This window comes from Carcharodon carcharias, chromosome 5, assembly GCF_017639515.1.
Source record: "Carcharodon carcharias isolate sCarCar2 chromosome 5, sCarCar2.pri, whole genome shotgun sequence".
Taxonomy (NCBI): Eukaryota; Metazoa; Chordata; class Chondrichthyes; order Lamniformes; family Lamnidae; genus Carcharodon; species Carcharodon carcharias.
The window spans coordinates 44,002,573-44,577,294 of NC_054471.1; the positions used below are offsets into that span (position 1 = coordinate 44,002,573).

At 43.2% G+C, this 574,722-nt stretch overlaps 3 protein-coding genes and 2 long non-coding RNA genes across 11 annotated transcripts; 2 read left to right on the top strand and 3 right to left on the bottom strand.

Annotated features, from left to right (window-relative positions):
• Nucleotides 1-2,511: 2,511 nt before the first annotated feature.
• amd1 (adenosylmethionine decarboxylase 1) lies at nucleotides 2,512-50,515 on the bottom strand. 6 transcript variants are annotated; one of them, XR_005942994.1, is made up of 10 exons: nucleotides 49,069-49,211; nucleotides 29,603-29,689; nucleotides 20,987-21,113; nucleotides 20,358-20,460; nucleotides 17,636-17,678; nucleotides 16,986-17,130; nucleotides 16,805-16,897; nucleotides 14,875-15,030; nucleotides 10,813-11,275; nucleotides 2,512-3,829 (listed from the first exon to the last, which is right to left on the bottom strand). XR_005942994.1 is itself a non-coding variant. In XM_041187631.1 (10 exons), the coding sequence occupies exons 2-10, from the start codon at nucleotides 32,594-32,596 to the stop codon at nucleotides 11,135-11,137; spliced, it is 966 nt and encodes a 321-aa protein (XP_041043565.1). In that variant the 5' UTR covers nucleotides 32,597-32,840; nucleotides 49,069-49,174; the 3' UTR covers nucleotides 9,495-11,134. The 6 variants fall into 6 exon arrangements, 5 of the variants coding, with proteins under 5 accessions (XP_041043565.1, XP_041043568.1, XP_041043564.1 ...); XM_041187631.1 differs by lacking the exon at nucleotides 2,512-3,829 and adding an exon at nucleotides 32,526-32,840 and having other exon boundaries at nucleotides 9,495-11,275; nucleotides 49,069-49,174; XM_041187634.1 differs by lacking the exons at nucleotides 2,512-3,829; nucleotides 49,069-49,211 and adding an exon at nucleotides 50,496-50,515 and having other exon boundaries at nucleotides 9,495-11,275.
• Nucleotides 50,166-319,436, top strand: cdk19 (cyclin-dependent kinase 19). 2 transcript variants are annotated; one of them, XM_041187628.1, is made up of 14 exons: nucleotides 50,166-50,480; nucleotides 70,107-70,182; nucleotides 118,287-118,397; nucleotides 125,159-125,299; nucleotides 167,452-167,509; nucleotides 173,291-173,422; nucleotides 204,711-204,854; nucleotides 213,855-213,924; nucleotides 215,412-215,484; nucleotides 226,794-226,891; nucleotides 247,361-247,439; nucleotides 264,678-264,932; nucleotides 305,621-305,739; nucleotides 310,310-319,436. In XM_041187628.1, exons 1-14 carry the CDS (start codon nucleotides 50,353-50,355, stop codon nucleotides 310,404-310,406), a joined length of 1,581 nt encoding a protein of 526 aa, XP_041043562.1. In that variant the 5' UTR covers nucleotides 50,166-50,352; the 3' UTR covers nucleotides 310,407-319,436. The 2 variants fall into 2 exon arrangements, with proteins under 2 accessions (XP_041043562.1, XP_041043563.1); XM_041187629.1 differs by lacking the exons at nucleotides 118,287-118,397; nucleotides 125,159-125,299.
• On the bottom strand, nucleotides 265,962-324,921 carry LOC121277878. Its single transcript, XR_005942995.1, has 4 exons — nucleotides 324,713-324,921; nucleotides 269,298-269,454; nucleotides 268,957-269,113; nucleotides 265,962-266,011 (listed from the first exon to the last, which is right to left on the bottom strand). It is a non-coding gene; the product is annotated as an uncharacterized LOC121277878 (long non-coding RNA).
• Nucleotides 324,922-339,568: 14,647 nt separating this feature from the next.
• LOC121277702 (probable L-cysteine desulfhydrase, chloroplastic) lies at nucleotides 339,569-478,663 on the bottom strand. Its single transcript, XM_041187338.1, has 13 exons — nucleotides 478,597-478,663; nucleotides 457,471-457,541; nucleotides 449,021-449,137; nucleotides 445,463-445,528; nucleotides 433,075-433,174; nucleotides 432,818-432,934; nucleotides 425,627-425,721; nucleotides 400,249-400,370; nucleotides 398,680-398,739; nucleotides 398,278-398,441; nucleotides 390,551-390,661; nucleotides 379,350-379,516; nucleotides 339,569-340,051 (listed from the first exon to the last, which is right to left on the bottom strand). Exons 1-13 carry the CDS (start codon nucleotides 478,661-478,663, stop codon nucleotides 339,935-339,937), a joined length of 1,374 nt encoding a protein of 457 aa, XP_041043272.1. The 3' UTR covers nucleotides 339,569-339,934.
• Nucleotides 478,664-504,056: 25,393 nt separating this feature from the next.
• On the top strand, nucleotides 504,057-510,898 carry LOC121278300. The gene is made up of 2 exons (XR_005943095.1): nucleotides 504,057-504,164; nucleotides 509,553-510,898. It is a non-coding gene; the product is annotated as an uncharacterized LOC121278300 (long non-coding RNA).
• Nucleotides 510,899-574,722: the final 63,824 nt, after the last annotated feature.

Consider the following 574,722-nt stretch of genomic DNA (forward strand, 5'->3'; position numbering starts at 1 on the left):
TTTAACTAACTTTGAACTTCAGACAGCTTTCTTTGCTCAGGTTTTTTTAAAATGAGATAACAATGGGTTGATGAGGGTAATGCTGTTGATGTGGTGTACTTGGATTTCCAAAAGGTGCCAAACAGGCATGAACAAAGTTAGAGCTCATGGAATGAGAGACAATGGCAACATGGATACAAAATTGGCTGAGTGACAGGAAATGAAGTGTAGTGGATCAGTATTAGGGCCCCTGCTCTTCCTGATTATTTATATATATATATATATATATATAAATAATGACCTGGAATTTTGACATACAAGGCATAATTTAAAATTTGCAGCTGATATGAAATGTGGAAGTGTAGAACTACAAAAGGTCATAGACAGGTTGGTGGAATGTGCAGACAAGTGGCAGGTGAAATTTAACAGAGAAGTGTGAAGTGATTAAATTTGGTTAGGAAGGACGCAGAGACAATATAAATAAAGGGTACAATTGTAAAGGGGCTGCAGGAGCAGAGGAAAGTGTTATATATGTGCATAAATCATTGAAGGTGGAGTGGTTGAGGGAGCAGTTAAAAAAACATAGGTATCCTGGGCTTTATTAAAAGCATAGGGTACAAAAGCAACACTGGTACAGCCAATATAGAATATTGCATCCATATCTGTGCATCACGCTTATAGGAAGAATGTGAAGCCATTAGATAAGGTGCAAAAAAAATGGTTCCAGGGATGAAGGACTTCAGTTATGTAGATAGATTGGAGAAGTTGCAACTGTTCTCCTTGGAGAGAAGAACTTTGACTGCGGAATTCAAAATCATGAAGGATCTGCATAGAGAGAGAGAGAAACTGTCCCATTGGTGGAGAGATCAAGAACCAGAGGGCACAAATTTAAGGTAATTGGCAAAGAAAGCAATGGTAACATGAGGAAAAGCTTTTTCGTGCAGCAAGTGGTAAGGGTCTCGAATGCACTGACCGAGAATGTGGTGGAGGCAGATTCAATTGAGGTTTGCAAAATGGGGAACTGGGTAATTATCTGAAAAGACAAAATTTGCAGGGCTATGAGGAAAAGGGAAGTGGCATTAGGTGAATTGCTCCTGAGGGCCAACAGGCACGACATGTCAAAGGGCCACCTTCTGTGCTGTAAACATTCTATGATTCCTGCCAAACATCACCCCTTAAAGCATCCAGGTCTGATTTTGTGCTGGAAAAGCCTGTCAAAATCTGTAGCTAAACCACATCTGTCAAGCACTGCACAGAAATTACTTTTGCCGTATAAGCCAAACTGCCACACATTTATCAGGGTGCCTAGATGAATACTGGGGTATACCAAACTGCATTCTCCACTTTGCTTTGGGGTGAAAATCAGAGCTGGGCGGGAATGTGGGGTTAAGGTTACAATCAGATCAGCCATGATCTCATTGAATGACGGAGCAAGCTCAAAGAGCCAAGTGACCTACGCCAGCTCCTAATTCGTATGTATTTTGGGAAGCTATGCTGTGATGTCTTGTCTTCTGCAATGAACCCTGCGGTCCACTGCTTATCCAGCCAAACTCAACAGTGCAAAATCTTCAAAGGTTACAAAGGATCAAGTCACCCTTCCAACTTCACAAATGTTAACTTTGAGTCCACGGAATATGGACAATGAAATGCTTGAATGATCTCTTGAAGTTTTCCACTTTGACATGGGGTGATCTGAAAGGTCATCTTCATATTTAGACATGATCTCTCAGCAACATATGGAAGTCACTGAATGTAAAGGGCATACTACAACCACCAAAGGATACCTAAAAACATAGACCATATAACTAATAAGTTTAAACAAGGGATTTAAGCAGATGCACAGGAATATAACATGCTTACACAGGTGAACACAAACAAATCGCTAACCCTTAAATGAGTTGCTTTATTAAGGCTGATCCTTCAAAATTGCCAATAGATTATACGAACTGTACACTTTTGTGCTCCAGATTAATGGAGAGATTTAGCACACAGCATCCAAAGGAAATTAGTTCTAAACTGGACACAGAAAATGGAGTTAACATATTCCCAGTGCATCAGGATCCTTCATTCTTTAGGGAATTCAGTAATATTACAAGCAATGAAGTTTCATTACAATCATAAGGTTGAAGTGTAGATCTCCAATAAAGCACAGTGTTTATCATACCTCTGCAAAATGTACAGTGCAGAAGTTAACCCATCCCTTACCACAAAATAGATGAAAATAACACCTCCAATTCTTTGCTGCATGTAGAAATGTGGTAAAGATGCCCATGTGGATGTTAGAAAAATGTTACTCAGCTCAAGCATTCTAAAGGGAACAAATTTAAACAATGATGAGAAATTTAAATATTCTATATTCCAAACACCATTGGTTTTTATTCTTCCAGATGTTAGTTGACTTGGTGCATATCCAATATTATGCTAATTCTATACTTATCATATAAGACATCAGACTGATATTGAGTTTGGTGTGATGCAGCCGCACTGAAATACTGAACAATGGCCGAAACAGACATGGATGAAATTAAGAGATTCCATAAATCTTAATTTTATTGAAGCATCTTGTAGTACAGATAAAAGATTTCAGAACTAGAATTAAAATATTTTAAACAACTTGGCATAAAAGTTTTAATGGCGCCAAAATTTCCCCTTAACTGATAGAATTAACAGCACCAATGAGCAAAAATATCGTAATCTTTCACAGTAAAGGCTGCTAATCATTACTCAAATTACATTTCTCAAAATTAGAGCAACTGTTTTAGCTAACTGCAGTTTATATACATCTCAATCCATACCAAAATGGAATTCAACATTGAGAGTCGAGGACCTGTGGATGCGCCTCAAGACTATATTTCTTTAATGTCTTTATTTTAAAAAAGTGATTGGTCCACAAAACAGCACGCAATCTTTATGGATTATTTATTTTTCAATGCCATAGTAACTCTGCAAATAAATTTGTTTATAAACTGGAATCTTATAATTAACAAGAATGCGGCAAATATACCAGCCACTTCAACAACCAGAATTTTGAAGATTTTAAATAGTTCCAAGCAAACCTAAGTTACACTATTCCAACATTTATGGGACAAATGCCACATTGTGTTCCTATGCAAACTTATTGAAGTTCAGAAAGACAAGCCAACCCAAATCACCAGAAAATCAGTAGGAATGGGTTAATATCATCTCATTGTGATTTTCAGCACCAATAATATTACCCAATTTTACTAATTATTTAGTGGCTATGTTTGTTTCTATCTGAGCCCATACTATCTGAACATTCCCCAACAATTTATTTACAGATTAGTGTACTACCAAGTGATACAGCAGAAAATAGACAGGGTGTCTTGGGATTGTTCTCAATATCTGAATAAAGGTCATTGCTGCTTAAACAAAACTGATTACAACTGATCTAACAGTTTTACATTCTGTCTATTCACTTTTAATGAGGAACTCATACAAAACGATATGGGTTGGGTGACCCCTGGCATGATTAAAGTAGGATGTTCAACAGTCTTTACAGTCAATTCAAGTTTTTTATTCAATAAATCAAATGGAATGTGCCAAATTTTGTCTGCTGGAAACAAACTAGTTTTGGTAAAGAGGTATTAAACAAGAATATAACAAAAATCTCCCTGTTAAGAGTCTGATTAAACTCCTAACAAGCTATCCAGTGCAGTCTGGGCATCTGGGAAATTGATCCATACCAACAAATAAAGAGTTCCCGATTCTTTCAAGGACATTTGACTGAAAGGAAACTAGTGAATAAACTGCTCTAAACAGGCCAGGGCTCACACCTAATGAGGACGAAAACCTTGTCTGTGGAGAATTTTTGGCGTCATCTGTAGAAAACCTACATACCGCGCATTTTCTAACTTTGCAAGTGTTATATAACTGTAAGCACTGAATACAACTTCAATATCACAGCAAGAATGGGCATAACTGAAAAGAGCGTTCATGATATCCAACTCTTTGTTACGAGAACGGACTTGAACAATTCTATTATGGTTACATAAACAAAACATGTTAGTGTGAATCTGAACTGGGCACTTTTTTTTACGTTTTTTCATCTTTGCTATTCAAACAATTCTTGACATAACTAGAAAAGACAAAATTGTAATCATTGAACTGGGCACAATGAGCTTGAACAATTTTCTGAAGTGATGCACTGACATTTGGATTTCTGTAATAAAATAGAATTTCAACAAATTTCAGGCAATTTAACTTCAATCACCTCAAAAATTGGTCCAATTGATGTGAAAAGAACATGGTTGCATCGTTACAAAAATTCAGCTGAGTTATTAAAGACAATCTGGGTAGGTGCACAAACTTGCAATGTCCCATGAGAAAGAGGTCACCTCCTAACGCTGCACCACGTAAACCAAGTACATGAAGTCCAAGTTTTGCAGGCTTAACAATTCAGTGACAGCAAAGGATAGTTCCAAGGACTGTGAGACTTTCCAATTTAGCATTCCAACCCACCTCCGCCCATTGTCGTTCCATCACAGCATTGCAACAACTGCAACGGATCCCTGATCTCAGGATTTTAACTGGGGTGCCTCTGTGCCTCCCTGCAGCCAATCAAAAATAATCATGTTGCTCTTGAAGTCTCGATTGAAACACTTGCAGGCAGTGGGCGTCCTCCTCAACCGCCCGTTGTGTCAACAAGTTTTTTCTCACCTCAGGTGCTTCTTTTGCAACTCACTATCTCTCGTTCTTGATCCTTTTACCAGCGGGAGCTCTACTCTGTCAAGCCTTAACTTAAGGAAATTCCTCCCGGGGAAGCAGCTCAACATGCATGCAGCCGAGTCAAGGGCCAGATTGGCTAGAATGCAAGAAGGCATCTGCAGTTCAGAGTCAAACACAGAGGCAAATAGCTGGATAACAAGGCCAGTGGAGGCAAATCATATTAGGATTGTGATTTATCTCTGCAGAAATATCTGCATCAAAAGATTTACTACAGGCCAGCATTGAATGGGAAAGATGTAGAGGAACAATGCAAGGCAATTATAGAGGTACAAAATTTAGGGTAGTTATAATGGGGAATATCTGTATAGATTTGATGTAGTAAAAGGCAGCTTCCTAGAGTGTGAGGAAATTGAAAGTGCATTGCCCAATGCCTTTCACTGGCTCAAATCTGCAATTCATCCATTACCAGTCCCGTCTTCTCTCTACATCTTTTTGCAGATAAAACTCATTTCTTTATGAATTCCTCGAACCGGCATATTCCTTTGTCTGCGACAATTTCTCTCTGACTACTCTGTTCAGGGCACATGATTTTCACCTCTGTCTCTCAACTCAGCTCTCTTCTCCAAGGAAAACAGCAACTTCCAGTCTAATGAGAATGGAGGCATTGCTGGAACTGGTTGAGCCAAGTGAATAAAGTGTCAGTAGGGGAATATTTAGGGGACAGATATCATTGTATGATAAGGTTTGGCTGGGAAAAACTATCAGTATATTAACTGAAAGTCAAGGACTAAGGGACAATAATTTGAACATTTCCTTTAAAGGATAGTTCAACATACAAAATAGGAGTAGGCGGCCATCTGCTCCTCGAGCATGCTCCGCCATTCAATAGGATCATAGCTGACCCACGTTTGAATTCCACATTCCCATCTACCTCCAATTACCTTTTATTCTCTGGCCTAACAAGATCTATCTACCTCTGCCTTAAAAAGATTCAATTCACCCCACCTCTACCACCTACGAAGGCACAGTGTTTCAAAGTCACATAAGTTTCTCCTCATTTTTGTCCTAAATGGGGCAACAACCCCCCAATTTTAAAACAGTGCCCCCTAGTTCTGGACTCACTCACAAGGGGAAACATCCTTTCCACGTTCACCTTGTCAATACCATTCAGGACCTTACATGCTTCAATTAAGTCACCCCTCTCTTCTAAACTCCAGTGAAAACAAGTCCAGTTTGTTTAACCTTTCCTCATAAGACAACCTGTGCATTCCAGGTATCAATCTAGTAAACCTCTCCTGAACTGCCTCCAATGCATTTACATCCTTCCTTAAATGAGACCAAAGCTGCACACAATTTTTAAAAGCTTTTATTTTGCAAAATAACCTTTAATGTGGCACCTCATCAAATACCTTCTGGAAATCCAAGTATAGTATTCTACAGGCTCCCCTTTATCCAAAACACGTTACTCCTTCAAAGAATTCCAATAAATTGGTTAAACATGACTTCCCTTTCATAAAACCATGTGGAATCTTCCTGATTACCTTGAGTTTCTCCAAGTGCCCAGCTATAACCTCCTTAATGATCAATGCTAACATCTCCCCCATAACAGACATGAGGCTAACTAGCCTATAGTTTCTTGCCTCCCTCCCTTCTTGAATAGAGGAGTTACATTTGCTACTTTGACTGTACTCCATCATATTGGAAAGTATATTCCTGCAGAGGGGAAAGTAGGGCAAACAAATCCAGAGCTCCCTGAATGACAAGATAAAAGCTTAAAATGAAGAAAAAGTATGCTTATGATAGCTGTCAGGTGGATAATACAATGGAGAATCAGGCTGAATATAGAAGGTTTAGATGGGGATTGAAAAAACAAATAAGAAAAGCAATGAGTCCAAGAAAAGTGGCAGCTAACATAAAAGGGAATCCAAAAGCCTTCTATGCTTTGCACTTGTCTTTATCAAGGAAGGTGCTGCTGCCCCGGTCATAATGAAAGAGGGGACACTTGAAGGGCTTAAAATTGGTAAGGCGGTGGTGTTGGGTAGGCTGTCTGTACTAAAAGTTGATAAGGCACCAGGACTGGATGAGATGCACCCAAGGATACCAAAGGAAGCAAGAGTGGAGATTGCGGAGACACTGGCCATAATTTTTCAATTTTTTTTACACTTGGGTTTGGTGCCAGTTCTGGAGAATTGCAAATGTTAGCAACTACAGGCCAGTTTAACCTTGGTGGTGGGGAAGCTTTTAGCAGTGATAATTTGGGACAAAATTTATAGTGACTTTAGCAAATGTGGGCTAGTTAAGGAAAGCCAGCCATGGTATTTAACTAACTTTGAACTTCAGACAGCTTTCTTTGCTCAGGTTTTTTTAAAATGAGATAACAATGGGTTGATGAGGGTAATGCTGTTGATGTGGTGTACTTGGATTTCCAAAAGGTGCCAAACAGGCATGAACAAAGTTAGAGCTCATGGAATGAGAGACAATGGCAACATGGATACAAAATTGGCTGAGTGACAGGAAATGAAGTGTAGTGGATCAGTATTAGGGCCCCTGCTCTTCCTGATTATTTATATATATATATATATATATATAAATAATGACCTGGAATTTTGACATACAAGGCATAATTTAAAATTTGCAGCTGATATGAAATGTGGAAGTGTAGAACTACAAAAGGTCATAGACAGGTTGGTGGAATGTGCAGACAAGTGGCAGGTGAAATTTAACAGAGAAGTGTGAAGTGATTAAATTTGGTTAGGAAGGACGCAGAGACAATATAAATAAAGGGTACAATTGTAAAGGGGCTGCAGGAGCAGAGGAAAGTGTTATATATGTGCATAAATCATTGAAGGTGGAGTGGTTGAGGGAGCAGTTAAAAAAACATAGGTATCCTGGGCTTTATTAAAAGCATAGGGTACAAAAGCAACACTGGTACAGCCAATATAGAATATTGCATCCATATCTGTGCATCACGCTTATAGGAAGAATGTGAAGCCATTAGATAAGGTGCAAAAAAAATGGTTCCAGGGATGAAGGACTTCAGTTATGTAGATAGATTGGAGAAGTTGCAACTGTTCTCCTTGGAGAGAAGAACTTTGACTGCGGAATTCAAAATCATGAAGGATCTGCATAGAGAGAGAGAGAAACTGTCCCATTGGTGGAGAGATCAAGAACCAGAGGGCACAAATTTAAGGTAATTGGCAAAGAAAGCAATGGTAACATGAGGAAAAGCTTTTTCGTGCAGCAAGTGGTAAGGGTCTCGAATGCACTGACCGAGAATGTGGTGGAGGCAGATTCAATTGAGGTTTGCAAAATGGGGAACTGGGTAATTATCTGAAAAGACAAAATTTGCAGGGCTATGAGGAAAAGGGAAGTGGCATTAGGTGAATTGCTCCTGAGGGCCAACAGGCACGACATGTCAAAGGGCCACCTTCTGTGCTGTAAACATTCTATGATTCCTGCCAAACATCACCCCTTAAAGCATCCAGGTCTGATTTTGTGCTGGAAAAGCCTGTCAAAATCTGTAGCTAAACCACATCTGTCAAGCACTGCACAGAAATTACTTTTGCCGTATAAGCCAAACTGCCACACATTTATCAGGGTGCCTAGATGAATACTGGGGTATACCAAACTGCATTCTCCACTTTGCTTTGGGGTGAAAATCAGAGCTGGGCGGGAATGTGGGGTTAAGGTTACAATCAGATCAGCCATGATCTCATTGAATGACGGAGCAAGCTCAAAGAGCCAAGTGACCTACGCCAGCTCCTAATTCGTATGTATTTTGGGAAGCTATGCTGTGATGTCTTGTCTTCTGCAATGAACCCTGCGGTCCACTGCTTATCCAGCCAAACTCAACAGTGCAAAATCTTCAAAGGTTACAAAGGATCAAGTCACCCTTCCAACTTCACAAATGTTAACTTTGAGTCCACGGAATATGGACAATGAAATGCTTGAATGATCTCTTGAAGTTTTCCACTTTGACATGGGGTGATCTGAAAGGTCATCTTCATATTTAGACATGATCTCTCAGCAACATATGGAAGTCACTGAATGTAAAGGGCATACTACAACCACCAAAGGATACCTAAAAACATAGACCATATAACTAATAAGTTTAAACAAGGGATTTAAGCAGATGCACAGGAATATAACATGCTTACACAGGTGAACACAAACAAATCGCTAACCCTTAAATGAGTTGCTTTATTAAGGCTGATCCTTCAAAATTGCCAATAGATTATACGAACTGTACACTTTTGTGCTCCAGATTAATGGAGAGATTTAGCACACAGCATCCAAAGGAAATTAGTTCTAAACTGGACACAGAAAATGGAGTTAACATATTCCCAGTGCATCAGGATCCTTCATTCTTTAGGGAATTCAGTAATATTACAAGCAATGAAGTTTCATTACAATCATAAGGTTGAAGTGTAGATCTCCAATAAAGCACAGTGTTTATCATACCTCTGCAAAATGTACAGTGCAGAAGTTAACCCATCCCTTACCACAAAATAGATGAAAATAACACCTCCAATTCTTTGCTGCATGTAGAAATGTGGTAAAGATGCCCATGTGGATGTTAGAAAAATGTTACTCAGCTCAAGCATTCTAAAGGGAACAAATTTAAACAATGATGAGAAATTTAAATATTCTATATTCCAAACACCATTGGTTTTTATTCTTCCAGATGTTAGTTGACTTGGTGCATATCCAATATTATGCTAATTCTATACTTATCATATAAGACATCAGACTGATATTGAGTTTGGTGTGATGCAGCCGCACTGAAATACTGAACAATGGCCGAAACAGACATGGATGAAATTAAGAGATTCCATAAATCTTAATTTTATTGAAGCATCTTGTAGTACAGATAAAAGATTTCAGAACTAGAATTAAAATATTTTAAACAACTTGGCATAAAAGTTTTAATGGCGCCAAAATTTCCCCTTAACTGATAGAATTAACAGCACCAATGAGCAAAAATATCGTAATCTTTCACAGTAAAGGCTGCTAATCATTACTCAAATTACATTTCTCAAAATTAGAGCAACTGTTTTAGCTAACTGCAGTTTATATACATCTCAATCCATACCAAAATGGAATTCAACATTGAGAGTCGAGGACCTGTGGATGCGCCTCAAGACTATATTTCTTTAATGTCTTTATTTTAAAAAAGTGATTGGTCCACAAAACAGCACGCAATCTTTATGGATTATTTATTTTTCAATGCCATAGTAACTCTGCAAATAAATTTGTTTATAAACTGGAATCTTATAATTAACAAGAATGCGGCAAATATACCAGCCACTTCAACAACCAGAATTTTGAAGATTTTAAATAGTTCCAAGCAAACCTAAGTTACACTATTCCAACATTTATGGGACAAATGCCACATTGTGTTCCTATGCAAACTTATTGAAGTTCAGAAAGACAAGCCAACCCAAATCACCAGAAAATCAGTAGGAATGGGTTAATATCATCTCATTGTGATTTTCAGCACCAATAATATTACCCAATTTTACTAATTATTTAGTGGCTATGTTTGTTTCTATCTGAGCCCATACTATCTGAACATTCCCCAACAATTTATTTACAGATTAGTGTACTACCAAGTGATACAGCAGAAAATAGACAGGGTGTCTTGGGATTGTTCTCAATATCTGAATAAAGGTCATTGCTGCTTAAACAAAACTGATTACAACTGATCTAACAGTTTTACATTCTGTCTATTCACTTTTAATGAGGAACTCATACAAAACGATTTGGGTTGGGTGACCCCTGGCATGATTAAAGTAGGATGTTCAACAGTCTTTACAGTCAATTCAAGTTTTTTATTCAATAAATCAAATGGAATGTGCCAAATTTTGTCTGCTGGAAACAAACTAGTTTTGGTAAAGAGGTATTAAACAAGAATATAACAAAAATCTCCCTGTTAAGAGTCTGATTAAACTCCTAACAAGCTATCCAGTGCAGTCTGGGCATCTGGGAAATTGATCCATACCAACAAATAAAGAGTTCCCGATTCTTTCAAGGACATTTGACTGAAAGGAAACTAGTGAATAAACTGCTCTAAACAGGCCAGGGCTCACACCTAATGAGGACGAAAACCTTGTCTGTGGAGAATTTTTGGCGTCATCTGTAGAAAACCTACATACCGCGCATTTCTAACTTTGCAAGTGTTATATAACTGTAAACAATAAGCACTGAACTGCTCTACATGCACTTCAATATCACAGCAAGAATGGCCTAGCATAACTAAACAGAGAAAAGAGCGTTCATGCAAGATATCCAACTCTTTGTTACGAGAACGGTTACATTTCAAACTTGACACAATTCTATTATGGTTACATACAGGGCCTACAAAACTGATAAAATGGTGGCAGTGTGAAGTTTGGCCCTTGCTACCCTGAACTAGAGGATGGCCACCATTTACTTTGCACTTTTTTTTACGTTTTTTCATCTTTGCTATTCAACTCTGCTGTCTCTGACAATTCTTGACATAACTAGAAAAGACAAAATTGTAATCATTGAACTGGGCACACTGGCGATCGAGGCGCTTGAATCCTTCAATTTTCTGGGGAGAAGAAAATGAACCACGACATTTGGAGTTCTGTAATAAAATAGACTGTATTACAACAAAGGTGTGTCAGGCAATTTAACTTCAATCACCTCAAAAATTGGTCCAATTGATGTCAAATGAAAAGAACATAATAGTGGTTGCATCTATTGAGTTGGAAGAGTTACAAAAATGGATCAGCTATCGAGTATAATAAACTGACAAGCTGGGTTTATTTTATTCATTCATAGGATGTAGAAATCGGTGCAATTACCCATGAGGTGGTGGTGATTGAGTCACCTTCTTGAACTGCTGCACTCAGTGTAGTGCAGGTACATGCAGGGGAGGGAGTTGCAGGCTTTTGATTCAGTGACAGCAAAGGAACAATATAGTTCCAGGTCAGGACTGTGCAGGGCTTGGACAATTAACTTACAGGTAGTGCTGTTCCAACGTGCCTGCCGCCCTTGTCGTTCTAGGTGGTAACTGTCATGTGTTTGGAAGGAGCTGCTACAGGAGACCTGTTGCTGCAGTGAATCTTGTGAATGGGACACTCTACTGCCTCTGTGCTAATAGTAGAGGTAGCAAATGTTTAAGATGGTGGATGGGGTGCCAATCAAGTGTGTTTTTGTCCTGGATGGTGTTGCACTTCCAGTCTCGTTGGAGTTGCACTCATCCAGGCAAGTGGAGAGTACTCCTGATTTATGCCATGTAGATGGTGACCAGGCTTTGGGCAGTCAGGTGGTGAATTACTCACTACAGGATTCCCAGTCTCTGATCTGCTCTTGCCTGCATGGTATTTATACAGCTCTCTGGTCAATGGTTACCCCACAGGATGTTGATAGCGGGGGAATCAGCAATCGTAATGTCATTGGACGTCAAGGGGAGATGGTTAGAGTTCTGAAGAGCAGCTATATTGGACTCAAAACATTAACTCTGTATCTCTCTCCACAGATGCTTCCAGATCTGAGATTTTCCAGCATTTTGTTTTTATTTCAGATGTCCAGCATCCACAGTATTTTGCTTTTAGTATGGCTAGATTCAATCTTCTGAGAGATGGTCAATGCTTGGCACTCATGGGTCAAACATTACATCAGCCCAAGCCTGAATGTTGTCCAGATCTTGCTGCATTTAAGCGCAGACTGCTTCACTATCTGAGGAACTGCGACTGAAACTGAACATTGTGCAATCAGTGAAAATCCTCACTTCTGAACTTATGATAGAGGGAAGGTCATTATGAAGCAGCCGAACATGGTTTCGCCTCAAACTGTGTCCTGAGGAATTCCTGCAGTGGAGATGACTGGCCTCCAACAATTACAATCATATTCCTTTGCGCTAGGTATGACTCCAACCCGTGGAGAGCTTCCACTAACCCCCACCCAATTCCCATAAAACTGAATTTTGCTGGGGCTCTCAAGTCAAGGGCAGTCACTCTCACCTCATCTCTGGGATTCAACTCCTTCACACAAGTTTGGACTTGGACTGTAATGTGGTCTGGTGTCAAGTGGACCTGGCAATACCTAAATTGAGCAGTGAGCAAGTTATTACTGTGTATGTTCTGCTTGATAGCATTGCTGATGACAGGTTTGGATGAGGAAAAACTATCAGTTCCCATTAACTGATAGTACAAGGACTAGGGACACATATGTATGGTTTTGGGTAAGAGATGCAGAAGGAATGTGAGCGAGTGGTAATGACCTAGAACTCTCTGCAAAACGTAGGTGGGTGAAGCAGAAATAAAGATTTCAAATGGAAATTGGATGAGCATTTGAAAGAATTAAACCTGCAAGGCTACAGGAATAAAGTGGGGGAGTGGGACTGACTGGATTGCTCCATGGAACATTGGTTGTAGGGCACGATTGAGGGGACGACTGCTCCCTGATTCGCCTGCGGGACAGCTCTCCAGAGGTCAGCAAGGACTTGGCATGGTCAACTGGGCAGGTTGTCCAGTGCCCTGGGTCCATCTGGTTTTATTCTTATTCAACATTTCCATAGTGGTTTGAAGCATCTGAGTGATTTACTAAACTATTTCAGAGGGCAGTTAAGAGTCGACCACATTGCTGTGGCTCTAGTTGGAGTCACACGTAGGTCAGATCAGGTAAGGATGGCAGATTTATTTAGAGGACATTACATTAATTACTCACTTACTGTCAGCTTGCTCAAGGTTTTGTTATAATCTGATAAAATAGGGGGCATACATCCATTTAATGTTTTAAACATTTCGACGTTTATTCCCCTCCCTGTCCCAAGCTTTTATTGTTCAAGTCTCCGGTGTCCACCACATACTACTCCTTCAGCTGCTGCAGCATGGACACCATCTCAGTCACTCCAAAGATAGGCGACAGGTGAGTGGAACCTTAGTTACATTTATTTTTTTTATATCTATACTTTTTTTATTTTGGAAGTTATTTCATTTAGGACTATAGAAGTTAGGAATGTACAGTATTTCAATTTATGTTTTAATACTATTTTCGGACAAGGAATGTCCAAAACAACCTAACTACAATTTTTACATTAGTTATATTGGGAAAATCTGATTCACTTAGCGTTTCGCTTAAAGTCACACTTTTCAGGGTTGCAACTGCAATGTTAAGCAAGGAATTATTGTAACTGATGGTTACACAATGTTCAGCACCATTCTAAAGGTGTTAGGAAGGCCTAAGAGCATTGTGAGTGTACCTACACCACAGGGTTCCAATTACACAGCAATAGGTCAAGGTGGCAGCTCATCACCACCTTCAAAAGGGCAATCAGGGATGAGTAATAAATGCTGGCTTAGCCAACAACACCCACATCCCGTGAGCGAATAAATAAAAAGATGGAGTTTCACGACAATTCCCTAGTTCCAAAGCCATCATTTTTGAGATAAGCTTTTTATTCCAGGTTTGTCTAATTGAACTTAAATACCCCCAGCTTTTGTGTTGGCATTTGAATTAAAGTCTGCAGCATTCGTCCAGGCCTCTGGATCGCTTGCCCAGTAACATTACAATATGCAGCTGTTGCTGTGAAATTGTTAACTCGTCAGAACCTAAAAATTCTGAACATTTCTCCAATTCAGATTACTGGAGAAAGCAGTATTTGGAAGAATCACTGGCGGGGCTCTGTTTAAAAAAAAATGCATTCATTCTTGGGATGTGAACATCTCTGGTAAGGTCAGCAATTAATGCTGATCTCTAATTTTCCTGTTGTAGAAATTCAATACAATTGAATAATTTGCTAGGCCACTTTGGAGAGCAGCTGAGAGGCAACCACACTGGTGTGGGCCTGTATATCACTTAAACTACACTTGGTAAGGACAGCAGACTTGTTCCCCAACAGACATTAGTGAACTAATTGTGTTTTTACTGATACCAGCTTTTCATTTCCAGATTACAAATAGGAAGCAAGCGATTTCAAATTCTCAAATTGCTATGATGGGATTTTAGCTTAGATGGTCTGGACTGCTGGTCTGGTACAATAACCAAAACATGGCCACACCCCCAGTCTTCTTCTAAAATAAGGTCATTTACCTGAACCATTAACTCTGCTTTCTCTCGGCACACATGCTGCCAACCTGCTGATTACTTTCAGCATTTTTCGATTCTATTTCAGAATCTCAGCATGCAGTAGCTTGATTTTGTACCAACTCTGTTTTACAGCAAGGCCTAGAATCTCACCTGGTTAACAAAAAGGGTTGTGACAAATTTTCCTGGCTTGAAGACATCTACAACTTTTTTGATTAGATCATCGTAGGAAGTCTGGGCCAGGTTAGTCTCAAAACTAACATAGGAGAAGTCTGGTTCTGGGGTGATGTGAATTGTCCAGTAAGTCCCCTAAAAAGATAAAGCATTTAATGACTTGTTTTAGTTATGAGTTGTTTTAATGGTTCCATAGAAGAGATTCCAAAGCCAAAGCTAAATATTTCTCCTTTAGCAATACATATTATTTAGTACTTTGATCAGTAATCCATAACTGCCTAGTGAAATTTAAAATCTGTTCTTGAGGGGCATAGGGAGGGCACAAGGAAAACAGATTGCTACAGATTTCAATTGCTCAACTGCACCCCAAACCAAATATTCTTGTTTACCTTTCAGGAATTTGAGATCTCCACATCTTCATGCGGAAGGTATTAAAAATCCCATTTACGCACACCTGATAAGCAGCTAGGTCAGTAAAAACAGAAAAATTAAAGATGTTGGCTGCATTTTCAAAGGGCATGCTATACAGGCATCTAATTGTGGAACTCAAACCAGGTTTCAGCGTAGAAGTCCAGAGATAATTTCTCCAGGTTTGGGGGAGGAGGAAGAGTGAAGGAATAAGGAGCTAGTATTGAAGTTAAGAAGGGGTGTTAATATACTAGGAAAAACCCAGATGATCCTAGAGAAAATTTTATTTAAAGCACCTGTCTGTAGCTTCAAAGAGAAAGATCCTTTCATTCTAGAAGAAACCCTCAATTCTGGTAGGATAGGCAAATAAAAATCCACAATTCTTCAGAGCACCGTACATTGCAGCCAAGTATGATTTTAACATTCAGGGCATACATCCCATGAGTGAGCAGACCATTTTACGGTTACATCATCCACAAGATCAGGAGACATATGATGTAGTTGTTCATTTACTTTGAAGTTCATTAAAGCATAATGCCACATCCAAATAAAAAGGGACTTCATTTGTAAAACATACTTTAGCTCATGAGGCATGATGAACCTCAAGTTTTTGATGGATTGCAACCTGAAAAAGTTTAAGAATCACCAATCTAGGCCATACCAATCTGTGTTTTTAAAAGTAGCAAACTTCCCAAAACGAGAAATATTTTAATTTACAGATAATGAAGTATGTAAACCTTGAACAAATTGAACAGCCCATCTAAAGGGAGGCTACTTAATTTAAAGATAAGTAATTGTTATTGATGTTCACTGAATGCATTTCTCTTAACCAAATGACACATCAACACTCAATTTTATTAGTCAGTTAATCATTGAGTACAATAAACTAAGGCAAGCTCATGACCTGGCAATGTCCTCTTCAACTCTGGCAGGGAAGTACATACAATAGCCACCTGGCAAAGATAAAATATCAAACTACTGATCACTTTGGTCTCATTTTCATTTCCCCACTCTACCTGAGCCAGAGGAACAGATGATCTGAACCCAGGCTTCAGCCAGTCAGTGTTGGTCTACCAGAAGTGACCGCTAATTTTTTTATTTCCCTGTAGAGCATTCACCTTCCAATACAATTATTCCACCCAGAATCAGGTTACATCCAGAATCAAGCTCTCATTTTTTCTGAACTTGGATGAATCCACCTTGTTAAAAAAAAACTGAACTAAAAGCAGATATTTTTAATCCTTCAGCTACACAAGTTACTAATCCTGAAAGCACACAAAAAAATATTCTGGCAGCAATGTATCACCACTCAGGTTTGCTCAAATGCCTCCTAGCCTGAGCAGAATGATTATTCAGGAATAGTGCTGATTGGAGACTACCAACTTTGCCAGCCCTGCCCTAGCAAAAACCAGCATCTTTATGTGCACTGGGGAGGGGTGCAAGGAAGGGAGAGAAAGGAAGAGGGAAAAATAAAACAGTTAAAGACAGGGCAGAAACTTACATCCACTTTCATTCCATTCATTGAATAACCACAAGGATCGAACAATGTGGCATCAATGACTGAACCTGGTATCAGGTCACGAATTCCACTCATCTAAAAAAAAAGACACCATGTTTAAGACTCCATAGTTTTAAGAAAAGCCTTTTTTAAAAAAGCTTTACAAAATTAATTTAGTACATACTCGAGTGACATCATTTACAGTAACACCATCTTTCATGAAGAACTGGTCCATGACAGCTGGATCAAGCTCGCTCATCAGAACCTCAAGTGTCTGATCCGGCTGTTTGATCCCACTATCCTCTGGCATATCCAGAGTGTAAAGATACCTGGATCAAACATAAATGACAATATTTGCATGAACAAAATGAACCTTTAAATTTAAAATTTCACAATTGATTTATGTGCATTGCAAAATGCATTTTGTATGGCCCTCAATAATGAAGCTCCCAATTAGATCACAACAACTGATTTGTAAAACGGAGAATGAAACGTGACTGATTATGGTCTGGTTGTTAGTAGTCGACTGACTGCCAACACAAAGTTTGAAAAATAAAAATTGGAATTCTGAGGTAAAACTATCAGTTTTCTTCAGACTGGTCACAGCCTGTATTCACCTGTAACTAACCTAGAGTTAACGTCACATCAACGGGGGGCCAAAAGAGCTTGCAATGTCAAATTTTACTTATTGCTAAAATTTTTCTTGTGCTATTCTTTCCTTTGCTCTGATGAAATTTCCCTTAAACACCTTCTGAAAACAATTGTGGTATAAGACAGAAGCATTAGACCCATGTTCATAAGAAATTTGCAAAAGGAAAGCAGGTCTTGTCTTACCAGCAATCAGAATTCATACGTCCCATGCAATAGGCCGCCCCATCTGGTATTGAATAAATATTTGCAGTTAGAGATTATTGTAGTGAGAAAGTCTCCGATTTTCAATTTCAAAGCAGGCAAACTACTTTGCCAATCATACTCCAAACTGAAGTGCTAAGCAAGATTGGCATGTGGTTGCAAGTTACCTCAAGATTTTCAACTGATGCAAGCAGGCAATTGAATAAATCAGTTATAGAAGTCTGAACAACTGCAAGTTCTAGAAGCAAAATACCAAGGATGCTGGAAATCAAAAAAAATGAACAGAAAATGCTGGAAATGTATGACGAGAGAAACAGAGTTAACGTTTCAGGTCTGTAACCTTTCATTAGTATGTAGCTGAAATTTTAACTCTGTTTTTCTCTCCACAAATGCTGCCTGACCTGAATACTTCCAGCCTTTTCTGTTTTTATTGCAAGTTCTCTTCCTTGGATATAAACTGTTCAGCCACCCTGCTGAAAGAAATCCAAAACAGATTTGGGCAATTTCAGAGTTCAAATTTGGAAGCAGAACCACCCATGGGAGGGGTAAGCAATTAGGGGAGTGGGTGGATGAAGGTTAGACAATGACCTTTAATTTCTGGATTTAAATCAGTTGGGTAAAAACCCCCACTGCTAGTACTAGCAACCAAACATGAACTCATTTCTAGCAGGCTTGGGCCAATAGCACAAAACTGTCCCTAAATCAGCACCGTTTCTCAGTATCATTCAAAGACCACAGGATGTTTGGTGTGCAAAATGGAAAAATGTCATACTGGTAAGGTGTGCTTTAATTCTGCCTTGATTCACACTATTTCTGACACAAGAATCCTTGAATAACCCTTGACCCTCACCATCCTTGCACAACTACTACTTTCCCTCTCCAAGAGACCTGAGCGTGTTGCTGCCTTCTACATCCACGCCAAACTGTGCCAAAACTCAATATTTGAATCCTCCAATCAGATTTTTGCCTCCGCTACAGTAGCGAACAACTCTCAAAGTCACAAATAACAACTTATGCAACCGTGACAGAGGCCAACTTTCTCTCCTCGTCCTTTTCGAATTGCCTATAGCCTTGAACAAGGTTGCCCACACCATCCTTGTCCAAAGCCTCTCTACTTCAGCTGGCCGGAACGATATTCGCCTGGTTCCATCCAGTCATAGGCAGAGTAACATTTGCAATGGCTTCTCTTCCTGCTCACACACCATTACCTCTGGTGACTCCCATTAATCTGTCCTTGGCACCCTGCTGCTCCTTGGCAACATCATCTGAAACCGCAGCACTAGTTGTGTGTGTGCTGGCGATATCCAGCTCTACCTCACCACCACCTCCCTCAACTTCTCCACTGTCATGAAATTATCGGCTGCTTGTCTGACATCGAATACAGGGATTAGAAATTTTCTCAAATTAAATATTGGAAAGATCAAAGTTATTACCTTTGCTCCCTGCTCCAAACTCTGTTCCCTAGCTACCAACTCCATCCACTCACCCCGGCAACTGAGGGTGAACTAGACAGTTCACAATCATCTGACCCAGAGATAGGCTACTGAGCACACACCCATGCCATCACTAAGACTACCTATTTTCACCTCAGAAGCACCATCTGACTCCCCTCCTGCCTCAGGTCATCTGCTGAAACTCTCATTCATGTCATTGCTACCTCTAGACTTCACTATTTAAACACATTCCAGACCAGCCTCCCCCATTCCTCCCTCCATAAACTTGAAGTCATCCAAATCTCTGCTGCTCATGACCTTACTCATCCAAGTCCCATTCACCTCTCACCACTGTTCGCGCTGACCACATTGGCTCCTGGCTAAGCAGTGCTTTGCCTTCAAAAATCCCATCTTTGTTTTCAAATTGCTCAATGCAATGGCCTCATCTCAGCAATCTTCACCAGCCCCACAACCCTCAAATATCTGCACTCATCTAATTCTGGCCCCTGATTTTAACTGCTCAACCATCAGAGGCTATATTTACAGCTGCCTAGGCCATAAACTCTGGATTTCTATTCCTAAACCTCCCTGCCTCTTAAGGTTTTCTTAAAACCTATCTCATTGCCCAAGCTTCTGGCCATCTGCCTTTTCGTCCCCTTGTGTGGAGCACTGTCAAATTTTGCTTTATAATGCACTTGTGAGGTGTATTTATTTTATATGGAGATATACATAGAGATATTTTATGTTAAAGGTACTACGTAAATACAAGTTGTTGTATGTTGACATTGGTTGCTTAAAATGGAAATTGTTTCATTTTTCAGTTCTACTATTCCTCATTTCACGCACAAAAAAAGTACAACTGACTGGTTCAATCACAAGCAAGAGCTCTTAAGTAATCCTGTCAGAACTGCACAAGTGGGGGTTGGGTGAGGACAGGATCATGTTCAGCTGTAATGCTCTTATGGCAAAATTGCTTCACGTTACTGTGGAGAGTCTGTGACCAAAAGTGAAGTGTCAGATGGCTGCAGCCCTGTGCAACGCTTAGGAAAGCACTTTTAGGTGGGAGCGCATTTAGAAAAAGGCATATATGGCATTTACCTTAAAGTCCGTTACATAACCTCTAGCATTCAATAATTCCGTGAAAAGGTTTGCATGTTATCTTGGTGGACTTCCAATTTAATAGTTCCACCATAATCCCCCACTTTAGACACATTCAAAATTCTAAAATAGATTCAGCACTGTAGCCAATGAAATCTTCAAAAAATACTTACTTGGGAACACCATATCCAGAAATTCTACCTCTTCCTGAAAGTTCCTATGTGGGTATTCCTGATGTGCTGGCTTCACAAAGTTTTTGCGGGAATAGAAGAAATCCTGTTTATTAAAAGACACATGCAGAGTTTTCCATTAAATGAATTTAGAGCATAACTAGATTAGTATTGGCTGCATTAAAATTGGCAATTAAATAGTTAGCAATTTTCCAGCACAGCCATTTGCTTGCTTTAACACCAGTGAAGGAAAGGCATGTAGTGTTACCTTCTGAGAATGTGCCAATGTCAGTTTGTTTTTCAAACAGAACACTTGGCTACAGTCCGGAGGTACTAGAGTCTGGGCAGAAAACTCAAAAATTTGGGCACAAGTGATTTAAGGGATTTAAAGTAGGGAATCTCTGAATTGTGAAGCATGTCAATTATGCGATTTTACATCAAGACCATATTATTAGAACTAAATTATTACAAATAAATCTTGACAGATATTCAGTTTTCTCCCTGTATATGCAGAATTATTAATTATTTGCATTTCACAATTTTGTGTAAATTTCACCCTAACTTTTCAATTGCTAATTATATCTAATACACAAGTACAAGACCCTCATGCGCCACAGAAAGTTGAAAGTTACCTGAATGGAATCAAAGCCGCAGTACTCACGAGCAAGTTCCAACAGGGGCTCCAGTGCTTGCAGTAAGAGGGTGGTACCGCATGTCTTCAAAATGAAACGTCTCTTGGAGACAAACATGCTACTCTCACTGTAAAACAGTTAAGATTAAAAAGTTTATCCTCTTCACATCACAATTCATAGGATTGAGAGCCTCAGTGGCAGCTTAAACAGGTCATCTTCATGACCAAGCATGAATGTTATACTGAACTACTGCCAAGTGTAGCCTGACCTACATTTAACTCCCTGCTTTTAAATTTGTTCATAGGATATGAGTGTTGCTGGCTGGGCCAGCATTTATTGCCCATCCCTAATTGCCCTCGAGAAGGTGGTGAGCTGCCTTCTTAAACCGCTGAAGCTCATGTGGTGTACGTGCACCCACAGTGCTGTTGGGGAGTTCGAGGATTTTGACCCAGCAATAGTGAGGGAATGGTGATATATCTCCAAGTCAGGGTGGCGAGTGGCTTGGAGAGGAACTTCTAGGTGGTGGTGTTCCCATGTACCTGCTGCCCTTGTCTTTCTAGATGGTAGTGGTCATGAGTTTGGAAGGTGCTGCTTATGGAATCTTGGTGAGTTCCAGCAATGCATCTTGTAGATGGCACACACTGCTGCCACAGTGCGTTAGTGGTGGAGGGAGTGAATGTTTGTAGATGGGGTGCCAATCAAGCAGGTTGCTTTGTTCTGCATGGTGTCAAGCTTCTCGAATGTTGTTGGACCTGTAGCAACAGAGGGAGCTACAAGTTTCTCGTCTGCCCCAAAACAGAATTTGCTGGAAGGTGGTGCTTCAAATCCACATACTTTTGCCAAGATCCTGTTTCACCACAATACACTAGTGGGAGTAGTTTATTGCCACCCTTAACAGTAGATATATCATTGGACAGAGCATTAAAGAAATTATTGGAGCTTGTAACAAAAGCTGTGGGTGACTTTAATCTTCATATAGATGAGATCAATCAAATTGACAAAGGTTTGTAGAATGCTTTCATGACAGCTTCCTGGGCAATATGTTGTGGAACCAAGTAGGGATAAAGCTATTTTAGATCTCGTATTGTGTAATGCTAATTAGCAATCACATTGTAAAAGATCCACTGGGAAATAGTGATCATAATACAATTGAATTCCATACTAAGTTTGAAAAAACATACTCCAACCACAAATGAGAATCTTAAACTTAAGTGAATTACATAGATATGAAAGGAGAGCTGGCTAAGATTGATTAGATAAATAGACCGAATGGTATGGCAATAAATAAAACAGTGGGAAACATTTAAAGAAACAATTCAAACAGTTCAACAATACATTTCATTGAAGAACAAATACTCAGCGAAAAAATCTATCCATGGCTTACTAAGGAAATTAAAGATCGTATTACATTAAAAGAGGCTTAAAATATTGCAACTAATAGTAGTAAGTTGGAAGATTAGAAACCAAAGGGGCACCAAAAAGTTGATAAAAAAAGATAATAATGGAATACAATACTAGCCAGGAATATAAAAACAGATTGCAAGAGCTTTTATAAGTATATAAAAATGTGTGTGTGTGTGTGTGTGTGTGTGTGTGTGTGTGTGTGTGTGTGTGTGTGTGTGGCTTCACAAAGGACAAGTTACATACCAGAAATAGAGGGTAACCTAGGGCTAATAAAGAATGAGAAAATTAAGGTAATTAACAGAGAAAAAGTACCGGATAAACTCAAGAGACTAAAATCCAACAAACCCCCAGGACCTGATGGCCTACACCCTAGGTTCTAAAAAAGAGCTGCAGAGATAGTGAATGTGCTGGCTATGATTTTACAAAACTTCCTAGGTTCTGGAATGGACCCAGCAGACTGGAAGCTAGCAAATGCAACACTGCTATTCAAGGGGAAAGAAAAAACCAGGAACTACAGTCAACTAGCCTAATATCAGTCATCAGAAAAGTGCTGGAATCTATTAAGTCTTAACAATGCACTTAGAATAGTGTAGTATGATTAGAACAAGTCAACAGTTTTACAAAAGAAAATCCTGCTTGACAAATTTAGTAAAGGTTTTTCTGGGTGTAACAAGTGGGGTAGGTAAAGGGGAACCAGTAGATGTAGTATACTTGGATTTCCAAAAGGCATTTGATAAGATGCCACAGAAAACGTTAATACAGAAGGGTTCATGGAGTTGGGGGATGATACATTAGCACAGGTAGAGGATTGGTTAATGCAGAGGAAGCAGAGAGTAGTGAGAGATGGGACTTTTTCCAGCTGGCAGACTGAGACTAGTGGAGTGCCGCAAGAATCAGTTGCTGGGGCCTCAGCTATTTACAATCTACATTACTGACTTAGAGGAAGAGAGAGAGCAAGTTTGCTGAAGATATAAGGGTAGGTAGGAATACAAGATGTGAGGAGGACACAAAGAGGCTGTAAAGCTATAGAAAGATTAAGTAAGTGGGCAACAAGGTGGCAGATGGAGTATAAAATGAGGTCATCGACAATGACCATAAGAATAGAAAGGCAGAATACTTTTTAAAAGGCACGAAACTTGTAACTGTTGATGTTCAGAGACTTGGGTGTACTTGTACAAGGAACACAAAGTTAAGCATGCAGGTACAGCAAGCAATTAGGAAAGCAAATGGCATATTGATCTTTATTGCAAGGGGATTAGAGTACAAGAACAAGGAAGTCTTGCTACAATCGTATGGGGCTTTGGTGAGACCATACCTGAAATACTGTGTGCAATTTTCATCTCCATATTTAAGAAAGGATATACTTGCATTGGAGCTGGCACAGTGATGGTTCACTAGATTGGTCCCTGGGATGAGGGGGCTGTCCCATGACAAGAGGCTGGAAAGACTGGGTCTATTTTCTCTGGAGTCCAGAAGAATGAAGGTGATCACATTGAAACATTCAATATTATGAAGAGGCTTTTGGCTCGGATATCAGAACATATGTTCAGGATAAGGGGCCAATCATTTACGACTGAGATGAGGTCAAATGTCTTTGCTCAAAGAGTTGTGAATTTTTGGAATTCACTACCCCAACAGGGTTGTGGATCATTGAACATATTGAAGACTGAGATAGACAGGTTTCAGGGAATCAGGGTTTATGAAGAATGGGTGGGAAAGTGGAGTTGAAACCCAAGATCAGTTGTGATCATACTGAATGGAGTTGGGCTCGAGGGACTGCATTGTCTACTCTGGGCTCCTATTTCTGACATTCAATACTGGAAATCATGTGTTATCAATCACGGGACATAAGTTCAAAGTGAGGGGCAGGAGGTTTAGTGGGGGGGATGTGAGGAAAAACTTTTTTACCCAGAGGATGATGACGGTCTGGAGTGCGCTGCCTGGGAGGGCGGTGGAGGCAGGTTGCCTCACATCCTTTAAAAAGTACCTGGATGAGCACTTGGCACATCATAACATTCAAGGCTTTGGGCCAAGTGCTGGTAAATGGGATTAGGTAGGTAGGTCAGGTGTTTCTCACGTGTCGGTGCAGACTCGATGGGCCGAAGGGCCTCTTCTGCACTATGAGGTTCTGTGATTAAATAATACAAACAATTCTTGTGGGTGTTGATTACTGAAAAAGATTCAGCTTCAAGCCCAGCTGACAAATATCAACTGTTCCCAAACTCTGAAGTACATCTCCTAACCCATGATGACTCAATATATAAACAAGCCACATAGATTAAAGAGTCATACTCGAATGGAACAGGTTTTTCTTTCTTTGATGGGACGCAGTATTGTTGGCAAGACCAGCATTTGCTACTATCTCTAATTGCCTTGAGAAAATGATGGTGAGCTGCCTTCTTGAACCGCTGCAGCCCATCTGGTGTAGGTACACCCAGAGTGCTGTTAAGTTTCAGGATTCTGACCCAGAAACATTGAAGGAACAGTGATTTAGTGCCAAGCCAGGATGGTGTGTAGTTTGGAGGGGAATTTGCAGGTGGTGTTCCAATGTCTGCTGTCCCTGTCCTTCTAAGTGGTAGAGGTCTCGCCGTCAAAGGGGCTAATGCTCACTTTAACTATTCTCTTCCTTTTTACTGACGTAGAAGCTGCTGCTTACTGCAACATTTTTCAATCTTTAAATAATTGTTGAGCCATGACCTCCACTGTTTGTGAAATTTGGCCACTTTGGTGACACACGGTAAGTGCTTATCTCCTGTGAAAGCATAACTTACATGAGCCAGCACCATGATACATCTCATACACTTTACAAAGATATTTAATAGTAGTGAAGACACCTGAGGCTTGCACCAGTGTATTGCTTTGCCTCTGCCACACCCAGCTTAAGGTTGCTCATTCTTTGACTATATCACTATATACTTCCTCACCCCACCCAACACTGCTTACTGGAGGCCTGCTTTTGATCAAATTATACAGCGTAAAACCAGTTCTGTATAAACTTATTAAAAGTACATCAGAAAGCTTCCCAAATGTACATTAAAATTACAGTTATTCAGTGTCCAGATACCTTCGCCAAGATAGGTTTTTCGCTTTATTATCCAAAAAAAGCCACACTTAACATTTTAGTCAGACTATACCGTATGCCAAAACTGCTTCAGAAAAACATGCTACATATCGGCAAGGTGACATGCTGACTTTGGAAATAATCCAGTTGTTGTCAGCCAAATGATTACACAGCAATGATGGACAATAAACCAAGGTCAATGCTGCCTTAAGCTTCACCTATTTTTAGTTATGAACCTATGAACTAATTAAATAAGGCTACAGCTATATTGTAGCTAATGAGTTAGGCTTAATTTGCAGTCAGGTTGTATAATCAAGACTCTTACAAACAGGGGAGCACAAGCTTACAAGAGTTGAGTGTAGTTCTCAACTGGGGAATTTTAAATATACTCCAAGTACCCAAACTCATTCAATAAACTTTGTTTAAAACAAATGAAGTACCCATGAAGTTCAAGTGGCCAGACACATTCATGAACATACTTAAAATTAGACTTAATATGTTACTCTTTTTTTATTCGTTCACAGGGTGTGGGCATCACTGGCTAGGCAGCGCTTATTGCTCATCCCTAATTGTCCTTGTGCAGGTGGTGGCCAACCACATCTTGAACTGCTGCAGTCCATGTGTTGTAGGTACACCCACAGTGCTTTAGGGGGGGATTCCAGGATTTTGACCCAGCAACAGTAAAGGAACAGCATTTTATTTCCAAGTCAGGATTGTGTGGGGGTTGGAGGGAAACTTGCAGGTGGTGCTCCCATGCATCTGCTGCTCTTGTCCTTCTAGGTGGTAGAGGTCACGGGTTTGACAGGTGCTGTCAAACGACCTTGGTGAGTTGCTGCAGTGTAGATGATAACCACTGCTGCCACCGTGCGTCCAAGGTGGAGCGAGTGAATGTTGGAATTGGTGAATAAGGCTAATTAAGCAGCTGCCTTCTCCTGGATGGTGTTGAGCTTCGAGTGTTGTTGGAGCTGCACTCATCCAGGCAAGTGGGGAGTATTCCATCACACTCCTGACTTGTGCCTTGTAGATCATGGACAGGTTTTGGGGAATCAGGTGGTAAGGTACTTGCTGCAGAATTCCCAAGCCATTGAACTGCTTTAACAGTCACAGCATTAAATGGCCAGTTCAGTCCAGTTTCTGGTCAAAGGTAACCCCCAGGATGTTGATAGTGGGGGATTCAGTGATGGTAATGCCACTGAATGTCAGAGGGAGATGGCTAGATATTCTCTTGGAGATTTGCCTGGCATTTGTATTGTGCAAATGTTGCATGTCACTTATGGGCCCGAGTTTGGATATTGTCCATATTGACCAGAGATAAAATAACATTCCAAATACAATGCTGAAAATCCAGGAAACACACCCAATTGAAATCACCAGATGATCCAGGTTCAAAGAGTTAAAAGCTGCAGAATAACTACAAGTTTGATGTCTCCCAAAATGCTTTCATGTGTTTTATTTTTAAAACACATTCAAATTATTTACAATTCCCCAACTGTCATCTGATCTCATGTTTCTCAATTTTCAGATTAATTCAAATAGTTATGATGCACTAAATAACCTGGTATTTTGCGCCCTAGGGTATTTCAACTATTCAGACAATACCCAAGTTTCATTAAATCCCTGACCTATGACAGGCAGCATTGCCAGCCAAGCAGCTAAAATTTAGAAATGGGACCTATACCATGGTTAAGTAGTGAAAGTCCATATCTTGCTGCAAATAAAAACAGACTACTTCAGCATCTGAAGAATCGCGATTGGTGCTAAAGGTTGCATAGTGAACACCCCCACTTCTGACATTATGATGGAGGGAGCGTCATTAATGAAGTAGCTGAAGATGGTTGGGCTTAGGACACTACCCTGAGGAATGCCTGCAGCAGGGTCCTAGGATTGAGATGACTGACCTCCAACAGCCACAACCATCTTCCTTTGTGCCAGGTGTGACATCAAACAATAGCGAGTTTTCGCTGATTCCAACTGACTCCAGTTTTGCTAAGGCTCCTTGATGCCAAACTCAGTCAAATGCTGCCTTGATGTGAAATGCAGTCATTCTCCCTCACCTCTGGAGTTCAGCTCTTTTGCCTATGTTTGAACCAAAGCTATAATGAGGTCAGGAGCTGAGCAGGCCTGGTGGAACCCAAACTGCATGTCAGTGAGCAGGTTATTGTTGAGCAAGTGCCGCTTGACAGTGTTGTTGATGATCCTTTCCATCAATTTACTGATGATCGAGAGTAGACTGAGGGGATGGTAATTGGCTGGGTTGGATTTGTCCTGCCTTTTCCGGACAGGACATACCAGGGCAACTTCCCACATAGCTGGGTAGATGCCATTTGAAGCTGTACTGGAACAGCTTGACGAGGGATGCAGCTAGCTTTGGACAACAAGTCATCAGTATTATTGCTGCACTATTGTCAGGGCCCATAGTCTTTGCAGTATTCAGTGCCTTCAGCCTTTTCTTGATATCATGTGCAGTGAATCGAATTGGCTGAGTGGCATCTGGATGCTGGGTGCCTCCGGAGGAAGCCGAGATGGATTATCCTCTTGGCACTTTTGGCTGAAGTCGGTTACGAATGCTTTGGCCCTATCTTTTGTACTGAGGTGAGGGGCTCTGCCATCATTTAGGATGGGGATATTTGTACAGCCTACTCTTGCGGTTAGTTGTTTAATTGTCCACCGCTATTCATGACTGAATGTGGCTGGACTGCAGAGCTTAGATCTATCTGTTGGTCATGTATTTGCTTAGCTCTCCTATTGCATGCTGCTTTGGCTGTTTGGCATGCAAGTAACTTCACAGGGCTGACAACTCATTTTCAGGTATGCTTGATGCTGCTCCTGGCAGGCCCTCTTGCACTCTTCACTGAATCAGGGTTAATCCCCCAGCTTAATGGTAACAATGGAGTGGGGAATATGCAGGGCCATGAAGTTATATATCGTAGTCGAGTACAATTCTGCTGATGCCGTGGGCCATCAGCAGGTCATGGATGCCCAGTTTTGAGTTGCTAGATCTGTTCGGATAGTGGTAGTGCCACACAACACGATGCAGGGTATCCTCAATGTGAAGACAGGACTTCATTTCCACAAGGACTGTGCACGCTGGTCACTAATACCAATAATGTCATGGACAGATGCATCTGCGGCAGGTAGATCGGTGAGGATGAGGTCAAGTGGGCTTTTCCCTCTGCTGGTTCTCTCATCACCTGCCGCAGACTCAGTCTAGCAACTATGTCCTTTAGGACTTGGCCAACTCAGTCAGTAGTATTGTTACAGAGCCACTCTTGGTGATGGATATTGAAACATTGAAGTCTGTGCCCTTGATTAATTATTTGAATTAAAATTCCTTCAGCTGTTGTGGTAGGATTTGAACCCATGTCCTCAAAGCATTAGCCTGGACCTCTGGATTGCTAGTCCAGTGACATCACCTCTACTCCACCACCTCCACTTGACACTTTATGCAGTGTCAAATTGAATAAACAGACTTAATGTGGTGCTGAAGTAGCAAGGCTCCCAACTTTCTTTTGTAAAGAAATGGACACCCCTCAATTCAGAACAAGCTTCATTACTCAATGCTCAAAATTAAGCAAAAATGCTTCTCAGATAAAGTCCACCTATGCTTTATAACTCAGTTACGTTAGTCATAAGGTCACCAGAGATAAAACAACATTCCAAATACAATGTTGAAAATCCAGGAAACACACTAGATGATCCAGGTTCAAAGAATTAAGAGCTGCAGAGTAACTACAAGTTTGATGTCTCCCAAGTTGCTTTCATGCATTTTTTTAAAACGCAATCAAATTATTTATAATTCCCCAACTAATGATCGGATTTCATGCTTAATTTTCAGATTAATTCAAATAGTTATGATGCACTAAATAACCTGGTATTTTGCCCTTAAGTATTTTAACTATTCAGACAATGCCTAAGTTTCATTAAATCCCTGATCTATGACAGGCAGCACAGCCAACAAAGCAGCTAAAATTTGGAAATGGACACACATACCATGGTTAAGTCATGAAAGTTAAATATGTACCCTTGCATTTTTCCTCACCCTGTATTTCACATCCTAAATATTGCTCTTGCAACAATAATCTGTTGGTTATCCAACCTATATCCCATCCAATTCTAAATAAGTTCATTCAAAATATCAAATATTCAAATACCTGAGTATATAGGCTTCCTGCCTGTCTGTCTTTGTCACACTTATGATCAAACAATGCACATTTTCCAATAGCTTGTCCCACTCAAACCTACAAAAAAAAGAAACTTTCATTAGTCTTGGAAAAAGATTCCTAAAGTGACAACCCTTGTGTTACACAAATTACACAGTATCTGGTAGATTACACCCAACGAAACAAAGTGATGCTCCAAACTAAGCATTTTAATATGCTTCAAGCTTTGCACAACAATCAACTTAAAAGAAAAGCAAAGCAGCATATTGAACTAATTTGACTAGATACCTTACATCCAGGAAAAAAGTTCATAGGGAGAACATTGTAAATGTTCTGATCTATTGTATGCATATTACACAGATGCTAATGAGTTGGTGATTTATACTGGTTTGTTCTGCAAATAATTTTTGGACTTCAGGAGTTACAGCGTTGAACAGGAATGGAACAAGTTATGAATTTCAAATGGACTGGTCTGGTAACAGGGTTTAGTTTCTCAAGCAACAGCATGGCGGAAGCAACCAAGGACAGAATTGTTTTAGATCTAGTTTTGTGCAATGAGGCAGGGTTAATTAGTAATCTCATAGTAAAAGATCCTCTGGGAACGATGATAATACAAGTAAATCCATATTAGGGTTGAAAGCAACATACTTGAGTCCAAAACAACAATCTTAAACTTGAACAATGTCCATTACATAGGTATGAGGGCAGAGCTGGCTCAGGTTGATACATAAACACTGGGAAACATTTAAAGAAAATGATTCAAAATATTCAATATATTGCACTAGAAAACAAAATTAAGACCCACCTGCATCTTACGAGGAAAGTTAGGGCTGGTATTAGATTAAAGGAGGCTTATAATAGGAGGGTCTGGTACATAAAGGATTATTGTGGGACAGTACCGCCCACACAGTAATGTAAGATGACACATGACTCAGAGCTAGGGCCAGTCTGGAGATGAACACAGTTGGGTTAAGACCTTGAATGGGGTCTGCTCCCTACCTGTACCTTGTGCTGAAAATATGTACATAGTTATGAGTTGTTAATAAAGACTTGCTGTTGACATACTCCGGATTGGAAGCCTACTGCATGGTGTTCGAAAGTAGGATTCTTCACGGTGGCAGCCTTGGGATTAAAACACCCATCCTCACAAGAATGCTGGGAAACTAAGAGAAAGGGCACCTTCAATGGATTCTGTGAACTTAACTCCCAAGTGAAGTTACAGGCGCTGAGAAAATTCACCAGAAAGGAAAAGCTCCAGAGACACAAAGGCCTGAAAGCAGATAAGAAAAGTAGAAGTTTTACTCAAGCAGAAGACTCCATTGCATCCTTTTTGGAAGTCCAACTTAAGCAAACAGAGCTCGCAGCCTGCAAGGGTGTGGTAGGCCAGCTAGCCCTGATAAACCCCTTTTTAGGTTGTTCATTCAGAAGCACAATTTGAAACGACTCGCTGCTAAACCCGATTCCAGACTCCCAGTCTCAGCGTGTGGATCCTAAGCCCAACAAGAAGAAAAAAATCATAAATAATTCATTTTGTCTGCTCAGGTTTGTAAACAGTAAGCCGCAGTTCTTTTACAAGAGCTCCGACTCAACGCCATACCGCCAAATTAATTAAGTCGACAGCTAGCTGACCTCTGCTGCCAATGCAGTCCCTTCTTCAGGCAGAAGTGCGTCGCTGCCATTTTCAAAAGTCTGCCAAAAACTGGATCATTTTGTTCAGCAACAACCAGCAATGCCATCTTGGAAGCCTGCAATCTCTTAAAACTATACTCATACTTCTTAAAATCTTCAAAAATGATTACAATTCCACACTTCCAGCTCCACCTATGGCTCAGTCACACAACTGGAGCCTTTGGAGAAGATTTTTAAAATACAGTGTTGCTGCAGGTCTCAAAACAATCAGAGGCAGAATAATTTAGTACACTTCTTTACTTGATTAGGCCAAAAGCAGACATCACTGCACAAGCTATTGGAGAATCATCTAATAGATCCAATAAAATAGTGGGAGAGCTAAATTTAATCCAAATCCTTGGGAATCTGTCGATTGCTTCATTCAGGATCTTGATAGGATGGCAGAAGGATATGAATGTGGAGATTTAAAGTCTGAACTCACCCAAGACAGAATTATGGTGGGTGTTGCAGATGACTCACTCTCTGACCTTCTACAAGCTAAAGATAATCTTACAAGGCTATCCAGCTAGATAGACTATCTAAGCGAACAACACTGGGCCATCCTAAGGGGAGAGAACACTTCATGGGGCAGAAATTAATCCTCAGTACATCATATCAGGTGACAAAAACACAAGGACATGCAAGTCAGAGAAAGCACCCTGAACCACTCTGTATAGTGACCTTGCCAGCATTGCAGTGCAAAGCACCCTCAAAGGAAAGATCAGTGTCCTGTGAATACTGCCCAATGCTTCCACTGCTACAGTAAACTGTAAACTGTGCAAGTTGAAATCCGAGCACAGCAGAGAATTCCCAGAGGTAATCCACGAGATCATGACCAAAGACTCAGAAGATATACAGCCATTCTTCTTGGGGGAAATCAGAGAGTGTGGCTCTTTGTTTTGGAATGTTGATATCTTGATAAATGGTCATCTAATCAATTTTAAATTAGATTCAGATGCCAGCACGAGGCCTGTCAAATGAGGAACCATGGCTCCAAGGTTGTTGGATTTGAACGACAGACACGCCACAGCATGATTGTCGAATCACTGAGGTACGGTGACAAACAAACCTTTGAGTTGATGATTGTTGTTTGCAATCAGCCTCTCTCTCTTCTGAGCAGAGACGCCTGCTTAGCCCTTGATCTTATCCAGCTGGTGGAAGATGTCAAGATTACCACAGTTGTTGTCGGTCAGAGCAGCATGGTCCTGAGTCCTCACACATCAAAGAGTTCAGACTCTGATTTTACCTGTGATCTTTATCATTCCAGGTCCAGGGAAGTCCCCAATGGTTAGACCACCGACCACACAAGATTACCATAGCACCTCTGGTGGCATTGGTGCCAGAGAAGGATCAACAGTCTGAGCAGCCTCTACCATGATAGTACAGTTGGCACACACCAACCACTGCACGTGCGCACGCCAACTTCCAGCCAGTGTGTCAAAACCATAAGGGATGCTGGCGCCTGGCAGCAGCTGCATACCGACAACAAAAAGCAGACGTGAGCATGCTACTCAATCTTCTCATCACAGGAATGTTCTTCCTCAGTGAGCTTCCAGGTGGCCTAAACAGAGGAGGAAGAAAAAAAACAGCCAAGTAGACAAATACCATTTTCATCCACCCCCAAGAAACAGTCAAGAGTAACAAAAGCCATACACCATCAAACCAGCCAGACCAACCAGGCAGGGTTTAACCTTAAACAATGGAACAAACGAATGAAACCATACCCCAAACACCAGTCCAACCTCCAAGCCAACAACTGACCAAGCAACACAGGAACATACCACTCTCCTGTCAGAATGGTGAATGAGGCGCAGGAAGCCTCCAGTGCACCTGAACTTCTAACGTCAAGGACTTGGAGGGGCGGGAGAGAAGGTGGGTTAGTGAGAATGTTGTTAATGCTAATACTGTAATAGCAATCTTAGAATCGCATCAAGGTTGTAACAATAAAGTTAATGCACAGATTTATAGCAAACTTATATTGTAAATATGTACATAGTTATAAGTTGTTAATGAAGGCTTGCTGTTAACATACTCCACACTGGAAGCCTACTTCATGGTGTCCAAAGCAGGATTCTTCAATAATATTGCAAAGAGCAATAGTAAGTCTGAGGATTGGGAGATTTTCAGAAACCAAAGGGTGACCAAAAGTTGATAAAAAGAACAAAAAATAGAATAATAAAATAGCCAAGAATACAGAAACAGATTGCAAGAGCTTTTACAAGTAAATAAAAAGGAGAATATAAGTTTTAGAGAAACTTAAGGGACTAAAAGCAGACAAATACCTAGGATATGATGACCTATATTCTAGGGTTCTAGAAGAGGCAGTTGCAGAGATAGTGGATGCACTGGCTATGATTCTTAAAAATTCCTTTGATTCTGGAAGGGTCCCAATGGATTGGAAGTTAACAAATGTCACAGTTACTCGAGAGGAGAGAAAGCAGCAAACTACAGGCCAGGTAGCCTGACAGTCCGGTCTATTATTAAGGAAGTCTTAACACTGCACTTCGGAAAATATTGTGCGGCCAGTCAGAACCAACCTGTTTAATGAAAGGAAAATTGTGTTTGACAAACTTAGTGTTTTTTTGAGGACGTAACTAATAAGCTGTGAGGAAGTTACAAAGAGGATGCAGAAAGATATAGACAAATTGAGTTGGCAAAGTGGCAGATGGAGTATGTAATTCAAGGAAGTGAGAGGTTGTTCACTTTGGTCATAAAAACAGAAAAGCACAATATTTTTTTAAAAAGCAACAAAACTTTGAAATAACATTCAAATAGACTTGGATGTGCTCATACAAGGAACATTAAGTTAGCATACAGGTAGAGCAAGCAATTAGGAATGCAAGTGACATGGTGATTTTTATTGCAAGGGAATTGGAAAACAAGAATAAGGAAATCTTGTTACAATTGTACAGGACTTTGGTGAGACCACACCTAAAGTACTGTGTGCAGTTTTGGTCTCCATATCTAAGGAAGGACATACTTGCATTGGAGGTAGAACAGCGAAGGTTCACTAGATTGATTCTTGGTTTCTGATGAAAGGGTTGTCCTGTAATGAGGGGTTGAATAAATTGGGTCTACTTTCTCAGGAGTTTAGAAGAATGAGAGGTGATTTCAGGAAGCAAAAGATTCTGAAGGTTGTTTCCACTGGCAAGGAATCTATAAAATGGGGCCACATCTCAAGGGCCAATCATTGAGGACTGAGATGAGGAGACATTTCTTTACTCAAAGGCTGTGTTTGATAGATTTTTGATTTCTCAAGAAATCAAAGGGTATTGGGGTGGGGCACTATGTTTTACTCCTGCTCTTATTTTGGTATGGTTTTATCAGAATGATCCATTTCAACTTTAGCAAATACATTCAATAGATATCAACATTTTTATTCTCTCAAGTATTTACACAAATAGTCAGAGCCAGAAGACTAGAAGATTGCAAATATCATACCCCTGCTCAAATAAAGTGTGTGTGTGTGTGTGTGTGTGTGTGTGTGTTTTGGGGGGGGGAGGTTTGCTGGTGGGTAAACCCAGCAATTGCAGGTTGAGTCAGTCTAAGGATGGTATGATAACACTTAGAAACAATAATCCAAGGCTAATGAAAAACAGCATTGGAATATTGGAAAATCACTTCACACTTTTTCTGCATTGAACTTCATTTGCCACCTATCTGCCCACTCCAAATTGTCTATATCATTTTGAAGTTCTACACTGTCCCCCTCACAGTTTACATGCTTCCAAGTTTTGTATCATCCGCAAACTTTGAAATTGCTCCCTGCACACTAGGGTCTAGATCATTAATATATTATCAGGAAAAGCAAGGGTCCCAATACCGACCCCTGGGGAACTCAACTACAAACCTCCCTTCAGCCTGAAAAATATCCGTTACTCACTGTTTCCTATTACTCAGCTGATTTTTTAATCCATGTTTCTGCTGCCCCTATGCCCCCTTCATTCCCTTTGCTCCATGACATCTGTCATTTAATCTCTCACACCCTCCACCCATTTCCCAGTCTCCCATATCCTATTCTTCCTCCCCCCCAACTTTCATTGGCATAAAACCCATCACATTTCTACCCTCCTTCAGTTCTGAAGAGTCATAATTGATTTGAAATGTTAGCTGTTCTTTCTCTCTCCACAGATGCTGCTAGACCTAAGTATTTCCAGCACTTGCCGTTTTCATTACTAGAGAATTTGGGGTTGTTCTCCTTAGATCAATCTTCCAAAGAAAAACTAAGGAAGCTGATCCAACATTTCTTCTGCTTGAAACTGAAAATAATCTTGCTGCATTCTGTAAACATAGCACTGAAATAAACAAGTGTGCTTAATCACGAATTTCAACTTGTCTGCACCACAATGAATGAGGTTCACATGTTAAGATTAACTTGCTTGTTCCAAATGCTAACTGACCCGCCGAGTATTTCCAGCATTAGTTTTTTTTTTGTTGCTTTATGCCTCTATTTATGATGGTTTCAGAATGATTTCTGACTTGGAGGCACCATCCTTGCTCTATTTCCGGTGTGTTTATTTGATATGGTGCCCTTCCAGCAGCTTGTGGGCTTACATCCTCCATCACTATCCAGGAACCCACTAACTGGTTTGTTAATGCTCGTCTATACACCAAATTCATCTGGGAAAACACCAGGGAAATTTGACAACAAATCCTTTCCGAAAAATCTAAAGTGAATTGGTTTTGAAATGTGGTCAGCAATGTTATATTTCTGTCCACCTGGAGCCAGACATGTGCCATTGAACTGATAGTGCGCCCAAAAATGTTCCAATTCCAGAAGATTTGAGTCACTGTGCCACGTGAGGAAAGGCAATAGCATTGCAACTCTGATTCTAAATTTAGAATAAAATTCACCATGTTTGCAAAATCCAAAGATTAAATCAGTATTCACAGCATTTACTGCCTTTTTGAGATTCTAGCTGTTCCAACTCGATCTACTCAAATTTGACACACACAATAGGTATTTCTACTTATAAGCAGAGTTGTCCAAGTGACAAGTATATATTTGTTTCTGGAATGTTCACTTTTTAAATAGGTGGCTACATTGTCAAAATTAACCAAAAATAGAGAAGGGGATTCAAATCAAATACAGATATCAGGTTGACTTCAAGCCCACTTGACTGCTAAAGTTAAGACTTCATCCAAAGGTTATGCACAACTAATGCCGATATTCTGTTTGTAATTAGCTTTACCATACCATTGTAGACATGTTTAGAACACGCGAGTCAATACCTTCTGGCCCTACTGCTGAACTGTCCTTTATTCTCCATATATTAATGTTATTTGATCACCCCTTAATTTTCTACCAAGTTATATTAATGTTATTTCATGACTGGAATTACAGATTATATAATCCATAGGATCCCAACACATTCCAAAGTTTTATGAATAACTACATATTGGTGCTTCAAAAGAGTCTTTCCTTTCGAATATGATTTTGAAGTTTTGATCCTGTGGACCAAAGAATTCTGCCAGAAGCGCATCTGCATGTTAATAACCATCTTACATGAAAAGTAGCTACGTTGAGCAGTCATAGAATAATTAGCATTGAATGAACTACAAAAGATCAATATCTCCAGGAAAGAAAAATTATAATTTTTTTCAAGATCTGAAAAACTACCAAATTGTATTTTGATGTGAAGATAGTTGTTTTCCACATGAAGATGTAACATGGGATATGGGGACCAAGTAGAATTGAGGTCAAAAAACAGTCATGACATTAAACAGTCATGACATTAAACAGTCATGACATTAAACAGTGGTGCAGTGACTCAAGAGGCCAAGCAGCCTACTGCTGGCTCTCATGTTCTCACAATTTCACCAAATAAGAGGAAAACTGAAGGCGGCTTGCACTCAAATTTACACACATCAATACATTAACGTCTTACATTAACCCTCTTTCCTAACCAAAATTTGTAACTCAACACTATCACCTCCTCAGAGTGCAGTGGATGCCGGGATGCTGAATAAATTTGAGGAGATAGACAAATTTTTAATTAATAACAGGTTGAAAGGTTACGTGGAGGGGTGGGAAATTGGAGTTGAGGCTGAAATGAGATCAGCCATGATCGTATTGAAAGGCGGGACAGGCTTGAGGGGCTGAATTGCCTACTCCTGCTCCTAGTTCTCATGCAACACTTCACAAAGGAAAAATTACACATCAACAGGTCAAAATTTCATCACATTGTTAATCAAAATAATTCTAGAAAAAAATTGCCAGCAATTTTGCTGGTAAATTAAATTTCTGCAAAAGTAATTTCTGTGGGGGGGTGCTCTTTTGTTCATAACTGGTGAAAACTGCAGAGAATGCTATGAATCTTTTGAAGTTAGAGTGGAAGATTAGGATAATTGCTAAGGAAAATGCTATCCCTTGATGTCCAAACTAAAATTGAAAACACATTTGTTGATTTACCTCTGAATAGTTTTTTTAAAAACCTAACAGCATGTGGCAGCAAATACATCATATGGGCAGTAGTGATTCAGGGCAACCAGAGATGCATAGTAAACAGCAGCCTTGGCAGCGATCCTGACATACTGAGAAGAATAAAAAAGGTTTCAGTCTCTTGCAAAACCCTGGGCTTCAAGAATTGATGTTCTGCAGAGCTGTACTACTTACGGACGCAACGCAGGGTTTGCAAAGTCATTATACACATTGTGTACAATTTCCCAGGCTGCAATAGCCTTTAGCTAGTCAAATAATCTTTCTCCTTCAATCTCTACACAATATTGTTGTTTTTGTAAAATTGCTTGAAAAGCTAGATAATAAACTTCAAAACGTTTAGTTGGGTAAACAGGAGAAATAGAAGCTGGAGGCAGCCATTTGGACTTTTGAGTGTGCTTCACCATTCAACAAACTGATGTCTAACATGCTTCCTCAACTATTGTCCCACGCTGTTACCATACTCCTTAATATCCAAAAGATCTATCAATCCTTTCCTTAAGCATGCTAAATGACTGAGCATCCACAGCTCTGGGGAAAATAGGAGAGCATTAGAATAGTCAAATCTAGAGGTAATGAGTGTTGTAGCAGATGAGCTAGGTACAAAGGTGGATGCAGGCGATCTGTATGATGGAGAAAACTGTCAGTAGCTCATCTCATGGTCCAATAGGATTCTGGAGTTGTCAAGTTGTCTGGTTCAGCCTGCAACCATGGTTGCAGAGAGGGTGAAATCTGTGAACGTATGAAGTTGGTGCCAGAGGCCAAAGACCTCGGACTTTCCAATGTTTAAATGTAGAAAAATGTGGCTCAATCAGACTGGATTGCAGACAAAGCACAGTGAGGGTCAAGAGGAAGGCACCATTTAGTACTTTAGCAGTCATGAGTGAAAACAAGCATGGCTGATTATATACCTGTTGCGCTTCGGTGGTTTCCAAACTTTTAGGTACTTTATTTAAATTTCAGGAAACATTATGTCAAGACTGTCATTTCTCATCATAATTTGAAATCTTTATATAAGTCAAATGAGGTGAATACAAATGGCTTTACTGACAGAAAATATAAATATGCTAAATGCCAACTGCTGTAAGAGAAAGACAGTTTCTTTCCCCATAGTTTAAGCTCAAAGTAGAATGTCACAAATTCAAAAATCTTGATAGAAATGGTGTTTGTTAATAGAATAATAGAAACATAGAATATGGGAGCAGGAGGTGGTCATTTGGCCCTTCAGGACTGCTCTGCCAATCAATGTGATCTATCTCAATGCCGTACTGCTTCGCTCTCCCCATAACCCTTGATGCCTTTAGAGTCCAGAAATTATTTCCTTCTTAAATATATTCAGTTACTTGGCCTCCACTGCCTTTTGTAGTAGAGAATTCCACAGGTTCACCACCCTCTGAGTGAAGAGGTTTCTCCTTATCTCAGTCCTAAGTGGTCTACCCCACATCCTGAGATTGTGACTGCTTCTTCTAGGCACCCCACCCTAACCCGAGGAAACATCATCCCTGCATCTAGTCTGAAGCATAAAATTTTGACAAAGAGGGACAATGAGATCTCCTCTCATTCTTCTAAACTCCAGTGAATACAGGCCTAGTCAGCTCTATCTCTCATACAACAATCCTGCCACCCCAGGAATCAGTCTGGTGAACCTTTGCTGCAGCCCCTCAATGGCAAGTATATCCTTAGGTAAGGAGACCAAAACTGCACATAACACTCCAGCTATGGTCTCACCAAGGCCTTGTACAGCTGCAGTAAGACATCATTGCTCCTGTACTCAAGACCTCTCGCAATGAAGGCCAACATACCACTTGCCTTAATTGCTTGCTGCACCTGCACGCTTGCTTGACTCAGGTCCCTTTGTATATCAACATTTCACAATCTATCACCATTTAAATAATACTCTGCCATTCTGTTTTTCCTATCAAAGTGGATAACTTCACACTTATCCAGATTATATTGCATCTGCCAAATATTTGACTACTCACTCAACCTGTCCGAATTGCCCTGAAGCCTCTTAACACCCTCTCCATCGCTCACATTGCCACCAAGTTCTGTGTCCTCAGCAATCTTGGAAATATTACATTTGGTTCCCTCATCCAAATCATACTAGTCACAGCCTGCCTGCCACTCTGAAAAAGACCCATTTATTCCTACTCTGTTTCCTATCAGCTAATCACTTCTCAATCCATAGAGTTAAGCAGCACAGAAACTGGCCCTTCAGCCCATTGTGTCCATGCCGGCCATCAAGCATCTATCTATTCTAATCCCATTTTCTAGCACTTGGGCCTGTAGCCCTGTATGCTATGGCGTTTCAAGTGCCCATCTAAATACTTAACTGTTGTGAGGGGCCCTGTCACTCCCTCAGGCAGTGTGTTCCAGATTCCAACCACCATCTCGGTGAAAAAATATTTCCTCAAATCCCCATTAAACCTCCTGCCCCTTACCTTAAATCTATGCCCCCAGTTATTGACACCTCCGCTAAGGCAAAAAGTTTCTTCCTATCTATGCCCCATAATATTGTATACCTCTATCAGGTCCCCCTTCAGCCTTCTCTGCTCTAAGGAAAACTGCCCTAGCCTATCCAGTCTCTTTTCATAACAAACGCTCCAGCCCAGGCAACATCCTGGTGGATCTCCTCTGCCACCCTCTCCAGTGCAATCACATCCTTCCTGTGGTGTGGTAACCAGAACTGCACACAGTACTCCAGCTGTGGCCTAACTAGCATTTTACATAGCTCCAACATAACCTTTCAGCTCTTATATTCTATGCCTCAACTAATAAAAGTATTCCATATGCCTTCTTAACCACCTTATCTACCTGTGCTGCTGCCTTCAGGGATCTGTGGACATGTACACCAAGGTCCCGCTGTACTTCCTAGGGTCCTACCATTCATTGTGTATTCCCTTGCCATGTTAGTCCTCCCAAAATGCATCACCGCACACTTCTCAGGATTAAATTCCATTTACCCCTGCTCTGCCCATCTTACCAGCCCGCCTATATCATCCTGTAATCTAAGGCTATTGCCAATATATTACCCCCAATCCCATGTGCTTTAATTTTGCACACTAACCTCTTACGTGGGACTTCATCAAAAGCTTTCTGAAAATCCAAATACATCACATCCACTGGTTCTCCCTTATCTATTCTGCTAGTTACATCCTCAAAGAACGCCAGTAGGTTTGTCAACATGATTTCCCTTTCATAAATCCATGTTGACTTTGTCTAATCCCGTTGATATTTTCTAAGTGCCCTGTTACAAATGTCACATCCTTTCTAATAGACTTCAACATTTTCCCTACTACTGATGTTAGGCTAATCTGTCTGTAATTCCCTGTTTACTTCCTCATTCCTTTTTTAACTAGTTGGGTTACATTTGCTCCTCTTCAATCTGCAAGGACTGTTCTAGAAATCTACACAATTTTGGAAGGTGACAACCAATACATCCACTATTTCCATGGTCACCTCCTTTAGTACCCTGGGATGTAGATTATTGGGCCCTGGGATTTATCAGCTTTCAGTCCCATTAATTTCTCCAGCACTATTGTTTTAGTAATACTGATTTCCTTCAATTCTTCCTTCTCACTAGACTTTTGATTCCTTCGCATTTCTGGGAAGTAACTTGTGACTTCCTCTGAAGACAGAACTAAAGCAGTTGCTTAATTGCTCTGCCATTTCCTTGTCCTCCATTATAAATTCTCCCATTTCAGACTTTAAGGGACCTACATTTGTCTTCACTAATCTTTCTTTTTACATACAGAAGCTATACAACCCGCTTTTATGTTTTTTGCAAGTTTATTTTAATACTATATTTTCCCCCCTCAATCTCTTGGGGACCCCTTTTGCTGAATTCTAAACTGCTCCCAATCCTCAGGCTTGCTACTTTTTCTAGCAAATTTATATGACTCCTCTTTGGATCTAGTATTATTCTTAATTTCTTTTGTTAGACATGGTTGGGCTGCCTTTCCTGTTGTGTTTTTGCAGCAGAAAGGAATGTATAACCGTTGCAATGCCTGCATTCATTCCTTAAATATTAGCCATTGTCTATCTGCCGTCATGCCTTTTAATGAAGTTCCCCAGTCTATCTTAGCCAACTCCTGCCCCATACCTTCGTAGTTTTCATTAAGACTTAGGGCATCACTTTCCATCCTAATGAATTCTATCATGTTATGGTCACTGTTCCCTAAAGGACCCTGCACAACAAGATTAATTAAACCCTTTTCATTGCAAAATATCAAACCTAGGGTAGCCTGCTCCCTAGTCAGTTTCTCGACATGCTGGACTAATGGCAAGAGCTTCCCTAGAAATACAGGTCCACAGCATCAAAAGCTTCAATGTTTCCTAATTTCAACTCCTATCTGATTTTTGTAGAGTAAGCCTATGAGTTATATAACACATTTCGTACTCTTACAAACTAATAATGGTGTCAAGTAAACAGGCTAACAGTGAATAGGCTAACTCCCAAAACATTTGTTAGATTAGTGCCAATTACTACAATGATTAACATTGAACAAAAAGTCTTGCAGTCCAACTAATTTGTATTAAGATCTAGATAAATCAGCAATTGCAGACTTTTGCTTATAATCCTTATTAATTCAAATAGATCAAAACAGTAGGTATGATTCAAGAGATAAAACTATAAGATATGCATACTTTGTTAAACAATTGCATTAAGATGGTGTAATCTGAAATGCATAAATTTCAAAGTACAATCCCTCACAGTAATGTTACAAACAACATATTTATATGGAGCTTTTAACATTCTGAAATGTTCCAAGATGCTTCAGGAGCTTTACAAGCTGTTCCAGTACAGCTACAAGGCTGGCATCTACCCAGTAATGTGTACAATTGCCCACCTATGTCCTGCTTTCAGAAAGCAGGGCAATTCCAACCCAGCCAATTACCGCCCCATCAGCCTACTCTCGACCATCAGCAAAATGATGGAAGGTGTTACTGACAGCTTAGCTTTCTCGCAACTTCAAGTCATGCAGTCAAGCCACTTATTCTTTATGCCAGTTTCTATTTTCTTTCCCTCCCATCCCCTTTCACCCTTCCCCACCAAAATCCATGATTCACTGACAGTGAAGGACCAGTGAGATTTTAGGGGTATGTGGAGGTAACAGCAACGTGTTCACTTTAACAAGCAACATACATAAAAGTGAACTATGTTTTGGGTTTTTACTAACACTATTTGAGTACAAACTAAACATTATACTTAGATTCTCACAGGAGGTATAGAGGATTTGGGGATGATATGAGGACAACGAATCATTACAGCATTCAGAGTGGATTCTGAAAGTTATTACTTTGGAAAAACTCAAGGCTGAGGTGAGGAGGCATCTGCAATTGAGACTTCTCCCTCCCCTAAAAATAATAATGAACTGTCTGGTAATCCCGATAATGTGAAAGAAAAAGGCTAATGTTATGCTGACAAAATCCAAAGGCAGAAAGTAAATTGCCAGAAAATGGTAATTCAAGAGTCATTATAGTTCATTAAAAGGGAACATGGTACATTTGGGAGAAACTGACATTTTCCAATGATCATTAGTCAAGTTGTTAAGTAGGTGTGATTATGTGGAGTAATGGACAACTGGTCACCAGGCCAGGGACTTGCTTAATTATCTTAGGGGCTCTAGAGGAATTGAGTTCTTCAATTAGTCACAGGTTTTTGCTGGTATTTTCCTGGAGTTTGCAGGGTTAAAGGTTGGATAAATGATGTAAAAAGACTTGCCTTTCATAACATTTCAAAGAGCTTTATAACCAATGATATACTTTTGAAGTGCAATCACTGGTATAATGGAGCAAATGCAGCAGCCAATTTGCACATAGAAAAATCCCAAAAAGAGCAAAATGACAATGATCAGACAATGTTTTGAGCAATGCTGATCGAGGGATAAATATTGGTTAGGACACTGGGGATAATTGCCCTGCTGTTCTGGAATTAATGGGATCTTTTATGACCCCTGAAAGAGCAAACAGGGCCTCAATTTTAATATCTCATCTGAAAGGCTTTACTTTTTATTTATTTTACTTTTCCATATTTGCTTTGTATGTACAGTATGTACGAACATACACAGCTCCGGCTGTTCCTGGAATAGAGATGTTACATCTGTTTAATTGGTATTTTACAAGCAGAGGGACTTTTTGCTTACATTTAACTAATGCGACACTTGGCATGGAACAGAATGCAAATTAAAATATTCTGGGTCAACTAGAGCTACAGCAGAACGGTCCAACTTAAGAATTTGGTTGTTTTGCTAAAGAAACACACAATCTAGAAGCTTACAACAAATTAAATAAAATCATATCTGCACAAGATTCTTGGCTATCTTCTAACATTTCTATAAAATGGAATAAAAAGGTTTCAATTGATCGTCCTTTCACTATTGTGAAGCGGGGAGCTGAACATAGATTGAATTCTCCCATGAAAGGCTGTCTGCCAATGGTGGAGCAGAGAATAACATTTAAGATTGGAAGCTACAAATACAGGCACAGGGGTACAGGAGGCAGATCAGGAAAAAAGATTTCATGAGGATCCTAAAGTCTATTCTCAGCACAGAGTACCAGTAAAGCTCAACAAGAACAGTGGGGATTTCTGAGAAAACTTACTACTGATAGTTGAAATTCGTGAAGGACAGCAATAGTGCACATTAGCAAGCAAATTATTGACTAATCACTGATTAAGGTAAATGCTTGGTGCAAGGTTAATTTCTCCCAAAGTTCACTTTTCTTTCCATTTTGGAAAGACAATATTCCAAAGACATCAGCATTCTTCCAGTAACTTACTCAAATGTATTTTCATATATGATCCAACTATGACGGGTAGCACAGGCTACAAAGGCCTAATGAGCACATATGCATTTCTTTCAACAAGCGGTCACTGAACAGAAATCAGAAGGATCGATTGCTGATTATTTTCTTCCTCTTAGACAAGAATTGCTGAGTCCAAATGCATTATATCAATAACTGGCAAGAAATGTCTGCATCAGTGATATGGATTTATTCAGAACTATGAGGGAAACCACCCAAATATATGCTTCGAACCAGTACAGCAATATTGTGGGTGAAACTTGTTTTAAGGTCATTAAGAATCTAGTGAATTAGCTGCAATTCATGTGTGGCTCCTTTATCTTTCAAGTGAGATGTTAAACCCAGTTTCCATCTACCTGCTCGGGTGGACATGAATGATTGTGTCACGTTTGAAAGCACTGGAGATTTCCTGCTGCTTGCCCCCCACTACCACCTAGCCAATGCTATCAGATTGTGCTTCAGTTGGCAACATTCTCGCCACTTACGTCAGAAGATTCAGAGTTCACGTCACACTGCTAAACTTAAGCACAAGAAACAAGGCTGGCACTCCGATGCAGTATTGATGGAGCACGGCTTTGTCAGAGGTGCTGTCTTCTGGATGAGGCCCCATCTACCCTCTCAGGTGGATGCAAAAGATCCCATGGTACTATTTTGAAGAAAAACCGGGAAGTTATCCCTTGTGTCCTGGCCGATGTTTACCCCTCAATCAACATCACAAAACCAAACTATCTGATCATTATGATGTTGTTGTGCAAACACTGGCTGCCATGCTTCCTACATTAGAACGGTGGCTAAACTGCAAAAAGAAATTTAACTCGCACCTTTAACATAATGAGCCATCTTAAGGCCCTTCACAGGGGCGTTATAAAAAAGTACAACACCAATCCACATGAGATATCAGGTCAGATGACCAAAAGCTTGGTCAAGGAGGCAGATTTTGAAGTGTCTGAAAGGAGGAAAGTGAGGTGGTGAGGCATAGGGAAGGAATTTCACTTTGGTGCCTAGGCAGCTGAAGGCAAGGCCAAAGGTGATTGTGAAAAACACAACATAAGCAAACTCAGCAATAATACATTCACTTCCCTCATCCAAGTCAAATATATATTGCAAATAATTGTGGCCCCAGCACTGATCCCTGTGGCACTCCACAGGTTGCCACCCTGAAATTGCCCTCCCATATCCCAACTCTGTTTTCTATTAGTTAGGCAATCCTCTATCCATGCTAATATACTACCCCCAACACCATGGGCTCTTATCTTATTAAGAAGTAGCCTTATGTACAGTATCTTATCAAGCACCTTTTGGAAATCCAAATATATTACAGATACTGGTTCACCTTGTCTATCGTGCTTGTTAAACCCTCAAAGAATTCTAATAAGTCTGTCAGGTATGATTTCCCCTTCATGAAGCCATTCTGACTCTGCTTGATATTATGTTTATGTATCTATTTCAAATCTAGTCTATTGACCATTATGCTCTTTCTTTAATCTAGGATTGTTGACAGCTTCCAAACGTAGACCAGAAGCACTGAATAACAAAAAAAGGTGTTCAGTACGCCATTCTAAAAGTTAGCTTTGCAGAACCAGTGACTTTAAACCAAATGGCGTTTTGCTAATCCATATTTTCAGACTTCAATTGTGAACTCCTTTGGTGCCATATTTATAAAGCAACTCCGATTTGCCTTTGGAGGAATCAAAAATTACATGACAATTCCAACAATTCGTCCGTGTTAAGGTCTGCTAGCAACTTGTCTTTCAACCCCTTCCCGCCAACCCTGTCTCAATTTTCATCTTTCTGTTGCTGCCTATGTGAAAATCGCAGGAAGTGAATAATTGGTGACGACACGTTAAAGAGGAAATCTTAAGGCAAACCAAGCTCTCACTCCGATGCTGAGAGCGCCATCCATGGTCAGGGAATGACTGCAAGACTCAGCACTGCAGTATAGGTTGATCGAGTGTACCTCCGTATATGAGATATATATATATATATAAAAACAAGGATATGCATGGGAGAGGGCAGAGATTCCAAAACCTGGGGAAGGAACTTGACTAAGCACAAAGCTATGAATTTTAAACATTTTAAAAATGACCAATTCGATCAAATGAGCAATTCCTGCTCTGTACGCCGTGCGGGGCAGTCGCTTTACATTCATACTTTGTCATGTTAAACTATGAAGCTGCCACAGCAAGAAACAACACCCAGGACGCATGGAAATCAGCTGCCTCATTTCCCACCGCCTCCCTCTCGCCTGTAAAGATGCAACACTTTTTTCTGGGGAGCGGGCAGTGGATGTCCTCTGGCTGAAAAATGCGCAAATATCACATTCCTCAAATGAGGGCGAAAAGCAAGAAAAAAAGGTTGCAGCTAATAAATCCTAAACACGTGATTTGCCCGCCAAAAAAGCCGAAATCAAATCCTTCCCGATAATAAAAGGCCACATCCTTCAAAATGCAAACACAGAGAGGGAGATTTGAGATTGTAGAGTGGGTTTGGGAGGAGCAGCAATGTTCGATACCTGTTCACTGCAAGGGCCGTGCTCCCAGTTTGGGGAATTCTGTCCATGTCAAGCCAGCAAACTCACCCACATTTGACTTCCACTAACGCCTTTTAAACAGGTCAGTTTAAAGATGTCTCCCATTGTCACATGGAGACCGTGACTCCCCGCCCACCCCATACATATATAAATTAAATGTTCATTAACCGTCATTTTCTAAGCGAAAAGCCCTAATATCGCCACAGACTCCTGCCTCCATAAAGCCAATCAATTCTACTGTAACCAAAAAACAAAAATGCTTTGACCTGCCACCTAACAAGTCGATCCACATGGTGAAGCCGGGCAGGACATGGAGGATTAAACTCACTCACTCCCCCATTCACAAGGCACTGCTAAAACTTCATTCTTCTCACTGGGGCCTCCGCTACAAAACAAAAACCCCCAACACACGTGGAACAGATCCAGCCAAAAGTCTGACTCGTTTTAATCGTCTAAAATTAATTTTGTATTCTTTTCAATTAAAAAAAAGAGACCATTTGCAAGTATTAAACCGTAACGGGTATATTTCTACCCCGCTCCCCTCCCCTCCCCTGACACACCTGTCAGGGGCTAAGGGGAGAGACTCGTTTTTAAACCAGTGAATGAACTGCAGTTGAGGGATGAGTGGGGGCAGCAGCAGCGAATTCCTCGCCCCTATTTTGTCAAACGGACCCAGTCCTTGGACTTTAAAGGTGACCTGTTGATCACGATGGTTGGCCTTTTAATTTGTTTCTCACACACACACACACACACACCCGTATCTCCTCCCGAACAGCAGTTTTAAAGGAAATCAAAGGGGTAGGTAGGTAGGTGCCGCGCCCAGTTAAGGCCAGCGGCAGCATCAAAATTGGGCCGAGATTCCCCGAGTCCCCGCCATGAGGCCGTTTCGCCGGGAACAGGTGGTGAATCTTCATCTCCATTCAAAACACACACACACACACAGAGCTCAATAACCCCGATTACGCGCACACATTTAAAAAGGACAATTGTCCGATCCTTCCCCAGGTTTGATTATGGGGAATCCCGGGGTTTAAGGAGGGGGGGGGGGGGGGGAAGGAGGGCCTGGTGGATCCGAAGTCACCGCAAAAAGAAACCCCAAATTTTTGTGGCGCATTTCTTATTCCTGCCTTTGGCAGGGGTGGGGGGGGGGGGGGGGGGAAGAGAGAGAGAGAGAGAGAGAGTGAGAAGGGGCGGTTACAGCTTCCCTTAGAGGCAGGGGAGGGATTTAAACAAGGCTCAGAATGTAAAACGTTCACCTGAAATGGTGGCCCTGCTGTGAATTAACCTCAACGTTTCCTTATATTAAGTAACCCCCTACCACCCCCACTCCCACACACACAGGGCTGATATTAAAGCCCCCCCCCCCCCGCCAATACACAGGGCTCCTGATATATTAACACCCCCCACCGCACTGGACTCCTGATATACTAATAACACACCCCTCCCCCCCAACACTGGCCTCCTGACATTAATAACCCACCCCCAGTACAGGGCTGACATATTAATAACCCCCCAAACACAGGGCTCCTGATATTACATTAATAACCCACCCCCCACACTGGCCTCCTGATATTACATTAATAACCCACCCCCCACTCTGGCCTCCTGATATTACATTAATAACCCACCCCTCCACACTGGCCTCCTGATATTACATTAATAACCCACCCCCCATACTGGCCTCCTGATATTACATTAATAACCCCCAAAACACAGGGCTCCTGATATTATATTAATAACCCGCCCAAGCACAGGGCTCCTGATTTATTAATAACCCCCCCAGCACAGGGCTCCTGATATATTAATAACCCCCACACACAGGGCTCCTGATATAATAAACCCCCACCACACACACACAGGGCTCCTGACATATTAATAGCCCCCCACAAACTGGGTTCCAGTTATACTAATAAGCCCCCCCACAAAACACACATATATATAGGGTTCCTGATATATTTATAACCTCCACCACACCCCCCATCCACCCCACACACTCTAGGCTCCTGATTCCTTTACCTTGGAATGGTCCGGAGGTCTCCCGATCCCGTGCACAAATCCTGCCGAGAAAACCACACCTCCAACAGCTTCTCGGTCCCTTCGAAAAAGTGTGCACCGTTTTCCATCGTGAAACAAACGAAAAAAAAAGGGAAAAAACTTTCCCCCCCCCCCGCCCTTCCTCCCAAAGAAACTTCCCCCCCTCTCTCTTTCTGGTAAAAGCTTAATTAAGAATAAGTTAGTTTCAATTGCTCTGTTTTAGTGGGTTCTTAGCAGTCCGATTTTGTCTTTTAATTATTATTTCTTTGTTTTTTTTTAATAATATATTTGCCCCTAATCCGATCCCTCTTCACAGAGAATTGCTTGAAGCGAGCGCTAGCTAATGTCGCCGGCCATACTGTGAGTAGCAGCGCGCCTGGCGCCGTCGGACCCTTTTATAACCTCCGCCCCCCACCTTCTCCACTCAGTTCCGTCCCCCTCCCCCATCCCATCCCTACGACACAATGGAGCGCCTATGACGTCATCCGTCGAATCGGTCACCCAGCGCGCTCTGCCTGCTCGAGCCCCGGGAGGGGGGTGCAGAAACCGTTGGTCACCCGCGCGCGCAAATAAAGTTTTTCGAATTGAAAAACCGGAATAAAAACAAAGCACATAAAAGTCCCGATCTGTTTTTTCCCTTAAAAAATAAAGAGCCTGGCATTTGATTTTATTTTTTTTTGCACAAAATGCCAACGCGATTGGCTAGTTTCGTCGTCAATCAAATGTTTCCAGGACTACCCGCTGTATTGGGAGAAGGCGGGAATATAATACCCCACCGATTAGTAAAATTTGGATATGAAAGATTCTTTTTTGATTATTCGAATATTTTATCTCAGCTTTTGCTTTAAATTTGCTTAATGCTTCTACAGAAAACTTTACCCCGCATCCCACCCTTCTCTCTCTCTCCCTCGCCTTGGACTAACAGTCCCTACTTTTGGATGCTGAAAACGGTCAGTCCGTCCGCAGCGATGCGCGACGGGAGATGTAGTTTTGTCTCCACGGCACAGCCGCGCCTGTCATGGGGCAGCCGCGGCTCGCGGGACTACAGATCCCAGCATGCTTCTCGAGCCGCCATTGTCTGCTGCTGTTAACGTCAACACAACAAACCCACGGTTAAATGTCGCCGGGCGAACTTGTTGGAAGAGACCAAAAAGAAACAAACGAAATGAGAAAATGATCGGCGCTCAAATTAAATAATCCAACCCGTTTCTATCCACCCCCTCAAAAAATCGTTGAAATTATTTATGTATTTATGGAGTGACAGCCATGGATTACGATTTTAAAACGAAACTAGCAGCGGAGCGAGAGAAAGTAGAAGATCTGTTTGAATATGAAGGTTGCAAAGTGGGTCGTGGTACCTATGGTCATGTTTACAAAGCAAAAAGAAAGGATGGGTAAGAAATTAATACCTTCAGGAGGTTCTCTGTGGGGATGTTATTGCTGCCCATTGACATGAGTCTTTTTTGTAAAGCTTATTTCTGGGTTACTCGGTTCACGTGCTGCACATACCAGTGTTGATGTTTCTGGATTGTAAATATATCCTCACACCTTGTGTTTACAACTCCTTATAGTAACCTATCTATTTCAAGCCAAGGCCTCCAGCCCTAATAACGTTTATTTTGGAAACTATGCATTTATTGTTAGCACTATTGGTATGATATAAAACATTTTATTTCCTGCGTTTTTTTTTATTCTAGAGTTTATTTTGTAAATGTTTTGCTGGGCTGTCCGCCAGCTGTTAACTTAAACCAACGCTTGGCATAATTTAAGATTACATCATATTTTTGGAACTGTCAAATAAAAATGTAAGCTTATTTTCCACACTTTATATCACTTAGATGCCCCAAGTCTTGGCAATGTATATGAATATTAAGAGTTTCAAAATTACACTGTAGTTTGTAAATGGTACCCATTCAACTATTTTATAAGTAAATCCCACACAATGTGTATTTTTTTTGGTATCGCAACATGAAGATGTGCACTTAATTTTTATGCATGATATTAGCAATGGTAACAACAGCAATTTGCATTCATCTAGCTGCTATTGTCAATTAAAGTCCCAAGAAACAGAGGACAAGAGAAATGAATGCTGAACATTAGTGGGAGAGTTAGATGAAGTAATTAAAATTATTGTTAAAAAACTGGGGTTTCTCAAAGGCATTTGAAGGTGGATGGATTTTGGGAAGGAGTTTTGTTCCCTAACAATGGACTCCATCTGTCTGCTTAGCAACAGTCAAACATTAAGCCAGTCTGTTTGCAAAATTGGTGTCACATTTGATCCAAAGATGAGCTTCCAACCTCATATTTGTGCCATCTCTAAGATGGCCAATTTCCACCTCTGTACCATCACTCGACTTCGACCCTATCTCAGCTCATTGGCTGCTGAAACCCTCATCCATGCCTTTATTATTTATACGTTCGACTATTTCAATACACTCCTGGCTGATCTCTCACCTTTGTAAACTTGAAGTCATCCAAAACTCTGCTGCCCATGTCTGTAGTCCCAGCAACGCTCCAGGAGTGCTGGCTGCTTTTGGGACTATACGGAGTCCCCAGATTCTAAGTGCTGGAGCCCCAGTACCAGGCAGTTGCAGAGCCTCAGTAGAGAGGGAAGAAGAGGTGCTGGGGGTCATGATGGGAAGGCCAGGTGGGAAGGAAGCACCCGGGAGCGAGGGGGCCCTGCAGACCTTTGCAGGGGGGGTGGAGTTACCTAACCTGGAAACAATCTCTGACTTCTCTGGAGGAACATGTTAGGCTGGTTTCTGCCTTCCTGCTGCCACCTCCAGTTGTGCTGCATGCTTGCTTCTCACTTGTGCTGCATTCTTGAACTATGAGCTCCCCCCACCCCTGTCTGAATTCCAGGTGAATATATCTGAGCAGGTGTTTATGCTATTAGCAATGCATAACATGTACTCATGAGGTGGACAAGCTTTCTGCTAGTTTTTGGTATCAACTACATCATCTTTGGAGACCTCTTCACAAAGAAAACATGAACATATATTAGCACACAGACCCCAATTATTAGCAGAAGGTTTCAGTTTGATTTGAGACTACAACATGAAAAATGTATAGAAGCATTTCTGAGTACCAGTCAGTCACAAGCTTATGAAATGGTCATGAAAGTGAAGTTGTTGCAGACTGTGGCAGGGACAGGTGTCCAAAATGCCGATGCTCGATTATGAGACCCGGAACTTCAATTTGCAGGGTTGTGCAGGCTAGGGAAACAGCGAAAACATTGAGGAATGTGAAGCCTAATATCAATGGTGGTTAATGGTCTGCTCCCATGCTTATCCTGAATGGCCTGCAGTGGGACTTGGCAGGAGGCATAGCTGAGGCAGCATTTATTTCAGCTGGCTCTTCAACTGACTTAGCAAGTGCCAGGAAGCAGACAAGAGCAAGAAGCCGGTATAGGAGTGAGATTGTTCGCAGTACTTGTAGGATCATCTGAAGACCCAAAATAAAGCCTATGTCTTCAGGAGAGAAAGGGATAAAAACTTGGGTACATATCTTTTCTTGAATGTTTTTCGTGAGGAATACTTGATGGGAAAGGTGTCATTTTGAAACAGGGACTGTAGAGGAAGATCCAGGATGTTGGGATGCAAAATGCTGAAGTTCATTTTTGGTCATGGTATCTTCTTTAAAGTGAGCCAGCATGTTTTTTACTTAGAGTCATAGAGTCACTTACGGTGCAGAAAGAGGCCATTCGGCCCATTGAGTCCATGCCAGCTGTCTGTAGAGCAATCCAGTTAACCCTATTCCCATGCTGTATCCCTGCACCCCTGCCTGTTTTTCTTCAAGTGCCCATCCAGTTTCCTTTTGAAATTGTTAAATCTTTGCTGCTTCCATCACCCTCAGGGGCAATGTGTTCCAGGCCATTATCACTCACTGCATAAAAAGTTCTTCCTCACATCCCCCCTGCATTTCTTGCCCAAAACCATTGGCCTGTCTCTCTTCGTCCTTGTATCATGAGCTAATGGGAACAGCTTTTCCTTGTTTACCTTATTTAAATCTGTCATAATCTTGTATAGTGCTATCAAATCTCCTTTTCTCCAAGAAGAACAATCCAGCTTCCCCAATATAACATTGTAGTTAAAGCTCCCATCCCTGAACCATTCTAGTAAATCTCCTCTGTACCCTTTCAAGGATCCTCACATTTTTCCTGAAATGTGGCAACCAGAACTGGATGTGATATTCTAGTTGTGCCTTAACTAGAGCTTTATTACGGTTCAGCATAACGACCCCTGCTTTTGTACTCAATGCCTGTATTTATGAAGCCCAAGATGCCAAATGCTTCGCTAGTTACTCTCTCAACATTTCCTTCTCACCTTCCAAGGTGCATGTGCACCCCCAGGACCCTGTGGCTCTGCACACTCTTTAGAACTGTGCCATTAAGTGTATATTGCCCCTCCCTTTTCCTTCTGTCAAAATACATCACCTCACACTTTTCTGTATTAAATTCCATCTGCCACTTGTCTACTCATTGTGCTAATTTTTCTATGTCTTTTTGTAGGCAATTCATATCATCCTCACTGTTTGCCACAGCTTCAAGTTTATTATCATCAAGTGGTCCCAACACTGACCCTTTGGGAACAACAGTTGTCTACCATCCTTCAGTCTGAAAATAATCATGTACCATGACTTGCTGTTTTCTGTCTTTAAGCCAAGATTTTCATCCAAGTTGACACTGACTCTCCTATGCCATGAGCCACAATTTTGTTAACCAGCCTTTTATGTGGTACATTGTCAAACACTTTCTTAAGGTCCATATAGACAACATCTACTGCATTTAACTTCATCAATCTTCTCTGTTACTTCATCAAGAAATTTTAATTAGTTTAGTCAAGCATTAGTCAAGCTGCATTTGACCAAGTGTGCATCAAGGAGCCCTAGCAAAACTGGAGTCAAAAGCAGGATGGTTGTGGTTGTTGGGGGTCAATCATCTGAGCTCCATGACATCACTGCAGGAGTTCCTCAGGGTAGTGTGCTGCTTCATCAATGACCTTCCTTCCATCATAAGGTCAGAAGTGGGGATGTTCGCTGATGATTGCACAATGTTCAGCCCCATTCGTGACTCCTCAGATACTGAAGCAGTCCTTGTGCAAATGCAGCAAGACCTGGACAATATCCATGCTTGGGCTGACAAGTGGCAAACAACATTCACACCACACAAGTGCTAGGCAATGACCATTTCCAACAAGAGAGAATCTAACCATCATCCCTTGATGTTCAATGGCATTCCCATCACTGAATCCCCCACTGTCAACACCCTGAGGGTTACCATTGACCAGAAACTGAACTGAACTAGCCATATAAATAGTGTGGCTACAAGAGTAGGTCAGAGGCTAGGAATCCTGTGATGGAATACTCCCCACTTGCCTAATGAGTACAGCTTCCACAACACTCAAGAAGCTTGACACTGTCCAGGTCAAAGCAGTGCACTTGATTGGCACTCCATCCACAAACATTCACTCCCTCCACTGCCAATGGCCAGTAGTAGCAGTGTGTACCATCTACAAGATGCACTGCAGGAGTTCACCAAGGCTTCTTGGACAGCACATTTCAAACTCACAACCACTACCATCTAGAAGGACAAGGGCAGCAGATAGATGGGAACACCATCACCTGGAAGTTCCCCTCCAAATCACTTACCATCCTGACTTGGAAATATATTGCCATTCCTTTACTGTCGCTGGGTCAAAATTGTGAAACTTCCTTCCTAACAGCACTGTGGGTGTACCTATACCACATGGACTGCAGCGGTTCAAGAAGGCAGCCTACCACCACCTTCTCAAGGACAACTAGGAATGGGCAATAAATGCTGGCCCAGCCAGCAAAGCCCACATTCCGTGAATGAATAAAAAAAAATCCAAATTTGTGCTGGATCTCTTTAATTAACTCAAACCTGTTGGATATTTTCTGATTATTGTTTCGAAAGCCTTACCCAAAACTGATGTTAAACTAACTAGCTTGTCATTACTTGGACTGTCCATAAACCCTTTCTTGAATAAAGATGTGACATTTACCACTCTCCAATCCGCTGGCACCTCCCCTTTATGTAAGGAAGCTTGGAGATTCTGGCAAACCCTTCTGCTATCTCAACCCCACTTCCTTTAGCAACCTGGGATGCAGACCTGGCATACTATCCACTCTAAGCATAGTCAGCCTTTCTGCAATCTCCTACCTCTCAATTTTCACCCCATCTGTTACCCCTATCTCCGCTTCTGCCAATATTTTGTCAGATTCCTCTTCCTTGGTAAATACAGTTACAAAGTACTCATCAAATATCCTAGCAATGCCCTGCGCCACCAAGCATATATCATCTTTTTTGTCCCTAATAGACCATGCCACCTCTTACTACGCATTAACTATTTACATGCTGGTAGAAGGTTTTTGGGTTCTCTCTTATGTTAACTGCAATTCTATTCTCATATTCTCTCTTTGGCAGTCTTATTTTCCTCTCACTTCCGTTCTCAACCAGTTGTATTTTGCCTGGATCTCAGTTGAAGAATTCACCTGCCATGCATCAATAAAATCTTTCTCTGTCAAGTGCCGATAATCAAGTGCTTGTTATGCCTGTCACTGGTTGGTGTTACTTGGGCAACACTGTGATGCAGTCTATTAGATATTAACAACAGTGAAATGGTTGTGGGGTTTCAGAGATACTGCACCTGTGTAACTCTTTCGAGTACAAACACGTTTCCATCTGTTCCTATTCAGATGAAGTTACATTGTTTCATAGTTTGCCATTGTGAGATTTGAACTCTTGATACTCTTTCGAGTACAAACCTGTTTCCATCTGTTTCAGAGGAAGTTACATGTTTCATAGTTTGCCATTGTGAGATTTGAACTCTTGATCTTGGGCTTTCAAACCCAGTACCATAACCACTTGGCTATTTAGGCCAAGCACTGCACCTGTGTATTGGTAGTGGTATTGTTGCGACTTTAGCATTGCACAACTGATTACAATGTTGCATTACCCATTTGTCATCATGATATGGCAGCCGCTAATTGCAACCTCAATAATGTCAGTTCTTGCAAAAAAACTCCCCAAGTATTTTCCCCCAGAAACTGGTTAAATAAACAGACCAAAATGAAAAATAACACATGATCACAGTTCATGAGATTTCTCATGACAATGAAATAAAGTTGTTGAAAGTATATTGTTGCTTTTTCAAGTTCAAGGTGGCAAGGCAGGCTGAGAAAGCAGTTAATAAGGCATTTGGGATCCTGGAACAAAAACAAAAATTTCTGGAAAAACTCAGCCAGTCTGTTAGCATCTGTGGAGAGAAAGATAGAGTTAATGTTTCGACCCCGTATGACTCTTCTTCAGAGCACGAGCAGAAGAGTCATACGGACTCGAAACGTTAACTGTCTTTCTCTCCACAGATGCTGTCAGATGTGCTGAGTTTTTCCAGCATTTTTTGTTTTTGTTTCAGATTTCCAGCATCCGCAGTATTTTGCCTTTATCTTATATGGGATCCTGGGCTTTATAAATAGTTGAGTACTAAGGTAGGGAAGTTAGGGTGATCCTTTATGGATCTGTTGTGGCCTGCTTCAGCCACAACTGGCATGTTGTGTTCAGTTCTGGGCACCACACTTTAGGAAGGATGTGAAGACATTGGAAGGAGTGTAGGAATACATCTGGGGACTAGAGACTTTAGTTAAAGAGAAGGCTGAGCTTTAAAACACCTTTCTGGAATTATTTCTTCTGCTTTGCCACCATGATTTCAAATCATTCCGTCTCAGTGACAGGAAATAAGAGAACTCTTCTCCATTGAGTTGAAATCATAGCAATCTCAATCTCACTGTTTTATGCACGACCATCAAATCCTCCGCCATTACAGATGAACATAGGAAATAGGAGCAGAAGTAAGCTATTTGGAACTTAGAGCCTGCTCCACCATTCAATAAGAGCATAGCTGATCTGTTTGTGTTTCAAATTCCACATTCCCATCTACTCCTGATAACTTTAGACTCTTATTAGGCAGGGGAATCTATCTACCTCTGCCTTAAAAATATTCAATGACCCCACCTCCACCACCTTCTGAGACAGATAATTCCAAAGTCGCACAACCCTCTGAGAGAAAAAATTCCTCATCTCTGTCCTAAAAGGGCAACCCATAATTTTAAAATGGTGCCCCCTAGTTCCGGACTTGCCCACCTGAGGAAACACCCTTTCCACGTCCACCTTGTCGGTACCATTCAGGATCTTATATCAGAATCACAGAGTGCAGAAGAGGCCCATCGAGTCTACACCGACATGTGAGAAACACCTGACCTACCTACCTAATCCCATTTACCAGCACTTGCCACATAGCCTTGAATGTTATGACATGCCAAGTGCTCATCTAGGTACTTTTTAAAGGATGTGAGGCAACCCGCCCCCACCACCCTCCCAGGCAGCACATTCCAGACTGTCACCACCCTCTGGGTAAAAAAGCTTTTTCTCACGTCCCCCCTAAACCTCCTGCCCCTCACCTTGAACTTATGTCCCCTTGTGACTGCCTTCAACTAAGGGGAACAGCTGCTCCCTATCCATCCTGTCCATGCCCCTCATAATCTTGTACACCTCGATCAGGTTGCCCCTCAGTCTTCTCTGCTCCAACAAAAACAACCCAAGTCTATCCAACCTCTCTTCAGAACTTAAATGTTTCATCCCAGGCAACATCCTGGTGAATCTCCTCTGCACCCCCTCCAGTGCAATCATATCCTTCCTATAATGTGGCGACCAGAATTGCACACAGCACTCCAGCTGTGGCCTTACCAAGGTACTATACAACTCCAACATGGTCTCCCTACTTTTGTAATCTGTGCCTCGATTGATTAAGGCAAGTGTCCCATATGCCATTTTTACCACCCCACTAATATGCCTCTCTGCCTTCAGAGATCTATGGACACACACGCCAAGGTCCCTTTGTTCCTCAGAACTTCCTAGTGTCATGCCGTTCATTGAATACTTCCTTGTCAAATTACACCTTCCAAAGTGTATTACCTCACACTTTTCAGAGTTAAATTCCATATACTTCAATCAAGTCACCCCTCACTGTTCTAAACTCCAGTGGAAACAAGCCCAGCATATTTAACCTTTCCTCATAATACAACCGCCCATTCCAGGCATCAATCTAGTAAACCTCCTCTGATCCGTCTCCAACTCATTTACATCCTTCCTTAAATAAGAAGACCAAAACTGCACACAATATTTGAGATGTAGTCTTACCAATGCACTGTATAACTGAAGCATAACATCCTTACTTTTAGGTTCAATTCCTCTCGTAATAAAGGATAGCATTCCATTAGTCTTAATTACTTGCTGTACCTGCATACTAACCTTTTGTGACTCATGCATTAGAGCACCTAGATCCCTCTGCACCTTGGAATTCTGCAGCCGTTCTCCACTTAAGTAATACTGTGCTTTTTTATTCTTCCTGCCAAAGTGAACAACTTCACATTTTCCTACACTTATACTCCATTTGCTAGATTTTTGCCCACTTACTCAACCTATGTATATCCGTCTGCAACCTCCTTGTGTACTCGTTACAACATACTTTCCTACCTATCTTTGTAAATTTAGCTACTATGCCTTCACTCCCCTCATCTAAGTCATTGATATAAATTGTAAAAAGTTGAGGTCCCAGCACAGACCCCTGCAGGACTCCACTCCTCAGACTGTCAATCAGAAACTCTCAGTTTTCTGCCAGCCAGTCAATCTTCTTTCCACGCTAATATGTTACCCCCTACACCATGGGCTTTTATTTTCCGCAGTAACTTTTGATGTGGCACCTTATCAAATGTCTTTTGGAAATCCAAGTACAGCACATCTACAGGCTCCCCTTTAACCACAGCGCATGTGACTCCTTCAAAGAACTCCAATAAATTGTTTAAACTTGATTTTCCTTTCACAAAACCATGCTGACTGTTCCCAATTGCCTTGCGGTCTTCCATGTGCCCAGCCATAGCCTCCTTAATGATCGATTCTAATAACTTCCCCACGACAGACTTCAAGCTAACTGGCCTATTTTTTCATGTTTTCTGCCTGCCTCTCTTCTTGAATAGAGTTGTTGCATTTGCTGCTTTCTAGTCTGATGGAATCTTTCCAGAGTCTAGCAAATTTTGGAAAATTAAGACCAACACATCTGCTACCTCATTAGCCACCTCTTTTAAGACTCGAGGATCAAGTCCATCAGGACCTGGAGGCTTTTCAGCCCGCAGCTCTTATCAGTTTGCTCAGTGCTGCGTCCCTAATGATTGTAATTTCACCAAGTTTCACTCTCCCTTCTGCCTCTTGATTTACAGCTATAGCTGGAATGTTTTTGTATCCTCTGTTGTGAAGACAGAAGCAAAATATTTGTTCATTTCATCCGCCAATTCCTAATTATCTACTATTGACTCCCCATTCATTCTAGAGGACTAACACCCGCTTTACTTACTCTTTTCCTTTTGAAATACCTGTAGACACTCTTGATGTCCGTTTTTACATTTCTAGATAACTCCTTCTCATACTCAAATTTCTTTCTCCTGATCAACCTTTCGGTCATTGCCATTCTTTATATTCCGACCTGCCACTCACCTTTGCGCGGTTATATGCTATTTCCTTAAGTTTGATGCTATCCTTAACTTCTTTAGTTAACCACAGATGGAGGGTCCCCCCCACCCCCCCCCCCCCTTAGAATTTTTCTTTATGGTAGGAATATACTTATTCTGAAGATTCTGAAATATCCCCTTAAATGTCTGCCACTGCTTCTCTATTGCCCTAGCCTAGTATCCAGTTCACTTCAACTAGCTCAGCTTTCATGCCCACATAGTTGTCCTTATTTAAGTTTAAAATACTATTCTTAGACCCACTCTTCTCCCTTTCAAACCGAATGTAAAATTCTATATCATGGTCGCTGCTATCTAGGGGTGCCTTCACTCTGAGGTCATTAATTAATCCTGTCTCATTACACAATACGAAGTCTAATATAACCTACTGTCTGGTTGGTTCCAGAATGTACTGCTCTAAGAAACTCTTGAAAACATTCTATGAACTCCTCATCCAGGCTACTACTGCTAATCTGATTTTTGAGCTTATATGTAGATTAAAATTGCCCATAATTATTGCCATCCCTTTATCACAAGCGCCATATGTTTCATCTTGTATACTATGTCATACATTGTGGTTACTATTAGGGGGCCTGTAGACCAGTCCCATTAGTGACTTATTTCCCTTACTACTCCTCATCTCTGCCCAAACCAATTCTACATCCTGATCTCCTGAACCAAGGTCATCTCTAACTATTACATCAGTGCCAATCTTGATTGACAGTGCTACCCCTCCACCTTTACCTAGCTTCCTATTCTTCTTGAACATCACATACCCCTCAATACTCAGGACCCACTACTTGTAACCCTGTAGTCATATTCCCGTAATAGCTATCAGATCATATTTATTTACTTTGATGTGCACTATCAGTTCATTAACTTTGTTATGAATGCAGTGTGCATTCAGATACAGAGCACTTCATTTTTTTTGTTATCTTTGTAACATCTAGTCTTGACTATTGGTGTAATCTTAGGTTTTATCGCTCTGTCTCTTCCTGCTATTCTATGACCTCACTCCCCATATTACTATAATGGCCTCCTGCCTTCAATCTACCCCTTGATTTGCCACATCTATCCAAGCTTGTCGTCCCCCCCCCCGCGACAAGAACACATGTTCCAACACGGTTCAGGTGTAGACTGTCTCAATGGTACAGGTCTCACTTTCCCCGGTACTGGTGCCAGTACCCCACAAACCGGAATCCACTTCTCCCACATCAGTCTTTGAGCCACGCATTCACCTCTCTAACCTTATTTGCCCTATGCACTTTGCATGTGGCTCAGTTCACTAATGTCCTTTCGGGAAGGAAATCTGCTGCCCTTACCTGATCTGGCCTACATGTGACTCCAGACTTACAGCAATGTGGTTGACTCTTAAAAGCCCCTGAACAAGGGCAACTAGTGATGGGCAGTAAATGCTGGCCCAGCCAGCGAAGCCCGCATCCCGTGAATGAATTTTTAAAAAATAAGCCAGAGATTATTACCTTTGAAGTTCTGCTTTTTAATTTGGTACCTAGCTTCTCATACTATGCATAACCTCCTTCCTTGTCCTGCTTATGTTATTGGTACCTACACGGACCACGATGACTGGATCCTCCCCCTCCCACTGCTATTTCCTCTCCAGCCCTGAGCAGATGGCCTGAACCCTGGCACCGGCAGGCAATACAACCTCCTGGTCTCTCGTTCTTTGCTGCAGAAAACTGTGTCAATCCCCCTCACTATACTGTCCCTTACTATCACTACATTCCTGTTTGCTCCCCCTGCTTGAACTGCTTCCTGTACCATGGTGCCATGGCCAGCCTGACCATCCACCTTACAGACCTCACTTTCATCCACACAGGTTGTAAGCACCTCAAACCTGCTTAATAATTGCAAAGTGTGAGGCTCCTCCACTACTGTCTTGCTTGTTCCCATTACCTGCCTCATTGACGGTCACATCCTCCAGTCCCTCACTGCTGGCCAAAACAGGTGACCCTATTCTAGGAGGGGTGACCATTTTCTGGAACAAAGTGTCCAGGTGTTTCTCTTCCTCCCTTATGTTGCGCAGTGTCTGCAGTTTGGCTTCCAGATCAGTAATCCTGATCCAGAATTTCTCTAGCTGCTTACACTTTCTGCAGACGTGTTTGTCATAGTTTGCCTTGGCGTCCAAAAGCCCCCATATTCCACAGCCGCAACATAACACCTGCCTTACCATTACTTAGGTTATTTAGTTAATTTAATTCCTTACTTAATTTACTTAGAATAATTCCTATGTATGCCACACCTCCTTCCCCCCGTGCACTGAGTTCCCAAGTGAACCTAATTCACTACTCACTCAGTCTCTGTTTCACTCCGACGTAGCCACCTGTCTTCTTGCACGCCCCTTACTGAAATGCTGCCACTACCTTCTATACATGAATTAAAAATAAGCGTAAACTCTTCCCAATTACCAACAATTAAGTTACAACTAGCCCCCTACTGAGCTGAAATCCTACCACCAACCCCAGCTCCCCCCTGAAATGTTTTAATGCCATTGATAAATAACATTTGATCAGATAATCCAGCCTTATATTTCATCTGTCTGATTGGTCATCATGTAGTTATCAAGGAATCATCAGGTATAGTAGTTTGAGCATTTCAGGTATCTGGACAATGTGATGTGTGTGTCAATCCTCCAAATTTGTGTTTTCCCTTGCCGCATAGTAAGGACAGGATACATGGAGTAGGATTCATGGAGAGTGAGGACATACACATGGGGCTGAATTTTCCCCCCACTGGGGGGGAAGTTGATGGGCAGATGTATGCTGGCGCGCTTCTGATTGGCGCCCCCGATCGGAGGCGCGGCGCCATTTTATGTGGGCAGGCCAATTAAGGCCCGCCCAGCATGATGTCCGCAGAGAAGCGCTATGCGCTCCCTGTGCGGGCGGGGGGAGTCCCTAAAATCGAGAGTGTGCTCTCTCGCACATGCGCATGAAAGAGTGCACTCACCTCCCTGAGGTGAAGTGCTGCCTCAGGGAGATCGCCTGTACTCTTAAAAATATTAAAAATAGAAAAAAAAATCCCTTACATGTCCCCTCATGTGACAATGTCACATGAGTTGGGACATGTTCATAATTTCCATAACAACTTTATTAAAATTTTTAAAACCCTACATGAAACCTCAACCCACCGGTGGATGAGGTTTCATGTTTTTTCTAGTTGCCGCCGGGGCTCCTGGCCTGCCCGCCAACCTTAAGATTGGACGGGCAGGTCCTTTAATTGCTTAATTTTATCCTGTCAATGGCCTCAATAGGCCATTGACAGGTCGGTGGGCCCGCAGCTGGTTTTGCTGCACCCCTGCCTTCCTGAAAATTTAACTGCGGCGGGGTGACGTCAGGAGTTCCGCCCAACGTCATCCCGTGTCATTTTACGTGTCGGCGAGCGAGCCCCGCCCCCGCTTGCCGACGGTAAAATCCTGCCCATGGTGCAGGATTCATGGAGAGTATGGACAGGATACATGGCGTAGGATTTATGGAGAATGAGGACAGATACATGGTGTAGGATTCATGGAGAGTGAGGACAGATACACGGTGTAGGATTCATGGAGAGTGAGGACAGACACATGGTGTAGGATTCATGGAGAGAGGACAGACACATGGTGTAGGATTCATGGAGAGTGGGGACAGATACATGGTGTAGGATTCATGGAGAGTGAGGACAGACACATGGTGTAGGATTCATGGAGAGAGGACAGACATGGTGTAGGATTCATGAAGAGTGAGGACAGATACATGGTGTAGGAATCATGGAGAGTGGGGACAGATACATGGTGTAGGATTCATGTAGAGTGAGGACAGATACATGGTGTAGGATTCATGGAGAGTGAGGACAGATACATGGTGTAGGATTCATGGGGAGTGAGGACAGATACATGGTGTAAGATTCATGGAGCGTGAGGACAGATACTTGGTGTAGGATTCATGGAGAATGAGGACAGATACATGGTGTAGGATTCACGATCAGATCACCTTTGATGAAAGACATTACTACACTTGCTGTTGGGATCAACAAGCACCTCATGAAGTTGCGTTTTCCACTCGATCGAAGATGCCAAGTTTTGACACCTGAAGAGCAAAGTTCAGAGAGAGCTGCGTATGATGCAAGACAGATAGTGGGAAAGGAAAGCTGAAGAATTACAACAATATGCAGACTCCCACAACTCGTAAGTTCTATCAAACCTGTATATGGACTTTCGAGGACTTTGGAGGCTCCACATCATTGCTCTTGGCTGATGGGTCATCCTTGATCAAAAGTCAGGCAGAAATAAGAGACAACTGAGCAGAGCACTTCAGTAGCCTGCTGAACATACCATCTACCATCAACCAGATCCTTCAATGATCAGTCCTTGACAAGATTGATTTGCTCCCTTTTGATGAGATTAAAAGAGTAATTAAGTAGATGAACTCAGGCAAGACTTCAGGAAAAGATGGAATCCTAGCAGAAATTTTCAAAGTGGCAGGCCCTGACACGACAGAGGCATTCCATGATATCCTCATGTGCATTTGGAATGAATAAAAGATGCCATGATTGATGCTCCCTACAAAAACAAAGGCAGCAAAGCAGAGTGTGTCAACTACAGAGGCATCTCACTTCTGTTCATAGCAGGAAAGATCTTTGCTCACATCATTGTGACCGAAACAAATTTACCTGAGGTTCAGTGTGGCTTTCGACCAGGTCACAGCACAATGGACATGTTCATTGTGTGACAAATCCAAGAAAAATGCCTTGAGAGAAAGTGGCCCTTTACTTCATTTTTGTTGACCTTGTATAGGCCTTTGACACTGTCAATGGGGAGGCCTTCTGACAATCCTGGAACAGCATGGTTGCCCAAAACATTTGTCAAGATCATACAGCTGTTCCACGACGGAATGACGGGCCAAGTGCTTTTAAATGGTGAATCATCAGTTCCCTTTGAGATCTCGAACGGATTGAAGCAGGGCTGCGTTCTAGCACCAGTCCTCTTTAAACTGTGTTATGGCACAGCTGATGGTAAATGCTGAGCTGCTCAAATCCCAAAGGGAAACTTGAAACAATTGCCACAATTGTTTTGCATATTTATTCCTAGATGCATGCCTTGAAATCAGTAGTAATAAGTCCACCGAGTTTTAGAGGGTTTTTACAAAACCAAATTAAACATTTATTAATAAAATAATTTTAAACACTTACATAGGTCTACAAATTACTGCTATGATAACTCCTAACTCCCCTGATTAATCTAACTCCCAGTTACACCTCCGTTAAGGCAACAGTAAAACACCTGGATTTAAACAGATCCAGGCAAAGCACAAATCCTGAACAGTCAAATTCAAAGTGAGTTTTTCTCAGCTTTGGTTCCTTGAAGACAGCAGCTTGAGGCTTAGATGCTGGAGGCTTTTCACACTTGTGTTAAGTCTTAAAATGCTTGCCCTTACACACAGCCTTCTCTACTTTATACATATTTTCCCCTTTCAATGCAAATTCCCATTGTTTCATCATGTCTTTGGACTTTATCTTTCTAATAATAAAAATCTATCATAGTACTATTTTACCAGTAATCTTTGGGAAAAATAAACACACAGTTTCTTAACTGCTTCTGGCTAGGTGTAATGTTTGACACCCTCTTTTGAATTCAGGCTACTCTGGTTTATTTACAAATGCAAGTGTTCCCTTTACACCTCACATTCTAAAGCTTCACCCAAGTTTACCTGTTTAGCATTTCAAACCTAGCTTCTCTTCTTACATCAAAGCCTTCAGATCTGCTGTCTTTAATCAATTAAGTCCTACATACACCAACGCAGACCCATAGACACAGACCCCACTATTACTCTACTTCACAATAGATTCCAATAATATTATGAAAATTATTATATCTTCCTGAGATCCCCCTCCTTATTAAAAAGTGAACTGTCATAATTTAAAAAGATGGCTTCATTTTCTGAACCCATCTTATACCTCCCATACTTATTACACAATTACATTACCAGATGCATGCATTAACATAAGCATATGTATACAAATCCATGGTATCAACAGAAATAATTCCAGTCCAGTGTCCAGGTTTTAAATGTCCAATTTTCTCTTTAAGCTTCAAACTCTTGACAATGCACCTGCAATCAGTTTTTTTTGTCCAGCCGCATTTATAACCTGTAGATTAAATGGTTGCAGTAATAAACTCCATCTGAATAGTACTTTTGTCTCTAAATTTGTCCAGAAACTTTAAAGGATTGTGGTCTGTATAGACAATTGTTTCTGACGAATTGTTTGCAACGTAGATTTCAAAATGCTGCAATGCTAACACCAGACCCAAAGTTTCCTTTTCAATCATTGAATGTCTTCTCTGTTGTACATTCCACTTCCATGAAAAATACCCTATTGGTTTCTCAATTCCAGTTTCCATAACAGTATGGCCCCAGTGCCTATATCGCATGCACTTAAATTGCTTGGCATAATTGGGTACTGCCAAAATTGATGTTGTAGTTAATACAGTTTTCAGACTGTCAAATGCCTTCTGACACTCCTGTGTCCATTGAAACTTCATGTTTTTTTTTAAATAGTTCAGTCAGTGGAGCAACCACACTGCTAAAATTTGGTACAAATTTTTGATAAAACCCATTCATGCCCAGAATTCTCAAAACTTCTAATTTTGTTGTAGGCCTGGGGAAACCCACGTTGGCCATGACTTTCACATCTCTCAGAGCCACCTTACCATGTCCAATGGTATGATAATATGACCAAGATATATAATGTGCACTTTTGCAAATTCATTTTTAGCCAAATTCAACACTAAACTAGCTTCTTGTAATGACAAAACAATTCTTCCAGATGCTGAAATGTTCCTCCCACATCTGACCGAAAACTGCCAAGTTGTCAATATAAACAGCACAATTGCTCAGACCTGCAATTACTTTGTCCATCTTTGAAATGTTGCAGGTGCATTTTTCATACCAAACGGATATAGTCCATCTGGTGTCACAAAAGCCGATATCTCTTTTGCTCCCTCCGACAACGGTACTTGCCAATATCCTCTTAGCAAGTCAATCTTTGTGATAAATTTTGATTGTCCCACTTTCTTAATGCAATGTCCCAACCTTGGTATAGGATAAGAATCCATTTTTGTCACTGCGTTCACCTTTTGATAGTCCACATGCAGTCTTTGTGTTCCTTCTGGTTTTGGTACCAGCACAGTAGGCGAACTCCAGTTAGTGCAACTAGACTCAATGATATCATTTTGAAGTGTGAATTCAATTTCATTCTGTACTTGTGATAACTTTGCTGGATTTAATCTAAAAGGATGTTGCCCTATCAAACATGAAACTCCTACACATACGTCATGTATAGCTAAATTTGTCCTCCCCAACTTATTTCCACAAATAGCTTTGTGTGACTACAGTAGCTTCCCCAAATCACTTTGACACTTTCAAGTATTCCCTCGTTATCCAGTTTGATTTGATTAGAGGAAAATCAATTTCAGAATAGTGCATTTCCACCTCTTTCTCATTATCTACCACCATTAACACCTCCTATTGGTCTTCTTCCCTGTAAAAGTACTTTTTAAGAATATTTACATGACACACCCTCTGCTTCTTTCTTCTGTCTGGAATATTTACTAAATAATTTACTTCACTCAGTTTCTTTTCAATCCTGTAAGGTCCACTAAACCTTGCCTTTAACGAGTCACCCAGTGTTGGTAACAGAACTAGCAATTTTTCCTCAGCAACAAAACTATGAGCTGTAGCCTTCCTGTCTGTCTTTGCTTTCATCACTCGCTGTGATATCTTTAAATGTTCCCCAGCCAACTCAGATGCCCCATCCAATCTTTCTCTGAAGTTTGATACATAATCCAGGAGAGTAGTTTCTGAATTTTGACCCACCAATTTCTCATGAATCAATTTCAGTGGTCCCCTTACCTTGGTTTCCTTGCCTGTGATATCATCTGCCCCTACTTTTACTTCTGCACCGTATCTTCCCAGCTCCCCATCACTGAAACTCTGATTCACACCTTCATTTCTCTGATGTTCTCCTTTTTTAAATTCATTCACGGGATGTGGGGTTGGTTGGGTAAGCCAGCATTTATTGCGCATCCCTAATTGCCCTTGAGAAGGTGGTCGTGAGCTGTGTTCTTGAACCACTGCGGTCCCGTGGTATAGGTACACCCACAGTGCTGTTAGGAAGGGAGTTTCACGATTTTGATCCAGTGACAGTGAAGGAACGGCGATATATTTCCAAGTCAGGGTGTTGAGGGACTTGGAGGGGAACTTCCAGGTGGTGGTGTTCAATGTATCTGCTGCCCTTGCCCTTCTAGATGGTAGTGGTTGTGCGTTTGGAAGGTGCTGTCTAAGGAGACTTGGTGAGTTCCTGCAGAGCATCTTGTAGATGGTGTACATTGCTGCCACTGTGCATCAGTGGTGGAGGGAGTGAATATTTATGATGGAATACCAATCAAGCAGGCTGCTTTGCCCTGGATGGTGTCAAGCTTTTTGAGTGTTGTTGGAGCTGCAGCCACCCAGGCAAGTGGAGAGTATTCCATCACACTCCTGACTTGTGCCTTGTAGATAGTGGACAGGCTTTGGGGAGTCAGGAGGTGAGTTACTCATCCCTGGATTCCTAGCCTCTGACCGGCTTTTGTAGCCACAGTATTTATATGGCTAGTTCAGTTCAATTTCTGGTCAAAGGTAACCCTCAGGATGTTGATAGTGGGGATTCAGCAATGGTCATGCCATTGAATGTCAAGGGGTGATGGTTAGATTCTGTCTTGCCGGGCACTTGCGAATGTTACTTGTCGCTTGTCAGCCCAAGCCTGGATATTGTCCAGATCTAGCTGCATTTGAACATGGACTGTTTCAGTATCTGAGGAGTCGCGAATGGTGCTAAGCGTTATGCAACAATCAGCGAACATCCCCACTTCTGACCTTATGATGGAAGGACGGTCATTGATGATTGGTGGGGTACCACAGGGATCAGTGCTTGGGCCCCAGCTATTCACAAAATACATCATTGATTTGGATGAGGGAACCAAATGTAATATTTCCAAGTTTATTGATGACACAAAATTAGATGGGAATGTGAGTGGTGAGGAGGGTGTTAAGAGGCTTCAAGGCGATTTACACAAGTTGAGTGAGTGGGCAAATACACGACAGATGTCGTATAACATGGATAAGTGTGAAGTCATTCAATTTGATAGGAAAAACAAAATGGCAGAGTATTATTTAAATGTGATAGATTGGGAAATATTGATGTACAAAGGGACCTGGGTGTCCTTGTACACCAATCACTGAAAGCAAGCATGCAGATGCAGCAAGCAGTTAAGAAGGCAAATGGTATGTTGGACCAAAACAAAAACATGCTGGAAAAACTCAGCAGGTCTGACAGCATTTGTGGAGAGAAAGGTAGAGTTAACGATAGAGGTCGCATTAAGGCTTACTGAATGGTGTCCAATACCCTACACCAATTCCCACCATTTAGGGGCTCAATGTAAATGCCCCAATGAAAGCTAAACAAAATGTAATTTTGCAAGAGTCTCTTCAATGTAAGTCTATAGTTCCTGAATGTGTCAAATGCCAGAGTTCCAAAACACAGATCTTGCTTAATATAATTGCTTCTGTGCTCCTAACACCTCAACGAACTCCTTTACTTCTATATAAAAACAAAAAAACTGCGGATGCTGGAAATCCAAAACAAAAAGTTCAGTTCTGTGGAAGGGTCATGAGGACTCGAAACGTCAACTCTTTTCTTCTCCGCCGATGCTGCCAGACCTGCTGAGTTTTTCCAGGTAATTCTCTTTTTGTTCCTTTACTTCTATCTCTAGGATGCAAACTAAGTCCTAGCCGTTTGTTTCCACTATCAACATTGGGCTGCCTAGTCTAAAAGATTATATTTCTTTCTTCCTTTTTAAACAGAGTTGTTGCATTGGTAACTTTCTAGTCCTTTGGCATAACATTCCCATCCAAGGGTATTTGAAAGATTGTGACCAGAAACTATGCTAGTTTCAGATTTCAATTAGCATTCTAGGATACGTAGTGTTAGGGTGGGTATCTTTTCTAATTTGAGTTGCCTGGCTTTTTTAGGCTAACCTCCTTTATTTGTATTTTCCTTTATAATTGCTTCATTTATTTCTTTAGTACTTTTTCATTTCTATGACCATTGTGAACAGTAAGGTAAAGTTGTAATTTGTAGCTCTGACATTGTTTCATTCTCCCCAAGATTGCTTTTTTTTATTTGTAGTGGACCCTTTCCTTTACCTATTCCAGCTTTTTCATTTTTTTTATTTCAGGTTTTCAGCTTGAAGGTTTTATTTTATCTTCATAATTACTAAGCTTCAATTTAATTTTTGAGCTCTCATATTTGTTTGGGACTACTGTTTATTTAGCTATGATTTTCAGAAAAGATGATGTTCTCCTTCCCTTGCCATTTTGTTTAGACTATTTTGAATTTTCTATTTTCTCTGGCAGGAATGATGAGAAAGAGTATGCTCTTAAACAGATTGAAGGCACTGGTATCTCCATGTCTGCGTGCAGAGAGATCGCGGTAAGTGTACGAGATTGACATACAGTTTGTATATCTGAGATTTTTAATTAATGTAAATCTTTTTCTTATGACTTATGACAGAAATTATTTTTATGCAAGGATAGTGCAACGTGCAATATAGTCTGGGCAATTCCTTCAGTGTTAATCTACATTTGCAAAATTAATGCTGACATTAAACAGTAGCAAATTGTATGCAATAGCTGGGTTCTATAAAAGAAAACTACCTGTACTTGTACTTTCAGTATATAAAATTATTCATCTGGTTAATTCCCATGAACCAACATTACTACCTTTCATTGTAGGTGTTTTGAAGTGGGGAAAAAAAATTCTTCAATAAATTGACAGTATGGTTTTCCTGGTTTACTACTTTTGTATTGCCCTGAATATTTGTGATGATCTCTGTAACATGAGAATTTTTATAAGATGTGAAGAAATGTATTAAACTTCAGTATTGTTCAAACAAATTTACATCTTTCTTTCTTCATCATCATGTACCTGCACATACTTAGGGCTGAATCTCCGGCCCATGTTGATGTCAGAAAATGAGGTGGACAGGATCAGAAAACTATAAGGCCGCAGGCGTGCTGGCTTCTCGATGCTATTCCCGTCATCAGCCATTTTGGCCGACGCAGGTTTGCGGCGCTGGTAGGCCACCTGTTCCCACGAGGAGGGGAGCAATTAAGAGTCTTGCTGAGCAGGGATTAAGGAGCCAACTAGGTTATTTTCAGTCGGCGTCCAGTTTGCTGATGCGACTGGGCGGGGCTGGGGATGGTGGGGGCAGCGCAGATCAACTGCCTAAAGTCAGGCATGCAGTAGCAGGCTGGGTGACTGACAGTAGTCCTGGCAGGCCTACAGGACTCTCTGCCTGCCTGGCTACTGGCAAAGGCCACCCTGTAGAGAGGCTCTTCCCCACGTCCCACACCCCACCATCCATCACAGTGGTGGCTTGGCGACTGTTTTGTATTTTTTAATTAAGATTTTCACAAAGTGGCTGAGAGAGCACCTTCTTGTTGAAGCACTCTAGGTATCCACAAGGCAGTGGAGTTATTCGTCCATAGCTGGGAGTTTGCATCATATGTACCCCCAGCTATGGATGAAGGCTAAGAGAGTAAATCCTGACAAAAATTCTTGACCGTAGTCCAAGGGGGAATGGCAGGATTGTCGTATGAGGAGAGATTGGGTTGAGTAGACCTGTATTCACTGGGGTTTTGAAGAATAAGAGGGGATCTCATTGAAACATATAAAATTCTGACAGGGATGGACAGACTGGATGCAAAGGTGATGTTTTCTCTGGCTGGTGGGTCTAGAACAAGGCATCACAGTCTCAGGATATGGGGTAGGCCTTTTAGGTCTAAGTTGAGGAGAAACCTCTTCATTCAGCGGGTGGTGAACCTGTGGAATTCTCTATCAGTGGAAGGCTGTGGAGGCCAAGCCCCTGATTATATTTTAAGAAGGAAATAGATAGATTTCTGGACTCTAAAGCATCAAGGGGTATGGGGAGAGCGTGGGAGTATGGCATTGAGATAGAGGATCAGGCATGATCATATTGAATGGCGGAGCAGGCTCAAAGGGCCAAATGCCCTACTCCTCCTATTTTCTATGTTTCTATGTCCAAATATGTCCTCTTTCCAGCAACTCCTGCAACCAAGCTGGTGCCAAAATTAGTGTTTTGCATTCCTTTGTTCTCAACTGGGGAGGTGCAGAGGGGGACTCTGACATTTGGGTAGCCAAGGGTCTCCATAAATTTTGGCCAGTCTTGCGCCCTTGAGAGGACACTCCAGTTTTGTTGCAGAGTGATAACACATGCTGGTGGGCCTGGACGCTGCATGTTCCTCTGCAGCTTTAGCCTGGTGCTTTGAGGAACCCAGTTTCCACATGACACCCTGAGGAGGACTTGCTGTTGGAGAGGCTGTGTACTGACAGGGAGAGACTTACACATTTGGCTCTCTTTCACATTGCGGCTGTGGTGTAGGCTGAAAATGAGAAGATAACTAGCACACAAAAGTGGAAAGCATGTTACCACTCTTCACTCAGATGTTAGAGGCTTCATACTGACGTGTTGGACTGTTCTTGCTTTCAAAGTTACCCCATATAAAGTCGAGAGGCATATACTTTCCTATTTTTGATTTTGTGTATGATGAGAAGGAAAAGAAAGGCCATAACTGCTTTAATTATGGCTTCCTGGAGGGTTTTGCAATCCCTAATTTTCCTTTAATAGACGTGTGCAAGTTTTCTATATTCTCTGAATGCCTTGATTTGTTGTCAATAAACACTAATGCATGCTGGGAGTTGTAGTCTGCAATGCAGTGAGGCCTTCAGTTGAAAGTGAGAGCTCTGGAAAATTCCCATTACCTCTAAACTGAAGCCTCACGAAGGCACAGGGCTCCAGTGAGAAAAAAGGATTTTGTTTGTTTGAAATTACTTTTGTTAGTAAGGCAAGTCTATAAATTTTCTTGTATATTTTGTACTTCTATAATCTTTGCTCAAACTTAATTTGCAGTAATAGGATCCAAGGTTAATGGAGACCCAAGAAAAGTTTTGAAAATCCATCTTGAGCAGTTTATATAGTTTACTTTTTTTCAGTTATAAGTACCATTTTTAATCTGTAGTGTTTTTAACATTGTGATTGTGTGTTTTCATTACTGCCTGCTACATCCTCATTGATAAGTTCCCTACCTATTCGAAAGTGATTTGTTACTGTTTTATGAATGTGATTTTTATTCGTGGTAAGCTGGGTCCCACAAAGCCGAATACAACTCAGCTGGTAAGCCTTCTCTTCCAGGAGTTTTACTCTTCTTGAAGGACTCAAGGGTCTTAGTCAGTTCATCCAGAGTTAGCAGTTTGTCCAGGCTCTCCTGTATACTGTCATCTAAAACCTCAACGATAGAGGATAAGAAGGACTAGGATGCTGTACTGTCTGTGGGCTTCATGTCATACAAACTGGATAAAAGGATTTGCTGATCCTCAAAATGTCAGATTGCAATGACTTTACTGAACCATCTTCTTCCTTCAGGCTGCTGATCACCGAGCTCTCTCTGTGTACCTTCTGGAAGAAGAAATGTGAGTACGTCTCATCCTGCTCCATAGAGTGGATTCTGGACTGGAAGATGATCTTGGAGGTCTCCGAGGCAAAGAGCGAGGCTTGCTGGCTCTTCACCTCTTGGAGTTCCTCCTTGACATTGACCCCCATTGACTGCAGCTGGAGCAGATTCTGCATGCTTTTCTGGAGTTGGACATTTCCCCTCTGTTCCTTTCTACCCTTTTGAACACATTTGAGGATGAAAAATTTCTTGATGTTCTCCTTGTTCACTTCCCATCAGTGGACTCAAAGAGGGGCTTCACAGTTCTCCAACCTTTGTAGTCCCTTTTGAGTTCCTCAATGTTCTTTGGGGTCAGCAGCTTCACGTTCAGCTTCCATGTGTCCCTGCCAACATGCTGGTCTTCCTGTAAGTGACAGTCAGCCAGTAGGAAGCAGTGGTCAGAGAAGAACCAAGATATATCCCAGTGAGGAAGAAGGATTCTAGGAAGGGGATAAACCAACCATTGTTAACCAAGGAAGTTAAGGATAATGTCAAATTGAAAGAAAAAACATACAACGTGACAAAGATTAGTGGTAAGCCAGAGGATTGAGAAAGTTTTAAAAACCAACAAAAGATAACCAAAAAAAAACAAAGGGAGAAAATAAACTTTGAGGGTAAAGTAGCAAGTAATATAAAGACGGATAGTAAGAGCTTCTTTAAATATATGAAAAGGAAGAGAGAGGCCAAAGTGAACATAGGCCCCTTAGAGAATGAGTCTGGAAAAATAATGATGGGGAACCAGGAAATGGCAGAGGAGTTGATTAAATACTTTGCATCAGTCTTCATGGTACAAGATACTAATAGCATTCCAAAAATACTAAGTAATCAAGGGACAAATTCGAGTGGTGGGGGGGGGGGGGGTGACGGTGGAAGGAAATAAATACAATAACTATCACCAGAGAAAAAGTTATAGGGAAACTAATGGGGCTAAAGGACGATAAGTCCCCTGGACCTGAGGCTAGCATCAGGCTATTAAAGGAAGTAGCTACAGAGATAGTGGATGCACTGGTAGTGATCTTCCAAGAATCCTTAGATTCTGGAAAAGTCCTGGAGGATTGGAAAACTGCCAATGTAACACCCTTATTCTAAAAGGGAGGGAGACAAAAAAGACAGGTAACTATAGGCCTGTTAGCTTAACATCTGTCATTGGGAAAATGTTAGAGTCTATTATAAAGTATGTAAAAGCAGAGCATTTAGAAATGCATAATCTAATCAAGCAGAGTCAGCATGGCTTCATGAAGGGGAAATCATGCCTAACAAATTTATTAAAATTCTTTGAGGAGGTAACAAGCAGGATAGATAAGGGGGAACCAGTAGTGGTAATATATTTGGATTTCCAAAAGGCGTTTGATAAGGTATCGCACATAAGGCAACTTAATAAGGTAAGAGGCCATGGTGTTGGGGGTCGTATATTAGCATGGATAGAGGATTGGCTAACTAATAGCAGACAGAGAGTTGGGATATGGGGGGCATTTTCAGGACAGCAACCTGTAACTAGTGGAGTGCCACAGGGATCAGTGCTGGGTCCTCAATTATTTATAATATATATTAATGACTTAGATTAGGGAAGTGAATGTACTATCGCCAAGTTTGAGGATGACACAAAAATAGGTGGGAAGACAAGCGGTGAGGATGACGCAAAGAGTCTACAGAAGGATATAGACAGGTTAAGTGAGTGGGCAGAAACTTTTCAGATGGAATATAATGTGGGAAAATTTCAGGTTATACACTTTGGCAGGAAGAATAGAGGAGCTGAATATTATTTAAATGGAAAAAAACTGCAGAAAGCTGCAGCACAGAGGGATTTGGGGGTCCTCGTGCATGACTCCCAAAAAGCTGGCATACAAGTTCAGCAGGTAAGGGGGAAGGCAGATAATATGTTGACCTTTATTTCAAAGGAAATGGAGTATAAAAATTGGGAAGTTTTGCTAAAATTATACAAAGCACTAATTAGACCACACCTAGAATACTGTGAACAGTTTTGGTCCCCTTATCTAAGGAAAGATATACTGGCATTGGGGGCAGTCCAGAGAAGGCTCACTAGGTTGATCCCAGGTATGGAGGGATTTTCTTATGAGGAGTAGGTTGGGCCTGTGCTCATTGGAGTTTATAAGAATGGGAGGCGACCTTATTGAAACGTTCTTGGGGGGCTTGACAGGATAGATGCTAATAGGTTGTTTCCCCTTGTGGGAGAATCTAGGACCAGAAGGCATAATCTCGGAGTAAAATGAGGAGGAATTTCTTCTCTCAGAGGGTAGTGAATCTTTGGAATTCTTTAGCGCACAGGGCTGTAGAGGCTGGGTGATTGAGTATATTCAAGGGTGAGCGAGACAGATTTTTAATCAGTAAGGGAATCAAGGGTTATGGGGAAAAGGCAGGAAAGTGGAGTTGAGGAATATCAGATCAGCAATGATCTCATTTCTGCTTCTACGTCTTATGTTCTTATGGAATAATGCTTTGTTTTATAAGGACACCAATGTTACACAATTTAAATGGGTAATATTAGTCTGAAGGGATGGAGTGGATGTTTTGTTTTTGGTTTTGCAAGTGCAGGCTGGTTGATTAGGGTCTGTACTCTGCCTATTATGTACAACCAAAGGAACAAGCTGTTTCATTCAACTAGGATGTACAGCCTACATACTTGGCATTGCACTGGCACTAAAATTCATGCTTGATTTTGCTGAATAGTGTGGTAGGCAGAATGTCGTTTTGGACTGACGGCAGCATCCTGTTTGTGGAAAATACCATTTATGTAGCGACTGGCTGAAATGGCTTCCTTAACCTGTTGGTTCAAATTTTTGAGATAATTTGCTTTTCCAGCGTAATTTGAGATAGACCGGGCACTTTTCAGATGTGAAAGTGGCAGCCTTTGGCCAATTTGTGATTTACAAATTTGCTTTTTCTTGTTCTTTTTGGTGGGGATTTTAGTGACGTTCAAAATTAAAATAATTTATGGACAGAATTTTATATCTTGCGGGTGGGAGTGCACCTGACCTGATCAAGCGTAAAACAGCGCACAGTGATGTCGGGCGAGCGAGTTGGCCAGGCAGCCTTTGTATTTTTGAGGAAACCTCATCCATGGGCAGGATGTGGTTTCTGACATTAATTAAAATAAAATGTTTTGACATTTTTATTATGTTTCTGTTCATGTGATTGAGTCCTATGTGGGAACATTTTTTTCTGACTTTCAAAATCTTTATTTTTGCTTTTAAAATTCTTCAATTCCCTCAGGCAGCTCCTTGCTTTCAGGGAGCTTTCAGTATGTGCTCCCCCGCGCATGCACGGACTTTTGCACTCGCCTTCCTACTGACCCCATCCCAGCAGTGCTGAATTTCTTGGCACACCTTTCAAGCTGGCTGACCATTAATGGGCCAGCTAACGTGAAATTGCTGTTGGGGGGCCGATCACGGGCAGCGGGCCATTTCCCGGCCACTCCCAGGCACGCTTGCCTGACGACCTGAAAATCCTGCCCCATCCCTACCTCCACAAACTTATTTTACACAATAAAATCTTAAAAAGACACATTTTTAAATTAGCAATAGAAACCGACTTTAATGACCCTTCCGGTTACTTGATGACCATCACAAATGGATAAATTTTTTAATATCCTTTGCAACCCTTGGGATGTCAAGACCAATTTTCATGTGTCCACTCCTACCAGGATTAGTAATTTCTGTGCATACCAGAAATTGAACCTAAGACCTTCATACTCTGTACTGTACTTTCTTTATCAATTTTCATAGACAAAAAGAAGAAAAGAAAAAAATCTTTTATCTATTTTACACATTTCATGACCTCAGGATATGACCTTTACAGCATATGTAATACTTTTGATGTTTGTTCATATTGTAATTTAGGAAGCCAATTTTCACAAAGTTAGCTCCTGCAAACAGCAAAGTGATATAATCACAGAATCTGTTTTTAATAGTGTTGGATGAAAGATAAATATTGGCCAGGACACCAGGGAGCCTTCCCCTGCTGGTCTTCTAAATTGTTCCATGGAATCTTTTACATCTGCCTGAGAGGGCAACTGGGGCCTCGGTTCAACATTGGAAAAATGATACGCCCTCAGTGTGGCATTAGCATGTCAGCCTATATTTTGTGCATGAATCCCTAGAGTGGGATTTGAATCAAAAATATCAGCGTATTTTCCCTTTTCTCTCATGAAATCACCGACTCTTTCTGGAGCAATGGTCCTTGCCCTGATACTGCACATTTGTCAATGGTTTTCATCTCTAATTCCCAACATTGAGTGTCAACAGACCATTCACTGGATAATATCTGGGATGTATACAAGGGCTGATTTTTGCATTGCTCTTCCCTTACTGACGCCCCAGAGGCATAGAGACCAATTATAGATTCAATTTCCCACCGGCAAGCTCCTTTGTATAGATGGAGGGGTGTGACTTTAGCTCACTATAGCTTCAAACATTTTCTGATAAATAAGGGCAAAGTTGATCCTCTGTTATTGAAGCTCTAAGAAGTGAGAATCTTTTTTTATTTTTGCTTGTATCTTTTATGTATAGTTCAGTTCACAATGAATGATTTGTTTTTTGCTCTCAGAACACTGTTTTCTATTTTTTGGTATTTACAGAGGGATGGTACTTGGAACGGAGCCATGAGGTTTTTGTTTCGCACATTAGTCTGTTTTACTTTTAAACACAGGGCAATGTGGAAATAGTCTATAAGCCATAATTTATAATAAGCAGATTCCTAGAAAATCGAAGAAACCTTTAAAACATTTTTAAAGCTGAGTGCAATAATTCACTTATACAGTGGTGGGTGGAGGGTAGGAGGGCAATCTACCCAAGCTTCCAGCTGAAGTAGATGTTCCTGTCCTTTGGAAGTGTCTCAAGATTTGACTCCCCCACCCCCAATATTGTAATGATGTAATTGCCCTTTTATTGAATTTTGATTTATGGTCAAATTACTTTTGTCTGAGAAATTTGAATCCAGCCTGTTTATAAAATAGCCTGCAGGTTGAGTTTTTTTCTGTCTTCTCGCAGTAACATCTAAGTTGTTTGACCAGTTTTTTGACATGTAATATTATCTCAAGTGATTCAGTTCCCTATCAATGCTATTTATGCTGGTTAGTCACATGGTGGTCTTGCAGTACAATCACTGCTTGTTGTAGCTCAGTCAGCTGTTAATGTACTGAAAACTATTGTTGTACAGAGTAAGGCTGAGCCTTATTCACACATTCCCTGAAGGCCTTTACGCTTAAACATTTGGGGTCCTCCAAAACCGAGTGGTATCCTGTAAACTATAAAACATACTGAAGGCTCTCTCATCTATTTTTGTTTCCTGTATGTGTGTTGGCTATAATACTGCATTTTTGTCTTATAGTATATTCAACTATTATATTAAATGTGCCGATGTTACCAAAACTGGTAGTTCAGGTGAATGGCTGCCACATCTCTGGAATCTGGAGGAAGACCATATCCTGTCCAGATTGAAAGTTTAACCCTTCTTCTGGCTGTAAGAGTTCTCATCAAAGTGATTTAGCTACTGTCAGTCCACAGCACAAATCTGCTCACATGTTGCATAAGTTGGCAAAGAAAATGCAAAGATATCTGACATAGTAAATAGTTGGGGGCTAAGACACGTTTTTGCAATGAATCTAGCTTACTGTACTTAACCTGAATTCTTCTGCTGAATGACACAACCATGCAAACTAAAACAAAGTGTAGCTGTTTCACTTTGCAGTTTGATTTGCAGTGAATTGCCAGTATAAGCAATTTATTTTGGAGCTAGTGCTGCTTTAAAAACTTATGAATGCAAAAGATGCTGGACAGCCACTCAGCATCTAATGTTTCATCACATAGGCAATGCTATCTCTGTTTCAGTGTCCAGTGGTGCTGGCAAACAATTCAATTGATTTGGCAAGTTTCCTAAAGGCCTGTTCAATGCTATTCATAAATGCAATGGCAATTACACTGAGAAGGATAAAATTAGTAGGGCTTCCATGCAAATATACTCTTCTGAGCGTAAATTTAATTTAAATGCCATTGAATGCAGATTGAAACTAAAATGTGGCCAAAGTGAATACATAAATTTATAATCCCTCATTGAGGCAAGAAAAAGCTGAATTATTTGATCTGCGAAAAGCTTACACTTGTGCATGTTTATGGTGCATTATCATTGGTTATTAGCCATTAGCTGTATTTCATACTGTATTGTTAAATAATATGAGTGGGAACTTCTTTTGGGTTCTCCCAATCTGGCGTAACTCCTTTAGAAGATCAGGGGAGACCAAGGAGAAATAGAATAAATAGAAGCCTTTGATGTTGTATGCCATTTTTCTGGGAGTTCTACCAAAGTTGAGGCAGGAGATAGAAGCTCTGGAAATGTTTTGTGCATATTTTTCTGGAAAAAGTTAGAACTGTCAACAACCAGCTAAACTACATCATGGTTAGAAAAGAACATGGAATCAAAGAACTGCAACGTTTTCCCAAGTGTGGCACTGACCACCCAACACCAAGTGCTGAAGACAGAGTTGATAGTAAAGAAAACAAAATGGCAGCAGACAAGAGGTGGTGGAAGCTCAAAGATCCGCAAGTGAAGGGGAAATTCAGAGCAGATGTAGAGACAGCTAAGAGAAATAGAAGTTATGATAGACACCATGGAAGGATGGTGGAGCTCGGTGGCAGCCTTGATTAGGAAAACTGGTGAAGAAAGTAGGAGCATCAAAGAAAGTAGCTAAGAAGAGATTGAAATGGTGAGGGTATCTGTTGTGAAGAGGGAGAGGGAATGTGGTGAGGAAAGTGGTGGAGATAAGATGTCAGGATGAAGGAGAAGAGGAAGGCCGAAGACCAGATGAAAAGATGTGGTGGCAAGAGACTGAACATGGTGGGATTGGAAGAAGAAAGGGTTACTGACAGGAGGCGATGAACTGGGTGGTCCATCTAAATTGTGACAGCCCCAAGTAAAATGTGTGGATGAAAAAGCAGCAATAGTTCAAAATTGCTAAATATAGAGCATTTTCTACATCATACATTCCAATATGTTTTATTCCTCTGCTTCTTCAATAATATCAGTAAAAACAAATATTTTGATCCCCATAGTGTTTTTACACCTGTCTATAGTTACAGAAATGAATAACTCTTGTGTGCCATGCTTGCTATACACAGAGTTTGTGTATTTTAGGAGCTTAACATTTTTCCAACAACAATGTTTGTCCTTTTAGTGTATGTGATGTTACTAAGTGACCTTTCAGTGTCACATATCATGGTTAGAAAAGTGTGAGTGATCGAACATGCTGTAGATGATAAATTTACCCTTTTTTGCCAATTGCCCAACCTTGTGGCGTATTTTCTTAGCATTTTCCATAAGAAAGGTGAATACTGCCCAGTTTTTCAGTAAATTCTGGAATATTTTAACAATATTAAAAATTGTGAGGAGAGTTTAGTTTAAATCTATTGTGGATAAAGGGGAAGGCAGTGAAAATAAGCTGGAAAGTAGGGACTCATCTGTCCAGTTTGAAACCTGTGAAGAAGTGCCCAACTACAACATAAAAAGGAATGAAGGAATTGGAGTATGCCACTCAGCCTCTCATGCCTGTTCTATTATTCAGTTGATCATAGCTGCCCTATACTTCAAATCTATTTACCCACCTTTGCTGCATATCCCTTAATATCCTGACCTAACAAAATTCTTTCTATCTCTGTTTTGAATTTTTCAATTAACCTAGTCTCAGCAGCATTTTGAGGGAGAGTGTTCCTAATTTCCAAGACCCTCTGTGTCAAGAAGTGCTTCCAAACAATTTTGCCCAGACGGCCTATTCCAATATTAAATTGAGGCCCCCTTGTTCTGGACTCCTTAGCAGGAAGTCTCTGTCAAATCTTTACAAGGCCATTTGAATCCTTACTAAAAGTCTGTAAGGTCGTAGGTAATATGGTGATTGAAAGGAACATCTGCTGTCCACAGCTAATGTCAGCAAGTTAAGGAAGAAAAATCAAAGCAACTAGGAAAAGTGGACCTTAGTGGAGTCCTCTAAGAAAGCCAATCTGTTTTTTCATTGCTGGCAGATTGGGTGAGTAAGGGAGTGTTAATCTCTTTGTAGAAATCGAATTTTGTTTGTATTTAGCATTTAACTGAAATTTAGTGTCTAAATTCTAAATTTCCCAGCCTTAAGCAAGGTTTTACGCTGTTTTGAAAGGATGGCTGAAGTTGGCTAATTAAGGAAAGCAGCCTAAATCAGTTTTTCTGTAGCTAGGGTCAGCTAACTCCTTAGTTTGAGAAGGATATATAAACAGACATTTTGTGTGACTTAGCACGTAGTGCAACTTTGATTAGAGCACTGGAGTTAGGTGATTAAGCGAGTTTGTTTTTGCCTTTTATAACTTCTTCACCCTGCAGGAATTGGTTCTTTCTTTACTACAGGGGTAGAAGCTAGCTGTTTGGTGAGTATCTGGTAAGTGGTTAAGGTCTATTCTATCCCTAAGGTGTAAAATAGTATTCAAACTGGTGGTAAGGATAATAAACTATATATAAAGAAAGGAAAATGATTAATTGAATAAAATAATTTAAGTAGTTAATAAAGACAAAGGATGGCAGGACATGCGATGTGTCATGGCTGCAGTGTGTGGGAGCTCCTGGATGCCAGTGTGATCCAGGGCAAACATGTCTGTAGTAAGTGCCTGCAGCTTGAGGAGCTTCGGCTCAGAGTTATTGAGCTGGAGGCTGAGCTGCAGACACTGCAATACAACAAGGAGGGGGAAAGTTACCCGAATACCATGTACCAGAAGGCACTCACACCCTTTAGGACAGGGTCTTCTGATTTGGTCAGGGCCAGGAGAGTATGGCTGCGAGTGAGACAGGTAAGGGGACCCAGAGTGCAGGAGCCTCAGCCTTTGCTTTTTCCCAACAGGTTTGGGGTTCTTTCAGCTTGTTTGGATGAGGATGAGACTGCAGGATGGATAAGCTGATCGACCATGATGCTGTGGTACAAGAAGCCATTCAAGTGGGGGGAACAAACAGGAATGTAGTGGTAGTAATGGACAGTATAGTGAGGGGCATTGACACTGCTCCCTGCAGTAAAGAGCGAGAATCCAGAACGCTGTGTTGCCTGCCTGGTGCCAGGGATCAGGACATCTGCTCAGGGCTTGAGAGGAACTTGCAGTGGGAGGGGTAAGATTCAGTCATCGTGGTCCATGTAGGCACCAATGACATAGGTAGAACTAGGAAAGAGGTTCTGCATAGTCAGTATGAGGAGCTAGGAAATTAAGAAGCAGAACCTCAAAGGTAATAATCTCTGGATTATTACCTGAGCCATGTGCAAGTTGGCAAAGGTCATTAGAGAAATGAATGCGTGGCTCAAAGACTGGTGTGGGAGAAGCTGGGTTCCGGTTCATGGGGCATTGGTATCAGTATTGGGGAAAGTGGGATCTGTACCATAGGGTGGACTACACCTGAACCTTGCTGGGACTGGTGTTCTAGCGGACCACATAACTAGGGAAGTAGAGAAGGTTTTAAACTAAACAGTGGGACAAGGGATCACATTTGGGAAGATGTGGTAAACCAAAGAGGACAGACAAGGCAAGAGAGAAAGGTATTAATTTGAGAAATGATAAACGGACCATGACGGGAAGGGATAGAGAGTACAAAGTTAAGAATACGTCAGCAGGTAAGGCTAGAGGTTACAAAAAATATCAAAGGACTAAACTAAAGGCTGTGTATTTGAATGCACGTAATTTTCGGGCAAACGGAGCGCAGCTAAGGGCAGAGTGCCGCTGAGCTAACTGAGTGAAGACTTGGAGTTTGGTGAGAAGGGGAGTTTTAAGTGTTAATTTTATTCTTAGATTTTGCTCTTAAAATCTAATCTAATCTTTGATTAGCAGTAACTGGAAAGTACTGTGGAAGTAGTTTAGACAGGGTAAACTCACTCTCAGCTGTAGGAGCTGAATACTTAATTAGCTAACTGGTTGAATCTGATGACTAGCCTCAGTTCAGATTACTGTAAATTCAGGGTTCTTTGGTGCAGCTGAGCTAACTGAGTGAAGACTTGGAGTTTGGCGAGGGGGGGGGGGGATTTGGGGGGAATGAAGTGTTAGTTTCCTTTTTCTATCATTCTTACTCCACAGGAATTGGTTCTTGCTCTATTACATGGAATGGAGTATTTGGTGAGTATCTGGTAAGTGAGTAAGTTCTATTCTATCCCTAAGGTTTTAAAATAGTACACAAATTTGTGGTAAAGTTAATAAAATCTATAAGAAAGCAACATAAATAAGTGATTAATATAATTAAGTAATTATTTAAAACATATTAAGGATGGCAGGAAAGGTGATGTATCAAGGCTACAGCATGTGTGAGCACCTGAATAACATTGTGATCCAGGGCAAACATGTCTGCAGTAAGTGTTTGCAGAGCCTGAGCTGCAGACCCTGCGACACATCAGAGAGGTTACCTAGATGCTTTACACCAGGAGGCAGTCACATCACCTAGGATAGGATCTTCTGATTTGGCCAGGGACAGGAGGGTGTAACTGCAAGTGAGGCAGGTAAGGGGACCCCGGGGTTGGAATGCAGGAGTGTGAGCCTCTGCAATTGCCCAATAGATGTGAGGTTCTCTCAGCTTGTTTGGATGAGAGGAGGAGCTGAAGGGTGGATGAGCAAACTGACTATGGCACTGTGGCATGGGAAGCCATTCAAGTAGGGGGAGCAGAAAGGAACGTAATGGTAATTGGGAACAGTACAGTGAAGGGGATTAGACACTGGCCTCTGTAGCAAAGAGCGAGAGTCCAGGCAGCTGTGTTGCCTGCCCAGTGCCAGGGTTCCGGACATCTGCTCAGGGCTGGAGAGGAGCCTGCAGTGGGAGGGGGAGGATCAAGTGGTTGTAGTCCATGTAAGTACCAACGACATAGGCAGAATGAGGAAGGAGGCTCTGCATAGTCAGTATGAGGAGCTAGGCACCAAATTAAGAAGCAGAACGTCAAAGGTAATAATTTCTGGATTATTACCTGAGCCACTTGCAAATTGGCATAGGACAAATAAGATTAGAGAAATGAATGTGTGGCTCAAAGGCTGGTGTGGGAGAAGTAGGTTCTGGTATGTGATGCACTGGCACCAGCATTGGGGAAAGTGGAATCTGTACCGTTGGGACAGTCTACATCTGAGCTGTGCTAGGGCTAGTGTCCTCATAAGCTGCATAACTATAGAAGTAGAGAGGATTTCAAACTGAATAGTGGGGGCAAGGGATCAAATTTGGGAAGATGTGGTAAATCAAAGAGTAGAGACGAGGCAAGAGGGAAAGGTATTATGGGAAATGAAAAAGAGACAATGACAGGAAGGGACAAAGAGTACGAATCCAAGAATAGTCAGCAGTTAAGGCTAGATGCTACATAAATAATAAAATGACAAAACTAAAGGCTCTGTATCTAAACGCATGTAGCATTTGAAATAAAACAAATGAACTGAGCGCAAATAGAAATAAATAAGTACGACCTGATAGCCATTACAGAGACATCGCTACAGGATGACATAAACTGGGACCTGAATATTGAAGGGTACATGATATTTACGAAGGACAGGAAGTTAGGAAAAGATGGAGGGTTGGCTCTGTTAATTAATGATGGTTTTCGCACATTAGAGAGGGATGAGCTAAGTTCAGGAAACCAGGATATTGAAGCGGTTTGGTTTGAGATGAGAAATGATAAAGGCAAGAAGTCACTGTGGAAGTGGTGTACAGGCCCCCTAATTGTAACAACACGGTAGGACAGAGTATAAAAGAAGAGATATTGGGAGATTGTCAGAAAGGTACAGCAATGAACATGGGGGATTTTAATCTACATATAGACTGGAAAAATCAGATGGGCAGAGGTAGCGTAAGTAAAGAGCTCATAGAATGTTTTCAGAATAGTTTCCTAGAACAGCATGTTCTGGAGCCAAACAGAGAGCAGTCTGTACTAGACCCGATATTGAGCAACGAGATAGGATTAATTGATAACCTCATAGTGATCATAATATGATTGAGTTTTACATTCGTTTTGAGGGAGAAATGAGTACGTCCAAGACTAGTATTTTAAACTTAAATCAGGGCAATTATGAGGGCATGAAAGTGGAGCTAGCTGAAATGAACTAGCAAATGAGATTAAGGGATAGGTCAATAGAGATTCAGTGGCAGATATTTAAAGGGATATTTCAGAATACACAGAATATATACATTCCAGTGAGAGTTAAAAATTCCAAGGGGTGGGGCCACCGTCCATGGTTAGTTAACAAAGTTAAAGGCAGTATCAAACTTAAAGAAAAAGCATATAGTTAGGCAAATACGGGTGGCAGGTCAGAAGAATGGATAGTATATAAAGAACTGCAAAGAATGACAAAAAGATTAATGAGGACGGAAAAGTTAGAGTACGAGAGGAAGCTAGCTAGTAATATAAAGACAGGCAGTAAGAGATTCTATAGATATTTGAATTAAAAAAGAGTTAACAAAATGAGCGTTGGCCCTACAGAAAGTGTGTATGCGGAATTTATATTAGAAAGTAGGACGATGGCGAATGAATTAAACAGTTATTTGGCTTCGGTCTTCACGATAGAGGACGCGTAACATCCCCGGAAATAGCTGTAAATCAGGAAATGGAAGGGAGGGAGGAACTCGAGAAAATTACAATCGCCAGGGAAGAGGTATTGAGCAAATTGTTGGGGCTGTGGGCTGACAAATCCCCAGGTCTGCATGGACTTCACTCTAAGGTGTTGAAAGAAGTGACTAGTAAGATATTTGATGCATTGGTTTTAATTTTCCAAAATTCCCTAGATTCGGGGAAAGTTCCATTAGATTGGAAAATAGCAAATGTAACTCCTTTATTCAAAAAGGAAGGGAGACAGAAAGCGGGAAACTACAGACCAGTTAGCCTAACATCTCTCAAAAAGGAAAATGTTAGAAGCTATTATCAAAGATGTTATAGAAGGGCACTTAGAAAAATTCAATGCGATCAGGCAGAATCAACATGGTTTTGTGAAAGGGAAATCATGTTTAACCAATTTATTGGAGTTCTTTGAAGGAGTCACTGTGTTTAGATTTCTAGAAGACATTTGATAAAGTGCCACATCAAAGGTTATTGTGGAAAGTAAAAGCTCATGGTGTAGTGGGTAACATATTGGCTTGGATAGAAGATTGACTAGCTAACAGGAAGCAGAGAGTAGGTATAAATGGGTCTTTTTCTAGTTGGTAGGATGTGACAAGTGGTGTGTCACAGGGATCAGTGCTGGGGCCTCAACCTTTTGTAACTGACATAGATAGGTTAAGTGAGTGGGCAAAGATCTGGCAAATGGAGTATAATGTAGGCAAATGTGAAATTGTGCATATTGGCAGGAAGAATGAAAAGAAACATATTATCTAAATGGTGAGAGATTGCAGAGCTCTGAGATTCAGAGGGATCTGGGTGTCCTAGTATGTGAATCACAAAAGGCTCGTATGCAGGTACAGCAAGTAATTAGGAAAGCTATAATAGAATGTTATCACTTATTGTGAAGGAAATTGATTACAAAAGTAGCGAGTTTATGCTTCAGTTGTACAAGGTACTGGTGCGACACACCTTGAGTTTTGTGTGCAGTACTGGTCTCCTTATTTAAGGAAAAATGTAAATGCATTAGAAGCAGTTCAGAGAAGGTTCTGTTGAAGGGTCATGAGGACTCGAAACGTCAACTCTTTTCTTCTCCGCCGAAGCTGCCAGACCTGCTGAGTTTTTCCAGGTAATTCTGTTTTTGTTTTGGATTTCCAGCATCCGCAGTTTTTTGTTTTTATCTCAGAGAAGGTTTATTAGACTAATACCAGGAATGGGCAGGTTGTGTTATGAGGAAAGATTGGACAGGTTAGGCTTGTATCCACTGGAATTTAGAAGAGCAAGAGATGACAATTGAAACCTTTAAGATCCTGAGGGGCCTTGACAGGGTGGATATGGAGAGGATGTTTCCTCTTGTGGGGGAACCTAGAACTAGGGGTCACTGTTTAAAAATAAGAGATTGCTCATTTAAGACAGATGAGGAGAAATTTGTTCTCTCAGAGAGTAGAGAGTCTTTGGAGCTCTCTTCCTCAAAAGGCAGTGGAAGCAGAGTCTTTGAATATTTTTAAGGCAGAGCTAGATAGATTCTTGATTAATTGGAGGGTGGGGGAGGTCAATGGTTATCAGGGGTAGGCAGAAATGTGGGGTTGAGTTTACAATTAGATCAACCATGACCTTATTGAATGGCAGAGCAGACTCGATGGGCCGAGTGTCCTACTCCTGCTCCTAATTCATATGTTTGTATGTACGTATGTTTGTATGCATTCATAACAAAACAGATGAACTGAGAGCGCAAATAGAAATAAATAAGTATGATCTGGTAGCCATTACAGAGTCTTGGTTGCAGGATGGTATAGATTGGGACCTGAATATTGAAGGGTACATGACATTTAGGAAAGACAGCAAGCTGGAAAAGGGTGGCATGTTACTCTGTTAATTAATGATGGTATATCATTAGAGAGGGATGACCTAAGATGACCTAACAATAGAGAGTGATGACCTAAGTTCAGGAAACCAAGGTGTAGAGATGGTTTGGGTAGAGATGAAAAATGATAAAGGCCAGAAGTTATTTGTGAGAGTGGTGCATAGGCCTCCAAACAGTAACCACACAGTAGGGCAGAGTATAAAGCAAGAAATAATGGGAGTTTGTCAGGAAGATAAAGCAATAATCATAGGGGATTTTATTTTACATATAGACTGGATAAATCAGATGGGAAAAGATAGCCTAGGTGAGGAGTTTAGAGAGTGAGGGATAGTTTCTTCGAATAGCACATTCTGGAGCCCACCAGGGAACAGGCTATACTAGACCTGGCATTGTGCAGCGAGACAGGATTAATTAATAATTTCATACTGAAGGCGCTCCTTATGTAGCAGCGATCATATATGATTGAATTTTACATTTAGTTTGAGGGAGAGGAATAGGATCAAGCAATCGTATAACTCAAATAAGGGCAATTATGAGGGCATAAAAGCAGAACTAACTAAGGTGAACTGGCAAATGAGGTTAAGGGATAGATCTGCAATGGCAAACATTCAAGGAGATTTTTCAGAATACACATTCCAACTAGATAAAAATTCCAAGGGGAGGATCCACCATCCGTAGTTAACTAAAAAAAGTTAAAGATAGTATCAAACTCAAAAAGCATATATTTGTGCAAAGGTGGGTGTCAGCTCAGAAGATTAGACAGAATATAAAAAAAACAGCAAAGAATGATTAAAAGATTAATAAGGAAGGAAAAATTAGAATATGAGAGAAAGTGTTATGATATTAAGTACCTCAGATTTGGTCAGTGGTCAGGCTCAGCAGGGTGTAACTGCAAGTGAGGCAGTTAGAGGGATCCTGTGTTCAGGAACAGAGGAGCTTCAGCTCTTGCCCTTGTCCAACAGGTACAAGGTACTTGCTCCCAGTGTGGATGAGGAACAGGGCTGTAGGGAGGATGAGCCAGCTGACCACGGCACCGTGGCACTGGAGGCCATTCAAGAGGGGAACAAAAAGACAAGTGGTAGTTGTAGGGGATTCTATAATTAGGGGAATTGGTAGCATCCTTTGTAAGCAGGATCAAGAGTCCTGCATGGTATGTTGCCTGCCCGGTGCCAGGGTGAGGGACATCTCTGACTGGTTTGAAAGGATTTTGGAGAGGGCGGGGGAGGATCCAGTTGTTCTGGTCCACGTCAGGACAAATAACATAGGAAAGAGAACCTGTTTGGGGATTATCAGGAACTAGGAACTAAATTAAAGAACAAGTCCTCAAGGGTTATAATCTCCGGATTACTACGCGAGACACGTGCAAATTGGCATAGGCATGTGAGAATAAGGGAAATAAACACGTGGCTAAAGGAGTGGTGCGGGAAAGAGGGGTTCCATTTCATGGGGCACTGGCATCAGTATTGGATTAGGAGGGATCTGTACCGTTGGGACGGTCTCCACTTGAACTGATCTGGGACCAATGTTCTAACGAAAAGGGTAAATAGGGTGGTCAACAGGACTTTAAACTAGAAAGTCGGGGGGAAGGGAAGGGTAAAACTCCAAGAAGTATGACTAATGGGAAACAAAGCAGCAGGTTAGCATGTTGGGGGGTGGATTCAACTTCATGGAAAATTATGAAAAAACTGAAAAGGAAGGTGAACCCAGTAGAGGCTATTAAAGTCTCCAGAACACAAAATAGGGCAGAATGTTTGGAAAGGCCTAGGAATCTAACTTCAAGCACATCAGATAAAGGGACAACAATGAGAAAGGGGACGGGAAATACAGGACTGAAGGTGTTGTATCTGATTGCACACAGTATACGAAATAAGGTAAATGAGCTTGTGGCGGCGCAGATTGAAATTGGCAGGTATGATGTGGTGGGCATCGCAGAGACATGGCTGCAGGGGGATCAGGACTGGGAGCTAAATATCCGAGGATATACGTCCTATCGAAAAGATAGGCAGGTTGGCAGATGGGGTGGGGTTATTTTGTTAGTAAAAAATGAAATTAAATCGATAGCAAGAAACAACATAGGGTCAGATGATGTAGAATCTGTGTGGGTAGAGTTGAGGAACCGCAAAGGTAAAAAAACCACAATGGGAGTTATGTACAGGCCTCCGAAAAATAGGATGTGAGGCACAAGATACATCAGGAGATAGAAAAGCCGTGTAAGAAAGGCAAGATTACAGTGATCATGGGGATTTCAATATGCAGGTAAACTGGGAAAATCAAGTTGGTAGTGGATCCCAAAAAAAGTAATTTGTGGAATGTCTACAAGATGGCTTTTTGGAGCAGCTTGTGGTGGAGCCCACTAGGGAACAGGCAATTCCAGATTTAATGATGTGTAATGAGGCAGATTTGATAAGGGAGCTCAAGGTGAAGGAACCCTAGGGAAGAAGTGACCATTAAAAGATAGAATTTACCTTGCAATTTGATAGGAAAAAGCTGGAATCAGATGTAACGGTATTACAGTTGAATAAAGGTAACTACAGAGGCATGAGGGAGGAGCTGGCATGGAATTGGCTGGGAGATGAGCCTAGCAGGAAAGACAGTGGAACAGCAATGGCAGGAGTTTCTGGGAGTAATTTGGGAGACACAGCAAAAATTCATCCCTAGGAAGAAGCAGCATACTAAAGGGAGGACGAGGCAACCATGTCTGACAAGGGAAGTCAGGGACAGCATAAAAGCTAAAGAGAAAGCATACAATGCGGCGAAGAGCAGTGGGAAGCCAGGGGATTGGCCTACAAAGACAAACAGAGGGCAACTAAAAAAGAAATAAGGAGGGAGAAGATTAAATATGAGGGTAAACTAGCCAGTAATATAAAAGAAGATTGCAAGATTTTTTTTAGATGTACAAAGGGTAAGAGAGAGGTAAGAGTGGACATTGGGCCGCTGGACAATGACGCTGGAGAAGTAATAATGGGGAGCAAAGAAATGGCGGAGGAACTGAACAGGTACTTTGCGTCATTCTTCAAGATGGAAGACACGAGTAACATCCCCAAAATTCAAGAGAGTCGGGGGGCAGAGGTGAGTATGGTGGCCATTAGCAAGGAGAAGGTGCTAGGAAAACTGAAAGATTTGAAGGTGGATAAATCACCTCGACCAGATGGATTACACCCCAGAGTTCTGAAGGAGATAACTGAAGAGATAGCGGAGGCGTTAGCGGTGATCTTTCAGGAATCACTGGAGTCAGGGAGGGTCCCAGAGGACTGGAAAATTGCTAATGTAAGCCCCCTGTTTAAGAAGGGAGTGAGGCAAAAGATGGGAAATTAACAGGCCAATTAGCCTGACCATGGTCGTTGGTAAGATTTTAGAGTCCATTATTAAGGATGAGATTTCAGAATACTTGGAAGTGCATGGTAAAATAGGGCAAAGTCAGCATGGTTTCATCAAGGGGAGGTCATGCCTGACAAATCTGTTAGAATTCTTTGAGGAGGTAACGAGCAGGTTAGACAAAGTCCAAGTAGATAACATCCATTGGCTCTCCTTTGACAAGGTGCCACACAGGAGGCTGCTCAGTAAGATAAGAGCCCCTGGTGTTAGAGGCAAGGTACTAGCATGGATAGAAGATTGGCTGTCTGGCAGGAGGCAGAGAGTGGGGATAAGGGGGTCCTTCTCAGGCCGGTGACTAGTGGAGTTCCGCAGGGTTCAGTGTTGGGACCACAACCTTTCACTTTATACATTAATGATCTAGATGAAGGAACTGAGGGCATTCTGGCTAAGTTTGTAGATAATACAAAGATAGGTGGAGGGACAGGTAGTATTGAGGAGGCAGGAGGCTGCAGAAAGATTTAGACAGGTTAGGAGAATGGGCAAAGAAGTGGCAGATGGAATACAACGTGGGGAAGTGTGAGGTCATGCACTTTGGTAGGAAGAATAGAGGCATAGACTATTTTCTAAATGGGGAGAGAATTCAGAAATCTGGAGTGCAAAGGGACTTGGGAGTCCTAGTCCAGGATTCTCTTAAGGTTAACTTGCAGGTTGAGTCAGTAGTTAAGAAAGCAAATGCAATGTTGGCATTTATTTTGAGAGGATTAGAATATAAAAGCAAGGATGTGCTGCTGAGGCTTTATAAGGCTCTGGTCAGACCACATTTAGAATATTGTGAGCAATTTTGAGCCCCGTATCTCAGGAAGGATGTGCTGGCCCTGGAGACGGTGCAGAGGAGGTTCACGAGAATGATCCCAGGAATGAAAGACTTAACATATGAGGAACGTTTGAGGACACTGGGTCTATACTCGATGGAGTTTAGAAGGATGAGGATGAATCTGATTGAAACTTACAGAATACTGAAAGGCCTGGATAGAGTGGATGTGGGGAAGATGTTTCCATTAGTAGGAAAGACTAGGACTGAGGGCACAGCCTCAGAGTAAAGGGAAGACCTTTTAGAACAGAGATGAGGAGAAACTTCTTTAGCCAGAGAGTGGTGAATCTATGGAATTCATTGCCACAGAAGGCTGTGGAGGCCAGATCATTGAGCGCATTTAAGACTGAGATAGATAGGTTCTTGATTGGTAAGGGGATCAAAGGTTACAGGGAGAAGGCGGGAGAATGGGGTTGAGAAACTTATCAGCCATGATTGAATGGCAGAGCAAACTTGTTGGGCCGAATGGCCTAATTTCTGCTCCTATCTCTTATGGTCTTATGATACGGCAGGTGGTAATTGCTGAGTTGACCAAATCCCAAAGGGAAACTTGGTCAAGCTATCACAATGATTTGCAATTCATATTTTTATTACGAGAAGGTATGTGTACTGAAGTCAGATTCCACTACCACTTTTGGGGATTTTAAATATTAAAGCTATTATTAACAGAAGAAAAGAAAACTTAAACACACAAGATTACTGTTACACAGTTAAATTTGGTATTACAACCTTTCCCCAAATATTTCTACTTAGCTAGACTCACAAATAAACATAATTTTACAGGGAACAGTCCGAAAAGATTCGTAATCTTCATAAAATCCAGTATATATTACCGCAAGCTATCACTGTTGCTATAGGGTAGAAATTTCATAGGCTTCTCTCTCTCTCTCACTCGACAATGGAAATCCAAAGCTTGTAACAAAGCCTTGCTTTCTGAAACTAACAAACTCTTTCTGGGGTGGCCAAAGGCTGCTTACTTCACAGGTCTGTCCTCGCAGAGTACACACTTCAAGATATCACATGGCCACACCATTCATGCAGCTTTCAATCTTCCCTTAAATATGTTTTCTCTTTCATCTTGAAACCCATTGTTTTTAGCCTTTTTTGGAAGTTACCTTTCCCAGAATATAAAAATGTTTCATGTTATCTTTATGGCTACTACTTTTGGGAAAAGTAAGCTTAATAACTTTGCTTTATTCATTTATGATCTTTGCCAGTTGTAAAACTTCCTTTTATTTCTTTCTGAAATTCCAAAGTTAAAAATTCAACTCCTCATTTATCTCCTAATGCAAATTTCTATTCACGTATTTACTTGTATCCCAGCTTAACCTGTTCATCTCTATTTCAAAATGCCTGCTTTAACACCTAGCCCTTTGACGATTTAAACCTTGCGGTCTGACTTAGAGTCTGACAGTTTAAATAAATTCGTCACACACACATACAAACATGCAAACAGCCCCCAAAAGCCTGCTTCATAGTATCCAATAGTAATATTAGAAAAAATGATATTTTCCTTTACAAAAGCTTGCTAGAAGTATAAAGACAAATAGTAAGAGATTCTATTTAAATAAGAAACGAGTTAACAAAGTGAGCATTGTTCCTATAGAAAGTACGACTGGGGAATTAATAATGGTATATAAGGCAGTGGTAGATGAATGAACAGGTATTTGGCATCAGTCTTCACTCTAGAGGATACCAGTAACATCCCAAGAAATAGCTCTGAATCAGGAATTGGGAGGGAGGGAGGGAGGAACTTAGGAAAATTGTAATCACCAGGGAAGTATTACTTAGCAAATAGTTGGAACTGCGGGCTGACAAATCTCCAGGTCCTCATGGACTTCATCCTGGGGTCTTAAAATAAGTGGCTAGTAAGATAGTTGATGCATTAGTTTTAATTTTCCAAAATTCCTTAGATTCAGGGAAGGCTCCATTAGATTGGAAAATAGCAAATGTAACCCCTTTATTCAAAAAGAGAGAGAGACAGAAAGTAGGAAACCGCAGGCCAGTTAGCTTAACATCTATCATGGGGAAAATGTTAGAAGCTATTATCAAAGATATTATAGCAGGGCACCTAAAAAAATAAAACACAATCAGCATGGTTTTGTGAAAGGGAAATCATGTTTAACCAATTTATTGGAGTTCTTTGAAGGAGTCACATGTGCTGTGGATAAAGGAGAACTGGTGGATGTACTGTACTTAGATTTCCAGAAGGCATTTGATAAGGTGCCACATCAAAGGTTATTGTGGAAAATAAAAGCTCATGGTGTAGGGGGTAACATATTGGCATGGATAAAAGATTGGCTAGCTAACAGGAAACAGAGTAGGCATAAATGGACCTTTTTCTGGTTGGCAGGATGTAATGAGCCATATGCCACAGGGATTAGTGCTGGGGCCTCAACTTTTTACAATTTTATAAATGACTTGGATTGAAGGTATAGTTGCTAAATTTGTTGATGGCACATAGATGGGCAGGAAGGTAAGTTGTGATGAGGACATAAGGAAGCTACAAAGGGACATAGATAAGTTAAGTGAGTGGGCAAAGACCTGGCAAATGGAGTATAATGTGGGGAAAATGTGAAATTGTCCATTTTGGCAGGAAGAATAAAAAAACATTTTAATCTAAATGATGAGAGATTGCAGAGCTCTGAGATCCAGAGCGACCTGGGAGTCCTAGTGCATGAATCACAAAAAGCTAGTATGCAGGTACAGCAAGTAATTAGGAAAGTTAGTAGAATGTTTATTGTTTATTGTGAGGGGAATCGAAGATACAGGTAGGGAGGTTATGCTTCAGTTGTACAGGGCACTGGTGATACCACATCTGGAGTACTGTATACAGTATTGATCTCTTTATTTAATGAAAGATGTAAATGTGTTTGAAGCAATTCATAGAAGGTTTAATAAACTAATACCAGGAATGGGCGGGTTGTCTTATGAAGAAAGGTTGAACAGGCTAGGCATGTATCCACTGGAGTTTAGAAGAGTAAGAAATGACTTGATTGAAACCTTTAAGATTCTGAGAGGCCTTGACAGGATGGATGTGGAGAGGAGTTTCCTCTTATGTGAGAATCTAGAACTAGGGGTTACTGTTTAAAAATAAGGGGTCGCCCATTGAAGACCGATGAGGAGATTTTTTTTGCTCTCAGTGAGGAGAGAGTCTTTGGAACTCCCTTCCTCAAAAGGCAGTGAAAGCAATGTCTTTGAATGTTTTTAAGGTGGAGGTAGATAGATCCTTGATAAACAAGGGGTTGAAAGGTTTTCGGGAGGTTACAATCAGATCAGCCGTGATCTTCTTGAATGGTGGAGCAGGCTCGAGGGGCTGAGTTGCCTACTCCTAACTCGTATGTTCAAATGTTTGTGTGTCTTCACCTTGGATCAAATCTGTGAATTGGCAAGATGATTTTGTACAGATTGAAAAAGAGTGGTGATAGAACTGATTCCTGAAGATGCCATTGATTTGGAATTTTCACAAGCTGGGGCATTCGTCTATGTGTATTCTAAAATGTTGACTGCATAACAGTAATCAGCCCAACAGATGGCCCAAAATGACTGAACTCTTGACATTTTGCCAGAACACTAACATACCATTTCATAGGCTGCTCTTAGAATGAGCAAGACAACACCACTCTTAAGAATTTTTTGAAAATCATTCTGGAATTCTTACTTAATGTACTTCTTTGGAGAATACATTCCCATGAAACCTTCTTGAAAATTTCTGTTACAATCATAGCGCTAACTATTGCTACAATTACCAACATATTAGTTCATTGTCTCCTTCAAATTAAACAATTGTAGTGATAATCATTCACTTGAAGATATCAACTTTTGCTGGACAAAGCAGCATTGATGAGCGGCATTTAATGTTAGCGATGAGATTCCTACAGGAAACACCTTGTCGCTTTTCCCTGGGAGGCCTGACGCAATTACTAAGTAATCAGGCACTTTACTGGACAGCATCGGGCCTCCCTTCACATTAAGGGTGGAAACTCTGCCCCTGTGAGCTGCTGGCCAATCATAGGCCAGCAGCTGTCCAGTACTGGTGGCGCCATCGGAAGTGGTGGCTGCTGCTGGTATGGTACTACAATGAGGCCTTCATATGGAATCATCATTGGATCGCAGGAGAGAGAGGTGGGGTGGTATGGGATCGCAAGGAGGTGGTTGGCGGTGAGGATGGGGAATGGTGTTGAAAGGAAGGGTGGGAGGGTGGCCCTCAGCAGGACGTTGTTTGCTGGTCAGCTTTCTCGAGGCAAAGGAGATCCATGCGAGTTTTGTATAATCTTGAGCCAATATTAAATCCTGTGGGCTCAAAGATCATTGATTTTAAGTTGGCCATTAATGAGCCTAATTTTTTTCCTGCTAATAGCGGGTGAGTTTCCAGTGTCAGCCTCTTTCCCCCACTCACCAAATTCGGAACTGTTTCCCCGCAGCTAGGAGTGTGCCCCGTGGCCTCCAATGTAATTGTCCTCCCCACCCGCTCCAGTGGGCTCCCTTAATTTCCGCCCAGTGTCTGCTCTGTTACTTAAGAACATATAACATCAGACCACAATTAGGGCAAGTGACCCTGGAGCCCACTCCACTATTCAGTAAGATCGTGGCTAAACTTTTACATCAATTAAACTTTCTTACGCTGTCCCCAAATCCCTTCATTTACTTGGTGCTCAAAAATCTATTGATTTTTGTCTTGATTAAACACTCCAACTAAGCTCCACAGCTCTCTGAGGTAGAGAATTCGAAAAATTCATAACCCGCTAAATGAAGAAATTCTCCTCATCTCAGACCTAAACTGCTGAACTAATATCCTGAGACAAAGACCTAGAGTTCTGCAGGGAAAACAGTGTCTGAGCATCTGCCTTGTCAAACTCTCTAAGAATTTTATATATTTTAATGAGATCACCTCTCATTCTTCTATACTTCAGAAAAGAAAAGCCAATTGTATCCAATCTGTTCTTGTAAAACAGCTTTTTCTTCCCAGGAATCAAACTAATGAACCTAAAAGCATCTCCTCTCAGACAAGAATCCTTCCTTAGTAAGGAGACCAGAATTGTGCACAATATACTGGATATGGTCTCACCAAAGGCCTGTGGGATTTTTTTCCTCTTATCTCCAATCTCCTTGTAATAAAGGCTAACATATAATTTGCCTTCCTAACTTGTATGCTGTACCTGCATGTTGACTTTCTGTGATTTGTGTATAAGGACCCCCAAATCCTCTGAGTACCAACATTTACTAGTCTGTCACATTTTAAGAATATATTCTGCCTTTCACATTTCGCCACAGTATGCTCTGTCTGCCACCTTTTTGCCCAGTCACTCGACCGAAGTATATCTCTCTGTGTCCTCATAGCTTACTTTCTCATCTAGCTTATATTAAATCCATATATGAGAGCAGCAGGCTCACCTGGACAGTTTGCAATCCCAAATAGCCTGTCTGATCATGCTCCTGTCACTTCTCATGTTGGTGCAGTCTGGTGAAGCATCACGGTGAAGCAGTCTGGGAAGAGTGTCCTGCAGTCAGCATCACGGTGAAGCAGTCTGGGAAGAGTGTCCTGCAGTCAACATCTCAGTGAAGCAGTCTGGGCAGAGTGTCCTGCAGTCAGCATCGCGGTGAAGCAGTCTGGGAAGAGTGTCCTGCAGTCAGTATCACAGTTAAGCAGTCTGGAAAGAGTGTCCTGCAGTCAGTTCTTGTTGAAAATAACAAGAGTGACATCACAAGACAGCGCGAGAGACCGGTGGAGAGAACAGGACCAGCGTGATTGCAGGGAAGGTTCAAAAAGTGACGTCAGCACAAAGGTAAGAGCTGATTGGTGAGCACTGAAAAGAAAGGAGAGCCCAGGAGAGGCTATTAAAGTCTCCAGAACACAAAATAGGACAGAGTGTTTGGAAAGGGCTAGGAATCTAACTTCAAGCACATCAAATAAAGGGACGACAATGAAAAATGGGACGGGAAATACAGGACTGAAGATGTTGTTTCTGAATGCACGCAGTATACGAAATAAGGTCAATGAGCTTGTGGCACAGATTGAAATTGGCAGGTATGATGTGGTGGGCATCATGGAGACATGGCTGCAAGGGGATCAGGAGCTAAATATCCAAAGATATACATCCTATTGAAAAGATAGGCAGGTTGGCAGAGGGGATGTGGTTGCTTTGTTAGTAAGAAATGAAATAAAATCGATAGCAAGAACTGATGTAGGGTCAGATGATGTAGAAACTGTGTGGGTAGAGTTGAGCAACTGCAAAGGTGAAAAAACCATAATGGGAGTTATGTACAGGCCTCCGAACAGTAGTCAAGATGTGTGGCACAAGATACACCAGGAGATAGAAAAGCCGTGTAAGAAAGGCAAGGTTACAGTGATCATGGGGGATTTCACTATGCAGGTAGACTGGGAAAATCAGGTTGGTAGTGGATCCCAAGAAAAGGAATTTGTGGAATGTCTACGAGATGGCTTTTTGGAGCAGCTTGTGGTGGAGCCCACGAGGGAACAGGCAATTCTAGATTTAGTGATGTGTAATGAGGCAGATTTGATAAGGGAGCTTAAGGTGAAGGAACCCTTAGGAGGAAGTGACCATAATATGATGCAATTTGAGAGGAAAAAGCTGGAATCAGGTGTAACAGTATTACAGTTGAATAAAGGTAACTACAGAGGCATGAGGGAGGAGCTGGCATGGAATTGACTGGGAGATGAGCCTAGCAAGAAAGACAGTGGAACAGCAATGGCAGGAGTTTCTGGGAGTAATTTGGGAGACATAGCAAAAATTCATCCCTAGGAAGAAGCAGCATACTAAAGGGAGGACGAGGCAACCATGTCTGACAAGGGAAGTCAGGGACAGCATAAAAGCCAAAGAGAAAGCATACAATGCGGCGAAGAGCAGTGGGAAACCAGGGGATTGGGAAGCCTACAAAGACCAACAGAGGACAACTAAAAAAGAAATAAGGGGGGAGAAGATTAAATATGAGGGTAAACTAGCCAGTAATATAAAAGAAGATTGCAAGAGTATTTTTAGATATATAAAGGGTAAGAGAGAGGTAAAAGTGGACATTGGGCCGCTGGAAAATGACGCTGGAGAAGTAGTAGTGGGGAACAAAGAAATGGCGGAGGAACTGAATAGGTACTTTGCGTCAGTCTTCACAGTGGAAGACATGAGTGACATCCCCAAAATTCAAGAGAGTCGGGGGGCAGAGGTGAGTATGGTGGCCATTACCAAGGAGAAGGTGCTAGGAAAACTGAAAGGTCTGAAGGTGGATAAATCACCTGGACCAGATGGATTACACCCAGAGTTCTGAAGGAGATAGCTGAAGAGATAAGAGGCGTTAGCGGTGATCTTTCAGGAATCACTGGAGTCAGGAGGGTCCCAGAGGACTGGAAAATTGCTAATGTAAGCCCCCTGTTTAAGAAGGGAGTGAGGCAAAAGATGTGAAATTACAGGCCGATTAGCCTGACCTTGGTTGTTGGTAGATTTTAGAGTCCATTATTAAGGATGAGATTTCAGAATACTTGGAATTGCATGGTAAAATAGGGCAAAGTCAGCATGGTTTCATCAAGGGGAGGTCATGCCTGACAAATCTGTTAGAATTCTTTGAGGAGGTAACGAGCAGGTTAAATAAAGGAGAGCCAATGGATGTTATCTACTTGGACTTCCAAAGTCCAAGTAGATAACATCCATTGGCTCTCCTTTGACAAGGTGCTGCACAGGAGGCTGCTCAGTTAAGATAAGAGCCCCTGGTGTTAGAGGCAAGGTACTAGCATGGATAGAAGATTGGCTGTCTGGCAGGAGGCAGAGAGTGGGGATAAGGGGGTCCTTCTCAGGATGGCAGCCGGTGATTAGTGGAGTTCCGCTGGGGTCAGTGTTGGGACCACAACTTTTCACTTTATACATTAATGATCTAGATGAAGGAACTGAGGGCATTCTGGCTAAGTTTGTAGATGATACAAAGATAGGTGGAGGACAGGTAGTATTGAGGAGGTGGGAAGGCTGCAGAAGGATTTAGACAGGTTAGGAGAATGGGCAAAGAAGTGGCAGATGGAATACAACGTGGGGAAGTGTGAGGTTATGCACTTTTGTAGGAAGAATAGAGGCATAGACTATTTTCTAAATGGGGAGAGAATTCAGAAATCTGGAGTGCAAAGGGACTTGGGAGTCCTAGTCCAGGATTCTCTTAAGGTTAACTTGCAGATTGAGTCAGTAGTTAGGAAGGCAAATGCAATGTTGGCATTTATTTTGAGAGGACTAGAATATAAAAGCAGGGATGTGCTGCTGAGGCTTTATAAAGCTCTGGTCAGACCACATTTAGAATATTGTGAGCAATTTTGAGCCCCGTATCTCAGGAAGGATGTGCTGGCCCTGGAGACGGTGCAGAGGAGGTTCACGAGAATGATCCCAGGAATGAAAGGCTTAACATATGAGGAACGTTTGAGGACACTGGGTCTATACTCGATGGAGTTTAGAAGGACGAGGATGAATCTGATTGAAACTTACAGAATACTGAAAGGCCTGGATAGAGTGGATGTGGGGAAGATGTTTCCATTAGTAGGAAAGACTAGGACCCGAGGGCACAGCCTCAGAGTAAAGGGAAGATCTTTTAGAACAGAGATGAGGAGAAACTTCTTTAGCCAGAGAGTGGTGAATCTATGGAATTCATTGCCACAGAAGGCTGTGGAGGCCAGGTCATTGAGTGCATTTAAGACTGAGATAGATAGGTTCTTGATTGGTAAGGGGATCAAAGGTTACAGGGAGAAGGCGGGAGAATGGGGTTGAGAAACTTATCAGCCACGATTGAATGGCAGAGCAGACTCGATGGGCTGAATGGCCTAATTTCTGCTCCTATCCCTTATGGTCTTATGGTCTAAGTATTTGGATGTGCAGTCGCGATGCCATGGCATTCAGGGCTATGGGCCTAGTGCTGGAAAATACGATTCAAATAGTTAGCTACTTGTTTGACCGGGGCAGATTCAATGGGCTGAAGTGCCTTTTTCTGTGCTGTAGACCTCTATGACTCTATGCTGTTTGCAGGTGATACTGCCATGTATCACTGCCTACTCTCATCTTGTGGTAGTAACCGAAAAAATCCTCCAACTGTGAACAGTGACATTAATAGCTTGATGTTGGTGCTTGAACAAGATAGTAGCCAGTGATGTGACTGCCAACTAAATATTTCAGAGGAGACGAGGACTGTATTTGCAGTCCTGTAGACCAACACTGAGTCTCAGTCAAAGTGTTGCAAATCGCTGCCATGATAGTGCTCTCAGCACAAGTTGTATACTGGATTTTCTATTACTATTTGCCATGCTATCAAATTGTAAGTATTAGTAGAACAAATAAGTTGCAAATAAAAACAATATTTGATGTCCCCAATCAATTTGTTGTATCTTCCCCTCCATTATTAAACTTTCCCTGTTTAAAAGGTATGATCTTAACTGGTATCTGGTTCCATACGCACCTGTAACCCACTAGTACCTAACGATCCCAGTAGAGACTGACATTTAAAAAGATATTTGAACTTTGTGATTGACTAAAAGGATCACGCAACAAGATTTCAAATTTTAAAACATTTACATAATAAACCAACTAAAAGCAACCAAATCAAGTCAAGGTAGGCAGTTTATATACTAAACTGCAGACAAGAAATTCCTCATTTAGCTTTTAACATGACTGAAAATCTTGCGCTATAATTATACTTTACGTTGTCCCTTAAGCGGACACTTTATTCTCTAGGAATCAATCATATTTTACCCTCTGCTCCCGAGGGCAAGCTTCCTTTTTCCTTTCCCAACCAGGTAACTTCTAATCCCAGAACTGACTTTCAATGTGCGGGTTACACTGACGATTCCTTCCCTCTAGCCCAAGCTAGACAAATGTTCCAGTCTTCCTTAAATCCTCACGAGCTCAGTCTCTCCAATTTGAGTGCGAGCCCCCAACTGCATCCTGCGTAGTGAGCAAAAAGGTCAGCATTTTCACTGCTTCAGGTGCAGGACTAGCTGCCTGTATCTCCTGCTGTTTTCCTGTCAGAGGCTACAGACTGATTTGTATCTTTGAGGTTCAATGATATCTTAGACATTCTGTAAGCCATTACTACAGTGGCTTTCAATGGACTTTTTCCCTCTCAAAGCTCATCTCCCTGGCAATGTGAATCACATGGGCCTTATATCCATATAGAAATGACATACCAGGGCAATCTTCCACATTGTCAGTAGATTCCAGTGTTGTAGCTATTTTAGGACAGCTTGGCTAGGGGCAAGGCAAGTTCTGGAGCACAGGTTTTTTGTACTATGGCCAGAGTATTATCAGAGCCCATAGCTTGTGCTCCAGAACTAGCCATGCCTGTAGCCAACCTGTTCCAGTACAGCTATAACACTGGCATCTACCTGGCAATGTGGAAAATTGCCCAGATATGTCCTGTACACAAAATGCTAGACAAATCCAACCTGGACAATACCCGCCCCTTCAGCTTATTCTCAATCATTGGTAAAGTGATGGAAGGGATCATCAACTGCGCTATCAAGTGGCACTTCCTTAGCAATAACCTGCTCACTGATGCTCAGTTTGGGTACTGTGAAGGCCACTCATCTCCTGATCTCATTGCAGCCTTGGTTTAAACATGGACAAAAGAGCTGAACTCCAGAAGTGAGGTGAGAGTGACTGCCCTTGACATCAAGGCAGCATTTGACTGAGTGTGGCATCAAGGAGTCCTGAATAAAACTGGAGTCAATGGGAATCAGGGAAAACTCTCTGCTGGTTGGAGTTATACCTAGCACAAAAGAAGATGGTTGTGGTTTTTGGAGGTCAGTCATTTCAGCTCCATTATATCACTGCCAGAGTTCCTCAGGGTTGTGTCATAGGTCTAACCATTTTCAGCTGTTTCATTAATCACCTTCCATCGTAAGGTCAGAAGTGGGGATGTCTGCTGGTGATTGCACAATGTTCATACCATTCACGACTCCTCAGATACTGAAATTGTCCATGTCCAAATCCAGCAAGACCTGAACAATATCCAGGCTTGGGCTGACAAGTAACATTTGTGCCACACAAGTGCCAGGCAATGACCATCTCCAAGAAGAGAGTCTAATTGTCGCTCCTTGACATGCAATGGCATTACCATTGCTGAATCCCCCAGTATCAACATCCTGGGAGTTACCATTGACCAGAAACTGAGCTGGACTGGCCATATAAACATTGTGGCAACAACAGCAGGTCAGAGGCTAGCATTCCTGGAATGAGTAACCCACCTCCTGATTCCCCAAAGTCTGTCCACCAAGGCACAAGTTAGGAGTGTGGTGGAATATTCTCCATTTGCCTGGATGAGTGCAGCTCCAACAACACACAAGAAGCTTGACACTATGCAGGGCACAGCAGCCCGCTTGGCACCTCATCCACAAACATTCACTTCCTCTACACTGATGTACAGTGTCGGTAGTGTCCACCATCTACAAGATTCAGTGCAAGAACTCACTAAGGCTCGTTAGGTAGCACCTTCCAAAATCACGATCATTATCATCTAGAAGGACAAGAGCAGCAGATACATGGGAACACGACCGCCTGGAAGTTCCCCGCCAAGCCACTCACCATCCTGACTTGGAAACATATCACTGTTCCTTCACTGTCGCTTGGTCAAAATCCTGAAACTCCCTTCCTAACAGCACTGTGGATGTACCTACACCACAGGGACTGCAGCGGTTCAAGAAGGCAGCTCAGCACCACCTTCTCAAGTGCAATTAGGAATGGGCAATAAATACTGGCCTAGCCAGCGATGCCCACGTCCCATGAACGAATTTTTAAAAATGCTAATTGGCTATCTTCCAGACCCCCAACTTCAAACCATTTTTGAATTAAATAGACAATTTAAAGTATAATCGTTTATAAAACCTGACATTCCTAACATCTCCCTGTGAGGCTTGGAGATTAACAGTCCACCCACAGTCAGCATAACTACTCATAGTTGTGTACTGTTGTATATATCTGCACTTTCCTCCCAGTAAAACCACCAGGGCCCCACTGTCCCCATAGCAGCCAAACCACCCAGGCTTGTTGTCAGTCAGAGTTCAGAGCAGGTAACATGACCCACTTCATTCCTCGATCTTACCTTGAAGGGACATGCCAAACATATAAAATTATAAACTTCACATGGGTGAGTATTCTTCATCTGTGCTTGGACAATAGGGATTATCAAGTTTTCTTTTCCGTGGATTCTCTCACAGCTGAGCGTGTCACTGTTTCACCTGTCAGCCAGCCAGACAAGCTTTTTAAAATGAGTCACTAGCTAGCAGTCACAATTCAAAACCAAGATGATTTTTAAAGGATTAGCTAGGATAGGGATGCAAAAGACAAGCGTAGCATTCTTGGTCCTGCTCTAGTTGAGATTAGCTATCTAAGGACAGATCAAGAACAAACATTTTTATTTATATGTAACCTTTAACATAGAAAAATGTCCCAATCCATTTCACTGGGGTGTAATCAGACAAAAATAGATGCCCTATCAAAGGAGATATTAGAAAGGGTAACCAAGATATTGTTGTAGTTTTTAAAAATTCATTTATGGGATGTGGGCATCACTGGCTAGGCCAGTATCTAATTAGGGCCCATCCCTAATTGCCTTTGTGCAGAGGGCATTTAAGAGTCAACCACATTGCTATGAGTCTGGAGTCACATGTAGCCCAGACCAGGTAAGGACAGCAGATTTCCTCCCCCAAATGGAAGTGAACCAGATGGGTTTTTATAACAATTGACAATAGTTTCATAGTCATCGTTAGACTTTTATTTCCAGATTTTTAAATTGAATTCAAATTCCACCACCTCGAACCTGTGACTCCAGAGGGTTACCCGGGTCTCTGGATTATTAATCTAGCGATAATACCACTACACCATCGCCTCCCCAATGAAGTGTAAGTGTGTTTTTAGTGGGGTACTAAATTCATAATTATTGCTAGACAGCTTCAATGGCCCAGAATAAATTAATTTTATATTTGTGAAATGTCAAATTCCTTCATTATGATTATTAAAAAATCACTTTGCTGCTGACTGCAAATTCTGGACCATTATATTTAAATTTAACAGTTGCCGTGCAACTTTCCCAAGGGTTAGGAAACCTGGCAGTAAAAGGAAGGTGGGAACAGGCACCTCAAGCCTTTTACACTATGTCTTGTGGGCTAGAAGGAACTACCCAGCCCCTCAAGGAAGTCTTTGCTCTCCCCTCTGCCGATCATGGCCTCTCTGTCACCACTGCTGCAATGAGCAACCTCCCCCACTTCCAGCTAAAATCTCTGGCTCCCTTCCCTCCTCCTAATTGCTACTGTCTTTCCCCTAGCCCTGATATTTGGCTCCCTCCCTTCTGATTTCTGCATGTAATATGATTTGTTGCAAGGTGGGAAACAGTAGGAAGCAAATACTAATGAAGCCCTGCTGTTTAATTTGGCAGGACCTCCATGCCCCTGACATTGATAGCATGTGTGAGTAGGGGAGATGGTCAGACAGGGGCCCATGGAGAGCATGGGAGGGGTGAGGAGGGGATCTCAGGGGTGCTGTGGAAGAAATCACAGAAGGGGTGCTGTGGTGGACATGATGGGAGGTAGTATGGAGGAAATCATAGGACATCTATGGAGGAGATTGTGAGCCCAGAAGGGCACTGGATTGTACAAAGGTGGGGAGTCTGATCATTACTGAGGGTAACAAGGTAACTCAGAGGATAGAGCACCAATGCTCTTTCTGCCCACTACTGGTGCTGGAAAGGCACTTAGCTGTTTCATTTAGCAGGTCTCACCTCCCTTCAGCTGCCTGGTTTCCTGAGGCCCATTAACTATTTAAATGAGGGACCTGCCCCCTGAGTGTGGGTTGATTACCTGTCCCTGCCCCGACCCCATTAAAACTAGAAGTAGGCAGGTGATCAAGGTGGATTTGGGTTTGAGATTTTTGAAATTTTTAACTTCCCACCTGTCCCTACCTGCCGTACTTCAGCTGAGGTGCAGCCAGTGAATTAAAAAGGACCATAATTTCCTGGTTTATGCAGATTAATTGATCTGGCAAATAGTCAGGACAGATTGGCTTTCTTCTTGATGTGAATTGTATTATGTGTTATCATTGTCCTACAACGTTTTGAGACTTGGTCAATTTGTGATTAATTGCTCATTGATAACTTATTGTATCTTTGATCATGAATGAATGAGAGCACTGACTTCAGATAGCCTTAATATTATGGGCTTCTCTTAGCAGGATACCTGTACTCCATGAATGAACTGGAATTTGAATCACCCACATACAGCCACATTTAAATTTAATTGCTGTGGGACCCTAATTTGATTTAAAACAGTAAAAGGTCTTATATCCTTTATGCTACAAAGAAGTGGCTTAACCTATATATAAGACAGTCATAGTTCAAGGTGCAGGTAAAATCTGAAATTACTGAAGCATGTCTTTCATGATTTATGATGTGACATCAGCTATCTGTCGGTATGTTATCCTTTTTTGCTGTTAGGCCTGAAATATAGTATGCTGCTGAATCATTTCCAATTGGTGTTCTATCAGATGGATTGCTTATTGTGCGATTTCCATACATGGTTTCATTTTACTGCACATGTACTAGGCTGCACCAACAGAATCGTACTGAAATGGAAACACAGTCATGTGAAGGGTATTCTACTCTACTTGTGGTTATTCATGGTTTGGGATGACGCAAGTGCTTCAGGAGTTATCAGTGTAAAGCAGAAACATTTCTTGAGTTTCAGAAAAAATTATAAAATGTACATTTAGAATTGTTTAGCCTGATGCAATAATATTTTATAACTGGTTGTTTTAGAAGAAACAAAGTTAAATTGTGCATACATTTTTATAGATCAAAATTATTATAGAACGCAAATGAAGTGTTGAAAGAAAGTGCCTCCCACTTTTTTCATCCCTTGACCAAGTCCTGTGTCCCAAATGTCAAATAGGCAGACTGATCAAGGCAGTCTCCTCTCTGAACACTGTCATTGCAGACATGTAATCGCTGAGTAAGATGACACACGCTGTGTCATTTTTAATACCTCTCTAGAACTGGATCATCTTAACTCCATTATTGAATTCTATTCTGTAGTCTAATTCTCATTGGTATCCAATCCTTCATTACACTAGGTAGAGTAGAGCAATTGGGATGGAGCAAGAGAATGAATAGCTGTCTCACTATAGTTTACTTTTCTTCTTGATTCTCTTAAGCACCTAGAGTTGCATGAGGCAGACAAAGCACATGCTTATCAAAAACAAAAATAAAAATACCTGGAAAAACTCAGCAGGTCTGACAGCATCTGCGGAGAGGAACACAGTTAACATTTCGAGTCTGTATGACTCTTCAACAGAACAAAGGAAAAATAGAAAAGAGGTGAAATATAAGCTGGTTTAAGGGGGGGGTGGTGTGGGACAGGTAGAGCTGGATAGAGGGCCAGTGATAGGTGGAGATAGCCAAAAGATGTCATAGACAAAAGGACAAAGAGGTGTTGAAGGTGGTGATATTATCTAAGGAATGTGCTAATAGGTGACATTAAGGGTAGAAAGCAGGAGGAGCAAGGTATAGATAGCCATAGTGGGGGTGGGGTGGGGGGAAGGGATTGAAATAGGCTGAAAGGTAGAGATAAAACAATAGATGGAAATACATTTAAAAATAATGGAAATAGGTGGGAAAAGAAAAATCTATATAAATTATTGGAAAAAAGGGGGATGGAAAGGCGGTGGGGATGGAGGAGAGAGTTCATGATCTAAAATTGTTGAACTCAATATTCAGTCCGGAAGGCTGTAAAGTGCCTAGTCGGAAGATGAGGTGCTGTTCCTCCAGTTTGCGTTGAGCTTCACTGGAACAATGCAGCAGGCCAAGGACAGACATGTAGGCATGAGAACAGGGAGGAGTGTTGAAATGGCAAGCGACAGGGAGGTCTGGGTCATGCTTGCGGACAGACTGAAGGTGTTCCCCAAAGTGGTCACCCAGTATGCGTTTGGTCTCTCCAATGTAGAGGAAACCGCATTGGGAGCAGCAAATGCAGTAGACTAAATTGAGGGACGTGCAAGTGAAATGCTGCTTCACTTGAAAGGAGTGTTTGGGCCCTTGGACAGTGAGGAGAGGGGAAGTAAAGGGGCAGGTATTGCACCTTCTGCAGTTGCACGGGAAGGTACTGTGGGAGGGGATTGAGGTGTAGGGGCTGATGGAGGAGTGGACCAGGATCGTTCCCTCCGGATTACAAAAGTAGGGAGGTCAAGTTGGAGTTGTATAGGACCTTGGTAAGGCCACAGCTGGAGTACTGTGTGCAGTTCTGGTCGCCACATTATAGGAAGGATGTGATTGCACTGTAAGGGGTGCAGAGGAGATTCACCAGTTCATGGTCTGAAGTTGTTGAACTCAATATTAGGTCTGGAAGGCTGTAAGGTGCCTAATTGGAAGATGAGGTACTGCTCCTCCAGTTTGCATTGGGCTTCACTGGAACAATGCAGCAGGCCAAGGACAGACGTGGACATGAGAACATGATGGTGTGTTGAAATCGCAAGCGACAGGAAGGTTGGGTTATGCTTGAGGACAGACTGAAGGTGTTCCGCAAAGTGGTCACCCAGTCTGTGTTTGGTCTTCCCAATGTAGCAGAGACCACATTGGGAGCAGTGAATGCAGTAGACCAAATTGGAGGAGGTGCAAGTGAAGCGCTGCTTCACCTGAAAGGAGTGCTTGGGCCCTTGGACGGTGAGGATGTAGGAGGTAAAGGGGCAGGTGTTGCACGTTCTGAGATTGCATGGGAAGCTGCCGTGGGAATGGGATGTGGTGATGGAGGAGTGGGCCAGGGTGTCCCGGAGGGAATGCTGACAGGGGGTTTGAGAGGAAGTTATGTTTGGTGGCGGCACCATGCTGGAGTTGGCGGAAATGGCAGAGGATGATGCTTTGAATGCAGAGGCTGGTGGGGTGAAAAGTGAGGACAAGGGGGACTCTATCATGGTTCTGGGAGGGAGGGAAAAGTGTGAGGGCAGAGGCGTGGGAGATGGGCCGGATACGATTGAGGCCCTGTCAAACACAGTGAGTGAGAAACCTCGGTTAAGGAAGAAGGAAGACGTGTCAAAAGTGCCATTTTAGAAGGCAGCATCATTGGTACAGATGTGACGAAGGGGAAGGAATTGAGAGAATGGGATGGAGTCCTTACAGGAAGTAAGGTGTGAGGAGCTGTAGTCAAGGTAGCTGTGGGAATCGGTGGGCTTGTAATGAATATTGGTGGACAGCCTATCACCAGAAATGGAGACAGAGAGGTCAAGGAAGGGAAGGGAAGTGTCATAGATGGACCATGTGAAAGTGATAGAAGGGTAGAAATTGGAAGCAAACTCGATAAATTTTTCCAGGTCCAGACAAGAGCATGAAGTGACACCAATACAGTCATCAATGTACTGAGAAAAGAGATGTGAGAGTGGGGCCTGAGTAGGACTGGAACAAGGAATGTTCCACATACCCCATAAAGAGACAGGCATAACTGGGGCTCATGCGAGTACCCATAGCCATACCTTTTATTTGGAGGAAGTGAGACAAGTTTAAGGAGAAATTGTTCAGTGAGAGAACAAGTTCAGCCAGATGGAGAAGAGTGATGGTGGATGAGGATTGTTCGGGCCTCTGTTCAAGGAAGAAGTGAAGAGCTCTCAGATCATCCTTGTGGGGGATGGAAATGTAGTAGAGGGATTGGGCGTCCATGGTAAAGAGGAGGCAGTTAGGGCCAGGGAACTGGAAATTGTTGATATGATGTAGGACATCAGAGGAATCGTGGATGTAGGTAGGAAGAGACTGGACAAGGGGAGAGAGAATCGAGATAGGAAGAAATGAGTTCCATGGAGCAGGAACAGACTGACACGATCGGCCTACCGGGACAGTCTGTTTGTGGATTTTGGAGAGGAGGCAGAAGCGGGCTGTCCGGGGTTGGGAGTTTATGAGGTTGGAAACTGTGGAAGGAAGATCTCCAGAGGAGATGAGATCAGTGACAATCCCCCTCTTTTCTATCCTTTTTCCCCCACCACTGCCTGTGTCTCCCACCTCACCCCCAAAGGGCCATCTGTCACTTGTTCTATGTTGTTTTTTCAGAGTGCTGAGCCTTGTCCTGCTATTCACACATTCTGCGCTCTTACCTTTATGCCACTATCAGCATCTTCTTTAGCCCTTACCACTAACATTAACACTGTCTTGTGTCCATGACATCTTTGCCAATCTCTTCTTAGCCCCCACCTATCGCTGACCTTCTATCCAGCTTCACCTGCCCCATCCCCCTTAAACAGTAGCTCTGAAGAAGAGTCATACGGACTCAAAACGTTAACTCTGTTTCTCTCTCCACAGATGCTGTCAGACCCGCTGAGTTTTTCCAGCATTTTATGTTTTCATTTCAAATCATCTAAATGGTGAGAGATTGCAGATCTCTGAAATTCAGAGGGATCTGGGTATCCTAGTGCATGGATCACAAAAGGCTAGTATGCAGGCAAAACAGGTAAACATAGAAACATAGAAAAATAGAAAATAGGAGCAGGAGTAGGCCATTCGGCCCTTCGAGTGTGCTCTGCCATTCATTATGATCATGGCTGATCATCCAACTCAATAGCCTGCTCCCGCTTTCTCCCCATATCCTTTGATCCCTTTTGCCCCAAGAGTTATATCTAACTCCTTCTTGAAAACATACAGTGTTTTGGCCTCAACTACTTTCTGTGATAGCAAATTCCATAGGCTCACTACTCTCTGGGTGAAGAAATTTCTCCTCATCATAGTCCTAAATGGTCTACCCCCTTTTCCTCAAACTGTGACCCCTGATTCTGGACTCCCCCACCATTGGGAACATCCTTCCTGCATCTACCCTGTCTAGTCCTGTTAGAATTTTATAGGTTTTTTATGAGATCCCCCTCATTCTTCTGAACTCCAGCGAATATACTCCTAACCGACTCAATCTCTCCTCGTATGTTAGTCTCGTCATCCCACGAATCAGGCTGGTAAACCTTCGCTGCACTCCCTCTATAGCAAGAACATCCTTCCTCAGATAAGGAGACCAAAACTGCCCACAATATTCCAGGTGTGGTCTCACCAAGGCCCTGTATAATTGCAGCAAACCATCCCTGCTCCTGTATTCGAATCGAATCCTCTCACTAAGAAGGCCAACATACCATTTACCTTCTTTACCATTTGCTGCACCTGCATGCTTACCTTCAGCTACTGGTGTATGAGGACTTACAGGTCTCGTTACACAATCCCCTCTCTCAATTTATAGCCATTCAGATCTACCTTCCTGTTTTTGCTACCAAAGTGCATAACCTCACATTTATCCACATTATACTGCATCTGCCATGCATTTGCCCATTCACTCAGCTTGTCCAAATCACACTGAAGCATCTCTGCATCCTCCTCACAGTTCATCCTCCCACCCAGCTTTGTGTCATCTGCAAGTTTGGAGATATTATATTTAGTTTCCTCATCTAAATCGTTAATATATATTAATTAGGTTATTAGGAAAGCTAGTAGAATGTTATTCTTTACTGCGAGGGGAATTGAATACAAAAGTAGGGAGGTTATGCTTCAGTTGTACAGGGCATTGGTGAGACCACATCTGGAGTACTGTGTACAGTATTGGTCTCCTTATTTAAATGTTTTAGAAGCAGTTCAGCGGAGGTTGACTAAGCTTTTTTTATGCTAGGAATCAGCAGGTTGTCTTATGAGGAAAGGCTGTTCAGGTTAGGCTAGTATCCACTGGAGCTTAGTATAGTAAGAGGTGACTTGATCAAAACCTTTAAGATCCTGAGGGGTCTTGACAGGGTGGATGTTTAGAGGATGTTTCCTCTTGTGGGCGAATCTAGAACTAGGGGGTCACTGTTTAAAAATAAGGGGTTGCTCATTTAAGATAAACATGAGGAGAAATTTTTTCTCTCAGAAGGTCGTGAGTTTTTGGAGCTATCTTCCTGAAAAGGCAGTGGAAGCATGGTCTTTGAATATTTTTAAGGCAGAGCTAGATAGATTCTTGATTAACAAGAGGGGGTGAAAGGTTATTGGGGGTATGCTGGAGGTTACAACCAAATCAGCCATGATCGTATTGAATACCAGAGCAAGTTTGAAGGGCAAGTGGCCTACTCCTGCTCCATTTTTCTATGTTCATATGTTTGTATAATACTTATGAACTAATTTTGATTTACACTTATATTTGACGTAGGCCTGATATGTTTTAGAAGTCAAGGTTCTAGAGTTGTCTCTGCGGTTGAGACGGTTTCCACTGTCGAATTGCCCAAGGTTGCTTTCACAGGTGTCTTAGTAAGTGGAAAACAAAAATAAAAATACCTGGAAAAACTCAGCAGGTCTGGCAGCATCTGCGGAGAGGAGCACAGTTAACGTTTCGAGTCCGAATGACCCTTCAACTCGAAACGTTAACTGTTGAAGGGTCATTCGGACTCGAAACATTAACTGTGCTCCTCTTCGCAGATGCTGCCAGACCTGCTGAGTTTTTCCAGGCATTTTTATTTTTGTTTTGGATTTCCAGCATCCGCAGTTTTTTGCTTTTGTCTTAGTAAGTGGAATCAGGTAGGGGGAAAGTGGAGTTTCATTAGTCCTCCTTCAAGGATCTGTGGTTTTTAGCCTTTAAGCCTGGCTGATTACAGCATTTTGGTGGCTGTTCTTATTGGGTTTTTTTTGGAAAAGTATACTTTATTCATAAAATATCTGAAAGAACATTACAAAACATTTCTAAATGGCCATCACAAAAAGTGCAATCATATTCAACTTTTCCACATAGATGAGGTGTTTCAATGGAATCAATGAACATTACAGACATTTCAACATGGTCATTATAGACAGTGCAGTGGAATTCAAGTTATCGACATAGATCATATTGCACTCTTGAGATGCTTCAAGACAATTACGTTCTTATTGGTGTGTTGAAGCTCCTACCTGTTTTTCTGAAGATGTTTCAAGATGGTTCTCTGTGGATCTGCCTTTTGTCGGCCACTGTGCTGAATCTTGTTCCAAATAAGGAAACCAGTTAGCCCAATGCTGGGCCCTGTTTAGCCATTGTCTGTTTGAGGACCAATTCAATTCCGTATTTTATGAATCCTCTTGAGATAAACATCATCTGGTTCACATCTGAATAGTAAGGGTTGAATTCACAAAAGAAGTCATGTGACCATCAGAATCTATTTTTATAAAATCAGTTCAGGTTTTTAAAGGTAACTTAAAATAGTTTATTTTGGAATTCATAATGCTGTCATGAAAACAGTCATGACATACCTCCGCCCATTGGAGAAAAAAAAATGAAATCCCATTTTCATTTTTTTACAGGTTTTTTTACGAAATGAAAGATGAAAACAATACAATTTTTTTTTCCCACAGCCACACAGTTGATTGTTGCAATACGGTCTATATAGCATTTTGGCGTTTGTGTGTCAGTGATGACATTATTCTTTCCAGTAATATAGGTAATCTTTTGTTTAAAGTGCTGAAAAGGCAATCTCCAACGCAACAACCTGGCATTGGTTTCTTTGAATTTTTCCAGAAACTTCAAGGGGTTATGGTCTGTGTAGATCAGGGTCCCTGATATCCATTGGTAATGTAGACTTCAAAATGCTGAAGAGCTGATAAGAGGCCTAAAGTTTTCTTCTCAACTGTGGAATACCTTTTCTGTTTTTTGTTTAACTTTTTTGAATAAATAGCCAGTCGGACATTCAATCCTGGAATTATCTTCCTTAAGTAGAATGGTTCCTACCCCTAGATCACTAATGTCAACAGCAATCTTAAAAAGTTACTGAAGTTTGGGGTGGTGAGCGTCCTTTAGCAGGATGGCTTTCAATTTCTTAAAAGCTTTGTGCAGGTCTCTGTCCACAGCACCTTGGAGCTTTCTTTGGTACATCTGTTAGTCGAGCAGTTAGGGTGCTAAAGTTTGGGATGAACTTGTGATAGAACCTGCACATCTCTAGAAACTACTTAATTTCGCTGTGGGTTTTGAAGCTAGGAAAATTGACCAAGGTGTGTATTTTTGCAGAGGAGCACTCGTTCGTGTCCCAACACATGTCCCAGGTGAGTCATCCTTGCCTTAGCAAACTCGTTTTTAGCCAAGTTCACTACAAGGTTAGCCCTCCGTAGACCCTCCAGGTGGTCTAAATGGTCCTTCCAGGTGTCGCTGTAAATTAACAGATCATTCCAGATATACTGCATGGTTGATTAATTCAGCTACTACCTGGCTTGTTAATCTCTGAAATGTTGCTGGGTTTGAAGGGTATGACCTTACACTAGTATAGGTGTCTGGGGGTAATGAAAGCTGAGATTTCTGTTACCCTGGGAGGGGGGTCATTGGAACTTGCCCATACCCTTTTAAGAGGTCGATTTTACTGAGCTGGACAGAGTGACCTACCTTGTATGTACGGTCCTCGATGTCAGGGATTGGATATGAATCAACCCTGTGCATTGGTTAACGCAATGACGAGTTGTTTAATCCGTCTGGTTTTGGGACGAGTACAATAGAGGAGCTTGCAGCTGCTCTGCCTGCATGGGCTCAATTATAACATTGCCTAGCATGTTTGATTTCTTGTCTGACCTGAGCCAGCTTATCAGGGTTCAGTCAGTAGAGATTTTGCTTTATTGGGGGGTATCCCCTTCATCCACTGTTAGTGGGGTATGCCCTGGCTGGTCCCTACAGATCTCGTTAAATTCCCTGAGCAGGGTGGCTACATCCTTCTGCTGCTTATCTGTCAGGGCATTTAAGTCTTCTAGAATTTCAGTGTTTGTCAGCCTAATAGCCAGAGGTTCAACCTGGGAATCCTCCAATTCCTCCTCCTTTCCTGACTGTCCCTGGCTGCCCTTGGTTATTTCTCCCCTCAGGCGAACACTCACTGGCTGACTAGACTCTGGCTATGGTATTTCTTTAGCATGTTAAGATGGCATAACCAGTGCTTTTTCTTCCAGTCAGGGGTGTGGATCAAGTAGTTCACCTCAATGATCCTCTTGGCCACCCACTACAAGCCACTGAATTTACCTCTGAAAAGATCATTTGGTAGAGATAGCAGTACTATGACATGCTCTCCTGACTGAAAAGCTCGGGTTGCTACGTGTCTGTCTGCCTGTTTAATCATAATTTGTCGGGAGACCTTTAAATGCTCTTTGGCCATAGCACTGGTGTTAAAAAGTCTTCCCAGGAAATGGAGATGTACCCCATCATGGAGGTGTCCTCCTTGGGCTCCAGGAACTTTTCTTTTAACAGTTCAGGGGGCCCGTCACCTCATGCTTGTAAACTAATTCAAAAGGGTTGAAGCCTGTAGGCCCGTTAGGTGAGTCCCTGATAGCAAACAGCAGGAAACCTGAGCCCTTGTCCCAGTCATGAGGGTGCCAGGCCCAAATCAGTTTTTAGGGTCTGGTGATACTGTTCCCATGCCCCTTGGGTTTGAGGGTGATAGGCCGAGAACTTCAGCTGGGCTATTACCAGGCTGCGGACAACCTCCTGAAACACACGGGACATGAAATTTGTTCCGCGATCCGATTGGATCTCTTCTGGCTGGCTGTACTGAGTAAAGAACTGGGTCAGTCCCTCGATCACAGCCTTGACTCCCCTTTCCCTCTGTTGAAGGGAATAGACTCAGGAATTGGGTGGCCAAGTCCGTTATGGTAAGAAAGTTCTTGGTAGCCTGTCCTGTTTCGAGGTAGGGGGCCTATACAGTCTATTAGGATTCACTTGAAAGGTTCACTGAATGCTGGAATGGACTGGAGAGGAGTAGGTTTAATTGCAGCCTGCCACCTGGCAAGCGTGACAGGTTCTACAGTATGTGGCCACGTCAGACAGGAGGCAAGGCCAGAAAAATGCTTGTTCATGTGAGCCAGAGTTTTGCTGGTATCCGCATGTCCAGCCATTGGAATAGCATGGGCAATTTGTAGGATTTCCTCACTATGTTCTGGCGGCCCTACAATCTGGTGGAGCACTGCCCCCTCCTCATCTGCAGATCTCCCAGGGGCCTCCACTTCCACATTACTACCTTATCTCACAAGTAATAGCGCTCGGGACCTGGGCAGGCAGTCTGCTCTAGGTGCCCCATTGTCTGGTCGTGCTAGCTCTTTGACGCTTTGTATGAGACCAAGCTCTGAATATGCTTCCCAACTGAGTAGAGAAAGTTGCTGATTCTGCAGAATATAAAGAATTTTGTGAACTACTTTGCCTTTATATTTAAGGGTCATAGTGACCTGAAACTTAACTTTAAGGTCTGTACCTCCTGGTCCCTGTGGCTTTATTTTTGACAACTGGATCTCCACATCATTAAGCCAGTGCAATTTGTCTGATAAGACCGAGACTGCAGCCTATGTCCAGCTTAAGATTCTATTCTATATCATTTGACATCCAGCTGTACAGATCAGAACTGCTTGTTGGGGCTTTTATTTCCCCCAGGAAGTCTTCATCTTGACTGACCCTCATTCCTACTGCCTGTATTTCGAGTATTGAAAATCTGGCTCTTTCTCTGTTCCTTTCAATTGAGATTTAAATTTGCAGAATCTTTTAAAATACCTGGCCCTGCCACAGCAAAAGCACTTTGCTCCCCCTGATGGGCATGTTCCACATTGGCACTGTGCCTCAGTGCTACATCTGGCACATTTTGAAATAGATGGGTGGGCCCTTCCTGCCCCTTTGGCAGTTTTGGCAGGCTTTTCCGCAGGCTTTTCGGTGGGCAAGTCTCCGGAATGTGGACCTACATGCAGGATCGATGCCTCCTGCACCTCAACGATGCCCTGGATTACACTCCAAGTCTGGTGGCGCAATTCCACCTGGTGCTCCAAAATCAAATTGTTTTTCGATTGCAAAGGACCTGACCTCGCTTCACCAAGCCCACCGACCACAATGCAATCGCAGAGAAAGCTGTGTTTGGAGGCTCTTTAACCACAGGTATAAGGGAATTGATTTAAATCATTGATCGAGGAATCAGTATCTGCACGTTGGCTCCTCTGGTGGACCACATGACCTCCACTGTCTCATTCTTTTTTGGGATAAAGTGCTTATTGAAGGCCTCATAACCTCGTCAGGTGACACTGAGGACTTTTCAATGCTTTGCCTACCCAGGACCTATGGCCCCCACTAAAGTGTACAGACGTTAGTGTTTCTGAGTTGTTCCATATAGTCCCAAAGCCGTTTGGTACCTTTCGAACTGCTTCTCCCAGACCTCCCATCGCTGGCCTTGCTGTGGACCTTTGATGCGCTGGAAAGTTTGTGAAAGGGGTAATGGCTATCAACATCATGTATCTTCCACACTGCCCTCACCGCAGTCTATTTCATGTCTAATTGTTGTGGTTGCAAAGTTAACTTTCCGGTTTTATTAGTCGTCACTTGCGGGTTGCCGATCTGTGGCTACAGCTTGCTAAACTTGAGTCTCCTTCACTGCCACCATGTTTTGGTAACCATTTACCTGGCTACAAGTGATTTGAGATAGTTAGTATAGTTTTGTTAAAACTATTTATTTACAAGTAATCATAATAAGCATGTGGTATTCAGGAGACAGACCGTTCTGCCCCTATTGGTCATCAGACTACTGATGTCACAGTTACATCATTAATATCATCTTGGTCTCATTAACATATTTATTAACTCATTATCCTACAACGACCGCTGTAAATGTAGGTGAGTTCATGAGCCAGAACCAAACCTGCTTTCTGATTCCCACCTCCACCGGAAAAATCCAGCACCAATTCTTTCTTTTTCTTTCTTTTCCAACTCTTTCACAAAGCTCTTGGTCATCTTTCTGAATATATCCTCAAGTGGCTTGGTATCAAATTTTGTTTAGTAACACTTCTTTTGAAGCACAGTGGAATGTATTAATATATTAAAGGCTCTATATAAATCACTGTTGGTGTTGTTTTGGTGATAGGATCATCACAGCCAACTTTGTACAGGTCAAAGTACTGGGAACTAACCCACAATAGCCAGTTACTTTGTTTTTAAATGATTCAATTTGAAATCCAACAGGTGCCTACACACATCCTCATTTAAATACTTTCTTACACAAAACTTTGGTGCAAATGCACTTAATGATTATGTGTCACTTCACAATGAGTACAGTGTTTGCTGCTAACAACGTAGGCTTTTTAGATTTTAACAAACATATTTTCACACACCAGAACATGAATCCTGCAATTAGACTTCTAAAAAAAGCTTTAATTGTTTTAATAGTATACAATAATATGGTACGGCTTGGTGATTGTAAACCACTGTCGCGTTATTCTTCCTTTCTGTATGTCAAAGCATAAAGATTGCACCACAGCAATATGACACACTTACAGGTACTGTGGGGATAAAATTGATCTTGGGAGGCAACATAAGATATGCCTTAGGGAATTGGAAGCCTTTTTATGGACGTTTTGTGTGTGACTGTGTGAGATCAATTTCACACCTGTATGTTTCCTGCATTAGTTTTGAATATTGTTACCCATTTATTTTTAATTCTTTTTCTCTGCCAGTTGCTGCGAGAGTTGAAGCACCCCAACGTGATTGCTTTGCAGAAGGTGTTTCTTTCACACAGCGACAGAAAGGTCTGGCTCCTGTTTGATTATGCAGAACATGATTTATGGGTAAGGACCTAGTCACAAGAATATCCAGCACATAAAATTCCTTATTCTGTGTTGCATGCAACAAAGGTGCAAACCTGGGTAGGTCTTCCAGATCCATCCTCTATTATCTGCCAAAACAACCACCTGTTTTGCTGTTAGTGGCCAAGATTTCGCAATCGCAAATATTTATTTACTTATTACATACTCCTCCTACCTATCCATAATAATTTTATATATTTTTGGCAGCCTATACAGAAGCTGGTTAGAAGCAACACATTTGTTAATTCTGACCTTTTGCTTAGTTGTATTGAACAAGCACATACAAAATCTAAGATGTTTCTGGGGGAGGGTCATGGAGGCGAGGATGACATTTACTGGGTAGCTTTTTGGAGGAATCATTCCTGCCCTTGAAAATTTGCGGCTCATCAGAGAAAGCCAGCATGGATTTGTAAAGGGTAGGTCATGTCTGAAAAGACTGAATGAATTTTTTGAAGAGGTGTCTAAAGTAGCAGGCAGGGGTATGTTAGTGGATGTTATTTATGTGGACTTCAAGAAGGCATTTGATATAGTCCCTCATAGAAGACTATTAGCTAAATTTGAAACTCGTGGAATTGAAACCAACTTATTGACATGATTAGGAAATTGACTGAGTGACAGGAGAGGTAGAGTAGGTATAATGGGCAGGTAATCTAATTGGCAGAACGTAACTGGTGATGATCCACAAGGATCTGTATTGGAGCCTCAACTATTCACCATATTTTTTAAATATTTAGATGATATAATAGTAAGTCACGTATCCAGTTTTACCGATAGCACAAAGATGGGCGACATTATAAGCAGTGTAGATGGAAGCATAAAATTAGGAAGGATATTAATAGATTAAGTGAATGGGCAAAACTGTGGCAATTTAATTTCAATGTATACAAATATGAGGTCATCCTCTTTGGACTTAAAATGAACAGAATAGGGTACTTTATCAAAAGTGGAAAAACTAGAAATATTGGAGGTCCAAAGAAACCATATGGTCTACATACATTGATCATTGCAATGCCATGAACAGGGATAGAAAAGAATCAAAAAGGTTAATGTAATGCTGGTCTTTATAACTAGAGGATGAGACATTTTACGATAGCTATACAAAGCCCTGGTTAAGCCACACCTTGAGTACTGTGAACAGTTCTGGGCACCACACCTTGGGAAGGATATATGGGGTAGAATTTTACCAGTCTCTAGGAGGTGGAAAGGAAGGTGAGGGTAAAATCAGGGGGAGCCATGTTGAATCAGCTCCCCAACCATGTCCTGCTATCCGGGAATTCTACCGGCATGCCATGTTGGGAGGCCACTAGCTAAATAATGGTGGTCTCCCAGTGGCAACCTGGGGGGTAGGAGGATTTTTTTTAAGCAAAGAAGGGGCCGCAGGCTTAGAATGCAGCCCTGTGGCCCAAGTGCTTTCTTAAGAGCATTTTCTCCTCCATCACTCAAATTTGTTTCTTTTTTAATTTTTTGCACCTACCGGAGTAATGCAGCAGTTGTCCAACCTGTCTCAACAGTGACCATCGTTCCTGATGACGCTGCTGAACTCCTGAGTTGCCAGCTCTCTGATTGGCTTAATTAGCTGCCGCCTGTAAAATTGTGGGGAAAGTTCCTCTGGCTGCCTATGTGTGCCAGCAACCTGGTTTTCCGGCTGATGTCAGGCTGGCCACCCAACTGATAAAATTCTGCCCATTGACTTTGGAACAAGTGCAGCATAGATTTACCAGAATTATATCTGATGTTCAAGGGCAGAATATTAAGCTCGGTGGGCGGCCTCGTAAAATGACAGGCGATGACATCAGGCGAGCTTCCCATGACACCGCGCAGTTCAGCAATATTTCATTCGGTGGTCGTGTGCCGGAGTCAGCAGCATGCTCGCCAACAATTAAAAGGCCTATTAAGGCCATTAAAAAAGTAATTAAATTCAAATTTATGCTGCCTGTTGAACCTTATGATTGGTGGGCAGGCACGTGTGAAGTTTGCGCTTGGCCTGCTCGCCCCTTCCCTCCTCCCCTGCACAGGCAGTACCCATTGCTGATGCTTACGTTCCACGCTGGGCAGGCTTTAATTGGCCCGCCACGGTGAAATTGCAGTGCGGTGCCGATTGCGGGCGGCAGTTGGCTTCCTGACCGCCCCCGCCGAGCCCGCATGCTAAGGGCAAAATTTTGACCCAAGAGTTTAATTATCAGGAGAGTTTGTACAAAACAGAGTGGCATTCGCTGGAGTTTAAAAAGTTACAGGGTGATTTGATTAAAGTTTTCAAGATATTAAGGGGCACAGTTAGGTCAGGCAGAGGGAAACTATTTTTGTTAGTTGGAGAGTTTAAGAGTAGAGGATATAGTCTAAAAAAAGAATCAGACTTTTCAGGGGCACTTCGACACAGAAAGGGTATAGATGTTTGGAACTCACTTCAGCAAAAGGCAATTAATGCTAGATCAATTGTTAATTCAAAATCTGAAATGTATTGATTTTTGTTAACCAAAGGTATTAAAGAATATGGGAGAAAGATGGTATATGGTGTTAGGTCACAGATCAGCCATGAACTCACTGAATGGTGTAACAGGCACGAAGGGCTAAATGACCTTCTCCTGTTCCTATGAAAGACACTGACGAGTGAACAAGAGTGAAGCATGAACAAAGAGACCTTGATGTTCCCTGAAAGTACAAATAGATAAAAAGGTCAAACAAATTTGGGACTTTATAAAAAGAGGCATAAAGTATAAGTATTAAGAAATAATGATAAATGTATACAGAACATTGGTTGAACCAGAGGCCTCTGCAGTTATGGTGCCTACTTGTAGAAATAAAGATAAAACTAGATTCATCAGATGGGAAACTATATTTATGAGGAAAGGTTTGGGATCCTGGAGCAGGGAAGGCTAGGACAAAATTTAATTGAGGTTATTAAAATTATGAATGATTTTGATATGGTGAATAGGGAAAGACTTTCTGTTAGATGATGGCGAGTAATGAGGAGTCATAAACCCAAAATTATTACTTAGGAAATGAGAAGAAAGGTTAGAAGTTTCTTTCTCTGAAATTGTTGGAGCATAGAATGCTTTACCACAGAGAGTGATTTTGGCAGAGGCTATTGCTTCTTTTAAGGAAACATTAGATAAACATTTGAAGCAGTGAAAGATTCAAAACATGGTGAATGTGGTAGGATTAGTTATGGTTCTAGCAAATAGTTGGCACAGACAATGGGGAAAATCATCATCTCCTGTTCTATGAGTCTATGCCAGTGAGCAATAGCATGTGGGGCCATCATCATCAAGTGTACTCTGCTCAAAGGCAGATCCTTGGCTCATTGCTGATGCTTCATCCTGAGCTATTTTCTTGGCAGTTTTTTTTGTCAGTGATGGGCTACGTGTTGAGTGGAAAGCAACCTAAAATGGAGCCTGAAGTACAGCAGATCTGACCACATTATCATGGAACAGAAACTGGTGCTTTTAGAATATATATTGACTGTATTGGAAGAAGCAAAAATGGAAGTATGAGAGAAAGATGCCATGGAGATAGACCATGGATGATAGACAGTGGAGGGGAAAGTGCTGGTAAACTATGTCAAGTGTCTTGGAGAAAAAGGCAGGTTAGCAATAGTTTGTGATGATGGAGAGATTGAGACTGGAATCATTGAGTATGGGCTAATAATGGTGTTGGAGAAAGGTAGCAATGGTAAATGGAATTTTGGACCATTCGCATGAAGAAAAAAAGGACTATATTAATGGAAAATTTGCTGAACTATTGGTGAGAATTTATTACTTCTGAATTGGGAAATGAAGACAAGAACAAATGGCAATAAGTTGAATTCATATAGCATCTCTATAGTCGAAAAAAGACTTACCAAGGCACTTTACAGAAGTTTAAGGAAAAAATGGATGCTGAGGTATTAAGATGGATGACCTAAAACCTGATCGAAGAGTTGGGCTTTAAGGAAGATCTTAAAGGAGTAGAGGGAAGATGGCAAGCTGAAGGGGTTAATGGAGAAATGGCCTGTGGCCTAGATGGCTAAAACCTCGCTTGCCAATGGTGGGGAGAAGGAATAGCAAAAGAACAAGAGGCCCCAGTTAGAAGAAACTGAAGAGTTCAGGAGGTGGGTGTTGTAAGGCTGGATGAGGTTACTTAGATCGACAAGTGAAGGGCCATGAAGAGTTGTAAACACAAGGATGACCATTTTAAAAATGACTCCTGGTACCCTAGTGTCTCAATGTTAATGATGTCAGGGGTGATGGATGAATGGGGAATAGGACATGCATGTGGGCTAGGATATGGACAGTATTGGATTGGATGAAGTTTACGGAGGGTGAGAGATAGGAGATCATCCAGGAGATAATTGGAATAGCTGAGGTGACAAAGGCACAGATGAGGTTTTTGGCATAAGTGAGCTGAGACAGGACTGGAGGCAGACGACCTTTTAGAGTTGGAAGTCAGTCTTTCAGATGGAAGGGTATGGGGTTTGAGACTAAGCTCACAGTCAGATAGGATGCTGAGGTTGTGACCAATCTGCTACAAGCTGAGACAATGGTTGGGGATGGAATTTTGACAAAGGTCTCAGTCTATGATTGGGGACGACCTCCTATTTAACTGGAGAATTTGCAGCTCATTCAAGGTTGGCTTCTGAAAAAGCAGTCTGGCAGCATAGTGGCAGTGGAGGGATCAAGAAAATTGGAAGGTTTGGTGTGGGTGTTATCAGTGTAAATTTGGGAACTGATCCCAAGACTTTAGTTGATGTTGCTCATACATGATATCTATATCACCTAGATTTTAGAAACCCTTCGATGAGGACACAGAGGGGAATCAGGGCTGGATTCTTGGGCTACTGGAGGTGAGAAATGAGCCATTTCTGAAGATGCTGCATCTACATTAGGATAGGCTAGAGTGGAACAATGCAAATGTCATCCCATTGAGCTGAACAACAAAAAAGAATTGTTGGCAGAGGATTGTGTAGCTGACTATGTCAGAAGCTGCAGAGGTGACTGTCACAGTGGATGTGATTTCTGAGTTTGACTGGGGCTGTTTTAGTACTGTAATCAAAGAATCTAAAATCAGTGGAGAAAATGGTTGCGAATTTCGAATCATCATTAGGAGTTTCCTGGAAAGGGAGTTCACTTTTGAGGAACCACATCTTCATTTGTCCAGCAGGAAACTGCAGATATTTTGACTTGGGAACTTTTGTTTTTAGAGCTCTAGTTCTGTACTGTATATCAACATGATGGGGCAGATATAATACCCAAAGCAGAGTTTGAATTTAAATCATTTAAAGTGATTATGACAGTTACAGGGATAAGTCCTATTTCAAGTTATCAAATTTCTATGTTATCCTTCTGGTTAAATTCTATTGAGAACAGGGGCAGAATCTTCGGCTCGGCGAGTGGGGCCCACTTGTCGAAGTGTAAAATGACACAGAGCGATGTCGGGCATGCGTCCCAACATCACCGTGCGTCATTTAGATATTCAGTTCGGCTGCGCGCCCGCCGAACTGTCAAAGGCATGTTATGGCCTGTCAAAAAGCAATTAAGGCAGTCAGCTGAGCTGCCCGTCCAACCTTAAGGTTGCCAGGCAGGCGAAGAGCCCCGGCAGCCTTTGCATTTTTCATGGAACCTCATCTACGGGTGGATGAGGTTTCATGAATGATTTAAAATTTTCAGAAAAATTTTTATTAAAATTAATGCACATGTCCCAGCTCATGTGAGTTTCACATAAGACACCTCTGTGCCTCAAGGAGATTTCTGCACTCTTTTGTGTGCATGTGCGAAAGAGTGCACTCCTGACTCAGGCAACCACAACTACCCCCCTCCTACCTGCACAGGGAGCGCACATTGCTTCTGGGTGCGTGTCATGCCTTAGTTGGCCCACCCATGTAAAATGGCGATGCCCAGCTGATCGGGGATGCCGATCGGCTGCGCGCCTGCTCACACCCACCCCTGCACAACCCCCCAGACGGGGAGAAAATTCTCCCCTGGGACTCTGAGATTTCTTTTTAAAAATAGAGCCTGTAGTTATATTTTTGTCAAAGTTTTCTTTTGTTCTTTTAGCTTAAGAACCTTGATGTGATCAGGAGTACAGTAGTATTTCTGGTATAATTCAGCACTAAAAAGGTAGATAGCTACCCCTCAGATCTTTTATGTCCCATCTACTCCAGGGATATAGTTACATTTTAATTACTTTTAGATCTTTGGGTCTGCTCATAGGAAATGCCTGATGTGATTAGAGTGTGGGGCACAAGCCTGAATTATAACAGTGGAATATAGAGTTAGAAATCTTAAATCAAGTGCCACGCTCCAGATTTGGGATAGATATGCTGAGATCCTTTTCTTGTAATTAATAACAATAAGGGATGAATTCACACACCTGTGCTATGAAGTTGCATAAAAATATAGGTTTGCGAAATGAAGTGGAATCATATGCAGTGACTCCTCTGGCTAAATGGGACACATTTTCAATAACTGGAATGCAGGCTGAGTAAGGCAAAATAACTGATACTACAAATGTCTGTTTCCAGTTGTGTTATATTACTGTGCAGTGAAGATCCTGTTCACTGTTTCTGTAGTGGACCTGGAACTTTTCCTTGAGGCCTTTTGTTGACCTGTAAGGAGAAACACAAGTAGATATTGTAAAATAAAATGTCAGGATCAGTAAATTTATTTGTAGTGATGTCACTGTTAAACAGTGCAAGAAGGGTTGCTTGTAAAATAAAATGCATTTGTGGACTTTAACTATTTTTCTAATTTGTTTTGCTTTTTATACAGCATATTATCAAGTTCCATCGTGCCTCAAAAGCAAATAAAAAGCCAGTACAGCTACCAAGGGGAATGGTCAAATCACTGCTTTATCAAATACTAGATGGAATTCATTACCTCCATGCAAACTGGGTTCTTCACAGAGACTTGGTAAATATAATACTCTCAGAAAGTTAATGAAGAAACTAAACCTGATTTGTTGCACGCTTACTTAGAAAATGTTACTGGACTCCACAGGCCAATTTTGTACTGGTTTGTTGCGTGTCCATCGCCAAGATGTATATCCACGCTATTATCTGTTAACTGGGAGAGTCAGTAATTCCCATGTGACCACATCAGACTGTCCATGCTTTGCAAACCAGAAAAACTGAACAATGCTCAGGGCACACCTTATTTGAATATGATACCTGAGTTGTACTCTGGTGAAAATCAGTAGTGCACTGATCTTTGAAAATTGTGTGTCATTTTATCTAGGTCTGCACAGGCCTGAAATGTTCAGTCAGACAGGGTGCTTTGTTACTATATTGATAAAACTAAAGCTTTCAAAAAAAAAGTCAACTTGTTATTGTGAAAGGATGACTGATTTGCCTGTTGCAAAACAGAGGTGCTAGGTGGCTGATGAAAGTATACATTGTCATTACCAACCTTAAAGGTCATTAAGCAAGGGCTATAGTCATAATATGGTGTAACTTTGAGCATATGGCCTTGAAATTGGCCTCCTATTCAGTTTGGCCTCCTAAGCTTTAGGTTTGCCTTTTGCACATGTACATAGAAATACCTCATTTTAAGTAGTAGATATGATCTTGGAAACTACTACTTAAAGTTATATCGAAACAGATTTTCCCATTTAAATGCATATAATATCAGGAGATTTGTTCCAAAACCCAAGATTTTTGGCCCAAGTTTGTGAAATATGCCGTATTTATAAGCCAAAAATAGACAAAATACAAAGCACACAATGTGCAATTCACAAAAACAGTTAATGCTCACCATCAGTGAGATGGGAAGGAGTTACCGGGAGGTCGAAGACAGAGGGTTCTCTCCTCTCTCAGTTTTTGTTTTGAAGAATGTGCGGATGGATTCTTGAACTTGCGGGACACTTGGGGCCACTGGATGGTGGAGCGGGAGATTGGGGAGTGGGGAATGGAGAAGAAGGTTGTGGGGGATTTGGGAGATTCGCAGTTGCTGCTCCTTTTCCTGCCACAGCTGAACCGCATGACACATTCAAACCCCAGTAAGACTGCCTCACTCACTCCCGGGTGGCTCAGAGACTCTGCTTGTCATCTCCAGCCTCCTTATCTCTGGGCTCAAATAGAACGAATTTAAACTCTCCTCTCCCAGAGAACATACTGCTTCCCCTCAGCTTCGAGCTTAAACCACGCACCCGACTGGGCCAGGCCACACCAACTACCCCAGGAAATGGGGGGAATGGAGGAAGGGTCAGAAGGAAGATACAGTAAGTTGACCACCTGTGCAATGCAGTGATAGATTCAAAATATCGCTTCAAAATGTTTCATCACTGTTTACTATATTTGGAACTAGTTGGTGTCAGCTTACTCAGCATAAAATCATTTCTATCCCTCAAGTGATAATTGTGCTTCTCCCTATATTGGGAATTGTTTATTCCTTTCTTCTAACAAACCACCTGAAATTTATTTTCCCTTTGATTATTTTATAAGTTGGTTGGCCTTTCTAGATTTTATGCTTTTATTTCAGATTTCAAGCTTTTGCGGTTTTGATTTTTTCATTTTTCCTATTTTTTATTTCCTTCCTTCATCTTGGTCCATTAGTCAGGTTATTCTGGTTGGCAAATTGGACTGATTGACAGGATGGAAATTTTGGCAAAATAAATTATAACAGGCAAACAGTACGCAAAATGATTAAACTGAGTGTAATTTCATCCACGTTGTAACAAAATTACATTATTTGGGATTACTTAAAGTGGGATATTGCTGTTTGTACAATATATGGAAATAGTAACAATTAGATTGGCATGGAATCTAGATTAAGGAAATGGGATGCCAGTTTGTGATGGTCAGTGTAGGTCATGGTGACTACATGTTAATTACCTTAAAAAGAAAGAGATCCATAATAACTGGTATATGTGTATGTACGCACGTGCAGATACATATTAGATTTATTCAGCCTTAAGTATAAAGTACAACATTTTGTCTTTTTGCATCTCAAGGAAAAGACAGTAGCAACCTTTTTTAGCTGCTTGGTATTTAGTACATCTGTTTACTCTTGGTAATTCCAAAATGGCCCAGGTCTAAGAATTAGATTTGATATGGGTCAGGGCCCATTTGGATTCTGGGACTTTGCATAATTTAATTTACAAAATGGGTGCTGGGATCTCCTGCATTTACATTTAAATCCAAATGTCTTCTTTGCAGAAATCATGATGAACTAGAGATTCTGAAGAAAGTTTTTTTTTACAAATGTTGCAAAATCCACCTTGTGCTTGGCCGGGTGGTTAACAGTGAGGTTGAGTGTCTTGGGCTACAGGAAGATATAGATGGGATGGTCAAATGGGCAGATAAGTGGCAGATAGAATTTAACCCTGAAAAGGTGATACACTTTGGAAGGAGTAATTTGACAAGGAAGTATTCAATGAACGGCATGACACTAGGAAGTTCTGAGGAACAAAGGGACCTTGGCATGTGTGTCCATAGATCTCTGAAGGCAGAGAGGCATGTTAGTGGGGTGGTAAAAATGGCATATGGGACACTTGCCTCAATCAATCGAGGCACAGATTACAAAAGTAGGGAGACCATGTTGGACAAAAACAGAATTACCTGGAACAACTCAGCAGGTCTGGCAAGTTCTGTCGAAGGGTCATGAGGACTCGAAACGTCAACTCTTTTCTTCTCTGCCGATGCTGCCAGACCTGCTGAATTTTTCCAGGTAATTCTGTTTTTGTTTTGGATTTCCAGCATCCGCAGTTTTTTTGTTTTTAGACCATGTTGGAGTTGTATAGGACCTTGGTAAGGCCACAGCTGGAGTACTGTGTGCAGTTCTGGTCGCCACATTATAGGAAGGATGTGATTGCACTGGAGGGGGTGCAGAGGAGATTCACCAGGATGTTGCCTGGGATGAAACATTTAAGTTATGAAGAGAGGTTGGATAGACTTGGGTTGTTTTCATTGGAGCAGAGAAGACTGAGGGGGCGACCTGATCAAGGTGTACAAGATTATGAGGGGCATGGACAGGATGGATAGGGAGCAGCTGTTCCTCTTTGTTGAAGGGTTAATCATGAGGAGACACAAGTTCAAGATGAGGGGCAGGAGATTTAGCGGGGATGTGAGGAAAAACTTTTTTACCCAGAGGATGGTGACGGTCTGGGAGGGTGGTGCCTGGGAGGGTGGTGGAGGTGGGTTGCCTCACATCCTTTAAAAAGTACCTGGATGAGCACTTGGCACATCATAACATTCAAGGCAGGCTCAATGGGCTGAAGGGTCTCTTCTGCACTGAGTGATTCTTGCTGCTGGTTACTGGCTCTGGGATCTGGTAGAATTCAATAAGTTTGTCTTCTTGATATTTGCAAAAATAGTAGTAAATCTTTTCGATACTTTATTATTATCCATACTTAACAATCATAAATACAATTTTGGTAGCATTGTTGCAGATACAATTAATTTTTTTTTCTAGTAATTGATTAATGGTCTCATGTACAGCAAGTTTAAGAGTTGTTTTTATAACACCAGAACTAACCTGAAAGTTTTTTCTTTGTGTGTTTAATGAAATCCAACTACAAAATTAGACAGTATTTCTTCTATTTAATTACATTAGGCAACTTGTTGCTTTGGTAAGCTTGTTAACTCTTAAAATATTGAGACAGCTTTTGTTTTGTGCTATAACCCACAGCACCTAATTGGAAGGTTACAGGCAAAGCTACTAGATTTCATGTCAAAAGAATGTCAAAGGAGCAATCTCAACCAAAATGGAAATGTAGATACTGTGGCAAGCCTGTTCCATGGCTTGTGGATTTGTCAGTCTCAACTTGACTCATATTTTTAAACTACTACATATAAAAACCGTTCAGTCTGTGGATTTTGTTCAGAAAAATATGATTTAAACTGACTGGAAGCAATTTGGCTTGCATCACTGGAATCCTTCATATTGTTTTATTTAGATTTTACTTGGATAGATATTTGAATATCTATATATTTAATTTGACTTTTCACCTAACCAAATCAGATTAGCCAAATGAGCTCTGTGTAACATAGCAATTATGTTAAATAGATGAGCAATAACACTGTTTAAAACGTGCCTCTTTGATTGAGCATTTGGTCATCTGCTATAATATCTTTGTGGCTCAGTGTGAAATATTGTTTTATAATGCTCCTGTGAAGCACCTTGTGATGTTAAAGGTGCTTATATAGTGCTAAAACTGATGTCCATGGACCCTTGGGTGTCCAAAGAGACTTTCTGGGCCTGCAAAATAACCTTTTTATTGGACAAGAGAAAGAGGAAAATACAGGGGAGAAAAGGAAAGGAAGATAAAAGGCAAGCTGCCCGCTTTTTATAGATTAATGATAGTTAGTGTTTGACAAACTTATCAGAGCTCTTTGAGGATGTAACAAGCAGGGTGGATAAAGAGGAACCAGTAGATGTAGTGTATTTGGATTTTTGAAAGGCATTTCATAAGGTGCCACATAAAAGGCTACTATACAAGATAAGTACTCATGGTGTTCGGGGTAGTATATTTGTAGGGATAGAGGATTGGCACACTAACATAAAGCAAAGAGTCTGGATAAACGGGTAATTTTCAGGTTGGCAAACTGTAACTAGTGGAGTGCCATGGGGATCAGTGCGTAGGCCTGAACTATTTGCAATCTATATTAATGACTTGATTGAAGGGACATAGTGTATTATAACCAATTTACTGACAATACAAAAACAAGTTGTGAGGAGGAAGCAGAGTCTGCAAAGGGGATATAGATAGGTTAAGTGAGTGGGCAAAAATTTTCTAAATAGGATATAATGTGGGAAAATATGAGCTTATCCACTTTGGTGAGAAGAATAGTAAAGCAGAATATTGGTAAGTAAAGAGGCTCTGCAGAATGCTGTCATACAGATGGATCTAGTTGTCCTCATACATTAATCACAAATGGTTAGCATGCAGGTTCAGCAAGTGATTAGGAAGATAAATAAAATGTTGGACTTTATTGCAAAGGGACTAGAGTATAAAAGTAGGGAAGCCTTGTTACAACTATACAGCAAGATGGCGGCAGATCCATAAGCAGCTCCTGCTGTGCCTGTGAGGGAGGAAATATGAGATGGGAAGGAGAGAAAGGGGAGGAAGAGAGAGAGACACACTGAGGAAGGAGAGGGGGGATTGGCGGGGAAGAAGGAGGCCTCTCATGGCAAAAGAGAGCAAGTGAGAGAGAGAGAGAGCTTACTTTTATATTTGCACCTTATTTTATTTCTGTGTATGATTTTGCAACTCTTATTTTAAAAAAACCTTTAGCCCGTAACTTCTGTACTCCCCAGTGTCAGATTTGGAGGGGGTACCCCAATGATGCCCTGGGAAATCACTCTGGCAAGTTCCCAAGTAAGTATTTGCACGGCAATTGCCCAGAAGCGCACACTTCCTCTGGACAATTGTGTTGTGCTGGGAACCATTCGAAATGCGATTTAAATCGCAAACTTCGGATGGTTCTGCTGCGGTTATACCAATAGTTACCCAGAAAAAGTTAGCAGCAGTAAAACCTCTTCTAAATTCTGAGTAACTATTTCAAAGACCCAGACCAATCCCACGGGACTCCCCTGACCCCACCCCGACCTTGGACCCACCCCGACCTTGGACCTCCCCCAGCAACCTCGGACCCCACCCAACACCCCTTCGACCTCGAACCCCCCCCACCAATGACCTCAGAGCCCCCCAACTCCAGGACCAACCACCCCCAAACGTGGACCATACCCACCCCCCACCCCCCCAATCCGCCGATCAACACCCCCCCCCCCCCCCCCCCCCCGGTCATCCGGACCACACCCCTAACACCTGGACCATCCCCCACCCAAACCCCCGGACTCCCAACCCTCAAATCCTAACTTAGACACTTACCTTCCCCTGACCTGTCAACTTCCCTGGCCCTTTAACCTTACCTGCTTTATGGCAGCTAGTGCCTTAAAAAAGGGGGTGTGGCCTCCTTGAATAGGCTGGATCTACACTTCCTTGGGGCCTGCAAGGAATCTTTCGATGCAGACTCCAAGCAGCTCTGGTGAACGGAAGTGTCAACGTAATTTTCAAGACCAGATGATACTTCAGTTGGGTTCATATTCTGTTCCTTTATAATGGGGAAGCTGGAAAGTCAGCATCCGGCCAGATCATATGGCTGTTTGCTTTAGAGTCCAAAATGACCCCACTGCTATTGACAAGCACTCATTACCCTGAATTCGTAGGAAGACTGTGAAGTTTACATCCTGCATTGCCTTGGCATTTGGGAGAGACAAGGCCCAGTCAGTTTTGACACAGCAGTCGATGACAACTTATTCCCTTCACAGATCCTGCTGAGCACTCAGGAGATGTGCCAGAGCATTGCTTTCACAGCATTACAGTCCTCGATATTGTTCATCTCACAAAGGCTAATCCTGTCTATGAACCCTAAGTCAATGAGTGCACAGTCACGAAATGAATTACATATTGTCACGACTCACTGATAGTGCGCTGCAATATCAAAGCCCCCTGCTCCCTGAGCCACGACAAATGTGAAAAAGTTTGATCAACCCACCTAAGTTTTTAATTTTGGTTAACAGAATATGAGTACCAGGTTTGTAAACTTAATAAGTAAGTAAATAACTGTGTTTTGAACAAATTGTCTTTAACCAGTGGCAAAAGAAAGAAAAATGACCTCTATAACTTAAGCTCTACCCCTTCTTAAATCCCTATAAACACACACACAAGATACATAAGACACACAAAAAACATGGATTTTAAGGGTGGGATAAAACAGTTCAATAGCACCAATTCCAGAGCACAGGATTCGATGGGTTGATTTCGATTAATGTCTTCCAAATTCCTTTGTTGATGACACGAGCTGGTCTTCCAGCACTTTCAGTCTTTAGTTCACTGGTTGAGCACTTGCCTTTAAATGTCTCCAACGGTGGTTTTCCCCTTTGCCTCTTGACAGAGGTTTTCAGAGAGAGCAGGTTATAGAGATATGAGGAGAAAAAGCCAGCTAGCTATTATTGTAGAATTACTAGAATCTTACACACACAGGGGAGAGAAGTTTTAGGTCTTTTTCCTTTCACGCTAGGAGCTATGCTGCTGCACTGTTCTCACACAAACCCTGGTCACCTGGTCAGGAGCCAGTTAAAACACTATTGCCAGGCAGTTCCCCATTAGATCAGACGTCTCCTTGGCACCATCCTGTCTTTCCTGGTGCACTCTGTTCCAGCACAGCAATATTGTATATTTCACTCACACTGTTCCAGTGGATATGTCCTTCAAACTGCAGCCATTGTAATTTTAATCCACAGTCCAACAGAAGTAAAAAGATATGTTTTTTACAATATCGATTTGTGATCTCTGACTTCACAGAGGGATTCCGTGAAGCACCTGTTGACTGTGTTCAGGAGCAAAGTAAGATACTTACAGTTAAGCAGATGGGTTCATCAGAATGAGCAAACAACTCTGACAGCACACACTCATTCCCCTCGAGATATTTCAAGTGTCACCAAATGGAACCAACTTCCATCGCTTGTCAAACATGGGGAGAGGGGAACTAACAAAGGAATAACGTTCAGCCTTAAATGCAGAGATGAAAAAACGTTGCAGGGAGGCATGAAAGGCTATGGTGGTCGTCGATTTTTCCCAAAAAACTCAGTCATAAGATGAACACCATTGCAAAGCCTACTTGTGGAATAGACTCTAATGTTGTTTGCGGCAAATACTTTTCACATCCGCAAACTACAAACTTCAGAGCAGCAGCATCAGGATAATCAATAACCTTGACGAACCATTCTCCTGAGGTCAAATAATGTCTGCCTGAGATGCAAGGTTTACTTGTGTATTGTCCAGTCATCATTTTCATATAGGACATGCCTTTGTTCATGTCATAGATGTGAAACTAAAGGCAATTGACTGAGATGAGATTGAGTGAGACCTAATGGAACTGAGGGACAAGATGGGAGATAATTGGGGGTTGGGGGGGGTTTCATTTTATACCCTTGAATGAACGCGGGACCTTGCATCTCATCGATTAGCTGTTCAATACCTGAGACTTGGAGAGGGATAAATGCGAAAAATACTTGCATTAGAGCAGATTATGTACAGTGAATGAACACCTGTGCCAATACTGCGCACTCAAAACTTCTTAACTTTTCTAGCTCTATTGTTATGTCTAGATGCAGCCCTGACATTCGCAGCAGAGGTGGAAACAGCCCGCTGACCACAATGCCCTGTTGTCTGAGATGACTTTGATGGGTGTACTCTGGAGGCGCAAGGCCTAGATGGCCCCAGCCTGCTGAGGGGCTCCTGTTCCAGGGCAGGTGCACTCTTCTTGGTCTGACTTGCTGGAGCTGATGGGGTCACAGGAAGAGGGGATTTAGAGTGGCAGGACACCCTTGGAGTGTCCTGGCTGGATGCCCCCAGGGTGTCTGGCTGGCACTCCTCCTCCCTTTATGTGCCTGAGGGCAACTCCCTGACTTCTTGAGGAGAAGGGGCACCTGGAGGGAGGTCAAGGTGTCCCATCTTCCTCTTACCTAGCTACTGCTGGAATGTACCCATAACTAAAGCAATGGTGTGCAGGTCTGAGCGCAAATCTGGCAGAAACACTTCCTCAAAAGGCATGGAAGCAGAGTCTTTGAATATTTTTAAGGCAGAGCTAGATAGATTCTTGATTAACCAGGGGTTGAAAGACTATCGGGGTAGGCGGGAATGTGGAGAGGAGGTTACAATCAGATCAGCCATGATCTTATTGAATGGTGTAGCAAGCTCGAGGGGCCAAATGGCCGACTCCTGCTCCTATTTCGTATGTTTGTACGTATGTTCCTGCAAAGCAATGAATACATATTTCAACAAGCCAAAAAAAATTCTCTGGAATTCAAATAAAGTGATTTGGAGAATTATTTTAGCAGACCTCAAAGGGTTATATAGCTACAGTAATCACAGGTATAGCTGGCTCAATTTTCTGCCCTCCATAAATCAGTGTTAAGGATTGTGATGCAATGCCAGGCTGGTTCAGCTGATTGGAACATTCACTAGAGTTTGTAGGTTTCACTCTAATAACGTGATCAACAGGTATGGCAACACTAGACTAATGACCTGGAGACATTTGTTCAAATCCTACCATGGCAGCTGGGGAATTTAAATTCTGTTAATTGAGTAAATGAAAATAAATAAATCTAGAATAAAAAGCTTTTGTCAGTAGTGGAGACCATAGGATACCGGCTTGTCATCAAAACCATCTGGTTTACGATATGAGTTTTGTTTTAGCAACCTTCAGGGACAGGCTGAATTTCTTTAATGCAGTAGTGAAGAGATTGAGAAAGGCTTGCAAATCTGGTGCAAGAGTGGGCAACAACACTGACATCCGCAAACTATAGATCATGTATATCAGTTGGCCGTCAGTTTAGTTTTGACATGGAGATGACGGTTTTCCATCCATAGAATTTTCCATCTAGACAGTATTTAATACTGACACTAGAAGCCAGTTGATCTTTGATGAAGTGAATAGCCACTGTCAGGTAGCTTGTAAATAGTAAGGGAGCTACCATACAGCCTTACATGACTGCAGTCTGGATTTTGAAGGCATCTGCTTCAGACCTCTCACTCAAGACAAGACATATCATCATGCACCAATTGTAAGATTGTGATGAACTTTCTCAGACATCCAAACCTTTGGAGCACAAAACACAGAGCCTGATGATTTATATTCATTTTATGGGATCTGGGCTTTACTGGCTAGGCCAGCATTTATTGCCCATCCCTCGTTGCCCTTGAGAAGGTAGTGGTGAGCTGCCTTCTTGAACTGCTGCAGTCCATGTGGTGTAGGTACACCCACAGTGATGTTAAGGAGGGAGTTCCAGGATTTTAACCCAGCGACAGCGAAGGAATGGCAATATATCTCCACGTCAGGATGGTGAGTTACTTGGAGGGGAACTTTCAGGTGGTAGTGTTTCCACGTATCTGCTGACCGTGTCCTTCTAGATGGTGTTGGTCTTGGGTTTGGAAGGTGCTGCCTAAGGAGCCTTGTTGAGTTTCTGCAGTGTATCTTGTTGATGGTACACACTGCTGCCACTGTTTGTCGTTGGTGGAGGAAGTGAATGTTTGTAGAAGAGATGTCAATCAAGTGGGCTGCTTTGTCCTGGATGGTGTCAAGCTTCTTCAGTGTTGTTGGAGCTGCACTCATCCAGGCAAGTGGAGAATATTCCATCACAATCCTGACTGGTGCCTTATGGATAGGCTTTGGGGAGTCAGAAGGTGAGTTAATCGCCCAGGATTCTTGGCCTTTGACCTGCTCTTGTAGCCACAGTATTTATATGGCTAGTCCAGTTCAGTTTCTGGTGAATGGTAACTCCCGGGATGTTGATTGTGGGGGATTCAGTGGTGGTAATGCCATTGAATGTCAAGGGGCGATGGTTGGATTCTCTCTTGTTGAAGATGGTCATTGCCTGGTACTTGTGTGGTGCGAAAGTTACTTGCCATTTGTCAGCCCAAACCTGGATATTGTCCAGATCTTGCTGCATTTGGACATGGACTGCTTTAGTATCTGAGGAGTCGTGAATGGCGCTGAACATTGTGCAATCATCAGTGAACATCCCTACTTCTGGCCTTATGATGGAAGGAAGGACATTAATGAAGCAATTGAAGATGGTTAGGCCTAGGATACTACTCTGAGGAACTCCTGCAGTGATGTTCTGGAACTGAGATGATTGACCTCAACAACCACAACCATCTTCCTTTGTGCTAGGTATGACTCTAACCAGTGGAGATTTTTCCCCATGATTCCCATTGACTTCAGTTTTGCCAGGGGCTCCTTGATGCCACACTGTCAACTGTGGCCTTGATGTCAGGGGCAGTCACCCTCACCTCACCTTTGGAGTTCAGCTCTTTGGTCCACTTTTGAACCAAGGCTGTAATGATGTCAGGAGCTGAGTGGCCCTGGCGGAACCCAAACTGAGCGTCAGTGAGCAGGTTATTGTTAAGCAAATGCCGCTTGATTGATGACCACTTCCATTTCTTTACTAATACTGGAGAGTAGGCTGATGGGGCAGTAATTGGCTGGGTTGGATTTGTCCTGCTTTTTGTGCACAGGATGTACCTAAGCAATTTTCCACATAGCCGGGTAGATGCCAGTGTTGTAGCTGTACTGGAACAGCTTGGCTAGGGGTGTGGCAAGTTCTGGAGCACAAATCTTCAGTACTATTGCTGGAATATTGTTCGTGCCCATAACCTTTGCGGTATCCAGTGCCTTCAGCTGTTTCTTGATATTATGCAGAATGAATCGAATTGGCTGAAGACTGGCATCTTGTGATACTGGGGACCGCCAGAGGAGGCTGAGATGGATCATCCACTCGGCATTTCTGGCTGAAGATTGTAGCAAATGCTTCAGCCTTAAGTTTTGCACTAATGAGCTGGGTTCCCCCATCATTGAGGATGCGGATATTTGTGGATCCTGCTCACGACTGGATGTGGCAGGACTACAGAGCTTAGATCTGATCCACTGGTTATGGGATCGCTTAGCCCTGTCTATCCACTTGCTGCTCATGCTGTTTGGCATGCAAGTAGTCCTGTGTTTTGCTTCACCAGGTTGACATCTCATTTTTAGGTATGCCTGGTGCTGCTCCTGGTATGCCCTCCTGCACTTTTCATTGAACCAGGGTTGATGGCAGTGGTAGAGTGGGGGATATGCTGGGCCGTGAGGTTACAGTTTATGTTCGATTACAATTCTGCTGCTGCTGATGGTCCACAGCGCCTCATGGATGTCCATTCTTGAGTTTTTAGATCTATTCAAAATCTATCCCATTTAGCACGCTGGCAGCGCCACACAATACATCCTCAATGTGAAGGCAGGATTTTGTCTCCACAATTACTGTGTAGTGGTCAGTCCTACCAATATTGTCATGGACAGATGCGTCCTCGGCAGGCAGGTTGGTGAGGATGAGGTCAAGTATGTTTTACCCTCTTGTTGGTTCCTTTACCACCTGCTGCAGACGCAGTCTAGCAGTTATGCCGTTTAGGACTCAGCCAGCTTGGTCAGTAGTGGTGCTACCGAGCCACTCTTGGTGATGGACGTTGAAGCCCCCCCGTCCAAAGTACATTCTGTGCCTTTGCCGCCCTCAGTGTTTCCTCCAAATGGTGTTCAACATCAAGGAGCACTGATTCATCAGCTGAGGGAGGGTGGTACGTGGTAATCAGCAGGAGGTTTCCTTGTCCATGTTTGACCTGATGCCATGAGACTTCTCTGGATTACTAGTCCAGTGACAATACCACTATGTCATTGCCTCCTCATGCATTTATGTGTCCCCGATTGTGAGACTTTACCAAGGTCCCTAGTGAAACCTTGGAAAGATCCACCAGCAAAAAAGTTCAGTGTGGTTCTAACCTTCAAAGCAACTGGCTTGGGATGCCCTCCAAGTCTGTGCGGCATGAGTCCTCACAAAGATTGTACCAAATATGTGCTCCAACATCCCCAAACAAGCGCAGACAAGATGTTTTTCACTCTCACTTCCATGATGTGAGCTGTGTCTTCTGTAGACCCTTGGTCGTACCAAACATCTTTGTGGATTTAGCCTTTCCTCTTCAGCATCTAGGTATTTCTGGCTCTTGTTTCTCAGGACGATGGTCTTTCTTGACTTGTGCCAATTGGTGACAGACCTTTCTTCTCCTTGTCATCAAGAATGCTGCGAAGCTTGCAGTCTGCATTCTCCACTCCTCCTTGTATCAGTGAACAGACACAGTTGAACAAGCAATGGTAGTTCTGTGGAATGGTGTCCCTCCATATACAAGGCAGGGATGCAATATCTAGCCTTTGACTTTCCCTAAGTCTGCATATCGCATACCGAGGTCACCCCTTGCAGGCAGGTATCATCCTGGAGAATGACAGGTGGCTGCGCTTTTCCTGCATTCGCAATGAGGGTCTTCATTAGGGTCAAAATACCTAAGTCTGAGGATCAACAATCAGCCTTGTGTTAGTTGTCCTCCGGTGCCTTTGACAATAACTATTGGCACTCAATCCTTACGTTTATGTCCTGACTGCAAACATGGTGCCTTGATTGTCATGGCCAGTGCACTGGGAACATGGAGACTTGTAGGGCCCATGTTGCCTCTGTGCAGCAGACGTGGCCATCGATTGTTGGACCTTGCATCCATTCTGACATGTCTCTAAGTTTCAGATGTCAATTAAGATCATATGCACTGCATCACCTAAACTTAATGGATTGTCACCTGAATGCGCACCATTAGTAAAGGAGCCAAACTCATTCATTGTGCATTGTACTCCAAGCCCAGCACTCAGTTGAGCCAGGCTGTCCATGGCTGGAGCAGGACAGTTATAGGGTGCCCCTTCAATCAGCAAAAATTTGCTGTGCTGAACTTCTCCCACATGCCCTGAGACCCCTCCCTGGTGGATTTTCTTTTAGTTTGACTTTCAATCTGCCTCATTGTAAGGTGAGATCAAAAATGGTGCTACTGACCTTCATCTGGGAGACCAGTTTCCAACCTCCCCTATTACCCACCAAGTTCCTCCCATCCTCCTGCATTCTCACTGCCTCCTAATTCTCCTTCCTCCCATCACTATCCAGCCATACCCTGTCACCCATGACCCCATCATTATCCATGTGGAAATTCCTGCTCTCCTCCTCAACCCTTTAATGTTGATGTACTCATGCCCTTTGTTAACCCCTTCTCGAGGCCACATGCGCCTTGACTTTCTAGGACCCCCCCCACCATGAAACCATCCAATACCACCCTATGACTTTTCAGCCACCGACTTGCAGGATGCAGATGCCTCCCCTGAACGTTACTGTGCCGTCTGTCTCACAATACTGACTCAAATCCCAAGGACCATATTCTTAAGTGACTGACAATGCCCTGCACACCATACTATACATGACCATCACTGCCCACAGAGGGCTTCCCTGCCCAAGACTGGGACTAAGACATGCATGCCTTGCAGAGCCCTCTAAAATGACCTGCACAGCCTCAGGACACTGTTCAATATGCCCCTGACAGCGTGACCTCAGTCCCAGGATAGTCTCTCATTCTTCCTTGGAACGTCTTATAACTCTTCCCCCAGGACAATCTTTCACTACTCCGCTTTGTTCCTTGACCACCACTGGTCCTGCCTTGGTCACCCCCTCTCCGCTCACATGTTCCACAACGCCCCTCCACTCCTAGTCCTGCCTCGGTCTCTCCCCTCCCCTCCTGTATTCCACAGCCACACCCCACCAGTCTTGCCTCCATCTTCCCCCCTCTTCCTGTTGGTATTGCTCCCCATGCCCAACCTTGGCGCAGCTTGTGATGCGGGCACCCGAAACCTCGCAGCAGTGCTCTTAAAGGTAAGCAAAAGCAGCATCTACTGACCATGAAGTTGTTGATGAAATGAAGCTCGCCACTTATATACAGTCAAGAAACAGATCTTTCTAATTATCTGCTGGCAGGATATTTAATTTAGAGCAGGGATGTAATTCTGATGAGTTAACCTTTCAACGAACATTCTTGAGATGCAAATGGATGCAAACATGATTCCTGACATAGATCAGCGGGACACTCGACCTGCCTTTAACCCTCCATCAAAGTTGGGAGAACAAAATTCCAAGCTAATTTCCTGTTGGCAGGAAACTGACTTCTTCCATTACGCCAAATTTAGTGTCCCTGCCCACCATGATTCCCTCCGCTGGCGAGAGTGGAAAATTCCGTCCAGTGCTCTGAGTTTTGCAAACATGGGTTGTTGAGTACGGTTAGTGCTCTGCCTATTGTGAATAGCCAAAGGGACGTGCTGTTTGATATGATCTCCCAAGTCATTGGGATATATGGCCAACGTACCTGGTATTGCCCTGGCACTTGAGATTCATATACCATGTTACTCATTTGTGTGGTAGGCTGAACACCTTTTTGGCTTGTCAGCAGCATCCTGTTAGTGGAAAATGTCACTCATACTGCAGTAGTATCCACCTGATACTAAAGGTTTTGAGACACCTTAATCATCCAGGGTAATTTGAAGTAGAACTGGGCACTTTTCAGGTCCGGAAATGGTGACCTTAGGCCCCTTCATGAGTGTGTGCAATACACAGCGAGCATTGATCTGATCGGGGTAGCCGTCATCTCACAGGATAGCTTTCATGTGCCCTATTTGGCATCAAACTTGCATGGTGAGCAAATGGCTCAGGCTCTATTTGCAAGATTACTGATAAGGCCAATGTGGAGCTGTAGGAATCCCAGTGCATTTTTGACCAGTGAATGTAGGCTTGCATTAGACGGTAGTGGAGAAACTATTAGCAGATTTCTCAACGAGCATATTCAGGAAGGGGAGTTCATTAGACTGCTCCATTTCAAAGGTGGATTTGAGCGTGGGATGGAATGTATTATGGTGTGTAAGAAAATTCTTACAGGCTTTTGCAGATTCAAATATAGCAAACATATCATCTACATATCGGAAATACGCAAGAGGGTTAGGGGTCGTTCCATTGAAAATATGTTTCTCGTGGAAACCAATTAAAATGTTAGTGAGAGCTGGGGTGAGAGGGGATCCCATGGCAACATCACCTATTTGGGCACACATGGTGTCATTAAAGCTGAATTCAAATGCTCGAGTTGCTATGATCTGATTGGGGTAAGTTCAATTCATACAGATTCAGAAAATGGTGGGGTGTCTAGTTTGCCATGATGTAGTGATTCAGTGCAAATTTCTATGGTTTCGTTGAGTGGCACGTTATTTAACAGACTAGCAATGTCAAACGAGCATATAAGGCAATGCTATTGATATTGTCATGTCAATAAGACATGAAAATAAATCAAAACATTATTCTTTTTTGATATTTTACAATGGACTTCTGCTGGACCACAAAATTGCTGCTACAGGTCATATGACTCGAAAGATTGGACATTTGTTCGGGAAGGTTCCAACAGAGACTACAAGAACAAAGAGTTCTACTCCCATCTTTGTGGAATCTCACACCCCACTGTAAGGCCACAGTATAATCATGAAACTAGACGACTAATTGACTCCCCCAGCTGCGACATAATAAAGACAGAGACATACCTGAAGAAGTGTTAACAGCCACTATTTAACTCCTAAGAAAAACAATTGATTTTTGCTAGGACACAGAAAATGCTTGTGAGGCTGCAATTGACTCATTAATGGCCATGTCACATGACCCCATGCTTCTGACCTATTGGATCATTTTAATATTACATTTTTAGCCTTGCAGCTCAGTCTGCTGTTTTAACATCAACTGGAAAGAACTCCACCAGACCTCCCAACGAACCAAGCAGCTGGCCGCCATCTCTCAGCTCCTCAAAGTCTGTTTGATTTAAGTCTCTGATCGTCGCATGCCAAGCAGTCTAGCACAGGAAGGCCATTAGGAGCTTCGTGTTGCTGTCTCCAATCAGGAATTCACCTAGACTAAACCCCATCACGAAGAAAACAACATCTGGACTTTGATTTCTTGGACTCTGCGAATCACGTGAACTAATATTCGTTTCTGGGGTTCTTTTACTATTGTTGCCCATAGTTGTAAATGTTCTGCTTTTCTATCCCCTTAGTGCATATGTTGCGTGTGTGAGGTTGCGAGCACTTTCTCCCCCCCACCCTTCCCCGAGTATGGATGTGAATAAACTAACTTTCTGAGTTAATCATAATGCAAGTTTGGCGTGAGTTATTATTAAATTGGATCACATAAATTGAAGGTTTGGGGAAACATGCCACAGCTTACTTTAAAAGCAATAAAACAAACACCTCTGCTTCTGGACTGAAGTGGAGAAGATAAAGAAATTCAGTTTCTCTCCTGTCTGTAACAATATGCAAATTTGTTAACTCACTTCTCGGCCTTCTCTTCTCTATGGTGAACAACCCCAGATTCTTCAATCTATCGCATAACTGAACTCCCTCAACCCTGGAACCATTCTTGGAAACCTTTTCTGCACCCTGCTGAAGCCTTCACACCCTTCCCAAATCATGGTGCCAGAATTGGCCACAATGGGCAGGATTTTTCAGGTGGTGGATTTAATTAGCTGGAGGTAGGACTTCCACTCCTCACTTGGGACCAAATCCTGCCTGAGAGAGCAACCTGCAAAATCTGACTGGCTGAAAGCTCTGTATTTCCAGCAGTATCACCTGGAGTAGTGGCCACTGTTGTAGAACCAACTCGACATAAAAATGTTTTAGATTTGAATATTGTGTGATGACACAGTGGTTAATTAGTAATCCCATAGTAAAAGATCTGCTGAGAACTAATGATCTTGACACAATTGAAATCCATGTTAAATTTGAAAGCAACAAATTTAAATTGACACAAGGTTAATAACATAGGTAGAAACAAAGAAAACAGGTGCAGGATTAGGTCATTTGGCCCTTCGAGCCTGCTCCCCCATTCAATATGATTATGGCTGATCCCCTATGCAATGCTGTACTCCTGCTCTCTCCCCATACCTCTTGATGCCTTTAGAGTCCAGAAATCTATCTATTTCCTTCTTAAATATAGTCAGTGACTTGGCCTGCACAGCGCTCTGTGGCAGAGAATTCCACAGGTTCACCAGCCTCTGAGTGAAGAAATTTCTCCTCATCTCAGTCTTAAGTGGCTTACCCCATATCCTGAGACTGTGACTCCTTGTTCTAGCACCCCGCCCCCCCCCCCCCAAGCTGAAGGAAACATCATTCCTGCATCCAGTCTGTCCTGCCCTGTCAGAATTTTATATGTTTCAATGAGATCCCCTCTCATTCTTCTAAACTCCAGTGAATACAAGCCAAGTCAACCCAATTTCTCCTCAAATGACAATCCTGCCATCTCAGGAATCAGTCTGGAGAACCTTTGCTGCGCTCCCTCTGTGGCAAGTGTATCCTTTCTTAGGTAAGGAGACCAAAACTGCACAGAATACTCCAGGTGTGGTCTCACCAAGCCCCTGTATAACTGCAATAAGACATCCTTGCTCCTGCATCCAAATCTTCTTGCAATGAAGGCCGACTATCCATTTGCCTTCATGTTTGCTGCACCAGAATGCTTGATTTCAGTGATTGGTGTACAAAGACACCCAGGTCCATTTGTGCATCAGCATTTCCCAATCTTATCACTAATTAAATACTACTCTGCCATTCTGTTTTTCCAACCAAAGTGGCTAATTTCACGCTTATCCATGTTATACTACATTTGCCATGTATTTGCCCACTCACTCAACTTGTCTAAATCACCTGGAAGCCTCTAAACATCCTTTTGTGTCATCAGCAAACTTGGAAATATTACATTTGGTTCCCTCATCCAAATCATTGATATGCACTGTGAATAGCTGGAGCTCAAGCACTGATCCCTGGGTACCCCACTAGTCACCGCCTGCCACTCCAAAAAAGACCCATTTATTCCTACTCTGTTTCCTGTCCGTTAACCAATTCTCAATCCATGTCAATATATTACCCCCAATTTTGCACACTAACCTTTTACTGGGACTTTATCAAAGGCCTTCTGAAAATCCAAATACACAACATCCACTGGTTCTCCCTTATCTATTCTGCTCGTTACATCCTCAAAAAACTCCAGTAGATTTGTCAAACATGATTTCCCTTTCATAAATCCATTTTGACTTTGTCTAATCGTGTTGATATTTTCTAAGTATCCTGTTATTACATCCTTTAATATAGGCTGTAGCATTTTCCCTACCTCATGTTAGGCTAGCTGGTCTGTAATTCCGTTTTCTCCATCCGTCCTTTTTAAATAGTGGGATCTCTCCAATATGCTAGGACTGTTCCAGAATTTTGGAAGGTGACAACCAACACATCCACTATTTCTATGGCCTCCTCCTTTAGAGCCCAGGGATGTAGATTATCAGGCCCTGGGGATTTATCAGCTTTCAGTCCCATTAATTTCTCCAGCACCGTTCTTGTATTAATACTAATTTACCTCAATTCCTCCTTCTCACTAGACCCTTGATTCCCTCGCATTTTTGGCAAGTTATTTGTGTTTTCCCATGTTAAGACAGAACTAAAGTAGTTGTTTAATTGCCCTGCCATTTTCTTGTTCTTTGTTATAAATTCTCCTGTTTGAGACTGTAAAGCCATTTGTCTTCACTAATCTTTTTCTTTTTACATACTTAAAGAAGCTTTTACAGTTTGCTTGCAAGTTTACTGTCATACTGTATTTTTACCCTCTTAACCAATCTCTTGGTCCTCCTTTGCTGAATTCTGCTGCTCCACATCCTCAGGCTTGCTACCTTTTCTAGCAACTTTATATGACTCCTGTTTGGATGTAATACTGTTCTTGAATTCTTTGGTTAGCCATGTTGGGTTGCTTTTCCTGTTGTGTTTTTGCCCCAGAATGGAATGTATAACTGTTACAATGCATTCATTAATTTCTTAAATATTAGCCATTATCTGCCATCATGCCTTTTAATGAAGTTCCCCAATCTACCATAGCCAACTACTCATCATACCTTTGTAGTTTCCTCTGTTTAGATTAAGGGCCCTAGTTTCAGATTGCACTACTTCACTTCCCATCCTAATGGAGTATTCTATAATGTTATGGTCACTGTTTCCTAACGGACCCCACAAAACAAGATTATTAATTACCCCTTCTCTTTGTACAATACCACATGTAGGATAACTTGTTCTCTAGTTGGTTCCTCGACATACTGGTCTAAAAAACTATCTCATACACACTCCAGGAATTCATTACCACAATATTATTGCTAATTTGGTTTGTCCAGTCTATATGTAGGTTAAAGTCATCCATAATTACTGTAGCACCCTTGTAGCATGCCTCTCTAATTTGCTGTTTAATGCCGTCCCCTACCTTACCACTACTGTTTGGAGGCCTATAGACAACTCCCGCTAATGTTTTCCGTCCCTTGTTCCTTCTTAGCTCCACTCAGACTGATCCTACATCTAGATTTTCTGAGCCAATATCCTTTCTCACTGTTGCACTGATTTCATCCTTAACTAACAACGCCACCCCATTTCCTATTCCTTTTTGCCTCAAGTATGAGGGGAGAACTGGCTAAGGTTGATTGGGTAAATAGACTAAAAGATATGGCCATCAATAAACAGTGGAAACATTTAAAGAAACAATTCAAAATATTCAACCAAAATACATTCCATTGAGAAACAAAATCTCAACAAGAAAGACCCATCTGAGGATTACTCAGGAAGTTAAGCATAGCATTGGATTAAATGAAGAGGCTAGTAAGGTTGCAAAAGTAGTAGCGAGTCTGAGGCTTTGGAGTGTTTTACAAACCAGCAAAGGGCCAGCAAAAAGTTGATAAAAAGGGAAATAAGAATAGCATACCAAAGAAAACTAGCTAGGAATATAAAAATGGATTGTTAGGCTAACTGGTCGAGAGTTTCCAGCTTTCTGTCTCCCTCATTTTTTGAATAAAGGAGCTATATTTGCGCGCGCGCACACACACCTCCTCTCTCTCTCATACACACGCACACTCTGTCTCTCTTTCACATACACACACACACATACACTCTCTCACACACACACATTCTCTCTGTCTCTATCTCTCACCCACACACACTCTCTCCCACTCTCACACAGACTCTCTCACACACACTTTCTCTCTCACACACACACACACACACACACTTTCTCACACACACACATACATTCTCTCTCTGTCTCTATCTCTCATATGTGCATACACACACGCGCACACACACACACACACACACTCTCACACACATTCTCTCTCTCTGTCTCTCTGCAGCAGCAAGTTTCTTCACACCCCACCTGGGTCTTACAACTAATCGTTCACCCCCTATTATGAAGCTATTAATTTTATTGGAAATTATTTTTCTTTTAAAAATAGAGGATTAGTCTGTGGGTGTGTCTTAACTGGATTAAAGTCAGCTAGCCTGGTTGCTTTGATGTATACTAGTTTTGAAATGTAAGAGAGGTAGAGTATGTTTGCATTTTGTTGAATAGAGCATTCAAGAAGGTGAGTGAAATCTGGCACCTAGCTAGCAGAGTCCAAGCAATATGTTTATGTTACTAATAAAGTTGGTACTATGAAAGGTGTTTTATTGTTAGAAGAGGTGGAATTCAAAGGTGCTGGTGATACAGTGAGAATTTACATTAAATGAGCTATGTTGGGTATAACAGACAGCAGTTTAGTGTGTGTAGGGCAGAGGCAATGTAAGATCAAAGCAGCTGTAAGTCTACAACTGTCTCCACAGGAACCAAAGTAAAAGGAACCTCCTTTTGAATTTGTACGGTGAAAATGCTTTGCCTGGTGTCTGCTCAAAGTCTATGGGTTGCTGTTGCCTTAGTGGAGATTAGTCTGGGAATTTGTTAAAAGTTATGATAATAGTAATTTGTAGCCACGAGTATGTGTTTAATGTGTTGTAACTTAAAATGTTTCATTTAGTTTAAGATAAAACCTCTCAAGAACTGATGGTCTGATTCCCGAATTTAGAGCTGTATCGCAAACATACCACTTAAAAATAGAGGTTATGACAGTTGTTTAAAGTTTCCCTCTGGGATTTTTAAACAACTCAGCTTTACCAACTACCGGGCCATAACACCGCACCCCCCCCCAAACAATCCCCAACGGCCCTCAGCAGCCTCTCGCTCCCATGGGCCTCAGCCTCTCTTGGTCCCCACAGACCTCTCAGCCTCTCTCACTCCCACGGGCTCCTCAGCCTCTCTTGCTCCCACAGGCTTCTCAGCCTCTCTCGGTCCCCACAAGCCCCACACTAGCGAGCCTATCAGCAGCAAATGAGAAAGAGGAACGGAATGTGATTGGAGGGGCAGCACCTTGCAGAACCTTCAACTTCACTTACCTGTCTTACTGGCATTTTGAACAGTGGCTTCGGGGGCCCACATGCAATGGCTTCGCCACAACTCGGCCCGCAGTTTGGACTTGCCTGACTTAGGACTCAGATAAAGATACATTTCGTCACTCAAACAGTTTTGAATCTTTGGACTTCTGTATCCCAGAGGTTTGTGGATGCTCCATCATTGACTACATTTAAGGCTAAGATAGGCAGAATCTTTGATCTTTCAGGGAATCACAGAATCACAGTGCAGAAGAGGCCCTTCGGCCCATTGAGTCTGCGCCGACACGTGAGAAACACCTGAACTACCTACCTAATCCCATTTACCAGTACTTGGCCCATAGCCTTAAATGTTATGACGTGCCAAGAACTCATCCAGGTACTTTTTAAAGGATATGAGGCAACCCGCCTCCACCACCCTCCCAGGCAGTGCATTCCAGACCGTCACCACCCTCTGGGTAAAAAAAGTTTTTCCTCACATCCCCCCTAAACCTCCTGCCCCTCACCTTGAACTTATACCCCTTGTGACTGACCCTTCAACTAAGGGGAACAGCTGCTCCCTATCCACCCTGTCCATGCCCCTCATAATCTTGTACACCTCGATCAGGTCGCCCCTCAGTCTTCTCTGTTCCAACGAAAACAACTCAAGTCTATCCAACCTCTGTTCATGACTTAAATGTTTCATCCCAGGCAACGTCCCGGTGAATCTCCTCTGCACCCGCTCCGGGAATGAAGGATATGGGGAGTGGGCAGGAAAGTGGAGTTGAAGCCCAACTTCTCCTTCTGCTCCTATCTCTTGTGTTGTTTTGTCCATTCAGGGAACTTTGGCTTAGGTTGTCCTACCTTTCACACCTACAGGAATGTGCACCTCAACTGTACCCGAATCATCTGTTCTTCAAAGACAGCCATTACAGTTCTGCTTGTGAGTCTTTGATTCCAATTTTCCTGGGTCAGATCCGTTCTTGCCCCACTGATATTGGCTCTCCTCCAATTAAGTATTTTTACTTTAAATTGCTTCTGGACCGCATCCCTAGCTAACCTAAACCTAATGATGCTTTGATCACAGCTTCTAAATGTTCCTGACTGACACTTTATGCACTTGACTCACCTCGTTTCTCAAAACCAGATCCAGCAATGCCTCCTTCGTCATTAGACCGGAACCATACTGATCAAGAAAACTTCTCTAAATACACTTCAGAATCCCTTCCCCTCTACCTGCACTTTACACTATTACTATCCCATTCTATACCTGGTAATTGAAATCCCCCATTATTTTCCTGCAAATTTGTTCCTTTACACCTTTTCCACTAGTTGTTGTCCTATATCCAGTGGTGTAATGATAACTTATCTACTGCTTGTTTTCTGTCTCTTCCCTTGTAAAGTACTTTGAGAAAGGTGGATGTTTGGAATATTTTTGTTTGGACATATTTTTTCAGGTAATATAGAATCATAGAATGGTACAGCACAGCAGAAAGCCATTCTTTGAAAAAGCTATGAAAGCCAATGCACATTTTCAAGTCGTGAATGAAGTTGGTGCTGTGAGATGCAGATGTAATTAATTACTGATGCTTCACTGAATTTTCTGAACTTGGCTGTGATGTTAGGTACTGTTTCACTCAGGGAAGAAAAATATTGAGGGGAGAATATTTTGTAGACTGCTGCTGCATATTTCTTATTAAACATTCGGAATAACATTGGCGGGAAGCTGGAACCCTTTGGGCCTTAACAAAAAAGAAGAAAGCCATATATCTTCATCAGAAAGTATGATCAGGAATCCAAATACTGACAGATTTGTCACCTTTGAACTTTGTTGGCTTGGATGTTTGGATAAGTTTTACTTAGGCCAGAATTTTATGTTTGGCGCATGAGCGTGCGCCCGACACGCCTGAGTTAATATGACGCGCGATGACATTGGGCGTGTGTCCTGACATCATCACGCTGTCTCGCGATATTTCATTCAACGGTTGCGTGCCAGAGTCGGCTGCGCGCCTGCCAATAATTGAAAGGCCTATTAAGGCCATTAACAAACTAATTAAAATCAAATTAATGCTGCCCGTCTAACCTTACGAGCGGGATGAGGTTTCCGAAAGCAAATAAACATTAACTGAAAACTTTATTTTTCAATTAAAACATGTCCCAACTAATGTGACAGAGTCACATGATGGAACATGTTTTAAAATTTTTTTTTACTGTCTTTAATCATTTTTTTAAAAAGTGCTTCAGTCTCCCTGAGGCACGGAGCTACCTCGGGGAGATTGAAGCGCTTTTTCACGCGTATGCGCAACTTGCACGCCAGACCTGCTCTGCCTCCTCTTCCTGCCCACACAGGCAGCGCTGTGCACTGCTGCTCGTGATCCATGCAGGGCAGGCCTTAATTGGCCCGCTCGTGTTAAATTGCGGAGCAGAGCCGACCGCAGGCAGCAGTCGGCTTCCTGACTGCCCCTGCCCACTCCCACCGAGCCTGCTCAACAAGGAAAAAATTATGGCCTTAGTCTTTTTCCCTCACTGTTAGATAAATCTTGGAATACCATGATCTGCTATTATTTGGAACACCTCCTACATTGCAACAACGATTACACTTCAAAAATATTTAATTCGCTGTAAAGCACTCTGGAATATCCTAAGCTCGTGAAAGGTACGATAAAAGTGCTAGTGTTTTTTCTTTCTTTGCATTACATGCAAATTAATGGAATTTTGATGTAATTCTTCCATGCCTACAAGGTAATGGGGTGTGTACTTACAATGCCCACAAAGGCAAAGTGCACTGTGCCTCAGACTCAACAGTATAGACTCTTCCAAATTGTGTAGTTCAGCCTCACTTCAGTGTGAAAAACTTGCTGTTGAGGCCTTCATTTCAATGCTGCTCATAGTAACATGGTTATAATCTCATAGACAAAAGGAACCCAGAGATACGTTAAGCTAATTATTAAACCTAATTATGCATTAGGCTCAAGTACTGTAGTCAATTATATATATACTGCTTTTCTGTAAGCTCTACTTAAATTGGTAGTCTCTTGCTTAATCAGGCGTATATAAAAGGAAAGCAGAAATTGACAAAATTATCTAAATTAGAAACAAACTGAACATGGTTAAAATAATTTTGCATAAGGGACTTATATGAAATGAAGTAATAAATTTATGTGGAAAATGAAATAATTGAAATCTTTATTTCCCACAGCTTACACAATCATTGATCAGAACTCACCACTTATATAGTTCGTACATAAATTCTGATGTTACATTTGGTAATGAGAATATTTATTATCTAATTTTGCTGATTATAGAACAGAAAGAGACGTTTATTCAACAATCACAAGAAAATCTATTTACAAGTACTGGAACAGATTCCCTGGGTTGCCACTAATCAGCCACAAGAGCATGACAGGACCAGCTTTCACTGAATCAGCTTTTCTTTGAACCTTATTAATTTGACTGATCCTTTTATTAATATTACAAGACCATGTGAATGACCTTTCAGCATTAATATTTCTCCTGAAAGTTATCAATTCGCCAACATAATCATAATAGATTACAATATTTTTTGATGTGCTGAAGTGGTGTCAGTCTGATAACTGGAAAAATCTTTTTTTTATCTTCTTTTGTTGGATAACCTTATCAAAGAAATATTCCAAAGAAATTGTTCCAGTTTCTCACTGAGGTGCTGAGCCTTACAGAAAAGTAACATTTGAGGTTCATTCCCTGGCTTGTGCTGTTTTAGTGATCTTAGTTGATGCACTAAAATTAGCCTTAACATCACTTAGATTAGGGAAGGAAAAATTGACCATGGTTCTCACTCCCAATATATTGCTATTCAGCTGTTCCTGAAGGATATCCAGTGGTGCCTAGAACTAGACACAATATTTCAGTTAAGGCCAAATCAGTGTTTTATAAAAGTTCATCACAACTTGCTTTTTCACTCCATGCCTCTATTTATAAAACCCAGATACCATATGCCGTTTTAACCACTTTTCCACCTTCAGTGATTTGTACACATACATCTCCAGGTTTTTCTGTTGCTGCACTTCCTTTAGAATTGTGCCCTTTATTTTGTATTGCCCCTCTTCTTTTCTTCCAAACAGAATTAAAAACATTTCTCTACATAAGAAAACAAGAACACAAAGGCCGAGATTTTCCGGCCCCCCTGTGGCAGGACCCGCTGTGGGGGGTGCGACGATGAGCCTAAATCCCGTTGACTTTAGATGGGACCAGACGATCCTGGTGGTGGGTGGGGCCGGAAAATCCCGCCCAAAAAATAGAAGTAGGAGTAAACTATACGGACCGTCGAGCTTGCTCCGCCATTCAGTACGATCATGGCTGATCTTGGGCTTCAACTCAATTTTCTTGCCTGGTTTCCATACCCCTTAATTCCCTGAGATACCAAAAATCTGTCTATTGCAGTTTTAAATGTATTCAGCAATGGAGCATCCACAACTCTCTGGGGCAGAGAATTCCAAAGATTCACAACTCTCCTCATTTCTCCTCATCCCAGTCCTAAATGATTGTCCCCTTATCCTGAGACTGTGCCCCTCTGTTTTAGATTCCCCATCCAGCGGAAACAATTTCTCAGCGTCAACCCTATCTAGCCCCTCAGAATCTTGTAGGTTTCAATCAGATTGCTTCTCATTCTTCTAAACTCCAGAGAATATAAGCCTAATTTACTCAGTCGCTCATCATAGGACAACCCCCTCATCCCAGGGACCAATCTAGTGAGCATTTGCAGTACCACCTCCAAGCAAGTATATCCTTTCTTAAATGTGGGGACCAAAACTACATACAGTGTTCCAGATGTGGTGTCACCAAAACCCTATACAATTGCAGTTTGACTTTTTTTTTATTCGTGTATGCCAATCCCCTTGCAATAAAGGCCAACATGTCACTTGTCTTCCTAATTGCTTCCTGCACCTGCATGCTAACTTTCTGTGTTCCTTAACCCAAATATCTTTGAACATCAACACCTGCAAGTTTCACACTTTAAAAAAAAATTCTGCTTTTCTATTCTTAACGACCAAAGTAAATAACCTCACACTTTCCTACATTATATTCCATCTGCCATCTTGTTGCCCACTCACTTAATCTGTCTATATCTCTTTGCAGCCTCTGTATCCTCCCCACAGCTTACCTTCTGACCTAGCTAAGTATCACCAACAAACTTCAATACATTACTCTCTGCCTCTTCATCTAAGTCATTAATGTAGATTGTAAATAGCTGATGCCCCAGCACTGATCCTTGCAACACTCCACTGTTCACTGCCTATCAACCTGCAATCTGTCAGCTTTCTATCCATTAATCAATCCTCTATCCATGTTAAAATATTAGCCCCAACTCCATGAGTCCTTATCTTGCCTATTAAACTTTTCTGTGTCACCTTATCAACTGCCTTTTGGAAATCCAGGCATTCTACATCTGCTAGTTCTCCTTTATCTTACTAGCTACATCCTCAAAAAAAAATTGCATAAATTTGTCAGAGGTTTTTCCTTTTTTTCTAATCATGCTATGCTTTCCTAAATGCATTGTTAAGACTGCCTTAATAATAGATCCAGCATTTCCCCAACAACTGATTTTAGGTTAACTGGCCTGTAGTTCACTGTTTTCCCCCTCCCTCCTTTCTTGAGAAGTGGTATAACATATTGCCAACATCCAATTTAATGGGACTGTTCCAGAATCAAAGGAATTTAGGAAAATCGAAGCCAGCCCATTCGATTTCTCTGCAGCTCTCTCTTTTAGAGCCCTAGGGTGTAGGCCATCAGGTCCTGGGAATTTGTTGGGTTTTAGCCCCTTAAGTTTCACTAATACATTTTCTCTGCTGATATTAATTTCCTCACTTTTTAGCTCCTAGATTACCCTCTATTTCTGGTATAACACTTGTTTTTCTCCTGTGAAGATAGGCACAAAATATTTGTTCAGCGCTTCTGGCATTTCCACATTCCCCGTAGTAATTTCTCCTGCCTCTGCTTCTGAGGGACCAATGTTCCTTTTAGCTATTCTTTTCTTCTTTACATACTTATAAAAACTCTTACAATCTGTTTTATATTTCTGGCTAGTCTACTCTCATATTCAAATTTTTCCCTTTTTATTAACTTTTTGGTGGCCCTCTGCTGGTGTCAAAAACACTCCCAATCCTGAGACTTGCTACTGTTTTTGCAACATTGTAAGTCTCTTCTTTTGATCTGATGCTATCCTTAATTTCCTGAAAAAGCCACAGATGGATCTTTCTAGCTGAGTTTTTTTTCAATGGAATGTATTTTTCTTGAACATTTTGAATTGCTTTTTAAATATTTCCTACTGCTCATTTACCTCCATACCTTTTAGTCTATTTACCCAATTAACCTTAGCCAGTTCTCCCATCATATCTATGTAATTGGCTTTATTTAAGTTTAAAGATTTTTGTTTGCGATTGGAGTATGTTACTTTCAAACTTAACATGGAATTCAGTAGTATTATGATCACTGTTTCCCAATTGATCTTTTATTTACAAAATTACTAATTAACCTTGTTTCATTACACAACACTAGATCTAAGATAGCTTTATCTCCAGTTGGTTCCACAACATATTGCTCCAAGAAACTGTCACAGAAACATTCTGCAAACTCATCTTCTAGATCACTCATCAATTTGATTGTCCCAGTCTACATGAGGATTAAAGACCCTCACAATTAGTACATTCCCCTTGTTACAAGCTTCAATAATTTCTTGTTTCATGACCTGTCCAACGCTATAACTACTGTAAGGGGGCTTAAACATTACTCCCACCAGTGTTTTCTGACTCTTCCTATACCGATACAACTTCATGATCTTCTGAGGCCAGATCCTTTTTCACTAATATCCTTATGTCATCTTTTACTATCAAAACTACCCTTCCTCCTTTGCCATTCTGTCTGTCTTTCCAAGATATTGTGTACCCTGGAATATTTATTTCCCATCCTTGATCATCTTATAGCCATGTCTCTGTAATGGTAATTAAATCTAATTCATTTACCGCTATTTGTGCAACTAGTTCATCAATCTTATTGTAGATTCTTCATGCATTCAGATAAAGAAACTTTATTTTCAGTTTTTTACTTCTATTCCCTGCTATGTCCTTATTCGCCAGTGTACAATTTTTGTTAAACTCCCTGTCCCTTCCTATCTCACTCTGCTTTCTTTACCCACATTTCTATAATGTTCTGGTGCCTTGGCCTTTCTCTTTGGATTTCTAATTTTCCCTTCACCCAAACCCTACCCTCCACCCCATTAGTTTAAATCTCTGTCCACAGCCCTAGTTACACAATTGGCCAGAACACTGGTCCCAGCCCAGTTCAAGTGGAGCCCATCCCAGCAGAATAGCTCACTCTTCCCTGAGTACTGATGCAAGTGCCCCACAGCCACCGACTGCCACCATCACTGGTGCATTCTGCATGGCAACACGTCTACCAATCAGAGTCCACTTGCCAACCAATCAGCACTCTCTTCACATACAGTATAAATTGTTTTCCCCTTATGTTAGTATTCTTGCGAAGTGTCCTGATGAATGTAAGATGAAAAGCTTCTACATGCCTCTTTTTTTCAGCAATACTCAAGTTCTGTACTACCAAACCATTATTTATACCATAACCATTTTCCTTTGTGCTAGGTATGACTCTAGCCAGTGGAGAGTTTTCCCCGATTTCCATTGATGTCAGTTTTGCTTGGGCTCCTTGATGCCACACTCAGTCAAATGCTGCCTTGATGTCAAGGGTCATGTCACGTCACCTCTGGAGTTCAGCTTTTTTGTCCAAGTTTGAAACAAGGCTATAATGAGGTCAAGACCTGAGTGATCCTGGGGGAATCCATACTAAGCGTCAATGAGCAAGTTATTGCTGAGTAAGTGCTGCCTTATAGCACCGTCAATGACCCCTTTCATCACTTTGCTGATGCTAAGAACATAGGACCTAAAAGCAGGAATAGGCCATTTGACCTTTCGAGCCTGCTCCGCCATTTAATAAGATCATAGCTGATCTGGTAGTGGCATCAACTCCACTTTCCTGTCTTCCGTCCATAACCCTTGACTCCCCCGTTTATGAAATATATGCCCATGGGAAATCAAGAGTAGACTGATGGGGCTGTAATTAGCCAGGTTGGACTGTCCTGCTTCTTGTGGACAGGACATAGCTGAGCAATTTTTCGCATTGCCGGGCAGGTGCCAGTGTTGTAGCTGTTCTAGAACAGCTTGGCTAGGGACATGGCTAGTTCTGCAGCACAAGTCTTTAGTACAATTGTTGGAATGTTGTCGGGACCCATAGCCTTAGCAGTATCTAGTGCCTTCAGCTGTTTCTTGACATCATGTGGAGTGAATTGAATTGGCTGAAGACTGGTACCTATGATGTTGGGGACCTCAGGAGGAAGCTGAGATGCATCATCCATCCTGCACTTCTGGCTGAAGATGGTTCCAAATGCTTCATCCTTGTCTTTTGCACTGATGTGCTGAGCTCCCTTATCATTGAGGATGGGGATATTTGTGGAGCCTCATTCTCCTGTTAGTTGTTTAATTTTCCACCATTTTTCACAACTGGATGTGGCACGACTGCAAGTTTAGATCTGATCTGTTGGTTGTTGGGTCAATTAGTTCTATCTATCACAGAAACTGAACTGGACTAGCCAGTGGTTTCAAGAGCAGGACAGAGGCGAGGAATCGTGTGATGAGTAACTCACCTCCTGACTCCCCAAAGCATGTCCACCGTCTACAAGGCTTAAGTCAGGAGTGTGATGGAATACTCTCCAATTCCCTGAATGAGTGCAGCTCCCACAACACTCAAGCTTGACACCATCCAGGACAAAGCAGCCCGCTTGATTGGCACCACATCCACAAATGTTCACTCTCTCCACCACCAACACACAGTAGTAGCAATGTGTACCATCTACAAGATGCACTGCAGGAATTCACCAAAGCTCCTTCAACAGCACCTTCCAAACCCACGACCACTACCATCTAGAAGGACAAGGGCAGCAGATAAATGAGTTCACCACCACCTGGAAGTTCCCCTCCAAGTCATTCACCATCCTGACTTGAAAATATATTGTCGCTCATTCACTGTCGCTGGGTCAACACCCTGGAACTCCCATTCTAATAGCACTGTGGGTGTACCTACACCACATGGACTGCAGCAGTTCAAGAAGGCTGCTCACCACCATCTTCTCGAGGGCAACTAGGGATGGGCAATAAATGCTGGCCCAACGAGCAAAACTCACATCCTATGAATGAATTAAAAATTGTTAATTGGCTATTTTCCAGACCCCCAACTCCATTCTATCTTTGAATTAAATAGACAGTTTAAAGTATAATCGTTTATAAAACCTGACATCCCTGACACCTCGCTTTGAGGCTTGGGACCCACGGCTTCTTCCACCTAGAAGGACAAGAGCAGCAGGTGCATGAGAACACCACCATATGCATGTTCTCCTCCGAGTCACACACCATCCTATCTTGGAACCATATCGCTGTTCCTTCACTGTCACTTGGTCAAAATCCTGGAACTGCTTTCCTAACAGCACTGTGGGCGTTCCTACAATTCATGGACAAGCGGTTCAAGAAAGCAACTGATCAGCACTTTCTCAAGGGCAGTTAGGGATGGGCAATAAATGCCAGCGATGTCCACATCCCATGAACGAATTTAAAAAAACCCTTGGGAACCCAATCCTTTCCTCCAGTTCAAAAACAATAATGCATCAGTCCTTTATCAGCTATTTCTTATCCATGCTGCTACTGTCCCTTTTATTCCATACGCTTCAACTTTGCTGGTAAGCATGTTATATAGCGCTTTATGCAGCGCTTTTTGGAAGTCCATATACACATCAACTGCATTTCTCACACCTACCCTCCCTGTTACTTCATCAAAAAGCTCAATCAATTTAGTTATGCACAATTTGTCTTTTAACAAATCAGTGCTGGGTTGCCTTAATTAATCTGTGTTGGTTGAAATGACTGCTAATTTTGTCCCAGATTGTCATTTTAACAAACGTTCCCACCACTGAGATTAAATTGACTGGCCTGTCGTTACTGGGTTTACCCTAAAACCTTTTTTTGAATAAGGGTGTTAGATTTGCAGTTCTCCTGTCCTCTGGCATCTTATCCATGACTAATGGAGAATTGGAAGATCATGGCCAGTACCTTCACAATTTCCACCCTTACTTCCCTCTGCATCCTCAGATGCATTCCATCTGGTCCTTGTGACCAAACCAACTTTAAGTATAGCCAACCTTTCTAAAACAGAACAAAATACTGCAGATGCAGGAAATCTGAAAAACAGAAAATGCTGGAAATACTCTGTAGATGAGGCAGCATCTTTTGAAAAAAGCAGAGTTAACAGGCTGAATTATACGGGATGCCATGGTCCCTGCTGCCCCTCCTCCCCACTGGCGACTAACCTGTGGGTGGGGGGAGCCCGCCTGGGGTTAATTTGCCATTAATTAGCTGGAGGCAGGATTTTCACCCCTCAGGAACGGGAAGACTCACCTCAGAGAACTACCGGCCAATCAGGGGGCTGGTACTTGATGTACCAGTTGTGCCACTCACTGGGAAAATGATGGCAGCTTGGCCACTGCCAGTATTGCATTTGGGCTATGAGGAAGCAAGCTGCAATGGATTGGAACTTTGTAAGTGTGTGGGTTGTCGAGGGGGCGTTAGTGAGGGGAATGGGTGACTTAGTTTATCAGGGCATGGGGACTTGGGCAACTTGGGATGGGTTACGCCTTGGGACCAGCTAAGGAAGGACATCCCCTTGCCCAGTACCAGCCACGCAAGGAAATGTGCTGGGTGGGCCGCTTTGCGTGGGACTCTTCCACTGCTAGTTAAATTCTCACAGCAATGGAATGAGGCCCTTAAGTGGGTATGCATTGCCTCAGTTGTCCCACAGGCTGTCTGCCAGCTCCTTAGCTGCTGGTATAATTGCAATGGGGGAGGGGGTGTAGACGGCAGGCAGATTGCCCGCTGAATTTAATACCCCAACTCCGCCTTCAAACCTGATGGCAGGAAGGGTTAAATCTACTCCAGCATTTCAGGTTGATGACCCTTTATCAGAACCTTCTCCCTCATGGGATGGTACCTCAACTGCAGCTGAATCATATCTTTAAAGGTAGCTTATTGTTCTGTTACAGTTTTGTCTCCCCATTTTTGATTCCAATTTACCTGGGATAGTTCATTGGAATTAGCCCTGTACCAATTAAGTATGTTTACTCAGGATTGTTCCTTGAACTTTTCCATTGCTAACCTAAACCTTAATATACTATGGTAACTGTTCCTGAGATTCTCCTAATTCGTATGTTTGTATGTATGCATTAAATAACTGGAATGGACCATTTCTTTAACTCTCACTTTATCTGGGCCTCTCAATGATATGATAGCATGGAAATAACTCAGTTGTTTGCAAAAGTTATTTTCTCTTTAAGTCATATTGTGCTTGTCATTTTGAGTTAATCTGGTCAGTCTTTTTTATAACCTTTCATAGGATGTGAGCGTTACTGGAAAGGCCAAGATTTATCAGCCATCCTAATTACACTTGAGGTCGTAGTGAGCCGCTTTCTTGAATACAGCTGTGTAGCTTACTTGGATATTTTAGAGGGCGGTTAAGAATTAACCACATTGCTGTGGGTCTGGAGTCACATATAGGCCAGATTGGTAAGGACAGCAGATTTCCTTCCCTAAAGGATATTAGTAAACCAGATGGATATTTATGACAACTCATTAGTTTCATCTTGTAGAATTGGCAGCTTGAATTGTTCTTTCTGATAATTGATACCATCAATAAAATGGAACCTTTGAAAGTTAACCAATAGAAACATAGAAAATAGGAGCAGGAGTAGGCCATTTGACTCTTCGAGCCTGCTCTGCCATTCATTATGATCATGGCTGATCATCCAACTCAATAGCTTGCTCCCGCTTTCTCCCCATATCCTTTGATCCCTTTCGCCCCAAGAGCTATATCTAATTCCTTCTTGAAAACATAGTGTTTTGGCCTCAACTACTTTCATTGGTAGCGAATTTCACAGGCTCACCACTCTCTGGGTGAAGAAATTTCTCCTCATCTCAGTCCTAAATGGTCTACCCTGTATCCTCAGACTGTGACCCCTGGTTCTGGACTCCCCCACCATCGGGAACATCCTTCCTACATCTACCCTGTCTAGTCCTGTTAGAATTTTATAGGTTTCTATGAGATCCCCCCTCATTCTTCTGAACTCCAAATAGAACCCTAATCGACTCAATCTCTCTTGATGTGTCAGTCCTGCCATCCCAGGAATCAGTCTGGTAAACCTTTGCTGCACTTCTTCTATCGCAAGAACATCCTTCCTCAGATAAGGAGACCAAAACTGCACACAATATTCCAGGTGCGGTCTCACCAAGGCCCTGTATAATTGCAGCAAGACATCCCTGCTCCTGTACTCAAATTCTCTCGCTATGAAGTCCAACAAACCATTTGCCTTCTTTACCGCCTGCTGCACCTGCATGCTTACCTTCAGCGACTGGTGTATGAGGACACCCAGGCCTTGTTGCACATTCTCCTCTCTCAATTTATAGCCATTCAGATAATAATCTGTCTTCTTGTTTTTGCTACCAAAGTGGATAACCTCACATTTATCCACATTATACTGCATCTGCCATGCATTTGCCTACTCACTCAGCATATCCAAATCACATTGAAGCATCTTTGCATCCTCCTCACAGCTCACCCTCCCACCCAGCTTTGTGTCATCTGCAAATTTGGAGATATTACATTTAGTTCCCTCATTTAAATTATTAATATACATTGTGAATAGCTGCGGTCGCAGCACCGATCCCTGCGGTACCCCACTAGTCACTGCCTGCCATTCGGAAAAAGACCCATTTATTCCTACTCTTGGTTTCCTGTCTGCCAAAGTTTTCTATCTAGCTTAATACACTACCTCCAATCCCATGCACTTTAATTTTACATGCTAATCTCTTATGTGGGACTTTGTCAAAAGCCTTCTGAAAGTCCAAATAAACCACATCCACTGGCTCCCCTCATCAACTCTACTAGTTACATTCTCGAAAAATTCCAGTAGATTTGTCAAGCATGATTTCCCTTTTGTAAATCCTGCTGACTCTGTCTGATTCTGCCACTATTTTCTAAGTGCTCAGCTATTAAATCTTTTATAACGGACTCTAGAATTTTCCCCACTACTGACGTCAGGCTGACTTGTCTATAATTCCCTGCTTTCTCTTGACCTCCCTTTTTAAATAGTGGGGTTACATTAGCTACCCTCCAATCTGTCGGAATTGTTCCAGGGGCTATAGAATCTCGGAAGATGATCACCAACGCATCCACTATTTCTAGGGCCACTTCCTTAAGTACTCTGGGATGTAGATTATCAGGCCTTGGGGATTTATCGGCCTTCAATCCCATCAATTTCTCCAACACCATTTCCCTACTAATACCGATTTCTTTCAGTTCCTCCCTCTCACTAAACCCTGTGTTCCCCAACATTTCTGGTATGTTATTTGTGTCCTCCTTTGTGAAGATGGAACCAAAGTATGTATTTAGTTGGTCAGCCATTTCTTTGTTCCCTGTTATAAATTCTCCTGACCCTAATTTCTGACTGTAAGGGACCTACATTTGTCTTCACCAATCTTTTTCTCTTCACATACCTATAGAAACTTTTACAGTCTGTTTTTATGTTCCCCGCAAGCTTACTCTTGTATTCTATTTTCCCCTTCATTATCAATCCCTTGGTCCTCCTTTGCTGAATTCTAAAATGCTCCCAAACCTCAGGTCTGTTTTTTCTGGTCAATTTGTACGCCTCTTCTGTGGATCTAATACTATCTCTAATTTCCCTTGTAAGCCATGGTTTGGCCACCTTTCCTATTTTACTTTTGCGCCAGACAGGAGTAAACAATTGTTGCAGTTCACCCATGCGCTCTTTGAACATTTGCCATTGTCTATCCACCGTCATCCCTTTAAGTAATGTTTCCCAATCCATTCTATAAGTATATCAATGGGAAGAGGATAACCAGGGAAAGAGTAGGGCCCATAAGGGACAAAGGGGGCAATCTATGGGTGGAGCCAGAGGACATCACTAGAGTGTTGAATGAATACTTCATATCCATCTTCACCCAAGAGAATGAGGATGAAGGTATCGAACTCGGGAAGAGAGACTGCGAGGTTCTTGAGCAAATTGATATAGGGAGTGACAAGGTATTGGAGGTGTTGGCAGGCTTAAAAGTGGACAAATCTCCAGGTCCAGATGATTTGTGTCTCAGACTGCTGAGGGAGGCAAGGGAGGAGATCACAGGGGCTCTGACCCAAATTTTTAATTCCTGTCTGGCCACGGGGGAGGTGCCAGAGGACTGGAGAACAGCTAATGTGGTTCCGCTATTTAAGAAGGGTTGTAGAGATAAGCCAGGGAACTACGGGCCAGTGAGTCTCATGTCAGTGGTAGGGAAACTATTGGAGAAAGTTCTGAAGGAGAGTATCTATCTCCATTTGGAGAGGCAAGGTTTGATCAGGGATGGTCAGCATGGCTTTGTCAGAGGGAGGTTATGCCTAACAAATTTGATTGAATTTTTTGAAGTGTGTAGATGAGGGTAGTGCAGTTGATGAAGTTTTTATGGATTTCAGCAAAGCCTTTAACAAGGTCCCACATGGGAGACTTATGAAGAAGGCAAATGCACATGGGATACAGGGTAATTTGATAAGGTGGATTCAAAATTGGCTTAGTTGTAGGAGGCAGAGGGTGATGACAGAAGGATGCTTTGGTGACTGGAAGCCAGTGTTCAGTGGCGTACCACAGGGATCTGTGCTGGGTCCCCTATTATTTGTCATTTATATGAACAACATAGATGACTATGTGGGGGCTAGGATTAGTAAGTTTGCGGAAGACACAAAGATTGGCAGGGTAGTTAATAGTGAGGTTGAGTGTCTTGGGCTACAGGAAGATATAGACAGGATGGTCAAATGGGCAGATAAGTGGCAGATGGATTTTAACCCTTAAAAGTGTGAGGTGATACACTTTGGAAGGAGTAATTTGACAAGGAAGTATTCAATGAACGGCATGGCACTAGGAAGTTTTGAGGAACAAAGGGACCTTGGCGTGTGTGTCCATAGATCTCTGAAGGCAGAGGGGCATGTTAGTGGGGTGGTGAAAAAAGGCATATGGGACACTTGCCTTTATCAATCAAAGTAGGGAGGTCATGTTGGAGTTGTATAGAACCTTAGTGAGGCCACAGCTGGAGTACTGTGTGCAGTTCTGGTCGCCACATTATAGCAAGGATGTGATTGCACTGGAGGGAGTGCAGAGGAGACTCACTAGGACGTTGCCTGGGATGAAACATTTAAGTTCTGAAGAGAGGTTGGAAAGACTTGGGTTGTTTTCGTCAGGGCAGAAAAGACTGAGGGGCGACCTGATTGAGGTGTACAAGATTATGAGGGGCATGGACAGGGTGGATAGGGAGCAGCTGTTCCCTTTCGTTGAAGGGTCAGTCACGAGGGGACATAAGTTCAAGGTAAGGGGCAGGAGGTTTAGGGGGATGTGAGGAAAATCTTTTTTACCCAGAGGATGGTGAAGGTCTGGAATGTGCTGCCTGGGAGGGTGGTGGAGGCGGGTTGCCTCACATCCTTTAAAAAGTACCTGGATGAGCACTTGGCACATCATAACATTCAAGGCTTGGGGCCAAGTGCTGGTAAGTGGGATTAGGTAGGTAGGTCAGATGCTTCTCATGTGTCGGTGCAGACTCGATGGGCTGAAGGGCCTCTTCTGCACTGTGATTCTGTGAGCATAGCCAACTCGTGCCTCAAACCATCGTAGTTTCCTTTATTAAGATTAAGGACCCTAGTCTCAGAGTCAACTATGTCACTCTCCATCTTGATGAAGAATTCTATCATATTATGGTCGCTCATCCCCAAGGGGCCTCACACAACTAGATTGCCAATTATTTCTTTCTCATTGCTCAATAATTAGTCTAGGATGGGCTGTTCTCTAGTTGGTTCCTCAACGTATTGGTCCAGAAATCCATCCTGTATGCACTCCAGGAATCCCTCCTCTACGGTAATGTTACTAATTTGATTTGCCCAATCTATATGCAGATTAAAGTCACCCATAATTACAGATGTTACTTTATTGCATGCATCTCCTGTTTAATACCATTCCCAACATCACCACTACAGTTTGAGGGTCTGTATACAACCCCCTCTGATGTTTTTTGCCCTTTAGTGTTTCTCAGCTCTACCCATATAGATTCCACATCTTTGGAGCTAATATCTTTCCAAAATATTGTGTTAATTTCCTCTTTAACCAAATATGCTTTGGCATATTTAACCAAATTGTGCTGTATTTTTTGCACATCTAATTAAAAGGATTTTTGACATATTTTCCTAAATTATATGATTTTTGTCCAAGTACTAAGTCTTAAAATCAAGATTGCAGCAATGTGAAATGTATCTTGATGAAAAGCAGGACTTTTGTGGATATCAAAATCATGCTGCTATTTTGAACTGTTACTGAGAGACATGAAGTCACGTGTGCAGGTTAATACCAATTAACTTTTTAAAAGATTTACTTGTTCACAGGATATGGGCATCGCTGACTCGACCAGTATTTATTGCCCATCCTTAATTGCCCTGGAGAAAGTGGTGGTGAGCTGCCTGCTTGAACCACTTCAGTCCATATGGTGTAGGGACACCCACAGTACTGTTTGGAAGGGAGTTTCAGGATTTTGACCCAGCGCCAGTGAAGCCCTTCATCATAATGGACTAATCTTTTGATATGTATCACATTTACTATAGTGTAAATCATGCAAATCATGCTGTTTGGTTTCTGTTTGTGCATATAATATGATGGTTTATGGTGCCTTATTTCTCATCAAAGCTTGGCTAACCACAGAATGTCTCGATTTGAATGTAGGTCTGTTCTTAAGGCTCACTTTTGTCCGTGCTATTTCTGATTTGAGAATACTTGATGCTGTTATTGGTTGCCAAAAATGGAAAAACGTTCAATTTTCCAGCTTTGCATTTCTTTGATGAGTACAAAAGTTCAACCTCACCCCTGCCCAAAGTTATTTAAATCAATTTTTTCATACAGACATTACAGCACTGCAGAAACTGTTATCTAGACTGCCTTGATTATAAACAACATTTATTAATATCATACAATATATTGTGAAATCTGATTCAGCGTGAAGACTGTAGATTCTGTCAGCTCCATTAATTTGCCATTTTTTTTGTTATTTTTCAGTGTTGGAATTGTCCTCATTGTTCAGCAGAGCGTTGGTTTTAATTAGTAAAATATTTCTAGCTTAGGATGAGGTGTTTAAGCTTCCCAATCAGTTCAGTACAAACAGTTCCAGAGAAAATATTACTTAATTGCATGTCTTACAATGATATAGTATGTTAAGAATGGATACAGAGAGAACATTTCTTGTGGTGAAGAGCATAGCTAGAGGCCATCAAAATAAGATCATTACCAAGAAGGGAATTTCGAACAAACTTCCTTACCCAAAGAGTGGTAAGAATGTGGAACCCACTTCCACAGAGAGTGATTGAAGCAAATAGTATAGATGCATTTAAGGGGAAACTAGACAAGCATATGAGGGAGAAGGGGATAAATGGTAATGATAGCAGATTTAGATGCGGAAAGATTGGAGGAGGCTCGAGTGGAGCATAAACACCAGCATGAACTGGTTGAGCTGACTGGTCTGTTTCTGTGGCGTGATCCTATGTAATCCTATGCTATTTGTCTAAGTTTTCTAGCAAAAGAGGAAAATATGTTATTGTTAGAATATGTAACACTTTCATGATGGAAAGATGTTACTACCCTGTACTGATAAATGTCCTCTCAGTTTGTGAGCAAGCTTTGATTACTGGATTTGTGCAACAATCTTTTATTTAAATATACATATGGGGGAAAAAGATCATAAATAAAAGCAAAAAAGGCTAGAAATACACAGCAAGTCTGCCAGCATCTGTAAAGAGAAAAGTCTGTCTGTAATTATGAAGACAAATTTAGCATATTTTGGTTTAAATTTAAATTAACTTGGATTTCAGAATCTATTCCGAAGTCATTCTTGCAGAAAGGTGGTAGTTGCAGGTCAGTCATCTCAGCTCCAGGAAATCACTGCAGGAATTCCTCAGGCTAGTGTCCTCAGCCCAACCATCTTCAGCTGCTTCATCAATGACCTTCCTTCTATCACAAGGTCAGAAGTGGGGATGTTCGTTGATGATTGCACAATGTTCAGCACCATTCACAACTCCTCAAATACTGAAGCAATCAATGGCCAAATTCAGCAAGACCTGGACAACATCCAGGCTTGGGCTGACAAGCGGCAAGTAACATTCATGCCACACAAGTGCCAAGGAATGACCATCTCCAACAAGAGAGAATCCAGTCATCTCCCTTGATGTTCAATGGCATTACCATCACCGAATCTCCCACTATCAACATCCTGGGAGTTATCATTGACCAAAAACTGAACTGGTCATATAAATACTGTGGCTACAAGGCCAGGTCAGAGACTAGGAATTGTGCAATGAGTAACTCACCTCCTGACTTCCGAAAGCCTGTCCACCATCTACAAGGCACAAGTCAGGAGTCTGATGGAATACTCCCCACTTGTCTGGATGAGTGCACTTCCAAAATACTCAAGAAGCTTGACACTGTCCAGGACAAAGCAGCCCGCTCGATTGGCACCACATCCACAAACATTCACTCCCTCCACCACCAAAACACAGTGGCAGAAGCATGTACCATCTACAAGACGCACTGCAGAAATTCATCAAGGGTCCTTCGACAGCATCTTCTAAACTCACAACCACTACCATCTAGAAGGACAAGTGCAGCAAATACATGAGAACACCACATAGGAGTTCCCCCCCAAGTCACTCCCCATCCTGACTTGGAAATATATCGCCGTTCCTTTACTGTCGCTGGGTCAAAATCCTGGAACTCCCTCCCTAACAGCACTGTGGATGTACCTACACCATATGGACTGCAGAGATTAAGAAGGCAGCTCACCACCACCTTCTCAAGGGTAGCTAGGGATGTGCAATAAATGCATAGCCCAGCCAGCGAAGCCTACATTCCATGGATGAATAAAAAAAAAAATCATGTTAATTTTGAGATTACTTTCATGGGCAGGATTTTTCAGGATGGTGGGTTTTCCCACTTTGCCACCCAAAAAGTTGGTGGAAAGGCATTCCCATCGATGTCAGCTGCCATGCAGCCGTAAAGCTCTCTGAGGAGCATTAATTGGCTGGAGGCGAAACTTCCGCCTCTCATCAGGAGGAAGGACCACCTCAGAAAGCTGCCAGCCATCTGATTTTCCATCAGCCCTGTAGTCCTAGCAGCGCTACAAGCAGCAGTGGCCACTGCTGGGACTACAAGCAGTCCAACCAAAGTGCTGGACCCCACAGGACCAGGTAGGTGAGGGATCTTGCAGCGGGGACAAGAGGGGAGGCCCGGGTGGGTGGGTGGGTTGGGGGGGATTGTGGGTTGTGATGGGAAGGCTGGGGGAGAGGAAGCACTGGGATGGCGGCCTTGGAGGCAGGGCTTCAGGAAAATCGTGGGATGCTGCTTCAGGACTGCTCCCCATACATTCAGCGGGGAACTTTTCCAGGGGCACATAGAGAACTGCATCAGCTGTCTACTGAACAGAAGCAGGCAGCCAATATAAATGCTGAATGCCCCAAATAGGGGTGATTTAGAGAGCCCAGCTGCATTTTGCCAGCAGTGGAGCAGCCCCCTACCACTGCATGCAGACCATCACCAGCTTAATGAGCTTAAAGAGGAGGTCCCGGACATTAAAGAATGCTTCTGCAACCCCAACAATCCAAATGGAGGCGCTTTCCTTTGATCTGAGGTTCTATCACCTTACCCCCACCCCCTTAAATGTTATATATTTTTAAGGGTCCAAAGGCACCTCCATTTTCACCTATCCACCTCTCTGTTGGGGCTGCTGAGTTTTCAGAGCTTCGAGAGCTCTGATTGGGCTGGCACCATTGGGAGGCAGCCCACCATCCTCAATAGGATGGTGAGCTTGGAGGTGGCCAATTCAGAATGTCACTGTGCCATTCTCCCTGACAATCAGTGCAGGCTTGGCACCCTGGTTTGGTCTTGACCTCACGGCCCTGAAGCCCGTGGGAAAATCCTGCTCAATACTTCACAAGTTGTACGTGTGGTGACAATAACCTGTGGAAAATGCAAGCTCGAATATTTGTCTTAAGGCTTTGGTGTAGCATGTTTCAGCTTGAATCCATGATGGCATGCCAAGTAAATGTGGAAATTCGTTTAGGGAATAATACTTAAACTAATAGACATAAAGGTGTGTGATAAAATTATACTAATTACTGTTTATATTTTAACTTCAGTTGTGAAGGATTAATGTGTCTTTCATTCCCTTTTTGTTTTTCTTCCAGAAACCAGCAAACATCTTAGTAATGGGAGAAGGACCAGAACGAGGCCGTGTAAAAATAGGTAAATATCAGTGTTTCACACTTTTTCATGATAGAGTACATTTTCCTCTGCGTGTAAAGTTAAAGGATGTAAGGTTGTCTTTTAGACCACAAGAACTAGGCTACAGAGTTAATTCGAGAACAGCTTAAGGGAACACTAGAGCCCTTCAAGAAGTACAACTGCATGGAAATTCTGTGTATGGCTTCAAAAAGGCATACAAAGTCAAGTCAACTTAAACCAAAACATAAAGCAATAAGTAAAAAAAAACATTTTGGTGTGACGTGGTGTTAATACAGCATATGTTTTAAGTACCTTCAACTGAGAAACAGTAATAGAAAAAGAAGAAACCTCACCCTGGTTTACATCTCTGTCGCCCATTATGAAAATTCAACCCTGTTTTGCTGACATGGAGACCCGAATACAGAATCATAGAATTGTTACAGTGCAGCAGAAGGTCATTCGGATCATCGTATCTGCACTGGTTCTCTGAATGAGCAACTCATTTAGTACCATTTTCCTGCCTTCCCTTTGTAATGCTGCACATTCTTTGTTTTTGGATAGCAGTCTAATTCTCTCATGAATGCTTCAATTCACCCTGCCTCCACCACACCGTCAGGCAGTATATTCCAGACCTTAACCACTTGCTACATGAAAAGTTTTTTCTCACATTGCTTTTGCTTCTTTTGCCAATTATTCTAAACCTGTGCTCTCTTGTTCTCAATCCTTTCAGGGGTGGGAACAGTTCCTCCCTACCTATTCTGTCCAGTCCCTCATGATTTTGAATACCTCAATCAAATCTCCTCTCAGCCTTCTTTTCTCCAAGGAAAACAGTCTTAACTTCTCCAATCTATCTTCATAACTGAAGTTCCTCATCCTTGAAACCATTCTTGTGAATCTTTTCTGCATTCTTTCCATGTTTTCACATCCTTTCTAAAGTATGACACACACAACTGGATGCAAATCTTTTGCTGAGGCCGAGCTAGTTTCTTATACAAGTTCAACATGGCTCTTGCACTCTATGTCCCTATTAATAAAGCCTAGGATACTGTATGCTTTATTAACTGCCCTCTTAACCTGTCCTGCCACCTTCAATGACTTATGCACATACACACCCTGGTCCCTCTGTTCCTGCATCCCGTTTAGAATTGTACCCTTTATTTTATATTGTTTCTCCATGTCCTTCCAAAATTAATCCCTTCTCATTTCTCTGTATTGCACTTCATCTGCTACCTGTCCACCCATTCTACCAATTTTTCTATGTCCTTTTGAAGTTCTACACTATCATCCTCACAATTCACAATGCTTCCAAGTTTCATGTCATCCGCCAATTTTGAAATTGTACTCCATGGTCTAAGTCATTAATATATATATAATCAAAAAAGGCAAGGATACCAACACTGACCCCTTGGGAACTACATGACAAACCTTCATCCAGCCTGAAAAACACCCACTAACCACTACTCTCTGTTTCTTGTCACTCAATTTTGTGTTCATGTTGCTATTGCCCCTTTTATTCCATGAACTATAACTTTGCTCACAAGTCTGTTGTGTAGCACTGTATCAATTGCCTTTTGTACACCAATTCAACAGCTTTGCCCTCATCTATTACTTCTTCCAAAAACTCTAGCAAGTTAGTTAAACACCATTTCCCTTAAGAAATCCATGCCGATTTTCCTGAATTAACCTTCATTTGTCCATGTGACTATTGATTTTGTCCCAAGTTATTGTTTCTACAATTTTCCCCATTACCAAATTCAAACTGACTGGTCTGTGGTTGCTGGGCTTACTTTTGCAGCCTTTTTTTTTTGAACTGCAATTCCCCAAGCACAAAGGAAGACTGAAAAATTATGACCAGTGCCTCTGCAGTTTCCACTCTAACTTTTTTTTTATTCGTCCATGGGATGTAGGTGTCACTGGCTAGGCCAGCATTTATTTCCTATCCCTAACTGCCCTTGTTCAGAGGGCATTTTAAGAGTCAACCACATTGCTGTGGGTCTGGAGCCACATGTAGGCCAGATCAGGTAAGGACAGCAGATTTCCTTCCCTAAAGGGCATTAGTGAACCAATTGGGGTTTTACATCAATCGACAATGGTTTCAATGGTTATCATCAGACTTTTAATTCCAGGCTTTTATTGAATTCAAATTTTACCATCTGTTGTGGTGAGATTCAAGCCCGGGTCCCCAGAGCATTACCCTGGGTCACTAGAATACCAGTTCACCGACAATACCACTATGTCACCACCTCCCCGTGTATCCTTGCATGATCTCATCCTGGTGCCTTATCAACTTTTAAGTACAGACAGCCTACCCAGTACCACCTCCTTATCAATTTCAAATCCTTCTAGTGTCTGAATTACCTCCCCTATCACCATGTCCTAGGTAGCATCTTCTTCCTTGGTAAAGACAGATGCAGAGTATTTATTTAATATCTCAGCTCCATGCGTAAATCTCTATTCTGGTCCCTAATTGGCCCTACTCCTCCTTGTACCACTCGTTTACTATTTATATGCATATTAGAATATTTCGGAAATCCCTTTTATGTTGGCTGCCATTCTCTTTTCATGCTCTCTCTTTGCTTCTCTTATTTGCTTTTCACCTCCACTCTGAACCTTCTATATTCAGCCTGGTTCTCAATTGTGTTTTCTATCTGACATATGTCATGAGCACACTTTTTCTTCTTTATCTTAATTTCTATCTCATTTGTCATCCAGGGAGATTTGGATTTGTTTGCCCTACTTTTCCCTTTCAAGGGAATATACCTTGACTGTGCCTGAACTATCCCTCCTTTGAAGGTAGCCCATTGTTCAGCTACCATTTTTCTTGCCAACCTTCGACTCCAATTTATTCAGCTCAGATCTGTTCCTACCCTGTTGAAGTTGGCTTTCCCCGGTTAATTATCCTTACTTTGGATTATTCTTTGTCCTTTTCCATAGTCAATCTAAGCCCTATGATGCAATGATCACTGTCCCCTAACTAACATGAGAGAAATAAAGCACTTGACCTCATCCTCACAGATCTACTTGTCGCACATGCATCTGCTCATAACAGAACTTCTGCAACTGAGAGATGGCAGAAATATTAAATAAGTATTTCAATTTGTTATTCACCAGGGCGATAGAATAGGTAGACATGACATTGAATGATAAGATGAGTAATAAGATAACTACATTTAACATTTTTAAAATTGTATTGAACAAGCTAAACAAACTCAAAGAGGATAAAGCCCCTAATCTGGATGGATTGCAGCCATGTATTTTAAAAGAACCTGGGGAAGAGATAGAAAGGGCATTAGTACTCATATTTAATAACGTGTCCCAAAAGGCTGTTGTGCAAGAGGACTGACGGTTGGCTAATATAATTCCTATATTTAAGAAGGGGGACAGAACGTGTCCAGGGAATTTTTGTCCAGTCAGCTTAACATTGGTAGGAGGAAAAATCTTAGAATCCTTATGAAAGGAGAGAATAGAAAAATGTCTAGAAATGAGAAATATAATAATAAATAGTCAGCATGGATTTCAAAGGGAAAATTTCATTTGACCAATCTTATTGAATTTTTGAGGAGGTAACAGAGAGAGAAGACAATGGTAATGCAGTAGATGCAATTTATCTGGATTTTCGAAAGGTCTTCGATATGGTGTCCCATACTAGACCAATGAATAGGGATAGAGATTGTGAAGTCAGGGGACAAGTGGCAGAAAGTGAGACTGGGAGTAGAGGGTAGTTATTCAGAGTAACAGAAGCTGAGGAGTATATCCACAAGGATAAGCGCTGAGACCACTGCTGTTCACAATTTACATGACCTGCTCTTGTAGCCACAATATTTATAAGGCTAGCCCAGTTAAGTTTCTGGTCAATGGTAACCCCCAACATGTTGATAGTGTGAGATTCAGTGATGGTAATGCCATTGAACATCAAGGGGCGATGGTTGGATTCTCTTTTGTTGGAGACGCTCATTGCCTGACACTTGTGTGGTGCGAATGTTACTTGCCACTTGTCAGCCCAAGCATGGATATTGTCCAGGTCTTGCTGCAATTGGACATAGACTGCTTCAGTATCTGAGGAATCACGAATGGTGCTGAACATTGTGCAATATCAACGAACACCCCCACCTCTGACCTTATGATGAAAGGAAGGTCATTGATGAAGCAATTGAAGATGGTTGGGCTGAGGACACTTCCCTGTGGAACTCCTGCAGTGATACGCTGGAACTGAGATGATTGACCTCCAAAAATCACAGACATCTTCCTTTGTACTAGGTATGATTCCAACTAGCAGAGAGTTTTCCCCCTGATTCCCATTGATCCCAGTTTTGCTAGAGCTCCTTGATACCACACACTGTCAAATGCTGCCTTGATGTCAAGGGCAGTCACTCTCACCTCACCACGGGAGTTCAGCTGTTTTGTCCATGTTTGAACCAAGGCTTTAATGAGGTCAGGAGCTGAATGGCCCTGACAGAACCCAAACTGAGCGTCAGTGAGCAGGTTATTGCTAAGGAAGTGCTGCTTGATAGCACTGTTGATGACCCTTTCCATCACTTTAATGATAATGGGGAGTAGACTGATGGGGCGGTAATTGGTTGGGTTGGATTTGTCCTGCTTTTTGTGTACAGGATATACCTGGACAATTTTCCACATTACCGGGTAGATGCCAGCGTTGTAGCTTATATATCCTATATATGGGGAGGCAATGGCATAGTGGTGTTGTTACTGGACTAGTAATCCAGAGACCCAGGGTAATTCTCTGGGGACCCAGGTTCGAACAATCCTGCCACGGCAGATGGTGGAATTTGAATTCAGGAAAAATCTAGAATTAATGATGACAATGAATCCATGGTCGATTGTTGTAAATACCCATGAATATATGCTATGTAAGCATTGGTAGGATTGCCCCCCACACAGTGGAGATGAAGTCCTGCTTTTACTCTGAAGATAGCTCATGTTGTGTGGCAAAGTGGGGATAGATTCAGAATAAATCAGATATTCTACCTTACATAGGTGCGTGTTAGGAAGACATTTTGGAGTTACCAGCTTCTTTGGGTTAGTATGAGATTGAATTTCTGATTGTTGACCCCTGAAACGGCAAAGTGCATGTCAGATGAGGGAAAAAGAAAGCTAATTTGTCCATGGCCACATCAACTGCTGACTTTCCTTGATAAAAGACAGATATTTTTGTTTTCACTGGGAAATTTTCATTTCCTTTCACTATTTAAATCATCGCAGGAGTTGAATTAAACAGGTAGGTTAAAATGCTGACAGAAAAGCAAAATACAGTGGATGCTGGAAATCTAATATAAAAACAAAAAGTGCAGGAAATACTCAGCAGGTCAGGCAGCATCTGTGGGGAGAAACAGTTAACATTTCAGGTCGAGATGATCTTTCATCGTAAAATAAAAATGTTGCCTTTCAGTGAAAGAATTGGATTTTAAAATAATGATTTAACTTGCATTTCGGTTCCATCTGTTTACTATTCATGCATTTAGGAGTAAAATGACTGAAGTGCAAGGTAAGGAAAAGGTGAATCTAATGGATGATCTCTGTCATAATCCCAAAATATTAAACGTGTTAAAGGGATTATGTCCCTGTGACTTTTTTTACTCCCATTTTAATATCTTGAACGTAATGGGTGTTAATTTAGTTTAAATACTGGGTGGGGTCCCACCAAAGCTTTTTTTGGTAATCTAACTATATTTTTATAAACCATACAGAATTTCTGAAATACCTGTACAACTGAGATTATTCATCTGTCAGTAATTAAAAAGGAGTCATGTTTTGAATTGTAATTTACATATGTTTAATTTCCAGCGGACATGGGTTTTGCCAGACTATTTAATTCTCCACTAAAGCCTTTGGCTGATTTGGATCCAGTGGTAGTAACATTTTGGTATCGTGCGCCGGAGTTACTGCTGGGAGCCAGACATTACACAAAAGCAATTGGTAGGTTACTACATGAGGTTTCTGTATGAGAAACAAAAGTGAATAATTTCATGTTTCCCCACATAATGCTTCTTGCTCAATCACTTAATCCAGTAGATAATCTTTTGCTGTCTCTTTGCATCCTCCTTGCAGCTTATTTTCCTATCAGAACAGTTAAAATCTTGAATGGCGATCAGCAGTGTAGTCACCCACCTCACGACAGCCCATTTAGATTAGAAACTCAATGTGCAGAAGTAGCAGAATTTGGAATGAAATGAGTTGTTACATTGGACAGAATTTAATGTTGCCAGTGGGAGTCTCACCTGCTGGCTGGAGAACTGCTGAGAGCCCCACGTCACCTCCATTGGTGAGGCCTGCCAGAATTAAGTGCCCAACAGGCATTTAACTGGCCAGCGTTGAGCCTTGCCTGGGATTTAGGACCCCGGGGGTGGAAAGCCCATACCCTGCCCTCAAGAGCTACTGGCCAATCAGAAGCCAGCAGCTCCCCGTTGCCCATCATGCCACTAGGAACATTGGCTGCTGCCAGCAATGCATACCCCAGAAGTCTAGGATTGCGGAGGAACCCCGGCACAGGTGATTGAGGGTGGAATGGGTGTCTTCAGTAGGTGGTAGCTGAGTGGGGGGAGGGGGTTGGAAGAAAGGACAGGGGGTAGCTGTCAGCAAACCCACCCCACCTCGATTTGAATGAGGTACTCCCCTTCCCCCCAACCCCCGCTCCCTCCCCACCTGATAGCCCGGGTGGTTTGATTTTTGGGCTCTCCTCATGGCAACTCCCTCACCAACGGTGGTGGGATGAGGCCCTTAAGTGGGCATTAAATGCTCATTTAAGGGTCTTAATTAGTGTCTGGATGGGAAGGCCATTCACGAGCAAACTTAATTGGGCAGAGGGGGAAGATGGCAGGGTCCCCACTCTGCACCTTTCTACCCAACTAAATGCCCTCCCACCTCCAAATACACCCCTGGGGGGCATTAAGTTTTGCCCATTATTTCGGTGGTAAGAGGTTACAAGAACAAAGAAGCATCTGCACGGCCTATCCAGGCTCACATTTGAAAAATGGATGCTTGTGTGAGATACAGCTAGACTGCTGGTGTCCATGGCAGCATACCCCAGCAAGTGTTTGTGCCAACAGGAAAGGCAGAAGGAAAGTCATTCCAAGGTAAAAAGAGGGGCTAAGAATTTGATTAGGTCTTTTAGTGAGCATAAAAATTATGATGCGCAATTACCTAATGTCCAGTCAAGGTGATGCAGGCAGCAGGCAAATTTATGCTGCCAGTTCATTTCAATGATTGCAGTATTCAGCCCAGTGCAAATTCCATGCTGACTAGCTGTAAGCTCAGCAGGGGGTCCAAGATGTGTGCCTGGTTAGTACAACTTACAGCTAGCCTGCCCTTCTTAAAGGGAAGTACATTAATGCTGCAGCAGCTGGTCGAACTGTTATTGAAAGGCTTTGAGGGAAGGAATGGAGCACAGGCAGAAAGAGGGCTCCCAGGTTCTCTGATGGTGTGCTGGAAACATTTGTCTAGGAGGTCAACAATGGAAAACAAGTCATGTTTAAACAGGGAGTGAGGAAGCCTTCAAGGCTTACCCTGCAAAGGGAATGGGTGCAGGTGACTACGGAAGTGAATTCCAGGTGTCTGGCCTCAAGAATCTGACTGCAGTGCTAGATAAAGTTCGGTGATTTCATATGAGTGATCAAGTTCAGTGTCTGCATCTTCCAGTGACTTCTACTCATCACACTACCTACTTCTAAAACTGCTCAATGCACCACACCCCCACAACTCATACATTATCAATCTGTACCAATCAGGACTCATGTCTAACATTTATATACTCCACTTCACTCTCACATGCTTAGCACTGCTGCAAGCCTCACACCCATATCTTGCAGTTTTCACATACTTCCAGGTATTCAGCAATGACAAGCACAACACCCAAACAAATTGCAACACATTCACTAAACACTTTTTTTATTCATTCATGGTGATTGGAGCTTTGCTGGCCTATTCCTAATTAGCCTTGAGAAGGGTACTCTCTTGGTATAGGTACACCCACAGTATTGTTAGTGAGGGAGTTCCAGGATTTTGACTCAGCAATAGCGAAGGAGCATTGATACAGTTCCAAGTCAGGATGGTGTATGATTAAGAGGAGAATTTGCAGGTTGTGGTGCTCCTTGTCCTCCTGGGTCGTAGAGGTGCGAAGCCTGGAAGGTGCTGTTGAAGGAGCCTTGTGAGTTATTATAGTGCATCTTATAGATTGTATGCACTGCTGCCAATATGTGTGGTGGTGGAGGGAGTGAATGTTTTAAAGTGGTGAATGGGGTGCCAATATAGTGGGCTGCATTGTCCTGCATAGTGTTGGACTTCTTGAACGTTGTTGGAGCCAGGGGGAAAGAGCAGGCCAGATATTAGCTCTCCAGAGGGTGAGGGGGAAGTCACAGATGAGTTCTTCTGCATGGGACTCAGCTGAGAACTTCGTTGAGGTGGCATACAGGAGAAAGCTGCTGAGCATGCTCACAGAGATGCTTTGTGTATTGGCAGGCCTGTCACAGAGCATTGTCACTGTTAAAGAGCATGGAGGAAGTACACATAAAGTGCTGTCTCACAAGAAAGAGTATTTGAGGCCTGTATGTGTAGAAGAAGGTAAATAGGCAAGTGTGGCATCTTTTGTACATGCATGGGTAAGTGTCCGAACAAGGGGAGATGGTTAGGCTGGTGGAAAAATAAATCAAAGTGTCATTAAAGGAGTGGTCCCTTCAAGGAGGAAAGAGGAAGTTTTGAAACAAAAACAGAAAATGCTGGAAAAACTTAGCAGGTCTAACAGCATTTGTGGAAACAAAACAAAGTTAACGTTTCGATTCCTTATGACTCTTCTTCAGAGCTAAAGAGAAGTAAAAATGTGATGAAATTTATACTGTTTAAGGGGGATGGAGCAGGTGAAAGTGGATAGAAGGCCAGCAATAGGTGGGGGCAAAGGAGAGATTGACAAAAGTGTCATGAACAAAAGGACAAAGGGGTGTTAATGGTAGTGGTACTGGCTAAAGGAGCTGCTGATGGTGGCATTATGGTAAGAAAGCAGAATATGATAATAGTAGGACAAGGGTAAGCAGTCTGGAAAAAACATGAACAAGTGACAGATGGCCCTAGTGGGGGTGGGGTGGGGGAGGGGACGGTGGTGGGAAAGAAGATCGAAAATAGGATAAAAGGTGGGGATAAAACAATGAATAAAAATGAAAATAAATAAAAAGAAAAATAAGTGAATGAAAAATGCAAATTAAAAAAGGAAGTTTTGTTTGGTGGGATCAAGTTGGAAGTAGCAGATGTGTTGGCAAACAGAGGCTGAATGGTAGTGGATGACAGAGGATACTATCACAATTGGAGCATGTGAAGAGGAGTGTGTAGAAGCATAGTAAATGCAACAGTCCAATTGAATAAGCTTGTTTGGTATGTTTTCATCTGTTAGGTTACAAAGAGCCCATTTTACTTTTCATGGTGACCACACCTTTTTCCAGAAGTAAAAATTGTTATTCACTGTTGGTTTTATACTTTAAAGCTAATTAAAGCTTTTGTAATCAGCAGTAAAAAAATGGGGTGTTTTCTGTGAACTTTCGAAGTGTTTTCATGTTTATTTACTACCATAGAAAAATGTATTGTAAATATCATGCTGGGTGCAGTAAATATGAAGTAAACATTCTATTTACCAGAGTGATAGCGGTTTATGTCAACATAAGCAGTCAATCCAGCAACAATTGGAAAGGAAAACTGAAAACTTAGCCATGCAAGTTGATTCAATATTTTGTGTGTGGTATAACGTAAACAAAGACATCTATTATAAATTAATTTTAAGTAGCTGCAATGTTTTCATTTAAATTGATGATGCGTTGTACTATATTGTATTTGATCTCCTGTAGAGATTGTGTGCTGTTTTGAAATTAAAGGTCATTCAAGAATCAAATACTAATCCATCCAGTATGTAGAACCTATTTTGATGGAGTCGTTCCTTAATATTAAGGCCACTGGTTTTCACTTTTCAAGGAAAAATAAAAATAAATTCAGAGAGCAATCACCAGTCAACTTAAGCCATAAGCCTGACTATATACAAACATCAGCCCTTTTGTAGCTGAAACAGAAGGCCATTAGCTTTGTTTGCACAGAAATGGAGTGCTCAAGTTACCAGAATCCCATTTAGATCAAATGGAATTTCATATACAGCTGATCTAGATAGAGAAGTAAATTTGAAGCCATTTTCTTCAAATTTTGGTTCCGACAATTCTTATTTCAGTAGGACTGGCATAACAACTTTCATTGATTTACATAATTAATGCAGCAAAACATCCTAAGGTGGCCCAAAGAAGTGTAATCAGACAAAATTGATTGATTTAAAGAAATATAAAAGTTTGATCAAAGATGTTGGTTTTAAGACATATCTTAAAGGAGGAGACAGAGGTGTAGTGGGTTAGGGAAGGAATTTAAAGCGTAGTGCCTGGATGCTTGAAGGCACAGTCGCCATTGGTAGGACAAAGGTATTTTATGATAAACAAGAGACCAGAGTTGAAAGACTGGAAAAAGTTACAGAGAACCAAAAAAAAATCAAAGCCTTCTTTTCTTCACTCACTTTATTTTATGAAGAGTGAACTGAGTGCTGAAGTCATTGGGCGGAATCGTCTGTGCCCACTGGTGCCGGGTGTGTTCGGTGGCATGAGCGGACAATATGGTGAGAAGGCCAAAAATCAGTTTCACAAAGTCATGAAACCAGTTGGCGATCGTTCGCTCTGCCCGCCAATGGCAGGCTCTGTTTCCCGCCATCGGATGTCAGGAACCTCATTCTAATACATCTGAATATCATTATAAGCCCAACCCACTGGAATTGATCCCCCCACCGCTGGATTGTCCGCCCACATCGGCGTGATCAACATGTTTCACAACAGCATATAAAAGGTATGCACTCTGCAGCTTGTACTTTGAAGGGAACTCAGAGGTGAGTACGCAATAATGTTGCAGAGTGCTCGCCTGGGTCACCTGTTGGACTTCAAGGTTGAGACGTGTTGGCAGGAGGAAGAACAAGGGCTGCCCCGCCGTTAAGGCATGTTGCAGGTGGACAAGGGCTGCCCTGTGGTTGAAGGGGGTGGGGTGGGGGGTTGGTAGGTAAGGGAAGTGGCCACGCATTAGGGAAACCTTGTATAAAGTGACCATTCCTCTACAGCTGAGACAGTTCAGGTGCAGCCCCATTGATATGATTGGAGTCGGGCCTCTAGCTTATCTGCCCATTCAAGCAATGCAGAGGCATTAAGTGCCGCCAGGTGCATCAGAGCTTTTCATTCCTCGGCACAGACTGCAAAGTAATGAGCGTTTTAGTGGACTGCAGAACAGTTGGACAACTGGGCATGTTGTACAACCTCTATGTTAAAGCAGGCCATGGAGCAGTTACTGGTGGAGGTGCTCACAGCCCCTTGCAATGTCATCATCTCGGTTTGGACCGGTCTTCCCCATGGTTCAAGCTAACAGCGCAGCCTTGCGGTGCAGGATAAGAGAATGCCAGCGCCTGAGCTGAGAGCACAGTATGCAGTCCAGTGGGCAAAGCTGCTACCAATCGGTCGGGTGGAGAGGGGCAGAAGTGGGTGGAGTTTTGGGTAACCATGCAGTTCACTAATCTCTGGCCAAACAAGTGGTGGCCAGCACCCTCCGAGATGCTTTAAGGGGCCTTTAGACTTAACCAAGACAGATCCTTAGTACACCCATGTGAACTTACGTGTCTCTTTCTTTCATCCTGTAGGAGGAGTACATCAGGATCATAGAGCCTGGTGACCTAGCTGTATGCCTCGTGCTTACAGAGAGCAAAGATGACTGAGAAGAGAGCGACTGAGATACCTGGCTGCGCAGAGGGAGGAGTAGCACCCTCTGGAAGAAGTGGCGACTGGGGCTCTTGCACATGCTGCTGAAGAGCCACAGCGAGCTATCACTGGTCAGCGCCTAGCTGGACCCAAGGTCTATAGATGCCACCTTTCATCCCTGCAGATAACCGAGAACCAGTGTCGCCGAAGATTGCGTATGTCTAAGGAAGTGATCGGTCACATTTGCCAGCTCCTGCAGGATTTGACACCATGGGGAAATGGAGGGCATCCACTGCCAGTGGCCGTGAAAGTGACCATGGGTCTCAATTTCTACACCAGTGGCTCCTTTCAGGGCTCCTCAGGTGAGCTCTGTGGGATATCACAAGCCACCAACCACACATTCATCCATGTGGTCAAGGATGGCACCTTCATAAGGGCACACAATTTTGTTCATTTCCCCCTGGTCCAGAACAGCCAGGATGCAAAAACAATTGGATCTGCGCAGATCTTGGGTTTCCCACAGGCACAGGGTGCCATCGACTGCACTCACAGAGCACTCAGATCTCTGTCGCAACAAGCGGTCAACTATGTCAACTGCAAGGGATTCCCTCCACTGAATGTGCAGCTGGTGTCTGACCGCCACAAACACATCCTGCAGGTCTGCGCACGGTTTCCAGGGAGTGTACATGACTCCTACACTCTCAGTTGGTCACAGAGCCCTGAAGTCTTCTAGGCTCCACAGAAGCTGCAGAGATGGCTCCTCGGGGAGGCCTTGGCTGATGACACCTTTGCGGCGGCCTCAGACTGCAGCAGAGTGAAGGTATAATGAGGCTCATGCTGCAACTTGCAACTTGGTGGAGCAGACTTTCGGGATGCTGAAAATGAGGTTCCAGTGCCTGGACAGGTCTGGTGGAGCTCTGCAATATAGTCCACAAAGGGCGTTACGCATCGTCATCACCTGCTGTGCCCTTTACAACCTGGCGCTGCAATGGGGAGAGGAGCTGGCTGAGGAGGAGATGGAGGAGCTGGAGGTCTCCTCCAAAGAGGAGGATACCAGTGAGGCTGAGGAGGCCCTTGAAGATGACGATAATGGGGATGAGGCCCTCACACTGGCCAGACGAGATAAGTGCTCGAGAAGCCCTCACAGCTGCTAGATTTGTGTCGGATGATGATGACATGCAGTGAGGACACTCTATAGATCTTCATATAGCCTCTGAGAATGTCTCACTCCTAACAGGCTGAGGGCAGCTCGCTTGTGCTCTGTGATCAGGGTCATATTATAGAGACGCAGCCATGAAACTTTAAAAGCATCTTATCCTTTGTCTGCCTTCAACACCTGGCCCCCTTTAGGAGCACAGAGTCACTCATCACAGATGCTGAAGAGATGGGGGCCAGCCCCACCTTAAAGGTGCTGAGAGCACACAGAGAGAATGATGGAACTCTATGATGCCTCCCCACAAGCTTCTGGCAGCAATGGCAAGCATTGTCGAGTTGCAGGCATCAGTAATGTATCCGGGAAGTGCGAGGCCAGACTATCACTTTGGTCTGAAGGCTTGCCAGAGCACAGGGAAGAGGCACTGGACTGAGAAACCTGCTTTATCTTGTGCAGAAAGGTTTTACATCCAAGTGACAAGAACACTGCTCATCAGAACAAGGAGCCATAGGCAGGGAGACAATAGCCTGTAAAGATACTGCGATACTGTGATTCTTGGGAGTTTATTGATAATAATGAACAGTATGTACAAGTGATTAAAACCCATGCCCAGGTTGTGCAATTACTTTTACGTAACTTTCCTAACCCTGCTGCTACGTCTTGGTGCTTCTCAGCCACCCACAGCGGAGGTGGAGGCAGCCTGCTGACTGCTATGCCCTGTCTGTGATGATCTTAGCGGGCGTCCTTTGGAGGGCTGAGACCTGGTGGGCCCCGGCTTGCTTTTGGGATCCTGCTGTGTGACAGTGGCACCCTCCTCGGCCTGTGGAGCTGGGGCAGCTAAGGTCACAGGAAGAGGGGCTTCAGATTGGCCGGACACCCCCAGCGTCACCTGGATGGATGACCCCGGCAGGTAAACCTTTTGATCCTCCTCCCCATGGGTGCACGAGGGCCCCTGGCTGACTCCTTGAGGAGAAGGGGGCAACTGGGTGAGATCAAGCTGCCCCGCACCCCTCTCGCATACAGACTGTTGAAGGCCAACAGTATGAGTGATGGAATTCAGTCCACGCAGCAGTGTAGGAGTGATGTCCTGGACCAAGATCTCCATGGCAGCCTCCATCTTACCAGTGTTGACCTCAGTGCATTGGCATGCCAGTGCCATCACTTCACCCTGAAAGTGGACGGTCTCCTGCATTGTGCCTTGCTATCTGAGGAGTGCAGCAGACATTCCTTCCTGATGTTTCCAAGCTTGCCTTTGCAGCTCCAGCAACTGTGACATGACCGAGTGCAGAGGCTCGTCATATGACTCGGACTAAGCAATTTTCTGGCCTCCAGCAGTCCTCTTGAGTGCCAGACATCTGGGAAGACCCTGTTGCCGCCTGCTGTGGATCAGACAGTGTGATGTGCTCACCAAATTGTGATCCCGAGGCTACTGTAAAGCTAGGTCCCAACCGAGGTGTGTGTCTCTGCGCTGGTGTGGAGGAGTGCTGTGATGGGACTTCAAGGACGGTGCCCCCAGATTCCTCTTCAGAGGTTTCTTTGGGGCTTGATTGGAGACCCTCGGTCATGGACTCCATCGACTGTTTCCCAGGTGTGCCTGTGGAAGCAAGGAGAGATAATTAGTGCATGGCAGTCGCCTATGAAACAGGACACGTCATTCACAACATGGTTGTCTGGTGGATGTTGCACTGCTGGACCCTCACTTGGCAGAGCACCGCTGACCTCACCGTCAGCACAGGAATGGTCCACATCCTTGCTGGCCAGCTGGATGGCTCTGTTTTCAAAATCCATGAGGACCTTGATTTCAGGCATTCCTCCACCGGTCTGCAACCTCTCTCTCTTGTTGTGTAACAGCTTGTTCTGCATGAATAGATGGAAAGAGTGTAAGCAGGATGCCTGCCAGACCAGATGATAAGTATGCCTGGATATGTGTGGGTGGTGAGTGGTCCCATGGATGGGACGAGGACAATAAAAGTGTGTGTGAGAGAGTGAATGATGATGTCCCTTGAACAGGCAGTGAGTGAGGGCCCTGTGAATGTGTGATTGGTTTGTGAGTGTGAGAGTTGAGAGTGATAAGAGTGACTGACTGGCGGAATGGAGGAGATCATTCACCCTCTTGCGGCACTGGGTGGCTGTCCTCTTTTGAAGGACACCGCTGCCACCGCCTCCCAGGCCAGATTAGTGAGGTTTCTGCCCATCCTGTGGCCAGAGCTGGGGTAGAGGACATCATGGCGAGTTTCCACAGCATCCAAATGGCACTCGAGGGATGTGTCATTGAACCTGGACACTGCAATCTTTTTGCTTTTTGGGGCCATGGTTTCTTTGCAGCAGTTCTGGGCTGGAAGTACTGAGAGTGTGCGCGTGGCTGGACTTTAAATATGGCGCCCAGTGTGATGAAACGGAGAGGTAATGGTGTGGCAGGCGAATGAGACCCCGCCTGCAATGGAAATGACGTTTCCTGAGAATGCATAATTAATGCGGCGGGTTTGGGACAATATGGTGTGAAAAGCTGGCGGGTAAAATGTCTTTTTACCTGCCTGTTACCGCGCTTAGTACAAATCTGGGACGGTTCCACCCATTATATTTATTTTCTCAAAGGGTCTAAGTTTGTCTTTTTAATTTTTATTTTGGTGCATTATTTAGCATTTTGGAGTAGACTTGTTTGTAGATATGTGTATGTCTCATAATAGTCTCTCTTTTTGTAACCACTCTGTTCTGAGATGTGTTCTTTTACATTGGACTCTAGTCGTGGGACTTGGCTCATAGACAGACTGCAGTCACACTTTGGCATCTGCTTAACACTTGTTTATTAGTACTACTTCTAAACAAGTGTTGCTCCTAGACATGATACCTCCCTATCTCTTTCTCTCTCTCTCAAGAGGGAGAGAGAGTCTGACACATGACTGACTGATGTCAGTGGTACATCATCATCTACTTCATAAATTAACATATCTCTTCTGTTAACTACACCTCCCCCAAGCTTACTATCCTATTTTTAACAACAACTTGACATTATATTGTTATGATGTGGCAGATGATGTGTGCCAGGCAGACCAAATCCACAAGGAAAACTTGGCTGTGCTATTACAATGGTTTTGCAACTTGTACTTATTCGAGATGCATACGCTCAATTCAGAAGTAATAAATCCACCAAAACTTTGAGATTTAAAACATTAAAATAAAAATATTTATTAACAAAATAAAAGATGTCAAGCACATACATAAGACTACAATTTCTACTATAGTAACTCCTAAAACTCCTAATTAACCTGATTCCCAGCTACATTCCCTTTAAGGCAACGGTCCACAATAGATTTTAGATTTAAAACAAACTCAGCAAGTTAACACAATACCCAGGATAGTGGAATTCCAAATGGCCTATCTCCAGCTTCAGTTTCGTTAGGTAGCAGACTTACGCACAAATGCTGGAGGCTTCATTAAGGCTATTTCACACACTCTGGTTAGACTTTACATGGCCTTCTAACACGTAACCTCTCGTTCTCCTTTATATATGTTTCTCTCTTTTTATATGTAAATTCTATTGTTCCATATGTCTTTGAAACTGTATCTTCCTCATAATATAAAAACTTTAATGTTGCCACTATATATTGTCAGTAACCGCTGGGACAAATAAACACATTCCTTAGCCTTGCTTATCCGGCTAGTTGTAAACAGACTAAGATTCCTTTGAAATCCAAATATCGCTTCATTTATCTAAAAATGCAAATTCTCTTCACACCTTACATGCTAAGCCAGGATCCATGTTTATCTTTAGCATGTTAAGCACCTAGCTTCTTTTCATGATTTAAAGCTTGCAGTCTGCTTGACTACAACATGTAATTAAATCTCACACAACTATACTTACCCCTATAAACCGATTTCACAATGAACCAAAAAAATTATGAAAAAATGTTAGTTTCATGACAATATCTTTAACTATTTACCTTGCATTTCTGTGACTCCCTTTTTACAACTACAGATTCTAGCGAACTTCAACTCCTACACTTCCCCTCCCCAAGTGGCATTCAATCTCCCACAGTATTCTCGGCTGTTAGAGAAGGCGCCTTGGTGACATGAGAGCTTCCTTCAGCATCTGGTAGGACATCATCATCTGCAGAATATGACAACACTTTAGAAGCATTGCTGTCAGCATTGTTGGGAAGCAGAGTGTAGGTTTCAGGATGACTGAACTGCAAGGTCAATGAAGACTTTTCATCGAAAGACTGATCCAAAAGAGAAAACTGAAGTGAATTGACCTTTTGACCCTCTGGGATTAGAAGAGAAGGACTCCAGACACTCTGAGGAACTTGTTGCTCCCACAAAGCACCCAGGGAGAGAGCGTCAGAAGCGGAATGATGTTCAACTCCACTGTTGTATCAATGACTGAAAAGGCATTGAAGATCTAAGGTTTCAACTAACTTAGACACTGAAGGATAAAAACGACCAAATTCCTGTAAGACTGTCAGGAAAAGAAGAGATGGTTTCCCAATGATATTTCGGGAGGACTGTCTATTTTCTGTAGGCCTTGGTAAGAGAGCCACACCTCCCTCTGTATGAAGTTATTCCACTGTGGGCAATGGGAAGAATTGTTGAGGATATGGAGACAAGACAGCATCATCATCTGCAATGAGACGAATTTCCTACAGACAACTAACTCAGGGACAAGAACGCTGTACAGGATTCTGCAGCTTCAGAAGTGCTAAAGATTCTGCCGCTCTGAAGAGAAGACGACATTCAGCTAGGACTGAAAATGGGTGGCAATTGACTTTCACCCCTGGATGGTACCAGCTCTTGCACAGTGTGATCCTCTATGGACTCTGACCTGGACTCAGGCAAGGCATCCTCTGTGGAAGACTCTTCATGGACAACAGGAAATAAACTCGGCAATACATTGGTAGATTCAGTGGAACCAAGATCTGAAATCTGCTTAGCCACTAAAAACACAGCTGACTCTCCTTAAAAGACAACAGAGACTTCATACGGTGCATTCATCAACTGGAAAGAAGAATCATCCTGGAGGTCCTCAATTTCCAAAAGATCATTCAGCATTGCAAGGGATTCTTCTTCATCACTTTCTAGAAAAAGTCAATTCAGGTCCAACAGGTCATCATGGGGATGGTCATCGTCTGTATCTGCCACCTCTGGCCTTACTTTGTGAAGAACTGAGAGATTCATAACGTAATCTCTGCCTGGCATCTAGTGGATGGAGTGAAAGAAGGAACTTACTGCCGATTTTATAAACTTCCTCAGTGTCTGAAGCTGAATCTCCACTGCTTCTAAGTAAAAGGTTGAAGATTGTTGCATGAAAAAGAGTGAGTGTTCAAATGATGAGCATCATCTGGTTTTTCTAGGATTCCTAGAAGTATGCCAACATCGCCACTAAATAAGGATATACGTTGATTGTGAAGAACATAGTGAGAATCAACGATCTGTTGCCCCTTGTTGTGAAGAGGAGCAATAATCCTGGCTTTGGAAGGTCTATGCCGACTGGACCTTGTAATTTGATGTCTGATGGATGAAGCCAGTCGAGGTCATCTGCTAATATACTGCAGCTCCAGTATCAATTTTAAAAGCAACATTGAAGCCTTGAACCTGGACTGTAACTGACCAGTAGTCTGGAGTAAGATTATCAGCTTCCCCTAGGAGCACTGTAATTTTGTCTTTTTCTTGACTTTCCATTTTTTGGAAGGAATGTATTTCATAGATAGGCTCTGGTCTTCGACTTTGATTAAATTATTGGGTTCGCAGAAATGCTTGAAATGACCAGTTTTGCCACATTGAAAGCATTCCGCACTCCCGTATGGACAGTTCTGGCATCTATGCTAGGTTTTCGCGCCACAACGCAAACATCTGAAAATGGTTGCCAGCGTGGATTTTTCCGCCCTTTTACCTGGTTTGGCGGGCTTTCTTCTGAGTGGGCCACTGTCACGGGCCTATCCAATCTACAGGATCATATGAAACCTTGGAGTCACCCCAAAGTATAACCCAATTAAATACTCTAAGCTCGGCCTGCCTCACGTGCTGGACCGTTTGATCCAAAATAAGGTCATCTTTGGTCTGTAGAAAGTCAGAGCTTTTCATCCCGGACACCCATGACCATGCAATCACAGATTAGCTCATCCCTCAGTGCCTGGTATCTGCAAGAACCATTTAGGTGATATAAGTTGGTTAGAAGTAATTCTGTGGATTCCCTAGGTCATTGTGACTGCTGGTTAAAACTGCTCGTTCAATTACTAAGTTCTGCTTCAGGCTGAAATAAGTGCCAAAGGCTTTAAGAATGGACTCAAAGTCCATGGTGGATGCCTCCACACACTGCTTTAGGAGAACACTGTCTGCTGCTGGACCTAATACAGAGAGAAAGGAACTAACTTGAAGCTTTTGCTTCTTTTCATGAAGGCCTGATGCTGTTTGGTCCCGGAGAAATAGCGTTTCCATAACTCCGACTGCTGGCTTCTCTGTGAGCCCTCGAAGCAGTCAAACAGACGGGTCAAGGGCAGGGACTGCTCACCAGGTACGCTCATCATTACCTCTCATCAGTGTGCCTCCTTCTCGCACCGAATTTTTACAAGCTGCTTTCAAAGGTTTCTGTGGTTTCTTCAATAAAACTGATGCATTTTTTACATCGATGTCTCCATGGCTGCATCATGTTCTGAGATGTATTCTCCTATCTTGGACTCTAGTCGTACTTTGGTATCTGTCTTACATTTGTTTATTAGTGCTACTTCCAAACAGGTTACATTGCTTCTAGGCATAATTCAAACTTCTCTCACAGAGTCTTACATATGATTGACTGATATCAGTAGTACATCATCATCATTGTCATACATTAGCATACCTATCTGTTAACCTTTTATGCTGCACACTCAGCCCCCCCCATTTTTGTTTGGCTTGTCCACTGATGATAACTTGGTTGTCTCTGCAAGATGCTCGACATTCTGTTTTACACATGCTTTTTAAAAAATCTTTTTAAGATTCAAGATGGCCCTGTGTGCTTAGAATTTTGAAACAGCTCTAATATGTGTATTAAATTACATCTCAGGAATGAAGAATTTTAATTTGTTTGCATTTGTTCATTTTATTTGGTCTGTAGATAATTTGGCTGACTAGGTTTTGCTAGTGGAACCAGAACATGCTTAGTTTGTTATTACCATCTATTAGTCACTGGTCCGTGAAAACTAAATAAAAGCTTCACCTTGATTCAGGATCTCAAAATTGCATGACTTTTCTAGTCTCCATAACCTCAGTCTTGAGGCTGCTAAAAATTAGTTCTTTGAGGTTGCTGATTTTACGTACTGAGCACGTTTTAACCTGATCGAAGCCTACTGTAGAGTACTGTTCAGTTATCTGTTACTTGTGTCAATTCAGGGACTCATGAATATGAACATACCAAATAGGAGCAGAAGTAGGCCATTCGGCCCTTCGAGCCTGCTCCATCATTCAATAAGATCATGGCTCATCTGTTTGTGTTTCAAGTTCCACATTCCCATCTACCCCTGCTAACCTTTGATTCCGTTAGCTAACAAGAATCTATCTATATAAAAACAAAAAAACCGCGGATGCTGGAAATCCAAAACAAAAACAGAATTACCTGGAAAAACTCAGCAGGTCTGGCAGCATCGGCGGAGAAGAAAAGAGTTGACGTTTCGAGTCCTCATGACCCTTCGACAGAACTTGAGTTCGAGTCCAAGAAAAATCTACCTCTGTCTTAAAAATATTCAATGACCCCGCTTCCACCACCTTCTGAGGCAGAGTCCCAAAGTCACACAACTCTCTGAGAGTAAAAATTTCTTCCCATCTCTATCCTAATGTTAAAACAGTGCCCCCTAGCTCTGGACTCACCCACAAGAGGAAACATCCTCTTCATCTCCATCTTGTCAATACTGATCAGGATCTTATGTACTTCAATCAAGTCACCCCTCACTCTTCTAAACCCCAGTGGAAACAAGTCCCATCCGTCCAACCTATCCTCATAAGACAACCTACTCATTCCAGGTATCAATCTAGTAAACCTTCTCTGATTCGCCTCCAACACATTTACATTCTTCCTTAAATAAGGAGACCAAAACTGCACATAGTATTTGCGATGTGCAAATACGCTTACTCAGCCTATCTATATCCATTTGCAAACTCCTTAGGTCTTCTTCACAACACACTTTTCCATCTACCTTTGGGTTACCTGCAAATTTAGCTACCATGCCTTCACTCCCCTCATCTAAGGCATGGATGTAAATTGTAAAAAGCTAAGGCCCCAGCACAGAGTCCTGCAAGATTCCACTTGTAACATCCTGCCAATCAGAAAAAGACCCATTTATGCATATTCTTTATTTTCTGCCAGCCAGCCAATCTTCTATCCTTGCTAATGTATTATCCCCACACCATGAACTTTTATTTTCCGCACTAACCTTTGATGAGGCATTTTATCACATGTCTTCTGGAAATTTAAGCACAGTACATCCACCGCTTCCCCTTTATCCACAGCACATGTGACTCCCTCAAAGAACTCCAATAAGTTGGTTAAACATGATTTCCCTTTTACAAATCCATGTTGACTCTGCCTGATTGCCTTGAATTTTTCCAAGTGCCCTGCTATAACATCTTTAATAATAACTTCTAACGTTTTCCCTATGGTAGATGTTAGGCTAACTGGCCTAGAGTTTCCAGCTTTCTGTCTCCTTTTTTAAATAAAGGAGTTATATTTGCTATTTTCCAAACTAATGGAACCTTCCCCGAATCTAGGGAATTTTGGAAAATCAAAAACAGTTCATCAACTGATGGTGGCAGCCTCTCCTTCATCCATTCGCCATTGACACTGACCTTGTCCAGTGCCATGATGACAGAAACTCCTCCTGCCACTCAGCAGGAGTCTTCCATCATGGCGGAACACTCGAGGCATCAGCTGCACAGAGGCCGACTGCCAAAGTCATCCAGGGTAAGGGGTGAATCATGTCAGGCGCCTCTCTCTAGTGCTGCTGCAAATGGTGGGGGAGCACTGTGCTGGAGCACACGGAAAGGTGCTAAGAAAACTCGACCATAGTCACCAAGTGTACTCCAGCAAGAGTTCAGGAGATAAAACAGCGGGAGGGTAGAGACAGTTGGGAGATTGAAAACAGCGCGAGTACAGAAACATCAATTTCTAAACAAGCACAGGGAAAGTAAGAATTTATAGGCACAGGAGAGGGAGCTGATTTGTGAGTAAGGGCGAAGAATTTCCACTTTCTATTAATCGCCAGGTTTTAGTTAATTGTACATGAGTAAAGTTAAAATAAGTAAAAGTAACTAAAGTTTAAGTAAAAAAAAATTTAAAAGTTTAAGGTTAAGTCATGGCAGGACAGCTCAGTCAAGCGGAATGCCCGTCCTGTGGCATGTGGGGAGTTGTGGACCCTTCTCGTGACACAGACGAGCCCATGTGCAGGAAGTGTCACTGGTTGCACAAGCTTGAGCTCTGCATTTCAGAGCTTGATCAGTGACTGGAGTCACTGAGGTGCATCTGTGAGGCAGAGAACTACATGGATAACACGTTCAGAGAGGTGGTCAGACCGCAGGTTCGGAGTAAGCAGGCAGATACGGAATGGGTGACCACCAGGCAGTCCAAGAGAAACAGGCAGGTAGTGCACGAGTCCCCAGAGGTCCCGCTTATTAACCAGTTTTCCATCCTGGATATTGGTGAGGACGGTGGATCCTTGGCACCCGTGGCACCACGGGTGGCCCAGCTGTACAGGAGGGGAGGAAGAAGAGTGGAAGGGCAGTACTGATAGGGGATCCTTTAGTTAAGGGAGCAAACAGGTGTTTCTGTGGCTGTCAATGTGACTCCAGGGTGGTTTGTTGCCTCCCTGGTGCTAGGGTCCAGGATGTCACAGAACAGCTCCAGGACATTCTTGTGGGGGAGGGCGAACAGCCAGAGGCTGTGGTTCTCATTGGTACTAACGACATAGGTAGGAAGGGGGATGTGATCCTGCAGTATGAATTTAGGGAGATTGGTAGAGAATTAGCAAGCAGGACCTCTAAAGTAGCAATCTCTGGATTACTCCCAGTTCCACGTGCAGGTGAGTATAGAAATAGGAAGATAAGACAGATGAATGCATGGCTGGAAAGATGGTGCAGGAAGGAGGGCTTTAGATTCCTGGGACACTGGGACTGGCTCTGGGGGAGATGGCACTGCACAAGCCGGATGGGTTGTACCTGAACAGAGCTGGGACTCAGTTCCATGCTAGTGCTGTTAAGGATGGTGTAAACTAACTCAGCAGGGGTGTGGGAACCAAGAGAGAATATTAGAAAGTAATACCAGGGTGCACAGAATGCTGGGAGAGGCAGATAGCACTAAAATAGAGAATAGTAAGCTAATAGATGGAGTTGGAGTAAGGGAACAAGTAATGAAGTCTAAATCAGGATTACACTGCATGTACGGGAACGAATGGAGTATAGTTAATAAAATGGGGGAGTTCCAGTCACAGATTGCCTTGTGGGATTATGATATTGCGGCGATAACAGAGACCTGGCTTAAGGAAGGGCAGATCTGAGTGCTCAATATTTCTGGTTACAAGGTGTTCAGAAAAGATAGGAAAGAGAAAAAAGGAGGAGGGGGTAGCGTTTTTGGTTAAGGAGAGTATTACAGTATTGAAGAAAGAGGATAGCCGGGATTTTCCAGCCCCATCGTGGGCGGGACCCGCCATGGCCGAGGTGGCTCCCCAGCCAGAAGTCCATTGACTTGTGGCGGGACCGGAAGATCATGGCGGTGGGCGGGTGCGGAAAATCCCACCAATGTATCAGAGCATTCAAGGACAGAATTAATTTGGCTAGAGCTAAGAAATAGGAAGGGTGCTATTACATTGCTCGATGTAATGTACAGATGACCAGCTGGTGGGAAGGATATAGAGAAACAAATCTGCAAGGAAATTACAGAGAGGTATAAACATTGTAGAGCAGTTATAATGGGGGCCTTTAATTACCCATTTATAGACTGGGATGGTGGTAGTGTAAGGGGCACTGAAGAACAAACACTCCTAGATTGTGTTCAGTAGAATTTCCGACAGCAGTACATGTCCAGTCCAACAGGAAAGGAGGCACTGCTAGACCTCGTCCTTGGGAATGAGATGGACCAAGTAGATCAAGTGACAGTGGGGAAACATTTCGAGGACAGTGATCATTGTATCATTAGGTTTAGGATGATAAGAGGCATGGCTAAGGCGTTAAATTAATACTTTGCATCTATCTTTACCTATGAGGCAGATGCTGCTTTGATGACAGAGGAGGAAACTCGGTCAATAAAAAGGTTTAAAATTGATAAGGAGGAAGTATTGGATAAATTGTTGGTCCTTAAAGTTGATAAAGCACCGGGACCAGATCAGATGCATCCAAGAATATTGAAGGAAGTGAGAGTGGAAATTGCAGAGGCGCTGGCAATAAGCTTTCAAGATTCTCTGGATTCAGGGGAGATGCCGGAGGACTGGAGAATTGCAAACAGTACGCCCTTGCTCAAAAAGGTTGCAAAGATCTGCCCTGCAATTATTGACCTGTCAAAGTCAGTTTAACTTCAATGGTGGGGAAACTTCTAGAAACAATTATTCAGGATATAATTAATAGTCGCATGGAGAAATGTGGATTGATTTGGAAGAGTCAACATGTTGCAGGAAAATTGTGTCTAACTAACTTGCTGGAGTTTTTTGAAGAGGTAACAGAGATGGTTGATGAGGGCAAGGCCGTTGATGCGGTGTATATGGACTTCCAAAAGGCGTTCAATACAGTGCCACACAACAGACTTGTGAGGAAAGTTATAGGACATGGAATAAAAGGGACAGTAGCAACTTGGATACAAAATTAACTGAGGGATAGGAAACAGAGAGTAGTAGTTAATGGATATTTTTTGGGCTGGAAGAAGGTTTGTAGTGGTGTTCCCCAGGGGTCAGTATTGGGATCCTTGCCTGTCCTGATATATATAAATGATCTGGATCTTGGTGTGCAGGGGACAATTTCAAAGTTTGCGGATGACACAAAACTTGGGAGAATTGTAAACTGAGGAGGACAGTATAGAACTTCAAAAGGACATTGACACATTGGTGCAGTGGGCAGATAGGTGGCAGATGAAGCTCAATGCGGAGAAGTTTGAGGTGATACATTTTGGTACAAAGAACATGGAGAGACAGTATAAAATAAAGGATATTATTTTAAAGGGTGTGCAGGAGCAGAGAGACCCGGTTGTACATGTACATAAGTCATTAAAAGGTCGCAGGACAGGTAGAGAGAGCTGTTTCGAAAGCCTACAGTATTCTGGGCTTCATTAATGGGGGCAGAGAGTACAAGACCAGGGAGGTTATGATGAATTTATATAAGACACTGGTTAGATCTCAGCTGGAGTATTGTGTACAGTTCTGGGCCACACTATAAGAAGAATGTAAATGCATTGGAGAGAGTGCAGAAGAGGTTTACGTGAATGGTTCCAGGGATGAGACATTTCAGTTATGAGGAAAGATTGGAGAAGTTGGGATTGTTTTCCTCGGAGAGGAGAAGGCTGAGAAGAGACTTGATAGAAGTGTTCAAAATCTTGAGGGGCCTGGACGAAGTAGATAGGGAGAAGCTGTTCCTGCTCGTAAAAGGATTGAGAACCAGAGGGCACAGTTTTAAAGTGTCTTGCAAAAGAAGCAAATGCGAGGTGAGAAAAAACTTTTTCACACAATGAGTAGTTAGGGTTTGGAATGCACTGCCTGAAAGTGTGGTAGAGGCAGGTTTAATTGAGGCATTCAAGAGGGCATTGGATGATTATTTAAATAGAAACAACATGCAGGGGTATGGGGAAAAGACAGGAGATTGGCACTGAGTTAGTGCCAGAGAACCGGTGCAGGCATGATGGTCCAAGTGGCCTCCTTCTACACCGTAACAATTCTGTATTTCTGTAATACTGCAAATCCAAGCACAGCACAGTTTTAGGCTCCCCTTTATCCACAGCACATTACTCCTTCAAAGAACTCTAATAAATTGGTTAAATATGATTTCCCTTTCACAAAACCATGCTGACTCTTCCTGATTACCTTGTGTTTTTTTATGTGCTCAGCCATAATCTCTTTAATAATCGATTCAAATACCTTCCCCACAACAGGCATCAAGCTAACTGGCCTATAGTTTCCTGTTTTCTGCCTCTCTCCATTCTTAAATAGAGGGCTTATTTTTGCTACTTTCCAGTCTGATGGAACCTTTCCAAAATGTTTTGCTGAGTTTCTTTCTGTAACAGTAAATTATCTTTTGCAAAGCTTAATGTACAAAAATATGTTATTTAACATAAAAATGGACTTAGGTTCACAAGACAATGAAAAGAGCATCTTTATTTCTTCATTCATGGGATGTTACTGACTAGGCCAGCATTTATTGCCCATCCCTAATTGCCCTTGAGATAGTGGTGGTGAGCTGCCTTCTTGAACCGCTACAGTACATGTAGTGTAGGTACACCCAGAGTGCTGTTAAGGAGGGAGTTCCAGGATTTTTACCCAGTGATTGTGAAGGAACTGTGACTGACTCAGTGACAGTGAAGGAACGGCGATATATTTCCAAGTCAGGATTTTGAGTGGCTTGGAGGGGAGCTTCAATGTGGTGGTGTTCCCATGTGTCTGCCACCTTTGTCTTTCTAGATGATTGTGGTCATGTGTTTGAAAGATGCTTCCTAAGGGGGCTTGCTGAGTTCCTGTAGTGCATCTTGTAGATGGTACACACTGCTGCCACTGTGCATCAGGGATGGAGGGAGTGAATGTTTGTGGATGGGGTGCCAATCAAGTGGGCTGCCTTGTCCTGGATGGTGTCAAGCTTCTAGAATGATGCTGGAACTGCAGACGTCCAGGCGAGTGGAGAGTATTCCATCACACTCCTGGATTTGTGCCTTGTAGATGGTGGACAGGCCTTGGGGAGTCAGGAGGTGAGTTGGTTGCCACAGGATTCTTAGCCTCTGACCTACTCTTGTACCTATAGTATTTATATGGCTAGTCCAGTTTAGTTTCTGGTCATTGGTAACCCCCAGGATGTTAATAGCTGGAGATTCAACGATGGCAATGCCATTGAATGTCAAGGGGCGATGGCTAAATTCTCTCTTGTTGGAGATGGTCATTGGCTGGCACTTGTGTGGTGTGAATGTTACTTTTCACTTTTCCGCCCAAGCCTGGATATTGTCCAGGTCTTGCTGCATTTGGACATGAACTGCTTCAGTATCTGAGGAGTCAAATTGGTGCTGAACATTGTGCAATCATCAGCGAACTTTCCCACTTCTGACCTTATGATGAGAAGGAAGGTCATTGATGAAGCAGCTGCAGATGGTTTGGTCTAGGACACGACCCTGAGGAACTTCTGAAGTGATGTCCTGGAGCTGAGATGACTGACCCCCAACAACCACAACCATCTTCCTTTGTGCTAGATATGACTGCAACCAGTGGAGAATTTTCCCCTGATTCCCATTGACTCCAGTTTTGCTAGGCTTGATGCCACACTCGGTCAAATGCTGCATTGATGTCAAGGGCAGGTCATTGATTGACCCTGGCAGAACCCAAACTGAGTGCCAGTGAGCAGGTTATTGTTAAGCAAGTACTGCTTGATAGCACTGTTGATGACCCCTTCCATCACTTTAGTGATGATGAAAAGTAGACTGATGGGGTGATAATTGTCCAGGTTGGATTTGTCCTGCTTTTTGTGTTCCACATTGCTGGGTAGATGCCAGTGTTGTGGCTGTACTGGAATAGCTCTCAAGTGGATTAAGCTAATGGAATACAGGGTTTTATGACAAATGATAGGGAATATAGTAGATGGAATGCAATGTTGATACTATATAAAACCTTAGTAAGACCACAGTTAAACCACGGTGTTCAGGTTTGGGCTCTGAATAGTGGGAAGAATGATGAGGCATTGTGAATATACAATACTGATTCATTAGGATCACAGAATTACAACTACAACATAACCTCAACCTCCTTGTATTCCAGCCTATTTGAGATAAAGATTAATGTTCCATTAGCCTTATTAATTAATTTTTGTACCTATCCACTAGCTTTTAGTGATTTCTGTACTTCGACTCCTAAATCTCTTTGCCCATCTGTAGTTTCTAGCTTCTCGCCAATTTGAAAATACTCTGATCAATCATTCTTAGCTCTAAAGCAACTACCTTAAACTTTCTCAAATTGAACTCTGGCCACTATTTTGCCCACTTACTTAATCTATCAGTGTTCCTTTGCAACTTTCTCCTCCCAAAGAAACATAGAAAATAGAAGCAGGAGTAAGTCATTCAGCCCTCTGAGCCTGCTCCACCATACAATATGATAATGGCAGAACCTCTATCTCAACGCCATACTCCCACTCTTTCCCCATACCCCTCCACACCTTTAGAGCCTAGAAATCTATTTCCTTCTTAAACATGTTCAGTGACTTGGCCTCCTCAGCCCTCTGTGGTAGAGAATTCCACAGGTTCAGCACCCTCTGAGTGAAGATGTTTCTCCTCATCTCAGTCCTAAATGGCTTAACCCATTTCTTGAGATTGTGACCCCTTGTTCTAGAGCCCCCAGCCAGAGAAAACATCATTCCTGCACCCAGTCTGTCCAAGCCTGTCAGAATTTTTCCCCTCTCATTCTTGTGAAGTCCAATGAATACAGGCCTAGTCGGCCCAATCTCTCCTCATACAACAATCCTGCCATCCCAGGAATCAGTCTGGTGAATCTTCGCTGCACCCCCTCAACGGCAAGTATATTCTTCCATAGGTAAGGAGACCAAAACTGCACACAATACTTCAGGTGTGGTCTCACCAAGGCCCTGTACAGCTGCAGTAAAACATCCTTGTTCCTGCACTCAAGTCCTCTCGCAATGTAGGCCAACATACCATTTGCCTTCTTAACTACTTGCTGCACCTGCATACTTGCTTTCAGTAATTGGTGTACGGGGACACCCAGGTCCCTTTGTACATCAACATTTCCCAATTTATCACCATTTAAATAATGCTCTGCCATTCTGTTTTTTCCTACCAAAGTGGATAACTTCACACTTATCCACGTTATACTTCATCTGCCATGTATTTGCCCATTCACTCAACTTGTCTAAATCACCTTTAAGCCTCCTAAAATCCTCCTCACCACTCACATTCCCACCAAGTTCTGTGTCATCAGCAAACTTGGAAATATTACATTGGTTCCCTCATCCAAATCATTGGTATATATTGTGAATATCTGTGGCCCAAGCACTGATCCCTGCAGTAGCTCACCGCCTGCCATTTTGAAAAAGACCCATTCATTCCTACTCTCTGTTTCCTGTCTGCTAACCAATTCTCAATCCATGCCATTATATTATCCCCGATCCTATGTGCTTTAATTTTGCACACTAACCTCTTATACGGGACTTTATCAAAAGCTTTCTGAAAATCCAAATACAACACATCCACTGGCTCTCCCTTATCTATTCTGCTAGTTACCTCCTCAAAAAACTCCTGTAGGTTTGTCAAACATAATAACCCTTTGGTAAATCCATGCTGATTTTGTCTAATCCTGTTGATATTTTCTAAGTGTCCTGTTATCACATCCTTTATAATAGCCTTTAGCATTTTCCCTACTACTGAGGTTAGGCTAACCATTCTGTAATTCCCTGTTTTCTCCCTCCCTCCTTTTTTAAATAGTGGGGTCACATTTTCCACCTTCCAATCTGCCAGGACTATTCCAGAATCTACATGTCCACTATTTACCTTGCCACCTAACTCACTCTTATGAGAAAACTTAGATATACAACTCATTCCTTCATCCAAGCCACCTATAATTATAATGAAGAGCTGTGTCTCCAGTAGGTCCTAGGGGATCATCACTAATCACATACTGACAGTTTGATTATATGCCCCTTGTCCCTACTCTGTCTCCTTTTTTAAAATGAATTTATGGGATGTAGGTTTTGCTGGTGGGGCCAGCTCTTATTGCCCATCCCTAGTTGCTCTTGAGAAGGTGGTGGTGAGCTGCCTTCTTGAACTGTTGTAGTCCATGTGGTGTAGGTACACCCACAGTGCTGTTAGGAAGGGAGTTCCAGGATTTTGATCCAGTGACAGTGAATGCAGGGCAATATATTTCCAAGTCAGCATGGTGAGTGACTTGGAGCGGAAGTTCCCAGTGGTGATGTTCCCATGTATCTGCTGCCCTTGTCCTTCTAGATGGTAGTGGTTGTGGGTTTGGAATGTGCAGTCTAAAGTGCCTTGGTGAATTCCTGCAGTGCACCTTGTAGATGGTACAGACTGCTGCTACTGTGCATCAATGGTGGAGGGAGTGAATGTTTATGGGTGTGGCCAGTCAAGTGGGCTGCTTTGTCCTGACTGGTGTCAAACTTCTGAGGGTATTGTGGGAGCTGCACTCATCCAGGCAAATGGGGAGTATTCCATCGGACTCCTGACTTGTGCCTTGTAGATGGTGGACAGGCTCAGGAGGTGAGGTACTCATCACAGGATTCCTTGCCTCTGATTTGCTCTTGTAGCTACAGTATTTATATGGCTAGTCCAGTTCAGTTTCTAGTCAATGGTAACCCCCAGGATGTTGATAGCGGGGTATTCAGTGATAGTAATGCCATTGAACGTCAAGGAGCGATGGTCAGATTCTCTTGTGTTGGAGATAGTCATTGCCTGGCAATTATGTGGCGCGTATGTTAATTGCCACTTGCCAACCCAAGCCTTGATATTGTCTAGGTTTTGCTGCATTTTGGCATGGACTCCTTCAGTATCTGAGGAGTCGTGAATGGTGCTGAACATTGTGCAATCATCAGTGAACATCCCCACTTCTGTCCTTATAACGGAAGGAAGGCCTTTGATAAAGCAGCTGAAGATGGTTGGGCCGAGGACACTACCTTGAGGAACTCCTGACTGACCTCCAACAACCACAACCACCTTCCTTTGTGCTAGGTATGACCCCAACCAGCAGAGAGTTTTCCTCCGATTCCCATGACTCCGGTTTTGCTAGGGCACTTTGATGCCACACTCTGTCAAATGCTGCCTTGATGTCAAGGGCAGTCACTCTCACCTCACCCCAGGAGTTCAGCTCTTTTGTCCATGTTTGAACCAAGGCTGTAATGAGGTCAAGAACTGAGTGGCCTTGACGGAACCCAAACTGGGCGTCAGTGAGCAGGTCATTGCTAAGCAAGTGCTGCTTGATAGTACTATTGATGACCCCTTCCATTACTTTACTGATGAGTAGACTGATGGGGCAGTAATTTGCTGGGTTGGATTTGTCCTGCTTTTTGTGTAAAGGACGTACCTGGGAAATTTTCCACATTCCGGGGTGGATGCCAGTGTTGTAGCTGTACTGGAACAGCTTGGCTAGGGGCATGGCAAGTTCTGGAGCACAAGTCATTGCCAGAATATTGTCAGGGCCCATAGCCTTTGCAGTATCCAGTGCCTTCAGCCTTTCCTTGATATCACGTGGAATGAATCAAATTGGCTGAAGACTGGCATTTGTGCTGGGGATCATCCACTCGGCACTTCTGGCTGAAGATTTTAGCAAATGCTTCAGCCTCATCTTTTGCTCTGATGTGCTGGGCTCCTCCATCATTGAGGATAGGGATATTTGTGCAGCCTCCTCCTCCAGTGAGTTGTTTAATTGTCCACCACCATTCACGACTGGGTGTGGCAGGATTGCAGAGCTTAGATCTGATCCATTGGTTGTGGGATCGCTTAGCTCTATCACTTGCTGCTTATGCTGTTTGGCATGCAAGTCATTCTGTGTTATAGCTTCAACAGGTTGACACCTCATTTTTAGGTATGCCTGTTGCTCCTGGCTTGCCCTCCTGCACTCTTCATTGAATCAGGGTTGATCTCCTGGCTTGAAGGTCATGATATGAGTGGGGGGATATGCTGGGCCATGAGGTTAGAGATTGTGTTTGAGTACAATTCTGCTGCTGCCAATGGCCCACAGTGCCTCATGGATGCCCAGTCTTGAGCTGCTAGATCTATTCGAAATTTATCCCATTTGGCAGGATGGATGGTATCCTCAGTGTGACGGTGGAACTTCGTCTCCACAATGACTGTGTAATGGTTACTCCTACCAATTCCGTCATAGACAGATGCATCTGCGGTAGGTAGGTAGGTTGGTGAGGATGAGGTCAAGTATGTTCTTCCTTTGTGTTGGTTTCCTCACCACCTGCCACAGACCCAGTCTAGCAGCTATGTCATTTAGGACTCAGCCAGTAGTGGTGCTCCTGAGCCACTCTTGGTGATGGACACCAAGTCCTCCACCCAGACATTCTGCGCCCTTGCCACCCTCAGTGCTCCCTCCAAGTGTTGTTCAACATGGAGGAGCACTGATTCATCAGCAGTATGTGGTAATCAGCAGGAGGTTTCTTTGCCCACATTTGATCTGATGCCATGAGAGTTCATGGGGTCCAGAGTCAATGTTGAGGACTCCCAGGGTGACTCTCTCCCGAGTGTATACCACTGTGCCGCCATCTCTGCTTGGTCTGTTCCTGCCCTGCCAGGGCATACCCAGGGATGGTGATGGTGGTGTCTGGGACATTATCTGCAAGATATGATTTTGTGAGGATGACTATGTCAGGCTGTTGCTTCACTAGTCTGTCAAACAGCTCTCCAGTTTTGGCACTAGCCCCCAGATGTTAGTAAGGAGGACTTTGCAGGGTCAACAGGGCTGAGATTACCTTTGTTGTTTCCGGTGCCTAGGTTGATGCCAGGTGGTCCCTCCGGTTTCATTCCCTTTCTAGCAGCTTGCTAAGTCATTTCAGACGCTATTTTAAGAATCAACCATCATTGCTGTCGATCTGCAGTCACACGTAGGCCAGACTACAGTTTCTTAGTCAATCAGATGGGTTTTTATGGTCATCATTAGATTTCTAATTCCAGATTTTTATTGAATTAAAACTCCACCATGGCAGGATTCAAACCCAGGTAATCAGAGCATTACTCTGGGTCTCTGGATTATTAGCCCAGTGACAATACCACTACACCATCACCTCCTACCACCTACCTGAATCCCTAGCCAAGCCAATTGGCTTAAATTCCTTGCACTTCCACCACCTAGGGAAGGGCAAGGGTCAGCTGATCACAGGATTTTTAAAAATTCATTCATGGGATGTGGGCATTGCTGGCTAGGCCAGCATTTATTGTGAGTCCCCAATTGCCCTGGTGGTGGTGAGCTGCCTTCTTGAACCACTGCAGTCCATGTTTGTTCGAAAAATTTAATGGGTTGGGACGTGGGAAGCACTACTGCTCTTCCTGGCCCATTAGCAGTGTAATAAAGGCACAATTCAAGGATCTGACCCCATTGCCTATTCATCAGCCAGATTTCCTGGCACCTCAGCAACCCAGCCTGGATAAATTAAAAATAAGACATTAAGGGGAGATGATGGCGTAGTGGACTAGTATGCCAGAGACCCAGGGTAATGCTCTGGGGACCTGGGCTTGAATCCCGTTAAGGCAGATGGTGAAATATGAATTCAATAAAAATCTGGAATTAAAAGTCTAATGATGACCATGAAACCATTGTCAATTGTTGTAAAAGAAAAGCCCTTCTAGTTTACTAATGCCCCTTAGGGAAGGAAATCTGCCATCCTTACCTGATCTGCCTACATGTGACTCTTAAATGCCCTCTGAACAGGGGCAATTAGGGATGGACAATAAATGCTGGCCTAGCCAGCAATAAAAAAACATTAAAATGGAATCACACAACTTCCTTAAATAACTTCGTGACTAAACCGCCTCCTGAGAGTGGATTGGTTGCTTGCACCTTCCCCATTTGCTCCATCAAACTGACCTCCTTTAAAACCAGAAGTTTCGATTGTTATGTTGGTGTCTAGCTACCCCTCTCTACCAGCCCTGAGCTGGGGTTTAAAATTCACCCCAGATAATTGTATAATTTTTGAGTTCACATCCAAATATTTCCTATTCAAATCCTTTCTACTTACTATTTTCTCCACTCTTTTCAGTCTCCTAGAACCAATGAGCTTATTTGCCTATCAATCAACAACCTTTTCCCAGGCATCTAATGTCACCATGTAATTCAGCATGCAGCTGCATAGAAATAGCTGAGCTCTGCTTGATGCCTTCAACTTGCCCATGTAACTGAGATGAGAAACTCATTGTGTGGCAACTGAAAACTTATGATTTAGTTTGTAAAGTGTTTTACTAATATATTTTCTCATATGAGGGAGGGATCAGTGCTGGGAAAGGTATAATATTATATCGTCAGTAACCGTTGACCAGATCGCCCACTGTCAGTTTAGAAAAAACCTGGCCAGATGCAAATGAACTCGTATCTCCAAAATGTTGTGCCATTTGGCCAACTATGAAAAATAGAACATGAGGGGCTGTATGCTTTATATCTCCAAATCTTGAGCCTGTTCATTTGTGCTGCCTTTCTCAAATGGTGACAGTAACATCTTGATAATTTCAAAATTCCTGTTAGTTTGCTATTTTACAAATACCAGTACCTCATGATACCACTTAGTATGAGTATATCAAGCATGATGTGACAATGTTGGCCTTTTAGGCCAATGTCTTCACTAGCTACATTTATCAAGGAGCTGGGAAAGATAAAATATATTGGCCTAAGTCTTTGGATATAGGGAGTGCCCTCTGAGTCAACTTACATCACTGATGTGCCTTGGGGCTCTGAGGAACTCCCGACATACGCACATCCACGGTACTTAACATGGGAAGTTTCAAGATCTAATTGCCGGTTTTACACTGCCTACACTGCATCGCGATTCCAACAGCAGTGGGATCAGATGGCCAGAACCATGGAAAGCTGGGCTGTTTGCGCTATACTTGGTTTTTACATGGATTTACTGAGAGATGGTATAAAACCAGCAAAATTCTAAATAAATCAGCTGGAGTGTCAAAGCACTCCTTAACCCAGAGCAATGTTCAGCCACCGTCCCGGCAATGTTAACCCCCTTCACACAGTAATGTTCACCATCCCCCCCTCCACTCCCCCACCACCACATGGACAATGTTCACCTCAACCCTGGACAGCGTGAATCACTAGAACCCGAGGGCACCGCCGCAGAGCAAAGGGAAGACCTTTTAGAACAGAGATGAGGAGAAACTTCTTTAGCCAGAGAGTGGTGAATCTATGTAATTCATTGCCACAGAAGGCTGTGGAGGCCAGGTTGTTGAGTGTATTTAAGACCGAGATAGATAGGTTCTTGATTGGTAAGGGGATCAAAGGTTACGGAGAAAAGGCGGGAGAATAGGGTTGAGAAACTTATCAGCCATGGTTGAATGGCGGAGCAGACACGATGGGCTGAATGGCCTAATTTCTGCTACTATGTCTTATGGTCTTAACCTGGCAATGTTCACCTCCAGCGACCCGCAGACAGTGCTTACCCCCTCCCATATCCCCGACAGTGTTCACCCCCTCCCGAACCATGGAGAGTGCTTACCCCATCCCTTACCCCAGACAGTGCTCAACCCTCCCGCATCCCAGACAGTGATCACCCTCTCCTGCTCCCAGAGAGTGCTTACCCCTCTTGCTCCCCAGAGTGCTCACCCCCTCCTGTACCCCAAACGGTGCTCACGCCTTCCCACACCCCAGACAGTGCTCACCCCCTCCCCTGCACCCCGGACAGTGCTCACACCCTCCTGTAACCCCAACAATGCTCACCCCGTCCTACACTTCAGATGGTGCTCACCCCCACCCTCACAGATAGTGTTCACCCCATCCCTCACCTTGGACAGTGTTCACCCTCATTCCCCTCACCCACCGGGACAATGCTCACATTTCCCACACCCCCCCTCTCCCAACTTACCTTCTGGAATAAAAACAGAATTACCTGGAAAAACTCAGCAGGTCTGGCAGCATCGGCGGAGAAGAAAAGAGTTGACATTTCGAGTCCTCATGACCCTTCAACAGAACTGGTTCTGTTGAAGGGTCATGAGGACTCGAAACGTCAACTCTTTTCTTCTCCGTCGATGCTGCCAGAGCTGCTGAGTTTTTCCAGGTAATTTTGTTTTTGTTTTGGATTTCCAGCATCCGCAGTTTTTTGTTTTTATTTTTTTGTTTTTACCTTCTGGAATCCCTGGCTCATGTCCGAGCCATGTCAGAAGAGTCAGCATTGTTGGGGATTTTGTGCGGGGCTGAAGGTCAGGAAGGTGGTTGAGCGTTTTTGTGTTTACATGGAGTGAGGGGGGGATGAATGCTGTCGGTGGTGAGAGGAGGTGAATACTGTCAGGTGTGAGAAAGGGGGTCATCATTGTCAGGAGTGAGGGAAAAGGTGTGAACGGTTTCAGGGACAAGAGAGGGGTGTGAACATTGTTGGGGGTGAGGGGGGTTTGGTACTGTCGTTGGGGTGCGGTTCTGCAGTTTCAGAGGTTGACAGCCCCATTTAAAACACTATGGGCAGAACCTTCTGTTTGGTGTGCGGGGGTGGGCCCTGCATGCCAATGCATAAAATAACGCGTGGTGACATCGGGCGTGCATCCTGACTTCACCATGCTTCATTCCGATCTTTTGTTCAGTGGGTGTGCACCGGAGTCGGCTGTGCGCCCGCCAAACTGTCAAAGGCCTGTTAAGGCCGTTATTAAAACAATTAACCAAATTGAGAAAGCTGCCAGCCCAACTTTAAGGTTGGCGGGCTGGCAAAGAGCCCAGGTGGCCTTCGCATTTTTCATGAAACCTCATCCATGGTTGGGATGAGGTTTCATTAAATAAATAAAAATTTTAATGAAAATTCATAAACGTGTCCCAGCTCATGTGACACTCACATGAGGCGAAGTCTGAATAATTTTATTTTTTATTTTTTCCAGCTTTAAATCTGAACTTAATCTCCCTGAGGCCTCAGGGAGATTTCTGTGCTCTTTTGCGCACACACTGGGTGGGCCTTAATTGGCCTGCCCATGTAAAATGGCAGCATGCAGCCAATCGCGGGTGGCGATCGGCTCCATGCCTGCTCCCAACTGGCCTGCCCGATGGGGAGAAAATTCTCCCCTATGTCTGTGAACTGAAGACAAACCTTAAGAGATGTGTCTTCAGTTCATGACAAGAAAAGGAGACAAATGGCAGCGCCGGAATTATGTCCTACAATTTGCCACCCGACTGTCGCCCCTGCATCCCTACTGGTGCCAGCATCGGAAGGTGCAAAGGCTCCAGCATAAAATGATATGTGGGCAGATTAAATCGCAGTCAGTGTCAAACGCAGCCTCTCCAACACTGACCAGGAGACCTAGACCATTATTACAAAAATAACAGGTATGTTCCTTGTTTCCAGTAATTTTCTACACAATGGTAGAACTTTCAGAACAATGATAGCTAAAACATGTCATAGATCACAATGAATTTAACATTGTAATTTTCTGTCCCATTTTATTTCTTGTCCTTTATTTTAGATATTTGGGCAATTGGATGCATTTTTGCAGAACTTTTAACATCAGAACCCATCTTTCATTGCCGCCAGGAAGATATTAAAACAAGCAACCCCTTTCACCATGACCAGTTGGATCGTATTTTCAGTGTTATGGGATTTCCTGCTGGTGAGTTTGTTTAGCTGATGCAAACTATGATTTCTAGTTGGAAATAAGTTTGATGCAATTTATAATAAAACTGGCCTATCGTTCCACTAAAGCGAAGCCTGTACTGATCTGATAAGCAGAGGCACTAAAAAGAGGATACTCAATTGCTGTAGGACAATGCTGTATCAATGCACTGTGTTATGGAGTAATAGGAGACTGATTTATATGTCAAAGATTTCTAGATTAATAAATCTGACACAATCATTTGATTTTAGATTAATTTTTCCAGGTGATGTTTTATGTAGGTCAGATTCATCTAAATTTACTTACAAATCTAACCTCCTTGTTGTATGATGGAAGAGGCATGAGTTTATTATGTTTTTATCTATGAGTTTATTATACTTGTAGTAGGTTTAATTATTATTTAAATAGCCCCGCAAGCTAGAATTAAAACCTGACTCTAACACTCTGGCTGAGGACACGTTGGGGTTTTACAATGCTCTGTCAGTCAGTTGCCATATTAACATTGATTCCACAATGATTTAATAAGCTTCTGCACTTAAGCAGAAAATCAAAATATGCTGTCTTGTTTTCTTAAAATGGAAGCTCACACTGCTCTGTCAGTATGCAAAAAATACATTTGCTCTGTTCATAAACAATAAAACAATTTATTATCAATAGGACCTTGTTGATAAGAGTTCAATTAAAACATTCCTATGAAGCATTGTAACAGTTTGATTACAATAATGTTATTTAGAAAATAGCTGCTTTTTGCATGTGCTGTGGAAGAAGGCTTCACTCCCATTTGAGCCAACAGTGTCCCCATTGTCAGATCCTTTATCAGCAAATGTAAATAAACATTAGTTACAAAGTATAAGATTGAGAATGTGTCTTATACACAACACAGTGCTCTCCTTTTTGTATATAAAAGCTATTTTAAGCTATTTAAAACTGTAGCTATTTTAGTTACAATTTTGGGAGATTGGCCCCTATGAGCATCCAGTTGTGTTGACACTGTTAAATGTAGCTCACATGACCTGGTGATTGAATCACAGAGCCGAAAAAATGGACCTCTGAGTGCTCAGGGTAAGAAAGGCACATTTAATAGCTAGGAGCTGGCTCATGGACTCTGGTCCCCCTTGAATCTGAATTAAAATGGTCATCAGTATAAGCATGCCTTCATACTCCCTAACCATGATTCTTTTTATTGTATATGTGGTATTTCTTTCTTTACTAAGAATAATGAGAACCATGTACAATCACAATGACTGACAAATCAGACAGCTGTCTTCAATTTCTTGTCACAATATAGGTATGATCTTATTTGCTGCTGTTCTTGTGTTTTTTTTCTTTCTTGGCTGATTTCCTTTTTGGTATTTGGCAATGATGGTTAGGCTAATTAATAATGTAGAGACCTGTGGGGTTGGAGGACAGATTCTAGTGTGGATAAGGAATAGTTTCATGCTGAAATACAGACGGATGTTATTAATGGTAGTGATTCTGCATAGAAATCAGTTGCTAGTTGATTCCTGAAGGGATCTGCATGCCAATCATTGCCCTTTGCTTTTATAATGATCTGGATGAGGGTAATAAGGGGAATGTCAGCAAGTTCACAGGTGATGCAAAAGATGAAAAATTGGGCTCATTGGCATCTGTTGTTTGGATGGTACTAGTGGCTGTAGAGCTCCAAAATGGTGTTGGTGGTACACATGCACATTTGTGGGGTGAATTGCGCAGGATGTTATGTTGGTGAATGTGTCAACATGCAAACAGTGAGCATCTGCCGGAAATATGCAGAGCAGGTAGATCGTGATATCATTCTGTGATCATCGTATTAATCCATGAAACACTTACAACTTAATGAGATATCAGAACTGAAAGGTTATAATTAGAGAATGTCAGAAGATTAATTAATTAGTCAAAAGTTCTCGCAATTCATGAACCTTTCTTTTAGATTGGAAAAGTACATGTCACTCTACTATTTAAGAAAGGTAAGCGAGGGAAACCAGGGAATGATTGATCAGTTAGTCTGATGTCTGTTGTTGGGAGATTGCTAGAGTTTATGATTAAAGATAGTGTGCCTGAACACCTTGAAATTTTTCAGCTGATCAGAGAGTGCCAGTATGGATTTCTAAAGGATAGGTCCTGCCTGCTGAATTTGGTTTAAGTGTTTTAAAGAGGTGACTATAGTGATGGAGAGGAAAATGTCTATGGATGTTATTTATATGGACTACAGAAGTCATTGGATAAAGTCCTATATGTTAATAGTATGTTAATTATATTGTTAAGATACATAGATGAAGGGCATTGTGTAATTAAGTACCTAGAGCACTTATAAATAAAGACTGCTGGGACATTTGGGGTGGTAGGTAGGAGGTAGATATATGTAATGCTGCATTCTGTAAATAAAGCTATTATCAAGAAAAAGATTGGTGTCTAGTTTCACAAGAGCGTAAGAAATATGAGCAGGAGCAGGCCATTTGGACCCTGGAGTCTGCTCCGCCAATACATAAGATCATGGCTAATCTGATTTGGCCTTAACTCCACTTTTCAGCCTGTCTCCCATAATCCTTGACTATTGTCAATCAAAAATCTGCCTAACTCAGTCTTGATTCTTTTTCTTTCACAGGATGTGGGCGTTGCTGGCTAGAACAGCGTTTGTTGCCCATCCTTAATTGCCGTTGAGAAGGTGGTGGTGAGCTGCCTTCTTAAACCGCTGCAGCCCAGCGACAATGAAGGAACTGGGAGGCACAGTTTGAAAATAAGGGGTCTCCCCTCTAGGACGGAGATGAGGAGGAAGTGCTGTTAGGGAGGCAGTTCCAGAATTTTGACCCAGTGACAGTGAATGAATGGCGATATATTTCCAAGTCAGGATGGTGTGTGGCTAGGAAGCGAACTTGCAGTTGGTGGTGTTCCCATCCATCTGCTGCCTTTGTCCTTCCAGCTGGTAGAAGTCGTGGGTTTGGAAGGTGTGTCCAAGGAGCCTTGGTGAGTTGCTGCAGTGCATCTTGTAGATGGTACATACTGCTGCCGCTGTGTGTAGGTGATGGAGAGAGTGGATGTTGAAGGTGGTGGATAGAGTGCCAATAGAGTGGGCTGTTTTGTCCTGGATGGTGTCAAGCTTCTTGAGTGTTGGGACATACGTTCAATATCCCAGTCTCCGCGGCTACTTGGCATAGAAAATTCCAAACACTAATGGCCCTCTGAGAGAAGAAATTCCTTCTCATCTCCATCTTAATGGGGAGACCCCTTATTTTTACACTGTGGCCTCCCAGTTGCTTCACTGGGTTAAAATCCTGGAACTCCCTTCATAACAGCACTGTGGCTGTTCCTGCAATGCATGGACTACAGCGGTCCAGGAAGCTGACTGCCATCTTCTAAAGGACAATTAGGGATGAGGAAAAAATGCTGGCCTAGCCAGCAATGCCCACATCACATGAACAAAGAAATCAGTTCTAACACCACCCACCGCCCCCCCCCGGCAAACCCACCCACCCACCTCCCCCCCAACAAGGGGAAATGTACTCTCAGCATCTATCCTGTCAAGTCCCATTAGAATCTAATAAGTTTCAATAAGATCCCCTCTTGTTCTTGTAAACTCAAATGAGTATAAAGTCCAATTTGCTCAACCCTTCCTCATAAGAAAACCCCTTCATCTCAGGAATCAGCCTAGTGAACCTCCTCTAAACTGCCTCTGATGCAAGCATTGTCCCTCCTTAAGTAAGCAGACCAAAACTGCACACAATGCTCTAGGTGTGCTCTCAGCAATGCTCTGTACAGTTGTAGCAAGAATTTCCTACTTTTATGCCCCTTTCAATAAAGGCCAGCATTCTGTGTGCCATCCTAATTCCTTTCCATGCCTGCATGCTGACTTTTTGTGATTCATGTCCAAGAACACCCAAGTCCCTTTGTATTGCAGCACTTTGCTGTCTCTCTGCATTTAAATAATATTCATCTTTTCTATTCTTCCTGCCAAAATGGACAACCTCACATTTTCCCTCATTATATTTAATCTACCACATTTTTGCCCACTCACTTAACCTATCTATATTCCTTTGCAGATCCTTTGTATCCTCCTCACAACTTGCTTTCCTCCCTATCTCTGTATCATCAGCAAATTTGGCTGCAATACAGTCAGTCCCTTTATCCGAGTCATTAGTTGAAGCCCCAGCACTAATCCCTGCAGCAGTCATCTTGTTACAGCTTGCCAAGTGACCCATTTATCCCAAATCTCTGCATCTTGTTAGTTAGCCAATCATCTATCCATGCTGATTAAACATCTCCAATACCAGACGCTCTTATCTTATGCAGTAACCTTTGATGTGGTACTTTATAGAATGCCTTTTGGAAATCTGAATACAATAAATCAAGGGGTTCCCCTTTATCCACCCTGCTTGTTACATCCTCAAAGAATTCTAATAAATTTGTCAAACATGATTTCCCTTTCACAAAACCATGTTGACTGTGTTTGATAGTATTATGATTTTCTAAAAGTCCTGATACAACCTTTTTAATGGATTATAGCACTTTCCCAATGACAGATATTAGGCTAAGTGGCCTATAATTTTCTGCTTTCTGTCTCCCTCCTTTCTTGGGCATTTTTCTAATCCATTGAGATACAAGAACACAAGAATACAAGAAATAGAAGCAGGAGTAGACCATATGGCCCGTAGTCTGCTCAGCCATTTAATATGATCATGGCTAATCTTAGACTTCAAACCTGCTTTCCTGGCCACTTTGGATCTTTCCAGAGTCTAGGGAATTTTGGGTGATTACAACCAATGCACTCACAATCTCAGCAGCCACTTCTTTTAAGGCCCTAGGATGCAGCCAAACAGGTTGAGGGAATTTGCCAGTCTTAAGCCCCATTATTATTCCCATTATTTTTTCTCTAGTTTCTTCTAAGTTTCTCCCTCCCTTTTATCTCTGGATTTTCAACAATTCTTGGGATGCTTTTTTTGTCTTCTACTGTGAGGACAGATACAAAATACTTATTCAAAGCCTCTGCCATTTCCTCATTTCCCATTATTAATTCGGCACTCTCACCCTCTAAGGGACCAATGCTCACTTAGTTAATATTTTCCTTTTTATATACTTGAAGCTTTTACTGAAGCTTGTTGGTTTTCACTCATACTCTAATTTCTCCTCTTTCATTTGTTTTAAATCATACTTTGCTGGCTTCTAAAACTTTCCCAATCTTCTGAGCTGTGACTAATCTTCAGAGAATTATATGCCTTTTCTTTAAATTTGATACCATAGTTATCTTCCTTAATTAGCCATGGACGCTGCATCCTTCTGTAGAATCTTTCCTCCTCAATATATATCTGTAATATACCTTTGTTGAGAGTTGTGAAATATCTCCTTCAATGTCTGCCACTGCCTCTCTTCCATCTTACTTTTTAACCTATTTACCCAGTGCACTTTAGCCAACCCTGTCTTCGTACCCTTGTAGTCGCCTTGATTTAAGTTTCAGACTTTAGTTATGGAACCACATTTCCTACTTTCAAACTGAATGTGAAATTTTATCATGTTATGCTCACTCTTACCTAGGGGATCCTTTACTATGATTAATTCTGTCTCATTGCACGTTACCAGGTCCAAAATAGTCTGGTCCTCAGCAGACTCTAGACATACTGTTCTAAGAAACTGTCCCAAATACACTCTATGAATTCATACTTCAGGCTACCATTGCCTATTTGATTTATGCAATCGATGTGAAGAATAAATTCACTCACATTTATTGGAGTAAATTTCTTAAAAGCTCCCTTTATTTCTTGATGTATACTTGGCCCTACAGTGCAGCTACTGTTAGGGACCTGTAAACTACTCTCACCAATGAGTTATTTCCTTTAATATTTCTTAGCTCCACCCAAACTGATTCCACACATTGACCTTTTGAACCATGGGGCAGAATTTTCTCTTTGGCGTGCTGGGGCGGGTCCCACACGCCGACGTGTAAAATGATGCACGGTGACGTCAGGCGTGTGTCCTGATGTCACCGCACGTCATTCTGATCTTACATTCAGTGGGCGTGCGCCAGAATCAACTATGCACCCGCTGAACTGTCAAAGGCCTGTTAAGGCCATGAATGAACCAATTTAAGCAACGCTGCCTGTCTAACCTTAAGGTTGGCGGGCAGATGAAGAACCCAAGTGGCCTTCGCATTTTGCATGAAACCTCATCCATGGGTGGGATGAGGTTTCATGAAGGTTTTATTAAATGAATAAAAAAAATTTTGACAATTCATAAACATGTCCCAGCTCATGTGATACTGTCACATGAGGGGATATGTATGAATAATTTTTTTCTTTCTTTATTTCAAAGTTTAAATATGAACTTAATCTCCCTGAGGCATGTAGCTGCCTCAGGGAGATTTCTGCGCTCTTTCGCACGCATGCACGAAAGATTGCAGGGCCCAACTTTCCCTCCTCCCCCTGCCCGCAGAGGTAGTGCTGAGCGCTGCCGGGTGTGCGTCATGTTGGGCGAGCCTTAATTGGCCCATCCACATAAAATAGCAGCTTGCAGCCAATCGGCTCTGCGCCCGCCCGCTCCCAACTGGCCCACCCAACAGGCAGAAGATTCTGCCCATGATAATTCTCACTATTGTACTGATCTCACCCTTGATTAAAAGAGCTATCACAATTCCTTTACCTTTACTCCTGTTCTTCCGAAATGTCAAAGACCGTTGAACATTCAGCTCCCAGTCTTGGTCACTTTGCAACCACATTCCTGTAGTGGCTGTTATGCTCATTTATTTCTATTTATGTTACCAATTCATCCATCTTGTATGAATGCTGTGAGCATTAAGTAAAGAGCCATTAATTCATTTTACCGTTTTCACTCACTCTGACTGCATTTGCTGGTACACATTTATCCTTGTCTGTTCTTGTCCCTTCCTATCATTACCTGTATCATACTCTGCACTATTACCTTGTCATTTCTCTTTAACTTTCCTAATCTCTCCTCACGTGAACAGTCCCTCCCAACTATCTAGTTTAAAGCCTTCTCTACAGCCCTAGTTATACAATTCACCAGGAAATTGGTCTCAGTGTGGTTCAGTTGAAGGCCTTCCCAATAGCACAGCTCCTGTCTTTCTGCAGTACTGGTGCCAGTGCCCATAAATCAAAACTAATTTCTCCTACACCAACCTTTGAATCACGCATTCTACTCTCTGATCTTATTCATCTTGTGCCAATTTGCTCATGGCTCAGGTAGCAATTAAGAGATTATCACCTTTATGGTTCTGCTTTTTAATTTATTACACAGTTGCTTAAACTCCCTTAGCCAAACCTCATTCTTAGTCATATTCAGACTTTTAATTCCAGATTGTTATTGAATTCAAATTTCACCTGGCATCAAACCCAGGCCCCCAGAGCATTATCCTGGGTCTTTGGATTACTAGCCCAGTAACAATACCACTCTGCCACCACCTCCCCTAGGACACTATCCTGAGGAGCCCCTGCAGTGATGTCCTGGAACTGAGATGACTGACCTCCAACAAGAACAACCACCTTCCTTTGTGCTAAGTATGATTCCAACCAGCGGAGAGTTTTCCCCCTGATTCCCATTGATTCCAGCTTTGCTAGGGCTCCTTGATGCCACACTCAGTCAAATGCTGCCTTGGTGTCAAGGGCAGTCACTCTCGCCTCACTTGTGGAATTCAGCTCTTTGGCCCATGTTTGAACAAAGACTGTAATGAGGTCAGAAGTTGAGTGACCCTGGCAGAACCCAAACTGAACATCAGTGAGCAGGTTATTGCTAAGCAAATGCCGGTTGAAAGTACGGTTGATGACCCCCTCCATCACTTTACTGATGATAGAGAGTGGACTGATGGAATGGTCATTGGCCGTGTTAGATTTGTCCTGCTTTTTGTGTACAGGACATACCTGGGCAACTTTCCACTTAGCTGGGTAGATGCCAGTGTTGCAGCTGTACTGGAACAGCTTGGCTAGGGGCACGGCAAGTTCTGGAGCACAAGTCTTCAGTACTATTGCTGGAATATTGTCACGGCCCATAGCTTTTGCAGTATCCTGTGCCTTCAGCCGTTTCTTGATATCACGTGGAGTGAATCGAATTGGCTGAAGACTGGCATCTGTGATGCTGGGGACCTCTGGAGGAGGCCGAAATGGATCATCCACTCAGTACTTCTGGCTGAAGATTGTAGCAAATGCTTCAGCCTTATCTTTTGCAATGATATGCTGGGCTCCTCCGTCATTGAGGATGTGGATATTTGTGGAGCTTTCTCCTCCAGTGAGTTGTTTAATTGTCCACCACCATTCATGACTGGAATGGCAGAACTGCAAGAACCTCAACCCTGATGGACTATTGCAAGGGCCGAAGCTCTTCCAGTGTTATCTTTGGATCCCCATACCTGCCTCACTCGCAGTCACACTCCCATGTCCCTGATCAGGGATCAAATTCTGTACGTAGCCTAAGCAGTGTGACTGTCTCTTGGAACAAAGTGCCCAGGTAACTTTCCCCCTCCCTGAAGCATCACAGTGTCCAAAGCTTAGACTCCAGCTCATCAGTTCTGAGCTGAAGCTCCTTAAGCTGCAGACACTTAATTCATATGTGGTTGCCATGTATCACACGGTTATGCACCTTCCCACATGCTACAGCTGCAACACATTACCTACCCTACCATCTTAATTGTAGTTTAACTAATTAAGTTGAGAAATATATTATTCAGCAATTTCTGCAGTTATCTCAAGTGGTTTAACTTGATATATTAGCTTAAGTTATCTTATAATATCCTTCCTATAATAGCTATTGTTAAGCGGTAAATATTCCGGACAACTGGTGTTTCCAGATTTTGGAGTTCCGGACTGGAAAAGTTACAGTGTAATAGAATAAAAATGTAAGCTCCTACCTGGTTTGCAACTGTATCACATGATTCAAACTGCCCCAATTTTGTAGCATGTTTCTCAAACTGTCGTGAATGTTAAAAGGATTGATATATTTTGTAAATAGTATATGCATATGTTCTTGGCACATATTAATTAATTGTTCTTTTTTTGCAAGATAAAGACTGGGAAGATATTCGCAAGATGCCTGAATACCCAACTCTGCAGAAAGACTTCAGGAGAACAACGTAAGTTTTGGAGTCCCCATCAGTGTCTGATTCTGGTGTCTGGGATGGATATTGCACAATAATGATGTGCTGAAGGACATTCACAACACTCACAGAGTGCTATATTTCCTATTTTCTTCAGTGGGAAGCAGATTGTTCTTGTTTTTGGAGCTGCTTTGAGGAAATTTGAACCAGTTTCTGCTGAACAGACCTTACAAAATCTATGAAGCAGCAAAAATATAAGAAGTTATAATGGAGCTTTGCTTCTCATGTTTGAAATTCCAGAAAGTTATCCAAAACAAATACTGCTAAAATATATTAGTATTCCTCTGCCATCCTGAGGAAATTAGAGTCTCTTCTCATAGGCAATCTATTTCTCTATGCTGAAAATGCCCATTTTGTAAAAAGTTAGCTTTTATCAACAATTTCCTATCCAGTAGCACTGACAACAATAACTCTTTAAGGTACAGTATTGTTAAACTCCTGACAGCCAGTTAGTGAAGTAGGGTACCGGTAGCTAATCTTAATTCAGTTTTAGATTTTTTAATAGAGTGAAACATTACAAGCGCACAGCGCCAAATTCTATTTCTCCACCAATGTCATTGACTATCTCTTTATATGTCATTGACTATCTCTTTAGATGTGCTCACACAATTATCTAATCAATGCCCTGCTACCTGTACTTACTTAACCTTAACTTATACAATTAGCAGTTATGATGCTAGACTAACTATGCAAGGCATGTTGTGAAACTGTATTCAATAAAGCTGCTAATTTGTCAATTTGTCAACCAGCACCAGAGAAAATGACCATTCAACTCAACTGGTTCATTTTGTGCCTTTTGGGGAAGGGAACACACTTATCCAGCCTGGTATAAATGTAACTCCAATCCCACACTAAAATGTCCTAGAAAAGTAATCGCTGTCACAGCTACACCTTCTCAAAGATAGCTAGGAAAGGGGAATAAGCTGAGTCTCCTACATCACCCACATTGTGAGAACAGCATTTTTTAAAAAAAGCATTCTTTGTTTCTATCTCTTCCTTCCTAGCCACAAGGAAGAATATCAGACTAACTCTTTCACGCTATCAATTTTCTAAGATTTTTTAGAAGTTCTTTATGACAGAAGTCATTGTAACTTGTTTTCATCAGAACTATTGTAATGGGAGTTACAACAAATAATAATCAATAAGAAAAGACCTTTGTGTGTTATTTTACTTTCTCTTCCTTTAATTTGGTTTCCCCAGGCCCTACACTAAAACTTGAATAAGAGGGAGGGCAAGCATTTGTGGCTGTTAAACAGCTGAGAGATGTGTGAATGTGCACCAGATTTATCATCTGCTTATTTTTGGTTTGCTGGTGATGTCACTCACATGGTGAAGAATGGTAAACAATGTAATTAAATCATTATTTTCTGAGCAAATTGTCTATGCTAAATATTGCTTTGTCTTGTCCAGCTGGAGCTAAGTAGGCAAGGAAGTCTAACTTGTTGATCTTCTCTTATATTCAGCTATGCTAACAGCAGCCTCATTAAGTACATGGAGAAACACAAAGTCAAGCCTGACAGTAAAGTATTTCTTCTGGTGAGTTTTTCCCGCAAGCGTTTTCCAAAGAATTGCTCAAAAGGATCTTTGTTATGGTAGACAAATGGGAAAGCCTTGTGGAAATTCACCATTTAATATATGTTTCATTTATATCAGGAGTAGGAAATGTCCGTAGAGACCAGGGAGCCAAAATTCCTCAATAACAGGCAGAATAGAAGTTTGAATCCCACCAGCAAATTTTGAGCTTGACCTTGGCAGAGTACCTGAGAGTCTGAGACCAGGGCAGGATCTGGTAAATATATAAATTGGGCAAGTGTCCACTACAATATGTGAGCACCTTGAGTTCCTGATAGAGGTAGGAGAGGATGACAACGCACTGGAAATCTACCAGGTGGAGAAGCTTGTATAATCAGCTAAAAATGCCAGCAGTGGAAATTAGCATCATTTATGATCAAATTAGCAAAGGCAGCCTGGAGGTTGAATTCATATAGCGTATTTGGGACAGTTTCTCAGAACAATACATTTGGAACCCATCAGGGAGCAGGTTATATTCGACCTGGTGATATAGAATATGGGGATGTGCGTTCATAGCGCAGCCGAACATGTTGATTATCAATCTGTAAATTCTTCCAGTACACCTATAGCAGGCGATAAGACTTGTGGTCAACCATGCTTGATGCAAGAAGCCAAAGAAACATGAGGAAACTTTTTCACTCAGCAAGTGGTTAAGGTCTGGATGCACTGCCTAAGAGTGTGGTGTGGAGGCACGTTCAGTCAAGGTATTCAAAAGGGAATTAGACTGTGATCTGAAAAGGAAAAATGTGCACAGTTATGGGGAGAAGCCAGGAGAATGTCACTAGGTGAATTGCTCATTCGGAGAGCCGGTGCAGACCTGAACAGCTATATGGCCTCCTTCTGCACTGTAACAATTCTGTAATCCTGTGATCTGTTTTCAGAATAGAAGACAGAAAAACCATTGCAAGAATAGTAGAAAATCAAAAGGCAAAAGGGAGGGAGGAACTTATAATGATCTAGATATCTAGAGAAAAAGTACTGGGAAAAGTATTGGGATATAAGTGCAGCGATGCAACAAGTTCCCTGGACCTGATGGCTTGCATGCTAGGGCCTGAAAAGAAATGGCTGAAGAGATAGTGGATGCATTAGTGGTAATGTTCCAAAATTTGCTAGATTCTAGAAAGGTCCCAGCAGGTTGGAAAAACAGAAATGTAACACCACTATTGAAGAAAAGAAGTAGACAGAAAATAGGAAGCTATAGGCCAGTTAGCCTAACATCTGCCATTAGGATGACAGTAGTACAATAGAGAGAGATGACCTTAGTTCTGAAGATCAAGATGTAGAATCAGTTTGGGTAGAAATAAGAAATAGTAAAGGTAGGAAGTCACCTCTGGGAGTAATTTATAGACAACCCCCCTAACAGTAACCACACGTTGGGATGGAGTTCATAGACTGTTTTCAGGACAACCTCTTAGACCAGCACTTGTTAGAGCCAATCAAAAACAGGTTATACTAGATCTGGTAATATGCAACGAGACCGGGTTAACTAAAGACATAGTGAAAGCATCCACCTAGATAGCAGTGATTGTAACATGATTGAATTTTGCATTCAGTTCGAGGGAGAGAAAAGTGGGTCTAAGACTAGTGTTTTGAACTTAAATAAGGGTAATTATGAGGGTATGAAGACAAAACAGGCAAAAGTGAACTGGGAAATTAGGTTAAGGTTTAAGTCAGTAGAGATGCAGTGGCTACATTTAAGGAGATATTTCGTAATACTCATTCCAGTGAGAAAGAAAGACTCTTAAGTAAAAGACGTACCATCCGCGGCTAACTAAGGAAGTTAAAAATAGTATCAAATTGAAAGAAAAATTGTATAATTCCAAGAAGATTAGTGGCAGGTTAGAAGGTTGGATAGAATATAAAAACAGCAAAGGATGGCTTAAAAAAAAGGGGGAGAGATTAGAGCATGAGCAGACACTAGCTAGATATATAAAAACAGATAGTAAGAGTTCCTACAGGCATTTAAATAGGAAAAGACTAAGGCCGCAATTTTCCAGCCCCGTCGCAGGCGGGTCCTGCTGTGGGCAAGGCAGCGCCCCAGCCAGAAGTCCATTGACTTGCGGCGGGACTGGAAGACCATGGTGGTGGGCAGGTGGGGAAAATCCCACCCTAAGTAAAGTGAATGTTGGTCCTCTACAGAGTGAGTCTAGGCAATTAATAATGGAAAATAAGGAAATGGCTGATGAATTGAACAGATATTTTGCAGGAAACAAATAACATCCCATAAATAAGTGTGCATCAAGAGATGAAAGTGAGGGAGAGCTAAAAACAATTACAACCACTGGAGAAAGAGTACTGAGTAAATTATTAGAATTAAAAGTTGACAAGACCCCAGGTCCTGATGAACTTCCAAAATTCCCTAGATCTGGTAAGGTCCCATCAGATTTAAAAATAGCAAATGTAACTCCTCTATTCAAGATAGGAGAAAGATAGAATGCAGGGGGAGATGGTGGCATAGTGGTAATGTAGTAATCCAGAGGCCTAGGCTAATGCTCTGGGGATAAAGGTTCAAATCCTATCACAGCAGCTGGTAGAATTTGAATTCATTAATAAATCTAGAATTGAAAGCTAGTTTCAGTAATGTTGACCACAACAACTATCATCAAAGAAAATCCTTACCCAGTGTGGTGTATATGTGACTCCAGATCCACAGCAATCTGGTTGACTCTTAACTGCCTTCTGAAATTGCTGTCCAAGCCACTCAATTCCCAGGGCAATGAGGGATGGACAACAAATGCTGGCCTGGCCAGCAACACCCACATCCCATGAAAGAATACATTTTTAAAAAGGAAATTATAGACCATTTAGCTTAAAATCTGTCATAGGGAAAATGCTGGTATCTATTATTAAGGAAATTCTAGCGGGGCACTTATAAAATCTCAATGTTATGAGGCAGAGTCAACATGGTTTTTTGAAAGGAAAATCATGTTTGACTAATTTATTAGAATTCTTTGAGCAAGCAACAAGCAATGTGAGTAAAGGGGAACCTATGGATGTGCTGTACTTGGATTTCCAGAAGGCATTTGACAAGATACCATATCAAAGGTTACTGCACAAAATAAGAACTCATGGTGTAGGAGGTAACATATTGCCATGGATATCGGTCATTTTCAGTTTGGCAAGATGTCACGAGTGGATTGCCACAGGGATCAATGATGTGGCCCCCACTATTTACAATCTACATTAATGAATTGTATGACGGGACCAAATGTATGGTTGCTAAATTTGCTGATGATACAAAGATAGGAAAGCAAGTTGTGAGAATACAAAGAGTTTGCAAAGGAATATAGAAAGGTTAAGTGAGTGGTCAAAAAAATTGCAGATGGAGTATAATGCGGGAAAATGTGAACTTGTCCACTTTGGCAGGAAGAATAAAAAAAACAGCGCATTATTTAAATAGGGAAAGATTGTAGAACTCTGAGGTACAGACAGATCTGGGTGTCCTGGTATATGAATCACAAAAAGTTACTATACAGGTACAAGTGATTAGGAAGGCAAATGGAATGTTGTTGTTTATTGCAAGGGAAATGGAATATACAAGTAGGGATGTTCTGCTACAGTTATATAGGGTATTGGTAAGACTGCATCTAGAGTACTCTGTACAGTTTGGTCTCCTTATATAAGAAAGGACATAGTTGCATTGGAAGCAGTTCACATAAGGTTCACCCGACTGGTTCCTGGGATGAAGGGGTTATCCTATGGGGAAAGGTTGGACAGGTTGGACCTGTACCCATTGGGGTTCAGAAGAATGAGAGACGATCTTACTGAAACATATGAGGGGACTTGATAGGGTGGATGCTGAAAGAATGTTTCCCCTAGTGAGAGAAACTAGAACTAGGGAACGCAGTTTAAAAATAAGGGGTCTCCCATTTAAGATGGAGATGAGGGGAAATTTTTTCAGAGTGTTGTGAGCCTGTGGAACTCCCCCAGGGAGCAAAGGAGGCAGGGTCATTAAATATTTTTAAGGCTGAGTTGGAGAGATTCTTGATTGACAAGGGAGTCAAAGGGTTTAGGGAGTAGGAAGGAAAGTGGAGTTGCAGCCACAATCAGATTAGCCGTGCTCTTATTGAATGGCAGAGCAGGCTCCAAGGGGTGAACGGCCTACTCTTGCTCCTAATTTGAATGTTCGTATGTACAAATAGTATAATAGCATGGATAGAGGATTGGTTGACCAACAGGAAACAGAGAATCAGGATAAATGTGTCACTTTCAACTTGGCAAACTGTAATTAAAGAAGTGCCACAGGGATCAGTGCTAGGGCTTCAACAATTATTGATCTATATTAACAAATTAGATAAAGAGACTGACTATATTGTAGCCACTGACAGAGGAGGGTGAAGGGCCGAATGGTCGAATTGCAATCTTTTATAGTATTTCAGTTATTGAACATACCCCTGGACCCCACTTCTATCTCTTCATGTCCAGATGCTGGCATCTTACTGGTGTCCAGGTCTTTAAGACCAAGAGCAGGATTTTCTGGCCCTACCTGCTGCCATGATCGTCTGGTCCGGTTGAAAGTCAATGGACTTTTGGCTGTGCTGCTTAATCTCCTGTGGTGGGTCCCGTCATGACAGGGCCAGAAAATCCCGGCCCAAAGGAGGGAGGAGCAACAGGAATTGCTTCAAGTGATACCGCCTGTAGAAACACGCTCTAGGAGGCTTCTTAGTCAAACAAAACAAACTTTATTTACACGAGAGCTTCTGTGGCTGCTTGTATCTTGCCAGCCCCTCATACAACCAGTTCCTAGGAAACTTCTCCCATAAAATTTATTCCCCTGTGCTAGCTACACATTGGTTGAACAAATCACGTGACCCCTACTAAGTCGAACTGATCTTAAAGTGACAATGATCACACCCCTTCCCTCTTAACTCTTTTGTACATCTTTTCAATTAACAATTGATTTATACATTTGAACCAAGAATTTTCTGAATTCTAGAAATAATTACATATGTCGTTAGCCCGCAGTTCAATTACACAATACGTACAATGGACCCCCATAGTTATAAGTTAAGTGTTTGGGGTGGTTTTCGAATTTGTGTTGAGTGGCGTAGTTCGACAGGTTGTGAAGCTTTTACTGGATCAACATTTTCTGGAACTGTACTAATGGGTACCTCCTTTGGTACAGACAATTCATTATCATTAACTTCCAGAGGTTGTCCTTGATGTTTATTACAGGTTGACCAGAATCTTCGTTGCACACAGGTTCGCCAACTCTCAGTGGCAACACTGACTGCGGAAGTGCCTCTCTACCCCTCAAGTGGTCAATGTGCTTCCGAATGATCCGTCCCTCTATCCTTACTTCATATGAAAGAAGTCCGGTCTCAGAGACAACCCTTCTGGGAATCCACCTAGGACTGCTACTGAAGTTTTTCACGTACACATTTTCATTAGTCAAGAACTTCCTAGCTCTACTGTGAGAATCATGACTTGTCTTCTGATTGCACTGACTTGACTCTACCTTCCCCTGCTAATTTGCAAACACAAGACTTAACCTCGCCCTGGGACACAGGATCGAGGGTCGAGGAGAAAGTTAGGGCCATAAAAGAAGCGCCTAGAAATTCTAGTGACCTAGAAATTCCGACATATAAACAGGAACCAGCTGGGTGACATTGCATTTTCAGAACAAGATAGTTTTTCAGTAACTTCAAAGATACAAAATTTTGATAGTCAGTACCTCCAGAAGACAATGCCTCTATATCCGTGTGAGTTGTAAAATATTTAACTTGATGCAATGTCCACACGTTTAAATTTCACTACGCTTCTAACTAATTGTTATAAATTAAGAATGAGGAATTGTTATAAATTAGAAAATGCACTAAACTAAAAACCAAGGGAACTGACTGACTAGCACGCCATCCTTTTATCTCTGACAGCCTAGGTGAATGAGTTCAAAGTCTGTTTGCCAATTACAGGGAACCTAAATGAAATGAATCTGGGTTTTCGCAAGGAGCAACTGTCCACATATATCAGTCTGTAATTTTACATTGAATTGGCAAGCATTGAGAGAGACAGAATTATATGATTGGAGTTATAAAAGCCTCAACAATTATGGTAGAAGAGTGCCCTTTTAGAGTTCTGGTTGACAGAATAGTCGCACGGTAGATTAATTACTAATAATTTTGATTAAAAAATATCCTTATGAACTTGAATTTAACAGTTATGGAGAAGAAATTTGTTCACATGAAGTATCACTACAAAGTCTGAGGTCAGTTCCCAAGGGGCAAAACAATACTGTGGGTCATTGTCTGCATAGCTTTCTTCATTCATACCATTGAAGAAAGCCCCGTGTAAAGCTACTTGCACAACCTGTATGGCTGCCTGCCACTAGGAGGTCAATGTGGTTTGTGTAGCGCTGTGAGGAGTGGAGTGACACTGTACAAATGAATTGCTTCTCCCACAAGATTTAAAAACAACTTTTTTTAAGTTTACCACGAGGCTGCTACTCTCAAAGCATCACTTTTCTGGTGGTTTGAAAACGAGATACAAAAGTACCATATTTTGTAATTTGACTTCTGCTCTGTGAAAGCAGTGAGCAGTTATTGTGTTCATTTTTGGAATTGAAAATAATTTTTACTCTGTATCTTAATGGTAATCTGCCTGCTTTATGATTACAGAATGCTGTAATTGATCAGAGTTGTGACAAAAGATCATCAAGTTATAATGTTAACCCTAGCTCCTTCTCGCCGTAGATGCTGCATGACCTGCTGGGTGTTTCCACCATTTTCTGTTTGCTTTTCAATATTTTCAGCATCAGCAGTATTTCGCTCCCCCACCGCCCAACTTCCATCTTAGTTTAAACCGGGATGTTGCATTAGATATGATTATTGATGCTTTAGAATTGGTGTTTGTGCTTCTGATTTCCCAACACAACTATTATAGATAGTTCTAGCTGTAGCTCACTAAAGCAGTAAGCCTTGACATATCAAGGCTCCACTCCAATGGAAGTGACCATGAGTCACAAAATATGACATGCAGGTGAGGTACTATAGTTTTTCAGTGAAGAAAAATGCTACAATTATCAAAACTGTACTGGTGACAAACACAGCCATTCTTGTACATACATATTTTATTTAAATGAGTCCCAAACTAGAGCTTGCAGATAACTCATTGGCAGTGCATTGGCCCATTTGTAACTGGCACCACAGTAAATTGGGAGTCTGGCTGTGGAATTAAATCTCTTAAAAGGTAAGTATTAATTTTGATTTTGGTTGGAATTTTTTGAAACTTATTATTTTGTTTTATTTGCATTTTCATTGGAGACCAACCAATTGGCAATATGTACTGCAAGCTATGAGAGTCACTATTTCCTTTAAGCTTCATTCCATTGGACTGTTCAAAGCCTTTTGTGAAATAGGCCATAGATGCATCAAGCAAATTACATGGGTCTTGTTTTAAAGGGGCAATGTATTCATCACTCTGGAACAGAGGTAGAGGCATTACCTCAACAGAACATAGGGCAGAAATTTTCACTCGGTGGGCAGGCATGTGCCCGACTCGCTCCAGCGTGAAATGACGCACGTTGATGTCAGCTGAGTGTACCGATATCAAGGCGCAGTCATGCAATAGTTTGGTCGGCAGGTGGGCGCTGAAGCCGGCAGTGCACCTGCCGACAATTATAAGGCCTGTAAAGACCATTAAATAATCAATTAAATTAAAATTTTTGCTGCCCATCCAACCTAACGGTTGGCAGGCAGGTGAAAAGGCCAAGCGGCCTTTGCATTTTTTTTGGAAACCTGATCCATGGGCAGGATTTCCAAGAGCAAATAAAAATAAAAACTTTAATTTTTCATTAATAACATGTCCCTGCTCAGGGGATATGTTTCATTACTGTTTTATTTTATTCTATTTTTTTTTCATATGTCTTCATCTCCCTGAGTCAGCTCTGTGCCTCAGGGAGATTATGCAGCCCTCACTCGCACTCGGCCAACTCGCCCCCCCCTCCCCCCCTGCACATGCAGCGCTCAGCACTACCGCTCGCGTTTCACGCTGGGCGGACCTTAATTGGCCCGCCAGCGTGAAATCGCAGTGTGGTCCTGATCACGGGCGGCTTCCCGACCACCCCCTCCGGGCCCACCCATCAAGGGCAAAATTCTGCCCATAGAGTTTTCTTTGCTGTCAAAATTCCCAAAAGTGCAGATCATTATCAGATAGCAACTAAGGACTGTACGGAGCCTGGTGTCACTTTTAGACAGGCAAGGTGTGCAGCTTTCTTCTGGGCAAGGTGCCCTGGATTGCCAAACAGGGCAACTACCCCTTATCAATCTCACACAGCAACATGCCTACTTTGCCAACCATCAGACAGGAGCATTGAGTGCTGTTTTCCATCATCGCTTTTATATATGGACTGTGTTTGTGCCTCAATGTTGAGTTTCTTCTCTCTTCATTTTTACCTAGTAGTTGGATCATCCTGCTGCCTACCACCACCTTTCCCTTCCCCTCCATTACTCCTGTCTCCTGATTACAATTCCTGAAGGCTGACCGATCTTTGAAATGTACTTTTCTATCTGTCTGAAGTGTGGGAATAATATTTGCCTTAGCGTGTGGCGTAAGTGGGCTCCTCTTTGAAATTTGAGCTGCTATCCAGATTTTCCACAAACCCATCAGGTTAGCTGCTGGTGCAAATCCAATTCAGTGTTGGAATTTCAAGTAGAGTATAAGCTTCAGAATCATTTAAACACAAATATATTTATATTTGTTGCTCCATCAACCAAATCTAAATGTAGTTTCACGAATACTGAATTAAGTCTAAACAATGAAGTACTATTAACAATAAAAGAAAAATGCTAGAAATATAAATATACATTTGAAAAGATGAGAAAATCCAGATTTTCCATTCCAACCTTGCAAGGATTCTTGTTTATCTTTTAGTTTTCAAGTCTAATAAAGGGTATATTCAAACACTAACCTGCCATTACAAAGACCGATGAACCTTTTGTGTATTCTCTGTTTTTGTTTGACTCGACTGTCTTAGATCATCTGCTACTGAAGGCCTCATCCATGCTTTTGTTACCTCAACTAATCCAACGCACTCCTGGTTGATCTCCCACATTTTGTCCTCCGTAAACTTGAGGTCTGCTGCCCACTCTTAATTCACAGCAGTCCTGCTCCCCTATCACCCCTGTTCTCGCTAGAATGGCTGCTGGTCAAACAATGTCTTGATTTTAAAATTCTCACCCTTGTTTTCAACTTCTTCCATGGCCTTGTCCCTCCCAATCTTTGTAATCTCCTTCAACCCCACAAACCCCCTGAGATATCTCTGCTCCTCTAATTCTGGCCTCTTGTCATTCCCAATTCTAATTGCTCTACCATTGGTGGCTGTTCCTTCAGTTGCCAAGCCCTAAGCTCAGGAATTCCTTCCCTACAACTCTCCACCTGCCCACCTCGCTTTCTTCCTTTAAGATACTCCTTCAAACCTAGTTCCTTGGCCAAGCTATTGGTTACCTGATCTAATATCTCCTCATGTAACTTGGTATACATTGTTTACTTCAATATTTTCATACTTTGTTTTGTAATAGTCCTATGAAGTGCCTCAGGATGCTGCAATATGGTAAAGGCACGATATAAATATATGTTATTGTTGTTTGATTTCTACATTTGTAGCTTGCTGGCCGCTTTTTATTAAGAAGATGATTTTAGTGGTTGATCATCTTTTCTTCATTTCATACCATTGAATTTTTCCACTTTGAAATGGCCTAAACAGCATTTTTCAAACTTTTCTTTTGAGTAGGGAACAAATGCAAATGTTGCCGCACACCCAAGGACAGCCAGCCAATTTTTATTCTTTCATGGGATGTGGGCATCGCGGGCCATGCTAGAATTTTTATTACCCATCCCTAATTACCATTGAGAAGGTGGTAGTGAGCTGTCTTCTTGAACTTCTGCAGTCCATGTGTTGTAGGCACACCCACAGTATTGTTAGGAAGGGAGTTCCGGGATTTTGACCTAGTGATAGTGAAGGAATGGTGATATAGTTCCAAGTTAGGATGGTGTGTGACGTGGAGGGGAACTTGCAGGTGCAGCTGTTCCCATCCATCTGCTGCCCTTGTCCTTCTAAGTAATATAGGGCGTGAGTTTGAAAGGTGCTGTCAAAGGAGCCTTGATGAGTTGCCGCTGATGGTACATACTGCTGCCATTGTGCATCGGTGATGGAGGGAGTGAATGTTTAAGGTGGTGGATGGGATGCCAATCAAGCAGGCTGTTTTGTCCTGGATGGTGTCGAGCTTCTTGAGTGTTGTTGGAACTGCATTCATTCAGGCAAGTGGAAAGTATTCCTACTTGTGTGTTGTAGATGGTGGACAGACTTTGGGGAATCAGAAAGTGAGTTACTTGCTGAAAAGTTCCCACCCTCTTCCCACTTGTTCTTGTAGCCACATATGGCTGGTTCAGTTACGTTTCTGATCAATGGTAACCCCCAGGATATTGATGGTGGGGGAACTTTGCGATGGTAATGCCATTGAATATCAATAGGGAATTGTTAGATTCTCTCTTATTGGAGATGATCATTGCCTGGCACTTGTGTGGGAGAATGTTCCTTACCACTTATCAGCCCAAGTCTGAATGTTGTCCAGTTCTTGCTGCATATGGACACGGACTCCTTGAGTATCTGAGGAATCACGAATGATACCAAACATTAAAATATTGACTTGTATTCAAGGACCCTGTCCTAACTTTCAAATGGCAGTCTTATCTTCCAAAGATAAAACGGCTATCATTTGCAGAAAATGTTTCTTCTTATTAATATGCAGCTATAGAATAACAATTTAGCAGATCAACAAACAAAGAAATATGACAGCAGAGGGACAGAAATCTGCTTTACCTTGTGGACCCCAATGGTGTTTCTCATTGACCCTTTAGAGTGCAGGGAATCACTGTTTAGAAACCACAAGACTTGTCACATTTTTATGAACAATGCTTACAAGGATGCATTTATTCCCCATCCTTTGCTGTCCAGAGAAGCTGGTGGTGGCCTTCTTGAACTTTTATAGTTCTCTTGGATATGGTGCTCTGTACAAGAACTAAATTGGCACAGTGTAACAAAGGTTTGTGTTCATATACTGTAAGTGTTTAAGTTGGGTCCCTAACCTACTCTTTAGAAACAGTTTAACCCAATTTTGCAACTGAAAATCTATATCTGACTAATTAATACAAAACCATTATTTTGAACCTTGAACATAATTGTTTTAAATTTCACCCTTTTCTGCACAAGAATGTGAAGTCCTACTTCTGGTGTTGCACAGACCTCATTACTAATGCTTACCTGATTCTTGTTTCAGCTGCAAAAACTCCTGACCATGGATCCAACAAAAAGGATCACTTCTGAGCAAGCTCTACAGGACCCGTACTTCTTGGAAGAACCTTTACCAACTACAGAGTAGGTTTATCTCTTGACTTTGTGCAAAAAGAAAGACAGTTACTGGTATTTATGTTTTCAGGCTTGATGCAGTTAATGTAAATTGCAAGCTGTTATTACAAGGACCTGTTAGTTATTGTGAGACGATTGTGAGGAATATTAATATCTTCATAGTTTAGATGCAGCATTGTGATGGAGTCTGTTGGGACATCAGCTCTGTAGATTAGAATCATATTGCACAGAAGGAGGCCATTCAGCCCATCGTGCTTGTGCAGGATTGCATAATTGCTTCCAACCTGGTCCAGCAGTGAGGCACAGTGAGGGAAAATCAGAGAGAGTATATATATATATATATATATATATATATATGCTATCAATAACCCCTGCACATATGGATAACTGGTGAGTGTGGGATCAGGCACAGCTGTGATAACAATATGGTTGAAAGCCCCTCACTGCACTCATCATCAAGGTTCACACAATAATAGTCACTTAAGCAAAGTACAGATTGTTGCCTGATGAATGTGGCATTAGACCCAAGCAATGAGTTAACACCTCCCATGGGGCAAGGGAAGGTAGAAGATTGATGAGAAAAACAAAATACAATAAATATTTCTTTTACATTTTGTTCAAGAATGCGTTTGGTTTTTGGAAAAACAAAGTTCACTGTTGTCAATTATTCAGACTGAATGGGACCAACATTTTAGGATATGTGAAAAATATGAATGCCTAAATATAGATAATTCTATATTAACACAACAGAATTGCAGTTCACATTTCCATTAAATTGCAAAATTTTGAATTGCATTTACACAATACCTATCTCCCTTCTTGAACATTTGCTACCTAGATTGGCTTTACATTGATATCAGTAACAAGCCAATTTTGTGGTAATTTACCTGGGGACAAATTTTCCCTCCATCAGGGGGAAGTACGGGAACGGACGCAGGCGGGCTCACCTCCGATCAGTGCCCCCCAACTGGGGGCATGCCGCCATTTTACGTGGGCGGGCCAATTAAGGCCCACCCAGCGTGGTGTCCGCTGGGAGTGCGCTGTTTCGCGCATGCACGCAGGCTAAGCACTGCCTCAGGGAGATCGGCTCAGAATTAACATTTTTAATAGAAATTATAAAAAATTTCCCTGACATGTTCCCCCATGTGACACTGTAATATGAGTTGGGAAATATCCATAACTTTTATTGAAAGATTTGATAAAAATTTAAATACCCTCATGAAACCTCATCCCACCCGTGGATGAGGTTTCATGCTTTTTCCGAAGCCCGCCAGGACTCCTGGCCTGCCCGCCAACCTTAAGGTTGAATGGGCAGGTCCATTAATTATCTTAATTAGTTTTTTAATGGCTGCAATAGGAAGTTGACAAGTCGGTGAGTGCGCAGCTGACTCGGCTGTGCCCCCGCCGACCTGAAAATGGAAATGACGCGGGGTGACGTCAGGAGTTCCACCCAGCCCCACACCCGCTCGCCGACCGGAAGATCCTGCCCCTGGTCTCCACCCAATACCCCAATTTCCAGTTTGCACATGCACAAAGCTGCAAGAAATAGCTCTCATGTGGGCGAATTATGTGAATCAGAGAAGTCAAAATTTGCCATCTGCTCTGGGTATTTTCTCTTCTCTTTTAAAATGCTGCACATTGATGGGAGAGAATGCAGCTCTTATTATTGACCCAGTACTAAGGCTTGCTTTTTTGATCCATCTCTGGTAGGTTAAATATATTTTCCTTTTCTTTCTCCCAGTCGTATTCATCATTCAGGCAGACCAATAAGTCTTTATAACGTGACTATATAATGACACTATATTCTTGCAGCTCCATAGTCTGTTCTGAGATTAATAGCAAAGTCTTTGCCTCCAAAAGGTGTTGGTGGGAGGAAAACTAAAAATAGTTTCCTAGCTTGGACTTTACATTTTAAAATTTAAAGCGTCAATGAATTACTGATCTTGTCAATATTATTCCTAGTCACATTTTCCCATTAAAATCTTTCTCCTTGTCACTTTCGAATGTATCTGAAAGTCTTTCTCCATGTTGTTCTGGAGAATACTCCCATTTCTTTCCCTAAGGAAGTGAGATGCCTTGCCATACCTTTCTCACACCACACTGCTGTCAGAGTCTATCATATTAAAAAAAAACATGCAATTCGTTTGTTGATGTAAATTGAACATTGTTTTTGATATGTATGAGTAGAGCTCATGCAGAACTGATTTATTTATAGGTAATTACTTTTAAAGTTTAGAAAACATTATTGAAGAGAACACAGGAAGGAAAGGACGAAATATGTATATATTTTTAAAAGTCTGTTATATGGTTCAATTAATCAGGAATGTGCAGCCGCTCAACCCAGGGTTCTAGGCTCTGTTTCTTATCCACTGAATGTCACTACAATAGCAGCTTTGCTGCCTTGATAAATTCCAACTCCTTTGTTGCCTGTCCTGTTTCTTCCACTCCTCTGTATTTTATAATCCTTTCCTAAGAGCACTGTGGGTGCACTTACACCACATGGACTGCAGCAATTCAAAAAGGCGGTTCACCACCACCCCTTCAACAGCAGCTGGGGATGGGCAATAAATGCTGGCCAAACCAACAACTATCACATCCCGTGAAAGAATTTTTAAAAATCCCTTCCATGCATCTATTCATTCTTTTTTTCCAGTTAAATTGTGCGGTCCATTGATGATTCCTATAAACATGAATTGGGCTCCTCCTCATTTCAAATCTCTTAATCATGCTACTTTGACATTGTGACAAGTCTCCAAAGGAAACAAGAGATTCTCTAATTGATTAATCAACTGCAGTTTCAAGGCCTGTTTTGGCCACTCTCCATGGTCCAAGTCAGTGCAGATTTTCTTAATAAAAGGTGCAGGCTATAATTTATTTGCTGGCATTCCTTATGAAAAGCATGGACTTATGAATACAAACCTTAAACCTAATGGGCTGAATTTAGTGCAGTCCGCTGGAGCTGGCAAAGGAGGGGAGAATCATGCAGAAGGCCTCATATCAGAATTCTGGCAGTGGGAAAAGTGTGCACGGCAGGAAGCTACCAACACAGGAAACTCGCCTGCTAGTGGCTAGAACCTCATTGAAATAATTAATGGTCCACTTGAATATGATTTGTATGCAATGCAACAGTATTTAATGCTGTTTCAAGAATTCAACTCGTACAGGTCTCCCATGCCTTCAGTAAACCACCCAGTGACTTATAAGTGGCTTCCCTGACTCACCATGAGAGGCCTTTTTGCTTCCAGGAGATTGAGTCAGTCTAATGGATCAACCTAGGCGACTTCTTTTGTTTTAAAAAGTTGCAGACCTGCGAGGCTAACTCAGCAGGTTTGGCAGCATCTGTGGAGAGAGAAACACAGTTCACATTTTGAGTCCAATATTCAAAATCCAAATGTTCTCTTGAGTTCTGAAGAAGCGTTATATTGGACTCGAAACTTTAACTCAGTTTTTATTTCATAACTCCAGCATTCGCATTCACTTTTATTACATTGTGAGTTCTTTCAAGATTACAGTAGCTTATACACCTGTTGCTGGAGAGCTTACTAGTGTTATGAAAGCCCACTTACCATGAGAAGGGGTCAGGAGCTCCAAGTCCCAGTAGCCGTCGGAGTTTCCACAGATGCACAGACCAGGAGTGGTTTGCAAATACGCAGTTCTGTATTTTTAATTCTTTGGCCCCAGTGAACCTGTGCATAAAGGAATGGTGCAAAACTTGGGTCATGTGACTGGGAGCAGAGCACCATCAAAGACAAGAGTCCCAGGCAGGGTTATGTTAAAAAGAGAGGAGATGAGAAAGAGGCTCCAAATAGGAGAAGGGCTGCAATAAGCAAATTTTAAGTGAAGAGAGCTCAGAAGAAGCCCTAGCAATTGAAGAGGGGTCGAGAAAGGCCCTGAAGATCCGAGGATGCAGCAGAAGTTTGGTGACTCTGTGCTGCGGGCCATTGGTGTGAAGGTATCCCTTTGGAGCAGTAGTGTTCTGTTCAGCACAGCAGAATAGCTGAAGTTGTGCTTCTGAATTGGTGCTTGAGTGCAGACTCAGGAATCCAGGAGAACAGAGTTGCAGGAGACAAGATTGAAAGCCTGTGAGGTGGGCCATTGTTGAGGCTGTCCAAGTTGGAGCGACTTTTGGAGAGAATTCCAAGGCGAGATCTTCGAAGGTGCAGATTGGAATCCCTTGTGAGAGAGAGATTTTTTCAACGAGATTTGTTGACTCACAGTGTTTACTGACGACTGGGTGGATTGTTGAGAAATCCATGGATTCTGTCTTGGTCGCATTTGGAATTCAATGTGGGTGTTTGACCATAGTTTGTCTGTTAATTCATGTGTGCCTTTATATTAACCCTGAATGTTAAAGTATAAGATAGCAATTGTAAATTATTTTATCTTTCTGACCTTGTATAGTAAAGTTTATTTTTGTTTGTTCAAAATCCGTGCAATCTTGTGGCTTTATTCTCTGAACAAGTGTCTTGAATCTCAAACTTTGTCTACTTTAAACAAAGTGTTATTGGTCCCTAACCAATCTTACCAAACCTTGGAGGTCTGGTCTAGGATCATAACATAGTACATATTGCAACAATTGTGTCATGTGATATATGACATCATCCTGTCTGATGATATATGCAGTTTATGGCACTATTTTCAATGGTGCGCCGCTCCCAGTCACATGACCCAAGTTTTTGCACTGTTCCTTCATGCACAGGTACACTGGGCCTAAAGAACTTAAAAATGCAGAACTGCGCATGTGCACCCACTTAAAGGCAAATTACAGCATTTGGTACCTGCCCCTCCCCTCCCAACCCCTCAACGCAACCAGTCACCCTTTCCTTGGGCCCTTTTGTCCTGCAAACATAAGGGGAAAGCTACTGAGGTTTCAAGTGATGCTGAGGCGAACACCTGTCACCGGACTGCCTCTTTTCCATGAAATGTCATGATGTCCATCTGTGCCTCCAACTCATGCTCTCACAAAAGGTGGGTGACATGGTGCCCAAAAACATATTTAACATTGGAACCTTGGGCGGGGAGGTTCTTCCGATAGGACCGAGGGTCCGCAAAGGAAGTTCCACCACCCGCCCCCCCCCAAAGCCGGACACCAGCCCACGCTAAAGCTTGCTGGGGGTTTCCCGCATGGTGTGGGCCTCCCCTTGCAATGGGAAAAACACTGGTGGTAGAAGGATGAGGTCCTTAAACGGCTATAATGTGGCCACTTCAAGGCCTCAGTATGTCCATGGGTGAGTAGGCCACTTCCCCCACAATCCCCTGCCCCAGTTAAATTTCAGACAGATCTGGGACGGACAGATAGGTAGCAGGAAGGCTACCCGCTGGATTTTACATGTTTCCGGCCTTCAAACCCGCTGGCAGAGGAGCGTAAAAACCAGCGCAATATTTATGGCTTCAAAAAAGTAAGATTTTGTGTCTCGTGTATGGCAAAGCTTAACTTATTTTTTAAAAAATGTAAATATTGCAACTAATCATCTACTGTCCAACACACAAAATCCTGGTCAGGCACTTCCCAGGTCTCTGCCATTGTCACATTTGGATTACCTTCTGGGAGTTGTGCAAGAAGAAAGGTAAATTTAGGACATCAAATTAAACCATGGCAGCAGGACATGAGGACACAGGTTCAAACCAGTGAAAAGGAAATTTAGAATTTATGTCAGAAAATTAAGTTTTCACACACTGTTCAACATGTGGAATAGATTACTGAGTAGTGTATTGGAGGCAAAATCTCGATATTTAAGAAATCTCTTCCCTTAGCCAGTCCCTTGGGATCAATAACGACTTGCTTCAACTCTGGTTCAATGGGTTCTGAGATGTTGGATCAGTCCAAAATAATTGGATATTATCCAGGGATAGCACATTGTTTTTCTGGACAGATGAGCTACGATGGGCCAAATAGCCTTCCGCTACTGTATTGGGTGTAATTAATGAGAGTGACCTGGGTGTTCCCCTCCATTTCTTTTTTTCTATCCATAGTGCATGATCTCTGTCCAGTGCTATTTAGATTTGATTTTTAATGTTTGATTTTTATGTTTGAAAATTGAGTTTCTGGGGATGAAAAGCATCAAGTGATGAATAAGGTCAGAACTGCCAATGGCAAATTATTAATATAATCAAAACTAATTCCCAAATAGTCAGGAATGATATCATTTGTGTAACATGACCTGGTCAAAATTGCAACAGTAAAGAGAACTGTACAGCATGGATTGTTTTTTAATTACAAACAATACTGCTCTTGAAGCATACTACACTTCAGTTAGTCTCCAATTATGTGTTATAGTGCATTTGTAACCAAGGCAACAGGTTGGAATTGGGAGAAACGGTGGAGACTTGGAAACTGGATAATGCCTAGTAGGCTTTATTTCAGCTTGAGCAGTCAAATTTAGAATTGTTTGCAAGTGGATTAGGAGGCTCTACCCTGTTTGTGCGTGTGCATGTGTATAAATTGATGTTATCTCTTAATGCTTTGGTGCTAAATATCACAGAGGAGGGTCTCGGGAATATATTAGCAGTGCAGAGCTAAACATCTACTCAAAGCCCAAATTATAATTATCTATGAGCAAGATTTGCTGAGAAACACTGACCAAGAAATTCCCCAGTACAACTTTTGGTATGTACACAGTCACCTAATCTCAACCAAGTCAGCCGAGTAAGTGCAATACAATTGGCTACAGAGTTCCTAAATTAAAGAACAGAAAAATAAGCTGCATTTCCTGCTCCTGAATTGCAACCAATGCTCGAAGTCAGCATGTTTAAACATCTTGTGAAGATGTCACCAAGGCCTGAATTTTACCTTTGGCGGTTATGGCGTGCGATTGGCAGGCCCGGGAGCAGGACCCCCGACCATGATTGGCCCCCGACCGCAATTTCATGCTGGCTGGCCAATTAACGGCTAGCCACCATGAAATGTGTGCTGAAAAGCTCAGTGCTGCCGGGGTGGGGGTGGGAACAGGGCGGGTGATGACGTCACCGTGGGTGCAGGTGAGCGCTGTGAGAAAGTGGCCTGAAGACAGACGATGATGAAATAAAGGCTTAAAAAGATGCAAAAAAATGTTAATGTATCATAATCGAGTACCTGAAAATATACCTCATAAAAGTGCTGTCCACAGATATTTAATTTTATTTTCTTTCATAACGGAGATTTCATCCCACCCTTGGATGAGGTTTGATGAAAAATGTAAAGGCCCCCTGGCCGATTCACCCGTCCGCCAACTGAAAGGTTGAACATGCCCCGTGAAAAATTGGAGCCAATTGTGCCATTATTGGGCTTAATCGCGTGCTTAATTGTCGATGGCGCACTTCCGAATTTTGCATGTACCCGCCGAGTGAAATATCGTGCGAGTGCGCAATGACATTGGGACGTTCACCCTACATCATCTCACACGATTTTACGCCTGATTGGGTTAGGCGCACCCACCCACAGGACATAAAATTCTGCCCCAGATTTCGCTGCAGTAATCCCCTCATCTGAATTAAGCACATAAATTGCTGGAAATACTTAGCAGTCTGGCAGCATCTGTGGAGAGATAAATAGAGTGACCATTTCAGGTATTGACCTTTCATTAGGTCACGACCTAACAAACGTTGGGTTGGATTTTCCCGAGATTCCTGATCCCATTCCAGGGTTTCTGATTTTCAGCAGTGACTTTTACGGGTGCAGGCTGGTTCAGGCCATGAGCCCGCACCCTGCATCCCCGAGCTGGCCAGCCCCTGTGCTGGAAAAGGCATGTCCTTGTCATCCACAATTTTCACGGAGTCGTGCCCACTTTTCCAAGAATAGAGAGGTGAACCATAGTCTGCATGGGATAACCGGTTGAAAGGTAAGTTCAAAGGGTCCTCCTCACAACCCCCATGTCAAGCCTCATTATGCATTCTTGGCTGAGAGCCCAGACATCCATTAGAGTACTGAAACACCACAGGGAAAACATTGCTTGATTGACATCTCTGGCTCTTTGATATAGAAAATAAGTATGGAGCATTTGTAACAATCTTCAGCCAGAAGTGCTGAGCGGATGATCCATCTTGGCCCCCTCCCGAGGTCTCCAGCTTCACAGATGCCAGTCTTCAGCCAACTCAATTCACTCCACGTTTAGTTATTTATTTTTTTAATTCATTCATGGGACGTGGGCCAGCATTTATTGCCCATCCCTAGTTGCCCTTAAGAAGGTGGTGGTGAGTTGCCTTCTTGAACCGCTGAAGTCCATTGTATCAAGAAACTGCTGAAGACACTGGATACTGCAAAGGCTATGGGCCCTGACAATATGATCAGGTAATAGTGCTCTGGAACATGCCACGTCCCTAGCCAAGCTGTTCTAGTATAGCTACAACACTGACATCTAGCCGGCAATGTGAAAAATTGCCCACATATGTCCTGTATACAAAAAGCAGGACAAATTCAACCTAGCCAATTACCACCCCATTGGTCTACTCTCGATCATCAGTAAAGTGATGGAAGGGGTCATCAATAGGGCTATCAAGCAGCACTTGCTTAGCAGTAACCTGCTCACTGATGCTTAGTTTGGGTTCTGCCAGGATCCTCTTCCATCATAGGGTTAGAAGTAGGGATGTTCACTGATGATTGCACAATGTTCAGCCCCATTCGCAACTCCTCAGATACTGAAGCAGTCCATGTCCAAGTGCAGCAAGACAATATCCAGAACTGGGCTGATAAGTGGCAACTAACAGTCACGCCACACAAAAACCAGGCAATGACCATCTCCAACAAGAGAGATTCTAACCACCACCCCTTAACATTCAATTGCATTACCATTGCTGAATCCCCCACTATCAACATCATGGGGGTTACCGTTGACCAGAAACTGAACTGGACTAGCCATATAAGTACTGTGCTACAAGAGCAGGTCAGAGGCTAGGAATTTTGCAATGAGTAACTCCCCTCCTGACTCCCCAAAACCTGTCCACCATCTACAAGGCACAAATCAGGAGTGTGATGGAATACTCCCCACTTGCTTGGATGAGTGCAGCTCTAACAACATTTAAGAAGCTCAACACCATCCAGGACAAAGCAGCCCGCTTGATTGGCACCCCATCCACCACCTTAAATATCTGCTTCCTCCAGCACTGACACACAATAGCAGCAGTATGTACCATCTACAAGATGCACTTCAGCAACTCAGCAAGGCTCCTTAGACAGCACCTTCCAAACTGCGACCTCTACCACCTAGAAAGACAAGGGCAGCAGATGTAAGGGAACACCACCACCTGGAAATTCCCTGTTCTTTCTCTGTCACTGGGTGAAAATCCTGGAGCTCCCTACCTACACCAAGTGGACTGCAGCGGTTCAAGAAGGTGGCTCACCACCAGCTTCTCAAGGGAAATTAGGGATGGGCAATAAAAATGCTGGCCTTGCCTGGCCCACGCCCTGTAAAAAGAATAGAAAAAGAGATTTTGAGGAAAGTGCAAAGTTATTAATTAATTTTTTTAAAGCTTTAACATCTAGTATTGTCACAGTTGCGTTCATTGGTTCTATACAGTGTATAGAACATTTTAAACAGCCCGCCTCGGCACCTGGCAGCCCCTGTTACTCTTAGGTCGGCTGGCTCACTGAAGCCCACACCTGCGCGCACCCCCCCACCCCAGGAATGAAAATCCCTTCTTTGTGCACACATTCTCCCAAGGCAGGCTAGCCGAACCGGGAATTTTCCCGACTTCTGCTATCCGCCTCGAGGAAGAATATCTAGGCCGTTAACTCTGTTTCTCTTGCTCCTCAGTTACTTGGCTGCCAATATTGACCGTCAAGTCACACAAGAGTATGGTAGCTGCTCGCACTGGGTACTAAACACCAACAATATCTTTGACACCTTAAACTAGCATGGAATCAACTTCAGAAGGGAGGTAGAGGGAGAAAATTGGCAAGCACGTTCCCATGTTTCAGTATGTAGAAGTTGACATCACAGAACCCCATCTATGAGATCCTTGATGAACCTATAAAATGTTTACAGTAATTAGTGTTTTTTAATTAGAACTTCAAGTGAATGAAAAATGCAATAGTTGGTAAGATCAACTAATTGAAAAAAATGTAGGCTGAGCAATGGAAATGACTCAGCGCTGACCTCGGAAAAATCTCCTTCAAAACCTCTTAACAAGCATATGAACATAGATCATGACTATAGTGGTAGAGTAATGTTTGGGTATTTTGCATCCTGTGTACTGTAAATACAGCTATTTTCCACAGACTCTGTTTTCTTCATTTCCATTGTTTTGTTTTTTGGAAGAACTCTATGGAATAGCAAAACTGTGTAAGTGGTTGTTAATAAATTAGAAAAGATTTAGCTGTTAATTGATCAAATCCTAAGATTGCTTTGGTGTTAGATATGACCAATTCAAACAATTTTGAGAAAATAATTTGCAGGGGAATGCAAGTGATAAAATAAGAAGACCAGGTCAATAAATGAAACCTGCAGACATTGTTACAGACATGTCCCATATACGCCAGCCATCATTGTTTCAAACTGTTTGTTAGCGTTTCATACCCACTTGTTTTATGTGAAGATTTATTTTCTTGAAAACTGATTGCACCTTCAATTTTAAGATAAGATGCTTGTTCCCTTGTGTGTGTATTAAATATGTTTATTTGCAAATTCTTGTCACTGCACTTGAAGGAAAAAAAATGGTGAGTGAGGTTGGCAGGGTGCTGCATTTTAATTAATGTAAAGAATTATGTTGAGATTTCCACTTAGGGTTACAATAGGCTCCAATATGCCAACTTGCATGAAAATAAGTATTAAAAATCATAATGTTTTGATGGGGTCTCATGCTTCAACATTTACATTCCCCCTTCAGTCATTTCTGACAAGCTGACATTTAAAAAAAGTCTTAATAGCAGATTAATTAAATTTAAGACTTCTACAGATCCTTTTAAATAGCAGTGAGCAGAAGTGTTCTTTGTTGATGTATACTTTGTACACTTGGGGCAGAATCATCCCAGGTTTGCACTGTGTGGTAGTGGGCGGGAAAAACGATGTTTTACCCATCAGCCGCAATAACAGCTTTTCACGCCGTATCGTCCTAAACCCACTGCATTAACGATGCATTCCCGGGATACACGCCAGCTCCAATTTGCCTTTCATGCTACCACCTTGCGCTTCATCATGCCAGGTGCCACATTTAAAGTACAGCCACGCTCAATGCCATTAGCCCACGACTGCTGCAAAGAAGACATGGCTCTGAAAGGCAAGAAGACTGCAGCTGTTGAGCACCGTTTGGACACCATCGAGGTCCGGTGTGATATCCTCTACCTTCTCTCTGGCTGCAGGAGGGGCAGCAACATTACCACTTGGGCTTAGTAGGCAATGGCAGTGGTGATCAGTGCCAATGCTGCACAGAAGAGGTTGGCCATCCAATACCAGTAGACGATGAATCATGTCATTTGTGCAGCCAGGGTATGGCAAACATCTCATCACTCTAAACTCACACACTCAAGCCCACCACACATGCACTGGCATCTCACTCACTGTCAGCTCAAGGGACATCACCACCCATTCTTACACACATACCCTCACATGTCCTCAACTCCTCTGGAGACTGCCTCCTCAGCCCTCACCATCCTAAGGCCACTTACACAGATCAATGTGTGCCCCCATACACATCCTGGGTCACCTTCCTTCCCCAGTATAGCCCTTGCCCTGCAGCCACTTCTCCCCCTTCGCCAAGCAAGGCCTACCCCTGCAGCCATTGAAAAGCCACATATGGCTGATCTGGTAGATGGGGACCCCTTAAAAGTGATGTGGTGCTGTCTGTGAAGCCTGGTGCTGATGACTGCGAGTGCTGACTGAAGCACGGTAGGCAAACAAACCTTGAAGTCCCGAGCGAAGTGCAACCCGCCAGCTGCACGTCGCTTATGTGCTGTTGTGAAACACGTTGGCGTGCTTTCCCGCCGATGTGGGCGGATGATTAAGCGGGGGGGGGGGGGTCACGATTCCGGCGGGCTGGCCTGATAATGATATGAACATGTATTACAATGAGGTTCCCAACGTCCGATGATGGGAAACATGGCCCGCCATTGGCGGGCTGAGCGGACGATCACAAACTGGTTTCACGCCGTTATGAAACCGATTGCGCCATATTGTCCGCACATGCCACCAAATGCGCCCGATGCCAGCGGGCATGGAAAATCACGGCCATGGTAAAAATCACTACAGATGAATCAAAGTTGCACAAAAGCATCTCACATACATTATTCCTAATAACTGCACTGAAGAATCTGTACTTCACTCAATCTGCATCGTCTATGGATGACCTGAAGTAATTAGTTGCAAGTTAATGTATCAGCTGAACATTCTTCCTATTTTTGACAATAGCACATTTTATCATGAAGGAGTGCAAGGTTTTTATTATTATTATTATCATTTCTTTCTCTGCGTACATATGATCATTAAGGTAAGTTGTAATAATCCTGGGTATTTTTTTTTGATTTAACAGTTATTTTAACCCAGACCCCACTAAGTCATCTGATATTGCACACTTGCCTACTTGAACCTAGAGAATGTAATGGATATCTGTTCCCCAGATATCTATTAGTGCCATTGCAAACCTTCCTGTGAGAAGCTGCTTGATAGCAGATCCTACCCAAGATAATAGCTTTGGATTTTGTGAGGAGGTATCTGTTCTGTACTTCAACATGTTGGCAGAGCAGAGACTGACCATGTAGTGAATTATTTGCTGTCTGTGGAATGTGCAGCGGATCAGCATTCTCAAATGGAAGTCCTAGAAACCGAATACAATGCATATGCTGACCCATGCTTCTGAAAGGTGTAATATTTGATCCTTTGGTAGCTGTTCATTGCCTGACCCTGTGAACAATAGAATTGTGTATTGTATATCATGACTACTCACTTCTGATGATTTTTGAAGAACATTGAATAGCAAAGCATCAATAAACATGTGAAATACTTGTTTATAATCATTTTAATGCCTTGACATTAAGCTGATGTTTAATTTTAGTAATTCCAGTTGATGATGTAAAGTAAGTACATTTTCTCCCCAGTTTTACATTTTAACACACAGAAAGGAATTTTCTTAAGGGAATGAGAAAATAATAGAGATGAATGCAAAGGTGAAAAGCAAATAATTGTGTTAAGCAATTGCGATTGTCATTTGTTTGACAAGTTTTCATCAAGTATTTATGCCGTTTTCTAATGTCTCAGTGAACTTATGCAATGAGTTACCTTGCAGAAAAGTTAGATCTCAATTCTTATCTCTGGTCTGTGCTCAGTTGGGTAGAAGGAGCTTTAATTCCCTGTAGGATTCTGGGTTAATGTTGGGAAATTCTTCAAATAAATTGCTCTTGGTTGCTGGAATGTTAACACACATGGAATTTGAGTAAGGAAATGATCAGGCTCACCCACCCCAGTCATTAAATTGCCTGCTAACATTTGTTGTAAGGGATCAAACAGGAATAATGACCACTTAGATGAGGTACTAGAAGGAAACTGACGCCTTTGGAACCATACCCCAACAGCAGGTCACCATCTTCAGAAGAGGAATGGCAGAGAAAATTGGTAAGGAGAAATATAGAAAAAAAATGACATTTCTAATTGTTAAAAAAGAAATTCCTGACCAAATCATGGCTGATCTTCTACTCAATGCCATTTTCCACATTGTTCCCATATCCCTTGATGTCTTTACTGCCTAGAAAAATATTGATTTGTCTTGAATACACTCTACCCTCTGGGGTAGAGAATTCCAAAGATTCACCAGCCTCTGAGTGAAGAAATTCCTGCTTATCTCAGTTCTAAATGGCCTACCCTTATTCTGAGACTGTCCCTTGGTTCTAGAGCCAAGGGAAACATCCTTCCTGCATCTACCTTGTCAAGCTCTGTAAGAATTTTATATGTTTTAATGAGATCACCTCTCATTCTTCTAAACGCTAGAGAATACAGATCCAGACTCCTCAATCTCTCATCATAGGACAACCCCGCCATCCCAGGAATCAATCTGGTGAACCTTCATTGCACCCTTTCCATGGAGAGTATATCCTTCCTTAGGTTAGGAGACCAAAGCTGTATGTAATATCTAGGCGCAGTCTCGCCAAGGCTCTATACAACTGCAGCAAGACACCTTTATTCCTGTACTCAAATCCTCTTGCAATAAAGGCTAATATACTATTTGTTTTCCTAATTGTTTGCTGCACCTGCATGTTTACTTTCAGTGACTCATGAACAAGGACATTCAGGTCTCTTTGGACATCAACACTTCCCCATCTTTCACCATTTAAGAAATACCCTGCATTTCCATATTTCCTATCAAAGTGGATAACTTCATATGTTTTCATATTATTTTCTATTTGCCATTTTCTTGCCCACTCACTTAGCCTATCTAAATCCCCTTGAAGCCTCTTTGCATTTTCCTCAAAGCTCACATTCCCACCTAGGTTTGTGTCATCAGGAAACTTGGAAATATTATACTTGGTCCCCACATCCATATCATTAATATAGATTGTGAATAGCTGGGGTCCAAGATGCTGATCCTTGCAGTATCCAACTAGTCACAGCTTGCCAACCTAAGAATGACCAGTTTACTCCTCTGTTTTCTGTCCTTTAACCAATCTTCAGCCCATGTCAGTATATTACCCCCAATCCCATGCACCCCAGTTTTGTTTACTAATGTCTTCATGGGACCTTATTGAAAGCCTTCTGAAAATCCAAATACACCACATCCATAGGTTTCTCTTTTTCTATTCTGCTAGTTACGTCCTCAAAAATCTCCAGTAGGTTTGTCAAACATGATTTAATTTTCATAAATCCATGTTAACTCTGCCCAATCAAATCATTATTTTCTAAGTGTTCAGATATCACATCCTTTATAATAAATTCTAGCATTTTCCCTACTATTGATGTCAGGCTAACAGGTCTGTAATTCCCTATTTTCTCTCTCCCTCCTTTCCTAAACAGTGGGGTTACATTTGCCACCTTCCAATCTGCAGGAACCATTCCAGAATCTGTAGAATTTTGGAAGATGACCACCAATGCATCCACTATTTCTACAGACACCTCTTTCAACACCCTGGGATGTAGATCATCCGGTCCAAGGGATTTATCAACTTTCAGTCCCATTAGCAGTTCAAGAAGGCAGCTCACCACCGCCTTCTCAAGGGCAAGTAGGAATGGGTGATAAATGCTGGCCCAGCCAGTGATACCTACATCCCATGAGTGAATAAAAAAATTCTCCAATACTACTTTTTAACTAATACTAATTTCTTTCAGTTCCTCATTCCCACTAATCCCTTGGTTTCCTAGTATTTCTGGGAGGTTTTTGTATCTTCCATCATGAAGACAGACACAAAGTATTTTTTTAGTTTCTCTTCCATTTCCTTATCCCCCATCATAAATTATCCTATCTCTGCCTGTTATGGGCCCAAATTTGTCTTTGCTAATCTTTTCCTTTTTACATGCTTATTGAAACTTTAACAGTCTGTTTTGGGAAAATTGGGATGTGTTGATGTCCAAAGGGATCCGGATGTTCTTGTTCATGAGTCACTGAAAGTGAACGTGTAGGTGCAGCAAACAATTAGGAAGGCAAATGGGATGTTAGCCTTTATTGCAAGAGGATTTGAGTACAGGTGTAAAGGTGTCTTAGTGCAGTTGCTAAGTGAGTGGACAAGAATATGGCAAATAGAATATAATGTGAAAAAATACAAAGTTGTTTCTTTCTAGTTTACTTTCAAATTCTAGTTTCCCTTTCTTTATCAATTTCTTGGTCCTCCTTTGCTGAATTCTAAAAAGCTCCCATACCTTAGGCTTACTATTCTTTTGGCAATTTTATAAGACTCTTCCTTTGAACAATATTTAATTTGTTAGCCATGGTTGGATCACTTTTCCTGTTGGGTTTTTGTGCCTCAATGGAATGTATATTTGTTGTAAACAATGCATCTTTAAATGCTAGCCATTGCCTGTTTACTGTCATAACTTTTAATGTAGTTTCCTAATCTAGCAAGATGATTTGCCCCCCCCCATACCTTCATAGTTTCCTTTGTTTAGATGTAAAACCCTAGTTTCGGAATGAACCGCATCACTTCAAACTTCGTGTAAAATTCTATCATTATGGTCACTCTTCCCTAATGGCTCCATTACAACGAGATTATTAATTAGCCCTTTCTCATTGCACAATACTAGCTCTGAAATAGCCTGTTCCTAAGTTGCTTCCTCAAACTATTCTAGAAAATCAGCATACATTCCAGGAATTTGTCCGCCACAGTATTAGTGCTAATTTGTTTACTCAATCTATATGTAATCATGTCCCCCATGATTACTGTATTACGCTTGTTATGTGCACCTTTAATTTCCTCATTTATACCGTGCCCTACATTACCACTAATGTTTAGTGGCCTATAAATAAACCCCACCAATGTCTGCTGCACCTTTCTATTTCTTCGCTCCACCCAACAGATTCTATGTCTTGATCTTCTGATCCAAGATCCACCCTCACTAATGTATGGATCTTATCCTTTATTAACAGCGCTACCCCACCTTTTCTTTTTCGCTTGTCCTTCCTAAATGTCAAATATCCTTGAACATTCAGTTCCCAGCCTTGGTCACCCTCTAACCATGTCTTCATAATGGCAATTAGATCACAGCTGTTTACTTCTGTTTGTTCCATAAATTCATCTACCTTGTTGCGAATGTTGCATGCTTTCAGAAAAAGTGCCTTTAATTTTGCCTTTTTCTATATTTTCACCCTATTTAATGCTGGCCTTTGTTTCTGCTGCCTTCCAATTTTGCTTACTACTTTTCTTCCTACCATTACCAGCTTTGTTGTTGAATTCCCTCTCTGCTTCCCATGCCTTTGCCAAGCTTGTTTAATCCCTCTCCAACAGCACTAGCAAATCGCCCAGTGAGGGAGTCCCTGACCTGCTAAGATGTAACCCGTCCACCATGTACAGATCCCACCTGCCCCAGATCTGGTTCCGGTGTCTCAGAAATCTAAAGCCTTCCCTCCTGCACCATCTCTCCAGCCACGCATGCATTTACTGTATCATCTTATTCCTGTACGCAATACACTAGCATGTGGCACTAGTCTCAGGAGTAATCCTGAGATTACTGTCTCTGAAGTCCTGCTTTTTAATCTCTTTGCTAGCTCTCCAAAATTTGCTTTCAGAACCTCATCCCTATTTCCACTTATGTCATTGATATCAGTGTGGAACACGACTTTGGCCATTCACCCTCCCCCATAAGAATATCCTGCAGCTTCTCAATGACATCCTTGATCCTGGCACCAGTGTGTTGGGGGGTGGGGGGTGGTGGGGGGGGGCGGGGGGCAACATACCATTCTGGAGTCATGTCCACACCTGCAGAAAGGTTTGTCTATTCCCCCAACAATTGAATACCCTGCTGCTATTGCCTACTCTCCTTCCTTTCAGCATGTGCAGCTGAGCCAGCCGTTGTGCCCACAGCAAGCATGAAGAATTTTTACAGAGAAGTCACAATCCCATGGCTCTGTGTAAAGAAATGCCTCCTGACATCTAACCTAGTTAATTGTTATGTAACTCATACTTGTGTCTCATGGGCCTGCATGATCTGTCAAACTTAAATAATCTATCCTTTCATTATTTTAAATGATAATCAAATCTCCTTGAGTTCTATACTTTTATCGAGTAAGAAGCCTAAACTAGGTATAAATCTAGAAGCCCTCCTCTGAACCATTTTCTATACTTTTTATTCTAATATTCTAGAAGAATAACCAAGGTCTCAATTAAAGACAGTATAATGTTTTTGTTTAGTATTTGTTTTTTCTGACAATACGATCTAGCACTGTATTCTTTTGCAACAGCTTGTGGCACTGGTCAGTATTGGAAAAATATCTACATAGCATAAGATAACCTCATTACATTTTCTTCCTACTCTTACCCCACACCACAAGACACATAGGCTGGCTTTTCACACTCCCCACCACCCCTCACCCAGGATGCAGGCTGCCAGGCAGTTGTCATCAATTCAATTCAATTCCACTTTATTGTCCATTTGGAAATTAATTTCGGGTATATTGCTCATTAATTTAAAAATTACATATAACTGAATAATAACAGTAAAAAGAAAGGAAATTACCCAGCCTCGAAGGTCTAACTTTAATGAAAATATTTATGAAAAATGATTCCAATGCATTAAAATGATTAGTTAGTCAGTCCCACCATGAGTGCATATCTTTATCCATACATCAAATGTCTGTTAAAAGTTCTTATAGAGAAGGGCACAAACTATTTTCCTGCATCTGAGAGATTTTAGCCTTTTCCCTGAATGCAACCAGCAGTAATACTGAAACAGGGTGATTCGCAATGTTCATGACACTATTTTTGTCAATATTCTGAGAGCAGATTTTGTAAGAAAGATCTACTTTTTAAATACCCTACATGCCTGGTTCAGTAATCCTTGTACCCTTAAACAGTCAGCTTTCCTTAGACCACAGTACCAGGAGAGACATCCAAAAAGGATAGCACTCTCAACATCAGCCGTATAGAAGAGTTTCATGTTTGTGGGATCTACTTGAAAGGATTTTAATTTTCTGAGATAGTATAATCATGTATGCTCCTTGGCCACCACATCTGTACACCAATCCCTCCAATTCAACTTATCATCTATTTTGATATCTAGATGCTGTAGTTAGTAACTATTTCAATTTCCACTCCATGAATCCTCACAGGGATAATATCATTAACTGGATTTTCCCCAAAGCTTATAACTAGTTTTTTGTCTTGTTTTCGTTCAATTTAAGAGAATTGTTTTCAGACCATTTTACAAACTTCTTCCACAGGATGGAATGGCAGGGGCACCATGCATGTCACCTTCCCACCTCCTCTGGTATTTTACCAGCAGCAGGGTAAGTGGCGGGCAGCCTGCCTGCCTGCCCTTGCGCCAACTGAGGCCCTTCAGTGGCCAATTAATGGCCACTTAAGGGTCTCCTCCAGCACGGCCCACTCGGGCCTGCCTGACCGGCCCTAGCAAGGCTGCCCCATTTACTTTGACCTCCAGTGACGCTACAATAGCCACTGTTCCTGTGCTACAGGGATTGGAGAGATGATGGTCATTTGATTGGCCTGCAGTTCTTGGAGGTGGGATATTCTCTCTAATGGGGGCAGAAGCCATGACCTCAGACAATTAACTGCCTGGTAACCATAAAATCTGGTCATGGCAGGCTCTCCCCCAACTTTTCAGATATTGGGCGAGGCCATCGCTTCCAAGTATAATTCAGCCCATAACTTCACTCATGCCTGTATTGTTAGCAATGACATTTCGCCCTCCCAGGTTTCCTTCCCTCCCTCCATGTAGGAAGCATTGATTTCCAATTCAGATCTCCCCACCACCTCCAGCCATTTCACATTAAAAACACGGCTAGGGATTTGGATAACCGGAAATGAAAAGATGATTTAACGTTAGCAATAATAAAATACAGTCAAATATCATTAGAGCAGGTTTGTTATACCTGACAATTGGTTCTCATCAAGCGTTCATCATATCAAAGTTTAAGCCTTTGTTCTGATTATAATATAGTTTAAAATAGGACTAAGATCACATTTTTTCAAGCTGGTAATGATAAAGTTTACAGTAACTTGGTTTCATTGTACATTACTGTGTCTTTGTTCACAGAATTTTTACAGTGCAGAAGGAGGCCATTTAGCTCACCAAGTCTACACTGGCTCTCTGAATAGAGCATTCTACCTAGTCCCACTCCCCTGCCTTATCCCCGTAACCTTGTACATTCACTCTTTTCAGATAGCAATTCAATTCCCTTATAAACACCTCGATTGAACTTGCCTCCACCACCCTCTCAGGAAGTTCGTTCCAGACTCTTACCGAACCCCCCCCACCGGACCCCGGGTGAAAAAACTTTTCCTCACATCACTATTACTCCTTTTGCTCATCATTTTGAATCTGTGCCCTCTAGTTCTTGATGCTCTCTTGAGTGGGAACAGTTTCTCCCTACTTACCCTGCCCATACCTGTCTGGATCTTGAATACCTTTATCAAGTCTCCTCTCAGTCTTCTTTTCTCTAAGGAAATCAGCCCCAACCTCTCCAATCTATCCTCATAGCTATAGTTCTTTATCCTTAGAATCATTCTTGTGAATCTCCTCTGTATGCTCTTCAATGCCTTCACATCCTTCCTCAAGTACGTTGCCCAGAACTGGACACAATACTCCAGATGAGGCCTAACTGGTGTCTTATACAAATTCAACACAACCTCCTTACTCTTGTACTCAATGCCCCTATTAATAAAGCCTAAGATACTATATGTTTTATTAACTGCTGTTCACCACAATTTATTATGATATCTGATGTTGCACAATAATGTCCATAACAGCATAGTGCAATGGGAAGTTATGTTCGATTGGTTACAAATATTTGAATATGCTATTTAATGTGTGCTTTATTTCTGCGTTTGAGTTTTAAAAATATATGTAAAACCAGTAAAAATGATATTTTCTTTTGTGCTGCTCCTTGCAAATTTACAATTTTTTTTTTAAATTTTAGTGTCTTTGCAGGTTGCCAGATCCCATATCCTAAGCGAGAATTTCTAAATGAAGATGAACCAGAAGAGAAAGGTGAAAAGGTAAGAGAAAAAGCAACATATAGAACTCGCAGCTTAACTCAAATCTAACTAAAGTCAACCTAATCTTTGTATCCTTGTGATGCACTTTTCAATGAACATCATTTTATTCATATTTATCTAGATTTCCAAAAGGCCTTTGATAAGGTACCACATAACAGACTAATGAATGAGGTCAGGGGTTAAGTAGCAGAAAGTACAGCTTGCTGACTGCAAGACAAAAAGATGAGAGTAGAGGTAATTGGTAGCTGTTCAGAGTGGCAGAAGGGAGAAAGTGGGGTTCCAAAAGGATCAGTAATGGGGCAAATGTTGTTCATAATTGACGTAGACCTTAGAATCAAAGACATGGGGCAATTTTACAGCCCCCTCCAGTGGGCATGTTTTCAGCTGGGGACATGTAAAATAGGTTGCATGGGTAGCCCACTGCTTTCCCGCACACTCCCAACCCTGTCCTCATAATCTGGGCCAGGATTTTGCCCTTGTTGGGCGGGCTTGGCCGGGGGCGAGCTGGAGCAGTCGGGAAGCTGCCCGCAATCGGGCCACCACTGCGATTTCACGCTGGCGGGCTAATTAAGGCCTGCCCAGTGTGAAACGCGCTACAGTGCTCAGCACTGCCTGTGTAGAGGAGGGCGAGCAGGGAACCTTGCGCATGCGTGCAGGTGCACACAGGAAAAACTCCCTGAGGTACAGAGCTGCTTCAGGGAGATGAAGAATAAAAAAATTAAAAATAAAGAATTTTAAAATGTAAAAAAAAGTGTCCCCTCATGTGACTCTGTCAAATGAGTAGAGACATGTTAGTAATGAAATGTTGACATTTTAATTTGATTTTTAATAGCTGTTAGAAACCTCATCCTGCCCATGGATGAGGTTTCCTAAAAAGTCCAAAGGGCACTTGGCCTTTTCGCATGCCTGCCAGCTGTAAGGTCGGACGGTCAGCGAAAAGTTTAATTCAGTTGTAACTTTAGTGGCCTTAAGAGGCCTGTTAATTGTCAGTGGGCGTGCTGCTGACTCCCACACGCGCTCACCGACCGAAATATCACTCAAGTGCACGGTGACATTGGGACAGTCGCCGACGTCATCGCGCTTCATTTTACCCTTGTTCAGGTCGGGCGCACATCTGCCCGATGAGCAGAAAATTCTGCCCCTTGGGTGGAGCACTGGTGTGGGTAAGACATCCACTAGGCCGCCTGCTCTTAGACCTGTTGAGTACTTTAATTATCTAATTAAATGGCAGTTAATGGCCTCAATCCCCCTCCATTGCCATATGCTGAGCAGCGGAAAACGGGTGAGAGTGGTAAGGCCACTTTTGCACTAAAGTTGATGAAAGGCCAGGAAGGAAGTGGGTGGGGCCACCTCCTGCACATCAGGAGCACATTGCCCACCTGAAGATCATACCATCTTACCCCACTTGTGTCTCCTTGCCTGGCTTCCAAAACGCACCCCTTCACCCCACCCCCCTGCCCAGAGTGCCCGATCCCTCCCTGCCCAAGAAACCTCACACTCACCTTCACCAGTTCTGGCGTTGTTGCAACTGGTTGGCTGGCAGCTTTCGAGGGCTGGACTTTCTTCCACTGAGGGGTGAAAATCCAACCTTCAGCTTGTTAAGGCCACTCACAGTGTATTACCACTACAGGGCTGCCTTTTTTAAAGTCTGCAACCGATTTTTCTTCAGGTAGTGAGGCGAAGGAGGCCCACAAGGACAACACCTGAGTTATGAGATTATACCTATAAGGAAAGGTTGATCAGTCTTGGTCTTTTTTCTCTTAAAAAGCGAAGACTGAGAGGTGACCTAATACAGTAGAGGCTTTTAAAATTATGAAAGGTTTTGATAGAGTACACACAGAGAGATCATTTCTAATTGTAGGGAAAAGCAAAACTAGAAGCCACCAAGATTAGATAGCCACCAAGAAATCAAATAGGGAATTCTGTAGAATCTTTTTTTCACTGAGAGTGGTGAGAATTTGCAACTCGCTACCACAGGGAATAATCGAGGTGAGTAGGATAGATGCGTTTAAGGAGAAGATAGATAAGCGTATGAGAAAGAAGGGAATGGAGGGTTATGCTATTAGAGTTGATGTGGAAGGATGAGAGAAGGTACAAATGGAGCATAAACCAGGGAATGGACTGTTAGGCCACATAACCTGTTTTAGTGCAGTATATTGTATAGTAAGTCCTCAATTAACGTTGTCCAGTTTAACATTGTTTCACTTTCATGTCGGTAAGTTAGTGTGCCCTGCAATTTCAATGAGCATCACAAGATTAGTCTTAATGTTGTTTCCCAAGTGATCCGATTGGTGCCACTTTGGAGTGGCCTCCCCTGCTCTCTAACACTGACTGGCAGCTGTCCCCGTGCCTGACCTCTGACTTGCAGCCTCCCCTTTTCTCAACCTCTGATCTCTTCCCATTTCTGGTCCCAGACTTGTGGCCTCTCCCCAATGTAAAGTATTTCCTGTAATTAGGGACATTTTAAAAAAAATTTGGACCATAACAGCTCCAGCTTGGCACTTCTGCATTATTGGGACTCACTCTTCCACAACCCAGGGGCCCTGGCATTGGATCGGACCTGGATCTTAAATGGGAATGTATGTTCAGGAGAGGGAAGCGGAGAGAGGGTGAGTCAGGAAATGGGAGGTTTGGGAAGAGGATGTGTCAGGCATAGAAGAAGTCACAAGTCAGAGCTTGGGGAGAAGACAAGGCTGCAAATGGGAGGTTGGGGAGGGGAGGGGAGAAGCTGCAAGTCGGAAGTTGGGGGAGGAACGGGCTGCAGGTCAAGGAGGGAACATGCTGCAGGTCAGGGAGGGAACAGGCCACAGGTCAGGGAGTGAACAGGCTGCAGGTCAAAGGGTCAGAAGGAGAAGAGGCCACAAATTGGAGGGTTGGGGAGGGGAAGGATCTGCAGGGAGTGGGAGGTTAGGGAAGCTGGATCAGCGGCGAGTAGATCGTACTGTAAGTAAAAAATTACATTTTTTGATAACTTTTAAAATAAAATAAATTTTAAAATTTTTCATTTACCAATGTAAAGTATTTCAACTTACAGGGTACAATATAATGTTTTAATGTTTTCTTTCTAATAAGGAAGGTCCTACAGAACCTAACTCCAGTTTTAACATTGACTCCTATGGGAACCTATTGCACTTAAAATCTTTTCAATTAAAATCATGATTTTCTGGAATGCAACCACAACTTTAAGTGAAGACTTACTTGTATGTCATTTTATGTATTTGACTAAAAGCCATTGCCTGAATGATTAAAATTAAATCTCCATTATGAATCTGATATAGGTTAATAGTATTGTATACTTTTATCTTTTAACTTGAAAAAGTTAACAATTTTTGTGTTTAGGGCATAGATGAATCTATATAAACATGAATGCAAGTTCATTGATTAATTCAACTAAACACGTCATACTTAGGACATTAAGGATATTTTCTTTTAATTCTCTAGTTTGCTAGAGATTTAAGGAATGGAAGGTCAAGGTTTACTACATATTTGTTTACATTGAATAGAATTAGTTGATAAATAATATTATTCTTAATATTGTAAAACGATGACATGCTGCTAGGGTTTAAATATAGAAAATGTATCATCCACATATCGGAAATATGCAAGTGCGTCCGCATTAGAACGGGCTGCCCAAGACGTACAAAAGTGTTATCCCTTTACCCCTATCTTATCTATGACCGGTTCTGTACAACATGAATTGGCCAAATGTTGGGTGAATCATTACAACTAGTTTTGAACAAGTTTTCCAGATACATGGTGAGGGATTCCTTCACATTTGTGAAGGCCATACAGGATTTACATATCGATAGCAATGCTGTGTCCATGTGCTCATTTGACATTGCTAGCCTTTTCACCAATATTCCACTTAAGGAAGCCAAAGATGTTTGCACTGCAGCACTATATCATGGCGATCTTGACTCACCACCATTGTGTGAACCAGCATTCGTTGAGTTTAGGAACTCAGCAACTCACGCAGTTGAGTTCAGCTTTAACGACACCATGGATGCCCAAATAGATGGTGTTGCCATGGGATCCCCTCTAGGCCGAGCTCTCGCAAACATCTTTGTTGGGTTCCATGAGAAACGTGTCTTTGATGGAATGACACCTAACCCCCACCCTTTGCATATTTCCGATATGTGACTGATACATTTGCTATATTTAAATCTGTGGCAGCATTTAATAATATCCTTGCATGTCTCAATGGGCTCCATCCTGCGCTCAAATTCAAGTTTAAAATGGAGCAGTCAAATTAATTCCCTTTCCTTGATGTACTAGTTGAGGGTTCTCTACCACGGTCTACCACAAGCCTACCTTCACTGGTCAATACACGCGTTAGGATTCTTACAGTTCCACGCGCTATAAGGCTAACCTTATCGGTAACCCAGTAAATAGGGCTAAAGACACTGCTTACCATGCAAGCTTGATGCTGAAATAGGGCGCATCAGAGACATCCTGCAAGTTGATGGCTATCCTGATCAGATCATTTCACGCTGTATATTGTGCAAACTCATGAACGGACCTAAGGCCATCACTTTTGGCCCTGAAAAGTACCCAGTCTGCCTCAGATTACCCTGGAAGGGCAAGGTATCTCAAAAATTTGAGCAACAGGTGAAGCTAACTGTTTCACTATCCAGTAGCAACACGAGTGGTATTCGCCATTAACAGGATGCTACTGTCAAGCCAAAAAGACATTCTGCCTATCACACAAATGAGTAATGTGGTATATGAATTTCAGTTCCAGTGTGATGCTAGGTAGGTAGACCGTACGTCCCAAAAACTGGCGGATTGGATCAAACAGTATGTCCCTTCCACTGTTCGTAACAGGCAAGGTACAGACCGTACCCAAACAGCTCACGCTTGCAGAACTCAAAACACAGTGTCCAACATTAGATATGATTCCACAATTGGGCAACATTCGCTAAACAATCCTCAATGTGCTAAAAATTACGCTGACAACCAATTTAAGATTGTCAGTCAGGCTTGCAGTGTGGCACATTTGCATGCACTGGAAGCTACATATATTAATACACAGGGCCTTATTCTTTGCAGACAGAAAGAACATGTACACAGATTGGTCTGAATTTTCCGTTCATCGGGTGGGCGGAGCTGACCTAACCGCGCCGCCATTTTGCACGGACGGGCCAATTAAGGCCCGCCCAGTGTGACGTCCACAAGGAAGCGCTATGCACGTCCTGTGTAAGCGGGGATCCCTAAAATCGAGAGTGCGCTCTTTTGCGCATGCGCACGAAAGAGCGCATTCATCTCCCTGAGGCTAAGTGCTGCCTCAGGGAGATCGGCTTTACTTTCAACAATATTAAAAATAGAGAAAACAATATTCCCTTACATGTCCCCTCATGTGACATTGTCACTTGAGTTGGGACATGTTCATAAATTCCATAATAACTCTATTAAAATTTTAAAAACTCTACATGAAACCTCATCCCGCCGGTGGATGAGGTTTCATGTTTTTTCTAGTTGCTGCCGGGTCTCCTGGCCTGCCGGTCAACCTTAATGTTGGACGGGCAGGTCCTTTAATTGCTTAATTGATCCTGTCAATGGCCTCATTTGGCTGATTTTGCTGCGCCCCCACCTTCCTGGGGGGCGGGGTGATGTTGGGAGTTCCGCCTGATGTCATCCCGCGTCATTTTACGCATCGGTGAGCAGGCCCCGCCTCCCGACTCACCAATGGTAAAATCCTGCCCATTGCATCTGTTTCAGCTAAACAAAATAATTGATTGCCATTCACTGGTTCATTCCTTATGGCAATGCCGTGACCAGTCAGAGTCAAGCTGCCTGGTTTAAATTTCAAACAGTGCTTGGTAGTTAACTGTGAGTCACCATTAACTGGTGCATTCTCCATGGCAACGCCTCTACCAATCAAAGTCCACTTGCCAATCAATTGGTAATTTATTCTCATACAGCATAAAGTTGTTGCTTCCTCTAACATTGGTATTCTTGTGATTGTCCTAATAAGTGCTGTCATGAAAGTATAATAATTTTCATAACATTTTTCTGGTTTATTGTAAAGTAGGTTTATAGGGGTTGTGTTGTTCTGCCTGTGTGTGTGATTTAATTACATTTTGTAGCCAAACAGACTGCACATTGAAGTTATCAAAAGAAGTAAGGTCTTTAATATGCTAATGAAAAACATGGTTGGGGTCTTAGCATGTAAGGTGTAAAGGGAATTTGCATTTTTAGATAGATGAAGGGGGATTTTAATTTCAAAGAGGTTAATGAGAATAGTAGTAACATGAAAAGATTTATATTATGAAAAACGTAAAAGTTCCAAAGACATATTAATCATTTACATATTAAAAAGGGAGAAACATGTATAAAGGAGAATGAGGCTATGTGTCAGGAGAAAGCATTGTAAGATCTAATAGAAGTGTGCGAAGCCTCCAACATTTGTGCATAAACCTACAGAAACTGAAGCTGGAGAGAGCCATTTTGAATTCCACTGTCCAGGGTATTGTGTTGCTCTGCTGGATCTGTTCAAAGTCTAAAATCTATTTTTGGACCGTTGCCTTAAATGCAGTGTAACTGGGAGCCAGGTTAATTAGGAATTTTAGGAGTTATAGTAGTAGTTTGTAGTTCTATGAATGTGCTTGAAATCTTCTGTTGTTAATAATTATTTTAGTGTGTTAAAAAAAATCTCTAAAGTGTTGGTGGACTTATCACTTCTGAATTCAGGGCACGCATCTCGAAATAAATACAAATTGCAAAACCATTGTGATAGCGCAATCAAGTTTCCCTCGTGGATTTGATCCACCTGGCACACATCATCTGCTTCATCGTAACAGTGCAAGATAAAAAGTTTTGACAAAATGTCTTTTTTCAGCAATACTCAAGTTGTGTACTACCAAATGACTATAGAAATATATTTCAGCCAGAAGACTGACTAAGAGCTTAGCTACTTGTGAAATTCAAGCTGAAAATTAAAACAGGTTTAAGTTTCATGAATGGATTTCAGAAACTTGTTTTTTAGAAATATATGCCATACAGAGGAACACCTTCAATGACAAATAGACAGACTCCCTCAAGCCATTAACGAGTTTGGTTTGACCATCAACATCAGGAAGAGAGATGTCATGGTCCAGGACATTGCCATTTCATCATCTATCAGCACTGACAATGTGACACTGGAGGTTGTGACAGCTTCGCATACCTAGGCTCTACAATCAGCAGCAATCTGTCACTTGATACTGAAATCAACACATGTATAGCAAAAGTTGCAGCTATTTATGTCCAAACTGAGTAAGAGAGTGTGGCACAACAGCAAGCTGACTGAGAACATCAAGCTGCCAGTCCACCAAAACTGCATCCTCTGCACACTCCTCTACAGTAGTGAGACATGAACAACTGATGCTAGGCAGGAAAAAAGGCTGAACAGTTTTCACCTTTGCTGTCTCAGATGTATCCTCAGCATTTCTCGGCAGGACAAGATCACCAACTCAGAGGTCCTGGATTGTCCTAATTCTATCAGCATACATTCATTGCTAAGCCAGTGACAACTGTGCTGGCTCGGCCACATTCATCAGATGGATGGTGGCCATGTACCCAGTGACATCTGCAAGTAAGATATGAAGATGGCAGATATTGACACTGACAACTGGGACACAGTTGCTGATGACTGTGACATCTGGAGGCTGAGTGTTTGGAGGGACATTGGAAGAGTGGAGCAGAAACAAAAAGCTCAACTGGCAAAGAAGAGGGATCAGAGAAAACAGAGACCAGCGAATTGTGCACCTTCTCAGCCCACTCTCTTCCTCTGCAGCAAATACGGCAGAGACGCCATGCCAGAGGGGGGCTCCCAAGACACACCAGGCGACGCTTAACACAGAGTTGACTATCACAGCACAAACCATTGTCTCACAAGACAGAAGGTCGTGAATGAGCCAATTAAAAAACCAAAACTAACTGATTTTGTTTCCAACGACTGCTCGCATTGTGGCTTCTGCCAATGTTGCCTGCCATTCTACCAAAAACTATACTGTGCATTTAGTGTAATTCATACTTTGTTGAGAAGCGCCTGACCTCAGGACAGCATATTTTCCTGTGAGCACTGCCAAGCAGCTAGATATCCCCCATCCTTGAGGAACAAGGCAGATGTGAGAATGGAGCATGCATTCTTGATTATTTCCAAAAGATAAGGTCATACTGTAAAAGTTAAAAAGGCAACAAGTGACATGTGTTTCACTTTGCCATCACAATTCTTTCAGGATGCAAAACAATTGCAGTGAAGACCATGTTATGGCAATAGCATCTTATCTTTGTTAACCCATATTGAGTAAGCAGAGCTTCACATGACTGGAACAAAGTATCTGATATTTCCACAGTTGATTTAGAAACAATAAACATTGTGTCAGTGGTTTTCTGTTGAAATACAGTACCATTTATCATAGAATGGTTGCAGCAAAGAAGGAGGCTATTTAGCCCTCCAGCCCTCTTACTCGTGCTGGTTCTGCAAGAGCAACTCAGCTGGTCTCAGTTCCCCTCTCTTTCCGTGTAGACCTGCAATTTTTTTCTCCAGTTGGTTATCCAATTCCCTTTTGAAAGTTACGATTGTATCTCCCTTCACCACACTCTCAGGCAATACGTTTCAGATCCTAACCACTTGCTGCAGTTTTACCTTGTGTTGCCATTGTTTCTTTGGCCAATCACCTGAAATTGGTGTCCTCTGGTTCTCGGCCCTTTTGCCAAAGGTAACTATTTATATATATCTATCTAGATTCCCTCATGATTTTTAGTACTTCTATCAAATCTCCCCTCAACCTTTTTTCTAAGGAGAACAATCCCAGTTTCTCCAATCAATCCACGTAACTGAACTTCCTCCTACCATGAATTATTCTCATAAATCTTTTCTGCACCATCTTTAAAGCCTTCACATCCTTCTTAAAGGGCAGTGCCCAGAATTGGACATGATACTCAAGTTGAGGCCGAACCAATGCACAAGCCTGACCCCAGCTTCCAGTTGCTCGCCATTTTAATTCTCCACCTTGCTCTCACGTTGACATCTCCATCCTCAGCGTGCTGAATGCTCCAACGAAGTTTCACGCAAGCTCGAGGAACATCATCTCATCTTTCGATTTGGCATTTAACAGTCTTCTGGACTAAACGTTGAGTTCAAAATTTCAGACCATAAACTTGGTGTTGTTTCTGGGTATATTTTTTTGCATGTACTAATCTTAATCTTGTTTTTCAAGTTTTTGCTTTTGGACACAGCTGTTCATTACTCAGCATTCACATCCACTCTGGGCAAATCTTTTGTTTCTTTACGAAAGCCATTACCATTTGCTTTGCCTTTTCTACCATGAAATCTTTTTTTTCATTCTTTCATGGGACGTAGACGTCACTGGCTAGGCCAGCATTTTTTTATTGTCCATCCCTAATTGTTCTTGGCAAGGTGGTGGGCTACCTTCTTGAACTGCTGCAGTCCATGTGGTGTCGGTACACCCACAGTGCTGTTTGGGAGGGAGTTCCGGGATTTTGACCCTGCGACAGTGAAGGAATGGGTATATATTTCCAAGGTTAAGATGATGTGTGGCTTGGATGGGAACTTGCATGTGGTGGTGTTCCCATGTATCTGCTGCCTTGTCCTTCTAGGTGGTAGAGGTCGCAGGTTTAAGGTGCTGTTGGAGGAGCTTTGGTGAGTTTCTGCAGTATATCTTGTAGATGATATACACTGCTGCCACTGTACATCAGTGGTGGAGGGAGTGAATGTTTAACGTGATGGACAGGGTGCCAATCAACTTGGCTGCTTTGTCTTGATTGGTGTCGAGCTTCTCAAGTGTTGTTGGAGCTGCACTCATCCAGGCAAGTGGAGAGTATTCCATCACACTCCTGACTTGTACCTTTTGGATGCTGGACAGGCTTTGGGGAGTCAGGAGGTGAGTTACTCGCCCCAGAATTCCCAGCCTCTGACCTGCTTTTGTAGCCACAGTATTTATATGGTTGTTCCAGTTCAATTTCTGGTCAATGGTGGTCTTGTAGATATTGATAGTGGACAGGATTTTCCACACCCACCCACCACCATGATCTTCCGGTCCCACTGCAAGTCAATGGACTTCTGGCTGGGGCACCGCCTCGCCTGCAGCGGATCCCACCCGCGACGGGGCCAGAAAATCCCGGCCAGTGGGGGATTCAGTGATGGTAAAGCCATTGAATGTGAAGGGGAGATGGTTGGATTCTCTCTTGTTGGAGATGGTCTTGTCTGGCACTTGTGTAGCACGAATGTTACTTGCCACTTATCAGCCCAAGCCTGAATGTTGTCCAGGTCTTGCTGTATATTGGCACAGACTGCTTCAGTATCTGAGAAGTCACGAATGGTGCTGAATATTGTGCAATCATCAGCAAACATCCCCACTTCTGACTTTATGATGGAGGGAAGTTCATTTAATCTCTCCTGCCCTCTACTTTATTGCAGACCTTCCCTTTTGTTCTTCCTCTACCACTTTTCACTTGCATAAAACCTATTACATTTCTATCTTCCTTCAGTTCTGAAGGAAGGTCCTTGACCTGAAATGTTAGCCCTGTTTTTCTCTGCACGGATGCTGCCTGAGCCAAGTATTTCTAGCATTTTCTGTTTTTATTTCAGATTTCCAGCATCTGCAGAATTTTATTTTTATTGCAATGGCTCTTCATAACTTCCATGCTTTTGTACCTTATGCCCCTATTTGTGAAGGGCAGTTCCTGCTCGCCTTTTTAGCCACTTTCTCAACCTGCCCTGCCACCTTCAAGGATTTGTGCATGTGTACCCCAAGATCCCTCTGTTCCTGCACTTACTTCAGAATTTTGCCCTTTGAGCTGGATTTTACCAACGCTCTAGGAACAATCTTGGAGGTGGGGGAAGGGGAGCTGTAAAATGGCAAGGGAAGGCGGCTGTGTTGCCCATTGTCTTCCTGCCATCATGGCATTTTGCCAGCGGCAGTGAAGGTGAAGGTTAGCCTTACCGCCTAGAGGGCAATTGTGCCACTTGAGTGACCAATTAAGGGCCTCTTCCTGCTGCCACTGACATTTTACCAGTGACAGATGGGCCCTCTACTACATGGAGAATTTGACTTATGAACCCTGGCTGCCTCCTTGTGGGCTCAGGAGGGACCCTCCTATGCCTGTTGCCCTCACCTGCCTCTCTGAGCCTGCCTGACTGGCTCTGGCAACGCCCAATCCCTTACACCTTGTTCCGAAGGTAGCATCCATTGCTGTGTCACCCGGCTGGGTCCAGTTCCAGCACTGGCCACCGCTCAGGGTGACCAACCTTGCCAGGTTTCCCAGGACCGACCCATACTTGAAGCGCTTGTCATGCATCCCGGGTTGTCTGCATGCGGGGAAATATTTGTCCTGCGTTCTCGGTTTCTGGATTTCGTGCATTGCGGCAAACTCCCATCCTGGTGGCTTGCTTCCACATTACCACAGACTTCCCAGCAACCCAACCCCTGCTCTCGCAGCTTCAGCAATACCCACACCCCAAACACCTGGCAGCATTTTTCCCCCCTCAGGGACAGGTTTGCCAACAGCAGCACCTGTCCCCTTGCCACTCAGGCCCAACAGCACCCACACCTACCTCCCCAATTTGGGGTCATGCCCCTAAATAAGGTACAAAAGCATGGAAGTTATGAAGAGCCGTTGCAATAAAAATAAAATTCTGCAGATGCTGGAAATCTGAAATAAAAACAGAAAATGCTGGAAATACTTGGGTCAGGCAGCATCTGTGCAGAGAAAAACAGGGCTAACATTTCAAATCAGGCCTTCCAATTATCCTGCAGCTCTTGGAGGCGGGCTCTCATCCCTATAAAGGGGCAGGAGACCTGATGGCAGCTAATTAGTTGCAAGATGGGTCTAAAATGTGGCTGGGGCAGGACCCCTCACAGCGGAGGCAGCGTCATCCTCGGCTTTCTGACCAGTCATTGGGGTCCCCTGCCACCCTGACATAACATTGCTGCTGCAACAATGTTTTGGAAGCCCATTATTTTAAATTGCCTCTCCAAAACTAGAGAATTTAAACTGCAAAATAGTTTGAGGCTATTTCATAATGTGAGAATCAATCAGGAATATGATATGACATATGGTAATGTGTTTTTATCCCATCATCTAATCCTTAGGTTACTAAGATGGAGAATTTCAGTGAACTAACAAGAGCTGGGTTTATTAAAACTGTTCAACAGAATATCACAACAAAATTCCTCAAGTCCAATGGAATACATTTCATCTCCAACTGCTTGTTCTGCTGAATCTAAAAGTCTCCCCTAACTTCACCCCATCCCCGCCACCTCTGTCCCATTTAATCTACGGACAGCTTTCGATTTCATCAGCAAGAAGAAGACACGAATGTCACCTCCCCTGCTCATTTTCTTCATCCTGTTATCTTGCATCCATTTGCTTTGGGTTTTCGCATGACTTTGGTCCAGTTAAAGAAATGTAAAAGATGACAGTAATTTAACAATTTTTTACATTTCACTTTTATCCATTTGATCCTGTGAAGATGTTCAACTCAGTGAAGTAAAAACCATGACGGGGGCTGCAAATCAGTTATGAACAGGTCACCTTGGTCAGCAGAGATGATCTTCGGTATTTGGGAAGCCCATGTTCTTCTTTAATGGCCAGTAAACAGCTGAAGTTCAGTTATTTCAGCCTCAATCCACATACTGATGTGGTTATCAATTCAAAGCCTGGATGTATTCCTTGAGTTTGACTCACTTAATGTCATATTCAGTCTAATTAATTTGATTAGTATTCCAAGTATTCCAAAAGAGTCTGATCCTGGGTATTAAAGAGTTTGAAAGGTATTCCAGGGACGAGGAGCCTATGAGAAATGTTTTTCCCCTGTTTGACTTATTTCCTCATAGTTTGGTATCTATTGGGTAATCTCATCTGGTGGTTTACATAAGGAAATAGAAATATAATGTATTTGAGGGAGGTAAATGCCTGGGCAAATCTAAGGAAAAAGCTCTGCGTTGCATCCAATCTGTGCTTTTCCCAACCCAGGTGTTCTTGATGCTAAGAGGAAACAAACATCTTATTGAACAAAAAGGTATTGCACAGCACATAAATGACTAAGAAATATATTTGCTTCATTAACCTGTCCCTAAATTGTTATGTTAGATGACTTGGCAGGCCCAGCTAGCTTTTAGTTTGTGGTTTCATGTTCACCAAGGTACTGAGTTCCTGTAAATAAATAGTACTACGTTTATGACATTCTTTGCATTCATCAAAGTTGTAAAGATTGCCTGATTAGACATCTTATAGTTTCAAATGTAGTCACATGTAAGTTTGCAACTATACCATCATATGTTGTTGAAGTATACTCCAACAGACCTTTTAATCAGCAGTATGTGTTTCACAACAGCCGCCCCATTTCTACTGCTGCCACAAGATTGTAGCCACCCATTCAGGTTATCCTCCCAGCTTTCTACACTAAACATTCAAAATTCTTATATTTCCATCACAACAATTTGTAATTATTGAAAACGCAGCCATCTTCTTCTCGAGAGGGAGAGGTCTCGACCATATGGGACCTCAAACAAGTCCTGATTCTGAACAGGCGGACAACTGGACCACAGCAGCAATCTTCCAAGCAACAGCCTCTTTAATGGCCACAGCCAGGCCGACAGCGGACTTGCACTTCACACTGATGGCCCAATCAGAGGGCAGTGGCTCTGCAGCTTCCGCAGCACTTGGAGGCGGGCCCTCTTCCCTTTAAAAGGGACAGGAGACCCGATGGCAGCTAATTAGTTGCAAGATGATCTAAAATGAGGCTGGGGCAGGTCCCCAAGCACTACCAAGAAAGGTTGCTTAGGCTGCAAGGAGAACAAGAAGGCGCCTCCATTTTATTTGCCCTTACAGGGGTGGCAGGCAGGCTCTGGAGAGCACAAGGGGCCATTGGGGTGACTGCCTTGGTTCATGGAGTATCTGGTTCAGAAGGCCCCATCCTGGAAAACCGCAGAGACGTCATTTCCTTGCATTTGGCTGTTTCCCCATGCAGTAGTGGGCCACTCCGCCAGCGGCCTGTGAAGATGGCCCTCAATTGGGCGTTTAATTGGTTAAATTGACTGAGCTGCTGTCATTCTGACCACTGGTAAAATGATTGCATTGGCAGCCTTTTAACCCATTTCTCTCTCCCCACCCCCCCACCAAGGATGCCACCTGGGGGTCAGTAAACTTTTGCCTCCATGTGCAATGGTGCCACACTACAAATAATAAAAGCTTAAGTGGATACTGGAAATAAATTTGGAATGTAAACAGAAAATGCTGCAAATACTCAGCAGGTTAGACAATGTTTGTGGAGAGAGAAACAGTTAACATTTCAGTTCAATGACATGAAAAAAACAGCTTCCCAGGTAGCAAAGAGGGTATTGACAAAAATGTTATGCTGCCTGAACAATTGCAAAGGAGAAAATAGCAGATGGTATTAAAGTCAGGGTAGGATTCAATAATTTGCTTGTACTGTAGTTTTGCAGTGTGCCAAGGTTACTGTTGCTCTGAAATCCACACAATTAATATTGCAATGTTGATTTCAGACCAGAGAGAAGTAGAAAGATAATAGGTGGGGCAGTTGATAGTTTTTCAGGAAGTCATTTGATATTTTTCAACACAGCATACTGATTGTCAAGGTACGTACCCATAGAAAAAATGTCAGAGGATTAGGCTGATTTGATGCATGGCTGGAAACTAGACATCAAAGGATGCTGGAAAGTTGGAGGCCTTGAATTGTAAGCTGGTTGCCAATGGAGTCACATAGGGTTCATTGTTTATATTTTAATAAATGATCTATAGGGCAGAATAATATCCATGATGACTTAAGTTTGCAGATTTCACTAAATTAGTGCAAAAGCCAATGACTCTAGCCAATGTGTGATATTCTGAAGCAAGCTGGGGTGGAATTTCCTGTGGAAACATTGTTGGGAAGTTACACCCAAAGCTAAGTCCATTCTTGTGCCCATTTTGCCGATGTCCATCTACACCTGAATTTCCTGCTAACCTTATTAATATAATTCATAAAAAATTGAGTTCAAAAAAGCAGAAATCAGCACAATCATTAGAGCTCGAGGAAAGTGTCGAACTTAGTATCATATATTTATTTTTAAAGCCATCGAACTATCGTTCATGCATACGTTTAAGAATATGTGATTATGAAATCTTTTCAATTTTTAATGTGACTCACACTGATGCCATAGAATTGCATTCAAAAAGCCAGTCTTTGCTAGGATAATACACAATAAATGGGAGGATACTGAGAGGTGTAGAGGAAGTGAGGGACCTTGGAGTGAATATACATAGATCCTTGAAGGTAGCAGGACAGGTCGATAAGGTGGTTAAGAAGGCATATGGAATCCTTTCCTTTATTAGCCGAGGTATAGAATATCAGAGCAGGGAGGCTACGCTGGAACTATATGAATCATTAGTTTGGCCATAACTTGAGTACTGTGTGCAGTTCTGATCACCTCATTACAGAAAGGGTGTAATTGCACTAGAGAGGGTACAGAGGAGATATACAAGGATGTTGCTAGGAGGATAACCTGAATGGGTGGCTACAATCTTGTGGCAGCAGTAGAAATGGGGCGGTTGTTGTGAAACATATACTGCTGATAAAAAGGTTTGTTGGAGTACATTTCAACAACATATGATGGTATAGTTGCAAGTTTACATGTCTATACTATAGACTATAAGATGTCTAATCAGGCAATCTTTGGTAGTTGTTTGATACCCACTGGAAAAATGCAGCTATGCGGCAAGATTAGATAGGCTGGGGTTGTTCTCCTTGTAGTAGAGGAGGCTGAAGGGAGATTAGATTGAGAGATGCACAAAATGGTGAGGGGCCTGAATAGAGAGGTCAGTGACTCGGGGCCATAGATATAAACGATCGGTAAAAAGATTAGAGGGAGATGAGGAAAATTTATTCCACCCAGAAGATAGTAGGGGTCTGGAACTCCTGCCTGGAAGGGTAGTAGAGGCAGAAACCCTCAACTCATTTGAAAGGTGTCTGAATATGCACCTCAAGTGCCGTAACCTGCAGGGCTATGGAACAAATGCTGGAAAGTGGGTTTAGGCTGGGTGGCTTGTTTTTGGCCAGCATAGATATGATGGGCAAAGTACAATCAAATATAAAGATTTTAAAAATAAGGGAAACATGTCCCCAAATATGACTCAGTCACAAGAACAGGGACATATTAAAAGTGATGTTTATAAATTTAAATCCGTGGAGGTTTCCTAAAAAATCTAAAGGCTGCTTGGCCAATTCGCCCACCTGCCAACAGTAACGTTGGACGGGCAGCGAAAAATACTGCTTAATTAATTGATTAATGGGCTTAATAGCCCTCTTAATGGTCACACTGCCAACTCTTGCATGCACCTGCCAACCGAAATATTGTGAGAATGCGCAATGATGTTGGGACACTTGCCCGAGGTCTTTGCGCACTATTTTATGCCCAGTCGGGTCAGGCGCATGCCTGTCCACGAATGTAAAATCCTGCCCCATAATTCTATGAATACAAACTATTACTTCAGAAATTGAGGTAAAACAGCAAAAAATTACTGTTTCCTGCTGTGCCTAAAATCTTGACCTTAATTTTATGTCCATTTTGAACCTGTATAATTATAGTATAGCTCTTTAAACATGGGCCATGTTACATTCAGGTACAGAGATCAATGGACGTGTGTAAAAGATGGGTGTGCGAAATACCCTTGTGCCAAGTTTCCTCAATCTTTTATAATAAGTATTTGCTTTATGTTCCTATTGCACGTCTCTGGGTACAAATGCGCAGAAAATTCCAAAAAATAGGCAACTTATTTAAGTAGTAAGGTGATAGACTTGTGGAACAGATTACCACTAAAGGTAAATGGAACAGAAAACCATGGCAGTCTTTAAAATTCCTATTAGGAAAGGCAATACAGGATCCAATAAAGGCAATTGATATGAGGTTTGAATGCATTTGCTATTAATGAGTAGTCTTCTGCCAAAACATTGTTGCATTGTTATTATAGCATGTAGGCGAACTTGCACGTACTTAGTTGTTAGCAAGCAACATTTGCAATTTTTATCTTCTAGGTCTCAGACACAGTCAGGCCTCTAGAATTCAGAACCCTTATATTGATGATTACAGTCAATGATGAAATTACTGTGTATCTGCTGTCAGTTGTGTTTCTTCAATGCAAATCTAAGATAACGTGTATATATTATCAGCGTTATAAGTTTGTTGGGGATGCGGATAGATTAATTAACCTGTACATTATCTTGAATAACAGAATCAGCAGCAAACCCAGCAACATCAGCAGCAGACAACACAACAGAATCAACAGCAACAGCAAGCACCCCAGCAACAAAGCAGTACACAGACAAATGGAACAGCTGCTGGGGGAGGAGGTGGTGGAGGAGGAACTGGAGGAGGCCTACAGCATAACCAGGACAGCAGTCTCAATCAGGGACCTCCAAACAAGAAACCACGATTAGGTACATCAGCTACAACTTCTGGTGGCTCCGCCATGCCAACCGATTACCAGGTAATTGCAAGTTTGGTGAGTGTTGCTTTTCAAAATTGCAATAAGAGTCCCTCTCACACTAACTAACATTTTTTTTTTGGAAAAACTTATGTTATTGTTATTACTTGCAAACAAGAAATTGTACAGCAGTAAACATAGCAATGCACTGTAAGTGCCCTTGGATCAATACCTTGAGAAGAATATTGATCAAAGACACCATGCAAAGTTCTAACCCTTTCATCTTAACTCCTTGTCAAGGAACATAAGTACAAAAGAAATAGGAGCAGGAGTAGGTCATTTGGCCATTCGAGCCTGCTTTTCTATTCATCAAGGTAATGGTTAATCTTCTATCTCAACTCCACCTTCCTGCACTATCCCCATATCCCTTAATTCCCTTAGTACCCAAATTGTTATCGGCCTCTGTCTTAGATATACTCAAAGACTGAGCATCCATAGATATCTGGCATGGAGAATTCCAAAGAATCACAATCCCTTTAGTGAAGAAATTACTCCTCATCTCATTTCTAAATAGCTGGTTCCTTATTCCAAGAATGTGATCCTTTGTTCTAGATTTCCCAGCAGGGGAAACATTCTTTTCAACATTTATAATGTCAAGCCGCATAAGAATTTTATATCTTTCAATTCGATCAGTTCTTATTCTTCTAAACACCAAGGAATATAGACCGGGTCTACTATTACCCTTTACATCAAGGCAGCATTTGACCAAGTGTGGCATCAAGGATTCCAAGCAAAATTGAGGTCAATGGTAATCTCTACACCAGTTGGAGTCTTATCTAGCATAACAGAAGATGGCTGTGGTTGTTGGAGGTCAATCATCTCAGTCCTGCACAATTTCCTCAGGTTGGTGTCCTAGGCCCAACCATCTTCAGCTGCTTCATCAATGACCATCCTCCATCATAAGGTCAGAAATGGTGATGTTCACAGATGACTGCACAATGTTCAGCACATGGCTCCTCAGATATTGAAGCAGTCTGTGCTCATATGCAACAAGACCAGGATAAAAGCAAAATACTGCAGATGCCATAAATCTGAAATTAAAAACAGAAAATGCTGGAAAAACTCAGAAGGTCTGACAGCATCTGTGGAGAGAGAAACAGAGTTAACATTTCGAAAACGTATGACTCTTCTCTAGAGCTGGATAAAATTCAGGCAAATAACATTTGCGTCACACAAGTGCCAGGCAAAGACTGTCTCCAACAAGACAGAATCTAACCATCTTCCCCTGACATTCAATTACATCACCATCGCTGAATCCCCTACCGTCAACATCCTGAGGGTGACCATTGAGCAAAAACTGAACTGGACTAGCCATATAAATACTGTGGCCACAAGAGCAGGTCAGAGGCTGAGAATTCTGAGGTGAGTAACTCACATCCTCAGTCACCAAAGCCTGTCCATCATCTACGAAGCATAAGTCAGGAGTGTGATGGAATACTCTCCACTTGCCTGGATGAGTACAGCTCCAACAATACTCAAGAAGCTCAACACCATCCAAGTCAAAGCAGCCTACTTGATTGGCACCCCATCTATCAACTTAAATATTCACTCTCTGCACCACCGATGCACAGTGGCAGCAGTATGTACCATCTGCAAACAACAGCACCTTCCAAACCTGTACCTGTACCACCTAGAGGGACAAGGGCTGCAGACACATGGGAACACCATCACCTGGAAGTTTGCCTACAAGCCACACACCATCCTGACTTGGAACTATATTACCGTTCCTTCACTGTCACTGACTCAAAATCCTGGAACTCCCTCCTTAACAGCACTGTGGATGGGCCTGCACCACATGGACTGCAACGGTTCATGAAGGCAGCTCACCACCACCTTCTCAAGGGCAACTAGGGATGGGCAATAAATGCTGGCCCAGCCAGTGAAGCCCACATCCCGTGAATGATTGAAAAACACCTAGGGGTATTCCATTTATGCTGGATATAGTTAGCTTCTGGTAATCTGCTCAAGTGGAGTATTATTCAGAAGCTCTATTCCCTACTGTCACAGATGCTTTAAAGGGTGATTCCCTAAAGTTGTCTGTGAACAATGTATTTGTAGGTTTTTGTGTATTTTCTTACCAGTGGAGTGAGAAATTACTTTAAAATAACCCAGCATCAAAGCCTTTATACTTAAAAAAAATGAAAAGGTTAGTTTATTACACTCTATTCCTCTGGAAGTTTTTTTTTATTCATTCAAGGGATGTGGGCATCATTGGCTAAGCCAACATTTATTGCCCTTGAGAAGGTGGCTGTGAGCTGCTCTCTTGAACTGCTGCAGTCCATGTGATGTAGGTATACAAACTGTGCTGTTAGGGAGGGATTTCCAGGATTTTCACCCAGTGACAATGAAAGAACAGTGATATAGGGTAGAATTTCCCCTCCCCCGCACCTCATCGGGGGGTTGTGCGGGGGCGGGCGTGGACCCATTCGGTGCCCCAAATTAGGTCTGCGCCGCCATTTTACGTGGGCAGGCCAATTAAGGCCCGCCCAGTGTGACGTGTGCCTGGAAGCGCTGTGTGCTCCATGTGTGGGTGGGGGTGTTCCCTGATTTGGGAGTGCGCTCTTTCACACATATGCATGAAAGAGCGCAGAAATCTCCATGGGGCACAGAGTTTCTAAAGTTCATTAAAGGAGAAAAAAATCTTTACACTACGTTCCCTCATGTGAAACTGTCACATGAGCTGGGACATGTGTATTAATTTTATTTTAAAAATTTCCAAGTTTTCAAAAACATCCATGAAAAGGTTGGACGGCCAGCTTTCTCAATAGGGTTAATTAGTTAATTAATGGCCTTAATAGGGTTTTAACAGTCTGGCGGGCATGCAGCCGACTTGGCTGTGCGTCCGCTGAACTGAAAATCTAAATGATGTGTGGTGACGTCAGGATGCACGCCCGACACCACCCCGTGTCATTTTATGCCTGGGCGAGTGGGCCCCGCCCCCGCTTGTGGAGCCAAAAATTCTCCCCTTGTTGTGATATAGAATACTCTCCACTTGTCTGGATGAGTGCAGCTCCAACAACATCAAGGAGCTTGACACCATCCAGGACAAAGCAACCCGCTTGATTGGCACCCCTTCCACAAACATTCACTCCTCCCACCACTGATGCACAGTGACAGCAGTGTGTACCATCTACAAGAAGCACTGCAGGAATTCACCAAGGCTCCTTGGACAGCACCTTCCAAACCTGCGACCACTACCATCTAGAAAGACAGGGGCAGCAGATACATGAAAACCCCATCACCTGGAAGTTCCCTTCCAAGCCACTCACCATCCTGAGTTGGAAACATACCGCTGTTGCTTCACTGTCGCTGAGTCAAAATCCTGGAATTCCCTCCCTAATAGCACTGTGGGTGTATCTACACCACATGGACTGCAACAGTTCAAGAAGGCAGCTCACCACCACCACCTCAAGGACAATTCGGTATGGGCAATAAATGCTGGCCTAGCCAGCGATGCCTACATCTCGTGAATGCGTACAAAAACAATCTTTCCAAATAGGACAACGCCCTCATTCCAGGAATCAGGCTAGTAAACCTTTGTTGCACTCCCTCTAGCTCAGCTATGTCCTTTCTTAGGTAAGGAGACCAAAACTACACACAGTACTCCAGGTGTGGCCTCGTCAGTATAAATGTAGTAAGACCTCTACTTTTATACTCCGATTCCTTTATATTTTTGTTTGTTATTATTAATTTAGGGATATGTGGGCGGCGCTGGCTGGGCCAGCATTTATTGCCCATCCGTAATTGCCCTTGAGAAGGTGGTGGTGAGCTGCCTTGTTGAACCACTGCACTCCATGTGGTGTAGGTACACCTACAGTGCTGTTAGGGAGGGGGTTCCAGGATTTTGACTCAGCAACAGTGAAGGAACAGTGATACATTTCCAAGTCAGGATGGTGAGTGGCTTGGAGGGAATCTTCCAGGTGGACATGTTCCCGTGTATCTGCTGCCCTTGTCCTTCTAGATGGTACTCTATGCCTCCACCTGCACCTCAAGCAAGTGTAAAGTGCCCTCATCAATGTGCACCTACAATGCAGCCGACGATCTAATGCCCACTGAGGTGCTGATGTCTGCGCTGGTGCCTGGTTCAGAGAGCGGATGTGATGCAGGTGCAGATGAAGCTCGGCGGCGCTCTGGCATCAGGGATGGCCCTTCGGGGTCCTGTGATTGAGTGTGTGCTGGCGAATCTAAAGGACAACAAGGAAGCGTCATTAGTTAAAGTCATCACACTGTCACTGTACATGCCAGGCATCCTGGTGAGACAGTGGAGATCTGTATCACGGTGCCATCGTCTTTCAATGATCAATGGGGACCCCAGGTTTGAGGATTGCACAGGCCGAAACTCTCACCTTGTGCGCACTGCGCTCTTACCTTTATCTGACACCCCAGCCTATCCACGACCGGGTGCACAGGGAGCTTGCTGGCTCTCCAGCTCACAGGCGTCTTGCTCGAACCTGGTTAGCAGCAGCAGGTTGGGTGGATCTCTGCCGATTTGTTACCTCTCCAATTGGTTATGGCTCATCTTCTCCTGAAAGGACAGAGGAGCTTTGCTTAGTCTACTCTCTACCTCCAGCGCCATTGCAGCCTGGCCAATCCCACCTGAGGAGCACCTTGCAAGGCACATCCGAGTTGTGAGCCCTTGAGCCACAAGGCACTCAGTCCAAGCAGCCAGGGCTCACCCCCTTGGCCAGCTCCAGCATTAACAGTTGGCACTCGGACTCTAACACCCCTGAGCTTCACAGGCAGGGGAGATAGCCAGCCCTTAACATTTTTGTACACTGATTCATGCCAACATGATACTCACCCTTCCTGAGCGCAGCAGGTCATTGAACCCATGTGCACCACACCATGCCATGGCTGCTGACCTGTGCTGCCACCTCCTCCCAGGTTTTCTTCATCAGGTGTGGTGGCCTCCTCCTTCTGTCCCTTGGTACAAGGGTGTCCCTCCTAGCAGCCACCTCCTCCAGGAGCACAGCGAGGCACTCGCCTGAAAAGCGGGGGGGCCGAGTGCCCACTCGACCTGCAGCCTTGTGTCTCCAGTTGCTGCTGAGGCTACAGGTACCGTCTCCGCAATGCAGACTGTATGCTCCTTCGCTGGCAGCCTTCAAGGGGTTGCCAGTGTCATTTGTAAACTGTCCATCAGTCGCCATTGGACCCGGAGCATGACACGCCCTGCCCGTGCCTGGCCCTTCCTGACCATTGGGAACCTGCGTTTCACGCTGGGCAGGCCTTAATTGGCCAGCCAGAATGAAATTGCGGTCGTGTGTCGATCATGGGTGGCAGTCCATTTCCCAGCCGATCCCAGGCCCGCCGATTGCACACGCCCACTGACCTAAAAATTCAGGCCCCTAGAAGATAGGAGCAGAAGTAGGTCATTTGGCCCTCTGAGCCTGCTCCTCCATTCAATATGATCATAATTGATCCTCTAACTCAACGCAGTACTTCCGCTCTCTCCCCATACCCCTTTACTTGTTTAGAGTCTAGAAATCTATCTGTTTCCTTATATATATTCAGTGACATGGCCTCCACAGCCTTCTGTGGTAGAGAATTCCACAGGTTCACCACCCTCTGAGTGAAGAAGTTTCTCCTCATCTCAGTCCTAATGTCCTACCCTGTACCCCGAGACCGTGACCCCGTGTTCTAGACCCCTTAGCCAGAGGAAACAGGATCCCTGCATCCAGTCTATCCAGCCCTGTCAGAATTTTGTATGTTTCAGTGAGATTCCCTCTCATCCTTCTGAACTCCAGTGAATACAGGCCCAGTTGAACCAATCTCTCCTCATACGGCAGTCCTGCTACCCCAGGAATCAGTCTGGTGAACCTTCACTGCAATTCCTCTATGGCAAGTATATCTTTTCTTAGGTAAGGAGATCAAAACCGCACAAAATATTCCAGGTGTGGCCTCACCTAAGACATCCTTGCCCCGGTACACAAGTCCTCTCGCAGTGAAGGCCAACGTACCATTTGCCTTCTTAACTGCTTGCTTTCAGTGATTGGTGTACAAGGACCCCCAGGTCTCTTTGTACATCAACATTTCCCAATCTATTACCATTTAAATAATGCTCTGCCATTCTGTTTTTCCTAAAGAAGTGGATAACTTCACACTTATCCACATTATACTACATCTTCCATGTATTTGCCCACTCACTCAACCTGTCTTAATTGTCTTGAAGCCTCTCCTCACCACTCACATTCCCACTAAATTTCATGTTTTCAGCAAACTTGGAAACATTACAGATATAAAAACAAAAAAACTGCGGATGCTGGAATCCAAAACAAAAACAAAAACAGAATTACCTGGAAAAACTCAGCAGGTCTGGCAGCATCGGCGGAGAAGAAAAGAGTTGACGTTTCGAGTCCTCATGACCCTTCAACAGAACTTGAGTTCGAGTCCAAGAAAGAGTTGAAATATAAGCTGGTTTAAGGTGTGTGTGTGGGGGGCGGAGAGAGAGAGAGAGGTGGAGTGGGGGTGTGGTTGTAGGGACAAACAAGCAGTGATAACATTACATTTGGTTCCCTCATCCAAATCATTGATATATATTGTGAATAGCTGGGGCCCAAGCACTGATCCCTGCAATGCCCCAATAGTCACCCCCTGCCAATCTGAAAAAGACCTATGTATTCAAAGAACAAAGAACAAAGAAAAGTACAGCACAGGAACAGGCCCTTAGGCCCTCCAAGCCTGTGCCGATCATATTACCCGTCAACTAAAACATTTTGCACTTCCGGGGTCCGTATCCCTTTATTCCCATCCTATTCATGTATTTGTCAAGCTGCCTCTTAAACACCACTATCGTACCTGCTTCCACCACCTCCTCTGGCAGCGAATTCCAGACACTCACTACCCCCTGTGTAAAAAACTTGTCCTGCACATCTCCTCTATAGTTTTCTCCTTTCACCTTAAATCTATGTCCCCTAGTAATTGACTCTTCCACTCTGGGAAAAAGCTTCTGACTATCTACTCTGTCCATGCCACTCATAATTTTGTAAGCTTCTATCAAGTCACCCCTCAATCTCCATCGCTCTAGTGAGAACAATCTGAGTTTCTCCAACCTCTCCTCATAGCTAATAACCTCCAGACCAGGCAGCATCCTGGTAAACCTCCTCTGCACTCTCTCCAACGCCTCCATATCCTTCTGGTAATGTGGCGACCAGAATTGCACGCAATATTCCAAGTGTGGCCTAAACAAGGTTCTATACAGCTGCAGCATGACTTCCCAGCTTTTATACTAAATACCCCTGCCAATGAAGGCAAGCATGCCATATGCCTTCCTGACTACTTATCCACCTGCGTTGCCTCTTTCAGTGACCTGTGGACCCATACACCCAGATCCCTCTGCCCGTCAATGCACTTAAGGGTTCTGCCATTTACTGTATAATTCCTGCCTGTATTAGACCTTCCAAAATGCATTACCTCGCATTTGTCCGGATTAAACTCCATCTGCCATTTCTCCACCCAAGTCTCCACCCGATCAAATCCCGTTGTATCCTTTGACAGTCCTCTTCACTATCTGCAACTCCTCCATTCCTACTCCCTGTTTCCTGTCTGTTAACCAATTCTCAGTCCATGCCAATATATTACCCCAATCCCATGTGCTTTAATTCTGCGCACTGGCCTCTTATGTGAGACTTTATCAAAACCTTTTGGAAAATCCAAATACATGGTATCCATTGGTTCTCCCTTATCTATTCTGCTAGCTACATCCTCAAAAATTTCCAGTATGTTTGTCAAACATGATTTCCCTTTCATAAATCCATGTTGATTTTGTCTATATGTTTTCTAAGTGTACTGTTATCACATCCTTTATAATAGAATCTAGCATTTTCCCTACTACTGACATTAGGCTAACTGGTCTGTAATTCCCTGTTTTCTCCCTCCCTCCTTTTTTAAATAGTTGGGTTACATTTGCCACCCTCCAATCTGCCAGGACTGTTCCAGAATCTACAGAATTTTGGAAGATAACAGTCACTGCATCCACTATTTTGATGGCCACCTCCTTTAGTATCCTGAGATGTAGATTATCAGGCCCTGGTGATTTATTGGCTTTCAGTCCCATTAATTTCTCCAGCACTATTGTTTTAGTAATACTAATTTCCTTCAATTCCTCCTTCTCACTAGGCCTTTGGTTCCTTAGCATTTCTGTGAAGTTATTTGTGTCTTCCTCTGTGAAGACAGAACTAAAGTAGTTGTTTAATTGCTGTGCTATTTCCTTGTTCTCTATTATAAATTCTTCTATTTTGGACTGTAAGGTTACCTACATTTGTCTTCACTTATCTTTTTCTTTTTACATACTTAAATAAGTTTTTACAGTCCACTTTTATAGTCCCTTCAAGTTTACTCTCATACTCTAGTTTTCCCTCTTAATCAATCTCTTGGTCCTCCTTTGCTGAATTCTAAACTGCTCCTAATCCTCAGGCTTGCTCCTTTTTCTAGCAACTTTATATGACTCCTCTTTGGACCTAACAATATTCTTAATATCTTTTGTTAGCCATGGTTGGGCCACTTTTCCTGTTGTGTTTTTGCACCAGAAAGGAATATATAACTGCTGCAATGCATACATTTGTTCCTTAAATATTAGCCATTGCCTATCCTCCTTTTAATGAAGTTCCTCAATCTATATTAGCCAACTCACACCTCATACCTCACCTGCCAAACAGTTCCCAACTCCAGACTGAGCTGGTGTGAATCATGTCACCTTCAGAAGCTGACCCAACTCCGTCAAAATTGCATGGGGTCTGAAATGCCCACCTGCAACGGAGCCAGCAAAATCGGCACTGCTGTGTGCTGGTTCACTTCCTGCGCCACTGAAAAATGCTAGCGAAAGCAATGGGGGTGGGAATCCCGGATTGGGTCCCGTCCCACCATGTATTTTGCTGGCCCACCCCCATTCTGGCACGGACGGAGGTATGAAAATCCCGCCCAAGGTATCTATTTAACGTCTCTACCATTTCCTTATTACAGATTATAATTTCACCTGTCTCTGCCTTTAATGGGTCCGTGTTTACTTTCACTAATTTCCTTCTATCTACAAACCTATAGAAATGGTTATAATTTGTTTTTATTTCTCTTGCTAGTTTACTCTCACATTTTCATTTTTCTTTCCTTTTCAATATCTTGGTCCTCCTTGGCTGAATTGTAAAATGCTCCCAATCCTAAGGATTACTAGTCTTTTTGGAAAATTATAAGTTTCTTCCTTTGATTTCATTCTATCTCTTGTTAACAGCTGCTGGACCACTTTTTCTGTGGGGCTTTGTGCATTAAAGGAATGTATATTTGTTAGAAATTATGTATTCATTCATTAAATGAAAGCCATTGCTTATCAACCATAATATCACTTTAATATAGTTTTCCAATCTACTTTAGTTAATTTGCCCCTCATGCCAACATAGTTTGCTTTGTCTAAATTTATGATCCCAGTTTCGTAATTAACTGAATCACTTTAAAACTCAATATAAAATTCTATCATACATGGCCACTCTTTTCTAGAGACTCCTTACTACAAGGTTATTCATTAACCCTTTCCTATTAGATCCAAAAATAGCCTGTTCCCTAGTTGGTTCATTGACATAGTGTTCTGTTCTATAAAACTATCTTGTGTACATTCCATGAATTCATCCTTCACACTATTACTGCAATTTAATTTACCCAGTCAATAGGAATATTAAAATCCCCCATGATTACTGTTTTACCCTTATTACACACACTTCTCATTTCCTGATTTATCCTCTGCCCTATGCAACAACTACTGTTGGGGGAGCCTATAAACAACTTCCACCAATGCTGTCTGCCCCTTGCTGTTTCTTAGTTAACCCAAACTGATTCTACTTATTGATTTCCTGAGTTAAGATCCTTTACCTTTACTGTCTTCAACCCATCCTTTATTATCAGGTCTACCTCTCCTTTTCATTTTGCCTATTTCTTCTAAACGTTAATGTTTCTAACCTTGGTCACTTTGCAACTGTGTCTCCATGGCTATTATTTGTGCTATTAATTCATACAATTTGTGCTGAATGCTTTGCATTCAGATACAGTGCCTTTAGCTTTAACATTTTTCTAATTTCTCCTGACCTCACTTTAGTCACTAATGTCATATTACATTTGTCACTCTCACTGTCCCTTCCTCACCCACTCTGGTTATTTTTACATAAAATGCTGCTCTACTCTAGAGCAATTAACAATTCCCTTCTACTTTAGAATGTAACCTTTCCTGAATCCTCCCATTTCCATTGTTACTTTAAAGCTCCGTCGACTGCCCTAGTTATTCGATTTGACAGGACATTGCTCCCACCTGCAGAGAACAGTATCTGTTCCCCTGACTTATACTGTCCTCAATCGCTACCACATTGCTTTCCATTCCCCCACTCGATTGGCCTTCTGCATCGTTTTACTGTGGTCAATTTGCCTATCCATCCTGCTGTCTTTGTTCATCCACACTGGTGGCAAGTAGCTCATAAATCGAAGTCTAGGATTGAGGCCCCTCCATCACTTCGTCCTTTGTCTCCATACCTGCTTGACTTGTAGTCACACCCTTCTTTCCCTGACCATTGACCAACTGTAAAGTTCTGCTTAACCTAAGGGGTGTGACTGCCTCCTAGAACAAGATGTCCAGCTAATTCTTCTCCTCCTGATGCCCAGAAATATCTGCAGATCGAACTCCAGCTCAACAACTCTGAGCTGACGTTTCTCAATATATAGGCACTTACTGCAGATACAGTTGTTCAGGATCGCAACACTATCCACAAACTGCAATATGCTGCAGTGCGCACACGACCTGCCCTGCCATGGCATGTCTATCTAACCGTCACCTTATTTAGTTATTTGATAAATTAATTAGTTAATTTTTAAAATTAAATTGATTTTAATTTTGTAAATTAATTGATTTATCTAGTTTATATTATTAATCTAATGCAGCAAAGCATAGCAAGCTCCTAGCTTAGAGACAAAAGAAAAGCACTCACCAGCTAATGGAGGATATAAAAACATAACATCCTTCCCCCCTCTGCACTGGATTCCTACTTGTACTAAATTCCTGACTTTAACACTCTGTTAACAAAGCACTCATGACCACTTTGTACTCCATCATTTGGGCCTGAATTTTTCAGTCAGCATACAGGGGCGGGCCCAACACGCCAGAGCGTGAAATGATGCGCAATGATGTCAGGCGTGCGTCCCGACGTTATCACGCTATCTCGCAATGTTTTGTTCAGCGGGTACGTGCCAGCGTTGGCTGCTCGCCCGCTGATATTTAAACAGCCTATTAAGGCCATTAAGGAATAATTAAGGTCAACTTTACGTTGCCCGTTCAACCTTATGGTTGGCGGGCAGGCAAAAAGGCCAAGCAGCCTTTATGTTTTTTAGGAAACCTCATCCATGAGTGGGATGAGGTTTCCTAAGGCATTTATTAATTAAATTTTTAAAAATTCTGAAATATAAAGCATGTCCCTTCTCGAGGCATGATTAGTTGGCCTGCCCATGTAAAATGGCAGCGTGGAGCCGATTGTAGGTGGCTCTGCAACTGCCCCTGCCCGCCTGCTCCCGCTGAGCCCACCCGCCGACTGAAAAATTCAGGCCCTGAAGTTTATGCCCATGAGTCAATGATGACTAAATTTAGCTCATTGAGCTGTCTTACATCAAGCAGTTTAGTTATAAACATTTGCTTGGTCGTACAAAATTTAAATATTGCTGAAAAGAGAGATGTGTTGCCAAAGCTTTTCATTTTGCACTCATCAGGACAAATGTACGAAAGCCAATTTCAAACGATCATAACAATTTAAACTCCAGGAGAAAACGTGTGCTGATTGGTAGGCAAGCTGACTCTGGCCGAGGCATTGCCATGGCAAAAGCATTGGGGTACAATAGGATCCCTGAGCCTCCGGGTAATTCAAACAAGGTGCAAGACTTGAGCATATTCTTCAGTTTGCAGAGAACAGGCCCTTATGTATGAATGTCTGAGGTTTCTAGCAAGCATAAATGAGCTACATTAGAATCTTGTCTGATTATCTCAAATCGGTTTTAGTGTGACTATTAGCACGTTCAAGATTGTTCAGCAAATGTTTGCCCAATTGCGGAATCACATCTAAGAGCAGACATTTTGTTTTGGGTTTTGTAAGAATGGGCAGGTTGAGTACGGTCTGTAGTCTGCCCATTGCAAACAGCTGAAGGAATATGTTGTTTGATTCAATCAGCCAATCGTTGGGACATGCGGCTTATGTACCAGGCAAAGCAGCGGCACTGAAACTCATACACAACATTGCTCAATTGTGCTGGCAGTCATCAACTGCACTACCCTCATCTACACACCTGGTCACCTCCTCAAAAAAATTCAGTCAAATTTGTTAGGCATGACCTCCCTCTGACAAAGCCATGCTGACTATCCCTGATCAAACCTTGCCTCTCCAAGTGCAGATAGACTCTCTCCTTCAGAATTTTCTCCAATAGTTTCCCTACCACTGACATGAGACTCACTGGCCTGTAGTTCCCTGGCTTATCTCTACAACCCTTCTTAAATAGCGGAACCACATTAGCTGTTCTCCAGTCCTCTGGCACCTCCCCCATGGCCAGAGAGGAATTAAAAATTTGGGTCAGAGCCCCTGCAATCCCCTTGCCTCCCTCAGCAGTCTGGGACACAAATCTGGACCTGGAGATTTGTCCACTTTTAAGCCTGCCAGTGCCTCCGGTACCTTGTCACTCCCTATATCAATTTGCTCAAGATATTATAAAAATATATATTGAGGTCTTGGTCCCTCACAGTACTTGAAGTCTCGGAGAAAAAAAACATGGACCAGAATTTTACGTCCTGTGGGTGGGGAGGTGCCTGACCCAGCCAGCCGCGAAATAGCGCGAGATGATATCAGGCGAGCGCCCCGACGTCATCATGAACTCATGTGATATCTCGCTCAGCGGGAGCACATGGTATTCAGAAGCACGCTTGCCAACAATTAAGCGGGCCATTAAGCCCATTAAGGAGGCAATTGAAAGCGATTTTTCATAACCCATTCACCTTTATCGTTGGCAGATGGGCCAATCGACCAGGCAACCTTTACATTTTTGCTCAAACCGCAACCCAGGGTGGAATGAAATCTCCATAGGGAAATAAAATAGAGATATCTGGGGACTTTTTTCATGAGGTATGCTTTCAGGTGCTTGATTGTGCTGCATGGACATATTTTTTGTTTATTCTGTGGAAGTCTGCAGCCCCCCCGAGGCAGCTGTCTGCCTTCAGGGAGCTCAGTGGAAGTGCTCACCAACACCTGCGGTGACATCAATGCCTGCCCTCTTCCCTCCCCCACTGGCAGTGCTGAGCCTTTCTCAGCACGCGTTTGATGCTGGCTGGCTGGCCCTTAATTGGCCAGCCAGCGTGGAATTGCAGTCGGGGGCCCATTTCCCGTCTGCTTCCAGGCCCGCCAATCACGCGCAACTGACGAGCAAAAAATTCAAGCCATGTATTTAATTTGGTTTTTTTTTATGTGGTCTTATGAAGGAAGAACAGGAAGTGAAGAAAAATGCATTTGTTCTCTCATTCGCACTGGCATGTCAAACACACAGCCAGCAGGACCATTGGCAGCTCCCTGCTGCATTTTTCTTTCATGGTTTAAACCTGGTTTAGTGCATCAGGAAGGATATCTTGGGAAAGCTGAGATGAGTAATGTTTAGATGACCTAAAAAGATTCAAAACCTTTTCCTTGTATTCTGAATTTCCTCTGTTGAGGATCAGGCACAAGCAAAGCCATCATTTTCAGAACTTAGTGCCTGCCCAAACCCTGATTAAGTATCTTCTAAAGGGTCTGCGGGTTTTACATGGTGGTTAGCACACAGGGGATGAGTAATAGTCAAGCTGCTCTGTGCTATCTGCAGGGGAATGCTGGGTATCTCCCTCTGTGAGTGCTAGGTCTTTTGATCATAGAGCTGAGCTGCTCTTGTCCAGCCCAGTTCATCCCTGTCCACCTTGGTAACCTGTGGGTTCAGCTGTTTAAACCCAGGGGCTGTTTTTAGGCTGATGGTCAGGAGATTGGCGTGTTTTATTGGGGCTTTGGCCTCTTTCGGGGATTCCGCTTCAGTTTCCAGCTCGGGTGCTAAGCACAACTGGGATGTTCCAGGTACTGTTGCTAGGTGCTATGGGTTGGCACAGCAACAAGGGGGAAATCTGCCCCTGGGCTTGGACTAGCCTTTCTGGGCCCAGATGATAGGGAGACTGCCTTCTGGAAGGTGTCTCTCCTACGATCATACCAGGTAGGTCTACAGTGCTGCAGTCTGGTATGCTGGTATGAGTCATTTTAAACGTAGTGGGCAGTTTTGTCAGGTTGCTTCATTATTCTGCACTAAGGTTGATGAGTACGGGATCCAATCTGGTTGGAATCCCTCTGCTGGTCATATGGGTAGTAGACTCCATGGGGAGAATTTTATGAATGTTGGACAGGCCAGTCGGGAGCAGGTGCAAAAGGCTGCGAGCCACCATTTTACGTGCTCAGCACTACCTGTGCGGGCGGGGGGGGCGGGGGGTGGGTGGGAGAGTCGGGGCCTGCGCTCTGTGCGCGAAAAAGCACAGAAATCTCCCTGAGGCATGAAGCTGCCTCACAGAGGTTAAGTACATAATAAAAGGTCATAAATAGTAAAGTTAAACATTATTTAGACATGTCCCCTCATGTGACAGTGTCAAATGAGCTGGGACATGTTTATGAATTGTGCAAAAAGTATTTATTTATTTAATAAAACCTTCAGGAAACCTCATCCCACCCATGGATGAGGTTTCCTGAATAACGCAAAGGCCGCTTGGGCTCTTTGCCTGCCCACCAACATTAAGGTTGGATGAGCAGCGTTGATAAGTAGTTTAATTGGGCTTTTAATGGCTTTAATAGGCCGTTGACAGTTTGGCGGGTGCACAGCCACCTGCTAATATCTAAATGACATGCGCTGACGTCGGGACGCACGCCCGACATCACCACGCATCGTGTCACGTGTCAGCGTGCCGGGCCTGCCCCCGCATACCGATGTCAAAATTCTGGCCATGTATTTTGGATTATTGCTGCCCTCTGGTGGATGGTCAGCTCCCACTGTACCTCCCTGTGGCTTTTCAACTAAGTGAGGCATCACCCTAATTCTTTCGGGGTCGGTTTGGGAACTTTCCTGGCCCCCATTCAAATTTGCTATAAAGCTGTCGACAAAGACAGTCATTGGCTTCCTAGCTGGGCCTTTAGCTTGGGAGTGGGCGCTATCCTAACTTGTTCTCTGTCCTCTGGAACACTTCTGCCCTTAAGTGGAGGTGCAGCTCTGGCTGTGCTCCCTCATGGCTTTTCACCTGGGTGATGCATCTCACTCCCTATTTGCTCATCTGGTTGGGGACTCCCTGGGCCCCTATTAAATTTGGAAAGAAGGTTTCTGCCAGCCATACTTCCAACAATTCCTTAACTTTTCCCTTTCCTGGTTTAATAATTTGCCTTCCTTCAGTCTTTTCGACTACGTGGGGCATCTTTCCTGGCTCTGGGACTTCTCTGTTTAATTCTAGGATATTCTGTAAGTCTGTTTTACATTCTGTTGGCCCTTCCTGGACCTCCTTGGCCTGGTTTTGGCCTTGTTACATTCAAGGAGCTCTCGCTCAATGGTTAAGGGTTTTATTTCACCCATTTGGGCCTCTGAACATTCCCCAGCCTTCTGCACTCCTACAGATTTCTACTGCTTGACGTTGGCCTCTTTTCCTTCACTGGCTAACACTTGCTGCCAGCCAAATTGTTTCTAAGGAGGAAATTGATCCCTGTTAGCAGTAGTTCAGGGACAGTTCCCAGTGTAACAGGCCCTGAAACAAGGTCACACTCCGAGTAAACCCTATGGAGGCGGTGGGGGGGACACAGATGCTCCTCCCACTCCACTGAATGAACTTTAGCCTTCAGGGAGGACTAGGTGGGTAGGTTTAGGTTCATTCCGGCATTAAGGACTGAGTGGTCCCAGTGGCCGGAAGCAGTACAATGGACTTGCTCACATTTTGGAACGAGTAGGGGGACACTGTTCCTGAAAGGACAAAACTCCGGAAGCTCTCTGGGAGTTTGTCCAGCTCAGACACACATAGTGCAATGCTTTCCAGAGGATCCCTGCCTGCCCTGCCACACTACCCATTGGGACATCCTTCTGGTGTCTGCTCATGTGGAGCCCTATTAGACCTACAGGCTTTCTTCACAATTTCCTGCACTCAGGTCTGGAATGGCCTATGTTTTTTACAATAGGAACGCACCATTTTCCAAGCATTCTCCTTTCAGGCTGTGGGAGATCTTCTCGCACCTTATTTTGTGCTTTCTTTTCTGGGTGGGGGGTCTTTCCTATCTAGGTCACCCGGCTTATCTTTCCAATGTTCATGGGAATGGCTTGGAAAGGGTCTGCCTGGGTGAGATAATAGCTTTCTGCTGTTACAGCTGTATCCAGAGCTGTGAGGATTCTCTGACCATCCAAGTGTGTCCTCAGGCTGGAGGGTAAGCAGTTTTTAAATTCTTCTATCAATATCAACTCAGGGAATCCCTCATTGGTGCATGGGATCTTTAAGGACCATATCCATCGATCAAATGCGATTTCCTTCAACCATTCAAACTCGATGTAGGTTTGTGTGGGCTTCTTACGAGCATTCCAGAATTGCTGGCGATATGTCTCCAGGTCTAACTTGTAGGCACTTAGGATGGCAGCCTTGGTCTGCTCACAATTCATGGACTCATCTCTCTCTCGCTTTCTCTCTCTCTCTCTCTCGCACTCTCTCTCTTTCTCGTTCCCTTTGAGCTACTAGCTCCATTTCCACTTCTTGGAGCTGGAATTCTCTTTCCCTTTCCAGTTCTCCTGATCTCTGTCTTTCTCTCTCCTTTTCTCTCTCTCTTTCTTTCTCCCGAGCCTCTCTTTCTTTCTTCTGAGCCCCTCTTTTTCTCTCTTTTTTTTCTCTCCTTAAATTCTAGCTGCATTATGAGCTTTCCCAGCTCTAATTCGGATAGGGGAGGGGATTAGGAGCCATTTTTGGGCTCTTCTTCTACCTGCTCAGTCGGATACGTGAGATCCAAGTGTTTTACCAACAGCTGGATCAGTTTGCTTCTCTTTACTTTACTGGGTAATTGTAACTGTATCTCCCTAGCTACAGGTCTCAGTTGCCCTGTGATAAGGAATGCTAATGTTTCGCCATTCAGGTCTCCTCGTTTGAACCACCTCTGGGCATCAAAAGTTGCCATTTTTTAGTGTTAGGGAAAAGGAATTTGCTGTGGTAACTTACTGTGTTTTAAAACTCATTCTCACCATCAGGTTTTTCCTTTTGGCTTCCAATTGTCTATTTTATATCAGATTTGGCTCGTGTCTTAAACTTGGACTCTGGTCAAATTCAAATGGGTGATCCTGGGTTTGAGCTCCTAATTTCTGTTATGGACTGGAGGGTGGATTAATTTAAACAGCGCAAATTTCTCCTCTCACCACCCATCCGTAAACAGAAAGGTGTTTTGGTTTGTTTCCCTCTTTATTGGTATTTTCCAACTCCTCGGATTTGGTGTGATCCAATTTGCTATTAATAACCCCACAGCAAACTCAAGATAGGATGAACTTAAAGGGTTAGTTTATTTGCACACACTCAAAATGTGGAAAGGAGGGTGACAACGTCACCCCCTCGCATTCATACAGTAATAGAGGGGTAGAGGGTAGAAGGTTTTACAGTACAGAGACCAGAGAAAATAAATATTGTTTCACATGGGTGCCAGAGTCCAGAATCAAAGTCTAATGGGGTATTCCTTCATGAAGTTCAGTGGGCTGAAAACCAATGTTGCAGAATTCATTTTTCTGATGGTGCTGACTTCACATTATGAAATAGGCATGCAGAGATGAATCAGTCTTGTAGGTGAGAGTACAGAATTTCCATCAGAAGCAGTGTAGATGGGGCCAGGCGTTCCACCTGGGCAGAGCTCCTTGTCTGTGAGGCTGCTAGTCAGATGATAAAGAGCAGACTGAGCTATTCAGCTCAGCAAGGCAATGTTAACTTGTTCAATAAGCCAGAAGCCTATGTTACATAACCTCCCACACAAACCACACGCCCCCCCCCCCCCCACTCCCCCCGTCACCTCTCCAAACAGCCTCCAGCAAAGGGGAAGGTGATGGGATAGTGGTATTGTCATTGGACTAGTAATCCAGAAACCCAGGGAAATGCTCTGGGGACCTGGGTTCAAATCCTGCCATAGCAGATAATGGAATTTGAATTCAATAAAAATCTGGAATTAAAAGTCTAATGATGACCATGAAACTATTGTCGATTGTTGTAAAAACCCATCTGGTTCACTAATCCCCTTTAGGGAAGGAAATCTGCCGCCCTTACCTGGTCTGGCCTACATGTGACTCCAGATCCACAGCAATGTGGTTGACTCTTAAATGCCCTCTGAAATGACCTACCAAGCCACTCAGTTGTAACAAACCGCCACAAAGTCACAATAAAGGAATGGAACCAAATGGGACACCAGGCATCGACCGAGGCACTGGAAACGACAACGGCAAACTCAGCTTCCTGTCGACCCTGCAAAGTCCTTCTTACTAACATCTGGGGACTAGTGCCGAAACTGGGAAAGCTGTCTCACAGAAATGTCCCAAACTCCACCACCACCATCACCATCCTTGGGTATGTTCTGTTCCACCGGCAGGACAGACCCAGCAGAGGTGACGGTACAGTGGTATACAGTCTGGATGGAGTTGCCCTGAGTGTCCTCAGCATTGACTACGGACTCTCAGGAAGTCTCATGGCATCAGGTCAAACATGGACAAGGAAACCAATCTCCTGCTGATTACCCTCAGACACCCTCACTTCTTCAGCTTTACTCCTCCCCCTTTCCCAACTCCTTCCTCTAGCCTTACTTCTTCCTCCACCCTTACTTCCGTGCCCCACCCCGCACTCCTTCCTCCCACTGGACTCCTCTCCCCCTCCGAACACCTTCCCCTACACCTTCCACCCACCCCCATACACCTACCTCCCCAGTTGCCATCTTCTTCCCTGTTACCCCCTCCTCCACCTGTACTCCTTACCCCCCCCAACCTCACCCCCCAACACCTTCATTCCCCTACCGCTCAACCTCAGCCCCCCGACACCTTCATTTGTGCCCCCTACCAACACTTTTTCCTCTCCCAATCGATCCTCCTCGTTGTGAGCATCAATGGTGACTTTCCAACTTCTGTGAGCTGCTTCACAGCAGAGCCATGTCCATGAGAATCAACCCAGCATGTCGTGGACTTGCCTCCAGGATCCCATTGCTGTCAGTCTCCAGCATCTTCTGCTCCTCGGATGTCCACGATGTGAGCAAGGCCCTAGCAATAAGTCCCAACTTCTGCATGTCACAGTTGTCAAGATGTGTTCTACATCAGCGTGTTTTCCTCCTGATGTGGGTGGACGATCCAGCAAAGGCCGGGGGGGGGCGGAATTGATTCTGGTGGGCAGGCCTTATAATGATATGCTGATGTATTACAATGAGGTTCCCAATGTCTAATGAATGCGGGGAATGTGGCCCGCCATCGACAGGCTGAGCGGACAATCACTAACCGGTTTCATGACGTCGTGAAACCAATTTTTGGCCTTCTCACCATATTGTCTGCTCACGCCACCGAACTTGCCTGGCATCAATGGGCACAGACAATTCCACCCACTGTTAGGGGACCTATAAACTACTCCCACAAGTGACTTCCTGGCTTTGTTATTTCTTATCTCTAGCCAAACTGATTCTACGTCTTGATCTTCTGAACTAAGATAATCTCTCACTATTGCACTCATGTCCTACTTAATTAACTAGCTTCCTGTCCTTCCATAATGTCAAATACCCTTGAATATTTAAGTCCCAGCCTTGGTTAGTCTGCAACCACATCTCTAAAATGGCTGTCAGGTCATGCATATGTATTTCTATTGGTGCCATCAATTCATCCATTTTGTTATGAGTGCTGCGCACTTTCAGATACAGAGCTTTTAATTCTGTCCTTTTATTATTGCAAACTCTGGTCTTATACACTGGTGCAATCTTAAGTTTGTATGCGCTGTCCCTTCCCGCTACAACTCTGTTATCGTTACCCTGCTTTAATGACACCTTTGCTCTTTAATTTGCCAGGTCTCCCCTCAGGTGATCCCTCCCCCCACTATTTAGTTTAAAGCTTTCTCTACCACCCTGGTCATATGACTTGTCAGAACACTGATCCCAGCATGTTGCAGGTGAAGAAAGTCCCAACAGTATAGATAAAAGCAAAAAACTGCGGATGCTGGAAATCCAAAACAAAAACAAAAATACCTGGAAAAACTCAGCAAGTCTGGCAGCATCTGCGGAGAGGAACACAGTTAACATTTCGAGTCCAAATGACCCTTCAACAGAACTAAGTAAAAATAGAAGAGAGGTGAAATATAAGCTGATTTAAGGGGGGGGGTGGGACAAGTAGAGCTGGATAAATGGCCAGTGATAGGTGGAGATAACCAAAAGATGTCACAGACTAAAGGATAAAGAGGTGTTGAAGGTGGTGATATTATCTAAGGAATGTGCTAATTAAGGGTAGAAAGCAGGACGAGCAAGGTACAGATAGCCCTAGTAGGGATGGGGTGGGGTGAAGGAATTGAAAAAGGCTAAAAGATAGAGATAAAACAATGGATGGAAATACATTTAAAATTAATGGAAGTAGGTGTGAGAAGAAAAATCTATATAAATTATTGGGAAAAAAGGGTGGAAATCAGAAAGTGGGTGGGGATGGAAGAGAGAGTTCATGATCTAAAATTGTTGAACTCAATATTCAGACCGGAAGGCTGTAAAGTGCCTAGTCGGAAGATGAGGTGCTGTTCCTCCAGTTTGCGTTGAGCTTCACTGGAACAATGCAGCAGACCAAGGACGGACATGTGGGCATGAGAGCAGAGTGGAGTGTTGAAATAGCAAGCGACAGGGAGGTCGACAGGGAGGTTCCGCAAAGCGGTCACCCAGTCTGCGTTTGGTCTCTCCAATGTAGAGGAAACTGCATTGGGAGCAACGAATGCATAGACTAAATTGAGGGAAGTGCAAGTGAAATGCTGCTTCACCTGAAAGGAGTGTTTGGGCCCTTGGACGGTGAGGAGAGGGGCAGTGAAGGGGCAGGTGTTACACCTTCTGCAGTTGCATGGGAAGGTGCCGTGGGAGGGGGGTTGAGGTTTTCTTCCTTCACCGAGGTTTTCCACCCATGGTGGTTGACAGGGCCCTCAACCGTGTCCAGCCCATCTACTGCGCATCCGCCCTCACACCTTCCTCTCCCTCACAGAAACATGATAGGGTCCCCCTTGTCCTCACTTATCACCCCACCAGCCTCCACATTCAAAGGATCATCCTCCACCATTTCCGCCAACTCCAGCATGATGCCACCACCAAACACATCCACCCTTCACCCCCCCCCCCCCCCCCCCGGCAGCATTCCGCAGGGATCGTTCCCTCCAGGACATCCTGGTCCACTCTTCCACCACCCCCTACACCTCAACCCCTTCCCACAGCACCTTCCCATGCAACCGCAGAAGGTGTAACACCTGCCCCTTCACTTCCCCTCTCCTCACCGTCCAAGGGCCCAAACATCCTTTCAAGTGAAGCAGCATTTCACTTGCACTTCCCTCAATTTAGTCTACTGCATTCGTTGCTCCCAATGTGGTTTCCTCTACATTAGAGAGACCAAATGCAGACTGGGTGACCGCTTTGCAGAACACCATCGGTCTATCCGCAAGCATTACCCAGACCTCCCTGTCGCTTGCCATTTCAACACTCCACCCTGCTCTCATGCCCACATGTCCGTCCTTGGCCTGCTGCATTGTGCCACTATTTATAAAGCCAAGGATCCCAAATGTCTTTTTAACTTGTCCTGATGCTTCAAAGCTTTGCATACCTATATCCCCAGTTCTCTCTGTTGCAGTGATATAATTGAATATCTTGCTAGGCAACTTCAGAGGGCAGATTAGAGTCAACCAAGTTTCCACATATCACAGATAAAAGCAAAAAAACTGCGGGTGTTGGAAATCCGAAACAAAAACAAAAACAAAAAGATGTCATAGACAAAAGATGTCAAAGATGACCCAGACCTCCCTGTTGCTTGCCATTTCAACACATGTCTGCTCTCATGCCCACATGTCCGTCCTTGGTCTGCTGCAATGTTCCAGTGAAGCTCAACGCAAACTGGAGGAACAGCACCTCATCTTCTGACTAGGCACTTTACAGCCTTCTGGTCTGAATATTGAGTTCAACAATTTTAGATCATGAACTCTCTCCTCCATCCTCACCCCCTTTCCGATTTCCCCCCTTTTTTCCCCCAATAATTTATATAGATTTTTCTTTTCCCACCTATTTCCATTATTTTTAAATGTATTTCCATCCATTGTTTTATCTCTACCTTTTAGCCTTTTTCAATTCCTTCACCCCACCCCCACTAGGGCTATCTGTACCTTGCTCGTCCTACTTTCTACCCTTAATTAGCACATTTCTTAGATAATATCACCACCTTCAACACCTCTTTGTCCTTTTGTCTGTGACATCTTTTGGTTATCTCCACCTATCACTGGCCATTTATCCAGCTCTATTTGTCCCAACCCCCTTAAACCACCTTATATTTCACCTCTCTTCTATTTTTACTTAGTTCTGTTGAAGGGTCATTTGGACTTGAAACATTAACTGTGCTCCTCTCCGCAGATGCTGCCAGACCTGAGTTTTTCCAGGTATTTTTGTTCCCAACAGTAAAGCTCCCATTTTCCCCGGTACTGGTGCCAAGGCCCCATGAATCGAAACCCATTTTCCCACATCAATTTTTGACCCAAGCATTCAACTCTTTAATCTAATTTACCCTACACCAATTCGCTCATGGCTCAGGTAGAAATCCAGACACCATTACCTTTGTGGTTCTGCTTCTTAATTTAGCCCCTAGCTGCTCATAATCCCTAAAAGGAAATCTTTCCTAGTTCCATCTATGTTGTTGGTGCACTGGTGAAGCACAACTGGATCCTCCCTCTCCCACTGCAAGTTCTTCTCCAGCCCAAGCAAATGTCCCAAACCCTGGCATTGGGCAGGCAATACAACCTCCTGAACTCTTCCTCTCACTCGCAGAGAACTGTATCTACCCCCTTGACTATACTGTCCCCTACTACCTATTTACTCCCCCCACTTTAATGGTTCCCTGTACCACATGCCATGGTCAGATCACTGATCCACCCTTCAGCCCTCGCTATCATCCATAGAAGCTACAGTAACCTTGAACCTGTTGGATAATTACAAAAGCTGAGGCTCCTCCACTTCTATTTCTTGATCTCCATACCTGCCTCACTCGCAGCCACACTCCCCTGTCCCTGACCATGGATCAGATCAGAATATCCCATCCTAAGGGGTGTGACTCCCTTCTGGAACAAACTTTCCAGCTAACTTTCCCCTTCCCTGATGCATCACAGTGTCCGAAACTCAGCCTCTAGCACATTCACTCTAAGCCAAAGTTCCTTGAATGGTAGATACCTCCTGCAGATGTGGTTGCCATGGATCACTTTGGTATCCACTAGCTCCCACTTACTGCAGATGCAATACATCACCTGTCCTGCCATCTTTATTGTGTTTACTTAATTGTTTTCTTAGTTTAATTTTTGTTAATGGCTCCAATCCTGCTTGTGCTTATGTTCTTATTATTTCACTTAATGTTCTACTTACTCCGCTTGAAATTCAGTAGCTTAGATAAGATAAAAAGAGAAAATATTCTGAATCAGCTACCTGCTTCTCTGTGAAGTTACACCTCGATTTTTTTTCCAAACGCGGCTCTGAACCTACGGACTGGCTTCTAGCTAGTTCTCCATACCCTGCTCTGTCCTTTCTCTTCCCCAACGCTCAGCAAGAGAAGTCTCGCTCTCTCTGGCGCTGTCTATATCCCATTCTGTCCTCGCTCTTTCCTGCCACTCACCAAGTAAAGTCTCGCTCTCACCTCTGATTCTTGGTAACTTTCCAATAACCCTTCCTGTTATGTTTTACGATGGGGTTGCTTTGCTCACGAACCGGTTGCACACTTACCTGTCAGCAGGCAAGTTGATTACAATACACTGCAGACGCAGAGACCAATATGAAGTGAAGCACATGCTATTTTTTTACACAAACAGAGCACTAACATGATGTGTGCTTCTCCAGCCAGGCCCCACTCTAGACTAATATTAACATGGTAGCCCACGCTACACAGCTATTGGGTCTCACAGCACATGGTCAATCCACTCACATTCTCTTAAAGGTGTATTACACCTCAGATTACCACACTTCCTGAAAGCATTCCTTGTAGGCATTGGATGAGGGCAGGATTGCCCATTCCTTCCTTCCCACATTCACCATCCAGACTTTCAAATGGAAACTGGCCAGGTGGATGGTGGTACTTGTGGAATTGTACTGTAGCTTAACCTGCTGGTTTAAGGAAAAGTAAGATACTTTTGACAGTAAAAAACAATATCCCAGTTACATTTGAAAGCTCATTTAAACTGAGTTTTCACTCAAGGGCACTGAGCAAACACAAGGGAGTACAGGAGACAAAATAGATTGTTTCATATTGATTTGTATTCAAACTTGGACATTTTTAGTTACTTAATACTACTGTTATTTCAAATTATTATCTAATCTTTCGTTTAAAGTACTTCTGGTTCAGTGCTAACTGCAGATCAGCATAGAGCACCTGAACACATAATGCTATCTTGACCTGTTTATGAAAGAAGCTTTGCTGTGGTTTGTTTGTTTGATAGTTTACTTTTGTTACTACCTCTTAGACAGACTAATCTTTTGTGCCTTAAAAGTTTCTGTTAAGTGAGTAAGGAGATATATTCACAAGTTATAACAGTGAAATGCAAACCATCTCTAATGGACAAAAAGTACAAGCCTGTCGAAGTCTAATTCCTTTGAGTTCTTGGATTTAAATTTAGCATAACTTAATTTGTTTAATTTATATGTTTTTAATTTTTACAGTAATTGACTACTTGATCATTGCTCCCAGATTACCATTGTCCTAACGGCCAGGATTTTGTCAGGCCAATTGGACTTTCGCCCCCTGGTTGGACAATCAACTGGGACCCCTGCCATTTACATGGGCAGGGCCAGTACAATCCACCAGGCAAACTTGGCAATTGCCTAGGGTGACAAATTTGGGGGACAGCAAAAAACTGCCAGCTTTTCAAAAAGAAAACGGAACTGACCGTTCCAATTTTTTATTTAAAGCCAGCCAACGAGCCATGCAGCTGCCCGAAGGTCTGTCAGGTTTTTGTAACAAAAAACAGAATTAACATTAAATTGACAGTTGCTGAACACTGGAACTGACTGCAGGATTGTGATTGGAGGAGCAGCTGCTGCTTCTCCAACCAAAGAATCTGTATATAGAGGAGCAGTAAAAGCGACAGAGAGGGAATCCATGATTGGAGGAGTTGAACAGCAAGCACGGGAGAGACAGAATCTGTGACTGGAGGAGCAGCTCTCTCTCTCCCGCACTCGCTCTTCCTCCACTCACAACTCTGGCTGGGCCCAGGAGACTTTCAGCTTGCCCTGTCCCGCTGCCAGGCTGCCAATGGCAGTGGCTGAAGTGAGGACTTTGCCATTTTGCTCTTGGTCCCTCTGCTCCTTGGGAAACTTACCCCTGTTGTGCAGCAGTGTTGCAATTGGCAGCTACAGCAAAATCTTCGCCCAGTATAGAAGTACTTGTTCTTGGAATGGGTCCTCTTGTTAATGTTGAAGCAACTCTCCACATGGACTCAGTGCCTGCATTGTGCCTCAATTTGAACTATTACTTTAAACTATCAGTTACTGAATAAGTTATCAGTGACTTTAGTCATTATTCTTATTAATGTTTAGATTTCAGATTCCTATCTGATCTGTTAATATTGGTAGTTTAAAAGTGAGACTAAGGAAAACTAAAGGCATTATTCACATAGGGTGTATTTAAACTGTTTTTACAGTCTGCTAATACCATCGGCCTAAAGGACCTGCATGTTGGCAGTTGGCAGCACTAGCACAATATAAAAGCGACTTCAAAATTTGAAGCTAAAAACGTTGTCCACTTAGCTTCAAGTGATGTTGAATAGCTTCTTTCATCAATATTCCCTGTGCCCTGTCCATTGCATTGCTGATCAGTGATTCCCCTTATCGTATGGATTTGCTTCATAGAATCATACTCAAGGAAATTATAGTCTTTTGCAAATGCAGCATGCTCTGATTTCTTGGTACTAAAGGACTCTCATATCTCTGTATGTGTGTGTCCTTGTGCAAATGTGTGTGCTTGTTTGTTAATGCAGTGTCCCTGCTAAGTAATTAAATGGGTCATGTGGCATCATGGGGGTGTGGGGAGGGATGCACAAGGCTGAAGTTCACCTAGGGTGCCTAATACTGTTGCACCAGCCCTGTACATGGGGGAGGCCAACAGAATCAAATGCCTTTCAGGAACTTAAGTGGCCACAGTCGGGCCTTCCCTGTGACTGAGGTCCCCAGTGACAAAAGTCATGCCTGCCAAGAGCTGCTGGCCAATCACAGGCTGGTAGCTCCTCATGCTCCCAGCATCAGTGGGAGCAGTGTAGCTGGAAGCAATATGCCTATCAGAGGCCCAGGGTCCTCATGGGACCCCAGGCCAGAGGTGAATGAGGGTAGGATGGAACTATGAGAGAAAGCAGGGAGAGACTCTGAGGCAAAGTCAGTGATGTAGCTTTCAGCGGCCACAATTGGGCACAGAGTGCCTGGCTATGAGGGATCCCCCCACCCCCGCCCCGCCAGGGTTTGCTGGGCAGCCTTCTGAGGTACAGGACAGCTGTGCAGCCCCCATTTAATCCCTGAGCCACCCCTAAATTGCAGTGGCCTCAAGGATAATGGGTTTCAAATGACTCATTAATGAAACTAATTGACATCCTGCCGGCAATCCTGCTTCAACCTCTTCCGCCCTCTCACCTAATCAGAGGAGGTTTTGCCGCCACTGGGTGACTGACACAAGGCCTCTCCCACACTTATGTGGGCCCATATATGATGTTTCCCGCCATGACGGGCTGCATTCAGTCCAACCCAATATGACTGAGACACAATGCGTGTACAGTGTATTGTTATTTTCTTTGTAAGGCACACATCAGAATGCATTTGAAAAAGGTTTGGGCGTAATGAGTTTTTTGAGGCTCAGCATGCTACCTATACAGCTCACTATTTAAGAGTTATTGTAATCAGTATTGTTCTTTGCGTTACTTAGCTTTTTTTAGCAAGTGAACTGTGATGTGTGGAACAAAAACAGAAATACCTGGAAAAACTCAGCAGGTCTGACAGCATCTGCGGAGAGGAACACAGTTAACATTTCGAGTTCGTATGACTCTTCACCAGAACTAAGGAAAAATAGAAGAGAGGTGAAATATAAGCTGGTTGGGGGAGGGTTGGGGGGGGTGCGGGGTGGAGGAGACAGATAGAACTGGATAGAGGGCCAGTGATAAGTGGAGATTGCCAAAAGATGTCATAGACAAAAGGACCAAGAGGTGTTGATGGTGGTGATATTATCTAAGGAATGTGCTAATGGTAACATTAAGGGTAGAAAGCAGGACGAGCAAAGTACAGATAGCCCTAGTAGGGGTGGGGTGGGAGGAAGAGATCGAAATAGCCTTAAAGGTAGAGATAAAACAATGGACGGAAATACATTTAAAAATAATGGAAATAGGTGGGAAAAGAAAAATCTATATAAATTATTGGGAAAAGGGGGATTGGAAAGGGGGTGGGGATGGAGGAGAGAGTTCATGATCTAAAATTGTTGAACTCAATATTCAGTCCGGAAGGCTGTAAAGTGCCTAGTCGGAAGATGAGGTGCTGTTCCTCCAGTTTGCGTTGAGCTTCACTGGAACATTGCAGCAGACCAAGGACGGACATGTGGGCATGAGAGCAGGATGGTGTGTTGAAATGGCAAGCGACAGGGAGGTCTGGGTCATCTTTGACATCTTTTGTCTATGACATCTTTTTGTTTTTGTTTTTGTTTCGGATTTCCAACATCCACAGTTTTTTGCTTTTATCTGTGATATGTGGAAACTTGGTTGACTCTAATCTGCCCTCTGAAGTTGCCTAGCAAGATATTTAATTATATCACTGCAACAGAGAGAACTGGGGATATAGATATGCAAAGATTTGAAGGCTCAGGACAAGTTAAAAAGACATTTGGGACCCTTGGCTTTATAAATAGCGGCACAGAGTGAAAAAAACAAGAGTTATTCTAAACTTTATAAAAGGCTAGCTGGATTATTTTCTGTTACTATTATGTCTAAATATTATCGTGTCTACTGGACTACTGTTATTTATCTTTTTAGTTACCCAAATATTTTGGGTGTGGATTTCATCTCCGAGCACTACCCCCGTTGATACCATAGGGGCCTAGTGCTGCTTTGCTGGAACTCAGCTGCTTCTTCCATGGTGTACCCTCTTTAGAAGGGTACCCACTCTTTTGGCAGCCTGTGAAGGGGTGCTATCCTGATGTCACACAGCCTAACCAGCAGGATACCTAATTTGGACCACACACGCCCAGGCAACGAATTTGTGTGTCACTCTGAAAACAACAAGTGCTAAGTTGCAAGATGGGATCTGTACTAATGTTCTTTAATGGGCCAGGCACCCAAAATGCAGGTACGGTAATTTCTAGAAACTGCTATTTCAGAGTTTCTGGAAGTATTCTGGAGTGTTTTTAAAGGCTTTGTGGTAAGTTCCTGGATTTGCCAGAGAGGGTTGCTGCATCCTTGCAGGGAGGGCAGAGGATTAGGGGATTTGTCCACACCAAAGATAGAGGTTTACAGCACATTCGGCCCATCATGCCCACACCAGTCAACAAAAAGATCTGACTACACTAAACCCATTTTCCAGCCCTTGGCCCATAGTCCTGGAAGAATGTGGGAGCAGCAGCAGCTATACTCCTTGGTCTGCAGCACAACAGGTCAGATAGGAAAAAAGAGACTGCAGAGGGAACAGTCTCTGCGCAGTGCCCTCCACCATGCTCTTGACAGCAATAGAAGGCTGTCTGGCAGACCAGCCAATGTACCTAGCATCCCAGCTTGCATACCCGTCAGCGCTGTTGTTTGTGCCGCTGTATTGAGGCCCTCATCTCAGTCTCTACAGCAGAGCATTTTTGTAACCTGGCCCTCTGGTGGGCTGGCAAGTGAATAATTTCCCTCTGACCTAGCTGCAGCCCACTTGTACCCGATGACTCACCACATGCTGATCCAACTCTATACTTGTCTCCAAGGTACGTGCAGTGCCAGTATCTGAGCTGCTGGTTACAAATGTGATATTCGGTGTTGGTGCCTTTTCATCAGTGCTATGCTGTTTCTCTGTCTCAGTGTGTTGTTGTGGCTGGGCAGGCAGCAGTTCGTCTAAGTTAGAAAGCAGGAAATCAGAAGACGAAGGGTGATGTGAGGGAAGGGGCAGCAGTGGGGTGGGAAACAAGAGGTATATATTCACACCATCAGCAAGTCACTCAGCATGCCAGATAGCAGGGTGAAGGTGTGCTGGAGTTGAGAAGGAGCGTAAAGCAGGAACATATTAAATCTTTATTTTTAATAATTTATGGGATGTGAGCATTGCTGGCAATGTCAGCATATATTGCCCATCCCTAACTGCCCTTGATTAGGTGGTGGTGAGCCATCTTCTTGAAACACTGCAGTCTATGTGGTGTACGTACAGTGCTTTTAGGGAGGGAGATCCAGGATTTTGACCCAGCAACAGTGAAGGAGCAGTAATATAGTTCCAAGTCAGGATGGTGTGTGACCTGGAGGGGATGTTGCCGGTGGTGGTGTTTCTGTAAGCCTGCTGTCTTTATTCTTATAGGTGGTAGAGGTCATGGACCTGGAAGGTGTGTAGAAGGAGCCTTGGTGAATTGCTGCTGTGTGTCGTTTTGTACATTGCACATAGTGGCAGCAGCATATATTACGTTTATGGTGGTGGCTGTGGTGCCAATCAAAGCAGGTTGCTTTATCCTGGATGCTGTTGGTGTTCTTGAATGTTGTTGGAGCTGCACTCATTGAGGCAAATGGGGAGTGTTCCATCACACTCCTGACTTGTGTCTTGTAGAAGGTGGACAGGCTTTGGGGAGTCAGGAGGTGAATTACTTACCACGGAATTCCTAGCCTCTGATTTGCTCTTGTAGCCACAGTACTTATATTGCTGGTCCGGTTAAGTGTTTGGTCAATAGTGACCCACCCCCACCCACCTCCAGAATGTTGATGGTGGGGAATTTAACGATGATAATGCCATTGAATGTCATGGGGAGATGGTTAGATTCTCTCTTGCTGGAAATGGTTATGGCCTGTTTCTTGGGTGGCATGAATGTTATGAGCCACTTAGCAGCCCAAGCCTGAAAGTTGTTCAGGTCTTGCTGCATATGGATTCAGACGGCTTCCATATCTATCGAGTTGCTAATGGTATTGAACATTGTGCAATCATCAGCAAACATCTCCACTTCTGACCTTATGATGGAAGGAAGGTCATTAATGAAACAGCTGAAGATGGTTGGGCCGAGGACACTACCCTGAGGAACTTCTGCAGTGATGTCCTTCTGCTGAGATGATTGATCTCCAACAAGTATAACCATCTTCCTTTATGCTTATTGGCCATATTGGCATAGATAGAAGATTGGCTAGCTAACAAGAAAAATAAAGTTGGCAAAAATGGGTCTTTTTCTGGTTGGCAGGATGTGACGAGTGATGTGCCACAGGGATCACCGCTGGGGCCTCAAATTTTTACAATTTATACAAATGACTCGGATGAAGGAACTGTAGGTATAGTTGCTAAATTTTCTGATAATAGAATGTTATCATTTATTGCGAAGAGGATGGAATACAAAAGTAGGGAGGTTATGTTTCAGTTGACATTGGTGAGACCACATCTGGAGTACCGTGTACGGTATTGCTCTCCTTATTTAAGGAAGGATGTAAGTGCGTTAGAAGCAGTTCAGAGAAAGTTTACTAGACTAATACCTGGAATGGGCGAGTTGCATTATGAGGAAAGGTTGGACAGGCTCGGCTTGTATCCACTGGAGTTTAGAAGATTAAGAGGTGACCTGATTGAAACCTTTAAGATCCTGAAGGGCCTTGACAGGGTGGATTTAGAGAGAATATTTGCTCTTCGTGGGAGCATCTAGAACTAGGGATCACTGTTTAAAAATAAGGGGTCGCCCATTTAAGACAGAAATGAGGAGAAACTTTTTTTCTCGAAGGTCGTGAGTCTTTGGGACTTTCTACCTCAAAACACAGTGGAAACAGAGCCTTTGAATGTTTTTAAGGCAGAGGTAGATAGAATCTTGATAAGCAAGTGGGTGAAAGGTTAACGTGGGTAGGCGGGAATGTGGAGATAAGGTTACAATTAGATCAGCCATGATCTTATTGAATGGCGGAGCAGGCTCGAGGGGCCAAGTGGCCTACTCCTACTCCTAATTCATATGTTCGTATGTGCTAGGTATGACTGCAGCCAGTGGAGTGTTTTCCCCTGATTCCCATTGACTTCAATTTTACTATGGCTCCATGATGCCACGCTTAGTCAAATGCTGTCTTACTGTAAAAGGCAGTTACTCACGGCTCATCTCTGGAATTCAGTTTTCTTGTCCATATTTGGACCAAGGCTGTAATGAGGTCTCAAGCTTAGTGGCCCAAGTGGAACCCAAATTAAGCATCAGTGAGCAGGCTATTGGTGAGTATGTGCCAGTTGATAGCACTGTTGACAGCAGCTCCCATTGCTTTGCTGATGAACAAGAGTAGACTGATGATATCACAGGCACTGTCACTGCTGGAGGTATATAGAGGGACGAAACATGGATGTGAGGCTGGCAGCATTGGTAGATATGAGGTTTATTTGGGGTATCTGGATCTTAGGCATGAATCCTGAGTGCTAGGGATTGTTACTGGATGAGTAATGGTGGTGTGGTGCATTGAGCAGCTTGAGGGATTGATGATGTGAAGGGAGATAGATGTCATGTGAAGATGCATTCACTGGGAATTGACCTCTCTGGCCACCAATTCCCACTTCCTACTAAGTGTAGTCCTTGAGGCCTCCTAGCGCCTTTTGGAACCATGCCCATGACCACCACTAATGCCTCTATTGTTGCACCTATCTACCTGAAACCCTGGACTGAATTTTTTTGCTGTAGGTCAAGTCCCTCCACCGAAGCCCAAAGCGGGAGTGGACCCTGCTCCATTTGGCGGTGGGTTCTTAGAATGGCATCTTGCAATTGGCAGTCAATTACAAGGCTGTCGTCCAATTGAGGATGGCAGCCCATCCATGAGAGCAGCCAGCCCAATCAGAGGGCTCCAGATCAGCAGCCTTGACAACACCCCTGCTAACACTGGCCACTGCTGAGGCTGTGGCTGCAAGATGAAAGTGCCTCAATGGCAAAGCACTTTCAAAAATCAGATGGGTTTTTGTCAGGAAGCCAGGGTTGGGCAGGGAGGCCTCGGGGAGTGGTGGGGGTGGGAGGTTGAGTCATGGTACACCAATATCGCTGTTGCCACTCCTGCAGTTATCGCTGCCAAGGGAAGCTATGGAGTGTCTTATCAGGGAGGGTCCCCAGGAACCCACTGGAAAGCCGCTAGGATTTACCTGACAATCTCCTCCATGTGGTGGGGGATTCTCTTTATGTGCACAGGTGGGAAGTGCCTTCATTTGGGCCCTTAAGTCGCTCAACTGGCTACCATTGAGTGGCCAAGCCACTGAATTGTCAACCACTGGCAAATGCCATGCTGTTGGGAAGATCTAGGGCTCCCTGCTCAAAGCCTTCCCCTGCTATATTGCCAGCCTTCTGGCCTCTCAACCTGTCTCCATAGGCCAGGAAAATTCAGCCTCCTCCCTCAACCATTTTCTATGTGTCAAATTCCAGCAACACTATTTAGTCCAGCGTCCCTGTAAGAGGAACAGCCAGCTTTGAAGAAGAGCAGGCTGCCTGCGGCACATGCTCTCAGCTACACTGTTTGGCATCCCCATGGATCATGGAGGTCGTCGAAAGAATGAAAAAGACGCAAACAACTTGGCCCTTTGCTATGATCATGCTAATAAGCTAGTAGCACCAAATTGGTGTGCTACCCACCCTTAAAAGATCGGCGTGGGTAGATTGTGTAGTATGCATGCAAAAACAGGGCAAAAGGATTTTTAGCCTATTTCATCTACTGCATTACCCTTATCTACCAATTCTGTTACAAATTTTGATATAGAATGTGTCACTACAGGCTGTGTATTCAATTTGCCAAATTTTAGTTCTTCTGTCAAGATGTGACACGAATTGCTCTTTGAAGCATGAGTCTGACAGTCTCATCACAACATCAATTTAGGGTATGCAGTGTAATTATCACTCAGTGATTCATGCACACAAGATCCTTATTGAGGCATTCTAGAAGGTTTCCATATTAATATAAGGTGTGTCACGGTTAAAAAAAATTAAAAATGGAAACCTTTTCTCCACTCCGCACAGTTCTGGTTTTAAAGGAGGCAGATTATGAAGTGGGGTGGAGGGGGAATACACATGTGACCAACACACTCTCAGGAGATGAGTCCATCATTAAAATATTTTAAAGGAGCCTGTGGATTGGCAATCTTCCAATAGCATTGACCCTATCCCATCTCATCTAAGAGCTAACTCAGCATAGACCACAGATTAATCTTTCAAGATCCTTGGTCAGTATGGCTCAACTACCCTGGAGAAACTGGAGAATATAGGGGGAGTTTTATGGAGTCCGCAAGACGGGAATTATGGGATGACTTAATTAGGCAGGTTGTGAAATCGCAACTTCCCAACAGCGGGTTGAGATACAAAGATAAAGTCAGCGGCATGTTTGTGATGTGTTGAGTTTCACACTTGCCTGTGGTGAGTTGATACTTGTAATACATTTGCATGACAATGAATACTCATTAGCATGAAACATTTTTTAATTGCGCCCTACCTTCAGGATAAAGTCAGCAGCATATGAGAATCTTGTGGGCCACCCAATTCCGGCATAAGGGAGGGGAGCAGGAGAATGGCAGCTTGCATGGAGGCTGGCTACAGGCAAGGGTGTCAGTAGTGTGTTGTGGAATGGGATTGGGGAAGTGGAAGAGGGACAGGGGATGGGGTCGGAGGCATGGAGTTGTGAAGTGGTAAGGGCCTGGCATCCTGGATGTGGTTGGGGGGCAGCAGAGGGGGGTGGGGGAACCATAGGTCAAGGCAAGAAAATGAGAGGCCTAAAGGGCGTTGTCCAAATTTGTGTCCATCTCAGGGTGTTGGCTGGTAGAGTTCTTGTGGGGCTTTGAGTTCCCTTACATCATTTCAATTATCCCTGTTGGGATTGATCTCGGGCAATGTCCTTTACAATGTATAGAATGAGGACTAACTGAGCTTGCAAGTTCAGCCATGTCTCACAGAGTGGCCAGTATAACACTGGACACTAATATGAGCATTCGATAAAGTGTGAACAAAAAAAACACAACATTGTTTCTTCCACATTGAAGGGAATGTATCCATCAGTGTGTGCCAACCATGCAGCAAGCCAGTACATTTAGGTCTCTGACTAAGCTAGTTTCAACAGATAACGATGATGCCAACATGAATAAAGTGAAGCCAATGTAATGTGAAATATTCACAAGCAAAATTTAATTTTGAAAAACATCCATGCCACCTTTGTGCTCTAAAGTCCTATGTTAATGGCAATGGAGTTATGCAGGAATGTTGTGGCCATGGTGAAGCACCTCCCTGTTGGTCCAGGAGGCTCTTTTGTAACTTGCCCATGCCTGCTGCATTGTCAGTTGTTGATAGATTAGACCACTGAAAAGCTTCCCCCGCCATGTGATCACACATGTGCCCTGGACACACCATTGGCGCTTTCAATTTTAATCATAATCTTGTGGAAAATGGGACAAAGCCAGAGAGCAGAGTGGTGCACACTACCAGTTACACTGTCAGGAAGGGCACACTGTTGACTTAATTCCCCCCACCCCCCCATACATGTGTTATTGTACAGTGCTTGTGGGAATAGTGCATTGATAAATCCTGCCTTCTGGAATATGCTATGGGAGCAGTGATAGGTTAAGGCACCTTTATTTGTCTTGGTTTCTGGGGAATTAGTTGGGTGTGGTGACATTTTGTTTGTGTCATTTCTCTTCACTCGATAGCTGCTGTTCTTTTCTGGGTCGAGGGAATGGGAGCTAATGTGGTAGTTTGAGCTGACTGAGCTTCCAAAAGAAGATTTTCTCCAGTTCCCTGGGGGTGGGGTCTGTATATTATTTGTTGCAATTGGCACACATTCTTATGTTTCACATGTTCTTCTGGGGATGGGACTGTTGCATGTTCTTGCAGTAGCCTTATGACATAAAGGCAAGAGTGCACCCAACTGAGCCACATGTTTGTATGGGGTGAATTTTCCTGTGGGCACCAGCATGTTTCAGTAGCTGGCTTAGTTTTATGGGAGGTGACCAATTAGTCGGCTGCCTCCAGCATCCAATTAGGGATGCAGGAGGGCTAATGGAGGGGCCAAATGGAGGGCCGTTGCACAGCCCCAGTGGAAAAGTGAGCGCTGCTCAGGCACACAGAGGGTGTGAGGGCACCGCAAAATGGAGGTGCTCACCTAAAGGTTCAAATGGTGCCCTGTAAATAACAGCCTGAATCATCTCAGGGATCAGCGTGCAGGGAAAACAGCTCTAAAATGCTGCGTATGGGCTGCATACAACCTTTCTGCTTTCTTATGCATAAATCAGCAAAATCATGTGATGTCACTCCACCTCCTGACTGAAGTTACCCCTGATACTTTGCAGGGCTCCTGACACACCAGGGGGCCCTGTGTGCTGTTGGGAAAATGTCATTGCTTTTTTTTTCCTTTATGGGATATGGGTGTCGCTGGCAAAGCCAGTATTTGTTGCCCACCCCTAATTTCCCTTGAAATCAGTGGCTTCATTTCAGAGTCAAGCACATTGGTGTGGTCTGGAGTTACATATATGCCAGACCAGGTAAGGATTGCAAATTTCCTTCTTTAAAGGGTATTAATTAGTGAACCAGATGGCTTTTTACGACAATCGATGATTGTTGCCATGATCACCGTTACTGAACCAGCTTTATATTGCACATTTTATTAATTGAATTTAAATTCCACCAGCTATTGTAGTGGGATTTGAACCTATGCCCCCAGTGGCGTTAGCCTGGGCCTCCGGATTACTAGAGTAAAGTGGAGAAGGGTCTGAAGAAGAATCATACGGACTCGAAACGTTAACTCTGTCTTTCTCTCCACAGATGCTGTCAGACCTGCTGAGTTTTTCCAGCATTTTTTGTTTTTGTGTCCTCTGGGTTTTTGTGTCCTCTGGATCACTGGTCCAGTGACATTACCACAACATCACCGTCTCCCCATCCCTGTGCCAGAGTATGGTCTAATTACCCTTTAAAATACCCTAATTAGCTACTCACCATTGACGGGAGGGTAGATGTTGCCGCTGGGATCTCACATCCAGGAAAAGTGCAAAGAGGCGAGAATAAGTCAATGAGCTGACCCAATGCACTTTGATCAGAATTTCCACGCTTCCCACCTCCAAAGCCACCCCAATGTGGCTGGGAAAATTACGGCCATTAACTCTTTAATGAAGAAGAACTTCCCAACTTGTTTCACTGGCATGGTCACCCAAAAATGGACACTGCTTCATGAGGAACACCTAAATTTGATGTTCTTATCTCCACTTTAGTCTAGTAAATTCTGTATGGTCGCAGACCTCCATTTTTGTAAGTACAATTACTCATCTTTATAAAACTGAGCAAAACAAATGGAGTTTGAAAAATCAGCTGACTGTTGGAATTTCTTTGAAGCTATTTGGTTATATTTTGGTTTCTGTTAATGTTAAAAAAAAGCTGGTTCCACAAGTCCTTGATTTATTTTTAGATTCAAATTGTGTTGACAGTTTTGAGTTTGATTGATATCGAGAGTAAAATGTCAGCCCTTGAAAATACACTAATCAAGTCAGGTGTCATTTGAAGCAGACAAAAGTCAATCCCATTTGAACCACTAATAACCAAACAAATACTCCAATTCTGAATTCCCTGTTCACTGCTTTTTTAAAAAAAAACCTCAAATCTCCTATAAAATACATCAATCTCTGAATACTAGATGATTTTCCATATGGTCTCCCTTACTAACGTCTGGGGCTCATGCCAAAATTGGAAAGCTGTCTCACAGACTAGGCAAGCAACAGCCTGACATCGTCATACTCATGGAATCATACCTCACAGATAATGTCCAAGGTATCATCATCACTATCCCTAGGCATGTCCTGTCTCACTGGCAGGGCAGACCCAGCAGAGGTGGTATACATTCAGGAAGGAGTTGCCCTGGGAGTCCTCCACATCAGCTCTGGACCCCATGAAGTCTCATGGCATCAGGTTAAATATGGACAAGGAAACCCTCTGCTGATTACCATGTACCGTTCCCCCTCAGCTGATGAATCAGTGCTCCTCCATGTTGAACACCACTTGCAGGAAGCACTGAGGGTGGCAAGGGAGCAGAATGTACTCTGGACATGGGAGTTCAATGACCATTACCAAGAGTGGCTCCGTAGCACCACTACAGACCAAGCTGGCTGAGTCCTAAAGGACATAGCTGCTAGACTGGGTCTGCAGCAGGTGATGAGGGAACCAACAAGAGGAAAACATGCTTGACCCCATCCTCACCAACCTGCCTGCCACAGATGCATCTGTCCATGACATTATCAGTAAAAGTGACCACCACATAGATCTTGTGGAGATGAAGTCCTGTCTTAACATTGAGGGCACTCTCCATCGTGTCGTGTGGCACTACCACCGTGCCAAATGGAATAGATTTTGAACAGATTGAGCAACTCAAGACTGGGCAACCATGAGGTGCTGTAGGCCATCAGCAGTAGCAGAATTGTACTCAAACACAATCTGTAATCTCATGGCCCAGCATACCCCCCACTCTACCACTGCTACTAAGCCAGGGGATCAACCCTGGTTCAATGAAGAGTGCAGGAGGGCATGCCAGGAGTAGCATCAGGCATACCTTAAAATGAGGTATCAAACTGGTGAAACTACAACACAGGACTACTAGCATGCCAAGCAGCATAAGCAGCAAGTGATAGACAGAGCTAAGCGATCCTACAACCAACGGATCAGATCTAAGCTCTGCAGTTCTGCCACATCCAACCGTGAATGGTGGTAGACAATTAAACAACTCACTGGTGGAGGAGGCTCCACAAATATCCCCATCCTCAATGATGGGAGAGCCCAGCACATCAGTGCAAAAGATTAGGCTGAAGCATTCACAACAGTCTTCAGCCAGAGGTGCCGAGTGGATGATCCATTTTGGCCTCCTCAGGAGGTCCCCAGCATCACAGATGACAGCCTTCAGCCAATTTGATTCACTCCATGTGATATCAAGAAACGGCTGAAGACACGGGATACTGCAAAGGCTATGGGCCCTGACAATATTCCGGCAATACTACAAAAGACTTGTGTTCCAGAGCTGGCCATGCCTCTAGCCAAGCCGTTCCAGTACAGTTACAACACTGGCATCTACCCAGCAATGTGGAAAAGGTAAGTCCTGTAAATGTCTGGCACTTGCTTAGCAACAACCTGCTCACTGACACTCTGTTTGGGTTCCGCTTGGGCCACTCACCACCTGACCTCATTACAGCCTTGGCTCAAACATGGACAAAAGAACTCCCGAGGTGAGGTGAGAGTGACCGCCCTTGACATCAAGGCAGCATTTGACCGTCTGTGGCATCAAGGAGCCCTAGCAAAACTGGAGTCAGCTGCAATCAGGGGTAAAACTCTTTGCTGGTTGGAGCCACACCTAGCACAAAGGAAGATGGTTGTGGTTGTTGGAGGTCAGTCATCCCAGGTCCAGGACATCACTGCAAGAGTTCCTCAGGGTAGTGTCCTAGGCCCAACCATCTTCAGCTGCTTCATCAATGACCTTCCTTCCATCATAAGGTCAGAAGTGGGGACGTTCACTGATGATTGCACGATGTTAAGCACCATTCACGGCTCCTCAGATACTGAAGCAGACCATGTCCAAATGCAGCAAGACCTGGACAATATTCAGGCTTTGGCTGACAAGTGACAAGTAACATTCGCACCACACAAGTGCCAGGCAATGACCATCTCCAACAAGAGAGAGTCCAACCTTCACCTCTTGACATTCAGTGGCATTACCATCGCTGAATCCCCCACTATCAACATCCTAGGGGTTATAATTGACCAGAAACTGAACTCAACTGGTCACATAAAGTGGCTGCAAGAACAGGTCAGAGGCTAGGAATCATGCAGCGAATAGCTCACCTCCTGACTCCCCAAAGTCTGTCCATCATCTACAAGGCACAAATCTGGAGTGTGATGGGATACTGTCCACTTGCCTGGATGAGTGCAGCTCCAATAACGTTCAAGAAGCTTGATACCATCCAGGATAAAGCAGCCCACTTGATTGGCATCCCATCCATAAACATTCACTCCCTCCATCACCGACGCACAGAAGCAGCAGTGTGTACCATCTACAAGATGCACTGCAGAAACTCACCAAGGCCCCTTAGACAGCACCTCCCAAACCCACGACCACTACCATCTAGAAGAACAAGGTCAGCAGGTAGATGGGAACATCACCACCTGGAAGTTCCCCTTCAAGTCACTCACCATCCTGACTTGGAAATATATCACCGTTCCTTCACTGTCGCTGGGTCAAAATCATGGAACTCCCTCCCTAACAGTACTGTAGGTGTAACTACACCATATGAACCATAGCGGTTCAAGAAGGCAGCTCACCACCATCTTCTCAAAGGCAATTAGAGATGGGCAATAAATGCTGGCCCAGCCAGCGAAGCCCACATCCTGTAAATGATTAAACAAAAATTAACAAGGTGGGGGATTGGAACGATACGGTGTGAAAAGCTGCCATTGTGGCCAGCAGGTAAAATATCCTCCTTCCCACCCTCTACCTCACTTTGTGCAAATCTGAGTCGATTTGGCCCTGTCTCATCGCATTGAAATCAGCCTTACGTAAATCTAGAATCTTTGTAACTGTTTCACATTTCTCCTGTTCAAAACGAGGTTGAACTAAATCAATGTTCATGCACCATTAGGCTGTTAACTAAATCTAGCTCATTGCTAAATCTAATATAACAGTGCCTTAGAGATAGTTGGAAAATCTACCACTTTGAATCTGTAACTGTGTTCACTTCCCTATATTTAGATACAGCAATGCAAGTTATGGACAGCTGAATGGTCCCAGTCACTATTCGGCAATACTATAAATAACTAATGGACTTTACTTTAATCCTTAGAATGGTGAATTATATATGAATCTATTTCTCTGTTCCTGCTATTGTGGACCCTCAAACTGAACATATTGTTGATTCCCCTCTCCCATTGAACATAGGAGTACTTCAAGAACACCAAAAGTGCTGGAAAAACTCAGCAGGTCTGACAGCATCTGTGGAGAGAAAGGCAGAGTTAACATTTCGAGTCTTCGGAATTCAAGAAGAGTCATACAGACTCGAAACTTTAACTCTGTCTTTCTCTCCACAGATGCTGTCAGACCTGCTGAGTTTTTCCAGCACTTTTTGTTTTTGTTTCAGACTTGCAGCATGCGTAGTATTTTGCCTTTATTATAGGAGTACTTCAACTGGCAGAGCATATTCTAATAAACCTGGGAAATTAACCATTTGATTCTTCACTCGAATGTCAACCAGCTGTGGTAAAACTAGTTGTATTGACCTTACATTTCTGTTTGTTTGCAGCACTCTGGCACACGTCTGGGTTACCAAAGCAATGTACAGGGTTCTTCCCAGTCCCAGAGCACTACAGGATATTCTTCTTCAACTCAGCAGAGCTCTCAGTATTCACACCAGTCCCACAGGTACTGATCAGCACTGCTGGCAGAAAGGACTTCAAAGGAAAGCCTTCAGCAATATTACGGTAGAAGGTTCCAATGAGAGGAACCCAGTGAACTTGCCTGATGCATGTAAATTTTCTTGTATTCAGAAGTATAAACTGGCATTATATAGTGAAAATTATTAGAGAAAAAAATGTTCACAAAATAATGTTCTGACTGTCTGGAAGTTTTCAATTACCAATGCCACTGGGAAGGTTCCAGTCAAAATCATTTCTGTGAAGTTGTGTGTAAATATCTTTTGAAAAGCAAGAAAATAACATTGAACTCAGCAGTTGAATTCTTCAATTAAGGAGCAGGTGAAATGCGTTCACTGTTCTTAGAGCACTTTTTGATGCAGTGGCAGGGTTTCCTGTTGCTTGTCCTAAGATCTAAATGTTGGAATTCTATTTTCTAGGCATACAGCTTAAAAAATGTTTAAATCATACACATACACCATTAATCAGTTAACTCTTCAAGCACTATTCAGTATCATGTGACTGTTTCTATGTTCTTAAACCTGTACTTTTAATTGGGACTTTTTTCATTTTGCTGCATATCTGAAATGTTCTGCAGATATATAATTTGGAAAGGCTTTCTTTATTTGCCCTGTGTAAAAGTTTCAGTTTTAACAATGTTAAGTGTAAAAGGTTTCAAAAAATGACCTTGGCAGCAAGTGTGAAAATCATTCTTTATTGTTTTAATCCTGAAGTGTACAGACCAATGTGCACATGAAACTTCCAGTTTTAGTCCACATAATCTGCCTGTTGATTACACTGAATGTTCCCAGCCCTGCAGGCTAAATTTCAGTCTTTTGTGTTCCCAGTGTAGAGCTTCATGCATCTGAAGCACACATGCAGAATGTGGGTGTGGAGGACAGCTCCCTGATTGGTGGCATGAACAAATTTCTATCCAGGAACTATGGGAGGAAAATTGTGGAAGCTGCAAATCAGTTGCACCAAGTTACATAACAAAAACAAAAATACCTGGAAAAACTCAGCAGGTCAGGCAGCATCTGTGGAGAGAAACACAGTTAACGTTTCAAGTCCGCATGACTCTTCAACAGAACTAAGGAAAAATAGAAAAGGGGTGAAATATAAGTTGGTTTAAGGGCGGGGGACAAGAAGAGCTGGATAGAGGGCCAGTGATAGGTGGAGATAACCAAAATATGTCACAGACAAAAGGACAAAGAGGTGTTGAAGGTGGTGATATTATCTAAAGGAATGTGCTAATTAAGGGTACAAAGCAGGATGAGCAAGGTACAGATAGCCCTAGTGGGGTGGGGTGATGTGAAGGAATCGAAAAAGGCTAAAAGGTAGAGATAAAACAATGGATGGAAATACATTTAAAATAATGGAAATAGGTGGGAAGAGAAAAATCTATATATAAATTATTGGAAAATACAAAAAGGAGGGGGAAAATCGGAAAGGGGGTGGGGATGGAGGAGAGAGTTCATGATCTAAAATTGTTGAACTCAATGTTCAGTCCGGAAGGCTGTAAAGTGCCTAGTCGGAAGATGAGGTGCTGTTCCTCCAGTTTGCGTTGAGCTTCACTGGAACAATGCAGCAAGCCAAGGACGGACATGTGGGTATGAGAGCAGGGTGGAGTGTTGAAATGGCAAGTGACAGGGAGGTCTGGGTAATGCTTGCGGACAGACCGATTTTGTTTTTTCCAATAATTTATATAGATTTTTCTTTTCCTACCTATTTCCATTATTTTTAAATGTATTTCCACCCATTGTTTTATCTCTACCTTTTAGCCTTTTTTGATTCCTTCACACCACCCCAACCCCACTAGGGCTATCTGTACCTTGCTCATCCTGCTTTCTACCCTTAATTAGCAAATTTCTTTAGATTATATCACCACCTTCAACACCTCTTTGTCCTTTTGTCTGTGACATATTTTGGTTATCTCCAACCATCTCCGGCCCTCTATCCAGCTCTTCTTGTCCCACCCCCACACCCCCCCCCCCCCCAACCCCCACACCCCCCACCCTTAAACCAGCTTATATTTCACCCCTTTTCTATTTTTCCTTAGTTCTGTTGAAGAGTCATGCGGACTTGAAATGTTAACTGTGTTCCTCTCCACAGATGCTGCCAGACCTGCTGAGTTTTTCCAGGTATTTTTGTTTTGGATTTCCAGCATCCGTAGTTTTTTGCTTTTAACCAAGTTACATGCCTGAATTGCTAATATGTGCTTCCATTAAACAAAACACTGGCCAAGATTTTAACTCATTCAAAACCCAGCCACTTACATAGAGTTAAAATCACACCCTCTGTGCCTGGAGCATCAAATTGTAAATATAACCAACCCTATATTTCTACCATATCTTTTAAAAATTCATCCCAGTGTTTCTCCCCTATCTTCATAGCAATGTCCCATCTCTTTGAGCCTCCAGTTGGCTAGTTTCTCAGGGAATCTTTAGTTTAACGTATTTTCACCTTTGTCTTTCCTTCTTGCTATCAAACACATATATTTCAGATTTTGTTTCACTTCCAGCTGCAGAATACAAATTTCCAGTGTTCTAGTTGTCTATGTCTGTGTGTGTGCCTGTGTGCGTGTCTGTGACTGGCGCTGCTAATAGCCATATCTCAAAGAAGTTAATTGTATGCCTGGGTGTGGTTGCAAGGCTATAAACTAACTGAGGTACTCAGAAGGCGCAATATATGAATAAAGATTGAAACCTTCTTCTAAACTGAAGATTAGGTTAAAGTTCTGCTATCTTGTTTTTTTTCTAGTGTGAATGGTTTCCAACGTTCATAGAGTAAAATGTTTACTTCTTTGAACTTTAAGGGCTTCTTATTTTGGGGAATATTTAATATTCATGCAGTTCTAAATGAAATTCACAAAAGTGTAATCACTGCATGGGATACCATTCACCATTGGAAAACAAAAGTAGATGAAGGGAAATTTCTATATTTGTGTTAATTTAATGCCAGTAAAATGCCAGGTTGATAAATTGACAAACTGCCACTTTATCTATTATATCAGTGCATCTTAACAACTAGAGTCTATCTGTCTTTAGACAGTAGCTGACTCCCACATTTCTATTTATGCTATTACGACATCTTGAACTTACTACATGCACAGATTTGCATCAAATGTATATGTAATATTTCTGCCTGACTCTTCACTAGGAGCCCATTTGTGAAACTGCAGGTAATTAAATTGAATGTTGACTTAATTCAAGTACTGCCTAAAAGCCAGGTTCACAATTATGTAGCTAAATCTTCTAAAACAAAGTGCCAAGAGAAATGAGAAGCAGAATAATTATAGAAATACATCCACTATTTATTGACTATTTTGGAATGGTGTCATATAAGGTTTAAGAAACAATTGATCCAAGCAGTCAGTATCAATGATTTGCATTATTTGATAACTTTAGAATAACTGTATAAGGCAACATACCTTATTTTCACCTCCATTGTTTGATAATATTGACCTAAAGGCTGCAGATGATATTTCATCTGGTCACAGTCCTGTAATTATGTTCATATAGAATAAAGCATTTCTGCCATCTTCAGCAACATTTTATTCAGTTTTATTTAATTATTTCAAATATTGTAAATTCAGTTAATTCACATTAACAGTTGATTCATGTTAACTGTCCATCATTTTGTTAATCAGTTCTCTAAAATTAATAGCCAGAAAGGGCTTCTGGTCCTTCTCATGTTGATTTATTCATACTATTAGTAAAAAGACATGGGAAGATATACTTCAAAAGTAATGTTAGCTATTCCTCATTTACCCAATTCCAGTATGTAAATACACCAGTTCCATACCGGATTAAAGTTCAGAAAGATGATTATAGCATGAGGTGGTCAATTACCAAGTGTTTTAATCAGCTTCCAGCTTCCATGCACCATTAACTCATTAATGAGATTGTAGATCAGGCCTTTGATAGATCAATCTGACAGAGTGTGTTACTTTCTGATTTTTCTACTGTTCAGGTCAAATGTGGATCTTTGCTGAGAATTTGTGATCAGCAAACAATGTAATCAATAGATTTTATTAACTATTTTCTGATAGTTTGTGATCTTTTCAAAATATTATTAGAAACATTAAGAGGCATTTTGATTATCAGCAGGCCTATCTTTGATGAAGAAACAAACTTAATTTGAAAATTAATCAGCAGCATTTCAAACTACTTAAAAGACAATTTCAGACTGCTCAGGGAACTATTTAAAAAAGTACAGGCCATGGAGAATGATTACCTGTGTGTTGTCCACCTAGCTAGACATTGATACTGAGGTGAAATGTTTGACAAGATGCAACAGTTAGGAAGACATGTTGAACTATTCCTACTGTGCATCATACTTTGTAGTGCAAAGACTTTGCTGCATCTGCAAATATTTACATTATTCTGTAAGCTGTCTTTCCTGCTTGTAACATACTTTTTAAAATCCATCACTATTCTCAAAAGGGCTTGTGAATTAATAAACTCCAGTTGATAAATGTTGCAGTATGTTCTGATGAAGGGTCATCACCACCTGAAGCGTTAACTCTGTTTCTCTCCACAGATGCAGAGTATTTCAAGCATTTTCTCTTTTTATTTCAGATTTCCAGCATTTGCAGCAGTTTGCTTTTGTGTTGCTGCAGGATGTCTGTTCCTTGCTGCACTTTCGACATATGTTCAAAAGAGTGAATTGAAGTAGAATTGTATGCCTATTATTTAATTCAAATTATCTCAATTTTAGCCAATAATTTTCCACTTCACTGTGTTCTTTACATTGCTTACTTCAACTTCATTTTTAGGGATGGTGGTGTAATGGTAATGTCACTAGAATGGTAATGTAGATGCCCAGGCCAATGCTTTTAGGAAATGGGTTCAAATCCACCCAAGGCAGCTGGTGGGATTTAAATTCAGTTAACAGATTTGGAATATAAAGCCTGTCTCTGTGAAACTATCATCAGTTGTCATAAAGACCCATCTAGTTAATGTCCTTAAGGGAAGGAAATCTGCCATCCACCACCCTTACCTGGTTTGGCCTGGCCTACATCTGACTCCAGACCCAGTAATGTGGTTGACTCTTAACCGTCCTCTGAAATGGCCCATCAAGTCCCTCAGTTTCAAGACCAACAAATGCTGTCCTTGCCAATGACACCAACATCCAATGAATAAAGAAAAAATATTGCTTGATAATTCAAACTTTATTAGCACAACAAATGACTGAACTATTAGGATTAGATTATAGTTACAGTAATCTGTTTGCTGTTGTCTTTACTGATTTTACTGGTCTCTCTACTGATACTAAGCATCCTTCGATAATCAGCAATGTGAAGCCATGTTTTCGATCTTCTTCCTCCTTATAAGTTAGAAAATGAAAGAATAATGTAATGTAGGCTGTACATTTAATCTGATTTCTCAACCTGAACCCTTGGGTACAATTTAATGCCCCCCCACCGCCCATTGGATGCAAATTCCAAGACGGAGGGCTTATTGTTGTTTAATCTGGCTTGATTAAGTCCAGGGTGGTAAGCCTGATGTTCAACCAGCAGTGATCGGGGTCTCACCAGGCAGGGAGACCAACAAGCAAACCCTGTCAAGGTTGCTTGCAGCCTAGTGGGGAGGGGTCCCTCGTTCAAAGGTATTCCGCGCCTGATTGAGGGACCCAGCATTGGGAAGGGGGCTCACTGATAAGTTATACCCCTGCCCTTTCCTGAAACCCCCCCCCTTTCCCAGCGACCCCCATCCCACTGTCACTTACCTTTCTCCAGGGATCCCATGATGAACGCTGATGAAGGTTGATGATGATCAAGTGAATTACCAACAGCAGCCACTGCACCAGTGAGGGAGGAGGTGGTGGGGTGGTGGGGCCGGGTTAGAAAGGCCGGTGGCGGACTGGCCTCAGATTTTATGAGTCCCTAGCCTTCAAAGCCGCTGGCCAGAGGGCTGTTAAATTCGGCCACATGATTGATCCAGTATATTTTGTGCCCCTGCAGCAACATTGATTAAAAAAAGCTGCATATAGCTTTGTGTTGGCTATCCATTTTAAATCGGGTTTTTTTTTAAAAATCAACTTTTCTCAAGACTCATATGGTTCTTCAGGGACATGTGCAACCAAGTGCATTAAATTTGTGCTGAAATAAGTTACTTAATGGTGCTTAAAGAGTTAACTGATTACAAACACAATCGTCCAGATACTTAGATTCTTGCACTAACAACTTTTCAAGCTCGATTAATGGGATGTTTTTGCAGGGTTGGAGGATTTGGTTACACTTATGCATATGGTGTTTCATTGAGCATTTCTGCAGATAGTGTAAAACTAAATTACAGAGTAGCTTGAATATACAAGACATTTTATTTTTTGGTTTAATCCTACTGGACATGTTAGAATTTAAACATAAACTACCCATTTCAGTGGATCACAAGAACTAGTGAAACTACGAGCAACTTGGACCTAAATTTTCACAAGTTTCTCATGCCATAACTTTGGCAAGAAATCAGCTGGACCACTTGAAAAGCAATGTAAACGGCCATTTGGATTATTTGTCCAGATGTTCTGGTAGTCTTCCGCCAGAGAATCCCTGTGGAAATTTCAGGCTTCCTATCATTAAATGTTGTTATCAAATAATTATGGTAACATTGTGTTATAAAATGTGCTTTTTTTAATATTGTCTCAAGCAGTGAAAAAAAATGCTGTTTATTTTCCTCCCATGATCGAATATAAACTCCATATATAATTCTTTTATTCTTTTGTTTTATGAGACCTTTTTACGTTTTCGAAATTTAGTTTTAACTTTTAAAAATGCAAAGTGTGAAAAGCGATATCTACAGTACACCATTTAAAAAATCAAACCATTGCAAAAAATTATGATTAGCCTCACCACTTTTTGTTTTCGTTGAGAGGACGAAGGAACATATTTATAAGCACTTGAGATTGATCAGTAGTTGGCTTCACCCAATAGTGCAATAGGAGGAAACATGACTATTTTCTTTCGACTGGATAGTTATTGCAATGGGTTTGGATATATCTGGCTCTGACAGGTATGGAGGCGCCCAGAATTTTAGAAAGAACTCCACAGTTGAAACCAGTATTGAAGCTGGATAGGAGCAGGGATGGAGACTGTTACAATTAGAGGAGGGGTTAGATTCTTTAGTGCTATGACAGTTGAAGCAATGTGGAACCCAGAAAGTAGATTTGTTCGAAGGCAGTCCTAGCACAATGTCCAAGAGGGAGTCCAGAGTACTGTAGTACCAAAGTAAAGCTAAAGAAGTTCCTTTTGAAAGGATTATAATAATTTTGGCTGTGCTACTGGGAAGGAAAGCCAGATATAACTTTGCCCTTGCTCTTAGGAGGGCTTGTGGTGACATGGACCAAAGTCCTTACATTTTGCATTATGCAACAAAGATGAAGCCAGCTGATGTGACACCAGCAGTTCACATATCCCAGGTTAAAGAACAATATGACAGGTAAGATTGAATAGGTTAGAAACAGAGAAATTGTTTCCTTTTATGGAGAAATCACAAACGAGTAGAGATGAGCCTCATTATGCATGCTTAGCTGAGAGCCCAAATTTCCATAAAGTCTTTATTGAAACAAGTGCACAGAAGAAGGGAAAGCATTGCTTGATTGATTAATTTACAAGCCTTTTTTCAGTGACCTATTTTGTCTCTAGATCACTGTTTAGTTACACAAGATAAAGTGTTGTTGAGTGCTTATTGTTTCTGTTTTGATACTTTAAAGATCTGATTGATTGACATTTTTATAGGGTTATTGCAGCACCAGTTTTCTAAAAGCTTTTCCACACATGCCATTGTCACTACAGGGTTCATTGTTCTGTACAGATTGTATACTGAATGAATGGATATGGGAATGCTATGTGTTGGCATGGAGGGTATGAGGGGCCATTGGGGGTGAGTGAGGAGGGCATGAGTCGGCATGGGGTTCATGGGCAAGACCATTTGAAGTTGTGTTTCAAAAGGATCCTGCATCCATATTATGGTTCACTACTCCTCTGAGGGGCTGAGAACCATAAGTCCTTGAGAAGCTGGCCTGATACCATGAAAATTGTGGAGGGCCAGGAGATGCATACCCCAACAATGGTGCCAGGAATGCAGGGTACAGGCTCACTGCCTGCACCCTTCTCCTGTGCCAGTGAAAATTGTGGGTGCCAGGAATGAGGGCGGGATTCCCAGAATCAAGTCCTATCCACCATTTTTCAAGGTCTGCGGAGCATCCACAACTCTGTAAAATTTTGTCCCCATGTAAGGAGTATCAGTCAAATGGTAGCAGATGAATCTTTAACCCGTTCCTTCAACTCAACATCAGAGAACCTTTCATATCAAAGGACAGCTTATTTGAGCTTCTTTACAGTAACTAATGCAAAAGTAAACTAGGCTAGACAAACAAAATCAATCCCAGCTGGAACACTACACCACTGAGTAAATTAGTTATCCTCTTCCCAGTGCCATCAAAAATTAGGGCAGACTCAGTATACCTGAGCTAATGTTACTTCATTAACATCACAATACCACCATAAGATCGTGAAGCAGCACATTGAGTATTATTAACTGACAAAAGGTCAGAACTTACAAGCTCCAACATAAGGTTGGAATCTTTCGTTGGTGGCAAGTGTCTTGCCTGCTGGAGAGCCGGCACGAGACCCGTGCTGGTCTGTTGGACCTTATGCCAATCAGGCAGATCCAGTTCACCAGCGGGCCACCCTCCAGAATCCAGGCAGAAGTTCTGGCCAAGAATTGCCAGCCAGTTCGCAAGCCCCACCTCCCCCCACATCCCAGGACCCAAGAGAAAAGTAATGGTTTTTTATCGTGGGGTGGGGATCGCAGTGAGAGCAGGACAGGGGGTGGTTCTCAATCGGTATCCCGTTGCTCATGCCCTCGATCAGACACTGAGTGGCTTTGCTTGAGGGAACCCGTCCCCAGTGACAAGCGGCCCACACTCTGGAGCTGGGTTAATCCCAGCAGTGGCGGAAAGAGGCCCTTAATTGGCCACAAGGGTCTTAATTGGCAGCAGAGCAGGAAGGTCAGCCATGGGCCTTCCCGCCCAGAACATAATTCTGACAGAGGCAGGAAGGCAGCAGGGTTTAATTGCACCACCACCCCACCTAATTAAGTGTACTTCCTGCCCCCAAACTCGCCACCTCCAGGAGGGTAGATTCTACCCGTTGTTTATTAATATGATGATGACAGCTGAGTGTTGGCTGGGCTCTATTTATTTGCTAATTGGAGCAAGCTGCTAATTGCAAGGATACTTGTTAGAATTAGGAAAGCTTACAGCACAAAAGGAGGCCTTCAGCCCACTGTGCTGTGATGAAGGAGCTTTCTAATTTAGTCACACGCAATCCAGCATTTTCCCCATAACCCTGCAAATTAGTCCTCCTCAAGTACATTTGCAGTTGTCTTTTGAAAGTTCCTATAGAATCTGACTCTACCATCCTTTCACCTGGTGTATTCCAGATCTTAACAACCCTCTGTATGAAAATATTTCTCTTCATTTCCCTTCTAGTTCTTTTCCCAATTATTTTAAATCCATGCCCTCTGCTTACCAACTCATTTCCCAGTGGAAATGGTCCCTCTTTACATGCTCTATCAAAACTCCTCATAATCTTGAATACCTCAATTAGGCCTCCCCTTAACCTTCTCTACTCAGAGAATAATCACAGTTTCTCCAATCCCTCTATGTAACTGAAGTTCCCTTTACCGTGGTACCATCCTGGTCAACCCCCTCTCTCCCCTCTCCACATCCTTAACAACCTTCCTGAATTGTGGAGCCTAGAGTTGTTGGGTATTATGTAAACCTCCTAGTGTGCTTAACATAGTTCTTTGAGTCATCCCAGGGTACTGTATAATGTCATTTTTAAGGTCACTTTTCCAACAAAGTGCATGAGGCGTGTGTTTGAGGCATCATCCATTGTAAATATCAAAGGTGTTGATGGGAGCTATAACTTGAACATGAAAAACCATTATGCACCACGATGCTCACTGGAGCTCCAGCGCCGATGGCGACTATTATCACAATCGGAGAGGTAATTTGGCGACAATTGGAGAAATGAGGTTTAGCTGCAATTGCCTTGTATTCAACTCCCACAAAGAAAGCTACCATCAGACTTGACATGTTAAGTAATATTGCATAAATACCTGTGACCTCCCTTCCTCTCCCTCTCAACCTCTCTAAGGAGACAGCACACTCTTAAAAGTTATAAAAAGGTCCTTTTGGTAATAAAGTAAAACCCCTCAATGCCAGGACCTACATTGGCTCTAATTGGAATTTCTCAAAGTTAATATGAAAACCAAGACTTTGAAAGATGCATGGATTGCCTTGTTAACTCATTAAGCAGATTGATGGGAAGGCCAGACCCAAAGAGAATTTGGGAAACCTTCTAATATAGGAATCCTGCTCATTCACAGGATTCTTCCTTATTTTTTTTGCTCCCAAGATGTGGGTAGTGCTGCCAAGCCCACATTTATTGCTTATACTTATTTGTTTTAAGTTGATGGGGCCTTCTCCTTGAACCTTTATTGTCCTTGTGGGGATAGTGCTCCCACTACCAACCACAACAACTTGCATTTTATAGCACCTGTAATATAGCAAAATGTCTGAAAGCACAGGAGCTGTGTCAAGCAAAATTTAGCCACATAAGGAGATATTAAGGCACGTGATCAAACGCTTAGTTAAAGAGGTAGGTTAAGGAGCATCTTAAAGGAGGAAATGGAGAAAAAAGAGTTGGAGGTTTAAGGAGGGAATTCCAGAGCTTAAGGCATAGCCACCATTGGTGGAGTGATTAAAATGGGGGTGCTCAAGAGACCTGATTTGGAGTAGGCAGATATCTTCAAAGGCTGTGGGGCTGGAGGAGGGTACAGAGATGGGGAAGGGTGATGCTTTGGGCAGATTAGAAAACAAGGATGAGAATGTTAAAATGGAGGTGTTGCTAGACCAGGATAGGTCAGCGAGCACAGCTGATGGCTGTGTTAGGTAGGGAATACTAGGTTATTGACTTAGTGTTATGATCCCAGCTGATGTTAATATTGGACAAGTCAGATCCCAGAGTGAAACCTGGTTTGGTAGATCCTAACTTTGTTTTTTTTTTTGAAACCGTGGAGGTCAGTTACTGAACGGATTCACAAGAGTCTGCCAGTAAACTGTTAACACAAAGAATAAAATCTTTATTAAACAAGAAAAAATGAACTATATTGCACTGTACAAAAAGGTTGGAAAATGATTCAAACTCACGCTATGCCTTTTATTCCAGCAACCCTTACAGACACAAAATCCCAGCGAAGATTTACCACTGTCTCAACACCAAGGTTTCTTGCTTGGGTCAGCCCAGTTTCAAACAGTTTACTTCCGGCAGACTGCTGTGCATTCACTAGATGCTTTTCCTCAGCTGGTATTTTTGCCTGAGACACCCAAAACCTGCAATCTAAACTCACTATTACTTCTACTTCAGACCAAACACATGAGTTCCCTAAACTCAATTCCCCAGCAGACTTGCAGGACTTATTATTAGAGAGATTAGACCTTCAGCCTGCACTCTCTAGTATTCACCCACTAATTGACTGCCCTTCTGAATTTCCCATCTCTCTGAGTGTCTCTGGATCCCTGTCACGAAGCAACAGCACACGTTTTTCTACTTTTTTAAAACTTCACTAAACTACTAATGCCTTGATAACCCATCGCTTCACTTCAAGAGTTGTAAAACCTCATTAAAAATGCATGCATACAAACAGGTTCCCAGACTTTCCGGTACCCAACTCACAAAAACCTTTTAATGAAACTAAAACCAGGTTTCACTTTACTTAACACCCAAATACAAAATATAAATTAAACTTAAAGCTATACATTGTTCATAACACTTAGTGACAAGGAAAGAACAGCGATGTATGTTCAAGTAAAGAGGAAGTGTGCCTTGGAGATGATGGTGTTCCATGCATTGTTCTCCTTAATGCTGGAAATTGCAGAGAATGGAGGTGCTGTTGAAGTGACCACAGTGAGTTGCTTCAGTGCATCCTGTAGATGCTACAGTCATAATGCTTTGGTGATGCAGGAGTCGGTTATGGTTTATTACCCCAGTGACAGGGGTGTTAATACCCTTGGATGTTGTTGAGCTTCTTGTGTAGTGCTGCACTCACCAATCCAGGTGCTTGGTGAGTATTTCCACTGTCTAACTTAAACCTTGTAGATGGTGGAGAGACATGAAGGGTCAGGAGTATCTAGCCTGTGCCTTGCTCTTGTAGCCATGTTCATAGGTCTACATAAGCTTCTTTTCAATGGTGATCTCCAAGATGTTGATGCTGGGGAATGTAGCAATGCTGATGGTACTGCAGACTGATTTCAATTTGTTCAAGACGGTCATTACCCAGCAGGTGATGGGTGCCAATTGGCTGCCTTAGCTTTATCCTACTTTTTGTGAATAAGACATGCCTTTGAAATCTTCCACATTGTCAGGTAGGTGCAAGTGTCATAGCTGTTATGGAACAACTTTGTCAGAAGAACAGTTAACTCTGGTGCCACATGTTTTCAGCACTACAGCCAGGATGTTGTTAGGGCTCAAAATCTTTACTGTGTCCAGTGAACTCAGCTACTTATTAATGTCACGTGGAATGAATCAAATTGGAAAAATGCTGGGCATCTTTAATGGGGAACTTGGGATGGGGAGGGGGGCTGGGGGGCGGCCACATAAGATCATTCATTTCACAACTTATCTGAAGATACTTGTAAACACTTTAGGTTTGTCTCTGCTACTCATGCTGGGCTCCACCAGTGTTGAGAATGGGAATGCTCATGGAATTACTTCCTCCTGCGAGTTGTCTTGTTGTCCATCACCAATCTCAACTGGATGTGGTAGGGATCTACAGTAATCTGCTCTAATTCATTGGTTGTGAAACTATTTAGCTCCATATATAGCCTGTTATCTTTGGTCTTTAATATGCAGGTTAACCCTGGTGTAATAGTTTCATTAGGCGGATACCTCATTAAGGATTGACAGGTTACATTACTGAGGCGATGAGCTCAATTTTACATCTTTATGAATGCAACATTTAGCATTTGATGAGAGATTCCATTAGGAGTCTGGTAGAGCAAACAACGAGTTACCTTATCAGCAACATTGTATTGTAATGCTGCAGTTATATTTACCTTACAGTGTGAATCAGTGTGCCTTGGTCTAAATATTGTAATGCCAAATGGGTTGTATTTGCTATTTACCTTCTCTGTATTGGCGAAACAGTCACACATGGGAAAGGGACATATGTAATGCATGTTGTCACACATTCTGTGTATGTTTGTCAAATCATGGTGGTGGGAATGTTTCATAATTCTGAGAACTCGCAGCCTGTGTCACCAGCCAACATAATTTGACCTTATCGACCAGTCCAACTACTGGCAGTCTGAGGAATCTCATTAATATCAATAAGTAAGTGTAATGGTAACACTAAAATGCACCATAATGTTGTGACATGCAGTCAGCTCTGGGATACCATGTTAGATTGGATTTGTAGATGCTGGGGGTCAGTGGAAACTTTCAAGACTGAGAGCCATAGATGTTTGCTGGGGCAGGGTATCAAAGGATATGGAGCAAAGGCAGGTAAATGGTGTTGAGGTACAGATGATGGAACAGGCTTGAATCCTGTTCCTATTAGTAGGTCTTGTTTCTTTATTTATTCATTCATAGGATGTGGGCTTTGCTGGCTGGGCCAGCACTTTTGCCCATCTCTAGTTGTCTTGGAGAAGGTGGTGTTGAGCTGCCCTCTTGAACCACTGCAGTTCATGTGGTGTAGATACACCTACAGTGCTGTTAGGAAGGGAACTCCAGGATTTTGACCCAGCAACAATGAAGGAACGGCGATATATTTCCAAATCAGGATAGTGAGTGACTTGGAGGGGAACCTACAGGTTCTGGTGTCCCCATCTATCTGCTGCCCTTGTCCTTCTAAATGATAGTGGTCATGGGTTTGGAAGGTGCTGTGTAAGGAGCCTTGGTGAATTCCTGCAGTGCATCTTGTAGATGGTACACACTGCTGCTATTGTGCATCAGTGGTGGAGGGAATGAATGTTTGTGGATGTGGGCAGGTTGCTTTGTCCTAGATGATGTCAAGCTTCTTGAGCATTGTAGGAGCTGCACTCATCCAGGCAAATGGGGAGTATTCCATCACACTCCTGACCTGTGCCTTGTAGATGGTGGACAGGCTTTAGGGAGAACAGCCCTGTCTGAACAGTTAAGAATGATACTGCCTGCAAGGCTTCAATCATGTTGTATATGTAAGCAGAGCACCATGGACACGTTGATAAACACTCAGGCTAACAGAAGCACTCGAAAACTGTATGCTGGTCTCAAGTAGCTGGATTGATCCAGTACCTAAATTGTTCCTTTGAACACATACCACATAGAACATGTAATTTTTCTTTTCAATAAATCTATCAAGCTCCCCTTCCCCAGCCCTGTAGCCACAACTTTATTTTGTTTAATTTCATCATATGGAATCATATATAGAATCACAGAATGGTTACCACACAAAGGAAGCCGTTCTGCCCCTGAAGCCTGTGCTTGTTCTCTGCAAGAGCAATTTAGCTAGTCCCATTCACTTCAAGCCTTTCAGACAGCTCTGCGATTTTTTTCACTTCAGGTGCTTATCCAATTCCAGTTTGAAAGCCTCCACTTCTCTGCCAGGCATACTAGATTGTAACTACTCACAGTGGAAAAAAATGTTATTTCCTCATGCCTGTGTCCTCTGGTTCTTGACACTTCTGTCAATGGGAACAGTTTCTCTCAATCTATTCTGTCTGGACCCCTCATGATTTTGAACACCTCTTTCAAACAGAAACATAGAAAGATTTGTAGCACAGTAGAAAGTTATTCAGCCCATGGTGTCTGTACTGGCAATCTCCTCTCAAACTTCTCTAAAGAGAACCTCCCCAGCTTCTCCATCTACCACACAATTGAACACCCTCATTCCTAGAACCATTCTTGTAAATCTTTTCTGCAGCTTCTCTAAACCTGTCACATGCTTCCTCAAGTGTGGTGCCAGAATTAGACACAATACTCCAGTTGAGACTGAGCCAGTGTTTATAGGAGTTGGCCATAACCTCCACTTTTGTACTCTATGCCTCTATTTAAAAAGCCCAGGATCCTGTATGCCTTTCTTAATCACTTTCTCAACAATTTGTGCGCGTATACCCTCAGGTCGCTGCTCCTGCAGCCCCTTTAGCATTGTATCCTTTAGTTTATATTGCCTCTCCTCTTTCTTCCTACCAAAATATATCACTTTGCACTTTTCTGCATTAAATTTCATCTCCCCCTTGTCCGCCCATTCCACCAGCCTATTTCCTCTTGAAGACGATCACTATCCTCCTCATGGTTCACAATGCTTCCAAGTTGCAAATTTTGAAATTGTGCCCCATGCACCTAAGTCTAAGTCATTAATATATATATCAAGAATATATGCAAATAAGTCAAATAACTCAGTTTAACAACAAACCTTTGTGAAAAGTATAATTTTCTAAGAAAATTGTTGCTGTTTCCAGGTGATAGATTGTCTTTACTTTCAGCAAGTGGCATAACAGAATAAAATATCTTCAAAGCGCTAGCACTTTGCTGTGTCCTAACTTTCAAAAAAAGAATATTTTATTACTTCCCTACTATTTGCACACAGAAAATAATATTCAGTGTGTTACTGACGCTAAGATCACACCACATGAAATTCTCAATTTCTTCTATGCACTAAGGAATTTATAGCACTACCCAATAAGACAGTTTTCCCACTTTGAATAGCAAATTTAAATTTGTTGAGACTATGCAGATGAGACTTTTTTATGATAACAGTTTTCAAATCACTGGAGGAATAACCTTTCACATGTGGCCGTTTCTCCTGCCACATGATGTCCATACACATGATGTCCATACAGTAAATTCTGCTGGTGCTGAGCACAAGTAGGAAAAAAATGTGAGATTGCTCAGGGACTGCTTGTGTCCTGCAACAAATTCATGTTTGCACTTGTGCATTATAAAGTAGAAATATGTCCCATTGTATTCCTGCATTACATTAATACACTGCTGCTATTGTTCATTGGGTAACAATCTGGTAGCAGGTACAGGGCACAGCTGTTCATTCACTCACAAAAAAAGGTTTCGTAGCTCAGTGGTTCGGTTTTAAACCTGTCAAAGTACAATTATGGTACACAGTCTGTAATTTAATATCCTGTTCCCCTGATGTTTACATCCTGCATTTCTGAAAATGTACCACTGTGGCACACAATCAAAGTGTAATGGCTTAAAAAATATAATCACAGCTCAAGACAATGCCTTCTGATTTCAGCTGTATATAAATGTATTTCTTAGAAAAGCTATCCACTACATGGTTTGAAACTGCTACCTGTCAGTAAACATAACCATAGAGCAGATTGGGCAGCCTATAATGAACTCTACAACAATCTCTTAAAGATTCTAGCTGCACAAACAAATAGATTTCCACAAGTCTCCCTTTCATCTTTTACCTCAGCAGTAGCCTGTTTATACATAACTGGAGCAGCTAAGGCTTTCAGAAATAAAGCTGTATTTAAATTTCAGGCATATTTGTAAAAAAAAACCAAAAGTTTAAAAACAAAATCAATTTAATTGCAATCATTTTTTAAAAATTAGTATTCTACTTATTGAGATTGACAGTAGAAATATTATTTTAGAAAGGTTTTCTCGTATATTTTATAGATCAGGCAAGCACTACTTACAAAGGCAAAAAAATTTGGAACGTATTGCCTGAGACAATTTTTTTAAAAAAAGTTAATTTGTTTATAGATTAATAAAATATGCTGTGTATATTCTACAATATTAGTACTAACCTACAGAATAAAGGACTTCTCTGCTTTGGCTTAGTTTTTCCTTAAAGCACTGTTATCTCTTTAATCCTCCAGATAAATTATTCCAGTATATTTAATTTTTTTTAAAGTAATTGTCGTATCGGACACTAAAAACAAAAAGAGTGTTTGTAGTGGAAATAAGGGCATGATGAACTTCATCATTACATTTTGAATCACAAATTACTGAGCATTTGGGAATGACATTTGTTTCTTTTCCCAGCTTTCCCTTGTAAAGGTTATGTGCGTATCATATTTCCCCTTTTTATGTATTAGTAAATGAATATGAACATTCACCTTAGTTTTAACTACTGTGTAATGTATCAGACGTGTGAATTTCTGAAGCTTTGTTACTGTGATTTCATAGCTTTCAACAATAGCAATACAAAGATATCATCATGAGAATAGAAAAACTTCACTGGAATTATAAAGCATATTATTAATTGCTTTTGGCATTAAAATGTAAAAACAACTTTGCTGATTTAAAACATAATGACTGTTATAACTAACTTGGAAACAAGCTCTGTAAATTTATTTTATATCCTCTGTTGTAATAAAATGCTTGCTTGCAACTGTTTCTGAGTCAGAAAGTTATTGGAAGTTGGGCTGTCAAGCTCAGGTAAAGGACCCTGCATGTCTTTATACCTTGGTGCTCCTGCTTTGTGTCTCATTAAATGGTCATATCGCACGTGGTAACTTTCTGATTTCAATCAGTGGAAGAACCAAGGAGAATGAAGGTAAGTCTCCACAGAAAGGAAATTAAAATGAGAGGGAGAGCTGCTTCTTTGCTGCTTTTGGCAAAGATTTGTTATCCAGTTGTTTGTAGCCTCTCAGCCAGGGAAAGACTGAAAAGGCTGAAATTGTTTCCTCTAGAAAAGAGGGGTGACCTAATGTAGATAAGATCTTTTCTATTGTGATGGGCTCCCAAAACTAGGTATTGTAGGTATAAGATGGTCACAACAAACACTGTAATGTAGAAGAAACTTCCTTAGCCAGATAGTGGTTAGAATGTGGAACTTGGTACCATATGTAGCAGTCGAGGTAAAGGCACTGATTCCTTTAAGGGGAAGCTAGATAAGTACACAAGCAAGAAAGGAATAGAATGAGATGAAGTAGGTTGTGTAGAGCATTAAGCACTAGCACTGAGTATTTGGACCAAATGACCTGTTTCTGTAAGTTCAACATAATGGAGAGACCAAGGATGAACCAGTACATAGAGGGGAAAATAGTATTTTAATTTTCTAAAGAAAAGTAATTGTAGCATAATAAATTGATAATGTTTTGAAATTTTTTAGTTAACAATCTATCAGCATTGTATATATTGAACCAACTTTGTTTTGCTTATTGCTGAATGGCAAGGGCCAGCAACATTTAGTTGCAACAAAATATGAATGATTTGCAAGAGGGAGTTGAAATATTTCCCGACTTTACAACAGTGACTAACGACAGTGGAGGATTACACCTTTTAAGGGAAAATGGGTAAAACTATTGGATTGTGTTTTTTAAACAGGTGCTGCTTGGTAGAGGAGGAGTCAGTGGCCCAGCTTGTATAAAACTCCTGCTGGAGGAGGAAATGTAGTGGTAAGACAGGAAGCAATGATAGACAACCAAAGCATGAGAGCATTGATTTTTTTTAAATGACTTCACTTTTTAGACAAAAGTTAGTGTTTGTTTTTTGTTAAAGTTCCTGACTGAAGTCGGAAATGTCCTACTTTAGACGAGCGGAAATGGTGATTTTGGCCAGAGGACTTTTCCAAAGTAGGAAACTAACAGCTTTTTTCCCCCTTTTGGTATTTAACTAAGGTGCTCCTCACATGGACGGTCTGATCATGTTTTGTGTTAGGATTTGTTTGTCACCGATCCCAGCTTTTAAACATTGAGATGTTTCCTGTAGCAACATCAAATCTTCACACACAGCAGAGGCACAAAGACCTCAGGGACAACAACATTCCGCTTTACGCAGAAGTGAAATTCTGCAGATTCACTGGAAATTCCTCAAAAAATTGTTGTCCAAGAAAAAGAACTAAAAATACTTCAATAAAACCTGCTAAATTAATTCACTCACAGCTAAATAAAGGAGCCACAAGAAAGAACTGTCCGTTATTAGGTCATCAACAGCTAAGAGAAAAACAGTTTTCCACTTTTCTTACCCAGCTTCAGCATTGAGATATTCAGTAAGGCCCAGCAGGAACAGCACCAACCAGCTGCAGTGAATTGCTGATTCGTACCCAGCCATGTCCCAGAAATGGGAATGAGATGATGAACCAGTTTTAGTGATGTTGGTTGAGAGATGAATGTTGGACAGAGAACTCCCTGTTCATTTACTATTTCCTGCTGAGTGAAACACGAGTGGGTGTTTAATGACCGTTGGTTCTTCAGAATGCCAGGAGGGGTGAGGCCTCATATCTTTTGACACCACACCTCGTACAGAGCATAGATATAGGAATGGACTGTTGGGGTGATAGTCTGTTTCTGTACCGTATACTCTATGTTGCACCCTATCACTGCTTTTCCTGAGCTGTGGCTATGTTGCACAGGCCTTTGATATATGCTCGATAGCAACAAGGTCTTTTTCGATTGCAACAATCTCCTTTCGTAAACTCCGCACTGCCGTGGTGAAAAGCCTATGTTTTAAAAACCCATGGATTGGGAATTTGTTGGTGTAGTCCTGGCTTACTGTTGCTTCTCAAGCTGCGATATGCTGCCAGCGCTCTGCTTTATTAGAATGGCATGAAGAAGTGCATCTCCCACATGTGCTGAAAGATCCTGAATTTAGCTATCCCAGTATCGCCCAGCCTGCAGCACCAGAATTGGAAACTTGAATCTTGCAGGTCCAACCCAGGGATTCGAGCATCACTGAACATGCATCATACATAAGGCTGCAAGGCAAGACCTGAACCTATGCTAATTAAAGGGTCACAAGTTGCTGCCGAGGGGGCTATCACAGAATCACAGAATCTCACAGTGCAGAAGTGGCCCTTCGGCTCATCGAGTCTGCACCAACAGGTGAGAAACACCTGACCTACCTATCTAATCCCATTTACCAGCAGTTGGCCCATAGCCTTGAATGTTTTCTGTTAGTTTTGCTTAGGCAGCATGAGTGGAAACACTGTGCTGGGTCTTTGGAGGGAACACAGCTGAGGAGGGGTGAGGACTACCTCACCCAGGCATGGGAGCAGTTATTGCAGATCCTGCTGGTCTGTAACATGACCAGGAAATGGAAGGGAGGACACAGAGAGGGGAAACTCTGTGCGGAGAGAGGGGGGAGACAGAGGGGAAGCTCTGTGAAGAGAGAGGGAGGAGGTAAACCACAGACTTTAATCTCCAACCTGAATGTTTAACCTATTCATAACATCTTATATTACCGATAAACATCGGATGGTTTAGATTGTAGTAATCATTACTGTGACCTTTTTCGATCTGAGAAATTGGCAGCAAATTGAACAACATGACATGAGCTAAAGTGTCAATACTGAGATGAAACACACAGCACAGGATCAGAGATATCACAAGGATCATCACCATCGTTTCTCTCTGCACAGAAACTGCTTCATCTGCTGAGTATTTGCAACGTTTATGTTGATATTTGAGACTTTTAACCTGGACAGATCCATTCTTGATCTACAGAAATTGGTTCCTTCCAATGAAATTAATTTATTGCTTGAGATTGCACCATGTCCCGTTCCACAGCCAGTCGAAAGCTGCTCAACAGAAGTTCCTGTAGGTTTGACATGAACTCACAACCTCGGCATTACACATGCTATCTGATTGCGCCACGAGAGCAAAGCAGCGCTCAGTTGCATACACGTTTTAAGTTGTGTCATTTTGTTAGAGGCACTAAGTTTTTTTGATTGAGTGGCAAGAGCTGAGGTTATATGATCATGTGCAGAAGTAGTCACATGACTGAAAAAAACTGGTGAAATAATCCATTGGGCTTTGGGTTGTGTCCGGGGGGGTGGGGGGGTTGGGGGGGGGGGGTGCCCAAAAATGAAGCTGAGCACAGGGCCCCACTAACTAAATCTGCCACTATGCTGCACCACCTGGTCTTCTTGTCAACGCTGCTGGGTCCTCCTGCTGCCGGCAGCATGGAGAAAGGGAAGCAGCACAGGACCACCTGGCCCAATGCTCCAATCATTCAGGTGAGGTGGATACAGCAAATTCGCATGTTGCCCACCTTGATCTGAACAGGCTCAGGCAGGTCGCAAATCGCAAAATCGCGTGTCCAAAGATCAGGGCTATCCATTTTCTAGCTCAGTGTGTTCTAAACTTGTCAACTCTCCACATTATCTAACTGTCTTATTTATTTAATAATCCATACGTTTCTATCCTTACACTATAAAATGTCTTTGGTCCTTCCTGAAGTTTATCCTCCAAGGTATCCACCTTGTAGGTGAACACATGCAGAAACTATCAGCTACTCCAAGGGCAGGATTTTCGGGTTGTTGGGTAGGTGTGGTAGATGAGCCCGGGAGCAGCCGGGAAACGGTCCACTGCCCACGATCGACCCCTGACCGCAATTTCACTGGCAGTGGCCAATTAACGGCCAGCCAGTGTGAAAGACGCTCTGAGAAGCTCAGCGCCTCCGAGGTGAGGGCAGGAGGGCAAGCGCAAAATTCTGCGCATTTTTTAAATTCATTCACGGGATGTGGGCTTCGCTGGCTGGGCCAGCATTTATTGCCCATCCCTAGTTGCCCTTGAGAAGGTGGTGGTGAGCTGCCTTCTTAACCGCTGCAGCCCTGTGGTGTAGGTACACCCACAGTGCTGTTAGGAAGGGAGTTCCAGGACTTTGACCCAGCGACAGTAAAGGAATGGCAATATATTTCCAGGTCAGGATGGTGAGTGACTTGGAGAGGAACTTCCAGGTGGTGGTGTCCCCATGCATCTGCTGCCCTTGTCCTTCTAGATGGTAGTGGTCGTGGGTTTGGAAGGTGCTGTGCAAAGAGCCTTGGTGAATTCCTGCAGTGCATCTTGTAGATGGTACACACTGTGCGTCGGTGGTGGAGGAAATGAATGCCAATCAAGTGGGCTGCTTTATGCTGGATGGTGTCAAGCTTCTTGAGTGTTGTGGGAGCTGCACTCATCCAGGCAAGTGGGGAGTATTCCATCACACTCCTGACTTGTGTCTTGTAGATGGTGGACAGGCTTTGGAGAGTCAGGAGCTGAGTTACTCATCGCATGATTCCTAGCCTCTGCCCTGCTCTTGTAGCCACAGTATTTATATGGCCAGTCCAGTTCAGTTTCTGGTCAATGGTAACCCCCAGGATGTTGATAGGGAGGGATTCAGTGATGCTAATGCCATTGAACGTCATGAGGCGATGGCTGGATTCTGTCTTGCTGGAGATGGTCATTGCCTGACACTTTTGTGGTGCGAATGTTACTTGCCACTTGTCAGACCAAGCCTGGATATTGTCCAGGTCTTGCTGCATTTGGACATGGACTGCTTCAGTATCTGAGGAGTCACAAATGGTGCTAAACATTGTGCAATAATCAGCGAACATCCCCGCTTCTGACCTTATGATGGGAAGGAAGGTCATTGTTGAAGCAGCTGAAGATGGTTGGGCCAAGGACACCACCCTAAGGAGCTTGTGCAGTGATGTCCTGGAGCTGAGATGACTGACCTCCAACAACCACAACCATCTTCCTTTGTGCTAGGTATGACTCCAACCAGCAGAGAATTTTCCCCCTAATTCCCATTGACTCCAGTTTTGTTAGGGCTCTTTGATGCCACACTTGGAGAAATGCTACCATGATGTCAAGACAGTCACTCTCACCTCACCTCAAGAGTTCAGCTCTTTTGTCCATGTTTGAACTAAGGCTGTAATGATGTCAGGAGCTGAATGATCTTGGCAGAACCCAAACTGGGCATCAGTGAGCAGGTTATTGCTAAGCAAGTGCCTCTTGATAGCACTGTTGATTACCCCTTCCATTACTTTACTGATGATCGAGAGTAGACTAATGGGGCAGTGATTGGCCGGGTTGGATTTCTCCTGCTTTTTATGTACAGGGCAATTTTCCACGTAGCCAGGTAGATACTGGAACAGTTTGGCTAAGGGGTGGCAACCTCTGGAGCACAAGTCTTCAGTACTATTGCCGGAACATTGTCAGGGCCTATAGTCTTTGCAGTATCCAGTGCCTTCAGCCATTTCTTGATATCACGTGGAGTGAATCGAAATGGCTGAAGACTGGCATCTGTGATGCTGGAGACCTCCGGAGGAGGCTGAGATAGATCATCCACCCTGGCTGAAGATTACTGTGAATTCTTCAGCCTTATCTTTTGCACTGATGTGCTGGGCTCCTCCATCTTTGAGGATGGTGATATTTGTGGAGCCTCCTCCTCCAGTGAGTAGTTTAATTGTCCACCACCATTCCTGGCTGGATGTGACAGGACTGCAGAGCCTAGATCTGATCCACTGGTTGTGGGATTGCTTAGCTCTGTCTATCACTTGCTGCTTATGCCATTTGGCATGCATGTAGTCCTGTGTTATAGCTTCACCAGGTTGATGCCTCATTTTTAGGTATGTGTGGTGCTGCTCCTGGCATGCCCTACTGCACTCTTCATTGAACCAGGGTTGATCCCCTGGCTTCATGGTAATGCTAGAGTTGGGGATATGCTGGACCATGAAGTTACAGATTGTGTTCGAATACAATTCTGCTGCTGCTGATGGCCCACAGTGCCTCATGGACGCCCAGTCTTGAGTTGCTCGATCTGTTCAAAATCTATTCCATTTAGCACGGTGATAGTGCCACACAACATGATGGAGGGTATCCTCAATGTGAAGACAGGACTTCATCTCCACAATGATTTTGCAGTGGTCACTCCTACCAATACTGTCATGGACAGATGCATCTGTGGCAGGCAGGTTGGTGAGGATGGGGTCAAGTATGTTTTTCCCTCTTGTTGGTTCCCTCACCACCTGCTGCAGACCCAGTCTAGCAGCTATGTCATTTAGGACTCAGCCAGCTTGGTCAGTAGTGATGCTACCGAGCCAATCTTGGTGTTGGATTTCAAAGTCCCCCCACCCAGAGTACATTCTGCACCCTTGCCTCAGTGCTTTTTAAAGTAATGTTCAACACGGAGGAGCACTGATTCACCAGCTGAGGGAGGGAAGTACATGGTAATCAGCAGGAGGTTTCCCTGCCCATGTTTGACCTGGTGCCATGAGACTTCGCGGAGTCGATGTTGAGGACTCCCAGGGCAACTCCCTCCCGAATGTATACCACTGTACCGTCACGCTGGGCCTGTCCTACTAGTGGGACAGGACATACCCAGGGATGGTGATGGTGGTGTCTGGCACATTATCTGTAAGATATGATTCTGTGAAGATGACTATGTCAGGCTGTTGCTTGACTAATCTGTGATACAGCTATCCCAGTTTTGGCATTAGCCCCAGATGTTAGTAAGGAGGATTTTGCAGTGTTGACAGGACTGCAATTGCTGTTGTCGTTTCTGGAGCCTAGTTCGATGCCGGGTGGTCTGTCTGGTTTCATTCCTTTTTTTCTGACTTTGTAGCATGGGCGAGCATGCACTGAAAGCTCCCTGAAGGCAGGGAGTTGCCTCAGGGATCTGAACAATAATAAAGATTTTTAAAATCTGACAAAATGTCTCGACATAGGACTCACTCACAATAATATGGACAGAATAAATACTCTGCCCAAAAATTTATATTTCTTCTTTATTTTATTGTGGAAACCTCATCCTGCCTGTGGATGAGGTTTGCTAAAGCCTAAAAGTCTGCCTGGCCGATTCGCCTGTAAAATATGTTTAAATTAATTGATTAATGGCCTTAATAGGCCTCTTAATTGTTGGGTGTGCTGCTGCCGACTCTCACGCGCGCCCGCCGACTGAAATATTGCGCAAGTGCACGATAGCGTCAGGACGCTCGCCCGATGTCATCGCGCAATATTTTCCGCCCGATCGAGTTAGGCGTGCACCCGCCCATGGGACGTGAAATCCTGCCCCGAGTTGATCATCGTCTATCTTTGTAATTCTAGCTAAGAGCTGCCCCCTTTATGAAGAAGGAAACCAGCAAGTGACCTAAAGTTTCCCAGTGACATTGAAGAGCACAGTTGGAAAACTGATCACAACTCTCATGATGAATTGCAGTGCCACTCCAAACCCTGTGCTAATGCCATATGATTGCAAACCTTCAATTAGCCCAGAGTCGAGCAGATTAGGGAGTTAAACGCGTGTCTCAAAGAGCGGTGTGGGAGGAAGGGGTTTTGAATCATGGGTCATTGGCAGCAGTAATGGGGAGAATGGGAACTTTTCAGTTGAGATGGGCTCCACTTAAATCAGAAATAGAAAACAGCAATTGCTGGAAATACCAGATCAGGCAGCATCTATGGATAGAGAAACAAAGTTAACGTTTCCAGTCGATGATCCTTCATCAGAACAGTTAACTCCATTTTTTTTCCACAGGTATTGTCTTGATCGCATATTTGCAGCATTTTCTGTTTTTGCTTCAGGGACAGGATTTTCAGGTCGGCGAATGGGCCTGGCAGGTGGGCATGGTGGGAGGCGGGCACAGTGGGGGGCGGGCACGGTGAGTGGACCTGGCAGGCAGGCATGGTGGGGGGGCGGGCACAGTGGGGGGGGCGGGCACGGTGAGTGGGCCTGGCAGGCGGGCATGGCAGGGAGCAGGCACAGTGGGTGGACATGGTGGGGGGCACAGCGAACAGCCCAGCAGGTGGGCACAGCGGGCAGGCATGGTGGGGGCAGGCAAGGTGGGCAGGCATGGTGGGTGGGCACAGCAAGCAGCACAGCAGGCAGGCATGGTGGGGGCAGGCACAGTGGGCAGGCATGGTGGGCATAGTGGGTGGGCATAGTGGGTGGGCACAGCGGGTGGGCACAGTGGGTGGGCACAGTGGGTGGGCACAGTGGGCATGGTGGGTGGCAGGGTGGGTGGCAGGGTGGGTGGCAGGATGGGTGGCAGGGTGGGTGGCAGGGTGGGCAGGCACAGGAGCAGCCAGGAAACAGCCTGCCGCCTGCGATCGGACCTGACTGTGATTTTACACTAGTTGGCCAATCAATAACCAGCCAGCATGAAAGGTGCCTGAAAAGCTGAGGGCTGCTGGGGTGGGGGTGGGACGAGTGCCAGTGCTGGGAGTCTTGCGCATGCCCAGGGAAGTACACACTGAAAGCTTCCTGAAGGCAGGGAGCTGCTTCATAGAAGCTGAGGAATTTTAAAATCTAAAGTAAAGATTTTGAAAATCAGATAAAAATGTCGTCATACTGGACTCACTCCGATGAACATAAACATAATAAAAATTACGAGAAAACATTCTTATTTTAATTAATGTCGGAAACCTCATTCCTCCCATGGATGAGGTTTCCTCAAAAATGCAAAGGCCACCTGGCCAATTCACCCACCCTCCAATCGCAAAGTTGAAAAAATCTGCCTTAATTGCTGGTAATGGCCATAACAAGCCTCTTAATTATCAGCTCTTGTGTGCCAGTTCATGGGATGTGAAATTTTGCCCCAGATTTTCAGCATCTGCAGTTTTTGGCTTTTGTCCACATAAACCAGGCTGGGTTATAAACATAAACTGCAAATTGTACATCTAGGAATGTGGATAAAGCTTTAAATGAAAAGGTTGGGGGTGGGTCGGGTGAAGGGAAAATATCATGGAGAATGAGGAAATGGCAGAGACATTGTGTATGTCTTTATGTAGAAGATACAAATTTCATACCAGAAATAAAGGGTAACCAAGGGGATAGTAAGAGTGAGGAACTTAAAGTCATTAACGTCAGCAGAGAAAAAGTATTAGAGAAACCTAAGAGGCTAAAAGCAAACAAGTCCTTCAGGCCTAATGCCTACATCCTCGGGTTTCAAGATATTGGGTGCACTGGTTCTGATTTTCTAAAATTCCCTAGCATCTAGAATGGTCCCAGCAGATTATAAGTTAGCAAAGATAATACTGCTATTCAAGAAAGGAAGGAGAAAGAAAACAGGAACCACAGGGCAGTTAGCCTAACATCAGTCATCAGAAAAATGTTGGAACCGACTTTGAGCAAGTCTTAACAATGCACTTAGAAAATTATAGTATGATCGGACAAAGTCAAGATGGTTTTATGAACAGGAAATCGTGTTTGACAAATTTATTGGTGTTTTTTTGAGGACATTACTAATAGGGTAGATAAGGGGGAACCAGTAGATTTAAGGCATTAAATAGGGTGTCAACAAATGGTTAATGTGCAAAAGGGTTGTGAGTTTTTGGAGACGAGATCTTGCAGCATAGTGTAGTCTCCTTCCCCAAAGCCAGAAGCTCTGGGTTTGAGTTCCACTCTGGGACTTGATGGTCAAGAAAGTTATGTTCATGATGTGGCCAAACTGGTTGATTATCAACATACAAATCCTTCCAATATGCCTGTGGCTGACTGTAAGAGTGGAAGAATCTCCTGGTCAGCCAGAACCATGTGGTCACTGCAACACAACAGCCTCTCCACGTTATAAGACTCTAAGTGCTGGTTCTTACTATGGGATGTACTCCATGGCAAGTGATCTCCTTGCTTTGCAGGACTACTAGAGAGAGAATATTTGGAATTCTCTACACCAGAGAGTTGTGGATGTGCCATCATTAGACATATTCAAGGCTGAAATAGATGGATTTTTGATCTCTCAGGGAATCAAGAGATATGGGGAGCAGGCAGGAAAGAGGAGTTGAGGCAGAAGATCAGACATGATCGTACTGAATGGTGGAGCAGGCTGGAGGGCAGTATCGTCTACTCCTGCTCCTATTTCCTATGTTTTTATGTTGAAGGAAGTACAGAGCACCAACTGTGAAGGACATTTGTTTTGCAGAATCAGGCTGTATAGCGCAATGGACTGACAGGAAGCAGTACAGAAAGTTTACAGCTATAGTGACAAACCTACATCTTGAGACTGCTTTGGAGCTCAGCAGCTAACGAGTATGCATGAACAAGATTAGTCAGCTCTTAAGCAATGACGGCATGCCATGAGTCCGGTTTGTAGCTGGAATAATAAGGACATGACGAGTAGAGAAGATTAATAAAAATCAGTTCCCTGACCTCAAAAGTGATATAAATATTGCTTTGCTAATTCAGATAGCGTTTCGCATCTACAGGCAACCAAGGACGCTGAAGTGTTGAATTTATAAATTAAAAATGTGAGGGCTCGTGTAGTAAAGATGGAAGAAAGTTGCACCAGTTATCCTGAGGGGAATTATACACAACTACAGTCGATTGCAATTTTCTTTTCATATTTGTCGATGCATGTGCTTTTTCTCTTATTGGGTCACCTCAGCTGTGGCTGCAAGTATGCCCAGCTATGTCTGTATTCTCTTGTTATTGTCCGTTTGTACTCCAACCCATGCGTCTGATTTTTTCAAATGGAGATTCTCAACATGCAACACTGATACAAAGGGCTTCTTGTGTTATTTGTAAGTTTGTTATATTGGACAGGAGTCAGTGAACTCTATAACTAGCTTCGTAAGGTCACTATCAGATACAAAATAATATGTTAATTTTTCCATCTTTGAACTCAAACTGTACATTTGGTGTTTAGCAACACCAAGTTATAAACAGGTTGTTTTAATTTCAGATACAATGATCATTAATGGCATGTGCCTAGGCTGCCACCTACTGGCTAGTCAGGTACATTTTGGTTCCATTGCACACATGTGCTGTCCTTGTGGGCTTAACACAGCTGGACACTAGGAGGCGCCATAGACCCCGCCCTCCCCGGCTAAAACATCCGGGCAGGAACCTGCCCACGATCCTGACGGTTGTCCTGCAGCAACACCGGGAGCAGCGTTAATTGCTTTAAGGCGAGACTTTCGCCCCCATCTTGGGAGGACTTATAGAGCTGCTGGCCAATCAGATTGGCTGGCAGCTTTGTTGTCCCAGCAGCGCCACCATAAGTGTTGGTCACTGTTGGGACTACAGGCAGTTCCCAATGTGAAGCCTGGACTGACAGCTTAAGTCCATGGTTGGAGTACTGCAGAGAAGGGGTTGGGGGAGGGGTGGGGACCAGGTTCAAGAGGCCGGGGCGGGGGGGGGAGGGGGATTAAGAGGGTGACGACGGAGTTAGTTGCCTTCATTGGACCCAAGAGGACCCTCAAACGAGAACACCCCCCCACCTCCTACCCGACACCATATGTGTAGCTAAGTGGCAGGGCTTCCTGCATGGCGTGGACCTCCTCCCACTGTAGGTAAAATACTAGCAGGGCTGGTGAGGCCTTTAAGTGGCCATTAACTACTTAAGGGCTTCAATAGGGCTCAAGGGTAGGCAGCCACCTGGCACTTCCCCACCCACCGTAAAGGTTTAGACAGGTCGAGGTGGGGCGGGCAGGAAGGCCGCCTGCTGGATCTTACACACACCCTAGCCCCCACCCCAGAAGCAAAGTCAGCATGGAGCCAATCACTCCACACCAGGCCGCCCCACAGTCACAATGCACTGCGGACAGGCTAAACCAGGGCAGTGTGGTGCTTCTGCCCCTCACTGGGTATGAGGTCCCGCCCTTGGGAGCTGCCAACCAATCCAATTGGCCGGCAGCTCCATCAGTTCCTGTAGCGCCAAGAACACATTAGAGGGTGCTACTGGGCTGCATTCCTGCCCTTTGAAAATGCTTTTTTGAAAAAGCAGCCTGCCCACTCCCGCTCGGCGGCCCACGCCAACTGTATTATGGGATGAGCACAGGGGTGGGTGGGCAGGTGGTGGGTTAGGCACCTGGCCTATTTTACGTGCCCCTCGCTGAAAACACGTGTGGCAGGACCAGATAAAACAGATTTAATGAAAATATTAGCTTTCAAGTTTGTAGAAGGATGTGCAAGTTTTTAAATTCTGTCACCCAGATCTGGCCTGTCATCCTATTGTCTGAACAAAATATTCTTCTCCGATAAGTTTAAACATTTAAAATTAATTTATTATATTTTATTTCTAATTTTAAATTTCTTTCCTGCAGCATTTAAAAATGATTTTGCTCTTTGCTGCAGTTTTGCCCCCCCCTCCCCCTGGGCCAGTCTATACTGCTATCTTTTTGCCCCTTCTGTCCAGTCAAGCACTTGCTCCTCCCCTCTCATCTTTCAGCCAAGTACTTTGTGGTTCATGTTCCGGTCTGAACACTGTTCCCCTCTCCAGTTACTTTCAGGTCACTCCTGATGGGTTAGTCTCTTCTGCCCCCTTTCTAGGCCCCACATGTTGCTGCTTCTCAACGAACTTCAGCTATTAGCAATGACCTACCCTGTCAAGTCCTACTGGGTCGAATACAACCATTCTTCCCAGTCCATCAGTGTCACTACTGCTTCAATTTGCCTGCAAGCTTCTCCCTCAGCTTCCTTGCTGGTCTACACTCTGCTGCTTTATTGTTAAGATTATAAATACCCATACAAATGGTGCATATATAAACATATCTAAAGCATGAATATACTTATCAAAATCTAAATATCAATAAATAAGTTTGCTTCACTTCAATTTGGAGTTTTTATTCAGACCTTTCAACTTATTTTTAGTTTAAAATCTAACCTGAAATCTTCCTCCATAATTTCTGATAATTTATACAGCTACAGAGAAAGCCAAGTTAAAAATAGTCCCAGCCTGCTCTCCCTTCAGGTGTATGATTAATTTATTAATGCCCACTGCTTTTATTTCATTAATACATTTTGCAGTAGCTATGGTTTATTTCTTACTTTTATTAAATTTGCTTAAGCATATGGATGAAATGCCCACTGCTTCTATTCAATTTATAAATTGTGTCTGCATTGGGGGTGGGGGAGGCCCATACCTTTTATTTAAATAATTAAATTTTCAAGGATATTGTACAGTTCTTCTAACATTCCATTCATAATCATTTTATTACAAAACCCTTTAGACTTTGCAGATAAGAACATGAAGAGCTGTTAACTAGCATATCAACAAATAAATCAGCCTATCATGAAAATATAATAATTTTCATAATGTTATTGGATTTATTGTAAAGTAGGAATAGTGGGGTCTGAATAGTCTGTGTGTGTGTGTGTGTGTGTCTTGTGTAGGGGTACTTAATTGAATTAAAGACAGCTGGTCTGAAGGCTTTGATGTATCAGGTGAGAAGTTAGGTTTGAAATGCTAAATAAGTAAACATGGCTGAAGTTTTAGAATGTGAGATGTAAAGGAAAAATTTGCATTTTTAGATAAACCACAGTAGTTTGAATTTCAAAAGAGGTGGTGAAATGTTACACTGAGCCAGAAGAAGCCAAATTGTATGTTTATTTTTCTCAAAGCTTACTGATAAAAAATCTTTCATAGCACCAGTTTTATTATTAGAAAGGTAAAGTCCAAAGACATATTGAAACAATTAAATTTGCATTCAATGGGGAAAATATGTAAGAGGAAGGCATTCTAAGATCTTATAAGTGTGAAAAGCCTCCAGCTTTTATGTACCAAGCTGCTACCTATCAGAACTGAAGCTAAGAGAATTCACTGTCCAGGGCATTGTATGCATTGCCTGGGTCTGTTAAAATCTATTTTGTTTTTACTGTTGCCTTAACTGAGGTGCAACTGGGAGTTAGATTGATTAGGGGAGCTAGGAGTTATCATAGTAGTAATTTGTAGACATTTATATGTGCTTAAAATTATTTCTTTTATGATTAAATGTTTAATTTAGTTTTGTAAAAAAACCTCTAAGACTCGGTGGACTTATTACTACTGAATTCAAAGCACACATCTCGAAACAATAATAAAAATTGCAAAACATTTGTGGCAGTTTCAAGTTTCCCTCTGGGATTTGAGCAGCTCAGCATTTACCATCCACTGTGCCATAACACAGCCTTTGCATCACAACTGATGCCATGATGAATTTATTTGCTGAAATTGCAGCTGCTGTTTGGAAAAATGATATAAAAAGCTGCCAGGTAACACTTTTAACTCAGCCTTTTACAAACATCTCAGTACAAAACACCTTATCATTAAAAATCATTCACATGGAAATGTGTGTATTGCCCTCAATATTGAGCCAAAACAAGGAGATAATTCTTCCACTTAATAAATCATTAGTGCGACTGCACGTCAAATGCTGTGTGCTGGTCTGGTTGCCAAAGTACAGAAAGGATATTGCAGCTACTGAAAGAATGTAGGAGAGGACAACCAGAATGATTGAGGGGTTGGAGGGTTGGATTACATGGAGTGATTACATAGGGAAAAATTTTCTTCCCGTTGGGGGGAGGGGAAGCGTGGGAGCGGGCGGGCACACCTCCAATCGGTGCCCCCAATGGTGGGGGGGCGCCGCCAATTTACGTGGGCGGGCCAATTAAGGCCTGCCCAGCGTGACGTTCGCCAGGAAGCGCTATGCGATCCCTGTGCAGGCAGGGGGCAAAATTCCCTCAGCCGAGAGTGCGCTTTTTCACACACGTGCATGAAAGAGCGCACAGATTTCCCTGAGGCGAAGTGCTGCCTCAGGGAGATCAGCTCCGCTTTAAAACTTTCATTAAACGTGTTTAAAAATTTTCCCTGCCATGTCCATGTTTTATTGAAACCATTCCTAAAGATTTAAATACCCTCATGAAACCTCATCCCGTGGATGAGGTTTCATGCTTTTTTCCGAAGCCCACCAGGGCTCCTGGCCTGCCTGCCAACCTTAAGGTTGGATGGGCAAGTCCATTAACGACCTTAATTACTTTTCCAAAGGCCTCAATAGTTTGTTGACAGGTCGGCTGCGCCCCCGCCAACCTGAAAATGGAAATAATGCAGGGTGAAGTTGGGAGTTCCACCAGACGTCATCCCATGTCATTTTATGTGTCGGCGAGCGGGCCCCACCCCCCCTCACCGACCAGAAGATCCTGCCCATAAATTCGGCATGTTCTCACTGGAGGTTGAGAGGTGAGGTAATTGTTCTTATTAGGGTTCTGAAGAGTCTAGATAATGTAGACCATGACAAGGTCTTTCACCTTGTCTAGAACTGTAGAAGCACAAGGCATGATTTGCACTTTGGTGAACTAGTCATCAATCTATGGAAGAAGATGCCTAATGAAACAGTCAAAGCAGTTAGTTTTGATTCATTCAGATACAAATTTGATGGATTTCTTTCAGAAAATAATATTTTGGGTTACAATAAACAGTAATTTCAGACATGGCATTGGGCAGGTGCAGCATGCTTAGGAAGAACAGGTGACATTGCCCTGTGGTTCTCAAAGCTCTCCACGCCACTGGGATTTTTCTTCGGTCATGCCTGTGTCTGCCTAGACTGATTGACAGATATTAATTCATCCTGAGATAGCCACGGGCATCGGGGGCTGCAGTCATGGAAAGCAGCTATCCACATTGCCTGAAATGAAGGAGGTAAATATTTTCATTGAATGTGCATCCCAGAGGACCAAGATTGTTCAGCCTATCAAGCTTGCTCCACCATTCAATAAGATGGTGGCTGATCTGATTGTGCCCTTTACGCCATTTTTCTGCCTTCCCCCTTGTAGATCAAAAACCAAAAAACAAAAGAGTACCTTCTCTTTTTAAAGGATCCTTCCAATCATTGTGATCCCTGCTCTCTCACCAACACAAATCTATGACTAAACTATGATTGGCACCAATGGAAAGTCCAATAGCTTTGGAGGCACATCGACACGTCGACTCCGAAAATTTTGTGGTTTCCATTCAGTTGCTTTCACAATTCTCACAGCTGCCCATCCCCTGCCCCCACCACCCCATCTCCAAGCGGATACCTAGACCCTCTTCCATGAGGGCTGCTGTGGATCTAGCAGTGACTCAATTTTCCTTCACTCTTCTTTCTTTGCTGACGGAATGCAACACTGCTCCAACTCTATAGCAATGAAGCCTGAGGCCCAATATCAGGGATGCCCCAGCTCTCATCATTCTGGGGCAGGGCCTGTACCCTGCACCATCCCTCTATCCCCTGAAAGCCCTTGAATTTCTAGGCCAGTGACTGAAAAAGAAGCATAGCGCTCCACATAAACCATAAGGAAAGATGTCACTCAAGCATGAAAGCTAGCACTAGATCTTCTTTTAAAACTCTGTTTAAAACTCTGTTTATTAATACAAAGCATCTTAGGCAGAACAAAATGTAGACACTTTATTATAATACATGTAACTTCACCTTTGATGATCTTTATGGATAAACTGCCATTGGCAGAAATGGAAAGTCCAACACTTATGAAGACACATTGGCTCTCCTGGCAATGCTGTCGTTTGCATCCAGTTGTTTTCACAATTCTAATTTATGCCATTAATCTGCAACAAGGCTGGAGTATCACTCCATGCGATGCTGCTCTCATACTGGATCTCAGCTGGGCAGTCAAAACAGAACTGCCTCTTGTAAGTATCTTCAATGGTAGATTCATGTACAAGGGGAAATGATTTAAGTATAGCAGTAAGAACACAGTTAACCAGAAAACTAAAGGCTAAGTGCCTTGGCTCTCTGTCCTACTCTTGTGTCATTTCTTCAATTGCATCTGCAAGTTTCTGGTACTGCTTCAGTTCATTGTAGATGTGTATGGAGATCCGAACATACAGCTTTCCTCCCAATGCTTTGATAGGCACCTGATCAGAAACAAGAAGATCAAAGTTTGTAAAACAAATGTTGTCAGTCAGAAAAATAAAATGAGTTGCAATACAGTGTGGGTAGCAAAGAATGAATACCGGCTAAATGCAAAATTAATGTATAATATTCTCCATTGAAATTTGTATGAATAAATAGAAAATATACAATGGAAAAGCAGCATAACCATTTTTTTCAAATTGAATTTTTTTTCATGTATTTTTCATTCCTTGAGCTGGATAAGACATCTAAAGAGGTAACCTATTTACATGCTAATGAACAGAAAGATCTGTAACTGACCTGTAACTGTGCTTCAGTTTCCCTTTCTCACTGTAAGGACTTAAAGTAATTTTGCTCCCCTAGTGGGAAGGTTGAGAACATATCACTGTAGGAAGAACTTCTGAGACAAGCCTGTCCTTTACTTCATATTGGCAGCATTAAAAGAATAACAGTAGCCTGCACTTTCCGTGAAGAGAAGAATTTAGACCTAGAGAACTACTGGCAAATTTTAATCCAGCTTCAGGAAGCAGCACTTCTTTCTTTGTTGCAAACTAACATGTAAAGGCTTCTCTAGGGCACTGACTTTCAGAAAAGTCTGAATAAGGCTAATTAATTAATAAATTTGCCAGGCAGGTGATAGGTGCACACAAGGCAATATGGATGTAGACAAGTAAATTTCCCAGGGTGATAAAATATACTAAATAATGTGCAGAAATCAAGCAACAGTATGAAATAATGAACCAATAGCTAACCTACAAGTAATGCATCAGCCGACTGAATAGTGATGGTGAGGGGTCTTCCTGCTAGTTAGCATCACATTGTGCTGTGCGAGTTCATCATGTGGCAAGAGAAGCAGTGGGGCATTTGAGCAGAGAAATGCTTGAAATGTTCGGGGTTGGTTACCTACAGGAGCCCAGGCCTAAGGGTCTTGGATAGAGATCACAGCATCTCTGCTGCTTCCAGGGCAATCTGACTAAGCTGGTTTTGTCCATTGGTTGCTGGGGTGAGGGAGAAGCTGACATGCTGTCATCCTGAACAGCCATTCCTATTGTGCCACTACCAGTCCCGGAAGACTCATAACATACACTGATCTATTTCTCATCTACATCTTTCCTTGGCATTATCGTTCTGAAACATATACTGATGACACACAGCTCTATCTCACCACCACCTCTTTGGACCCCTCCACTGTCTCTGATTTGTCACACTGCTTGTCCAACATCCAATATTGAATATGTAGAAATTTCCTCTGATCAAATATTTGGAAGACTGAAGCCACTGTTTGGACATCACCTCAAACTCCTTCCCCTAGCCACCATTTCCATCCCTGACACCTGGCTTAAGTTGAGTAAGTTTTTGCAGTCTTGTGTTTGACCCTGAGAAAAGTTTCTGACTACATGTTAACACCATGACCACAGCTGCTACTTCCACCTCTGCAACATCGCTTGACTCCAACACTGCCTCAGCATATTCACTGCTGACACGCTCATTGTTTCTTTTGCCTTTGTTTCTTCTAGACTTGACTATTCAGATGCTTTCCTGGTTAGTTTCCCTTCATTCACCCAACGTAAATGTGCAGATCCAAGACTTGGCTGACCATATCTAAATTTGTGCCAAATTTAGGGGCGATGTGGGGTTATGAACAGAAGTTTGCTTTTATAAGATTAACCATTGAGGAGATATAGAAAGTTTGAAAGGGATTTTTTTCTAATGTATTATAATTTATTATTATAATTTTAGTATTATAATTTTCAATTTTATTTCATCCCAACATGGTGAATACTGGGTAAGTTGGCATGGAGGGTGTAAGGGCCATGGGGTTGGTGGGGAACATGAATTGACAAGAGTTAAGTTGCCATTGGGGCTATTAGGAGCCATGTGGTGGGTGGGGTACATAAGTTGGCATGGAGGATATAAGGGCACGGGGAGCGGATGGGGTGTTGATGGGTTGTGAAGGGTGACGGCTGATGTACCTAAAATTTAATGGAACAACTGGGACAAAGTCCCAGAGAACTGAGGTGGGCCTTTTAGCTAGCCCACCTCAGCACTTGGCCGTCCCTGTGGATGTCTCCGATCTGCTTCTGGGGCTGACAGGCCTGACTCTATCCCATACCCACCCACCCCTGGAGTGAAAATTGGGTCTGATGGGCACTTTTTTCCGAGGTGGCTCCTCCAAGTCAGAAAATTTCCTGACTAGAGCACCTGCCTCAGTAGCAAAAATCCAGCCCTCAAGAGCCCTCAGCTGCCCTCAAGGCTAGAGAAGAGAACGTCACTCATCTCCCAATGGAATGTGCCTCTGCAAAGAAGGTCTGGAAGGGGAGACAGTGATTATTATTGAGGCTTATCCCAAGTAGCTCCATAACGCTGGACTCTGTGCTTTATGGGCTGATTGAAACTTGTTAGTCTTCCAGTACAAAGGTCAACTGGCACATTTCAAGATCCAGAACTATGTGCTGAGGGATGCACTAAAGCTCAGGGCAGCCGCCATAAAGGCTCAATGGGGAAAGGTCGCAGTCTAAGGCCCATAGTACACCAAGGGGCTGGAACCTGTGGTAAAACCCCTCTGCTGTATGTTTGACATGAAATGTATATTGTAAATATGAAATGCAATTGTACATGTAGTGAGGTACCTCAGAGTGCCATATATTGTATTGGAAGAAATGGAACTATATTGCACATTATGTAATCAATTAAACTATTGTGCAAAGTACTATTACAAATTTTATGAATAAAGTATTTTTTTAAAAACCTTTCTTCAGCAACATGAAGAGGAACAAAGGTTACAATGGTTTCCTTATAATCAGAGTTTTCAAGTGACTTACAGTGGGAAAGGAATGTTGGAGAAGGGGAAGGAGGGAAGGGCCTGCCAAGTCTCTGGGATGTGCCTCAGTGTGTGTGTTTGTGAGTGGAGGGGGTGGGGGGGGGGGGGGGATGGTAGGGGCCACTTTTAATGCCTCAGTGATTATGGAGGTTGTTGACTGTTGGAGGGAGAAGATGGAAGCCAAGAGAGGAGGAGGGGGAGGGGTAGGATTATGTTGTTTCCTTTTCTTCCCCATTTCGCTGCCAGGATGTTGCTTACTCAAGGACAACCTGTGGGCTGGGCTCTTTGTTTCTCATGCTTTGTTGATAAATTCCTTTCTAATTCAAACTTTCTGTACATTTTTAAAGTGCTTTTGCTTTCTCATGATCTTTTCAGACTTCTTTTTAAAACTGTTAACTATTTGGGCGCAAGCCTGGGTTTGTATTTTTTCCTTAGATGATACCCTCACTGCAATGCAACCTGCTCACTGGTGTTCAGTTTGGGTTCATCATGGACATTCAGCTCCTGACCTTGTTAAAGCCTTGGTCTAAGCACAGACAGAAGTGCTAAATTACAGAGGTAAGGTGAGTGTGACTGCCCTTGACATCAAGGTAGCATTTCACCAAAAATGGCATTAAGAAACCCTAGTAAAATTGAAATCAATGGGAATCAGGGGGAAAACTCTCCATTGGCTGGAGTTATACCTTGCACAAAGGAAGGTGGTTGTGGTTAATGGAGGTCAATCATTTCAGTCCCAGGACAACGCTGCAGGAATTCTTCAGGCTCGTATCCTAGATCCAACCATCTTCGGATGCTTCATGAATGACCTTCCCTCCAACGTAAGGTCAGAAGCAAGGATGTTTGCTGATAATTGTACAGTGTTCACTACCATTCACAATTGTTCAGAGCAGTCCGAGCCCACTTGCAGCAAGCCCTGGACAACATTCATGCTTGGGCTGCTAAATGGTAAGTAATATTTTGCGCCAGACAAGTCCTGGCAATGGCTATCTCCAACAAGAAAGAGTCTAATCACCTCTTCCTGACATCATACCATCAAAATCCTGGGGGACACCATTGACCTGAAGCTTAACTGCACCAGCCACATAAATATTGTTGCTATAAGAGCAGATCAGAGGTTGGGAAGTCTGCGATAAGTGACTCACTTCTTAACTCCCGAAAGTCTACCAACTATCAACAAGGCACAAATTGGGAGTGTGATGGAATACTCCCCACTTGCCATTGATACTGCGTCCACAGCCTTAAACAGTTACTTCCTCCATCACCAGTGCACAGTGGCAGCATTGTGTATCATCTATAAGATGCAGCAACTTGCCAGGCCTCCTTCCATAGCACTTTTCAAATACACAATCTCTACCATCTAGAAAAATAAAGGAAGCAGACAAATGGGAACACCAGCACCTGCAAGTTCCCCTTCAAATTGGACAGCATCTCGGCTTGGAAATGTATTGGTGCTCCCTCATCATTGTTGGATCAAGTACCTGTACCACATGGGCTGTAGCGATTCAAGAAGGTAGCTTACCATCACCAACTCAAGGGTAAATTAAGATAAGCAATAAATGCTGACCTTGTCAGTATTGTCTACGTCCCAAAAATGAATAAAATAAAAGTTTTATGTTTACAGTGCCATATACTGGTGCAGTACTTTTACAATTTGGCATTGGTTCACAATTTGTAAAGATAATAGATGTTGCTGAAAAGAGAGACATGTTGCCGAAGCTTATCGTCTTATACCCGTCAGGACAAACACAAGCTGATGAGCGTACGCTGAAATGCTTCGGCAACGTGTCTTTCTCTTTTCAGCAATATTCAAATCCTGTATTGCCAAGCGACTGTTGATAATATAATGTGTAGTCTTGCCATTTGATAAGAGTCAAACTCATTTAATATGCTAGCAATCTCTAATATAAATTGTCTTTTCCAGACAGAATGTGTGTGAGGGAAAGTAAAAGAAAAGCTTGACTGCTGAATCTGATTTTATATCAAAAAGAACATAATATCAATTATTTAAGGCTGCAGGGCAGGTTGACAGCATGGCTAATAAAACACACGGGATTCTGGGCTTTGTAAATAGGGACGCAGAGTACAAAATCAATGAAATTATGATAAATCTGGAGAAAACACGGGCCTAAACAGAAGTGTTGTATCCAATTCTGGCAGCACACTTTAGGATAGATGTGACGGCATTAGAGGGTGCAGAGAAGATTCACAAGAATGGTTCCAACGACAAGGAACTTCAGTTACATAGATAGATTGGAGATGCTGGGGCTGTTATCCTTAAAGAGGACAAGGTTGAGAGGAGATATGATAGAAGTGTTCAAAATCACAAGGGATCTGGACAGAATAGATAAGGATAAACTTTGTGGAAGGTTCAAAAACCAATAGACACCTAGTTAAGGTGATTGGCAAAAGAAGCAATGGCGACGTGAGGAAAATATTTTTATGCTATGAGTGGTTAGGGTCTGGAATACACTGCTTGAGAGTGTGATAGAGGCAGATTCAATTGTAGCTTTCAAGAGAATTTGATCATTATGCGAAGAGGAAAAAACTGCAGTGCTATGGGGAAAAGACGGGAGTGGCACTGGATGAATTGTTTTTGCAGAGAGCTGGAACAGACATGACGGGTTGAATGGCCTCCTGAGAGGACTCTGAGAGGACACTTGGGCAGGTTTGGGGAATGGTGGGGAGCACCCTGATAGACAGATGGCTTAGGATTCATAGAGGGAGGCACCTGCCATGGGCATCATTCATCCAGGTCTTGCCACCCCCATTGAGGAGAAGGGGCAGCTGAGAGCGACAGAATTCCACGTCCTAGCAAGGGCACACCACCAACCTTATGACCAGAAAGGGAGTCAACCTTGAAGTGGGCATGGCACAGAAGGACATAGAGGGGCGCATCAATAGCCACGTGCATGTAGAAAAGCCCCAGGAGAGAGTCTACTACCCAAGGCTGAACTTTCTCCACATGTCCAAGTGGCAGTGTCATCAAAGACTGCAGGCCTTCACTGATCTCTACACCATGCTGCAGAACGAATTGAGACCTATGGGGTTGATGGACACTTAATGTCAGTGGCCTTGAAGATCACCGTGGCTCTCAACTTTTGCCCTTTGTCATATTCCTAAGACATGGAAGAGGTCATAAACTGTTTCAATCAAAACTTACTTTTTTGCTTATTTAAAAAGTTGACTTTGCTGAACAAAAAGATGGCTGCTACGGGCCACATGATTCACATATTAGCTACAGTTTCTGGAAGTTTCCAACAGCAGTTACAGGACAAAAGCTCAACCCTCATCCTTGTGGAATCTCAAACCTCTCATTGTGAGGACACATTACCATCAACAAAACCAGGCACTAGCAGATGATCTGTCTCCCCAGTCTAGTCCTATAACAAAGGGACAGCCATCAAAACTCATTATACCTGCAGAGATGCTAATAGCCACCATCTAACCCCCAAGGTGAACAATGAATTTTGACCAAAGGCATAGAAACTGCTTGTTAGCCTGCAACTGACTCATTAATGGGCAACATTACACAACACAATTTTCTGGCTTTTGGAAAGTTTTAATTTTTGGCTCGTCGGGCAGGTGTGCACCCAGACTGAATAGGCGTAAAATGATGTGCAATGGCATTGGGCCAATGTCCTGACATCATCACGCACTCATGCGATATTTCTGTCTGCAGGCATGTGCAGGAGTCAGCAGCGACAATTAAGTGGTCCATTAAGGCTCTTAATGAACTAATTGATTGAAATTTTTCATTGCCTGTCCAACCATTTAGTTGGTGGGTATGCTAAAAAGCCTTTCTGTTTTTGGCGAAACCTCATCCATGGGCGGGATGAGGTTTCGGCCAGTGATTTAAACATTTTTTTACATTTTTCAAACTCATCTGTAACATGTCCCATGTCATGTGAAAAGTTTCTTTATTTTTTATTTAAAAAATCTTCAGCTCCCTGAGAGAGCTCTGTGCCTCAGGGAGGTTTTACTGCGCACACTATGCATGCATGAACTTCCACGCTTGCGCTCCTCCCAACCCCGCCCTGGCAGCGCTGAGTGTTTCATGCTGGCTGGACGTTAATTGGCCAGCCAGTGTGAAATCACAGTCAGGGCCCGATCGCGGGCGGCAGTCCGTTTTGTGGCTGCTCCCGCTCGCCTCCACCGAGCCTGCCCGACAACCGGAAAATCCCGGCCAATGTTACATTTTCTAGACTCACAACTTGGTCTGCTGTTTAACCTCCAGCCTGCAAACACCACAGCAGGAGTCCAGGCCTGCATCAAGTCTAAGCCTCCTCGAAGTCTGTTTCTCTGGAAGATTCCTACGATCGCCTGCTGAACAGACCAAAAGTCTCTGTATACCAATCTCACCTTGCTGTGTCACCACCAACTTTAAAGGAATTTTGCAACTCTTGCTTCAGCTAACTGAACTCGCCTAAACTGTAACTCCTCCACAAAGGACCCCTCACTGGACTCTGACTTTTTGAACTCTGGAAATCACGTGAACTGATATCTACATCTGTGATTCTTTTTTTCCTTTTAAGTTATTCACAGTTGTAAAAATTCTTCCCTATCTTTGTATTGTGCACTTGGGGTGGTATATGAAGTTGCAACTATTCCTTGGGTTTGAATCTGTGAATAGCTATAGTTCTGATTTAACCCACAGTAGAGTTTGCTGTGAGTCACTTCGACCTCACAACAGAGGGTTTGGGGAAACACGCCACAACCTATTTTAAAAAAATAAAATGTCTCTGCTTACGGACAGACAGAAAGTAAATAAAATAAAGCAAATAAAACTCCGGTTTGCCTCTCTTCCCTGTCCATAACACCCTTAAATCTTTCTAGGGATCCACTGGGGACATGTGCGGGACCCAGCAAGGAGGAGACCATTGCCATGTTCATGAGGGCTGGTGACCATGTGCGCCACTGCACTGATCTGGAAAGTCAGGCATTGGGTTTGGGGCCATTGCTAGATTCCCCAGGTGCAGGGTGTCATCGACTTCACTCATGTGGCAATCACACACGTAGCAATTAAGGCTCCCACAGACCAGCCAACAGGTAGGGTTTCATTCACTCAATGTACAACTGCGGTGTGGCCACCACAGAATCACAGAATTGTTACGGCACAGAAGGAGGCAATTTATCCCACTGCATCTGTACCGGCTCCCCAAATGAGCAATTCATCTAGTGTCATTCCCCCATCCTTGCTCTGTAATCCTGTATATTCTTCTTTTTCAGATACTAGTCTAATTCCCTTTTGAATGCTTTAATTGAACCTGCCTCCACCACACTCTCAGGCAGTGCATTCCAAACCCTAACTATTCACTGTGTAAAAAAGTTTCTCTTTTCCTTCTTTCAATCCAGGCCTGGGAGGTGGGGCAGCGGCAGTCAGAGCCACCGGAGCACATAAGAGGATAGCCATCCAGTGCAGGAAGAGGATGAATGGTCTCATCCATTCTGCCAGACCAAGTTACTCTTCTCATAATCTATCAACTCTCACACTCACAAAGCCATCACACATCCACAGGGATCTCACAGCTGAAGGGACTATACCACTAACTCTCACACACACCCTCACATCTCCATCAGGCTCATATCCTCTGAAGCTCATGTCCTCATCCTGTCCACGGCTCCGCTCAACACACAATCATTCCATGCAGTGCCATACATCCTGCTCACACTCTGTCCCTCAGTTTTCACACAGGAGAAGCTGGCTCACAACAGCAGGGAGAGGTCCCAGACTGGGGGTGGAGTGGCCCACATTAGTGCATGCATTGCTGAGTATTTTTCAAAATTCTGAAGATTCCCTGACCTCCTCCTTCCTACTCCCAGGGTGCATGTCTGTATCCGAGTCCCCACCAACCACCCTCGCCATCCTTTCTACCTTTACTGATGCACCCTCACCTTCCCATCCTATCGGCTCCTTCTGCCCCTTCTCACAATCATCATTGCCCCCTACCACGACTGCCCTCAGTTTGCTCCCCAGGAGGCAGTCATTGATTCCACAGACCCCCTCCCTTGTACTTTCACCTGGACAACCACTCCCACCTTACTCCCTCCCCGACCTTTACTCCCTCCTCCACCCTCCCCTCCAGACACCTTCCTTCCCCCTCCCAATCTCACCCCACCGACACTTTCGTTCCCTCCTCCCAAACTTACACCCCCGGTACACTTTCCTCCCCCACTCATAGCTGGACCTTTCTCTCCCCGCCCTTCACCGATCATCCATAGCACCCCATGGCCAGGACTGTGATGTTCTGAAGTAGACTCGAAGCATCAACATAGATCTCCCACCTTCTGAGAGCTGCTTCACGCGGAGTCATGTCTATGAGGATCCACCCAGCATGCGATGCACGTGTTCCTCCAGGGTCCGATAGCTGTAGGTCTCCAGCATCTTCTTCTCCTTGGATGTCCGCAATGTGAGCAAGGCCCTAAAGGTAAACCCTGACTTCTGTACTTCATACTTGTCCAGATGTGTTCTGGGCCAGTGTGTTTTCTCACTGGCATAATGGTAAATCAGGCATGAGGGGAACAATTCAGGTTGGGCTTTACTCTACATCCCATCACTGGGATGCAAATCACGTTCATGCCGGCCTCCAGTGGGATTCATGGTCCGCGGACACCATTGGATGTTCCTGCTGTGATTTCATGCTGGCATGAAATTGATTTCTGCTCCTCGCGCTGAATTATTCCACCCCCATGCACCATGATACCTGCTGCTAATGGGACCAGATGATTCTACCCAAAGCATTTATTTCGTTTCTCTGCCATTTCCATATTACCCATCATAAATTAACCCGTTTCTGCCTGTAATGGGCTCACATTTGTCTTTACTAACCTTATCCTTTATCCTATAGAAGCTTTTACAGTCCGATTTTATGTTCCTCGCTAGTTTATTTTCATATTCTATTTTCTCTTTATCAATTTCTCGGTCCTCCTTTACTGAATTTTAAAATGCTCCCAATTCTCAGGCATACTTTTTTTGGCAACTTTATATGCCTCTCCCTTTGCTCTAATACAATCTTTAACTTCTCTTGTTAGCCATGGTTGGATCACTTCTCTTGCTAGCCTTTTGCATCTTAATGGAATGCAAATTTGTTGCAAACCATGTATTAATTCTTTAAATGCTAGTCATTGCCTGTATACTGTCATACCTTTTAATGTAGTTCCCCAATCACCTCAGCCAACTTGCCCCTCATACCTTGCTCATTCACCCTGCAGCCACCAATCTTGTGCGTACAGGTTGTAAGCACCTCAGACCTGTTGGCCAATTGCAAGGGCTGTGGCTCCTCCACTTCTACCTTCTCGATCATCTTACCTGCCTCACTTGCAGTCACACCCTCCTATCCCACTGACCAAAACAGAAAACTCTATCCTCCTGGAACAAAGTGTCCAGGTAACATTCCCCCTTCCTGATGTGTCGTAGCGTCTGCAGCTCAGCCTCCAGCTCAATGGCTCTGAGCCAAAGCTCTTCAAGCTGCAGACACTTACTGCAGAAGTGTTTGCCCTGGATCACAGTGGCATCCATAGTTGCAGCACATCACCTGCCCTGCCATCTTTATTGTTTCTTAATTAAGTAACTGATTAATTATTTTATTAACTATTAGTTAATTCTGAATTAAATTAATGCCTCCTCTCACCCCACTTACTGTGCTAATTTAAACCTTAGTAATCCCACAAACACTATCAGTTAAGAATAAAGGAAATAATGGACACATTCTGCTAGTGTTTTTAAATCAATTATAAGGTAGGAACTTTCAGGTTATTTAAAAGTTTACATTCTTCTAAATTCCAGCTCGATACAGATAGTCCATAACAGCAGTTACTCACCAATCAATCCAGTTATGGCTTTCCTGTGAGGGTACTTTGTGAATTTTTTCTCTCAAACGAAGCTGAAGCTGCGTTCCTTTGCAGGTCCGACTCCCTGCTGCTGCTTCTCCCAGCTCCCTCTGAGCAAGTGACTTCTCAGTGAAGTCTTGCTCTTTATACTCCACTCTCCTTGCTGAAGTCTTGCTCTTTACACCCTGCTCTCCTCGCTGAAGTCTTGCTCTTTACACCCTACTCTCCTCACTGAAGTCTTGCTCTTTACAACACCTGCCATGGGTCAACCCGAGCAAACAGACATAGTGGCAGGAGTTCCTCAGGGTAGTGTCCTCGGCAAAACCAGCTCCAGATTCTTCATCATTTACCTTGCTTCCAACATTAGGTCAGAACTGGGGATGTTTGCTGATGATAGCATAACTTTCAGCATCATTCGCAACTCCTCAGATACTCAAGCAGTCTGTGCCAATATGCAGTAATACATGGGCAACATTCATGGGCTGATAAGTAGCCAGTAACATTTGTGCCACAAAGGTGCCAAGCAATGATCATCTCCAACAAGAGAGAATCTAACCATCGCCCCATGACATTCAATGGCATTACCATCATTGAATCAACTATCAACAGGGTAGTGATATTGTTGCTAGACTAGTACTCCAGAGACTCAGGGTAATGCTCTGGGGACCCGGGTTTGAATCCCGCCATGGCAGATGGTGGAATTTGAATTCAATAAAAATTTGGAATTAAAATTCTAATGATGACCGTGAAACCATTGTCAATTGTGGTAAAAACCCATCTGGTTCACTAATGTCCTTCAGGGAAGGAAATTTGCCATCCTCATCTGGTCTGGTCTACATGTGACTCCAGACCCAATCTTAACTGCCCCTCTGAAATGGCCCAGCAAACCACTACAAAACCTAAAGAAAGGAATGAAACTGGATGGACCATCCGGCATTGACCTAGACACTGGAAATGACAATGGCAAACTCAGCCCTGTCAACCCTGCAAATTCCTCCTTACTAACATCTGGGGGCTAGTGCAAACATTGGGAGAGCTGTCTCACAGACTAGTCAAGCAATAATCATCCTCATGGAATCATATCTTGCGGATAATGTCCCAGGCAACACCATCACCATCCAGGGTATGTCCTGTCCCACTGGCAGGGCAGACCCAGCAGAGATGGCGGCACAGTGGTATAAAGTCGGGAAGGAGTTGCCCTGGGGGGGCCTTAATATCAACTCCGGACCCTATGAAATATCATGGCATCAGGTCAAACATGGGCAAGGAAACCTACAACTGGTTGCCACATACCTCAGCTGATGAATCAGTGCTCCTCCACTTGGAGGAAGCACTGAGGGTGGCAAGGGCACATCACCAAGAGTGGCTCGGTAGGACGACTACTGATCGAGTTAGCCAAGTCCTAAAGGACATAGTTGCTAGACTGGGTCTCTGGCAGGTGGTGAGGGAACTAACAAGAGGGAAAAACACACGACTTCACCCTCACCAACCTGCCTGCCTCAGATCCATCTGTCCATGACAGTATCGGTAGGAGTGACCACCACAAAATCATTGTGGAGACGAAGTCCCACCTTCACATTGAGGATACCCTCCATTGTCTTGTGTGGCACTATCACCGTGCTAAATGGAATAGATTTTGAACAGATCTAGCAACTCAAGAATGTGCACCCATGAGGCGCTGTGGGCCATTAGCAGCCGCAGAAATGTACTCGAACACAATCTGTAACCTCATGGACCGGCATATCCCCACTCATATCATTACCATCAAGCCAGTGGATCAACCCTGGTTCAATGAAGAGTGGAGTAGGGCATGCTAGGAGCAGCACCGGGCATACCTAAAAATGAGATGTCAACCTGCTGAAGCTATAACACAGGACTACTTGCATGCCAAACAGCATGAGCAGCAAGTGATAGACAGAGCTAAGCAATTCTACAACCAATCAGAGCCTAAGCTCTGCAGTCCTACCACATCCAGTCGTGAATGTTGGTGGACAATTAAACAACTCACTGGAGGAGGAGGCTCCACAAATATCCCCATCCTCAATGATGGGGGAGCCCAGCACATCAGTGCAAAAGATAAGGCTGAAGCATTCGCAACAATCTTCAGCCAGAAGTGCAGAGTTGCAGAGTGGATGATCCATCTCAGACTCCTCCGGAGGTCCTCAGCATCACAGATGCCAGTCATCAGTCAACTCGATTCAATCCATGTGAGATCAAGAAACAGCTGAAGGCACTGGTTACTGCAAAGGCTATGGGCCCTGACAATATTCCGGCAATAGTACTGAAGACCTATGCTCCAGAACTTACCCCCTGTTCCAGTACAGCTTCAACATTGGCATCTGCCTGGCTGTGTGGAAACTTGCCCAAGTATGTCCTGTACACAAAAAGCAGGACAAATCCAACCCAGCCAATTACCGTCCCACAGTCTACTTTCAATCATCAATAAAGTACGGGAAGGGGTCAACAACAGTGCTATCAAGTGGCATTTGCTTAGCAATAACCTGCTCACTGACGCCCAGTTTGGGTTCTGGTAGGGCCACTCAGCTCCTGACATCATTACAGCCTTGGTTCAAACATGAACAAAAGAGCTGAATCCCCGAGGTGAGGTGAGAGTGACTGCCCTTGACATCAAGGCAGCATTTGACCGAGTGTGGCATCAAGCAGCCCTAATAAAACTGGAGTCAATGGGAATCAGGGGGAAAACTCTCCGCTGGTTGGAGTCAAACCTAGCACAAGGGAAGATGGTTGTGGTTGTTGGAGGTCAGTCACCTCAGTTCCAGGGCATCACTGCAGAAGATCCTCAAGGTAGTGTCCTCGGCCCAACCATCTTCAGCTGCTTCACCAATGATCTTCCTTCCATCATAAGGTCAGAAGTGGGGATGTTTGCTGATGATTGCACAATGTTCAGCACCATTCACGACTCCTCAGATACTGAAGCAGTCCATGTCCAAATGCAGCAAGACCGGGACAATATCCAGGCTTGAGCTGACAAGTGGCAAGTAACATTTGCGCCACACAAGTGCCAGGCAATGACCATTTCCAACAAGAGAGAATCCAACCATCGCCCCTTAATGTTCAATGGCATTACCATCACTGAATCCCCCACTATCAACACCCTGGGAGTTACTATGACCAGAAACTGAACTGGATTAGTCATATAAATACAAGAGCAGGTCAGATGCTGGGAATTATGAGGCGAGTAACACCCTGACTCCCCAAAGCCTGTCAACCAACTACAAGGTACAAGTCAGGAGTGTGGTGGAATACTCTCCACTTGCCTGGATGAGTGCAGCTCCAACAACATTCAAGAAGCTTGACACCATACAGGACAAAGCAGCCCACTTAATTGACATTCCATCCACCAACTTAAACACTCACTTCCTCCACCACTGATGTACAGTGGCAGCAGTGTTTATCACTTACAAGATGCACGATGGCAACTCACCAAGGCTCCTTCAACTGCACTTTCCAAATCCATGTCTTCTTCCATCTGGAAAGACAATGGCAGCAGGTCATTGGGAATACCACCACCTGCAAATTCGCCACTAAACCACACACCATCCTGACTTGAAACTATTGGTGGTATTCCTTCACTGTTACAGGATTAAAATCCTGGAACTTCCTTCCCTGTGGTTGTATCTGCACCACATGGACTGCAGTGGTTTAAAATGGTGGCTCACCATCACCTCCTCAACGGCAGTTAGGGATGGGCAACAAATGCTGGCCTTCCTAGTGATGCCCACATCCCATGAAAGAATTGATCGATACAGAATGCCTCATAAATGGTGTCACATATCTTGGCGGTCTGCTGTGCATTACACATCCTTCACTGCAGAGAGGGGAGGTACTGAACAATGGGGACTCACTGATCATGATCCCTCTTCCAACAGTGTGCATGTGGAGGAGCCTGCTGATTAGGTAATGCAAAATGAAGCATCCCATGGGCCACATGCATGGTAAAATGAGATATCTGCATGGGAGGCTAGGGATGCCCTATTACATAGCCATTCCTTTGACCTTTGTGCTCTTTTAGGTACATTCCAATAAAGCCTTACTTTTAATCAGTCTTGCTGTTGTCTCCTTCAGTCAGCACTCAGTTGACCAGTGCCCAGGTGCACTGTGGTAAAGCTGAGGAGTTGAACAGATGCACCTTAGTTTACCACTTCAAGCCCATTTAAGGAGGAAGGGTGTGCATGCGATTTTAAAGGGAACCAAGAGTTAGAATGAGAAACACACGCCTATGCTGGTGGGGGGCCCAGCAGCCCATGATGTGGAACACACGGATGCCACCTACATATGGCCACAGACAGGTGCCTCTCACTGAGATGCAGGCATATCTGTGACAAAAAATGTTGCTGCCTGACCCCATTGCCACTGACTAGGTGGTCACACCCTTTGCATCAAGCGCTCCCTCTCACGTTATCAACTAGGAGCCCCAAGGGGAAAAGAGTTCTGGAATATTCACCTCAGAGGACTGAAAGAGGTCATTGACAATGCTCTTTTGACACTCAATCCAGGTTCTGGGATGGTTGCTGGCAATCACCATCCAGGTTTGCTTTGTCAGGCGGGACCCTCTCCTCCTGCCACCCCTTGGGTAGAGGATCTCCCGCATTGCCCTTACAGCCCAGAGGAGAAACTGGAGGAAGATATTGCTGAACCATGGAGCCACCAGGGGACTTCCTTCTGACATTATTGGTGATGCCTTTTGGTGAGCTCCTTGGATGCTTTCAGACTTCGGTAAGCAGCAACAGCAGCAGCAGGATGGTTGATGGCAACAGTGGCAAAGTGCCTCAAGGCAGCAGTAGCAGGACAACGCAAGGCAGCAGCAGCAGGACAACGCAAGGCAGCAGCAGCAGGGCAACACAAGGCAGCAACAGAAGGACAACCCAAAGCCATAGGAACAGGAGAACTCAAGGCCACAGTAACAGTAACGACCAAGATGTTCAGGCAGAAACAACGGTAAGGCTGGCAGCCGTTTAAATATGGTGCCAGCAACTGTCAGCTGACGCTGACCTTTCCACCTGCATTGCTGTCTTGGAAATGAAGGCCGCTGTGAGATTGTGTGCAGCTGGCCGCTAACTCACAAACAGAAAAGGCACCTACTTCCATGAGTATGACTCGCGCCAATGAGAAAAAATTTGCCCTCTGATTTCCACAGGTGATTGACTTCCAGCCCAGTTCTTCCAACACATTGTCACACTTTAAAACAAAATTGTTTTTGGGATGTAGGTGAATGACATTGTCAACAATGAACACTCAAGTACAAGAGCCACTCTGCTCCACCAGAACATTTTACAGAGAAAACTTACAACTGTATCATCTTTCGTTTTTGAAATTATTTATATATCTATGACAAATTTCAATCACTGTTTCATCTCCATTCCAACTGTCCCTTCTTCAAATCTCACTCACCAACCATTCTTAAACTCATAGCTAATGGTAGAAATGGCATAAGTATTAATTGTTCAATTTTTACTGATGACCACTAGAAAACTTGCAGACCAGGTCATTATGTGACAATTGAACTTCGACATTGATAAATGGGAGATCATGTATATTGGTAGGAAAAACAGAAACAAATCACCAACAGCTTAGAAAATAATAAACTGAATGGGGTAGAAGAGCAAAGTGATCTATCAATACAGGGCACTGAGGTCAGCAAAGCATTTAAAAATGCTAACAAAGCACTGGGTTTTATTTCTAGGCATGTAGAATTCAGAAGGATTAAAGTCATGTTAAACTTGTATAGGACACTGGTGAGATTACAATTAGAGTACTATTCTCATTTCTGGCTCTGTACAGTAAAAAGGACCTTGGAGAAAGTGCAATAAAGATTTATAAGAATGTCACCAGAATTGAGAGATTACAGCTATTGGGAAACATTCAACAAGTTGGGGCCTATTTCTGTAGCAAAGATAGACTTAAGAGGAGTAGCACGCTCATCTCTGAGTTAGAAGGTTTCTAAAAATTCTTTCATGGGATGTATGAGATTATCGGGACATGATCACATGACTGCATATGACAACTTTCGGTAAGCAAATTGGCTGCTGCGTTTCCTACCTTAGAGTGACAACTCTTCAAAAGCACTTTGTTAGCTACAAAGTGCTTTGAAATGTCCTGTGGTTGTAAGGCACTATATACATGCAAGTCTTTTTTTTTCCCTTTTAGGCCTCATAGAGGTCTTTAAAATTATAATTGAATTGGACAAGGCAGTTGCAGAGAAAATGTTTCCATCTGTGGGGCCATAAATATAAGATAGTTACGAATTAATCCAAAAGGGAAATAGGGAGAAATTTCTTTACTCAGAGAGTGGTGGGAACTCACTGCCACAGGAAGTGGTTAAGACAAATCGCTTAGATGCTATCAAAATAGAAACTAGACAGATACATGAAAATTAAATCGAAAAATATGCTGAAAGGCTGAGATCAGGTAGATGGAATGGAAGAAAATTAATGTGGGGTATAAACAGCAGCACCAACCAGTTAGGCCAAACAGCCTGTTTGGAAACTGTCTTATTTTATTTTAATACAATTTGTTCTCTGCTTTAACGTTGCCATTCAAGCTATAAATAAACTTAAGTGACTTACCTAAAATTTCCTATGTTACAACAATGTCTACACTTCAAAAGCAATTAATTGTCTGTAAACAACTTTGGGATATCCTGAGGTCATGTGGGTGTGAGCCACATCCTGTATGTTTTGGACCCATTGATCTGCCACTCTCAGACCGAGGATTCATTCCCAAGTAATCAGAAAGATATAGCACTAAAGCTGCATATATTCACACTCACTCACCAACATAGTGCAATGGTACAGTACACATATTAAACAACTATGCCACTTTTATGACCAAATTTTGCAGTGTTCCTTTCCCATCCTTCACAGCCCTACCCAGTTTTTTCAAACCAAGTGATCAGCATTGGTGCATGTTCCTCTACTTCCCATAATGCTCTGCACTGCTATATTGGCTGAATCTTAACTCCCAAAAATGTATGGGTTCGGGTCGTGTCAGAGGTTAATATGCAAAAAATCTCAAACAGGAACTGAACCCACCTTGAACCTGCCTACTTCTGGTTTGAAAGCAGGCAGGATGAGTGATGGGTGGCAAGTGGGTTGGTCATTTAAATATAATAACACCTTCATTTTAACAGTTATCCTATTTTTAGCTGCAGGGTTACCTCAGCCTTCAGAAACTTGGCAGCTGAAAGAAAGTAAGATGGGGTGAATTCATGAGGTGATTGTCTTTATGGCATTGTTTGTGGGCCAGGAGACAAGGGGTCTTCCTTCCAGACATGGAAAACTACCCTGGTAACCCTAAATCCATCTCCCAATGAGCTGTCAGGTTCCAACCATTAGACCACCCAAACCAGCATCTGCTCCCCTTGACTACTATCAGAACATCCCAGACCACCATTGGACCCCCTTCTCCACAATCCCCACCCCCATAATCTTTTTCACTTCCCCAATGTACCTACCTGCTGCTGTAGGCTTCAGCTTTGTTAAGCTGGCTTCTCATCCAAGAGGCATCTAGCCTGTCAATCAAGCTGTCTGCAGGCAGGACCCCTACAGAAAATAAGTTGAAGCAGCCCTGCAGTTAAACACTGCAAGGCATTTGACACACCCATTCTTCCAGATTTTACAACCTCACAACCACGCCACACAGAACTTGTCTCTAGGCTAAAATCAAGATCACTGCCTCAGTACTCACACAGAGCACTTCCATATTCTGTCATTTTGAAACTACCCACCTTATCAAATTTACTCAGTCACTATTAACATGTAATAGCAAAACTTAAGAATTTACTCATTAATTTTACATTTCTCAGTGAATTTTAATACTTATTTACTCATTACACGCATGAACAATTTTTCAGCAATCAATTTCACCTGAACAGTAACATTCTTTTAATTTGTAGCTTCACCTCATCTTTTGTTGCGATTGTGTTTGACGATATTGCAGGAGATCAACTGGTAATACATTAAAAATGTTATGTGAACATTCCAGATGCTACACTTTGTTATAGAGGCAAAAAAATTAAAATACTGTGTGCTGATGCATATTTCAGTCTCTACTGTGCCATGACCTTTCAGCCTGTGTGCACTTAGTACCAAACAAAATAGTTCCAGTTTGACCTGCCACCAGCTCTGGCATCCATTCTAAGAATGCACAGCAAACGCATTTTATGTAGGGGATACACCAACATTTCACTGGATACCTGGAGGCGGGTGAGTGGGTTGGGATAGGGGTTGTGGGTAAAAGGGGAGGGAGGGTTGTTAGATGCAAGGGCAGGGAAATGGCTTTCTGTGGCTCCCCCCACTTCCCAATTCTGGGTCCCTCGATCGAGCACTGAGCGCCCCTAACTGCCCTTCCTGACCCCAGTAGGTCACTGACAAACCAGGAGCCACAAACACCATGTGAATCCCATTAAATTCCTGAGCCAACATTAAATCCTGACGCTTGGACTCGGACATGGGTAACCCTGCCCTATTCTCCTGGCACCCCTCCCCCACCATTGTTGGATCAGAAAATAGTTAACTCACAAGGAGTTCAATTGCTAATTATCAGTTAACCCTAACCCATTTGGATGTAAAAAAAAGGGATAACAGATAAGGCAAGTTCTCTCTGTAGAGTTTTTTTGCACCAAAAATCAAACTGTTGGAAGAAGCCAGTCTTTAATCCCTTAGTCTTACAAACAGGTATTGTGACAGGCAGGTATTGTGAATTTATTCTTGAAACAGAGGATGGATCCTGCTTATAAATAAGATTGGAAACTAAACTTTATTCAGACAAAACTCTGTATGAGGGGTATAGACAGAGTAAATGAGAGTAGGCTCTTTCCACAGATTAGGAGAAATAAACACGAGAGGACATGGCTTTAGGGTGAAAGGGGAAAGGTTTAGGGGGAACATTAGGGGGAACTTCTTCACTCAGAGAGTGGTGAGAGTGTGGAATGAGCTACCATCTGACGTGGTAAATGCGGGCTCACTCTTAAGTTTTAAGAATAAGTTAGATAGATACATGGATGGGAGAGGTCTGGAGGGTTATGAACTAGGTGCAGGTCAATGGGACTAGTGGAATAATATTTCGGCATAGACTAGAAGGACCAAATGGCCTGTTTTCTGTGCTGTAGTGTTCTATGCTTCTATTTGGAGTTAAATTTGAGAAGAGTAATTTGGATTAACTTTGGAGAATGGCTGAATCAAGATGTCGAGTTTTGGGCTATGATGACCCACCAATGTTTTGAGAGTGAACCCTAAGAGCAATGGAAGAATGAAGTAACTATGTGGACACAGGTTATGTCCTTGCCAAAGAGAAAACAAGGAATGGCCTTGGCACTTTCGTTACCATACAAAAGCAAAATAAGATGCAAAGTATTTTCAGAGTTGGAGCCTGGGTGTTTGAACATGGATGAAGGTTTGGAAAAGTTATTAGATTTTATGGATAAGATCTATCGGAAAGATGGCTTATTAAGTGCTTATGAAGTGTGGTCAGATTTTGACAAATTTAGCAAGTTGGAAGATCATTCCATAGAAGATTACATAATGGAATTCAGCAGGCTATATGCAAGATTTCAAACGTTCCGTCTAGAAATTCCCCAATCAGTGCGGGCATTTAAGTTACTAAACTAAATTTGCGGAAAGGCACACACTGCTAGAACAGATGCCAGAAAATCTAAAAAAAATCCCTCAAAAAACATTCCTTTCCAGCAGCGTTCATGGCACAAATGGGTCATTTGCCAGTAAGACAGAAAATGGAATATACAATGTTAACAGGATGGCGAAATTGTCTAGAAACAGGACGCAGGTGTAAATATGAAAGGAGATTTATAACTAGAAACAAAGAGGGCAGAAACACCTTTGGCAGTTATGGCAGGAGAAAAGAATTGGGGAATTACAACAAAAGGATGAACCCCAGAAATGCCCTGGGTGTGGTCAATCGATGTTTTAGATGTGATTCAAAATGCCATTATGCAATTTGTCCTAAACGATATAATGTGTTTGAAATTAAACATGAGACAGAAGACTCGGAAGAAAAAAAGGGAGATATTGACCAAGGAGAGGGCATTGTATTGTTACAAGAAGTTTCACCCCGGTGATGAATGTCTTGGTTGCAGAGTCCTTCAACTGTATGGCGCTAGATAGCGGATGCACATCTACAGTCTGTGGAATTGACTGCTTAAAATGCTACTTGGACTCCTTAAATGACAAGGACCAGAGTAAGGTTAAGGAACTTGAGAGTTCCACCAGTTTTAGATTTGGAGATGATAGTACCCTAAAATCTTTAAAAAGGGCAGTGATTCCCTGTAAGATAGCTGAATCAATCATTTCATCAGTAGGGACATAGTGTTTAGTGAAACATCATTACTGTTGAGCAGGCCATCGATGAAGAAAGCACAAATGAAGCTGGACATGGAGAACGATAAGGCTATTGTATTTGGAAAACCTGTGGATTTGCAATTTATGCAATCTGGACACTGCTGCATTCCTTTAATGAAACCTAATTTTTCTTCTAAGGAGATTAAAGAAGCGTTATTAGCGTCAGGGGATAGGAATTTAGATGACAAAGCTAATTGTGTTAAAATTGCATTTGCAGTTTGCCCACCCTTCTTCACAAAGATTAAATATTTTGCCAAGGGACAGAGAATAAACTAAGCTTAGAGGAGATATGTGATATATGTAAGAAATACGAAAGGACACTATCACGACCCATAGTGAAGGATTTCAATGAAGCTGTGGCAATGGATTTAAAGGTGTGGGATAAAGAAAAGAACTTTTTTATTTTACATTTCGTAGATTTGGCCACAAGGTTTAGCCAGTCAACAATCATGCAATGTAAAGAAAATATTTGTGGGTCAGGTGATGGAAAAATGGATAAGGACCGAATTGGGAGCACCGGCAAGATTCCTCACTGATAATGGAGGGGCAATTTGCTAATGATCAGTTTCGGGATATGTGTGAAGACATGAATATAATGGTTATGAACACAGCAGCAGAAAGCCCTTTGCGTAACTGTGTGAAAGAAATCATGCGGTGATAGATAAGTAAAATATGGGCAGATAGTCCAAGCTGTAAATTAACATCAGCTCTACCATGTGCTGTCCATGCCAAGAATTCGCTGCAAGTGGTTGGGGGCTATAGTCCATATCAGTTGGTTTTTGGTAGAAAGCCCAAAATTCCTTCAGTCCTGAGTGATCATCTTGGGAGGGAACTATGATTAGGTCTAGCTTTCCTGAGCATTTAAATGCACTACACACAGGTAGAAGAGCATTCCTTAAAGCCAAAGTTTCAGAATTTGGTGAGCTCTAAGACACCACGTACGACCATCAAAAACTATTTTTAAGCAGGAAGACATAGTGTACTATAAAAGAGGACTTAATGAGTGTAAAGGCCCTGGAAAGGTTACAGGTAAAGATGGTAAAACAGTCATTTTACAGCATGGGAACTAGGCTTTTGGGTACACTCATTGAGGTTAGTTGGCACGGATTATAAATTTGCGGGTCTGGAAGGGGTTGTAGGAAGGGATGAGAAACCATATACTTCTCATACCCATGTGTTGCATGATTGTGAGGACCAGATTGGTGAGGTTGACAGGGTATCTGAACATGGACACAGTAATTCAGACAAACAAGATGAGGCAATTTGTCCCAGAGGACAACTGCCAAAAGCTGACACTAAAGTTACATACTTGTCAGAAGGGGTTAGCCAATGGAGGGATGCATTGATTGTAGGTAGAGCAGGGAAGGCCACAGGAAAATAGGAAAACTGGTTAAATGTACAAGAAAAGGCAGGAGGTTAGGCCTATGGGTTGGGAACATGAAGTGCAAAAATAGAAGGCACGGAAATATAGTATCAGTTTGGACAGTGGGTCTGTGAGTGAATGTGTCTCTAGGAAGAGATCACGAACAATTGAAAGAACATCTATAAATAGGAGAGGCAGATCAGGCAGTAATAGCCTGGAGCATGACAGAAGGCAGGATAAAGGACGTAGCTTAAGGTCAAGGAATATGGCACAGACTAGTAATGCTACAAGGAGCAGAAGCCCACGTGATCGAGAAGTCTTAGCAGCTTCAAACAAATTAGATGATAAATTAATAAAGGATGCCAAACAGCAAGAACTACATACACAGTTAGAAAGAATTAGAAAGAAGAAAGAGGTGCCAGATAGGGGGCGACCAACTCAAAGATAAATATACACAGTAAAGGTGCTTCCTGATGGGACTTATAAAGCTAAAGCCAGGCTAGTGACCTGAGGTTTTAAAGAAAAATTGGGTGACCAGGATATCAGTGGATTCACCTATGGCAAGAAAAGCTATTCTGAAGATCATCTTGGCTTTGTTAGCTACAAATGCTTGGGAATACAAGTCAACTGATATTAAAGCTGCCTTTTTGCAGGGGCACCAACTTCAAAGGGAAGTTTTTCTTCACCCACCAAAGGTGGCAAACGCAGAAGGGATACTCTGGAAGCTAAGTGAATGTGTATACAGTGCAAATGACGCCTCCAGAATTAGGTATTTCATACAGACTTGAAACGTTAACAGTATTCCTCTCCGCAGATGCTGTCAGGCCTGCTGAGTTTTTTCAGCTATTTTAATTTTTGTTTTAGGTATTTCTCAGTCAGGTCAGTTTTGTTAAAGTTGGGCGGTCTTCAGCTGGAAGCAGATGCCTCCCTCAGGCACATGCTGGGTGCAGTGAAGGCCTGCAGTGAAGTCCCCTGTTCTGCAGGCCCCAGCAAGCAAGGTCACCAATCCAGTATGGGAGGTGGTAGCAGTGGTGGTCAGTGCCAAAGCCCTGCAAAAGAGGACAGCAGTCCAGTGCCAAAAGAGGATTAATGATCTCCTCCGTTTTGCCAGGGTAAGTCATTCTTCTCAACACTCTCCAACCCTACCACACATCCACAGGAATCTCACTTATTACCAGTTGAAGGGACCTCACCATTCACTCTCTCACACACACACACCTTCGTCTGCCCTGCGGATCGTGTCCTTATCCCATCCATGGCACCACTCACCATCCACACATGCCAGGTATCCTTCTCATCTGGCCTGACAGGCATCCTACTTGCACTCTCTTCATCTGTCTTCATGCAGGACAAGCTGGCACACAATAAAAGGCAGAGGGCACAGACTGGTGGAGGAATACCCGACATCAAGGTCCTCACAGACTTTGAAAGTAGAGTCATCCAGCTGGCCGGCGAGGATCTGCACCGTTCCTGTGCTGATTGTGAAGTCGGCGGTGCTCAACCAACTGAGGATCCAGCAGTGCAACATCCATCAGACAGCCATGCTGTGAGTGAGTTCCCCTGTTCTGCAGACCCCTGCCATGTACTGATTATCGCTCCTTTTTTCGCAGGCACATCTAGGAAGCAGCTGAGGGGATCCACAAGCCTCGTTTCAAGCCCCAAAGACACCTTGGAAGAAGAATCTGATGACGCCCTAATTGAAGACCCATCACAGCGCTCACCCACACCCTCCGCCAGCGCAGAGGCACACCTCAGTGGGACCTAGTTCTAAAGTAGCCTTAGGGGTCACAATCTGGTGAGCACATCGTACTGGCTGATCCACAACAGGACCTGGTTTTGGAATTGTTTAGCTTTGCCTATCGCTGCTTATGCTGTTTGGCACACAAAGAGTCCTGTGTTGTAGATTCACCAGGTTGACATCTCAATTTTAGGTATGCCTGGTGCTGCTCCTGGCATGCCCTCCTCATCTCCTCATTGAACTAAGGTTGATCCCCTGGCTTGTTGGTAATGGTAGATTGGGGGATATGCCGGGCTATGAGGTTACAGGTTGTGGTTGAGTACAATTCTGCTGCTGCTGATGGCCCACAGCGCCTCATGGATGCCCAGTCTTAGAGTTCCTAGATCTGTTCAAAATCTATCCCATTTAATATGGTGGTAGTACCACACAACACGATGGAGGGTATCATCAATGTGAAGATGGGCCGTCATCTCCAAGGACTGTGCGGTGGTCACTCCTATCAATTATGTCATGCGCAGATGGTCTGGCACAACACTCATTAGACACATTAGTGATGTCTGCACCTCGATGGTGCTTGCCATTACTGTCAATGTCGTGGGCAGGTGTCAGAGTTGTCATTCTCTCTATGTGCGCTCAGCATCTTTTTGTGGTGCGGCACGCTTTCATGCTTTTGCCCGCAGCTCTGAAAGTGTTTTCTCTGTAGATAATTATCCAATACCCTTTTGAAAGTCACAATTGAATCTGCCTCCACCACACTCTCAGGCAGTGTATTCCAGATCCTAACTACTTTATGTGTAAAAAATGTTTTATCCCATGTTGACTTTGGTTATTTTGCCATTCACCTTAAATCACGGTCCTCTGGTTCTCAACTCTTCTGCTGCTCTGTTCAGATGCCTCATGACTGTAAACACCTCTATCAAATCTCCTCTCAATGTTCACTTCCCTAAGGAGAGCTACCCCAGCTTCTTCAATCCACTGTTGTAACTGAAGTCCTTCATACCTGGGACCATTCTTGCAAATCTTTTCTACATCCTCTCTGATGCCTTCAAATCCTTTCTAAAGTGTGGTGCTCAAAATTGGTCACAATATTCCGATTGAGGCTAAAGCAGTATTTTATAAAGGTTCACCATGACTTCCTTCCTTGGTTTTGTATTCTATGCGTCTATTTACAAAGTCCAGGACCACATACGTCTTATAACTGCTTTCTGAAACTGCCCTGAAACCTCCAATGACATGCGCACATATACCTCCAGGTCCTGTGCTCCTGCCTCACACTTTAGTGTTGTAGCTTTTATTTCATATTGCCTCTCTTTATTTTTCCTCACAAAATGTATCACTTGAAATTTCTGTGCATTAAATTTCATCTGCTGCATGTCCACCCATTTCACCAACTTGTCTATGTTCTCCTGAAGTCTATCTCCACCCTCCCCACAGTTCAGAATACTTCCTAATCACCCCTATTCCCCCTTTTACTACCCTTTTACCTTTAAAATGCATATCGCAGACTTTTGGTGTCTCTTTTACGTTAACTGCTGCTCTCTTCTCATACTCTTTCTTTGTCTCATGTATTTCCCTTTTCACTTCCTCTCTGAACTTTCTATTCATATTGCCTGGCCTTCACTTATATTATCAACCTGACATCTGCACCAATTTTTCTACTTCATCTTACTCTATATGTCCTTCATCATCCAGGAAGCTCTGACTTTATTTGTCCTACCTTTTCCCCTGGAGGGAATATACTGCAACTGTACCTGAACTATCTACTCTGTATAGGCACCCCATTGTTCTGTTAAAAACAAAAAAACTGCGGATGCTGGAAATCCAAAACAAAAACAGAATTACCTGGAAAAACTCAGCAGGTCTGGCAGCATCGGCGGAGAAGAAAAGAGTTGACGTTTCGAGTCCTCATGACCCTTCGACAGAACTTGAGTTCAAGTCCAAGAAAGAGTTAAAATATAAGCTGGTTTAAGGTGTGTGTGTGTGTGTGTGTGTGTGTGTGTGTGTGGGGGGGGGGGGGTGGCGGAAAGAGAGAGAGAGAATTGGAGGGGGTTGGTGTGGTTGTAGGGACAAACAAGCAGTGATAGAAGCAGATCATCAAAAGATGTCACCAACAATAGAACAAAAGAACACATAGGTGTTAAAGTTGGTGATATTATCTAAACGAATGTGCTAATTAAGAATGGATGGTAGGGCACTCAAGGTATAGCTCTAGTGGGGGTGGGGAGAGCATAAAAGATTTTAAAATATTTAAAAATAATGGAAATAGGTGGGAAAAGAAAAATCTATATAATTTATTGGAAAAAAACAAAAGGAAGGGGGAAGCAGAAAGAGGGTGGCCATGGGGGAGGGAGCTCAAGACCTAAAGTTGTTGAATTCAATATTCAGTCCAGAAGGCTGTAAAGTGCCTAGTCGGAAGATGAGGTGTTGTTCCTCCAGTTTGCGTTGGGCTTCACTGGAACAAGCGCAAGCTCCAACAACTCATCGACACCAACACCCATCTAGGACCCTCCACCCCTGCCTGTCCCTCCGTCCCCACCCCATCTTCCAATCCCAGCCCCAGCCGTGTATTCACTATACTCCCTGACCTTCCCCTCTCCGATGCTGAACATTCAGTGCTCAGCAAAGGACTTAGTTTCATACCCTTACGCCCTCACCTCAATGAATTTCGGGCTCGGCACGGTGCTGAACTCTTCTTCCGCCGTCTTCGTCTCCGGGCTCACTTCTTTGGGCAGGAGTCCTCTCCCCATTCAACGGATCCTTTCACCCACCTCCAATATTCTCCCTCCACCTGGACCCCTCCCTCTGGATTCTTACCTTCTCTTGATCTTTTCATTGAGAACTGTCGGCGCGACATTAGTCGTCTCAATTTCTCTGCTCCTCTCACCCATTCTAATCTCTCTCTCTCTGAACTTACTGCACTCCATTCTCTCAGGTCCAACCCTGATATTGTCATCAAACCCGCTGACAAGGGTGGTGCTGTTGTTGTCTGGCGCACTGACCTCTACCTCGCGGAGGCTGAGCGTCAACTCGCAGACACTTCCTCCTACCTCTCCCTGGACCATGACCCCACCACTGAACATCAAGCCATTGTTTCCAGGACTGTCACTGACCTCATCTCCTCTGGGGATCTTCCTCCCACAGCTTCCAACCTGATAGTCGCCCAACCTCGGACGGCCCACTTCTATCTCCTGCCCAAAATCCACAAACAGAACTGCCCAGGTAGACCGATCGTCTCAGCTTGCTCCTGCTCCACAGAACTCATTTCTCGTTATCTTGACTCCCTTCTCTCTCCCCTTGTCCAGTCCCTTCCCACCTACATCCATGATTCCTCTGACACCTTACGTCACATCAACAATTTCCAGTTCCCTGGCCCCAACCGCTTCCTCTTCACCATGGACGTCCAATCCCTCTACACCTCCATCCCCCACCAGGATGGTCTGAGGGCCCTTAGCTTCTTCCTCGAACAGAGGCCCGAACAATCCCCATCCACCACTACTCTCCTCCGTCTGGCTGAACTTGTTCTCACGTTGAACAATTTCTCCTTCAACTCCTCTCACTTCCTCCAAATAAAAGGTGTGGCTATGGGTACCCGCATGGGCCCCAGCTATGCCTGTCTCTTTATGGGGTATGTGGAACATTCCTTGTTCCAGTCCTACTCCGGCCCCTTTCCACAACTCTTTCTCCGGTACATCGATGATTACTTTGGTGCTGCTTCATGCTCTCGTCAGGACTTGGAAAAATTTATTAATTTTGCTTCCAATCTCCACCCCTCCATCATTTTCACGTGGTCCATCTCTGACACTTCCCTCCCCTTCCTTGACCTCTCTGTCTCAATCTCTGGTGATAGACTGTCCACCAATATCCATTACAAACCCACCGACTCCCACAGCTACCTCGACTACAGCTCCTCACACCCCACTTCCTGTAGGGACTCCATCCCATTCTCTCAGTTCCTTCGCCTCCGTCGCATCTGTTCTGATGATGCTACCTTCAAAAACAGTTCCTCTGACATGTCTTCCTTCTTCCTTAACCGAGGTTTTCCACCCACGGTCGTTGACAGGGCCCTCAACCGTGTCCGGCCCATCTCCCGCGCATCCGCCCTCACGCCTTCTCCTCCCTTCCAGAAACATGATAGGGTCCCCCTTGTCCTCACTTATCACCCCACCAGCCTCCGCATTCAAAGGATCATCCTCCGCCATTTCCGCCAACTCCAGCATGATGCCACCACCAAACACATCTTCCCTTCACCCCCCCTATTGGCATTCCGTAGGGATCGCTCCCTCCGGGACACCCTGGTCCACTCCTCCATCACCCCCTACTCCTCAACCCCCTCCTATGGCATCACCCCATGCCCACGCAGAAGATGCAACACCTGCCCCTTCACTTCCTCTCTCCTCACCATCCAAGGCCCCAAATACTCCTTTCAAGTGAAGCAGCATTTCACTTGCAATTCCCCCAACTTAGTCTACTGCATTCATTGCTCCCAATGTGGTCTCCTCTACATTGGACAGACCAAACGTAAGCTGGGCGACCGCTTTGCAGAACACCTGCGGTCTGTCCGCAAGAATGACCCAAACCTCCCTGTCGCTTGCCATTTTAACACTCCACCCTGCTCTCTTGCCCACATGTCTGTCCTTGGCTTGCTGCATTGTTCCAATGAAGCCCAACGCAAACTGGAGGATCAACAGCTCATCTTCCGACTAGGCACTTTACAGCCTTCTGGACTGAATATTGAATTCAACAACTTTAGGTCTTGAACTCCCTCCCCCATCACCACCCCCTTTCTGCTTCCCCCTTCCTTTTGTTTTTTCCAATAAATTATATAGATTTTTCTTTTCCCACCTATTTCCATTATTTTTAAATATTTTAAAATCTTTTATGCTCTCCCCACCCCCACTAGAGCTATACCTTGAGTGCCCTACCATCCATTCTTAATTAGCACATTCGTTTAGATAATATCACCAACTATAACACCTATGTGTTCTTTTGTTCTATTGTTGGTGACGTCTTTTGATGATCTGCTTCTATCACTGCCTGTTTGTCCCTACAACCACACCAACACCCTCCACTTATCTCTCTCTCTCTCCGCACCCCCCACTCACCTTAAACCAGCTTATATTTCAAGCCAAGGACAGACATGTGGGCAAGAGAGCAGGGTGGAGTGTTAAAATGGCAAGCGACAGGGAGGTTTGGATCATTCTTGCGGACAGACCGCAGGTGTTCTGCAAAGCGGTCGCCCAGCTTACGTTTGGTCTGTCCAATGTAGAGGAGACCACATTGGGAGCAATGAATGCAGTAGACTAAGTTGGGGGAAATGCAAGTGAAATGCTGCTTCACTTGAAAGGAGTATTTGGGGCCTTGGATGGTGAGGAGAGAGGAAGTGAAGGGGCAGGTGTTGCATCTTCTGCGTGGGCATGGGGTGATGCCATAGGAGGGGGTTGAGGAGTAGGGGGTGATGGAGGAGTGGACCAGGGTGTCCCGGAGGGAGCGATCCCTACGGAATGCCAATAGGGGGGGTGAAGGGAAGATGTGTTTGGTGGTGGCATCATGCTGGAGTTGGCGGAAATGGCGGAGGATGATCCTTTGAATGCGGAGGCTGGTGGGGTAATAAGTGAGGACAAGGGGGACCCTATCATGTTTCTGGAAGGGAGGAGAAGGCGTGAGGGCGGATGCGCGGGAGATGGGCTGGACACGGTTGAGGGCCCTGTCAACGACCGTGGGTGGAAAACCTCGGTTAAGGAAGAAGGAAGACATGTCAGAGGAACTGTTTTTGAAGGTAGCATCATCAGAACAGATGCGACGGAGGCGAAGGAACTGAGAGAATGGGATGGAGTCCTTACAGGAAGTGGGGTGTGAGGAGCTGTAGTCGAGGTAGCTGTGGGAGTCGGTGGGTTTGTAATGGATATTGGTGGACAGTCTATCACCAGAGATTGAGACAGAGAGGTCAAGGAAGGGGAGGGAAGTGTCAGAGATGGACCACGTGAAAATGATGGAGGGGTGGAGATTGGAAGCAAAATTAATAAATTTTTCCAAGTCCCGACGAGAGCATGAAGCAGCACCGAAGTAATCATCGATGTACCGGAGAAAGAGTTGTGGAAAGGGGCCGGAGTAGGACTGGAACAAGGAATGTTCCACATACCCCATAAAGAGACAGGCATAGCTGGGGCCCATGCGGGTACCCATAGCCACACCTTTTATTTGGAGGAAGTGAGAGGAGTTGAAGGAGAAATTGTTCAACGTGAGAACAAGTTCAGCCAGACGGAGGAGAGTAGTGGTGGATGGGGATTGTTCGGGCCTCTGTTCGAGGAAGAAGCTAAGGGCCCTCAGACCATCCTGGTGGGGGATGGAGGTGTAGAGGGATTGGACGTCCATGGTGAAGAGGAAGCGGTTGGGGCCAGGGAACTGGAAGTTGTTGATGTGACGTAAGGTGTCAGAGGAATCATGGATGTAGGTGGGAAGGGACTGGACAAGGGGAGAGAGAAGGGAGTCAAGATAACGAGAAATGAGTTCTGTGGAGCAGGAAGAAGCTGAGACGATCGGTCTACCGGGGCAGTTCTGTTTGTGGATTTTGGGCAGGAGATAGAAGTGGGCCGTCCGAGGTTGGGCGACTATCAGGTTGGAAGCTGTGGGAGGAAGATCCCCAGAGGAGATGAGGTCAGTGACAGTCCTGGAAACAATGGCTTGATGTTCAGTGGTGGGGTCATGGTCCAGGGAGAGGTAGGAGGAAGTGTCTGCGAGTTGACGCTCAGCCTCCGTGAGGTAGAGGTCAGTGCGCCAGACAACAACAGCACCACCCTTGTCAGCGGGTTTGATGACAATATCAGGGTTGGACCTGAGAGAATGGAGTGCAGTAAGTTCAGAGAGAGAGAGATTAGAATGGGTGAGAGGAGCAGAGAAATTGAGACGACTAATGTCGCGCCGACAGTTCTCAATGAAAAGATCAAGAGAAGGTAAGAATCCAGAGGGAGGGGTCCAGGTGGAGGGAGAATATTGGAGGTGGGTGAAAGGATCCGTTGAATGGGGAGAGGACTCCTGCCCAAAGAAGTGAGCCCGGAGACGAAGACGGCGGAAGAAGAGTTCAGCACCGTGCCGAGCCCGAAATTCATTGAGGTGAGGGCGTAAGGGTATGAAACTAAGTCCTTTGCTGAGCACTGAATGTTCAGCATCGGAGAGGGGAAGGTCAGGGGGTATAGTGAATACACGGCTGGGGCTGGGATTGGAAGATGGGGTGGGGACGGAGGGACAGGCAGGGGTGGAGGGTCCTAGATGGGTGTTGGTGTCGATGAGTTGTTGGAGCTTGCGCTTGTTCCAGTGAAGCCCAACGCAAACTGGAGGAACAACACCTCATCTTCCGACTAGGCACTTTACAGCCTTCTGGACTGAATACTGAATTCAACAACTTTAGGTCTTGAGCTCCCTCCCCCATGGCCACCCTCTTTCTGCTTCCCCCTTCCTTTTGTTTTTTTCCAATAAATTATATAGATTTTTCTTTTCCCACCTATTTCCATTATTTTTAAATATTTTAAAATCTTTTATGCTCTCCCCACCCCCACTAGAGCTATACCTTGAGTGCCCTACCATCCATTCTTAATTAGCACATTCGTTTAGATAATATCACCAACTTTAACACCTATGTGTTCTTTTGTTCTATTGTTGGTGACATCTTTTGATGATCTGCTTCTATCACTGCTTGTTTGTCCCTACAACCACACCAACCCCCTCCACTTCTCTCTCTCTCTCTCTCTCCGCCCCCCCCACCCCCCCCAAACCCACACACCTTAAACCAGCTTATATTTCAACTCTTTCTTGGACTCAAGTTCTGTCGAAGGGTCATGAGGACTCGAAACGTCAACTCTTTTCTTCTCCGCCGATGCTGCCAGACCTGCTGAGTTTTTCCAAGTAATTCTGCCATTGTTCTGTTACTGATTTGTCTGCCAGTCTTTGATTCAAATTTACTTATACCAGATCCATTCTCACCTGTGAAATGCCTTTCACTCTGTGTCGATTACCTTGCCTTTGTAGCAACAGGAGAATATGCAGCAAAGAAATTGATAAAATAAAGTGAGGGGGAGTGAAAGAGTGCACAAGTGAGCAGCAAAAAGCTTGTCCATCCATTGTGTGGCAGAGTGAATGTGGAGAGTGGTGATGTGAGCGGCCTCTGCTGGCAGAAAAAGCCTACTGCACCTGGTATTCCCAGGCTGTTTGCCATCAAAGTACTAACCCAGTCTGCTTAGCTTCTGAGATCAGGCATTTTCAGAACATTATAGCTGCAAGCATCTATAACCTGGCTTTCTCTTAAGGCATGCAGTTCAGTTTTTTTTGCTAGCTTATAGCTCATATAATCATACATCACAGAAGTATTTTGGCCAGATGGAGATGAGAGGGTGTGTGTGAGAGAGTGAGTGGTGAAATCCCTCGAGCTGGTAGTCAGTGAGGTGCCAGTTAAATTGTGATGGGCTTCTGAATGTGTGAGTTTAGAGTGATGAGATGGTTTCCTTATCCTGGTGGCACAGATGAGATCATTCATCCTCTTTCTGCACTGGATGGCCAACATCTTTTGTGCAGCGTTGGCAGTGACCACCACTGTCACTGCCTCCCAAGCTGGAGTGGCGAGATTGCTGGACCTCCTGTGGCCAGAGCAGGGGTGGAGGACATCATGGCGGGCCTCCAAAATGTATTGCAGTGATGGGTCACTGAACTCTTCTTGGCTTTCAGGGCCATGTCTTGACTGGAGCAGTCCTGGGCTGCAAGCACTGTAAACTGTGTGGGCAGCTGCAGTTTAAATATGGCACCCGGCGTGAGGAAGCAGTGAGGTGACAGCATGGCGGGCGAATCAGAGGCTGCCCTCCACCGAAACCATGTGTTTCCTAGGAATACATAATTAATGCGACAGGATTGGGACGATACGGTGTGAAAAGTGCCATTGCAGCCAGCGGGAAAGCATTCCTTAATGCAAATCTCGGACAATTCCGCCCCATGACTTTTTATAATAACAGAAAGTTATAAATTTAATAACAAAACAACCAAAATAAACCTAATTCAATTCACTGATTTTCAACCCTACCACTGAAGCACAGCTTCAGGAAGATGAGATCCAGTGCTCACAAAGAACCAAAGCTATCTGATTCTTGTAACAAAACACATAATACAACAGCACAAATCACAGGCCAACATGAACACTCCCTCCCTATAATTCATGCAGCTCTCTCCTCTCTCTCTCCCAGTGTGCAATTCTGTCCCCTTCCCTCTCCAATTTGCACTGTTATCTCATGTCTCCAGCTGCTCGCTCTGCACTCACAGTTTCCAGGTAATTTTGGTAGTGGCAAAATTCAGCTCGACAGAATACTGCTAGACAGAGTACTTACTTAACTTGGGGAATTTGGTGAATGAGGGAATTCAGTACAGCAGGGCAAGAAATACTGTTCTAGACCCTTACAGAACAAGGAGTGGTCTGAGTGAGGGAGTGGGAGACAGCAAACCCTGAGGGTTGAAGTCTTGAAGCATTAATTAGGTAAGTAGGTGGTGATTGGTTGGTGAGCTTTAAGGATTCTTTCTTTTTCTAAACAGGGGCAGCAGTTTGAACTAGTATCAGGGAGACATAATTATTGTATTAGATTTAGAGCTTAACTAGTTAAACTACTTGATTTAACTACGAATAATCGTTGAGTGATATCTCAAAACTTGAAACCCTAATTAGTTAAATAAAATTACAACACAGATGGCAGGGCAGGTGATGTGTTCCAACTGTAGCATGTGGGAGTTGGTGGACACCAATGTGACCCACAGCAACCATATCTGCTGTAAGTGTCTGCAGCTCGGGGAACTTAACCACAGAGTTGATCGACTGGAGTCCGAGATCCAACACTATGTTGCATCAGGGAGGGGGAAGTTCTCTGGACAATTTCGTCCCGAAGGCAGTCACACCCCTTAGGCCAGATACATTAGATTTGGACCATGGAAAGGGACAAGAGGTTGTAACTATGAGTGAAGCAGATTTAGGGATCCAGGAGGTAACACTGGAGGCTCTTGCAGCCCTTGCAATTAACCAACAGGTTTGAGGTTCTTGCAGCCAGTGTGATAGATGAGAACAGGGACTGTAGGGGGGATGAGCGTATTGACCATAACACTGTGGTATTGGGAGCCATTCAAGTGGGGGGAATAAAAAGGAACTGTAGCAGTAGTAAGGGACAATATAGTTAGGAGGATAGATACTGTTCCCTGAAGTCAAGAGTGTGAGTCCTGATGGCTGTGTTGCCTGTCTGGTCCTAGGGTTAAAGATATCCCCTCACAGCTGGACAGGCACTTGGAGTGGGAGAAGAATGATCAACAAACATACAAACCTATGAATTAGAAGCAGGAGTAGGCCACTCAGCCCCTCAAACCTGCTCCACCATTCAATAAGATCATGGCTGGTCTGATTGCAACTTCAACTCCACATTCCCGCCTACCCCTGATAACCTTTCACCCACCCCTTGCTTATCAACAATCCATTTACTTCAACCTTAAAAATATTCAAATACTCTGCTTCCATTGCCTTTTGAGGAAAAGAGTTCCAAAGACTCATAACCTTCTGAGAGAAAAAATTTCTCCTCATCTCTGTCTTAAATGAGTGACCCCTCATTTTTAAACAGTGACCCCTAGTTCTAGATTCTGTCACAAGAAGAAATATCCTTTCCACATCCACCCTGGCAAGACCACTCAGGATTTTATATGTTTCAATCAAGTTGCCCCTTACTCTTCTAAACTCCAGTGGATACAAGCCAAGCTTGTTCAACCTTTCCTCAAAAGACAACCTGCCATTCCAGGTATTAGTTTGATAAACCTTCCCTGAGCTGCTTCCAATGCATTTACATCCTTCCTTAAATAAGGAGACCAGTCGTATACATAGTACTCCAGATGTGGTCTCACAAATGCCCTGTACAACTGAAGCACAACATTCCTACTTTTGTCTACTGCATTTGCTGCTCCCAATGCAGTCTCCTCTACATTGGAGAGACCAAACACAAACTGGGTGACCACTTTGCTGAACACCTTCGGTCTGTCCGCAGCATGATCCAGACCTCCCTGTTACTTGCCATTTCAACACTCCACCCTGCTCTCATGCCCACATGTCCGTCCTTGGCCTGCTGCAATGTTCCAGTGAAGCCCAACGCAAACTGGAGGAACAGCACCTCATCTTCCGATTAGGCACTTTACGGCCTTCCGGACTCAAAATTGAGTTCAACAACTTCAGACCATAAACACTATCCTCTATCCACACCCCTTTTTTTCAAAATTCGTTTTTATTTTTATTCATTTATTTTTATTTTTATTTTCATTCATTTATTCATTGTTTTATCCCCCCTTCTTATCCCAGTTTCGATCCCTCTTTCCCCCCACCCCCACCCCACCAGGGCCATCTGTTCCTTATTCATGTTATTCTTTTCAGGGTGCTTACCCTTGTCCTGCTATTATCACATTCTGCTTTCTTACCTTTATGCCACTATCAGCACCTTTTTAGCCCTTACCACTGCCATTAATACTCACTTTGTCCTTTTGTTCATGATATCTTTTACAATCTCTTCTTGGTCCCCATCTATCGTTGGCCTTCTTTCCAGCCTCGCCTGCTCCACCCCCTTAAACAGTATAAATTTAATCACACTTCTACTTCTCTAGCTCTGAGGAAGGGTCATATGGACTCAAAATGTTAACTGCTTCTCTCTCCACAGATGCTGTCAGACCTGCTGAGTTTTTCCAGCACTTTCTGGTTTTGTTTCAGATTTCCAGCATCCATAGTATTTTGCTTTTATTCCTACCTTTGTGTTCAATTCCCCTCGCAATAACTGATAGCATTCTATAACATTCTATTAGCTTTTCTAATTATTTGTTGTACCTGCATACTAATCTTTTGCGATTCACGCACTAAAACACCCTCTGATCCCTCTGCATCTCAGAGCTCTGCAATCTCTCACCATCTGGATAATAAGCTTCTTTTTTATTCTTCCTACCAAAATAAACAATTTCACATTTTCCCACATTATACTCCATTTACAAGATCTTTGCCCACTCACTTAACCTATCTATAACCCTTTGTGGCATCCTTATGTTCTCTTCACAGCTTACTTTCCTACCTACCATTGTGTCATCAGCAAATTTAGCAACCATACCCTCGGTCCTTTCATCCAAGCCACTTATGTAAATTTTAAAAAGTTGAGGCCCCAGCCTGTGACATTTTGCCAACCAGATGATGGCCCATTTATGCCTACTCTGTTTTCTGACAGCTAGACAATCTTCTATCCATGCCAATATGTTACCCCCGACACCATGAGCTTTTATTTTCCACAATGACCTTTGATGTGGCACCTTATCAAATGCCTTCTGGAAATCTTACACCAAGGGCATAATTAGGAGGTTCTGCTGAGGGACAATGAGCAGCTGGTTGCTAAATTAAAAAGCAGAATAACAAAGGCAATAATTTTTTTTTATTCATTCATGAGGCATGGCTGTTGTTGGCTTGGCCAACATTTATTACCCATCCCTAACTGCCCTTGTTCAGAGGGCATTTAAGAGTCAACCACATTGCTGTGGGTTTGGAGTCACATGTAGGCCAGATCAGATAAGGACAGCAGATTTCCTGCCCTAAAGGATATTAGTGAACCAGATGGGTTTTTATGACAATTGGCAATGGTTTCATGGTTGTCATCATCAGACTTTAATTCCAGATTTTTACTGAGTTCAAATTTCACCATTAGCTGTGGTGGGATTTGAATCCTGGTCCCCAAAGCTTTACACTAGGACTCTGGAATACTAGTCCAGCGACAATACCACAATGCTCCCTCCTCCCCCTTTAGGATTACTACCTGAGCCAAGAGTAAATTGGCATTGGATAAATAAGATTAGAGAGTTGAAAGCGTGGCTCAAAGATTGGTGTAGGAGAAATGGGTTTCGACTCATGGGACTCTAACATTAGGGGAAGAATATTATGCTCGGCATGCGTGTGTCCCAATGTCATCACGCACTTGCGTGATATTTTGTTCGGCAGGCGCGTGCCAGAGTCGGCTGGCAGGCATGCGAAAAGACGAAGCAGCCTTTACATTTTTTAGGAAACCTCATCCACGAGTGGGATGAGGTTTCCTAAAGCAAATAAACATTAAATAAAAACTTTATTTTGGAATTAGAACTATGTCCCATCTCATGTGACTTAGGGGATATGTTTTATTAAATCTTTACTGTATTAATTTTTTGCGTGCATGCGCGAACTGCACGCCAGGTCCAGGTCTCCCTCCTCCTCCCGCCTGCACAGGCAGTGCTCAGCGCTGCTGCTCGCAATCCACGCAGGGTGGGTCTTAATTGACCTGCTCGCATGAAATCGTGGTGCGGGGCCGATTGTGGGCAGGCCGAGCACTCCCGCCAAGGGCCAAGTCCTGCCCTAGGACTGGGAGGAGAGGGATCTGTACCAATGGGGCACTTAAACTGCCTTGGGTTCAGTGTCCTGGCAAGTGTTCATAGGAGACGAGATTTAGAAAGTTAATGAGAAAGGACAAGGCAATGGAGTAGCGATAATGGGGAATGATAACCAGATAGGAAGGGTCAGAGTGTACAAACAATAATACACAGCAAATGGTGTCAGAATCAGGAAAAATAGTAAAGGCAGAATTAAAGGCTCTTTATCTGCATGCAGCATTCATTACAAGGTGAATAAATTGATAGCACAAATTGAAATAATTGGATGTGATAAGATAACCATTAGAGAGTTGCGGCTGCAAGGCAACCAAAGCTGGGAACTGAATATTCAAAGGTATTTGACATTTCAGAAGGGTAGGAAGAATGGGAAAGGAGGCGGGGTGGTAGCTCTGTTAATTACAGTTGAGGTCAATAAAGGTAGTGACAAATTATCTTGGCTGGATGATCAAGATGTAGAATCAGTTTGGGTGGAGATACAAAATAGCAAGGGAAAAATGTCACTGGTGGGAGTAGTTTATAGACCCTGCTAACAGTAGCTAGCTGCACTGTAGGGCAGAGTATAAATCAAGAAATAATGGAGGCTTCTAAGAAAGGTACCCCAATAATCACGGATGATTTTTATCTTCATATAGATTGGACGAATCAAATTGGCAAAGGTAGTTTTAGTTGAGAATGAGTACATAGAGTCTATTTGGGACAGTTTTTCCGAACAATACGTTCTGGAACCTATTTAGGCCTGGTAATGTGTAATGAGGCAGGATTAATTAATGATCTCATAGTAAAGGATACTGTAGGGAAGAACAATCATGGCATGATAGAATGGCGGAGTAGGCTCAAGAGGTGAAATAGTCTACTCTTGCTTTTACTTCTTTTGTTATGTTCTTATGCCTCAAGGATATCATCCTCATAGACGACAATCAAGTGATGTTTCCAAATAGCAGGGAGACTAGAGGGCTCATACATAGAAAAACATAGAAACACAGAGAATAGGAGCAGGAGTAGGTCATTTGGCCCTTCGACCCTGCTCCGCCATTCAACATAGTTTGGTTGTAAGCCATGATACCCAGGGTACTGCACATGCACAATCTACGTAAACAAGAACTCTTTCTCCCATGCCACCTGTAGCAGCAGTCAGGAGCAATCACTCATTGTGGTAGAGTCCCATCCAAAGGCGGAGGGTTAGCACCCTTGCCCACCCATACCACGCTATCTTTCTTTGTACCCACATGTAGTTCCTTTACCTCTTGTTTAGAACTACAGTGTCACTATTACTTATTCCTTATAAGGAAGATTTCAGGGGTGCCCAGGCAGCTGCTGCTATCTTAGCCATGGCATAGCAGCATGATCTCACTCATAGGGGATTTAAATAAACATTAACCCATGGACGTATCAATTATACTTCTGGTAGGTCAATTACACTTTGGTAAACATATATTAATTTTAAAAGACCACTGGTCAGAAGCTGTCCAGATAAAAATCCTGCACTATTACCTGTAAAAATCAAAGTCAGAAAAATTCATTCAGGTAGAGCCACTTTAAAACGGCACTACGCAGACTATGTCAATTCCCCAGGAACTCACAGCGCCAAGGGGCTGCTACCTGTATGGCCTATGCAGGTTTCCTCAATGGCATCAATGGCCTTTAGTTACATGAAAAAAGGACAACTAAATTATTTTATGCTGACAATGTGAAAAATAAACAGGAATTATGTGATAAATATCATCTACCATACCTCAATGTTATACTGGCTGTAAAGGACATTCTGGATGATCTCTGCCTGCTCATAATTTGCATATCCATTGTTAAGTAGACAGTCTGGGAGTCGAACACATGCCATAGAGCCAAACATTTCTCTTGGGGCCAGCAATCCAGTTTTCCAACGATTCACTAGTAAATCCACTGAGCAAAGACAAAAAAGTTACTTGGGTATTTTAATATTAACTGCAAGTCAGTTCTATTTCTACACACACACAAAGAGATGGAAATATGGACAAGCACTTGTGCACAATAAAAAGGAAGGGAAAAAGTACTATGAACATACACACAGATTAGAAGAAAAATGCTTGAGAAATGATTTCTCAACCCCACTTCCATCTTGAACCTTCCTCTACAAAATAAGGAAAGATGAACTAAATGTGCTCTAAAGAAGAGTCATACAGGCTCAAAACATTGACTCTGTCTTTCTCTCCACAGATGCTGCTAGACCCGCTGAGTTTTTCCAGCATTTTCTGTTTTTGTTTCAAATTTCCAGCATCCGCAGTATTTTACTTTTAACTAAATGTGGATTTTGATTTTATACAATCTGAACGTCTGAGCTGCAGGTTTTAATTAGGTGACATTGTAAATGTCACAGGACATTTACAAACCAAATAAAAACATAAAAACGCTCGAAAAACTCAGCAGGTTTGACAGCATCTGTGGAGAGAGAAACATGGTTAACGTTTTGAGTCCATATGAAGCTTCTTCAGAGCACTGAAGAAGAGTCATATGGACTCGAAACATTAACTCTGTTTCTCTCTTCACAGATGCTGTCAGACCTGCTGAGCTTTTCAAGCATTTTCTGTTTTGTCACAACTCACTGGGAATAGTGTGCTGTCATATCATGTCCCATTGTTAACCGAGCCGTGACAAATATGAGAAGTTTAATCAGACCACCAGATTGCCCCAATTCTACCTAACTGTTTAATTTAGGTTAACAGAATACGAGCACCAGGTTTGTAAACTTAACAATTAAATAACTGTTTATTAAAAAAATTGTCTGTAACCAGTGGCAAAAGAAAGAAATATGAACTAACTTTTAACTCTAACTTAAACCACTATACATAAACACATACACACACACACACACACACACACATGACACACAAAACATGGATTTTAAGGGTGAGATAAAACAGTTCAATTGCACCAATCTGGAGTTCAGGATTAGATGGGTTGACTTTGATTGCTTTCTTCCAAATTTCTTGCAGGATGTTATGGCTGACACGAGGTGGTCTCCCAGCACTTGCAGTCTGAGGTTCTCTGGTTGAAACTTGCTTTTAATGTCTCTGCAGGTGATTTTTCTCCTTTTCCTCCTGACAGGTTTCTCATAGAAAGTAGGTACAGCAATGTGAGGAGTAGCCATCTAGTTACTACAGCAGGATTACTGAGGTCTTACAAAACACAGGAGAGATTTAGGTCTTTTCTCTTTTCAGGCTAGGAGTTGATCTACTGCACAGAACCTGGCCATTTGGTCAGGAGCCAATCAAAACGCTGTCGCTAGGCAGTTCCCTCTTAAACCAGGTCTCCGTTCTAGCACTATTCTGTCGAACCTGGCACACACTGTTCCAGGAGATAGCAGCATTGTAGATTTTATTCTTCCTACTTCATTGAACCTTTTTTAAACTGCAGCCATGGTAGTTTTTAAAGCCACAGTTCAATCTTAAAGCCACAGTCCAAAAAATAAAAATATGTTCTTTACAATTTTTATTTCAGATTACCAGCATCCGCAGTATTTTGCTTGTATTTTGAAACCAAGATTGTAAAGCAAGATTCCTGGTGCAGTACCCTTCTGTCACACCCAAAACTGCTCCTGGACAGTGCTAGGGGAGGGAATAATAGCCCGCACAAAAGCAAAATCACAGAGATGCTGTAAATCTGAAATAAAAAACTAAAATGCTGGAAATACTCAGCAGGTCAAGCAGCATCTGTGGGGAGAAGGCTAATGGAATGCTATCCTTTATTATGAGAAGGATTGAACATAAAAGTAAGGATGTTATGCTTCAGTTATATAGAGCATTGGTGAGGCCACAGCTAGAATACTGTGTGTAATTTTGGTCTCCTTATTTAAAGAAGGATGAAAATGCATTGGAGGCAGTTCAAAGGAGGTTTACTAGATTGATAGCTGGAACGAGTGGGTTGCCTTATGAGGAAAGGTCGGACAAACTGGGCTTGTTTCTGCTGGAGTTTAGAAAAGTGAGGGGTAATTTGATTGAAGTGTACAAGATCCTGAACGGCCTTGACAAGGTGGACGTCAAAAGGATGTTTCCTCTTATGGGTGAGTCCAGAACTAGGGAGCACTGTTTTAAAATTAGGGGTTGCCATTTTAGGACAGAGATGAGGAGAATTGCGACTGGAATTCTCTGCCTCAGAAGGTGGTGGAGGCGGGGTCTGTGAATATTTTTAAGGCAGAGGTAGATAGATTGTTGTTAGGCAAGGGAATCAAAGGTTATTGGGGTTAAATGGGAATGTGGAAATTGAAACACAAGAAGATCAGCCATGATCTTATTGAACAGCAGAGCAGGCTCAAGGGGCTGACTGGCCTACTCCTGTTCCTATTTCTTATGTCCTTATGTTCTTAGAAACAGAGTTAACATTTCAAGTCAATGCCCAACATCAGAATGCTGATGTTTGGAGCAAGGCTGTAATGAGTTCAGGAGCTGAATGATCCTGGCACAACCCAAACTGAGCATCGGTGAGCGGGTTATTTTTAAGTAAGTGCTGCTTGATAGCACTGTTGATGATCCCTTCCATCACTTTTCTGATTATCGAGGGTAAACTGATGGACATTAATTGGCCAGGTTGGATTTGTCCTGCTTTTTGTGGATGGGACGTACCTGGGTAATCTTCCACATTGCCAGGTAGGTGTCAGTGTTGTAGCTGTACAAGGGCAACGTGACTAGGGGCATGGCATGTTCTGGAGCATAAGTCTTCAGTACCATTGCTGGAATATTTTCAGGCCCCATAGCCTTTGCAGGATCCGTTGGCTTCAGCCATTTTTTGACATGACATGGAGTGAATCGAATTGTCTGAAGACTCGCATTCATGATGCTGGGGACCTCTGGAGGAGGCCGAGAGGGATCATTCATTCGGCACTTCTGGCTGAAGATTGCAGCAAATGCTTCAGCCTTATCTTTTGTACTGATGTGCTGGGCTTCCCCATCTTTGAGGATGGGGATATTTGTGGAGCCTCCTCCTCCAGTGAGTTGTTTAATTGTCCTCCACCATTCACAACTGGATGTGGTAGGACTGCAGAGCTTAGATCTGGTCCATTGGTTGTGGGATCGCTTAGCTGTGTCTACTGTATGCTGCTTATGCTGTTTGGAATGCAAGTAGTCCTGAGACGTACCTTCACCAGGTTGGCACCTCATTTTTAGGTATGCCTGGTGCTGCTCCTGGCATGCCCTCCTGCACTCTTCATTGAACCAGGGTTGATCCCTGGCCTGGTGGTAATGGTAGAGTGGGGGATAGGCCATGAGTTTACAGACTGTGGTTGAGTGCAATTCTGCTGCTACTGATGGCCCATAGCATCTCATGGATGTCCAGTCTTGAGTTGCTAGATCTGTTCGAAATCTAACCCATTTAGTAATGTGGTAGTGCCACACAACAAGATGTGTGAAGACGGGACTTTGTCTCCACAAGGACTGTGCGATGGTCACTCCTACCGATGCTGCCATGGACAGATGCATCTGTGATAGGCTGTTTGGTGAGGAGGATGTTTTTCTCTCTTGTTGGTTTCCTCATCACCTGCTGCAGACAAAGTTTAGCAGTTATGTTCTTTAGTACAAAAACAGAAAAACAGAGCTCTGAAGAAGGGTCATACAGACTCGAAACAGTAACTCTGTTTCTCTGTCCATAGATGCTGCTAGACCTGCTGAGTTTTTCCAGCATTTTCTGTTTTTGTTTCAGATTTCCAGTATTTGCAGTATTTTAATTTTATCTTAATGTTCTTCAATACTCAGCCAGCTCGGTGAGTAGTGGCGTTACCGAGCCACTCTTGGCGATGGTCATTGAAGTCCCCCACCCAGGGCACATTCTGCGCCCTTGCCACCATCAATGCTTCCCCTAGCTGGTGTTCAACATGTGAATTAAATTCGGCCCATTGTTTCTGACAAAGCTGTGCCATGCTGTGCCACAGACTCAAGCTCATGTCTGCAGCTCCCTACAGAGTGATTTCTGATTTCAGTCATATTGTTGGGGAAACTGCCTGAACACTAGCTACCTAGCGCTACTCTAGTATACAGCCTTTACATGATAGGGGCAAAAGTAGTGTTGGCTGCTATTTTGAGCCTTTAATCACTTTTGTAGTCAGCTATTGGTGGTGTGTCTCTGGAGTAGGACATGAATCAAGACTGAAAAGATTAGAAGCTATCTTATTTCTCAAGACAAACCACTATTGTGTGCTAGTATGGTATGTTCTTTACTTTGTATAATTACCTGAAAATAAGTTGTGCCATTTGAATTAAGTGAATTTGGTCATACTGGCTATTCTTACTGTGAGATAAAGTACTTTAACAATTTATATCTTAGTTTGTCACCAAGGCCTGAATTTTCAGCTTGGCGGGCAGGTTTTTGGCTGGGAATGGAATGCCGATCATGACCAGCCCCTGATCATGATTTTGTGCTGGATGGCCAAATAACGGTTTGAAAAGCTCAGCGCTGGCAGGGTGGGGCCGGGAGGAGGGCAGGTGATGATGTCAACACGGGCGTGGGCAAGTGCTGAGGAAGGCAGAGAGCTACTTCAGGGAACTGCAGACTGAAAACCATGAAATAAAGTTTTGAAAATCAGAAAAAAAAGTCCAAACATCACAATAATGCACCTGAATATATAGATGATAAAAGTACTGCCCACAGATTTTTATTTTTATTTTATTTAATAATGGAAACCTCATCCTGCAAAGTCTGCCTGGCTGATTCGGCCATCCACCAATCATAAGGTTGGATGGGCCACAAAAAATCGGAGACAATTGCATTGTTTGTGGGCTTGTTAGCCCTCTTGATTGTCGGCAGGCGCGCTTCCGACTTTTGCATGCGCCCACCGAGCGAAATATCGCGCAAGCGCGAGATGATGTAAGGATGCTTGCCTGATATCATCTCGTGCGATTTAATGCCTGATCGGGTCAGGCACACGCCTGCCCACGGGACATAAAATTCTGCTTGGTGCAAATTAAATTAGGCCACAAGAAGTACTGTTGTTTTTTTAATGAATTCTTGGGATATCGGCATCGCATTTATTACTTCTCCCTGAATGCCCTTGAGAAGATGGTAGTGAGCCACCTTCTGGAACTGAGCAGTTTGTGTGGTGTAGGTACACCCACAGTACTGTTAGGAGGGAGCTCCAGGATTTCAATGCAGCGATGACGAAGAAATGGCGAGATATTCCCAATTCAAGTTGTTGTGTACCTTGGAGGGGAACTTGCAGGTTGTGGTATTTCCATGCATCTGCTGCCCCTGTACTTCTGGTGTAGAAGATGTGGATTTGGGAGATGCTGTGAAGAAACCTTGGTGAGTTACTGCAGTGCATCTTGTAGATGGTACACACTGCAGCCTCAATGCATCGGTGGTGGAGGGAGTGAATGTTTAAGCAAGCAGAAGGGCTGCCAATCAATCGGACTACTTTTGCCTGTCCATCTCCCTACCTCTCCCTCCTCCTGTAACTTGTTTGTTAAAACCTACCTCATCTGCCCTCATATCTCCTTATGTGGCTCAGTATCAAATTCTGTTTGATAATGCTCCCGTGAAGCACTTCGGGATGGGTTACAAAGCTGAAAGAGCTATATTAATGCAATATGCTGATACTACCACAAAAATAAAATGCTCAGACCACATGCAGAGAAGTGCCATTGTTTCTCTCTCAAACTCAAAGTATAATAAAATCACAAAAATGAAAATGCCCTGCACCTACACCATTGGGAATTATTTTACAAAAAACACAGAATAAACAATTTTGTTAGACTTATACTTGTATTCACTCTAACTCAGCTGGCTGTCCTTTCCTTGAGATAAGATAAAGACGCAGGTATGATAGTGAGTTTATGACATTTTTCTGTTGGGTCCCCATGAACTCACAGATGGCAAAATACAATTGCATGTACACCAAAATGGTTGCTTCTTTCTGCAGTTTTCTCTTTCTGTAACTTCAGTCTTACCTCTCGTTGCAGTTATGTCTCTCTTTCTTTGCTATCTTTTCTTCCTCTATTGATAATTCTTTCTCTTTCTTTTTACTGTCCATCATTCTTTTCCTCTCTTTTTGATATCTTCTTTTTGTATTTTTGCTTTCTCACTCTCTTTCTTTGATAGCTTTCTTTTTTCTCTTCTTCCCTCCCCTGTACCTTGCTAACCATGCTACTTCTGTGAATCAGCAAGTTACAGAGAAAAAATTAACAATCATAAAAATATCTGTATAAAATAAAACATCAAGAGAAATGGACAATTATTAAAAACATTTAACAAGGAAATGTGATGTGAGAGCTTAGCAATCTAAAAGTGTCATGATTTTTAGCATTGTCTTTGAATGATCAGCACAGTATTTGAGCTCTGAAGGCTGCTCATACTGCAGATTTATATGGTCGAACTTTCCCATGGTTAAATGAGTAACCTGTGTTTGACCCCTTGCAGGAATAAGGAATGCCTAGATAAAACCAGCCTAATGTTGCAACTGAGCTTTTTTCCCCTGAAGTTCTTGACTAACTTACAAAATACTTTCCATTGTTAATTTATCTCATGATGCTGCATAAATTGTCAAGTAGGCGTTTTAAAAGAAAGAACTAACATTTATTAAGTGCTTTTTATGACTTCAAAATATCGCAAAATACTTCGTAGCTAACGAAGCATTTTTGAAGTATAGTAAGTCATATCTATGAGAACACAGCAGACATTTGCACAGGCCAATATCATGGATTAGTAACAAACAACTAGATAGTGTGTTTTAGTAGCATTGATAGAGAGAAAAATGTTGACCAGGAGATGAGGAGAACACTCTTGTTCTTCTTCAGATACTGCCATGAGATATTTCACGTTCATCTGAAAAGGAACTGGGTCCTGATTTAATGTCTCATCTGAAAGACGGTGCCTACAACAGTATAGTACTCCCTCAGTACCGCATTAAATGTCAGGCTGTGCTGTGTGCTCACATTTCTGAAATGGGGCTTACTAAATAGCATTAGCAATGAATGATTGGATCTTCAGTCTGGAATTTACTGATATAACTTTTTTTCCATAATGGAATTATGAACTATTTCAGTAACAGAACCTGCTGTTTTATACTTGGAACCTAACATTTTTTATATATTGGCCTCAAATTCCTGAAGGTCCACCACTGGCGTAAATGTACCACAAAATGAAACCCAGTAAATCACACCTTCAAGCCAGAGAGTCTGCCCCAAATGTTCAAGTTTGCATGACCAGTGAACACCAGCCCCACCTCAATCTGATGACCTGTCAGGACTGCAGAACCTTGCTGGAAAGAATTCAATAACCTCACAAAGCCTGGCATTGGGCACTCTCTTTTTCCTCCTTACCATTGGCATTAACACACTTTTCAACTTCTTAAAACAACACTTCCACAAGCACCTCACACTGCACTATGGTATAGGGTAGCTCTAACACTAAAACCTTCATTATGGCTACTCTCCTTGCATCAAAACTATCACACACAATCTGAAAACCCAATGGCCTGGACTTTCATCTGAGTCAGGAATCGCGAGTTGGGCCATTTCCCAACACTGACATCATTTTATGATACTGCCCCCTGCCTTGCAGCACCCGCCCACTCTATTTTCTTCATAGGGTGGTGGGGTGGGCTGGAGTTGGTGCAACTGCCTCCTGAAGCACGTCTGACATGGGAACAGAGGCAGTCAGGTTAGAAGGATCATCAGCCCTATTCTGTACATGCACCCTAGCCCTCACCCCATACTCCCCCACCCACCTCACCATGCCCGCTCCTTACCTCTATGCCCTCTCCATATCCCATACTCCCTTCATAATCCCCAATGCCCACCCACCTACCCTTGTGCCAACTGAACTAGTATCCACTGTGGACAGAACTCATGGATCCTATATAACATTGGGAAGGCTTTGAGATGCTCATGAAAGTGTCAAAATAAACTAACACTCATCCAAACTCCACTTGAAAAATACTTTATCCTATTAGGGGGTCATAAATCTGTCAAAATAAACAAACAGTAATTCATAAACCTCTTAAAAAAACATAATCTCTGAGGAGCTCATAAAACTGTCAATTTTTTAAAAATCACATTTCATTTGACAAATGTAACAACAACCCCTGCTGAGCTTAATCAATAGTGGAGTTTGGAGCTCAGCCAAACTTTCATAATGAGATTCCACTGTGTCAGCAAAACCTCCAGAGCTGAATACGTTGAAGGCTTTGAAGTAGTGGAATGATGGCCATTTGTTGCACTGCTTCAAAGGCTGAACAGATGGCTGACCTGTCAATCAGTGGAATGATCAAAGCACAAACTACAATTGACACAGTAAATCTGAATTTCACCATTGTTCAAGGCAGAAGAGCACTTTATCCAGTGGATAAAGCAGACTAATGTTTCTGAAGATTTTTCTTCTTTCACAATGCTGTTCAATTTAATGGTCGAATGTTCACTTACCTTTTCTAAACAAAGCTCCATCAAATATCACTGTATTAAGAATATATTTAACTTATATATCATTACAACATTATGACATGTGAAGTTGGCAACACTTATTGAACTTAACTGTCAAAGGTTCCCAACTCCAGACTAGGGCTTCCCTATGGTTCACAACTCACCTGAGGTACTGAGAACCATGCCCGCCCCCCCCTACAAAAATGGGCCCAACTCCATGAAAAAAATCAGTGGAATATAAAATGCCAAATCCCTTTAATGGAACTGGCAAGTTACGGAGTGCTGTGTGTGGGCTCACTGCCTGCACCCTCATCCCGTGCCACTAAAAGGAGCCAGCGACAGGATTGGGGGTGGGAATCCTGGAATGGGGTACTGCCCACCATTTTTAAAGCCCAACATGGATTGAGGCATGAAAATCTGACCCCACATCTCTAACACCACCTCTCCCATGTCACCTGGTATGCAATACTCATCTGCTAGCTTTACTCGCAATTACTTTCTTTTTACAGGGCAAATAGCACACAATGACAATGAAAGATAGACTCCTAGAGGGGACATCCCTATATTCTCATCCACTTGGAGGACAAGCCACAGAGCTTCTGAAATGGCAAGGTCAGCAGAACTGGAGGAGTTCAAACTGCAGAATGAGTTGGACAAAATATCTATGTGGGCAGAACAATGACCGATGAAATTTAATGCAGAAAAGTGTAAGGTGCTGTATGTGGGAAGGGAAAATAGATATGTGTACTTTATGAATGGCATTGAAGTAGCCATGTATAAAATTAAAATCAATCTCAGAGTCTAGACAGACTCTGCTAAACATGTTGAACCAATATAGAGCATCAACCAACAAGGTCAATAGGGTATTCAATGCTATAACAAAATCAGCAGAATGTTAATCGGCCAAGGTAATGATCAAACTTTATAGTACCCTTGAATATTGTTATCTATTTTGATTGCCAAGAAATGAAAAAGAGATTTAGCTGCTTGAGTCTGTGAAGAGAACAGCTACCAGGCTGATCTGCAGCATCAGGGGCTGTATTATGAGAAAAGACAGGAGAATTTTGGGTTTTGTATTTTTAGAAAGGCATCATCAAGGTTGTGATCTTGAAGAGATAGAGAAGATTGTTAAGATTATAGAAAATGCTGACCTGGAAGTAACACTGGGGATACATGCTCAGATTAGTAAAAGGTAATTTTAGATCAATTATCAAGAAATTCTTCTTCACACAAAATGACCAACATTGGGATAAATTTCCAGAAAGAAGTAAACACTGGAGTTGCTGAAGAAACATTTGGATGTTACAATTGGTGGGAGGTAGTAGTTGCTTTGGACCTTTGGATTATGTTATGGCTAATTAGTACAACTACTGCCTCTTCTACTTTCCTCATCCTTTCTGAATATGTTAGAACCTGTAATATTTAACTGCTAGCCCTGTTCTTTATGTTAGCCTTGTTTCAGTTCTCTCTGCTACATCTGTTTCCTCGCTATAAATTATTGCCCTTAGTTCTTCTGTTTTGTTTTGGATGCTATGCACATTATTGTACAGTCAATTTAATTATTTCTATTAATTGTTCCTCTGACTTTATTTTTAACAGTTCATTTATACTTAGGAACAGATACAGTTGTAGTACCTAACAATTTATGTTACCCTTAGTCCTCACCTTGGTCTGACCTTTATTCTCATTTCCTATTTCCTTTATCATCAAGAAAACTGCGTTCATGGGACAAGGTGTTGCATCTCCAACCGGATCACCCCAAATTACATCCCACTGGAAGTGGTGAGCAAATTCTGCTACCATAGACCCACAGTGATAGACAATCTGTCCCTTGATGCAGAGCTCAATACAAGCATAGGGAAAGCCAACTTACAAAATGCACATGGGATGACACCAAGCCAACCCTTAGGACCAAGCTGAAGGTTCTTAAGGCCTGTGTTCACAGTACCTTGTCATATGGCTGTGAAACATGGACGACTTACAGCTACAAGGAAAAGCAACTCAATAAATTTCCATCTTCACTGTCTGTGGCGCATTATGGCTACAAAATCACAAATGCATCAGTCCTCTCAAAGGCAGAGCTCCCAGGTGTGTTGGCACTAATCAAACAGTGACAGCTTCAGTGGATCAAGCACGTCCGCAGAATTGGGAAAAAAAACACAGGTTATGCCATGTCAGGCGTGTATCCTTCACAACCCATCTTTTTTGTTTTATAGATGTTGCCATGCATTTCCAGTGTTTTTAATTTTCACTACAGTAATCTATATTAGACATACAGATGTATGCATGAGATCAAAATAGACCACCATCAACGCTCCACTCACATATGAATAATGGTGACTTGAACAAGGTTGGACACAGGTATCTTCAGGAGAGCAGCAGAGAAAACTGGTGGGAATAGCTTTTAAAAAGCAGTCAGCAGTGACTTAGCAAGACCCAGGAGGAGGATTAGTGGTGCAGCGTGGAAACCTATATCTGTATAATTGGATGCCAACTGAGAAGTGACCATAGAATTAGATTTTGGTACTGACAGGTCAAGTATATTAATAACTCTCACCAGCTTGGGACACAAGGTCTTTGATATATCCTCGAATTCTCTCCAAACCCACAGATTCCCAGAAGTCCAACACAGTATGAAGAGCCAGGAAAGCTGTGTAGTCTTTTAAACCTGAAATAAGTCAATTGTTTTTCAAAAAATACTGTACAATAACCCAACCAGGTCATTAATTTTTGAACTTCAATTTACAAATTGCTATTTGAAATGAAAGATTGTGATTGTTGAACTATTTGTTCTTTGAAGTCAGACGCAATATAGGGCAGAATTTTCTGTGCCCACTGGCGTCGGGCATCATGGCGGGCATGAGCAGACAATATGACAGGAAGATCAAAAATTGGTTTCGCGATGTCGTGAAAACAGTTTGTAATCATCTGCTCCATCTGTCAAAACTGGGCTACCTTTCCTGCTGCCGCACGTTGGGAACTTCATTGGAATATATATGCATATCATTGTAAGCCCAGCTCACCGGAATCATCCCCCCCATGCTGGATCATCTGGGCATAACGGCATATTACGCAACTGAACATAAGCGACGTACACCTGGTGAGCTGGACTTTGCTCGGGACTTTGAGGCTTGTTTGCCTATCTTGCTTCGGGCAGCACTCATGGTCATCAGCGCAAGGTTTCGCAGGCAGTACCATACTTTTAGGGTGGTTCATGGGCAGGTCTCAACCTAATAGATCAGCCATAAGGCAGGGGCGGCTTTTCAATGGCTGCAGGGCTTTGGCTTACTTATGGAAGGGGGAAAAGGGACCTCAGGGAAGGGAAGAGGCTACAGGGCTCGGGAATTACTGCGGAAGGGGGGTATCCCAGGGTGTGTGTATGGACACAAGTTGATCTGTGCAAGTGGCCTCAAGTGGGTGAGGGCGGAGGAGGCAGTCTCCAGAGGAGATGAGGCCTGATGAAGATGTGAGGGTGTGTGTGAGAGAGTGAATGGTGACGTCCCTTGAGCTGGCAGTGAGTGAGATACCAGTGAATGTTTGATGGGCTTGAGAGTGTGTGAGGTTAGAGTGATGAGATAGTTGCCTTACCCTGGTGGGTATCCTTTTTCTGCACTGGATGGCGAACCTCTTCTATGCAGTGTTGGCACTAGCCACCACTGCCACCGCCTCCCAAGTCGGAGTGGTGACACTGATGGGCCTCCTGAAGCCAGAGCAGGGCTAGAGGACATTGTGGTGGGCTCCAACGATGTCCAGAAGTCATCCTAGGGATGCATTACTGAATGGAGGGCTGCAGCCGTCTTGCCTTTCAGGGCCATGTCTTTAGTGCAGCAGACCCGGGCTGGAAGCACTGAGAAGCGTGCGCACAGCTGTACTTTAAATATGACGCCTGGCGTGAGGAAGTGGTGAAGTGATGATGTGGGGACGAATCGGAGGCTGCCTGTCAGGGAAATGGTGTGTTTCCTGAATATGCATGACTAATGAGGCGGGATTGGGACGATACGGTGCGAAAACCTGCCATTGCAGTCTGTGGGTAAAATGTCCTTTCTCCCACCCGCTACTGCACTTATTGCAAATCTGGGACGATTCCGCCCATAGTAAAAATCGTCATTTATGAATTAAATAATTGCCAGTGAGGCCCTATTGGGTAAAATGCGAAGGGAACATGTAAATGCATTGGAGGCAGTTCAGAGGAGATTTACTAGATTGAAACCTGGAATAAACGGTTTGTCTTCTGAGGACAGGTTAGACAGACTGGGCTTGTTTCCACTGAAGTTTAGAAGAGTGAGGGGTGACTTGATTGAAGAATATAAGATCCTGAACGATCTTGACAAAGTGGACGTGGAAAGGATGTTTCCTTTTGTGGGTGAATCCAGAAGTAGTGGGCACTGTTTTAAAATTAGGGGTTGCCCTTTTAGGACAGAGATGAGAAATTTTTTCTCTCAAAGGATTGTGTGACTTTGGAATTCTCTGCCTTCGAAGATGGTGGAGGTGGGGTCATTGAATATTTTTAAGGCGGAGGTAGATAGATTCTTGTTAGGCAAGGGAATCAAAGGTCATTGGAGGTAGATGGGAAAGTGGAATTCAAAACACAAACAGATCAGACATGATCTTATTGAATAGCAGAGCAGGCTTGAGGGGCCAAAAGGCCTACATCTGCTCCTATTTTATATGTTTGTATGTTCATAACATATATAAGCTGTAAACACAAGAGTCTGTGAGGAAAATGTAGATCTCACCTTTGATCTCACAATAGAACATTCAAAATTCAATATGCTTTTCTACCAACACCTCAGCTCCAGATGCCATACTTAAAGCACACCAGAGCGCAATATTTTGCTTTTATCTTAGGTAAGAAAGTAAGTTGTGAAGAAGACATAAGGAGTCTGCAAATGGACATAGGCAGGTTAAGTAAGTGGACAAAAATTTGGCAGATGTAGTATAATGTGGGAAAAAATAAACTTGTCCACTTTGGCAGGAAGAATAGAAAAGCATAATATTATCTAAATGGAGAGAGATTGCAGAACTCTTGAGATACAGAGGGATCTGGGTGTCCTGGTACATGAATCAGGAACAATTAGAAAGCGGGTACAGCAAGTTAGTTGGAAGGCAAATGGAACGTTGTCACTTATTGCAAGGCAAATGGAATATAAAAGCAGGGGTGTTTTGTATAGGGTATTGGGGAGACCACATCTGGAGTACATTGTATGGGATGTGGCTAGTTTTGGTCTCCTTATTTAAAAAAGGATATAAGTGTGTTAGAAGCAGTTCAGAGAAGGTCCACTCAACTGATATTGGGATAGGAGAGGGTTACCTTACAAGGAAAGTTTGCACAGGCTCGGCCTATATCCACTAGAGTTTAGAAGATTGAGAGGTGATCTGATTGAAACATATAAGATGCTGAAGGGACTTGACAGGGTGGATGTTTCCCCTTGTGGGAGGGACTAGAACTAGGGGATACAGCTTAAAAATAAGGGGACTCCCAGTAAGTTAGAGCTGAGAAGAATTTTTTTCTCTGAGGGTCGTGAATCTTTGGAACTCTCTCTTCCCCAGAGAATGGTGGAGGCAGGGTCATTGAATTATTTTAAGGCAGTGATAGATAGATTCTTGACTAACAAGGGAGTCAAAGGTTGTTGGGGGTAGGCGGAATGTGGAGTTGAGGCCGCAATCAGATCAGCCATGATCTTATTGATTGGCGGAGCAGGCTCGAGGGGCCGAATGGCCTGCTCCTACTCCTAATTCATATGCTTGTATGTCCGTATATGCTGGGTGATCTAATAGCCTACAATGTATTTTTTCCAAGTCAAGAATTGCCTACTTTTTTTTAATATTCATTCGCAGGATGTGGCTAGGCAAACACTTATTGCCCATCCCTAGTTGCCCTTGAGAAGGTGGTGGTGTTTTCTTTCTCCGGAAGAAAGCATTAAACTGCAAAAAAAAGAACAGTGCTTCATGGATTTGTAGTTGGAGGTAAAGTGGTTTCAGTTATATAACCATGGTGGATCTCCAAGACAAATCAGAAAAATGTCAAGAAGTCAGCTGCTGGCTTTAAGGCTAAAGTGGATACTGCTCATAATGGAAATTTAGAAGTTCCATGCTGGAATCACAAGATTTTACACCACAGCTATCCAGAAACTGCTAAAGAAATTACCAGCAATAGACAAAATTGTTGAGGTCCTGGGACAGCTATATTTGTCTAGAAATCTACAGCATGATTTTTTTTGTTATTCATTTACAGGATGAGGGCTTCACTGACTAGACCAGCATTTATTGCCCATCCATAACTGCCTCTTGAGAAGGCAATGGTAATGGTAGAGTGGGGAATATGCTGGGCTATGAGGTTGTGTAGTGCCACACTTAACAATGGAGAGTCTCCTTAATGTGAAGACATGACTTCATCTCCACAAGGACTGTGCGGTGGTCACCCCTACTCATACTGTCATGGACAGATGCACCTGCGGCAGGCAGTTTGGTGACAATTTTGACTGTTCCTTCACCGCCTGCCGCAAACCCCGTCTAGTAGCTATGTCCTTTAGGTTCAGTTCAGTCTGTGGTGGTGACTCTTGATGATAGACATTGAAATCCCCCACCCAGAGTACATTCTGCCCCCTGCCACCCTTGATGCTTCCTTCAAATGGTGTTCAACATGGAGGAGCACTGATTCTCTAGCTGAGGGGGCACAGTATGTGATAATCAGCAGGAGATTTCCTTGCCCATATTTGACCTGATGAGACTTTATGGGGGATGGAGTTGAGGTTGAGGACTCCCAGGACAACTCCCTCCCGACTGTACACTGTGCTGCCAGGTCAGGACAGGACATACCCAGCGATGCTGATGTCTGAGGCAAGATATGTAAGATATGATTCCGTGAGTATGACTATGTCAGGCTGTTGCTTAACTAGTCTGTGACACAGCTCTCCAATTTTGGCACAAGCCCCCAGATGTTAATAAGGAGGACTTTGCAAGGTCAACAGGTCTGAGCATCAGCTGTTGTCATTTCCAGTCCTCAGGTTTCATTCCTTTTTATTAATTTAGTAGAGGTTTGATACAACTGAATGGCTTGCTAGGCCATTTCAGAGTGCATTACTTCAGATCTGGAGTCACATGTAGGCCAGACCAAGTAAGAACAGCAGGTTTCCTTTCCCAGGTAGGTTTTTATGATTAAAAAAACAATGGTTTCATAATCATTATTCCAAATTTTTATTGTCTTTATTGGGATTCAAGCCCTGGACCCCAGACAATTACCCTGGGTCTTTAGATTACCAGGCTGGTGACAATACCTCTACACCATTGCCACCCTCTTGTTGAGAACACAATTAGCCCACTCACGTGATTTCCACCTGTAATGAAATCTGATGATAAAAAGCGAACAATTGTCAGTAAGTGGAATCAGTATCAAGTAGATTCTGAACTGCTTGATTTCCAAGTGTGGTAACAAAACTGGAAAGAGTGATGGAGAAAGTGCTGGATCGTAACAAAATGGGAGCACAAACAAAAAATGGTATGCAGCTTTTTGGAAAGTGTTACCCTTACGATTGTCTTTTATGATCAGGCTACTCCGGAGCATGTTTGCTCCTTAATGTGGAGAGATCAAATCAATTTCTGGTCTAGATTGTGCAGCCAAGTTTTATCTGTTACACTCAAGAAAAGTGGATAGAATGGACTGCTGTGATCTGGAATCTTTCCAAAAGCCACTGGAAGTTCAGCAGGTGTTATCTGAATCAGTCATGATAACTTTAGATTGAGGTACATGGCAATGTGGTGATAACACTTAAGTGAGACTTTTTAAAAGTTATTTGGAAAGCATTTCAGGTGCTGGAGTATAGATGTTATAATGAACTCTGACCTATTAGAGATTAAGTAAGCCATTGATGAGGTTTGGAAACCAACTGCCAATTGGTTTATGTTTGGACAAAAAGGAACTTATGATTTTTGTGGCAAGTCTCTTGATTTACAAGTTGATGGGGCTGGCACGCCAGACACATTAATGTGTTCTACATACTCATGAGTTCACAAAATCCTCAACAAAATAGTTTTAGTGAGCACAAATCCAAGATATGCTGCCTGCCAAAAAGAAAAGGTCAAATGCTGAAAGTGCTAAATTACATCTTTAAGTAGATGTTAAACTATTACATTGTTCCAAGTGGTGGAAGGAGAAACTGTTTTCAGAGTGTGGGACATGGAATTTATCCTACTCGTGACCTGACTGCAAATTGTGGATCACTCATGAACTGTTTGTCAGAACTGATCCCTCTTAATAAGTCCAATATCCTAAATGTACAAACACATTGGACTGAATTTTCTGGTGTGTGTTGACCAAATGCGAATCCCAAGCCTGAGGCAGTCAGAGTCCAGCAGCTTGTGCAATCTACCTGGAGGCAGCCACTTAAAAGACTGCCTCCCGGCACTTGTCCAATTAGGAATGGTGGGTGGGCTGCACAGCCAAGAGGGACAATTGGAGGGCATGAGGCTGTGGCAATTGCCAGTTCCAACAGGACAGGAAGGCACTGCCTGTAGGGAATTGCAAGGATATCTCAAAATGGAGCTGCTTTCTGAAGGCTTCTAAAACGTTTGAAATAACTGAGGCCACAGCTGCCAGGCTGTGGAATGGTATTCCCACTGCTTTGGCAGTGGAGGGGTGGGGGGTGGGGGGTGGTTATTAAAGGAGGTCTCAGTGGTTCCCAGAGACCACCTCCAGGCAAGAGTCACCTTTGGCTTCCATGCAGCACCCATACACCATTGGAAAAACTGCAGATAACAGGAAGTGGACCACTCAGTTGGAATTTTAAAAATTCTTTAACAGTGGGCATCAATGGCAAGGCCAGTATTTGTTGCCCATCCCTAATTACCCTTGAACTGGCTTGCTAGGTCATTTCAGAGGGCCACCACATTGCTGTGGGTCTGGAGTCAAATGTAGGCCAGGTCTCCATCCCTAAAAGAACTTAGTGAACCAGATGGGTTTTTATAATTGATAGTTTCATTTGTTCCAGATTTACTAATTAAATTCAGCTGCTATGGTGGGATTTGAACCCATGCCCCCAGTGCATTATTCTGGGCTTCTAAATGTCCAGTGACATTACCACTACATCACTGCCTCCCTCAATTAATAATGAGCCCAGCAGGTAGCCCTCCTCCCTGAGATGCTGCCTCTGGAAAAAAAGCAGAGAGACAGCAATATATCAGGCAACAGGCATACTGAACGTGGAATTACCAGCACTCCTGCCTCTGGCTCCATGGCAAAATCCAGCTCATTACTTAAACATTGGGTATGAATTTACAGTCAGATACAGTCTATTGAAATGAATGGAAATGAAAATCTGGCCATTTCTATATGAGGTGGATGATCTAGAACAACAGTTTTAAGCCTGGGCAGCATTGAAAATTTATTTCATGGACATTGGTTAAAATGACCAAGATCAGCCATGACCCAACAAAAAGACAAAAGGGACCGATGGGTTGAATGCATGAATCAGCATGGAATAATAAAAAGTAAGGCCATATTTGGCCAACTTATAAAATTCTATGAAGAATATTATGAAGAAATAACAGAGAATAGACAAAAGAAATGGGTCAAATGTAGTTTATATTCAACTGTAATGGTACTTCTCAGCGTGGATAATGCATTGCTTTTTAAATGCTGAAACATTATATAACGTAATACCATGTATTATTTGCTGCTAAGATATAAATATGGTTCATTTTTCCTACTGTCTTAAGGAAAATAATTGTTATTTATACAGGACAGCAGAAGGCGATTGGAAGGTGCATTTGAATTTTTAGCTTCTGCTCAGAAGGGGCTAGCAAAATGCCTCTAATATTTTCTCCTTTTTATACTTGTTACACTTTGAAGTGTGATAGTCAGCCTATTCTGAAACTAATGGCTTACTGAGGCATAGTCACTGTCAGCCAGCTGGTGACATCCTACATGATCATAGCAATGGATGGGAGAGAAAAAGCGTGACAGCTAAGACCAAACCTATCCTTCTCCAACATTTGACGTACACTGAACTTTTTTTTGTGCGTACTTAGCTTGGGGCTGCTGAGGCCAACAGTAGCAATGTCTCAGACATCTGAGATTGGCTAATTTAGCACCAACAGAGACTCAAATACAGCATCTTCTGCGGTTGTATGATTCAGCATGTCATATGATCCACCTTTACGAATGTAATAAGTTCATGAGCTAGTTGGTTGAGGGACTGTTCATATTTATTTGCAAACAACATTTGCAAAAGCATCTTATTGGAAATATCTGTTCACAGTAAATATGTTGTTAAATGCCTGCTTTACCTGTCCAGATGTACTCAGAACTGAAGCCAAAGCCGAATCCATGTGAAATCACAAGTGGCTGCAAGGAGTTTTGGAGCTCTTGCTTTACATACAAGAAAGCACAACCTTTTGGGCTACAGAACCATTTATGGCAATTGGATGTATAGTAATCAGCACCTAGAGAGCTGAGATACAGAATTATCGTAGTTAAACATACTTCATTCAGCAGCAATGTAATTTTACTAAGGATAAAGTAGTGTAGCAATTTTGCTCCAAGACTGACAACCCAGAGGTCATGAGTTCAAACAGCTGTCAAACTGAGCTGGTTTGAGGAGGTCAAGAAACCAACGTGATTAAGTCACCTTGAAACATTACAGCTTTCTAATAACTGGCAGCTAAAATTAGCAGTGTGGGTTTACTTGCCTGAGCTTCAGATCCATTACACCAAGTGCGTGGGCTCCATCGATAAGTACTTTCGTACCCCTATCAGATATATAACAGATTTCATTAATTTAAAAATGCTGTCCAAGTCATAGATAAATCCACATTAAAGTTGCTTAGAAATATTATTTTAATAAGGAAAGTGTAGAAGAATGACACAGAAGTATTGCACACTCACACATCAGAATTATGGTTCTTGGGGCTGAGAATGTTGCCCAAGATGTAAGGATAAATAAATCAGGCCTATACTCTCTGGAATTTAGAAAAATGAGAGGTGAACACTCTGTGTTAAAAGTAGGGGAGATCACAAAATCACAGATTTGTTATAGTGCAGAATCAGCCCATCTTGTCTGCACCGGCTCTCCAAATGAGCAATTCACCTAGTGCCATTTTTTCGCCTTTTCCCTGTAACCCTGTACATCTTCCTTTTCAGATAACAGTCTATTGAATAGTAACATTTCCCATCAACTTGGTTTCAGTTCAGTGTTTGGCTGACCAAACAGTAATGCCTGTCAAGGAACAATGTTTTATCTATTACTAATGTAGAGGATATGTGAAGGTGAGAACCTTGACAAAAGGTAAAAATAGTGGGGTAGGAAAAGTAGCGATTTATAAACAAGTTAAAATGAACAACTTGGTAACCAAATTTCAGTTTCAATATATTATTCAGCAGAAGAAAACAACAACAACTTATATTTATAACTTTAACCTTTACCTTTTGTTACATTAAAGATCTCAAGATACTTTTAAAATGAAAACCAAAAACAAAGTTCAGGGAAACCAACCTTTTAGCCACTGCTGGCTATGATTTAGTTTTAGCTCATTTATAAACACACAGTATAATCTGGCATCATTATTCAAGTGAAAAATGAAAATTCTTCCTTTGATATCAGTTAATTTTGTAATGGTGTCATCAAAGAAATCACATTGGCACTGTAGCGCATAAAGCAAAAGAATAAGGCATTGTTCACATTGGTTGGTTTTAAATTAACATCTCAATCTCCGAAAGCTACAAAACACTGTTTTATTCACCTTGAGGCAAATTGTCTCTGGGAAGAATAAAGAATGCAATAAATGTTTTCAAACATACATAATTTTATTCCATAATTTTTCCTCCACAGGGTTGCCAACCCTCTAGGGGTATCCTGGAGTCTCCAGGAATTAAAGATTAATATCCAGGACACCGCTACAAGCAATCCAGGAGAATATCACAGGGGCATTAAAAACATATGCTTTTTAGTTTCTTTGAACATTTTAATTTATCAGTTGAAAAAATATTGGAGATGGGCAATAAATGGCAGTTTGACTTGCCAGCCAAAATTAATCCAAGTGAGTAACAGAAGATTCTGTTCATTTTCTAAATGGCATGGGAAGGCTGTGTACCTGGAGCATGGACCAATGGAGGGAATGTGTGGGTGGGATGGTTCAAGGCAGAATGTCATGTGTTGCAACCTCCAGGGATACGCAAAACCACACTTGGCAACCCTATACATCCCCGAAAATGAATTACAAAATTACTGCATGATACAGTTGGATTTTCTTGTACATTACCTTTTGTGACAGATGTCAATGATTTCTGGCAATGGATTGATAAATGATGCATTGCTGGGAATGTGATCAAACACAGCCAATTTTGTCCCAGGCTGCAAAGACTCCTTCACTTTTGTAATAATCTAAAGAACAGAAAAAAAAATACTGATCTAATCTGCTGTACTCTACATTTCTCTAATTTTGAGATAAAATATTGTCTAACATTCTACCTACTATCTCTTAGCTTGAAAAATTCAATCAAAAGAAACTTCAATCAGTGTTAACAGATGGCACAGGTCTAGAAATTGATGTGTGAGCTATCCATTTTTTTTTAAGGGCTAATTGGATTACTAAGACCCCAATATGACAACCAAGAAGCATGCTTACAATTGTGGCTGCAAGTGCTTAGTTCACCTTTTGGGTAAGGAAAATCACAAGAGACATCGTATACCAATGTCTGAAGCAGGTTTGACCTTTTGTATAAGCAAAAAAGGGCCCTGATACCTATTTGAGGATCCCACTCCCAGACAGGTTAGCCCTGAGGCAGCCAGCTCCTCTGTGACCTGCATTCAGTGAAACAAGCTTTAGATGTTGCCGCCATCAATCCAGGTTTGTAAGTTACCCTAAATGTGGAGCAAGGAACAGCAGGAGTGCACCTCTTGACTCCACGGCTCTCTGCTGGCATTGCTGATTCCTGAACCCCTCAAACAGCCACTGATTCTGGCCTCAACTCCTGTGACCAACCCAGGTCCTGACCCACAACCTTGTGTTCCATCAATCCCTAGACTCACAGGTTACCAAGCCCTGGTGCCAATATCTGGGGAGCCAGCTTCAGATCTCGCCTTTCTGGTGCAATGAAAATATACTGCACAGTCAGAACTTGCCTGAATTTCTGGGACAGGATGCTTCAGCGCTTGCTCAATCATGAGCAATTTTAACATATACACTGTTCATTCTAGTTAGACTTGGTACTGTTCTGATAATTACAATAGACTTTCATTCAGTTGAAAGTCAATGTTTATAATTATTTTATTTAATATTTACGTTTCCACAAAATAATTGTTTCTTTAGAATGCAGTCACCTGGAATATGTTTTCATAGTGCCGTTAATCTTATGCCAATTTTCACGATGAAAGCTTTGGAGAAGGTACAGAGAAGGCTTACTAGGATGATGTGAGGTGATACAGTTACGTGGAGAGATTGGCAAGACCGTGATTGTCTTCCTTGAAATATAAAAGGCTAATGGAAGCCCAAATAAAAGTGTTCAAAATTATGACAGATTTTGATGTAGCAAGTAGGGAGAGGCTGAGGTGGGATCTTACCGCCTTTGACTATTTTCTGAGTTGGGACCAAAGTGGGTCTTGATCCCACTGGTGATGTTGTGCGGAATGCCTGTGCGATCTTACCAGAGGCAGCCAATTAAGAGTACACCTCTAAGAATGCCAATGTACAATGGCGGACGAACAGGCACTCAGCTGGCTCAGTGGGAGAGCCCGCAGTTATGCCCTGCTAAAGGGTGTTGTCCAGAAATATACACAATACTTCAGCTGAGGGCAAATCAATGATTTAACATGACTTTCTTGGTTTTGTATTCTATCCCCCTACAAGTTTTCTTAACCACCTTAAGAATTTGCCCTGTCATCTTCAAAGACCTTTGAATATGTACCCCTAAGTCCCTTTGCTCTTGCACACCCCTTAAAATAATACCACACAGGTCATTCTATGGGTTGAATTTTACATGCCTCCGCTGTTTTCAGTGGGGTGACACGTAAAATAAGGTGGATGCCCACCCAACCACCTTCCCATTCACCTCCAAGCTCACCCTCATAATATGGAGCATGGGCAGGTGCCAAAATCAGCAGCCCGCCCGCCATATTTAAATAGATAATCAAGGATCAATTAAGCTTGTTATCAGCCAATTGATCCTGATAATGCACTGCCCATGCCATAAAACGGCTGGCATGGGAAGTCGGGCAGGAGTGGGCTGCCCGATTTTTAAAAAAAAAATCTTCATTAGGCAGGAAGGGAGGGGATTCTATCTTTGGGGGGCTGCCCCCCCTCTAAGGTAGAAACCTCCCCCACCTTCCTTCTTACATGTCTACTGCCTTAAACCTACTAATTTCACCCCCCTCCCTAACCTGCCCAAATCTTCTGTGCCCAAGACCCCGGACTTTCATGTTTCCAGGGATTCATTGGGCCACCTTCTGCTACCGCCAGGACTAATGGAGCTGCTGGCCAATTGGATTGGCTGGCAGCTCTGAGTGGCGGGACATCATTCCCGGTGAGGGCAGAAGTTCAACTTTGCCGTGTTTAGTCCGCCAACAGCATGTTAGGGCTGCAGGGTGAGCTGGTATGGAGCGGGTCGGCACCACGCTGACTTTGCTTCCAGGGGGCAAACCATCCGTCCAATATTCCGCACTATATCTCTATGTTGTTTCTCCTAAAGAATATTGTTTCACACTTATCCACATTAAATTGTATCTGGTATATGCTTTTCCATTTCATCAGTCTGTCTAATTCCTCCTTAACACTGGTACTATTCTGTTAGCTTTTTTTTCATTCATTCATGGGATGTGGTCTTCGCTGGCTGGGCCAGCATTTATTGCCTATCCGTAACTGCCCTTGAGAAGGTGGTGGTGAGCTGCCTTCTTGAACCGCTGCAGTCCGTGTGGTGTAGGTACACCCACGGTGCTGTAAGGAAGAGAGTTCCGGGATTTTGACCCAGCAGTAGTGAAGGAATGGTGATATAGCTCCAAGTCAGGATGGTGAGTGACTTGGAGGGGAACTTCCAGGTGGTGGTGTTCCTATCTATCTGCTGCCCTTGTCCTTCTAGATGGCAGTGGTTGTTGGTTTGGAAGGTATTGTCGATGGAGCCTTGGTGAATTCCTGCAGTGCATCTTATAGATGATACACACTGCTGCTACTGTGCGTCAGTGGTGGAGGGAGTGAACGTTTGCGGATGTGGTGCCAATCAAACGGGCTACTTTGTCCTGACAGTGTCAAGCTTTTTGAGTACTGTGGGAACTGCATTCATCCAGGCATACCTAACTTGTGCCTTGTAGATGGTGGACAGGTTTTGGGGAGTCAGGAGGTCGGTTATCCATCACGCGATTCCTAGCCTCTGACCTGCTCTTGTAGCCATAGTATTTATATGGCTAGTTCAGTTCAGTTTCTGGTGAATGGTAACCCCCCCAGGATGTTGATAGTGGGGGATTCAGTGATGGCAATGCCATTGAGCATGAAGGGGCAACAGTTAGATTCTCTCTTGTTGGAGATGGTCATTGCCTGACACTTGTATGGCGTAAATGTTACTAGCCACTTCTCAGTCCAAGCCTGTAGATTGTACAGGTCTTGCTGCATTTAGACAAGCACTGCTTCAGTACCTGAGGAGTCGCAAATGGTGCTGAACGTTGTGCAATCATCAGCGAACATCCCCACATCTGACCTTAAGATGGAAGGAAGGTCATTGATTGAGTTATTAGCCACATTGCCAGGTTTTGTATCATCTGCAAACTTCTAAACTGCACTCTCCATACTCAAGAACAGGTCATTCATACGTAACAAGAAAAACAATGCTCCTAATTCTGATCCATTGTGTGTGCTTCTCTTCAGAGAGGAGAGCATCTCTTCCCCAATACTCTCTGCCTCCTATCTCTTAGCCAATTATGTACCCAAGTTACCACCGTACTTTAATCTCATGTGCTTCAATTTTCTGAATAATTTTGTTATGCAGTACTTTATCGAAGGCCTTTTCAAAGTCCATATATGTATTAATTGCACTACCTTCAAAAACCTTCTGTTACTACATTGAAGAACTCAATCAGATAGTTAATACCAAATCTTATTTTCTCAAGTTGGTTACCTCATTTCCTCCAATTAATCTTTGGAATACTGAAACTATTGTTTTCCGACACTGTTCCAAACTCTGCTCCCTAGCTACCGACTCGATCCCTCTTCTATCCACCTCCGTAACATCGCCCGACCTCATCCCTGACTTAGCTCATCTGCTGCTGAAACCCTCATTATTGCCGTCATTACCCCTCGGTTATTCCAACTGGCTGGTCTCTCACATTCTATCCTTTGTAAACATGACATCATCCTAAACTCTGCTGTCAATGTCTTAACTTGCAGTAAATCCCATTCCCCCATCATTCCCCTCAACACCTCAACCCCCTCCACAGCACCTTCCCATGCAATCACAGAAGGTGCAACACCTGCCCCTTTACTTCCCCCCTCCTCACCGTCCAAGGGCTCAAACACTCCTTTCAAGAGAAGCAGCACTTCCTTTGCACTTCCCTCAATCTGGTCTACTGCATTCACTGCTCCCAATGCGGTTTCCTCTACATTAGAGAGACTAAACACAGACTGGGTGACCACTTTGCAAAACACCTTCATTCTGTCTGCAAGCATGACCCAGACCTTCTTGTCACTTGCCATTTCAACACACCATCCTGCTTTCATGCCCACATGTCTGTCCCTGGCCTGCTGCAATGTTCCAGTGAAGCCCAACGCAAACTGGAGGAACAACATCTCATCTTCCGATTAGGCACTTTACAGCCTTCCGGGCTTAACACTGAGTTCAAAAATTCAGACCATGACACTCTCCTACATCCTCATCCTATTTTGATCCCCTTTTTGTAATATTAATTTTTATTTATTTATTTATTTTTTCATTTATTTTTATTGTTATTATTTTTTCAATTTATTTCCATTATTATTCATTGTTTTATCCCCAGCTTTTAGCCTATTTTCGATTTTTTTCCCGCCACTGTCCCCTCCCCCCACCCCATCTCTACTAGGGCCATGTGTCACTTGTTCATGTTGTTCTTTCCAGAGTGCTTACCCTGGTCCGGCCATTACCACATTCTGCTTTCTACTCTTAATGTCACCATTAGCACCTCCTTCAGCCAGCACCACCACTATTAACAACCCTTTGACCTTTTGTTTATGATATCTTTCGCAATCTCTGCTTTGCCTCCACCTATCACTGGCCTTCTATCCAGCTTCACCTATTCCAACCCCCTTAAACAGTATATATTTCACCACATTTCTACTTCCCTTTAGCTCTGGAGAAGAGTCATATGGATTCGAAACGTTAACTCTGTTTTTCTCTCCAAAGGTGCTGTCAGACCTGTTGAGTTTTTCCAGCATTTTTTTGTTTTTGTAAAAGGATAGAGGTGTTAAGTTTAAGGTACAAATTAAATAGGTTAGATCTAACATTTGTATTTATAGAAAAGCTGAGGGTTTGTTTGAATATCAAAGAGGAGTCGAGAGGTAACAAGAAAAATCTCTGCATCTTGAATGAGTTCCATAGGTGTTTAGTGGTGGGGATATTGTATTTAATTGATCCGAAAGCAAAGACAAGACAGAGACATAAAAGATTTTACATTTGGAAGGATTTGAGTTTCAAAGAGGTGTGGGAGGTGACAGTGTAGTGGTATTGTCACTAGGGTGGTATTCTGGAAACCCAAAGGTAATGCTCTGGGAATCTGGGTTCAAATCCCACCAGGGCAAATGGTGGAATTTGAATCCAATAAAAATCTGTAATTTAGTCTAAAGGTGACTGAAACCATTGCTGATTGCCATTAAAAACCCATCTGGTGCACTAATGTCCATTAGGGAAACCTGCTGTCTTTACCTGGTCTGGTCTACATGTGACTCCAGACCCATAGCAACGTGGTTGACTCTTAACTGCCCTCTGAACAAGTGCAATTGGGGATGGGCAATAAATGCTGGCCAAGCCAGCGACACCCACATTGAAAAAAAGAACAATGGAACCAGAGATGAAAGGAGAAAAAAGATTGTTTAGAGTTACTGTGGAGCTGTTAGTTCTGGGCTGAGGGGATGCCGTTTGTACCAGCTATCCAGTCAAGCTGCAACAAAACAGTTTATTCTGAAGTGGATTCCACCAGAGTGGAAGAGGGTAGAGTTTATGCCTTTATTGAAGCCACAGTTTGCCTCGTGTAATATAACTGGATTTTTTAATAGTTAACATCTAACAGGGAGTGTTGCCTGGAAGGAGTTAATTGCAGGTTTGACCAAGTAGAGAGTTTTGGGGGAATATTTTGTAAGACTAAGGGCGGAATCGTCCCAGATTTACACTAAGTGCAATAGTGGGCGGGTAAAATGACATTTTACCCTCTGATTGCAATGACAGGCTTTCACGCCATATCATCCTAAACCTGCCATATTATTTATGCATTCTCAGCAAACACGCCATTTCTATGGAGGGAGGGTGGGTGAAATGGAGCCTGCCCGCCATCACCTCGCCGCTTCATCACATTTAAAGTCCAGCTGCAAGCACACATCTCAGTGATTCCAACCCACAACTGCTGCAGGGAAGACAAAAAGACTGCAGCTCCCAGGTTCAGCGAAGAGTCACTGGAACACCTTTGGGTGTCATGGAGGCCCGCCACAATGTCCTTTACTCCCGCTATGGCTGCAGGATGGGCAGCGGCATGACCAACCAGGCTTGGGAGGCAGTGGTCGGTGCCAATGTCCTACAAAAGAGGACAGCTACCCAGTGCCACTACAGGATGAATGATCTCACCCATTCTGCCCGGTTAACTCACTCTTCTCATCACTCTCAACCCACATGCCACAAACCCTTCACACATTCACAGGCTTCTCACACCTCAAGGGACAACACCACTAACTCTCACATACACCCTCACAATTCCATCAGACTCATACCCTCTCGAGCTTGCGTTCTCATCCCATCCATGGTGCCGCTCACCACACAAACATTCCACGCAGTGCCATGTGTCCTGCTCACACACTCTTCATCTGTCTTCATGCTGGAGAAGCCTGCTCATATCAGCAGGGAGAGGTCCCAGACCGGGGATGGAGTGGCCTACATTAGGCACCTTGCTCACTTTGAGGAGCGTGCCATTGTGATGACTCATGAGGATGTGGGCCCTGCCTGCGGCGATGGTGAGGTCAGTGGCGAACACCCACCTGCGGATCCTGCATCAACGCAACTGTGAGTGCTCCCTCTCCTGCTTTTGACTCTGCTGCCATGCACTACTTACCGCTACTTTGGTTCACAGAGAGCCCTGCCAAGGGACCAAAACCCTCAGCCAGCCAGTCCCTCAGCTCTATCCATGTCCTCATCTGCAGCCAAGGGAAGACCACCTCCAGTGAAGAGGTAGAAATAAGCAGCCCAGAAGACCCGTCACTGCAGAGGAAGCAACCACCCCACAAGTGATAATGGAGGGAAAAGTCTGTGTGAGGCAGGACCTTTCAGGAGTCTCGTGCAAGGACTCTCCCACGCACGCGGATCCTTCACGTTTCACACTCATCTCAAGTCCTGAATATTTTGAACGCTGCCTGCTGGGGTTTGCTTTCAGTTGTCCATCTGAACCGAGCTGCATCTCTGCCCACCCACTGATCAAATTCCCGTGCAGCACCTGATCTCACCCACCACGACTCTCATTTCACTTTTGATTTGGACAGCATGGTGCTAATTCGGTTTTACTTTTGCTCCCCCATCCTTTACCCTCCCCAGTCACCCATTTCCTCTCTCCCATCACAGATGACCCCCCCGACCTACCATTCAATTTCCCCTCCGTTACCTATCAGCCACAGACCTTTCCCTTTGGGGATGTCCAGGTGAATGTGCACCTTCCCATCCTTCCTGAAAATCTCACCCCCATCCACAACCCCGACCTCCTCCTTCTTACCTGCTGCCTCCTCCTTCTCACCGCCAAGGTCCGTGTCTGCCTCTGGGTCCCCACCAACCACCCTCACTGTCCTTTCTATCGCTACTGTCGAACCCTCACCCTTTCACCCTACCATCTCACTCTGCCCTTGCTCATTCTCACCCTTCCTCCATACCATGCCTACCCTCAGTTCATTTCCCCAGGTGGCAGACATGAACCTATCTGACCCCTCCTGTGCACGTTCACCCGCATATCCTCCCCACTCCGCACCCCTTTGCCCCTCCACACCCCTTCCCCCCACTGTATCCCTTTCCCCCACTGGAACTCCTTCCTGCCCCCAGGCCACCTGCCCCGCCCCCAGACTCCCCTCACACTTAGGGACGGGGGGGGGGGGGGGGGGGGGGGGGACTGAGCCCTTCCTCCACCCTTACCTCTTCAGCCACCCTGAGTTCCTCCCTTCTCCTGGCTCCTTCCTCCAGCCTTACCTTACCTCTTCCTCACTTCTTTCTCCAGCCTTACTCCTACCCCCTTCCTGACTCCTTCCTCCACTCTTCCTTCTTCCTTAACCTTTACTCCCTCCCCTCTCTGCACCCTTCCTTCCCCTAGCACCATCCCCACTCGACACCCTCTCCTCCCCACATTCTCCCTTACCCCTCCCAACCTTCCCCCGTTCTGACATCTTCGCTCCCCCCATCCCAACCTCCCCCCATCCTGACAACTTCATTCCCCCTCCCAACCTCACACCCCCGACACCTCTTCCTCTCCCAGCCAATCCTAGCCTTTCGTCTTCCACCCCCCCCCAACCATCACCCATTGTGAGCATCAACAGTGACTATCCAACTTCCATGAACTGCTTCAAAGCAGAGCCATGTCCATGAGAATCAACCGAGCATGCGATGGACATTCCTCCAGTGTGCTGTTGCAGTCGGGCTCCAGCATCTTCTGCTCCTCTAATGGACGCGATATGAGCAAAGCCATAGTGGGTAAGTCCCTGCTTCTGCACGTCATAACTTGTCAAGACGTGTTCTACACCTGTGTGCCTTTCTTTCTTGCTTTCTTCCATTAAGATGTGCCTTCAAAACATCTTTGCCCAAGCTTTTGGTCATCTGACCTATTATCTCCTCACGTGGCTCAGTGTTATACTTTTTTTTATAATGCTCCTGGAAAGTGCCTTGGAACATTTCATAACGTTATATAAATATAAACTGTTGTTGTTAAACAATTTCTTCAAAGAGATTAAAAAACCAAGCTAATTAGATGGAAATGGATCCAATCTACTTAAGTGTTAATGAGGTATGACATACGTAAATGAAGAATCTGTTTCAGGATTCCTGCAGTGAATTGATGAGCGATAAGCAGAGCAGGCTCTGGGTATAATAAAGCTTGTAGCGCAATCAGACCAGGAGCAGAAAGGAATAATGCACAAATGGAGGAAGATTACACTGCATTGCTCCAGGAAAAAAAAATTACAGATGCTGCATTACTCCTGAAAAAGCATTCACAGGTGCTGAATAAATTACATCCTGTTTTTCTTTCTCTGGGTGTTCAAGTTACAGCATCGTAAATTTCTTTATTACACGTTTCTTTAATTTAAGACGTGATTTTGCTGGTAATAACCTGAGCGCTGTCCATCTTTGTGCAGCAGGTTTTAGAAAACTAGTGAGTTAATGCATTATCTATGAACCCTGAGGGGCGGTTATCAGGCAGCAAAAATGTAGTGCAATTTCTGACTTGCCAGCATATAGGGTGTGATAAGAGGACACATATATGGATGAGTGCAGTCAATCAACCTGATGAATTATATCAACCATAAGGATTTCTATTCTTTCAACATTGGAGGTAGGTGTCACACCCAAGGGAATCAGCTATGGGACGGGGAGGGGTGCAGGATGTAATTTAGAGAAGGAGTTTATGGGGTATCAAGAGCACTCTGCTACACCAGGGCATTGCAATATGAATGGGTTAAATTATCTGCAGGGTGGGCTCAATATCTTAGGAAGCCCTGGAACAAGATCATGCTTAGGCTCTATGACACTGAATACAGGTTGTAGATTTGATAGTTGTTGACCCCATACACTATAGTTCTGCTGATCCTGAATCCTGCCACTAATCTGGTTGAGGCCAGATTGAATGTCTTGGCTCACTTATGCAATTCTCATGCTCACTTCTCCTATTTCTATAAACTTTCCATTCAGAGTGAATTGGAGAGGTAAATTTAAGGTTAGTTTGCTGTATTCATTAACAACACTCCAGTGCTGAAATTTTCTTCAATATTTCTCAACAACAGTCTACGTTATATAACACCTGTAATGCAGAAGCCTTTAATGCAAAAAAATGTCCCACAGTTTTTTCACAAAGGTGTGAAGTTAAAATGGATGCTGAGCCAAAGAAAGAGACTAAGAGGGTTAGCTTGATTAAAGATATGAGTTTTAAGGACAGCCTTAAAAGGAGGAAAAGATGATGGAGGGACAGATTTTGTATAGGGAGAAAATTCCCAAAGGCAGCTGAGGCATGCTGCCTATGAGTGTAGCAGTGGTAAATAAGCTGAGGTGGTGGCACCGATGAGCAATACTACTGAGGCTGAAGTAGGTAAACAATCAGGTGAACAGGATATGGAGTCAGACACTCAACCTGGGTTTAACAAGACACCAAAGATGTGGAAAGTCTGGTTCAACATGAGAAAGTGACCAAGGAGATGGATGCTGAGAGTTACGAGGGTGCAATGTTTGTGTAATGGCTCAAGACCGCAGCTTTGGTCTTTCCAATGTTGAGCTGAAGGCAAAGATGACTCGTTTGAGACTGAATGTCAAACAACAATATGACAAAACAAAGATAGTGGTGGGATCAAAAAAAGTAGAGCTAGGTGGCATTGGTGTATATATGGAAGTTTACCCAATATCCTCAGATGTTGCTGTCAACAGACAGCTTGTTGATGAGGAAGAGCAGGGACCAAGGATACATCTTTTCAGGACTCCCAATGTTACAGTGCACAGGTCGGGATGAGAAGACATTTCTAGAGATGCTCTCTCCACTAATGGAAAGAGTGAAAGGAACAAAGTGAGTGCACTCCCACAAGAATTCTCCTGTTCTGTTGCCATAAATTCAGCAAAATCCCTGGATGAGTGGGTGATACCTTCTCAAGAGCAACTAGGGATGGGCAAAAAAAGCTGGCCCAGCCAGCAAAGCCCACATCCCATGAATGAATAAAAGAAATTTGCTGTGTACATATTAATTTGATAACCCTCCTCTTGATATTCCTTACCATGCAAGAGGAACCAACTGGTCTTCTGGTCTTATTCCAGTCTCTTATAAAATACCGTATTTCTAATTTGGTCTTTCCCTACACACCCTAACACTTCATCTGCATTCAGCTTCATGTAGCTTCATGACACAGACCATGTGAACAACAGATCTCAAAGTTTCTCCATCTCACTCACCATTATTAGAGCCCAGCTCCCAACATTGCTCTCATGCCCCCTAAATTTCACCCTTCACGCTTCTACCCACCCTTATGCCCCTTCCATTACCCCTCATACTCCCCAAGCCATCTCCATGACCCCACATGGTACTCCTAGTCTGTCTGGCAGTCACTCATTCCCTCTCTGCCAGCATGCTCCTAACCTGCAGTGTGATCACCTCCTTAAACATGCTATCCACGTAGTTCTCAGCTTCGTGGATCTAGCACAGTGACTCCAGCCATCACTCAAGTTCTGAAACCTGCAGCTCAAGTTTCTGCAGCTAGTGACACTTCCTGCACATGTGTTTATCTAGGCCACATGAAGTGTCCATGACTCCCCTTGTCACAGGATTTACATTCCATGTGGTCAAGCTGCCCTGCCATGTCTTTACTTTACAAACTATTTATTATAAACTGGACACTAGAAAGTAGAAAGCAGAATTACTGACCAGCTACTCACCCATCCACTCCTTTCCCTGTGTCAATGACACTTTTTATTCCTGATGTCATGTTTCGAACTCTGCCTGTGCACTGATCCCATTGGCCGCTTTTTGTGCCCTGCTCTGCTCCTGCTCCTTCCCACCGCTCTCCAATTAGCTAATTAATTATTTTCTCTATGTTTTTCTAATTAATGCCTCTCCTTAATGTACTACTTTAAACATTAGTAATATAATAAACCGTACCACTTAAAAATAAAACAGTAGATTTACCAGCTTATTTTCCTTCTGCTTGCATCTCTTAAAGGGAGCCACTTAAGGGTTATTAATTTTTTTAATGTTTTTCTATATTTTCAGCTATTTAGAGACACTCCCAAACAGCAGTTACTCACTAACCATTCAGCTTATAGTTTTTTTGTGATGTCACTTTTTTTTCAAAGACAGTCAGCTTCTGAAGGCTCCTCTCACCTTGGAACCTCGACGCTTTTTGAGGCTCCTCTTAATTCAAAATCTCCCTGCTTTTGGGGGTTTCTTTGAGCCAGAAGTAAACCAGCTACCTAAGGATGGTGTTTCATTTCCATTTCAAAGCGGATTGCCTGTCAATCAATGGAGTAGAGCTGGTGCTTAGATTTTTTCAACTTCCAACTGCAGGGCCATTTCTTTCAAAGGTAAAGATCGCCTGACATTTAAGAGATCAGTCCTAAAATAGATGGGAGTTTTCCCAGTATATTGTTCTACAGTTTTGAATGTATTGTGGCACTTTTCCCATTGGGAAAAGTACTCTAATGCATCCGTAACGCTTAAATAATGCTGGTCAATGTAGTGGTTAGCTTACCTTTTCAAGTCAGAGCCCTTTGATGAATCACTGCAGTTAAAACACATCTGCATTACAAAACAGCATCTAATGGTGACATTTGAAGTTCTTGAAAGATTTAACACTTGATAGCTAGACAGATAGACATGAATGCTCTGCGCCACTCTTCTTTCTTGCTCTGATGTGGTCATTGAACTTCTTCTGACACTGTATCCAGGAAATGGCATCACATTTCTGCTGCAGACTTTCTCAGTGACCACCAGCTATACCTTCCTATTTTTTGAAGGCTTCTTCCTCCTGTTCGCAGGGAACAGGATCTCCTAGCAGGCCCTTACAGCCTGCAGCATCACCTCCATCACTGAAGCTTGGTGCTATGTCAGTATGTTGTGTCTCCATCCTTGCAGATTCTCACCCTCTCTAAAGACCTCTACAAGTCTGATCCTCATAGGGTCCTTTTAAATAATGGCCTAGATCTTCCAGTCTCATCGGAGACCTACATACACCCCAAGATGCATGTTGGAACTCTGTGGAAGTCCCAATGCACTGCCTCAGTGGGAATTGCCCAGCAAGTTTGAGCTTCCGACTGGCAATTGCCCTGCCCTCTGGAACGTTCTGAAAAAGTCTCCAACTCTTTCAGACAGTTCCAACTATTTACCTGAATAGTTACCCAGGAAATGTTGGACAGAAGAATCATAATCTAACTCGATACAACTGACCGCCCCAATCACCCACACTGACCCCGCACACCCTCCAACTAACCTCATGATCTCCCAACTACCCCACTGAGCTGGCGACCAGGCCCGACTCTCCTTCCTGACCCAATCTGACTAGCTCCAACGCCTGCCTACACCCACAGAACTGACTAGCCCCCTACACCTGGCTACACTCCTGATCAGGCCTGACTAGCCCCTGCACACCCAACTACCTCTGACCTGATCAGACTAGCTCCCACCACCCAACTAACCCCCAGACCAGACTTCAGCCACCACCCAACTACCCCCAATCTAACCTGACTAGCCTCTACCACCCAACTACCCCAACCTGACCTGATTAGCCCCCACTGCCTGACTATCCTGCAGGCCAGACATGACTAGCCCTCACCATCCAACCACCCCCCCAGATCTGACCTGACTAGCCCCCACCATCCAACTAGCCCCACCCAACCTGATTTGCCCCACCACCCAACTACCCCCTGACCTGACTAGCTCCCACCACCTAACCACCCTTCAACTAGACCTGACTAGTTCCAACCACCTCTCACCTATCTCCTAGACCAGATTTGATGAGCCTCCACTACCCGACTACCACTCATCCCAACCTGACTAGCCCCCACTACCTGACTACAACCCTCAACAGATTTAACCAGCCCTCACCACCCAGTTACCCACTCCGACCAGAAATGACTAGCCCCCACCACCCATCTACTCCCCCAACCCAAACTGTCTAACCCCCACCACCTGACTATCCCACCAACCCCACCCGACTGCACCCCTTACACCTACCCACTCTCCTACCTCACCCACCCGCAACCCTACCCACCTGGCTCCCTGCCACCCTGCCCACTTGCTACCCTATCACCTCACCCACCTGCCACCCTACCATCTCACCCATCTTTCTCTCTACCCACTTACACATTCATCCATTCACTCACCCATTCTATCATACACTTATTCACTAACACACTGAAAAACTTTGGGACCTTTAAACACTTATCAGGATACAGCAGGTAGTGCTGTTAAAAAAGGGGGTGTGGCTTCTGCATTGTTTCACTTCGCTGTTCCCTGAGTGGATTCCTGCACCGGGGGAGTTCTTCTGCAACATGGATTGGAAGTTTTGCCAGAAAAGTTGTAAGCAGGTAAGTGAGGTTTCTGTCTGATCAGTATGGGATGAAGCGGTTCCAATGTTGATCATGTGATTTGGGCCAACGTAGTTGAAATAAACTGATGTGAATCCTCTTCACACCTACTTGCTGTAACTGGTTAGGGAGCCTGTATGTCTGATGCAAAAGCTGGGTTAAGACACCACTGGCATACAACCTGCTGAAACGTTTGGGTTCTCCACAAGCTACTGTGAGTGTGTTGGAAAGTTAACATTCAGGTCATTGAGTGGGATTGGCTGAAAAGGTTTGCACTCTCTTTTTCTTCAGACACAAAAGAATTATCTTTTGTTGTTGAGAACGACCAAACAAAAAACAATTTGTAATTTAAACCATTCACAACCTTGGGTTTAAACTTGTTGCTATAAACTTGTTTTTAATAGTTGACTTATGAACTGTTATCTTCATTTGCTAAGGGCTAAAGCTGCCTCAGGGTATAGCTGGTACAGCAAAAGTTATGTTCTTGGAAGGAAAGAACAGCAGCTACATAACATACACCCTGCTGCTGCAATGTTCATGTTTCTGGAGTCTCGTACTTCATTTGCGAATACAACGGCAATTAAAGTTGTCAACATGATCAACTATATATATAGATTTTGAATCATGCTTGTGGCATTTTTATAAAGGCAGTAATCTAATATTTTAAACTGAAAAATATAGTGCAGAATTCAAAAAAGTTCATTTTCTCCGATAAAGCTTTTAACCCCATCTCAGCATCAATTTGGAAAAATCTGACCAGACTGTCACACTAACAATAATGGATAAGAAATGGAACCAGCTCTTCAAACTTATGTTTTCCCTTACAGCATGTCCAAATACTTTGATAACAGGATTCCAGGTCATTGTCAATAACAGTTATAACCAGCAGCAGATTGGACATTAGCAAATGTAACACTACTATTCAAGAAAGGAGGAAGAGAGAAAACAGGGAATTACAGGCCAGTTAGCCTGACATCCATCACCAGGAAAAGTGCTGGAATCTATTATTAAGGAAGTCTTAACATTAAGGAATGCAATTTGTTATTGCCGAGGAGAGATGTGGGTTAATTTTCCCCCACCCTCAGCTCTCAGTTGACTAAAAGATGTATTTTAGAGAATGAGTGTTTTAGCCCTTTGAGTGCTGTGACTTTAAAGAACAGGTAAGAAACAGGCCTTCTTGTAAGTTTAAATGAAAAGAAAGGATAAACATTTATTCCTCACAATACCCGAAATGTAATTGCGACAACACTCAATCCTCACTTGTACTAGATACACACACACACAAGAAAAGGTGATTTCTAAAGATATAAAACGCATTTTAAAATGGTAAAAAAAAAAACAGGTCAGTAATCAGTCCTCAAGATGGTAGTTGAAACATCGCAGGCCTGAAGGATCTTCCTGATTCTCTAAAGAAAAATGGAAGGTTCTGGTGATAAATTCACACCGGTTCAACTCAAACAATAGCAAACTTCTGGCTTTTCAGTTGAAATTGGTCTGTAGTGAAGAACTATAATCCCGCAGGAAAAATGAATAAAACCCAATTCTCTGCCTAAGGTGATTTTTGAGGTAGGGTCCTCCCTTATACTAGATGAGAGATGGCTTCCCTCTAGTCTTCATATCACAGACTGACCTGCCTTGGCCTGTCCTTGCGGATTAATAAGATAAATTCCAGGTTTTTCTTATCACAAGCCAGCTTCTGTCATGTGACACCAGTATCAGTGCTTGCCATTGTCTACACAATGCGTTGAAGGCTAAGCAATTTGCCAAACAATGGGCGGTATTTACTATCTCATCGACATTCCAGCTCTGATTATCCTCTGAAATGTCTTTATTCGAAATTCAATCTTCATGGGGCCAGCCAGTCTGGCAGCCATTGTTATTTTAAATCTCTTTCATTGATATAGTGAGGGGTAGTCACTCAGCGCCTGGGAAGGCCATTTTCATTTGAAATAACTTCCCAGAGATATGTTTAGACATGTCTGTCTCTGTCTATACAGAAACCAAAAAATAAGTCATCTGACTCTCTGGAGTCCATTTTGTGAAAGTACAGTGTTCAAATCCCATGTTGCTTTTTAAAAGTAAAGTATACATCTCCCAATAAACTTTACGGGCATATGACGTGACCGTATCAACTCAGAAAATCACAGTATGATCAGATAAAGTCAACATGGTTTTATGGGAGGGAAGTCGTGCTTGACAAATTTATTAGAGGTTTTTAAGGATGTAATAGTAGGGTAGATAAAGGGGAACCAGTAGATATAGTATACTTGGATTTCCAAAAGGCATTCAAAAAGGTTAATATACCAAAGTAAGGAAATAAGTGTTTATCTTTTTTTTTCATTTAAACTTACAAGAAGGCCTGTTTCCTATCTGTTCTTTAAGGTGAGGACTCACTGCGTTGGGCATAATAAATTAGCATTGGTAGAGGATTGGTTAAGGGACAGGAAGCAAAGAGTAGGGATAAATGGGGCATTCTCAAGTTGGCAGGCTAGTGGAGTGCTGCAAGGATCAGCACTGACGCCTCAGCCATTTACATTCTGTATTAATGACTTAGACGAAGGGACAAGAGTAATGTATCTAAGCTTGCTGAGGATACACAGCAAGTTGTGAGAAGGCCATAAACAGATGGCAAAGAGATATGGACAGGTTAAGTGAGTGGACAACAAGGTGGCAAATGGAGTATAATATAGAGAAGTTTGAGGTTATTCACTTTGGTCATAATAATAGAAAAAAGAATATTTTTTAAAAGCATTAAACATGTAGATGTTGATATTCAGAGGGACTTGGTCATACTTATGCAAGGAACACAAAGTTAGCATGCAAGTAGAGCAAGAAATTAGAAGATTAGGCACTAGATTGGTCCATGGGATGAGAGGGTTGTCCTGTGATGAGAAGCTGTGTAAATTGGGTCTATATTCTCTGGAGTTTAGGTGAATTAGAAGTGATCTCATTGAAACATATGAGATTCTGAAGGGCTTGGCAGGGTAAAGACAGAGGTTGTTCCCCCTAGCTGAGGTATGTAGGACGCAGGGGTGGGTACAGTCTCAGAATAAGGGGCTGATCATTAGGACTGAGATGAGGAAAAATTTCAAACGGTTGTGAATCTTTGGAATTCACCACCCATGAGGGTTGTGGATGTACCATCTTGAATATGTTTAAGGCTGAGATGGACAGATTTTTGATCTCTCAAGGAATCAAAGGATATGGGGAGTTGAAGCTGAAGATCAGCCATATTTGTATTGAATTCTGGAGCAGGCTTAATGGGCTGCATAGTCTACTCCTGCTCCTATTTCTTATCTTCTTATTTTCGGAACATGTTCTGACTGGAGATACCCTCCCCTTAAGGCCCGGTGACCTCTGGACCTCTCTCCACCCCAAGACCCCAACTGCCCCCTGGCAACCCCCAAGGCCTTCTCTACCTTCCCTGCCATTCCAGACACTTACCTGGGTCTCTGGTTCCTGGGATTTAGGGCAGGAATTTACCGTCGGCGAGCAGGGGTGGGGCCCGCTCGCCGACAAATAAAATGACGCGCGGTGACGTCGGGTGGAACTCCTGATGTCACCACGCTCCATTTAAATTTTCAGGAAGGCAGGGGCGCAGCAAAATCAGCTGCGCACCCGCCAACCTGTCAATGGCCAATTGAGGCCATTGACAGATCAATTAAAGTAATTAGGGGACCTGTCCATCCAACCTTAAAGTTGGTGAGCAGGCCAGGAGCCCCGGTGGGAAGTAGAAAAAACATGAACCCTCATCCACAGGCAGGATGAGTTTTCATGTAGGGATTTAAAAATTTTAACCAAGTTTTTTTTTGGAAATTATGAACATGTCCCAACTCATGTGACATTGTCACAAGAGTGGACATGTAAGGGAATTTTTTTTTCTATTTTTAATATTTTTGAGAGTAGAGGTGATCTCCCTGAGGCAGCACTTAGCCTCAGGGAGGTGAGTGCGCTCTTTTGTGCGCATGTGCAAAACAGCGCACTCTCAATTTTAGGCATTCCCCCCTCCCGCACAGGGAGCGCATAGCGCTTCCCTGCGGATGTCATGGTAAGGTCCGCCCATGTAAAATGGTGCTGTGCCTCCGATTGGAGGCGCTGATCAGAAGCGCGCCCGCACGCGCTCGCCCTTCAATGTCCCCCCCAACGGGGGGAAAATTCTGGCCTTGTGTTCCCCACCATCATAAAAATTCAGGCCCATAACTTTGTTACAATTCTAGTGGAGAAACTATAACCAAAATAACCAAATTTGTCAAGTGACTCCTCAAATAAAGAAATTACTAACATGATTTCACTTTTTGTAACTTCTACTTTAACTCGAATCAGAACCAACATAAATTAAACACGAATTAACAGGTAAATGATACTTCAAATAAAAAGGAAAAGTTCACTTTAAATAGCCAGTACATCAAAAGTGTGTCTTACACAACCACAAGCACTTGCATCACTCCCTGCACATGTGAGGCACCCCTTGCAGTTCCAAAGTTCACTAACTTGGCCTCCAATATGGAGGATCTTTCACATTCATACTCAATTGATTCAGCCTTTGAGTCACACTCATTGGCAAGCTTATTCTGTCCAAGGTCTCCTGATACAGTTAACATCAACAAGGTGCACGTCTATCAACACTCTGATCACATCAGTTCTGTTGGCTTAAGTTTCCAGAGTTCCTTTTCAACTGACCAACCAACAATACCTGGTTCACATTCTGGTCCTCTGATACAAGCTCTCAGCTCTTTTGCATGCCTGAGCTATTCACAACGCTGTTAGGATACAGTCCCCTATTGCCTTCTCTTTCCTAAAAACAGATCTTTTCGTAGACAGATTTGCCAGTTTCTCCTCACACGAATTCTATGTTCCTCTTCCTGTCTCTGTCTGCTTTCTCTTCCGGGTCGAAGATTGTCATACCCACACCGCCCCTTCCTGCCTCCTCATCCACAGTCTGAGACGGAACCAGATGCCTACAATCTCTGTATCCTATTGGACTTCAAACTGCGCTTTCAACCACTTTCCATCATAAAGACTGCCAATTTCTACCTCTGTAACACAGCTCAGCTGCACCTTTGGGGAGACTGTAGCATTGTGGTAATGTCACTGGACTAGTAACCCAGAAGCCAAGGCTAATCACAGAATCACACAACGCAGAAGAGGCCCTTCGACCCATCGAGTCTATAGCGACACGTGAGAAACACCTGACCTATCTACCTAATCCTATTTACCAGCACTTGGCCCATAGTCTTGAATGTTATGACGTGCCACATGCTCATCTAGATACTTTTTAAAGGATGTGAGGCAGCCTGCCTCCACCACCCTCCCAGGCTGCGCATTCCAGACCGTCACCACCCTCTGGGTAAAAAAGCCTTTTCTCACATCACCCCTAAACCTCCTGCCCCTCACCTTGAACTTGTGTCCCCTCGTGACTGACCCTTCAACTAAGGGGAACAGCTGCTCCCTGTCCACCCTGTCCATGCCCCTCATAATCTTGTACACCTTGATCAGTCTTCTCTGCTCCTACGAAAATAACCCAAGTCTATCCAACCTCTCTTGATAACTTAAATATTTCATCCCAGGCAACATCCTGGTGAATCTCCTCTGCACCTCCTCCAGTGCAATCACATCCTCCCTATAATGTGGTGACCAGAACCGCATACAGTACTCCAGCTGTGGCCTCACCAAGGTTCTATACAACTCCAACATGACCTCCCTACTTTTGTAATCTATGCCTCGATTGATAAAGGCAAATGTCCCATATGCCTTTTTCACCACCCCACTAACATGCCCCTCCGCCTTCAGAGATCTATGGACACATGCGCCAAGGTTCCTTTGTTCCTCAGAACCACCAAGTGTCATGCCGTTCATTGAATATTTCCTTGTCAAATTACTCCTTCCAAAGTGTATCACTTCATGCTTTTCAGGATTAAATTCCATCTGCCACTTATCTGCCCATTTGACCATTCCATCTATATCTTCCTGTAGCCCAAGACATTCAACCTCACTGTTAACCACCCGGCCAATATTTGTGTCATCCACAAACTTACTAATCCTACCCCCAACATAGTCATCTATGTCGTTTATATAAATGACGAATAATAGGGGACCCAGCACAGATCCCTGTGGTACGCCACCGGACACTGGCTTCCAGTCACTAAAGCAGCCTTCTGTCATCACCCTCTGTCTCCTACAACTAAACCAATTTTGAATCCACCTTATCATATTATCCTGTATCCCATGTGCATTTGCCTTCTTTATAAGTCTCCCATGTGGGGATTTGTCAAAGGCTTTGCTGAAATCCATGTAAACTATTTCAACTACTCTACCCTCATCTAAGCACCTGGTCACCTCCTCAAAAAATTCAAGCAAGTTTGTTAAGCATGACCTCCCTCTGACAAAGCCATGCTGACTATTTCTGATCAAACCTTGCCTCTCCATGAGGAGATAGATTCTCTCCTTCAGAATTTTCTCCAATAGTTTCCCTACCATGGACCTGAGACTCACTGGTCTGCAGTTCCCTGGCTTATCTCTACAATCCTTCTTAAATAGCGGAACCACATTAGCTGTTCTCCAGTCCTCTGGCACCTCCCCCGTGGCCAGAGAGGAATTAAGAATTTGGGTCAGAGCCCCTGCAATCTCCTCCCTTGCCTCCCTCAGCAGTCTGGGACACAAATCATCCAGACCTGGCGATTTGTCCACTTTTAAGCCTGCCAACGCCTCCAATACCTTGTCACTCCCTATATCAGTTGGCTTAAGAACCTCGCAGTCTCTCTCCCCGAGTTCGATACCTTCATCCTCATTCTTTTGGGTGAAGACGGATGTGAAGTATTCGTTCAACACTCTACTGATGGCCTCTGGCTCCACCCATGGATTGCCCCCTTGGTCCCTAATGGGCCCTACTCTCTCCCTGGTTATCCTCATCCCATTGATATACTTATAGAATATCTTGGGCTTTTCCCTACTTTTACCAGCCAGAGCTTTCTCATATCCCCTCTTTGCTCTCCTAATTGCTTTCTTGAGCTCCACCCTGCACTTCCTGTACTCCACTAATGCCTCTGCTGATTTGCTTCCTTTATACCTGCTAATGCCTCTCTTTTCCTTCTCATCGTATCCTGAATATCTCTGGTCATCCATGGTTCTCTGGGCTTGTTACTCCTTCCTATCACCCTAGAGGGAACATGTTCAGCCTGTACCCTCCCCATTTCCTTTTTGAATGCCCCCCACTGCTCTTCTGTAGATTTCCCCACAGTTAGCTGTTCCCAGTCTACCTTGGCCAGATCTTGCCTTATTTTACTAAAATCCGCGCTCCCCCAATGCAAAACATGTTTTTGCAAATTATCTATTTCTTTGTCCATAACAAGCTTAAATTGTACCATGTTGTGGTCGCTATCACTAAAATGCTCCCACACCACCACCTCAGCCACCTGTCCGGCTTCATTCCCCAGAATTAGGTCCAGTACTGCGCTGTCCCTTTTTGGACCCTCTACATATTGACCTAAAATATTCTCCTGTACACATTTCAAGAAATCCACTCCCTTAACCCTATGTCTATCCCAATTAATGTTGGGAAAGTTGAAATCACCTACAATAATTACCCGATTGTTATTATTTTTACACACCTCCACGAATTGTGTACATATTTGCTCCTCAATTTCCTGCTATATGGGGGTCTATAATAAACACCTAACAATGCGGCTGCCCCTTTTTTATTCCTATGCTCTACCCGCAAAGCTTCATTCGATGCCCCCTCCAAGGTATCATCTCTCCTTACTGCAGTAACTGACTCCTTAACTAATAATGCAATGCCTCCTCCTATTTTAACCCCTCCCCTGTCTCACCTGAAGATTCGATATCACGGAATATTGAGCTGCCAATCCTGTCCCTCCCTCAACCACGTCTCTGTGATGGCTACTATATCACAATTTCACGTGTCAATCCTCACCCTTAACTCATCCGTTTTACCTGTAATACACCTGGCATTAAAGTAGAGGCTATCCAGCCTTGCCTTACTCCCTTGAAACTTAATGCAGCTGTACTCCCTCTAACTTGATTGTTGTATTATGACATGACCCTATTCTGCTAACATTCTGAGTCCCCTCCTCCTGCTGAATTAGTTTAAACTCCTCCCAACAGCACTAGCAAACCCACCTGCTAGGATGTTAGTTCTGCTCTGATTCAGATGTAGACCGTCCCGCTTGTACAGGTCCCTCCTGCCCCAGAAACGGTTCCAGTGATCCAGGAATCTTAAGACCCTCCCTCCTGCATCAACTCGTGAGCCATGTATTCATCTGCGCTATTCTCCTATTTCTGTGCTCACTAACACGTGGCACTGGAAGTAGTCCAGAGATTACAACCCGAGAGGTCCTGCTTTTCAGTCTACTGCCTAACTCCCTGAATTCTTGATGCCTCATCCCTCTTTCTACCTATGTCATTGGTACCAACATGTACCATGACCTCTGCCTTATCACCCTCTCCCTTCAGGATGCCCTGCAGTCGTTCAGTGACATCCTGGACCCTAACACCAGGGAGGCAACACACCATCCTGAAGTCACGTTGACGGCCACAGTAGTGCCTATCTGTTCCCCTGACTATAGAATCCCCTATGACTATTGCTCTTCCTGTCTTCCTCCCCTCCTGTACAGAAGGCTGCTTGTGGTGCCAGAAGCTTGGCTCTGTCTGCACTCCCTGGAGAAACTAGCGCCCTCATCAGCCTCCAAAATGGAATATCAATTTGCGAGCGGGACCCCAGGGGAATGTTCTGGGGCCATGGGTTCAAATCTTACCATGGCAGCTGGTGGAATTTGAATTCAATTAATAAAGCTAACTTCAGTAATGTAACCATGACAACTATCATCAATTGTTGTAAAAACCCATTTGGTTCACTAATGTCCTTTACTGAAATAAATCTGCAATCCTTACCCAAGCCTGGCCTACACGTGACTCAAGACCCAGAGCAATGTGGTTGATTCTTAACTGCCCCCTGGAAAGGCCTAGCAAGCCACTCAATTCAAAGACCATTAAGGTTGGGTAACAAATGCTGACCTTGCCAACGATGTCCACATCTCATAAAAGAATTAAAAAAAACCCTCATCTGCTAAAACCTCAAGCAATTTCTTTGTCACCTCCAGATTCAGTTACTTTAGTATTGTCCTGGTCGCCCTGCTCTTAAATTTAGATGGCACCATGGCTTTACCCCCATTTATGTAAGAGTGCTGTCACCATTTTTTCAATTTTCTTGTCCTTTGGCTTCAGCTTCTTTGTCATCTCACTTTTCATCACTCCACCATTTGTGGAGATGCCTTCAGCCATCCAAACCTCATGATTTGAAATTTCCTCCTTGATCCCTGTCATGAAGATATTAACGTATATAATATTATTGGAAAATAGTTTTCTTTTAAAATAGAGGTTTAGTCTGTTGGTGTGTCTTAATTGGATTGAAGCCAGCTAGTCTGGGTGCTTTGATATACAGTAGTTTTGAGATGTAAGCAAAGAGGTAGAGTGCATTTGCATTTTTTGAATAGAGCATTCAAGAAGTGGGGTGAAAACTGACACCTATATAGCAGATACCAAGCAATATGTTTACAGGCAGGATCTTAGAAAAAAAATTTCGTAAATATAAAAATATTTCCCAACTCACGTGATACAGTCACATGAGGGGACATGTTTAAATAAATTTTTAATCCATTTTTAAAATAATTTCAATAGCGATTCAATCTCCCTGAGGCAGATCCATGCCTCAGGGAGATTGAAGTGCTCTTTTGCGTGCATGCGCGAAAGAGCGCAGGCCTTGGCTTTCTCTCCTACCCCGCCCACACAGAAAGCGCTGAGTGCTACAGCTCGTGTCTTACGCTGTGTGGGCCTTAATTGGCCGACCCACGTAAAATGGCAGCGCAGAGCTAATCGCGGGTGGCGATCAATTCCGCAACTGACCCCACCAGCTCCTGCCAAGCCCGCCTGCCAATTGAAAAATTCAGGCCTATATTACTAATAAAATTGGTAATATGAAAGGGGTTTTATTATTAGAAGAGGCTGGTAATACAATGAGAATTTAATTCAGTGGGCGATAGTAGGTATAACTTTAGCAGTGTTGTGTGTGTACAGCAGAAGCAATGTGAGATCAAAAGGCAGCCGTAAGCCTCCAGCTGTCTCCACAGGAACCAAAGTAAAATGAACCTCGTATGGTGAAAATACTTTGCCTGGTGTTTGGTTAAGTCTATGGGTTGCTGTTGCCTTAATGGAGATTAGTTTGGGAATTTGTTAAAAGTTATAATGGTAGTAATTTGAAGCCATGTGTATATAATTAACCTGTGTAAGTTAATAAAATGTTTAATTTAGTTTGATGTAAAACCTCGAGAACTGGTGGTCTGATTCCTGAATTTAGAGTCGCATCTCAAACATAACACTTAAAATTATAGGTTATGACAGCTGTTTAAAGTTTCCCTCTGGAATTTTTAAATAACTCAGCTGTACCAACTGCATCGGTCATAACATTCCCATTCATATCTCTTTCTTTTTCTAAAAAGAGCTGAACTCTTTGACAAAACTTCTGGTCAGTATCTCCATTTACAGCTCAAGCATCTATATTTTTTTATTCTATCCAAAAATTCCTGTACAGGCCATGCACAAGTAGGCCCCTTTAAGTTACTGCGTATGTGTAGGCACACAAAAAAGTGTAAAGTGGTGGGACACTTCACCAAATTGGCCACAAACTACAAAAAAAAATAGAGTGTATGTTGGAAAGCACATCAGAACCAAAAAACAATAGAACTGTGCCAAAGCTTGGTATCTGACACATCAACCCAAATAAATCAGACCTTAAACTTAGGCCCTTGTCTGCCCTCTCAGATGGACGTAAAAGATCAGGGGAGTTATCCTGGGGTCCTGGTCAATCTTAATCCTTCAATCAAAATCACTAAAATAGTTTATGTGGATATTATCATATTACAGTTTGTGGGAGCTTGCTATGCACAAATTGCCTGCCAAGTTTCCTAAACACAACAATGACCACACCTCAAAAATATTTCATTGGCTGTAAAGCGTACTGGGACAATCAGTGGTTGTGAAAGGCGCTATATGAATGGGAAACTTTTCTTTCCAATTTTTATCTCTGAGTTTAGCACATCTCAGGAATGCAGAAAGAACAGGACTTGAGATATTGCCCGTGTAAAGTTGCCTGAAAAATAGCACCTGACTTGGTCCAAGTAACGGAAATTCCAGACTTTCTTCCTGCAGTGTTGCCCCTCGTTTTTCACAAACTTGTTGAAGAAGCTTTTTCACAGCACCTGAGGAACACATAAAGATTGACTAAGTACTCAGAAGAATGAAAGAGTCATAAATTGCTGTAGCAGGGCAACAAATGGCATCCATTGTAAGTTAGATTTCAGCATGCCTGTTTAATAGTATATTTTGTGTTAGAAGTTGCTGATATCAGAGCTAATCATTTTGTAGCAAGGGAAACCAGGCATCCGGGATCTGAGCGAGCAGGACAAGCAACTACATAGATGTTTAACCAATCAGATTAAAGGATTGTGAAATTAACAGCACCGGGACTGAGAGGAAAATGTCAATTAGAGTGGGTCTCTAATTCAATGTCAAACCAGGTACAGAAAAAGATTTGGATTAAGAGAGAGAGAAAAAGAAAAAGTAAAGAGGATAATCATTTTATTTTAGATTTTAAAATCTCCAACAATAAAAATCTAAAGGACTAAGAGTCCACACTTGTAATAGTTAATTTTCAGTGCCTGAGAGTATATATCCAATGAATTAAAATTTAATAAGTTGTTAAATGAGTACCTAGGCTGAAATAGATGAAACTTAACCTTCTGTGGTGAGCTTAGTTTGTATCTACTGTGCAAGTCAGTCATATCACATTCGATGCATTTCAGTGGTGAAGCAGACAGAGAGATGTCGTTTCTCGCTGCTAATGCTGGAGTGGCACATCTTGGACAGCAACATTTGGATTTCTGTGTTTAACCATGCATCTGTCCTCACCTGAAGTTGTTGTAGCATTGGTGCTTAAATAATGGAGAGTGCCATGAGCCTCAACATTATGTTGACAGCAAATTATGGTCTATTATTTGGCAGATAAATACAAATAAAGTTTACAGTTGATGGAAGCATCCATTTTCCATTAAGAATACAACTAGGGATTTGCTGGGCATGTTTGTTTTTACCTGGGCGATTAGATGGGCATTTTAGGACCGCAAAGTGAACTGAGCATTGGGCGGAATTTTCCCAAAATTGCACTAAATGCGGTAGTGGACGGGTAAAACAGTGTGCTGCCCACCAATGGCGATGGCGGGTTTTCACACCATATCAACCCGAGCCTGCCTCCTTATTTATGCACTACCAGGAAACACGCCATTTCCATTGTGGGTGGACTCCTCATTCGCCCGTCCACCATCACCCTGCCATTGCATCACGCCGGGTGCCACGTGTAAAGGCCAGACTCAAGCACAGCACTCATTGCTTCCAGCTCATCACTGCTGCTTGGGAGACATGGTCCTCAAAGGCAAGAAGACTGCAGCTCCCTGGTTTAATGTTGGGTCTCAAGTGCCTGCTGAATGCTGTGGAGGCCCTCCAGGATGTCCTGTACCCCTCTCTCTGGCCACAGGATGGGCAGCAATGTGACCAATCTGGTTTGGGAGGCGGTGGCTGTGGTGGTCAGTGCAACACCCTTCGGAAGAGGACAGCCACCCAGTGCTGCAGGAGGATGAATGATCTCCTCCGTTCCACCAGGGTAAGTCACTCTTTTCATCACTCTCAACACACACACTCACAAACCCAGCACATTTCCACAGGGCTCTCACTCACTGCCAATTCAAGGGACATCAACATTCACTCTCTCACACTCATTGTCATTGTGCTCATCCCACCCTTGGGACCACTCACCACCCACATAGGCGAGGCACATTTATCATCTGGCCCGGCAGGTGTCCTGCTTTCACTTTCTCCATCTCTATCCACGCAGGACAAGCTGGATAAGGACAACAAGAGAGAGGTCGCAGACCGGCGGCAGAACGCCCAAAATCAAAGACCTCATGGACTTTGAAAACAAAGCCATCCAGCTGGCTGGTGAGGATCTGGACTGGTCCTGTGCTGACGGTGAGGTCGGTGCTGATCTACCAAGAGAGGATCCAGAAGTGCAACATTCGTCAGACAACCATGCTATGAGTGATGTGTCCTCTTTCACAGGCTCCTGCCATGCATTAATTATCTGTCCTTGCTTTGTCAGGTACATCTTCCAAACAGCTGACAGAATCCATGACCCAGGGCCTCCAATCAAGCTTAGAAAAAACTTCTGAAGAGGAATCTGGAGGCACCCTCCCTGAAGTCCCTTCATAGCACTCACCCATACCCTCCAGGAGCGCAGAGACACACATCTCAATGGGACCTAGCTTTAGAGTAGCTCCAGTATCACAATCTGGTAAGCACATCGCACTGTATGATCCGCTGCAGGTGGAGGCAGGGGCTTCCCAGGAGTTCGGCACTCGAAGGACTGCTGGAGGCCATAAATGAGTCTGAGTCAGATGATGAGCCTCTGGACTCGGTCATGTTACGGTTGCTGGAGCTGCAAAGGCAAGCTGGGGAACATCAGGAAGGGATGTCCACTGCAATCCTCAGATTGTAAGGCACGATGGAGGAATCCGTCCATCTTCAGTCTGAGGTGATAGCTCCAGCATGTCAACGCAATGAGGTCAACACTGGTAAGATGGCGATCGCCATGCAGACCTTGATCCCAGGACTTCGCTCCCACACTGCTGTGCGGGTTCAACTCCATCACTCATGCCATAGTTGGCCTCCAACAGTATGGACATGAGAGGTGTGCCGGGCAGCTCGATCTCACTCCAGCTACCCATTCTCCTCAAGGAGTCAGCCTGGGGCTCCCGGGTACCCATAGGGAGGAGGATCCGCAGATGCACACTCTGGGCCCATCCACCCCGCTGACTCCGGGAGTGTCCAGCCCATCTGACTCCCCTCTTCCTGTGACTGTAGCAGCTCCAGCTCCGCAGGCTGAGGAGGGTGCCACTGTCACACACCAGGACCCTGAAAGCAGGCCGGGGCCCTCCAAGTCTCGGCTCTCCAGAGGATACCTGCCAAAGTCATCATAGAAAGGGCATCACAGTTAGCAGGCTGCCTCCACCTCCACTGTGGATGTCCGGGGAGCACCAAGATGTAGCAGTAGGGTTAGGACAGTTAAGGAGAATTAGTTACACAGCCTGGGCACGGGTGTTAATCACTTGTACATACTGTTCATTATTGTCAATAAACTCCCAAACATGTCTCTGCCTATGACTCCTTTTTCTGATGAGCAGTGTTCTTGTCACTCAGATGTGAAGCCTTTCTGCACAAGATAAAGGCAGGTGTCTTAGTCCAGGGCCTCTTCCCTGTGCTTTGTGCAGCCTTCAGACCAAAGTGATGGTCCGGCCTCACACTCCAAGGAGGCATTACTGATGCCTGCACCTCAGCGGTGCTTGTCATTGCTGCCAGAATGTAGTGGGCAGGCGCCAGAACAGAGTTCTTTCATTCTCTCGTGCGCTCTTAGTACCTTTAAGGAGGGACTGGCCCCTATCTCTTCAGCATCTGTGACCACTGATGCTGTGCTCCAGCTCCTGAAGGGCTCAGGTGCTGAAGGTGGACAAAGCATCAGATGCTTCTAAAGTTTCATGGCTGCGTCTCTGTGATATGACCCTGATCACAGAGCGCAAGTGAGCTGCCCTCGGCCAGGCAGGAGTCAGACATTCTCAGAGGCTGTGTGAAGATTTATGGAGTGTCCTCAATGTACGTCGTCATCATCTTCCTGCAATCGGGCAATGAATAGGGCCTCCATCACCTCTCCATGACAGGAGCATTCTCACAGCGGGTATTCGCGCTGTCATAAGCCTGACTGGAATCAGATGTTCACAAATACGATGTAAGGAACTATGGGGTCATCTCACTGCATGTCGTCATCATCCTCCACAAATTTAGCAGCTATGAGGGCCTCCCGAGCGTGCCTGTCTCATCTAGCCAGTGCAAGGGCCTCATCCTTGTCATCGTCGCCTCCAAGGACCTCCTCAGCCTCATCCCCATCAGCAGCCTCCTCATCGGAGGAGACATGCAGCTCCTTCATCTCCTCCTCAGCCAGCTTGTCTCCCCATTGGAGTGCTAGGTTGTAAAGGGTGCAGCAGACGATGACGATGAGTGACACCCTCTGCGGACTATATTTCAGGGCTCCACCAGACCGGAACCTCATCTTCAGCATTTTGATGGCCTGATCCACCAAGTTACAAGCTGCTGCATGAACCTCATTATACCATCGCTCTGCTGCAGTCTGAGGTTGCCGCGTGGGTATTATCAGCCACGGCCTCTGGGTGCAGCCCTTGTCTCCGAGAAGCCATCCCTGTAGTTTCTGTGGACCCTGGAAGACTCCAGGGATCTGTGACCGACTGAGGATGTAGGTGTTGTGTGCACTCCTTGGAAACCATGCACACACCTGCAGGATGCGTTTCTGGTGGTCGCACACCAGCTGCACATTCAGCGAATGAAAGCCCTTGCAGTTGATGTACTCCACCGTGTGTTGCGATGGAGATCTGAGCAGCACATGAGTGCAGTCAAGCGCACCCTGCACCTATGGGAAACCTGAGAACTGGGCGAATCCAATTGGTCTTGCATCCTGGCTGTCCTGGTCCCGGGCAAAATGCGCAAAGTTGTGTGACCTCGCAAAGGTGGCAACTGTGACCTCATGGATGCATTTGTGGGTGGAGGCTTGAGAGATCCCACAGAGGTCACCTGTGCAGCCCTGAAAGGAGCCACTGGCATTAAATTGAGCACTGTGGTCACTTTCATAGCCACTGGCAGTGGATGCCCTCCAAGTCCCCATGGCAGCAAATCCTGCAGTAACTGGGCAGAAGTGAGCACTTCCCTAGACATCTGCAGTCTTCGGCGTCACTGGTTCTCAGTCATCTGCAGGAATGAAAGGAGGGGTCTATAGACCCTAGGTGTCACTAGGCGCCAGCTCGCTGTGACTTTTGAGCAGTGTGTGTGGGAGCCCCAGCCACCCCTTCTTCCTCAGGTTGCTGCTCCTGCCTCTGTGCAGCCAGGAGACTCAGTCAGTCTCTCCTCCGTCTTCTTCACGCTCTGTAGGCCATCAGGCATACAGCTAGCTCATCAGGCTCCATGATTCTGATGTACTCCTCCTGCAGGATGAAAGAGAGAGACATGTGGTTAGCATGAGTGTACTAAGAACCTATCCTGGATAAGTGTGTAGGCCCCTTAACACTTCCCGGAGAGTGCTGGCCACCACTTGGATGGCTGCATGGCTGCCCTGTTAGTTTGAACCATGGGGGAGATTGGTCCAAACCGGGATGCTGACATTGTGAGGGGTTGTGAGAGCTTCCAGCAGTGACTGCTACATGGCCAGCTTTAGCGAGGAGATTGTACAACGTGTGCAGTCCAACTGCTATGCAGTCCACCAAAGTGTTCATGAATTTGCAGTCTGTGCCGGGGTTGGGTGGGGGAGTGGGGTTTAGCTCTGGAGAATTTGGTGGAACTTTGATGCCTCTGCATTGCTTGAGTGGGCAGATAAGCTAGGAGCCCGACCCCAATCATATCAATGTGGCTGCGCCTGAACTGCCTCAGTTGCAGAGGAATGGTCACTTTCTATAGGTTTCCCGAATGTGTGGCCACTTCCCTCGCCCACCCTACTCCTCCACCCCGAATGCTTGTGCGCTATATTCAACAGGAGGGCTGCCCTTGCCCCCCCAGCCCTGCCACCAGTTGCCTCAACGGCAAGAGTGCACTTGCCCCCCACTTTCTCCTTCAAAAGTCACCTCAGAGGCAGAACGGCACCTGCCCCCGGCTCCCCATCACCCTCAAAAGTTGCCTCCGAGGCAGGGCGGCACTTAACCCCGACCCCTTGGCACCCCTGGAGCCTGCAAAGCAACTGGCGACCATGGCGAGCTCCGCAGAACATTGCTGTGCACTCACCTCCAGTTCACCCAAAGTACAGGCCACCAAGTGCATGTTGCCTCTGTGCTGTTGTGAAACATGTCAGCGTGCTTTCCAGCCAACGGGGACGGACGATCTAACGGGGATGCAAGAGTCTGTTGGGATGGTCCGATAATGATATGCTGACGTGTTACAATGAGGTTCCCGTCATTGGAGGGCTGAGCAGACAATTACCATCTGCCTTCCCGCCGCCGTGAAATCAATTGCGCCATATTGTCCGCTCATGCCACCTTTCACGCCCGCCGCCAGCAGGCACGAAAAATTCTGCCCATTATTACAATCATTATTATGTTTTGAGCAGGAGAAAACCAACAGCCTGGCCATCAAAATACCCTCTTTTCCCTGTAATATAGCTCTACATGCATAATTCATAAATGTAATAATGCTTTGTCTTTTTAGATGCCAGGAACTTGTCTATTCCTTTGCTAACAGCCTTAGTTTCCCATTTCACCACTCATTAGCAGTTTGGTCCATATTTCAGTATATTTTCTGAAGAATTCTGAGTGAATGCCTTTTTATTTAGCTTTCTTATCTTTATATTTCTCTTGTTCTGGAATTCTGAATACCATATCATAACCTATGTTTCCAACTTAATGAACTCCTTCAAAATCACTTACTTAGTCTATTCCCAAATAGGTATCCCATCAGTTTTAGTGACTCAGTTCTCAAGATTTCGATATTAAACCTGGAGTATCTTGAATCCTCTCCAATAATGTGATATCCCAACTGAAAGAGAAACCTCAAAAGTAGACATTACAGGGAAGAAAATGGCTCTGGCTTGTCCAGTTTATTCTCTCTTTGGGAGTTAGTGACAATGTTAGAAATGCAGGTTCCTTTAAGGGTAAACCAGGACAAGCTTCAGAGTGAATTGAGAGCATGTGTTCCTCATTGACGTCTGTACTTAAGAGCTGGGTTGTGTTTCCCACTCAGGGTGTTTTGCTTCTGGGCAGGGAAAGGATTGGAGAGAGAGCGAGAGATATTTGTACTGAAGTATAGTTTAATAATAAAACAATTGTAATTCACAGAATGTCTCCTGCAGCCTGATTCGGTAAATAAACATCCACCTCCAATAGACAGTCTGGACTGCTTGCTTTACTTGGTCCTTACAAATGTGCTTGCTTTACCTGGACCTTAAAACAACCGTGTCCTTACAAATTTAGCCAGAAATTTCCTGGTAATTGGCAGAGCCAGTAAAACCAGATCTTTGCTGTTTTCCTGGGGCAGGGTTGGTGGGTAGGGGGGTGGGGTTCTAACAGTCTCCCACCAAAATTACAACAGGGGAATCACTGAACTCTCCAAGAAATTTAGGGATCAATAAATGTCAAAAACAAGCTTTGTTTTTTATCGAATAACATCAGTTAGAATTTAATTAAGACAGAGTGTACATACCATAGGTCACATTTAGCATGAATACTGTGTCTCCCTGCTTCAGATCCTGACTTCTTACAACACAGTTCATTGCCATGGTAACATTTGATACCAGCACTAAATCAGCGGGAGAGCAACCTAAAATACAGCAAAAATAACTTCAAACAGATGTAAACAGTTATGGTAAATTGTCAAAAATATCAAAACAATGTCAGGCAGAAACAGAGATATTATTCAATATATGAGAGCGAGAGAAAGAAAAATACAATATTTCATACCCACAAACTCAGCTAATCGCTTGGTGACAAATACCAGATGAGGAAGCAGCTCTCTGTCATAAAACCGGAGTGGTTGTCGTTCAATATGTACTTGCCATTCCTGTAGGAGAGTTTGAAATAAATAAGTAACTTCTGTTCTTTTGAATGCCATGATCATTTAAGACAAAGATAAATAAAAATCTGTGTCACTGACAGAATTTGTGTGTTTTCTTATTGTATGTGATCAAAGTGTTTTGTGTGTGAGGTATAGAATAGTTTGTCCCAATTTAAACAACTTCAGCAGCAAGCTTTTTTGTGAGCTTCAAAGGAAAGAAGGTAATTTATTATCCAACACTTGCCCCGGGGGTTTAAAAATGTGATGTCTCACTCACAACACTATCACTCACACAAAAGATAGATACAGATGAAGAAAAAAACAATACAATTACAACTCAGGATTATTTCAGTCTCTTCCATGGCAAGCCTGTAGTTTCTTAGATGAGTTGATGATTTGGCTGGACTGGAGGTCTTGAAAAGCAGACGATGCTCAGTTAGCTACAAGGCTTCTTGTAGTTGAATTGCCAGGAGGTTGGTTTTCAGGTGAACTTGAAGTTGGAATACGCTGGAGAGAGTCCTTAACCCACTTTCAAGGTACGGCTATTGATTACCTTGGCTGCTTAGTTGACTACAGCTGGTTTATGGCTTTCTGTTGGTCTCTCTATCTCAGAACATTTCCTGTTGTTATTATCAAAAGCAGGCAACAAACATGGCTGTTTTACCCATGTGACCTTTTACAAGTCCAAAGTCCTTTTCCAAATAAGGTAGTATATTAGACCAATACACATCCTGTGTTGTGACTCTTCGCACCTTGAGAGTTTGAGACAGCCAATGTCTTTGTGTTTGGATGAGTGCCATCACAATACAATGAAAAGTTGATGGACAATTTCACAACTGTCTAACATCTTTTGAGTTCCGATGTCTCTCTTATCCATGTTGAAACATGGAGATGAGTTGTTTGCAAACTCCATTATCTGTAGGTTTTGATCCATCCTTAAACAATGAGATGAGTATGAATTTCACAAATGGTTGTGAGGTTCCTCCTCTCAGGCCCATATTTAATCAAGTATTGGCCTCAGACTCTATTGTCTACAGTTACAGGCATGGGAGAGACGGTGGCTAAGTTTCTGTGTGGGCGACTACCGCAACATCATCAGTGTAAAGGGAGTTCTCTGCTCAGGAACGCAATGTGTTTTTGTCCTCGCTTTTAGTCTTGATGATTGTAGAGCTTGCTGTCTGACCAGTGTGCAAATAAACTCCTTCCATACCTGCAGGGAAGGTGAAGGTCAGGAGAATGGAGAAGAAAATATCAAATAGAATGCGGGCTAGAACACAGCCCTGTTTCAATCCATTCTTCACTCTAAAACTGTTGGGAGTGGAGCCATAAAACTGTACAGTGCAGTGCATTTGGTCATGAAAGGAGAGGATGAGGCCAAGAAGTTTTGGTGGACAGATAAATTTTCCCAAAATCTTGTAGAGCCCTGTTCTGCTGAAGGCGTTGAATGCCTTAGTGAAGTAAGGTAAGGGGTATGCCCTACATTTCTCTTGTAGCTGGTATACAGAGAAGATCATGTCCATGGTAGATTTGCCAGTGCCGAAACCACACTGTGCTTCCGGGTACACTCTGTCCACAATTGGATGGAGTCTTTAAGAATGACACTAGCGAAGGTCCTCCCAGTGCGCTAAAGAGGGAGGTTCCTTTGTAGTTGTTGCAGTCTCCTCTGTCGCCTTTGCGTTTGCATTTGATTTTGATATTATGCATCTCCTGTGGAATGGAGCCTACCTTCCAGCATAGAAGGAGAAGATCATAAAGATGTGGAATTGATGTGAATTCCGGTGCTTGAACAGTTCGGCTGGGATTCCGTCCTTGCCCGGTGTCCCTCTGTTTGCTAGGCGGTCTATGGCCTTCTCAAGTTCAAGTGATCAGGGTTCTTCATCTAACTCATCCAAGACAGGAAGTTGCAGAAGAGCACTAAGTGTGGACTGGGAGATGTCCGGCTTACAGCAGTACAGCTCACAGTAGTACTCAGCCCAGTGGGACATCTGTTTACTTCTGTCAGTGAGTACTTCACCATCTGCCAACTTCAGGGGAACAACTTTGGTGAGGTAAGCATCCTCTTAATCCCTTCGTACATAGATCATAAATTTCCACTGTCACAGGCAGTTTGGATTTATTGACAAAAGTTGATGTGTATCTGCAGCAATGTCTCTTTTAAGTGGTATTGGTGGCATTTGGTACTCAGTTGAGTGGTCACCCTGGTGACTAAGTTCTCTCTTTATTTCTGGAGAGAGAAATTAAGACATTGTGGAACTGATCATCCAGCATAAATGAAGTGGTAATAGCCTCAACATGGTGCTGGGCTATACACATCCTGCTTTCATTGGTGCTCTTTAAATGGATGACTAGAACGACTAATTGTCCAGAGACTGGACACAAAATCTAGGTTGACACTCCAGCGTAATGCTGAGGGCATGTTGCACTGTTTGAGATGCCAATTTTTGGATGATATGATAAACCGACATCTTGTCTGCCCTCTGGTAGACATAAAAGCTCTCTTGGCACTATTTCAAAGAGGAGAAGATGCATTCTGTTCCGGTATCCTAGCCAATATTTAGCCCTAAACCAAAATCACTAAACCAAATTATCATTATCATATTACTTTGTGGGACCTTGTTGTGCACAAAATTGGCTGCCGTGTTTCCCATATTAGAACAATGACTATATTTTTAAAAAGTACTTGAGTTCTGTAAAATGTCCTTAGGTCACAAAAGGTGTAATATAAAAGCAAGTTGTTCTTTTTATTGAACTTTGTAGCAATTGTTTACATTTCAGAATTGCAGAATTGTTACATTGCAGAAGGAGGCCTTTGGCCCATCGTGGCTGCACCGCTCTCCAAATGAACAATTCCCTTAGTGCCATTCTCCTGCCTTCTCTCCATAACCCTGCACATTCTTCCTTTTTAGATAATAGTCTAATTCTCTTTTGAATGCTCTCAGACGGTGCATTCCACACCTTTTTTTTATTCTTTCATGGGTGTAGGCGTCACTAGCAAGGCCAACATTTGTTGCCCTTCCTGAATTACCCTTAAACTGAACATTTCAGAGGGCAGTTAAGAGTCAACCACATTGTTGTGCGTCTGGAGTCACATGTAAGCCAGATCAGGTAAGGAACGCAGATTTCCTTCCCTAAAAGACATCAATGAACCAGATGGGTTTTAATGACAATTGATGGTAGCTGTCATAGTTCATTTACTAGTTCTACTTCCCCAATTTTATCAATTGAATTTAAAATCCACCAGTCATGGTGGGATTTGAATATCAGTCAGGGCCTTCTGCTTACGAGCACACTGCGCCATCATATCATCTTATCCACTTGCTCCATGAAAATGTTTTTTCTCATATTGCTTTTGCTTATTTTACCAACTACTTTAAATCTGTGCCCTCTCTTCTTGTTGTAATAGTTTCTCCCTATCTACTGCATCCAGACCCCTTATGATTTTGAATACCTCTATCAAATCTCCTTTCAGCCTTCTTTTTCCCAAGGGAAACAGTCCTAAGTTCTCCAATCTATCTTAATGACTGAAGTTCCTCATCCCTGGAACCATTTCTGCACTTTCTCCAATGCCTTCACATCCTTATTAAAGTGTAGCGCACAGAACTGGATGCAATACTCCAGCTGAGGCCAAACTAGTGTCTTATACAAGTTGAACATAATTTCCTTGTTCTTATACCATATGCCCTTATTAATGAAGTCCAGGATACTGTATTATTTATTAACTCCACTCTCAACCTGTCCTGCCACCTTCAATGGCTTATGCATATATACACCCAGGTCCCTCTGCCCCTGTTGTACCCTTTATTTTATATTGTTTCTCCATGTTCTTCCTACCAAAATGAATCGCTTCACATTTCTTCACATTGAACATCATCTGCCACCTGTCTGCCCATTCCACCAAGTTGTCTATGTCCTTTTGAAGTTCTACACTTTACGCCTCACAGTTCACGATGCTTCCAAGTTTTGTATCATCCACAAACTTTAAAATTGTTCCCTGTACACCAAGGTCTGGGTCAATATATATCATAAAATACAAAGGTGCCAATACTGACCACTAGGGGACTCCACTACAAACTCTTCTCCAGTCTGAGAAACATCCATTAACCACTATTCCCTGTTTTCCTGTCACTCAGCCAATTGCATATTGATGTTGCTACTTTCCTTTTTATTCCATAAGCTATAACTTTGCTCACAAATTTGTTATGTGGTACAGTATCAAATGCCTTTTGGAAGTCCATGCACATCACAGCAATAGCATTGCCCTCATCAACCGTCTGTTACCTCTTCAAAAAAAACAAGTTTGTTAATTAGTTAGCAAGTTAGTTAAACACGGTACATGCTGGTTTTCCTTAATTAAACTGCATTTGTCCATGTGACTATTAATTTTGTTCCGGGTTATTGTCCTAGAAGTTTCCCCGCCACCTAACTTAAACTGACTGGCCTGTAGTTGCTGAGCTTATCTTTACACCTTTTTTGGAAAGGTGTAACATTTGCACTTCTTCAGTCCTCTGGCACCACCTGAGTTGGCTGAAAAATTTTGGCCAGTGCCTCCGCCATTTCCATTCACACTTCCCTGAGTATCCTTGGATCTGATCCTGATGCCTTAACCACTTTAAGTACAGACAGCCTATCCATTACCACCTCCTTATAAATTTTATACCCTTCTAGTGACTAAATTACCTCCTCTTTCACCATGGCCTGGGTAGCATCATCTTCCTTGGTAAAGACAGATGCCAATTATTCATTTAATACCTCAGCTATGCCCTCTGCCTTGATCCATAAATCCCCTTTTTGTTCCCTAATTGGCCCTATTCCTCCTTTTACCACCCGCTACCATTTATATGCCGATAGAAGGCTTTGGAACTCCCTCTTATGTTAGCTGCCAGTTTCTTTTCCTACTCCCTCTTTGCTTCTCTTATTTGCTTTTGCACCTCCCCTCTGAACCTTCAGCCTAGATCTCAATTGTGTTTTCTACCTGACATCTGTCATATGTACACTTCTTCTTTATTCCAATCTCTATCTCTTTTGTCATCCAGGAAGCTCTGGCTTTGTTTGCCCTACCTTTCCCTTCTGAGGGAACATATCTTGACTGTGTCTGCACTTTGAAGGTAGCTCATTGTTCAACTACCGTTTCTCCTGCCAACCTTTGACTTCAATTTATTTGGCTCAGATCTGTTCTTACCCCACTGAAGTTGGCTTTCCCCCAGTTAATTATTCTTACTCTTCAGGCTGACTTTTCCTCAGTCAACCAGCCTTACCATAATGGCCAGGATATTGAGGTCGGCGAGTGGGGGGGGCGGGGCTGCTCGCTGACGTGTAAAATGACGCAGGATGATGTCGGGCGGAACTCCTGACATCACCCCACGTCATTCCAATTTTCAGGTCAGTGGGGCCGCAGCCGAATCAGCTGTGTGCCCGTCGACCTGTCAACAGCCAATTGAGGCCATTTAAAAAGTAATTCAAGTAGTTAACGGACCTGCCCATCCAACCTTAAGGTTGGCGAGCAGGCCGGGAGCCCTGGCGGGCTTCAGAAAAAGCACGGGTGGGATGAGGCTTCATGAAGATTTTTAAAAATTTAATAAAGTTTTTAATAAATGTGATGGACATGCCCCAACTCATGTGACATGTCAGGGAAATTTTATGTTTCTGTATTGACCATTTTTGAATTTGGTGACAATCTCAGGGAAATGAGTGCACACTTTCACGAAAGAGCGCACTCGCGGCCTAGGGAATTCCCCCCTCCAACCCGCACAGGGAGCGCATAGCACTTCTTGGCGGATGTCACACTGGGCCGGCGTTAATTGGCCCGCCAATGTAAAATGGCGGTGTGCACCCAATTGGGGGTGTGGATCGGCGGCACGACTGCATGCACCCGCTCCTGCACTTCCCCCCATCATGGGAGGGGGGGGGGGGAAATTCTTCCCTGTGATACAATGATCACTGTCCCCTAAGTGTTCTCCTGCTGTCACTTGATCCATTTGGCCCACCTCATTTCCAACAGCCAGGTCTCACAATGCCTCCTTTCTCACTGAACTGGAAACATACCACTGTAGAAAATTTTCCTGAACACACTCTAGGAACTTCTGCCCCCCTCTGCCGTTTACATTAAGACAATCCCGTCTGGATTCAGATAATTAATGTCCCCCATTATAAGTATACTATGGGAAGAATTTTTCCCCCGTCAGAGCGGAAGTGCAGGAGCAGGCACGTCCGATTGGTGCCCCCGATTGGGGGCGCACTGCCATTTTACGTGGGTGGGCCAGTTAAGGCCCGCTGATCATGACGTCCGCCAGGAAGTGCTATGTGCTCCCTGTGCAGGCAGGGTGGGGGCGATTCCCTTAGCCAACAGTGCATTCTTTCGTGCATGCGCACAAAAGAGCGCACTCATCTCCCTGAGGCAAAGTGCTGCCTCAGGGAGATCGGTGCCAAATTCAAAAATGGTCAGTGCACAAAATTAAAATTTCCCTGACATGTCCTCTCATGTGACACTATCACATGAGTTGGGACATGTCCATTCACTTTCATTCAAACTTTTATTAAATTTTTTAAAAAACCTACATGAAACCTCATCCCGCCCATGGATGAGGTTTCATGCTTTTTCTGAAGCCCGTCATAGCTCCCAGCCTGCCCGCCAACCGTAAGATAGCATGGGCAGGTCCATTAACTAGCTCAATTACTTTTTAAATGGCCTCAGTAGGCCGTTGACAGATCAGCAGATGCTGATTCGGCTGCGCCCCCACCAACCTGAAAATTGAAATGATGCGGGGTGACATCGGGAGTCCTGCCCGATATCACCCTGCGTCATTTTACATGTCGGAGAGCGCCCCCCCCCCCACCACCCCCCCACTCACCTACCTCAATATCCTGGCCTATAATTTTTGCACCTCTCCATAACTTCCTTGCAAATTTCTTCCTCTGCATCCTTTCCACTAGTTTGTGCCTACAGACTACACCGAGCAACGTAATTGCACCGTTTTTGTTTCTTAGCTCTAGCCAAATTGATTCTGTCTTTCACCTTCTGGGAGATCCTCTTTCATCGGCACTGCAATGATCTCCTTCATCAACGCTGTCGCCCCTCCCCCTTTGCTTCCTTTCCTACCTTTCCTGAGCACCTTGTATTCAGGAATATTTAACACCTAGTCCCACCCTTCTTTGAAACAGGTCTCTGTTATAACCACAACATTGTTTTTCAACATGGCAATCTGCACCTGTAATTCACTAATCTTATTTACCACACTCAGTGCATTCACATAAATGCACAGTAATCCTGATTTTGACTTTATTATTTTCTCCCTTACTCAGAACCCGCCTATTAACTTACCATTTCTTATTCTAGTACTATCTATCTCTCCCAGTATTCTGTGCATCTTGATATTCCTCTCTCATATTATCTCCTGGTTCCCAGGAGTTAATATCAGGGAGGATATTATCTGAAACAAAAACAGAATTACCTGGAAAAACTCAGCAGGTCTGGCAGCATCGGCGGAGAAGAAAAGAGTTGACGTTTCGAGTCCTCATGACCCTTCGACAGAACTTGCGTTCGAGTCCAAGAAAGAGTTGAAATATAAGCTGGTTTAAGGTGTGTGTGTGGGGGGCGGAGAGATAGAGAGACAAAGAGGTGGAGGGGGGTTGGGGGGGTGTGATTGTAGGGACAAACAAGCAGTGATAGAAGCAGATCATCAAAAGATGTCAACGACAATAGTACAATAGAACACATAGGTGTTAAAATTAAAGTTGGTGATATTATCTAAACAAATGTGCTAATTAAGAATGGATGGTAGGGCACTCAAGGTATAGCTCTAGTGGGTTTTTTTTTATATAATGGAAATAGGTGGGAAAAGGAAAATCTTTATAATTTATTGGAAAAAAAAGGGGAAGGGGGAAACAGAAAGGGGGTGGGGATGGGGGAGGGAGCTTACAACCTAAAGTTGTTGAATTCAATATTCAGTCCAGAAGGCTGTAAAGTCCCTAGTCGGAAGATGAGGTGTTGTTCCTCCAGTTGGCGTTGGGCTTCACTGGAACAATGCAGCAAGCCAAGGACAGACATGTGGGCAAGAGAGCAGGGTGGAGTGTTGAAATGGCAAGCGACAGGGAGGTTTGGGTCATTCTTGCGGACAGACCGCAGGTGTTCTGCAAAGCGGTCGCCCAGTTTACGTTTGGTCTCTCCAATGTAGAGGAGACCACATTGGGAGCAACGGATGCAGTAGACTAAGTTGGGGGAAATGCAAGTGAAATGCTGCTTCACTTGAAAGGAGTGTTTGGGTCCTTGGACGGTGAGGAGAGAGGAAGTGAAGGGGCAGGTATTGCATTTTTTGCGTGGGCATGGGGTGGTGCCATAGGAGGGGGTTGAGGAGTAGGGGGTGATGGAGGAGTGGACCAGGGTGTCCCGGAGGGAGCGATCCCTACGGAATGCCGATAAGGGGGGCTGAAGGGAAGATGTGTTTGGTGGTGGCATCATGCTGGAGTTGGCAGAAATGGCGGAGGATGATCCTTTGAATGCGGAGGCTGGTGGGGTGATAAGTGAGGACAAGGGGGACCCTATCATGTTTCTGGGAGGGAGGAGAAGGTGTGAAGGCGGATGCGCGGGAGATGGGCCGGACACGGTTGAGGGCCCTGTCAACGACCGTGGGTGGAAAACTTCGGTTAAGGAAGAAGGAGGACTTGTCAGAGGAACTGTTTTTGAATGTAGCATCATCGGAACAGATGCGACGGAGGCGAAGGAACTGAGAGAATGGGATGGAGTCCTTACAGGAAGCAGGGTGTGAGGAGCTGTAGTCGAGATAGCTGTGGGAGTCAGTGGGTTTGTAATGGATATTGGTGGACAGTCTATCACCAGAGATTGAGACAGAGAGGTCAAGGAAGGGAAGGGAAGTGTCAGAGATGGACCACGTGAAAATGATGGAGGGGTGGAGATTGGAAGCAAAATTAATAAATTTTTCCAAGTCCTGACGAGAGCATGAAGCGGCACCGAAGTAATCATCGATGTACCGGAGAAAGAGTTGTGGAAGGGGGCCGGAGTAGGACTGCAACACATATTATCTGATATTAACCTCTAGGCAGGGGTATTGCAAGTTAATTTAAAGCCTCCCCAATAGCACTAGCAAAGCACCCGCAAGGAACTCAGTCCTGGCTCTGATTAGAAGCAACTTGTCCAGTCTGTACAGGTCCCATTTCCCCCAGAGCCTGTCCCGATGTCCCAAGAATCTAAAGCCCTCTTTCCTTCTCCATCTTTCCAGTCACACATTCATCTGCTTTATCCTATTTTTATACTCAATTGCGCGTGGTACTGGGAATAATCCGGAAGTTACTATTTTTGAGGTCCTGCTTGTTAATTTCCTACCTAGCTCCCTAATTCTGACTGCAGGATGACATCACTCTTTCTGCCTATGTCACTTGTACCTATGTGGGCCACATCTACTGGCTGTTTACACCCTCCTCTCAGGGTTGTCTGCAGCCGCTCAGTGACATATTTGACCCTGGCACGGAGGAGGCAATATACCATCCTGGGTTGGCACCTGCAGCCGCAAAATGCCTATTCCCCTAACTATTGAATCACATATCACCATTGCTCTTTCAGTCTTCCTTGTAACCCCTTGTACAGCTGTGCCACCCATGGTGCCATGGACTTGGTTCTGGCTGCATTCCCCTGATGCACCATTACTCTCATCAGTATTCAGAACAGAATACTGGTTGCAGAGTGGGATGAACTCAGGGAATTCCTGCACTACCTGTCTGTTGTTACTTGACTGCCTGGTGGTTACCCATTTCTTCTCTCCTTGCATACTCCTGTAGGTGACCACATCTATAAATGTGCCATCCGTGAAGCTCAACCTCACCGATGCTCCACAGTAACACCAGCTGCTGCTCAAGTTCTGCAACCCAGAGCTCAAACTGCTGTAACTGCTAATATTTCCTGCACAAATAGTTATCCAGGACACGGGAAGCATCCTGGAGTTCCCACATAGCATAGAATGTGCACTGTAGAGGTTGGAACAGCCCTGCCATTTCTCTGAAAATATTGAGTTCTGTCGAAGGGTCATGAGGACTCGAAACGTCAACTCTTTTCTTCTCTGCCAATGCTGCCAGACCTGCTGAGTTTTTCCAGGTAATTCTGTTTTTGTTCTGCCATTTCTCTGTTAGTTAATATCTTTGCTACTTCTAATAAATCTTACTACTGTGAATGAACCATTATCAATATTCATAAATGTTACTACTATTAATAAACTACCAAAACTAATAAAGCTTACAAATATTAATACACTTTACTAGTAGTAATAAGCCTTATTTTAAAAAAAAGATAGGTTAAATCCACCAATTAATTCCCTAGTTTAGATAAAATAAAAAGGAAATACTCAACAGCCACCATAAGAAATAATCACCTGCCTGCTTCCCTGCAATGTCACACCTCAATTTTTCTTTCTGAATGCAGTCTCTGATTGGAAGCTGCTGGCAGCTACCTGTTTATATCCCCGTTTCTGCTCTTGCTCTTTACTGCTGCCCATCGACTGAACTCTCACCTTCTCCGTGCTGTTTATATACCACTCTTGGTCTTTCCCACAGCTCACTGACCGAATTCTTGCCTTCCCCATGCTGTTTATATCCCCGCTCCTGTTCTTGCTCTTTCTGCTGCTCACCAACTCTTTGATTTGGGTGGCTTGCTGGGCCACTTCAGACAACATTGAGAATTAACCTGGGGCAGAATTTAGCCTATGTCGGGTGAGCTCGGCAGGGATGGTTGGGAAGCCAACCGCCGCCCGTAATCTGGCCTGGACTCGATTTCACACTAGCAGGCCAATTAAGTCCCGCCCAGCGTGAAATGAGTGTGGCAGCGCTCAGCACTGCCTATGTGGCGGGAGGGGAGGAGAGCAAGTGGGACGAGCAGGAACTTTGCCCGTGCCTGCGAGTGTGCGCTTCATAATCTCCCTGAGGCACAGAGCTGCCTCAGGAAGATGAAGAGATATATAAAAAAAATAAAGAAAATGTAATGAAACATGTCCCCTCATGTGACTCTGTCACATGAGCAGGGACATGTTATTAATTCAATTTTAAAACTTTTGTTTCTATTTACTTTTGGATACCTCATCCTGCCCATGGATGAGGTTTCCAAAAAAGTGCAAAGGCTGTTTGGCATTTTCGCCTCCCCGTCAATCGTAAGGTTGGACAGGCAGCGAAAAATTTCTTTCAATTAACTTTTTAATGGCCTTAATAGGCCTTTTAATTGTTGGTGGGCGCGCTGCTGACTCCGGCGGGTGCCCACCAACCGAAATATCGCACAAGTTTGCGATGACATCGGGACACTTGCCCGATGTCATCGCATGTCATTTTATGCTTGGTCAGGTCAGGGCCGTGTCTGCCTATCGAGCTAAAAGTTTTACTCCTGGTAATTTGCAGCACAGAGGCAATGAAAAGTGATCAAGAGAGATGGTGAACTTAAGATCTGTGAGTACTTGGTGCATTTGTGAAAGCTGACCACATATTTCTGGATGATGCCAAGTGTCTCAGAACAAAAAATTGGGGTGGATTCAAAGCAAGGTATTGCAGAAAGATCTGTATTGCACTAAGAGGACACAAGTTGTTCAAGAACCTTAGAGAGAAATTAGAGTTTGTAGATGGAGCAGTGGGTTTTGAAGTGGGTGTCCAACAGACTAGAAGCTGCACAGTATGGAATTAATTGAGCTACGAAGGCAACTGGTATTGTTGTGCAGATTGCTGGTCATGTGCGGAGGTCTTCATGAAAGAAATGGCACAGTTGTGTCACAATTTTAATGCGGCTGAGGCAGTGTTCCTCTGTCACTGCATATAATTAGGCTTGAGAACATAGACAATTATGATATGTACCAACAGGACCTGACATCATAGGCTTCCCTTTCTTGCCCTTATGCTCCTCCGTAGCCAACTAGAATAATAGTGGAGCACTGAATTCAATACTCATAGTTGGCAAAGTGGTGTAGGTTTCAACTCATCTACATAGCAGCTTATCCAGTACAGATACACAAATTGTAGCAACAGCAGTTTTTAACATGAGTTAGTAACATGCCACACGTGATGTAGTAGCTGTGAAATATTTTAAATGTTTACCACATAACTACTTATTAGTAGTGATAATTAGCTTAATTGAATTAGTGCAAGTCTTCAGCACTGTAGTGCTTACAGCTGCTTTTTCCAAACACCAATTAGGCAACATTCAGCTATTTTCTACTGCCAATAATACTTACCTGTAACCCAAAATAGAGCAGGTTTCTTTGCAATGACAACTATAGTCCCTTGGCTAATAGGCTAATAACACTGGGATCTCACCTGGGCAACATCCAGAGCATCTTTCAAAGTACCGCCAAAAGCACCGTGATTAATAAATGTTGTCTCCTGTGTCAAACAAAGACAGTTGATTACAAAGCATTACTGTAAACACACATATTGTTTTTCTTATAATAGAATCATAGAGTTTTACAGCAAAACAGGAGGCCACCCAGCTCATCATGCCTTCAAAAGAGCTTTCCAATTACTGCGATCCCATCCCCTTGCCCCTTCCTCATAGCCTTGTAAACTTTTTTTCCCTTTAAGTATTTATCCAATTCCCTTTTGAAAGTATTATTGAATCTGCTTCCATCACCCTTTTAGACAGTGCATTCCAGATCATGACAACTCCCGACACAAAAAAACTTCTCATCTCTAGTTCTTTTGTCAATTACCTTATGAATCAATGTCCTCTGTTTATTGTCACTGGAAAGAGTTTCACCAATTTCAGTGGTGGTATTAGGTTAGTAATTAAGTCCCTATAGTGCAGAATTGCTCTGCAGAACCACAGAATTCCAGTTTTACACCTCTTTTCTCCCTTCATCCTGCTGTTCTCATGCTAGCTCATTCTTCCAATCTACTATCCTTAGCTACCAATCCACCCCAGCAATGGAGGACAAAGACTCATTTGAAGAAAGAAGAGGTTGAGGAGGATGAAGACAGCCTGAGTTCTTTCTTCATCTTGTTGCAAAAGGTGAGAATTATGAGGAGGAGAAAAACCAGCTCATGCCACACTCTCACTTGATTCAATCCACCCCTCAAAGTCATCACCAAACCCCTCAAGGTATAACTCAGAGACTTTCGGGCTTTCAAGTCTGGGAGCAGAGGGGCAGGGAATTTGACAGCATGGCACTCAGTCACATGACATTAAATCACATGGGCACTGTACTCTTTGCTGGCAAGTGCGCCAAGCCATATCACTGGTAGTGGAGCTGATTTGCTGAAACTGAAGATGGGCAGCATGCATAAAAATACTTTCAGCCTCCCTGAGCTGCAAGCAGCAGCGACCAGGAGATCAATCACTCAATCTGGGAGACTCACGGGCAATCCGGTCAGGTTGGCAACCCTAGATTACTATAACAAAAACAGACTAATTTACTATACATCCATTAACACATTTTAAAAAAAAACTTACTTCCCAAGTTAAAAACAATTGAACTGAAACGGCGAAAGAGAGGACAGGTAAATATTTGCCCTTTGGACTGGCTGTATGAAGTGCACGAAAATATGTTTCTCTACCTTTCAGGCATTCTTGGCTCATGTTATCATAATCCTCTCTTTCTTCAAAATTCCGAGTCCTCCTACTCACAGCACTAGCTCCTCCACCAACTTTTTCCTTGGGTAGAATTTTACGCTCCCCCGTCAGTGGGTTTGTGAGCATAAAATTCCTCAGATGGGTTCCCTGCTACCCCGACCTCTCTGCAATTTTACACTGGGGCAGACGAAGCCTTGAACAGCCCGCCTACCCTTACCCAAATTGAAGCCTTCAAGTGGTCAATTATTTACCCCTTAAGGGCCATTTCTCACCCAGCCTCAATTTTTAGGCTGGCAGAAGGAGTTCCAGGGTTTGAAGGAAGCCCGAAAATAATTGAGTTCAGGTCTCGAGTGGGAAGGGGGGTAGTGCGGCGCCTCCATCAGCAGCCCCCTTTTAACTTCAGGCGCCACTCCCTTTAGGTCTGGTAGCCGTAGGACCTCTTTCCCCCACTCCTTCTCTGCTGACAACCCAATCCCCTAATGTCCAAACCCCGAGGCCTCCCCTAGCCCCAAAAGTTGCCTCTTCCTGGAATCCTGGGACTTAAGCTCTGGGACTCCATGCAGTCCCAGTCCTGTTCACTGCAGCTTCTAGCACTGTAGGGATTAGAGAGCTGCTGGCCAATCAGATTAGCCAGCAGCTCTCTGAGGCAGGACTTTGTCCCGAGTGAGGGGCTGAAATCCTGCCTTCAGCCAATAAATGCTCGTTGGAGTGTAAAATCGCTGCGGGGCAGACAGTGTCAGCAGGGGCGAAACCCCGCCATCCTAAAAGTCCTGGCCCTTGTGCAGTCTACAATAGCTTCTTTTCTGAAAGCAAAGACAGCTAGGATGTTATGCATACACGGACAGTGCATAATAGGAACAGTTCTCCTGCACATGTCATCAATAGCATCGCCTGGGATAACAATCATTGATTCTGGGCCACTCCCAAGCAAACCAGGAAACCCTAGCTGGACCAAAAGCAGGCCCACCATGAGGTCCTCTGATCAGTTAGCTAAGCACATCTAATCACCCAGAATAAACAGGATCAGAGAATAATTAAACAAAAAGCGTAGATGCAAACCACTCAAGTAATCATAGAGGGGGCTTCAACCCCTGGAAATGCACATTAATGTGGACATAATATTTGATTCTATTTCAAGTAGGGTGATGGGAATTGTAGGATTGCAGTTAGATTATAGTCTTGATCCCTGACAGCTTGACCCCGGCCATCTAATCTGTTAAACACTTGATTAAGTACACCAGAGAGGGGAAATTCAACAACTGGATGTTAAATGAATGTTAGGGGAATGAATTTTGGGTCAAGATTTCATTTGCCTGATATCCCTGGAATTGTGTCACTCGACATATTGGTTTGTGTGCTTTATTTATCCAGGCAGATGCCTGTAAGCAGCGAGGGTCTCATTAAAATAAAATCATCTGTTTTATAAACTAGGCACATAAAGTCAGCATCTGTGGCCTCTGTAAAAGGGCCATGATATGGGCTGATCCTGGGTTGTCCTGTACCATTGTTCCTACATATATGTGTTGGTGAACTTCTCAGTGCTAACTCTAACCACTCTAGCTGTCCTTGATCCTCAGATCCTGGATGCAATGACCTGCTTCACCATCTCTGTCCACAGGTGCCAAGCAACTTGTCTGCGCAACCTTTTACAATCTGAAGGGAAGAACGGGTCTGTCCTCCTGGTGACCTCCTCTACCAACATCTCCAAATCTGATAAGGTGGGGGGTTGGGGGAGTGTTGGGGGCATGCCGGTGGCAGCCTTTCTGCAGGATCTGTACCATTGTTTCTCTTCTCTTTATCTCCCCCACCCTACCCCGCATGCCTATGATTTCAAGAAGAAAAATTCAGAATCATCCTGTCTTGTTTCCGTTATTTTGCCTGCTGAACTTTAATGCAGATGACAATGGTGAAATAGCACCTCTCCTCGCCTGCACCACTTTGATGGTGTCACTGATACCCAAATTCCCTCCCAGCTGCATCAACAAGCTGCTAACCCACAGCCCAAGTAGTGTTAGCAGCTTTCCAACCTTAACTCAATGAGGCACAAGCACCAGCTTTGCCTGTGCCTCTCCCTCATATGTTCAGGCACACGTTCTGATCACGATGCCAATTTCCCTCCGGAAACAGGCTTGGGTTGAATTTTTCCACCCAGATGTTTTGCAATGTTGTGAAGATAGATGTTAGAGAATTAAGATCACCAAAATGATCGGTCTGTTCAGGAAAACTGACAAACAAAAAGTGAGAGAACAAATAGAAAAAAATCCTAAAAAATATATAATCATTTGTCAATAGTGGAGAAATCCTACCTCCTCAAGAAGGAAATGCTTTTTCCTCATCTCTTGACCAAATGACGGTAAATTTCCATTTCCATACAAAAACTGAGGTAGGTCAAACGGCAACGAAGGAGGGACGTAATTTCCTGCCTAAACAGAATAGGAGTTATAAAATTCATCAACTATTTGTAACCATGGATTCACCTTCCATATTTGATGCATCAGTGCATTTAGCAAGTGATTAATGCAATATTTGTCAGGGCTGCCCAATAAGCTATCTTTTCTATGGAATGCATGGGTCAATATGCCTGAACATTTAAATTGTTCCATGTGGCAGGATTTGCCAAGGTCTGGGATGTGACTGATGGCCTTCGTACTTCTCTGTAGAGCCATATTTAAAGGGTTCTAATGTCAATATACAACTCATGTGAAGCTATCGCCACAAGATCACGCAAGTGATTGCAAAATTCCCTGACAGCATTTGATGCCTTCAATTCCAAAGTAGTCAGGCATCTAGTGAGTAAAAGGTTGTCTCTTAAGGGACTAGGCAAATCTGCTGTTGCCTTGGCAACACTGCAGCCCAGAATTAGTACAGTGAACTGTTTGCCTCCACCAAAGGCATCTTTGAGCACTCACTGGGCAGGATGAAACAGTGGTCCCGGAGCCTTGATAAGACTAGAAGCACTCTGCTGTACTAAGCTACCGAAGTGTGCTCAGTCTTCATTGTGTGCTACATATTCTACATCCTGGCAAGTGACAAAGGCATGAACTTGGAGGACCAGTAGCAAGAATTCTCCATAGTGGAAATGCAGAAGGACTGTGAGCCATAGGCTGTTGTAATCTGTTAGAGCCATTTGGCCAACAAAATAAATATTTTTTTTGAAAAAATAACAGAATCCGATTACCATGTTCTCAGACCCATGATTATCTTCTCTAGTAACAACAGCCAAAAAAATCTGTTTGCCCTGATTTTTGGACACAGGAGTCATGATTTGCAATCTGCTCATGCCAGTTCTGCTAGAGGTAAGTAGCACATAAAGTTGTTGCCACCTCACTTACCTGATAGTAGCGAAGGCCAGTGCATTTATTGTACAGTTGGCTGTCTCTGTTCACCAGGGAGTTGATTAGCATTGTGCTAATAGCACATGGTGCAGCCAGCCTTGTATTCTTAAAGGCAGTCTGTCCCTCTTAAAAGGAAATTGCACAGATTTACAGGAGGCTGCTGCCGAATATTATGGCCATAATCTTTCAGTATTCCCTAGACTCAGGGGAGATGCCAGTGGACTGGAAAATTGCAAATATTACGCCCTTGTTCTAAGAAGGTTATAAGGATGAGCCCAACAATTACAGACCAGTCAATTTAACTTCAGTGGTGGGGAAGCTTCTGGAAACAATTATTCAAGGTAGAATTAATAGTCACATGGGAAAATGTGGGTTGATTATGAAGAGCCAGCATGGATTTCTAAAGAGAAAATCATGTTTAACTGGAGTCTTTTGAAGAAGTAACAGAGAGGGTTGATGAGGGTAATGCTGTACAAGGACTTTCAAAAGACATTCGATACAGAACACAACAGAGGCACCTGGGTGTACACGTGCATAGATCATTGAAGGTGGCTGGACGGGTGGAGAGAGCAGTTAATACAGCATACAGTATCCGAGGCTTTATTAATAGGGGCACAGAGTACAAGAGCAAGGAGGTTGTGTTGAACAGATATAAAACACTAGTTAGATCTCAACTGGAGTACTACGTACAGTTCTGGGCACCACTTTATAGGAAGGATGTGATTGCTTTGGAGACAGTGCAGAAGAGGTTTATAAAAATGGTTAAGGGATGAGAAACTTCAGTTATGAAGATAGATTGGAGAAGTTGGGACTGTTCTCCTTGGAGAGGAGAATGCTGAGAGGAGACTTGATAGAGGTGTTCAAAATCATGAGAGGTCTGGACAGAGTAGATAGGGAGAAAGTTCTCGCTCATAAAAGGATTAGAAACCAGAAGGCACAGATTTAAGGTGATTTGCAAAAGAAGCAAATGCGATGTGAGAAAAAACTTTTTCACAAGTGAGTGGTTCGGGTCTGGAATGCACTGTCTGGATATGTGGTGGAGGCAGGTTCAATTGAGGTATTCAAGAGAAGGGCAGTTGGAGAGGTGGACCTGCGGGAGATACATGGAGCGGGGAGGGAATAAATACAGCCTTGGGAGCGCAGCCTACATCACTCCCCTTCGGGAAGAGCAGTCGGAGAGGGGGACCTGCGGGATATACATAGAGTGGGGAGAGAATAAATGCAGCCCGGGGACTGTAGCCTACATCACTCCCCTTCAGAAAGGGCAGTCGGAGAGACGGACCTGTGGGAGGTACATAGAGTGGGGAGAGAATAAATACAGCCCAGGGAGCTTGGCCTACATCACTCCCCTTTGGGAACAGCAGTCAGAGAGACGGACCTGTCAGCTGCTCGGAACCGGCCCACGCTGAGTTCGAGAGGAGAGTGAAAAAAAAACTGTGACATCACAGGGATGAAGCAGTTGATTGGTTGAAGAAGAAGCTACCTGTTTGGTGAGTATCTGATGAGTATCTAGTAAGTGTTTAAGGTTTATTCTATTCCTAAGGTTTAGAATACTATAGGAGCTGTACTTTTTGGTAAGCTTTATTAAGTAGGATTTAAAAGTTTGAGTGATTTAAAAGTTTAAGGCTAAGGCATGACAGGACAGCTCGGTTAAGTGGAATGCCCATCCTGTGGCATGTGGGGAGTTGTGGACACTTCTTGTGACCCAGACGGAGCTCAAGCTTGTGCAGGAAGTGTCACCGGCTGCACAAGCTTGAGCTCCGCGCTTCAGAGCTTGAGCAGCGGCTGGAGCTACTGAGGTGCATCTGTGAGGCAGAGAACTACGTGGATAGCACGTTCAGTGAGGTGGTCACACTGCAAGTTAGGGCAAGCAGGCAGATAGGGAATGGGTGACCGCCAGGCAGTCCAAGAGAAACAGGCAAGTAGTGCAGGAGTCCCCTGAGGCCCTGCTCACTAACCAGTTTTCCATTCTGGATATCAGTGAAGGTGATGGATCCTTGGGGGAATGTAGCAACAGCCAAGCTCATGATACCATGGGTGGCCCAGCTATATAGGATGGGAGGAAGGAAAGCGAAAGTGCAGTGCTGATAGGGGATTCTTTAGTTAGGTGAACAGACAGGCATTTCTGCGGCCGTCAATGTGACTCCAGGATGGTTTGTCGCTTCCCTGGTGCTAGGGTCAAGGATGTCACAGAACAGCTGCAGGACATTCTTCTGGGGAAGTGCGAACAGCCAGAGGTTCTGGTCCAAATTGGTACTAATAGGTAGGAAGGGGTTGCGGTCCTGCATTCAGAATTTAGGGAGCTAGGTAGAAAATTAGCAAGCAGGACCTCTAAAGTAGTAATCTCCAGATTACTCCCAGTGCCACGTGCAAGTGAGTAGAGAAATAATAAGATAAGACAGGTGAATATGTGGCTGGAAAGATAGTGCAGGAGGGAGGGATTTAGATTCCTGGGACACTAGGACTGGCTCTGGCGGAGAAGACACCTGTGCAAGCCGGCTGGGTTGTACCTGAACAGAGCCAGGACTCAGTTCCTTGTGGGTCATTTTGCTAGTGCTGTTGGGGAGGATTTAAATTAATTCAACAGGGATGTGAGAACCAGGAGAGAATATTAGAAAGTAATACCAGGGTGCAGAGAATGTTGGGAGAGGCAGATAGCACTAAAATAGAGAATAGTAAGTTAATAGATGGAGTTGGAGTAAGGGACCGAGTAATGAAGTCTAATTCAGGATTACACTGCATGTATGTGAATGCATGGAACATAGTTAATAAAATAGGGGAGTTACAGGCACAGATTGTCTTGTGGGATTATGATGTTGTGGTGATGATGGAGACCTGGCTTAAGGAAGGGCAGATCTGGGTGCTAAATATTCCTGGTTACAAAGTGTTCAGAAAAGATATAAGAAAGGGAAAAAAAGGACGAAGGGAGGTGTTTTTGGTTAAGGAGAGTATTGAAAAACTGAAGAAAGAGAATGTGTCAGAGGATTTAAGGACAGAATCGATTTGGCTAGAGCTAAGGAATAAGAAGAGTGCAATTACATTGCTCGGTGTAATGTACAGATGATCAGCTGGTGGGAAGGATATAGAGGAACAAATCTGTAAGGAAATTACAGAGAGGTATAAACATCATAGAGTAGTTATAATGGGGGACTTTAATTACCCTTGTATAGACTGGGATAGTGGTAGTGTAAGGGGCAGTGAGGGACAAGCGTTCCTAGATTGTGTTCAGGAGAATTTCCTACAGCAGTATGTGTCCAGTCCAACAAGAAAGGAGGCACTGCTAGATCGGTTCTTGGGAATGAGGGGGGTTAAGTAGATCAAGTGACAGTAGGGGAACATTTAGGGGACAGTGATCATTGTATCATAAGATTTAGGATTACAGTAGAAAAAGATATTGGTCAATCCAGAATAAGAATAATCAACTGGCACAGAGCGGACTTCAATGGGACAGATAGACTGGAACCAAAGATTGGTGGGAAAAACAATGGGTTACCTTCGAAGAGGAGATGGTTTGGGCACAGTCAAGGTATGTTCCCTCAAAAGGGAAGGGTAGGACAAACAAATCCAGAGCTCCCTGGATCACAAAGGAGACAGAAATTAAGTTAAAGAAGAAAAAATGTGCACATGACAAGTGAGAGGTAGCAAATACAATTGAGAACCAAGCTGAATACAGAAGGTTCAGAAGGGATGTGAAAAAGCAAATATGAAAAGCAAAGAGGGGTTATGAAAAAAGACTGGCAGCTAACATAAAAGGAAATCCAAAAGTATTCTATAAGCACACCAATAGTAAAAGGGTTGTAAAAGAAGGAGTAGGGCTGATTAGGGACCAAAAAGAGGATTTACACATAAAGGCAAGAGGCATGATTGAGGTGTTAAAAGAATACTTTGCATCTGTCTTTACCTACGAGATAGATGCTGCCCAGGCCAAGGTGACAGAGGAGAAAACTCAGTCAGTAGAAGGGTTTAAAATTGATAAGGAGGAGATATTGGATAAGCTGTCAGTAGTTTAAATTGATAAGCACCGGGACCAGATGAGATGCATCCGAGAGTATTGAAGGAAGTGAGAGTGGAAATTGCAGAGGTGCTGACAATAAGCTTTCAATGTTCCCTGGATTCGGGGAAGGTGCCAGAGGACTGGAGAATTGCAAACATTACACCCTTGTTCAAAGAAGACGGTAAAGATCTGCCCTGCAATTACAGATCAGTCAGTTTAACTTCAGTGATGGGGAAACTTCTAGAAACAATTATTCGGGATAGAGTTAAATAGTCACATGGAAAAATTTGGATTGATTCGAAAAGAGTCAACATGGATTTGTTAAAGGAAAATCGTGTCTAACTAATTTGCTGGAGTTTTTTGAAGAGGTAACAGAGATGGTTGATGAGGGCAGGGCCATTGATACAGTGTGTATGGGCTCCCAAAAGGCATTCGATACAGTGCCACACAACAGACTTGTGAGAAAAGTTATAGATCATGGAATAAAAGGGACAGTAGCAACGTGGATACAAAATTGGCTGAGGGATAGGAAACAGAGAGTAATGGTTAATGGGTATTTTTCAGGCTGAAAGAAGGTTTGCAGTAGAGTTCCCCAAGGGTCGGTATTGGGAACCTTGCTCTTCCAGATATATATAAATGATCTAGATTTCAGAGTGCAGGGGGCAATTTCAAAGTTTGCAGACAACACAAAACTTGGGAGAATTGTAAACTGTGAGGAGGACAGTGTAGAACTTCAAAAGGACATTAACACATTGGTGGAGTGGGCAGATAGGTGGCAGATGAAGTTCAATGCAGAGAAGTGTGAGGTGATACACTTTGGTACAAAGAACATGGAGAGACAGTATAAAATAAAGGATACTATTCTAAAGGGTGTGCAGCAGCAGAGAGAGCCATGTGTATATGTACATAAATCATTAAAAGTGGCAGCACAGGTAGAGAGAGCTGTTTCAAAAGCATACAGTTTTCTAGGCTTCATTAATAAAGGCACAGAGTACAAGAGCAGGGAGGTTATGATGAACCTATATAAGGCACTGGTTAGACCTCAGCTGGAGTACTGTGTACAGTTCTGGGCGCCAGACTATAGGAAGGATGTGAACGCATTGTAGAGAGTGCAGAAGAGGTTTACGAGAATGGTTCCAGGGATGAGACACTTCAGTTATGAGGAGAGATTGGAGAAGTTGGGACTGTTTTCCTTGGAAAGGAGAAGGCTGAGAGGAGACTTGACAAAAGTTTTCAAAATAATGAGGGGCCTGGACAGAATAGATAGGGAGAAACTGTTCCTGCTCGTAAATAGATCGAGAACCAGAGAGCAGTTTTAAATTGTTTTGCAAAAGAAGCAAATGCAAGGTGAGAAAAAACTTTTTCACGTGAGTAGTTAGGGTTTGAAATGCGCTGCCTGGAAGTGTGATGGAGACAGGTTCAATTGAGGCATTCAAGTCGGCGTTGGATTATTATTTAAATAGAAACAATGTGCAGGGTTACTGGAAAAAACAGGAGATTGGTACTAAGTTAAAATGTTCAGAGAACTGGTGCAGACACGATGGGCTGAAGGCCTCCTTCTATACCGTAACAGTTCTGTGATTCTGAGAAACAATGTGCAGGGGTATGGGAAAAAGGAAGGAGAATGACAAGTCAAAATGCTTATTTGGAGAGCTGGTACAGACACGATAGGCTGAATTCCTTCCTCTACATTGGAGAGACCAAACGTAAACTGGGCGACCGCTTTGCAGAACACTTGTGGTCTGTCCGCAAGAATGACCCAAACCTCCCTGTCGCTTGCCATTTTAACACTCCACCCTGCTCTCTTGCCCACATGTCTGTCCTTGGCTTGCTGCATTGTTCCAGTGAAGCCCAACGTAAACTGGAGGAACAACACCTCATCTTCCGACTAGGGACTTTACAGCCTTCCGGACTGAATATTGAATTCAACAACTTTAGGTCGTGAGCTCCCTCCCCCATCCCCACCCCCTTTCTGTTTCCCCCTTCCTTTTTTTTCCAATAAATTATAAAGATTTTTCTTTTCCCACCTATTTCCATTATATATATAAAAAAAAACCCACTAGAGCTATACCTTGAGTGCCCTACCATCCATTCTTAATTAGCACATTCGCTTAGATAATATCACCAACTTTAACTTTAACACCTATGTGTTCTATTGTACTATTGACGTTGACATCTTTTGATGATCTGCTTCTATCACTGCTTGTTTGTCCCTACAACCACACCCCACCCCCCCACCTCTCTCTCTCTCTATCTCTCCGCCCCCCACACACACACCTTAAACCAGCTTATATTTCAACTCCTTCTTGGACTCGAACTCAAGTTCTGTCGAAGGGTCATGAGGACTCGAAATGTCAACTCTTTTCTTCTCCGCTGATGCTGCCAGACCTGCTGAGTTTTTCCAGGTAATTCTGTTTTTGTTTTGGATTTCCAGCATCCGCAGTTTTTTTGTTTTTATATCTGAATTCCTTCCTTCTGAGTTGTAACAATTCTGTGATTCTTGTTGCAATTCTAAACAAGGAGAATGTTACACCAGAGCAGACATAGGGCTTCATGATCACAGGCAGCAGCTGGAGGCCTTAGTGGTGGAGGTGGACAGGAGAACGAACTACATGATTCCTTGGGGCAGCCAGGAGGCATTCAAGGACAGTCCTCAGAAGGGATTGGAAGCTGGTGGCCAGGGAGGTCAAATGCAAGCATCTGGACCCGTGGACCTGGCAGTAACACGGCAAGAACTCTAATGACTTTGTGTGAATGGTCAAGATCCCGGTGGTGGGAGGGACTGGAAAATTCCGCTCTTGAAGTTATTTACAGCACACGAGGCCATTTGCCCATCGAGCCTATGTTTCTCTGCATACAGCAATCTACTAAGTTCCATTCCCCTGCTCTATTCCCCATTGCCCTGCAAGTTTACAATGTTAAACTTATTGACATTTTCTTTCTTTCTTCACCTCCCGGCTACAATTTATTTTGAAAAACTTGAACGTTTTACATGTTCACCAGCTTTTAAGAAACTATGCTACATCAACTATATAAAACTTCTGGACATTGTTATAAGATCAGGAAGCAGTGATAATGATTATGATAACAGTTTAGAATAGCTTGAGTATTATTGTAGTAATTGTGACAGCAGTGGAGCACTTTCCAACTCAATAATCCTTCAGAGCAGTCTGCACATCAAAACTCCTATTTAAATATTACAATTTTTGAGACTGCTGTAGCATAACTCTTTTCTAAATGCTGCAATTAACTCATATTCAATCACTATATTACAATCTGCAAATTGGCTGTTTTGTTAGAAGAAAGAAATTCCTAGTTTTCATCGCAAATATTCTCTATTAGTACCTTCAGAATTATTAAGCTACAATGTAAAAAAGCATAATGATTAATTGCTTTCCCTGCCAAAAATCATATGTAAAAATCTAACCTTTAAAGTTCCAAGAAGTTCTTGCACATTGGATGAATGAAATGACCCAAAGTCTCTTCTAGCAGAGATCACTAGTTCAAAAAAGAAAAGATTTGCTCATAAAGTTACAGAGGTATAATTATCCAAGGTAACACCTACATTGTTTCAATAGCTAATCTGTTTTACAGTTGGAAAGCTGGTTATATTTAATTTATTCAATCAAATGGTCGGCTAGGGTAAAGCAGTGAGAGTGGAGCTGGGATAAAGCTGGGATAAAAGAATTATGTAGCCATTCTCCATTTAAGGAATACTCTGCTTTTTTGTTCTTCTTGCCAAAGTGAACAATTTCACATTTTCCTACATTAAACTCCATTTGCCAGATCTTTGCCCACTCACTCAACCTATCTATATCCATCTGCAACCTCCTCGTGTCCTGTTCACAACATACTTTCCTACCTATCTCTGTGTCATCTGCAAATTTAGCTACCATGTCTTCACTCCCCTCATCTAAGTCATTGATGTAAATCATAAAAAGTTGAGGCCCCAGACAGACCCCCATAGGACTCCACTCATCACATCCTGCCAATCAGAAAAACACGTGCTTTCTGCCACAGCCAATCTTCTATCCATGCCCCCTAACAATGCGCTTTTATTTTCTGTAATAACCTTTGATGTGGCACCTTATCAAATGCCTTCTGGAAATCCAAGTACAGTACGTCTACAGGCTCCCCTTTATCCACTGCGCATATTACTCCTTCAAAAAACTCCAATAAAATTGGTTAAACTTGATTTTTCTTTCACAAAACCATGCTGACTCTTCCCTTTTGTCTTGAGTTCTTCTAAGTGCCCAGCTATAACCTCTTTAATGATCAATTCTAATAACTTCCCCACAACAGACTTCAAGCTAACTGGCCTATAGTTTCCTGTTTTCTGCCTCCCTCCCTTCTTGAATAGAGGGATTGCATTTGCTACTTTCCATCTGATGGAATCTTTCCAGAGTCTGGCAAATTTTGGAAAATGAACACCAACGCATCTGCTACCACATTAGCCACCTCTTTTAAGACCCGAGGATCAAATCCATCAAGACCTGGAGACTTTTCAGCCCGCAGCTCCATCAGTTTGCTCAGTACTGCATCCTTAGTCATTGTAATTTCACCAAGTTCCCCTCTCCCTTCCACCTCCTGATTTACAACTATTACTGGAATGTTTTTGTATCCTCTATAGTGAAGACAGGAGCAAAATATTTATTCATTTCATCCGCCAATTCCTAATTATCTACTATTAACTCCCCATTCTCACCCTCGAGAGGACCAACACTCACCTTACTTACTTTTTTCCTTTTTAAATACCTGTAGAAATTCTTGCCATCCGTTTTTACATTTCTAGCTAGCTCCCTCTCATACTGTAATTTCTTTCAAGACAGGAGAGCAAAATAGTAATATGAGAAATGAGGGTCAGAGAATGGCAGGAAGGGACAGAGAGAAAAAACCTAAGAATACATCAACAGTCAAGACTAGGTGTTACAAAGGTAACAAAAAAAACAAAACTGAAGGCTCTCTATTTGAATCCACATAGCATTCATAACAAGGTAAATTAATTGATGGCCCACATTGAAGTTGCCAGGAATGGGGAATTTTAACTATGAGGCAAGATTGGATAGGCTGAGCTGTTTTCTTTGGAACAGAGAAGGCTGAAGGGAGATTTAATTGAGGTGTATAAAATCACCAGGGGCCTAGAGTGGAGAGGAAGGACCTATTTTCCTTAGCAGCATGGTCAATAACTGGGGATGTAAATTTAAAGAAATTGGCAGGAAAAAAAGAGAGTTGAGGAGAAACTTTTTCATTCAGAGGATGGCAGGAATCTGGAACTCACTGCCTGAAAAGCTGGTAGGGGCAGAAACTGTCATCACATTTAAACAATTCTTGAATACTCAAATGAAGTGCCATAATCGATGAAGCTATGGTCCAATAGTTGGAAAGTGAAATTAGCTCTTTTCCTACTGGCATAGATGCGATGGGCTGAATAGTCTCTTTCAATGTCACAAATTTCTATGAAATACTTGCTTTACAGTTATTACAGATGTCAACCTTAGAAACTTTACTGCCAATTTTTAAATGGTTTTTGCATTGAACCTACTGCCTACCTATGGGTTGCAATCTTAACCTGCTCATGCGTAATCAAAAGGGACACCTGTCAGATTCTTCCAGGATACTCATTGGACCTATGCGACTTTAGCCCTGGAGTTAAAATCTCTCAGGTCCTGTGCTCCAGATGATAGGAAGGCTTCCCTCCACCTCAGTCCCCATTCTCATGATTTCCCACCAGGCCCAGTTGCCTAGGCCCCAGGACTCTATCTTTGTGCCAAAGTTAATCTCAAAGAGTATATGGTTGTAATATAGCTCAACCCTGTCCTGCCTTAGCTTATCTGTTGGTGAAACCCTTATCCATGGTTTTGTTACCTCTAGATTTGATTATTCCTACACCAATCCAATGCAGTCGTAGACAGGCACCTGTGTTCTATCCTCCTTAAACTTTTTAAAAATCCTTTTATGGGATGCAAGCAGCACTGGCAAAGCCAGCATTTGCTGCTCACCCTTAAATGCCCTTGAGAAGGTGATAGTGAGTCATCTTCTAGAACTGCTGCATCCATCTGGTGTAGGTACACCTTGTGATGTTAGGAAGGGGGTTCCAAGGTTTTGACACAGCGGCAATGAAGGAACGGTGATATAGTTCCAAGTCAAGATTGTGTGTGAGTTTGAGGGGAACTTGCAGGTTCCCACTTGAGTTCATCCAAAACTCTGATACCTGTGTCCTAACCAAGTTCTGGTTATCCATCATCCCTGTGCTCACTGGCCTACACTGGCTCCTGGTTAAGTGATGGCTCAATTTTAAAATTTTCACCATTGTTTTCAAATCTCTCCATGAACTCCCTACCTCTGCAATCTCCTTCTGCCCCACAACCCTCCCTGATAATTGCCTCCTCCAGTTCGGATCTCTTGAGCATCCCCCAGCTTAATCACTGCCCGCCCCCCCAACCCCACACACCCCCTCCCCCCCCAAATTTGTGGCTGTGTATTCAGTTACCTGTGCCCCATGTTCTGGAATTCCCTCCCTGAAACTCACTGCCTCTCTATTCTCCTTTAATATACTTATTAAAAGCACCTCTTCATCTAAGCTTCCAGTACTCTGTCCTGATATCTTCTTACATAGCTTGGTGTTAAATTTTGCTTTATAATGCTCCCCCTCAAGGAAAAATTAGTTGAAAACAGTCAAAATGCAGTGAATGAGCTGCTTGTGAGAGGTGCATTTGAAAGGATGGCGAGCAAAGCAACAAGGGCTTGGTGATCGGGAGGAGATCAGGAAGCAGTGGGTGGGAGGCGAGTATGGGGGAGAGTGGGAGCGGCCATACTGAAGAGCGGGAGGGAGGTGGCCATAACAGGGAGAGCAAGGCAAGTACCAGAAGGGAGGCAAGAAACACTGCAGAGTGGCCTGGAAGCAGCGGCAAGACCCACAAAGTGGTAGCTTGGAAAGAAGCATTAATATGGCTGCAGAGGAAGATGAGAGATCGGAGCTGGAGGAGGTACTGCCCACCACTCCGTGACTGGCCAACTGTACTGAAAATCGCTTGCTGATCGGCTACAGTGATTGTCAATCAGCAATGTGTATCCCACCACCCCCTCCTCATCTTTGGGTGTTGCATTCTGGGTGGTGAGAGGGAAAAATAGTTCTTTTGAATTTTCTCTGAGAGGATGGGGCAAGAAAAGAGTTTTATTTTGCAGCTTTACTGGAGACAGGTCTGAGTCTATGGGGCTGTTTTAATATAATTTATTTAAATACTCACATAACAGCCTGGATTTTCATCCTCGAAGCAGGTAGAGGGTATTGGGAAAATTCCCATCCCAGTTCACCCACCTTGGGAGACTGTGCCCCCCCAAGGCGGGATCTTTATTGCTGGGGGGTGGGTGTGGGCTGGAGTCAGGCCAGCCGACCAGAGAAGAAGTGCGTGAGACTTTGTCCTAGTGAAAAAAGACACAAAGCCCCTCCACCCTCACTCCTCACACCCTGTTCACCCTCTGAACACTCTCCATGCCCCATCCATACCACCTCAAGCCCCATCCACTCCCTCAGGCCCTTTATGCCCCCTAGGTCAGGATCTACCCTTCCACCTACCCCCTCATGCCCTGCATGCCCCCTATACTAAGCTCTGTCCTTCCACCCACCCCCTCAGGCCCCCAATGCCAAGTTCTGGCACATCTATGCCTATTGACTCAACGTACATGTTCTAGAACCAATGAATATCACAGTGTAAAGTGGGATGTGCAAAATAAAAGCTTTGACAAAATGTAATCCTTTGATCAGTTTCCCCTATGCTTGAAAAAAGTCTGGACAAGTTAATAAAAGTATCAATCATCCAGGCCCATTGACTTTCAAAAACCACAAACACTTGAAACAGCTTGAGTTATGTACACAAACATTGTGAAATTGACTGCAGAGATTAGAGAGCCTGAGCTGTCAATCAAACAATATTTTCTCTGGGGAGAAGGCATTCTTTATTCTAATAGATGTCTTGTTGTCTCAGGGGCCTGAGGGGGAGGGCAGAAGGGCACAGCTTGGCATAGGAAAAATGAGGGGACATAGGGAGCATGAGGGGGACATTTTGAACTAACCTTTTAAAAGTACCCCTCATGCACACTAGAGTTCACAACTTCTCTAAGGGGCCATAAACCATGACTCTTTAAAAACCTGGCCTGACTCCATGAAAATTGCAAAAGAGTACAACATGCCTTTCGCCACAATGTAGCCAGCCAAGTTGGGAAAGCCGGATCTGGCTCCTGACAGGAAGCAGCCCACACCCTTCAAAGGCACTCCCAAAAATCGCACATCCTGAGAATGGGGTCAGGAACCCCGAAATTAGGGCCCCCTGCTATTTTTAAAGGGTTTCCGAGTTAACCAGGCGGTGAAAATTCAGGCCACTATCTCTGCTCTTTTTTCACAGCTAGACCCTTTTTTTGTTTAATTCTCCAAAGCCTGTCTGAGTTAGCCTGAATTCCTTGATCAACAGTACATTGAATTGTACATCACATCAGTGACTAATCATAAGTCCCTGCATGGTGCGATGGATCCTGTCAAACAGCAGTGCACTACAAGAGGTGGAGTAGAAAGTGGATTTCAAGTTCTAAGCTCATTCCCAAGCTCACAGGTAGATTTAAAAGGTATAAGGAAAGTTTCTTTTGTTGAAAGGAATGAGAAGATTTGTGAATCTTATAGCACTTTGTCTTGAAACCATTTGCCTATTATATTGTCCCAAATGACAAGACAGGTAAATCTAAAATGTGCCACATAATGTTGTTATACCTTAATGTTGTTCTTGATCCATAGACACCAGTGAAGAGCTCAGACTGGGAGTACAGAGCGGCTCAATGTTTGGGTGCCTTAGATTGTGGATAGCATTGTCGAGGGCAGTGGTGACAATATCCTCTGCACTGACAAGGGTGAAAAGAGCACTCGAAGATGCAAATGCAGCCAGGGTAAATATTATCTCATTGATTTCCATTGTGAATTCTTTATGTGATCTCAAATCAAAGCTAGGAGATGTCAAAAATATTTTCTCTCTGGCAGAACTATGGAGAAGTCTGCCTGAACAAACTCCTGAGAGCAACAATGGTAGACAGAATGACTGCAAGGAAAATTTGATACAATACAGCCTCCCAGTCCAAGAAGCAGCAGTTGGAAGCTGTGAACCACAGGCCACAGGAGGAAATTGCGGAACTGTCAAAAATAGGTGAGATACAACTGTTATTTTATTGTTACGTAGTAAACGTCTTCCTGTGACTGATGCAGGTCTGTCTAATAGGAAACAGATAATAAAGTGAGCTGGAATTGTGCAATGGCCTCCCAACTCTGATATATGAATGATGCAAATTATTTTTCATCATGTTGTCAGGCAAGGTGTTGCACTACCAGTACCACACAAAGAAAGCTTGTTGGACATGCCTCCACCCCAAGAACCACCCAGACAGAGTCAGCACATCCCCTATCTGGTACACAAAGAGTCCAGTGAGCAGTTGTACACTGCAATTGATGGCAAGATAATCATTATCAAATGTTTTGAAAATTAATTTTATGTTGGTTTCAGCAAGAAGTGACAAATCATTATGACAGCAGGTGCATTGTTAAACTTGCTTCCATCACCAATGACTTGTCATTCATTGAGCCTGAACTGTTGAATAACCTCATGTAGAGTCTGTAGTTAATCTGAGTCTGTATTATCTTCCAATTTTACATATAAAATACTGATTATGTCCCTGATTTTACTTACAGGTAAAATAGCCAGGTAATGTTGAGATAGGTAGGTGGTAGTGCAGTGGTATTGTCAATGGACTGGTAATCCAGAGGACCAGTGTAATCTGATTAGAATCCTACCATAGCAGATGTTGGAATTTTTAAAAAAAATTCATTTACAGGATGTGGGCATCGCTGGCCAGCATTTATTGCCCATTCCCAGTTGCTCTTGAGAAGGTGATGATGAGATGCCTTCTTGAATCACTGCAGTCCCTGTGGGGTAGGATATGACTCCAGGCCCACAGCAATGTGGTTGACTCTTAAATGCCCTCTGAGATGGCCTAACAAGACATTCAGTTGTATCAATCTGCCAAGAAGTCGACAAGTAACATAACCGGACTGACCACTCGGCATCAACTTAGGCACTGGAAACAACAACGGCAAAGTCAGCCCCGTCGACCCTGCAAAGTCCTCCTTACTAACATCTGGGGGCTTGTGCCAAAATTTGGAGAGCTGTCTCACAGACTAGTCAAGCAACAGCCTGGCATAGTCATACTCATGAAATCGTACCTTACAGATAATGTCCCAGACACCACCATCACCATCCCTGGGTATGTCCTGTTCCATCGCAGGACAGACCCAGCAGAGGTGGCGGCACAGTGGTATACAGTCAGGAGGGAGCTGTCCTGGGAGTCCTCAATATCGAATCTGGACCCCATGAAGTCTAATGGCATCAGGTCAACCATGGGCAAAGAAACCTGCTGGTTACCACGTACCATCCCCCTTCAGCTGATGAGTCAGTACTCCTCCATGTTGAACACCACCTAGGGAAAGCACTGATGGTGGCAAGGGCGCAGAATGTACCCTGGGTGGGGGACTTCAATGACCGTCACCAAGAGTGGCTCGGTAGCACCACTACTCACCGAGCTGGCTGAGTACTAAAGAACATTAAGATAAAATTAAAATACTGCAAATGCTGGAAATCTGAAACAAAAACAGAAAATGCTGGAAAAATGCAGCAGGTCTAGCAGCATCTATGGACAGAGAAACAGAGTTAATGTTTCGAGTCTGTATGACCCTTCTTCAGAGCTCTGTTTTTCTGTTTTTGTACTAAAGAACATAACTGCTAAGCTTAGTCTGCAGCAGGTGATGAGGAAACCAACAAGAGGGGAAAACATACTTGACCTCCTCCTCACCAAACTGCCTGTTGCAAATGCATCTGTCCATGGCAGCAGCGGTAGGAGTGACCATCGCACAGTCCTTGTGGAGACAAAGTCCCGTCTTCACACATCTTGTTGTGTGGCACTACCACATTACTAAATGGGTTAGATTTCGAACAGATCTAGCAACTCAAGACTGGACATCCATGAGATGCTATGGGCCATCAGTAGCAGCAGAATTGCACTCAACCTCAATGTGTAAACTCATGGCCCGGCATATTCCCCACTCTACCATTACCACCAAGCCAGGGAATCAACCCTGGTTCAGAAGAAGAGTGCAGGAGGGCATTCCAGGAGCAGCACCAGGCATACTTAAAAATGAGTTGTCAACATGGTGAAGCTACAACTCAAGGCTACTTGCATGCCAAACAGCATAACCAGCATGTGCTAGACAGAGCTAAGCGATTCCACAATCAATGGATCAGATCTAAGCTCTGCATTCCTGCCACATCCAGTCATGGTGGAGGAGGCTTTACAAATATCACCATTGTCAATGATGGGGAAGCCTGCAGATCATTGCAAAAGATAAGGCTAAAGCATTTGCAACAATCTTCAGCCAGAAGAGCCAAGTGGATGATCCACCTCTGCCTCCTCCGGAGGTCCCCAGCATTACAGATGCCAGTCTTCAGCCAATTTGATTTACTCCACGTGATATCAAGAAACAGCTGAAGGCACTGGATACTGCAAAGGCTAATGGCCCTGAAAATATTTTGGCAATCGTGCTGAAGACTTGTGCTCCAGAACTTGCCATGACCCTAGACAAGTTGTCCCAGTACAGCTACAACACTGGCATTTACCCGGCCATGTGGAAAATTGCACAGGTATGTCTTGTACACGAAATAAGGACAAATCCAACCTGGCCAATTACCACCCCATCAGTAAAGTGATGGAAGGGGTCATCAATAGTGCTATCAAGTTGCACTTGCTCATAAATAATCTGTTCACTGATGCTCAGTTTGGATTCTGCCAGGATCACTCAGACCCTGACCTCATTACAGCCTTTGTTCAAACATGGACCAAAGAGCTGAACTCAGAGGGAGGTGAAACTGACTGCCCTTGACATCAAGGCAGCACTTGACCAAGTGTGGCATCAAGGAGCCCTAGCAAAACTGCAGACAATGGGAATCAGGGGGAAAACTCTCCACTGGTTGGAGTCAAGGAAGATGGTTGTGGTTGTTGGAGGTCAATTATCTCAGTCCCAGGGCGTCACTGAAGGAGTTCCTTAGGGTAGCATCTAGGTCCAACCATCTTCAGCTGCTTCATCAATGACCTTCCTTCCATCATAAGGTCAGAAGTGGGGATGTTCACTGATGATGGCACAACGTTCAGCACCATTCATGACTCCTCAGATACTGAAGCACTCCATTTCCAAATGCATCATGACCTGGACAATATTCAGGGAAATATCCAAGTGGCAAGTAACATTCGCACCACACAAGTACCAGGCAATGACCATCTCCAACAAGAGAGAATCTAACCATTGCCCCTTGATATTCAATGGCATTACAATTGCTGAATCCCCCACTATAAACATCCTGGAGGTTACCATTGACCAGAATCTGAACTAGACTAGCCATATAAACGCTATGGCTAAAAGAGCATACGAATTAGGATCAGGAGTAGTTTCATGGCTGATTTGACTGTAACCTCATGTTCCTGTCACTCCCTTGCTTATCAAGAATCTATCTAGTTCTGACATAAAGATATTCAAGGACTCTGCCTCAACCACCTTTTGTGGAAGAGAATTCCAAAGTCTCAAAACCCTCTGAGAGAAAGCATTTCTCCTCATCTCTGTCCTAAATGGGCGACCCCTTATTTTGAAACAGTGATGCCTGAGTTCTAGATTCTCTCACAAGAGGAAGTATTCTTTCCAAATTCACCCTGTCAAGTCCCCTCAGGATCTTATGTGTTTCAAACAAGTTACCTCTTACTCTTCTAAAATCCAGCAGATACAAACTTAGGCTGCCCATTCCAGGTGTTACTCTGGGAAACCTTCACTGAACTGCTTCTAATGCACTTATATCTTTCCTTAAATAAGGAGACCAATACAGTACAGAGTACTCTAGATTTGGTCTCACCAATGCCTTGTATAACTGAAGAATAACCTCTCTACTCTTGTACTCATTTCCCCTTGCAATAACCTATAACATTCTATTAGCTTTGCTGATTATTTGCTGCACCTGCATTTTAGCCTTTTGTGATTCATGCACTAGGACACCCAGATCCCTCTGCATCCCAGAGCTCTGCAATCTTCATTCTCTGTTTTATTCGTCCTGCTAAAATGGACAACCTCACATTTTCCTACATTATGCTCCATTTGCCAGATTTTTGTCCACTCACCTATCTATATCGTTTTGGTTTTTTTATTTGTTGATGGGACATGGCCGTCGCTGGCTGGGCTAGCATATATTGCCCATCTCTAATTGCTCTTGAGAACTGAATGGCTTGCTTGGTCATTTCAGGGGGGTATTTAAGTGTCAACTACATTGTTATGGGTCTGGAATCACATGTAGGTCAGACCAGGTAAAGACAGCAGATTTTCTTTCTTAAAGGACATAGTGAACCAGATGGGTTTTTACGACATGGGGTCATTATTAGACTTTTAATTCCAGATTTTTTATTGAATTCAAATTTCATCATCTGCCATGGTGGGATTCAAACCCAGGTCCGAACCTGGGTATCTGGAGTACTAGTCCTGTGACAATACCACTATGTCCCCACCTCTTTCGGTCCTCTTCACAACTTACTTTCCTACCTACCTTTGTGTCATCATCAAATTTTGCAACCATACCCTCAGTGCCTTCATCCAAAATATTTATATAAATTGTAAAGAGTTGAGGCCCCAGCACTGATCCCTGTGGCACACTACTCATCATATCTTGCCGACCACAAAATGAGCCATTTATGCCTACTCTCTGTTTCCCGTTAGCTAGCCAACCTTCTATGCATGTCAATACGTTACCCACAAAACCATGAGCTTTTATTTTCCACAATAACCTTTGATGAAGCACATTATCAAATGTCTTCTGTAAATCTGTGTACAGTACATCTACCAGTCCCCCTTTATCCACAGCACCTGTTACTTCTTCAAAGGATGCCAAGAAATTGGTTAAATGTGATCTCCCTATTGCAAAGCTATGTTGACTCTGCCTGATTACCTTGAATTTCTCCAAGTGCCTTGTTATAACTTGTTTAATAATAGCTTCTAACATCTTACCTATGACAAATGTTAAGCTAACTGGCCTATAGTTTCCTGCAGGTCAGAATCCTGTAGCAAGTAACTCATCTCCTGACTTCCCAAAGCCTGTCCACCATCTACAAGGCACAAGTCAGGAGTGTGATGGAATACTTTCCACTTGCCTGGGTGAATGCAGCTCCAACAACATTCAAGAAGCTCGACATCATCCAAGGCAAAGCAGCCCATTTGATTGGCATCCCATCCACAAACATTCGCTCCCTCCACCACTGATGCTCAGTGGCAGATGCACTGCAGGAACTCACCAAGCCTCCTTAGACAGCACCTTCCAAATCCATGACTTCTACCATCTAGAAGGACAAGGACGGCAGATGCATGGGAACACCACCACCTGGAAGTTCCCCTCCAAACCACACAGCATCGTGGCTTGGAAATATATCACCATTCCTTCACTATCACTGGAACTCCCTCCCTAACAACACTGTGGGTGTACCTACACCACTTGGGCTGCAGAAGTTCAAGAAGGCATCTCACCACCACCTTCTCAAGGGCAATTAGGGATGGGCAATAAATAATCACCTCACCAGCGACACCCACACCCTATGAATGAATAAAAAAAAATACCACAGGGAATGTGGACTAAGGCACACAGCCAAAGGTGGAATTCATTATTCGTAAAGTCTTTGGCTGTTGGCATCTGTGGGTCCGACGAACTGAAGGATAGGCTGTTTTATTGCAGAAGCATAAATGATACAATTTCTTGCAGCAGCAGGTCAGCTTGGAAGCCACTTGTCTCCTGTTTTGGAAGTCCCCGACTAATTTCTTAAACTTTTTCTCTTACTTTATGGCATGTTTCTCTCAGACCCAGGCGAGGAAGCTTTCAAGAAAGAGCTTGAAAAAATAAATAATATCCGAGTAGATTCAGGACCTCAACAAAAGACAAAAATCCGGTGAACCATTCAATGTGTAAATGCAAATGATGCTTAAGTTCAGCATTTTGATTAACTGCTGCAATTTAACATTTCTGTACTTTATTTTTTTTGTTTCTCCACTGCTTATTTGATTTTTGCTTCATATGTTTTGTGTTTCATGCCTCACAATAAAACTTGAAGATTACAGTGCAGTCCATGAAGTTATATTTCACTGGCCCACAGCACACACAGACAAATAAGTTTTTTTCATTTTCTAGTGAGATATATGTGAATGGAGAGGGTGAATTTTTTTTTTTATAGATTTTCCCTTTTGCAAGTTTTGAATACTTAGCTGCAGGGCGACCTCTTATGTTTTTAAGGGATTGTCCTTTGACTGTTTGTCCCATGAGGTTTGCCTCATTTGTCCCTTATTTTTGTAGGATAGCCTGTGGAAGGCTGAAGAGACTCCAAGGTGACTTTGTGATTTAGTTGGTCTGGAGTTAGCCAGCAGAGATGACTTAACAACATAACTTGTAAGTTTTAGTTGATAATCTTGCTTCCTTAAGACCCCTCCTCCCCACTCCTCTTAACTTCCTCCACCTCCACGCTTATCAACACCCCGCCCCCTGCTCTTAACAGTCAGCAACATGCCATCCCCGACACACCACCCCCCACATCCTGGTCCCTAATGTGTTCATTTATTGCAGTTTATGATGCTCCTTTTTTAACTTCATAAGAGTTGGTCACCCTGGTCCCAAATGGAACAAATTGGGCCAGTAAATTTAACCAGGCTAACTGATCACAACTAGAACCAACCTGCCAGCTCAATAGGAAACAATTCAACTGGCCAACTGGGAACAATACCGAACAATTAGAACAATACAACTGGGATCAGTTCAAACCAGCCAACAACCAGTTTCAATTTCCATTTGAAAACTGAACCAGTTGAGAACTGATCTTTATTCCTGGGCCTGGATAACACTATGGAACATTTTTTTTGCAAAAATATACTTTATTCATTATGGAACATTTTTTTTTGCAAAAATATACTTTATTCATAAATCTTCAAAAACATTTCGAAACATTTCAAATCACCATTACAAAAATACAAACAGGTTCAACTTTTACAACATGAATCACAAGGTGTATCAGAAAAATCAATGAATATTTCAATCATTGGCAGACATACATTTTAATCTGTACAGCCTGAGGGGCTCTTTACAGTTCCCAGCCCCCCAGTGCACTGTGGCAGAAAGGTCTTAGGCAGCGACCCTTCCCCATTGCGCCTTTGCGGCGGCTGCCCCAAGCTTAACTGTGTCCCTCAGCACGTAGTCCTGGACCTTGGAAAGTGCCAGTCTGCAACACTCGGTCAGGGACAACTCTTTGCGCTGGAAAACCAACAAGTTTCGGGCAGACCATAGAGCGTCTTTCACCGAGTTGATGATCCTCCAGCTGCAGTTGATGTTTGTCTCGGTGTGTGTCCCTGGGAACAGCCCATAGAGCACAGAGTCCTCTGTCACAGAACTGCTCGGGATGAACCTCGACAGCAACCACTGCATCTCTCTCCAGACCTTCTTTGCAAAGACACAATCTACAAGGAGGTGAACAACGGTCTCTTCCCCACCACAGCCACCTCGAGGGCAACGTGCAGAGGGGGTGAGACTCCTGGCGTGTAGGAAGGATCTTACAGGGAGGACCTTTCTCACCACCAGCCAAGCTACATCTTGGTGTTTGTTGGAAAGTTCTGGTGATGAGGCATTCTGCCAAATTACTTTGTCAGTCTGCTCAGGGAACCATCCCACAGGATCCACCCTCTCCTTTTCCCTCAGGGCCTTTAAGACGTTACGTGCCGACCACTGCCTGATGGACTAGTGGTTGAAGGTGTTTCCCTGTATAAATTTTCCCACGAGGGACAGGTGGTACGGCACAGTCCAACTACTTGGAGCGTTCCGCGGCAGCGTGGCCAGACCCATCCTTCGCAACACTGGGGACAGGTAGAACCTCAACTTCATTATAGAACATTTTATGACATTAAAGGCGCTATAAAAATACAAGTCATTGCTGTTGTTGCAGAGGGACCGCTGAGATTTGTATGCACATCCCACATTTTAACATTATACTGTGTCCACAGATTTCACTCTAAATCTAACCTGAAGAGAGAATAATAAATATTGTAAAACGTTCAATTTAGAATATTAGGCAAGGTCAAAGGGCTGCCCTTTTACTTGATATTGATCACTTTCCAAAAACATGCAGCAAAAAAATTGCAAAAATTCATGATACTTTGTATATAAATAGAACTGTTCATTAAGCATTAAACCTCTCCCTTCCAGGGTACACTTTGTACTTGTGACAATTATGGATAGCTTCTTGGGAGCAAGTTACTCCAAGCATGGTTGGCAACATGCAATTGTATTCATAGAACATTCCATGGCAGGGATCCTTGAAGGCAGCTAGAAATGCATTTCAGTACTAGTTGGAGAGGAATGAACACAGGCCAAATTATACAAAGACTGTGAACAAGTCTGCATCCGGTCTCTCAATTCCAATGCACTTACTAACTGCAATATTGGCATTCAACTTACACAGCTTTAAATACAAGAGTAATGTATATATTGATACCAACACACTGTACAGAATGTCATTACAACAATGAATGCGCTTCATAAAAGTGTTGTAACACACTTTGGGACAAGCTAGGAACATGAAAGGTGCTATAGATTTGCAAATCTTCCTTTACTTTAATATTTTACATTCTGCATATATATACACACTCTTTTGTGTGATATTCTTAATTCATCTGACACTGTTTTCATCATTACCACTGCCAGCTTTTTATTATTCTTTCACATCGCTGGCTAGGTCAGCATTTATTACCCATCCCTAACTGTCCTTGAGAAGGTGGTAGTGAACACCTTCTTGAACTTCTGCAACCCATGTGATGTAGGTAAGTCCACAGTGCTGTTAGGGAGGCAATTCCAGGATTTTGACCCAGTGATAGTGAAGGAGCAGCGATACAGTTCCAAGTCAGGATGGTTTATGGCCTGGAGGGGAACTTGCAGGTGGTGGTGTCTTCATGCATCTGCTGTCTACTACCTGGTAGAGGTCAGGGAAAGGTAGGTGCTGTGGAAGGAGCCTTGGTGAGCTGCTGCAGTACATCTCATAGACTGCACTGCTGCCATCGGTAATGGAGATAGTGAACGTTGAAGGTAGTGGATGGGGTGCCTTTCAAGCGGGCTGCTTTGTCCTGGATGGTGTTCATCTTCATGAGTGTTGTCAGAGCTGCAATCATCCAGGCAAGTGGAAAGTATCCAATTGCAATTCTGACTTATACCTTGTAGATGGTGGACAGGCTTTGGGGAGTTGGGAGATGAGTTACTCACCACAAAATTCCCAGTCTCTGACTTACTCTTGTAGCCACAGTATTTACATGGCTAGTCCAGTTCAGTTTCTGGTCAATGGTACCCTCCAAGATGTTGATAGTGGGGGATTCAGCAATGATAATGGCACTGAATGTCATGGGGAGATGGTTAGATTCTCTCTTGTGGGAGATGGTCATTGCCTGGCACTTGTATGGCGCAAGTGTTACTTACCACTTGTCAGCCCAAGCCTGAATGCTGCCCACGTCCTGCTGCATATGGTCATGGACTGCTTAAATATCTGAGGAGTCAAGAATGGTGCTGAACATTGTACAAACATCAGCAAACATCCCCATTTCTGATGTTTTGATGGAGGGAAGGTCATTGATGAAGCAGCTGAAAATAGTTGGGCTGAGGATATTACCCTGAGAGACTCCTGCAGTGATGTCCTAGGATTGAGATGATTGTCCTCCAACAACCACAACCATCTTCCTTTGTGCTAGGTATGACTCCAGCCAGTGGAGAGTTTCCCCCAATTCCCATTGACTCCAGTTTTGCTTGATGCCACACTCAGTCAAATGCTGCCTTGATGTCAAGGGCAGTCACTCTCACCTCATCTCTGGAGTTCAGCTCTTTTATCCATGTTTGGGCTAAGGCTGTAATGAGGTCAGGAGCCGAGTGGCCCTGGTGGAACCCAAACTGAGCAGCAGTGAGCAGATTATTTCTGAGTAAGTGTTGCCTGATAGCACTGTCAGTGACAGAAACATAGCCATCATACTTCGCCTGTATTTTATTTATTCTTTCATGAGAGGTGGACGTTGCTGGCAAGGCCAGCACTTGATGCCCATACCTAATTGTCCTTGAGCTGAGTGGCTTTCTAAATGATTTCTTAGGGCAGTTAAGAGGCAACCACATTGCTGTGGATCTAGAGTCACATGTCGGCCAGACCAGGTAAGGATGGCAGTTTTCCTTCCCTAAAGGACATTAATGAACCAGATGGGTTTTTAACAACAATCAACAGTAGTTTCATGGTCACTATTCCTAGGGCTAGCCTTCAATTGCAGATTATACTAATTGAATTTAAATTCCACCAGCTGCCGTGGTGGGGATTGAACCTGTGATCCCGGAGCATTAGCCTGGGCCTCTGGATTACTAGCCCAGTGACGTTCCCACTAGGCCCACCATCTCAGATTGCTTTATCTAGCCAAGTTTAGCAGAACAAAATATATCATTATAGTGCAGATTCTTTGGGAGTTTATTAAAAGAATGAAGCTACAAGGTTCATAGATTAAAACAAAAGAAATTTGCTACACCAAAATCAAAGAATATGAATCCACCTAACCACACTCTATTTTAAATAAAAGCAAAATACTGCAAATGCTGGAGTGCTGGAATAAAAACAGAAAGTTCTGGAAAAACTCAACAAGTCTGGCAGTATCTGTGGAGAGAGAAACAAAGTTTTGAGTCCAATGTGACTCTTCCTTGGAATTGCCGAAGAAGTCACTTTGGACTCGAAATGTTAACTCTGTTTCTCTAATATTCTTTAGCTATGGAATTTTGCATAGAAAACTCTCTCTCTCTCAGCTTGGCTATACCAGAAGTTCAACTTACTGTTAGGAGTTCTTCAGTTAATAACTGTTTTACTCTTTTTCAGCCTACCCACAAACTTTCAACTGAGTTTTGTTTGAGAGAGATGTTTTCTCTTCTGCAGCCAGCTTGGTCCAAAAACTCAAAACTAAACTGGTTGAACACAGAACCACTCCCTACAATTAACTTATGTTGACCTTTATTGTTTAGCTCCCAGGAAACCTGGTCACATGATTATTTACTGTTATCCATCTGCCTTACCATAAATCTCCTTTCAATGAAACCTAGTTCTTAAAGGGACTATCACTCCACATAAAATATAGATTTCTTCCCAAAAGCACATGGGCCATCACGTACTGAACTAATAATGCAGAGGCCCAGACTAATGCTCTGGACACACAAGTTCAAATCTAATGTGAAATTTAAATGTAATAAATTTGGAATAAAAAACTAGTGTCAGTAATGGTGACTATGGAACTACTGGGTTGCCTTAAACATACAAAATAGGAGCAGAATAAGCCATTTGGCCCCTCGACCCTACTCCCCCATTCAATAAGATCATGGCTAATCTGTTTGTGTTCTGAATTCCACATTCCCATCTACTGTCCAGATGGCAAAAAACCATCTGGTTCACTAATATCTTTCAGGTAACGAAGTCTGCCATCCTTACCCAGTCGGGCCCAAATGTACCTCCAGACCCATAGCAATTTGTTTGACATTTAACTACCCTCTGAAATGCCTAGCAAGCCACTCAGTTGTATCAAACTGCTACAGAAAAATCAAAAAAGCAAAAAACTGGATGGACCACTTGGCATAGGCATAGGCACGCTCTGCCCAGATGACCCTGCAAAATTGTCCTCACCAGCATCAGGGGACTTGTACCATAATTGGAGAGCCGTCCCACAGACTAATTAAGCCACAGCCTGACACAGTGAGACTCATTGAATCATAGCTTACAGCCAATGTCCCAGACTTTTCCATCACCACCCCTGGCTATGTCCTGTCCCATGAGGCACAGTGGTACACAATTCAGAGGGAGTGGCCCTGGGAATCCGCCACATTGACTCTGGGCTTCATGAAGTCTCACAGCATCAGGTCCAACAAGGGCAAGGAAACCTCCTGCTGATTATCACCTACCACCCTCCCTCAACTGATGTATCAGTACTCCACCATGCTGAACAGCACTTGGGATGAAGTACTGAGGATAGCAAGGGTACAGGATATACTTCAGGTGGGGGACTTCAATGTCCATCACCAAGAGTGGCTCACTAGCACCACTGCTAGCTGAGTCCTATAAGACATACCACAGCTACCAGATACAGGTGGTGAGAGAACCAACAAGAGGGTCCTCATCCTCACCGTTCTACCTGCTGCAACACATCTGTTCATAACAGTACTGCTAGGAGTGATCACTGCACAGTAATAAAAAACTGGAATTAAAAGTCTAATGATGACCACAAAACCATTGTTGATTGTTGTTAAAACCCATCTGGTTCACTAATGTCCTTTAGGGAAGGAAATCTGCTATCCTTACCTGTTCTGGCCTGCCTGTGACTCCAGACCCACATCAATGTGGTTGACTCTTGAAATGCCCCCTGAACCAGGGCAACTAGGGATGGGTAATAAATGCTGGCCTAGCCAGTGACACACATATCCCATGAATGAATAATAAAAAAGGAACTGGAGTCACACATACAGGCCTCGCTGAATATGGATGGCAGGTTTCCCTTGCTGGAGGATGGTAGTGAAGATGTTTAGGGATCATGATTATTGATCTTATCTTTTTATTTCCACATTTTTTTATTAACAGAATTCCAATTCTCAAACTGCTGAGGAAGGGGTTTCACTCCTGTTCTCTGGATTATTAGCCCAAGCATTTGAATTATTGGTCCTGCAACATAACCACAACACTCTGTACCCATAATAGGTGTACAGAAGCATCTGGTAGACCTTTAGATACAACCTTCTTATACTGCTGCCATTAAGGAGAGATATTGCTTGTTCAAGCAGATAAGACATGTGTCATTTGCTTTTTTAAGTCTTTATAAAGCAGATTACCTAATTTGGCTCACGTCATCTTGGAATGATATGAAAAGGTAAATGTTCAGGGTTGTTTTGATCATCACAGCCACTGGCAATACAGTGCGTCCGAATGAGGTTGGCTGCAAGTCATAATGCTGTATGTGACGCAACTCAGTTAAAAGCAGTTCCTATGAACTTCAGCCAAGTTAATAGTCAGTTACACGTATTTGTGTCAGTAAGTGCAAACGACACCATGATTCAGTACGGACAGTTTCTGGTGAATACTGTCCAGTTTGGTGTGGGGATGGGCCCTATGTCTGAAGGAGCTAGGGAAAAATGAAGCCATGAAAGGATTTAATTTTTAAAAATTTATTCATGGGATGTGAGCATCTCTGGCTAGGCCAACATTTATTGTCCATCCCCAATTGCGCTTGAGAAGGTGTTGGTGAGCTGCCTTCTTGAACCACTGCAGTCCATGTGGTCTAGGTACTCACAGTGCTGTTAGGGAGTTCAGGATTTTGATCCAGCGACAGTGAAGGAATGGCAATATATTTACAAGTCAGGATGGTGAGTGACTTGGAGGGGAACTTCCAGGTGATGGTGTTCCCATGTGTCTGCTGCCCTTGTCCTTCTAGATGGTAGCAGTTGTGGGTTTTAAAGGTGCTGTCTAAGGAGTCCTGATGAGTACCTGCAGTGCATCTTGTAGATGGTACACACTGCTGCCAGTGGTAAATGGAGTGAATATTTGTGGGTGAGGTGCCAATCGAGTGGGCTGCTTTGTCCTGGATAGTGTCAAGCTTCTTGAGTTGTTGGAGCTGCACTCATCCAGGCAAGCGAAGAGTATTCCCATCACATTCCTGGACTTGTGCCTTGTAGATGGAGGGGAGATACTCACCGTAGGTTCCTAGCCTCTGACCTGCTCTTGTAGCCACAGTATTTATATGGCTAGTCCAGTTGAGTTTCTGATCAATGGTAACCCCCAGGACGTTGATAGTGGGGGATTCAGCAATGGTAATGTCATTGACCATCAAGAAGCCATGGTTAGATTCTCTCTTGTTGGAGGTGGTCATTGCCTGGCACTTGTGTGATGTGAATGTTACTTGCCACTTGTCAGCCCAAGCCTGGATATTGTCCAGCTCTTACTGCACTTGGACATGGAACACTTCAATATCTGAGGAGTCACGAATGATGCTGAACATTGTGCAATCATCAGCAAACATCCCCGCTTCTGACCATATGATGGAAGGAAGGTCACTGATGAAACAACTGAAGATGGTTGGGCCTAGGTCACTACCCTGAGGAACTCCTGTAGTGATGTCCTGGAACTGAGATGCTTGACCTCCAACAACCACAACCAACTTCCTTTATGCTAGATATGTCTCCAACCAGCAGAGAGTTTTCCCCGTGATTCCCATTGTCTCCAGTTTTGTCATGGTGCCTTGATGCCACACTTGGTCAAATGCTGCCTTGATGTCAAGGGCAGTCACTCAACAATTGTTGAAATTCCGAATCCAATAAGTCAGTGAGGAATAGATGAGCCGAACTGTACAGGATAGTATACGAGCAGAAGAGTTTTGGATGAATTCAAGTTTACAGAGGGGAGAAATGAGAAGCTGGATAGGGAGGCTGTGCAGATGATAAAGGCATGGATGCGCATTTCAACAGCAGATAGGCTTGTAGAGGCAAAGATGGGCAACATTTAAGAGGTTTAAGCAGGTGCACCTTGCAACTGTATAACACAAAATCAAAAGCTCAGCTCGAGATCAGTCAAAACCATCTTCTTGATCTGCTGCAGTCCATATGGTGTAGGTAAACCTACAATGCTGTTAGGACAGCAGTTCCAGGACTTTGACCAAGGAACAGTAAAATAAGAGTTAAAAGTTTATAAGTGAGAAAGGGTTTGCATCTCTTCCAGAATAGGTACAGTGACAATATTGCAAGTTTAGTGCAACCTGGCTTGTGAGTACTCCATTCTACTGTCAACTGGGTCCCACTATATTCAGACAGGTGAAATGATCTGCAACAAATGGCACTCAAACAGAAGCCACAACTGAGAGTAACTTCCCCATCACTATCACCTTCTCAAAACCTATTACATTTCTATCCCTTTCCTCAGTTCTGATGAAGAGTCACCGACCTGAAACATTAAGTGGAACTTTCCATTTATGGGACTAAGTGTGATGGCATGCGGTTTCAGCAGCACCCACCCCGCTGCTCAGAATGGTGGGATCTCATGCCCGATTCCACGCTTGGAAGCTCATTAATGCAGAGGCAAGTATCAGACTGAATCACCTGGTGGGTTGGGAGCTGAATCATCCACCTGCCATCAGCTGGCAGGGTCGATGTTCTGGGCACCATATATAAATGCTAGTTGAACACATACATCTCTCCAGCCCACCTGTCTCCAGGAGACCATTACAGATGTCTTCCATGCACATGAAGAAAGCCTTAAGCCTCAAGAAGGTAGCACCCCACTTCACCCACTAGATTGAGGCCTTATTCAGAGGAATGCGGGTGCACAGGCATGTCCTGTATCCCAGGGATGCATCCAGGAAGCAGATCAGCCTCACCGCTCTGGCCTAAGAGGCCGTTGCACAGGAGGTCAGTCCTGTTGGTAACCAGCGCCCAAAACGTCATCCGGTGCAGGAAGAGGATGAGTGATCTCAACCACTCTGCCAAGAGAAGTCATCCTTCAACTCCCTCCAATGTCAAACTTTCATCATGGCGTCATGTACTCAAATGGCTACTATCTTCAGGGATCTCTCACAACCATTAGCGGGGGACACATTTCACCACTCGTTCTCTCACGGAAACTTTCACATCACCATCATCCCATGTATCATTTTGCTTACACTCCATCCTCCAGCCCTTCTCGGAGGGCTCACCACACACAGGGGACATGCATCTCACCCAACCTCTGCTCCATTCCTTCTCACCATGTGCCTTTCTTTAGCCTTCAAACAGGGCAAGCTGGCACACAACAGAAGAGAAAGAGCGCAGACTGAGGAAGAGATGGCCGACATTATTGTCCTCATTGAGTTCAAGGATGCTGCAGCCGAGCTGGCTGGGGAGGACAGGGATCGTTCCTATGACCCTCTGGAAGTGGTTGCCAACTCAATACAACGGGCGGCGGAACATCAGGCGGCGATTTGACAGTCACTCAACAGACTAGAGCGAACAATGGAGGAGTCTGCTCACATTCTGTCTTACGTCATGGCTCTGACATGCAAGCGCCCTGAGGTCACCATGGGAAGGCTGGCAACCACCATGGAGACCTTGGTCCAGCAGGTCTTGCCAGATTTGTTCTCAGCTCTGCACTCCATAGCTACACACCTTGGTGGGCACCATCAAGATGTAGGCACCTTGACCTCCCACCAGGTGCACCATCTCAAGGAGTAAGGGCGGGGCCCTCAGGCACCCACTTGCAGGATAAGCGTCAGCTGGACACTCTGGGGGCCTCTTCTCAGGACCTCCAGCCACCAGAGATCATCCACCAAGGTCTTCGCAGACATCAGGACATACTGCAGTCGCCAGGCTGCAGTCAGCAGGCTACACCTACCTCTGCTGAGGATGTCGGGGCTGCACCCAGGAGTAGCTGTAAGTTTAGGAAAGTTAAGAAGTTTGATGTCACTTTTGGGTCACAGGTGTGCTACCACTATAAAGAAATTGCACTTTTGTGAATACATTTGATGGTTATGTTAATGTTGTAGTCCATTGAAAGCATTGTGATTTTGTACATCGGAATCTTCTTATGTCAAGGTTTAGTCATCCTCCCATTCTGATAGTGTCCACTGTCAGATTAACTTTCCTGTGATGTCAACCTCAATTGAGTAGTCTCCGCATCTTTGTGTGATATCAGGGAGAAGTGTTTAAATCTTTACTTGATGTGTGTGATGTAAGCATTCTGAATCTTTGTTCCTCAAGGAACACCATTGAGTGAGGACAGCTCATCAGCATTGATATTCTAGTGGCATTTGTGTCACCTCAGTGGTAATGGCTGAAGACAAGACATGCACGGGAGGTGGAGATCCCTAGTCACATCCTCATCTCACTGCCAGCAGTGTTTGCATCGTTATACAGTGGAGAAAGCTTCAAGTCCTCTCTCGTATTGTTCTTGTTCCTCAGTGGACTCAGTTCCCAGAGTCAGTGCATTCACAGGGCACTGTGGACAAAAGCAGAGATCATGGCCTGGAGATTCATGAGGCCAAAATGTGCAAGTGTGAATGTAGGACTCGTTCTTGCTGCAAGTGTTTGGACATACCTAGAGATGAAAGAGAATGGCATTGTGGGTTAGGAGAGATGTGGCTCATGTGCCCTCCCTTAACTTTACTCTTCCTGGAACCTGTCAGCAATTAAAGTGTCAAGGGCATGTCTGCCAAGTCTTGCATTCTTCATGATGTCATCATATTCACACTGACCCTCAGTGGCCTCCTGAGGTTACTGGGCCTCCAGATCTTCATCCTCTGATGAGCTCTCATCCTCTTCCATTTCACCCTCTGGCAAGGGATCACCTCTTTGCATTGCCAGATTGTGAAGGCAACAACACACTGCGATGCACTAGTGTGATCAGCCAGTATTTCAGTTTATCCACAAGCAGCTATCTCTACAAACGTAATGGCCCCTTGAAAATCTCAGGGACCTGGGAATGACGCAGGATGTAGGAGTCATGGCAACTCCCAGGATACTTATCACAAACATGCATTATGTGCTTCTGATAATCACACACCAATTGTACATTGATGGAATGGTAGTCTTTGTGGTTTATAAACATTAAGGGCTGCTGCCATGGAGCCTGTAAAGCCATATAGGTGCAGTCTAATTGCACCATGCAAACTTGGGAACCTTGAGAGGGTGGCGAAGCTGGTTAATCTGGCAGCCTGGCTATTGTCGCCCATGGCACACCTGACATAATGATGTGCTTTCCTGCAAAGGACATCTGTAACCTCCTTTATGCATTGATGTATTGCGGACTGAAGGCTGCTGCACAGGTCCCCTGTTGACTCCTGGAAAGACCCAGAGGCAAAAAAATTGAGCACTGCGGTCACCTTCAAAGCCACTGGCAGGTGATATCCTCCAATCCCACATGGCGTCAGGTCTTCACAAAGAATGTGGCATATGTGACGTATCAGAACTCGGAAGTGCAGACGAGCCCGGCATTGTCTCTCACTCATCTGTAAATAGGAGACTCTTCTACGTTATACGCTAGGTCTGGCGATTTGCCTCCATTGTCTGGGTCTCTCCATCTGACCATCCAGTTCATGGCCTGGCTCTGCTTGACCATGTCCCTCAGGCGGAGCCTCCTGCTGGAACTGTGCTTGGTGTCGCCTCTCCCTCCTTCACCACCTCCATTGCATTAAGACCCTGACAAAGGCAGCATTGAGCCCTGGATCCATTTGTGCTTTTGCCTTCTCTCTGAAATGAAACATTGAAGGCATTAATGAATAAAGGGTCAAGAAAGTGAAGCTCAGAATATGAAACTTTTTTTTTGCAAAAATATACTTTATTCATAAAATATCTTCAACAACATTCCAAACCATTTCAAAATCACCATCACAAAAATACAATCAGGTTCAACTTTTACAGCATCAATACAATAAGTGAATATTACAATCATTTGCAGACAATCATTTTGAGCTGTACCGCCCGAGGGGTTCTAAACAGTTCCCAGTCCCTCAGTGCAAGGTCCCTGTGGCTGAAAGGACTTAGACTGCGACCTTTCCCCATTGCTCCTTTGCGGTGGCTACCCCAAACTTTAGTGCGTTCCTCAGCACGTAGTGCTGGACTTTGGATTGTGCCAGTCTGCAACACTCGGTCGGGGACAACTCTTTACACTGGGAGACCAACAAGTTTCGGGCAGACCAAAGAGTGTCTTTCATTGAGTTGATGATCCTCCAGCTACAGTTGATGTTTGTCTTGGTGTGTGTCCCTGGGAACAGCCCGTAGAGCACAGAGTCCCGTGTCACAGAACTGCTCGGGATGAACATTGACAGAAACCACTGCATCTCTCTCCAGACCTTCTTTGCAAAGGCGCAATCTACAAGGAGGTGAACAACGGTCTCGTCCCCACCACAGCCACCTCGAGGGCAACGTGCAGAGGGAGTGAGACTCCTGGCGTGTAGGAAGGATCTGATGGGGACGGCCTTTCTCACCACCAGCCAAGCTACGTCTTGGTGCTTGTTGGAAAGTTCTGGCAATGAGGTATTCTGCCAACTGACTTTGACAGTCTGCTCAGGGAACCATCCCATAGGGTCCACCCTCTCCTTTTCCCGCAGGGTCTCTAAGACGTTACGTGCCGACCACTGCCTGATGGACTTGTGGTCAAAGGTGTTTCTCTGCATAAATTTTTCCACGAGGGTGGCCAGACCCATCCGTCGTAACACCTAGGACAGGTAGAACCTCAGCATGTAGTGACACTTGGTGTTTGCGTACTGAGGGTCTACGCACCGCTTGATGCAGCCACATACAAAGGTGGCCATCAGTATGAGGGCGATGTTGGGCACGTTTTCCCCCCTTTATCTAGAGGCTTGTACATTGCGGCCCTGCGGACATGATCCATTTTCGACCTCCAGATAAAGCGGAAGATGGCTCGGGTGATCGCCACCACGCAGGAGTGTGGAATGGGCCAGACCTGCGCCACATACAGCAACAGCGAGAGTGCCTCACACCTAATGACCAGGTTCTTACCCGCAATGGAGAGGGAGCGTTTCTCCCACATGCCCAGTTTCCTTTTCACCATAGACACTCGCTCCTTCCAGTTTCTAACGCACGCCCTGGTCCCTCCGAACCATATCCCCAGTACCTTCAGGCCGTCAGCCCTGACAGTGAAGGGGACAAAAGATCGGTCAGCCCAGTTCCCGAAGAACATGGCCTCACTCTTCCCATGATTTACCTAGGCTCCCGAGGCCAGTTCAAACTGGTCGCAGATGTGGGTCAGTCTGCGCACTGACAGCGGATCCAAGCAGAAGACGGCGACATCGTCCATGTACAGGGAGGCTTTGATCCGAGTGCCTCCACTGCCTGGGATCATCACTCCTCTTATGCCCAGATACTTCCTGATGGACTCAGCAAAGGGTTCTATGCAACACACGAAAAGAATAGGGGAGAGAGGACAGCCCTGCCTGACTCCAGATTTAATTGGAAAGCTATCTGACTCCCACCCATTGATTGAGACTGCGCTACTGATATTAGTGTAGAGCAGTTGGATCCAATTGCAAATTCCCTCCCCAAACCCCATTTTGGAGAGCACATCAACCATGTAGGTGTGCGATATTCTGTCAAGGCCTTCTCCTGATCCAGGCTGATGAGCAGGTATTCACACCTCTGTCCTGTACATAAGCAATCGTATCCCTGAGCAGCGCGAGGCTTTCAGAGATCTTCCTGCCCGGCACAGTGCAGGTCTGGTCGGGATGGATCACCAATTCCAGAGTGGATTTGACCTGATTGGCGATGACTTTGGACAGAATCTTATAGTCCACATTCAACAGTGAAATGGGTCGCCAATTTCTAATTTCCTCCCTTTCCCCCTTGTGCTTGTAGATGAGGGTGATAATGCCTTTCCTCATGGATTCTGACATACTGCCAGCCAGGAGCATACTCTCGTACACTTCTAGCAGGTCTGGGCCGATCCAGTCCCACAGAGCTGAATACAACTCCCTCGGCAAACTGTTGCTTCCAGGAGTTTTACTCTTCTCGAAGGACTCAAGGGCCTTAGTCAGTTCGTCAGGAGTTAGCGATTTGTCCAGGCTCTCCTGTGTACTGTCGTCTAAGACCTCCATGATAGAGGACAGGAAGGACTGGGAGGCCGTGCTGTCTGTGGGCTTCACGTCGTACAATCCGGCATAAAAGGATTTGCTGATGCTTAAAATGTCGGACTGTGATGACTTTACTGAGCCATCTTCTTCCTTCAGGCTGCTGATCACAGAGCTCTCTCTGTGTACCTTTTGGAAGAAGAAACATGAGCACGTCTCATCCTGCTTCAGGGAACGGACTCTGGAACGGAAGATGATCTTGGAGGCCTCGAAGGCAAAGAACGAGGCTTGCCAGCTCTTCACCTCTTGGAGTTCCTCCTTGACATCGACCCCCATCGACTGCAGCCGGAGCAGATTCTGCATGTTTTTCCGGAGTTGGGACATTTCCCTCTGTTCCTTTCTAGCTTTCTGCGTGCCTTTGAGGATGAAAAACCTCTTGATGTTCCCCTTGATCGCTTCCCACCAGTGTGTCAGGGACTCAAAGAGGGGTTTCACGGTTCTCCAACCTTTGTAATCCCTCTTGAGCTCCTCAATGTTCTCTGGGGTCAGCAGTTGCACCTTTAGCTTCCATGCCCCCCTGCCAACCCTCTGGTCCTCCTCTAAGTGGCAGTCAGCCAGTAGGAGGCAGTGGTCAGAGAAGAACACCAGCTTGACGTCGGTGGATCTGACTGCGAATGCATGGGACACAAACAGGAAGTCTATCCTGGAACGGATGGACCCGTCTGGCCGCGACCAGGTGTATCTACGCTGTGCTCCATCTGCAGGGTTGCTGAAGATGTCGTGCAGCTTGGCATCCTTAACTGTTTCCATCAGGGATCTGGACGTAGTGTCCAATCTGCTGTCGGCCCTGCTGGATCGTCCAGCCGCATCGATGATGCAGTTGAAGTCACCGTCCAGAATGACCGGCATGGAGGTCGCCAGCAGCAGTGGGAGCTGCTGAAAAGCCTTCAGCTGCTCGGCCCTTTGTGACGGGGCGTACACGTTAATTAACCGGAGTGGAGCATTCTTGTACATTACGTCTGCTACGAGGAGGCGCCCGCCCACCACCTCGTTAACCTGGGAGACGGTGAAGCTGCCTCCCCGCAGCAGAATACCCAGGCCGGAGGAACGAGAGTCGTTTCCTCCTGACCAGATCGATGGCCCATGGGACCACCATTGTGACCATTGCCTAAAGGAGCTGAGGTGCGGAATCGCACACTCCTGTAGAAACAGCAGGTCAGCTTTGACCTTGTCAAGGTAGTCCAAGGTTGCGACACATCGCGTAGTAGATTTAATGTTTTGCACCTTTATGGATACAATCATTAAACCAATTTTAAAGCATTTATTCTCTTACCAAACTTGTTGTCTCTGAGAGTCCCAGACCTTTGGTCTGCTCCTTCATACCTATAGTGTTCACAAATTGCCTCACTTTGGATGGGCTGAGGAAACTGTCCTGAAACTCCCCATTGGCAGTGTTCTGCTCGGGTGGCATCTGGGGGTTAATGCAGAGAGCGGGATTTGAAATGACCTTTGTTGGAGAAGCTTCTCCAACCCTCTCCCCCTCTGGGGCGTTGCTGCTCCCGGCTTCCCGGAGCTGGGGTGCGCTGAGCGCCTCACTGCTCCCAGATTCCTGGGGCTGTGGTGCGTTGGCCTCTTCGGGTTGTGGGCAAAGTTGGGGTGTGCTGGTCTCCTCATTGTCTCCAATGTTCTGAAGCCCGGGTGTCTCGTCCTCCAACTCCCTAGAGCTTTGCCGCTCCTTCTGTAGGTGCCGCCCTGGCACTTCTTCGTCTGAAGAGCAGCTGCCCTTGTCATCCGTGTCGGATGGGAGATGCCTCTTGCTATTTGTCTGGGAAGTGGCTTAATCCCTTCTTAGCCCCTTCTTCCTTTTGGCTCTCTTCACCAGCTGCCACTCCCCCTGCTGATTTTCCGCTGCTGCCTCCTCCATTGATTCGCTCTCCTGAGGAGTGGGAGGTTCAGGGGGCAGTGCTGTTGATTTGCTGTCTGTTGCCTCAATCTTTTCCTCCACCTTGTCTCTCTATATGTCCTCCTTTGTCCCGTTGTTCTCCCTGGGGGCCTTGGTGGCTGGAGTGACACGAAGCATTTCTTCTGCTTCCCCCTCATTGGCTTTGGCTGCCCGTGCATAAGTGAGGCAAGCGTTTGGGGCAGGTCCTGTAGAGGTGACTGCCTCGCCACACAGGTTGCAGCACTTAGGCTGTTTGCAGTCTTTTGTCTGGTGCCCTTCCTGTTTGCAGTTCTTGCAGAGGGTGGCGTTACAGTTGGCTGCCACATGACCAGCCTTGCCCCATGAGCGACAAAGTTTGAGTTGCCCAGCGTAGACAAGGTAGCCACGGCTTCCCCCGATAGCGAAGCTGGAAGGAGGGTGGAAGACGGCTCCCTCACCGTCGGTCTTGAGCATGACCTTAACCTGGCATTTGCATGTCCAGATCCTAAAGGCGTCTCTAACCTTGCTGCAGCTCCCAACCTTGTCGAAATACCTGGTGAGGAAGGTGAGCAAATCGGCGACAGGAACGTAGGGGTTGTAGAGATGCACCGTCACCACCCGGTCCCGTTGCAACGGCAGAGCAAAAAGCGGCTCCACTGTCAGGATCTTCATCTTCGGCAGGTCTCTCTTCTCCTTGAACACCTTCAGGAACTTGACGCAAGCTACCACTCGCTTGAACGTCACGTCGAAATATCCAGTGCTGGGGAAATCTTGCAGGCAGTAGAACACAGTTAACCAGCAAACATAGAATTGTTTATACGTGATAACTGTGGTCTCTCAAATCTCAATCCCTACTCTGCGCTTTATTGATACCGGTGCCTGAAAATGCTGGTATGTTCCTGGAAACCATAATCTGTAGATATCTGGTAAAGCTGTATTCACTAGAATGCTTCATGTTCGAGAACTGGACATAGCAATTCACAGAAACTCATAAGGTTAGTGCAGCAAACAATCAGATTGTTAGGTTTGTTAATGTTTGTGCCAAGGCCTAAGCTTCCATCAGGGGAATTGAATCCCAGCAATGCCAATCATTTCCTTATAATGCAATCGTCTGCACTAGTTAATAGTTCTTTAATATTAGTTATTATGTTGTTTGTATTGTCATATGATATATGTGTCACTGAGTAATGCTTATGAGCAGTTTCCTCCCAAGCATAGATTTCCACTGTAATGAGTATGGTAAATACAGTGATTTATTCAGTGAGAATATAGAAATTGAAGCACAGCAGGAAAGAAAGAAAAAAGACTTGCATTTAGATAGTGCTTTTCATGATCAAAGGATGTCCCAAAGTGCTTTATAGCCAATGAGGTGCTTTTGAAGTGTAGTCACTTTTGTAATTTAGGAAACACAGCAGCCAACTTGTGCACAGCAAACTCCTCCAAACAATAATATGATAATGACCAGTTTTTGTGATGTTGATTGAAGAATTAATATTGATTGGCCAGAACACCAGAGATAGCTCCCCATCTTCTTCGGAATAATGCCGAGATTTTTTATAGCCATCCGAGAAGGCAGACAGAGCCTCAGTTTAACACTTCATCCGAAAGACAGAACTTTCAACAGTTCAGCACTCCCTTTGTACAGCGTTGGTGCATCAGCCTTCATTTTTGTGTTTATGTCCTACAATGGAACTTGAACATTAAACCTCCTGACTCAGAGGCGAGAGTGCCACCAAATGAGCCACAGAAGAGATGATGGAAATAAAATAAAGTGTATGGAAAACGAAAGAAATCTGCAGGTTCAGGATGACAATATATTGAAGCCATTACAACAAAGTTCAGTGGTGGTGAGTAAATTAAATCAGATAACGGGATATTTGGAAAGGTCAATATTGATTTGAAATAATGAGGTTATTTAAATATCATTAATACAATACAATTCCAATAAATACATGTATATTTCTGGTCATCACAATACAAAAAGCTGTTAAAAAAATACAGACGTGGCAACATGAATGATTGAACAGGTGCAGGGATTGGATAACGAGGAGCAATTATGTAAAATGGGCATGTTCTCACTGGAAAAGTGAAGGTTAAGAGATGGTATAATTGGTGTTTAGGAGTCTAAAGGAACTATACAATGTAGACCATGACAAGCTATTTTACCATGTTCAAAATTGTAGGAACAGAAGACAGCCTGTGCTTCAAATGCAAAACTATTCTGTGCAATCATTATTTCAGTGAGCAAGTCTAACAATCTATGGAACAGACTTTCTGGAGAGATGGTGGAGGCAGGTAATGTTGATTTATTTATGTGTAAATTAGATTTGTTTCAGAACATATATTTATGGATAAAATAAATAAGTAATTTGAGCCATGATATTTGGCAAGTTTAGCATGCTTGGGAAAAACAGGTGATGTAGGAACAATTGTTCCCAAAGCTTTCCACCACTTGGGGGTTTTACTTCTCTTATGTCTCAGCCTGTAATTGATAGCCGTTTCTAATCGATAGCCATGATTATCAACAACTCTATTATTGTTGCATCATGCAACTGACAGGGTGGTAGAATGCGAAATTTTTCATTGAGCAATTCCTATGTAACTCATATGTTTACCAGACAAAATAAGAGCCCATGGTGTAGGAGGTAACATATTAGCATAAATAGAGAATTGGTTAGCTGGAGACAGAGATCATTTTTGGGTTGGCAAGATGTAACGAGTGAAGTGCCGCAGGGATCAACCGTCTACAATCTATATTAATGACTTGGATGATGGGATCGAATGTATGGTTGCTAAATTTGCTGATGAAACAAAGGTAGGTAGAAAAATAAATGTGAAGTGGACATAAGCAGTCTGCAAAGGGACTCTGTGAGTGGCAAAAATTTGGCAGATGGAGTGTAATGTGGGAAAATGTGAACTTGTCCATTTTGGCAGGAAGAATAAAAAAGCAGTATATTATTTAAATGGAGAGAGATTGCAGAACACTACAGTACAGAGGGATCTGGGTGTCCTGTTACATGAATCAAAAATAGTATGCAGGTGAAGCAAATGATTAGGATGGAAAATGGAATGTTGTCATTTATTGCAAGGGGAATGGAATATAGAAGCAGGGATATTTTACAGCAGCTTTATAGGGTATTGGGGAGACCATATCTGGACTACTGTGTACATTTTGGTCTCCTTATTTAAAAAAGGATCTAATTGCATTAGAAGCAGTTCAGGGGAGGGACACTCGACTGACTTCTGGAATGAGGGAGTTGGTTATCCTATGAGGAAAGGTTGGACAGGTTCAGTTGGTATTCATTGGAGTTTAGAAGAATGAGAGGTGATCTTATTGAAACATATAAGAGCCTGAAGCGACTTGACAGGATGGATTCTGAAAGCATGCTTCCCCTTGTATGAGAGATTAGAACTAGGGAACACAGTTTAAAAATAAGGGGTCTCCTCCAGAGAGTGGTAGAGGCAGTGTCACTGAATACTTTTAAGGCTGAATTAAATAGATTCTTGATTGACAAGGGAGTCAAAGGGTATAGGGCAGGCTTGTCCAACTGGCGGACCACAGGCTGCATTGTGGCCCGCATAATCCCTTTATGTGGCCCCCTGAGCCACCGTTAAAAATGCCACTAAGATAGGTCAGTAAAATTAAGGATTTAAGGAGCTGTTCCTCCAATCACAGGCTGTTCCTTTCCCACATGTGCTGCTGATAGACTCACTTGTGTGTCGATCTGCAGCAAACCAGGGAGAGAAACAGTCTCAGATTGGAGGAGCAGTGAACACCAACGGTGGTCAGTGTGCTGAGGGCTGCCGGGGCCCAAGGCACAGAAGGTGCAGCGGGCCCAGGGTGGGGTGGGGGTGAAGGTGAGGCAGGCCCGGGGGTGGCAAATGGGGTGGGGTGCACAACCCTTGTCCTTCTGGATGTTATGGTTGTGGGTTTGGAAGGTGCTGTCTATGCAGCCTTGGTGAATTCCTGCAGTGCACTTGTAGATGGTACACACTACTGCCACTGGGCTTTGGTGGTGGAGGGAGTGAATGTTTGTGCATGGAGTGCCAATCAAGCGGGCTGCTTTGTCCTGCATGGTGTCAAGCTTCTTCAGTGTTGCTGGAGTTGCACTCATCTAGGCAAGTGAAGAGCATTCCATCACATTCCTGACTTGTGCCTTGTAGATGGTGGACAGGCTTTGGGGAGTCAGGAGATGAGTTACTCATTGCAGGATTCCTAACCTCTGACCTGCTTTTGTAGCCACAGTATTTATATGGCTAGACCGGTTCAGTTTCTGGTCAATGGTAACCACAGGATGTTGGTAGTGGGGGATTCAGTGATGGTAATGCCATTGAACGTCAAGGAGCGATGATTAGATTCTCTCTTTTTGGAGGTGGTCATTGCTTGGCACTTGTGTGTCATGAATGTTACTTGTAGCTTGTCAGCCAAAGCCTGATTATTGTCCAGGACTTGCTGCATTTGGACATGGACTGCTTGAATATCTGAGGAGTCACAAATGTTGCTGAACATGTGCAATCATCAGCAAACATCTGCGCTTCTGACCTTATGATGGAAGGTCATTGATGAAGCAGCTGAAGATGTTTCGGCCGAGGATGCTACCCTGAGGAGCTGAGATGGTTGACGTTCAACAACCACAACCATCTTCCTTTGTGCTAAGTATGACTCTAACCAGTGGAGAGTTTTCCCCGATTTCCACTGACCCCAGTTTTACTAGGGATGCATGATGCCATGCTCAGTCAAATGCTGTCTTGATGTCAAGAGCAGTCACTCTCACTTCACCTCTGGTGTTCAGCATGTTTGAACCAAGGCTGTAATGAGGTCAGGAGCTGAATGATAATGGAGGAACCCAAACTGGGCATCAGTGAGCAGGTGATTGCTAAGCAAGTGCCACTTGATAGTACTGTCGATGATCCCTTCCATCACTTTACTGATGATTGAGAGTAGACTAATGGGGTGGTAATTGGCCGGGTTAGATTTGTCCTGCTTTTTGTGCACAGGACATACCTAGACAATTTTCCATATTGCCAGGTAGATGTCAGTGTTATAGCTATACTGGACCAGCTTGGCTAGGTGAGCGGCTAGCTCTAGAGCACGAGTCTTCAAAGTTATTGCTGGAATATTGTCAGGACCTTTGCAGTTTCCAGTGCCTTCAGCCGTTTCTTGATATCATGTGGAGTGAATTGAATTGGCTGAAGAGTGGCATCTGAGATGCTGGGGACCTCAGGAGGAGGCTGAGATGGATCATCCACTTGGCACTTCTGGCTGAAGATTATAGCAAATGCTTCAGCTTTATCTTTTGCACTGATCTGTTGGGCTTCCCCATCATCAAGGAGGGGAATATTTGTGGAGCCTTTTCTTCCAGTAAGTTGTTTAATTGTCCACCAGCATTCATTGCTGGATGTGGCAGGATTGCAGAGCTTAGGTCTGATCCTTGGTTGTGCAATCACTTGGCTCTGCCTATTGCTTGCTGCTTATGCTGTTTGGCATGCAAGTAGTCCTGAGCTGTAGCTTAACCAGGGTGACACCTCTTTTTTAGGTATGCCTGGTGCTGCTCTTGACATGCCCTCCTGCACTCTTCACTAAACCAGGGTTGATCCCCTGGTTTGTTGGTAACAGTAAAGTGGGGGATATGCCAGGCCATGAGATTACAGATTGTGGTTGAGTACAATTCTGTTGCTGATGATGGCGCACAGCACCTCATGGATGCCCAGTTTTGAGTTGCTGGATCTGTTCGAAATCTATCCCATTTAGCATGGTGGTGGTGTCACACAGCATGATGGAAGTTATCCTCAATATGAAGACAGGACTTGGTCTCCTGAAGGACTGTGCACTGGTCACTCCTATCAATACTGTCATGGATAGATGCATCTGCGGCAGGCAGGTTGATAAGAATGAAATAACTTATGTTTTTCCCTCTTGTTGGTTCCCTCACCACCTGCCGCAGACAAAGTCTAGCAGCTATGTCCTCTCGGACTTGGCCAGCTCGGTCTGTACTGGTGCTACTGAGCCACTCTTGATGATGGACATTGAAGACCACCACTCAAGAGTACATTTGGCGCCCTTGCCACTCTCAGTGCTTCCTAAAAGTTGCGCTCAACATGATTCATCAGCCGAAGGGCGGGGGGGTGGGTGGCAGGTGATATGTGGTAATCAGCAGGTGGTTCCCATACACGTTTGGCCTAATGCCACAAGACTTCATGTGTTCCAGGGTTGATGCTGAGAACTCCCAGGGCAACTCCCTCCTGACTGTGTACCATTGTGTCGTCACCTGTGCTGGGTCTCTTCTGACGGTGAGACAGGACATAGCAGGGATGGTGATGGTGGTGTCTGGGAAATTATGTGTAAGGTATAATTCTGTGAGTATGATTATGTTAGCCTGTTGTTTGACTAGTGTGTGCGATAGCTCTCCGAATTTTGGCACGAGCCTCTAGATGTTAGTAAGGAGGACTTTGCATGGTCGACAGGGCTGAGCTTGCCATTATTGTTTCTGGTGCCTAGGTCGATGCCTGGTGGTCTGTTCAGTTTCACTTCTTTTTGTTGACCTTCTAGTGGTTTGGTACAACTGAGTGGCTTTCTAGGCCATTTCAGAGGGCATTTAAGAGTGTAGTGGGTCTGGAGTCATATGCAGGCCAGACCAGGTAAGGGCAGCAGATTTCCTTCCCTAAAGGACATTAGTGAACCAGATGGGTTTTTACAACAATGGTTTAATGGTCATCATTAGACTTTTTGTTCCAGCTTCTTATTGAATTCAAATTCCACCATCTGCTATGGTGGGATTCAAACTTGGGTCCCCAGAGCATTATTGGCAAAGGATGGGGTGGGGGTGTTTCTGAGAGACGGAATGGATGTGTACGTGGGTGTGTATGGGAGAGAACACGTGAGGGAGAAAGTGTGTGTGTGAGAGACAGAGTGTGTGAGTGAGTGTGAGAGTGAGTGAGTGCGAGTGTCAGAGTGTATCAGTGAGTATGTCACTGATGAGTGAGTGTGTGTGTGCATGTGTGTGTGTGTGTCTGTGTGTGTGTGTGTGTGTGTGTGTGTGTGTGTGTGTGTGTGTGTGTGTGAGTGAGTGTGCCAGTGAGTGAGTAAAAGAGAGTGAGTGTGTGGCCCGAATTTTATGCTCCTCCACCAGTGAATTTTTAGGTGTGGTGGGGAGGTGCAGGTGGAGCATGAAATTCGAGGGATGGGATTCATTCTGGGTTCCCGCCTGCCCCGACCACGCTGGGCGGGCAATGCATCAGACGGGAAGCCACCCTTGCCCCAATTGAGGATCTTAAAGGGCCAATTATTGGTCGTTTAAGAGCGGTTTCCCATCCAGTCTCAATTTTTAGGTTGGCAGGAGGATTGACCTTACATGGGGAAAGCCCAAAAGTCAACAGACTTATTTCTCAGGCAGGAAGTGGGGGAGTGGGGGGGTGCCTCCATCAGAAGCCCCCTTCTGAAGTTGGGCGCTCTCCCTTAAGATCTGGTGCCCTCGGGACCTCGCTCCCCCAACCCGACCTCTCCCCCGAGACCGCGATCGTCCCCTTCACACACCCCCCAGGCCATCATTACCCTTCCTGCCCTGGGACCCATTGAACTTACCTTGGGCTCCAGTGCCCAGACTTAGTTTCAGGTGTCCTCATGCAATTCCTGTTCAGCTCTTGTCGCTGCAGGGACTGGAGTGCTGCAGGACTTCCTCCCCAGTGAGGGGCGAAAGTCTTGCCTGCAGCCACTTAATGCTCATTCGAGTGTGATATGTTTGTGGGGCACTCAGAGTCAGTGGGGTTGTAGTCCCCACTGACTCTTCCATTGGCAGGAAGTGAGAGCTCACCATCTGAAAAAATTCAAACGTGTATGTGTGTGCGTTTGTGTGTGTGTAAGAGAGTGAATGAGTGTAGGAAACTGAGTATTTGAGAGAGTGTTTGAGTGTATGTATGTGTGTGTGTGTGTGTGTGTGTGTGTGTGTGTCTGGCTCACTCCCAGTCTCAGAACTCTCAGTCACCCTCACCCCTGCACACCAACACATACTCTCACCCACTCTCACAGTGGGTGAGGGTGAGTGAGTAAACACCCTGACACTGGGACTGAGCCAGACATGCACACTCTTACCCTCTTATAATCTAATTGTCATTTTTATTAATGACTCTTTTTAAAAAAAATCAATTTATTGCTTTGACATTGCTTTATTTTTGCTCAACAAGTTGCTTCCTTTCTTCATGCTCAACTTTTTTTTGAAATTCATGTGTCTTTCTGAAATCTGCTCATCGATCCCTTGAATGAATAAAAAATGGAAATGTGGCCACCCATACTAAAGAGTGGACAAGCCTGGTATTAGGGATAGGAAAGAAAATGGAGTTGAGGCCATAATGATCAGCCGTGATCTTATTGAATGGTGGAACAGGCTCGAGAGGCCAAATGGCCTACTCCTGCTCCTAATTCGTATGTTCGTACAGACTTCAAAACTATCATAGTGGATTTCCCTTGACACTATCAAATGCTTTTTTTAGTTAAGTTAATAAAATTTAGTACCACTGCAAATTGCCATCCTTTGCTTTTCTCAATGACATTACTAAGAGTAAAGATTTGGCTGATACAAGAATTTCTTACAAAATCTAACGTACTCTTCTTTTAGTCTCCCATCAATGGACGTCCTATTGAGGATAATGATACAGAAGAGTTTGCCAGGGACAGAAAGTAACGTAATATCACACTAGTTGTTACAATCATTTCTGTCTCCTTTCTTGGAAGGCTTGACAGTGATTCCTTTGTCCAAACTTTAAATATTACATTTCTTTCCCACACTAAATTAAATAGATGTAGTAGGATGGTAGTCAGATTTTCATCTTCACCCTCCTTTCGTACTTCAGGACAAATGTGATCCTCTCCAAGTTATGTTCCTTAAGTTAGTTATGGTAAAGCTCACCTCATTCATGCATTGTGATTTCTACAATTAACATCCAGTTCAGCAAACTTTTTGGTAAAGATTAGCCCAACGGCTATAGGCTAGTGAGTTTAAATTTGGCGGTGGGAAAACTTCGAAACAAGAGACAAAATTAATAGTCACATGGACAAATGCGGGTTAATTAAGAAAAGCCAGCATGGATTTATTGAGGGAAAATCATGTTTAACTAACTTGCTGGAGTTTTTTGAAGAGGTAACAGGGAGGTTTGATGAGGGCAATGCTGTTGATGTGGGGTACGTGGACTTTAAAAAGGCATTTGATACTGTGCCACACAATGGACTTGTGAAAAAAGTTATAACTCATGGAATAAAAGGCACAGTGGCAACATGAATACAAAATTGGCTGAGTGACAGATAACAGAGAATAGTGGTTAATGGATGTTTTTTGGGATGGAGGAAGGTTTGTAGTTGAGTTCCCTAGGTGTCAGTGTTAGGACCTTTGCTTTTCCTGATATATATTGGCCTAAACCTTAGCGTACAGGGCACAATTTCAATGTTTGCATTATGAACTGTGAGGAGCTTAGTGTAGAATTTCAAAAGGACATAAACAATTTGGTAAAATGGGCAGACAGGTGGCAGGTGAAGTTAAATACAGAGAAATGTGAAGTGTTTCAGTCTGGTAGAAAGAACATGGAGAAACAAAATAAAATAAAGGGTACAATTCTAAATGGGGTGCAGGAGCAGAGGGATCTGGGTGTATATCTGCATAAGTCATTGAAGGTGGCAGGAGAGATTGAGAGTGTAGTTAATAAAGCATACAGTACCTTAGGCTTTATTAATAGGGTCATAGAGTACAAGAGCAAGAAGGTTACGTTGAACTTATCTAAGACACTAGTTCAGCCTCAGTTGAAGTACTGCACCCAGTTCTTGGCACCGCATTTTAGGAAAGATACCAAGGTATTGGAGAGAATGCAGAAAAGATTCCCGAGAATGGCTCCAGGATGAAGAACTTTAATTCTTTTTTAAAAAATTCATTCACGGGGTATGGGCAGCATTTATTGCCCTTCACTAGTTGCCCTAGAGAAGGTGGTGGTGAGCTGCCTTCTTGATCTGCCGCAGTCCATCTCGTGTAGGTACACCCACAGTGCTGTTGGGAAGGAAGTTCCAGCATTTTGACCCAGCGACAGTGAAGGAATGACAATATATTTCCAAGTCAGGATGGTGAGTGACTTGGAAGGGAACTTCCAGGTGGCGATATTCCCATCTATCTGCTGCCCTTGTCCTTCTAGATGGTAGTGGGCTTGGGTTTGGAAGGTGCTGTCGAAGGAACCATTGGTGAATTCCTGCAGTGCATCTTGTAGATGGTGCACACTGCTCATACTGTGCGTTGGTGATGGAGGGAGTGAATGTTTGTGGATGTGGTGCCAATCAAGCAGGCTGCTTTGACCTAGATGGTGTCAAGCTTCTTGATTGTTGTGGGAGCTGTACACATCCAGGCAAGCCGGGGTATTCCATCACACTCCTAACTTGTGAATTGTAGATATGGACAGGCACTGGGAAGTCAGGAGGTGAGTTACTTGTCACATGATTCCTAGCCTCTGACCTGCTCTTGTAGATACAGTATTTATATGGTCAGTGCAGTTCAGTTTCTGGTAAATGGTAACCCCCAGGATGTTGATAGTGAGGGATTCAGTGATGGTAATGTCATTGAACGTCATGAGGCGATGGCTGGATTCTCTCTTGCTGGAGATGGTCATTTCCTGACACTTGTGTGGCACGAATGTTACTTGCAACTTGTCAGCAAAGCCTGGATATTGTCCAGGTCTTGCTGCATTTGAACATGGACTGCTTCAGTATCTGAGGAGTCATGAATGGTGCTGAGCATTGTGCAATCATCAGCGAACATCCCCACTTCTGACCTTATGATGGAAGGAATTTCATTGATGAAGCAGCAGAAGATGGTTGGACCGATGACACTACCCTGAGGAACTGTAGCAGTAATGTCCTGGAGCTGAGATGACTGACCGCCAACAACCACAACCACCTTCCTTTATGCTAGTTATGACTCCAACCAGTGGCGAGTTTTCTCCCGATTCCCATTCCTGATTCCCAAAACTTCAGTTTTGCTCCGGCTCCTTGATGCCACACTCAGTCAAATGCGGCCTTGATGTCAAGGGCAGTCACTCTCACCTCACTTCGGGAATTCAGCTCTTTTGCTTATGTGTGAACCAAGGCTGCAATAATGTCAGGAGCTGATTGTATCTGGCGGAACCCAAACTAGACGTCAGTGAGTAGATTATTGCTAAGCAAGTGCCGCTCGACAGCACCGTTGATGACGCCTTCCATTACTTTACTGATGATGGAGAGTAGACTGATGGGACAGCAATTGGCCAGGTTGGATTTTTCCTGCTTTTTGTGTACAGGGCATACCTGGGCAATTTCCCACATAGCCAGGTAAATGCCAGTGTTGTAGCTGTACTGGAACAGCTTGGCTAGGGGCGCGGCAAGTTCAGGAGCATACGTCTTCAGTGCTATTGCTGGAATATTGTCAGGGCCCATTGCCTTTGCAGTATCCAGTGCCTTCAGCCATTTCATAATATCACATGGAATGAATCGAATTGGCTGACAACTGGCATCTGTGATGCTGGGGACCTCTGGAGGAGGCAGATATGGATCATCCACTCAGCACCTGGCTGAAGATTGTAGCAAATGCTTCAGCCTTATGCTTTGCACTGATGTGCTGGGCTCCCCCATTATTGAGGATGGGGATATTTGTGGAGCCTCCTCCTCCAGTGAGTTGTTTAATTGTCCACCAGCTTTCACGACTGGATGTGGCAGGACTGCAGAGCTTAGATCTGATCTGTTGGTTGTGGGATCACTTAGCTCTGTCTATCATTTGCAGTTTATGTTATTTGGCACACAAGTAGTCCTGTGTTATTGCTTCACCAGATTGACACCTTATTTTTAAGTATGCCTGGTGCTGCTTCTGGCATGCCCCCCGCACACTTCATTGAACCAGGGTTGATCCCCTGGTTTGATGGTAATGGTAGAGTGGGGGATATGCCAGGCCTTGAGGTTACAGATTGTGTTCGAGTACAATTCTGCTACTGCTGATGGCTCATGGTGCCTCATGGATGCCTAGTCTTGAGTTGCTAGATCTGTACAAAATCTATCACATTTAGCACAGTGGTAGTGCCACACAACACAAGGGAGGGCTGTGCAGTGCACTCCTACTGATACTGTCATGGACAGATGCATCTGCAGGTTGGTGAAGATGAGGTCGTATGTTTTTCTCTCTTGTTGGTTGCCTCACCACCTGCTGGAGACCAAATCTTGCAGCTATATCATTTAGGACTCAACCAGCTTAGTCAGTAGTGGTGCTACCGAGCCACTCCTAGTGATGGACATTGAAGTCCCCCACCCAGAGTACATTCTGTGCCCTTGCCACCTTTGGTGCTTCCTCCAAATGGTGTTCAACATGGCGGAGCACTGATTTATCAGCTGAGGGAGGGCAGTACATAGTAAGCGGCAGGAGGTTTCCTTGCCCATATTTGACCTGATGCCATGAGTCTTCATGGGGTCTGGAGTCGATGTTGAGGACTCTCACCTGACTGTATACCACTGTGCTGCCACTGTCTATCCTGCTGGTGGGATAGGACATATCCAGGGATGGTGTCCTGGACATTAGCTGTAAGGTATGATTCCGTGAGGATGACTATTTCAGGCTGTTGCTCCCAATTTTGGCACTAGCCCCCAGACGTTAGTAAGGAGGACTTTGCAGGGTTGACAGTCTGAGAGTGCCATTGTCGTTTCCGGTACCTAGGTCAATGCCAGGTGGTTCGTCTGGTTTCATTCTTTTTTTGTGACTTTGCAGCGGTTTGATACAACTGAGTGGCTTGCTAGACTATGTCAGAGGGCATTTAAGAGTCAAGAAGTTACATGTAGGCCAGACCAGGTAAGGATGACAGATTTCCTTTCCTGAAGGGCATTAGTGGACCAAATGGGTTTTTACAACAATGGGTTTTTAATTGCAGATTAAATTTTTACTGAATTCAAATTCCACCATCTGAGCGTTACCCTGGGTCTCTGAATTACTAGTCCAGTGACAATACCACTATGCCATCGCCTCCCTTATATATGACAGATTGGAGAAGTTAGGACTGTTTTCCTTGGAGAAAAGAAGGCTGAGAGGAGATTTGATAGAGGTGTTCAAAATCATGGTGGGGGGGGGGTCTGAACACAGTATGTAGGGAGAAACTGTTCCCAAGAAAGGATCAAGAATGAGAAGGCACAGATTTAATGTAATTAACAAAAGAAGCAAAGCAATATGAGAAAAACCTTTGCACGCAGCGAGTACTTATGGTTCGGAATACCTGCCTCGAGTATAGTGGAGGAAGGTTCAATTGAAGCATTCAAAAGGGAATTATCTGAAAAGGTAGAATGTGCAGGGTTGCATGATGAGGGCAGGAGAATGGCACCAGGAGAATTGCTTACTCGGAGAGCCAGTGTGGCAATGTTGGGCCGAATGACCACTTTCTGCACCGTAACAATTCTGTGATTCTGAGTTAAAGTCAACCCTACTGTCTAGAGGTAATGTGTTGAAGATTTTGTGGAAGTTTTCTGCCCACCTTCTCTTTATATCTTCTGGTTTGGTGACAAGCAAAGCATGCTTGTTTTTGATGGGACCATCACTGGAAATGTATATGGTCTCCATTTGATATTGTGATTGATGTTGCACTGAGAGATTCACCTTGCATTAAATTTGGCATGGTTCAGTGGAGAAATCAGGGTCCTAAACTTTGCAGATGACATCTGCCTCATTACACATTTCTTATATTTTTATTAAAGAAAGATAAATGAGCTTGCAGACGTAGATAGAAAAGTTGGATTATATATTAATGGTGCAAAAACACGGATCATGAAACATAATGTTGACTCTGATAAAAGAATAATTCTAATAGGTAAACAACAGCAAATTCTGCACTCTTTTGCCTACTGTTAATTACAGCGTGGTGCAACATGTTGGAGTTTGCATATCTGATGTCAAAACTCACCTGGAAAACCTAGTGGAGCTTTTTAGACACTTGAATCAATCCAGAAATCAAATGTAATTAGTGAGAAAAAAAATCAAAAAAATGTAAGATGTGTTGGCTACGCTCCTAATTTGGATTATAAGTGTGGCGGACCAACAAAGCCATCAGAAGCAGCTCACCATCTTCTAATATATATGCTGCAATGACTGTTTGTTATCAGGTAGTTTAAAAAAGTGACAAATGCAAGTGTATATCAGAGAGCACAAAAACCACCAATGACTAGAGGTTGAATTTTCCCATAGATTTTGGAACCCTGATGTCGGGACCAAATGGAAGTCTTCTTATGAGTAGAAGTTAGAAAGGCTGGGTCTGTATCCATTGGAGTTTAGAAGATTGAGAGGTGATGTTATTGAAACATATAAGATCCTGAAGGGACTTGACAGGGTGGATGCTGAAAGGATGTTTCCCCTTGTGGGAGAAACTAGAACTGGGGACACAATTTAAAAATAAGGGGTCTCCCATTTAGGATGGAGATGCGAAGAAATTTTTTCTCTCAGAGGGTTGTGAATATTTGGAACTCTCTTCTCCAGAGAGCGGTGGAGGCAGGGTCAATTAATGTTTTTAAGGCTGGGTAGATAGATACTTGACTAATAAGGGAGTCGAAGGTTATTGGGGATAGGCGAAATGTGGAGTTGAGACCACAATCAGATCAGCTATGATCTTATTAAATGGCAGAGCAGACTTGAGGAGCCAAATGGACTACTCCTGCTCCTAAATCGTATATGTCTGTATGTTTGTTAAGTCCTGAACTTGCAGCTGCTGGCAGCGGAACTGTCAAAGGGATGTTCCAGAGGTGGCTTTAACTTGGCCACCTCCAAACTTGCCATCCAATTAAAGATGACAGGTGGTCTTCCAATGCTGCTGGACCTATCAGGGGTCAGCAGCTCTGAAGTCTTGGCAGTACTACAGGAAAAGGTGGGTGGTGCTGAGACAGGTAGGACATCAAGTGGATACATGAGGCTCAAGCTTAAAATCAAAATTTAAAGGAATCAAGCAGGCAAGCTCCTCAGATCAGAGGGGGAAGCTTTCTGGAATGCTTACTGGGGCCATGGGGCCTGCCTCTCCTGCCTGCCACTGGAAAATGTCCCGGGGCCAGGAAAATCAGAGGACTGAACTAAATTGGTCACATTCTGAGAATGCTGGACAGCAAGATTCCTAAGCAAACATGTAAATGGATGTTATAAGGGAAAAGAGCTAGAGGCCAACCAAGAGGATTTCTGTGTAGCACAATGATGCACCTGAACTGTGCCTGCAACTTTGCCTGCTACAAGCAAAAGCCCAAGCCAGGATTGCATGGTGTCAATTCATTACTATTCTGTGCACCTCAGTGGAGCAGGAAAAATGATGATGATGACAACAATAGCAATGACTGCAATGTTACAATTCCTGAAAAAAGAGACATGTTGAAGCTTTTTGTCTTTCAAGAATACCAGTAAAAGGGGAAAATAACAATTTATACTGTATAAGTTTATACTGCACTGTATGGATTTATATTGCACTCTCTTCTCATACAGTATAAATTGTTACTTTCCCCTTATATTGGTATTCTTAAGAAATGTCCTGAGTGTAAGACAAAAAACTTAGATGTCTCTTTTTTCATCAATGCTCAAGTTCTGTATTACCAAACGACTTTTTGTTACAATTCCATTGGAATTTTAGCACTAACCTTGGGTATCAGGTGACTTTTCAGCAACTGTGGTTTTCAATAAATCTACTTTATCTGTCAAATTCTGTAAGGCAGTTGACTCCATCCTCCTCAGAGAGCGAGTCGATACTGGAAACAGAATGAATGAACTTTGAAGGATTTCTGAGAATCATAAATTCAGAGCTAATCTCAAACTTGGACACAGGTGGAACAGAGTAGAGCCAACTGTGTTCGCCTGGTTTACATAGTATCTTTCATGGCCTCAGGGCGTCAATAAAGTATTTTTTGAAGTGTCATCACTGTTGTAATACAGGAAATGTGACAGACAATTTATGTACAACAAGCTCCCACAAACAGCAAAAAGTTAATGACCAGATTACCTTTTTTTGTGATGTTGATTGAAGAATAAATATTGGCCAGGACACGGGGATAAATTCCCAGCTATGAAAGCAAAATATTGCAAGTGTTGGAAATCTGAAACAAAAACAGAAAATGCTTGAAATATTCGGTAGGTCTGGCAGAATCTGTGGAGAAAGAAACAGTTAACATTTCAAGCCTGTGGCCTTTCATAAGAACTCATGAATTTCCAGCATTTTCCAGCACGACAGTTGATGATAGCTTCATGGTCATCATTACTGGGACTAGCTTTCAATTCCAAATTTTATTAATTGAATTTAAATTTCACCGGCTGCCATGGTGGGATTTGAATCCATGTTCCCAGAGCATTAGGCTGGCTCTCTGGATTACTAACAAGCAAGGTGGAAAAAGGGGAACTATATTTGGATTTCCAGAAGGTATTTGATAAGATGTCACATCAAACGTACTACACAAGATAATATTATATGGTATGATAGATACATAGATAGATGAGGTAAGATGGATAAAGAATTGGTTAGCTAACTAAAAGCAGAGCGTAGGGATAAATTGGTCTTTTTCGGGTTGGCAAGCTGTAATAAGTGGAATGCTACAGGGATCAATGCTGGAGCCTCAACTATTTAGAATCTACATCAATGATTTGGATTAAGGGACTGAATGTATGGATGCTAAATTTGCTGATGACATCAAGATAGGTAGAAAAGTAAGTTGTCAAGAGGAGGTAGAGAGTCTACAAATGGATATAGACAATTTAAGTGAGTGGGCAAAACATTTGGCAGCTGATGTGGGAAAATGTGAACTTGTCCACTTTGGCAGGAAGAATAGAAAAGCAGTATACTATTTAAATGGAGAGAGATTGTAGAACTTAGTGGTATAGAGGGATCTGGGTGTCCTGGAGCATGAACCACAAAAGGTTAGTGTGAAGGTACACAAGTGATTAGGAAGGCAAATGGAATGCTGGTGTTTATTGCAAGGGGAATGGATTGTAAAAGTAGGAAAGTTTTACAGCAGTTGGTGAGACCACATCTGGAGTACGTGGTATAGTTTTGGTATCCTTATTTGAAAAAAGATGTAATTGCAGTTCAAGAAGGCAGCTCACCACCACCTTCTCAATGGCAATGAAGGATGGGCAATAAATCCTGGCCTAGCAAACGATGCCCACATTACATGAATGAATAAGAAAAAAGCAGTTCAAAGAAGATTCACTAAACAATTCCTTTGATGAGGAGCTTATCTTATGAAGAAAGGTTGGCAAGGTTGGGCCTATACCTATTGGAGTTTAGAAGAATGAGGAGCGATCTTATTGAAACATGTAAGATCTTGAGGGGATTTGATTGGGTAGACACTGGGAGGATCTTTTCACTTGTGGGGTAGACTAGAACCAGGAGACACATGAGAGGTCTACCATCTAAGACAGAGATGAGGATAATTTTTTTTCTCTCAAAGGATTTTTAGCATGTGGAATTCTCTTCCCCAGAAAGCAGTAGACAGTGAATCATTGAATTTATTCAAGGCAAGATTTAGACAAATTTTTGATAGACAAGGGAGTCAAGGGTTGGGGGGGACAGATGGCAAAGTGGAGTTGAAGTCACAACCAGATCAGCCATGATCTTACTGAATGGTGGAGCAGACACAAAGGGCCAGATGGCCTACTCCTAAATCCTACATTCCTATGGATGAGGGAGGGCACTGATGGGAGAAGGGATTAAGCTCATGATGCTTAAGGGAACGGTTTATAGTGATGATGCTGAAGGGGATCTGTTGAAGACAAGGAGGGAAGGATGCTACTAATGATGTCATGAGTGTTTATAATGATGATGCCGAAGAGGATGAGGGGACGCTGATGATGAGGGGAGGGTTTAAGATGGGGATGCTGAGGACATGCATGCTGCTGATGAGGAGAGGGCTTAAGATGGGGATGCTGAGGGCATGCATGCTGCTGATGAGGAGAGGGTTTAAGATGGGGATGCTGAGGGCATGCATGCTGCTGATGAGAGGGTTTAAGATGGGGATGCTGAGGACATGCATGCTGCTGATGAGGAGAGGGCTTAAGATGGGGATGCTGAGGGCATGCATGCTGCTGATGAGGAGAGGGTTTAAGATGGGGATGCTGAGGGCATGCATGCTGCTGATGAGGAGAGGGTTTAAGATGGGGATGCTGAGGGCATGCATGCTGCTGATGAGAGGGTTTAAGATGGGGATGCTGAGAGGGCATGCATGCTGCTGATGAGGAGAGGGTTTAAGATGAGGATGCTGAGGGCATGCATGCTGCTGATGAGGGGAGGGTTTAAGAAGATGATGATGATGCTAAGGGGATGCTGATGATGCTGAAGGAGTGGCTCCCTACCTCCTCGCTCCGCCCGCCGCTGCGCAGCCGGTACTCAGACGCGGACCGAGGGGCGAGCGGGACGTACAAGTGGAGCAATGGCGGGCAAGACGGAGAATCACAAAACTTCCGATTTTTATCGGAATGAGGTAAGAACAAACAGAACCTTTCTCATTAAATGTTTTTTTTTAAAGGGGGAAATAATCAAATCCAATAAAACGGGAGGAGAGGGGGGGGCGATTTTCGGACACGATTTTTCCCCATCCCCCCCCCCCCACACACACACACACACACACACACTCTCATCGTTTTGCCTTTTTAATCTCCACCGCTTTATCCTTTATTTAATCGGTTTTTTTTTAAATTGCTTCCCCTCCCCCCATCCCCCGGGATTCCTGGCAGCGGGAATGCAGTCAGCCGAGTGGGAATAAAGCGGGGAAGAAGATGCTTTTTTCTTGCCAGCTCCATCCAGGGGACGGGATTGGGAGAGGGAGGTTGAAATTCGCTGCGGATATAAAATCCCTCATATAAACCAACGAAAGACCCCAAACCTCCACCAAAAATAATAATTTTAAATATATATGTATGGAACCAAAGATAAACATTACTTACTTTTTTTTAATGAAATGAAGAGGAAACGATGCTGACGGCGGTTCGGTGTGGGGGGTGGAGTTGGGGGGGTGGGGGGAGGTGTTGACGGTTGGTGAGGAGTTCGGCACGTGCCCGAGGTGGGGGGATTCTTGTGAATGAAAATGTTCGAGTTTGAACCGTTTTTTTTTAATGGAAATGGACCCGGATTTTAAAGGGTATTATTTTTTTTTTTGGCTTCCTCTCTCTCTTCCCAACCGTCCCGAGGACACGGATGGTGCCGGAGGCTCGAGCCCGCCAGCGCCACGCGTTCGGCGCTGCGGTTAATGGCCGCAGGTCACTCGCAGAGAGAGAAAGCTGCTGTTGTTCTGATGCATTTTTTGACGCATGTGGGGATGGCAAGCCTCCTAGTGGCTTGCATTGCAATCTTCCGCTCCCTTTAATTTTTTTTTATTATATATCTATATATAGCACTTTTTTCCTTTATTTTGGGAGGCTGGAATGCTATAAACCAACAATCACAGTTGGCCACTACCTTGCCCTGTGTGGTAGGGCTTGCCGATTTTTGAACCCGTTTTAAAATATATATTAAATCTGCTTTTAAAAATGGAAGCTCGCAACCCCCCCTCAGCCAGTGCAAATTTCCGTCTGCTAATGAGGTGATGGTGCCAACCTCCATACCTTAAAAAAACTGCAACTGGTTTATATATATATTTTTTAAAACCTACACGAGGTTTGCAGTCAGTGAAGACTGGCGAGTATAATGTTTATTGAAATTCTCTCTCTACAGGAATATGTTGTAAGAATTTGAGGGCATCATGCAATTGAAATAAAATCGTGAGTGTAAAGCAGTGGTAAGATGTGGGTTCATATGCTCTTTTCCCACACAAGTGAGTTTCTTACCCAGGGGTGGAGACAAACCACTTGAGAGATGCTCTCCAGTAAATCTGAGCAGGTTACAGAATGATGGTGGTGAAGGTCTAGTGGCCTGGCTCTTGTTCAGTTTGACTGGGGTGCAGATGTTTTAAAATGGGGCAGAAAAATTGATAGGGGCAAGTAAAAGTAATATGAATGTGGGCATAGTGCCACAGTAAGTTGGTGTTCCAACATGCTCTGACACTCAATGCACATACACTTTGTGCGGATCTACAGATTTCTTTTCTCCACCTTCAGCTTTTGTACAAGCCATGCAATCTACCAAAATTCCTTTTGCTTCCCACTCTTTTCCAGCCCTGCCTGTATCCTTGTGCCTTGCAATCGCAACAGCAAATTTGGGAAATACTTGACAGATCAGACAGCATCTACAGAGAGAGAGAAACAGAATTAATGAGCTGAATTTTATGGGTCGTTTGCAGGTGGGAAAAGTGGTGGGTGGATCCATAAATTAGGGCGCTGTGCCTGTACATCACCAGTCTGCCCACCCCTAACATGATCTTATGGCTGGTGGGGGAGTCATTGGGTAGGTTGTGTGCCCATGGTCCAATTGAAGCCCTTAAGTGGGCAATTAATGCCCAGTTAAGGGCTTCATCCTGCCTATGCTCCAGTTATAAGAGATGATGGGAGAGGCCAGTGCCCAAAGTGTAGCCTGGTAGGTTTAACCCTGTGGGTTCCGGACCCTCTTATCAATCAGAGGAAGCCCCCTCCCGCCCAACCCCACAGTTTTGCCTCCCCTCCTTGCCCTGTCCCCATCTTCCCTTGTTGGGACCTGTCAGCCCCAGTGAGATCTCAGATTTGCCTGAATGTCCAGGTCCATCACTGAATGCCATTTCCTTGATCTATCTGCAGCAGTGACCACTGTTCCTGCTTGGTGCTGTTGGTGTGCAGAGTTGCTGACCTCCAATTGGCAGGCAGCCCTATGAGATGGGACATCCTCCTGGAGATGGATGGAAGTCCCGCCTCATTCTAATTAAAGGACTGTCGCCCGAAAAATTAAAGTGGGACAAGCTAGATAAATGGAACCAGGCTCGGCCCCCCCCCCCCCACCGAAATTTATGCTGGAATGCGGGGGGCCCACCCTCAGTGTTAAATCCAGCCCAATGTTTCAGCTCGATTGACCTTTCTTCAGAACTAAGAGTTAGAGATATAATAGGTTTTAAGCATATGGCTTAAAAGTACTTGGGAAAAGTTGGAGATGTAATAGATTTTAAGCAAGTACTTTTAAGCAGTATGCTTAAAATCTATCACATCTCTAACTCTTTTCATATCTGAAGAAAGGTCATCAATCTGAATCATTAATTCTGTTTCTTTCTCCATGGATGCTGCCTGCCCTGTTGAGTATTTTGCATTTGGTATTTTTATTTCAGATTTTCAGCATCCTCAGTACTTTGCATTTATCCTTGTGCCTTACATTCCATTTCCCAGATTGGCGTCGTCAGTCTTCAGTACTGCTCCTTACAAATAAAGGAAAATGGGATAGAATCGTGTCTCTGTTGTACAAGTAGAAATGCTTCGTCAACTATTATGTGATTCATAGCTTTGAAGACCCTTTCATTTGTACTCTGGAGACCAAAACAGTCCCAATTCCGAATAAAGTTGTAAGCAGGGCTGATTTCTGATAATAGCAGCTGGATAAGGCAGGTGCAGAAGTGTAGGGAAATGGAATGGACCGTGTATGCTGGGAATTGGAGAATTGTTTCATTGACAGAGGCAGGGGGAGGGAAAGACAGTGTACAGCAGGGAGGGGAAAGGGTGGAAGCCAAGTACAGTGAGATGGATTTGTGGAATGGGGTGTAGAGTAGGCTTTAGAGGCAGAAGATGAAGATTCAACATACTTCAACAGTGAGAAGCAGACTAACTGGTTTGGCAAGTGACAGAGGACAGGCATGCAATTGGCCATAGGAGAAGTGCCAATAATGTTGCGTGAATAAGTGGAAATGCAAAGGGAGAAGAGAGAGTTGGGATAAAGAAACAGGGATTCTGGTGGAAAGTGAATGATGGATTTAGATTGTGCAAGGTTGATTAATTTAATTTGGAGTCAGATATATACCCACATGGATTGGGAAACGACAAATTGAAAATCTGGATGTGCAAGGGACATGGAAAGTGGTGTTGTTGCTGAAGTACAGAGAGGGGTTGATGGAAATATTGGAGGAAGTGGGCATGCACAGTTAAGTGAACAGTGGAGAGAAGTGAGTAGGTGTGGTGAAAAGGCCAATTGCTGAAAGGAAACCTAACCAGTGGCCTACTCCTGTTGCTGTTTTTGTTCTTCTGTACATAATGCTATGGTAACTGATAGCTTTTTATACCAGCAAAGAGGTGGTTTTTGAAGGAAAGAAGAGGTTAATGATAAAGAAGATGTGGTAACAAGGGGCAGAAACTAGGGAGAGCGCAGTAGATAAATAGAATAGGAATTAGAGCTGGTGGGGGAGGAAAGTGGAGTGGTGCCCTAGCATGACAGAGAGGATCAACAGGATCCTGAGGGTGCACAGTAGAAATAAGAATGGGGGCATATGCCATGGAAGAGTGCAATCAGCGAGGTGGGGAAATGGAACAATGTGAGCCTCCCATGTTGGCGGATGGGACAAAGAAGTGTTATTGTGAAGAGAGAAGGCAGAATTACAGTGGAGGAATGGAGCCTATGACCAGGGACAGGAATACTGAGTGCCCTACAACAAAGGGTGCTGCTCTGGCTTCTGGCAGAACAAGGGTACATGAACGCTGGCATGGAGAGGATGGGAATGGTCATTTGGCACCTGAGGTGTGGGAATAAGTAGAGCTGCTGAAAATATTTGGGAACAGAATGTATGCTGAAGGGATATGGGGATGATTGGAGTTGTCAGGCTAGGATGAACGGCAAGCAACATCATGTGACAGATTTCGAGCTTGTGGAAAGTTTGGTGGGATAATAGTGGACAAGTGCAACAATTCTGGGCATACACTGGTGTATTGAAGAGAAATGGATAGAAGTCGGTATGAAGGGTGATGGATGGGAGCAGTTGTATTGGGGATGAAGGCAGGCACCTGGGATGAGACTGGGAAGCTAATGTTGATTAATAGAACTGTGACTCAGGACTGTGGATGTTGTAATTCATGAGATGGGGGATGGAAAATACCCAGTGGAAAGGGAAGGTTGATATACTGGGATGAAGAAGCACTTGACATGTTTATAGAAGAATGCATGTCAATAAGCTAAATTATTCACATTTTTAAAAAGGTGGTGATTTTGTGGTTACAAAGGCTGGAGTGTCTGCTGGAAAAGAATATGCAGTATTTCAATTCAGTGAAGGTATTTAGTGTTTCCTACCACAGTAGTTTAACATTTTTATTGCCTGCTCCAGCTATCTTTGTGGTTTCTAAAAACGTGACTCTTACTAATTATTATGGGCAGTTTTGCACTCTAGGATTGGGTTAAGGCTACCTAAACTCACCACATTAGTCTGGGCTGGGATTAGTTTCTAAAATATAGAATTGATTGAACATTGTCGTAAATTGCACCACCCGGTTCCCAGGCAGTTAAATTTTATGCTAAAGCTGCACGGTATTCTTGATATAGGTCTGTTGTGTGCCATTGATTTGTGTGTGTGTGTCATTTTCTGTATCGGATGTGCTGTTAGAATGTATTTTGCAAATGCATTGAGCAATTTTGATGCATCATATAATTGAATTCATGAAAGCTTTGATTAAAAGTTAGTATCTTTACTCCATTGCTGTGTGTCTAAAATACAGCTCAGGGAAGATGTTATAATGCATTGCATTGGAGTAAATGACAGTTGCAATTTTGAATATTGGCTGTTTTCATGTTTTGTTTAGTTTGCAAAGATGGGTGGGTATTGTTGGTACAGGCATAATTCCTGTGAAAAGATTGGTTTGTCAGGATTTACTGATGTTGCATTAGATTTAATGATTGATTGGTCTGACTGGCACTATTATCAGAGATGAATACGTTTCTAATAACCCAATGTGAGTAAATGCTGTGTGACAAGTGTTTTTTTTCTGTGTGTGTATATTAGGTGGAATAACAGCAGGGTACAGCCGGAGGCAGCTGTAACAACAACAGATGACTCTCAAATTTGACCCTGATGGTTTGTTTAGAGCACTTGAAAGGTCTGGAGAAATTTTGCTGGAGTACCAACTGGTAAGCCAGAGCTTTTCCATGGCCTCTGTGTGCTCTAACAACGCAGGTTCAATAAGTAATGCTTAACTGTGATTGAATTTCCGCGCACAAGACAGACATCAAGGTGACGGCGCTGTTTGGGAGAGAGCTCCACAAGTAAGAGCAGGAACATGTGAAGCTTTGCTGCTGGTATTCCATGTCAACTGTTTGGAATGATACAGGATGTTGAAGTGCAACTGCATCAGCTCTTGTGTTCCTGGCATAAACATGGAGGCCTAGCTAAAGCAGAAACAAGTCCTGCGGTACTCCTGCAGTCATGATCTTGAAGAGGACTGTCAGAATGACAATGTGTCTCAGATGTTACAGAGGATGGAGTATGCAAATTTAATCTGAACCAATGGTCTAAATTGCTTTGGACTATAGTGAGTCCACAAGTAAAAGGTGGGTTCTCTGTAGCCTGCCAAAGTTATAACATACCATCTCTATGCAGATGCAGGCTATGAAACACTCAAGTTTCCAGGTGTGATGAGTGATGGTGAGGTTTTTTGAGAATTCCTACTTTTCTGCCAGCGTTTGATGATGGATATCAGTCAGTTGCCAATGCAACTCTGCTTAAAAGTTGTTACTAGTCAAGTCATTGCCTCGGAAGAATGCATCGCTACATCTGCATTATAGTGTCCCTGCAACCCTAGATAACCAGTGCGACGTTCTTTGCCATTTCCAACTTGCTATCGTTTAGGTATCCACAGAATAAATAAGAAGGTGGTAGCAGCACCGGGAATATCATCATGGATTCATGTTCTAATCCTTACCCTTGCCAGCTGTGAAACTAGTCAGGAGGTGCTTGAGAGAGAAGATCAACTGATTACTTAGTAACACCTCAGCGTATGGATGTCAGTGACTCACCTGGATTATCTTGTGTGCATTACCCTAGTGCACGTTTACTAAGCATGGCAGTATTTACCACTGCTGGTAATACAACATTGGACAATTTTTACCCCAGTAACTCTAAGTGCCAGCAGAAGCATGGAAATCCAAGCTTCTTTTAACTTTTCAACAAATCAATCCATCAGTGGATGAATTTCCATATCCACTTTTTAAGCTTTTGATTCATTTACTACCACACTGAAATAAAGCTTGTGATAAATATCAAAACTACTCGTATGTCAAAGTAGATTTATATTAATGTGAAACACAAACTACTAAAATAAACACCACTTTAAAAAGAATTAAACAATTTAATTTCTGTCTCTTTCTGATTCACTTCTTGTGATTTTTTTTTATCTTCGATTCATTTCTAATACTTATACTTTCTGCTGTAAGGTTCCACCATCCATTTGGACGTGAGACCTAAGATTGAATAACATGGCAACTAACAACTGATTGCAGAGGGTACTTTTCTAGCTACTAACTACTGGAAGTCTAAAAATTGATGTGGTCATATAAATGTGACTTGCTTAATTTGAACAAAAACAGATTTTTAAAAGTTTCTGATCACAAAATAACAGGCAATGATGAGGAATCATTTAACAAAAATCAACAAATTATATTCCTTAAGGGATATAAAATGTAGCAATCATGAAATGAACCTGGGAGTTCACCATAAGCATCCGTCTAGAGCAGAGCAAAGACACAAAACCTGAAACAAAGTTAAAACACTTCAAACAGCTCAAGGGGAAGAGAAAGGGGATGGATCCAAAGGAGGTCATCCATGTCCTCCATCAGGAGGAATATTTATAGTCTGGATAGGAAGCCATAAAGGTGAAAAAAAATCAAACCAACCATCAAAGGAATGGTGGGAATTAACTAAAAGATAAAACCCAGAGCCCCCTCCTCTAGATAATCCAAAAGTGACTAATTGTCAATGACTCTGGAACACTGCAATCCCACTAACCCTACTTCATCCATTGACCTTGTGTTGGTGAATGAGAAGTTTAGTAAACCAAAGGGAGTATATTACCTTCCCCTAATATTCTCCCACCTGATAAAGACCTGGCTACAATATGCTCAAAACATGAAGGTCACCAAATGACACATGGGGAACTATGTGGTGTCCCATACCATAAAAGGGAATTGGGTCCAATTAAAATAGTCTTGTTTTGAATTTTCATAATATTGTTGGACCTGTGGGCAAACCCACAAACCTGTAGGAGATGATGCCTACATAATTATAACCCTTGCAAAGCTAAATTAACTTTTTGTGCAACAAAAACAAAAAGTTGCAATACATTCCTCCCATTCATGCTTTAGAAACCTGATTTGATCCTCAAAATAAATTACTTATGGTGCTCATAGATGAAATCCAACACATTGATAACTCAATTTTGAAATAATTAGAAGTGGAATCTCTCAAATATAAACCAAAATAGTGTTTTGTACTCTTGGGCTGGTGGGAGAAATATCTACATGCACTCTATGATCATCAGTGTTTTAATTCTTGTATTTATATCAGAAGGAAATGGAAGAAAATACATTTTTTTCCAGTCAAAACAAAATGTTTGTAGTTAGAAAACTTTTTGGGTTTATTTGGATTGAATCAACACATTTTGAAAGAAACAACGAAGTTTCAGCATACCAATTTTAGAAGGAAGAAGTATAATACTTTAATGCTTATAACTTTTTTCATAAAGTTTAATGTGCAACATTAGCTGCACCTTTGGTGCTTCCTTCCTTGTAGAATTTCATTCTACCACCTGTACCTGACGCAACCAACCGAAGCTCTGCTCTACGCTGATGATGACTGTGGCTACAAGAGAAGATGAATGGCTCCCTGTACCACAGGGAAAAGCAACTGCATGTGTCACACTAGAATTGCAGTGCACCAAACGATGTTGAGTTTTAGTGGGTTTGACACTAATTTTTGGGAAGGTAATTATTGCATTTAATCAGAAAGCAAACACATTTAAAAAAGAGCTTAATACCTCTGACTCGTACTTTTTCACAAATATCGCTTATGTTTTGTGCTAAGTATGAATCTGATATGAATTGTACAACTGTAGGACTTTGATCTTTCACTTGACTGATGCATTATACTTTTAAACAAAATGTAATTTTTAAAATTGCCAAGTATGATTACGTTATTTTGTATACTTGATTTATAGGAGCAGAATTTTACTATGAATACAAATCACATGTATTGTACATAACACATTGAAGGTAGCTAGCTTATGTGTCAATGTATGTATTTTGGAATCAGGGTGGGAGTACAAAAGAACATCAAAACACTTCAAAAAATGAAGGCTCAGGAGTGTGACTAGCTACTAAGCAGCAGTTTTTGTTTTAATGTTTAAAATTCTGGAATGGTAACTAGTTACCAGGATAAAAGAAAAAAAGAGTTGTATGCCGAAGCAATTAAAATTGTTTGTTTTAAAAAGTAAATGTATTGCATTGTGTTGCATAATAAAATAGTAATTTTGCTGTCAGTTTCCTTATGTAATTTGTAGATGTACAACAGTGTGAATCACATTCCCTGGAGCCAAGCTCCAAGGCAATTACCTCTTAAGATCTACATTATCTTACAATCCCACAAGAGTGACTGCAAAGAAGAAGGATTGTGACATCTGTGTACACTATGGAGGAATGTGGCCTGATGCTGATTAGTATAGTCAACAGACTTTGATTAGCCTATTCTCATATCCCAATGCAAGACTACAATTTTGCATCTGATGTAACGTAAGCTTTATAGTTCTCATACTCTTGTTTCCTGCTGGCTCTGCTTTGTGCTATGATAGGGGTGAGAAGCATCTGACTCCTATGATTTATGTACATCCTGTATTTCATGTAGACCTTCAGATCTGCCTTTTGTGAGATCTCAGTCACTGAATCTTGGGATTTGCCTTCATCAAATCACAGCAATAACTGTTCAATCTTTGAACCAGCCACTTGGGGAAAAGTCCTGCAAAATATGGAGACGATAAACCAAGATTACTTCATTTTTGGTTTTGTCTATCACCACATCTCTTTGCGGGGTAGGAACCTGCCACTTCATTCTATATCTTGCAAATGTTGTGTTATGCCAGTTATGTTACTTTACTGCAGTTTTGATGGTGCAGTGGCTTCTTGGTTGTAGACCGAACACAAAGGTACAAAATAAAAGTGACAAGTACATAATGGATTGTGTAAAGACACCTGGAAAAGGACGTCTCATACCGGTATAAATACTGCTGGTGCAATGTCTTGCCCGTACTTGTTTTTTTAAAAAAAAGGTAAGTTCTTAAAAGTTAAAAGCAAAATTTAGTTTCCCACTGTGCAGCTATTTGTATTTTAATAATTGAAAAGAGCTGACTCCCTCCCCCTCATTTCAGCTATTAGAAATTACTGAATAAGTGGGGAGATCAGTGAGCAAGTCTTACATGTGTTTGTCACCAAATGTGAAGCTCTGCCTTCCCTGACTTCAGTGTCAACAAGCTATTATATATTGCTTCCTTCTTGTACTAGAGGACATGACCAAACTATCCTCCAATGCAGTATGTGTGTCGAACATGCTTCTACCTCTCTATCCATTTCTCACTTCTATCCTTTTTATGTTTCTGTCCTCACTTAACTTTCTATCTGCTTTCTTGAAGACTTGCTGGGTTTTGGCTTTCAAAATGATGCCATTTTTTCCCTCTTACAGCATTAAACCCTTGTACCTGGCCAGGGTGAAACCAGACTAGACTACTGGGAATTGGTCGTCCTATTGAAGACTAAATCAGCCATTCTGAAACAGTTTTACCACCTGCCTCAGGTGTTGAGAATGGATGAGATTACTTGCTGATTGGCAGCTATTTTAATTCGTTCTGCCTTCTGAATTTGCTTTGTTTTCTGGGGAATTGAACTCCTTAATTTTCTGAAATCCTTTTTCCTCCTGCTAGACTAGAAAGCTGATAATTGTTAGCATGATCTTTGCAGAAAGGAAACTTTTTTTTTAACTATTGAAATCAGGGTTTCTGGGACATCTGAGACCTAGGGTCCCAGAAACAGGATTTTAATCCAAACATGTGATTATCGGATTGTATGGGGTTTCCTTGAAAACACTCTCACAGGCACCCAGAGCCTTATGTCAGAAGATCAGTGCCAGCTATCTGTTGAAGAGCTGGATTATTACTGCAAAAAAAGCGTCATTCATGTACAACAGAAAATTTCTGCAACCGTGTCAACAACGACAGAAAAATGAAGCTGCTTATGGTAGTCATCTGCCCAGCTGCCTCCCAACAGAAATCCTAAGTCACAGACACCTTGCAGCGTTTAGGGACCCTGGTGCAAAAACCTATAAACTAGGTGCATTTTTATAGATGTGAACATAGAAATGATAATACCTCCTTAGTGTTAGGAGATTTTAAACAAACATATCAATGCAATTTGTTTTATATAGAAGTCATGCAAATAAAATGCATGTATAACTGAAGATTGATGCTTGGCTACAAATTTTCTAGTGGAACATATATTAATCAGGTCTGGTACATTTGGTATATGAATAGGAGAGAGCAATCTGCATGTAGCAACAGTGAATCAGTTTTGCCTGGTTTGAAATATTCAATATCCAGCTTTAACCTATTATTCTTCCCTTCAGCATGTGATATAGGTTTTTGGGGATGTTCCTATTTTTTCCTGGCTATGGTGCAGGCGGAGGGGACCATACTGGTAAGAACTTCTGTGTTCCAGTTGTACTAAGAATTTTGCCTTTTACCTTTACCGCCTGCTGAATTTTGAGTAAGACCTGAATGCAGGTGCTTAGGTGGGTTTCTGGAACTGGCACTAATACAGTGCAATGGATTGACAAGTTGTAAATTGAACTTACACAAATGAGGGAATGTTGAACAGTAACCCAAAAGATAATTTGTTTTCTGGTCTATCTATTGCTTGATCATCTTCCCCTTCACCAGAACTTCATCCCAAAAGGGTTGTTGTAACCTGCTGCAGGTCTTAAAACCTGTTGTATCCAGTGAGTACCTACAACATTCAGCCCACCAGATACACATGTTTTTGTACCTCTAGCCCCTACAGGTATTGCTGTTGCCATTAGCTGTTGGTGTTCAACCTGCTTTTTTCTCTCCACCAATGTGACACAATGGAATGCTATTAAGATGTAGCCAAGCCAAGCTCTATTCTGCAGGTCATGGACTCCGTTCACTTGTGCAAGGTCGCCTCATTATACTGTTCCTTTGTTTTGTTGAAGGGGTAACACTAAATCTTGGCATTGGTAATTAACCAATGTGGGAACAGGCACATAAGATAGCTTCTGTAAAGGATTGGCATGGGAGGGTGTACGTGGCTGTCGTAGGAGAATGGGAAAAGTCAAAAAGATATTTGTAATTGGATTTTAGGTTTCACTTCAAATCTTCATGCAAACCTCTCTAGTGCCTTCACTCTGTGAGATATTATTTACAAATGAACTTCAGAAATTTGGAGGATAGCTATATATATGTAGAATATAAATGTATGTATGAGGGAAATTTATATAAAGAGAACAAATAACTCTTCTAATGCACCAAATCCTAGTGTGCAAAAAAACCTTTTAGGCCTAAATTGGACCAACATTTAGTTGTTATTCACGGCATCCGCCAACCAGATAATTGGTGACTATAAGAAATCTATAGATATTTCAATGAGATTAGAATCAAGATCGCATACCTATTATGAGATGTGAATCTAGTCTAGTATTTCACCATAATTTTGTGAGGGGCTAATTACTTGAGCAGGATGCTTTGGTATGAAAATATTGGGGGCTACTGTTTTCTCTGAATACTGGGCAATGAGGGGCTCATTTTACTTTTGCACTCTTGAAATTATGAGCATCATACTTTGACCTTGTACTTTGAAGTCTAATTAATGACTAGTACCATGTTTTTGTGATTGAGATGCTGGAACATCATCTTGTCTTATTTCCATGAAGGTTGACACAATTATCATGGCAGTAGGAATATTAATCTAGTTATCTCTTTTTTATTCATTCTTGGGATGTGGGTTTCGCTGGCTGGGCCAGCATTTATTGCCCATCCCTAGTTGGCCTTGAGAAGCTAGTGGTGAGCTGCATTCTTGATCTGCTGCAGTCCATGTGGTGTAAGTACATCCACAGTGTTGTTAGGAAGGGAATTCCAGGATTTTGACCCAGCAACAGTGAAGGAACGACGATATATTTCCAAGTCAGGATGATGAATGGCGTGGTGGGGAACTTCCAGGTGGTGGTGTTCCCATCTGCCTGCTGCCCTTGTCCTTCTAGATGGCAGTGCTCGTGGGTTTGGAAGTTGCTGTCGTAAGGAGCCTTGGTGAATTCCTGCAGTGCATCCTGTAGATGGTACACACTGCTGCTACTGTGCATCGGTAGTGGAGGGTGTAAATGTTTGTGGATGTGGTGCCAATCAAGTGGGCTGTTTTATCTTGGATTGTGGCAAGTTTCTTGAGTGTTGTTGGAGCTGCACTCATCCAGGCAAGTGAAGAGTATTTCATCACACGCCTGACAGGTGCCTTGTAGATGGTGGACAGGCTTTGGGGAGTCAAGAAGTGAGTTACTCGCTGTGGGATGCCTAGCCTCTGACCTGCTCTAGGAGCCACAGTATTTATATGGCTAGTCCAGTTCAGTTTTTGGTTAATGAACAGTTGGGATTTGACTTATCATTTCACATGAATGGTCAATTAGGATTTGACTTATCACTTCATGTGAATGGGCATTTTTGCTGGTTTCCATTTAATTGGAACAACACTGGTTGATAAGCCAAATAATGTTGTCGCTAATTTTTCAAGTAATGAGAGTGTGAATTTTCGCACCATGTGTACCTGGAAGTACCCAGCACATGGTTAGTTTACAGATATTGCCTTTCCAAAGGAAAGGACTTGCATTCTATAGTGCCTTTAACAACCACAGAGCTCCCCTGTTCTTTTTTGAATAGTGCCATAGGATCTTTTACACAACCTGAAAGCATATGAAGGCTAAATTTAGCATCTCAGTTGAAAGACAGAACTACTGACCAGTGCAGCACTAGGTCACTACTGCACTGAACTACTATTCTAGTGTATGTTCTCACATCTCTTAAGTGGGGCTTGAACTGTTGTAAAGTTTAATTTCATTATGCTGCAACAAACCAATATGCCAGTACTATACTGAAGTGTATGTTTGGATTATGTGCACAAAGACTTTGAAAGTGGGACTTTAACCATAACTTACTGACTCAGGCAAGAGTGCAGCCACACAAAAAGGCTAATGGCATGCTGGCCTTTATCTCTATCTGATTTCAAGTCAAAAATGAAGAAGTGATGCTTCGATTCACATTGTTTGTCAAACCCCCTCTGGAGTACTGGGTTCAGTCTTGAGCGACAAACCTCAAAGATATAATGGCTTTGGAAAGAATATCATGTAGTTCACCAGAATGATGAGTGTAAGGCCTTTAGTTTAAAAGGCCTAGGGCTGTTCTAATTGAGGAGTTTAAAATGATAGCTACTTAAAAGGTAAATGGGGATAAATTATTTCTCTTGTTGGGGAAATTCAGAACAAGAAAGCATAGGCCTGGGTTTTCATCATCAAGCTGCGTAGGTAGAGTTGGGAAAATTGGGCCAACTGACCCAGGAAAAAGTGCGGAGGCAGTTACAAGAGCTGCTGGGTGTGGAGGCAGGTTATTTAAAGGGCCCGCCTCAGTGCTGTGGGTCTTTGTCCCAGCTAAAATAAAAACAAAAGCTCCTCCACCTCTCACCCCTCACATACCCTTCACTCTCCAAATGCTCCTCATTATGTATTCTTGGCTGAAAGCCCAGACAGCTATGAGAATAGTAGAACACCTACTCCCCAGTATTTGATTGACAACTCGGGGTCTTTGATCTCTGCAGTCAATTTCACAGTATTTGTTTACACAGGTTAAGTTTCAAGGGTTTGTGGTTTTTGAAACTTCAAAGGGCCTGGATGATTGACAATTTTATTAGTTTGTACTTCAGACTTTTTCAAACATAAGAGAAAGTCCTCAATGAATGACTTTTCAAGGTTTTTTTACACATACAACTTTCACTATAGGGTTAATTGGTTCAAGAAAGTCTATAGTGGGTCAATAGGCATGGAAGTGCCACTGCTGAGCATAGGTGGCTTGAGGAGCCATAGGAGGTGGGTGGAAGGGCAGAGTTTGGCAAAGGGGTCATGAGGAGTAACTTTTGAACTTGACTTTTAACCATGACTCTTTAAAAACCTAGCCCGAATCCATGAAAATTGTGGAGGAGTAGGAGATACCTATCTCTGCGATGGAGCTGGCCAAGTTGGAAGTGCTGGATGTGGACTTCTGACAGGAACCAGCCTGCACCCTTTAAAGGAACTCCCAAAAATTGCACAGCTGGGAATGAGGTCGTGAATCCTAGAATTAGGACCCCCCCTATCATTTTTAAAGAGCCCCCAAGGCAACTCAACTCAGTGAAAATCCAGGCCATAATTTTAGAATTAGAGCTAAATCATTTAAGAATGAAATCACAAAGTCCTTTTTCAAAAAAAAAGGTAGTGTTCCCCCAAAAGACAGGATACTGAGCCAGAATGATTGATAGATTTCAAGACAGATTGATATATTTTTGTTGGATAAGGGTATTAGAGATATGAAGCAAATGCAGGTAAATGAAGTTGAGATCAGCCATAATCTAATTGAATGGCAGAGCAGGCTATAGAAAAATGAATGGCCTGCTGTTCACTGAACCAAGGCTGAAACCTTTGTGTCTGGAAAGTGTGCTGTTTGCCTTTTAGTGATAATAGCAATTGAATTGGATGAATCAACATAATCACTGATGTGTATTGGCTTAAATACTGGTTTTCTTAAAATAATAATAAACCTATGGACAGTAACGATTAGTAACTAGTTCTTCAGATTGAACTTTTAAGATGAAGTAGCTGATAGAATTGTCCAAAGAATTTTGTTCTGAATTTTTCACTTGTTGGGCCTGTATGATCGGTGGGCCCAGGAGCGGATGGGAAACGGGCCTCCGACCGCAATTGGCCCCAGACTGCGATTTCACGCTGGCTTGCCAATTATTGGCTTCTACTGAGCTCCCTGAAGGTAGACAGCTACCTTGGGGTGCTGCAGACCTCCACAGGATAAATGAAACAACAAAAATGTTGCAAAATATGTCCATGCAGCATGATCATCAACATACCTCATTAAAAAAACAGGCCCCAGATATCTCTTTGTTCTACCACAGGTATTTCATCCCGCCCTGGATTGAGGTTTGAGCAAAAATGTAAAGGCTGCCTAGCCAATTGGCCCGTCCACCAACCATAAAAGTGGACGGGCCATGAAAAATCACGTTCAAGTGCCTGCTTAATGGGCTTAATTGCCCATTTAATTGTCAGCAGGTGCGCTTCTGACTGCCGCGTGTGCCCACCAATGAGATATCGCGTGAGTGCACGATGACGTTGGGATGTTTGCCCGACATCACCTCATGCTATTTCGTAGCCAGACAGGTCGGGCGCGTACCTGCCCAAGGGATGTAAAATTCTGGTCTTTGTCCTTGTGGGCTTCAGGGGTGTATGGCAGAGAGCTAGAGAGCCACATATAAATCGGTATTCCATTTGATTTGTATATATCATGTAGTAGATATTAACTGGTATGGTGCGCTCACCACTTGCGTGTCAAAAATTCTAAGAACAGCTCTTCCTCCAAACAAAATTCAAGCAGTACAAAGCAGTGAATAGTAAATACAAGTGCAAATAGTTTCTGATCTTCCAACATCATGTGTGTGTTCCATGGGTTACAAATTGGACTCCTGATCTATGTCATCAGGCTTTCCAGCGTGCAGTTCTGGTGACCATATTGTAAAAGGACATAGATACACTGAACAGAATCACAGAAGTTTAATTGCACATTCGACCTATTGCGTCTGCACTGGCACTTCAAATGAGCATTATGACCTAGTTTCATTGCCCTGCCTTTTCCCCATACCCTTTCACTTTGTTTCTATTCAAATAATCATCTAATGCCCTCTTGAATGCCTCGATTGAACTTGCCTCCACCACACTTCCAGGCAGTGCATTCCAGATCCGAACCACTTGTGTGTAGAATTTTTTTCTCATGGCGCACTTGCTTCTTTTGCAAATCACTTTAAATCTGTGCTCTCTCGTTCTTGGCCCTTTTACAATCGGGAACAGCTTCTCCCTCTCTAATCTGTCCAGCCCCCTCAAGATTTTGAACATCTCTATCGATTCTCCTCTTAACATTCTTCTCTCCAAGGAGAACAGTCCCAACCTCTCCAATCTATCTTCATAACTGAAGTTTCTGATCCCTTGAACCATTCTTGTAAACCTCTCCTGCACTCTTTCTAATGTGTTCACACCCTTCCTATAATGTGGCACCCGATACACAATACTCCAGCTGAGGTCTAACGAGTGTCTTATATAAATTCAGCATAACCTCCTTGCTCTTGTACTCTATACCCCTATTAATAAGGCCCAGGATACCATATGCTTTATCAACTGCTCTCTCCGCCTGTCCTGCCACCTTTGATGATCTATGCATATATATAGCCAGGTCTTTCTGTTCCTGCACCCCCTTCAAAATTTCACCCCTTATTTTATATTGCCTGTCTATGTTCTCTCTACCAAAATGCATCAGCTCACACTTCTCCCCATTGAACTTCACCTGCCATCCATCTGCCCGCTCCACCAACTTGTCTATGTCCTTTTGAAGTTCTACACTGTCGTCCTCACAGTTTACAACACTCCCAAGCTTTGTACCATCTGCAAACTTTGAAATTGTCCCCTGCATACCAAGATCTAGATCATTGATATATATCAGGAAAAAAGGCAAAGATCCCAATACCGACTCCTAGGGAACCTTCCTCCAGCCTGAAAAATATCCATTGACCATTACTCTCTACTTCCTATTTTTCAGCCAATTTTGTATCCATATTGTTACTGTTCCTTTTATTCAGGATGTAGAAAAAAATTTATAAGAGTGATACCAGAAATGCATGGTAAATTTATCAGGAAAGGATCGACAGCCTGGGTCTCATTCCTCTTGAAAAAAGAAGGCTCGGGTGACCTGAGTCAATTATGAAAGGCTTTGATAGAGTGGTTAAAGAAATAATGTTTTCTCTTGTGGGGAAGAATCTAACTAGAGGCCATCAATATAAGATAGTCATCAACAAATTTAAAAGGAATTCAGAATAAACTTATTCATCCAAAAAATGGTAAGAATGTGGAACTCACTATCACAGGGAGTGGTTGAAGTGAATAGTATAGATGTTTTTAAATGCATGCTAGACAAGCATTTGAAGGAGGAAGGAATGTATGGTTACAATGGTATATTTAGATGAAGAAAGATAGGGGGAAGCTCAACTGAGCATAAACACCAAGTGGACTATTTGGGTCAAATGGCCCGTTTCTGTGCAGTTTATCCTACGTAATTTTGAAGGAGCTGTTTAACTTCATTTATGCTAATCTTGATTTGGTTAATTGCTTCGTTACACTTAAATGGAACTTTTAATACCATATATGGTTTTTAGACCTGGTGTTCAAGAACTTTGCTTTATGCACAGTAATGTGAAACCTGCAATTCCATTCCTTCAGGAGGTTGAGAGTAATGGGATTGCATCCACTGTGAGAAATGCATATTTCTTTAAAAAATCTGACTACTTTACATGTGAGTTGGAATGATAAGAAAGAAGTATGTAGTTTGGAGCTGAATGTGGGCTTGGAACTCTGACAGATTTGCATTAAGATCTCTATTCAATTTGCCTGGTCTTCTGAAACATTTCATTTTGGCTAATGCATCAGCATATTTTCTCCACTGCCCTGTTTCTCCATAACATGCAGCATGTAGAATTTAACTAATGCCAAATGGCCTATTCCAGTGTTTATGCTCCACACAAACCCCCCGCCCCACCCTATTTCATTTAACCATATCAGCACACCTTTTTATTTCTCCCTTCCTCATGTACTTATCTAGCTTCCCCTAAGCATTTATGCTATTCACATCAGCTACTTCATGTGGTAGCAGGTTTCCACAATCTAACCATAGATTTATTAGTGACTATCTTGTATTTATGGTCTCTAGATTTGGACTCCCAACAAGTGTAAACAAACTTCTCTATGTCTACCCTATTGAAACTCTGCATAATCTTAAAGTTTGGATGATGTGAGATGGGTCTGAATTAGAACCTTGTTGTGAATATTCCAGTTTTCTCAATCATATATCCACATACAATATCTTTCGAGAAATATTCAAGAATTATAAGAAAAACTACTTTTTTTCCCTCCCCAAAGAGCTTTAAAAAGTAATTCAAAATTGAGCAATTCCACCACCCGTGGTGAAGTACAGTCAGAAAAATTGACTCTGGGTCAGAGTTCATGTTTGAAGTGAGCGTTACTTATTTGGGCCCTGTGCCCTTTTTCTCAGATGGAAAGCTTGGGATAGCCCAGTTTTATATAATTTGGGGGAGACAAAATGTGGCTTTGGTAACTAACAAGGTTTATGTAAACTACAGATTTCACCTTTTTTCATTTTGCAAATCCGCCAGCCCTAGAGTCATCCACTGAAAAGCGAGACTTGCATTTATGTAACACCTTTCGTGTCCTCAGGAACTTCCAAAGTGCTTTCCAGCCCCTGAATTAGGGAAATGTGGCAGTCAATTTGTGCAAAGCAAACTCCTACAAACAGCGACAAAATGAATGACTAGTTAATCTTTTTTGTTGATATTGTTTGAGGGATAGCTTGAATATTTCTCAAAAGATATTGTGCTTCCAGTTCTTTGTTTTCCATGGAAAGAGAATACCCAGATCAGACCCTGCTCCTGCCTCCAAGATCTTCCCCACCCACATTTCTGATTTTCCCCAGCTCCAGATTCCGATCTTCCTCCTGATATGCTCCTCAGTTGTGGACTGGTGCTGAAGGTTGATCTTCTCGACATCAGCCAGCCCCTCAATCTGCTGGCTGCAACTTGGAAACAGAAGAAAAATACTGATCAGACCCTACCATTAAATGTTGGCAGGACCTTCTAGAAACTGCACCTGTTTTTCTGGGTTTTGTGACCTCAAACCTTACACACACACACACCGCACCCCCCCAAACCTCCACTCCCTCCTGACCTGAGTTAATATCCAGCTCTTAGTGTCTGAAGTTGATATATTTAAACACATACAAATAAAATCTAAGTTAACAAGTCTCCACTCCAGGGCTAAGCTATATTTTAGGTTGATAGTGTGGCATTGTAGGAGATGCCATCTTTCTGATGAAATATTAAATTGTGGCCACATCTCAGGGGAGAACGTTCCTCCTCAGAAGAACAGAAAAGATTCTGTGGCATTTTTGAGAAGGCAGCGGCTCTCCTAGTGTCTTGGGCAACAGCCAACATCGACAATGTCAGGGGAGGTCAGAGAGCTGAAGCAGATCAGAGACCAGGATGAGGGGGAAATTGTCTATCCCCTGTTCCGCCTTTAAAACATGAAACAGGCTGGTTGGGGGATTTAGATTTGTAACATTTTAACATCCCATCTTATCCAATCCTGTCCATTTTTGGTGGTTAAAATTGCCCCTTCAGTTCCTATCTGATAACCCACCTTTGGATAGCAAGCCCTGGTTCATTTTATGATCAAGAAGCAGGAATAGGTTGTTTGCTCTATTGCTTTCAACTCACTTCTGGTGTAGATCAAGTGTATCTGCCAGTAACCAATCTAATGCAGTCTCTAATGTCCTGAGCTCTACATTGATCAATGTTTCAGAAAAGACTGAATTGTCTATCACTGCTAATACCCATATTGATGAAACAGGATGTTGACCAGTATTATATTTCTTTGCAACCTTTATCAATATTGTGTTTCTCCAGTTTTTTGATTTCCATGGAAAGATAATTACCTAAATTGCTAAATGATTTTTCTTTGTGAAGCAGTGATTGCCTTCCTGTAGTTTTCTGTCATTCCTTGGACCTTTCAAATGGCTCAGATGGAGTCAGTGCTCTGATTTTATTAGCCTCAATTTGAATAAAGCATAAATCATGTTTGAAGGTAATACAGTGTACTGCTTATCTAAACATGCATGTTGCAGAAGATATTTTTCATCTGAATTTAGACATCCAGTGCCAGATTATTTTTAATTATGAAGACTAACTGAAATTTTATTCTAAAGATGAGTACTGTGTGTCAAAAGGAAAGTCTATATCTTGGGGCTTAGATATAATGAATGAAATGTCTTATGGTGCCATAGTTGAAATTCCTGCAACACATTGGATTTAAACTAGTCTCTGCATAGCAACTTAATAGGAATAACTTGTAGAAAATATTAGTTGAAGGAAGGACACTAGAGGAGAGGTGGGGTGGGGGGGACCTGACTGGAAAAGGGGATTTGTAAAGGAGGCACCACCCCCATGCCCCTTTTCTGCCCAGAGCCTGAGCAGGCTAACCTGCCAGGCTACCCCCTCCATCAATGACCTCCTTGGCAAAAGAGTTGGGAGCGAGGAAGTGACCCAAATTGCAGCTGGGGTGAGAAGTGACCTTTAAGTGGTTATTAATTGGCCACTTAAGGGCCTCAATTTGGGCCAGTACAGATGAGCTACCTATGCCTTTCTGCCATCCATAAAACCGTGGTTTACTCAAAAGTACAATTTTCAATCATTACAGCTAATTAGCTATTTACAAAAATAAACTATTCACAAATTCAGTCTCCCTGGAGGCTTCTTCAAATGTGTCAAATGTCGTAGTTCCACGACTTTGAATGATTTATCCAAGGCCTCCCTCTCGGGAGTCACTTGTCCACTAGGCTCTCCAGTAGGAATCTGTAAGTTTGTTTCTTTGGCTGTCTTCAGGCTCAGTGGATCCTACAGGCATTTCCAAACCATGCGGAGTTCCTTCCACAGTGTATACTCCACCAGGAATACTTGGAACATCCTTTCTTGTAGATATGTTTCCCTTTTCCTGAGGTGATCTATGTGTCTCCTAATAATCTGACCGTCGACTGATATGTGATAAGAAAACGGCCCTGTCACTGCACTAACTTCACCTGATAGCCACTTAGGCCCATCTCTAAAATTCTTTTCAAAAATTGTGTCTCCTACAGTGAAGTTTCTTACACGACTGTGGTAATCGTGTCCGTTTTTCTGGGCCTTCTAACTTCTCTCTAACCCCCACCCCCCAAATAAATTTGGTCTTATGAGACTCAAATGTGTCCTGAGACTTCTCTCCACCAATAACTCTGCAGGGGCAATACCGGTGGTCATGTGTGGTGTAGTCCTATAGTTGAGTAGGAAACATGATAATTTAATTGCAATGGAGTCTCCATCCAGTTCTTTCATTCTGGACTTGAAGTTCTGGACTGCCCTCTCGGCCAAACCATTGGATGCAGGGTGGTATGGCGAGGTCTTAACGCGCGTTATGCTATTGAGACTTGTAAATCTTTGGGATTCCCCAGTGGTGAATGCCGTTCCATTACCATACACTGTTATCTCTGGTAACCTTGTGTATCGCAAAACTCTGACGATATCTGTACATGGTGATGGTAGATATGGGTGATCTCACCTCGTGTGCATCCATCCACTTCGAGTGAGCATCTATAATCAAGAGGAACATTGTGTCCAAAAAAGGCCCCACCTAGTCAATGTGGAGGTGGACCCATGGCCTTCCTGGCCATTCCCAGGGATGCAATGGAGCAGATGGGGGAAATTTCTTTACCTGTTGGCACAGTGTGCAGCTCTTGACTAAGTTTTTGATTTCTGTATCCATCCCTGGGCACCATAAGTAGCTGTACGCCGACATTATCATTCTAGAAATGCTAGGGTGAGCACTGTGCATTTCAGTCAATAACGGCTTTCTTCCTCTCGGAGGCACAATGACTCTCGCTCCCCACAGCAAGATGCCATCCTGGCAGGAAGGTGGGCTTCATTTAGTCAGACTTTGGCTTATTAGACCATCCCTGTAAGACTTGTCCCCTTACATGAGGCAAAACTGGATCGCGATCTGTCCACTCTCCTGTTTGTTTGGCATGTACTGGTGACTAATCCAGAAAATTTAATAATGAGACAAGTTCATGGGCAATTGGAACGTTCATATTGTTGCCTTTTAGAGGTAATTGGGTCAGTGCATCGACATTTTCAATCTGACTTCCCGGTGGATAAAAGTATAACCATAAGCAGTTATAAGCAATGCCCACCTTTGGATGCGTGCAGAGGCAATTGGGGTTATTGCCTTATCTTCCCCAGATAAACCTAGTAGTGGCTTGTGGTCGGATACAATAGTAAAGTGGCGACCTTGGATGTATAGGTGGAACTTCTTAGCGCCAAATACAATGGATAAGCCTTCTTTCTGTATTTGTGAGTATCTTCGTTCTGCGACACTCTATGTTCTTGAGACATAACCAATGGGCCGTTTGGAGCCATCCAGTGGGAGAGTACTGTCCTTATTCCGTAAGGAGGTGCATCTCAGGTCAAAATCAATTCTTTCTTTGGGTCGAAATGTACCAACAAGGCCGATGAATGTAGCAGCTACTTTACTGTCATAAAAGCCTGTTGTGGAGCTTGCCAAGTCCACCTGTGGTTTTTCTTGAGTAAACCGTATATTGCAGCCAGTACTGTTGACAAATTTGGGAGAAAACAGCCATAAAAGTTAATCATTCCCAAGAAGGACTTGAGTACTGTGGCGTTTTTCGGTGCTGGCGCCTCAAGAATAGCTCTCGCCTTGTCTTCTACTGGGTGAAGGCCCTGCGAGTCGACCCTATGACCCAGGTAAACCACTTCTTTTGCTTGGAAGATACATTCTTTTTTCAAATGTACTCTGGCTTGTGAGAAATGCTTCAATACCTCTTCCAGGTTAGCCAGGTGTTCTTCATCAATTAGTCCTGTTACTAGGATATCATGGAGATAAACCACAACATGGGACCAACCTTGAAGTAAATTCTCCATTGACCGTTGGAAAATGACACAAGCTGATGAGATTCGGAATGCTAACCTGGTGTATTGGTTGATAGTCACAAAATCCCAAGAAGCCTTTTCTAGCTCAACTTTCTGGTAACCGTGGCTCATGTCGAGCTTTGTATATGCAGTTCCCCCCAGCCAGCTTGGAGTACAATTAATCAGTTTTCCTTATAGGATGCCTGTCAAGCCTGGCCACTTTGTTAACGGTCAACTTGTAATCCCTGCATATTCGCACACTCTGGTCAGGCTTTAGTACTGGAACTATGGGTGCTGCCCATTCAGAAAATTGTACAGGTTGTAAGACTGCCAACCTTTCTAGCTTGTCTAATTCAACTTTTTTTCGTAATGCATATGGGATTGGCCTTGCCTTCAAGAATCTGGAGATTGCCCCGGGATCCATGTGGATTTTAGCTTGCAGCCCCTGAATCTTCCCTGAAAACGGAGGCACATTTCTGAGTTGAAAAACCTCGGTCCACTCCAACTTTATTTCCTTAAGCCATTTCTGACCAAGTATACTCGGACTGCTACCAAGTAGACTTGGACTGCTGCCACTATCAGGGGTAAATTAATAGACTGATTTCCATACTTTACCTCTTACTTGTATGTCTTCACCAGTATACGTCTTTAATTTAGCATCTGAATTTTCCAGATTTAATGAGTGGTCTCCTACGTTCAGGTATTTGAGTGTATGTTCCCCTGTAACTGTTGTGGATGCCCGTGTATCTACCTATATTCGGACGGGTTTCCTGTTGACTTCCACTGTCACGTATATTGGCTCTGTTTTACCCATTATGAAGTTGCGTAGTGAGTAAATATCTGACTCTGTGTTTCCTCTATTATGTGGGTTCCAAAATTTCTATCTTTTAGCTTAAAGTCTTGCCTTAATCCGTCTTTACAATATCGCATAATATTACCATTATGATGGCAATAGAAACACTTGATTCTTTTAAATTATCTTTTGCTTGCAGGCTGTCTGGTTCCATTTCTCCTGTTATTATTGTGGGCTTTCTCCGTTAAACATTTTTGCTGGCCTCTTAATGGTGGCTGTTTTCCGCCTTTCCATGGACCCCAGTGCTTCTGCGCCATTTCTAACCAGTGCTTCCCTCCCGACGTGAATTTTGTGCTCCCTTGATTGCTTCTGAATCCCTGACTGCGCTCTCCATTGTGAGCATCAACTCTAGCGCCTTGCTGAAGTCTAAATTTGTTTCTGACAACAACATTTTTTGAATGCGTCTTCATTAATCCCACATTGTAATCGGTCTCTTAACATGCTGTTAATCGACATCCCAAACTCATAGTGCTCTGCCAGTTGTTTTAAGGCGGCTACAAAGCGAGTGACTGTCTGTTCAGGGGAGCAACACATCGAATTGAATTTAAAACGCTGTGCTGTTACTGAGGGTTTTGGCTGAAAATGGCTTTTCACAAGATTTACCAACACATCAAAGCACTTAGAATCTGGGCGTTGGGTGCCATTAGACTACGAATTTAGCCATATGTTTTACTGCCACATGCCAATAAGAGGATCGCGCGCTGCTTCTTCTCCTCCGATATGTTGTTGGCCAAAAAGAACGTTCATCGGTGTCATCAGTGGTCTGATCAAACGGTTCGATATGGCCAAACTGTGGTATACTGGAGGGAGATAACTTCAATGACTATGATGAGGGCTGTATTTACAATCGCTTTGCAAGGTATGGCTGATTTGCCACTTTAATTTTTGAGGCTTTCTTTGGTGTCATCAACTGGTTGTGTTTTGCCTCGTCGCCAGTTATGTTCCTTCCGTCAGGTCGCTTTGCTCAGCGAACACGGTTGCACGTCTACTGGTGGGTGAGTTGGCAGACAAGATAATGCAGAGACCAATGTAAGATGAGGCACATGCTGTTTATTAACACAAGTAACAGAGCACTAACACAAGCACTAGCACTGCCCCTCCACCTGCCCCTTTATCACCTCCCTCCTCACCATCCAAGGGCCTAAACACTCCATTCAGGTAAAGCAGTGCTTCACTTGCACCTTCAATTTGGTCTATGTTCACTGCTCTCAATAAAGTCTCCTCTACATTGGGGAGACCAAATGCAGATTGGGTAACTGCTTTGCGGAACACCTTTGGTCTGTCCGCAAGCTTGACCTAGACTTTCCTGTTGCTTGCCATTTCAACACACCATCCTGCTTTCATGCCCACATGTCCATCCCTGGCCTGCTGCAATGTTCCAGTGAAGCACAGTGCAAACTGGAGGAACAGCATCTCACCTTCCGATTAGGCACTTTACAGCCTTCAACTCTATTTCTCTCTCCACGGATGCTGCCAGACCTGCTGAGTTTTTCCAGCATTTTCTGTTTTTGTTTCAGAGCACTAACACGTGTGCTTCTTTAACCAGACCCTATTCTAAAATACTGATTAACATTGTAGCCCATGCTACACAGCAATTGGGTAATGCAGTCACGTGGTCAATCTGCCTTCATTCTCTTTAAGGTGTATGTGCTATGTCTTGCGCAACTCTCGAATAGGTGGTTCCTGTGATTTAAGATGGCTATCCAGATGGATCATTCTAGGAGGGGGAAGGATAGCAAGAATATTCTATTCGATATAGCTTCTCATATTCAAACTAATAGAAATAGGTCAGATGTATTTTTATACAAGAATAACCAAACTTTCCCACTCTTGACTGGGGTGGAGGATGCTGTATTGAAAAGAAAATGTAATGAGTGAGAAGTTTGTCTGTCTTTCAGACATGGTCCAGTGATACTCAATGCATGTCCACTTTGTCAAGCAACCTCGCTGGCAATCAATACCAGATAGCAGAGTTTGTAAATTATTGATGGTTTTGAGATGATATAAGCTCCAGAGAAATGAAAACAGGAGAGAAAGTACAATAATTTATTTAAGGAAAATAGCAATGAGGACTGTACAGCCACCTGGAACTATCCATTCCCAAGAAGGATAAAAGTTGTTTGTGACCAGTGATAATTCAGCCAGGTTTTTGTAATTTCCTGGAAAGTGCGGATCAAGTTCAGCTGTGATGTTCTAATCTTCCTGATATTTCTATGAGACTTTTTTAAAATTGCTGATTTCTTTTGGACTGGAGGTAGTCCAACTTCTACCTTGACAGATCCATGTGGTCTTCAGTTGCATAAGCATGTACCTTAGAATTTTGAACACTAATTCAGGACCAGACCAAGCAAGAACATCTGACTGGAGGAGTATTGACTTCAGCTTTTCTTGAATTAACTCATGGAATAAAAGGGACAGTGGCAAACTTGGCTGAGTGATAGGATCAGAGGTAATGATCAATGGATGTTTTTCAGGCTGGAGGAAAGTTTGTAGCGGAGTTTCATCTGAGCCCACCCTCCCTTTCTGTATGTGTCAGAAATGACTTTGAATGAAGTTTCTATTTGTTTAAAATTTGTCAGACATTCAGCAAAAAATTAGCAAATAACTAATTTATTTTTCAGGAAGTGTTTTAACTTAGATTAAGTTTTGGGAATTCTAAGATGGTGTTACTGAATCCTAATTCTCAGCATAACACCAGCTTCATACGTAGCTGAATATGTAGAGCAGGTTTATGATGAAGCATTTCTTAAATGCATTAGATGTATTAAATTCTACTTCAAATGTGCTTTGTTGTGAACAAAATATATGGGAAAATTGCAGGCTGCTATATTTTAGTCAGGCTACTGCCAGTACATTTGTTTTGATGTTTTTGTCATTGTGTAACTCTATCCAGTTTAATTAACTGGAAAGTGGCAGCTTGCATTAATCATTTTTGAAGTATAATAGCTACCAAAACTAGTCAAAATAACTTGCAACACTGAACATTTTGCTTTGATTTGATCATGTAATAATAATTTGGACATTTTTTCATTTTTGGGCAGAAATTTGGAGGCAGAGCCTATTACCTTCCAATGTTAAGAATGTAAACCCAAAACATGCCACGCCAATGCACATGCTGCAGAAATATTGGATGAGTGAAAGCAGAGGTATGCTTCTACACATTTTGTTTCTAGATTTTCCAACCAGGAGATTAAGATTATATCATCACAATCTCTGCAGATCTGGATCTTGTTCTACGTAGGCTAAAGTAACTGTCACTGCAAGTGGTGAAGCAAATGTCTGAGTCTTATGTCATTTTGAACAAACTAGAGAATTAACAAGCAGTCTGGGATACCTTCTTGTAGGTTGAAGTAGCTTCACTTCCAAGAACACACTAACACTGTAGGATATCCAATAGGTAGATGAGCAAACAACCGTATTTCACTCAAGACCTGGTAAGTAGAGTGATGTAACCCAGTATCATCTGAAGAAAATATATCATGTGCAGTGCTCCAAGGTAAATATAATTGTGTTAAAAACATAAATTTTTCAACTATATATTCTGCCAACATTGTATAAGCAAAAGCTGCACCATAGCTAAAGATGGAAGTTTGTAAAATTCTGAAAGAAATTGAAAGAATTGACAATAGCTTGATAGGCAATCCTCATATGAAAGAGACAGAAATATTGTGTTGGTGGTGATGACTCTAAGCTGGCCAATTTGAAAGTTTTTTTGCACTTTGGAGTTTTATTTTGATCTGGCTGGGGAAAGCTGGAGAACACCCTTGCACCAGCACCCCCCTTTGGATTAGATTTGATGTCTTCTCCCACTTTTCCTTTCTGTTCTGACATTCTTCCTAATGATGATGTGGAAGCTGAATATTATTTCCTAGTAGACTCTGTTTGTTACATATCATTCAAAATTATGGGCAGAACCTTGTGCTGCTCCCGAGAGCAGTAAGGAAGATAAGTGGGGTAACTTAATCGAGCAGGAGACAAAAATCAGCATCAAGCATTGGAAGCACATTTGCATACATCTGCATATCATGCATGCTCATTAAAAGGCCAGATCACTAGATTTAAATTCCCCTCCCAATAACATTATCGGCGAACAAACAATATATTTTTTTATTTGTGCATGGGACGTGGGTGTTGTTGGTTTGGCCAGTATTTAATGCCTGTTCCTAATTGCCCTGTTCAGAGGGCATTTAAGAGTCAACCACATTGCTGTGAGTCTGGAGTCACGTGGCAGATTTCCTTCCCTACAGGACATTAGTGAATCAGATAAGCTTTTACGATAATCAGCAATGGTTTTGTGGTCGTCATCAGAATTTTAATTACAGATTTTAATTGAATTCAAATTTCATCATCTGCCATGTGGGATTTGAGCCTGTGTCCCCAGACAATTACTGTGGGTCTTCTGGAAAACTAGACCAGTGACAGTACCACTATGCCACCCCCTCCGGTGCAGAAAGAGGATGAATGATCTCATCCGTGCCACCAGGATAAGGCAACCATCTTATCACTCCAAACCCTCTCGCTCACAAGCCCATCACACATTCACTGGCGTCTCACTCACTGACAGCTCAAGGGACATTGCACTCACATTGTCATGCATACCCTCAAATCTCCACCTGGCCCCATCTGCTCTGGAGACTGCCTCCTCAGCCCTTACCGTCTTGAAGTCACTTGCACAGATCAACATTTGCCCCCACACACACCCTGGGATACACCCCTCCCTCAGTACAGCCCTCACTCTGCAGCCTTATCCCTTGTCTGAGGCTACTTCTACCCCTTCCCCAAGCAATCCCCAGTCCTGCAACCATTGAAAAGTCTTAAGGCTGCTCTGGTAGATAGAAATCTGTCCATGAGCCTCTCTAAAAGTGATGTTGTGCTGCCTGCAAAGCCACGGTGTTGATGACCCTGAGGGCTGCCCGAAGCAGGGTAGGCAAACAAACCTTGAAGTCCCGAACGAAGTGCAGCTCTCCTGGTGCACGTCGCTTATGTACAGTTGGGAAACATGTCAGTGTGCAATCACGCCCAGATGATCCAGTGTGGGGGGGATAATTCCGAGGAGCAGGGCTTATAATGAGATGCTAAAGTAGTGAAATTTAGGCTCCTGACGTGCAGGGGCAGGAAACGCGGCCCACCATTGATGTGTGGAGTGGAAGATCATAAACTGGTTTCAAGATGGCGTAAAACAGATTTTTGGCCTTCTCGCCATATTGTCAACTCACGCTGCCAAATACGCCTGCTGCCAACGGAAGTGGAAAATTCCACCATTTTATCTTCTGCAGTTAACAAGATATTGTTATCATTAGCTTTGAAATTTCTTTTCATGCAAGGGTAGGTCATTCTCAAGTTTGCCATTACCATTGGCCTTCCCACTGATCACGATGTGTAGCTGAACCACTGCATAGTAATATTCTCTGCTTTTGGGGAAATATCTCTTGCAGATTTCCCTTTTTGCCTAGAATGATTAATAACAAACTACTGCTGCATCAAGATGGAAGGTGAGATCCACTACAGATCAGAGTTGTTTGGCTGTATTTGTAATCTTTTCCATAATTTTTCCTCATCAAAATAGCTGATTGGATAAGATCAGCAGTAGCTTGGCCACACCTTCAAGTATTCTAGTTAAGTCAAACTAGTGCCGGTAGCCTATTTAGCTGCATTACTGTACAGCAGGAAGTGAATTTACAATCAAAATACTTACAGTGGGAAATAAAAGGAAAAATATACTTACATAAAATGTAAACCCATTATTAGTTGGACATATGCCATCAAATTTCTAATTGCGCCCAAAGAAATGAATGCCTATTATAGAATATAAAACAATTGGTGTTTCAGACAAAAGACTATTTCTCAGCTAGCTAGTTTGTTTACAGTTGTAAAGTTCAACAGCAAATTTATTGCAGTGACAAAAGAGTTTTAAGTAGGCAATTATTTTTTGCAAAAAAACAAAAAAACTGCGGATGCTGGAAATCCAAAACAAAAACAGAATTACCTGGAAAAACTCAGCAGGTCTGGCAGCATCGGCGGAGAAGAAAAGAGTTGACGTTTCGAGTCCTCATGACCCTTTTGCAGTTTATTATATGGAACCTGTTGGAGACTTAGACCATTAATTTGTATCAGTTTGGACTTGTCCCTGCCAATTAAGATGATTTGTTCTTCAGCTGTCTGCTGAAAGCAATGCTGCTTCTACGAGGAGACATTTGACACTGAGAGCTGAGAAGTTTTCTTGTGGATGCAGATCCACAGAGTAATGCAAAAGAAGACAGTGCAGCCAAATATTGAAATAAATGAAATGGACACTGGCGAAGCACCTGTTAGGGATTATATCAGCGGTTACTGCTACTTCTAACTACAGTGGCACATCTTCTGCTTCATGGAGCTCTTGACAGTTGTTGTAATACCAGGAAAACCAGATGACACTAAGGTTGACCTTTGGCTTCATTAATGCAAATCCAGATCTCAAAGTGTATACAGTTAAAGGTTTTGTTCCAAGCAACTACCAAATAAATGATCATTTAAAGAGCTAGTTCAAGTACGAAGTTAACTTTGTTTCTTCATTTTACAGACCTCCCTTCCCCTCCCAGTTATCAATATATTTGTGGCTTAGGAAGAAATAGTTTCAATATGGTAATATTCCCCATCCATGTAGAGCTGTTATTTGTCTGCCCTCCTTTTACACTTGAGAATAGCTTTATTTCAGTGTCCCATAATATTCCTGGAGCAGCCAGGCTGTTGGTCACAAGTACTACATTTTTTTAGCCAATGCCTTAAGATCAATCTCTAGACAATTCAAACCGTAACCTTCAACCTGGTGCTATTCTGGACTGTACTGCGGGCTGAGCTCAAACTACATTTCTTGCTGAGTAAGAATGTACACTTAAAATGATTGGTTTTCAAAGGAGTAGTAATGATTGAACAACTTTCAGATACTTCTTGCCAAATAAGAAATTCGTATTAATTTAAAAAATATATATAAATATAGTATTTGTACTGCCAAAATTAATTACTATTTCTAAAAAGCCTTATAGGCTCTCTCTAGCAGCTAGAAGATTATGATCTAAAGCCATGAAAATCAGTACAGATTCCAAAGGATAATCTGCAGTATTACAGAAGCATTAAAATGTTAAACTCTAGAGACAGCCTGTTTGAATTCCTCTTTTAAGTTAATTAAACCAACCAGCTTGACACAGCATATGGCTTCATGAATTGAAAGTCATGTATGTGTTTTGATTTCCTGAATGTAGTCAGGCCATCTGGCACACCTCCAATTATATAACTAACACAGGAGTAAAGATCTTCAAGGATTCACCTGAGGCCACCCATTGTTAGCTATTAATGGAGCATAGGATGCTGGGATAGCAAGAGTTCCCAGAGCATGTTTTTAGTTGGACATCAGTTCATGTGGCTTGGGAAACCGCTTAGAAGATCACAAGAATGTGAATTGATCTTTTTTGCTGAAGACAACTGAGCAGTGCATTCATTGAAAATGTACAAGATGTCTTTGAACAGTTTAAAACATTCATGTTGCAGAGAGATCAAATCTTCAAACCATGCAATACATGTTTCTCTGAGAAAAATGAATGCGAAAAATACAATGCTATCAACTAGGAAAGAACCATAAAGTGAATTCCTAGCCCAGATCTAAGCAATTTGGATGCTTCTGATTCAGACATTTGTGCCTGGTCATGCATGCTGCAGTCTTACTAACCTGGTATAAGTTTTCTCAGCGTCATGGCAGTTGACGAGTCAACAGTGGCTGGAAATGCAACCTCAAAGGTGACACTTAGTTTCTTAATAGGCTCCCGCTGCAGAGAGGGCAGTCTGTTTCTTATTGATCTGTATCTGCCTCAAATGCTCCACTTAATTCTTGGCAACACACTGGAAGGTCTTGAGTGCTATATTACAAGGAATCCTTTTGTATCCCTGTTACTTTGCATCTGAGTTTACACTGGTCTTATCATTCTTAGCAGCATATTGCCTGTAGGAGGGAACTGGTGATTGTGCTATTCTAAGGCAGGATTTCAGTACTTCAGTCAAATATGCAACCCCCAAAAGAAGTTCAGAACTTGAAAGCACATTTCTATTAGTAACTTGTTGAAAAATCAATACACACACGCAAAATAGCAATATTCCTTAGAGAGGATAAGGTGTAAAGAAAATCGGAGTGTTTTACTGGCACACTTGACATTTCCTATGGCTTATAAATAGCATCTGGTTTAGGATCATATTGTCACATCACTTTTTGCAGAGCTGGAGCTGACTCTATTGAGGCAGAGGAAATTATTGAGGAGCTGACTGCCAACTGGGTTAACTCAGGCTAATCAAAGTAATTTGGCAGATTACAGTATATATTGCTGCCCAAATCAAGGTACTGAAATCATCAGTTATTTTCCTACATAGTTGAATGAAAAAGACCTTATGATATCAGGACATCCCCTAGTGCTTCAAAGCCAATGAAGTAATTTTGAAGCATAATGTAGGAAATGAGGCAACACATTTACACAGCTCCCACAAACAGCAATATAATATTGATCAGTTAATCTTGTTTTTGTGATATTAATTGGGGGATAAATAATGGCCAGGACACAGAACTCCTTTCTTTGAAATAGTGTTATGGGAATTTTTATGTTCATTTGAGAGAGAGATGACTGGTCCTGGTTTAATGACTCATTCAAAAGATGACATCTCTGACAGTACAGCACAACCTCAGTACTGCAGCCTAGATTTTGTTCTCAAGGGCGGAGTTGTCCCAGATTTGCACTGTGTGGTAGCGGGCAGGTAAAATGACGTTTTATCTGCTGGCCACAATGGTGGCTTCTCACGCCGTAGCATCCCAAACCTGCTACATTACTTATGCATTCCTGGAATCATGCTGTTTCCGTGGTGGGCAGGCTCTGATTTGCCCATCACGCCGTCACCTCACCATTATGCGACCATTACATTTAAAGTATAGCTGCGTGCACACTTCTCAGTGCTTCCAGCCCAGGGCTGCTGCAAATAAGACATGGCCCCAAAAGGAAAGAAGAATGCAGCCCTCCGGTTTAGTGACGTGTCCCTAGAGCACCTTTTGGATGGTGTGGAGATCAGCCGTGATGTTCTCTACCCCAGGTCTGGCTGCAGGAGGGTCAACAACTTTACACTCTGGCTTGGTAGGCATTGGCAGTGGTGATCAGTGCCTATGCTGCACAGAAGAAGTTGGCCATCCAATGCCAATAGAGGATGAATGATCTCATCCATGCCACCAGGGTAATGCAACCATCTCATCACTCTAAACTCACATACTTGATCCCATCACCCATCCAATGGCATCTCACCCATTTCCAGCTCAAGGGACATCATGACTCTTTCACACACACAACCTCACATCTCCATCTGGCTGCATCTGCCCTGGAGACTGCCTCCTCAGCCCTCGCCATCTTGAGGCCACTTGCACAGATCAACTTGTGCTCCCACACAAACCCAGGGATACCCCCCTTCCTCATTATAGCCCATACCCAGCAGCCTCTTCCCTTGCCTGGGGCCACTTCCCCCCCCCCACCACCCTTCCCCAAGCAAGCCCTAGCCCTGCAGCTGCACAAAGCCACTCGTGCCTTATGGTTGGTCTAGTAGGTAGAGACCTGCCATGAGCCCCCCTAAAAGTGATGTGGTCCTGCCTGCGAACGCTGATGACTGGGAGTGCTGCCCGAAGCAAGATAGGCAAACAGACCTTGAAGTCCTGAACGATGTGCAATTACGGCGACGTGGGCGGACATTCCAATGTGGGGCGATGAGTCCGCTGGGCTAGCCTTATGATGATATGCAGATATCTTACAATGAGGCTCCCGACGTCCAATGGCGGTTAATGTGGCCCACCATCGATGGGCTGAGCAGACAATGTTGTGAAACTGGTTTTTGGCCTCACCATATTGTCCACTTACATCACCAAGCATGGCCGACACCAGTGGGCACAGAAAATTCCGCCCCAGGTCTCTGCAGCGGGACCTCGACAATCTTTTAATTCAGGCAAGAGTGCTATCCACTGAGCCACAACTAATCACAGAATCTCACAGTGCAGAAGGCCCATCGAGTCTACACCAACACGTGAGAAACACCTAATCTATCCACCTCAATCCCATTTACCAGCACTTGGTCCATAGCCTTGAATGTTATGACGTGCCAAGTGCTCATCCAGATACTTTTTAAAGGATGTGAGACAACCTGCCTCCACCACCCTGCCAGGCAGCGCATTCCAGACAGTCACCACCCTTTGGGTAAAAAGGTTTTTCCTCACATCCCCCCAAACCTCCTGCCCTTCACCTCGAACCTGTGTCCCCTCGTGACTGACCCCTCAACTAAGGGGAACAGCTGCTCCCTATCCACCCTGTCCATGCCCCTCATAATCTTGGACACCTTGATCAGGTCGCCCCTCAGTCTTCTCTGCTCCAATGAAAACAACCCAAGTCTATCCAACCTCTCTTCATAACTTAAATGTTTCATCCCAGGCAACATCCTGGTGAATCTCCTCTGCACCCCCTCCGGTGCAATCACATCCTTCCTATAATGTGGCGACCAGGACTGCGCACAGTACTCCAGCTGTGGCCTCACCAAGGTTCTATACAATTCCAACATGACCTCCCTACTTTGTAATCTATGCCTCGATTGATAAAGGCAAGTGTCCCATATGCCTTTTTCACCGCCCCACTAACATGCCCCTCTGCCTTCCGTGATCTATGGACACACTCACCAAGGTTCCTTTGTTCCTCAGAACTTCCTAGTGTCATGCCGTTCATTGAATACTTCCTTGTCAAATTACTCCTTCCAAAGTGTATCACCTTCTCAGGATTAAATTCCATCTGCCACTTACCTGCCCATTTGACCATCCCATCTATATCTTCCTGTAGCCCAAGACACTCAACCTCATTGTTAACCACCCGTCCAATCTTTGTGTAATCCGCAAACTTACTAATCCTACCCCCCCACTTAGTCATCTATGTCATTTATATAAATGATGAATAATGTACTGTTGCAAAGCTAATCTTGACTAAGTAATTGCACCTGGTGTGGCATGTTGGACTGTAAAGAGGGGTGTACATTCGCCAGAAGTCACAGGAAGAGAGTCTGTGCTTCCAACATCTTTGGGTTTGTGAGAATACCTGCTTTTTTTTTATTCATTCTTGGGATGTGAGCTTCACTGCCAAGTATTTATTGCCCACCCCTAATTGCCCTTGGTGGTGAGCTGCTTTGAACTGCAATAGTCCATGTGTTAGGGCACTGAGGAGAGCAGAGGAACAAAGGGATCTGGGAGTTCAGATACATAGTTCCCTGAAAGTGGCATCACAGGTAGACAAGGTCGTAAAGAAAGCTTTTGGCATACTGGCTTTCAGAAATCAAAGTATTGAGTATAGGAGTTGGGATGTTATGGTGAGGTTGTATAAGACATTGGTGAGGCCAACTTTGGAGTATTGTGTGCAGTTCTGGTCGCCTAACTACAGGAAGGATATCAGTAAGATTGAGAGAGTGCAAAGAAGATTTACTAGGATGTTGCCGGGTCTTAAGGAGTTGAGTTACAGGGAAAGATTAAACAGGTTAGGACTTTATTCCTTGGAGCGTAGAAGAATGAGGGAAGATATGATAGAAGTTTACAAAATTATGAGGGATATAGACAGAGTAAATGCGAGTAGGCTCCTTCCACTTAGATTAGGAGAAATAAACACGAGAGGACATGGCTTTAAGGTGAAAGGGGAAAGGTTTAGGGGGAACATTAGGGGGAACTTCTTCACTCAGAGAGTGGTGAGAGTGTGGAATGAGCTACCATCTGACGTGGTAAATGCGGGCTCATTCTTAAGTTTTAAGAATAAATTAGATAGATAGAGGTCTGGAGAGTTATGGACTAGGTGCAGGTCAATGGGACTAGCGGAATAATATTTTGGCACAGACTAGAAGGGCTGAATGGCCTGTTTTCTGTGCTGTAGTGTTCTATGGTTCTATGGCAAGTACATCCACAGTTAGAGTGCGAGTTCCAGGATTTTGACCAAGCAACAGTGAAGGAACAGCAATATATTTCCACGTCAGGGTGATGAGTGATTGGAGTGGAGCCTGCAGGTGATGGTGTTCCCATGTATCTGCTGCCCATTTCCTTATTTGTGGTGGAGGTTGCGGAAAGTGCTGCCAAAGGAGCAAGTTACTGCAGTGTATCTTGTAAATGGTACATAACTGTTGACACTGTACACCTGTGATAGAGGGAGGTGGTGTTTAAGGCGGTGGATGCAATGCTGATCAAGCAGGCTGCTTTTGGTTGGAGTGAGCTTTGTGAATGTTGGAGTTGCACTCATCCAGGCAAGTAGAGAATATTCCTTCACACTCCTGACTTGTGCCTTGTAGATAGTGAACAGGTTTTAAGGAACCTGAGATGAGTTGATATCCCATAACTGAGAAGAATTACCCTCCACAGAATTCTCAGCCTCTGACTTGTTCTTGTAACCACAGTATTTATGTGGCTGGTCCCATTAAGTTTCTGGTCAAAAGGTGTTGATGATGGGGGGATTCAATGATTGTAGTGCAGTTGAATGTCAAAGATGGATGGTTAAATTTTCTATTTTACATTCATCTTTGGGTAGTGACCTGTTCCCAGTTTTCTATTAGTGTGACTATTAGTCATTCATTAGAACGAAAGTAACCTGGTGAAATTTTCTGCCTGGTTTCCACTTGCACAGGTGAAAAATTCAACACATTAGATCAAACTAATGATCCTCCACTACACTGAATTTTGGTGCTGTTGAGCATTGGGCTGCTTATCTGTTAATTTCAATAATTGATTCTTTTCTCCCTTTTTGCTTCCTCTGTGAATTAATTGAGGGATATCAATCTATGCTGGATAATGGTGTATTCACACCTACTACCTAGTACTCTCAGATCACAGAATTGTTACAATTCAGAAGGAGGCCTTTCAGCCCATCCTGCCAGCACCATCTCTCTGAATGAGCATTTCACCTAGTGTCATTCTCCTGCCTTCTACCTGTAACCCTACACATTGTTTCCTTTCAATTAATCATCTAATTCCTTCTTAAATGCCTTGATTGAACCTGCCTCCACCACTTTCTCAGGCAGTGCATTCCAGACCCTAACCACTTGCTGAGTGAAAAAGTTTTTTCTCATATCACTTTTCCTTCTTTTATCAGTTATCTGAAATCTGTGCCCTCTGGCTTTTGATCCTTCCGCCTTTGGGAACAGTTTCCCCCATCTACTCTGTCCAGGCCCCTCATGATTTTGAATACTCTATCACTTCACCTTTCAGCTGTTTTTTCTCCAAGGAAAAGAGTCCCAACTTCTCCAATATATCTTCATAACTGAAGTTTCTCATCCCTGGAACCATTCTTGTAAGCCTCTTTGGCAGTCTTTCCAATGTCTTCACATCCTTCCTAAAATGCGGTGTCTAGAACTGTATGCTGTACTCCAGCTGAGGTCTAACTAGTGTCTTATATAAGCTCAACATAACCTCTTGCTCTTGTACTTTATGCTCCTATTAATAAAGCCTAGATTACTGTGTGCTTTATTAACTGCTCTCAACCTGTCCTGCTACCTTTTAATGACTTATGCATATATACCCCCGAGTCCCTCGACTCTTGCACGCCCTTTAGATTTTTATCCTTTATTTTATACTGTCTTTCCAAAATGTATCACCTCAACATTTTTCTGCATTGAACTTCATCTGCCACCCATCCACTCATTCTACCAAATTGTTAATGTCCTTTTGAAGCTCTACGCTGCTCTCTTCACAGTTTACAATGCTTCCTAGATTAATGATCCACAAATTTTAAAATTGCACCCTGTACACCAAGATTTAGATCATTAATAAATATCAGCAAAAGCAAGTGTCCTAATACCGCCTCCTGGGGAACTCCACTACAAATCTTTATCCGGCATGAGAAACATCCATTAACCATTACTCCTTGATTCTTATCACTCAGCCAATTTTGCATACATATTGCTACTGTCCCTTTTATTCCTTGAGCTTTAACTTTTCTCACAAGTTTGGCACTGCATCACATGCCTTTTGAAAGTCCATGTGCACCACATCAATAACGTTGGCCTCATCAACCCTCTGTGTCACCTTTTCGAAAAACTCCAGCAAGCTAGATAAACATGATTTTCCCTTAAGGAATCCATGCTGGCGCTCCTTAATTAACCTGCATCTATACATGTGACTATTAATTCTGTCCCGAATTACATTTTCTAGAGGTTTCCCCGCCAGCAAAGTTAAATTGACTGGTCTGTAGTTGCACCCCCTTTTTTTGGACAAGGGTGTAATGCTTGCAATTTTCCAGTCCTCTAGCGTACCCCTGACTCCAAGGAAGACTGAAAAAATATGGCATGTGCCCCTGCAGTTTCCACTTTCACTTCCCTCAGTATCCTTTAATGTGTCTCATCTGGTCCTGGTGTCTTGTCAACTTTGAGTAAAGACAGCCTATCCAATACCACCTCCTTATCAATTTTAAACCCATCTAGTGACTGAATTTCCTACTCTTTCACAACCGTTTTACTATTTATATGCCTATAGAATATTTTGGTATTTCCTTTTATGTTAGCTGCCAGCCTTTTCATTCTCCCTTTTTGCCTATTTGCTTTTTCCCTTCCCCTCCGAACTTCCTGTCTTCAGCCTAGTCCTCAATTGTATTTTCTACCTGATACCTGTCATAAATACACTTCTTTATCTTAATTTCTGCCTTCTTTGTCATGCAGGGAGCTCTGGATTTATTTACCTTTCCTTTCCCTTTTGAGGAATATACTTTGACTGTGCCCAAATCATCCCTTCTTTGAAGGTAGCCTACTGTTCAGCTACCGCTTTTCCTGCCAACCTTTAGCTCCAATTTATTCAGCCAAGATCTGTTTTTATCCCATTGAAGTTGGCTTTCCCCCAGTTAGTTTTTCTTACTCTGGATTATTCAGTACCCTTTTCCATTGTCATACTAAACCTTATGATATAATGATCACTATCCCTAAATATTGTCCCACTGTCACTGATCTACTTGGCCCATCTCATTTCCAAGAACCAGTGCCTCCTTTCCTGATGGACTGGACACATACTGCTTTAGAAAATTTTCCTGAACACGCTCCAGGAACTCTTACATCTGCCTGTACTTTACCCCTCTACTTTCCCAGTCTATATTTGGATAATTAAAGTCCCCCATCATATCTGCTCTATAATTTCCTGTAATTTCCTTGCAGATTTGTTCCTCTACATCCTTTCCACTAGTTGGTGGCCTGAAGACTACACCGAGCAATGTAATTGCACCTTTTGTGTTCCCTAGCTGTAGCTAAATCAATTCTGTCCTTGACCCCACTGGGACATCCTCATTCTCCAGCACTGCAATGCTCTCCTTCTCAATAACACCACTCCTACCCTTTTCTTCCTTTCCTATCTTTCCTGAACAGCTGTATCCACAAATATTTAATACCCAGTCCTGCCCTTCCCTGAGCCAGGTCTCTGTTATAGCCACAACATCGCAAATCCACATGGCAGTCTGCACCTATAACTCGCCAATTTTATTTACTACACTCCATGCATTTACATACATGCACTGTAACCCTGTAACATGCAGCATAGTCTGACCTCCCTCCACTGTGCCGCAAAAGAAAATGCCCTCCTCCTGTGGGTTGAATCATTTCTATTTCTCAGCTGTCTGATAGCCTGTTCTCTGTGTGAGATTGACAATTGATAAGTGAAATTGTAGTCAGCTACTCCCAATATGAACTAGTTGATGCTATTTAAAATCAGTTCAGTTATGAAACCTGCAACAGAGAAATTAAATTTTCATTTTTAGTTTTGGGTTGGATTGGAAAACTAGTCTCAGGTGAAAGCATAGTGTGTTAATCTGTTGCATCATCTATTTTTGCTAGGTCATTTTAAAAGTTATTTGTAATACTTGTAAATTATGTCTCTCCGGCTCCAAAGGGCATAAGGGTTTTTCTGAATACAAAAGTAAAATCTTGAAAACTGGTGGACATTGGCTTTGAATTTTTTTTCCAAAAATATACTTTATTCATAAAATTTGCAGAAGTACATTACAAAATGTTTCAACTCCAAAGTTACAAAAAGTGCTTTAAAACTTGACTTTTCTCCACACTGTGTTCCACCCTTAGGTGCCTTAGAATTACAATTGTAATTATTTTGATATTTACATTATACGTTTCGTGTCAGGCACACAGCCCTGGCTTTGAATTTTTTGTGCAAAAAATATACTTCATTCATAAAATATCTAAAAGAACATTACTAAACATTTCAAAATGGTCATTACAGAAAGTGCAATGATATTCAAATGTATCTCCATAGCTCATGTTGCACTCTGAGGTGCTTCAATACAATTGTGATACTTGTAATATTTATTGTATACATTCATGTGAGTCATACAGCCCAAGGGGCTCCGCACAATTTCCAGCCCCTTGGTCACTATGGCTGAAAGGCCTTAGACAGTAGCCTTTCCCCATTGTACCTCTGCGGCGGCTGCCCCAAGTTTTAGTGCATTCCTCAACACGTACGGTACTGGCTTTGATTGTTTTTTTTTCCAAAAATATACTTTATTCATAAAATATCTGAAAGAACGTTACAAAACCTTTCAAAATGGCCATCACAAAAAGTGCAATAATGTTCAAGTTTTCTGCATAGATCATGTTGCACCTTGAGGTGCTTCAATACAATCAAGGAGCATTACAGACATTTCAGAATGGTCATAGCCGGCAGTTAGACAGCACTGGCTTTGATTTTTTTTTGGAAAAATATATTCATAAAATATCTGAAAGAACATTACAAAACATTTCAAAATGGCCATCACAAAAAGTGCAATCATATTCAACTTTTCCACATAGATCATGAGGTGCTTCAATACAATCAATGAACATTACAGACACTTCAATATGGTCATAACAGACAGACTTATTTTTTGAAAAATATACTTTATTCATAAAATATCTGGAAGAACATTCCAAACCATTTCAAAATCACAATCACATAAGTACAATCAGATTCAACTTTTACACATGTATCACAAGGTGCATCAATCAATGAATATTACTATCATTTCAATATATCAATGCAGACAGTCAGACAATGGTATTGGAGTTATCGACATACATCATGTTGCACCCTGAGGTGCTTCAATACAAATATAATACAATTAGTATTCACTGCAGACATTCATTTTGAGCTGTACAGCCCATGAGGATCTCAACAGTTCCTAGCCCCTCTGTGCACTGTGGCAGAAAGGTCTTAAATAGCGACCTTTCCCCATTGCACCTTTGCGGCAGCTGCCCCAAGCTTTAGTGCGCCCCTCAGCACGTAGTCCTGGACTTTGGAATGTGCCAGTCTGCAACACTCAGTCGGGGACAACCCTTTGCGCTGGAAGACCAACAAGTTTCGGGCAGACCAAAGAGCGTCGTTCACCGAGTTGATGATCCTCCAGCTGCAGTTAATGTTTGTCTCAGTGTGTGTCCCTGGGAACAGCCTGTAGACCACAGAGTCCAGAATTGCTCGGGATGAAGCTCGACAGAAACTACTGCATCTCTCTCCAGACCTTCTTTGCAAAGGCACAGTCCACAAGGAGGTGAACAACAGTCTCGTCCCCACCACAGCCATCTCGAGGGCAACGTGCAGAGGAGGTGAGACTCCTGGTGTGTTGGAAGGATCTGACGGGGAGGGCGTTTCTCACCACCAGCCAAGCTATGTCATGGTGCTTGTTGGAAAGTTCTGGCAATGAGTCATTCTGCCAAATGACTTTGACAGTCTACTTGGGCAACCATCCCACAGGATCTACCCTCTCATTTTCCCGCAGGGCCTCTAAGACATTACATGCCGGACACTGCCTGATGGACTTGTGGTCAAAGGTGTTTCTCTGCAATGATTTTTCCACGAGGGACAGATGGTATGGCACAGTCCAACTACTTGGAGCGTTCCGCGGCAGCGTGGCCAGACCCATCCTTTGCAACACCGGGGAAAGGTAGAACCTCAGCACGTAGTGACACTTGGTGTTTGCGTACTGGGGGTCTACGCACAGCTTGATGCAGCTGCACACATCAGTATGAGGGCAATGTTGGGCATGTTTTTTTCCCCCTTTATCTAGAGGCTTGTACATCACGTCCCTGCGGACACGATCCATTTTCGACATCCAGATAAAGTGAAAGATGGCTCGGGTGATCGCCATCGCGCAGGAGTGTGGAATGGGTCAGACCTGTGCCACGTACAGCAACAGCAAGAGTGCCTCACACCTGATGACCAGGTTCTTACCCACAGTGGAGAGGGAGCATCGCTCCCACATGCCCAGTTTTCTTTTCACCATAGAAACTCGCTCCTTCCAATTTCTAACACATGCCCCGGTTCCTCTGAACCATATCCCCAGCACCTTCAGGCCGTCAGCCCTGACAGTGAGGGGGACAAAGGATCGGTCAGCCCATTACCCAAAGAACATGGCCTCACTCTTCCCACGATTTACCTTGGCTCCCGAGGCCAGTTCAAAATGGTCGCAAATGTGGATCAGTCTGCGCACCAACAGCGGATCCGAGCAGAAGACGGCGACATCGTCCATGTACAGGGAGGCTTTGACCTGAGTGCCTCCACTGCCTGGGATTGTCACTCCTCTTATGCCCGGATCCTTCCTGATGGACTCAGCAAAGGGTTCTATGCAACACACAAAAAGGACAGGGGAGAGAGGGCAGCCCTGCCTGACTCCAGATTTAATAGGAAAGCTTTCTGATTCCCACCCATTGATAGAGACTGCACTAGTGATGTTAGTGTAGAGCAGTTGGATCCAATTGCAAATTCCCTCCCCAAACCCCATTTTGGAGAGCACATCAACCATGTAGGTGTGCGATATTCTGTCAAGGCCTTCTCCTGATCCAGGCTGATGAGGCAGGTATTCACACCTCTGTCCTGCACAGAGGCAATCGTATCCCTGAGCAGCGCGAGGCTATCAGAGATCTTCCTGCCTGGCACAGTGCAGGTCTGGTCAGGGTGAATCACCAATTCCAGAGCGGACTTGACCCGACTGGTGATGACCTTGGACAGAATCTTATAGTCCACATTCAACAGTGAAATGGGTCGCCAATTTCTAATTTCCTCCCTTTCCTCCTTATGCTCGTAGTTAAGGGTGATGATGCCTTTCCTCATGGATTCTGACATACTGCCAGCCAGGAGCATACTCTCGTACACTTCTAGCAGGTCTGGGCCGATCCAGTCCCACAGAGCTGAATACAACTCCGCCGGCAAGCCGTCGCTTCCGGGAGTTTTAATCTTCTCGAAGGACTCAAGGACCTTAGTCAGTTCAGCAGGAGTTAGCGCTTTGTCCAGGCTCTCCCATGTACTGTCGTCTAAGACCTCCGTGATAGAGGACAGGAAGGACTGGGAGGCCGTGCTGTCTGTGGGCTTCACGTCATACAATCCGGCATAAAAGGATTTGCTGATCCTCAAAATGTCGGACTGTGATGACTTTACTGAGCCATCTTCTTCCTTCAGGCTGCTAATCACAGAGCTCCCTCTGTGTACCTTTTGAAAGAAGAAACGTGAGCATGTCTCATCCTGCTCCACGGAGCGGACTCTGGAATGGAAGATGATCTTGGAGGCCACCGAGGCAAAGAGCGAGGCTTGCTGGCTCTTCACCTCTTGGAGTTCCTCCTTGACATCGGCCCCCATCAACTGCAGCCGGAGCAGATTCTGCATGTTTTTCTGGAGTTGGGACATTTCCCTCTGTTCCTTTCTAGCTTTCTGGGGATGAAAAACCTCTTGATGTTTCCCTTGATCGCTTCCCACCAGTGTGTCAGTGACTCAAATGGGGTTTCACAGTTCTCCAACCTTTGTAATCCCTCTTGAGCTCCTCAATGTTCTCTGGGGTCAGCAGTTTCACGTTTAGCTTCCATGCCTCCCTGCCAACCCTCTGGTCTTCCTCTAAGTGACAGTCAGCCAGTAGGAGGCAGTGGTCAGAGAAAAACACTGGCTTGACGTCGGTGGATCTGACTGCGAATGCATGGGACACAAACAGGAAATCCATCCTGGAACAGACGGACCCGTCAGGCCGCGACCAGGTGTATCTATGCTGCGCTCCGTCTGCAGGGTCGCTGAAGACGTAGTGCAGCTTGGCATCCTTTACTGTTTCCATCAGGGATCTGGACTTAGCGTCCAATCTGCTTTCGGCCCTGCCGGATTGTCCAGCCGCATCGATGATGCAGTTGAAGTCACCGCCCAGAATGACCGGCCTGGAGGTTCGCCAGCAGCAGTGGGAGCTGCTGAAAAACCTCCAGCCGCTCAGCCCCTTGTGACGGGATGTAGACGTTAATTACCCGGAGTGGAGCATTCTTGTACATTACATCTGCTACGAGGAGGCGCCTGCCCACCACCTCCTTAACCTGGGAGACGGTGAAGTTGCCTCCCGCAGCAGAATACCTAGGCCGGAGGAACGAGAGTCGTTTCCTCCCGACCAGATCGATGCCCCGTGGGACCACCGTCGTGACCATTGCCTGTAGGGGCTGAGGTGCGGTATCGCACACTCCTGTAGAAACAGCGGGTCAGCTTTGACCTTGGCAAGGTAGTCCAAGGTCGCAACACATCGCGTAGTAGATTTAATGCAACGCACACTTATGGATACAATCTTTACACCCATTTTAAAGCAGTTAGTCGCTTACCAAACCTGTTGTCTCTGAGAGTTCCAGACCTTTGGTCTGCTCCTTCATGCCCGTAGTGTGCTCAAATTGCTTCACTTTGGATGGGCTGAGGAAAGCGTCCTGAACCTCCCCATTGGAGATATTCTGCTCGGGTGGCATCTGGGGGTCCGTGCAGAAAGCGGGGTTTGAAATGTCCTCTGTTGGAGAAGCTTCTCCAATCCTCTCCCCCTCTGGGGCGTTGCTGCTCCCGGCTTCCCGGAGTTGGGGTGCGCTGAGCGCCTCACTGTTCCCAGATTCCTGGGGTTGTGGTACACTGGCCTCTTCGGGTTGTGGGCAAAGTTGGGGTGCGCTGGTCTCTTCATTGTCTCCAATGTTCTGGAGCTCGGGTGTCTCATCCTCCAACTCCCTAGCGTTTTGCCGCTTCTTCTGTTGGCGCCGCCCTGGCCCTTCTTTGTCCGAAGAGCTGCTGCTCTTGTTATCCGTTTCGGATAGGAGACACCTCTTGCCTCTTGTCTGGGAAGTGGCTTGGTTTCTTCTTAGCCCCTTCTTCCTTTTGGCTCTCTTCACCAGCTGCCACTCCCCCTGTTGCTTTCCCACTGCTGCCTCCTCCTCCTCCGTTGATTCGCTCTCCTGAGGAGTGGGAGGTTCAGGGGGCCGTGCTGTTGGTTGGCCGTCTGTTGCCCCAATCTTTTCTTCCACCTTATCTCTCTCTGTGTCCTCCTTTGTCCCGTTGTTCTCCCTGGGCGCCTTGGTAGTTGGAATGACACGAGGCATTTCTTCTGCTTCCCCCTCGTTGGCTTTGGCTGCCTGTGCATAAGTATGGCAACGTTTGGGGCAGGTCTTGTAGAGGTGACTCGCCACACAGGTTGCAGCACTTAGCCTGTTTACAGTCTTTTGTCTGGTGCCCTTCCTGTTTGCAGTTCTTGCGGAGGACGGCGCTGCAGTTGGCCGCCACATGACCAGACTTGCCGCATGAGCAACAAAGTTTGGGTTGCCCAGAGTAGACAAGGTAGCCACGGCTTCCCCCAATAGCGAACCTGGAAGGGGGGTGGAAGACGGCTCCCTTACCGTCGATCTTGAGCGTTACCTTAACCTGGCGTTTACATGTCTAGATCCCCAAATCATCTCTAACCACGGTGCAGCTCCCAACCTTATCGAAGTACCTGGTAAGGAAAGGTGAGCACATCAGCGACAGGGACGAAGGGGTTGTAAAGGTGCACCGTTGCAACCCGTTCTCGTTGCAATGGCAGAGCAAAGAGCGGCTCCACCGTCAGGATCTTCATTTCTGGCAGGTCTTTCTTTTCCTCAAACACCTTCAGGAGTTTGACACAAGCTGCCACTTGCTTGAAAGTCACATCAAAAAATCCAGCGCTGGGGAAATCCTGTAGGCAGTAGATCTCCACAGCCTTGAAACCACACAGCTTGAATAGGATCCTCTTGGTGAAGAAGGTCCTATCCATTGCTGTTCCTTGCTCGCTGCCCTTCACCATGACTCGGATGGTGTTAGGTACCCCATGGTGAGGAGTTCGACTGGTTATAGCCATTTCTCTTTCCCTGGCAGAAACGCGATGAAGGTCTCTCCCCTGCCAGGTAAGTATCTTTTTTGCAAAAATATACTTTATTCATAAATCTTCAAAAACATTTCGAGCCATTTTAATATCATCATTACAAAAATACAATCAGGTTCAACTTTTACAACATGAATCACAAGGTATATCAGTACAACCAATGAATATTACAATCATTGGCAGACATTCATTTTAAGCTGTACGGCCTGAGGGGCTCTTTACAGTTCCCGGACCTTGGAAACTTTTTTTCTTTTGCAAAAATATACTTTATTCATCAATCTTCAAAAACATTTCGAACCATTACAAAAATACAATCAGGTTCAACTTTTACAACATGAATAACAAGGTGTATCAGTACAAAACAATTAATATTACAATCATTGGCAGACATTCATTTTAAGCTGTACAGCCTGAGGGGCTCTAAACAGTTCCCAGTCCCTCAGTGCACTGTGGCAGAAAAGTCTTAGGCAGTGACCCTTCCTCATTGCGCCTTTGTGGTGGCTGCCCCAAGCTTAACTGTGTCCCTCAGCACGTAGTCCTGGACCTTGGAATGTGCCAGTCTGCAACACTCGGTCGGGGACAACTCTTTGCGCTGGAAAACCAACAAGTTTCGGGCAGACCAAAGAGCGTCTTTCACCGAGTTGATGATCCTCCAGCTGCAGTTGATGTTTGTCTCGGTGTGTGTGCCTGGGAACAGCCCGTAGAGCACAGAGTCCTCTGTCACAGAACTGCTCGGGATGAACCTCGACAGAAACCACTGCATCCCTCTCCAGACCTTCTTCGCAAAGACACAATCTACAAGGAGGTGAACAACGGTCTCTTCCCCACCACAGCCACCTCAAGGGCAACGTGCAGAGGGGGTGAGACTCCTGGCGTGTAGGAAGGATCTAACAGAGAGGGCCTTTCTCACCACCAGCCAAGCTGGTGTTTGTTGGAAAGTTCTGGTGATGAGGCATGCTGCCAAATGACTTTGTCAGTCTGCTCAGAGAACCATCCCACAGGATCCACCCTCTCCTTTTCCCTCAGGGCCTTTAAGATGTTACGTGCCGACCATTGCCTGATGGACTTGTGGTCAAAGGTGTTTCTCTGCATAAATTTTCCCACAAGGGACAGGTGGTACGGCATGGTCCAACTACTTGGAGCGTTCCACGGCATCATGGCCAGACCCATCCTTCGCAACACTGGGGACAGGTAGAACCTCAGCATGTAGTGACACTTGGTGTTTGCATACTGAGGGTCTATGCACCGCTTGATGCAGCCGCACACAAAGGTGGCCATCAGTATGAGGGCGATGTTGGGCACGTTTTTTCCCCCTTTATCTAGAGGCTTGTACATCGTGTCCCTGTGGACACGATCCATTTTCGACCTCCAGACAAAGCAGAAGATGGCTCGGGTGATCGCCACCGCACAGGAGTGTGGAATGGGCCAGACCTGCACCACGTACAGCAACAGCAAGAGTGCCTCACACCTGATGACCAGGTTCTTACCCGCAATGGAGAGGCAGCGTCGCTCCCACATGCCCAGTTTCCTTTTCACCATAGACACTCGCTCCTTCCAGTTTCTAACGCGTGCCCTGGTCCCTCCTGAACCATATCCCCAGCACCTTCAGGCCATCAGCCCTGACAGTGAAGGGGACAAAGGATCGGTCAGCCCAGTTCCCAAAGAACATGGCCTCGCTCTTCCCACGATTTACCTTGGCTCCCGAGGCCTGTTCGAACTGGTCGCAGATGTGGATAAGTCTGTGCACCAACAGCGGATCTGAGCAGAAAACGGCGACATCATCCATGTACAGGGAGACTTTGTGCCGAGTGCCTCCACTACCAGGGATCGTCACTCCTCTTATGCCCGGATCCTTCCTGATGGACTCAGCAAAGGGTTCTATGCAACACACGAAAAGAACAGGCGAGAGAGGGCAGCCCTGCCTGCCTCCAGATTTAATAGGAAAGCTTTCTGATTCCCACCCATTGATTGAGACTGCACTACTGATGTTAGTGTAGAGCAGTTGGATCCAATTGCGAATTCCCTCCCCAAACCCCATTTTGGAGAGCACATCCACCATGTAGGTGTGCGATATTCTATCAAAGGCCTTCTCCTGATCCAGGCTGATGAGGCAGGTATCCACACCCCTGTCCTGTACATAGGCAATCGTATCCCTGAGCAGCACGAGGCTGTCAGAGATATTCCTACCCAGCACAGGTAAGTGCCGATACTTACCTGGCAGGGGAGAGACCTTCATCGCGTTTCTGCCAGGGAAAGAGAAATGGCTATAACCAGTCGAACACCTTACCATGGGGTACCTAACACCATCCGAGTCATGGTGAAGGGCAGCGAGCAAGGAATTGATAGGACCTTCTTCACCAAGAGGATCCTATTCAAGCTGTGTGGTTTCGAGGCTACGGAGATCTATTGCCTACAGGATTTCCCCAGCGCTGGTAAGTATCAGTGCAATTATCTGACAGAAAATGCATCATCAGGTTTGATAGCCCCTGAATATTAGATGGCTCAAAAGCTGTCCTATGCACATCACACATCTCAGTAAAATCAAATGATCAAATAAACAATTAACCTGTTTAATACTGATTGTCAAGTACTGATTATCTTCAAACAATGATGCAAGGCAAAAATCCCTCTTCCAGCACAATGGAGTAAGAAAAAATGGTATGCCATGTTTACGCCAACTAATATTAAAATTGTCAAGAAGAATTTAAATAAGACGACTTTTAGATTAGTGGAATATTCAAATAAATGTAAATGTAAAAAGTTGCAATTTGTGTGGTTCAAATGCAGAAAGAGCAACAAACAAGTTGTTACTAAATTAAAAGCAGAAGTTAAAAGATTGCAGGCTTACAGAAATTCCAAAATCATTGTGGCTTTTGGCATAGAAATCTTTGCACCATTGTAGGCCAGTTGGCGCATCAAACTTGTGCCATGCTAGCTGCAGATCAAAGCTATGCAATCATATTTCCCTGCTCTCTCCTTACCCTTTACTATTTCCTGAGTTTATCTAATTTCCTCAATGTACTAATTGACTTGATTTCAACACCTACTTGTTGTAATGCATTCCATATTCTAATGCTTCTAGTGCTAAACCTGAGTAAATAATGAGTACATCTTCAGACCTCAGTGAAGGAGCGGAAATGTGGGTGATTGAGTTTGAGGTAAGAAAAATGGTTTGGATACTGAAGAGCAAAGTATTTAAGGGAGGTATGGTAGAAAAGAGATATTGCTACTAGATTAGTAATCCAAAGGCCTGAACTAATCAAATTATAATGTGTTCTAATCCCACCACTGTAGTTTGGGAATTTGAATTTTTAATATTTATTGTAATATTTAAAAAACTGGTATCAATAAGTAAGCCATATTATCTGGAATAGAATACTTATTCTCTTGAGCTTGTTCGGCCATTTCATTATATCATGGCTGATCTGCTGGATAGTTGTAAAACCCAACTGATTCTCTGATATCTTTTGGGGAAGTAAATCTGCCATCCTGGTCTGGCCGAAATGCGACTTCAGTCCTGCACCAATGTGGTTGACTCTGAAGTAGCGTCTGAGTTGTATCAAACTGTTTAAAGCAACTACAAATGAGCAATAAATGTTACTCTTGCAAGTGACCCCCCCACAATATTAAGATTTATTGATGGCCGGGTATTAAATAACCAATGTAATGGGACCTAGTATGAGATGACCTGGTCTAGTGGGGAGTTTGGTGAAGGGCGGGGAGGATGTGCTTTTTTTCTTCTTTTTCAGCCTCCAGTACTTGATTTCCACTTTGGTGCAGCAGAAGGAGCAGGTTAATTAGTAACTGGGATTATTATTTCTATCAGTATTGTAAGTACTATATTGTTTTATCAGTATTGTAAAGTTTACTGCCAGTGCCAGAACCTATTGGGAGGTGTAGGCTTTATTAATTATAATTAATTAATTAGCAATTATTAGTTAACACATATTGGAGATGGCAGGGCAGGTGATGTGCTGCGATTGCAGGATGTGGGAGCTTCTAGATACTGGTGTGATCCAGGGCAAACACGTCTGCAGTAAGTGTGGCTGCAGGAACTTCGGCTCCGAATTATTGAGCTGGAGGCTGAGCTGCAGACACTGCAGCATATCAGGGTGGGGTAGGTAACCTGGATACTTTATTCCAGGAGGCATTCACACCCCTTAGTATAGAATCTTCTGATTTGGTCATTGGTCAGGGACAGGAGGGTATAACTGCAAGTGAGGCAGGTAAGGGGGCCAGGAGTGCAGGAGCCTTGGCATTTGCGTTTGTCCAACAGGTTTGAGGTTTTTTCAGCTTGTATGGTTGCGAGTGGGGGCTGCAGGCTGGATGAGCTAACTGGCCATGGCACCATAGACAGGAAGCCATTCAAGGGGGTAGGGAGTTACAAGGAATATAGTGGTAGTAGGGGACAGTATAGTGAGAGAGATTGACACTGTTCTGTGCAGCAAAGAGCATGAGTCCAGACGGCTGTGTTGCTTGTTTGGTGCCAGGGTTTGGGACTGGAGAGGAAATTGCAGTGGGAGGGGAAGGACCCAGTCATCATGGTCAATGTAGGTACCAACGACATAGGCAGGACAAAGAAGGAGATTCTGCATAGTCAGTCTGAGGAGCTTGGCACCAAATTAAGAAGTAGAACCTCAAAGGTCATAATCTCTGGATTATTACCTGAGCCATGTGCAAATTGGCACAGGACAAATCCGATGAGGGAGATGAATGCTTGGCTCAAAGACCGGTGTGGGAGAAGTGGGTTCTACTTCATGGGGCAATGGCACCAGTACTGGGGAAAGAGGGATCCGTACCATTAAGAGAGTCTACACCTGAACCATGTTGGGACTGGTGTTCTTGCGAGCTGCATAACTAAGGAAGTAGAGAGGGTTTTAAACTAAGTAGTGGGGGCAAGGGATCAAATTTGGGAAGATGTAGTAAATCAAAGACTAGAGATAGGGTGAAAGCGAAAGGTATTTTTATAGGAAATGAAAAGCAGACAGTGACAGGAAGCAAAAGAGAGTACAAATCTAACAGTAAATCAACAAATGAGAATAGAGGTGATAAAAAGAATAAAACTAAAGGCTCTGTATCTGAACGCAAGAAGCATTCGAAACAAAACAGATGAACTGAGAGTGCACGTAGAAATCAATAAGTATGATTTGATAGCCAGTACAGAGACATGGTTGCAGGAGGACAGGGACCTGAATATTTAAGGGTATAGGACATTTAGGAAGGACAGGAAGTGAGGAAAAGGTGGAGCTGTGGCTCTGTTAGTTAACGATGGTATTAGCACAATAAAGAGAGATGACCTAAGTTCAGGAAGCCAGGGTGTGAAAATGGTATGGGTAGAGATGAGAAATGGTAAAGGCAAGAAGTCACTTGTGGGAGTCATTTACAGGTCTCTTAATAGTAATCACGTGGTTGGATGGAACATAAAGGAAGAAATAATGGGAGCTTATCGGAAAGGCATGATGATAATCATGGGAGATTTTAATCTACATATAGATTGGAAAAGTCAGTTGAACAAAGGTAGCCTAGATGAGGAATTCATAGAATGTTTCTGGGATTGTTTCTTAGAACAGCATGTTCTGGAGCCAAGCAGAAAGCAGGTTATACTGGGCCTGGTATTGTGCAACGAAATGGGATTAATCAATGGTCTCATAGTGAAGGAGCCCCTAGGTAGCATCGACCATAATGAGTGAATTTTACATTCAATTTGAGGGAGAGAGGAATGGATGAGAGACTATGTTTTTAAACTTAAATAAGGGCAATTGTGAGGGCATGAAAACAGAGCTCTGCCTAAAGTGAATTGGAAAGTTAGGTTAATGGATAGGTCAACAGATGCAGTGGCAAACATTTAAGGGGATATTTCAGAATACACAATAGATATATTCCAACAAGTAAGAGAAAGTCCAAGGGACAGACACACCATCCATGTTTAACTAGAAAGATTAAAGATAGTATCAAACTTAAAGAAAAAATATATAATTGCGCAATGATAGATGGAAGGCCTAAAGATTGGACAGACAGTAAAGAGTTTCTATAAATATTTCAAAAAGAAACCAGTTGACAAAGTCATCTTCTGTCCTATAGAAGGTGAGTCTGGAGAATTGATCATGGAAAACAAAGAAATGGCGGATGAATTGGACAGGCATTTTGCATCAGTCTTCACTATAGAGGATGCAAGTAACATACCAGAGGCAGCTATAAATCAAGAAATGGAAGGGAGGGAGGAACTCAGGAAAATTACAATCACCAGAGAAGTGGTACTGAGTAAATTGTTGGAGCTGAGGGCTGACAGTTGCCTGGGTCCTGATGGACTTCATCTTGAGTCTAAAAGAAGTGGCTAGTGAGGTAGTTGATGTATTGGTTTTGATTTTCCAAAACTCCCTAGATTTGGGGAGGTCCCTTAGATTGGAAGAGAGCAAATATAACTCCAGTATTCAAAAAGGGAGGGAGACAGAAAGCAGGAAACTACACGCCACTTAGCTTAACATCTGTTAGAGGAAAAATGTTAGAAGCTATTATTAAAGAAGCTATAGCAGGGCATTTGGATAAGTTCAAGATAATCAGGCAGAGTCAACATGGTTTTGTGACAGGGAAATCATGTTTAGCCTATTTATTGGAGTTCTGTGAGGATGTAATGTGCTGTGAATGAAGGGGAGCTTGATTGAAACATATAAGATCCTGAGGGGACCTGTGGAGAGGATGTTCCCTCTTGTGGTAGAATCTAGAATTGGGAATCACTGTTTAAAAATAAGGGGTCACCCAATTAAAACGGAGATGAGCAAAATTTTTTCTCTGAGGGTCTTGAGTCTTTGGAACTCACTTCCTGAAAAGGCTGTGGAAGCAGAGTCTTTGAATATTTTTAAGGCAGAAGTGGATCTACTGCACCTAGATTTCCAGAAGGCATTTGATAAAATGCTGCATCAAAGGGTATTGCGGAAAATAAAAGCTCATGGAATAGGGGATAACATACTGGCATGGATAGAGGATTGGCTGGCTAACAGGAAGCAGAGAGTAGGCATAAATGGGTCTTTTTAAGGTTGGCAAGTTGTAACGAGTGGTGTGACACAGGGATCAGTGCTGGGACCTCAACTGTTTACAATTTATATAAATGATTTGGCTGAAGGAATGGATGGGATGGTTGTCATATTTGCAGATGACGCAAAGTTGGTAGGAAAGTAAGTTGTGATGAAGACATAAGGAGGCTACAAAAGGATGTAGATAGGTTAAGTTGTTAGGCAAAGTTCTGGCAAATTGAGTATAATGTGGGAAAATGTGAAATTGTCCAGTTTGGCAGGAATAAAACAGAAGCATTTTGTCTAAATGGTGAAAGATTGCAGAGCTCTGAGATGCAGGGGGATCTGGGTGTCTTAGTGCATGGGGAAGGCAGTGGCATAGTGGTATTGTCACTGGACTAGTATTCCAGCAACCCAGGATAATGCTCTGGGGACCCAGGTTTGAATCCCACCATGCCAGATGGTGGAATCTGAATTCAATAAAAATCTGCAATTAAAAGTCTAATGATGACCACGAAACCATTGCTGATTGTTGTAACCACCTTGTTCACTAATGTCCTTTAGGGAAGGAAATCTCCTTATCTGGTCTGGCCTACATGTGACTTCAGACCCACAGCAATGTGATTGACTCTTAAATGCCCTCTGAACAATTAAGGATGGGCATTAGATGCTGGCCTAGCCAGAGACACCCACATCCCTTGAATGAATTAAGAATCGCAAAAGGCTAGTATGCAGATACAGCAAGTAATTAGGAAAGTTAATAGAATGTTATCATTTATTGCAAGGGGAATTGAATACAAAATTAGGGAGGTTATGCATCAGTTATACAGAACACTAGTGAGACCACATCTGGAATACTGTGTACACTATTGGGTCACCTTATTTAAGGAAGGATGTAAATGCATAAGAAGCAGTTCAGAGAAGATTTACCAGACTAATACCTGGCATGGGTGGGTTGTCTTATGAGGAAATGGACAGGCTAGGCTTGTATCCACTAGAGTTTAGAAGAGTAAGAGGCAACTTGATTGAAACATATAAGATCCTGAGGGGACCTGTGGAGAGGATGTTCCCTCTTGTGGTAGAATCTAGAATTGGGAATCACTGTTTAAAAATAAGGGGTCGCCCAATTAAAACGGAGATGAGCAAAATTTTTTCTCTGAGGGTCTTGAGTCTTTGGAACAGACTTCCTGAAAAGGCTGTGGAATAGGAGTCTTTGAATATTTTTAAGGCAGAGGTGGATGGATTTTTGGTAAGCAAGGGGATGATAGGTTATGAGGAGTAGACGGGACACAGATTTCAGGTTGCTATCAGATCAGCCATGATCTATATTAATGACTTGGAGGAGGGGGCAGAGTGTAATGTATCCAAATTTGTTGATGATGTAAAAATAGGTGGGAGGGCATGTTGTGATGAAGACAAAAGGGGAAAATTTTTTCCCCCATTGGGGGAGGGGGGGTGGGAAGTGCAGGATTGGGTGTGGGCGGATGCGCCTCTGATCGGCCTCTCTGATTGGGGACGCACTGCCATTTTACGTGGGTGGGCCAATTAAGGCCCACCCTAGCATGACGTCCACCAGGAAGCACTATGCGCTCCCTGTGCGGGCGGGGTGGGGGATTCACTCAGCCAGGACTGTGCTCTTTCGTGCATGCATGTGAAAGAGCACGTTGATCTCCCGGAGGCTAAGTGCTGCCTCAGGGAGATCGGCTCTGAATTAAAATTTGCAATAAAAATGAAAGAAGAATTTCCCTGACATGTCCCCTCATGTGACATTGTCACATGAGTTGAGATATAGAAACATAGAAAATAGGAGCAGGAGTAGGCCATTCGGCCCTTCGAGCCTGTTCCGTCATTCATCATGATCAGGGCTGATCATCCAATTCAGTAGCCTGCTCCCGCTCTCTCCCCATATCCTTTGATCCCTTTTGCCTCAAGAGCTATATCTAACTCCTTTTTGAAAATATGCAATGTTTTGGCCTCAACTACTTTCTGTGGTAACGAATTCCACAGGCTTACCAGCCTATGGGTGAAGAAATTTCTCCTCATCTCAGTCTTAAATGGTCTACCTCATATCCTCAGACTGTGACTCTTGGTTCTCAACTCCCCCATCATTGGGAACATCCTTCCTGCATCTGCCCTGTCTAGTCTTGTTAGAATTTTACAGGTTTCTATGAGATCCCCCCCCTCATTCTTCTGAACTCCAGCGAATATGATCCTAACCAACTCAATCTCTCTTCATATGTCAATTCTGCCATCCCAGGAATCAGTCTGATAAATCTTTGCTGCACCCCCTCCATAGCAAGAACATCCTCCTCAGATAAGGAGACCAAAACTGCACACAGTATTCCGGGTGTGGTCTCACCAAGGCCCTGTATAATTGCAGCAAGACATCCCTGCTCTTGTACTGGAATTCTCTTGCTATGAAGGCCAATGTGCTATCTGCCTTCTCTACCGCCTGCTGCACCTGCATGCATACCTTCAGTGACTGGTGTACAAGGACACCCAGGTCTCGTTGCACATTCCCCTCGCTCAATTTATAGCCATTCAGATAATCTGCCTTCCTGTTTTTGCTACCAAAGTGGATAACCTCACATTTATCCACATTATACTGCATATGCCATGCATTTGCCCACTCACTCAGCTTGTCCAAATCACACAAGCATCTCTGCATCCTCCACACAGCTCACCCTCCCACCCAGCTTTGTGTCATCTGCAAATTTGGAGATATTACATTTAGTTCCCTCATCTAAGTCAATAAAATATATTGTGAATAGCTGGGATAGCTATTGTGAATAGCCCAGCACCAATCCCTGCGATACCCCACTAGTCACTGCCTGCCATTTGGAAAAAGACCCGTTTATTCCTACTTTGTTTCCTGTCTGCCAACCAGTTTTCTATCCATCTCAATACACTACCCCCAATCCCATGTGCTTTAATTTTACACATTAACCTCTTATGTGGAACTTTGTCGAAAGCTTTCTAAAAGTCCAACTAAACCATATCCACTGGCTCCCCCTCATCAACTCTACTAGTTACATTCTCGAAAAATTCCAGTAGATTTGTCAAGCATGACTTCCCTTTCGTAAATCCACGCTGACTCTGTCCGATTCTGCCATTATTTTCCAAGTGCTCAGCTATTAAATCTTTTATAATGGACTCTAGAATTTTCCCCACTACCGACATCAGGCTGACTGGTCTATCATTCCCTGTTGTCTCTCTACCTCCTTTTTAAAATAGTGGAGTTACATTACCTACCTACCAATCTGTAGGAATTGTTCCAGAGTCTATAGAATCTTGGAAGATAACCACCAATGCATCCACTATTTCTGGGACCACTTCCTTAAGCACTCTGGGATGTAGATTATCAGGCCCTGGGGATTTATCGGCTTTCAATCCCATCAATTTCTCCAACACCATTTCTCTACTGATACTGATTTCTTTCAGTTCCTCCGTCTCACTAAACCCTGTGTTCCCCAACATTTCTGGTATGTTATTTGTGTCCTCCTTTGTGAAGACAGAACCAAAGTACGTATTTAGTTGGTCAGCCGTTCTTTTGTTCCCCATTACAAATTCCCCTGTTTCTGACTGTAAGGGACCTACATTAGTCTTCACCAATCTTTTTCTCTTCACATACCTATAGAAACTTTTGCAGTCAGTTTATATGTTCCCCGCAAGCCTACTTTCGTACTCTATTTTCCGCTTCTTAATCAGTCCGTTGGTCCTCCTTTGCTGAATTCTAAAGTGCTCCCAATCCTCAGGCCTGTTTTTTTTTTCTGGCCAATTTGTACGCCTCTTCCTTGGATCGAATACTATCTCTAATTTCCCTTGTAAGCCATGGTTTGGCCACCTTTCCTATTTTACTTTTGCGCCAGGCAGGAATAAACAATTGTTGCAGCTCATCCATACGCTCTTTGAATGTTTGCCATTGCCTATCCACTGTCATCCCTTTAAGTAACGTTTCCCACTCCATCATAGCCAACTCGCATCTCATACCATCATAGTTTCCTTTATTAAGATTCAGGACCCTAGTCTCAGAATCAACTACGTCACTCTTCATCTTGATGAAGAATTCTATCATATTATGGTTGCTCAACCCCAAGGGGCCTCGCACAACTAGATTGACAATTATTTCTTTCTCATTACACAGTGCCCAGTCTAGGACGGCCTGTTCTCTAGTTGGTTCTTCAACGTATTGGTCCAGCAAACCATCCCATATACGCTCCAGGAATTCCTCCCCTAAGGTATTGTTACTAATTTGAATAGCCCATCTATATGCAGATTAAAGTCACCCATAATTACAGAAGTTCCTTGATTGCATTCATCTCTAATTTCCTGTTTAATGCCATTCCCAACATCACCACTTCAGTTTGGGAGTCTATATACAACCCCCACTAAGGTTTTTTGCCCCCTGGTGTTTCTCAGCTCTACCCACACAGATTCCACATCGTCGGAGCTAATATCTTTCCTCATTATTGCGTTAATTTCCTCTTTAACCAGCAATGCAACTCCACCACCTTTTCCTTTTTGTCTGTGCTTCCTAAATACTGAATACCCGTGGATATTCAGTTCCCATCCCTGGTCACCCTGCAGCCATGTCTCCGTAATCCCGACTATATCATACTTGTTTACGTCTATTTGAGCGGTTAATTCATCCACTTTATTGCAAATGCTCCTTGTGTTAAGGCACAAAGCCTTAAGGCTTGTCTTTTTAATGTTACTTGTCCCATTCCCACTATTTTTCTCTGAGGCCCTGTTTGATTCTTGCCCTTGATTTCTATGCTTATCACTTTTCTTATTCCCCTTTCTGTTTTTTGTCTTTGTCCTTGATTCCCCTTCCTCTGACTCCTTGCATAGGATCCCATCCCCCTGCCATTTTAAGTTAAACCCTCCCCAACCACTCTAGCAAATATTCCCCCTAGGACATCAGTCCCAATCCTGCCCAGGTGTAACCCCATCCAGTTTGTACTGGTCCCACCTCCCCCAGAACCAGTCCCAATGTCCCAGGAATCTGAAACCCTACAACTCACACCATCTCTTCAGCCACATATTCATCCGATGTATTCTGCTATTTCTACTCTTGACTAGTACATGGCAATGGTAGTAATCCTGAGATCACAACCTTTGAGGTCCTACTTTTCAACTTACTTCCTAACTCCCGATACCACAACCACTGGCTGTTCACCCTCCCTCTTGATTGTCTTGTAGCCGCTCTAAGGCATCCTTGACCCTAGCACCAGGGAGGCAACGTACCATCCTGGAGTCTCATTTGCAGACACAGAAACGCCTATCTATTCCCCTTACAATTGAATCCCCTATAACTATTGCATTCCCACACTTTTTACTCCTCTCCTGTGCAGCAGAGCCAACCATGGTGCAACGATTTTGGCTGTTGCTGCTTTCCCCTGAGAGGCCATTCCCCCCAACGGTATCCAAAGCGGTATATCTGTTTTGCAGGGGAATAGCCACAGGAGATTCCTGCACTGCCTGCCTGGTCCTCTTGCTCTGCCTGGTGGTCACCCATTCTCTTCCTGCCTGTGAACTCTTAGCCTACGGTGTGGCCACCTCTCTATACATGCTATCCACGATACTCTACACCTTGCGGATGCTCCACTGTGTCCCCAGCTGCCGCTCCAGCTTCAAAACCTGGGCTTCCAGGAGTTGCAGCTGGGGACACTTCCTGCACACATGCTGGCCGTGGGCACTGGAAATGTTCCCAGCTTCCCACATAGAGCAGGAGGAGCACACCACAGCTCTGAGCTCTCCTGCCATTGCTTACCCCTTTAAATTAAATTAAACCATTTGGAATATACTTAATATCAAATAATATGAATTATTCTTGGTCCCTTCTTCCCTGCTCCTCGTTGTTACAGAATATAGCCCTTACAAATGGTGAACCACAAAATAAGACCTTAAAAACTATAAATTAAAGAAGTAGTAAATACATACCTGACTGTATTCACAGTACTCAAAGGATCACCTCGTTCCCTTCTCACCTCCTCCCTCAGTCACCAAACTCCAACTTAAGCACTTTGCAGCCCAGAGCAGCACTCCAGTGCAGACCATGCCCGTAACTTTAACTGAAACCTTTATTAAAAATTTAAATGCCCTCATGAAACCTCATCCTCTCTGTGGATGAGAGTTCATGCTTTTTCTGAAGCCCGCCAGGGCTCCCAGCCTGCCCGCCAACCTTAAAGTTGGACGGGCAGGTCCATTAATGATTTTAATTTGTTTCTCAATAGGCTGTTGACAGGTCAGCGGGAGGACAGCTAACTCAGCTGCGCCCCTGCCGACCTGAAAATGGAAATGATGCGGGGTGACGTTGGGAGTTCCACCTGACATCATCCCACATCATTTTACACGTGGGCGAGCGGACCGTGTCCCCCTCGCCGACTGGAAGATCCTGCCCACAGAATCTGCAGGGGATATAGACAGGTTGAGTGAATGGGCAAAAACTTGGCAGATGGAGTTTAATGTAGCAAAGTGTGAGGTCATGCGCTTTGGTAGGAAAAATCAAAAGGCAGACTATTATTTAAATGGAGAGAGACTCCAAAAACCCGCAGCACAGAGGGACCTGGGTGTTCTTGTGCATAAAACACAAAAAGTTAGCATGCAGGTGCAGCAAGTAATTAAGAAGGCAAATGGAATTTTGTCCTGTATTGCTAGAGTGTTGGAGCTTAAAGATAGGGAAGTCTTGTTACAACTGTACAGGGTGTTGGTGAGGCCGCACCTGGAGTACTGTGTACAGTTTTTGTCCCCGTATTTAAGAAAGGATATACTGGCATTAGAAGCAATTCTAAAGATATTCACTAGGCTGATTCCTGGGGTGAAGGGGTTGACTTATCAAGAACGGCTAAACAGGCTAGGACTTTATTCATTAGAGTTTAGAAGAATGAGGGGTGATCTTATTGAAACATGCAAGATTCCAAGGGGGCTTGACAGGGTAGATGTTGAGAAGATGTTTCCACTAGTGGGGAGTCTCGAACTAGGGGATATACCTACAGAATAAGGGGATGCTCATTTAAAGCTGAGATGTGAAGGAATTTCTTCTCTCAGAGGGTAGTGAGTGCCTGGAATTCTCTACTTCAGAGTTGTGGAGGCTAGATCACTGAAGGTATTTAAAGAGGAGGTAGATAGATTTTAAAAACATTGGGGAGTTGAGGGCTATGAGGAGCTGGAATAAAAGAGGAGTTGAGGCCTGGGGCAGATCAGCCATCATCTTATAGAATGGCGGGGAGGCTTGAGGGGCCGAATGGCCTACTCCTGTTCCTATTTCTTCTGTTCTTATGATCTTATTAAATGGCAGAGTAGGCTCGAGGGGCTGAATGGTCTACTCCTGCTCCTTGTTTGTATGTATGTTCATATGTTTAATAACATTGGACGGGCATGTTGGCTATCTGGGAAAATTGGATGGAAACATATGCTGTAGGTTGGAAGCTACCTTTGAATAAATGTAGACATTTAATATATTTGTATGAGATCGTGCTTAACCAATCTAATTGAATATTTTGATGAAGTAACAGGGAAGGTTGATGAAAAGAATTTGGTGGATGTTGTCCATATGGATTTTAAGAGAGCTTTTTTAAGAAAGGAACTATAAAGGAGGCTAACAAAATTGAGGCTTATGAATAGGAAGGTCAGTGTCCAATTGGATAAAAAAAATTGACTTAAGGACAGAAGACAGAGAGCCATGGTAAATGGTTATTATTCAGATTGGAGGATAGTAGACAGTGGTGTCTCCCAAGGATCAGTGCTAAGACCACTGCAGTTTTTGCTTTATGTAAATGACTTGGATCTTGGAAGACAGAGTAAAATTTCAAAATTTGTATATGATACTAAACTTGGAGTGCCAAACACTGTTGATGATACAAATTGCCTGCAACAGGACGTAGGTAGGCTCACAGAATGGGCAGACAAGTGCCAGATGGAATTTAATATAGAAAGTGTGAGGTGCTGCATTTTGGCAGAAAGGATAGGGATAACCATTTACCATGACTCACTGTCTTCTGTCCTTAAGTCAATTTTTTTATCCAGCGAGCCACCAACCTTCCTATTCCATGAGCCTCAATTTTGTTAACCAGTCTTTATGGTAGGGATAGAAAGAGGCAACTAGTTCTTAGTTCTGAAGAGTGTGTCGGAGCAGAGGGACCTGAGGGTGCATCAACCTTTGAAGGCGGAAGGACATATTGAGAGAGTGGTTAACAAAGCATACAGGATCTTAGTAATGCAGAACCTTTATAAAGCTCTGGTTAGTCCTCAGCTAGAGTATTGTGTCCAGTTCTGGTCGCCACACTTGAACAGGGATGTGAGGGGCCTGGAGAGGATGCAGAGGAGATTTACCATAATGCTTCCCGGGATGGGGATTTTAGTTACGAGGTAGGGATGGAAAAGCTGCAGTTGTTCTGCTTGGAGGAAAGGAGATTTAGGGGAGATTTGATTGAGGTGAACAATGTTATGATAGGCTTAGATAAGGTAGATGAGGAATACTTGTTCCCATTAGCTGATGGTACAAGGGCTAGGGGACACCGATTTAAGGTCTTGGGCAAGAAGTGAGGGGGAAGATGAGGAAGTTTTTAATGCAGGGAGTGGTAAAAGCCTGGAACTCACTGCCTATGAGGGTGGTGGAAGTGGAAACAATCAATGTTTTCAAAAGGAAATTGGATGGGCACTTGAAGGAAATAAACATTCAGGGATATGGAGATCAAACGGGGAGTGGGATTGACTGGATTGTTCCGTGGACAACTGGCATAGACTTGATGGGCCAAATGGCCTCCTTTTATGCTGTAAATGACTATCAATTTTTTGTGGGCATCAGCATATATTTATTTTAAATGTGATAACATGAGCAGACAAAGCAACTTGATATGAATGCATTTAGTGTCCGTATGCTAATATCTCTCTAGGTTTTAGCTGCTATGGACAAACTGGTATTCATGTGCTGTTGTAAGTTATACTGAACAAGTTTTTTCTTGAAGCTGACACTAATTTTAAAATAATCGGAAAGTACAGTGCATTGGTGCACTACTATGTATTGGAACAGAATGGTAGAATGCAGGCTAAAATCTAAACCAGTTGTGCTGCTGCACAAAGTTGGAGTGAGAACCTAAAGGAGAGTATTAGGTGGCTTTCATGATGCACTCCAATGGGCTGGTTTAGAATAAACACTTTGGAAACAGGTCGCCTACCTGAAATAAACTATGGCCAGAATCATCCGTTCAGTGTGCGGGGGCGGCACCCGCACGTTGACGCATGTGTCCTGACATCACTGCGCGTCATTCCAATCTTCAATTCGGCAGGCGCGCACTGGAGTCGGCTGCATGCCCATCAGCCTGTTAAGGCCATTAATGATCTAATTGAAGTACTTGACAGGGTTGACCGTCCAACCTTAAGATTGGCAGGCAGGCAAAGAGCCCAGGCGGCCTTCCCACTTTTCATGGAACCTCATCCACAGGTGGGATGAGGTTTCATGAAGTGTTTATTAACTAAAATGTGTTATGAAAATTCATAAACATGTCCCAGCTCATGTGACAATGTCACATGAGGAGACATGTCTGAGTGAATTTATTTTTCCTTTTTTCCAATTTTCCATAATTAAATTAATCTTCTTGAGGCACGGATTTCTGAGTTTCTTCACGTGCATAGCGCAGGCCCTGACTCTCCCTCTTTCCCCCCCACCCGCACAGAGAGCGCTGAGTGCTATCTGGCGCGCGTCACACTGGGCAGGCCTTAATTGGCCCGCCTATGTAAAATGGCGGCACGCAGCCAATCGCGGACGATGATTGGCTCCACGCCCAGCTTGCCCGATGAGGCGAAAATTCTCCCCATGTGTACGTGAGCCAAACAACACAAATCCCAGATTCAAATAGCTCTCTTTGTTGAGTAAACTGATCTGAGCCATATCAGTGAAGCTTAAAGGATCCCTGAGTTAGAGATGGAAAGGTCACCCAGGGCTCCCCGTCCTGATTGCAAAGGAACCACTACTGGAATTGCAAGAATGGATGCCATGTGAAGAAAGTTGGGCTCAATTGTATAGTTGGATAGAATGTTAGCAGTAGTGAATGATGGGTACTTGGATGATTCACCAGAGAATAACTATCACCTGGAATCAGCACCTTCAAAAAAGATGTGGAGAGAAGATAACTGGAAAGAAAATCACAACTAGCTTGCAGGTGAGTATGTAATAAAAACAAAAAGTAAACCACTTGTACACAGGAATAGAAATAATGGCCAGGATTTTCCGACCCTGATGTGGCAGGACCCACCACGGGGGTTGCGGTGGGCCAGTGAAAAGCCATTGAGTTTCAGCGGGACTGGAGATCCCAGTGGAAGCGGGTTCAGAAAATCCCAGCCAGTCATGCTTTGGAATAAAAAATACACTATTTTCAGTTTTTCAAATATTCCAGGAAGCAGTCTTTCAAATACTGTTCAGGACAGAATTTTCACTTGATGTGGTGAACAAAGTAAACTCAATAAGTACAGCACCAATATTCTGTTCACTTGTATGCTATGAAGATAATGTAGCTTTGCAAAGGAAACATATAAGCACACAGTGTATGTTTTGTATTTTAGTCTCTAAACAACAAAATTTACATAGAACAAAAATGTTATTTGTATAGGGCCAAGAACAGCCTTGTCTAATGTTATTTGTAATAATTGTAAATTGAGGAGTTCCACAAAAAAGAAGCCTGAGTCATACCTTTCTGCCTATATCAGCCTTTCTTTCTCTACCATATTTTTTCCTACATGGTGCAAACTAGTCCTTGTTCATCCTGTGTAATGTCTAGTACAGTTATGCACTGACAGTGGATTAGACAAGAAAGTATGGTTTGCAGGTTTAGTACAGTTTAGTAGTACATTGGCGAAAGGGTTGAGAACCAAAGGAGGAAGAAATTTTTTGCGCACGCATGGTAATGACCTGAATCTTGCCATCCACAAGAGTGATGTAAATGAAAACAATCAAATTTCCTTTCAAAAGGAAATTGGATGGGCACTTGAAGGAAATAAATTTGCGGGGCTTCGAAGATCGAGCAGGGAGCAGGATTGACTGGATTGCTCTGCGAGAGCTTGCATAGACTTGATGGGCTAAATGGCCACCACTGTGCTATAAATGATTCTAATACTCTAAGGTTACGTGAGGAAAACTTTTTAATGCTTATTGGATAGAATCTTGAATGCACTGCCTGAGGATATGGTGAAAGAGAATTCAATCAAGGCTTTCAAAATGCTGTTGGATAATTATCTGAAAAGAGAAAACTTGAAAGGTAAGAGTGTGGGACTAGCTGAGTTGATCTTGCAGAGAGTCTACATGGAGTCGATGGGCCAAATTGCCTCTGATGCTGCAAACGTTCTATAATTCTGTGAAAGGCTCAGGTGATATCGAAAACAATAAAGGAATGATATTGGAATCACTTGATTATTACTCCATACATCTTGTGATGCAGCTGATCCTATTTTGTATTTCTTCTGCCATGTTAGTTTTATGCAGATGTGTTGATTATGTCATGATGAGATGAAATATATGTAAAATTGAAAATCTTTCATCATATGAAACAAAGGCAAGTGGTGCAAGGGAAATTTTGCTTAGATGTAGATGATAATAACCATTGCTACATAGAAATTAATACATGTCTGTGAATGGTTAAAAGAAATTGAATTGAGGAATCTAGATGCTATTACTACCATCTGAGATTAGATTATCACCGAAAAATTACTTCACAATTCTGTTTTTAGTTGCTAGTACTGATTCTCTGTTGATATGTAAAGATCATTAAAGTTGATTTTTTTTAAATTGATTGCCACCTTCAATTTCCAGACTTTTCAACTCGTGGATTCTTTTGTTAGAAATGGGGCATTTCTTTTAACCTGGTGTTTGCTCTCTTGTGAGCTTCACTTGCTGTGGCAGATTCTCTTTCCTCTTTACCTTTATTAATTAAATGCTTTAAAAGTTAGGGGTACAATATCACAATAGTTACGTTACTGGTCTAGTAATCCAGAGGCCTCAGCTAATTATTTGGAGACATGTGTCCAAATGACACCACGACAGCTGGGACTTCAATTAATTTAATAAATCTGTAAAAAAAAAAGCTAGTATCAGTGACTATGAAACAACCAGATTGTCATAATACCCATCTGGTTTGCTAATATAGGAAGTCTGCTGTCCTTACCTGGTCTGTCCTGTATGTGACCCCAAGCTGAATGTGACTACAGGCTCACAGCAATGTGGTTGACTTACCTGCCCCCTGAAATACCTGGCAAGCCATTCAATTGTATTCACCACCACCTCTGGAGGGAAGTTTGGGTTGGACAATGAGTTTTGGTCTTAACGACACCCACATTCAGTGAATGAATTTTAAAAATCTTAACATGTTTAATAATAAGTGAAATCTGTAACATTTTAGTCTGAATTCTGTACCTTGAACTTGATGTTTGTGACAGCGTTATGGGCTTAATGCGTGCCTTATTTGTACATCTGCTGGGCTGTGCAAATTATTGTAGCCAGTCATTTAGCTTAACTGCTCTTCAGAAAAAAACCTCTTGCTTGTCTTATTGACTTCTAGTCTTGTTCCAAATAAAATTGATTTTCCGAATAAAACTTTGTTTTTTGGTATCCGTTTTCTTCTTACTTTCTTCCAGTTTTTGACACTAAAATGGAATCCGAGAAACATCTGAAAAAAATTGATTTTATATTAGCATAACATTAACTGATGACCCCTATTGATATATGATGTTTACAGAAGATAAATGACATCTATGACTTTAACATAAATTACTGTACTCAGAATCTTTTTAAAATAAACTTAGGAATATAAGGACAGGAATAGGCCATTAAACCCCTAAAGCCTGATCCACCATTCAATGATATCATGGCCGATCTGCAACCTAATATACCTGTCTTTTTTTTGACCCTTCACAGGATATGGGTATCGCTAACTAGGCCAGCATTTGTTGCCCATCCCTAATTGCCCTTGAAAAGATAGTGGTGAGCTATTTTCTTGAACCGCTGCAGTCCACGTGGTGTAGACACAACTACAACACTGTTAGGAAGAGAGTTCCCAGATCTTGACTCAGCAACATTGAAGGAACGGCAATATAATTCCAAATCAGGATGGTGTGTGGCTTGGAGGGGAACTTGCTGGAAGTGGTGTTCCCAAACATCTGCTGCCCTTATCCTTCTAGGCAGTAGAGTTCACAGGTTTGAAAGGAGCTGTTGAGGGAAGCTTGACGAGTTGCTGCAGTGCATCTTTTTTATGGTACATACTGCTGCAGCTGTGCATCGGTGGTGGAGTGAGTGAATGCTTAAGGTGATGGGTGGGGTGCCAAATAAGCAAGCTGCTCTGTCATGGATGATATCATGCTTCTTGAGTGTTGTTGGAGCTGCACTCGTCCGGGAAAGTGTAGACTATTCCATCACACTCCTGGCTTGCAGATGGTGGACAGGCTTTGGAGAGACAAGAGGTGAGTTATTCACCACAGAATTCCCAGCTTCTGACTTGTTCTTGTGACCACAGTATCCATATGGTTGGTCAAGTTAAGTTTCTGGTCAATGGTAACCTCCAGGATGTTGATATTGGGGATTTGTCAATGGTAATGCCATTGAATTTCATTGCTTGGAATTTGTGTGATGTGAATGTTACATACCAGCCCAAGCCTGGATGTTGTCCAGCTCTTGTTGCATTTGGACATACACATGCTCAAGTATCTGAGGAGTCACGTATGGTACTGAATACTGTGCAATCATCAGCGAATATCTCCTCTTCTTACCTTATAATGGAGGGAAAGCCATTGATAAAGCATCTAAAGATGATTGTCCTGGAGTCTTTACCCCATATCTCTTGATACTTTTGGTGAACAAAAATTTATTAATCTCAAATTTAACATTAACAATTAATCTAGTATCAGTTGCCATTTACAGAAGAGAGTTCCAAATTTCTACCACACTTTGCATGTAGAAATATTTCCTTATTTAACTCTTGAAAGACCTGGCTTCTTTAGATTGTGCCCTTAGTTCTAGTCTCCCTAACCAGCAAAAGTAGGTTCTATCTATATTATCTCTTTCCATCTTTTCTGTTTCCCTTAATATCTTGAAAACTTTGCTCAAACACTCCTTAACTTTTTAAATTCCCTACTTTGTGTAGTCTCCTCATAATTTAACCCTTAGAATACAGCTTTCATTTTGCACTTCAGGTTTAGGACTTCAGGTATGGTTTGACCAGGGTTCTGTATAGCTGAAACTTGAGTTGTACTATTCCTATTCTGTTCCTCTCAATGGGGGTCCGAAACTCATTGCCTGGAAGGATGGTAGCAAAAGAAGCTTTCACCGCATTTAAAAAAATACTTGGGTATGCATTTGAGGTGGTCCAGTATGGACCAGGAGCTGGAAGATGGGATTAGACTTTTTAACTCTTTTTCAGCCAGTTTGGACACAATGGGCCAAATGGCCTTCTTTGGGGCTGTAAATCTTTTTATGTTCCTTCCTAGAAAGACCAACATTCCAATAGCCTTTTTGATTATTTTCTGTACCTGTTTGTGACATTTTAATAAGCTATATAGTTGGACCTGCAAGTCTTTTTGGATTGCCACTATTTCTGATTTTGCACCAGTTAGAAAATACCCTGTTCTATCTTTCTTGAGTCCAAAGTGGATGACTCTACATTTGTCTACATTGAAATCCAATGCCACAATTTTTCTCATTCATTTAATCTATTAATACCTGTTTATAAATGTGAAACTAATTACAGACCAAATTCCAAGGATTAATGTTATGATGTTGTGATTCACTATTTACATAAATGATTTGGCCTTATTTGACGGAGCAATATCAAAATTAGCTGGTGTGAACAAATTGGAAATTATGGCAAAATGTCACCAGGAATATGAAAGACAAAATCAATGGGCCAGCAGGATCAGCAGAAAAATGGAAAATATGAAATACATTTTGCAATGAAGAATAGAGATTAGAAATAGTCTGAATTTAGGAAGTTCAATGGAGGAAAGGTGAAAAAGGACCTTATGTGCAGATACAAAAGTTTTAAAAGATGCCAACAAAAATTCATAAGGCCACGAATAAGGCTAACAGAATCCATTGCTTTATATCTAGAGACATGAGGTTAGCTTTTGCTCTTGATCCTGAGGTGAAATGGACAGGCACATGGCAGATGACATTTAACGGAAATGTGAAGTGATACATTTTGGTAGGAAGAATGACAAGTTACAATATAAACTAACTGGTATGAGGGGATGAAGGAATACAGAGAGCTGAGGTGCATGTGCACAAATCTTTGAAGATGGCAGTGCAAGTTCAGAAGTCTGTTTCTCGCTGCTTTACACACCAAATGGTAATGACCCAGAACTCGCAACTTTTGAGGGTGGTGAAAGCATAAACTATTAATGCTTTCAAAAAAAGAATTGTATAGGCATTAGAGGGAAATACATTTTAGGGCTATGGAGATAAAGTGAAGGAATGATACTGATTGATTGTTTGGAGAGCAGGCATGGACTCGATGGACCAAATGGCCTCTAGTACCATGTTGCCTTGAAAAAGCATATGGGATACTTGACTTGGGACAAGCATAAGAGTGCAAAAGCGAGGGAATTATGCTGTATACATCACTGGTTAGGTCTTACCTGGAGTATTGTACCTAATTCAGGGCACACATTTTAGGAAGGATGCCAAGAACTTTGGTTGTAGAGATTATTTACTAAAACTACCAGAGATTCAGAAATTCAGTTAGTAGAGAGACTAAGGTAGCTGGAGTCATTCTTCACAGTTAAATACCCTACCTACAGCTCCCTGCTTCCCTACCTCACTTTCATCTTTTAAGACATTCCTTAAATCCCTTTGATCAAGCTTTTGGTTATCTGACCTTATATCTCCATATGTGGCTCAGTGTCATATTTTGTTTTATAATGCTCCTGTGAAGTGCTTTAAGGTGTTTTATTGTGTTAAAGTGCTCTGTAAGTATGAGTTGTTGTTGGTGCACAATACATGCAGGAGAGATTTAATAGAGAACTACATGGGAGTTCATAAGGAGAAACTTTACAGTAACAAAAAGCTGGGTAACTAGATGACACAAATTTAAGATATTGCTTAAAAAACAGACATATTGCCGAAGCTTTTGGTCTTGCACTGATCAGGACAAATGCAAAACTGCCAAATTTTAAATGATCACAACAATTTATACCATGTTGGTGTTTGAAATTTGGCATTCTTGCATTTGTACTGATCGTGCAAGATGAAAAACTTCGGCAACATATGTCTCTTCAGTAATATTCAAGTTATTTACTACCAAGGACAGATCTAAGCTAGCTGGCAAAAGAACCTGAGGAGAAATGGGAATTTTTTTTAACATTGCAAGTTGTTTCAAATATGGAATACACTGACTAAAAGTGTTCTGGAAACATCATCAATTTTAATATATGTAGGGCTGTGGGGAGAGGACAGGGATTTAGGACTAATTGGATAGCTGTTTTAGGTGGACCAAATGGCCTGTGCAGTGCCAGTGGGGAGTAGGGCATTGATGCCTGTGCCAAATATGTTGTGTCTGGTCCAGTTACTACTGCTTCCGAGTACTGCCACATAAAAGGTGGCAGTAGACCCCCCCCACCCCCTGGGAACTGCAGAGGTGATCCTGAGGTCAGAGATTGGACTGCTGTCTCTCATCATACAATGTTTCAGCATAGGAAAAAGCCATTCAGCCCAACATGCCTATGCCAGTGTTTATACTCCAAACAATATTCCTTCCACTGTACTTCATCTCACCTTATCAACATAATTTTCTATTCCATTCTCCCTTATGTATTTTTCTAGCTTCCCCATAAATACATCTATATTATTCACCTCAGCCACTCCATGTGGCAGCAAGTTCCACATCTTCACCATTCTGAGTGGAGAAGTTTGTCCCGATTTCCTAATTTGATTTATTACCGACTATTTTATCCCTACTGTCCCTAGTTTGGGACTCTTATTTTGACTCTAAGAGCAGAATTTTATGCTGATCGGGCGGGTGTGCGTCTGGCCTGATCCGGTGTGAGATCGTGCTAGACGATGTCAGGCGAGCATCCGATGTCATCTCGTGATATTTTGGTTGGCGAGAGCACGCAAAAGTCGGAGGTGCACCCACTGACAATTAAGGTCATTAATGGCGCAATTGTCTTTAATTTTACGTTGCCTGTCCAACCTTACGGTTGGTGGCCTTTACACTTTTCATGAAACCT

Bases quoted from the DNA above. Each gene is read 5' to 3' on its own strand.
- amd1 (XM_041187630.1), bottom strand. From the start codon at position 49,175: ATGGAAAACGGTGCACACTTTTTCGAAGGGACCGAGAAGCTGTTGGAG. The intron at 17,131-17,635 runs GTAAGACAAGAC...TGTTTGATCCAG, and splicing joins CGTATGAATTCTGATTGCTG to GTATCTTTACACTCTGGATA. The intron at 11,276-14,874 runs GTGAGATTCTAG...ATTTTATTACAG, and splicing joins CAACCCTTTTTGTTAACCAG to AACTCCAAATGTCGTGGTTC.
- cdk19 (XM_041187628.1), top strand. From the start codon at position 50,353: ATGGATTACGATTTTAAAACGAAACTAGCAGCGGAGCGAGAGAAAGTA. The intron at 50,481-70,106 runs GTAAGAAATTAA...TTTCTCTGGCAG, and splicing joins AAAGCAAAAAGAAAGGATGG to GAATGATGAGAAAGAGTATG. The intron at 264,933-305,620 runs GTAATTGCAAGT...GTTTGTTTGCAG, and splicing joins CCATGCCAACCGATTACCAG to CACTCTGGCACACGTCTGGG.
- LOC121277702 (XM_041187338.1), bottom strand. From the start codon at position 478,663: ATGACGTTTTGGGCGCTGGTTACCAACAGGACTGACCTCCTGTGCAAC. The intron at 445,529-449,020 runs GTAGGATTTCTC...TGTTTGACACAG, and splicing joins AGCATTTCCTTCTTGAGGAG to GAGACAACATTTATTAATCA. The intron at 432,935-433,074 runs GTATGAAATATT...GCTGTATTTTAG, and splicing joins GCGATTAGCTGAGTTTGTGG to GTTGCTCTCCCGCTGATTTA.